Source organism: Thunnus maccoyii, chromosome 2 (assembly GCF_910596095.1).
Source record: "Thunnus maccoyii chromosome 2, fThuMac1.1, whole genome shotgun sequence".
Lineage (NCBI taxonomy): Eukaryota > Metazoa > Chordata > Actinopteri > Scombriformes > Scombridae > Thunnus > Thunnus maccoyii.
In genome coordinates this window covers 17,275,673-17,756,067 of record NC_056534.1, presented here as the reverse complement: position 1 = coordinate 17,756,067, position 480,395 = coordinate 17,275,673, and the positions used below count along the sequence as shown (strand labels likewise).

The 480,395-nt window shown below is 38.3% G+C and overlaps 6 protein-coding genes and 3 long non-coding RNA genes across 33 annotated transcripts; 2 read left to right on the top strand and 7 right to left on the bottom strand.

Moving 5' to 3' along the window:
• Nucleotides 1–9,383: 9,383 nt before the first annotated feature.
• On the bottom strand, nt 9,384–16,903 carry LOC121913293. The gene is made up of 3 exons (XR_006100289.1): nt 15,446–16,903; nt 14,900–14,961; nt 9,384–9,855 (listed from the first exon to the last, which is right to left on the bottom strand). It is a non-coding gene; the product is annotated as an uncharacterized LOC121913293 (long non-coding RNA).
• A 768-nt stretch (nt 16,904–17,671) lies between these two features.
• LOC121913241 lies at nt 17,672–280,007 on the bottom strand. 17 transcript variants are annotated; one of them, XR_006100252.1, is made up of 9 exons: nt 279,289–280,007; nt 182,022–182,243; nt 159,015–159,083; nt 139,468–139,580; nt 83,185–83,293; nt 37,222–37,287; nt 28,302–28,429; nt 19,837–20,129; nt 17,672–19,062 (listed from the first exon to the last, which is right to left on the bottom strand). It is a non-coding gene; the product is annotated as an uncharacterized LOC121913241 (long non-coding RNA). The 17 variants fall into 17 exon arrangements; XR_006100246.1 differs by having other exon boundaries at nt 17,672–20,129; nt 279,289–280,005; XR_006100247.1 differs by lacking the exon at nt 37,222–37,287 and having other exon boundaries at nt 17,672–20,129; nt 279,289–280,005.
• Nucleotides 280,008–317,096: 37,089 nt separating this feature from the next.
• On the top strand, nt 317,097–323,640 carry LOC121884753. Of its 2 annotated transcripts, none has more exons than XR_006092407.1 (7): nt 317,097–317,282; nt 318,979–319,060; nt 319,293–319,363; nt 319,651–319,749; nt 319,871–319,987; nt 321,999–322,107; nt 322,540–323,640. It is a non-coding gene; the product is annotated as an uncharacterized LOC121884753 (long non-coding RNA). The 2 variants fall into 2 exon arrangements; XR_006092406.1 differs by having other exon boundaries at nt 318,976–319,060.
• A 96-nt stretch (nt 323,641–323,736) lies between these two features.
• On the bottom strand, nt 323,737–344,658 carry suclg1 (succinate-CoA ligase GDP/ADP-forming subunit alph). The gene is made up of 9 exons (XM_042393724.1): nt 344,551–344,658; nt 341,962–342,062; nt 338,215–338,331; nt 337,745–337,957; nt 336,906–336,963; nt 335,950–336,033; nt 333,579–333,730; nt 328,714–328,902; nt 323,737–324,160 (listed from the first exon to the last, which is right to left on the bottom strand). Exons 1-9 carry the CDS (start codon nt 344,582–344,584, stop codon nt 324,134–324,136), a joined length of 975 nt encoding a protein of 324 aa, XP_042249658.1. The 5' UTR covers nt 344,585–344,658; the 3' UTR covers nt 323,737–324,133.
• Nucleotides 344,659–347,934: 3,276 nt separating this feature from the next.
• Nucleotides 347,935–352,185, top strand: cisd2 (CDGSH iron sulfur domain 2). The gene is made up of 3 exons (XM_042433683.1): nt 347,935–348,139; nt 350,721–350,935; nt 351,156–352,185. Exons 1-3 carry the CDS (start codon nt 348,037–348,039, stop codon nt 351,243–351,245), a joined length of 408 nt encoding a protein of 135 aa, XP_042289617.1. The 5' UTR covers nt 347,935–348,036; the 3' UTR covers nt 351,246–352,185.
• Nucleotides 352,186–353,362: 1,177 nt separating this feature from the next.
• Nucleotides 353,363–364,296, bottom strand: si:dkey-162b23.4 (sodium/hydrogen exchanger 9B2). 6 transcript variants are annotated; one of them, XM_042433658.1, is made up of 13 exons: nt 364,128–364,296; nt 362,593–362,764; nt 361,653–361,854; nt 361,114–361,284; nt 359,412–359,554; nt 358,953–359,080; nt 357,704–357,879; nt 357,169–357,275; nt 356,378–356,527; nt 356,017–356,125; nt 354,975–355,111; nt 354,416–354,638; nt 353,363–354,103 (listed from the first exon to the last, which is right to left on the bottom strand). In XM_042433658.1, exons 2-13 carry the CDS (start codon nt 362,725–362,727, stop codon nt 354,042–354,044), a joined length of 1,743 nt encoding a protein of 580 aa, XP_042289592.1. In that variant the 5' UTR covers nt 362,728–362,764; nt 364,128–364,296; the 3' UTR covers nt 353,363–354,041. The 6 variants fall into 6 exon arrangements, with proteins under 6 accessions (XP_042289592.1, XP_042289574.1, XP_042289564.1 ...); XM_042433640.1 differs by having other exon boundaries at nt 362,593–362,865; nt 364,128–364,295; XM_042433630.1 differs by lacking the exon at nt 364,128–364,296 and adding an exon at nt 362,985–364,068 and having other exon boundaries at nt 362,593–362,865.
• A 121-nt stretch (nt 364,297–364,417) lies between these two features.
• Nucleotides 364,418–373,850, bottom strand: bdh2 (3-hydroxybutyrate dehydrogenase, type 2). Of its 3 annotated transcripts, none has more exons than XM_042397463.1 (10): nt 373,676–373,850; nt 369,810–369,903; nt 368,646–368,724; nt 367,713–367,809; nt 366,651–366,759; nt 366,231–366,291; nt 365,943–366,056; nt 365,500–365,558; nt 365,233–365,325; nt 364,418–364,757 (listed from the first exon to the last, which is right to left on the bottom strand). In XM_042397463.1, the coding sequence occupies exons 2-10, from the start codon at nt 369,879–369,881 to the stop codon at nt 364,704–364,706; spliced, it is 738 nt and encodes a 245-aa protein (XP_042253397.1). In that variant the 5' UTR covers nt 369,882–369,903; nt 373,676–373,850; the 3' UTR covers nt 364,418–364,703. The 3 variants fall into 3 exon arrangements, with proteins under 3 accessions (XP_042253397.1, XP_042253388.1, XP_042253378.1); XM_042397454.1 differs by having other exon boundaries at nt 373,706–373,849; XM_042397444.1 differs by lacking the exon at nt 373,676–373,850 and adding an exon at nt 372,257–372,462.
• A 33,926-nt stretch (nt 373,851–407,776) lies between these two features.
• On the bottom strand, nt 407,777–438,293 carry tacr3a (tachykinin receptor 3a). Its single transcript, XM_042388768.1, has 5 exons — nt 437,923–438,293; nt 434,023–434,211; nt 428,451–428,601; nt 410,428–410,624; nt 407,777–408,746 (listed from the first exon to the last, which is right to left on the bottom strand). The coding sequence occupies exons 1-5, from the start codon at nt 438,288–438,290 to the stop codon at nt 408,413–408,415; spliced, it is 1,239 nt and encodes a 412-aa protein (XP_042244702.1). The 5' UTR covers nt 438,291–438,293; the 3' UTR covers nt 407,777–408,412.
• Nucleotides 438,294–452,134: 13,841 nt separating this feature from the next.
• cnga1a (cyclic nucleotide gated channel subunit alpha 1a) lies at nt 452,135–456,075 on the bottom strand. The gene is made up of 8 exons (XM_042394819.1): nt 455,981–456,075; nt 455,809–455,871; nt 455,641–455,694; nt 455,389–455,559; nt 455,194–455,298; nt 454,710–454,816; nt 453,168–453,778; nt 452,135–453,061 (listed from the first exon to the last, which is right to left on the bottom strand). The coding sequence occupies exons 1-8, from the start codon at nt 456,073–456,075 to the stop codon at nt 452,135–452,137; spliced, it is 2,133 nt and encodes a 710-aa protein (XP_042250753.1).
• Between the last annotated feature and the right edge of the window lie 24,320 nt (nt 456,076–480,395).

The following is a 480,395-nucleotide window of genomic DNA, read 5'->3' as shown; positions in this document are numbered from 1 at the left end:
GTGTATGCCTGGTCTGAAGTATGCGTGAGATTGGCACATTCACACTGTTCATGTTCCTCTTTAAGAGAAACTAGTTCATGTGTGGGGATAAGAGGGTTATAGGCGTACAAGAGGTTTGTGTGTGTATATGTCGTTTATACATCTGGCTCCAGGAGTAGTTTCTGCACCCATATATTCAGTAGGAACAGGATGAAACCTTTGCCCCCACACACACACATACACACACAGCCATCGTCCATGTGCTGAACTTATGACTGAACTTATGCAGTGTTAACCAAACACAATCACCATCACAACTTACGCATTCAGTCCAAAAATTTTTAGCCACATAAAACTTGTCTGTGTACCTTCCATAAAAAGCATTACGGCATTAGAGTGCTAAGTGTGAGTGTTTGGGAAAGGTCACTCGGAAAGTGGGACATGATTGGCGAGCGGTTATTTGCAGTCAGTCATCGTTGTGACGTGAAAATCCATAGGGAAGAAGAGTTGCCTCTCTCCCAGGCTGGAATTGACCACCAATCGATGGTCTAGGAAATTGGTCGGTGGTGTAGAGCTATGGGGTGTGGAGCGAGGGGGGGATTGAAACTGTTTGGTAAAGCATTAGCTAAAGATTATTTATGATCATACATATTTTGCTGCTGACACATCGGCAGTTAGGTCTTGGATTACAGGTCTTTCATTATTCGCCAAATGTTTCTGTTTTCTTATTCCAAATGGCAGACTTGGAATTGTATTCCTCGGCAAATGGCTACTCTGTGATTACATGCTGGAGTCCAAATGAGGATCATTTACTCATCTACATTGTCCTCTTGTTTGGGCTCAGGTCTGTGAGCCCAAATGTTATGCGCTCTTTCCTGTTTTGTCATTTTATCTCTCTTTCCTCCGTCTTACCCCCTTCTCCCTCATTTTTGCTGGCTCCACTGCTCTCATTTCCTCCTTTCATTCGCTCTCTCTTTCTCTTTCTCATTTTCTCTCTTTTCCCCAGTACCACAGAGACTTGGAGATGAGCTTATCACTTTCTGCATCACAGGACCAAGCTGTCATGCTGGCTCTGAATAAGCCTCTGTGCGTGCGTGTGTGTGTGTGTGTGCGTGCCTGTGTGGAGAATAAGAAGTGAGGAACAGCTTGTGAGTGTAGGTAGGCTCCAGAACAATAAATTATTTTACTTAAAACTTGCCACCATCTGGAGATGTTACTGACATGATATCCTTGATGGGATACTGGACCATGTCTTGAACATTTGTTGCTTTGTTGCTAAGCCTGTCACAATAATTGTATTATCAACTTTTCGTATGATAACGTGATTATTGACATAATAATGTCCACATATCGACTTATCAAACAACATACGGACATGACCTTGATCATTTTTGCTGGCCTCAGTGTTGCCCTTTGTGTTTACATGCGTTTGTTTACATAAGAATGTCACCAGCATTTTAGCCAATTGATGCCAGAATAAACAGCATAATTTACTGTGTGTGGTTTATCTGTTTGAGTTAAATAATCTGTCTGCTTCTTTCTGCAGTTTGTTTCCTGCTGAAGCTTTCAGTAACTTGATAAATCCAGTTTTCACTCCTGCTGTTAAAATTTTAAAAAAAAAAGGGGGAAGGCGGTATGTGAGGCTTGCGCTCGGTCTCCACATCATGGGCAGATCAACCACACTCCCACATTCCACATAAGCAGCAAATAGACTATTCATGTCACATTGGCTGAGTAAGTGGTTGCCGCCATTCCTCACTGCGCACGTTCCGAGTGGGGAATATGCAAGCGAGTGATGGTAACTGTAAATAACTCCATCCCGACTTGTAGTGGCGGGTTAACATTTTTACAGAAGTGTAGCGCCCACCTTCTGAACCCGCCCCCGTGTCACCCTGCTGAGTAAGCGGCTCAACCTTGAGCCGTTACTCTCTCCTGAACCCACTGAAAACCACCTTCATTAGTGCCCAGCCACTTCTGTGTTTACATATGACGTTATGTATTAAAAGTTCATTGCTCTTTGAAATGGTGTACTTGCTTTATTATGTTATTATATGATCATTGTTTAAAGAGTACGGTCTTGACCTGCTCTATGTGAAAAGTGCCTTGAGATGACTTCTGTTGTGATATGGCGCTATATAAATAAAGATTGATTGATTGATTGATTGATTGATTGTATCAGTGGAATAAAATGGTCTGTTTGTTGTTGTTTTGAGCCCTTTGTGACCCTGAAGCAGGTTGGGTAATAGATGGATGAATTAAAGCTGAAACAATTCATTGATTCATCGATTAGTCAATTGTCAGAAAATTAATTGGCAACTATTTTTATAAATGCCAACATTTCATTTTTAGGTGTATTTGATGCTTTTGTTTGTCATAAATGAAAATAAACTGAATATTTTTGGGTTTTGGAGTTGGAATCAAGCAGATTAATCAATAACAGAAATAATCGTTAGCTGCAGATGTAGGATGAATGTAGCCTCATCAATCACTGGTAGATGTTTTATTTAACAAGTGCATAACACCTCAGTATATTTCAAATTCAGTATTAGTGTTAGTAATATAAACATATCCACCAAAAATGTTCCTAGAAAAAGTCAATTTAACAGAAGTAGAATCTTTGTTTTTGAGGAGGCATTCAGGGATATAAGCGATAAGAAACCATTTAGAGCCAAAAACAAGACAAAGCAACCTGAGAAAGGAACAATACAGTGCCATGCCATCTCATCACAAAAGCAGGATGTTTATTTTCAAACATTCAGGTCTGAGCGTCTTACAAAAACAGAAGAAACATTGTTGTAAACAAAGAGGCAAACAAATATAAGAATCCCATAGAGGTCAATGTAAGGGAAGCACCGATCCAACTTTTCTCTCCTGATACTAAAGTTCTAATAGCACAACTCAGATTACCTGCCCATACCGATCCAATACCAGCACTCTCCTTTTCTTTATACCTAACTGTGTTTTTATGTAAAGTAACATCAGGCCAGGGGCTATGGTGGCACTAAAACTGAGTCTGCAGCCAAAATACTGATTATATGTGACTGATAGCATGTCAGTTTATGATGATGGATAAACTGTATTTAAAATCAATCAGTCATGTCATGGCCAATACCAATTCTACTTAATAAGCTAATAATGATCCAGTGTATCAGATCGGTACATCCTTAGTCAGAAACTCAGTTATCCCTACTTTTGTGCTTCAATTACGCCTTTGCAGTTTTGCTTAGACTTGTTTGGCAACACTATAAATTAGACATGTTTTCTCCTTATCTCAGTCATATTTTGAGTGAGCTTAATTAGATCTGTGTCTCCAAACATGGTAGAAAACAGGTACATGTGTAGACCTTTTCTTACATATTCTGATTTGAGGTTGGCGTCTCTGCTTAACTGAGACAAAGGCAACACAGCTGTGTTGATTTGGAGAGACACACTCTAATTTGAGGAAAGGACAGCTGAAGATTAATTCCTCCTGTGGCTTGACACGAAAGGTTCAACCCTCCTGTGTGTGAGTTTCATGGATGTGAAGAAGTCCTTTGTGTCACAGAGGCCGCCGTTTAAGATGGCATCATCAGCTGTCAGGGTGTTTGTGATGTAATGAAGCCCTGTGGAAAAAGTTACCATCTGTCTAGTAACATATCATTTTTAAGATGCTCTCCTCTATGATATCCTGATATTTGGAGGGATATACCTGCAGCAATCAGGGTCTATTATGTGAACTCCAAAATGTTAAAGTGTTTCTGGATCCCATGCTTCATGGACAGGTCAGGTGTCTCCAATTTCATCTGCATCTGGTACAGAGCTGGCAGCAGCAAGCTCACATGTAGAGATGAACCCTTCCCATTGGAGGATGTTCAGGGCCATGACAACCAGCTTCATCACATTAGCATATTCTGTAAAAAAAAATCTTATTTCAGCCTGATTGACCCTTGATTATAATGGAATCAACTAGAGAGTATAACAACTATGAGTTGTAGACATGGGCAGGGAACATGTGCTTTATTACTCCTTTTAGGTTTCTGAGAGCTGTAACAGGTGTCAAAGGTGTCACTTGATTTAAAGAGATACGCTTTGCATTCATGCTCTGGTTTCAAAAGCCATGGTAGATCTAGTTTTGTTCCACAATGCGTGGCATTTAGGTAAAGCAGAGTAAGCGAGCCGCCTCTTTGTTTCACAGCCAGCTTCTGCAGCAGTGGCGTCAGCTGTTGAAACAAGATTCAGAAGATGACATGTGCACTTATGATGCAGTGGGAGTTGGTACTCAAGGCCAGTGTCGCCAACTAAAATAGCGTAGACATCTTGATACTCCACCTCTGAGTGACTTTCATCTCCTGAAGCATCATCAATCTCCTGAAGCATCATCCGTGATGAAGTGTCTCTCCACCCGTTCATCATTTGAAAGAAAGTTTTCAGGAGATTTAAGTTGCTATCTGTTGTCCTGATCTACATCAAATGTGTGGGAGCCTTTCATGCATCTGCAAGCCAGTTCTTGCAAAGAGGTCTGGTCTATTCAAAGTCAAGTGACACCCACAAGTGAAACTATGCTGCCTGGCTGTCCAACAGACTGTTGTGTTAGCTACATAACTGACACAACTCAGCTTCTAATAATTGTTCTCGTCATGCTCTCTGCAGCTCTCTAAATTTTTAAGCACAGTGTTTTCCTTGTCATTACTGTCCACTGAGGTTACAATGTTTCTATCATGTCTTCTATCATATCTTGAATCATAGTGCCTCAGCCAGAGAAAATTGGTTGGTTGCCTTTTCAAATGAAATTGAGAAACTTGTGTTACCGACGGCACACAAAGGAAAATGCATTTGGGGTCTTCATAGACTTTTTTTATGTTAATATGTGAGTAGAATTTTCATTTTCTGCAGTGAACTCTGTAGAAAGAAAAAATGAGAAGTTACAATGGATCAGTGATCAAATAGACTCAGCATCACCATATTGACAGGCCTTGTAAAATTACTGTAGGCAGTTAAAACAGCTATTTATTATGTAATGTGGAAATCACTGCTGTAATCAAAATTTTATTTTTAAAATTATATGAATAATATTCCTTGCAACTTTTCAGTTATGTAAAATAAAAGCCTGCAAAGATGTATGTATGTACGTATAAATGATGACATTAAAATTCATGGCCAAAGCCAGAGCTGAATATCAAAAAACTGAGATAAAAACTAAACATGAAATATGAAATACTGAGCACCAGTATTTTATTTAACTGACTTTTTTTTTTTTTGCTCCACTGCATGAATTAAATTTGATTTATGATTTCAGTGATACAAAACTAGAAAAACATTATTGGAGATTCAGTCCATTCTGGCAGGCACATGCTTTATACTGTATAAATAAGCACAGGATTGTCCATTCCCATTACCTTTTAAAAAACTGATCAGAGTCTCTCTTTGTGTTCAATGTGTACTTGAATGATCAAGCTTTACTAGAACTGCATACTGTTTAATATTTACATTGCGAGAGAGAGCAAGGGTAAACAAACATGTCATGTGAGATATATTAATGCAGTTCAGAAGAAGCTGTGGACATAAACTAAACCTAAAAGGACCGCCTGCTCTCTGTCAACTCAATACCACTGCAGCACTCTGAAACCAGCACTGTGTTTTGGATCAGTTCAGGTTCTAGGTAACCTGAACTGAAGGAAACCTCAATGATACATAAAATCATGAGTCTCCTGATGAATTTAAAGAGCATCTTATTAACTGCTGAAAATATTGTATTTGCTGACATGGCAACACCACTGTTGGGTGTGGTTACAGGTGCAACAGAGCATCCTTCTGACCACATTTAACCACATTCATCTGTATTGGGTATGTACAGTATTTTCATAGTCCTACAAAGTACACCTTGAGCTTCAGCTCGTAGGACAGGCAAAATAATGTTAAGCCCAGTGAATGGATGTTTCATACTGTAATGCTCCTTGGGAAGATATTTTGGTTTTTTCAACACAGTTGCTCATTTTTGGTGATGATTTAAATGGTAGAGTTTAATGACAGTCCAAACCTCAGAGGTGATCCAGTTGTCACTGTCTATACAGAAAATTACTCAGGACTTTTACTCCAGGAATTCTGGATACCTAAAATACCTCTTCCCACCTTGCTACTTTATCCCCACAGAGGAAATAAAAATAGAAATAGCCTTTTCTCTTAATCTTCCATCTACTAAATGTTCTATATTTTCGAATATGTCAGTGGCCAAACATGCATTGCGTCCCTTATAGAAGGGGTGGGTGAAAAAATTGATTCACATAAGAATCATGATTTTGAATCAATTCACAAATGCCAAAAACCTGATTTCTAAATATTAGTTAATAGCTTTATGTTGACGGAACAAAACAGCCGGAACTCAGCTGCAAGGGCAGCTCAGCACCCTAACAGTTTACAGCGAGTTACCTCGTAATTCATCTACTGCAGACGAGCGTGAAGTATATTGTGAAAACTGTACACACCATCACCTGCAGACTAACATTAGCAGAGCGAAGCAGCGATCTCCAGCAGTAACAAACTAGACCTTTTGACCAATGCAGACTGCAGCACTTTAACAACTTAAACCAACCCTGGAGCGAAGAAAAAAACTTGGTGACCAGTCTATTTCACCTTAAAAACTCTGTGCCCGTTCAACATCTTGGACAATTATATTATTTTAAAGTGTTCCTAATATTTTGACATAATATTAGGAACATTTTTCAATATAATGTACTCTAGTAAACCACCACCATCCACTGCGACCTCAATAATAACCATAAAGTAGAAATATCACCTTTCTGACAATGTCAACAAAAACAGAAAATGTATAAGCTTCGTAAAAGTAGAAATTATGGCAGAGCTGTTGTATTGGATTGCATTTGATTGCACAGGTATTCCTAATAAAGTGCTTGGTGAGTGAATTTGTTTAAAGAGTAACTTAAACCCAGGCTGAAAAGCAGTGTTTCATTGCCATCTCTGGTTGAAAGTTTAAAGCATGTTCCACCTCTATGTGCTTTGTTGCTCCTGTATGTCACTACAGCGAGGTGAGAGATTGAACCACTGGAGTCTAGCAAAACAAAGATTGTTAGGGAGTGTTAAGATACTCTTTAAACATGTCTGATTAGTTGCCCTGTGCTCTCTCTTGAATACATATATAGTCATGTCACAGCGTCCCCATGTCGAATAATTTATGCTGTCTGTTAATTTATATTTTATACTTTATATGAAATCACCCTTCATATCTTTTCTTGATCACATGATCAAGTTCAAGTAAATGTGTTTAGATTATTTGGATGACATAAATCTCTTGAGGCAGTATTATAGTGGGTTTTTTGGGGGGGGGGGATTTTGTCATTAAAGGCCACAGCAGCCACCCACTGCAGGACACTGTATGTACTGTAGCACTCTCAGTGGCACTGATATTATAATTAGCTTATCTGTTGCACTACTGGTCAGCTGGGCAAATCTTCAATAATACAAGAGACACTAGCAGAGAATGAATAATTAAATAAGGTACATGAGGGGAAAGAGGTAGCACAGTATCATGGCTAGGTGTTATGAGCAGTGTTTGCTGAAGACATGTATCTTCCCCAGGATGATGGAGTAATATACTTTGTATGGACACAGTGTTTAAAGGGCCTTCTCCTTTGTTCAGGCGACCGTTGACCTTCTGATGTCGCTGTTACCACTAATGATGAAATAAACAGATGGTGTCATAGCCTACTTATTATGGCCACAGTGCCCTGTGACTCAGGGGACTGTTGAGTCATAGGTTTGACTCAGCCTGCTTTTAAGACTAAAACACAAAGTATTTAAAAAATATATAGTTATATTTAAATGAAGAAATAAATAATCTTATGACCAAAATGACCTTGCAATGCAACTAGTCTAGTTATTTGTTATTTTGCCTCTTCTAAATGCAGACTGCAAATCTGTAGCAAAACAAAACAAATTTAGTCAAACACTCATGTTAAAGGACCAATTCACCAATTTTCAACCTTATCTCTAGCTATCTGAATTAGGGATATAGTGTGAGAAAAAACAACAGTTGTTGTTAATGTTCTCTGTGTCTCTGGGAAGCAGCTGCAAAATCTGTTATTATTCTGGCATCACCACCGTCATTTGATGTGTACAGTGACGTAGTTGGAGGCACGTAAGACCTACGGGCTATTTCAGCTTGGATTTCTAGTCTCCGCCTCTGGGTAGCCAAGGGGCGTTCTCTAGATGCCACTCAAAAACAAACCCTTGTTTTCTTCGCTTGTATTGCAAACTAGCTACATTTCCAACTGCGAAAATGGCATCCCAAAACATGAGAGCAGAGGATGTTATGGACGAGGATACATTTTACAGTGTTTTGTCTGACTTGGATATTCAGTCGTATTTATTTGAGCCAGGGTGTACGGGCAAAGAAATGCAACGGAGAGAGGCAGAGGCTGCATTAGCCATGCAAGAGGATATGGCCGGTGGAGACCATCCAGAACCTGAGCTGCCGAGAGCAAACAGCAACTGGTGGTGCCTTTGCTCAAATTGCCCTCTGATGCCAACAGAAACTGAACAATTCCGCTGCAATGAACTTCAGCATGGGCAGTTTTTGTTGGATGCTCACGCCAACACCAACTCTGCCAACCACCTATGCATGAAAGTTTTACTCCTCACTTGGACGGAGGTGCGCTGGAGACCTTCTTCAGGATACTGAAGATAAGCTGGAAAAGACAACCAAAACCAGCAGGGCCGAGAGGGCAGATGACCGTTGAGTGAGTATTTTTGTCAGTCATCACTATGTTTTGACAAAGTAATAGCTGTAGGCCAGGGTGGTAATACACAGCAATGTTCGACAAGCGGTTTTCTCAACACACTGTGTTGTTGTTACACTAACTATGGACACTTTTACCTTTAAACTTGTTGAGACTGATCTAGACTTTTTGTTGTCAAAGTATGATGTTCAATATGCTAAACATTTATTTGGAAATCGAATAACATGTAACGTGTTAGTTTGAATGAAATTGTTTTATATATATATATATATATATATATATATATATATAAAATTGAATTGTTTATTTTCACAATAATGACTATAAAAATTGGCTGCAGATACACCTATGTCAGATGCATGCAAAATCATACCTGGGGGGGAGAAGGTTATATATGGTTATGAATAAATAAAACCATTTGTTGCAGAATGGGAAAGCTGTTGCCTTTGAGGTGGGTTTTCTAACAGAGAAGGAATAGGTGCTTTCAAAACCTATTTCACCCTGGAAACAAGACAATTGAAGAGAACCTGTTCTGCCCTTTTTTTTTTTTTTTTTTTTAAATCTAAGCATATAGTAAAAATTGAATAAAGACAAAAAAAAATGAAATATCAATGCATAATACAAAATATTTATTATATTTTTGAAAAACAAAGTTTGTCAGTAAATGTCAGGGTTTTATCCATTGCCAAGATGTGTTATTTCAAAGGTAACTAGATCTATCTGCAGCCTGGCAGGACTGCCTGAAAAGACATTTTGAAGAACACTCATTTCAAACTCAGTGACTATTCCAGGTTTTGCATGGCTAAGAAAAACTATCAATATAATTGAATGTGCAGTATTTTTTATCTGTCTTCAGGTACTTTGCTACACTTCTCATTACATCACTTTGAAAATCAGGACTGGTACTTTGCAGCTGTTTCCTCTTTGGATGGTTTTGGGACTGCTGCAGTGTTTTGAGGAAGAGCAGGCTGAGGGAGCTGGAGTGATGACATCTGCACTTTGTAGGCAATGGTAGGGTCCTGTCTTCGTGCAAGGACAAGTTCAACAAGATATGCTCTGAAGTTGTGAGTGTGAAGTTCGTAAACCGTCTTCACAACACTTTGCTTGGTCCTCCAGCACTAAAAAACATTACTTTGCACCTCACCTGAAATTACCATAAAGATATTTAGGGAAACATAACAGATGAAGACTTGGATGAACTTGTGCTCACTGTCATATTTTCAGCACAATCCTTTGAAATGGTTAGTCTGAAGTGTTCAGTTTATTTAAAAAGTTAACAGGAGAACAATTTGGGACATAGGTGACAATGTAACTTGTCCACATTCACACTGTCATAGTAGTGATTATTATATTTAACAAAAACAACAACAAAATATGTATGTGTTTTCTACCATTGGTGCTGGTGGCAGGCTTCCTCTACACAGTATTTTTATTGTGCTCCAAAACAGCAAGTTGCCCTCTTTCCCTCATGACCATGTAGGAAAAGTGTTGCCTCTTGGGCATGTACTTCAACATTACAGAGTGGAAAACTTCTAACAGACCTGTGTTTCATAAATGACAATTCTACCAGTGTTGCTTTCAACAAGACAAGGTCAAAACCTAGTATATGTCTGGACTGACTGTGTATGGTCAATGTGTGAAACTGTGGCCAGTTTTTTACAAGGATAGACACATTTCTCCATTCTCTATTTCTCTGTTTAGCGTCTGCAGGGTAGGCTAACCACTGTTGCTAACTTTAGAGATAACCCCCTTCACTTTTCCAGCAGTTGGGGAAACAAAAGACGTGACTTTTCTTGGTCTTGAGAAGCTGCAGCATTTATTAACTGACACACTGTAGCCTATACTGTACATTTCCTGCCACTCGCTCTCTCACTCAACCATTCGCTCACTCACCAGCAACGCCAATACACTGAGGAATGTATTGCTTCAATTGACTACATATACTATCAACACTGACTGGATATCCACATAAAATATGGCGAAATTTTCCTTATGAGATTATGTACAACGCTATTACTGAATGTTTTACTTATTCTCCTTTTTTTGTAATTGTAAAAACTGAATGAGAAAAATGAGATGTGCAGGCCACTGATTTGTTCTTACCCACAAAAATCTTTTGTGAATTATGAATTGGATGCAGGTTCAGGTAATGCAACAATAATCCTATGTCAGGGCAGCACTCTTCAGTAATAATACAAACAATAACATGTCTGAGGAATTACATTTCTCAGCTGCCCTGTTAGCATATGGAGTTGGACAAAGTTGCTGAGGAAAAAGTTGACTGCATTTTTTACAGTTATCAGTGAACACAGCATAGTATGCTCTGGATGTTCTGCAGAGCACAACACATATGTGTATACCAGCCCGTCCTCACAAGAAAAACGACAGTTTACGTCGAAAATTCAGCTGGCAAAAACTATGGCCATCTAGCAGCCATATTGTAAGTATGACCTGGGGAAGTGATGCGGTTCGGATGATGTCAATATAAGGTGACAAATATTCATATTTGGGGGATGCAGGTTGGATGGATGGCTAGATAGATAGATGGCAAAAAGTGGACTTAGCTGCAGGAGACTGAACCGTAAGTTGGGACCGCTTCTTAAAAACTGTAACTTTGATTGTTGTGGTGTTTATTGTTGCCATGATGACAAAGGTTGCATAACTTTAGGGAAGTAACTTTAACCCTCACCATGTTTCAAGTGATCATTTTAACCCAAACTATGATCTTTCCCTCACCCTAACCAACCACAGTGTTGTGACACCATAAAACATGATTATTTTTTTATGATTACTGCTGATAGAGGCGGCATATTAGAAAACGCTCCTAAGAGTCATTCTCGAGTGCAGGTACAATTGACCTATGTGGTTGTTTCATTATAAGGATGTGTTGGTGTTTACACATACATATGCTACAGCTTTGCTAATTTCCTAGAGAATCAATATTTTTCATGCCACTTAAATAAAATATACTATATATGTAAGGATGTGGTTTTTTTTTTATTTAGGTTTTTACCTTTTAATATTTCTTTCATTGGTTTTTCAAAAGGAGCAGACATGTTTAAACAAACTTTCACCCACATTTTATGTAAAAGGTATCAAAAAGTTATTGTATCCTGCTGCAAGAAGCTGTTTACCAGCAGATAAGGTCTTCTTTTGACTTAAATAAAATCTATAAACAATAAGTACTTTCAGTACAGTATTTTTAAAATCATTTTTCTTTTTGTTTATATTTATATAAACCCTACCATTATTATATTTATTAAATATAATAATTTTCCTTGTTGATATAAGTTGATACATCTGAAGTTAAAAAAAAAAAAAAAAAAAAAAAAAAAAATATATATATATATATATATATATATATATATATATATGTATATATGCACACATACATAGGGCTCACATGAAACGTTTCTCTCCCTATCTCATCTTTATTACTGCACGGCAGGAGTTAAGTTATAAATACTACTACTACTCTTACAGCTGTCTAATGATAATAGTGTATGGGCTAATACAGATTCATACTGTGGATCCAAATTACATTTATAGTCAAATTACACTTGTCAAATTAAATTACATTTTGCCTTCAACATATTAGAGAATATTGACACAAAACACACACACACACACACACAGGAAGTACAACGTGAGTACAGTAGCTAGGCTCAGAGCCGATGACTCAGATGCAGCAGTAGGGCAGTATGTGATGGCTCTATTGAGGGAATTTTAATCTCCGTGCAGCTCTACAAAGTAGAGTCATAATTAAATCAGGGCTCTCACATAAAAACCCTGTAACTAATTAATCAATAAATTATCAGTTGCTGCTCCATAAATCATGATGTACAGATAAATTTTTATGTGCCATAGTTGAGAAAAGCTCAAAGTTGCCAATACAAGAGTAAGGCTTGCTGACAGAATGAGCTTTATGATTTTTAAATTGGGCAAATAGTATGAAATGAGAAAGAAGTTTCTCTCCAAATGTATTTATAATGTAAGTGATGGGGGACACAATCCACAGTCCTCGTTTTGTATTTACAATGTATTTAAAAGTTTATCTAAAGATAATATGAGGGTTAGTCAAATAAGGTGGATATCTTCCACAATTACAGTCTTTTTAGTAAAAAAAATCCTTTGTATCTTAACTGACAGTGTTTTCCTGTTGAGCTGCAGTGGAAGGAAAGTAACAAAAAGAGGGAATCTGGCACTAAAAAGATGGCTGAAGCTTCATATTAGCTTCAAATAAACCTTTAAATACATTTTTGCATGGATGGAGAGTTGTAGATTTTGTCCCCCATCACTTAAATTGAGTAACATTGAGAACATTATGAAGAGATCTCTTAATGGCCAGTATGAACAGAAAGAATACAGAAAAGCATGTGTCAATGTCCATTTAAGAGCTTGACTATTGTGTTTTAGGACAGACTTAAAAAATTGTGAACCAATCCTTTAACTGGAAAGGGTGTTATGTTCTGGTATCAAAAGTGTCCAGATTGCTTTATTTACAGAACATTCTGTGACTTGATAGTGGAATATTAATAGTAAAAATGAGTAATGGGTGGGTGGATAAACAAATCCAGAAAAAAAAAAAAAAAAAAGATTTTGATGCAACAATGACATAAGCCTTTCGGTTAGGGTGCTTACGGTAGCTGCTTGTACCTGACACATTAACAGCAACACCATATTTCTTCATCAGAGAGGCATTCTTCAAAATGTTAAAAAATGTCGCTCCTTCAAACCACATCTGCCGTTGGAAACAGCACAACCATTAGCATGCACTTGTAGTATGCTCTGAGGCGATTTACGTAATCTAGGAGTGAATGAACGAGCCTGACATTAAATGATAAATGGATGTTAATGAGTAATCATTGAAGCACAGCAGATATGAAGTCTACATGCACTCAAATGTGACAACCAATATAATATGCTTACTTCCTGTAATTCACCCCCTGCCCCATGCATCCATAAACAATTAATAATCATCAATTTGAAATGGGCTGATAAACTAGCAGCACCCATAGATAAAGCTTTTTATAGCAGATTGCAAAGTGATGACCATGTGTTAATTATGGAACATATTAAGAAAAAAAAGAAAAGAAATGAAAAATCACTTAACTGTATATGGCAGGAGGAAAACCGCTTGAAATGGATCTCAAGTAATTACCCCCCCCCCCCCCCCCCCCCCCCCCCCCCCATCTATGAATCTCTACACACCATTGCAGAATTGCAGAAGACTGATGTTAATGTTTGGTGGCAACAGAAATATCTGATAAAAGGCTGCAGTGGGAAGCGTGTCACCTTTTTCATTACTGCTTTTCTCACTCTGTGTTACCTTTGTTGTGTTTTGTTTATAGATGAAAACTCTTAGATCTTCTTAAAACTGACAGGCGTGCCGGACAAATTATTCTGTTCTGGCTTTGATCCCCTGTCTGGCCTTCCGAGCTCAGGGGGCCTTCAAAGAGACGCATAACTGAAAGAGGACATACTAGCTTACAGGAGGCAGTCTACATGTCCTTGTCAACTTATCAACCAAGACCAGGACCTGGGTCACACTGGCAAGAAACCAAGTATAATGTATACACTACATATCTTAAGTTATGATCAATTTTTGATTTGGGTTATGATGTTTGAAATATTTTAAAGGAGTAGGGACATTTTGGGAAATAAGCCTTTTTTTTTTGCTGAGAATTACATGAGGAAATTTGAAAATGAATACAACTGTCATGCCTACGTGTTAAGTATGGAGCTGGAGCCAGGAGGCGATTAATCTTACATTTAGACTGGAAGCAAGGTGAAACAGCTAGCCTGGCTCTGCCCAAAGTTCAAAAATATGCCCACCCACACTATATGCTGGATCAGTGTCTGCACCAGTAGTGTAGCCAGAAGTCAAGAAAAACATTACAGGCATCAATGCAAACAAACTGAAAAAAGAAAAAATAAGTAAACCTGCTAGAGAGAATGGCAACATAGCCTGGCACAACCTGACAAACATGCATGCGCGGACACAACTGCAGCAGCGTTAACGTGAAACTATACATACTGGCAACAAAACACAAGCAGTGAAAATATCAGTAAGTCTACTTAAAACAACAACAGTCCAACACAACGGCACAATAACCACACACGGGCACACAGCAGCAACAGCAACATCCTCTCCTCACAAGCTCACAGACACAGCAGCATAAACTCACCCATAAATGCACCCATATCAGCACTGAAATGATTTCGCTGCAGTCCAATGATTTAATCAGTTCTGTTTTGGGGAAAGTATAGAGAAAGTTGAGTCTGTGCGTCACCAGTGATGACTCAATGCCAAGTTTTATCCAGATGACAGTTGAGAAGAGATTGATAACACTGTTTGTTATGTAGGTTGACCAGGACCTGCAGGAAATATGTCACTGGAGCTTATTCTTATGTCCAGTACTTCAAGTGATGAAGTCCACCACCGGTATAGAATGGCAACTGACAGATTGTTTAAGGGCTGAATTAGCAGCTACGTTTGTATGCTTATTGGCTGGCCAGGAAAATAGCGTGGGTGATCTTACTTGAGGTTAACTAAAAACAGCTAGCCAGAGAATAATAATAATAAATAATAATAACTATTGAATAAAAATGTATCAAGTAGATTTTACTTGTTGCCTATAATTCATCCCTGTATCTTCATTTTTATTTCAGGTGGTTATTTAAACCTGTACATGTGAATGTGTGAGATATTTCTATAGTCAGCATGATGGTACCTGTGGGAGTTTACTTTCAGTGACAGTCATCAGTTCTTGCAGTAGATCTGTTGTCTTGTTCTCTTGCCTTTTCTTGGAAAACCCTGCAGTCCTCGAGGTGTCGGTGGTCAGATGAAGGCGGGCTTGTTCCAGTATTGAATTTCTGTGATGACTCCAACTTCATACGGGGCTTGTTCACCTTCATTGAGGGAAATGTATATCAACATAAATCCTTCATCCTTCCAAAACACTCTAAGCTTCGCTGGATAGATGATGTCTGATTGGATTTGTTTTAAGGTGAGTTGTCTTCTCAGACATATATACATTTTCCATCATTTTGTCCTGGTCAAAATAAGTATTTTTCCTCTGGTAGACGATGTCTTTCTCCATCCATGCTTGTTTCAGAACAGTCTGTCACATGTCTCACGGCAAGAAACGGACCACACTAGATCATAAAGTAGCATCCTCTCTTGTAGATTTTTTCTTTAGTGACCAGCAGGATACAACAATTTAGTTGTTAAACTGGGATACCCAGAAGTTTGGACAAGATGTCACTGAGAAATCCAACCATGTAATTTCCACCACTTCTCTCCTTCACCTTCATCTGCACATTGTTTTGTCAAGTTTTATTCTCCACATAGTCTGTCTTCTCTGTCAAGAACTAAGTAAATAATCTGACAAGGCTCGGTTGATTGGTTGTTTGTTCTCTTGCTTCCAAGCCTTGTTTGTGTTCTTCAGTTTCCCGGATATATCGTTTTGTGTCTCCAACCTCGTTTTGTAAAGCAGAAACCTGTTTATTAATTTTGCAGAGGTGTTCTTTTATCTCCACAGAGTCTTTGAAAGTCTGTTTTGAAACCTCTTATCTGTTTGAAGGTTTCGTCTCGCATCTTCTTAATTAATAACTAGAGAATGGCATCTTCTTTTTCCAATGGGCCGCCGGCAGTTTTGTGTGGTTGACTACTTCTGACAGTACGGTCAGTGGCCTTAAATGTTAAACGCTTGGATTATGACTTAAAGGTACTTTATATCTCATCAATTAATCACTTTGGAAGGGACATTATCTGAGAGCAGCTTCAGAGAGACATCAACTCACATCTGTGTGTACCTGATGCTAATGTGAAAGTCAAGGTGCTTTCTGTGCCACAAAGTAAGATCTCACCCAGGGATAATCATGTTTAATAAGTATGTGAGAGAAAGGTTGTTCAAGAGGTGTTCCTTTACAGACTCTTTGCTGCTACAAGTGGAGACAAACCTGAATCCCATTAGGGCTGTTGAGACAGAATTTCCCCTGCGGTGATTTTGGATGGCTCAACAGTGCTGTGTGTGGTCATATACAGTATTAGAGCCATTTTTGTGTGTGAGTATGTGAAAATCAAGGTATGTTAGTCTGATTATGTGTTGGCCAAATGGAGCTGCAGTACCTGAACACTTTAAATCATGTTGTGGAAGGAAACTATGAATGGAGTCTAGCTGGATGCGCCTTTAGATTGTATGATTGTTGGAAAACTACCTTTCCTCGCAGGTTAAATGGCAGCCTACTTGGCCATGCAGTGACCCAGGAGAGTTTATACATAACTGAGACAAGGCACTCATACAGGTGTATTTTTAACTACTGAGCATCTGCACCGACCCCACGAGCCCAGCTCTGTTATGAGGGCTTAGTGCCAGGTTAGCTTGTTAGCCTGGATGCTAGCTGCGGGAGGCTTGTGCAAGGCTCCGTGGAGCCTCACGAGCGAGAACTCAGTGCTGCGTATGGCGGACAGGATCCTCAGGAGTTGGACCGGACCAGGGGAGCTGCTGAACATTTAAAACATACGCATTGAAGTGTAAAACAAGAGGGGCCTATCCTCATGAAAAAAGAAAAAACGTGAATATAGCACGGTTGCTTGCCATCCACCGCGGTTGACTTGTCTCTAGTGCGGTATTGCAATATTGCAGTTATTGCGTTATCCCTAATTCCCATATCAAAGTCCTTAGCAACGTTCTGAGCCAATGTACAGAATGCCTTTATTCCTGTCAGCCCATGTCTAATCCTCTTCTAATTCAACACCAGTAATCCTGTATCTGAGCTGAGATGTGATCTTTAAAGGGAGGGTTGAAAAGAGGTTTTCTGCCAAGGCTGACAGGAAGAAAGTACTTATTTGATAACCTGGTTGTAAATGCAATTTCTTGAAAAGGTGGGAAAGCATATTTGTAACAGTATACAATAAAGAAAAAGGGGAAATGGGGGCATCAATTCACTGTAGCTTTAATGATTTCTCCACAACAAGCTTTGTTTGCTGTAATTTAATCAGGCCACTAGGGATGGACCAAAGACAGGAAAAAAAAATCAGAAACTGGTCAAGCATCAGGTTGAGAAAACATTTTGATAGAAGGCTGTATATTTCTTTGATAGGGATTCCTGAATGCAGAGACAGTATTTGGAGAAGCTCATATCTGTGTGGATTCATCTCATTCATCTAGGTAGAAGAACATCAGGTAGAAATCAAAAGTATCTACTAAACTTCAATTGCACAGCCTTGTGGTTAGTTTCATGTCAGTCACAAATTAAACATTTCACACAAATAGTTGTTTTTTAAGATTATGTTGAGTTCTCTGTGTATTTCAAAAACATAGTGAAAATCAATTTTGCTTCATCTTTTTTCATGATTGTTAACTGGTGATTTTTCACCCTACAATTCATGTAAAAGTAAGCCTGAAATTATGGTACTAACAAACATTGTCAATATTGTTTGCTAGAAGTTGATTGTTTTTCTTCTGCTACAGGCAGCAATTGGTTTACAATTCAGTACAATATGAAAATCAACTTGCCAGAGATATAAAGCTATAAGTAATCTTAAAATGTATCTGCGGTCCACTTGCCAAATAGAATACTGACAATAACAATTACCTTTGATGATAATGTTTTTGAATGTTCAGTGCCACTGTTATTTTTTTCCATAGTACCCTTGCATGGCTTTTACACTATATTTAAGTCAACTCACCTTAAGCAAATTCATGCTTATATTTGCTCTTTCTGGGTTGTCGGAATGCATCCGGAAAAGTTTTCAATCACTGAAGAATCATGTTTAATAAGTATGTTAGGAGAATGGTTGAGGAAATGTAGGTAAATCAAAAAGTAAATTTTGCATTTTATCACAAGATAACTTCTTGAATGCATTCAAATCACAGATTGATGGTAACAGGACAAACATATCTGACAGTGGAATTTTCCTTAAAGCGTTCTCATTGATTATTCACATTGATTATTTTGAAACAAATGCTGGGTGATGCTTATTAAGAACATTATAGAAGCTGTGATGAATATAGCTGTTGGCTGAGGGAGAGACTCAGTGCAAACCCTGATACATTTTCACGCTCCTTTTATTCCTTAAGAATGGACTGTTTAATTATTTATGGGATAACGTCACCATGAAGATGCAGCGCTCTTCGTTTATTTTGCCTCTGGGCACATTGCCCTTGTCATGCAGGGTCACTATCATTTGGCTATTTCTTGCTGGGCTCCATGTCTTCTCATCTTTTCTCTGAATATTTTCTTTCCCTCAAGGGGGGGATACAGTGGGTTTGGAGAAGAGGGGAGCGGCAACATCAGTGCTGTTATGCTGTAATCAGAATGACTGGTCACCAGAATAACACCTCTGCAAAGGAATGGAATTCACAATTATTGAGGAGCATTTAACTTCATTTTCTCCATTCCTGAACTATATGAACAGTTTCAGCATGTTTGAGACTCTAAATAAAGACTTTCTTTTTCAATTTTCTACCTTACAAGCAGCCAATACTTTCCATTCATGTCAGTGTGGTATTAAAAGCAAAATTAAACAACCGACTGTAAATGTTATTGGTACCAACTCACTATTTTGGAAAATGGTTGACAATAATATAAAAAATATATAATTTAATAAGGTTAATAAGGGAACAAACTGTAACATAACTAGCGAGACATTTCTAGGACACTGGTCAAACTCTGGGCTAGAGCTGCAATGATTAGTTGATCAGCAGAAAATTAATCGCCAACTATCTTGATAAACAATTAAATCATTTTGAGTCATTCTTTAAGAATAATGCCAAAATCCTCTGGTTTCAGATTCTTAATTGTGAATATTTTCTGATTTCCTTTCTTCTATTTGTGATTGACTTTTTTCACCCTTTTCTGATATATTAGGGAAGTAGCAACTAATCCCTTCTGGGATAAATAAAGTCGTCTGAATCTGATCAATCGACAGATTAAACCATAATGAAAATAATCTTTAGGTGCAGCCCTACTCTTGGCCAGTTTGGACTGCTTATGTTTTCTCCCTCTGTTTCCAATACTGGTGGATAGTTGATATTGAAGATGACATCAAGCAAGTTGAAGAAAGGCTCAGTGAACTACTTTTCAGTGACACACCAAAGCCATTTCAACTACAAACCTTTAAACATGTACAAGTCAAAAATCCAGCAGGCAACAGTCAGACTAATCAAAAAGGGAGCAGGCAAGGCAGCAAGTCCAAAAAGGCAGTCAAAGGGTCATAAAAGGCAGGCTAACAGCATGGCAGAAAAAAATGGTTGGACCTCTAATGGCTGTGGCACCAAAGACGATCAGGCAGAAAATAAATGGGATAATACAACTGGGCAGATTGGGGAAGTAGAAACCGGTGTGCAGGACGGTGGAGGAAGATCAGGTGATGGGGATGGCGAGAAAAGGGTTAGTGCAGGGCAGGATCTGAAATGACAGGCAAGTTAGTACACGGCAGGAGAGACAGCAGACAATGATGAAGAAATTGACTAAGACTCAGCTGACATTGTGACAGGGAGTGATGAGAAAAAATGAAGCACAAACAGATAGACATAGCCAGGCTTAAGGTTATTACCGCACAAATAGCTTTTAAAGTATATTACAAATTAGCAATTAATATTTAACTTTTCATCTCTTTTTTTCGGTAAATCATACTATTTCCTTACATCATGGTAGCAAATGTATACATAAGTGTATGAAAGAATCTTAACACAATTACTATGGGGCATACAATTAAAGCACAACAGACTGATGAAGTATAACTCATCTGTCTAGTGTTGCAGTGGTGTTAGCAGGTCAAATCCAACACTGAACTAAAAATCAGTTCCTATGCAGGAGTCACCTTCCACAGCACCACTGTTTACTTTGCAGAAATACAATTCCACCTTTAAACATAAAAAAGCACATGTATGATCCTGTAGAGATGAAAATAATAGGAGCAATCTAACAGAAATGCTGGTATATTGGTGCAAATACTCACATTCCTCCAATAAAAATAATATTCAGATACAGCGTATAACACAGTCCCTTCAAGGAGGAGGAGTATTAGTCACCACATTCTCCCAGACAGTCTGGGGATTTGAACCATTCAAGCTCTGTAAGTGCTGTTCTGAAGTTTAGAATTTAAATATTTCATCTTTCAAAATGTCAGTCCAAGTTCTGTACCAACACATGTTTATACTTTCAAATTCATGCAAGGAAATCATAACTATAATTAAATTACCTGCTTCTATTGACTGCATACTGAATTTCTCTTAATCCTCCCTCATCCATTCGCCTTTCTAGTGCTTTCTAGATTACCACCATCCCCATGTTGTCTGAACATCACTTTAAACATCAGACATTTTGTGTAGTTAATATACATATGTCTTAAAACCTTACTGCAATGTTAACTAAACTCAAGACTACAGTAATTGGTATAAAGCTACCTATCTGTCATGCATTCTATCACTATGGCTATCATTATTGTACATCATTTTATTGCATCTGTCTACTGTTTGCAATCATGCATTATTATTGTACTGATCTGCAATGTCAGTGTAATTAGGCCCCAAATTAGCTCAAGAAGAAGAAAATGTACTTTTTTGGAGGAGAGGAAACAGAAGCCTTCAACTGATCAGCAGTAGAGAAGGACGTGATATTCGTTTTAACACTTGGCTTTTTTGAAAAATGTTGAAAATTAAAGTAAATAATAAATAAATAATACATTTAATTTGTACCACACTTTTATTCTGGTAAAACTCACAGTGCTACAGTATTAATAACATAGAACACACAACATCAAGAAAATAGTAATAAGAGTAAAGATGAAACACCCTTCCTGAATAGAAGGGTTTTTAGGCCTTTTTTTAAAAGAGACTAGGGTCTGTGTTGCCCTCAGATGTCAAGAAGGCTGTTCAACGAGTGTGGTGCAGCAGAGCAGAAGGCTCGATCCCCCATGGTGTGGAGCATAGTGCTGTGGCCCCGGGGAGCAAGCTGCTGGCAGATCTGAGGGTGCGGGTGGAGGTTTGTGGTATGATCAGTACCTGTAGGTAGAGAGGCACATTGATGGATTTGTATATATGAGTACGAGGACTTTGTAGTCAATCCTGAAGGAGACAGGGAGCCAGTGCAATGAAAACAGAATTGCTGTTATATGTTTGTGTTTTCACACTCTCATCAGGATCCTGGCAGCGCTGTTCTGAATGTACTAGGAGCTTCTGGATGCTCCTGCCAGGGATCCCTGTGAAGAGCACATTGCAGTAGTCTAGTCTTGAGGAGATAAAGGTATGGACAAGTTTCTCTGCATCTGACAGGGTTAGAGAGGGGTGGAGTTTAGAAATATTTTTGAGCTGGTAGAAAGAGATTTTGCATAGATGTCTTACATGGTCATCAAAAGTCAGCTGAGGGTTAAACCTAACAGCCAGATCAGTAACTGAGGAGGAAAGGGTGATGTCTGGGCCATCAAAGGTGAGATGAGGTATCGAGGATGACTGAATCTAGTGTGGAGTGCCAATAAGGAGAGCTTCAGTTTTGCTGCTGTTCAACTGGAGGAAATTTATGCTCATCCAGGCCTTTATCTCCTTAAGACAGGTGCTGAGGCGTGACATGGCTGCAGAAGGGCTTGGGGTAGTTTTGATGTACAGCTTGGTATCATCAGCACAGAAATGAAAAGACATCCCATATCTGCTGTTGACATGTCGAAGGGGGAGCATGTAGAACAGGATGGGACAAAGAACAGATCCTTGTGGAACACCACAGGTGACAGGTTGCAATCTAGACCTGCATCCTCCCAGTGAGACATACTCAGTCCTACAGAAAAGTAGGACTGAAACCAGTACCGAGTCTGACAGTCCAGTGGTGGTGTGGAGGCACTCTAAGAGGACAGTGTGATCCACAGTGTCAAATGCAGCACTCAGGTCAGGGAGAATTAGGAGAGAAGGGGACCCTGCATCAGCTGCCATCAGCAGGTCATTCACAACCCTGAGCAGACCTGTTTCAGTGCTGTGTGCTGAACAAAAACCTGACTTGATTTTTCAAATAGGTTGTGTTTAAGGTGGTCCTGAAGCTCAGAAGAAACCACCTTCTCCAACACCTTGGACATGAATGGGAGGTTGGAGATAGGTCTGTAGCTGGCAAGAACTTCTGGGTCCAGGTGGGCTTCTTGAGGAGGGGGCAAATGACTGCGACCTTAAGGGCAGATGGATCACTACTGGTTTGAAGGGAGAGGTTGACAGTTTGGGTGATCAGGGGACAGAGCTGTGGGAATGACGTCCAGGGCACAAGTACAGGGTTTCATCTTTCTGAGGTTTTCTTCAATGTGGCTCTGCCTGACGCCAGTAAAACGGAGTAGAGACGGCGAGCTGCCAGACAGAGGGTCGATGACAAGGAGGAGGCAGACAGGAAGAACTGGACATCAGAGAGCGGATGTTGTTGACCTTGTCTCTGAAAAAGTCAATGAAGCTGTTACATGGCTCTTCTGTAGCCTCAACTGGGGAAGATGATTGTGGCTTCAAGAGATGATTTATGGTGGAAAAAAGATGCTTAGAGTTGCCAGGATTGTTATTAATTAGGTTGGAGTAGAACTGTGACCGAGCATCTTTAAGGGACTTAAATAAAAGCTTAAAATTAAATAAATAAAAGCTGTAAATTTTCTTCATGTTTGATAATTCCCATAACCTCCTCAGAGGGAACATTAAGACCAAGCCCAGGACAACGGTAATACATATTTCAATTTTCAGACAGCTACTACTTACCCTTACTTAATGAATGTGTATGTGTATAAAAATTGTGTTGATGCAGTATAAAATGGTTGTTTTCTGCCAAGAATCATCCCTTGAGGAGAAGGGCATTTAATAAATATTGTTACCATAAAACAACACTACCAGGGCCTAGGAGTATATATTGAAAGAGCAGTGAAAAAATACTGTTTTCCTGTATTACCGTTGCCCGTTTTCCTTTATTTGCACCATTTTTCAATTCTTTATTTGATTTGTCTGGTTGCTTTTAGAAAGGACTGAAATTAATGTCTTTGCAGTGTGCCCCTTATGGTTGCGTTATACAGTATACAGTAGTTGTGGAGGAGGACAGAATATTTATAACAGAACCACAGAGAAAAGTTATGCAAGAGGGTCAAAACCCATTTATTCCAAAAATAGAAGACAGCCAAAATGGTTTTTAATCTGTCACTGTAGTAGAATCATGCAGTACTAGTGTATTTTAATGGTCTCCACATTGTGTAAACAGGTCATTTGGCTTCATAATGAATACTCAAAACATTTACTGTGTACTGCACAGCTTTGCCGTTGTATTCTGCTCCATAACAAGTCAGATTTATTTTCTCTTCTGAACTCTCGTGAGTAATCTGGTAATCTCACTCAAGTAGGACTCAAGTGAATGATGATATTACAGGTAATAAAAAGTGTTGCCACCTTCAGCATCTCCCAAAACAATGACATTGCAAGAATTTGTGCCCCTTTTTTTTTATTCCATTTGTGCCATTTCTGTGCAAGTAATCGTACCTTAATATCTGGGTGATTTTACCTGAATTGAAGCATTTCTTTTAGCATAGGGTTCATCTGAATCGCTAAGGGCTTCATGTTAAGAATATGTATTGGCCCATTTAATGCACATTTAGACTAATATTAAAGTTTTGATGGAATAGTTTGAAATGCTGGAAAAAGGCTTTTTTCTATTTTCTACTTCTTACTGTTTTTATTTACGGTTCCGCCATGAAATTGCTGGAGTGTAAAAAGTATCTGTAAGCCAGTCTCACATTAAAAAAAGTGAAGCAAATTCATTCTGCATCTTGGTCACATCAGAAATTTTACCTGCCAATCTCTAATTCTCTGGGTTTTGGAGAACTGATTGTAGCATAATCAACTGTGTGTCATGACTGCACATTGACTAACATTAACAAGGGTTGTTGGATGACGTTGGCATGGCAATTTTTTGTGACTTGGAGGTGTGCAGCCTGTTGCCTGCAGCTCTTCATCTAACAGCTCTCTGTGGCTGCTTCTTCTTGTTCTGTCACTCCCTTGCAGAAATTAAAAATGATCTGCTGATGAATAAAGGGAGAAAAGGACCGTTTTCTTACTTTGTATATGCAAGAAAGATTGCTGTCCGCGCTTCCTGCGGTGACAAGCACATTGCATCTTCTGTGGCAGCTTCATAAAAACCACCATATGCTTTGCCAGTTAAACGCTTTTAATGTGAAGCAGCAGTAGTAGGACGTTTGCTTTGCATGACCATAAATACTAAAAATATTAAGGATCCTACTAAAGTGGGTTTTATTTATTTTTCACATATTTTCATGTCTACAGAAATTTCTCAGACCAAATGTTGTTGTGTATTGTTATATATGTCATCTTTTTCTACATTGTGGGACAATATTCTCACACTAATGTTGACCATAAGGCTGTGGTGAAGGTTATGTTTTAAATGTCTTTCAGATTGTCCATATTACAGCACCACTGCATTCATTCACCAGTCGCTCACTCATATGTGATGTAAGATGATGTGATTTAAGGTTATTGTCTGCTTAAATTAAACTGTGCAACTGTAATTTCCTCAGCCACCAGAGAGCTTCTGGGCTCCTTCACCTGGAAAGGTGTAATTATACTTGGCTATGTCTCTGGAGAAGAAAGTGAGGACAGGCGCTTGGCTCTATTCATTTTAATGAATGGGACGATGCAACTCCTCTCTTACATCAGGGCCTCCTGCACCCAAGGCCACTGATCCCTACAGTAATTTCTTTACCTCAGCTTTTTGAATATGAATAACGGTATTAATTTTAATAGCACATACTACCAAATTCTAAATTATATTAACCTTTCCAAAATGACCTCTGCATTTACAATTTGCAAACCATTTCCTGTTAGGGTCCACAATCCTTGAACAACCCCTTTCATGAATTCTTCCCCTCATCTTTTTTCTTAAAAAACTATGGAGGGAAAAAATAGTTCACTGTTACCATTTCACTTCATGCACCATTTTTGAGATTATTGCAAGTGAGACAAGAATCCCCCAAAGGAAATCATCCTGTCACCCCTAGAACAGTGGCACAAAGCGACAGACCTACCATTTTCTCTCCTCTAAATGAAAATGTCAACATATATAGATATCACGGTGGCTGACTTCACTACGCCACATTAATTCTCCTTGAAAGGCAATGTCCAATCTGCATAATGTATACTGCCTCCATCTTACTGACATCATTTTGCTAAATAGATAAATAAAGATTTAATTATTAATCAGGTTTCATGTATGCAGCAGCATGTTAATAACGCTGGAGGGATAATGCATTTTGCTAGTTGCTTATTTTCTGCACTATAATGGAACTTATTCAAAGTTAGCATGCCTCAACTCTGCATCTTGTGAAACTGAAAATGACTTGTGGGGGGAAGTCTGTTTGTGTAATGTAAACAATCAAGTAAATTTCAGTTCATGACAACGATCTTTCTACCATAATTTCAGCTGTCTTGAAGGAGAAGTGCATATTAAATTTGAAAAATGAATGACAATTTTTAAATTTACTTTAATTGATTTATGGTGGATGTGTTTATGTTGGATCCATGGAAAAAAAACCCATGTACTATATTTGGATTTGAATTCTATTCAGTATCTTTTGTGCCAAAAGCGAGGGAGCAGGATATTGTGCACCCACTGATCCTTAGCCTTTTCTTCTAGCACCGAGCCTTTTTGTTTAAATGAAAACCTGTTCTCCAGACCTTGACCAATACAAAACATGTAGCTGTGTCTAAGCCACAGTTACATAAATGTTGCTTCTTTTATTCATTCAGGAATAACCAACTCAGTTGCAGAGTTGTCCGTTTCAAGGCCTTTATGCATAAATCAAATTCAAATCCTTGCTCAACTGTCTGCTAAGAGTTACGCAATCCTCTGCAACATTTTCATGACAGACAAATCATATATGAGGCCTCCGACACTCTTGTTCAGCCCTTTTCTTTCTCTAGAATCAAAACTGAACAAATATATTTATCTTCTCATTTAACAGTGTATAAACACATTTTCTTGTTGTCAAAGAGGATTGCCTCTGTGTCTGTGGATACAGTTTATTTCATGTATAAATGCTGACTCTGCTATGTTTAACATAACATTTAGACAAAGTATTTGGTTCCACACCATAGTACAGTGTATGCTGCTAGATACATCAAGATACAGAGCATCCAGAACGACATAAAATTCAAATGTAGAAACAGAATTCACCGTATTTATTGACAATTGTTGTTATATCTATTATAGATGGATTTCAAACTTAAGTCTGGCCCGTTTTTTCTTCTGCATTTCCAATTTTTATTGAACTGTTAAAACTTTTGCCTGTCCACCCTTTTGTTATCATTTGGTACAAGCAATAGTAATTTCAGAATAATTTGCTGCTTTTCTGTTTTGTATAATTATAATTTGACCATCTTTTGGTTTGGGATTTTTGGTTGGACAAAACAAGCAATTTAAACAAGGCACCTGGGAAATGGGTCTCTTTTTTCAATTAATCAATTACTTGTTTAGCCTGTGAAAGATCTGAAAATAATCAACAGATAAATCAATCATAAATATAATTGTTAGGCAAACATGTAACAATTGCATAGTGCAGCTTCGAATTAATTAGGAAATAGAGGGATGTAAAGGATCATTAAAATACGACTAATATAACCTGGATGTTATTGTCAAAGTTTTGGCCAATATAGGCCTGCTGTTTGTTAGGATACTATTGTACTGAGCCCTGATACTCAGAAACAGTAAACAGAAGCACTCTGTTGAAAACAACTTTACAACAAAGTCCCATGAGACTAAGGAAGTATCATACAACTTCTTATTAAATCAACCCAACTATAAAAAGCAGTTATTTAGAGATCGAAGCTCAGCATTAAAAGTTATGACCTCAATAATCCATCACAACTGTCTTTTTCATCAAAGTGGTTCCTCTGTGTACTCTAGATTGACCTAGACTCCTTTTTAATTTGTAATGTATTCTATTTAGTACTATATGGATGAAGACATAATTACAAAGCATATGCTTTTGGAAATCTTGCAAAAAATATATATTCTTAGCAGAGCTGTACCCATGCATAGATGGATGTAGCACTTTGTGACCTTTCCACCTTTATGCCACCCACGGCTCTGATGTTTAATTCAACAAGCTGCTCTCTCATTCACACGGGATGTATGGTTTGTGCGCTCTCGGTCTCATGAAAACTCCTTTTGCTTGTCCACAGCAACATGTACTTTCAGACAGAGATGTTCAGGGGTCACAACATCCAAGTCCATGTAAAGTCTGAAGGTGAGTCTGAGTCAAGTCTGAAGTCTTTGAATTAGAGTCCAGGTCAAGTCTCAAGTCTCTAATGTTTCCATCTTAATATGTATTCCAAGAGCTTTTTCTCCTTTTGAATTTTATCTGCAAATTATACCCTCTAAGCACAATGGCCCAATTCAAAATAAAGAAAAAAATTCTCAGATAACACACGTTTTATGAAAACCTGTGTTTTTCACTTAAGCAGATGCTGGTATCAGTGCAAACATTGCCTCACTGAATGGCAAAGGCATAGGGGTAAGAACACACACATGTAAACACAGCCCACAGATCTATGCCATTTATCTGACCTGTTATTTGATTGCTCAAACTGTACAGCTGCACATTTCTGTCCTGAGTCAAAAAAGACTCAATGGTGCTGTGTCCTTCTGAGCTGCCACAGTCCACTCTAACTTTTCCCTTGTTGAAATGTGTGTACCTGCAGATAAACATGGAGACTTAGTATAAAGACACAAATATTAGAGAATCCTGGCTGGAGGCAGGGAGAGCAAAACTGTTAGATACATCTGTTAGCTTTTTGCAACTGTGTCATATGGAACAATTAAATTGGTAACATCATCGTTTGATTATCACACAAGATAACAGGTTGTAAGTTTTGCGAATAATGTCACCATGAGGAAGTTTGTGTTGTCAGAGTGCCGTTCAGTTAAACATGTTACCCTGAAGAAATAGCATTACATTATGTCAACAAAGTTAATGAGTCTAACACTAACCAACACACCTGACATTACAACAGCAATAACATTAATGCTAATGCAAGGCTAACATTAGCCATCTTATGGACTAATGTTATCTGCAATACTGACCTATCTGGGTGCCTTTTCAAGTGCCTTATAAAGTTGGACGTGGTCGACCCGGTGTCTTTTATCTTTTTCCCACATTCCTCACACAATGCAAGGTTTAGACCAAGGATTTTGAACTCTCTATATCCAAAGGCTACAGCGTATGGTATGGATCCTGCTGTGGGTGCCATGATGCGTCCAACACAGCTTGTTTTGTGTGTTGTTTCAATGTCACACACTTATGGTTGGCAGTCGAGCGCTATGATGCGTTAAAGAATCAGGAAGGATGGTAAAAACAGCTTTGCTCCTACATAATAGTTCAGCTCCTCATTTCACTATGAAAGACTCTTAAGTCGAAGTCAAAAATCAAGTCGGAAGAATATTTATGTGTGACTCAGGTAGGAGTCGCGGACTCGAGTGCCCATCTCTGCTTTTAAGGTAGAATTTGAACGTCCCATAAATCAATAGATTTATGTTTGTAAATCATCAGGCACTTGTGATAACTGTTCAGCGTAACTGTTGATGTGATGCTCCAAATGATTTATTGTGTCATTGCTTAGGCATATACTTCTCATTATTATCAGCAGTTATTTTTCAAAGCAAATGTACTGGTAGTCAGAAGTCATTATGGACAAATACAAAAATGATGTGCACAGCAGCAATCAGAAGGATCATATGAGAAATATTTCCAATCAAAGTGGGGAACATCAAATGTCTTTTCTTGTCACAGACATAATTGTAAAATAATTACACTTATACTCAGCAAGACACTGTATATGGATTTGTTTGATAACACTATTGTCTTGACAAATGTCGGATAATAAACAATCATAAAGATAGCTTTAGCATTAGCATTTAAAACTACATGATACTGCTAACAGTCTTCACTTAGGCTGCTACAAACATGGGGGTTCATCATGAACCTGAGGCAGAGAGGCACAGTCCTCCGACAGCAGAGCCACCTGTTCAACTGCCCCACCCTCATCTCCACTTGAGCCTGACACTGATGCAGATGGCAGAGACCCAGTGGCGGGTAGATTACCAGTTTAGCAGACCCACAATTTATCTATTACTTTTTACCTATTTCAACCATTCAGACCAGGCGCCATAATAAAGTGACTGAGGGGGCTGTTAAAAATTGCGAGGGGGCAATTTTTTTCATAAAATAAAATTCATTGATTTAATCACACGGCTAAATAACAACGACATAAGGGCTTGTGTTCATATAGTGTTTTTATCTGGCAGAAAAGTGATGACACAGCGCTAGGGAGCACCTGGATGAAGTGCTTCAAGTTCACCCCAGTGCCCAGTTATACTGTCCATATAACGTTACAGTTTAGAAAAACGGTATATGGACAGGACACAAGCCCTAAGGCTACTATTTCAGAATCAACGAATACATTTATTAATCAGACTACTCACATAATAAGGACTGCCTGTCTGTTTATATCCTGTTTATCAAAAGCTGAGTAAATCCATATACATAGATAGAGGCTACTTCATGGTATGGTATTTAACACCTTGGTATGTTTTTCTATAGTCGTGTCCTTAAACTCTGTGTTGCATGGCTTGTGTGTTAAGTGTTTATTACCATTTTACTAACCCATAAATGCATCTTTTAACATTTTATCAAGATCAACATAATGATTATTGTATTTGACCTATATCTACCGTATATTGCTGCTCCACATGTCTACATGTATCAAAAGATGGTTGTGGTCAGCATTGCTGGTTGTGTTTTTGTTGCTTTGTGTTGCTTGCATGGCTATATTTGCTGCAATGGTGTTTGTTGGTGCTGTATTATTGCAGTGATGTTTTGCTGTTTCTTTTAACACTGCATCGCTGGTGTTCTGAATCACAGAACTGTATTGGTGGAGGTGGGGCAGTATGTGCTTGTGTATGCCATTGAGCTACACTGTAGACTAAAGAGTTGATATTGTTGCTGCTGACCCAGGAAAGTAATGTTGCAATCGTGGTGTAAATCCTGTTTGATAGAAGATATCTACAGGTGTTGACATTGTCCTTCAGGTTGTAGCCTGTCAGTGTAAATCCTGTCTAAGCTACAGGTGTTTCCAACAGGTAGTAGGCTATGCTGAAAACCTATAATTCAAAACCTGGATTGCGTGTGTGTGGAGCGTTGGGGGGGGGGGGGGTTCCTCCAAGATTTTGTACCCAGGGATCTCTGCATTCTTAATCCGAGCCTGGGCTGCTAAGCCAGCTAATGTTTCAGTCACTATCTGACAGGATAAACTGCTTCTCACCCCCAATTCAGACTTATCAAGGAGAATAAGCTTAAAATAAAATATTGAGGCAATGTGCTTACCTCTGTGTTAACTGGGAGATTTCGAGCACTGCTGCCTAGCTAGCAGACCAGCTAGCAGAGTAAGTTCATATTACCAGACAACTTCAAAGTTCCATTTTTATGTTTTGCCAAATTTATTAAATTAACTTTTTATTGGCTCTAGCTGATCAAATCCACTAGCAACATCTGTCATTTCAGCTGATTGTCACCTGTTAAAAATAAGAAGGCTGATAGCTACCTTAAATGGTTGAAGTGGTAAAAACAAGCATTATGTGTATAACGTATACTGACCCTAGTGAAAAACAGAATGTAATAAATTATTTGCACACAACATAAATAATTGTTATGTCAATGTTTGCATTTTTAACTGATGAGAGAGGCCACACACAGGTATTAGTGTCAGTGGAAATAAACACTGATTAAAAATTAATAAATAATAATAATAATAAATGTACATCTCCCTTAAATGAAAAAAGAGGTCCATGGAGCTCTTACAATGCATAAATATCCAGTTCTTTTACGTAGTTTCACCTGACTCATGCTCTCTCTTTGCTTGTCTTTTGATGACCTCTAAAAGCATGATACTTGATCATAGAGACCCGCAAACGTCCTTGGTTTCTCAGTTGAGGAACCCGACTTTTTTAATTTTTAAAAGAAAGTGCAGTGGGAGAGAGATGGACAAAGGACTAAACTGCTACTTTAAGCTCAGCTACAAAACTGTTCCGCTGTTCTTTAAACATCAGTATCACTAAAAGAAATTCCCATCATAATTCCACCATTATCGAGATAATCTTGATAATAATCTGATTTTAGTGAATACTTAATGACTTTTAAATGTTAAGGAACTACAAACAAAAAGGAGACATACCAGCATCTAGATAAGAGTTTAGTAGGACAGATAAACAAGTGAAATGACCCCAAACCAATGACCATCCACTGGACTGAACTACCAAGTAAGAACAGACTTTCTGTTTGGGTAAAGACCTTTTACTAACTATGATGTTCATGTTTCAGCCCTTTCTTTATATCTTTCAAAAAGCTTTTACACTATATCTCCTCACTTTGAGTGCTTGCTGAACATAATTCACAGCCTTTTGTAGAGCTTTCCGTTCAATGCAATGACTGGAAGTTGAATTCCCAGTGTATTACCGATGTTACCTGCATACATTTGCAAAAACCAATCATGCACAAACCCTCAGATAGACTGCTGAATTGTCTAGAGCCAACTTAAATCACACCATATCATCTTAATATAAAGGTAGTTCTCTCTGCCTCTTGCAGTCAGATTGCAGCACATTTACTTGGTCCAACATCCACACACCTCCACTTTCCTTTTACTACAGTACAGACAAGCACTTAAGTAATCACATGCATATGCCTCTATCTACATTCCTGCACACACATACAAACATTCCTCATGTGCATAGCCACGTACTAGATAGACTAAAATGCTATTAATGTTCAATATAGTGGCATTGTGATGAAAAGCAGGGCTTCAGATGAAAACTATAATAACCATACATGCTTCGTTGTACAAAAGACAGGCATTTTTATCTCCTGAAGGCACTGAAAATGAAAGTCCTTGGAACGTCTTCACAAAATACCGAGAAATGTTACCTTGCTACCAAGTTATTGAGAAAAAAGGGCTATTTGTTATTACCAGGGACACTGGGGAAAAATGTACTTTGCTAATGAAATCAGATCTTGCTCTTCAGCAACAGTTGAAGTTCAGAAGTGAAAAGTGCATATTGACCTAACCTTGGGATGTTACTCCCAACAATGTGTTTATGCTGATGTGGAGGAGCTAATTAGTGCTCAACTCCTGTGTTAAAATATCCTGTTAGCATAAACACCTGCCTCTGCTACCTGCTAAGTTAATCTAACTGGTGGATGTTACCTGGGCTTATAAAGTGAAATAATTCTTTGTGGACCGACAATGCCTGGCAGCCTTCCCTGATGTCACTTCACTGCTATGCAAATGGTATCCATTTTCCTCTGCCTGCATTTGTCTATTGAGAGCATAGTGCTCCCCTCTGCTCACTGTTTGTGGTTAGAAATTTAAATTTTAATGCAACGCTGTGAGGTATATTAACAATTATGCAAATATATAAGAATACCTGATAGGATCTTTCCAGCTGTTTTTGAGTGCGGGGGCAGAAGTAAAATGTGTTCAGGCTATTTCAGCATGTTGGGAATTGAGGGAAATAAAAGCACTTATGGATATAATATACTGTAACATAAACCATACTGCACAGGGAATACCAGATGGTTCATTTATATTGGGGTCATCTACTTAATGGGAGTATATTCTTGTACAGTTGAAAGGTCATTTATAAAGAGAAACAGTAAACAGCAAAAAGCCAGAAACATGATGGTGGGATCAAAGTATATTTGCTCTAATTGCTGTATACAATGTGAGGTATTCCAACCATTATTTTACTGTGATTACCGTCATAGTACAAATAGACATGTTTGAAACTAATGTTGTAGTCTATGTGAGTTCAAAATCTTGTGTTTGTATGAGTGTCTGGGGCTCACCCTTTGGGGCATTAAGTGTATACATTCTTGAGAAAAATCCATAGATTTAACAAGGAAACAGCAAGTGTATTGGTTATAGAACTGGAACTACAACAAATTTTCACAATCGATTCATCTGATGAATTTTTTTTTTCCAAATTATTGTTTAAAATGTCCTAAAACAGTAAAGATGCACTATCACAGTTTCACAGAGACCAAGGTTGTATCGTCAAATTGCTTTTTATGGGATCAACAGTCCAAAACCCAAATATATTCAGTTTACAATGTTATATATTGTTTGATAAATCACTTATTATAAAAAATTCTGTCGACTGATTGTTTAACAATACATGTACACTTTTTGCACTGAACATTTACAGTCTCAAATAAATGAAGATACAAAGGGGTTGGTGGTTCTTGCTTTATATTTTTGTGTTAGGCTTATTTATTTGCAATTTCACTGTTTTTTTGAAAATCAATGTAAACTATAACTGTAAAATAGTAAATGCCTTTAAATTTTATTTCTATGCAGTAAGTATCAAATCAGAAATCTATACATTTACTTTTATCATTCACTGCTTCACTGAGGTATATACTTGTTCCCCAGGAAGTAAAGATTCCCTGTTTTTTACAACATTTTATAATATATCATCTTATTTGAGCATGATGACTGTATGATCTTACGGTGCAGTATAGACATTCATCCACATTCCAGCCTCTATAAACCCACATGAGGACATGCTGATTCAATGTACTGTCTTTGATGTCATGTTCGATCAACTGTGAACCTGAGAATACAAGAGAAAAGCATTGCTCCAATGCACTTATACTGTATTACCCCAGCAAGGTTTTCACTATACTACAGCCTTCCCACCTTATCAAGGTAATCAATTTGCAGCCGCTTGCTCAGAAGATCAATAACTGGTTTAGATGCAAAGTGCCACCTCCCAGTTATGCTGCCTGTATATTTATTTTGACAGTTAATAAAATTGGCAGCCCAGCCAATTTGTGAAAAAAAGTACTGTGGCTCATCCTGAAATGACATGTCTTTAGCTGTGTGCTTTTTCAAGTCATTTCAAGGTCTCCTATTTTACTTTTTTAGAGGTAAACCTACTTTTACTTCCAAAAAAACCTATTTTTACATGGTATTTGTATAATGATAAGGCTGAACAGAGGGAAAAGTAGCTTATTTAATTTTATTTATTTATAAATAATAATAAATATAGAACCTAAAGTTTTCCTTCATGTTTTTTATGCATCAGTATAGTAACAGTGACAGTATACATTAACACATTTCGTAGCATTTAATTGTTCACAATATACAAATATAAACTGGTTAATTACGCTGGTTGGGCAATCGTTACATGTGAGGTAAGTGTCTCTCATTTGCAGTCTATTATTGCAATGAATGAACCAGAAATAATCCTCTATTCTGTTGTAATGAAATTTGTACATTCATTATCATATACTTATTAGTAGACTTAAAGTAATTGTAATTCAAAGTTGTATTTTGCTTCAAAAAGCTGTGCTTATGCATTTCCAAGCCTTCAGAAAAACTTTATTAAGACACATTCTCAAAAAGCTGTGGACAGATTCATTTTCAGGCTAAATCTAAGACATTGTAACTGAAATACCTTAACTGTATATGTAGAAGCTAATAAATCTAGACAGAAATGTAGCATAACTGTGTGTAGCCCATATGGATTAAAAAGACTGAACAGATGCTGTATAGCACTGGGAAAAAAACATTGATTATCAAACCTCCACAGAGGGTGAAGTTTTCAAAGTAAGATATCCAAAGGAAATTGTCTGAATTTCTAATTCTTGGTGCTCATTCTCTTTTAATATCCAGTACTGTGCTGTTGCACTGTAAACCCAGGAAGATGCAGATGTAATATATTCGCACTTTGCTCCTGTTTGCTTGTCATGAATAACTTAATACAATTTGAGGTGTAGCAGATCTGATCACCAAAACAAACATCCAGATGGTCCAGCTGTGTGGCTTTTTGACTTTTGGTGTTAAGTTGGCTTTTTTAAGATCTAAAACTCCAAAGTACTCTTCAATCAGCACAGACTAAAGTTTATTTACAAAATGGTTGCTTCCCTTTTACTTCTGTGAGCAACTGTCCAATGATCTTGATGAAATTACTTTCTTCAAGTTGTGAACGATTCAAATTGCTTTATAGAGTGATAAAACAGCATCCTTTTCTTTAACTTAATTTTTGACATCGGATTACAGCTTTCAAATAAATGCTTTTTACTGATAATTAATACTAACTAGTGCAGTGTCTGTTCAAAATGTGCCTGCTTGGAACGGGCCGATTGCTTGGCCTCCTGCCACTACATAGAAAAATTAATACAGTTGATGTGAGATGTGGATGAGTGTATATACACCAACAACATGAAAGCAACATTCTATTATACACAGATGTTATAAATAAAAGTACTCTAATCTTAAATAAATGTTTTTTTCTTATTTCAAGTAGCCTAAAATAAGGGCTGTGATAAAGATAAAATAATATGCATCCTTAATGAAGTGGATCGATCATATTGGGCTCTTAAATCGTTCCTATTTACTGTGCCTTCAGGTAGGATTTGAGTGGATATGTTTGCTCCAAAGATTTGTGCTTTGTCTGTAGTGGCGCTTCACAATCATCATGGTCACGGAACATATGAGACAAACTGGTTTTGAACTGCCAGTGGAAGTATTTGCTCTGTTTTACGTGTGTAACTACAGTCATTCTGTATTGGGCTCTGAGTGCTTCCAAAACGCGGGTGACCTACGCTAAACCATGTATCTGAACGCCTCCTGTGTAGTCACTCGCTGCTGATCTGCTAAACGTGCTGCTACGCTACGCTTTCTGTCTTGACACAGGGTAAGAGTGTCCATTCTTGATTAAAAGCTCTGTTTTTACTGTCTACTTTTCTGTTTTTAGAGCACTTTTCTCTGACTCGTGTCACGCCTCGTCTCTGCTCTCTCCCTGACATGCAGGAGTCAGTCGGCAGAGCCCTGAAGTTCCACCCTGCCCTGCAGAGCGGATCGCTGGTTTATTCAAAGTTTATTCATATTAAATGTATTGCATGTCCAAATTGCACCAAATTCAACACTGCACTCCCTTGGGTCCCCAGTCATATACCCGCCAAGTATGGAGTCAACCGGATGAACGGTTCAAGAGATGCGCAAAGGACATAGAGACATACAGAGATTCATTCCTTTAGACAGATATTTTAGTATTTGTCATTTGTCAATAAAGATCTGATAATAAATTGCCAATTCATCAGCACATTGACCAAGATGAGCAGTTGTAGCAGCAGGAGAAAGAGAATCTGTGTTCTAAGTAGCAGTATGCTTTTATATTAAACTGAACTTAAAATAAATTGTGGCCTTTTTTCCTTCCCATCCTTTATATTACTGTGCCATTTTTCTAACAAGACCAAGGAAAGCCTTCAAAAATTATAAATCCATCATGTTTTACTTCTCTCCAAACCTGTCGACTTTCACCAGCGAGTCTAAAATTGGAGCAGATTTCTGGGCAACTGCATTCAGGTCTAATCTGAAAAGGACTGGCATATGTAACGGCCCTTGGAGGACTCTTTTTCAGTGTTCACCATCTCAATAGGTGCTGAAGCATCTTGGTTTCCACAATTTGCATGTTAGATTGCAGTGACCAGCACCTGGGAGAATGAGAGAAAGATGAGGGGTTAGGGAGAGATAGTTGGAGAGAGACAGTCAAAAACAGAGTGACGGATGGATAATGGGTCAAATGGGAAGCAAAAAGAGACCGGGGGGGGGGGGGGCTGGGATGGAAAAGAAATGAATGTGACTTTATTATTTGGTTTTGGTTTGTGAGATTACAAATTTCCTTTTTGCCTTCTGAAATGATTTAAACTAAATAGTTTAGGATATACAATGTATGCTGAAAAGGTTGTGGCATCAGGGTAACCCAAGAAAAACAGATTTCATAGTTGAATTACTCTATTAAACACAAGACACTTCCAATTAAATATGCTGTGTATTTAAGCATTATGTGACATCTACAAAGTACAGCACTGCACATGCCCTGTGTGAGCTGAATTTTTATGAATTATTTTCAAACTTGGAGACTATCTTAGTAACACATTTCCTTGGGGAGGCAAGTTGGGCTAAGCCCAAAGCGAACATTGCTTTGGGACTCCCAATGCCTCCCAAGATTCAACACTAATGTCCCTTGGTGCACCTCTTTCTCATCTATCATACTATCTAGTGACCCATATAACAGTATATGTGAAAAGCTCCAAGGCTACTTCATGGAAAAAAAAACACCTATTGGGAATTTCTGTAGAGATGGATGCAAAGGTGTAGAGGCTTTACCTTCATTTAAAAATCAAATAACTCCTTCACTATTGATAAAATGGCCCACAGTGTGATGGTATACACCATGAATTTTGTGTTAATACGAGCTGGATCATTCATTTTATTACATACGTATTTCTCAGCTCTCTAGGTATAGAATGGCCTAGCTCTATTGATCCAGATATTAAATCCTGATCAGAATTCTGTTGCTAAGCAATAAAAGGAACAGACTTTCCTAAACAGATAAATAATAGTAACCTAATTACTGTCTGGATGTAAATTTGTTGCCTGGCAATTACATATTTGGCACAAACAATGATAAACTTTTAAACTGGATGAAATGGATAAATTCTGCCATGCTGTTGCAAACTTTAAAGCTTAAATCTGTAACGTTTTCTCCCTCTTCAGTAGCGAGAGCTCCAAAGCAAAGATGGCGGAATTGTTGCAGAAACCTGCTGTTTGTTTGAATCAATCACTTCAAAACTTGGATAATGCCCCAGCTGGCAAAGCGTGATACTGCTGGACTTATTCTTAATTTTGAAGCATAAAAATAAAAACATGGCGTGAATGTATTGTTTCCAGTACACTGGCTCTGCTTTATTGGACAGATATGATGAGTGCAAACCTGTCAAACTCGTCTCTGATAGTGTCATTCAGCTCATTATTTTAGTTTTCCAGCCTTTACTGTACTCTACCCTACCTGCCCATAAAGATGGACATATTAACAATTTAGTTATTCAAAACCCTGGTGGAGATTTGGAAAATATCTCCCTCGGTCTTTAGCAGATTCTCCTTTCCATCAATTTTAGATTATAATTTACTTTAAACAATCTTGTTTTGTTTCCATCATCGCTTCTACTTGCGGATGTCTGCCTACTTGTAGATTAACCTGTTTAATCCCAAATTTGTCCTTGCAATTTGAGTACACGCATTTTACTCCTTAGACCTCCCTAACACACAAACTTTATGCCTTTTTTGATTTTATGTTAGTTAAGTTAGTGAAATATTGGGTTTTATACTCACAATAGTTATCGGTGGGAAACAGTACAGTCAGAATTCTTCAATTAGACCTATTTACAATAACAGTAACAGACAGACAGTACAGACAGATGACAAATTAAAGGAAAAACCGGTACAGGTCTGAATGCTTGACCCTTAAAGTGAGGGCATCTGGTGGCTCTGTTATGCTATTGGGGGCATTTTGCTGGCATGGTTTGGGTCAACTTGTCCCCTTAGAGGGAAGCGTCACTGCAAATCAATACAAAGTTGTTCTGAGTCATCACCTTTATCCTATGATGAAACATTTCTCAACCGAATTGAACACCTATGGGAGACTATGGGTTGAAATCTGGTGACTGCGAAGGATATAGCATATGATTCAAATCATTTTCATACTCATCAAACCATTCAGTGACCCCTCGTGCCCTGTGAATTGGCTCCCATCAGGATAGAAATGTTTCATCATAAGATAAGGGTGATCACTCAGAACAACTTTGTATTGATTTGCAGTGACCCTTCCCTCTAAGGGGACAAGTGGACCCAAACCATGCCAGCAAAATGCCCCCAAAAGCATAATAGAGCCACCAGATCCCCTCACTGTAGGGGTCAAGCATTCAGGCCTGTACCAGTTTTTCCTTTAAATTGTCACCCATCTGTATGCAACATATAAGAATGAGATATGGTTAGAATTTACTTAATAAACAGAACAAATTTAATTTGAACATAATGAACATAACTTTTACTACTGTTCGCGTAACACAATGTTTGAACTTACAGTAATACAAACACTGCCATTGGCAAACTCATCTGAAATAGGCTCATTCATTTATGACAAACAGAATCCAGGACATGAAAACCATACACCATGTAGAATTCAGCACTTTAAAATAACATTAAGTAAAATAAAATATATATTATCATCTCTGACCATTTAATAACAGACATTCATTTTGTATTATCAGTAATGTAATTTTAACAGTATAAAATTCCTAAAAAAAATAAAATGAAAAAAATTCAATTTTGATAACCTTTCACTTTACACAGATGTTTGCCTGATGTTTAAAATTATTCAGAATCTCTCGCCCCCTCCTCTTAGAGGATGCCTAGCCTATCCTGGCAGTGCTGGTAGTACTAGAGCATCTACTAGGGGTGACTGAGTACCACAGTTCAGAAAGACAAGTAGTGGGGAAGTGGAGTTCCACAGCCACAAACATTACGAGACTCAGGAAGCTTTGCAGTGTTTAAAACCAGCCTCAAGCTTTGGCTGAAGTCAGCACAAAAGTGTCACCACCAATGATTGCCTTGTATTTATTGTATTTGTTATACTGATTATATTTATTATCTCACACTGATGGCTTCTAATGTATTGTGTTGTTTTATGTAGTGTTATTGTTGCTCTGTGGTTGTTTTTTTATGTAAATTAGCTAATAGCTAACTCTGGTGCAATTACTTTTAATTGTGCACTGTCCCTATAAAAAAAATAAACAATAAAAACAAAAAAACAAAAACAAAAATTGAACCATGTTTTTCTTTTCATACATCTGGTGGATAAGTCATAGCTTATAAAATTTCAGAACATCCCATAGCAGACACTCATTTTCTCTGAGAATGGCTTCCCCAGATACATTCTATTGTATTGTCAATAGGTTAACATTTAACAATGTTTGCCTTTTAAAATAAAAAGTGCCTAGTCACTGACAAAGTGTGGTCCCTCAGAGTAAGAGGGTACATCAACAGGAACAAATTGACTGGATCAGGTTTAGTTCGCTTTATGCACTCTGCTGCAGTTGGGCCAAAGGTCACGAAATCTGGACACTTGGATGCAGCTGTTTGTTTTGATCTTTTAAAAACCATGTCCCTATTTTGCATACTTTGAAGAGATGTTTTCTGGTTTTTGTGGCGTCATGGGGTTTCTGTTTTCTGTCTGCATGTTTTGATCACTCCCTGAGTTGGAAAACATTTATATACATATCGAACTGGTGGACTTTGGATTAACTAAAGTAAAGTACTGCCTTTCTTCTCTACTGGGATTTACAGATTTTGGATTATTCAACATAAAGTGTTCCTACCTGCTCTATTGGGATTCCAGCAGCTGTCTCTTCCTCCTGCCGGCTCAGGTGTGCCACAAAGCCCATTTTGCTCCACTCTCTATCAGCATGGAAATCACCCAGAGCTGCGCTGTCACTGATGGACTCTGGTGCCTGTTTTTCTTATACTGGAGCCGCCCTCATGTTTGCTGTAATGATCTCCACTGTGACTGTGACGGTTACCAACACTGCCATTCTGCCTAAACAACACAGCTGCTTTAATTATGATGTCCTACACCACCACATAGCTACGGCGTTTACACACCTTCCTAATTACACCTGACAAGGGTTTTTTAACCCGCTGCCAAGAGTTTGGGATGTTAAGAAACAGACCTTGTTACATCCATAGAGGCTTGCGACGTGGTTTCAATGTGGAATACAGAAGCGAAACAAACTTGGGCATCATTGCTGGGAACATCACAAGACTACCCTATACCAGGCGAGATGCAAAGGTGCTTGCTCATGGGGGAACTGTTTGGTCTATTTGGCGCTATATGAATAAAATTGAATTGAATTGAATGCAAAATATGGAGTGGATCACAGTGTACTGCAGAGTTTGCAGAGACTTCCATCATCAGCTCTGTCTCCTGCCACCATGGAACTATTTAATACATAATCTCTCACCATTAAATCCCTCCTCATACAAAGGGTTGGGTAAAGTTCACATTTGCACCGATACAGTAACCTGGAATTTGGTACTGGAACTCAATGGTACCTTTTATCAATACTTTACTCTTTTTGGAATGACAAAAATGTCATTTCAGTTGTACAAAATAAGTCCAAATTTCTCAATATCAACATTGTTATTTATTTAGAACATTTTGTTGTGTAGGGTAAAATAAACAATAATAAATAATAAATTAATGTTGTGCAAGGTAAAATAAGTTGTTTTGGCTACCTGTTCAAGATGTGCTGTTTGCTGAAAATGCACTATGAGCCTGTCGTCTGCACCTCTTCATTAAACATGTCACTGTGTCTGTTTCTGCTTGTACTGTTCCTGTCTGCAGTATTTCTAACTGATCCGCTGAGCAAATAGCTCCTGATGAGAGTGTGAAAACACAAACATATAACACCAATTCTGTTTTCATTGCACTGGCTTCCTGTCTTCTTCAGGACTGACTACAAAGTTCTGTTACTCACATACAAATCTATGAACAGACATGCACCTCCCTACCTACAGGAACTGATCATACCACAAACCTCCACCCGCACCCTCAGATCTGCCAGCAGCTTGCTCCTCTGGGCCCCTAGTACTAAGCGCCGCACCATGGGGGATCGAGCCTTCTGCTCTGCTGCACCACGTTTGTTGAACAGCCTTCCTAACCATCCGAGGGCAGCACAGACCCTAGTCTCTTTCAAAAAAGGCCTAAAACCTTTCTATTCAGGAAGGCTTTTTCTTCTTAACTCTTATTACTATTTTCTTTACATTGTGTGGTCTTGTAGCACTTTGAATTTCACTATGGATGAAAAGTGTGGCACAAATTTTTGTATTATATATATATATATATAATGTATTATTAGTATTCAGTCAATCCATATCTTGACAGAATCTTACTCGAGGTAGTATCCTTTGTGTGCTCCTTCAATTGACCCCTGTGACCGATTCTTTTTAATTACCTTTTCAGAACATCAGAACAAATGCAAGAGGTAGAATTGCTCTTAAAATGACCGTTTACAGGGTAAAAATTAAGGAACAAAGACCTCTTTACTACTAAGACTGCTGATTATTCTAGGAAGCAAAGGCAATTCTGGCTGTGTAAAGACGTTAAAGAGACATTACCCATCTCGGTCCTGGCACAGCATGGGAGCAGAATAAACACAAAAGTGCTCTTTATTTGTTTTAACCTCCTCTGTGCTTGTCTTAAATAGGTCAAAGTCATCAATATTTCATTAATATCCTGTTGAACACAGAACATCGGAAAGTTAAAGGATAACTGCAAATCAAAAACTGATTTGAACAGTTTAAATTAGTAATGGCATTTTTAACATACATTAATTTTAATTTACCGCAACTGGCAATTTATGCACATTCTAATTAATGAATTCTTTTTCATCTTTGTTCATTTGTAGGTGGTTAGAACATCACATTTTGTTTCATGGCAAGGTAGAAAAGCTTTTGTCTAAGTCAACTGGTCAGCTACAAGCTTTGACCCCCTTCACATTAGTAATTACACATAATTATCCACATTCATCACAGTTTTTTCAGCTGTACACAGGCGCATGTCATGGCTTTACTTCCTTTGTTATGACTTTTCTTTACCACTATGATTTACATATGATTGGTTTATACAGTAATATTCCAGAGAGAGCAGGATGGTGTTTACCCTTAAAGCATGCAGCAAATCTCTCTTTTATGGTAACTTGCATTATAATATGGCAAATTGTTTTGGATTATCTTCTGCTTCGTATGCTTCTGTTTCATTCATATCTGATAGAATTCTGGCCTCTGTGAATTTATATTTTCTATCAACAGATTTATGTAGAAAATATGGAGTGTTTTTTGGTTCTGAAATCCCATTATGGAGTCGATGTAGCAAACAGACCTTCAGGACATCTGAGAGCAGCAGAGGGCACACAGATAGGGGTCGGAGGTTTGGGGGTTTCCTCATAACCGCTCCACAGGCCTGGTGTCGAAGGAAAGTATTTTTCAATCTGAAGTGTCTTTCCCAACACCATACAGCCTGGTAGTGGTGCAGCTTGGTTCAAAAAATAAAAAGAGATTAAACTAAGATTGTGTAACACAGATGTAAGGGGGACCCACTGATTTTTCACATATAAGTCTGTTTACAGGTCTTAGGTAGTACTACATATATGAAAAAAAAAGTTGTATGTCGATAGGAAGCAAATAATGTCATTTAAAACAGCGTTGGTTGGAGAGGAAATGAAAAAAAATCTGTGTGTAGGCAGTTACAGAAAGGTGAGTTTACCAGACCTCTGTAGCCTGCTCCTCAACCCTGCTTGAGGCTACATTAGCTGCTACCAGTATAACAAGCCCAAATCTGACTGATCTGTCACTGATCACAGAGTTTAATTGTGGGTAATGGAGGCACCAGGTTTTGACAAGGAAGACGGATGCATGGAATAAAAATAAAGACGATATCTCTGTTCTGCTGCGTCAATTTTGATCCTTTTTTTAAGTGCCATGACTCCGACAATGTTAAAGGACTACAATGCTGAATCAGTAGAGTACTCTTTTAAGTATCATATCCCCTTCTTTATTGTATGTAAGGAAATGACTACAGATGTGTATCAGATTTGAGAACCAAGATTTGGAATCATCCCCATTTTTTCTTGCATCAGTTTAAATAAAACAAGACCTAATGGCTAGACTGTGTATAAAATGCTAGAGGGATTTTAATAATAATAATGATAATAATAATAAATTATATATTATATAATACACTATACATATTTATAATATAATAAAGTGACATATTACAGTAACAGTACTACAGCACTACAGTGAAATTTACAGCTTTTGGCTTGGCTCAAAATCTTCACCATCACTGATCGCTGTCGGTTGGTGCGAAATGCATTCTGGGATACTTGGATGTCCCAAGCTTCAGCAGCCTTCGGCCGACCATGTATAATCATCAATCATCAATCAGTCACTCAGTCAGGGACAGACGTGCTTATAGGGCTGGCCCCACTGTTGCCGGTCATTAAAAAAAACAACAACAAACCCCCCCCCCAAAAACAAATAAACAAAATAAAAACAAATGTAACTTCCTCAGTTAAATTGTTTGAAGTTACATTGTAACAGGATATCAGGTGCGCAATAGGCTTGCACATGTTCATATGTGTGTTGCGTAGACTGTATTTGGTGTGTTGTAATCAGGGCCATAGTGGAGGATAAACACATGTAATTGCTGTTTACCCACCTCTCAAATTCAAAAGTAGCATTTTCGCAAACTTTCCATCACTTTACAGCTGTTAGCTCAGACTGGCTTCCTACCGCAGTTTCTGTTGTAGCTTCTTGGAACGCTTAATTTGTTATCCGTTTGAACACTGTATCCCTGTATGAGACAACAAACCACCACTAGCTCCTGCTACACGGGTGTTAAAAACAAACCAACCCTCCCTGCTGAAGCTAGCAGGCAGACTGGAGCCACTCTCATGGGACAGATGAATGAATCAGAGTTCAGAGGATCATATATGACATTAACTGACATGTGCTGCATCAAATAATTATCTGTTAGACAAAATACAACAAAGTAAGTAGCTGGAAAAGCTCTTCAGTAAACTAAAGTTTGTTGAATTGACATTAATGTCGTTTTAACCATCCAGTTTATCTGGTGCTGCTGCTTTACATTACAGTGTTAATGTAGCTTGATAGTTTGCATAGCTTGACTGCTTATGCATTCCCACTGTGTGTCGTTTATCCACAATTACTGTAATTAACACCATACAAGTTTAAGTTCTGCTTCATGCTCACTCAGACTTTTAAAAAGAAGTCTTTTTACATTTCCAGAGAGGGAGTGAAGGAATTAGCAGAGAGGAGAAAGAAGTGAGCAAGAATCACAGATGTAATGTTAATGGTGTTGAAAGAAATGCAAGGAGAAAGTAAAGAACGGATTCAAGATTTAAAGAAAAAGTTTAAGGAGGAAAGAAAAACAAATAGAGGCAGCCTGGAGAGACATGAACAAATTCAAAAAGCAGGAGGCAGAAAAAACTGGGGTCTGACTTCCACCTGTGTCTAGATGAATTGCCGTTCTGGTAAATAGTTTTAAAAGCACGATCTGTTATCCAAATGTAAACTAAAGGACATTCTAACAAACAAAACTCAAAGTACAAGATTAATACCTGCTATAAAAGGCTTTACAGATCTTTTAACACAGGTACTAACACTACACAACAACTCTATTAACCTGCTCTTTTCTTAAGCTGTTAGAAGGGTGTTGACCTCAGTAACTGCTGTAAACAGCACTAAAATTGACAGAAAGTTATTATGAAACACAAAATGCTGATTCATCATTCATCTGACTGATTCATCTATCAGTCAAACTGTTGTCTTGATTTGGCTTTAAGTTTGAGCAAATTAATTCCCCATAAGTCCGTTTGGTATTTTGTTATATTACATATATATGACCATATAGACGGTGTGAGAATTGAGATTTGTTTTTAAGATAGAGATGGATTGGTCCATCTATCAACCATAAGGCCTACATTTATTTATGTGGTGCAAATAAATATTGTTATTAAATATTGTTATGTTTTTTTACCCAATTCATGTGCACTTGTTTCATTTCAGCTCAGTGTAAAGAAATACAGCGATTCGGACAACTGTTTCCTCATGTGTTAATACTGCGTATCTAAATGCTGCCACCATTTTTAAATTCCTCATGGATCTAATTTGCATGATCTACCTGGTTCCTGCGATGTAGTGGAAACGCAAACAGGGCTGCACTACAGGGATAGCAAACCATAGAGCTCACGGTGGAGACAGTGAACCAGGTTAAGTGAAAGATAATGTTTTACTCCAGTTGATGACAACTATACTTGTTACTGTAAGTGCAATAAAAACTTCACAAGTAAAAAATCAATATAAGTTCTCTATCAAACCACCTGTTCTATAAGCAGAAACATGTAGAAAAGTGTTATTTTTAACTGCTTTGCCCACAATCTCCAATCCACTGCCGGTATGTTTTACACAACCACAGTGAGCTGGTTAGGCTAATAATGAATTATAAACAAGCTAAAACAAAACCTGTCTGTATGTATCCTAATACACATATTAAAACTAGTGAAATTCTTGTAAACTTAGCTACTGGCTGAGACGGCAGCCCCTCCTCTCTACCAGCGGTACTCGGAGGCAGTGAATCACCTCAGCAGCAGAGAGAGGACAGAGGACAGGATGATGGACTGATACTGAATGATGTCTGTGTTCTTCTTTCTTTCTAAACTTCATGCAGTATTTTGATGTCAGGAATATTATTTATTTTATTGACATTTTAGATTTGTTTCCAGTTAGCTATAATTGAGTTTATATAGTGACTTTGCTGTTGTAAACATTACCGTTGCTGCTCTAGAAACAATATTTAGTTATATTTAAAATATAAATCAATTCTAATCCTGCTCTGAATTAGGATTATTTCAGGACATAGCACTAACTTCATCAGTGAACATAACTGTTTCGCTTTTCTTCTTGATAATGTCTGAGTGCATTTCATTCATTGGCATGTATTACAACTACAGCTATCTAGGCTTGCAGAGCCGTTCTGGTGTCAAAAGCTCCTGATAAATTAACATGAACATGACTCGGTGAACATAAATAAACCTGTCTGGAACAATTCTGAGGTACTTTTAAGTTATTCCACTGCCTGTGTGCACAAATACGGGCCCCGTGTACACACAACAGTACTGCTGCTGATAAAAAAAAGTGTAAACACTGAGATGACATGGGAAGTATTTTTGTGCCCTAGAATGGCTTTTCATAATTGAATTAAATTAAGGTGATGTTAAAAAAAAAAGCTACAAGCTCTTAACAATGTGTCATGCCTTGAGATATGTAACTTCAGACTTTAGAGTATGACTTTGCCATGAGTCACTGCTCAACAGCAAAGCAACTTTATTTTCTTCTAATCTCCGCATCTCCTCCCTGAGGACATTACTCATGCTCTTTTTCATCAACATTTCCTGGGAAATGAACACTACCAGTTCCTAGAGTCCTATTTACCAAACTCCCTTGGGTGCTCCTACACTCCCTTGGGAGCTGGGAGTGGTGCACATAGGGCCTGTTGAATCAAATGTGAATTCAAACATGAAGCATATTCATGCATGAAACAGACAAAGTGACATTTACCAGAACTAATTCTGCCATGCAAAAAGCTAGAAAAAAAAAACCCAACACAAATCACACTTCTGAAAAGACAGATGATCCCTTTAAACAGACAAATATTGACAAACATAGGTTAGCATACATTATAAAACACTGTATTTTACTTAATTGATGTATACCTATTCTAATATATTTGATGGTTGGTAAGCACCGATCCACATCGTTACTTTTGTTATTAGAGCTAAAATGCTTTGTCCATTAATCAGTCAGTCGATTTATAGAAAATTAATCACCTAATATGATAATTGATTTATCATTTTTCAACATTCCCTCGTTCCAGATTCTCAGTTGGGTATTTTATAGAACAGGACGTAGGAAGTAAAATCTCTGGGTTTTGGACTGTTGGTCTGACAAAACAAGCAATTTGAAAACTGCTTTAACTTTGACACACAAACATGTGATGCTCTCCAATGTCCAGCTAGTTTGAGAGAAGCGGTGGGACTGACCTCTGATTCAGGAAAACTATATATTTTTGTTTATTGAACTGCACGGTAAAACTATACAAACAGCACAGAAGGAGTGATAATGTTTGGCTGTAGAGTGCAAGGACACTGATAGAGTTTATAGCTATATAATTTACAACTTTGCCGGCTGCTCTCCTTCTCTGCTGCCGAAACTTTGATCCATGCTTTCATAACACCCAGAATTGACTACTGCAACAGCATTCTTTATGGCACATCATCCAAAGTCCTAAAGAAACTCCAGTACATCCGGAACTCTGGATGCTCGCCTGCTCACCCACTCCTGCTCCCGTGACCACATCACCCCTGTCCTCCAGAACTTCCACTGGCTCTCTGCCCCACAACGGATCCAATTCAAAGTCCTTCTCCTCACTCACAAAGCCGTACATAACCAGGCCCCCTCCTACCTTTCCGACCTGCTCCTCCAACACACTCCCTCCCGCAGCGTTCTCTCCTCTGATGCCAACCTCCTGTCTCCACCACTCAGGACCAAGCACCGGACCTGGGGCGACAGAGCCTTCTCCATAGCTGCCTCCCTCTGGGACTCTCTCCCCAAACACATCCGAGACTGCACCAATCTGACCATATTCAAATCACTAATCAAAACTCACCTTTTCAGAACTGCTTTTAATATGTGATTAAAGATACATGTCATATGTTTTTAAGTATGTTGTTTTCTATGCTATATGTTTTCAGTGTTTAGTCTACAATATGCTTATATGCATATGCTTTTGGTGTGTTGTTTTTTTTTTTAACTTGCGTAAAGCGTCTTTGAGTACCTTGAAACGTGCTCTATAAATAAAATGTATTATTATTGTTGTTATTATTATTATTATTGTTATTATTATTATTATTATTATTATTATTATTATTATTATTATTATTATTATTATTATCATCTTACCATTTCCTGTGCTTGCCTGCTTCTCACCACATTACGTGAGTTGATTTTGTCCGACTGAATACACCTTTAGAGCAGATGACCAAGGCTGTACAAATTCATGTGTAGCTGTGATCGGTGCATTGATAGATCAGCCAATTGGGTCGACCTATTTTCAATAGCTTCCAGCTCTTTTGATCAGAAAGCCCCATCAGCTAAAAGTCGTTAACTAGTGACTGGAGTGGAAGTGAACTGTGGTGTGTGGGTGTCCAGGATGTCGGAGAAAGAGAGAGAAAGAGAGAGAGAAGGTGCTACTGCATTATTTCTCAGACATTTTCTACCAGGACCCTTGCTGAGTAGTACTGTGCATTATTCTTCTTTTAGTCACTGAAACAGAACAGAAAGTGATTTAATGGTAGAGAACTGAGCTGAAAGTGCAGAACAAGTCTAATGAAAAAGTTATGATATAAAGGATTAAATGTTGAGAAAATAAGAACTGTAGGGAAATTGGTCATAAGATGGAACGCTTGTTGGATGTGTATAATAATCTCATATGGTACTCTATGTTAATGTGTCATTACAGATTATTTTTGATTGATAAATGTTTTGATTTTCACATATCTGTAGGTTTTCTTGAACGCTTTCATATTGAACTCATATTTATTTGTGTGTGTGGGTTTGGGCTTTCCCATTGTCCTTGTGATGACTTCTAATAAACAAAATGAAGAGAAGACAGATGGTTGTCAGTTAATTTAGTTTATATCCTACATATACCTGTCAGATTGCTAGGTAGTTCACTCTATACATAAAAGCTGGAACACCTTGCTCAGCAGCGTTTGTTTACATATAACTTAATTGATTTGTTTTAAAAGTTTTGGCTGAGTGGTTTAGCGTACATAAATTTTACAGCCTTCTTGGATAAAAATGTCTGTCTCAGGTGAATTCATCTATGGCTTTGCAAACTGAAATTGTGGGCTTGCTTTGCCATGCTAAAATTGTAAAGCCTCAGTGAATAAAGGCACATTTTCAGAGGGTTATTTGAGTCTTTTGAACTTTTTCATTCTATTAAATTGGAGGTGCTCACAAAACACTGGAGAGCATTTTTGCAGTATTAATAATATTAAATTTTGATATGTATTCAGTACTGTTCCTCATTATTGACATATATCACCTCCTGAAAGTAGCCAAAGTTCCTAAAGTTCCCGGTCATGCCCTTCCTTCCTTATTTGCACACGCTCAGGGGTGAGTGGATGAGAACCTGAGCTGGAGAGCAGCCAAGGCGTGGCAGACATATTAGACAGTTGTAAGCACAAAGTAAGGTCATGCTCAAACTTAAGTGGCCAAGGCTGTGAACCTGCACCCTGCTCACTGGAGAGGTTAATAGGGATTAACAAAGAAGGGCTCTCTCAGGAGACAACATTGTGTTGCCTGTGTTTAAAGGTGAGTGTAGGCTTGACATACAACAGGGTTTAAAATGTACAATTGAAAACTGTAGGTCCAGAAGCCATAATTGGTATACATTTCTTCTTATCTTCTTGAGAAGTAAAGACAGAAAAGTATGTGTTTTCTGATACCCGCATGTGTCTATGCTCATATACAGTCATAAGCTATGGTGTAAACAACTGTGTATCCTTCTTGGTTTGAGTGCGGAGAGATTGATAACAGTGAGATATTGTGGGCATGGACCTGTGGCAGTTTGGGCTGGGTCAGCAATCTCCCCCCAAGGCTTATGTAATGAACAGACAGAGCAGTTATCGCTGCGATAAAAGCCACTACATCAATACAGGAACATCATTAAGAATGCACCATTTCTGAGAGCTGAGAGGCCAAAGCCTGAGTCGTAAAGTTCAGTCTTACACACTTGATGTTATTCAAAAAAAAAAATGCTTGCTTACTCTTTCTGGAGTTAGGTAAACAAATGTGAGAAAATAATTGTAATTATTTACAGAATAGTTAATCTGCAGCCAGACAGATTCTGGATCAAAAAATATATTACTTGCATATAACAGCTGCCTTATTCCAGTATATTAATATATGGGAAGATTAAATTAAGAAAATGAATAATAATCCTGTAATTACTTTTGTTAACACTATGTCTGTACATAGTTTGTGTGCAACAACAATGTTTCACTAAAATGTACGAGTACCCACCTACTAAAAGTACCAGGTGATGATGTAGCACTTCATCAAATTTATTTCCTCTTGGCAAGTTACGTGTAGTCATAGCAGCAGATATTATAACCTCACATTAATACTCAATGAGGCACACGATAAATTAAGCAAAATAAACCGGGGAATATGAGCACATCAGTCAGCAACGTTTATATCAGGTGGGTGAATGCAATTAGCAGTTCTGGCACTGTGCTTTTGCACGGTGAAAAATGAATGAATGAGTATTTGAACAATGTTAATTCTCCTTTAGTGAATGATCTGCTACAGCAATGAAGTAATAACTCATCAAAAAAAAGGATTACATTAATATACAGTATGACATACACTGGAATGAGTGCATGAAAAAATAAAGTGCTACTGAAACACTGGCATATAAAAACATATTTCTTAGAGGCCAGAAACCATGTGCACCATGCTATACTCCCATCATATGTTATACTGTATATCATGTGTTCCCATCTAATCTCACTTCCCGTTAGTCTCTTTGCTTTTCTGTTCTACTTTTTCTTCCCTCCTCATTCCACCATTTCATCATTATTTCTATTGCCAACGATTTGTTTCCCTTTTGTTCCTGCAACTCTTTCACCCCTTTTTCTTCTTACTCTTATGTCCCTTCTTTTTATTTCCTTTTTCTCTCTCTCTCTCATTCTCCCTCCTCATGCCTCCCATCATTTACTTTTTGCCTACCTCTCACCTATCACTCCCTCCCTCCCTCCTCACTTCATCATTCCATCTTTGTACTGGTGCAGCTGCAGAAATGAGACTTGGCTGTGACTAATCTGCTGGCAAAGCCTCCGAGGGCCCCTTGTGGTGATGCCTCTTCACAGAGGACACATGTGATTGATTGAACCTAGGGAAAACTTTGTCAGGCTGGCCATCATGACTGGATCTCTTGCCTGATAATAAATTCCCTCCTCCCTCAAGTACTATGGGGAGACACAAGTGTCATGTGGCGCATTTTCATGACACATGGTGCCCTGGACTATTACCGATGATCCACATTGCCACATTTTTACTTTCTCTTATACATACAGTCTCACTCTCTCTCCACTCCCATGGTTACATGTCCCTGACTCGAAACTAGCCAACACATTTTCTATGTGCAGTATATCTGAACAGGATTGGATGCGAAAGAAAAATTGGGCAATGTGTGTATGTTATTGAATATGGACATTAGTCTGTCCAAATATGGAAACACATTTTCTAAGTGTCTAAGTGATCAACCAATCATTCCAATAACCCGCTTCTTAGTGCTAAGCCTAGTGTGCATATCAGATGATGGCTGTGGAGAGAGAACGGAGGGAATTACTTTTATCGGTAAAGTGTCATGACAAATTGATTTTCTCACTTAAATCCCAGACAATGGACAAGACATAGCAGGTTGACTGTTTCTCTCCCTAAATGGCCCATTTTCTCTTTCCTTCACAGATGAACGCCACAGAGTCATTAAGAATGGCGAGGTAGACCTTTGCACCAAAACCAGAGGGGCTACAGCGCCAATTCTCTCTCTCTCTGTCTCTTCACCTCCCCCCTCTCTATGCCACACATGTTCATTTATCAAGTTTTCTACTGATGGCTCTGGAGCACAAGTCCATGTATTCTATCACAGGCTCAGTCACCCATTGAAAAGACTCTAAGGTACGTTTGTCATTGTGCTGCTAGATTTTTAGTGAAGTTAGCGCATGAGCTTGAACACACAGACACACAGACACACAGACACACACACACACACACACACACACACACACGCACACACACACACCTAAGAGTCATGGTAAAACACTATGGAGAGAATTATAATGAAGTTGAATAATGATAAATTACCTGTATTGTAATGTCTTATCATGAACTGATAATATAACATTGACAAAAATAAACAAAGATACAGTGTATTCATAGATTACCTAAATCTATCAAGTTTCTGCAGGTTGATTTTAAAGCTTTAACGAAATTAAGTGGAAACCTAACCTGACAGTTGAAAAAACACAGTCAACAATCTTCAACAGTATTGCTCTGTACACTATAAGAAACATTATCAGCAGTAATATGAATAATATATGATCTGTAACTGTAAAACAAATAAGTTTGTGGGTAGTAGCTCAAGAAAAAAACTGGAACATACAGAAGTTTTTTTTTCCCAATTTCATTTAAAATTGAAAATTTCATTGCAATTCTCAAGTTTTTCTCAGTAGCATTAAATACATGGGACTAAATAGGCAACGCTCAAAGTCAAAGTTTTGAGGAAAAAAAACAAACCTTAGGTCAGCTAATCTGCTTTATCAGGACTATGTGGGTGTGGTTTGTTCAGATTTAATCAACAGTGCCCTCACAGTGTGGCAAATAACTCTACAACTGTCATCACATTTTGATTTAAACTTGCATTTGTGCACAGGAAAACCCTCATGCACTTCAGACCATCAAGAAAAGTGCAGATAACAGTAGATAACCGATAACAGTAGAGACAGAAATCAGTTGAAATAACCACAACATGTTATAAACTTGGCTAAAAACTGCATATTTGTGTCAGGAGCTGAGAGAATTCAATCAAAATACATTGTCCGCAGGGTCATCGCAGGATACGTTACTTATCTATTTTCATTTTCCACATTATCTCTCAGGATTGGAAAATCCTGGCTGCTGTACCTTGACTGCTACTTCTGTCTGTATGGTGTGTCCTTGTTGTCCCTTTTGTCCTTCCACCTGGTAAAAGTGATTAAAAGACAATCATGTGCTCTAGTTTTCTCCTGGGCTACCACCCAAGGACTGAGATCTATAGTATACTCACTCGTCCTTCTCTGAGAGCACCAGTCCTAATAATACGGGATTGTAGATCACAACAACTTGTTTCAAACAAAATCACCAGTTTTGTCTTTGAAGCAAAGTAAAAAAGAGATTTTCAGTGATCTTTGTTTTCCACATAGACTTTGAAATGTGTGCTTTTTGCTATGTAATACTCAGATGTAGAAACATTCCAAATAATTCGATGTGTTACATATGTGTGTGTGGTTGTTGCTGTTGTATAATTCATGCTACTGTAACTGTGGCATCTAAAACCATATATGGCTACACATTGTTGACTGGTCTCAAAGTATTTTGTGGGAAGTCATCTGAAAAACCTCATACTCTGCTTTTGTAAACCCAGGGGTGCTGGTGAGAAAAAAAATTTTGGCTGAACTTTTTTTGCTGGTGTCACCGCACAACGATGAGCACCTATGGCACGAAGTCACCTAAGGGGGTTCGGGGTCAAGCTCAGCCCCAATAAAAGAACCGGACATGTCAGAGCTTACCAATACTGCAGTCTTCCCTACAGAGAGATAAGTTCAGAGAAATAAGTGCACAATAAATAAAATTGTCATACTTTTGATTATTTTGGAGAAAATAGATGTATAAAACGATGCATATGCAACCATGGCAAGCTGGACATACAAAGCAAAAAGTGGAAACGTGGTGGCAGAGTACAATCTTTTTTTGCGTTAGTGGTAAAAATAAACGACTATTACAGAACAAATAATTCACTTTTGATGGAAATGTGTTTGTAGACGGAGCTCTTGCGCCCACGTAAACCCTCCATTCATACTTTATGTGAACAGTAAGAGACATTCGACAATCTCAGTGTGTGTATTTGATTGCCAAAGAAAAAGAAAAAAAAAAGGTCCTAACATAACCAAAGTAACTTGTAACATTAGTAGGCATGTTTTTGTGTATTTTTAAGTCAGTAGTTTTATAACTCTGCTGTTACCTTTTTACCTTTTGTCTGTTCACTAAACTTGACGGCGCATGGTGTATTTAAGGCGATACACTGCTGTACACAGTAGTTCTCTACTTGGAGGATTGGAGGAGCTTTGTGAAAATCCCTTGCAAAGTTGTTAAGATTCATAGCTAAAATGAAATGTTAACACTAATGGCGGTGCTTTTTTCATTTTATTACATCGACACTGCTGGATAAAGAGAAGATGCAATTTTGAAGAAATCGTCTCTAGTGCAGTGAACCATGGAGAAGTCTGATAGCTCACAGGTATAGAGGCTTGACTGACTGACCTGAATATGTCTCCTGATAACCATGGCGTGATATTGATAACACAAATGTTACCATGACTGAATACTGTCTTGGATGTTACACAGCTGACATGTTTCCACTCTCACAGTTAAGGCTACCCGCCATCACTATATTCCTATTTAACACAGTAGTGGTAATTACAGCTATGGTTGTGAGACTCATTTACCACCTTCTCTCAGATTACCTAAAATCATACAGAACTATGGTGAAGTCATTAGTGCTTTTTATTTACTGCCAAATTATGTCTCATTTGTATGACAAACACATGGGATGCTGAGTTCCACACATTTAACCACAATAATGCAACAACAACAACTGAAACAAGCCATGACTTCTAAATTACACATCAATAACTGGCATCCGCACTGGTGGCAAGCAAAAGTAAAATCTTGTTCACACATCCTTGACCCAGCAAAGGCCTATACATTCATCTGCAAAAGACATTTGTCAAGGCATATTTGGAGAAACATGAAGCACAGACACTATCAGAAGCAGGGGAAAGGACATTTGATTGGGCTGTCATCTCAGTTTCACTCCCCTGTAGGACTGCTTTTCTCCTACCAGACATGTGTATAGAGGAGTAAATGCAATGCTGCTAAAACTCCATTATATGAAAAAAACATTCATGCCTTCAGCATCGGATGTCATGTGTCTAAAATTGCTCATTAATGTAAGTGTCTGCCAAGATTACATATCTAGCACCCAAATGGTTGGCTATCTAGTGACTCAGCATGCAGCGTTTCTTAGAATCATCTCAAATGATGTTTGACCATCTTAGAGGGGTGCACTGGTTCACAAGTGATGTGCTGCCAGGAAACAGAATTGCTGCATGTTATTGCTTCACATGCTGTGCCAGCGAGGAGTTCAGCTTTCAAATATGAACATCAGCTGACTCAAAAGTGTTTTTTTTCTGAGAGGAAATGTTTGTGTAAATAAAATATAAATTCATCCCATTTTGTAGGATGTCGCAGTAGCCATGACAGGTAAGCATTTACTTTGGATTGGGGTGCAGGTCAATGTGTTGTAAACGTATTGTGACATGAGGAACCTGATAGAAATGCACAATGACGTGATGTGCAATTCTGATGTCCAAAGCCTTTTATGAAGTAAAAATAAGGAAAATGTTTATAAAAAAACACATTTATTGAAACTTTTAGTCTCTTTTTATCAAATGGTATGAAAATGTATTGAGGGTAATACAAAGTTTAAGAATTATTAGACATTATTGTCTCAAAACGTCATGGCGGATTCACTGTCCAGACCTAATGTTGATATGCAAAAAAGCTCCAAAAAGTATTAAAAATCAATTAAAACCTAAAATCTCTGCCACAGGCATTATTGTGTGAGTGTTGCCAACAATATATTTAAATATTACAAAAAATATGAAATTCAGTTGATTGTTATGCTTTGGAGCATTCTGTCCCAAAACCAGCAGTCCGCCAGTGTCATCTGGGATAACAAGCAATCTGGAGCAATTTTAAGGGGGCATTTTATTTTGACACGTCAGGAAGATCCTGAAGGATCCCCCAAACAATAGTGAAAGGTTAGTAAGTCTCTCTTAAAATGTGTTTAATTTACCCTTTTCGTTCACTTGTATACTATGTATTAAAATCCTGTGTCATTTGGGATAAAAATATATAATGTTGATTTTATGCAAATGTTTCTATTTATTATGAATTTACATACTTGGAAGTTGAAGGTCATGGTTGCAGATTTCTATAGGTAGCCCAAACAACTGCCTGATTAAGGTTCAAACTGAGATTTGTCATACCGGATTATTTTCTGTTACCCCATAATGTCAAACATGTCATCTGCTGGATGGCACGTTTCACATTTTCTTTTTATACAGTTTTCAGCTTTAATTTGTATAATTTCCACTCTTATTGTGATATTAACACATTATTATGAACATTGTTCAGTTTAATACTAATATTATATATTAATACTAATATTATAACATATTATAAGCACTTTTTTAGTGTTTGAAGAGGTGTCTTTACATATTGTGACAGCTCTGTGTGTAACTATTACTTTGTTTACTTAGTTTTTATAATAAAAAGCATTACTTTGTTTGTTACATTTTCTAGATTTTTTTCAGTGTTGTATAAGAGGATGATGCTCTTTTGCTATGCACTGCTCATTTCAATGTGTAAATGAAATATAGTCAAATTATAAAATTTTAAACATTTGTTTTCAAATTATTATTCTGTTAAATTAGATATTACTCAACTTAAGTGTATTGATCATTTGGTAATAAAAATCATATTTTTATTTAATAAAAAAGAAGAGTTTGTGTGTGTCCCTTAAATGATTGCCCAGCCTGTCATATTGGGGAATCTGCCCCTTTAAGAAAAGGCCATCTACTCTTGTGACATCAGACAAAAGTATTTTTCTCTCTTCAGTGGTGGGAAATTGAACGGCTGAGGTGAGTGAGTAGCTGACTTTCCTATTGACACATTTTCTTTGTGTAAGCTTGCTTATTTACTCTGTCCAAGCTTAACATGCCGACCTTGTCAGCATAAAATATTAGATTAGAATACTAAATAATAATATTATTTAAATTTAATTATACCACATTCTCTTCAACAACCAGACTAGTTAGTTAGCTAGTTTTTTGTAAGCTAACATGCTAACTGAAGCTCAAAATGTCCACCCTCATTCTGCTTATCCTTCATTTGTAATTTGTAGATGGATGTTATTTTATCATCCCTTTGATAATGGACTCAACCACACACATACACACACACACTAGGTCATATTAGTCTATATTATTGCTTATTCCTTCTTGAGTGACTTGTATATTAAGTGTAGCATCATTACATATTAATAAACATTAAATAATTCTTTTCTTCTTCCTTGTCTCTCTAATGCATGTTATGAAGAATACTTCATCGTACACGGTGCATTATTAATTAGTTATTTCATGTTTAAACTTGTGTCAAGAGAATGCACCATTTTCATAATGTTTTTCATGTGCCTAGATGCTTAATATTTGTATAAGTCATCAATAACAGTTAATATGTATATATACAGTTTTCACATTTTGAGGACTTTTTCTCTAGATGCCACTGTCAAAAAGCAGCCAGGTTCAGGGCAGAAGAGTCCTGACCCATGGGCTAGGGAGGAGTTTTTAGTGAAAAAAGAGAGGTATAAAAGCCAAACCAAAATTCAAAATATAATTACTTTATCATGCTATGAGGCCTTCTATTGTCTGAATATACTCTATTTGTATAGTTTATACCTGTTACGTTACTCAGTGTAGCAGCAACAAGTGCTGTTCATTAAAATGAAAAGTGCTAAGGAAAAGTAATAAAATAAAAAAGAAATTAAGCCACAGCTCACTTTTACTACAGTCTTAATTTCATCTCACTTATATAATCTTTCTTTTTGTCTAGTTACCACAGACGTAAAGAGGCAGGGACGGTCCAGAAGCCAATAAGATATCTTGATACATTTGCTGCAGAAAAAAAGAGGAGACAAATAATGGAGCCAAAACCAGCAGGATCATAGGGAAAGATTGAAGCAATTAAATGCAGTGCTTAACTCTACCCCTTACTCTACTAATGACAGTGTGGCGGAGCCTGAGCAGCTTCATCAACATCAGCCACATAATCCACAGCCACCCTCACCTCACCCTCATGCCAACCAAGATGAAGAACCCTCACCCTCACCTCACCCTCAGCAGCACTCACCTCCAATTGGATCATTAACTCCATAGAGAGGTAACATGAACATAATCTCTAAACTCAAAAGAGAGAAGTCAGTCTTGAAACAAAAATTGCTCACAATGAAAATGCAATTAGCTCAGCAAAAAAGAAAGTGTGGAAAAAATGCACACAAGTCTAGAAAGGTCTTATCAGATGAAGAAGACTGTGAATGAGAGGTACAAGCCAAGGGGGGAAAAGAAACTGGCAGCATCAAAGAAAATAGAAGTCAAGAAATTTCTTTGTAGAGATAACAACAGCCAAATTCTCCCTGGAAAGAGACACCATGACCGAAGGAAAAAAAAATAAGCAGCAGTGCAGAGTGCTCTTAAGGAATCTGAAGGAACTCCACAGCATGTACAACAAAGAGGTGGGGAAGGAGTTAAAAATGTCATACAGACAGTTTGTGCGCCTGCGACCCTTCTTTGTGACAGAGCCAAAGACAAGATCACAACACCTGCGCTTGTCTTGATCATGAAAATGTAAGGCTGCTGGCAGAAAAGCTGTTCCATAATGGAGTCCTGGAAACATCAAGCATATCTTCACTTCACTCACATAAAGCATGTGATGAGAAGAAAAAGGAGTGTTGCATTTGTGCAGATTGCTGCTACTCTGAGACAGAGGTGACGTTACCCGAAGACAAAATGTCAACGGAAACTACATGGCAGCAATGGAGAAGAGAAGAAAAGTAAACAAAGACGACAAGGCTTACACCAGCTTTGATAAAAAGGTGGAAACAGGGTCTTGGGGAGAGCTAGTTTCATCCTTCAATCAAACGCTAGATATGCTGGCAAAGCACCACTGCGATTAGCTTCATCAGCTGGAAAATGCAGACAGCTCAAAGAAAATCTCAATGACACTGAGGTAGTCCATATCGACTTTTCTGAAAACTATGGATGCAAGCTAAGCACAGAGATCCAGGCCTACCATTTTGGTGGAAGCTGAAAACAGACAACCAAACATACCTGTGCAGTATACACGAAGCAGGGGTGCAAGTCTAATGCTACCATCTCAAACAGCTTCTGTCATGATGAAAGAGCTGTCTGGGCAGACCTTGAACCAATCTTGAAGAAAGTGAAGGAGGAGAACCCAACCATAAAACACTAGCTTCTTGAGTGATGGCCCAGTGACACAGTACTGGAAAAACCTGAAAAATCACAAGCGAATGGGGCCCCTGATGGAGTTTGAGGAGCCATGAAATGCACTGCTGTTGCCCTGGTGAATATGGGTAGAGACATCCAGACCCCAGAGGAACTTAACAGGGCTCTGAACTTTACAGCTCAGCCATAGATTACTTCTGGATTCCGGAAGAGGATGAATCTGTACCAAGTCAGCTTCCAGTTGTGAGGGGCAGATACACCATGTTGCTGCACAAACCCCTGGAAAGATCACTCACAGAGAGCTGTCCTGCTTCTGCAGGCGAGGAGGAGAGAACTGTCAGTGCCATGACCCCTAATGATCAACTTCAATTAGTCAGAAATTGAAAAAAATGTGGAGGCCATCCCCACAACACAGCAAGCACTCACTTTAATTGGGAAATTTGTAGTGGTGACATATGAAGCCCTACCCTTTGTTGGCCAAGTTCTCCAGGTGGTGGAAGATGAAATTGAGGTGAGCTGCATGAGACAAATCGGTGGGAAGAACTCATTTGTGTGGCCAAAGACACCTGATGTCATCTTTTACTACAGATCTGATATCCAAGCAATCATCTCTGAGCCAGAGCCTTGCACTAATAGCTCTCAACTGTGCAGCCAAGACTGGAGAAAGTTTAATGAGATGAGGTGATAATCTGCAATTGAACTCACAAAACATTGCTTGTTGTTTTATTCAAACTTTACTCTTATCTATATTAGCTGGCAATGTCATATACAAACTAGGTTGTTACAGTATCATAATGTTTATGAATGTACTAAGTTTGGTATATGTAGCTGACAATATGGATTATGTAGTAACGATCTTGTAGATTCTAAACTGATACTGATAATTATAGATATGTTTATAATGTTGAGCTTGCTTAAGCATGGATGTTCTAATATTTCCAGCTGGCACCTGAAGGCAGAAAAATATTAATTTAATAGATGGACTATTTGAAGCGGAACAGCACATCTAATACAGGACTAAAAAACAGCAGGGGATGTTCTGGACTATTGAAGGCAAACAAACACACTAGCCCACTGGGAAAAGTCCTGCTCCTGACCAATCCACCTCTGCTTAAGCTGCATGATTTCCCTGATGAAGTGCAATGCACTCACTATACATATAACGTGACAAGCAGTTGAAACAACTCCTTTAAGACACAAATTAAATTACCTAACTCATTGTGGCTGAGTGGCTGCCTCTGTAGCTTAGAATGCAAATAAAGTCATGTCATGTGATCTGACTGATAGCAGCTAAAGAAATTTATCCAAATTATAATGTTACACAATCATTGAATGATCTTCTTAATACAGGCCATGAGCAGGCATTTGCCACAGAAACCTTTTGAGGTTCCTAAAAACTCAGAAAAACATTTGAAACTACCTTGATAAAGTTCTGTTGGTGGAGCCACAACTCATAAGCTGTAACTAGAAGTTTGTCATTGATATTACTCATTGCAATGCTGTGTAAACATATTTCAAATTCATTGATTTAAAGATGCGATGAGTAGCATTTTAGGAATTCAGGTAAAAACAATTAAAGTCACATATTTGAGAAAAAAAAGACTTGCATTCTGTCTCGCACGGCCATTTTGGGACTGTCTTTTTGAATTGAAAAAAATCTTTGCACACCTGAATATGTGACAAGTGTGTTTGAGGAAGGTGCAACTTGAAAACCATGAGTTGAACTCCTGCACACTGTCTTGCTCACTTCTGGAATATGTATTAGCTCACAATGTTTTGGTCTGTCCAACTTTCATCAGGTGTATGGGCGACATCACAACACTTCCATATATATATATATATATATATATATATAAATATATATATATATATATATATATATATAAATATATATATATATATATATATATAAATATATATATATATATATATATATACACATAAGAGCTGTCCCCATCAAGGTTAGTCAGAAAAAAGCATTGAAAAGACTAGAAAAATATGACACAAAATGACACAAGGGTAATAATATCAATAAATCTTACAATACACTGTCTTTTTAAAATAACAGACACTCTTCAACACAAAGAGAATATAAGTGAACAAACATGAGGTTCTTAAGGGTTGCTGTGCTCGCAGGACATTATGATGATGTTGGCATCAGCATCATTAAAAGGATATTCTATATTGTTCTTATCACCAAATTTCATGTGCAGAGCCAAACCAACAATGAACTCATCCTACTTGCAATTATTGTGTGTGTATCCAAAGCCTGATATATTGTGAGATTTGTTGACAATAAGAAAAAGGCCCTATCCTTTAAGAACCTCATTTACAATCCAAGTGCTCCCCTCTTTTCTCTTTTCTCTCATGAGATGTTTTCAGGTTTTCTGTTCTGCCAGCAGTAGGTGGTTTTCCTGTCGCTAGTGGCAACCCCTACAGTGCTATAGCAGTTGCAGTTCAACTGACATTGTTACATCCCACCTTTAGTCAGATGTGTGACCAACCAAATACTGACATCTGTCTTGTATCTTCTCCTTAAAATCCTTTTGTTGGAGCATTATCTGTAGATACGCAGTTGATTGTTGATTTAGATTTTAGCTTTCTGGGGCTAATGTGTTGCTAATATAACATTTTATCTATCTGTTTAATGTTAGGCTCTGTCATGGAGGACAGTGTAACAATTTTGACAGTAACACGTATTCATGGTATGTCATCTGTAACCACTATAATTGAAATTGTGTTTCATCCAATACTGTTTCCACAGTTTCACAATTGCTTTCAGTAAAACTTCAAAGACCAACTCTTATCTTATAAACCTTTATTAGAGGTGAAGAAGAGAGGGCAGAGGAATCTCTCCCCTGAATTAAGTAGCATCGGTAATATATGAGCACGGCTATCTGTTATCTCTCCACCTGTTGCATCTGCCACACACTATATTGGTCCAATGTTGGGAAACTTCACAAAAATAAAGACTTACTCTTGTGCAGACATTTTATTATTCATTCCTGGCAAGTGTTGTTCACTTCTTGTATTATTGTCCTTAATCACATTCAGGATAGGCTTTGTTGGGTTAGTTCTTTGACAATGCCAGTACCATCCAGCTTCATCATTTCAGAGAATAATACAATGTCTAGTAACATTACCTGGTTGGTCAATTATATTTTTAGGCCATACTAACAAAAAGGTGAAGAAACTTAACAAGCAACTGTATTGTAGTTTAAATATGAAGAATATTGCTTTAGCTTTTAAGCATCTATTTTATTTGTGGACACAGCGTGAAATCAACTCTCTGGCTCATTAACCAAAATGGCCGCTAAATAAATAATTAACCTAACTGTCTACAATGACACCACTGAAATCTTGTGACGTTGATTGTTATTCTACCATAGTCCACACAGCCACAAAGAAGCAGCATCACAGCAAGCCAAAGGTTGTAATACACTTCACGACATGGTGTTCATGGGAATTGGAGGATTAGGACTGAGAGAGCTGCAGCTCAAAACTGCTTCAGACAGATGCAGTGATGCATCTGTGTGCTGCAAGCTTAATTTGTGTACTTTGGACAAAAGGTTTTAGTTTCTTTAACAGTCCTGCTGAATCCAACTTGTATAATCTTACTTAGTTACTAAATCCCTCAGAGGAAGACGTTTACAGGTTTCAAGCTGGGTTTCTGTACAGTATTGTGCTTGTGTCTGTCTCACCAAGACACTCAAGTTTGAAAGCAACACAAAACAAAACAGATGACCTTTTAATGGTAACCTTTTCACAGCGGGTTTGCAATTCTTAATCACTGTCAGCCTTATATTTTAAAGATCCCCTCATATCTGCCTTTTTCTCTGTCTTACTGTGAGAGTGGTGATTCCCCTCTATAGGCTTGTCATGGCTTTGCAGCCTGTCAGCATGCTCTCACTGACGTACTCTAGGGGTTCCTTTGGAGATGACCATCCTGTAAAGCAAGGATTGCCATGTAAAGCTGCCTCAGTTTATCACCCGGACCATGTTTCTCTGTGTTCTCCTCTCCCCTGTCCTCCCAGGTGACCGAGGTATGACATGTGTCAGTGGTGCGTGTTAGTGTAGGGAGATGGAATAGGGAAAGGGCAGGGTTAGCCTCCCTTGCATCAGAAGTCAATGATTCACTGGGGTGAGAAGGACATTCTGCAACAGTGAACAGTTCCTTTAGAGCACTCTTTTTCCCAGTCCACATTTTCACCCCTTAATGCTTTCTCTTCTTTCTATCAAACAGAACAATTAAGTGGTTATAATATGAACCTGATCAGAATGCTGGAAGATTTGATTTGACTTAACGAATAAAATATGTAAAAGATCACACACAAGTATAATTAAATTAAAAGTACAGTGTTAAAGTATAGCAAAAAATACCCTTTATTTATAAAGAACCCAACACAAAGCATAGACAAACATATTGTAGATACACTATACCAATACAATGATATACATGTAAAATATGTACAAAGAGCCGAGTTTCTGCTTAAAGCTTATAGTGGCTCAATAAGCGTACCTATCCAGCAAGCTTGAACCTTTGACCAAACTGAGCTAATTTAATCTCCACTGTCTACCCTGGCTGAGTACAGAAAGGTAACACCCCATCAAGACATAAACCTACATCCTACAGTGTCTGTGTACCTGCCTTTAGCACAATACAAAAGTGCATCCCTGTCAAGTGCATAATACAATTCTTAAAGTAATGTGACTCATTGCCTTGACAGGAGCCTTGCCTTGTAATTCATTATAGTGTTGAAAATCAGTTTCATCTCCAAAGCCACCTGGCTGTTTAGTTTGTTGACTATTTTAAAATTGAACAATATTACTCACACAAAAATGTGACATGTTAGTTAATTACTTTCCATAAATAAATATAGTAATTCTACATTTAGTACAAAACAGAAAACCATTATTGTAGCTATGACTATAAAGCACCTGGCGAATGCATGCCTCTGCCAAGGTTGCACAGTTCTCTGAATTTGTAATTGTAATAATAGAACATTTTTTTAAATCAAAATTTGGAGCTGATCAAAATTGAGAGTCTACAGAATTTGTCCACTTAATGTGGTTACAGTTGCACAATAGTTTTAAAGGTTTGTGTTTTTCTAGGTCATACCTGGAACAACATGGCAACCAATTATAAGAACATTTAACTGCATGTTAAAAACAAACAAAAAATACATTTTAAAATCATCCAAGTTAGACTAATTTTGTCAGACAAACAAGGTTTCCGAAAAATTAAAAAATTCAGACAGTTACTTTAGGCCACAGTGTGCTTGGAAGATTTATGTTTAAACAAGAAATTCAGGGGATAGATTGATGCTGCTTTGATGTCTCACAGTTCATGGATTACCAGCAAAACTATGAAGGGTTTCATAAATAGACACTTTTTCCAGAGGTCTGGTAACCTCACAACTTCTTTCTAACTCCATACCCCTCATTTCAGACTTCAGCCCCAACCAAGTCACATCACTTGAAGCAATTTATCGGATTTCTCGTAGCTCCCTCTTGAACCACAAAAGGCTTTATACAACTTTTTTCACATACAGTATGAAGGAGCACTTCCTTAGAAATGTAAACAGATTTTGCTATGTATAATCAGTGGAGTTCCCCTTTAGGATTAGGTGACTGAAACTATTCTATTAGCAACCCCTGACTCCACCCATAGGGCTTGAGCACATTGGACTAGAGCCAATATGTATGTGCTTACTTATCACAGATGACACAACGACTACATCTTTTCAGCTTCTAAGCAGCTCAGTTTCCTGTCCAATGAGAGCCCCATCACACTATGAAGTCTGTGTATTGTGTCTGTGGGTTCTTGTGCTTTTTGAAGTTTGTGCAAGCTGCATGCTTCGGGTGATGTGGAAGAACAGATAAAATATACATGTAGAGGTTTGTGAACCGCTGATCCAGGAAATTTAGTCTTTGTATTTTGTTTTTTAAGTTTTTTGTATTTTATATTATGATACATGGCCATTTATATTCTGTATCTACACACCTTCCAATATATTTTTGTACATCCTTGGCATTGCAGAATCCAACAAAACAACTGCCAACACTTGGGTGATTTCACAAGTGCGTTTTGTCAGCGGTCTAATAATACATACTGAGCACTAGAGGTGTGAATCTTCACGGGCCTCACGATCCGCTTACAAGTCACCTGTCAACGATTCAAATTCACAATGATTCTCGATGCATCTCAGTGTATTGCATCCTCAATTTTCACTGCACATGGCTACTTTTTCCATCTATTAATACAAGCAGTCAGATAAATCTGAACTCCCTTTTTACTTTTACTCAACTAACTTTACTCATTGACTCCATTACCTGGACTTTGGTTTCACCGTGAAGTGAAGGGAGAAGACGTTAGCTCAGGATGAAAACAACTAACGTGCTTCCTCAAATTCGTTGTATTACCAAAGTATTTCATTTTTGTGAGGCAGATTTTACACACAGCATGCATCTTGTCCAGTTTGTGCTTCCCAGTAAGTTAATAAAATCTGTAATGTGCCCAGATGTCCACTTTCAAAATACTGGGTGTGTTTTTTTTATCACTTGCTGCTGATCTCTGCCTCCCTCGGCCATATCTCCCAATGTATAAAAGTAACATTAGACTTATGTTTGCCCACAATTCAATGCAAGAGAGCGATGTTGCTTCCGGAAGGTAACTGTAACTTTACAACTTTATTGTCCAGCTGAGGCTGGTAAATCAACAATTAATATTAGAAGGCTGTAATTTTAATTACAATAAAATCTGTTAATTAGAAATTAATGGTAGGGTTGGGGTTGATGTTTTTTTTCATGTGGGCCTACTTATATTTCCAAACTCCCGATTATGTTCTGTCACTACATCGATGCAGAATCATCCAAGTCCGCACTGTGATGTATCTTAGAATCGAGAAATTTCCACACCTGTACTAAGCAAAGCAGCAGCTGAAACCAGCGCTCCATAGCTGGAAGTCTGCTGCAGCACAAACGTTTCAACCTTCTCCAAGTATGACAGCATGAATGTAAGACATCACACTCAACTGACAGTCAGATAAGTGTATCCCTGTAACTTAAAACTTTCAATCATCAGCTGTAGACAAAAATCCAGCAAAAGAGCAAATAGCTATGATCACAAGACCACATGAGCAACACTGGAACAAAAAGAGCCAAAACATGTGATAACATGTTGTTCTTCCCAGTCAGTCTAAGACTGTAATTTTAGATAGGCAACAGCATCAACTGTCATACTGAATTATTAGTGAGAACATTTCTTTAGGTCTATGAGGTTGGTTGGCAATCCTTTTCCCAGCATCTTATATGCAGAAAATGTTCATATTTAAGCAAAAAAGGAAACATGACAACCCTCCATAAAGAGACAGTCTAGTTTGTCGGCACACCATGAAGCCACTGCTTTTCAGTAGCAGCTCATCTTTTAGTGGTAAAACATTCACTCACTATAATGTAACATAGTTCTCTACCTTGTCTCTCTCTACCTGTTCTCTACCTGTCTTGACACATTACTTTGATTTAGATTAAGGTTATATTCTAAATGAAAAAGTAACATAATACAGATTTATGCAATTATTTCACAATTGCCAGGAAAAGTGTGAAAAACAAAGTAAAAAAGGCACTTGAAATTTGTTATTTATTTTTGTTATTTAATTTAATAATTTTGTTATTTATTTATATGTTGCGTCATTTTGTTAATTTTAGAGTTCCTTTTAGCTGTGCATGTGTGGGTGTGTGTGAAAATGTTGAGCATGTATGTATTTTTCTCTGATAATGTAGCTGCTGTCTCCCTCGAGGGGTTAAAGTGTCATAATCACCCCCCTGCTCGTTCGGCTCTGGCCTTGAGGATGTTAAAAATGAGTGCTCTTGGCAATGGAGGTGACATGAAACTTCTTTAAAAATGATGGGGAAACTTTGATAAGTCCTCAACAGGGACATGAACTGTCAGGAAGACAGATACCTCAAGTGAAGCAGGGACCTTTCATTAATGTAACACAATCCCTCGACCATCTGTTTAAGCTGACATCAAGAGGTTCCTTTTGAAACACTGGTGAGCCTCATGTGTGAAACACCTTACGGCACCTTGCTTATCACTGACACTCCTAGGACTCTGCAGGTGATTAACCATGTATCTTTTTTTTAAATCTTTTTTTAATAACAGAATACATTTACAGTAGATATATGTTTTCTTAATTATATCTATTTTTTGTGGAACTTTTTAAAGATAGTAAATATAAAATAACTGATCAATTGCCAAATTAAAAAACATTTCTGTATGTTTAATTCTACGTTGCTGTATGTTTTAGTGTCAAGAAACATCAAACATCTGTCACGGTGCAGGTCTGTGCACTCTAGAGAGTTAACAGCCACAGAAGACTAAATGTGCTGGCCCCTGGCTGCCGTGTCAGAGGTGGGATGGTTAGACTGTGAGGCCATTGGAAGAGTGTGCGTCCAGAGGTGTGAGGGAACTGGAAGGCTGAAGCGCGGGGGCAAGCTTCCTGAAGGAGGGGGTAATGTCAGGATGCAGGCCTGTGCACTCTGAAGGGTAATGACCACGGAAGACTAGACATGCTGGCCCTTGGCTAGCAGGTTGACCCTTTGGCTGAGTGGTTAGCGCAGTCGTCTGCAGTCTGGGTGACCGAGGATTGAGACCCGGTGTGGGAACCTTCCTTTGCTACACATCATACTTTGCTGTTACATAATAAACATTAATATCATGTTTAAGTAAAATCAGTAAGCTAATAAATGTGAGGCAATTACTTTGAAGTTGCTTACATGCTAGATAATCTTCATCTTGTGCTGTTTTGTTACTTTTTTGTCTTTTTTTTTTTGTTTTGTATCATTTCAGAAGCAGATCATCATCATTGTTTGCTGACTGTGCTGTTTATTTCTGTTTCTTAATGCCGAAGGCGATCACTAATTGAAAAAACAGTATCATGCAGCTTAACTGGACATTGTTTTAAATAAATGCATCTGCCTAGTATTCATGTTGGGCTTGTGCCTTTGCCTCCTCACTACTACAATAATGTATGTGCTCAACTATCAGTGTGGTGCGTTTTGAAATGTTTCCCACGTACTTTAATGTTTTTCTGACCTAGAAAAGCAGTATTGTATGATGATGCACTTTTTTACTGAGTAGTGAAATATCTTTGACAATCTCAGAAGGAAGACTAAATATATATATATATATATATATGTGTGTGTATATATATATATATATATATATATATATATATATATATATATATATATATATATATATGTGTGTGTGTGTGTGTATATATATATATATATATATATATATATATATATATATATATATATATATATATATATATATATATGTATATGTATGTATGTATACAGTATATATGGATGTTTAGGCAGTTTATCACAAATTCAATTGCGATATCCTGCTAAATCCTGTCACATGTCAGGACATGTAGTCTTGCATTCCTGAGTCACATATAGGTATGAGAAAAACTAATGGTCACAACAGCATATTATAAAACTTTTCTTGCTGTCCTTCCACTATCCTTTCTTTTATTTGTAACTTTGAAGCCTTGTGTGACCATGGTTTTAAAAAGAACTATATAAATAGTTTTTTTTTTTTATATATATATACAAAACGTGCAAAGAATGTTAAAGGTTCAAAACTGCATGTGTTTCTCAAAGTCCTTCCACTTATAAGCAGATGAACAAGAGAGTCCAGCGTACCATCCTGCCATATGCACAGGACTATAAAATCAAACTACAGGTGGATGACAGCTCAGAGCTGCATTGGTATTCCAGCTACAATTGTCTGCACTATCTCTAGTTCTCCAATTTATAAGCCTCCTCCGCTACAATTCTTTTGTGTCCAACTACAAATAAAAATCTCTGACCAGCACACTACTCGATCAAGACGGTGTTGTACCTTGTACCTCCCAGTATCAGTATTCGTGGCACAGGGCAAAGACACATTTTCAAAACACAGCAACTGCAGCTCATGGACAAAAGCTCCTCCATAGTGGGTTTTAGAGCTCAGTGGAGTAGGCCAAAAGGAGAGCAAATTTTTCATAATCAGAGACAGCTGCACTGATGTCAGAGCTTAAGTAGTCATTGAGCACAAGCACAACTATCTTAGGAGGTGTCTGACTGAGTGACAAGGATCTAGAGGAAAGAAGGATGGAGTGAGGAACAGAAAGCACTAACGCGTGTGACAGGCCAAAAGAGACAAACGAGAAGCAAAATGCAGAGCCTATAATGAGGGAGGGTAGACTCTAATTAAATTTGAGAGGAAATCTCAATGTGAAACTTTTTTCTAAAGGCATGTCTGATAAAAGGGGCCTCTCCTTGAACATGTTGCCTCTTTATTGTTCTTTGAGTGGCGGTCAATTAAATTGGTGGTCATGCATGACTAAAGGAGACAGTCAGTAAAGCAGACAGACATGCACACATGACCATGAGCGATGCAGTGCCTCCTGTGATAGATGTTGAAGTGGCCACCCGATCGGTAGCCTGATTAAGCACTTAGTTGAATGTTTACTAGAAAAAGAAGAATTACCTAGTCATCCAATCCTTTCCTTATATCTCTATTATCTTAACGTATAGTCTTAATGTCTCAATTTATCATACTTCTTTTTTTTCACTGTTCCCATGGCTGTTCTTTATCCAAGCATGAGTACTGTAAATGGACTCCACAGCCTCTAGTCATGGTTGGATTTGTCTGAAGCCCACACTGTACATGAGCATATTAGCCTTGCCTGCCAGACGAATCTGGTGAGTCGGTGAGACTGTGAATCATGTCTGGCCTGTCTGTCCTCTTCCGTCTGTTATCTCAGAATTTAAAAGCATGAGTGCAGGTTTTTTGTTTTTTTTTTAAAGCTGGAAAACCATATCTTTTCATCTGAGGAGATGATGTTTCTGCTGTTTTCCCTAATGGAGTTGGAGAGTTCACTTGGTATTGGGAAGAAAAACAAAATGGCACTGAAGTATAAGGCGGTAATCACTGTTGTGTTTTCATTGGTCATGGAGGATGCACAATGTACAAACTGTCACTGTTGCCTCAGATATCATCTATGGATGTCTCTGTTTATTTTTCCGCCAGCAGCCCAGAATCATAATTGATAAATAACTGGTGGAAGCTGTGCTCAATTTATATCCATTTTATTAAGAACATCATCAAATCATCATCAGTAAATACTTCTAATGTGTTATGATATGAAACATTGTTGGTCAACTATGGACACATGAAACATTATTCTGAATGTTTTGGAAATGAAAAATAATATAGTGTACTATTATCTTTCATAATGCAAAGTCTGTCTGCATGAGATGAGGTTTTTTACAGTGTGATCAACTCACAAGACTCATCTGGCATGTGAGGTTATGAACATATGTGATATGTGTACATACTTCACACATGAGCAAACACATATCTCAGCACCTAAACAGTTTGTGTAACGGTTTACTAGTACTCACACCTGCAAAATGCAGTTAGCCTTAAAATCAGTCAAACTAAATGAGCAGCAAGCAGTCGAGTTTATGCTTGGGATGTTACATAATGCTCTTGCTATTTTTCAACCAAAAAAACACACACACACCGATCATGATATGACACAATATTATGTACTTTACTGTATGGCAACATACATCGGCACAGGCTGTTAGTAAATGGTAAATGGACTATACTCGTTTCTAGTCTTCCGACCACTCAAAGCGCTTTTACACTACGAATCACATTCACTCATTCACACACATTCATACGCTGAATGGGTACAGGGGCTACCATGCAAGGTCCCAACCTGCCCATCAGAGGAAATCTACTCATTCACACACATTCTCACACTGATGGCACAGCCATCAGGAGCAATTAGGGGTTAAGTGTCTTGCCCAAGGACACATCGACATGCGGACTGGAGGAGCCGGGAATCGAACCGTCTAACTTCCGATTAGTGGACAACCTGCTCTACCTCCTGAACCACAGCTGCCCCTGACTTGGAACCACATACCCGCACAGGCACGTCACTGTGCATGTGTGGGTATGTGGTTCCGTTTACAGGACATAACACAACCTCTTGACTTTGCCTTCGCCTTACAAGGAACTACTCTCGTGAGATTGAAAACGTGATCCCTGTTATTAGTCTTTGGAGCCGTTTATAAATGTGCCTATACTCTTTGGGGTGAAGGAACATGTCACCCAGTGCAACAGTGTGGCTGTGCATGCGCGGGTATGTGGTTTCCTTTACAGAACATAATAAAACCTCTTGACTTTGTCCTACATTGTTAATTTCTCAAAGAATTTCAGTACAACATCAAGAGGTTGTGATATGTAGCACAACAAGCTAACGAGGCTCTGTACACGAAACTGTGTTCCTGAGTCTGCCGTACAGCTACTCTCCAGAAACTGAAAACATGATCCATTATTAGTCTTTGAAACCATTTCTCAACATATTAGACAAAGCCTGTGACCTCTCATTTCACATTACTTCTGAAGCTGCTATAGGTATGAATGAATGTTTGCTGCAGTTTTGTTCTGAGGGAGATTCAAACTTTTAGCAGAACACAGAAACTGGAATTTGGAGCAAAGGATATGAATGGGGTCAGACAGCATTTTCTTTGCCTGTCTGATTTCAGTCTACTCTTACAGTAAATGGACTGAAGAGATGGATATTCTGTTATTTTCACAGTGGTCTGTCCCAGACAAGTAATTTCAGATTTCAGTTGTTCAGACAAATTACCATACTATGGTGTCATTGTGTATCTGGGCTGGACGATATAAACTTCAGCTAGACACCTAGGTCAGTGTTAAGAATACACTTGCAGGTATCTTTCATTGTTTCTCGGAGGCTTTTGGGAAACACTGGAAACCTTATCCACTCATTAGCCGTCCTTGGAGCAACAAGCTCCTTATCTTTTCCCAACAAGTATGAAAAAATGGTTGCTTTGTTTGGAATGGTGATTGCAAAAAAAGTGTATCTTGCAAATGTGGAAAGTGGACTCTGTACCCACATATGATTGTGGTTGAGAGAAATGGCAAACACATTATGTCTGCACAGACTGAGATTTTATAATGAAGATGGAGGAGGTGTGTTCGATAAGATCTGGGACCCTGTGCTGATTTTCTTTTTCAGGGTGAGGACTAATGTGTTGTGTCCATTGTAAGGTACCTTGCTGTGTATAACCCCCCCCCCCCCCCCCCCTACATTTTTACAATTTTGTACTTTTTAAAGAAAAACTGCTTTGTATTTAATTTAATTATGACTGTGATTATTGTTATTATGAAGGATATGCTGTGTCCATTTGTGGGATTTTTTTTTGTTTTGTTTTTTGTTTGTTCGTATTCCTGCTATGCTCTCAAAAAATAATAAATACATATTTAAAAAAAAAAAAAAAAAAGAATATACCTGCAGGTAGGTGAAGACCTTCAACATGGACTCTAAATGAGTGTATTATGAACATGGGCCCCAAGGGCAGACCCAGATGATAGCAATGTACTGTACGTCATCTTGCCAGTGATCTATTACTCTTCTAGAGACAAACACAGTCACGTCTGTCTTTTCCACTTATAAAATCTCAGCCTGTATCCATCAAACTGCTAAAAGTGAAATTTTGAACTGAACTGAAAGATAAAAGTAAAAATCCTTCACTTTTAGTTGTAAACTTCTACAATATCTTTGGTAGTAAAGCTGACGCAAAATGTAATTCATATAATGCAGAGGGTAGTTGTAGTCTACTATTTGTATTTGACTGGAACATTTGATAGGACGTTACACTTTTTCTTTCTTTTCATTTCTTTATGTGCAACAACAACGAGTGTAATGCTGTGTTGATGTTGTTCGCAATCACCTCCCATGCATATTCATTGTTCCCACTTGTTAAAGTGGCACTAAATTCTCCTCTTAATACAACTTCTTTGATATACGTCATCTACCAGCAGTATACTTTCTTTCCTGCTCCAACTTTGTTTTCTTTTTGTTTCCCTTTCAAAAAATTGCCAATCATTTCATCCCTATTCATGAATGATTTCACGAGATAAAATGAACTTTTGCAAAGATTATAATCGCAGGCTTTTGCAGATAAATGTGTAATTTTCTTTACTTTCAGCAAAGAACATTTTTACTCTTGTGATGGCTCTTTAGACTATTCTTATGTGTAATTCTTAAAAGTTTGATGATTACAGGATCAGGTGATTAAAATAATAGCCTATCACAGACCAGATATTTCAGATATTAAGACAGGGATCAAATCTTTTGTGATCAACTCACAAGACTGGCTTATGAGGGTGTGAGTGCTCCGCGAACAAACCAACATATGACCACTCAAGCTAATCCTAAGACTTTACTCGAAGCTACTTAGTCATACTGAAAAATGCAGTCAAATAAGAATAACAAGCAATTAGTCTTATTCGAGTATGTTAACTCCTCATGCAACACTGCTTCAACTTCTTGCGTATGCATGTCGGATGATTTGTGATGTGATATGTAACCATATCCGCTGTAGTTCCTACTGCTGTGAAACAGCTGCTTTTTTGCTGATCCAATCAAACACAATTAGTATCTCCAACATAAACACTGCTTTTACTCATCTCCCAGTCTCTCTCTTTCTCATGCGCACACATTCACACAATTGCATGATTCCCCCCTCCCTTTATTAACATCACATGCCTATTGGGAGCTGGCAAAGTTAAGTGAGCTCTCCATCTGTTAAATTAGAGAGTGTCAAAACTTTTAGCTGCTGAGTGATCCAGAGACATAATCCCATGTCTCCTTGGGTAATGAATTGTACTCATGCTAATTAGCACGCACATGGCCAGCAGTAGCAGTGAGAATGTCCTAATCAAATAGACTTATGGTTTTGTCATGTCTATGGTTTCTCTCTTCCCTCTGAGGCTGGCTGGATGGGCCTTGGCTCAAACCTCTGCTGCTCACCCTTCCCTTGCGAACCCCACTGAAGGACACTTTTTTATTGGATAGTATAGAGCAACATTAAACATTAACAGAAAGAGGGGGATGTCATGTGACACAAGTCCCTAGTTGGGCTCAAAACAGGGACGTTGCAGTTACATGGTACATATTTTATACTGCTGGGACATTCAGGTTTTGAATGATAGGCTCTTTTTCTGGACTGACAATCTCCAAATATAAAAATACGCCTAATCAATAAACAATGAAAAGACAACAATACGGATAGACAAACAAATGTTCAAAAAGTGCATTTCTTGAACCAATATTTGCACCTTTTATGTATGGGTACTATCAGTCTGCGCGATGGAGTCGATAGAGTGATAGAACAGGAGAATGAGAGTGACACAGAGAAGGAGAAAGTCTTCAAGGGTGAATGGAGCAGAGGGTGTCTGTGTTGCTAAACACTGGCTATAATAGAGGCCAAGGATTAGATGGCAAACTTTATACCCCTACACCCACACACACACTGCATTCCATCAGGGCTTTATCTGGCCTTTTATTTGCCTTTATCGAGCATGGCGGAGGCAACCCGCTCAGCGTTAACAATGTCGGGCTAAAGTCATTTCACACAACACTACTTGGTCATGTAAGCTGACAACTTTTATATTCCCTTATGTCCTTGGCTTGCTCTGTCGTATGGGCTTATCAGGAGTGGGGAGTGGTGCAACCAGTTGGTTTTCAGCACCAAGATGTGCCACAGAGTAGGGTAAATTGTGCTAATTTCAAGCCTGGAGGAACCATTACTAGGAGGTGAGCATAACTCGTAGTGGCAGACAAAACTGCCTAGAAAGCGGGAGTGCACATTGCTCATGGATCTACTACATGCTGCACTGGGTTTAACTGTTCAATACAGGGCGTTGGTGTGCATCAAAGCTTTTCACATGCAATTTATTCTTTGGCTGACAAAGGTTGTGTGCATGTGTGTGTGTGTGTGTGTCTGTGTATGTGGTGTTGGTGGTGGTTTTGGGTAGGGGGTGCAAGGGGTTCATCTGCACAGTCTTTTAATTAACCTCATGCCCTGTTACTATCCACACTGCCAGGACTTGGCTGACCTTACACCGATTTATGCTGCAATAAAAGTGACAAGGTTATGGAAATACAGGCTGATGCAGGACGTGACGGAGGGGTTGCCGGACCAACCTTTAACAGGCTGACAGAGGCCATTATCCTTGATGTCAGATGAAGAGGTGTAAGATGGAAATGTCCCTTGCATTTCATGCTGTACTGCTTAGAGCAACCAGGGAGATGAACCAGTGGTGGACAGACAAACACATTCTGTTGACTTAAGGATGACTAAAGCCCACTTCACAAAAAAATAAGCCTTAGTCATCTCCTGAGAGGAGTGGAAAAGGAAATTAAAAAACAAACAAAGAAAAAAACAACTACTAATTGGGAGTGAAAACACTGATGCTCAAATGAGTTTCATGTTAGATGCATTCTGATTCTTGCAACTAAACTACTGAGTTCACCATAAATTTGAATCTTATTCTATATGTGGAGCCGTCCTCCCTGTAGTCCAACTTTAATGCGTTACTCAGAGTTCAGCTTTTATATAGAGTGTTCAATATTTTATTTGTGCTGCATTTTAAAACATGACATGCATGTCAATATTGTCTCTGTCTATGGCTGCCATATTAAGCCACCATTAAGAGTATTGAATTTTTTAATATGTCCTTGTTTTACTTCATTCTTTAATACTTACTTTGAATTGACGGGCCCTATATAGTATATAAATCACTTAATATCTGACCTGCCATAACTGTCTTATAACAACCATGTTTATCAGTTAAATGATAAAAACCAAGGGAGAGTGCAATAATCCAGTTCAGTTTTGGATTTCTTATGGCTGAGCAGATTCAGCAGAGTGATGACATTTGATTGAATATTGTGGGTTTTTTTTCCTCTGCATTGCTAAATCAATTAAAAAGTCTGATATGGGTCCATTCAGCAGCACATAATTATCTTGTCATTCCAGTTAATTAGCATCCTATAAGGATTCACAGCCCGCAAGGTAACTGCCCATCAAACAGCAGGGCAGATGACTACATTATAAGATGACTTGAGGGATGTGTACTTGGGTCAAAAGGTAGGTCTCTTTCCCACCGGAGCTGTGCACAGTAAACTTGGGGGTCAGGCTGTACTCAAGCTCTGAAGCATACAGATTAATACTATATCCAGTGTCAGGGACACACCAAATTCTGTGTGGCTTTTAGTTTAAAAAAAGGGACAAATCTACAGTGTAGGACATATACTACGGGTGCAACGGATCACAAAATTCACGGTTAGGATCATATCACAGTTTTGAACCACCAATTGGGTCATTTTTCGGATCAGCAAAAAAAAAAAAAAGAGACAAAAATAACTTTGCTTTCCATTTATTCTGTAAAACACTTAAAGCGAGGAACTTTTGCCCATGGTCTTAAATGAAAACAACATTCAAGATGTCCAATGTTTAAATAAAAGCTAAATATAAACTAAAATATATAAATTATTCAATACTCCATTAAATTAAATTGCAATATGAGGCATGATACCTTCTTTCTTTAAACATGGTAGTGAAAGAAACAACAGCCTGTGTCCACAACTTACAAACATGAACACACATCTTGTTCTGCAGCTTAACTTGTTGAACGAGCCACCAAACAAACATTCACCAGGGAAAAGTGCACCACTAACATCAGTTAGCAGCTAGACAACTAATTAGCTGCTCAGCTGCAGCACATTAAACTGCGTGTAAACATACCTGCGTGTAAACATGCATGCACACAGATCAACTACGTTCTGTTACACCACTAATATTAACCCCTAATGAACGGTAAAAGAACCATGCAATAGCTGCATCTAATTCTGTACCAGATCTACCGTTTTCTTGCAAATGAAAATAGAGTTTGAACTGCAAAAACTGAAAAAAGAGAGAAGCAGGGAATAACAATTTAATGTTTATTTACTATTATTTTCATTATCAATTAATCTGTTGATTATTTTCTCGATTAATCAATTAGTTGTTTGGTCTACAGAATGTCAAAAAATGGTGAAAAATGTTGATCTCCATTTCCCAAAGCCCATGATGCAACCTAAAATGTTTTCTTTTGTCCTGACAAATAGTCCACAAAGATATTCAATTTACTATCATAGAAGACTAATAAAACCAGAAAATATTCACATTGAAGGAGCTGGAAACAGAGAATTTAGTTTTTGACAAGTTGCGGGTCATGAAACCAATATAATAAACTGATAGAAGCTAAAACTCTCCGTAGAAATGCAGAGTCAGATGATGATTGTTTATTTAAAAATTGAATAAGAGAACATTCATAACTTCTCTTCTGTCTGTTCCCCTGTCGTTGTTCATTCCAGCTTTTTAAAGCTCCTCCTTCCTATCAACATGTATAATGCAGTGAGAAATTAACTAAACTGATAAACTAAACTAACTACAGCAAACACACAAATAAATAACACAAACACTGAGATCAACTGCCAGATTCCAATGTGCTTTTCAGGGTTAATAATCAATTTACAATCTGGTGATTTCAGTGACTCATAGTCCTCCAGCCAAACAGTTAGACGATACAATGCCAAATGCAAAGACAACAGAACAGAAGCATCACTTGAATCACACACACAAGCAGCACGAGAGAAATGCAATGTGTGTGTGGATATCGTCACATATTATCTGGCATAACATGAGGCATGTCCGTCGTATCCACAGGTCTTTGTTATAAAATCTTACTGGCTCGCATCTAAACTCTCTGCAGATATTTTTTTTTCTTCCTGCAGAGTTAGTTTGTTTTTTATGTTTTTGTCCTGCTATGTGAATAGCTTCTGGCAATGTTCATTGATCTGCAGCACGTTGTGTCTGGATGTTGTTTTGGAGATTGGGCAGGATGAAGCAGCTTATGTAAGCAACAGTTGAAGTCATCAGGGGAAGGAGAGATTTTGCCGCACATCTATAGAGGAGAAGTGATGAGATATTACCAATATCAACACACTCACGCTGTGCTTAAGCACATCCATGGATTCCAGAGCCCGACGGCTGATAGAGACGCTGCAGCAGAATGGTAAATATCGCTGCTCTGCACGAACATCTGTTCATTACACTGAAACTGCTACATTACCAGCTGTGGAAATTAACTGGGAACTTGTGCCATAATGCCACTCAGGCTGGGGGAAAATAGAGACAGTATATATTTGATGTTCCAATTATTATCCTGGCAATTTAAATGTACATATATAATGTAAGTCTGCAGATACAGAGTTTGAACTTTTCTGTATTATATGTATATAGATAAGAAATCGATGTAAGAGCAAATGGGAAAAACAAAGGATTAGTTCATCTTTATGAACAATAACTGTGTGAAAAATAATGAGTTGTAAGATGCTAAAATGATCCATAGACCTGAGAGGAACTGTGGGTTTTTCACCACGAGTGACCTCTTTCACAGTATTCGTAGTCATTTTATCCATTGTCAATATGAAAATATTGATTATTACAGATAATAACAGATAAAACAATTTGGTGTTTAACAGACAAAACCAGAGATATATCCACATATCCCAATAAAAATAAAACTATTCAACCCAAGAGTACAGTTTAGATTGTCCATGACCTGATAACTTTCACTGTTTGATTCCACGTGTGCAGCCAAAATTGACCAGCAGAAGAACAACATCCAATGTAGCATTAAAACTGTATGAAAGAGAGCGTTAAGCAAACAAAGACAAATGGAATGAATAACATGACGTCACAATTTCAGTTTTAGGGAATGGATTCAGTAATTTGAGGGAATCTCAACAGTAAAACTTGTCTGCTAGCCTGCGACTAACAGTCTCGATTCCCAGGTAGCCACAACAACTGCTGTCACAATACTCAAGTTAAAGCCATTAGACTGATTGGAGCAACTGGATGGAATGATTTGAGTGCATAATTTAATAATTCAAGAGCTTAAATTAATTTAAGGAAGCAAATTAAGCAATTACTCATTAGAGGAAACAAATTACCAACTTGAGCGCAAACTGACAAAAAATTTTGCCCTTGACATTTGGAGGTCTTTGTATACAAAAGGGAAAGGGAAATAAATAATTCCTGATGACTGATATTTCTCTGTATCTGCAAACAAAATCTAAAAAAAAATCTAAAAGAGAAAGAAAGAGACTTGATGTAACATATATATATCATAGTAAATAGTGCTGAAATGATTAGTTAACTGAGAAAATTATTCTGCAACTATTTTTGAAATCGCTTAATGCTTTGACATCATGTTTTCAGCATGAATTCTTTGGTTGCAGCTTCTTCTTTATATCTTTGTAAACTGAATATCTTTGGGTTTTGGACTGTTGGTCAGACAAAACAAGCAATTTGAAGACCTCATTTTGGACATCTTGGGGAAATGGCAAGCACATTTTTTTTCAGTGTTTTCTGACATTAAATAGACCAAACAATAACTCAGTTCATTGAGAAAATAATAGGCAGATGAATTCATAATGAAAAAGAAGCCTGGCCATGAAAAAAGTAACACAATTCTTAATGAGGACTGACGTCTACAGTATAAAGTGCTCAGGATCAGATGGATTTCAGAAGGATGTAATAAAAAGATATCCATATCTGCAGTTGTATCACTACCTGGGTGATAAAGCTGCACTTAAAACAAGAGAGGGCTTCGTTTTTATGACCATGTTACATCACTAACAGTCAAAGGTCACTCCGCAACAGCTGTTTCGTGGAACATCCCATCAGCTTCAAGGTAATTAATTTTAGTAAAGTAGCACAGCTTTAAACAGGAAAAGCTTGGAGGACACTAGTGACATTTTGGTGTTTGAAGTGACTTTGTTTTCAGTCCATTTAACAATATCTCTTCAAGATATATTTAAGGAGGTGATTGACCTTATTTCTAAGTGTTATCATACACTTTGTCTTTCAGTATAAACAGTATAAAGTATAACACACAGAACACTTCCTCCAGTCAGCCATAAAGTGTGCATTAAATTTGAGCTTTAGTGACAGTTAGTGCCTCCTCTCTGACACTCTGTCTATGTCAAACATTCAGTCTGCGTTAGTCTAAACTAAATAAACAACCTTCGGTCTATTTAGTCGGTGGTACAATAAGTGATAGAACTGTTAAATTGGGTAAGAATGTTATATGTTGAATAGAGGAAGAACAAACCAATAGTTTTCCATTTTCAGATGACCACATTAAAAACATTCTTTGAAGAAATATGCTGTGACAAAAACCCGTAGCATATTTGTCTCAAGAACACAGAATTGGTGAATTCCAATTAAATAATGCCCTGGGATATTTGAATATCAGAGTGCCACAATTCTCTGAAAGATACCTGCTCAAAGCAGTAATGGTAATGAAATAAAAAATGAAAATGACTAACAATGAAGTGAGCCTTAAAAATGAATCCAGAATGATTTGGGCAAATACAATTCATAGAGTATAACAGCATGGAAGAATTTAATAAACTCCTCTGCTGCCCTCAGGGATTTAAGTAGACAAATATTCTAATTTTAAACACATGCTACCAAAACTTTATTATGACAGCAAATGGGATTTTTTTAGGGCAGAAACATTAGTCTAGAGCTGCAAAGATTAGATGATTAACCAATTAGTCAATTGAAAGAAAATGCCAACAATTGCCAACAATTTATATAATCAATGAATCATTTTGTCTCCTCTGCTGAATGTCTTCTCTGGTTCCTGCCTCTAAAATGTGAATATTTTAGTCCTTTATGATAGTAAACTGAATATCTTTGGGTTATGGTCTGTTGGTCGAGACAAAACAAGACATTTTAGGTTGCATCTTGAGCTTTGGGAAACAGTGATCGACATTTTTGTTAGTTGCAGCCTGACATTAAACAACTTTAAGTAAAAAAAAACAAATAACCCCAAAACTTTGTATCATGCTTTTTTAATATTTCATGTTTTAGATGGTGTTTTATATTTTGATGGTTCCACAGAAGTGAACCACTTTTAGTTGCAATGGGTGATTAAGTAAAAGCTGTATGTGTACTGGTTTTTCAATTTTACTTACAACACACACACGCACACACACACGACTCATTAATTAATTACCTGTAGACATGCTGTAATACATCAAACTGTAAACACTACAACACAGCATTGTAAGTAGCACGCACACAACATGTCATTTGGCAGTTCACAGCAAAACAGGATTTACAGTAGCCAGTGGCATGATTGGTTTTCTCACACCTTCAAACCACAGTTAATAAGTAACACTCCTCTCACTCTATTAATTCAGCCTTTCACCTGCACCAGAAACTGAACATTTTAATAAAGGATCCTATGTTTTTGCGGGTTCTTTTACACTCAGATCAAATGTTGGTATAGCAGGCTTATTCTGTGTCCAGAAACCAACTTAGATGACCCACCTAAGTCAGATCTTTGAACAGAAATACAATTTTAGGAACTAACTTTGGAACTAAATTAATTTTGGGTACTATCATTGTAGTCTTGAACCTTGATTCAGTAGCTTTCGGACAGATCAAAACACACCTGAGGCACATGACTGCTGCTGATGACTTTAAACATCACATATGCAAGGCTGCAACTTTGTCAATTTAAAGTTTTTGTTCTGAAGTGGTTTATATAACAAATGTTATGTTCTTGTGCATAACAGACGATAATTAAATGATTTATTTGTAGTGGACTATTATAGTGTTGTTGTTAGGGCCGTATGTGGGCCTGCATGAAACATTATTTTACAAAATGAACTGTTTCATAAAACTAATTTTGGTCAAGAGCCTCCAAGCCTACTCTTCATTATCAGGGAAATAAACACAGGTCTTTTTTATGGAAATAATCCAAACACACTTGTTAAACTGGTTTAAGTTTGGCTTCTGTATTGCTCTTGTAGTTTAAAAGTGCATATTAAAAAAAAATAAATAATAAGAATTATGTGAGTGCCACAGCATGTATAGTAGGTGTAAGTGTAGTATAGACAACAACAACATATATTTAAGTGATGCCCTTACCTGTGTCTTGTGTCCACAACTTGTGCAAACGTCAGTATCACAGGTCATCAGGTTTGGCGCAAAAGGTTCAACACGCATCAGTTTTGGAAAACAGGTCAAACACAGGTCCCTATAGTGAAAGAAACAATAAGAATTCAGGTTAGGGGGATGATGCGTGGTGCCAATCTCATATGACCAAAATGTCACATAAAGAGGAAAACAAACATTTGGATTTATCATATGAGTACTCGACAGTGCGTTCAATTGTTAGACAAATCCAAATGCAAATGTGTTTGATTTTGACAACAGGAGAACTTACTGCCTTGATTATACCATCTTTTTAACTTTTTTCCCCCTCAAACACAGTAAAACTTTCTATTGTCCCAGTAGCTCCACAAATTTGCATTCAAAAAGATGTATTCACACAGTGGGACATACACACTTATAAACAATGACAAACTCTTTCATGAATAATACATTTGGTGGGACTGATTTGAGAATGCTAAAGTTGTAAGAGGACCAGCCCTCCAGTTTTTTGACTCACTGAAGAAGCCAAAAATGCTTTAAGCCATAATTCTTAACTTCAAGAAAGATATCACCAGGAAAAACAAGACATTACAGTCAATATTTTAAAAAGCTGTTTGCATTTAGCGTCACTGTTTCTTTCTCTATGCCACAGGAAACAAATGCAAGTGGTGCAGTTATGTTTGTTTTCAGCCATTCCCTGGCTTAATTGCTCCATTAGTTAATTAGTTATTTATCTTTCACCACTTGAAGCCCACATGTGATCATGCTATAAGGGCTGCTGCTATACAGATCTGTTGTTTTTGTAGGGGGAAAGCCACAGAGAGAGAGAGAGAGAGAGAGAGAGAGAGAGAGAGAGAGAGAGAGAGAGAGAGAGAGAGAGAGAACAACACCATACATTGAAATTAGCATTAATGAAGTGTGTTATACGACTATGTATGGTGACAAAGAGGCCAGGTCTAAAAAGACACTCAATATCAAGTGACAGAGGGAGGTGAAAGGGAGGCGTGTATTAACACAAAAGGAACTTCCTTGACACTTTTTAATTGCCACCTTAACCTCTGGTGTCGGAGCCATTTAGTCACCACAAAGGCATCACATGCAAAAGGGAGGAGGAGGAAAAAAAATCCAAGCTGTGCACTGCATCAACCTCACTTATCCTCCTTAGCCTCTGACACTGTGTTCCCCTATAGCGCTTTGCCAATAAACCACTAAAACTCCCCCAAGGCTCCGGTACACATGACAAGCCCACGCTGCTGTTATGACCCCTCTTGCTCGGTGCTGGTAACTGTGGCTCTTAATTGCCATCTTCTGTCATCTGGGTGAACTGTAGACCTGTAACCACAGGCATCATTGGTTGTGGAAAGTACATTACATAACATAAACTCACTCATAATGCACAATTAAGGGCTCTTTGTTCTGTGGATTACATTTATGGAAGAGGTGCAGACTAAGAATGATGCGGCAGCTGTCAGAAAGTTAAAATAAATAACTTTGACCTTTCAAGTAATCATTCACACTACATTAAAACAAACATTTTCCATTTTTTCCACATAAACCTAACTATAGGGTAAGGACTCTCTGTCTGTATGTATGTGTGTCCTTCGCTTATCTTGAGAATCGTTCATCTACTTCACATTTGACAGTGTCAAATTTGGTGCTATTTTGACATGTGACACGCTCAGTATTAATACATTATGGATAAACAAGTGAACAGTGCTCTGTGCAGCAGCAGGGGGCGGGGCTTCATGGCTCTGCAGACTTAGTCGAGCATGTCTTTACCTGTGTCCGCAGCGAACTTAACAGGCCACAGCTCATTGACTGCAGTTCACTTTTGCTACTGGATGCTGTATATACTAATGTTACAACCAAACTCTTCTTCACTTCCCTGGAGTTGATGAGCACGAGCAGATAGCCTACAGGAACAGCACTTCTCCGCCATTGCAACTCAAATTGGTTAAGTTTGCCATACTAACTTATAACACTAATAATAAATAATTGAATCCATGCTTTACTTTATAACTGCATCATCCCCAATGAAAAAAAGAGCATTTCACCGGTGTTTATGACTGTGAGTAGCTGTGATTTAGGTGTGTTTTTCAGGGGTAGATTTAGTGATTTGGGAGTCCCAGGCAACGCCGTCTTGCTTTACTTTTCACCCTTTCTCTAACTGGGAATGTTGGTATTGGTAGTGGTAGAAGAAGTATTCAAAACTTTTTTTTCTGAAGTAAAACTATTAAGTATTAATAGCAAAGTTATTAATATCGCACAGTAAAAGTAAAAGTCCTGCATTTACTTAATGTCTGTTTAAGGTGGAGCTTTTAATTCTAATATAAAATAACATAATATTGTGAGTAAAATCTGAATCTGCAATGTAACCAGTAACATTTATCTGTCAGGTAAATGTAGTAGTACAATGTTTTCCACTGAAGTAGAAGTACACAGTAAGTAAGTAGCACACAGTTTGAGTTGCATATTTTTGAAGTGCTTTGGGGGGCTTTTGTAAATTATTTTGAGGTACAATCAGTTAGAATAGTAACATAATTCAATATTTTTTCTTATGTAAACATCATAATAGATCTATAGCTGTTTGGGGCCCTTTTAGTTGGGGGCCCCACGCAGTTGCGTACCTTGCCTTATGGTAAACTCCACCTCTGGTGTTTTTTCCTGTGAGAAAGAGTGTATTTCCCCAGTGTATGACTTGGGGGGTGTTCAGGGTCATGCCCCACTCTTTTCCCAGATCGACTTCCCCAATCCTAACCATGAGCTGCATTATTGTCACGCCCACATCTCGAACAGCAGTCTGAATTAAATTTTTTTGCTGAAAGCATAAGAGGCCATTCATGAGTGCAACCCGTATGTGCAGCAGTTCAAGTCAACCATTGAGTATGTGGCCCAGAATGACAGTGCCAGTGAGCTCAAAATTGTCCTTACAGCTCGCACGCAGCACCAAGACCTTCATTGTGGCACCTTGAACCTTCCATCAAAAGATAGTGACGTGGCTGTCATTGCTCCAGGAGCAACGACAACAGAGCAGTTTGGAAAGCTGGCTGTCACTCTTCACCTCAGGGGAGGACAACTTCAGACAATCAACGTCATGCATCCAGCATATGACTCATTATCATATGTACTTCTGTTGTCTTGCAGTTCCCAGGGGTATGACACTGAGCTGGAAGGACCAACATCCTTCTACCACTACCATCTTCAAGTGTGCAACCCTGCTAATCACTTCAATCTACTGCTCTGTGGTGGGAAACTGACTGCAGTACGTATGTGATGTGATGGTAAAAATTGAGTCACACCACCTTAACTGGATCTACCACAACCAGAGTTCCATCAAGGCTGAAAAGTACGAGGTCATTGTTGATGCCCTGAACAGTGACGCTGAGGTGATACCTGGATGCCTGACCATCCTGCCGTTGTCAATTTATGAATCACCACAGTGGTATGCCAAGGAGTTCCAGGATGTGATGGCACTGGTCTGAATCAAGGGAAAACCCGACTTTTTCTTGACCTTCACCAGCAACCCCAAGTGGCCGGAAATCACAGGATTGCTTTTGAAGGTCAGCCAGCCAATCAGAGACCAGACATCATCGCTCGAGTGTTCCACATGAAGGTGGAAGTACTCCTCACAGGCCTCCTCAAGCATGACATCTTGGGGCACGTGGATGCCTACATGATGGTGAAGGAAACGCAAAAGTGCCATCTTCCACATATGCACATGCTCCTGACCATGGTGCCTCACGACAAACCCAGGATCTCAGCCAATATTGATTGCGTGGTCTCTGCCAGATTCCTAACAAAAGACAGAAATCTGGAACTACATTGTATCTCCACATCACACGTGATTCACGGTCCGTATGGGGAATAGAACAATGCCAGTCACTGCATGGTAGACCAGAAGTGTACAAAGGACTATCCTAAAGTCCTCCTAGACAAGACAAGCTTCTCTTACAACTTCTATCCTCTCTACAGGACACAGGCAGAAGCAGCATCTGGTGCTCCCATTATTACGGCCATCAGAGGCAGCGTCAACGTATCAGTCAACAATGCACTGGTTGCGCCTTACAATCCATATATTCTAATCTGGTATGATGCTCACATCAACCTTGAGATTGTGTGTGCTGTCAACCATGTGAAGTACCTGTACAAAATACCTTGAAAAGGGACCAGGTCAGTGTCTGGTCAGACTGGACGAGCTAAATGAGGAGACTTCAGAGGCGTTGTGTATTGATGAGGTGACACAATAAGAACTAGGGCGGTACATGCATCTGTACTGCATCTGAGGGATACTGGCCCATCTACAGTTTCCCCATTAAATGCAAGCAGCCATCAGTGGAGATGCTGGCAATTCATCTGAAGGATGAGCAGGTGATCACCTTCTACCACTGATACTGATCATTTTGAACTGACAATATGCTTATGTTCTTATTATAAATGCTTAAGCCTATATTTTCACATTTGGTGATTATTTGTTCATTTAAAAGTTGGCCTTAAATTTTATTAAACTCTGGCAATAATAAAGTCTTCCATTTAACTTGCTGCTACCTGTACACACCCTGTTACATGGAGCCTTTTAACATCAAGTAAATCATTATGTATATAGCTAGGTTTCATATAGTTATTGTATATAATTGAGTTTTTAATTGCTGTGTTTGCTGTATTTGTGTTCAGGTGATCATGTTCCAATGACAAAGGCGATGACCAGAACTTGCTGGACTCAGGCACCCCTGCCACCACACTCTGGCCTTTTTTGATGCCATGTCTCTACATCCAGACATGCAGAATGTTGTGTATTCAGATGTGTGTTTCAATACTTCACCTACATGCGGAAGAGACTTCAGTTGCGGAAGACTGAGTTCTCAGGATGACCGGATGGCTGACACGGTTGGACGACTCCCCATGATTGCCTTCAACCCTCATACTGCCGAGCTATACTATCTCCACATCCTACTGTACCACATGCTTGGGCTAACATCAGTGTCTGAAATTAACTTTTTGACCTTTCACCTGCCAAGGGGACTGGTAGATGAAAAAAATCCACTGGCCGAGCATATTTTTTACAAGCCAAAACAATAAATTGCCATTTGTGTCATATATATTTGTTTCAGTCCATTTCCAAGAGATTTTGTTTTTGGTATTTGGTATTTGTTTTTGGCCACAGGGTGCAGAGAAGCCATTTGGTGGCATCATGATGGTATTCAGCGGTGACTGGAGGCAGATCCTTACCATCATTCCACATGGTAGCTGCAAAGAGATAGTAGGAAGTGGCTAGAAGAGCTCATACTTGTGGAGGAATGTCGAGATTCGTCGTCTGAAAACATGAGGATCACTCAGGCTGCTGGAGAGCAACAAGATGAAGCAGATTTTGCCAAATTCCTGCTGGACCTTGCTGAGGGAAAGATTGCTGTGACTCCAGAGAAGGGTGAATTTGCTGTTGAGCTCAACAAAGACTCAAGGACATTGTCAGTTGGGTATATGACGATATCCAGACCATCATTGCCAACCCCAAGTGGCTATGTGAGTGCGTCATACTGTGCCTGACCAACGAGGTTGGTCAAGGTGAACGAGTACATGACAAAGATGTTTCCAGGAGAGGAGTATGTTTGCAGCAGTGTGGACACAGCAGAATTTATACGTACCCTCTGTCTGTCCGGTGTACCTCCCCATTGTATCACTCTTAAAGGTGGGAATGACGATCATGCTACTTCAAAACTTTGACCAGAACAATGGACACTGCAATGGGTCAAGGTCAATCAGATCCTTGCCCATCTCTTGGATGCAAAATTTGTGGTTGGTGTCAACACTGGATGCACACTCCTCATTCCACGCATCACCCTGAGCCCATCTGACAACATCTTCCCATTAACTCTATGGCATCAGCAGTTTCCAGTGAGACTCTGCTTTGCCATGACCATGAATAAGTCTCATGGGCAGTCGCTACACCATGTTGGGGTCTTGTGCACAAGAGACTTCTTCAGCCATGGTTAGTTCTATGTGGTGGCCAGCAGGGTTGGCAGATCAAGAAGGCTTTGCATTCTTGCTAAAGATGAAGAGACAAAGAGGAAGCGCCACTTTCTCAGCAATGTTGTTTATGAAGAGGTGCTGATAAGATAAAAGTATGCAAATTTAGAGTAAATATAAACAGGACTGAATCATTGACAGACAAAACCTGGACTCACCTGATCCTCCTGAAGTTCGGTTGCTGCTGGTTATGATTTACAGTCCGCATAAACGGGACTAAATCATTGACAGAAGAAACCCGGACTAAACTGATCCTCCTGGGGTTCTATTGCTGCTGGTTATGATTTACAGTCCGCATAAACAGGATTAAATCATTGACAGAAGAAACCTGGACGCGACTAATCCTCCTGAAGTTCTAATATGCCTATATTTTGACATTCTGTGCTTATTTTTTATTGCAAAGCTGTCCCTACATTTTGTTAAACTGTGGCATTAAAATGTCTTAGAAAGTCTTAAATTTAACTTGCTGCTACCTGTAGACACCCTGTTACATGGAGCCCTTTAACATTATGTGTAAATAGTTATGTATATAGTTTTCATATAGTTATTGTATATAAAATTAAGTTTTTAATTGCTGCATTTGTGTTCTAAAAAAACAAACAAAAAAAAACAATAAACACCGACTCTTATGGGGTAATAGTAACACATTCATCCACTGGGTGGAAGATTCCAGGTGCAAGTCCTGGCAAGAGTGTGTTGGTTGTTTGCCAGATAACAAATGTAGTGTAATCAGTTAGTTTGATAACAGTAATTGGCCAACTTAGTGACATGATGTTTGATTTGTCTTCTCCTTTATGTAGTTTGTGTTGGTTGTTGGTGATTCACATTTCAGATGTTTTGCTGATGGGGTTGTGAACATGCCAGAGGGTTGGCTGTGCTTTGATTTTATGGCCACACCTGGAGGAGATCAAACAGTGTTGTGTTTGTGTCTCCCATGTTGGTGATACTCCATGTACTCCGGATGCAGTGCGCCTGTCTGCTCCAGGGAATAACATCACCTCAAGTTGCACTGTTGAGGTATGTAAAATCTGGGGCTTATTCACACACATTGCATGGGGCTTTGACTCCATTGAGGCCATAAAATGTTCGTGTGGGCTTTTGCACCCAAATGATGCATAGACTCTAGCATTGCTAAAGGACACAACTATGTCATGGCAGGTGTATTGCTCAGGACCCAAGGAAGCGCAGTGTGACCACACCCCAAGTAATAATTTCACCCCTAATTATCTACTTCTTTTTAGCAAACTTGTTGGTTCTCTCATAATTTAAGTTCTGTCCGGAGACACACTTTGCATCTAACGTAAAAGTTTTTATACATGAAGGATGTAGAAAAGGATTTTGCTAACATGATATATTACTTGTTAACCTCAGTTACACTATCCAGGAATAGGTAAAGATATTCAAGTGGGCTGTGCAATGCTGTGCTCCAGGTGATTCTGTCTGATTCTTACTGGTCCACCTTTTATACCACAGAACTGTTTTATGCATAGTGAACTACAAGTATATACCACTACTGTACTCTAGATACTAGCCCTTTGTTTCCTGTAAGAGCATCGCCTAATCGACACGCAGAGAGAGACATAAATCATTGTCTATTACAGAATCAGCCACTGTAAGTTGCTTGCGGCTAAAATGCCATCCGGAACGACGACTTTTATTACAAGAGAGGAGAAAAATATTTTATTACCCACCTACTCTTGAAATATTAATCTTGTGCGAATGGAGCTTTGCATTTAGCTGTTGCCCCAAGTATATGGAAGTCTATTGAGAAAGAAATGTAAATACATTTTAGTAGAACATCTGCAGAGGTGATTTGTCCTGTTTTTAATGGAATCTCATCAAGGTGGCTCCTCTGCAGTCTGTGTTGTCATTTGGGTTTTGAAATTTTGCTCTCATTTTAATCAGTTATGTGGATTGAATCAATAAGAGGAAAAAAAAAACAAATTTTTAAAAAGACAATTACCTCTTCAATCTCAAAGCAATCAAGAAACCTGCTCATCATTTCAACATATTAAATTTTTCTGTATGACCAGAAAATAAATAACCCAGAAAAGCAATCATATAGAAATGCTTCAGGGAAATATTCCCAGTGACAGACTTGTCATTTTGTTTCCTCTCGAGGAAAATCAAAGACTGTTTTTTGACCATGCCAAATGAAAAGACTAATCAAACTGAAAAACTGCAGCGATAACATGAAAAAAAGTTTTCAAAATCGAAATATCTTTTTATATGAACAGTAATATGCTGTTTAAATCTAAAGTATCCCAGTGCAGGACTTCAGTGTACTCCATATTCATCTGTGTTTGTGGTTAGTCCTGGACAGTTCAGCAGACCATGATATTTCCTTAAACTAAATGTCATGAAGGCATTCAAGCATGAAATGTCAGACTAATTCGGGGCACAAGCACAAAATGTGAGCTCGCAAAGGACTTGCTCAAACCATACAGAGCAATTCGTCAAAGCGAAAAGGTGGCCCAAGAAGAGTGACGTAAAAAACAAATGGTCTGCAGACACAGCTGAAATTGATTTTGCAACAAAAATTGGGCTTAAAATCTATCTCAATTTCAGTGAAACATTGTTTCTCACCAATTCTTAGAGCAAAACCCATAACCTATGCCATTTTATTATAGGTGGGTGAAATAACACTGAGGACATTCAGTTCTTGAAAAGTATTATTGACTTATTTGTCTGAGAATAAATTTACAGTGACACCAATGCTGCATGTTAATGGTAACTTGGTACAGATTCCAAGACACATCATGCAACAGGTTTCTGTTTTAATTAATTTATGTAAATGTAATTCCAATAGTATTACTGCCAAGCTTTTTCCAAGGTTAGTGGCGGTCTCAACAATAGTCCACAAACAATAAAGCAAAAACTACTCACTCATACCGTGTATGTTCATTCTTGACCCTGGAAATAGTTGTTTCAAGGGCAGCAGTGAACAGGTAGAGGATGGTGAGCTGTCACCTAATGGACACCTGTCTAGGAATGGCAGGAATGTACATTGCGGTGTAATTTTTTACTATTTTTTAACTTATGTATTAATTTTTTCAGTGGTGTAGTGAGTCTGATAGCAGACATGCCGGCTCACCAAGATTTAGAGGCAGATAACCAGAATTTGTTGACAAAAAGAGCTCTATTAAAAAGGCTCTGAAGAATGTTTACAGGTTGGCAAAGAAATTCTGGCCTATGAGAACAGGATTTTGTGTCACTGGTACACTATTATTATGTTAATGTGTCCAAAATTTTGGTCCTGATCTGAAATGGAAAAACCTATCCAAAACCCATGTGCATAAATGATTTTTTTCTAAAAAAAGAAACCGAATCAGAAAGCGACCTGTGGACAGTCAGACCCCATTCAAATATACCCCGAGGATAATTAAACATGATTCAAAATGCAGTCGACCTGAACAGACCAAAATAGAGAGAACACTGACACAGCAGCATGATACTCCATCAATTAGCAAGCAGCTGCCGTCAAAAAGACCAGCAATACATGTAATTTGTCCCTGTGCTCCACAGTTCACACTCTGCCCCCAAAAAACATATTTTTTTACTTGTGAGTAATTATGACACACATTACAATGTGATCAGAGCTGACGGTGACTCTCATAGCAGCTCAGGTATTATACATAATAATTCAGAGCTTTCCATAAGCACTAGCTGCCGACCAAAACAGCAGACTACTCATTTAAGTCCAGCCAACTACTTTATTATATTAATGTTTGATTCCAATAAAATAGTTTTGATTTACAAGCTGCAATTTGCTATGTGTGAACATTTACAACCACTTGCCTCCGCTTCAAAACAATGCAAGCATGATGATAGAGAAACGTGCCTATCTGTGTGTATCAGTCCCGCCCCCACATGCTCTATATGAATGTGTGTGTGCGCACTCAGCTGAAAGGTTGTGTCCTGCAGAGTAGAGAGCATAGAGTCATCTTAAGTGTTTGACAAATATTAGCAAAATAATTGATGACAAAATACATTAGGAATTGCACTGATTGCACAGACAGACTAGTTTGGAAAACACCAGAAAATACTGGTGGCAGCAAGTTGACGACTGTGAGTATTAAAAAGCCCACTGAAAGTGCTGCATTTTCCATATACGCCACATAGACGTTAATAGGCTTAATGAATGAATTATCTTTATTTACATTTCACTTTTTACAACAGAGCCATCTCTAAGACGCATTGCAAACACACTAAAACAGACAACGTTGTCAAAGTAACAGGCCTACGTCATATGAGGAAAATGTAGGCTATGCCTCAGCCTCAGACTCAGGATGATACTGAAGATGAAGATGACCAGGGGTTGAACTGATTCAGTAGATTCAAATGATTTCAGTCAAGTGATTCACATGTTTTGTTGAATTATTTTTGGTATAGGTTTATTTTAAAAATAATTTAATTTAAAACCAATAAATAGGCTAGATATATAGGGATTAAAAACATGTCACCCCTTAAAATAACCTTGTTTATTTTTGTTGAATAAGAGTGCATTTATGTTTGTAGTAAAACAGTACATTTATCATCATTGTGGCATGTCTTGATAAACCTTACAGTGAAAGTGTCAATAAATAAATAAAAAATAGCAATTAGGTCTAATGATTCTTAATTATAAAAGTTCTGATCTGTCAGGAATAAGCATGGTTTTAAATGTTAATAGCTATTTACAGACTGTGTAGGCTCAAACGCACAAGAAGCCTGATTCTCCTTTACAATAATTCACTACATTTACAGTCGTGTGTGCAAACTCTTTAAAAATATGCAATAATTAAGATCAGTGTATATAATAGAATAGTGGCATTAGAATGTGCCAGATGCCACCAAATTTGGGCTTTTATGGCCATAATCTTTCTCTGGGGGGATATGCCCCCGAACTCCCCTAGATGGCTACTTATTCCCACTGGCTGGCTACTCCATATCATTGTGGAAAGCCCCCTGTTAACACAAAGACCTGACACCTGCAGCAATAAAACATGGTGCTACCCAGCCCAACTTAGGTTCTGTATTGGATCTGTGTTATTAGAAACCAGGTGGAACCATTTTTCAATCCAGTGTGATTTAATCCACTGTTATTAAGTTTCTAAGAAGATGTAACTTAAATTGACTTAGATAGCTAATTTCGGCCCCTCATCAGACATTACACACATTAAATTGGAAACAGGGAAAGATTAGGTCAACTCTAATCATGATTTATTACAGGTGCTAGACTAAAATTAATCCTTACTAAAAAGAGACGATCGGGGTCAAATGTAAAGTGACGAAAGCCTTTCATTTACTTCTTCTCGAGGCATTTTCACATCTCCGCATCTTGGGCTCACTCTATGTTGTTACTGCACTGCTGTGGTGAACTTTTGCCACACACAGTAATGAAGAGCCTTAACAATCATGTGTAATTAGTCACTGAATATTCATCAGCCTAAACCACAGCATGCCTCAGGATTTGTAGAATAGTATCAAATATTAATACCTATGTAATGAGTGTAGCAGTTTATAGAAGAGACAGATGAGAACAGATGTTATTATCACATTTGATAAATTAGACAAACACTGGTGTGTCATTTATGTGCACTGTAAGTCATGACACCTGACGCAAAAAGTCAGTTTTGTGTATCACTTACAAAGTTTAGTTGAAAATCTGAAAACTGTCCAAACAAGTTGTACAACAAACAAACCATACCGAGTATAATTTTGAAAATACTGGAATACGGTGTTGTAGGTAGATGCATCATGTATTTTGTCGGAAACCAATAAGTGGTGCTTTAGAGACAAACAAATGACAAAACAGATCACTGGAAGGAGGCCAAGCCATCTTCCAGCGTACCCGGCAATCTGATTCCAGCCACAAATCCATTAAGTTTTTGATCTTTTATTTTAGTAGAGGACATCCATTACAATAATGTCCAAAACACAGAAAATGTCTATTATATAAAGCTAAAATGTCTGAAAATAATGCAAATCAAAAATATTTTGATACAGGGAAATGGATATAAACATAACACCCCATCCATGCTGTCCATTTAAGGATTACACCCTGTCATCATTTCAGTGAATGCTGATATTTCTCAGTGACGGCGTTAATGTCCAACAGCAACAGCCTGGTTGCTCTGATGGTCATTGATCACTGATATTTATGAGGAAAAATTGCTGAATCAGACACGGGGGCTTATTTTACTGCTACAATTGACGGCAAAATATCAATACTCCCAGAGAGACGGAGGCGGACTGAAATGAGCGAAATGATCAAGAGAAGATGTAGCTTGTTTTCATTAGGGAGTGGCTGATAACATCAGATGATTAATCACCATCTTCCCTGCTGCTGTAATTCTCTACATGAGCCAGAAGAGATCTGTAGCAACCAACCACAATAAAGTATTCTCTGTGGTGTAAATCAGACTCACTCAGTAGACATCTAGGAAAAAGAACTGTGAAAACGTTTAATGTTTGGGCTGTGACTGATCCACAGCCTCACTTTTGTCGATGATATTATGAAATGTCTATGTAATTTAAAAACTGGACCATTTAGACAAGCATTGAACATTTCATTTTTTGTTGTTTAGAAAAGGGAAAGGGGGGGAAATGTATCTTTGAAGTTTGCCTTAATCCTTGAAACAAAATGGTTCAGAAAACAACCATCATACATAATGCATGCTGCATTTCTCTCACACATGATTCAAGGTTTTTTTTCTATCTTTAGTTCTGCTGGAGGCACATGAAAAAGACCTTGCACAAAGTAAAAGCTCGGTTTTCCTGTGTTTGTAGTGGACTAGGGCACGCTGCTCTCACAATGGCCGACACACCAGGCTGGTTTGATTTCCCTAGGGATATGAAGGCTATCATATCATCCTGCACTTCCTTTCAACTCTTTCCCAGTTCAATTTATAGGGTACAAACAGGGTTCAGATCCTCAACAAGAATTCCCTGCTTTGTGAGATTAAAAAAACGATGGCTCTAAAACTACAATAAACATGTTGAAGAGAATGTCTCAGTAAAACATGTCTCCCAGATTTACACTCTGAAGTTCATGATCCACATGACAGGGAGAATCACTTTTCTGGTACTTTCCACAGTGGTATAAGAGAGGTGGAGAATTAATTAGATATAGAAGAATGTGTGATTAAATGTTATGTCAGACTTTTCAATTAGACTTTAAAGACTGTTCCACTTCCAAGCACCAATAATGTTACCTATCAACCTTGTCTTTAGAGACTCAGGACTATATTGCTACACCCCGTCTAATTCATGCCTTCTCTTCAGTTAAGCCTTCAAGTCCCTGCTATTCCTCAAACAATTTGTTTTAAATGATTTTCTAGTGTCAATTTGTCAAATTTGTTGAAATGTGTTGTTTTCTTTTTGTTTGTCTTTAAAAAAATAATTAAAAAGGCATTTAAATGTGCTATGCAGGTAGCAGATAATGTGTTTTTCTGTTTGGCCTCATTCTGTTTTACTGATACTATGAATAGCTGCAGGCACAAGGATGAGGACGTTTGGTTATGTAGCATACTGTCATAGTAACATGATGGTGCATTCACTGAAGAGTGGTACTTTCTTTGATACTGGAGGGTTACAATGACAGTTAAGTTTGATTTGTAGTCGCATGTTAAGGGATTGCGGCGTACCCTCGGAGCCTACGCACATAGCCACTGAAGCTACACCGTTGCTGATGTGCGCTACACATCAGAGTTTCAGTATCTCTGGAGATACCACAAGGAGACGAGACAAGTTTCTGATGCCGGTGGAGATTGTTGATATTGAAGACAATGTCAAGGACTTTTTAAGTTCCTTTTCAGCAACAAGATCTCCCTACAAACCCTCACACCGATACACTGCGATCACTGCTGCCTATCACAGTGAATGAATGAACGCAAACGCAAGTACTGCAAGGAAGAATTCTCCTGGATGTAACTCCAGTCACACAAGTACATAGGTATATGCATAGTCCATGTCAATCTATAATAAATATATATAGTAGAATATACTGTAATTAACTCATGATATGGCCTGATCACTTACATACACTAAGTGTTGTGGAGGTGCATATAATGAGTGAACACTGGACTAGAAATCAAATCAAAACCTATGCCATAGGTATTTATGGTGGGACTCATTGATTCCTTGCGCCAAGCATAAATCCATCTTAACTCTGAAAATGAAGATGTACCTGAAGCAACATGTAATAAGGATTATATTTTGTGCAAAGTCATCTATCAGATCATTTAGAAGAAAAGTTGGAGCCTGAGTATGACAGTGTTAGCTCAGAGAACATGAGCTTCATAGCAGTGGACTACTGAAAGCAGTGCACACAACCATTTTGCAATGACCATAGTTTCAGTTATTATCGTGATGACAAATTTATATTTGGTTAGAGCCAGCCTATATGTAACACTGTACAATATGTACTTTATATAAACATAAAATATAAGATATCAACACATTTTGAAAAGTTTTCCTTTGTATCTATAAATGATAAATAAATGGCAAACTATTAAAAACTAATAAAGGGGGAGGGTTAGTAGTGGTAATAATATGATTTGAAAAGTTATAAGCAATATTATTTTAATCTGTAGATCAACTTTACTGAAGTAACAGATGTCTGAAGATTCAAGGTCAGAATATTTGACAAAATAAGCCTGACATTTTACTCCTGTGGCTGGAAGATCAAGATTAATTTCAGAGAGCAGAGAACTCTCCTAGTTTTCTTACCTCTTTCAATAAATAAAAATGTTTAGAAAATGTGTTTAATAATTTAAGTTGTATACAAGATCATTAAAGCAAAGTGAAAAGGTGCAGGGTCAAGAAACACAAACCACTGATTTCTAAAAACCTAAGCAACTTCTATGTCTTCAAGTTCAAGAATATGCCCTATTTTTTGGTGGGAAAATGTCAACCCAAACGAAAAAATGCCACAAAACTAATGTCTCCATATTTGCTGACCTTATTGAAGACAAGAAACTCCTTACTTTATACCAAGTAATTCATATTTGTGTCGGACAGAGAGTATCTACAGCCAGGAAGCTGCTTATTAAAACTACCCTGTAAATCTAGCATGGACAAGTCCTGGCCTTATTACATCGTGGTTTTAATAAAGCTGTCAATTCCTCAGATTACACCAGTGACCTCTTTTTATGTAAGCCTTTTTAATGTTCTCCTGGGACCAGTTGGGTTTATAGAGTTGGTGCCAAATCGTCACACTTAATCAAACACCTATCGCCTTTCCCTCAATTGTGAATTTGTGATGTTTATAAACACAGTATATCATTCAACCTTGTTTGACTGCACAAGAGATTACTCCATAAAGTATGACATCTGTCTGTAGGGACACATATCTGAAGGTTTGTTCTTGCTTTGGGGTTTAAGGTATCATATCTACCCATTTGTAGTAAACAGTCGATTCCAAGATATAAACAAATCTCAATGAAATATACCATCTAAATCTCTTGTACATCAAAAGAAAATACATTAATAGCTTATTATACAATGTGCTTGTCACACAATTCATGATTGATCTCATAACAATCATAATGTGCAGTCAAATGACTAACTGCAAATCATTTTTAACAAGACACACTTATGACTGAAGTGCAACTTAAATCTTGGGTTTGTCACTTTCTTTAGAAAGATACTGGGTGATGCTTAATTAGTAGCAATCATAAAAAGAGCTTCTGCGAGAGAATCCAGCACTATTCAGTGTGATTACAAATCAAATCCAGCACTTTAAAACCAGGGACTAAACTACAGTCTATTTTTTTTTATCTGTGTCATCAAAACAAGCTGTGTTCAAGAAGGTCTGCATGCTGCCAGTTAGTCACACATGCACAAATCAGCCTTGTTCTTATTACGAACTACAGAGAGCAAATAAATATGTCCACAGAACTGGTGATGTGAAACAAACTGAATACTGGGAATGCAACACTGAAACACACACTACAGCACGAGGAGGCAACTTATTTTCCCCCCTCAGCAAAAGACATGTTCATCAGGAACCAAGCTCAGTCAACCAGGCTAAAGGTTTGCAACTGCCGCGACTAATCTACTGTATGTGACAAATGATGTTCACAACTTATTAAGTTTGCCTGCTGCTAAAAGAGCAAGAGCTCACTCTGTGCTACAACCTGACTGCTTGTTTCACAATGTATGCTCATCACTGCAATTGCTAATCTATGCTTATAGTATAGTTACTAATAGTTAGTAGGTAAATGTTTTCATTACAGCTAGACTGAGGTTTAGTTTTACACACTTGAAATCTATTAAGTTTGCAGGGCAGAGGATGACTTAAATGTGTTGTACAGTTTTTTCAATTCTTTTTCATTCTTTAAAATTACCTGATGTAGCTTTAAATTTGTTTTAAGACAATGTTTTCACCTATTGTCTTTATTCCTGCTCCTCTTTCACATACTGCACAACAGACATGCACCGTGTCTAAACGTGTTTAGATTAAGTCATATTTCTATTTTTAAGTTATTAGTAAGGCTTTTCTTAGAGGAGAGAAGCAGATAAGGGAAAGTGACAGGCTGGTGAAATACAACAGATGTCCCAGGCTGGCATCAGTGTAAAAATGTTATAGTCACTCAGTTGCACATGAGCATGTGTGCCTTATGTGCAAATTAGATATTTTTTGTTAAATTTCTGCCTGGCTCTAATTAGCAAGTGTCTACCATGAAAATGTGTTTTCGTGTCAGCAGTCCTGTCAATCAAATGAACAGGCAAAACCGAAGAGTCAGAAATTGTTAGGAGCCTCTGTAAATCTGTTTTTCTTACTGTTTACCTCAATATTATATATAGTAAATGTGTAATATATAGTAAATGTCAAGTTATCTGGATGAAATGGACAAAAGAAAGAGTAGACATATTTGAATAACATTTTATGGATATGCATCCAAACCAGTCCTTTCTAGAGCAGACAAAATTTCAGTGTAAAAGCAAGATGTAGGATTCCATTAAAAAAGGTGCATACAAAAAGGGCGCAGTGTGAAGAGTTTGAGCTGCCAGCACGTATCCCACCCACTGAGGGCATAACCTGTCAAATGGGTGATAATAGAGCAAATGTAGAGTGAGGTTTAAAATCTAGTAAAACATGCAAGGGCTTCATTATTTCCCTGGACTCATTATGTTGTTTACAGAATTTAAAAAGAAAACATTTACTGACTATTAAGATACCAATGGATGGTCATAAAGATATTAGGGAAGAAAGATCCAAGATCACCTCATTAACAGTGAATTCAGGATTAATTGGGGGCCACATAAATAAAATGACTATCTTCGATCACACTGATCCAGGTGGGTCCATAAATCCAAACTGTTGTGAGGATGAATCTCATTTGAACACCACAGAGTTTTATCATGAAATGTAGACAGTGTAAAGTTTCCAGAGATACAAAATATAATGCTGAAGAGGAAATTATGTTCTAAAAATACTGGAACTTTGCAAGATATCCATTAAGTTTGGCTAACCCAAACAGCTGAAACTTCATTATTAACTTCAGATTCAACCGACAGCAAACAGTGCAGCAGATGTTTTCCTCCCGATACAAGTCCTGCCCAACTTCCAGGCTAACTTTTGCTCGACCAGCGTTTCTTCCACAGTGTATTCTGTGGGGGCCACTGGGGGGCTGCTTTCATAAATCTTTCTGAAAAGCTAAAACATGGTGCAGTACTATTCTGCTAAAGCTAAATGGATATTCAACACAGTACTGTATGAGAAAATGGGAACACCTCATGATTTTAATAAAGATTTAACAATTTTTTTTAACATTTGACAACTGCAGCTCTGATGTGTCTGACACAGATGCCCTGTCAAAAATCCCATGGGAGCTGAAGCTGTTAATACAGTCATAAGACGGCACTGTGCTCCAAAATACATGACATTTTGGGAGACACAGAGTAATTGGTGAATTGAAAAATGATCCCTGTCTCTGGTTGGGAAACTAATCTGGCCTTATTAATCATGTGATTAATGAGTCCAACACAGTGACTATCAGGCAAAAGAAAAGAAGATGCTTCAGACTTTTCTCTCATGCTCAGTCAATTAGTAACTAAATTGCCTTTGATTTATCTTGAGCCACAGCAAAGGAGGAAATTAGCTAGCCTTGCCTTTTGTAAAGAAGAAGACTGAGCACAAAATTCTAGTTGTCTGAATTTAAAACAAAGTAACGCGGCTTTAACAAAGTCGCAGCTTACAAGTGCAGAGTGAAGGCTCACAAACTTTTCTTTTTTATTACAGAAAATGAAAACACAGGAGAGAATAATATTTTTAAAAAAGGGACACAGACCAACAATGTCATTACAGAGTAATTCAACAGAGGGATGAGTTCTTGATCTTGTGTCCACTTGACATGCTAAGGAGGCCTTGTAAACTGTTCATGAATGGACCGCTCTAACTAGTGTGAATGTATCCAAAGGTGCATGAAGTATGCATTAGAACTCAGCCATGTGTAATCGACTGCTGTGTAATTAACTACGGTTGCTTACACATTTCCTAGAAGTAGAGATTGTTTCAAAGAGATTGGTTTCGGAGCAGGCTCCAGATGCCCCAGATGTTAGATACCTAACCTTACAGATGATGGACTCACATGACTGCCTGAAACCAAACAACAGCCCTGTGTGAAAAAAACACAGTCCCTTTATTCATTTGAATGAAGGCCACTCCATGCCAATGTTGAGGGCTCCTGCAGAAAACACAAGGTCAGGAACACAATGGTAGGTCATCTGGCAAGGTGTTGTGTTGGCCAATCAAATACATGCAAACACATATTCCTGGTAGATGACTTTGTAATGTGAACGCTGTATTTCCACTGTTTTCTGGGTGATTGTTGCTGGGAAAGATAACATGACTGTCCCCATGATAACTTTACAGAGAAATACTGTCTCGCTGTGTAGTGCTTTGACATCTGATAAGCATTCAAACGCTGACCCAAGACTGGACTTCCTGGGTCATATTTCATTGTCTTACCAGTAGCCCACAACAATGCAGCCCCTAGCATTTTTTTTAATGCAAGGCTGGTTTTGGTCTGAACACCCACTAAGCCCATAGCCCATGTCTGGCAACCAGGTGCTTGAAAGCAAGCACCCCTCCCAAGCCTGTCTCCAGGAATGGGCCCTTGTTTTGCTGATCTGGGGTTAAAGGTCACTCTTTCTAAAGTATGCTGACTAAGATGAGACCAATTTGTCTTAGGATGCTGTACCAGGGCCTATTGCTGTGACAATACATCGCTCAAGGTGAGAGAGGCACACAGATTCCTTCACCAATTATCAGAGGGATGGATTTATAGCATTTGTGCAATACATGAGGGTCAGTTTTATGTAAAACTGTCTCCTCCTCTAAAGAAAAAGTGCTAATAAGCACAGGAATAAGGTTGAGCACACCCTTAAGTACAGCATAAACACATCCAACACTAATAAGCACTTTGTACACTTAGTCCTTAGTACACTGTAGGTTTACAGGTTTAGAGTAAGATTATAATCGCTCAGAGCATATTGTTTTTCTGTCTTGTTTTGCTGTCATTAGGATTGTGGGTTTTTGTTTTGTTGATGCATGAAATGTATATGATGAATAGTGTTCATAATTTGGAAATCTAAATAAAATCTTTTTAAAAATAAATAATTTTACAAGTATAAACGCATGCCAAAACAACAAAGTATTATAAATTATATGTTGATAAAACCTGACAAGACAACCGAGGCAAGCAGGCTGAGTAACACACACACCTCTGTGTGCTGTTTTTGTGTCGCTGTAAGGGATTCATCTCTAAAAATTCAGGTCCATGGACTAAAATGAGAGAAATCCCACACACACAAACAGACTCACTGCTACTCTGGCTTATTTATTAATTATTCATTCAAAATTGTATTCATGTAGAAAATGGCTTGGAGACCAAAATGTAAGTAATCATTGCAGGGAGTCTTTGTGTGTGGATATTTTTACTTTTTTTTGCTTATGGCGGCCAAATAAATCAGCACAGTTGGCAGTGTGGCCTATTAATATTGCCAAAACCCATTGTGGAGCGGCTTAGAGATGCAAACTGAACAACACTTCATAAATGTCACTATAGCCAAGTGTGTTACTAAAGACCATTTGAGGAGCCTTTTGCTCCACAAAACTACTGACAATGTGCCCCATTTGCCCAACGTCTGGACTCTGCATATCAACAATATGACCAATCCACTTAGCCTGTCTTGTACCATAGAGCCCCACAAATGCTTTTAAGTCTCTTTTGACTCGTGTGACAGAAAAATGTTCAACTAATAATAATGAGCTGATGGCATACTTGACTTTGGAATAACTTTATTGCAAGAAATTGACGTGCCATTGTATTTGACAAGGCTCTACACTTGAGGATGTGTCCAAAATGGATTCAACGTACAAGATAAAACCCCAAATCAAAATACTTTCCAATGCTTACAGTGTGGGTTAATGCAACTGTATACTTAACCTGCAAAAAGGGGTTGACATTGGTGTCATGAAGCTGAGCTTAGTTAGCAGTTGAGTTAGCAGCTAAATTTGGCTAACCCAGGCTTTTTGGTATTAAGATGTTCCTCCTGTGTGTTTCCTTGTGATCGGCTAATAGTCAAAAACCTTGGTTCTTTAATATTCATAAGCTCATACTTAAACCCAGTGGTGAGAGTGACACTTGATGTCTAGTGTTGTGAGTTCCGTTATCTACAAACCAGCTAATCATATCCAATATTGACTGATGAAGCGTGGCATATTCAATATCAAGAAACTGTTTATTCCCATGAGAAAGTTAGGTCTATGCAGTAGGAAAAAAGCAATATCAAGCCAGGTTAAAATATACCAAAAAAAATCACACAAATAGGCCAGAACAAAGACCTAATTTATTTCTCTAGGGGAGGTCTGGTTATTTTAAAGGTGCACAGATCAGTGATTTAAATCCCATCCACAACACACATGTATAATGTGTATGATTTCCATATGGAGTCCCGTCAGAAGAGACAACTTCTATTTAGCTGTATCTCAAGTTTTTGTATATTTGTATTTATATATTTGTATTTCATTAGTTCAGATAAAGCAAATGTGACAGTGTTGAAAACAGACACATACAGACTTATCAGGGAAACCATACAATGAGAGATACATACAATATCTATGATATTGAATAAATATAGTATAAGCAATACACTAGGGCTAAAATGGACATTTTCAGCTGCCTTGGTTTGAGGGGGTAATTACTGTATACACTGAAACCAAATACAAAGACAAAGAAAATAAAGCTTGACAAATAATTAATAAGACTTATCTTTTGTAATTAAAGGTAACAAAAGGTGTGTTTTTTCATTCATAAATCTTGATTTACATCTCATGCAGTGTATAAAAACGATGCTTTATTCACAGTCACGTCATGTTCCTGTGAACTCCAGTGATGGAAAGATGAACAGTGCAAAGGCTGGCTATGTTAAATGAGTCACTGCTGTGCATCCTGTCAGGAATGAAAAATGACAGGCAACAGTAAATGTCATTCATTATTGATTACCACTGGACCAGCAACTGAGGATTCTCACAGTTTGTTAGAAACGCTGTATTCCAATGGTTGGGCTGCAAACATTGATTTAATATTTGTTTTAATTGTCCTGGAAAGCAATGATAAACAATGATGACTCAGTTTTCCCTCACTTGATTGATTAGTAGTCGTATTTGTTTGAACTGACCCTGTATGTAACATGTTACCGCAGCTGTGCAGCAAAGGTAACCATTGTGATCAACCCTGGTTAATTAAACTTCAGCTTCATGGTCCTAGAAAATATGAGCTAAGATCAAAGTTAGATGGTTGATCCAAAAGTTTTATGATACAATTTTGTGATACAAGCCCCTGGTTCACTTCAAAGGGTCAGATTCAAATTAGCCTACTCATCAGTAAAGTCTGTGGAAAAACATCCATCCAGAGTCATCTATCATTCTCCAGAACCCTGACATGGACAACGTTACTGTACTCAAAGTAAAGTTAAAGGTACTGTAATAAAATAGAGTGACAGGTTTACTTGGCCACGAGAATCTAGCTGGCCAAAGTTATTTTCTTTTTAAGTTTTGTGCAGAAATTATATCATTCAGGATTTCTGATTTATTCAGGGTAGCTAGCCATCATACTCATTTGTTTACTTCAGCTCATGGGTACTCCCAACAAATCATACACAATGATCTCAAAGACTTTATTAAACATTAATCAAACTCTTTTGTTCCAACCTTTGGTTACTTAAGCAAACACTTTATCTCTAGGTTTTGCAGCAGAGAATGTGTTCTTTTTAACTCTATTATCAATTGAAATAGTCTGTTCAGCTTCAGGCATAACAGCACAAATGTCAGTAATATTTATTCTTTCATTCAAACTCACTCTGGACTTAATGTGTTGAAAATGTAGACTATAAATGATATATCCCAATAATAATTCACAAACGCACCGTCTGTTGATTTAACTACTTGATGATAATATTACTCTCTACTAGTCTTCTTCTTCTTATGGTGTTTAAATTGTATACTTTTACCTCACTGAATATTACTTAATGCTTGTCCAGGATCCACAATATTAGACTTAAAGAAAGCAGATAATGCACAGAAAGCCTGACTAAGGTGAACCCTGAAAACTTCCACAGCCATCTTACGTGGACAAGAAACATGTTGCAATTACTTTTGAACATTGCTGAGTCCTTCTCATTACAGATGAGAGCTCTGAAAGCATGCGGGCCAAACATCCTTGAATGAACCATCTTAGATTGAATTTTATTTTAATTTTTTTTTTAAAAAGATGTCTGCTATATTTACGTTTCTGTTCTCACTGCCAAATCTTATCTTAAATCGGCTGGCCTGGATCTCTCCAGACTGCGTTTTATTGGCTAATTGCTTAAAAATCCTTCAGCTTTAATCTTTAAGTGATTGTTCCCATTACAGGACTGTCCAGGTAACAAAAAGATGACACCATTATTATGATGATGCTGAAAAAGGCCCCTGGCTATTTAAACTGATGTCACCACCACTCGGTTCATGTCTATTACATTTAGCCTTAAACATTTACTATAATTTCAGGTCATGATGTTCTGTATTATCTCTTTTTTCCATGTAATTCAGTAGTGCGATGTGATCGGAAAAATTATAGCAACAGTTGCAGGTAATCAAAAGATGAGGGAGAGGAAGAGGATATCATCAAGGACGATAATATTTTTGCCATCTCAACTCACCACCCAATTTAACCTCCCCTTGTACTGTGTTGTGAAAATGTAAGTGCAAAACTCAACATTATTATTTTCTCTGTTTCATGGAGCTTTATGCAGTAATTCACCTGAGATCAAAATATTAAACGTTACCTTGAGAATCTAAGTTTCTGTGACAAATTGGACGTGCTGCAGGTCATCAAATTACAGTGTGTCAGTTATTCTTAACCATAGAGGTGTAACCTGCATGTCAGTAAATCTAGTTACAAGTTATAAAGTGTTCTTGTTATGACAGCTTCAGTGTGAATTATTCTTCCAAAGCTCTGTGTGTTAAAATGCTCCTCAGAATCTTTGACTGTGTGAAAAATGAAACCTTCATGTAGCCATCATTCTCCCTATGTGGTCAGCCATACTGCTGTCATTCTCTTTTTTCTGAACACGCAGCAAGTATTTCAGAGGTTCAGCCATTTGTTTTGCTTAGGTGTCCATGCTGATGTAGCTAAAGGTTATAAACCCCCCCCCCCCCCTTTTTTTTTTGGAGAGTGCCAAGATCGATGATGCAGTGCTGAGTTATAGTCAAAATGATGGGCTGAGTACTTTGTCAAATAATCCCTGTAATCCATGGCAGCTCGTTTCAGGGGTTAAACCCACCCATTTCTGTGTCTGTGGTCGCTACAATCTTTGCTATCACACGATATCTGGTCTTAGCCCCCCTATCATGGCAAAGATGCTCAAGAGATAGGAAGGTGGACGGGAGGGGGGGATTTTGATCCCTGCTGTTTGCATCTGAGGAAGGGACCAGCTCAGATAGAGTCTGAAAAATATAGCAAATAAAGCAAAAAACAAACAGAAAGAAAAATAAATACTTAAAAGATGAGGGTGGTATTAGTCCATCTTTTTCTTATTACCAGCAAATCTCATGACAAGACCAAAAATCAACAATATGTTAGTGCGTAACCTTCCTACCCTGTCTCTGGCATTCATCCCAAAGCCAATTTGTTCCTACTGAAGACGAAAATCTTTAAAAAAAAACAAAAAACAGTCACAAATACAGAATATAGTAGCTTTAAAAAAGTGAAAAAAGGGGGCTTGTCCCACAAACATAACACCCATCCCTCAAAATAAAGCCCATATAATGTTTGTAGAGTAAGTTTATAGTTACAATCCATATCTGCTATCCAAATGTTAAACACGAGTGTAGACTCACTACCAAAATTCAAAGCACAGCACTGGAACGTCTGGTCAATGCCAATGGAAAATCACTCTCAATGAACTTACAAGTTGTAATACATGGGCTAACACCAGACCACAATTAAATCAAAAGATATTAATGCTTTACTTTATCTCTTTTAAATGTTTGTTTGCATTGGTAACGTTTATAAAGCCAGCAGTTGAATTGGCTTGAAATTTTAATTATGATCAGTTGACAAACACACAATGCTGATTTAATTGAAGACAAACACTCTAATTACTGTATGTATGTGAATTAAGCTCAGCCATAGTTGTAGCTTGATGATGAAAAACTGCAATTCCTTTGCTCTTGTTGGAGTAAAAAGTGGAACATTCTTGGATGACCCGGTCATGTTTTAAACATATATGGCTGTATTGCAGTCATATTTCCATGGATCTCCTGCCATAAGCCAGCAAAAAAGATACGGGAGTAAATATAAAAGTTGCTGTCTTCAGTTCACCAGCAATATATCTTGTACTAATGTCTGACATTAGAAGAATGTCTCTAAACTTAGAGAATACTTTAAAAATGAAAAAAGAAATCCTTAATCTTCATAAAGATTCTATACAAAGAAGAGGAAGATCCAGCAGCTTAACATTTATGCTAAACTGCACAGAAATGTAAAAGATATTAATTCTTACCTTTGGGCTTCAGTGACATTTGTAGTACTATATAAGATGTCATAGAAAATGCAACAGTGTTTTCTTTCTAAGTATCAATCACTTCATGCTCACTTGTATGTTTGAACAGTGTGGCACAAGGATCTAAGAGTCAAATAACTATTTTTTACATGGCTTCTTTGAATTTGACTTTGGGCACATCTTTGGGGGGGTTCTATAACTCAAAACACAATTCTGTTGTTTGACAAAGGTTCATTAGGCAATTAGGATGTTTTGGGGAATTAATCTGCATCACTCTCAGCGAGCAAATAGTCTCTCTGTGTGGGGGCGTATTGGTGCCAGAATACTTGGAAAGATGATTTAATATTTCCATTTGACTGCCAGCCTGCAACAATGTCACTTTAATTGATTGAATCTATTCTGAACTGCTAACTCAATTGAAAACAATGTGTGCAGTGCAGCTGAACAGATCTTGAAACCAGATAGAAGGCTTGTGGCATCCCCTTGTCTCCTGTGGGAGCATGTTCTGTCACAGTATTTAGTTTTTCAAATGGTGTCATCTGATGATGTTTCCCCTTCCTGTCTGCCTCACACTGGCTCAAAGGCTGATATGACCTTTGTGGGTGTTGTCAGGCCTTTACAGCTCATTTCTACATTATATGGTCCAAAAGAAGAAAAAAAAAAAACCCTCTGGTATAAAGTTCTCCAGTTATACCGTGTGTAAACGCCAATGAAGCACAACCATGTGTCATCAAGTGTCACAATTTTTTCTACCCAAACAGCAACACAATTCACCATTGATTACCATGAAGTGGTATGAGAAAAGTGACTTGTAACCTTTGCGTTCTTATATCTCAAGAATTAACTATGACTATGAATGGATATCAGCAACACAAATCATTTTGTTCATTTTAACATTAGTGCTGCTTCTGCTGCTGATGATTACTAAAGCCAACATGCAAAGTGTTGTGTAACTCCGTTGGCTGAATAAAAAGGCTTTAGGAAAAGAATCCTTGACCAAAAAGTTGCATGAAAAAAGTACTAGAAACATTGTTCTCAGTGTGAGATCTTACTTTTTTGTTATCAAAGGGCCTTCTCAGTACTTGTCACTGGTGCAGTGCAGATCAATACCAAAAACGTCTTTTCTATTATCAAGGATGCCTCATGTCCCCTGGGGATACAATGATGAATATGAGTGCACTATAGGCTATAGTAAACCAATCCCTTTTGGGAACCCTGTTAAAAATACCATGCAATTATGTAGTATGCAACTAGTTGCATTAATGTATTAGGCATTTATCTTTATTGCTTTCTTTACATTGCCTGGTTTCAGACCATATCTCAGATTGTTTCAGTGATTTATTCCCGTGTTGTGCTGATTGATGGCTAATTGATGGTTTCATGAGTTGGGAAAAGAACCAAAACAATCAGAGCTTTGTAGCTAAGATTGAGAATGGGGAAATCACCTTCCTCTGCCAGAGCCTGAAAAATGGTGACACGTGGGGATGAGATTGACACAGCTACACAGGTCTTCAGCTTTTACAAAAATAAGAACTTTTAAATTGTCTTTAATCAAAGTGAAAAACTTAAAAATGAGCAATAGTGCAGCTTCCATGCTGTAAAAAGATGTTGCGAGGCCAACAGTGGGGATGCACTGATCTGATACACTGGATTGTTATCGGCACCGATATTCACCTTATTAAGCAGATCAGGTATTGTCACGGCCTTGTCTGAATTGTTCCAAAACAGACCCAAACTTTTGACATAAAAAACAAAACTAAGATTTATTCAATGTAAAGATGGATAAATGCTGGATCACATGACCATGGTAACCCTAGTAAGCACTAGACATAATGTAAACGTTTCATCAGCTGCCCACTAGATCTTTTTTTTTTAAAGACAGGAACCAACATAATTTACACTGTTTACGGGTGAGTAGAATCTTTTCTGCCACTTTGATGTGAATGCAGAGCTTTTCTTAATAGCGGTGTTTACATTTATTCCAGTAATAAATCAAATGAGTTCAACTAGAAAAAAAATTGCCTCATGTAAACACTTAGATCATGATAAACGGGGTCATTCAGGATGAAGTTTCATGATGTTCAAGCAGTTTAATTCACTCACTGAAAGTATGTCTCAAATTAATGTTTGACTATTAAGGCATTTACACACTGGGGATGTGATGAATAAACAGCATGAAAATGCAAAATACTCACCTGCGAATATTTCACATCAAAACTTTTCATACCGGCAGCAATACCGATTTGCAACAGAAACACAAATTTGCGAGAGAATTTGCGACAGTTCATTCTTCGGAAAAAATGATGGATCAACATCATCCAGTGATGTGAGCGAGGGGAATCTGCCTGTAGTGAAACCAGCAAGCTCACAGACAGACTGCGAGTCTTGATCAATTAATGTAGATACAGTAAATAAGTTCAAAACTCATATACAGTGGGACATATGTGTGATTTAAACAGCTGTCTGTGCAGATTTCGCATCTTTAAATGCGACAGAAATAGACTCGGAGCATAAAAGACGTGGGGGGTCTAGGTGTCCTTTGTGTTTTGTCATACAATACAGGGTGATGAGAAACACAAACAATGAATAGTTCCACCGTTTTCATTAGGAGTTGTGATGTGATGTCCGTTCAGCGCAACATCATTGGTTGATTCCTTTATTTGTGGTGCGCAAGCTCAGAAATATTGACCTCATCCGGAAAAAAAATAACATTGCTTTTTCGCTGCATAATATTTGCATTTGGTGTGAAAGTACTCATGACAAAAACAACAGTTCCAGTTCGAAAAAAAATATTGACATGCAATTTAATTGCACAAAAAAAAAAAAAACACCCCGAGTGTGTAAAAGGCATTTAGGCTGAACACCAAAGCGAGGCATGCTGATAAACCTGTGTTGCAGTCTCTGTGTGTTTATATTTTGGGCCAAACTGAATTGACTGAATGGAAGATAAACCTACACGTTCCTCGGTCTCCAGCATGTCCCATGCATCTCAATTAAGAGCAGTATCTGTAAGTAGAGGTGATTAGGCTTTGCTTGTCATATCACCAGAAAAGAGGGCGGATTAAGGCAATTAGAAGCCATCATTCGAGGCATTGTACTTTTGTACTCACAGGCTTATAGAGGAAGAGCTCCGAGCATTGATTCATCCAGGATCAGCCTGAAATCATTACTCTGATGACAGAAATGCATTCATTATGGTAGATTATATTTTGGGCAGGAAGCCAAGGCCTTTTTTTTTCTTTTTTAGTAGCCCTTAACTACAGTTGCCAAATCTATTGTCAGCATACAAAACTGGTCTATATGGACCTGTACACCCCACTAACATATGGGACCTAGGTATATTTCCTTTGTGCTGCATTTTATTCTAGGGCCCATGAGCTCCAGTGATGGGTAGATCAGGATAGGTGGACGTGGTTAGGTGTTGGCAGGAGCAACAGTGTTGAATGCTAATTGTTTTGAAGGGCACAGGATTCATTGGTTGTTATGGTAACGAGACTGTGCACACAAGTGCAGCAGAGACATGATGAATAAAAGGAAAAGGAATATGAGAATGGAGGGACAGACAGACGGAGCGACGAACAGACAATGAGAATGAGAAGAATCAGAAGAGATATGTCTGTAAAACCTACAGTGCTGTGAGCTCAATTTAATTCTCTCTGCACAGGATACACTATCCTTGTGTCTGGAGTGGTAGTGGGAGAGCTGTGTTTGGTTTGTAATTTATAAAAGAGATTGAAAAAATATCAAAAACTTATTGAACAGGGAAGAGTTTTAACAAAAGACTACAACAATGAGGCTTTGATTGTATTATTTTTGTCACAACAGCCTTGATGGCAGTTTGATAGCAGCTGGAGCTTAGAGGAAGAGCAAAGAAACTTACATTTTCAAGCGATTACTCAGGCTTAAAGTGATGAATATGCCTTTCATAAGTTTGATAATACTTTTAATACCATCAGATATAGCTAACAAACAATAAAAAGCAAAGTTGAGCACCTTTTGCACTCAATAGCCCAAAACTCATTATTTCAGTCAAGGCTAAAATTCAATGTTACCTTAGTAGATAAAGAAATCCTGAATATCTAAGCCTAAAATTCTGTGAGAAACTTGATATGCTCAAGAGTAAAGCACATAAAATAAATACAATATAAAGAGGAGCTTTATACTGTAAAGTTAGGCTTTAATGGTCTCCAGGGTTTTGCCTGGATTTTTTTAAGACAGAGGTGGCAAAGACTGAAGAACGAGTGTGATGCGGCATACACAGTGTGCGCACACACCTTTAGAGTGTTGTGTGCTAAAGTGAGAGTGAACATGACAGTGAAAAGTGAACATGGAAGTGAAGTAAATGTGTCCATAGGGATTTAAATTTTATACCAAGATGGAACAAAAAGATGAAAAATAAAGGTTGTGATAAACAACGTTTATTTTGTAGGCCTGGGACAATGTGCTTATCTCCTGACTCAATACTATCACTTCGGTGCTGATTCGATTCAGAATTGATTCTCAATTAAAACTGATTCTCGAATGAATAAATAGAAAAGGGAGCTCTATTTTCAGTCTCTTGCTCCAGTATACTGTGTGCCAAACCATTCATTGGTGTCCTTAGTCCACTGGAATACAATATGAAACATAACTGGCAGATAAGATAAATGGTCCACAGCCTTTTCATTTTAGTTAACTGCATTAATTAATGAATTAATTAATTTGAAAGCATCTTACAGTCTCCTGCCTGTATGAGAATAACAAAATGAGGGAGAGGCAGAGTGCTCTGCTGTGTTGTTATTAATGTCATGTCTCCAGCAGTGGAGAGAAGCCTCTCTGCTGCATCGTTAGCTCCAGGGAAAGCCACCCTTGTCCAAGACACTGAGCGGGTGCAGGGTTTTTGAGGTGAAACAGACTAATTTTCCAGGATTTTCAACAGAGGCGGTGGCCAGTAATACAAAGGTGGCCCACCTTTGAGTTAGATAGGCAGGGAAAAGACTGGTCGCTAAAGAATAAAAAGGTCAAAGCCAAAGGTCAAAGACACTTGAAAGTTGTGATTCTTATAACAATGCCTGGTATCTTGCAGCATGTTGCCATCTCTACAGCACTAATTACACATAATATAATGAGCACTATGAGCTGAGTATGAACGCTACCAATTTCCTAGAGATAGCACTGTTTAGATATTACATAGAGGTTAACTTGTGACTCTTAATTGCCTGTATACGTGAGCGTGAGTGTTAATGGCTGTCGGTCGATATATGTTAGCTCTGTGATAGACTGGCGACCTGTTGAGAGTGTACCCAACCTGTCACCAATGTGAGCTAGAATGTGCTCCAACCCCCCTCAACTCTGCATATGATAAGTTAGTATAGATAATGTATGGATGGATAAATTGAATACAGTACAAAAAAATCTGCATTACATAACTTTCTTCCATATGAAGTGCTGGTCTTTAGTGAGAGAACCTGCACTGATCACATTTGTCAAAACATAGTCAAAAACACAAATGCACATGACCACTGTTCAACAATTCACTTTTTATTCCAGCCTCTTTAAGAAAAAACTAATCATCTACAACAAGCAATTTCAAAACCTCCTACGTTAACTGAAATCATCTAACTCAACCAATGTGTAATATCAGAGGAAGTAGCTTAAATACTTACATTATGTGAGAAAGATTTTTTTTTACTGCACTGTAACACACAACACTATCTTTTGTCCATATCATCTGCTTCACTAGATTCTAGTTTTTCAGCGAATACCTTTTTGAAACATTGATTCCTACTAGTTTTAGTTCAGACACAACCACAACAGCAGCTTTAGTACACAAGAACATACCTCTCTGCTGTAGCTTCTCACTGGGCTTTTGTGCGGTCCACTAGGGTAATTGTTTTTGGTTTTAATAGATAATGGAAGACCAGGTTGATCTATGTATCTGGTGTAGACACAGGCAGAGGACAGAAGCTGTTGCTGAAGCTCTGCTAGCAGCACATAACATTGAGCTGCTTCTGATCCTTTTTCTTGGCTACATCCATGCTAGTGATGTGCGGGTCAGGGCTTTTTAATTGCTGCACCCACCTGACCCATTATGACAGCCAATCTGCACCACCCAACTTGCAAACTAGCTAGCCCCCCACTTAAGGGGGCTAGCTAGTTTGCAAGTTGGGTTAGTAGATGGACGTTAGCTTTATTGAGGATCTCACCCACCAGCGGACTGAGATAATATTTGTGAAGTTCCAGACAATGGCTGCAGCCTTGTCTTCGCATAATGTCTTAAACCTTTGCTCTCAATACTCTCAATACTGGGAGCCTCATGTGCTGCTCAGGTCAGCCACAGGCACCTCTAGCCTGTGGCCAGAGGTGCTGCTCCATGTGTACCACTAAGTAACAACTGAGCCTTTTTTGAGGGCTACCTCAACCATCTCCCCCAACCATAGCTGTGTACGTCCAAGCAACAGTGTAGTTCAGTGTTTCTTAGGCCTTTATGCTGCTACGGTTGTGCACAGGCTCCTCTGGTTAGACCTTTTGTGAGCTGAAGGAGCATCACCTTGTTTCTCCCTCCACTAAACTTCAGTTTAGTAAGTTTCAGTTTATGTCACATTGGAGGAAACAGCTCTCTTTCCCTCTCTGCTTCAACACTTGCTGCTTGCTCCATACACTGTGTTGGTGACCGTGCCTAGTTTCTCTCAGCGTGAGAGTGATGTGGGGAGAGCAATGTTGCTTAAATCTCTCTGTCTCATTGGATACCTGCTCTCAGAGTGTTATCTCTGCAAGGCTGGAGCTTGGCAGCCTGGTCTCTCCTTGGCTGGACAGGACAGCGAGGAGAAGATACGTGCTGCAATAACATCAACCCGTAGAACTCTCTGCACCTCTGTCTCTAACCCCACTGAGGTGTCGGAAGAGGAAACAGCTTCTCTCTTGATTCCTTGGGAGGAGGCACATGCAGGTTTTGCTTACCTGTACTTCATTGTCCCTAGATAATAGGGTCATGCAGCTGATCCTGGATTTATTGATTCTGAATTGTCATATTGTGAAACCGCTTAAGGACATTTTGACAGTTCAACAGCTGATGAAATATATATACATCCCAGACACTTCATGACATGCATAGATTTGACATGCATACCTCTACGTTTCCACCTTACCCCATTACCTCATCACAGGATCACAGGACATTTCTATTTTTTTGCCTTCAGGGAAAAAATATGTTCCAGTACAGCCTGCTTCCCTCCAGCTACCGTCTGCCACTGCTAGTGTGTGGAGACGGTGCTGAATCCACTCAGAGTGAGAGATGTTGATGGGTTGATTCTTGCCCCTCTTCACGACAGGGGGTGGCAGCCCACACCTCTCTGGCTTTTCAACACACACATCTGAAGAGTTTTTCAAAAATTCTTGCTGCACCTGAATGAGCGAGTGAAGACAGTCCATGGGGTCACTAGGGAGATGACCATGTTTCTGCCTGAGTTCATGTCAGCAACCTCCCAATGGTGCAGCTGGGGCTGCTATACATTAGTCGATTTGCACTGAAAAACCTTTTCTATAAAACAGAAATGTGATAAGACCCAGCAGAATCAGTAGAGAGGTGGACAACACTACTGTCCTTGAAACCTAAAAATTAATTAAACTGAGGAGTTCTAAAGGAAATGAGATGACCTCACTTCTATAACTTATGAGTATAAATAATCAAAATTAACCATAAAATACTTAACTGCCTTGTGTCTAATTTTTTGATGATCATTGCAGTTGACCATGTTGAAGGTCATTTCTGCCTCCAAGGCTGTCGAGTTTGACCTCAGAAGCAACTTTTCAGTCCAGAGAATCTTGTATTCTATGTTGGGAACACAACCTCATTGCACATGTTATGAGCACACTGATAATGACGGCACATATCACACACATGATGCTACTCCAGCAGATTCCATTAACTTAAAAGCTGCAAAAGGTCCAAGTGTAATTAAAGCACTCATTCTGTTCCATATATATCCTTTAGTCCTGCCCCTCTGTAGTGACATGTTACTGGGAAATGTGTTCAACTTTAGAATAAGAGATGTGTGGCCATCTGATGAGCTATCCTGATTATCAAAGCAACTCACACCAACTAACAACACCACTGAAGCCGCCTGAGAACAGTATGAGGCAAGCCTACATTGTCAAACAATAACAATAAGAAAAATATGAAAAGAAGAATATGCATTTACTGTACATTGTGACATTGTGTCAAAATAGGTGAAAGGAGGACATCACTGTATTATGCTTTCTGTACGGCCAGTTAAATGGAAAATAACTGACAAAACCCAAGTCAGCACTGGCTATCTCTAAAATTTCTGATATACTATATTTAGGGAGACATCCCACAGTCTCTCCAATCCTTTCTCTCGCTCTCCTCTCACCTTGAAAGTAGCAGACACAATAGAAAACACTATAGACAACACTTTCAGCATAGAAATCAAAAGACTCTATAGTGCTGTTAGCAATGCACCTGCAGCAATTTGATTTTGTGTCCCTGCCTTGAATTTCACCGCATGTGTCCTCTGGTAAATGCACATTTTAACAGTGGAAGTCAGTCCGTCTCAAACACTCTAGGACCAGCAACTTCCTGGAGTCTCTGTTGGTTACCAGGCAACTGCTCAAAGTCAACAATGAATGAGCATATAACCCCCCATTAAATAACGAATTGTCATTTTCACACACCGGTTTTAGCACGGATTAAACAAAGGAGATGAAACGTGTTAAAAAGTGAGCTTTAGAGGTGCTGGTAGGCAGATTTTGTTACTTTTGGACAGAGCCAGGCTAGCTATTTCAGTCTTTGTGCTAAGCTACAGTAAGCTAAGGTAATCAACTGTAGGAAGTAATGGACTTATGGAAAAGTATCGATCTTCTCATCCAACCAGTCTCTGCCAGAAAGTGAATAAGCTTGTTCCCAAAATGTCTAACTACTCCTTTAAGAATTGGGATACTCAACAGAAACTGGTCATATTCCCTCAGGACGAATTATGCTGTTGTGTCAAATTTAAGCTGTGCTTCTTAAACAGTTCTTAGTGGTTTCACACATAAGTTAAACAATTTTGTTATTATCTCCTTATTGCAAGATTTGGCTTAAGATGCTGTCTGTTGTCCAGTTTTGCAGTGAAATTCTGGTGATATTCACTTTGCCTCTGGAAACCTAAAAATAGTACTATTACTTCCAGGTGCTCTTACAACACCAGATGGGTTATGTGGGTTACATCCAGATTTCAGTCTGGGCACAAACAACACAAGTAATTGGGCCCTGGTTGTTTACAAGCTATAACCATAATATGACCGTCACAATTCTGATATGCTGATGCTTGGGCAGCATAATCCAAGCAGTTTGTATCCAAACAGTTTACTTATGTTTGATGAAAAAGCCTGTAAATACTCCCACTAGCTCCTATTTGTAGCTCACTGTTTATGAAACTGTGAATGGCTGTGCGCATCCCTCTTCAATCTTCCAGGAGGTTCTGCTCACACACACAGTGACAGTGTGCACTGTCCCTGAAGACTACTGCGACAGGGCACATTCATCCTTTCAAAATCAAACAGCTGTTAGTGGTCTAAATGTAAGAGGTAATGAAGAGCATGTAAGCTATTTAGACAAGAGTAACCATTACAAAACATGTGGATAATGCCTGCACAAGCTGTTCACAGACATTTAAGTACATGGACTTTTACTATTTAGTTAAATACACACGGGTCTTCTTGTGTTCATACTGTTTTAAAATGGGAAAAGTATCCAAGGTCCTGAAAAACCTGAATTTATTGCAATTTTTGAAGTGACACTATCAGCAGATACAGATAACTACAAGAGCCTTTGATTTTTGACTATTCTAAACTGATGCAGCGATAATAAACATACCAAATCAACCAATCTAACAGTAATGTGTACCTCTGTTTGATTCTTTGTTTTATAGTACCAGCTATATATGCAGCTCTTTGTTAATCAGTATGTCTGAAGGATAACAAATGCGCTCTAAAGAATAACCCAATGTGTGGCTAACGCCCTCAAAACTACAGGGATATATTCTGATTGCATGAGACATCTGAAATAACTGTAGGCAGTGAAGAGTGTGTTTGCTGCAGTTATTCTAAAAAAAAAATAGTTTGTGTCATGTTTGACCTTTTCAACAAAATGACCCACTATTTATTAAAGGAGCAGAACTAATGCATGTGCACTGAGCAGAGTAATGTACAGGGTGTATAGTTATTTTAGTGCCAGTCCTAAATAAGCCAATGGGCAACATAGTCAGCATTCTTTAATTATTCAGCATTTCAGAGAAATAGAATGGCATCAGCAACAAACACACTCTCAAATCAACTTCTTAATTCTGTCGTTCTCTCCATACACACGACCCAGACATAACTGCTTATGACTTAAATTATTTAGACAAGCCAAAGTTAGCATAGTTGCAAGTGTTGTTGTGGAGCTAAATGGATTTTCTTTTTCAATATTTGCTTTAAGATTTGCGCTGATTATAAGAAATTAAAATGCAATTTCAAGCGGGGCTCTGTCAGTGCACCAACGTGGGCAAACAAAGAAGTAATTGTTTTGCAAGAAGTAATATGTCTTTTTCATGAGTTTAAGTGGTCATGCGACGTTCATGAAGTGTTGGTCTTTTTGTTTTAATCAGCACGCATCTAGACACGTTATTTCACAGCGAGAAGGAGGTTTAAGAGAGAAATAAAAGAGAAAGATGGAGGCAGAGGTCCAAGATCAAGCCTCAAACGAAGGAGGGTTAGGGTTAAGTCAAGGTTAAGAAAGGTTTTACCTTCTCTCTTCATTTTCATCTGGAAATAACAGCCATTAATCATCACTCTGTGAATCCTCAAATAAATTGCACTCTCTGATTTTCTAGTCCATCTTCCTTTTTTTATCCCTGACATCTGTCCTTATTTATTGCTCTCCATTCCGAAATTCTCTTTTGTATAATAACCATTATCTTCTCCTGTCTGCTCCTTTTACAGAATAGTGTCCTTTGGCAATGCACTTGTCACATGTCTAATTCCGTAAATTCTTTCGCTCCAGGTGAGCATTTTTTATCTCAGACACTCCAGTTCATGGATTAAATAATAAGCCTACCAGCTTTACTGCACCACACAGTCTAATTTTTAAGTCATATATCACCTCTTTCATTTCACACTTTTCCTCCTCCATCTCATCATTGATTGTTCATTAGAAATCAAAGACTTGATAACAATAGATACAAATAATCAAATACTGTCATGCACAATTGATTCCATTATTTCCAGAATACATTCAAAATGAAAGCTCTTTGATTCAGTAATATTATATACTGGTTTGGACAGGTTTATTGCTAAAATATGTAAGTTAGGGAAGGAGAAATACAATGCAAGACAGTAGAATATATTTAATGGTGATGGATAAGTTAACATGCTGTAAGGCTTTTCTGTGATTTACACAATATGCTTTAGTGTTTCTGACAGAAAATTACCCTTGAAAGGCCTTACCTACAGCAGACCTCCCTTCTGTTTTGATATATGAAACATACACAGCTCAGAAACAAGTTAAATAAGTTGGTCCATCAACAAAAAGCAGGAAAAAAATCTTCAAAGGTAAAGACAGGCGACAATGTGTGATAGAGTGCTGAGAGGAGACTGACTGCATTATCAAAGCACAGAAATGTTTATTTTTTTACAATGTGACTGGTAAAACACTGATCAGATTACTTACTGAAATGCACAACAACCATAAATAGTTGAATTGCCATTCTAGTGTGTTTAACAGTCTTACAACCTTTATACATCCTAATGATCTAGTAAATAGCTTTTAATGAGCACTGCCCAACATCTTTTAAATCCATTGCACCATTAAAAACCAAGTGCACCCTGTTGTAAATAAACCTCGAAATAAATGACTGATAGCATGGTGGAAGGTATAAAGGCTGAGGGAAGACGGGGAAAAAATTAAATTAAATCCAACCACTTATTTCTTTAAGGAGCTCCTTGTTTTGTACCTATAAAATTAGGGATGCTAGTGATGCTTATTTCTTGGAATTGTATTATGTAATAATAAGGTTAACTAGCATTAAAAATAAATAAACTGACTAGTGAATAAACAAATTAATAAATGTAGCCAAAATAAAAAAAAAAAAATAATAATACTGATGCAATACAGTTGAAATAGAGTGAAGTACTTTTGAGTAATTTTAGAGTTATATTTTCTAAGCGAGAGTAGTGTATAACTTGTATTACTAACTGTTAGCATCTGTTAGCATTATTATTATTTATATCCTGTGGACAGTTTATTACATTATTATATTATATTGCTGTATGAAATTAATTGTCACTTCAGTTGCTATCGCCATCTGATTCTGCAGCTTTTGATGCTGTCAGTGAATTTGAATTTGATGCAGTGAAGGCTGACAAAGTGACACAGTAATTTGCTTCTAATGGATTTGGATTTGCATACCAGCAACTAGTGAGTTAGCCGTCACGTAAGCACAGAAGTTTGAATAAGTTGTGATGGTTAGAGCAGCTGAATAGGTAAACCTGCATCGGTGGGACTTTGTGCTTGGAAGAAAGGATTGTGGGAGTCCTGTTTGGTGGTAGAAATCAATCATTTGGCACCATCCAGTCAGTCATTACCTTCTACTGCATTTAAAATGGTGCTAAAAGTGCCATGAATTTGCACTTTACAGGTAGGTCAGTGGAAGTGTTACCCAGGGAAAGGAATAATGAGGGTTTTGAGGTAAAAGCTTTAGCAAAGCAACGGTCACCAGTATTAGTTGATATTTGGTGAAGTAAAAAACTTCATCAAGTATCGAGAGAGAGAGAGGGGGTCTTTTTTTTGAAAAGTTAAGCATCTTAACAATTCAAGAAAAACTGAGGTTAAATCTTTGTAGGACATAACATACACTTTCTATAATCAAGAGGACAATATGAGTAACGTTGACCAGTCGTCCTCACCATCAAGACATCAAGCCACTAAAACTCCACTGAGGCAGTTGTGGTCAAGATCCAGCACATGCATCAAAAAAGGGGTCAGGAGTAGGGAATCCTCTTTTTTCCTTAGATTTTTTTTTCTTGGTTTAGTTTCAGCTCAGGCCAATACCCAAAGTTTAGGTATCTAAATATTTTTTGGAGGAGAAAATGTTTAATAGGTTCATCCCTAAGAAATCTTAGGGATGTATTGTGAGGGGTTTAGAGATCCATTCTAAATGTGGGTGTACGTAAATAGTACACCAATACACAAGTGGTCTCAAATGAAAATTTTTGGTTCAGCTTTCCTGTTTTATGCTCATTTGCAGCTCCAGTCAAAAGATAGCTTTTAAAACCATGATCTTTTAACAATCATCAATCCCATCACAGGTAAGGCTTATTTATTATGAAAATAAGAACCGTAAAACCTTTGAAATAAAGTCTAATTACATTGATTAAATGACCTTCCAGTCAGCCTATAGCTACTCTTGACTCCAGGGTGAATAAAATAATAATATAAGTTAGTTCCACACACATTGAAATCAGTTCAGGTAAAATCCAGGTCACAACGTACGTATATAAAAAATGCTAGAATCGCATGAAATGCAGCTTACGCTATTGACTGAATATCTTCTCTGGTTTAAGATTAACTCTGCAGAATGGTTAAAAAAAACAACAGAAAGTGATTAACTTTTATGTTCCACCCCTAACAAACAACCAAACTGATGCTGAAACTAAGAATAGGACTAGGGCTGGGTATTGTTTATAAATAATACAATACCGGTACCCTTGAAGCGGTACCAATACCATTAGAGTACTTCTTTCGATACCTTTTTTTTCCTACTTCATTCAATACCCATCATGTGAATGGAAGCATTCAGTCCTCCCCATCCAAATGATCTTTACACAAATACATTTTGAAAGTGTTCAAATTATTGAAATGTATGTTAGTTTTTAAATAAGTGTACAAAACTGTACAATGAAGTATTATCACCACAGACTGTATGGGTTGTAGCTGCTGCGGTAGCGGACCAATCATATGTCGCATTAAATCTAAGATCGCTTGCGGTGATTGGCTGCATGCAAATACAACCATACAAATAGTCATTTTTTTCTAGATCTGGGTACAAAAAGGATCAAATGCAGGTACTGACTGGAGAAGTTTTGATACTACTTGTTACTGGGTTACACCTTAAAGGTATCGAGTACCGATATCCAGCCCTATATGGGGGCCTCTCTAAGGAGTGATATCCTTTGGTTTGAAACCAATCAGGAGTGCACGAAGATGTGCTGTATATCATACCATGTACATTCATCTTTGCAGGCAAAATCACTGTGTATATAAGGAATTTGAGCCACACCGTTTCTGAATTCACAGAAGAGTAAAGAGCACTTGCAAATGGTTCAGAATATTTCCAGTGGACAACAAACAAAAAACAGGTGGCAGGAAAAATTATATGATGACCTAAATGACAGCCATAAACACTAAACCCTCAACACTCAACTCAACAAGATACTGAACTGTTGCAGAGGCTTTTCAGATTAAAGTGGGAGTGCTTATCATTCATGATAAGAGGAAGAAGTAATAATTAACAGTATTAAGACACATCTCAGGAATGCAATGCAACATTTTGGCTGCTGAGTAATTGGGAACAGTGTTTTAGCAACCTTGAAGATACAACAAAAACAGAACAAGTGATGTTTTATATTTTCACTGTGTTTAGTCAAGAGGAACATGACTAAATTGACTTACAGATTGGCTACAGCTAATGCCTGTAATCTACAACACATCTGCACACAGCACTTGAAGCCTTTTCTTTCCATCACACTCAATATAGGAAATATTTTGCAGCTTACCTCCCACAGTATGCAGCAAGGGAGGCTAACATTTGATTAGTGAAAACACGAACTCCTGGTAGCTGTTGGACAGCTGACATGTTTGCTTGATGAAGAGAACAGGTAAATCCAAATACTGATGCAGGCAGGGTAAAAGTGGTGTCCTGAGAGCATTAATTCACAAGTATAAGATCAGATATGAATACCTGGGGCCGTATTCACAAACATTCTGAGAATACTGTGAGAGCTCCTAATTCAGCCTAAAAATTTTTAGCAAGGAGTCCTAGCTGAGGAATGATTTAGGAAATCACTCAGAGCAACTCTGAGCAAGAAAGGGACAGAGAATTTTGCCTTAGTGAGGAAGTGTGGTTGACCCTGTTGCTAGGCATGACTCATTCTTTTAAAAGGTGTGATTGGTTGATCAAAAAAAAAAGAAAAGAAATAAAAATGCACTTTTAGTGATAATGGGCATAGAATGGACAGTGAAATTGACAGGCCTAATCACAGAATTTAGTCTCTATTAAGACATGGTGCAATTATAAATACTATTTTATGTAATGAACATCTAAATTGTGAGCCAAACTTTAAAAGTAGCCTATGAAATGTTTTAAAACACAGGCCTACTTGTGCAGTAGCCTTTTCACATTCTGATAGTTGTTATATTTATTTGCTTACGTTTATTTACCATGCTGGTCATTTTAGTACTTAATCTATTTGATATTAACAGGGGAAAAATTGGCTCAGCTCTCATCAATTGCTGTGATTGCTGGCCAGTCTATAGAAGTAGCATCACTGGTTAGCATGTATATATCTTTTTTTTTCCCCAGCTGATTGACCGCAAACATTATCCCAGCATGATCTAATCTGTAGTGTTTCATTAACTTACTGTAATTCACTGTTTGGAGAATATTTCTCCTACCTCTTTGTCTTTCCCGCATTTTCTCTTCTGCTTAATAAAATCTTTAAGTACTACTCCTAACAGTTTTTCACCTTTGGAGATCTCTTAAAGGCTAAGATGTTTTGTGAATAACTTTTATCTTTATCTAGTCTTAACTGAAAGGAGAAATTCTTAGAAAATGCCATAATTCTAAAAATTTCCTTAGAATTTAGTCACTAGGAGCAACTCTTTGTACTAGGAAGCTTTATGAAAACAGCCCCCAAAGTCATGTTTTTTGACTTTTGATCTTAAAAAATGGTCAAAGGAGAAGCACAGCATCCTCATATCTCAAAACAAAACAATCAATGACATGTTCAATTGACATAAGGCCTGCTTATCAGTTGAGGCAGTGTCTTGTGAGGGAATGGATGCCCTCAAGTACGCTGGAAAATGGGAAGAAAAGGTTCATCTAAAGGATGCTGCTGTTATCACTCACAATACCAGAGCAGTGCTATGCCAGGGAGATTAGTTTTACATCTTTAACCTGTGCTAAACAATATTTTTACATTAACAATGACTCAAATGAGTAATGTGATAGGAGTCATGTAGTGATAGTAGTGATGAACATAGAGAATTATCACCCAACACTGCAGTTCCCCACAGCTCTATGGACTGTTTTAGCATCTCTCAGCTCACTGTTTTGGTTTTTCAGCCTGCAACTTTACTCTCACAGCTCTTATCAGTGTTGTTTCCAACCTGCTCAACGGCAGTCTTATAGCAGTCACCAAAATCCTCAAGCTGCTTATTCTTTTCATCCATTACATATTAATGTTTGTTGCATTTAGATGTATACATATTGATTCATGCTGGATGGTGCAAATAGCAGCAATTAAGGTTCTGACATTCTGAATGTTTCAGAAATCAGTAGGTTAATCTTTTAATACTGTGTGAGATGTCGTTCTAATGCGAGTATATTTACAGTATAATGCAGAGACCAGAAATCTGTGAGATCTGTTTTGTCTCTAATCTTGTGCATTTTCAAAACTTGTGAAGCATTTTGAATTTACTTTAGTGCTTTCACATACTGCAGAGACTATAAAGAGTCATCCCCACAGAGTATTTGAATAGATTTGTCATCACCATAGCATTTGATGTACTGCAGGTGCATGGGGCATTTTCAAAACATGTGCTGACTTTCGTCTAAAGTGGGAAATTACACTGAGTTACATCAACATGGAGTATTTCCTCATCTAATATCTACAATAGTTGATACTCATATCTACAAGAATTCTGTTTTTTAGAGTTGGTGTCTCACAGTATGAAGAAGGTGATCCATAGGAAGACATTAGGTATTTAAATTTAACTCTAAAATGTCTTTATTGGGATAAAATAAAAGTGTGACTGACTTAACTATCCAGTTTGTAAACATTCCTCTAAATGGCTTGAATATTGAGAACAAGTGCTGCCCTTCTTGCTTTTGGGGGAAAAAATTGCATCTATTTAGGGCTGCAACTAACGATTATTTTCATTATTGATTAATCTGTGGATTGTTCTCTAAATTAATCATTAATAAAATGTCAGAAAATAGTGGAAAATGCCATTGTAAATTCCCAGAGTCAAAGGTGACATCTTCAAATGTCTTGTTTTGTCTGTCCAAAATCAAAAGATATTCAGTTTACTATAGTGTATGACAAATAAAAGCATTAAATCATCACATTTGAGAAAATAAAACCAGACAGTTCGTAAAGTTTTTGCTTAAACTTGTAACCCACAAAAAAGTTGTGTAATGGGTAAAAAATATAATTATATACATTTATGGGTACAGAGATGGGTAAAAATGAACTAAATGCAGTCAGGTAGCAGGTGAGAACAAAAAAATAGAAGTCAGAAATCAAGATGATTTTCAGTATTTTTAACATCTAAATCAGCTAATATTATCAAGTCTAATCAGCTGCCATGTTCTTTTTATTGTGAAGTGGAGCATGTCAGAAAATGAAGATTCAGAGTATGTTACACACTGTTATAAGGTACACAAGTGAGCAGTCATTATAACAAGTATGCAATCATTTTTAAGTGTGTGTGTGTGAGAGAGAAAGAGCAGCGATATCTGTGACTGTGTATCTGTGTGCACAGTGGCATGTGTGAATATCAGTGAATGTGCAGTGCTGCCCTTCTTGCAGAGACACAGATTATGATAGCACAAGTAAAAATAAAGCACTCTAAAGTTAGTGACTGTGCAGCCTATGTGTTTAATCACGGGTCACAGGTCTTATGTTTACATGTGCAGATTTGACTTGAAGTTAATTGCGGGTAATGGGTCGGTTTCGGTACTGAGCTTTGTGAGTGTGGGTTTGCAAAATTGGACCCGTGCAGGATTCTGCCATAAAGATAAATAAGGTAAATAAATATTTTTGCAATGAAAATGTAGCTGCCTGCTTGTATTAGGTGGCTGTGGCTCAGGAGGTAGAGCAGGTCATCCACTAATCAGAAGATGGGCGGTTTGCTTCCTGGCTCCTCCAGTCCACATGTTGAAGTGTCCTTGGGCAAGATACTGAATCCCAAATTGCTCCCGATGCTGTACCATCGGTGTGTGAATGTGTGTATGAATGATTAGTTCCTACTGATGTGCAGGTTGGCACCTTGCATGGCAGCCCCTGCTTTCAGCATATGAATGTGGAGATGGGAATGTGTGAATAGGTGAATGTGGCTTTTAGTGTAAAAGCACATTGAGTGGTCAGAGGACTAGAAAGGTGCTATGTAAGTGCAGTCCATTTACCATTTAACATTGTGGTTCGGCAAGGACGACAAGGTTACAAATACTGAAAAGCTTGTGTGTATTCCGATGTATTCTGATAGAAACTATATTATTGTGCCCTGATCCCATACGAATAGATGCATAAGACTGGGTTCAGGGAGCTGCTGTGGATGACAGCAGAGGAGTTTGCTCTGCTATATCATCACCTTGTGTCTGCCTCACTGCATGCCTTGTGCTCTCATTGGCTGTAACTCGTTGCCGCCATCATTGCTAGTTGCAATACTTTTCACACTACAGGATTTGGACTCCCTGACAGGTTCATTTTGCCTCTGATCTTAGGCTTTTTGTCTGCAATCTCTTAAAACTCAGTGTCAGTGAGTGGAAAATCAGGGTTAAAATTGTGTAATGTGAACTCGGCATAAGTTTGTCCATTGAGCAGCTCTATGACAGCAACCTCCCACTGAACTTACTCCTCTGCGTGATTATGTTGGTATGCCGTGGGTGAGTGTCAATGTCTATGATAGACAACATGCATAGGGTCCTTCTCTGTACCACCTTCACCAGAGAGTCCAGCTCCATACCAACCATAGAAGCGGCTCGCCTGACCAGCTTGTCCAGCCGCATAGCATATCTCTTCTTCATGCTGCCTCCCCAGCACACCACAGCATAGAAGAGAACACTGGCAACCACAGACCGGTAAAACATCTGCATGAGTTTCCTACAGGACAGTGCATATCACAACTAAACCTGCAGTAGAGAAGCAGGAAGAGTAAAAATAATTCAAAGAGTAGAAAAACACAGCAACACAGACAGAGCTACTGGCTACTGCCTACTCGCATCAGTGCCGAAGTATATGACAAAGATTATACAATTATCAAAATAGTTGCCAATTAACTTTCTGCCGATCAACTCAAATCAATTATTAAAGTAATCATTGCAGCTCTACTTGTATCAACTTATTTTAGAGACCTAAAAAGCAAAAGACAGCAAACATTTTGCATGGGCACACAAACTGTGTAGCAATGATACATGAAAATCAGAATTAGTAAGTAACTATAGGATAATGATTTTTATTTTAAAAAAGTGTATTACAACAACAACAGGCATAGGTGACTGTGAGATGATAAAAGTACAAAATTGTATTTTTCGTGGGGATTAGGTACACTCAATGAGGGCTGTAGTCTGCTGGTTGACTGGTCGATTAGTTGGTCGATATGCTCTCGTCTGACTAAATTCTCATTGTAATTCTCATTGAAATCGATAGTGTTTGGGAGTCTCTGTGCAGCGCTGTTCCGGTACGTGAGTCAACCTCTGTCGTTGCCTGGGAAAATATTGGTAGCGTGGCTCCGTTAAGGAGTATGTTTGCGTAGCGAGTGGGAAAGAGCGAGGGGCAGAGAAGTGACGGTGGATGCGAGCGGGGCAGAGGAAAAGGTTAGAAGTAAGTGCTTTTCAAATGCTGGAAAAGTAAAGGGAGTTAGCTCCAAAGTTAGCAACAATGGGTTAGCCTAACCTGAAGACACAAAACAGAGAAATACAGAACAGAGAAATGTGTGGCTGCCGAGTTTACTGTGCACCCTATCCCATTACCCCCCCACTGAATATATTAAAAGTTTTAATATATTCAGCGGATCTTAATCTTAATAGTCTTTTCTTGATAACAGCCTGCATTTCATTCCATACCATGAAGTATGTTGGTACCATATGTAAATGTGGTTGGAGTGACTATGGATGGAGTGTCTCTGAAGAGCATGCCTTGACCTTAGAAAATGATGGCAAACTGGATTGAATTAGGAGTATTAGCCACTGAGAGTAACATGGGTCTCTGAAGATGGAGATTATGTGATTAAAGACCTTCAGGAGACAGACGGACAGGACAAGAGAAATTTATTCTCCAGCTGCAGGTTCACTTGCAATGACGAGGCGAGCGGTTCTACTTCCCTTGTGGCCTTCACTGTTGACAGTCATCCAATTGTTGATCACAAGGGGAGACATGTAGACAATATACACTCTTCCAACAGAATTCTCAGGTGTATATATAATATGTTTATATATGTGTGTATACACTATACTCCCCAAATACTGGCAGCTGATTAAATGCCCCACCAGAGAGGAAAACACCTGGGATCAGTTTAGGAAATTGAAAAAATTTTTGGGGGGGGCAACTTTTGCCCCCACTGTCTAAAAAATTGGGGCATTTACTAAATTTTGGGGGCAAAAATAGTAATTAGTGCATAAAGTTGCTGTTTTTAACGTGAAATGAGCACATCAAAATAAATACAGTAATCATCACCTTGTGTAACCAAAACCTCCTCAGTAAACACTGTCTCATTTGTAATAATTGTCTACATGTTCTAACTACAATAATAAGCACATGAAAAGCAAATTAATGCATCAATTTCCTTTCAACAACTAAGGTTTTATTTAGGAAGAACCTTCAGTATAAACCACTAGATGACAGTATAACATAATGATCTTGAGATCATGACGATATTTAATTGGTTTGATCTAATTAAATTGACCAAAAGTTCTGGTTGGGGGGATAATGTCATATTCAGACCTCCTACAAGTCAAAGCCAGTCTACCGTTGTTATTGTGGGTCTGATGTGTTGCATGGCACAGTTTTACAATATTACAGACTAGTGGCTGCAAGTACTGTCAAAAGAGCCAAAACGAGTGTAATATTCCTATTTCATCTCCAAATTTATCCCTGAGGTTTTGACCAGGATGACATGATGAAAATAACATAATAGGCACTGCCTCATTGGTTAGTAAAAAATCTGTTTTAGATTTGGGAATAAAAGCTCATTTCACTTGATGCACTGAGCCCATTAATGTTAGTTGCTGCCCTTTTTACACAGCCTGTTCAAGGCGGGAATCCTGCGCCTTTATTCTGCCTCGCTGTCATTGTCGTTGTCAGCCAGACACAAGACACTAGTGTTAGCGTTAATATTACTTATCATAAGCAAATCGATTATGTTTGCTTGCTTGGTGCTGATGAGCCAAACACTTTTTTGACCTGTTCGCTTCCTTTGATAAAGTCGTGATTACTTTTTCGCGGTTCCAGGCTATTTTTGGGTGGGTGAGCCCTGCGTGCCTTGCAGTAGAGGAGAGTCGTCTTATTCATTTATTCTACACCAAGCCAGTCTATTTTCCATTTTTCAATAGTTGAAGCCGCAACTTTCTTTGCCATCTTATTCGTCTTTATTTTGCTTGCTGGTGGTGGTGTTGGTGATGGCCTGGGACTTAGGTTGCTTTCATCGGGTGGAGCAGTTACAGTTTTTGCAAGGAGGTAGCGGTCCATCCTGGCAGTGAACTTCACTGCAGGTGCAGCAGGAGTGCAACACCTCTGTCAGGTATCGTAGTGCGTAGTGTGAACGACAGCGCTGTTTGTGTTTGTGTGTTGAAATTGAAATTAAATGAATTGGATGAAAATAAAATGATGGCATCATGTAGAATTAGGATATTGACCTAAACTGGTAAAGATAAAATTATTTTTTTTGAATTTTTGGGGGCAATTCACAGTTTTTAGGGGCATTCGAAGATTTCTTGGGGCATTTTTGCCTTTACCCCCCGCTAATTTCCGACGCTGCCTGGGATCACCATTATACGACTATCAACAGCGCATATCACGCCGTCCCCCATGCATATAAACTGAGTAATTCTGACCACACCATGGTTCATCTCATTCCTGCATACAGGCAGAAATTAAAACTTTCCAAACTTGTTGTGAGGTCATCTAAAAAGTGGACCAGTGAAGTTATGGAGGATCTTCGCACGTGTTTGGACTGTACTGACTGGGATGTTTTCAGGACTGCCACAAACAGCTTGGATGAGTACACAGAGGCTGTGACATCATACATCAGCTCTTGTGAGAACAGCTGTATTCCATCACACACCAGGGTTATTTACAACAACAACAAACCCTGGTTTACAGCAGAATTCAGACAGCTAAGGTTGGAAAAGGAGGAAGTGTTTAGGAGTGGGGACAAAGACTGGTTTAAAGAGTCTAAATACAGGTTTAGCAAGGCGGTGAAAGATGCCAAACGCCTGTATTCAAAGAGACTCTGACAACAGTTCTCAGATAATGACTCGGCCTCTGTCTGGAAGGTCCTGAGGCAGATAACCAAGCCGTCTGCCCCCCATTCCACTGACGACTCATGCCTGGCCAGCAGCTTGATGAGACCATATGTTTACAGATATCGGCAGATAGAAACAGATGAAAGAGCAGGGAGAGTTAACAGATAATTAGAATAGTTATAATTAAAATTAGTTCTCTTTCAAATCAAACATCCCAAGATATGAGTGGAAAGTAATGTTCTTGCAAATGCATTTATAACCTTATTTTTTTGACTAAAACGTTGCTTAACCATGTCATGTGATATGCTGCTTCAGGACATTTTAACAACAAATATTACTGAGCCAAGGATGATTTAATATCCAGGAATTCACATTATAGACACTGTCACTGACTATGCCCTTAACAAATTGGCCCCTTAAACGGTCCGGCTATATGCTAGGTTTTGACCTAGTCTTTTTATTATCTTATATCTTACATTTTCTTCTACTGTAACAGGGATGCAAAATATTGGATTTTTTGCCAATATCCGATATACCGATATTTTCAACTCATTGTGGCTGATTGCCAATGCCGATACCGATATATGCACGTATTTTTTTCCAGCTGGCTAAGGAGACTATTATGCATGCAAGCATAGATTGTACTAAGTATGATCAAGAAAGACAATACATGAAGGAAGAACCTAGGAAGACTGGAGTTCAGGAGCTCAGCATTAAAACTTTAATGAACCTGCCAAGTGGGTGGAGTTTTCTTTGAGTTTATTAGACATTAGACAGGATTAATGTATAGGATTTAATCTCCGGTCCACACTCCGGAGCAGAGGGTGGCGGTGATGCATCTAATATGCTGGTTGCCAACTGCCATTATAAACCAAAAAGAAGAATTTTTTTTTCCAAACAGAGTGGTACATCCTGTCAGCTGACGTGTTTCCTATCTGTGCAGCCGAACATAGCAGTTCCTCCACAGACTGTTTCACCCTGATGGTCCCGATGCTTCCTCCGCAGGCTCCACTTCACTCAGCTGCCCGTCAGACACGAAGCTTCTTCCCACTTTAATCTGAATAACAAACTGTTGCTCGGTGCTCTGGTTGGATCCACATGGAGAGCCAGGGCTAATGTTAGCTGAGAGGCTAGCGGAGCGTTAGCCGCAGACCGGATGGAAGGTTTAAGTGGGAAGAAGCAGCTGATCTGACAGGCAGCTGAGAGAAGTGAGGCCTGTGGAGGAAGCATTGGGACTGGCAGGGTGTGCCAGTAATAATGCGCATCCCTAATTGTAACTTTTTTTTAAATATTATTTAGAGCCTCTTGATTTTGGGTATATTTTTGACTGTTTATTTTTGACCGCTACGCACCGAACAACACCAAGTCAAATTCCTCATATGTAATCTGATTACTTACTTGGCAATAAAGCTGATTCTGATTCAGGTGACTGTGTGGTACTAGCATTACCAATGGCAGATGAAACAGAGACAATCCAAGGGATCGTTGTCTTCAGGCTGCTGCAGCCAGCCTCCAAGGCTGTTTCTTTGGAACAGATCACCAGGGATTCGGGGAGTCGATTCAGCTTCACACAGATGTTCAAAATCGAATCCTGTGTTTCTGTGGTTATTGACAGGACCAATTCAAATGTCCCTTTTAATATGTTTGCAATGTGGTACCTGACAAAAGACTTTGCATTCAAGGCTCAGCAGGCTCCCACCTACGCTCTTCCCATGATTATTTCAATTATGATGTGGCAGAATTCACTTTTCTTCATTAATAAAGACATGAATACACTTTATGTGGCCAAACTGTAATTATAACAAATATAATTTGTAATCTGAAACATTAACTGAAAAAATGTTGCATGACATACTCACTCTATAAACTTTGAAGACTTTGTCTTACCTCATGCAGAAAATAACCAGGCATATAAGGTAACATTCAACTTTGATATGACCAAACCTGGATTTATACGCATAATCTAATTACTATGGGTGATATATTTCTCAAATGATCCATGCAGGGTAAATGAATTAAGGACATAAAGATGATGATCTCCTCATCTGAAGTCATTGCTTTCCTCACAGATTTAAAAAAAATTTAAAAACTGTTTAATTTTAGTGGAGACGCAATGAGGTGATGGATTAAGGAGCCTTTGTTTTATGTCATAACAGTTAATGATTTTTTTAAAGAGATTTTTACATCAATCAGACTAGCACAGACAATGCTCACAATGCTTAGATGAGCATTAAAATGTTTTTTGGTTGGTTTTCTGCATGGCTGACGTGTGCAAGGGCAAGGACGTGGAGACAAACAAGACAAATGCTGGGCATGTGATCCTAGGACAGTTTCCCTCCATAGTGATTTCATTTTCATGGCACCCTACCACTCCCACTTCCTGCAGAATAGGTCATCTGAGACCGTATTGAGGGCTGAGGAGTATCAGAATCTCTTTGATTGTATTTACCGTGATAAATCTTTCCATCTCTTGCTGGCGGTCACCATTTCTGATTGCTGTGTACCTGAAAAACTGCAAGCAAGAAAGTGTGTTGTGTTACCATGACATCCAGCAACTTAGGCTGGTTTTTAATGTAATTATAAAAATGTACAATAACAAATTGAAATTAAAAAATATTTAAGCACCCTTGGCCCTTCCTTAAAAGTATCCTGCTGAGTTTTTGACGATTTGTAGCGCTATGGTGCAATTTCGTTAGTAACAATTTAGGTTTTTTTTGAGGAAGGAAATTCATTCATTTGTTTATTAGGCCTCAAGGATACACAAAATGCCATTTGGTGGAAAACACTGAATGTAACCATAAGTTTGTTTGTTTGTTTACAAGAAAACTCCACATGGCGTCTTTATGGAACCCCAGGGTGTTACAGCGCTCACTGTGGGAAACATTGCCCTAGTGAACTAAAAGTGGCCCGGCAGCCATGAAAGTGTCACTCTGATCTTGAAATGAGATTGATCGCTTTTTAATGCAAGGGGGAAGTTCATAAGTAAACAACTGTTAAGGGAAGCAACAAGGACATAATGATGCCAGTCAGTCATAATGATGCCAGATATAATGATGTCAGTCAGGTAATGCATTTATACCTGACTGACTTGTAGATCCTTTACCAGCTTCTGCTACAAACACTGGATGACATACCGCAGCAATATTACAAACCAACAGTACATGTAATGTACTGTATGTATAGAGGCAGGTATTCTCCTCAGCACCAACCCTTCTATCACTTAAACCCTTTTAACCTCTATTTATATCCAGGGAAGTATTGCTAAGAGCACACACATTCACAACTAGTACAACCACCACCTGATCTGATGGCCACTGAGCAGCTCCATTGAGCAGTTGGGGGTTGAGGGTCTTGGTAGTAAGGGAGGGGTGCTGCTCTTTTAAGTTGCCCACCCAGATTTATTCTGCATGTCTGGAGAACCTTCCTTTCACAAGCCTGTCTTTAGGCCAACATTTATTTATGTATTTATTGTCTGCGCATTAAGGAGAGTTGGTGTGGTTGAGAGTAAGGGTAAAGCAGAGCATGCAGTGAGCACAGGCGCATTTAGTGTTCCTGCTGCAGTAGTAGGACTATATAATGTTGATCAAGTCCCTCTATATTAACTAACAACAGGTGTGCAGTTGGCAGAGTACTAGGGTCATGTGAGGCAAATGCTGGATATCAAAGGGTAGGTCACTCCACAACTGGGACCATGATCAGTGGCACTGTGTCAAAGTCTGATCCCGCTGGCAAGGATTGTAAGAAAACTGTTAATCACGGCTTTTTGAGAAGCTATGCTGTTTTGGACCCTCGACCGCCTGTCACCACTGTGACTGATGCTGTGATTCTTCTTAAGCACTGTAAGTACCTAGAGAGTCATCTTAAAGGCTGTGACTAGATGGTTCAACTGTTACTTTTATTATTGTCTCTTCTGTGAATCATCAAGAGTGCTTGAGAGTAAATCCTCTGAATCAAGTAGTTTGTTTAAACCTCTTCTTTAAAATAACAAAACACTGACTAAACCTTTTGAGTTAATATGGCAAACTTGTTATCATCCAGAAGATAACATTAGCATTTATTTGAAGTCGCGTTTGTGTCCATCTGATGAACGTAAGTCCAATATTCTCTCTCCTTTTAGCTATGTTTTGGTCTTCACCAGGAAAATATCTGATTCTTAAGCTGCCAAATGCTTTTTCACTGATAACTGCTGCAGCTGAAAACGATGATGAATGTGTAGAGAGTGAACCAAGGCAGAGTCGGGCCATAATTCTCTGTGGGTTCTTCACTACAAGTGACCCCTTTCATATATGAGCAGTCATGTGATCTATTGTTAATCTAAAAATATTGATTATAGCCACTTTAAGCCATTTAGAGATCCTTACTGGTAAGTCAGATGTTCCCACTGTCTTCCATACATCTGTGCCATTCAGACATCCGTTTTAAGCTGTAAATTGTGGCAACAAATGAATAAAGACTTTGAGTTTAAAGGGTGGGTGGTGGAAAAAGAGATGTCACCACACCAATAAACGGTGTGAAAGAGGGAGCACCAGCACAAAAGCGGAAGAATGGTAAAGAGGAAAGTGTCCGGAAACCCTTTTAAGAGGAGGAAGGAAGAGATTTTTCTTTAATCCCTGTGAGGCAAAGCGACTTAATGGAAACTTCTTCTTATCAGGCATGATGCAGAGACCTTACCATTGCCTGTGCTTCACTTTGATGTGTCTGAGAGAGAGACCACTAAAGACTGCTTCACCACATGCGTGCACACAGACAGCCTCACAACCCTTTAGTTGGCTACACTGTACAATAGATCTTTGCTGCAAAGATATGGTGTTCTAAACGTGTTGGGTTTATTGTTGTTCCCACTTCCCCCTCAACTTACATAATTCCAAAAAGCATTTCATTTTTAAATCAGATTCCCATGTGCTGCCCTTAGATATTGCTATTGTACACAAATATGCCTGTTTTTTTTTTTCTTCTTGCCTAAGTTATGAAAATGTGCATGTAAAAGCTTTTAAAGGGAATTATCACAAAAAGAGAAACAGGTGCACTCTGATCATGCATGCTTACCCTTTATTTAGTGCGCATAAGGCAGGGAGGTTGGCTTTCGTTTCAGCAAAAGTGCCATACTTTCCAACTGAGGCTGAATTGTGTCGGGTGCATTTGTCTGATTCACACAGTTAAAACAACTACCTGCTGTCATTTTGCAAGAACACACAATTTAAAACATATAATATTAACCACAAACAAATCAAATGAGAAACCATCCTTCATGCAGATATTCAGAGACAAGCTTTGCAGGTTTGAGACATGATTACGGTGCTGATAATGCTATGTGTGGAGTGGTTTGATGCAATATTAACACAATCGTAATAACACAATGCCTTTTGTACACCGTGCCAGAACAGAAGTGGCGTATCCCCTGCAGCGATAACAGCAGCATTCTGTAATCACCATAGTGACAGTACTGCTTTAAAACACTGTGATGATCATGAAGTATTGGCTGCCCACATCAAAACACTGCGAGTAAACAAAGGCAGAGACTGAATGTCCTCTGTCACAATTACTTGCTGATTCTCCTCAGTCACATGGGAAGCCTTGATCATGACCTGCTTATTATGTGGCTCGCCCATTTAAAAAACACATGCTGTGGATAACGTTTATGTTTGTCAAGATTGCAGGGGAGGTAGCAGAGGAAGGTGGCGGTAATACAAATCAGTAATCTAAAAATACCTACACACACTGAATTCTGATACTTTTATTGTATTTGGTTTTGGGTTCTTTTGGATTTTTTTTGTTTGTTTTCCCCCAGTTTGGAACACTCAATTCTTATGCATCATAGTTCTTGTCACAGCTAACTCTTCTGTTGGCCTGGAGAGTGCTGATACAATCTCACAGTATATATCCTCATATCGTCCACCCCTAGAGGGAAAATAATTACATCTCGGCAGCCCTGAAGAAGCTCTGAAAAGAGCAAATAAGAAAAATAATAATGAACACATGCTCTCTCTTTCTAATACATATGCACACTCACAAACAAGTCATAGCAAGCATTGTATCAGTGGCCATACATTATGAACTCATCAGCCCTGACAGATAGCACATGTCAAAAAGGCAATTGCCCTCAAAAACGGCAGAAAAAAAAAAAGACAGCATGAGGGAAATAAGCAAGCAAACAGACAACTAGTCAAGCAGGCGAATAGGGTGGAGAGGAAATAAGACAAAGAATGAGGGGGAGGGACAGAGACATGAGGGATTATCTGTCATTCAGCCCCTTTTTTTCATATCACATGTTCAATACTAAACATACACCAGACTAAGGGATCACATTGGTGTTGTGCTGTGTACATGGTATATATTTGAAAAGCAATTGTGAACACAATCATTTTAAAGACTGAAATAAAAAAATAAAAGTATCTTTGTACATATCATTCAAAGTCAGTCAAACTGCAAACCTTGTATTCAGTAAAATGCACTGCTGCCATCATCTCAATCAGGCAACCTGGCATTTTAATCAGAGGTGTACTTGTAGGTGGCTAAAGCCAGACTCTGTTGATTATAAGATTATTAAAATCCTGACAGATACTGAAATCTCACTGTCTCATACACAAAGAAAAATGTAACAAATGATCTGTTCTTGAATTATGAACCTCACTCAGACTACAAGATTAGAAAACAAAGGAACATTGCAGACTCCAGGATATTAACAAGATTATCTTTTCAGTGGAGCTACACGTCACCTAGCTTCCTCTCACATAAACTCATCTCCCTCAAATTCTGATTGGATTTGACTTCTACTAAAATTTATACATTTAGGAAGTGAAGCATTTAGGCATTCAGGATGCCACAGAACACCTTGTCTTGTGTGCTTATTACACACACCCTTCTGTTCCTGCTGTAGTCCATGTGGTCTCCACTTATATATATTAGTCTTATTCCAGAAATAAGTAGCTAACTGGTATCACCATATTGAACAGGATGCTTTTCTCATCTTGGGGCTTCTGTATTTAAGTAACTCTTTAAATTCTAATGTTGTCCAGTCCACAGAACCTTAAACTCTAAAGCCCTTTAATATTTTTGTATGAAGTATGAAAGGTTGACTGGACTGTCCAGTTGATTATTTCTGTCATTTTCCATTTCCTTCAGCTGTTCAGTAAGTAACGTTTGGGTGTTGTTCAAAGGGGAGGGGTGGGGGTGCCTTTATTTGATTGTAATAGCAAAGATACAGACAGGAAATGCAGGGAGAGAGAATTGGATATGACATGCAACAAAGTTCCGTACCTGGAATTGAAACTTGCTTTCTTTAATGGTTGCTGCAGCTTTAGCTCTGAGAGGCTTTAAATGGAAACCTGGTAACCACAGACTCACTCAGTACCTGGTAATTTTCCATAATGTAGAGAGATTGAGCTCTTTAGAGCAGCACTACACTGGATACTTATTTGGCTTATTGCAGTATTTTCATGGCATCATGTATTGCAGTAGAGTTGTTGTGTGTAATCATTTAAGCAAATCTACCAGATCAGTAAAAATACTCTATTCTGCCATGTTAAGATGACAAATGGGAGGGATGTAGGGATGCGTCTCTGACAGAAAAGGACTGTCATTGCATCATTATTTTTTTCATAATATTCTGTTAGTTATTTGATCTAGATTGTATGAACTAGTAGGGAAGTCTGTTGAAATGGCAAAATAATTGTTATATTTTAAGTAATAGTCTGGGAAAAGATATTTTTGTCGCTGTCTTATGTCAGTGGGAACCTTCTCATGGTATCTCATTATCAAACACTGCATCCTACTTTATAGAGCGCTTTTGATATTGCAAGGGCATGCTATTGACTGCCTGGGGTTACCACCTGACTTGATGAATAAACAAGCAGATTTAGTCGTGCTCTGCACAGGGGAGGATCCACATACATCATGCATGATGCAAGAGGCATGGTGGGAGGAGGCAGGGCATGAGTAGGAAGGAGACGGGCATGGCCTCTGGGCACCACAGGCCCCTCTGCTGGGATCCATTTACAATCGCAGCATAAAGTAAAAAGTTGTGGTTGTGTGTGAGAGTATGAGACTGATTCTATGTGTGAGAGAAATGAGAAACAGCAATTTAAAGAAGCTGCACTGGTTATTTAAGTATACACTGACATTTTCTGAATTTGTCACAGTTGTTACAGATTTCATGAAAGCTGATGAGAAATTAGACTCACTTTGGCAAACACTCACATATTAGCTAACAAACAGGTGGTAATGAGTGTTGTAAGATTCTTGAATGTGGGTATCCTAATTAGAGATTAAAGGAAAATAAAGGAAATAACATTTGATTAGCTTGTTTTTGTATAAACTTCTAGCACTCATACATAGAGAAATCCAGCAGAGAAAAAAGACAAAAACAAATGTTAAAGCTATTTCCAAAAACAAAAGTAACCTTTATAGGTTTTTCAGTAAATAGTCTTCCTCTATACTTGTAAAGCAAACTAAGAAAACATACTTGTGAAAATGAAAATACAAATTATTATTGACAGATGAAAAAATACCAGAATCACCAGATCGGTTGTTATTCAAAAAATTAAATTGTCATAAAAATGAAGACTTTATCAAGAGTTAACCCTACTCCACAAGCTTTTGTTCTGCTTTTGCACCATTCTTTTTAAACAAAATGAATGGTGTAGAACAGAGGCAAAACTAAAATCAAAGGGTTCCCAAGGAAAATTGTTATCATAGCATTGTTTAAGGTGAATTTGATGAACAAAGCAATATTACTTACTGTGTAGGGTTGGGTGATCGTTTCATATCATCCAACCTTGGTTACTCAATTGCCAGGGAGTGGTGGGTAGCAGGGGGGTGGGGGGAGTTGCGTCACAGCTCATGTCAATGTGTCTGTGTGAGACAATATCACAGCATCATGTTTGGTTTAACATTATGATCTTATCTTTAATATCACAATCCAAATCATAACCATAACGTTAACTACTCTTATGAAGTGCAGAGCAAAGTTTGGGTGAGCAGGCATATGGAGGACGGAGATGCTGGGTGTCAAATCCGTGGAAAAGAGACATCAAACTGGTTTGTAATTAAGGATTTGAAATTCACTTGTCACTCTTGCTAATTAACGGATCTCAGCGGGTGGACAGGCCGCTCCACCACAAACATCTCTAAATGGACAGTAGGGCACAGATTCTAGGGATTATTTTTATAGTGTTTTAGCTCTGAAAGTAAGTTAGTTAAAATTGCCTTAATGTCAGCATAGGAAAAACCAGTTGTCGATCATCCCTTCAATCGTTGATATATAATCGGATCGCCAATCAATACAAGCCTTCTACTGTGTGTTTTAGGTTTTGTTTTTTTTTTCTTTTTTTTAGCAACGGCCTGATGATGGTGATGGATTTCTAGCTGCTGTCACGGCCGCTGTCCATGGTGCTGATTCCATAGTTGCTCTGGGTGTTTGCAACATTTGATTTGTGCTAGCGGCCTAGAATTGAACTGATAGTCAACAGTTTGCTTTGATTGATTTGTTTAAGATCCTAGTAGTCGAGTCTCCATTAAGCTTTTTTTAGTTTTAAAGTCAGAAGTTATACATTATGGGGTGTGTTACAACTGCATTACAGTTTACTTAACAATCTCTGCTTTTTAATGGAAGAAAACTACATAAAAATGCATTTTGTTATATACAGTACAGTAAGCAACAAACTGGTGATGCACAGTAAGAGACAGATAAGCTTAACTACTACAGTGACAGAATACTTGATATTAATGCTCCAATATGTGATCCTCCACTCATTGCAGTTTTTCCAGTTTAACGAACGTTTATTGTAACTTTGACATCTCTTTGCAAAATCCACCTCTGCTACTTATGATGAGCTTAGTTGACCTGCCTGAAAGAAATATGGAGTGCAGGCCCGATGTGCTACACTGGAACTTCCTTGTACAAGGTAGGATAATAAAGAGGAGGTTGGGGAGTTTGCCTAGGAGCAGTTATGCACTGGGTGAAACATTCATAACAGTGTTGAAATTAGTGAAATATTGTAGCTCTTTCAAAGGCAGACTTATAATTGACTGAAGTGTATCTTCAATTTGTTGCACCACAATCTGAATGTTTTCCAACATCGTGTTGTGCCACATGAATGAATGATTAGCAAAGTCTTTTTTTTCTCAGTATTCCTCCATTTTTCCTGCAAGACATGTTTTACTTTGAGGACTGGGCTGATAAAAATGACCCACCCCATCTCTTATAATCTGACTAGGTATAGAGTAGCTATGCAGTTATTTGTTAAATGCTGTTGTAACATTGTAGTAAATACCATACATGTAATTTGTCCATGTATAAAGCTGATAATACACTATGTGGCCTAAACATTGTGCTTCTTTGTGGCAGTGATAAAGAAAAAAATCACAGTTAAATGGTACTTGAAACACACTAGCCAAATTAAATGGATCATGGCAAGCAGACTGAAGATACATTTCACTTCAGTGGTCGACTATTCGGCAGGCCAACAGGATTTTGTCTGACCCTTCTCATGTGTTGAACTCTGAGGATTTGCTAATGAATTCTTGAGGGAGGTACAGGGTCCCTTTGTGTAGGCACAATCGTTATAAACATTCATTTGTCCCTTTATCAGTGAAACTTATTAATGGACAACTTGTGGAGGACAGACACAAGGGCAGAGAGGAACTCAGATAACTGTTGCTCTCCACCGATTTTGTGCTTGTTTGTAAGCATTTAATTTATTTACAGTTCAATTGTGTATGCTTGAGATGTTTTTGCCTTAGAGCTGCAGTTTTTTTAATAGAGTGAACAGTTTTTGTACTAATTCGCTGGTAATTTTTTATCTTCAGCCAGTGTCTGCACATTTGTTCTTATTTATTTAGTTTTTCTTACTGTGATTATGTTGCAGCAATTTCTTTTATCCAAGACAAACTTCTCCTGAGGGAGACAATAAAAGTGACCTTGACCTTGACCTTATCACTCAGCTTCACTGCTGTGGTCATGCATGTATTATGCATGTAGTAGATACTGACTGAATCAGTCTAAGGAAAAATTATTTGATGGTTACAAGTTTAAAGCCTTTTAAATTCTTGAAATGTTACTCATGAATATTCATCATACTGAGATCATACAGTTACACTGAATGCCCTTCAGAATGGCATAATAAATAATTTCTTCTTTTCTGACTCGTTACAGACGAGAGCAATAGAAATCAATTAAGTATAACAGACAGTGATGAGACTAGTATTGATGAACAGGAGCAAGACAAGGACACTGAACAATGAGCAATTGAAATCGCAGATGACGAACAGGGGGGAGAGAGAGAGAGACCTGAGGAAGGAGAAATTATGATGTTAGGCGTGATATAAAAAAAACTCACTGATCAAAAAGCGAGTAGATATTAAGATTAGCAAAAGCACCAGTAACAAGTAGTTGGCTAAACAAGTGAAAACTTCATTATAATCAAGAGTTCTTTTACTGACAAAACAATCTCACCTTAAAATCAATTTAGGAGCTTTCAATCATATCACACAAACTTCATCAGCAGATGGAGTTGTCAAAATTGTCAATGAAATGTAGATGCTCAAATTAAAATTTTTACAGCACTTTATGGACTGGCTTAACAGTTAAATTTCAAAGCTTTCAATCCTATCCCACAATCTGCATCAGCAGATGGAGTTTGCCCAGTTGTCGTCTGCTGATATTCCATCTGTGCTCCAGTATGATTAACAGATGCAGAACATCTACTAAATTAACCTTGTGGTTAGATTGCTTCATTTGTCCACTACCTTTTCCAAGAATGAACTCTGAAACTCGGTCTTGGAAAAAGTCCATAACAGAGTTTCTGCCAGTGTATTGAAAGGCCAGTGACCTGCCAGGCCTGAGTTGACCCCTCGCCAGGCCTAAGTATCGGGGAATTTTTTAAAAAAATGTATTAGAAGATGTTTACTAGACTATAACATATTTACAAGTAGCACAGCCCCTTTAACAAATAGCTCAGTGCGTAGCTAGTGTGTGGTCAAGAGATAAAGAGAGGGAGAGAGCGTGTGTGTGTGACGGTGAGGCTACAGTGACCAGAGCACAGAGTATGAAGTTAGTGTGTGTACAGTCGAGGCTATTTGTCCGCTACAAATAGCCACAACTTCTCAAGACCCAAGCTGAAGTGAAGGGTGTTAGTCCCGAAGCTAGCGACAACTTTGGCCCAGTCTCACTTAAGGTGGACTCCTTTAACCTTTTAACATCCACCGGGTCACCGGCGACCCGCTTAAGCCAGTTGTAAGTGGTAGCATCACACAGTAATGAGTCAAAGCAAATGGCACAATTTGGCCAATTGGAGATGATTGGAGAGGTTCGGGGACACCAGTGACACCACAAAATAAAACTTCCTAGCTCCCATAAGGTTAGGCCTAGAGGTCTGGAATTTTATACAGGTTGACAAGATGTACAAGGTATGTGGTGTTCTGCATAGTTCTGGCATAAAGTGTGTCCTAATTATTCTTATTCAAATATGACTTATAGACGAGGACCAAAAACACTTTTTTGAGCCTTGTTTGAACTGATGTAGTACTGTTTGTGTTTTAGCCACATGCTAAACAAGCACATTTCCAGAAACTAGAAGATGTCACTTGTCAAATGAAGCCTAATACATCATGGCCTTGCAGTTCTTCTGTTATAAGCTTTTCTATTTGGGTATACCAAATAGGCGAAAACTCTATAAAAAGGGTGGATGTTAAGGGGTTAAGGACCAGCTATTCTCCTCCGAGCTTTGCTCAGCAAAATTTTTTTCTTTTTTTTGAAGGGAAATTTAAACACCTACATTCCCATGACTACTGGGCAAGCTTTGTCTGCTGATGAAGGTCATCTTATATGAGTGAAAGCTCCAGATGTTACGAAAAAATCATAGGGGGTTATAAGGGTTACTCTAGGTCTAGCATGGGCCTTGAGGTCATTCTACAATTCTTAAGCAGAAGGAGACATTCTCTCCTCTAACTGTTTGGATGTTCGGGGAAAGCAGGAGCCACTCTGATAAAGAGTGAACCGGGGTTGTCCCGGTAACCAAGGTCAGGGAGATGGCCCGAGACTCCCTAGACAACACAGATAGGTGAATGCGTAGATTCATTGGCATAATCAGACATTCAAACCAGAATGTGCTGATAAATATTCTCAGCATAAGACATCAAGGCTCCTGTACACTCTTCACTGTTGAGTTGACCACTGACCGGCGTTTGTGCACAACACCAGAACAGCTACTAAACAGATCTTGAGGTGACAGTTTTGTTGCATTCCATTTCCAAGGTCAAGTATAAACTTTGGAACTCAAGAGTACTTTGATTTCAGTTTTATCGACTAGAAACACCATGTCTACATATTTTGTGAAAGGTCGGCTATAGCTCAGGTGGTTTGATCCCAGCTCCTCCTGTCTTACATGTCAAAGTGTCCCTAAGACTGAACACTGAACCCCCAAAGTGTTCCCGATGTGTATGCTAAATAAACTCTTTGGATAAAAACATCTACCAAATGATTGTAATGAAATGTTATTTTACAAATTGCAGCTTTTCTCTTTTGGGGAACAAAGAGGACTGATGCTTGTGTCAAACTCATTTTAAACAGTGAAAGAAAGAACTAGTTTTGTCATTTTAAGCATGACAAAACTACACTCACATACAATAGATAGCGTTGCATGGCAACACTACTTGGAAGTTACTACACCAGTGCCTCTCATGGAGAAGATAGCATCTACAAAGACACATGAAATAACTGAACGAACTGAATTAGTATTGTATTAGTAAGGCTATGAAGAAACAGACGGGCAAAAACAAAAGTTGACCCTTTTCAATCAGTGTGACCTCTTTCTGCAAAGTATCAACCTCCATCTCATACCACTTACTATATGCCATCATCCCAGAATTATATGACAGAATGCTGCACACAACAAATTACAAATGTCATTATCTCCGAAATGAAGCAAATCACTCAACACAATAGCCACTGAGGCAAGAGATGGACACTCACAACGACTGCTGGTTTGTGTAATATATCTGTCAGAGTGAACAGTTAAGGAGCAGCTTCTGGCACTGGCTGTCTTGAAATCATTTGATGCACAATCCAACTGAGAGTTTTTGCAGTGGCATCATCAAGGCAATGAAAATGCCAACTTTAAATGTGCTTCAGAGATCTATGACAGAATAGAGGGCATAGTGGGACAATACGGAATGTGTATAACATCCTTTATAAATCATCAAAATGTTAAAAAAAATATATATATTTTGTAACATTTTGATCTTACATTTATATATAGATAAAGATATAGATAGATAGGGCACATTTTGGCAGACTCTATCCCCATTAGGGTTACATGCCGAAAAGGCTAGACATCTTTGATCTGGACTTTGATTTCAATTTCACTAAACATTTTAGGAACATAAAGTTAGCCATCTGTCAACATGGAGCATTGCCAAGATTAGATCATTCCCTTCATTCCAGGATGCACAAACTCTTATTCATGCCTTTGTCTCCAGCCTATTAGATTACTCTAACTCAATATTCACCGGACTGCCCCAGAAATCAGTTGACTGTCTTCATCATGTACAAAACATAGTAGTTGTAGTGCAACATGGGTACATTTTCTCTTGATGGGATGACTGCTGAGTTTTTTCATTGGACATGTCCAGTTAATTCACGATTCATCTGGTTTGAAAGAATCTGATCATATTGTGTAGTCATGTGCTGCCTATGAGTACTGTGCTTATGTGGATGCTTTCAGTAAGTATTATTGTAGCCATTTACATGGGATACATGGAGTGACATTTCCAATTACAGCTAAACTGCTTCAAATATTAACTGTGCAAGTGGTAATTAAATGGGAGGTAGCTTAGGTGTCTGCCAAAATCCATGAAGCAGTTTCACACAAGGGTCATTTGATGAAAATGTCTTGGTTGTGGCTTTGGCAGCATGAGAACCTAATAATGATTGCCTAATATTTGCAAGAGGTAATGTTTGACAAGGTATTGTAACCGTTTCATGTTTCCAAAAAGAATTAATGAATACTAAAAAAGAATACAAGACCACTCTTACCACCTTTATAGACCACTTAGAGTCAGCGCTCAGTCAAGCTTGTAAGGCTGTAAGGCTTGACTGAGACTGAGCACTCATCTTTTTTTATAAAAGTCATATTAAAATATTGAATAGGGAATTACTCCAGGGACACAAGTATATTAAAATATATCTACTAAACATCTCCTAAGTCATGTATTTGTTAGCTGAATGATTTCCTCTGAACACTAAAGGAAGACGAAGGTGACTGTAGTAAAGCACAGACCATCATAGTCTAATCTGAGACATGTAAAAAAAGTAGCAACAAGATAACGAATCTATACACAACTCTGAGTAGTTGTTTTAAGTGTCATTTAATCGACTGCATGTTGTCCCAGTATTTAGAGTGACAGTCCTATAATGGATAAGGTAAAAAGTCAAAACCACGGTCACTTGTGCTGTCAGACTATCCTTGAGAAAGACTTTGAACCCCCATAGTTATTTCTGCTAAAGAACACCAGCTACAGTAAATATCTTGCTTGTAAATGAATTCTTCCATGAGCATCTCTGCTTAGTTCTTTACAAACACAGAATTTTAACATTCAGATGGGTTGTTTTGTGGTGGATAATATAGTGCATCAGAGACAGAAGAACTGTCTAGAAGAACCGTTTCAATGAAATGTTGCAGAAATTTGTTTTTACAAATCAATAACAACCAATTTAACATTTCCCTTGGTCTGCCTTTTACTGCTTCGGCCATCCATTTTCTGTAAAGTACAAGATGTGCCTTCGCTGATACACTGTAGTAACTCAAGTGAATTTCCAATTTGGCAAAACTGGCTCTTGTGGGGCAATAACATTGGTTGAAGGAAAGAAAGAAAGAAAAAGAAAGAAAGAAAGAAAGGTCTCACTGTCTGAGAGTCTGGGGACTTCACGTCTGGAGCAGGAGACAAATAAATAAATCCCTGCTTTGACAGCTCAGACAGACCCAGTTAGAAGTGACAGCACATCAGCATCAGCAAGCAAATAGAGGATAATGCATCAGTCATTAATTGGACAATGGAGTCAAGGGAACACTGAGTCTGACAAAAGGTGAGGACAAGGTGTCTTCTTATGATTTGCTTAATCAGGTCCATAGACATCCACTTGCTCAAATTGATCAAAGAATCCTTCCTCTCAAACTTGAGATATGCATGTTTTGAAATATAAATTATGTAACCTTTTATTCACCAAAAAGTGCAATTGGACCAGCATACTTTCAAAGGGACTTTAAAAACTACCTGACCTCAATTAACTTTGGCATGGGCAAAAATCTGTCCATGAAAAGCTGTCCTCTCTTATAGGTAGGGCCGAGCAATTTGAGGACAATTTTTCTAACCAACATTGTTGCTTGCATTCTATAATACTGATTTTTCTTCTACAGATTAAACTCAAAAGCTGTACATAATAGTAAACATTTGTTTGTCCCAAGCGCTATCACAAACTTACTTCTGGTTTAAAGTGATGCAGCTTCTTGTTGAAATCCTTACGAGGCTATTTTTTTAACATTCAGTTGGATAATAGTCAACTTCTAACAAGATTTAGTTTTCTATTGACAGATTGACCAATTTAGCTCACATATGTTAGGATATTACCTTAAGATATTATTATATTATTACTCAAATATTCAAATGTAATCATAACATTCAAAAGTGGTGATTACAGCTACATAGTTGGCCGGTTATGGTAATAATGACAAGATGAGTTGCTTCACAGTCCTGAACCCTGTAGGTCTCAAATCAGAACTTTTAAAGCAGTGATGTGATTCTTTCAAGTTGCACTGGGAGATTTCAACAACTCAGTTCACTATCTGCATGTAATTTGCACTTGACTTACACTGACTGCCAAGGAACCTGCAGACGGTTCAGAATTTGACTTGAGACAATCACCTAGATCATTTATGTACACGAAGATTTGCCACTCTGTTGGTATTTTATGGAGGCAAAAATACACAGCTCAATTTTTTTTTTTTTTTTCAAAAATCAAAAATGATACACAGTGGTGTTTCTTCATCTTTAGACTGGTGTCAGAGTGGTTTCTTTTTTGTTCTTTCACCAATTCACAAAACTGACATTAATTAACTAAAGCTGAGTAAATCTGCTGGCAACAGTTGTCTTTATAGGTGGTCAAATCAATAGTTGCTGGCTTAAAGTTTCACTTGCAACAGCCTTTAAGACAGTGGTAATTATGGAAGTTATCATTAAAATGGTGGGGTTTTCTATATGAAAGTGCCCTTTCAAATCACAATTTCAATAAAAAATATGAATAATCCTTCAGCCATTTTCATATTCTCGAAAATACTGCAAAGATAACTGTTTATTAAAGTCATTATCACTAGTAGTAGTAGGAGTTGTTGCTGTTGGTGTATAAGACCAAAGAAAGTTGTATGCTAATGTTAAATATGGAGTCCAGTAAAAGAATAATTTCAGTGTATTAACCTTCCACTTTCTTTTGTGTAGAGCATTTGCCCTGTGGCCAGAAATTGATTTTTCTTTTGTGTGTGTGAGTGTGTGTGTTTGACAGACACCATTAATCACACTTGGAAAATAATTTGCTTGGGATTCCATAGGATACATTTGTAATTTTCATGAGCTTAGGCATACTTAGTATGCCCCGAATCTCTATCCATTTCTCCAGCCATCCATGCATTCAATTAGGTGGAATCCTCAGCAAAGCCAGGTAGGCTTTTCAATCAGTACATGCCTCTCCTAAAGGCAGCAGGAAACCTTGTAATCTACACATAATTGGTGACAACTCACCCGTGTTCTTATGCACAATGAAGACAGTGTGATGTATTCAGTATGCCACGGAAATTTGCACCTTATATACTCTATATATTACAGGCAAATATAATACGTGTGGGTGAAAGACATTTGGTGGGGAAAAACTATTACTTGGCTTATTCATAAAAACTGTTCAAATCACCTACAACAAGCCAATAGCCAACACACCCTTAATTAGAATATGACCAATAGCTGAGTAACTGAATTCCTGTAAATGTTGCCCAAGTAATATTAACTAACTCAAACACTCTGATGCATGACATAATTTTATTTACTGGTGTATCTAATGTAGCTAATGTTCTTAATTCTGGCTCTATGATGCTGTTTCTGCTTTTCTGTTCAGCATTCATTTAGCATGTGCTAGAGTCGCTGTTGAAATTCTCTATTTTAAGGAAAATACCGGGACTTCCTACAAACACACTTGAGTCATCAAACTGGAGAAGATGGATTCAAATTATGGAATTTCATGTTTTTCTATCACTAACACATTATACTGAACAGAAAATGAAGCAGGTTGTGTTCGCTATCCTGTTTAATTATGATGTTTTACAGTGAGTACCTTCAAGTAGAACAAGCTTAAATTTGATGACACTTATCAACTCACCTGCTCAATTCATGCCTTAAGAACTTACCTATTTATATGGAAATTATTTTTTTTGTCCCTGCTACAGTCTAGCTTCTACCTACACAGTCACTTAAGGCACAACAGTCTATCACAAAAAGCCTGCCACTCTCTCCATGAAGCTCTCCACCTTATTGCGGCATTGAATACGAGGCTCTTTAGACTCAGACTTTCAAATGATTTTTCACCTATTCTTTATTATGAAAAATATGTAAAATAGCATAGCAGAAACATGCCACTGTAGTCTTATTTATCATTAATTTATTGTGTTTGTGTCTGAGTGAGTTGTTACTAAAGTCAGTTCAAAATTAGACCAAGAAAACAAAGAATCAAAGGTTCTGCAGTATGTGTATCCCAGTGTAAATGTCTTAATTTCTACTATATCAACATGAATAAGTGTTGAACCATGTAATTAAGCAGTCTGATGGTGATGTTGGCCTTGTGTGTATATTGTATTAGTATGACTGTGTGTGTATGCACGCACTTTTGTGAAGAAAAGTAATATACATTTTGATATGCTGCTGAAGCTCAGTTTTTGTCAAAATACTTTTTTATAATAACTACATGTCAGTAGGATGTTGTTGGTTATTAGGGGTGGGACAAATTATCAATATTGCAACAAATTGCAATACTTCCACTTGGGACGCACTGGCACAAATGTATAAAGAAACGTCACCGTCGTCACTCATCAGCCCTGAATATCTTGTACAGCTCTGAATAAAGCACAGTTAGTTATCAGCGGGGTGCGTGTTGTCTTTACTGCTACAGAAAAGGAATAAATCTTTGGGTTATTAGCACGACATCACCTCTCTGCCGTCTCTTATGAGACTTGCTAACACTACCAGCAGCTCTGTGAGAGGCACAAACTGAGGCGATAGTTAGTCAGTGTGCTGATGTTTATACAAACCGAAGCTACATTTAGCAGTGTGCCCATTTTTATACTTGGTGGCATTTATGCACTGTTAATAAACACCGTACATTATCTGACTATTTCTTGCTCTTTTAAATATGTTTTTCTTTTTTCTTCAGTTACAAATATTGTGATATAGCTTAATTATTTCTTTGTGATATATCATGTATCGCATAATCGCCTTTGTTGTGATATATCGTTATCATGGGAAGAATACTGTGATAGCATCGTATCATGAGTTCATCTGTGATTCCCACCCTATTGGTTATATGATGGACTTTGTCACCAGTAACTTCCAGTAACAGTGTAACAGTGCATGTTTTATCTATAGTGCCCAGTCCACATGGCAAATGAATGTCTGAATGATAAGCTTTAATGTCAAGACCTATATGTGGTGCCCAAAACAACAAATAATGCCTGTAATGTTAAACGCCTGCAGGTTTAGAAGAAATGTTTACTAAATTGATAGCAACATTACTTAAACTATTCAACATTACACTCCTACTGTCTGCTTAAACACATATAACCATAACTGATCTAATAATATAATATATTGGATTGTCAATAAATAAATTATCGATCATTTATATGAAACCTTGCAGATAACATTCAGATTCTTGAGCCAAAGAGAATGAAGGTACAGGTGCATAATTGCCCAGTCCCAGCCCCAGTAATTATAGCATTTAAAACTGTATCCCTTATTTGTGTTTTACGGAGATCATGTCAAAACCGAACTCTTGAGGTAATGTTAAATTTCACAGCAAAGTTATTCTAAGGGCAAATTTTCCGAAAAGAAAGAAGGAGCAGACCAGAAAAACACCTTTTGTCACTTTGATTACATTTCTAAGTTTCACACATTGCTTGAAAGTGTGTGAGGCTGTTTTTACTTGTGTAGCCAACTCGAGCTTTAATACCATTGCAGTACAGACCTGCGTCACAGAATGAAGAAAAGATTAGGCTAATATTTACTATTTATCAACAAAAACATTGTCCTATACATGAATACATTAATTCATTTTCTGTTCTGTTTTACTGGTGTAACTGTAACTAACCTATGAGAATGAATTATAACTTTGAGATATTTATGAATGACACTGTGTAATGTAGCCTAATGGGAACAATTGAGACGGTCACCTCTCTTTGCAAGACCATCAAAGTCTGGTGTCATGTCTAATGTTGAAATACGCAGCACAGACGACAGATGTTTATACATCAGCCATGATCTGTAATGTGACTTGTTTTAGTTCATCACAGAAAAAGTTTGTTCGCACACATAAGGAGCCAAAAAAAAAGCATCCTCTGTGCATGCCTGCGCAGGTTTGGAAACTGTGTTTCCTTCAGTGAGCTGTAGAAGTTGTCTAGTGTGGAAGTAGTGAACTTTTGTTTGACAGCAGGGTCGCACTGGATGTCAAACTGTTCTTGCTGCACATCCCGGGGTGCTTTCTCGCTATCGAATGAAAGGGGAGAAGACACCAGCACCAGTTCTCCTACAATCTTTGCAAAGTCGGAGATCTACACCACAGCCTAGAAGACTACACATTTACATCTATGTAGTGTTCTTTTTCTATGTCTTTGTTGGTGCATTGCTGTGTTTCTTGGCACATTACAGCAACCAGTAGATCATTGGAATGGTGTGAATCCGTTTGTAGGAATGTGCTCCATGGCACTACTAGAGGACAGAAACTCCACTGGGTACCTTTGATGACAGTCACTACAGGCAAGAGGGTCAGAAAGTTTGGACGGTAAAGGTGAAGATAAAAGAAATAGAAAAAGGAAAAGGGCAAAGGGCAAAGAGCAAAAGCCAAGCACTCCAAGCTGTCTGGCAGTGGAGGACCACCAAGTTGATATCCACTTGTAAAACCAGTGTTTGAAATTAGTCTATATCTGCATGCGTTGTTTAAAAATGACAAGTTTCCATAAAAAGAATAATTATTTTTTGCAACAGCAGTGCACTCGAAATTAATTTCCACATTGCACAGTTATAGAGTTCCGACATGGCCGCACTCAATAGCTCTGTAGGGAAGACATGTCATGTTTTATCACAGCAGCATAGAAAGATGAGTTGGCAAAATTCAAATTAAATCTGTATTCTGCAAACCTGGAGAAACCTTCACTGCTTTCAAATTATGCACACTGTATTTTTATGTAAACAAACATTGGGTTTTGATAATATGCTTACCTCCAAAAGTGTCATAATTTGTCATGGTGAGGAGCTTTTCACAAGCTTGATGAAGAGCTCCATTAATTGTTGAGGTCTGCAGGAGGGAAGGAGAGGGGAGTAGAGCAGAGAGAACAACCAAAGAGGAAGAAAAATAATTGTTGGAAACAGTTTCCATTTCATCAGGTCTCTGAGCCGGAGGAGACAGGGCCATAGTGATGAGAGGTGGGAGGAAGAAGGGGGGAGGGGGGTCAGTTGAGGAATTAATTGCAGGGGAAAAATTATTACTGGCCTGTGAGCTGAGGGAGAAGGGATGAAAGAGATGAGGTGGTAGCAAGGCTCAGGATGGAGCGGGGAGGTCAGGCATGATCATTGTAAGAGAGAAAGGTAGAGTCTTCTCTCTAACGAAGAGGTATGAGCAAACATTTTTGGTATTACTGTCAAGATGAAAATGTTAAGAAATGAACACAAGAGCAAACTATTTGCATTGAGAACAAATTTGACTTTTACTAAGGTAGGTCCTCTTACACACAAATAGTGCTTACTTTAGCACTTTAACACTTGATGGACTGAATCAATGCTAATGATTTAACTACAGTAGCTTTTTCAAGAAGGAAAAACATAGCTCTACTAGCCTCGATGGGTTGAAAGTCTCTTAAATCTCTGATGACATATTTCTAGGTAGTGACATCTGATCTACAGACATTTGCATTTATACCTGGTATTAATAAATGTTCAAGTTATCTTGATTCTGCCGGCATTATAATTGTATCTCAAAATTCAAATTAGTTAGGCAGGGCTGGCAGACTTGTCAGACCCAAGTAAGGGGAAGAAATGCCACGGACAGTCATTATTAATTTTTTTAAATCACTTGTAGTGAGAAAAGACTTGCTAGTTAATGCTTCATGTAGCTTTTGGCAGGCTTGCTTAAAGGTGCAGTGAGCAGAATTTAGGGGCATCTAGCAGAATGGCATTGGCAGAAATGGAATCTAATATTCATAAGTATGTTTTAATTAGTGTATAATCACCTGAAAATAAGAATAGTGTTTTCGTTACCTTAGAATGAGCCCTTTGTATCTACATAGTGAGCGGGTCTGCTTCTACTGAGCCTGCCATGTTGTATTGCCATGTTTCTACAGTAGCCCCGAACGAACAAACCAAACACTGGCTCTGGAGAAGGCCTTTTGGGTTTTTGCGGGTTTCGAGGCCACATAGGTTCTCCTACAAGCTTGGAAGGAGAAGGAGGGGGGGGGGGGGTTTCAGCTGGTTGCAATCTGCAACCTCACCACTAGATGGCACTGCATCCTACACACTGGACCTTTAAGCTAGCAGGAAGAAGCAGAGTTCAATATGCTGGGCAAATGTTTTTCTTAGGAATACGGTCATGCTGTATTGATTGCATTTACACAAGGCTGAAATCAGATCACAATGCGAGCCAGATCACCTCCAGATGTGGTCCGATCACAATGCGTACTGTGCGGATTTACACCTTGCATTAACATTTCCTTTTCTAGGTAAGGTATTAAGATACAGATCACGTTAATGCCAGTTGTAAATAGAGCAACAGTGCCACACTACACCACTGCTGAACACACTGGAAAAAGCATCTGAGACCACTATTCAGCAGGTCAAGCCAGATTGTTTGTTTTTGACTGGGTGGAGTTACTCTTTAATGTTCATCCTAATAGAAATAATGGAAAAAAACAACAGATGATATACAGTACAAACATAATCAACTATGTGCTTGTCTGCAATTTCACTCAATTAAATATGAAAATGTGAGCAGTAGCACTTCTTAGTCCATGACTCAATGCTGGACTAGTCTGAAGGAGAAATTCAATTACACATAGCCATCATCATCTTGGCCTTCATTTAACTGTCATCATGCAGTTTCACAGGGGAAGCTCAAACATTTCACCTCTGCTGATTGATGGCAGCTAGTTGGGTGACTGGAATTGCTGTTCTCACCTCAGTTATAAAACAAGCCACCTCAGCAGATAGTAATTGCTCTGTGCTCTAAGGTTCATCAAAGCATTAAGTTATTGGCTTGATTAAAGTTATTAGTCACATAGAGGGGAAACTGAGCTGAGAGGATCTCTTTCCATTTTTAGAATGTGCACAAAGACAGAGAGGGGACGTCACTGATGCTCGACGCCAAATAAACTGTGAGCTCACGTATGCTGTATGTGAAAACATCAGGGCCACTAGCAGAAATTCTGCTGTAGCCCTCTTTATGCAGTAAGGTCCTTCCAGGTGAAATGCTGTCAATACACAATTGCTAATGCTTTCCAAAGCTTTCAAAACAAAGGTAAAACAGAGTTGTGTACTAATCTGTATGAATGTGTTTCTGTTACAACATGCATCATCATATTTACTGTAACTATAAAGTGTGATAGTTTGGTAACACTCTATGGAAAAAAAGCACATGGACTGGTATAAATGAATGCATGAATTCTTGCATCTAATAATAATTAATTGTACACTGTACTGTACAGGAATTAACAGTATCTCATGAATGCTTAAAGGCAAAAACTACATTATTCATTGCTATGCATTTCCATTATTGTAATTAGTATTTGGGTGAACTTACTCTCAAAGTATTAGTCCATAGGCCAGGCCAGAATTTATACATATACATATGTTTGTGTATTCCTTTGCGGTAGACTATAATTCAGGTTGTCCCACAGGAAAACGGTTAGTGGAGGTGGTAAGGGCTGCCCCATTGCTAAAAATGTAAACACGATCTGTTTTATTTGACTTTAATCTCATGAATTAACCAGTGAAGTAAATTGACACAGCACACATGACTTTCCATTATGTGCCTAGAGTATGCTGCCTTCATTTCCCTACACTCAAAAAATCCTGACCTTTTTTTTCCCCCATTGGAAGATAATGGGCTTAACGGACTTATCCAGGACCTTCTGATGTTCCATATCAATGATGTCTTCCAGTTATTAATCTTTCATTAACTTAATTTACGTTGTTGTTTTAGTAACATATAAGTAAACAATTATTTTTTTGTCCCTATATATGTCCATATAATTTTGCAGCGCAAATTGATCATTAATATCAACAAGCTACTAATGATTTTCACTTGCACACTGTGCGAGCACAATAACACCCTACGTTATTGTGGATTTTCTTTAGTCATCCTCCCTCTCTTCATTCTTCAAAGGACATCTACGTGAAAGGTACAAGAGTAGTGTAGCTCCGTTAAGGAATAAGGCAGTGCGTGTGTGTGTGTGTGTGTGTGTGTGTGTGTGTGTGTGTAAATGTGCGTGTGTAGTTGCGTGAGCGCAGAGGGCGAGCGGCAGAAACATGATGTGAACGCGAGTGGAGCAGGAAAAGTTTAGCAGTAAGTTGTCAATCTGGCAGTAAATGTACAATACAGGCTGTGTGTCAGTTACTTAATGCAGCAGCTCCTCAAGACAAAGAAAATACTCACCTATCAAAGGGGATTAGCCCCGAAGTTAGCAACAACGTGTTAGCTTAACTTGATCAGGCTCACTTAAGGTGGACTGACTTTTAAGGTGGACCAGCAATTCTCATTTTAGTGTCAATCTCAGCTGCTCTTTAACAGAGAACGGAGAAATGGCTGAGTCTCTTTCTTGAGTTTTTCATGTGCAACCCACATATGACCCCCCCCCCCCCCCCCCCCCCCCCCCCCCCCCCCCCCCGCCACTCCAAAGCAGTCACCCTAGGGGAAACACTGCACGCTGTTCAAATACAAAAATGAAAAAAAATTAAATTCAATATATAATATATAGCCCTACATGAGGCCCAAATTTTACCATCATTTCTTTCTTTATTCTATATTATATTACACCTTTAGTTTAATAACATAACAGCGAATGGTGAGTTTTTGTTATTTTTCTTGTATACCTAACATAATATTAGTGCTCGGACGATGTTTTGTATAGTAGCCTTATGGCTTTAATAGCTCTTTATTTCTGCAACTCAGCCTGTACATCCTTTTCAAAAGGATGAGACAGCATTGCATTTACATAGTTATCACCCAATTTTGCTAGTACACAAACACACACACACACATCAGACCATGGTCACTTTTGGGGACATTACATAGACTTGCATTAATTTCCTGGAGACGTACCCTAACCCTAACTATCACCACTACTTGCCTTACCCTAACCCTAACCTTAACCACTGACTCAAAAATCAACTTTTCCCAATTGGGGACACGGCTTTTGTCCCCAATTGTACAAGCTGTCCCCAGTTGACTGGTCCTAGGTCTGAAATTTGTCCCCAAAAGTAGCCAAAAACAAAAACAGACCACACACACACACACACACACACACACACACACACACACACACACACACACACACACACAAAATATCATCCACCCCCTAAAAAATTAAAATGCACATTAAGTCTAATTATTGGGACAAAGACCTTCCTGGTCTGAATGCCAGAATAAATGCATATAAATTATGACTGTCCTGATTTAATCAGCATGTCTGGTCACTCTGTTGTTGGAAAGTGAAAATATCTGATGTGACTGCTTGATACCATGACAGACTACTCCTCAGGCCATGGAGTTAGTTACAAGGACTTTAGTTAAAAAAAGAGAAAAAAGAAAAACAATATCTTGAAGATGATGGTGTAATCGCTTGGATAATGGGTTGATGGACACACCTACAACTTTTTACAATAACCCTTTCCTAAAGCATTTGTATGGATTTGGTTTCCTTGGCTACAAAGGTTCAATGTGCTTTGTCTCAAGCAACGCAAGGACACGTTTTATTGTTATTGATGAGAATATTAATCAAGCGTCAAAAGGTTAATAAAGAGCAATAAATAAATTGATTTATCATTTTGAGTTGGCTATTTGATGGAGAACTCTGTGTACAGGACTCTGACATTGTCCCTTTCATTTCAAAACAAGTGCAGCAGCTAAATTGATGGGTGATTAAGGTGGGAGAAGATTGATGGTTTCATATCAGTATAGCTGACCGTGAAATTTATGGGCATGAGAAACCTTTTTTCTGGACACATCACTTTGGCTTTTTGCATAATCGACCTTTTAAAGAGCTATTCATGGTTGAGATTTACCTTTAACTCTCCAGCTCTTTAACACTTTGTCACAAACCTTTTTAAAAGCATTTTAAAATGAATAACTCAACAAAATGTGTTTATTTTACATATTGACACCCATAGATAGCATGCCGGGATGATCAAGCAGACATGCAGGGCTCATTATCAGACCACCAGGGGCTCTAACATATTGTGAGTGCCAAGTCCATGATGAATACATGTTTGAAACAAGTTACTAATTTCAATTGAAATGTGCAATTAGACTGTACCCACAAGCCAAAAAGTTAAAATTCACATTGTGCTTGTATGTTGCAGAGATGTTAATTTTAACACAGAACTCAGAGACAAATTTATGTTTTTGAGTGATACAAATAAAAAAGACTTGACTTGAATTTCTGCACCTGGAAAATGGGAAATATATTTATGACGAGGAAAATCCCATTTAAACAGTTCATATGATGCTTGGATGATCCCCCCTTTATTTATATAGCACCTTTCCTAACAAGGTCACAAGGTGTTGCACAGGTGAAAGCAATAACATAAAAAACAAGCAAGCAAGCATAATCAAAATGGGATTTAAATGCGGACACAGAGCTAGCTAACCTCCAATCCTCAGGCAGGCTATTGTACTGGGCCTTGTATTCTAGCGGAGGAAATTTTTAAAATCTAAAAAACATGGATCTATTACGTTCTCTGTTGTCCTCAGTAAACTAGACTTTAGTTCTTTTCATTAACGCAAAATGGAGACAACTAGCAAGCCGTGCTGAACGAATAATCATGACATCAAAGTAGGACATCACATTCGTCAGAACAGACGGAACAATAGTGGATAAAACTAAGGCACCTCTGTACAATGAGGATGTTCACTGGGCTGCCTTTTCACTGGTACGTTCATGGAGCATGTTTGGGTGCCTTAATGTGGACCAATTATGAGTCAGTTCATATTCAGTCAAACTTGATATTTTTAAAAGTCAGAGTTCTAACCAACACACACAATAATCACAACAATAATTCTAATCCAAAAACAACAACTCGTCTGTTTTGATTTACTTTGATCCCTATGAGCTTTCCCCTGTCTCCATTTTCTCTAGACCCTCCGTGTTTTCACTGTAAACTTTAGCAAAAATGACTGTCAACACAGTACTGCTGAATAGTTCATTTCCCACCTATCAATCCTCTCCTGTGGTGCCACAGAACAATATTGTCCTGTTTACATTCCCAACAACATCACTGAGCAAAATGTACCAACCTGACAGTGGTGCCCTTTGAAAATAGACATATCCTGTTACAGATGCATGACGGATGGGTAACTAACATATTAATATATTCATTAAATCTCTATTAGTGTTCTGAAAGTCACAATATATCATGTGTGTTACTGCTTACCTACTTCCTACAGGTAATTAGTCAACCTCCATAGAAAGAAGCATTTTTAATAAATATCACACTTCTAATTATTCAGTTCTTAAAAAGGATCTTTTAATTTCATCCTCACGTCTATGCTTGTCAACACCTCTCCCAGATGAGCACACCTTTGTTAATTACCAGAGAAAATTCTACACCACTCTGGAGGGATGATGGATCACGATATGCATCCTTCCAGGCAATTATTCCTTTGTAGCACATGTAATTAAGTAGGGAAATATAATGTAGCGAATTAATTATGATTAATGGAGCTAATTTGAATGGACAGATTAAGTGCAGTGTTTTAATGCTCTCATATTTTACCTTTTTTATGAAAGCCATCTCAGTCTGAACGTCCTCGCTGCCTCTCACCACACATCAGTCTCCGGAGACCTGAAGGTGACAGGAGAGTGATGGTGTAGTTGACAACCCTGCAAGGAGCTTAATTTAATACCAACGTTTTCTGAGTATTTTATAAGCACAGTCATACATTGTCAGAGTTTGGACAAACAGTGATGTGTTGTTATATGATAGTACCAGTGTGTTTATGTGGAAACCCATGCAAGAATGCAGAGCGCCCTCCACACTACAAATTTAATGGCAGTCAAACATGTAGAACAGCCTATGTGCAAAAGATATATTAGATATATCATATTTTGTAATACAGACATTTTTAAAGACTTCCGCTACGATTATCATCATTATCCCTATTTATATTTATGCTATTATGGAAGCAAGATATAGGAAATACATCCTAATTCTGACCCGATACAGTACTTGTGCTGCTTTTACCACTTCTTGGTTGGTTAAAATAATAAATAATAAAAAACAACTGCAATAGCCATCATGTCACAACACAGCTGTTGATGCTGCACAATGAAATGGCTAGGAAAAAAAAATACTTTAGTCAGTGATGGCAACGTCAACAATAATGATAACGAACTGATTAAGTGAACCAATAACAGAAAGCAGACAACCTAAACACCAGCCAACCCCAAATGTCTAATATTCTCTAGTTCCAGTAACTAAATTATAAGTATTTACTGCTTTTCTTTGTTTTATGATAACAAACAAAATATCTACTAAATAAAACTATTTGATATCTCCACCAGTGCTACATCAGTTCAAATGTAATTTATATACTACACCTACATAGCAACAACAAAAAAAACAAACAAACAAAAAAAAAAACATCAATTTTGAAGGGTAAGATTTAAAAATAATTAAAATTAAGTTAACTTAAATAAAAGTCAAATGGCAGATGAGAAGTAATAGCAGATTCCAGGTAAAAGCAAGGATCTTAAAGTGAGCTGTTAGCAGGAACCGAAAAGCCACCAAACAGCAGACACCAAAACTACAGAAGGCAGCTTCATGTAGGTCTGAAACTAAAGCGCTAACTACATACTCCCCTTTTAGTCATTAAATAGGTTTTTATTAATGCTGTGGGAACTTACTAGAGCCTGACTGATACTGGAGTTTTGAGGCAAATACTGATACTGATATTTGAGAGTCAACAAAATCTGAAGATATATTGACCAATGCTTATGTTTTTGTTTTTTTAACATAAACACATAATATGAACAAACTTATATAATTATCCCTTAAATTTGATTATTAAACAATTGTCACCAAGATATGTGCCGAGTGGGCATTTTTGCAGTTTTGCAGCTTACAAACTTGTGCTCTCGCTCCTTTTTTCAGTTTCCAAGGCAACAACTATCCCAATAAACATTAAACAAACAAAACTCATACATGTCTTTGGCATTTCTGTGCAGTAATTTCTTGTTACTTATCAGCTAAAATATATGCCAATACAGATATATCTGTGATAAGCTCACAATAGCCCATAATGTAGGAGAGGCTCTAAATCTTACAATTTATCCTAAAACCAACTGGAAGCCAGTCAAGGACTTTAGATTAGGAGTGATGTGAGCTCTTGTCCTGGTTCCATTTCAGACTCTGGCAGCAGGATTCTGTATGATATTTATGGGCCTTTTTGGGAGGATTTGAAAGCAAACTATTGCAAGTACTCGACCCTATTTTCAGTAAAAGTCTTCTAATTATTGATTTGGCACCTATAAATTGGAACGCTAAATAATGAAGCTACTTCTAATTGTGTCATTCGCTATTTAGTTACCAGAAGAGGATCTATCACACATATAGGCACAAAAACACCTTCTTTTAGATGAGTCTGCAACTGCCCGACCACTTATACAGTATTGTCCTTGTATTGACAAGCTCTACTAGCCAAAGACATGCATCAGTGGTTGTCATTAATATTAAAAAATTGACATGTAAACAAACATGTCCATCAATTATGTCCTTACAGTGCAGTGATTGAGATCGAGTGGTTAGGCATATCAACTGAATGGCTAACAAGGCCTGTCAGACTAATAATGTAACTTTTTGCCAAGAGGGAAATTACATCGGCAGTCAGATTAAAAGAGTAAGTTGCCAAGAAACAGCTTATTAAAAAAAATGATTAACATATGTCATTCCTATGATCTTTCCTGATCATGTACAGATAAGCGTGGACGAGTAGACAGAGATCAGTGATGGCATTAAGTGAGATGCCTTTATCTATAATCTGTGCCCTACTTATTTTAAAGAAAAGGCTTTGATTTCTACATTTTGGGGGAGTTTAGAAATACATGTAGTCCCTTATAAGCTCCTATGTCTAACTGCCTATAGATTAATATGTGATTAACTGTAAAACTTTAAGAAAATGACGTGAACCATCAGACTGGCGAATTTCATTTGTATGCAGCTGTTTGTGTGATGCCTGGTAGCATAGAGACAGAGTCAAACACTGTCTGGAAGACAATGGCTCTCTCAGCCTCTACTGTCACTCACAGTCTTTCCCTTAAAGCAAAGAAAGTCATATGGCCAATCTCAAAAATGACTACTCTATACCAGCTACTTCTGCCCTGTGTGGGATTTCTGTTTAAGTGTGTGTGTGTGATTTTGTCTGTGTATACATGCCGCAACCATGTGTTTGTGTCCATGTGCGGGATGGTGTGTGTGTGTGTGTGTCTATGCTGCAACCTGTCTGACACTCCTCTTGTTAGTTTGCAAATGCCCTGTCCTACAAATGACAGGCAGACACATGGGAGTGTGAATTAGAATTCACCTCTAATCACTCTCTAATTCACCTCCTGTCACTCCGGAGGCTCGCTCACAGCCCCGTTTCTGCCACATAAGCGCTTTGTAGGTGAATGCTGATGTGAAGATTTAGAGCACAAGAAACCCCTCCACATATACACACACACAGACGGTTGTAACTATAGACTGCAAGTTCACATTCACTTGAGGAGAGTAAACAAATGCACTTTAACTGAATCACCACAATGATCCAAACATACAGACCTGTAAGTTACCATTTATTCAGTTTAATCATATATTCGTCTGTGTTGCTGTTCTGTACAACAGCATACGCCTATCATCTGTTTTCTTAATTTCTTTCTCCGTGAACATTTCTTTCAAACACAAGCTTTGTTCGCCTCTAAATCCTACATTCATTTGTGCAGTGACATTTTTCAAGCCAGGGAAGTGGTTTTGCATTTGAAAGCAATTTCAGCCTTGATTTCAGCACGGTGTATTCTATTTTTAGTGCACTCTGGTGCTTAAGAACTGAGGCAAAGCTAGTATGTATTGTCTACATGCAGTGCATGGTATGCTAAAGCATCAGCCTGCTCTGCGGTAATTTAAATTAACACTGGGCACAGAGGTGAAATTGCTCTCAGTCTTATCAACATTAATTTGTTCCAAGACCTTTTTCCCCAAAAGGTTTGTGTGTGTTTTTTTAAACCTGAGAGAATTCATTATTGAAATGAAACAATGAAATACAATAAATATAGTATCTGAATCATTATGCAAAACTTTAACAGGTAACCCACAACAGTGTGTTTGTTTACTTCACTGACATACATTGCACTGATTAGTACATTATTAATAGCAGTAATAGTAATAATGTTGACAGACAATTATCAGACAACTGTGGTGAACTGTGACTTCTCCAAAGTTACAATTATGAAAATAAATGTAGATTAACAGCTGCATTTACATTTAAAGTGTACAGAACTAATGACAATGCTTTCTGTAACACAAAAACAGCTTAAAGGGTCAGTTCATCCATATTACAAACCTGATACACACAGTATAGTCAGATTTTTGAGATATGTCTGCAAAACATCTATCAACCACTTTCATGCAGACTATTTTTTTCTGTAGAAAATGGTAACAATTTTACAACAACTCTGTGAGTCACCAGGACATTGTTGGAACAAAACATTGTGTTTTGTGAAATGTTTTTGTGTTTCCTGAAATTATGTGTTTTATTGTTGTATTATGTGAAATACTGTGTTTTGCACCTCAGCCGTACTTTAATGTAGAATTTGACAACAAATGTAAGTCTCACACTATCACTCTAAAACTACACAGTAGATGCAAATACGTCCCCTGAAATATTTAAAATTGTTGAACAGACCTAAATGATTCACTACAGCTATTATGCATGGTCTTAATTTTATTGTATTTTGAGCTCATAAATTTAACTATGTAACAAGATAACAAGGTGCTCATAACAGCTTGAGGTTGTCAGACCATGACAGCAAAACAGTATGGATGGAGTAAAGAATTTGATGAGGAAAGATGCTTGTGAGATTTGCAAACTATTAACAGGGGAGTTGCGGCAGTGTTGTATGTGTGTAAATATGTGTGTATTTGTTGGAGAGAGAGAGAGAGAGAGAGAGAGAGAGAGAGAGAGAGAGAGAGAGAGAAAGATTGATTGTACACTAACTGATTGATTGTTGATATTTGCATATTATTGTATATTTATTGCTAATCACTGTCAATGTCAATAATTTTCTGTACTGCTTTGGCAACATAGGTTTCTGATCTGTCATGCCAATTAAGCTTATTTGAATTTGAGAGACATTTACAGAAACACAGATGGGAGTAGGCAGGTTACCGCAGTAACTTTAAATTATTAGTCACCAAGGACCAAGGCTGAACTCAATCATTTGTCACCTTGAGATGCTAAACAGTGAGGTATACACAAAGCCGGGATGTGCTCTAGTAGGCATCATCACTGAGATTACAGTACATTATTGGCTTAGAGGCAAGCCACTGTAATTACAATGCAAAATGACAAGTTACATTTCATCTACTATGGGCGTGAAAGAGGCGCACAGATTGAATGGAGATACATCCTCCAAGGGCAGAGCAAAGGTTTTATTGCATAGCTTATTCAAATGAGTCATCATCGGCTTTAACAGCACCAACTTTAGATTTTCCTTCACCTCTTGTGTCCCGCTTACATCACTGAGCGTGTGGGATTATTTCGTATCATCTTTTGAATAGATTATGCTTAATTTGCATTTATCTGTTCAAATGAACTTTAATTCTGGACATTTTTGTAAGCAGGCACTAGTTTGGTTGGCTACAACAATCATATAAAGTGTTTCTTCTTCTGAAGGGGGACTTAAATACATTCAACCTTATATGAAGCAGCACTCAAGACCTTTTCAGAGTGACTGCCTTGCTGCGCTGTTAACAGTCAGGTTTTGTACCTGCTGGAGTCAACCAAGCATTACACTAGAAGCTCAAGCCAAAACCCTGTTCACTCATTAATATAACTGAAGCAATCTGTATATTCTTAACACTTGCTTCGGCCTGCTGTGTCACAGTGTCAATTGGCAATTGTGTGTATTGTTAGTTATGATCAGGTGACTGGATAGAGCAGGGTAATTGGGCAGTGTCAATTAGGGACTCAGGGACTGCTTTGAAGATTGCAGTCTAAAATTGCCTCTCCCTCTATAGTGCAAAATATCCTGTTGCCAGTGTGAATATCGGAGTGTTAAATGGTAAAAGAATAGCTCCAGATAGGCACTGTGAGAATGATACTTTCAGTTTGACTGAGTCCCATTTAAATGCCTGTAAAATATCTGCCAGTACCTGACAAATGCCACCTTCTTGCACTTCATTTTACAAGTTTTCAGGGAAAGCAGTTCCACCTTAAATATATGAATTACCCTCAGGACACCCGAGCGTACATGGTAAATATACATTTTTTGCTGCATGCATGTAAATTTTCCCTGAATAGTGGGTGACGTCTCATATTAACATCTTCCCGCCTGCTGCCATCAAAATCAAAAACACAACATGTAAAAAGTGCACTACGGGTCAAAGGGAATATTTTAAGCAATGCAGAAGGAATTTTTAGAGGGGAAATAGTCACTGTGAATGCTGCTGCTGCTGCTAGCTGACAGGAATGTTTCCAAAAATTCATCTGCTGTAAAATATTGTGTGGGAGTCCATACAGATGACATATATTACATTATAGTCGAGTCAGGGAACAAGGGAAGGTCACACGCTATAGAGCTGTGAATAGTGACAACAAAATAGCATAAGAAAATGTGTAAATACAAAGTAAGATGTAAGACTTATCTGAATAACCACCCATTTGACATATTAACAAAACAGTAGTGCACTTCTCATTTAAATGCTCACATAGCAGCATAGCAGATAATACAATCGCTGACAGATTTATTATCTCTGAAACTGATAAAACTGAGTTACTGATAACACCAGCACTTGTGTCCACAAGGCTTCCTGTTGTGCTTGAAAATTGCTGGCAGGAGGTTGCAAGGATGAAGCACTTCAGTGAAGTGAGGAAAAAGCACTGCATGTGGGTTTTGTCCCGATGAAAACATCTCACCTATGCATCTGAAGTGAAACGTCAAAAAGCACTTTACCAAAACCCTAAATATTCTTGCCACAGACAAAAAAAAAAGAAAAATGCTTTGAAATTGATACCTGGTGCCTGATGTCTTTATAAGTGAGTCACATGTCTCTGAGTGCTCTCCCTCCAAGGCACTGGTGCTAGATGAAAAAGGCCATAAGGTCTTCCACAACCTTAGACAGTAAATAGATTCAGTCAAGCAGTGAGACTGTCAAAGCAGCATTGTAGAAGCACTTGATGAGAAAGAATTATATCAGGCAATATATCGTTATCAAATTTCTTTAAAACCACCAGTATCTGCCTAAATAATCCATTGATCAGGCTTGTGTTTGTTCATGGCTCATTGTGTGTGATTACTGCTGATTTTCATGAAAACCAGGGGGAATAGTAGACCTCTTTACTATATTACAACATTTGCAAAATGAGACTGGGGAGACCTACACAGTTCCTTTGTTCATGAGTCATGTACACTAACTGAAATATCACTAGTCAGACTTTGATAAAAATGACACATACCAGCCAATTTTAGCATTTAAAATTACAGTACACAGGGTTTCCCACAGGGTTTTCGGTTTTCCAATGATATGGAGTAGCCAGCCAGTGGGAATAAATAGCCAGCTAGGGGAGTTTGAGAGGGCATGTCCCCCCCCCCGGGAGAAAATTTTGGGTGTAAAAGCCCAAATTTGGTGGCTTCTGGCACATTCTAAAGCCACTAATCTATCATATACAATGATCTTAATCATTGCATATTTGAATGAGTTTGCCTACCCGACTGTAAATGTAGTGAATTATTGTAAAGGAGAATCAGGCTTCTTGTGCGTTTGAGCCTACACAGTCTGTAAATAGCTATTAACATTTAAAACCATGCTTATTCCTGACAGATCAGAACTTTTATAATTAAGAATCATTAGACCTAATTGCTATTTTTCATTTATTTATTGACACTTTCACTGTAAGGTTTATCAAGACATGCCACAATAATGATAAATGTACTGTTTTACTACAAACATAAATGCACTCTCATTCAACGAAAATAAACAAAGTTATTTTAAGGAGGAACATGTTTTTAATCCCATGTCTCATCTAGCCTATGTATTGGTTTTAAATTAAATTATTTATAAAATAAACCTATACCAAAAATAACTCAACAAAACATGTGAATCACTTGACTGAAATCATGTGAATCTACTGAATCAACTCAACTCCTGGTCATCTTCATCTTCAGTATCATCCTGAGTCTGAGGCTGAGGCATAGCCTACATTTTCCTCATATGACGTAGGCCTGTTACTTTGATAACGTTGTCTGTTTTCACAATCTTGCTGCCATCGGTATTTTGCGGTGTTTTCCAGTGTTTTCCAAACTAGTCTGTCTAATGAGGATGTCATGTCTGTGCAATCAGTGCAATTCTTAATGTTTTTTGTTATCAATTATTTTGCTAATATTTGTCAAATACTGAAGACGACTCTCCGCTCTCCACTTGGCATGACACAACCTCTCAGCTGACTGAACGCGCACACACATTCATATAGAGCATGTAAGGGCGGGACTGATACACACAGATAGGCATGTTTCTCTATCATCATTCTTGTATTGTTTTGAAGCAGAGGCTAGTGGTCGTAAATGTACACACATAGCAAATCACAACTTGTTAATCCAAACTACTTTATTAGAATCAAACATTAATGTAATAAAGTATTCGGCTGGACTTAAATGAGTAATCTGCTGTTTGGAAACTTATGGAAAGCTCTGAGTACACTGACAGATATTGACAACACAACTCAAAGTGACATATTTATTGCTGATTGGCCACTAGAGGTATCATTTATGTCCGATGCCATGTTCACTGTTGCCTTGTGGATTCCTAGAAGCAGTTAAATGAACATTCCTTCAAATAGCATTTACACTGATTATTTTGCTGCTTAACTATATTGATTGCATTACTTTAATTGGATGTTTGAAGCCATGGTTTGTTAATCACCCATTTTTTTCTCTTCTGCCATCTTTTGTTCTTATATCACACACACACACACACACCCCGTATGAAGTACATATGTGTAAACAATGTGCATTTACAAAACCTTTAGTTCTTTATTGACTGATTGATTTTTTTAGTATATTGTTTATATTTTGAATCAAGAGAACACAAGATAAAATAGTTCAAGAAAAAAAAATCTGTTATCTCCAAAGAAATATTGATTACCTGCTCCTAAAACAAAATACAAAGCTTGTTTTTTGCCTATGATTTGACATGACTGTGCACAAAAATGAATGAAATGTAGCAGGGTAAATGATAGTGTTAGGCACACTTGACTGTCTTTATATCAGGAGAAAGGAGGAGTAAATTATTCCCTCAGAAGGTGAGTATGCCATAACAGAGCGAAGGAGAAAGTTAATTGGCTGTCTCCTGGCCAACTGGGATCTCAATTCACTTTAACATGCAAAAGAACCACTAATTATAGGACACAATGCACTGCTATCTCCTGGCTCACTGCATACTTTGCAGGTCAGACAATCAGATGCTCCCTGTAAAATCAAAGCAAAACAAAACATGGAGGAGAGGCTGTAATTAGCCTTCACTCTCCAATGACATGAAGGCCTGGATGTTTGAAAACATGTCGCGAGATACCATGAAACATAAAGATAGCAACCATATCTCCTAAAAGACACTTTCTTATACAACTACTCTACATAAGCCAATACATTTTTTAGGGGAACATAATGCCACCAGGATTACATTTTCCATCTGTGTTAGCAGCATGGCTCTGAGGATAGCACTGCTGGGCTGTTGGTCAGTCAGACCGCCACTATTGTTCAGATTGAACTATCTCAACAACTACAGAGTGCATTGCCGTGGACTTTTGTAGCAACATTCATGGTCCCAAGAGGACAAAGCCTACTGACTTCGGTGATTTTTTTCCCTTTTCCCACTGGTGCCACCATGAGGTTCACATATGTTGTTTATGGTGAAATATCTCAATAACTATCAGATGGATTGCCATTAAATTACTTAATACTTCGGTTCATGACTAAATATCTACAAAACTAATGACATCCCCATCAGTTTCAGCTGTACCTTGTGTTTAGTGATATTGTCAGCATGTTAGCATACTGACTTTTTAGCTGAAAGCACCACTGTGCCTAAGCACAGCCTTACTGAGCCACTAGCATGCCTCTAAACTCTCAGTTTGTTGTCAGCGTAACGATAAAACACCTATATTTAGACACAATTGCAAACTGTTCACACTGCCTTGCAAAGGATGCAGTTCTTTCGTTATGTTTGCACAACTTGCACATGCATTGAATCATAGTTTGAATCTTATTTTAGTATTTTTGCATTTGTGCAAGAATATACTTGTCAGGAAAATGAACACAGGTTAAGTGCACTTTTCTGTTACATATTCATGCCACAGTTAATGGGACTGTTGAGATTTATGCAAGCATACATTTGATTTCAGAGCTGTGGAGTAAAGTGACTTTTTAGTGTGAAACTGAGTTTCCAGAAGTGAACAGAGGAGAAATATTAGGATTACATGCCTTTTGAAAGTTGGAACGTTTAACTTTGAAAGTTAAAAAAAACAGTCAAGGTCAGGATGGGTGAACAGTTTTGTTTACAATACCTGTTTCCAGAATAAATTTAGTATTTATGAAACAGTAAGCACCAAAGTTAAGTGATGTCCTGCCATGGCTCATCCTACTGCAGTGCAGACAGAGAGAGAAAGAGTCTTTGCAGTGTTACAGCTGGTTGTATAATGTCATATTATTAAAGGGCCATTACACTAGAATACTTGGAATTAATGTAGCTGAATAGTGTATATCTGTATCATCAACTCCACCCATATATGACCTTCTGTCATGTCACCAAAGTTCCACACATACTGTACAATACAGTGTTTCCCATTAATTGTTTAGACTTATTTATTCTTATTTGTCCCACCACAGTTTCATAATGAACCGAAAATATTTTTACACTTCTCATAATAACATAAAAGATCTCTAATATTGTGTTTTGTTCTGGCTGCTCGCGATTTTGTTGTCAGGTTTGTTGGAAGGTGAGTTTTTTTTATGTGAAATGATTCAGCCACCAAAACCGGAGTCCCGCTGCCGCTGCACGCAGATCAAATACAGGGAGCTTTAACTACTAGCAGCCACTACTACCTATAGGCTTGCTAAGCTAACCATCACAGCTCAAAGATAACAGAAAGCTGCAATTTCAGTATGGAGAGGAATTATTGAAATATAGAGCATCAAGTTTATCTCACTGCTGGCATTACAAGTGTATTTCATTCAATCTTGGCAAAATAGATCAATATTGTCTGTTTTCAAGCGTCGGTTTGCAATGCAGGACAATAACATGACAATATAAACATTAAAAGTCTTGTCCTTATATTATCTAAGAGCAAAACTAGCTGTATTGGAAACAAACGGCTCATTTCTGTTTCCGTGCTCCGGTGCTGAGTGCAGCGAAGTCTGAACTCATTCTGAACCAAACGGCAGTGCAGCCTCCTCTGCTGTTGCCCGGTGTGGTTGGTTCTTCAGCCACTCACACCGACCACTGCCCGGGTATCTGGAGTGACTCACAGGCTTCATCCCCTCTGAACTGACAGCATGTTCAGTGACACCCTGGAAGTCTCAGTAAATGTAATTAAATAGTCCTTTTTTAGAATTTGAGCTCAACTGAAAACGTTAAACCTGCATTGACTAATGTTTTGTCCTCCTGTGAAACAAGCAGAAACAAGTAATGAACACAATACATTGTCAGAAAAATATTTTTAGTTAGTTATAATTAATGTGATGTCTTCGAATGTCACATTTTGTCTAAATCCAAATATATTCAGTTTACTATTATGTATGACACAAAAAAAGGTTAAAATCCTCATATTTGAGAAGCTGCAACAAAAACATTTTTGGCATTTTTCCTTGAAAAATTATAATTTGTTTATCAAAATAAATTGATTTTCTGTCAATCGACTAATCGATTAATCATTGCAGCTCTAATTTTTTGGCCTCCTGTTTTCAGCAGAAATAAGTCAGAAAACAGTTATAATAGTTGATTATATTTGCTATGTCATCACCATTCATATCTATACAACCAATGTGTTGTTTACGAGAGCACAAAATTGTTTACAAGAGCACAAAGTTCTTCATAGATCAAGTTAATTTTGCTCTCAAAGTGCACCAGATTGATGAATTTAGCTTTAAAAAGTACAAAATTTTCTTCCAGGGGAGCATGATCCCGGACCCCCCTACAAGGTCTGAAGTCCACCCACCACAGTCTTACAAAATCCTCTGGGAAACACTGCAGTAGGTCATGTGATGACAGCTGAGCACACTTGGTCTGCTGAGAAAGACTATAAAATATGGTTGAAAGTCCAGGAAGAGGCTAATAAGTGGACTGTGAGTTAAGTTTTTCTGTCAAACTACTGTTTCCAAGGTCATATAAGTGTATTGTTTCAATTATACAAATAATACAACCTTCATTTATTAATAATTCAATGTATTGAATAGTTTTTATTATAAAGTTATAAGTCATAACTGTCTAACAACATTCAGAAATAAAACTTTCACTGCTGACTTTTTGTAAGTAATGGATGATGTGTCCATTTTATAATTAGCTGTAGAAGAATTACTGCTATTTCATCTTCACCAGAGGTTGGAAGCGGAAACTTCACAGAGAAGGGTCTGGGTTTCGCTCTTGACCTCTGTTAATCACAGCCTTCCAAATGATTAGAACTGAAACAAAGTCTGTTTGAAGTCACTGAAGCGTGGCTCGTTACCGGTTCTGTACTTTGACAATTATGAGGTAATGTTTTCTTTTAATCTTGATGAATCTATTAACAAAATCAGTGTGTCACAAAAATGTTGTTTATGAGCCCATAAAGACTGTTGTGCACTATTTATAGATATTTTCAATATGTGGCTGGACCTTTCTGATGTTCAATCCACTCTTGAGCTCCTGATAGTTGTCCTTTATGTCTCTTTCAGTTTTCCCTTTGGAAAATCAGTACCGCTTAATTTTATGTGAAGCTATTTACAGTAAGATGCATTACGTAACCAACTTTATCTGGTAATGATAGAGAATGAGAATCACATTTGATGCATAATTATGTATAATTTATAAACTGATATGATATTCACTTTGATACCCCCAGTCATTCTGCAACGCAATGCTAACTACTAAGAATGTGCGCACACACATGCACACATGCACACACACACACACACACACAGTTTCATATGCTTTACTGAAAACTGGAACAAGGCTTTAGTGTGTTAGTAATTCTAAGTTTTTTTTTTTACAAACTGTATAACAAAGTACTGATACAGCAGAGAAACTTGTAGAATAATTTTAACTGTCTGATGCAAATCATATGATTTAGATGTAAATCTACTTAACAAAAAAGCGACTAGGCCTACATAGAGGCAACAGGTGATGAAGAAGTTAGGTTTCTTTTTTCTTATTTTAAATATGAAAATCCTCAATACACGTATTTAACATTCCTTTACAAAAGTATAAATTTTCAAGATCTTTCAAGGACATTAGATTATGTACCAATCATTATAAAAAGCAATTTAGGTTCAAACTTGGAATTCATAAGGTAGGTAAAGATGCAACTATGCTACAACTATCACTTTGAGACTTTTCAGACTGACACAGTGATGCACCCATATTCCTGCAATATTCCTGAATGGGTCACTGTTTTATGCAGTTTCATTAGACTTCAAAAGACCTGGTTTAAATGGGGTTCAGAAATAATTTGTCCCAAATCCATAATACATACCAATTCTATACATACTAGTTGTCATAGTACACTGTTTTAGCAGAAAGAAAACAAAACAAAAACATCCACATACTTTACCATTTTACACTAACAGGAAATGATAAAACACATGCAACGTCGAATTTCAGTCAAAAATGTGTCTTTGCAATTTCACTGCCTATTAAACTTCACAAAAAGACATCAAAATGTTTTTCATAAGATTTAATGGTTATTGTATTTTCTTCCAAGATCTTTTTGGAGCTGTCTCACCACCACCCACAATTTCCTAGAAACACTTTTTCCAGCTGTGACTAGCTCCTTCATTTCCTTTGTGGATTGCATTGGGAGAAAATGCATCAACATCACACTCAAAAATTGCCCATATTTGAGACCACATTTGGTTTGAGTGTACTTCATTTTGTCTGCTTTCCAGTGTGAACACACTGTATATTGTATGGATTTGGGAAAAGCCAGCAGAATAGGGTTAAACATGGGTTTAACACATGTTCAGTAGACCTACGTCATACATGTGTCTCTCCTTTTTACCTGTATAACCACACACTGTGTGTAGATTGAAACATTTTACAATGACGATACAACTCAGTCAAGGGTGGAGACCACCACAACTCAGCTCAGCTTCCAGAGAAGACCATAATCTTCCAGGTCAGCATGGTTATCCCCAGCTGGGAGGTGCAGCACAAGTGCAGATCATAACCACAAAGCATAGCAAGCCTGTCCACCCTCAGCCTACGGAAAAGTCTTACATGTAGGTTGTGCACCTTTCTAGTGCAAGTGCTTTGTCTCATTTATTTTGATGGTTGGACTTTTAATTTCTCAGTTCAGCCCAGTAATTGCATTTTGACTATGTTGGGCTGCTCTGACCTCTGACCGCCTACATCGCTTGCTCTGTAGCAAGTGTAGCATGAGTTGGCACCTCGGTTTGGGCCCATGATGGAAGCTCAGTCTGAGTAAAATTACAGTCTTCAGCCACCTGAGTCTGCTTCAAATGTCAGCAATTCACTGGCTCATGGAAAGGGTGGGGGAGTGCAGAGTTAAATGTCAAGTAATGCTTTTTAAACTAATTGCCTTCAGTGTCTTCGGAGAAGCCATTGTGGGCTGGGGCTGATTAGAAAAGGGAGCTTCATGAATCTGACCACCTGATGAGCAGATGGGTATTGTTGCACTCTCATGGAAAAATAGTGGTCTAACAAGACTGTTGCTGTGAAGGGCTAACCAGGGCGCTCATTTTGTGATATGGCACATTTACTTAAATAGCTGCCTGGTTTTGTTGCATGTGATTTTAGTAATATTCAGTAATTTCAACAGGGCTTAAATCATCTGTCATGTCGTATAATGTCAGCCTGACTTAACTAGAAATGCACACTTGGTTATACAAAAACAAGCATGTTTTTTTATTGAAAATGTCCATAAAAGGGAGTGAACTGTGCAGACTAAAAGAGGAGTAAATAGTGCATTTGTTGGGGATTATTTTCTGCAGCAGATTAATGGCTACTTTTTTATTAGTTACGGCAGCAGGACAGCATTGAACATCATGTGTTAATAGCTTTGGGACAACAATATGCTCAAAGGCAGCCATTCTCAACCAGTGGCCCTTGGAGCGCCATCTAGTGGGCAAACCACTTCCAAATAATTTCAATGACCAATAACGTTTAATTATCACCACACCTATCACGATGCATCATCAGGTAAAGACAATTTTTGCCACTGTTAGCTAGCTAATGTACCCAAAGATGCAGTGACACAAAATGGGTCGGCTATTGAAACGAGAAAGTGATGTGGGAGACAACCCTGCGCCAGTAAAAGCTCCATGCGTGAGGTGAGGAAATATGACCCTGAATACATTAAATTTGGATTCATAATGGCAGGCAGTGATGCTGAGCCGAAAGCAGTGTGTTGAATGTGTTGAAATCCTATCAAATGAGGCGCTAAAACAATCGAAGCTCCAGAGACACTTGAGGACTTTTCACACCTGAAAGTGTGAACCAAGGTTCATTTTTTGTTACATTGTATACATTTGATCCGTTAGTTTTGGTTTCACATCGCAATTATGTGAGTGCACTAAAGAACTTAACATTACATACCTACGTCCTGTCGTCATCACCCATATGGGCTGCGTCTCCCTATACTTGACATTGATTGGTTTGTAGATGGGCGTGCGTCTGTTGTCATTTTGGTGGGCAGCCTTCTATCCATTTGAATTAATGGAGAAAAATGAATGAACACATTAATTCCATTGCCACTATTTTACATTATTATACTATATATACTACAGTTTCTTTATCTTCATGTGGCATTGCTCTCCTTTCCTTTCATGTCCTCTCACTCTCAGCTTGAGGATGTTGATGTTGAGGAGTTTTTTCCAATTGACTTCATTTTATAACATCACAACAATATTTCAATTAAAAACTTCCTCCTCCTCTCCCCATGTGCTACTGCGACTCATTTTTCCTTTTTCAGGTTCTGACGATAGCCTTCCTGTAATTGGTCCCAAAGACCAAACCATCCAAAAAATGTTTTCACACTAGAAATAAACCAAACCACGGTTCAGTTTGATCCGGACCAACATCACCTCTTTTCATCAGATCGAGGTTCAGCTGTTTGGTCCAGACCGTGGTCCAGGAAAGGTCTCACACCTGTAATTTTCGTTCAGATCAAACTGAAAAATCCAAAAGTCTGGACCAAAAAAGGTCGGTGTGAAAGGGCCCTTAAAAACAAAGCACCTGGGATGTGTTGCGAAGAATATTTCCTAAGGAAAAGGGACAGCTTCAGGCGCAGTAGAAAATTATCACAACATTAACAACTCAGTCAAAAGCCACTTTGGAAGCTAGCTATATGGTTGCTGCTCATGTAGCTTGTAGCAAGAAACCCTTTATGATCGCAGAGGAAATTATTTTGCCTAGCGTTGTGGATATGTGCTGGGAGTTACTGGGGAAGGCAGCTGCAACCAAAATTCACTCAGTACCATTCTCCAACAACACCATGAGCGCAAGAATTGTTGACATGAGTGATGACATTGAATGCCAACTTGTGGAAAGAATAAAGGCAAGCCCATACTTTGCCATACAGCTGGACGAGTCGACTGACCTTAGCAATGCTGCTTAAGATACAGCAGGGACAGTAATCTTCATGAGGACCTACTGTTTTGCAAAGAGCTTCCCACGAGAACAATGGCAGATAATGTAATGTGCTGCCTTGATGATTACTTCACCCAAAAAGGTCTTGATTGGAAATACTGTACAGGTGTTTGCACAGATGGCACTGCATCAGTGACAAGAATACACTGTGGCGTTGTCAAACGGATCCAAGAGAGGGCGCCAGATGCCAAGTAGACACACTGTTTCTTACATAGGGAAAGTCTAGCTACGAAGCAGATGTCACAACAACTGCATGAAGTCAGGAATGTGGCTGTGAAAACTGTTAACTATATTAAGAAAAATGCAATCCACTCAAGGTGTTTTGCTGCTCCATTTCTGGAAGAGCAATACTCCCCTCTCACTGAGCGTTACACTGATGCTAACTTTTGTGTGAACTGGCCTACTTATCAGATATATTTGACCAGTTAAATTAGCTCAGCGTATCAATGCAAGGCAGAAACAGCATAGTGGTTTTGGTTTCAGACAAAGTTGAGGGCTTCAACAAAAAACTTATTCTTTGGAACAGAAGAGTCAAAGAGGGACGATGTGACATGTTTTCACTCCCAAGTGAAACTTTGGAAGCCTCTCCTCATGTCAACATATGCAGTGCTATAACTCAGCATTTGACTCAGTTGTCATGAAAGTTTGCAGACTACTTCCCAGAGGACCCACGACATGTAAACCTTTAGATTGGCCCTTTCTCTGTGGATCCTGCTTCAGAAGACATGGGTCTGTCCACTGTATTGGAAAATGAACTGATGAAACTATCCGCAGACAGCAGCCTGAAGCTTCAGCTCACACAAGTTGACCTTGCTTCATTCTGGATACTGGCTGCCAGTCAATATCCCTCTCTGTCAAAATGGGCAATCAAATTTCTGTTGCCTTTCACCACCACCTATTTATATGAGTCAGGGTTTTCCATTGTGGCTGTCACAAAATCAAAAGGCAAAGAACAAACTGAAAGCAACTCTGAAAGCTACTCTGTGTCAGCCTCTCACCCATCCCACCACGACTTGATCTCATTATTTCCCAGAAGCAAGCCAAAGTGTGTCACTGAAGGTAAGTAGAGTATTTATTTTTTTTCATTAGAGCTGACAGTGGCATAACGCATATTTACAGCCCAGCTTATTGTTTCTCCTTTTTTTGTGATGCTTTTTTTCCCTCATTTATTTGGGATGGTGGTCTGCAGAATTTTCAGATCAGAAGTGGGCTTTAAGTTACAAAAAGGTTGAGAACCCCTGCTCTATGGCACAGAGGAACAGGCTATATCAGGCTTTGGCTACACAGACAATACATGTTGGTGGGATCAATTCATTCTTTGTTTTGGTCTTTTAAAGGGATTTGTTGACATCAACCACCTTATCCTGTAATGTAAAAACAGCTGAAAAGAGAATATTTTGAAAGCGTAATATGTTAAGTGTGCCCTGCACTACTGAGAGACTTTTGTTACCATGTCCAGTTACCTTTTGCATAAAAAGAAACTTTTATTGAAGCAATAACATATTCAGCACATTTTGGAAAAATAGCAATTTTTGAGACTGTCGCTGTAACTAAGTCCTTATTCCTAAATCCATAAACTCAAAATTACAAGTAGTTTAATATGAGTAGCATTCATTTCATTGTCAAGAACTATTTATAAAACATTTTACAGACCTCTGGGTTAAGTCTCTTATGCAGTTATTTGGTTATTAATCTATGACTTATTCTCACTGGTGTCTAATTATTTGTCCTACTTTGTGCAATAACAGGGTGTCACAGGACACAAATATGTGAACAAATAACAGAAGGCAGAACAAAGTTGGCAGAGTCCAGGATAGGACAGGACAAAACAGGACAGCATAGAAAGCAGGGCAGAGTGGGGAACAGGGACAGGACAAATACAGCACAGCAGGAATCGAGTTCAGGGGGAAGCATTATAGCAACATTTTGGATGTTTGAGACATTTCTGTATATGTTTTAATTAACATTTTTTCACACTGAAAACAGGTAACTATCGAGCTTCACAGCAGGCACTTTGACATGTCACAGTAGTCACTAATAGCATGAACAATGGCTCTGTGATAGTCAAGCATCCCAGTCAACCATGACAATACTACATCCTGAAACTGAAACAGTTTAATGGAAATCAACCATCTTTAATTTCATTATTTACAACTGTGTTTTTCCTACTGTGACACATCTGCTGTGAAAACCAAATTCTGCTCCCTTTGACAGTTTAAATGTCGATTCTTTCCATCCGTTGTAAGGAAAGTTTTGATTACTTATTTATTTTCTTGCAGGGAAGATTTATTTTTAGATGACAACATAACAGAGAAGAGGGGAGAATTCTAGCGCAGAATAAGATACTTTTAATGTTTTTATTAAAAGCTCACGCAGTTACTTACATTTTAATTTTTTTGTAAAGCAAATTACAACAGGAATGCAGAACACAGATTACAAAGTAGAGAACAAAGGCCATTTAACTTTAATCATGTTGTCGACATGTGTCTACAGTGTTTCAGCGTAGTAAAAGCACAGACTACTAACTACTACTACTAAGACTACATCCACACCGACACGTTTTCATTTTAAAATGGCATTTTAAAACAAAAACAACCTCCATTCAGAGTTTTAGCACCATTTCAGAAATAATCTCCATCCATATTAACATACCTGAAAACGCATATAACATGACCATTCATGCACACTGGGCATGCACGTACTGGTGTAATCAGGAAGCACATTGTCTATTCTGTGGTTGGTTGCTTAGTTGCAGAAAATACTACGGAGGAAGAACAGCAATGGCAAAAAGTAAGACCACAGATTTCTTTGCTTGGACTGACGACAAGGGGGAACTGTTAGTGAAAGTAAGACAAGTATCAGCACATAAGTAATATCCATGTTGAATTAACTGCTGACAGTCAAGGCTGATGTTGTTTGTTTTCTTCTGGGAAGGGATCACATGATATGGGCGTGACCAATCAGGAAAAGACATGTCGTAACTGATAAGACCCAATCAGGAGGCGAGCGTCGGTGTCTGCGTCATCGTTTTAAAAAATCTGTTTTGGCCCATCCACAGTAAAACACAATCCTGGAGTTAACTAAAACAAGGTCAGCAGCGTTTTCAAAATGTCTCTGTTGTAGTGGTTTGAAAACGCTGGAGTAGTGCAGATGCTAGGTGTAAATGTAGCAAAAGTTCTGTGTTTTAAAACAGATGTAGCCTAAGTGACAAAATTATTAGACCCCCTCCTAGTTTATGCAAATGCTCTGCTTGTCCAGTGCCTGTAATGTGTCTGTGACTCACTGATGTATATGAGGTGAAGACCAGAGAGGCAAAGCATTACTGCACTCTCAGTAGCATTATTATATAGATGTCCCTCACATGTGGCTAAAACATTTTCTTTTTTTAATTTCTGTCCTGTCTTTTCACAATCACTTCTTTTTTAAACTTTATCTAACCCTGCCTAGAGTTGCCTTGATCACAGGACTGTACCCATCTTTGCATCTTTACTTTGCAGCCCGAGTTTTGTTCATAATAGTTAAGATTTGTTTTGTATTTGCTCAGCATCATACTATCAGTCACTTCCTGTGAAGCAAAGGCATCTCTCAATTTAGCTGGAAAGGGTCATTTTCATTTGTAATTTCCCCCTAAATGTTTTTTATTATATCGTCAAATGATTTGTGGTGCTGCAGTTTTCACTCAGCTTAAATAACCACAGGCATCCAACTGGAACTTCACCATCCTCAGGCCAGCTGATGATAAGCAACCTCACCCACACATCCACAGCACCTCGGAGCAATGCTCACTCTTTAAATTTGAGTAAAGCAAGCAATTTAAAGAGTAGCAGTAGATTATTATTTTTGCTGACCATCAGTGGTTTAACCTGTCACCTTGTTGCAGTGATGTCCAGGGCGTATCAATGCACCATGACATCTCTGTTGTGTGTAGTAATAGATGCAAGAGAGAACACTTCATGCACTTGTCAATACTTGTCTGCAACTAACGATTAATTTTATAATCTGCCAGTTATTTTCAAAATTAATCTTATTGGTCAATAAAACATCAGAAAATTGTGAAAGACGTCCATTACAACCTCCTCAAGCCCAAGGTGACGTCCTCAAATGTCTTATTTTGTCCAACCAACAGTCCAAAACCCCAAAATATGAAATGTAGAGTAATGTAAGACCAAGAAAGCCAAAAATCTCAAATTTGAGAGCCTTGAACCAGCAAATGTTTGGGGTTTTTTGCTTGAAAAATTACTATTACAATTATCAAACTACTTGACTCATTCAATAATGAATAATAATGCATTATATTTTATTTGTTATATTTTGTGAGTAAAATCTGAATCTGCAATGTAACCAGTAACATTTATCTGTCAGGTTAATGTAGTGATACAATGTTTTCCTCTGAAGTACAAGTATAACAGGCGCATATTTTTTAAGTGCTTTGGGGGCTTTTTGTAACTTATTTTAATGTATAATGTCTTAGAATAGTAACATAATTCAATATTTTTAGTATCTAAACATCATAATAAATCTCTGTTTAGGGCCCTTTCAGTTGGGGGCTCCAGGCAGTTGTCTACCTTGCTTCATGGTAAAGTCCGCCCCTGTTCATCAACACACACACAATAAATTAGTGGCTTCAGGGCATGAAGGCCCCAGTACAAAGACTGAGACAAATGAGACAAAGAACTTTTCCCAAATTCTGTGTTCTATTTATTTTTTCTCAGTTCTGTTTTTTACAATTTACAGATAACTTTTCAGTTTTGCCTTAAACCTATTTCTTTGAATAGAGCAAAAGACATATAATTATTTATTTCCTCAACTTTTTAATGGTGTTTTTATTACTGACAACTAACAACAATAGATGACATTAAAGTAAATAAATAACATTTTGATTTTGGGATTAACTTCAGGACAGTTAAAACTGTTTTTGGGACGGTTCTAGGACGGTGGTGAAAAAAATTTGTCTGGAGCCCTGCAAAGTGTATTAGTGTACATAAAAGTAAACAGACAAAACTATACAAACAGAGAAGAGAGTTCAGGAGAGGACAGACATGAAGTTAAGAACTTATGTGAACCACAGTAACACATTTTAAAAGCAGCCATACATGACTCTTCTGACATTTTCAAAATAAAGCAAATCAATTAATTTTAATTCTGAGAATATCTACTTCATATTTGCAAATGACCAACTTCCACTTGCGCATAGGTGATGCCATTTCATGGAGCAAGTTTCAGAGGAATGAAAATGACTCACTAATTAGACAGTGATAAAAGTGCAGAACTGCAGTCTGTTTTGGTTTCTCACATAGATCTGAAATGAATATCAATTTAGTGCCTGGCATGCAAATCTGAACCACATTGAAATACAAGAGATTGCTTTTTCATCTGGCCATCTTCATCTCAATAGAGGAAATGATTTATTTTTGTGCAAATAAATTCATTCACTGAGAGCTTAATTAACCAGTGATTCATGATTTGGGTTAAGCCCAACTCTCCCAAGCTTTCAGAAGAATCTCATTTTCTAGGACAACATTGATTCTTTTTTTTTCTTCATCAAATACCTCTTTCTTTTTACTCAACTGATTAGTTGAGAGCACATCTGACTCATGATTTCCTGTCTTGTCTGGATACAGAAATCATAAATACGGAGATGGAATTAAAAGTTCACTCAACGGTGCACCCCAGTAGCCTGGTTAACCACAACTTCCGGGGTTCGATTCCAGCTGCGGAACTTTGTTGCGTGTCACCACCCCATCTCTCATTTCCTGTTCTCTCCAATGTTGCTATTATGAAGGCAAAAATGCCCCTTCCACGTTTCAGCCAGGACTGCAACTAAACATTATTTTCATTATCGATTAATCTGTCCACTATTTTCTCGGTTAATCAATTAGTCTTCATCAGGCAGAATTCATAATGTGAATTAATATGAGTTTTGCCTGGAGTGCAGTCTAAAACATGCTATAACACAACAAAATAAACACAAAATATAAAACAGGAATTTTGTTTTATGTTTGAGAATTGGGAGAAAATGCCATACTATTGTCATGAATCTATGGGTTTCAATATGTGCAAGAGCATAGTTAAAGAGGTAATGAGTGGATGAATTTTTGCTGTCACAAAATGAAACAGGGGACTTAAACATTGTGTGTGATTTTTGGCTTTTTAACAACTGTTCTTAAACTGGACAGGAAGCAGCATGATGTGTTGATATTTCTTAATATACTGTTGTGTTTCAGTGACATTTTGCAGGTACAGTACAGTACATCACCTTTCTATAGAGCTTGTGTTGGCTTATTTGACCTTTCATATACTGTCCATGCTGTGGATAAAAAAAGGTTGTTCAAATACTTTCCAAACCTTCCTGTCATAACAGATCCACACAGACATTCTTCTCTTCATAGACATTATACAAAACACCATAGGAAACCAATCTAAATGCAGCAAATGATACAGGATATTCAGCTGTTCAGCATATTTATCTTAACTGATTAGATTTGCAATTGTAAGGTAGGCCATAATTAGGCTAATTTTGCATTGTAGCTTTTAAAGAGGAGGAAAAAGAGGAAAAAATCTGATTGGGAAAACCCTAACGAAGCACTGTTATGTACTGAACCGACAAATTCAAGTATCTTTTATCCCCGATTTTTACAGGTGCCTCCAGCTACAGATTGGTACTCATTGACCCACCTGGCTGCCGAGGATGCCAGATACCTCTTCTAGCTTTGTGCTTCTGGGAGGAGTAGTGATTGAGGTACACTCACAGCTTCACCATCTGGAAGGGCTCTTCAGGCAGGCAAACACCATCTCCCAGAAGACAGACCTCTCACTGCTGCTTGCTGCAGACCTTGAACCACTTCCACATGTCTTTGTGGGGGATAATATTCCTCTGGTCTGAAGGCAGAAGCTCACCTGCATAACAACATGATTTGGAATGAAGACACTGAGCTCTCCCAGGGTCATTCCCAGAGTGAGCAGTAACAACCAAGCACAGTGGGCGATGGATGTGTGAGACCTCCAGCTACTTCCATTCATTAGCTGGAGAGGTGCCAAGGCAGGACCAAGCCCTCTGAAGTCGTTAATCCTTCCACTGTTTACCTCTTCACCAACTACCATCCAATCTGCACCTCTCAACAATACACAAGCTGCCCACCAAAACAATGACTCAAACTACCAAAACTGTGTCCTCAAAAAGCCTTTTTTTCCTTCTGTGAGACACAAATCCACTCGTGTCACCAACAGTTTAATATTGCAGAAGAAATATCAGGCCTGTCGGGCCATTTTGATATTTCTGACATATTCAATTCTATTGCAGTTCCACTTTGACCTCACCAGTCTGACTTTTTAAAAAGAACTGTGGGAAACGTTGACACCAGCAATACCAGCAAGGTCAGCTGAACCACTGATTCAAATAACATCAATTCTGACAGTCTAACAAAGCTGATATAATTATATGTCTGATCAAAAAATGAGGACTGATGTTGCATCTTAAGAACAACTAGAATAAACCTTTTGCAACTGGGACAAAAAATAAACATTGCATACACTGCTGTATGTAGAAGAGTTACTGTTTTAAATGCACTAGCAATAGAGAGGATGTTTTTATGATTACAGGTGTGTCAAATATTAATTCAATCAAGTGATTTTATAGTATCTAACTAGTTGAACTGCTGCTACAGTGTATGTTGGTTGTTTCAATTTATTTTATTTCAATTTTATTCACATAGCACCAAATAATAACAAAAGTTATCTCAGGGCACTTTTCCCATAGAGCAGGTCTAGACTGTACTCTTTAATTTACAGAGACCCAACAATTCCCCCATGAGCAAGCACTTGGCGACAGTGGCAAGGAAAAACTCCCCTTTAACGGGGGAGTAATGTTTTAGGGGGAAATTAAATTAAAGTGCCAGTTCACTTGCATTCACAAATATATGTTGCAGTTAGCGGTTATCTCTTCTTGTCAGGAGAAGAGGGTAATTATTGAATATTTAAGTCACACCCAATTTGTTGCACGCAAATTTCTATTTGCATAAACTGTGATGTGGCAGTGCTTAACACAAACTTTCCATTTGGCTACGTTGAGCTGTTGCTTGTAACAATACTATCCAGATTACAGACACCTCTTAACTCTTTTTTGGGTAACTTCAGAACAGATATTTGGATGCATGCAAACGAACAACTTTCCTTTATGAAATTTGAACAGATAAAGAAATGAGAAAAAACAAACAGGAGAAAAAAATATATAGCATGAAGAGAATCCAGAGCAATAAAGTACCACTGCTAGCTTGATAAGTTTGCTGAAGAGACTGACAGCAAGTCACAAGGGGACCTCATTTGCTGGAGCACGAGCGCCAGTAATATTTATCTATGCCCTGGGCTGTGTTGAACATTTGCATCAAATATTATGTTGACCAGATATTTGTGTTTTCAAATGTTGGGCCTCTTTTGCATCAAGTCTCTGAGTATTCCAGTCACTACAGTATATTATGCATACAATGCTTGGCTATCTTTAATGTTGTTTCAGTGTTGACCCTTTCCTGTTATTCTGTAGTGTGATTAACGATGAATCAAAGCCCAAAAAAGCTGGTAAATGTAATGTCCCAAATGACACAAAATCTCTTGCTGAAATAGCTGAAAACAAACATGTCCAAACCTTGTAGGAAATGGAAACAATACTATAGCACTGGCATCAATGGGCTGACTAAATCTGAAAATTAATTCTTTAATATTGTTAGTAGTAGTAGCATTTTAGCAATACCTCAGCTGAAAATACATTGTGTGTATTGTATTGGTCCTTTGTATAATTTATAAATCACTTACAACTAAATGAGCTAGTACTCTACATTCTGAACTCATATACACTCTTAATCACTCTCCTCAGGCGAGTGTGGTAGCATAATTTCCTGGTCTGGATAAGACTCGTGGACAGACAATGCTGTCCAAGCAAAGGCAATCTGCATATTGTAAAGCGTGGAGAAAAGGGCAATGGGATTACCATTAAGCTTCCAAAGAGAAATTCTTCATAGCAAATACAGCAATGCAGATCAATCACAACTGTTTACAATATGAATACCTGTTACATGAAAAACGAGGTATAAATAGGGTTGTAATTCATCTGATTGATTATTAAGAAGAGGCAATAATTGCACAAATTCATTTGGCATGCTGGTGTACAACATTTCTTAGATTGCAAAGCATGTCTGCACAGTGATGGAGTCTTTTTATACATTTAATATGCCACTGCAAATAACAGCATCAAACATCTAACATCACCTTCTGCAGACAGAGTGTGGAGGAGAATCTGGATCAAATAAGAATCCACTTAATGAGAGTTCATTATCCAATAAACCTATTATCAAAGTGTTCATACATAATACAATACATGTACCAATAATGTCAATTCATTACTCTGTTTAGACTATTAAAAATAACTGTAATTAAAAGAATGATTGTAATAGTTTAAGTTTATGTTTTTCATTTTGCTTTTAATTTACATTTATTTGTAGCATACATCATTACTTTTGTATAGTGAAGTGGTACATGTATCTACATCTGTTACAGTGTGCCAGAGAAAAAAAGTTTTTACCTCACAGTTACTTAGTAGAACTCAAACAATATTGGACTTTTGAGGCTTATACCAATATCGATATATGAAAGTTATCAGAAATCTGATAATGATGTATCAGCTGATTTTCACACAACATGAATCTTTTTGATAAAAAGATCTTTTTGATCTTAAATTTGATTTTCAAAGAAACATGACCAAAATATGTACTGAGTGGAATATTTTACTATTATTACTATTTTTTTATTTATAGAATAAACTTGGCAGTGCTTTCTGTTGAGAAAACTGTGTAATGGAGACACTGTTTTTAAACTACCTCAAACACATCTTTGGCATTGATGTATTGCTATTTCTTGTTACTTATTGGCCAATATGCCTATACTGTTCTGTGTTAAACTAATAATGAGCATTATACTGACTCAAACAATTTATCAGTCAGGTATTGATACACATGTTGAAATGTGCCAATAAACTATTGCGTGTGTTCGCAGGACTGATGCTCGCTTATTATAGAATTCATACACTTAGGTTACATGATAACGAGGTCTGAGCCATCTCTATTTGCTGACTGAAAGCCATGAGATACAGTTGAAAGCTCCCAAACCAAATAAGTGAATGAACCCTCATGCTCAAATTTATCTGTCATTTTAAGAATATATAAATAGAATGGAAATCATTTCAGGGGCTTTCCTGACAACTGCCTACCTGCAAGAGTGTTCCCCAAAAGCGTTTTTAAAAGCGGCTGCTGCCACTATGGTCCAAGGCTGTCATGATAGGCAGGTGAGCATCATGGCATTGGTGCAACCCATCCAAAAGTCCACAACACGTTGATCTGTGTAAACTACACGTCCTTGCTAATCTTATGATATGTGCAGAAAAGAAGTTGTTAAATGTGAGAGTATTCTTAAAGTCCTGTAGTGTACACAAGGCATAAGTAGCTGTTTACTGTAGCAAGACAATAGATATTACTGAAATTACTTAAGATTTCTACATATTTGGACCATTTTCCACTCATCTAAAGTCTGGTGGAAATGTTTTCCCAGGCCTAGTTTTTCTTCTGGTTGTCTTTATAAGTAGCCAGCGCCATGTTGTTCAACTCCGGGTATTCAAACACCAGCATTATCAGCTCCTCCATGATTGTTCTTCTTTGTGACCATGATGCCCGCCCCCTTCTATCTGATTGGCCAAAGCCAGGCGGTTACCACCAGAAGTTCAGCGGCAGAGCAAAATCTGTGCGTATCCACGTAGGTTTCCCCCTCTGCTGCCTTCCCCTTATTGAAATTAATGGTGGCGGCGAGTTACCACAAGGCGATGTGAAAGCCCCTTTACACCTAAGGGACATTTTTCAACCGTATACTAAATTTATGGAAGACAGCTCACACCAGTTGAGTCACTGACTTAATATATTCAAATCACTTTCATTCAACTCCTGTCAAACGCAATTGAAGATTTGTGGCGGCACTAATGTGGAGCTATATTGGCCATTTGGAATAGTCTCTGAACCACTGAACCAGAGGAAGGAAAGTAGGAAAACTAAATAATATAAGTAATATATTATATTGCTTTAATTAAATAATAAATAATAAGCTAAATATAAGCATAATAGTGTTAGGGATGCAACGATTAACCAATTTCACTATTAACACGCTTTAAAACATCAGTTATGTAACCGTAAAGGTTCATCTACACCAAGTGTTTCCGTTCTCATTCCCAAAAAGGGACATATTATGGTACGTTATTTTTCTGTGAACAACGGTTGTACTCTGAGGAAAATTAAACAAAAATAGACAGTTGTGTTAAAAAAAAAGTCCATACCTGCAACCAGCAGACTGCAGACAGAAGTTCCATCGCAGAACCAAAACAAACCTGGTGCACCATCTTAAAATATGCTGCAAGTTCAACAAGTTCACGAGAGCGACGTCCGCGTATCCACCAAAAGAAATGCCTTAAATTGTCAGTGTGGGATTATTTTGGATACGTAAAGAATGAACCAGGGGTTGTTCAAGAAGACGGATCTCCAGTTTGTAAATCTTGAAGAAAAGTCACTGCTAAAGGACCCAACACCTCAAACTTAACGCAACATCTTCGAGATCACCGCCTAGCTCTACTGTTCAAGTGAAGGTATAACGCTAAATAATAACTAACCTAAAAAACATGACTTTATTGGCAAGTTACTTAATGAAACATTGAGTTGATAGGAAATTAAATATATATAACATTTCACTTACAATCACAGAAGTAGCGGTGAGTTAAGAGTTGGGCTTTCAGTGCAGCGTAAACCAATGGCAGCAAAGCAGGAAAAGGAGAATTGCACTGTTTATATTTATCTATTTGTGTGTTGTTTGTAAATGCATGTAATTCCCTCAAAGGCTTCAATACAACCATTTATATCCTGTTGCTTCCTCCCATCTATGTTGAGTAAATGCTGGCATGGTAGGTAAATATGCTAGGTGCAAAAGACTACTTAACATTAGGATCTTGTAGACTTCCAACACCATGGGATCTAATTAATTTGCATTTCAGTGGTTAATAACACCGGCATAAGAGATTGTTTCTTTCATTTTTACTAAAACTTCAAAAAAACAACAAAAAAACAATAATAGACTGAATTTTATCAAGCTGCATGTAAAATTAGATCAATTATTTAAAAACGATGATTAAAAATACATTTGAAAAAATAGGCATGGATGACAGTTGATAATAAAAAGATTTCAGTTTATTACCTACATTAGTAATATTTTCCCCTAGGGGATCAATAAAGTTCATCTTACTCTCATATTAATAATAAGAATAAGAATAAGAATTAAAAATACTATATTTTAAATATTAGAAGTCAAAGTCATTACTGCAATGTCCAATCGAAGTTCATCTTGGCATGGATTATTTATTTTCATTTTTCTTATTCACTTTTAGCCTACCTCTGGTACTGCTGCACTTTATCCCACTGTTACAGAATCCTTGGCAAAGTGTGTGTCTGATGCTCCCTCTTCAAAACAAAACATGCTCATGTGATTTTATCCATCCATTGTATTTTGAAATAAATGCATAATAATCATAAAACTGTGAACATGAGATTTACACCCAAACTATAGTCATACCATCAAAATCTATCATCGTTGCATCCCTAAACAGTGTTGAGAAAAGAAATTTACTGTTGGAAAATGTATTATTGTATTATTGCTATCACTTGTTTGCTTTCATTCTTTTCACAATTTTACCACTTATCAAAAGGTGCCAAAGAGGCTAAAGTGCCTGTATCTACTTCTAAAGCAAAATTAAAAATTAAGCTAGATTAGTGCCTTCATTAAAGCCTGGATCCAAATCGACTCATCTGCATTGCTGTAAAAAGTTTATACACCTGTCATGTTTGGGAACAAAAGCAAAATCCTCATGAATTATTATTTATTTGGAGTTAGATAAACAGTACAGTATCAAAGTGTTTACATTTGTAGTTTTGAGTATTTTCCCCAATATTACAGTGTACATATTTTCCTTTTAAGAGTAGTTATGAGTCTCCTGTGACATCGGATTAGGTGTTCACCCAAACACCCAATGCCATGTCTGCCCTAAGGGTGAACAAGCACCCACAGAGATTTATGAGTGTTCGTTTATGCTTAAGGTGGATATGGCTTTGGGTCAAGAGTTGCTTCAGATTGTTATAAAACTAAACTTTAAAGTCAATATCAATGTTCAAGTCAATATTTTATGATATCTCAAGAGCTCTGCATAATAAAATAGCACAGGATTACAAAAACAACAAAAAAATGGCATATTCATCTCTGAATCAAGACACAGGGACACTGCAGTGGGCAACAGGCATGTACAGCTGGGTTGATTGTTGGGTAGTAGATTAATTGAGTCCCTGGCGTAATTACTCAGACGGGACAGCGGGCAGACACAGATCCTCAGCATCTCTGATTATGTGGTGTTTGTGCGGTGAAAGGGGTCATTAGTCACTCTCACCACGGCAGCTGGACGCCTTCCCAAAAATACTGTGTGTGTATGTGTGTGCATTAGTGTGTGAAAGAGGTAGAAATGAGAGACAAGAAGAGAGAAACAGGAACATTGAGAAGTACGTGAAAAACAATGTAAAAGAGTAGCTTAATGATACAACATCCCAAATCTAGGTCTGCTTTAAATCTATAGCTAAAGAGTGTTGCATTTTCCAATTTAAAGACATGCAAGACAATAAAAAAATACAGGTATATGGTGTTATATTTCTATCTATATTTATATTTTAGTATACAAAGCCTTAATCTTTTCTCCCTCTGCATTCTTTCTCACCTCACTCTCAAATATCATTTGAATGTTAATATCAAGCCATGTTTTCCATCGTTGTCATCTTTTATTTTATTGCTACAGACCCAAAGCCCTGCCTCTGCTCCCTGTTGGCACACTGCCCTACACAAACTTGGCATGGTCCTATCCAATTTTGGTGCTTTGCTAAGATAGATATGTTTGCTTTTCTTGCTGCTGACAGACCCCCCCCCCCACACACCTCACCTCAAAATAAATATATAAAACAGCTGAACTTTCTTTTAAGTTGGTTGAAGTTACAGAGTTGGTTCGACCAGTAAGATCATCTGGTCCAAGCTCTCCTCACACACAGATTTTGTTTCTCTGTGGACTTTTCTACAGTCAGGTTTCTCCAGAATCTTCCGCATGGCTCTCTAAACCATAAAAATATGTCTTTCTATTTCTAAGGTAACTGCTACGGCAACCAAAATTAAACTGGCAGTTTATATCACTGATTGACAATTGTATAATCATGAAAATATTACAGAATACAAAAATGCCAATTTTTCCTCGATTAAAGGTTTTACATTTCACATCAAAGCTATGGGTTAGGGTTTCATCCAATTTTAAGTAATATCCTTTTATATGCTGTCAGCCAATGAATAATTGATTGATCATTAAAAAAAAAACGATAAGGTGCTAAATGAATATGCCCATAATGAGAGCTTTTTAACAATTGACACAGGCTATTTTTCTAGCACAACCCGAGTAAATAAGGAATAGGAATCATAAATAAAAAGATAAGCTATTTGAATAAAAAATCAAATAATGCAAGAGCATCACTTAAAATTGCTGTGGATACCCCTGCTCTGTCTGTTTGTATTCAAGCGTAAAAAAAAAGGTTGTTTTAGGTCTTTGAACAAACAACTAATGTTAAAATTTTTGCCCAATATGGTATTCTATATAGTAATATAGTATCAAATTATTATTATTTTCTATTGTACAAGAGACTGTTCTCAAAGCTTAAAGTTTGACTTTATTCATTATATTTTAAGGTTATAAATTAAAGATATGCCTTAATTCATCTAATGTGACTGTTTATCTCTGAGAAAAAATTGAACATTTTAATTTTCCTGCACAATTACCTTGACATAAATCCCTGAAAAGTAAATTAATTTACCCCTGACTTGTGTATTCCTTGACATTTGTAATGACTCTTATCAGCAACTGAAAATATCTTGAATTTATTTCATACACAATTTGTACTGCATGAGATCTCCACACTTTCATGACTTTTCCATCACAGTCGCATGTTATACAGTAATCACAGCCCCGTCTGCAGTTGGGCTCAGCTATGTCTTGATCTTGAGGCTGACAAATGACAGCTGGAATGGACAAAGGTCTGCTGAAATATATCTGAGCCTGACAAGATGCACCTGGAGCTGCTGAGCTACAACAAGGTTTAGCTGAGCCTGACAAGCTAAGATGTTTGAATGAGGTGTCTGATTTTTTTTATTTAAGTAACATGTGGCCTTTGTTCTGGTGCCGCCCTAAGGTCAAACTATACATTTTTTTGGTTAAAAAAATACGAATAGCAGTGTTGTGTCTCCATAACGCAGTTTTTTTTTGATAAGCGTAATGAGCCTCATGGGATCACTAGAGTGGCTGCAGACTTAGGGTGAATTCACAAGAAGGATTACACGGCTTTTGCGGCCACTGAACCTGCACAAATGACACAAAAAGAAACTGTGTAATTCACAAAGCACCTGCAAAGGATGAAATGCACCCCAGACTGCACTGCCAAGTAAATAGTGTCTCAGTGCTCCTTTGCTATTTGCACGTATGTAAATTAGATGCATACATGTGGCACAAAATTGGCCCCTTTCTATGCAAATGAGCCTCACTGCAACAACAGTCCAATTCACAAAGATCACTGCTAATAGCCATACGCAGATAGAGTGACATTATTAGCATCTTCAGAGAGTTGGTGGTAACTGCGGCACACTCACCCACTCACCTCTCTCTCCCTCTCTCTCTCTTACTCACTCACTCCCCTCTCTCTCCTTCAAATCTTCAAGCTTCAAGCTACGTAAAAATAAAAATGTCCTGACAGCGCTGATGGAGCTCAGGATTCATCCATAAGGGCTGCTTTATTACAAATGATTCCTCTGTATAAACCTGGAATGTGTATCTAACAGCTGACCTGTGTAGCAGAACACAGAGCATAAATTATCATCAGATCCTGACCGATTGGTGTTAATGAAGTTACTACTGCTGTGCCATGTGCGTAAATGCGCGCAGCCTCTTTCTCAGTTTGGAAACGCACTTGTCGTTTCAGCTGCTGTGTGATGCTGCAGCCAGCTGTGACGCACAGCCAGCTGTGGGCAACAAACAGAACATTCAGTGACACCTGACCAATATTATTGTAAGATTCAGACATTAATCTAACACGTTTCAGACCTGCCTGAGTTACGTTAATGGCTGTATTTTGATGGACATTTCAGTAGATTATGTTATAGATGTGAAATACTAGGGAAGCAAAATCCATGAAGTTGGGTTTGTGATTGTGGAGAGCTCTGTGTGTGCACACTTCTGCTAATTAACACGCAATTTGAGGCTTTTGTGCTCTCTGCAGTTTTCATTATGAATCAATCTGTGTGCTGAAATGTGGAGAAAAGCCTGAAACACTGGAAACCACTGCGCTTACTCAATCAGACGCAAAACAAGGGCAAATGGCACTTGGCTGCAAAACTTTATGGGTATGTTTGCACCATCATATCATTAGCACAAAACCTTCTGTGAATCAGACCTTGAGACGGGGCAGATAGCGGTTGCAGATGATGCACAATTCATGGCGCTATCAGCAGCTGCAATCCATTCTTTGTGAATTCACCCCTTAATCTAGTTAAATAAGATGCAGTAGTACAGTACTAAATTGAGTCTAGAAAAAAAATCTTTCTTCACAGTCTGTAATAGCATATTTAATTTTAATTCCAACCATTACCTGGGAAGTGTCATTAGTTATTTTGCTTATTACTTAACACAGCACCACAGGTAGACACACAAACCCAACTGTGCAAAGAATTAATTTGCAATTGTAGGGCTGAGGCAGCATAAAAACTGTATGACAAAGGCATTACATTAGATAATTTGCTAATTATCTAATTATCTACATGACTCGAGTGTTGAATCAACAAAGATGTTTTGGATTTTGGTTTGTTTTGCTGTTGGCTGACAACTGGTGGGATTCAGGAAAGAGTTGAAACAAGAAATGCTGCTACATTGTCTTTGATAGTAAATAATAACTCCTTGACGTGCATATTGTGTAAGTCGAAGACATCATCACCCAATGCAATGTGATCTATGATCAAATGAGAGGTTGGATAGGACTCCCACTAAAACCACTTGTGTGTTTTCTGTCCCTGTTCCTGTATCGTATGCAGTTAAAAAAAAAAAAAAAAAAAAAAAAAAAAAAGACAACAGGAAAATGCATTATCTCTCTTGTTTTTTCTTCATAAAAATGCCACTGTGCAATGGTGTTTCAATGATCCAGGTAGGTCACATCTTGCTGGATTGGAGAAGAAGAAATGACTATTCTCTTGTCATGTTAATATTTAATGGAGTAAACAGAAAGCAAACAGTAATGTAAACATATTCTGTCTGCTGTGGTAAATGGTAGGGTATTGATTTAGTTTGTACATGGCTACAGAGTGTGTAGTTAGTTGGAGGGTGAAGTGTTAACTGAGGAGACGGAGTAGAAATATAAATATACAGTAGAACGATAATAAAATTAGAATGAAGACACCTCTCGCATTTACTTTGAGTCTGTCCGGGCAGTTTCGGTATCCGTGTGTGAGTCCACACTGAATCCCCCGAGTCAACCAGACGTCCCACCTCCAAACCATAAACTCAGCACATTTTTTTAATCAGTCAACTGGCTAGCCAGTCAGCACTGAGCCATAGCTCTGTCCACTACCTGTCATCTCAGCCAGGCTACTTATGCCTTAAAACCCAGGGGGGATAATGACTGCCCCTTCATCACTGACACGGTCCAGTATGAGGAGGGAATTTGAACTGATGGAGAGAAACCACACTCTTACAGAGCACACATATAAAGCAATGTCCTCAGCTCACATCAGCAAATTAGTTCATTTGTTCTGCTCCAGACCTTTATGAAACATTTCATGTGAAAAATAAAAGGAGACTCACACTCAAACAAGAGAGAACATGTAATTATCTGAGCTTGTGTTTGTTGTTTAGTAATGAGCTTTTTCACTATGTATATTGGACGGCTGTATTAGACTTTGTTCTGTATGTATTGTATGTAAATTTTGTTGAATGAACCCCCTCAATTCCTTAAGTGTTGAGTGGTAGTTGTTTAGTTCACTGCAACAAGCTGGAATGCAAACCTGTGTGAAACATCAGTCTTCATTTCAATGAATGTTTTTTGTTTAAACAGGCACCCTGTGTAAACTGTGGGCTTTTCAGTGTGTTTGTAATTAGAATAATTTTACAATGTGTGGTGGAAATTTGTCTGCAAGCACTCAGGGAAATAAACAAACATACACAAAGTATTGACAATTTAAAGTAACATAATCAAAACATAGTATTCATTACTTTTGGAGAGAGCGTGTACCTGAGTTACAGAAGTCAGAACAAAAATGCTGCTCTCTCTCTACCCAAAAGTCTGAATCCAGTACTACTGATGCTTGCAACGACACACATGCATCTTACACACACATCTCCTCATCATCTCGCAACTTTTCAACCTATAGGAGAAGAGTAACTACGACCAGCAACAGTGCAGACAAGCTTGTCTCAGGTCAGTCTAATCATTCTGTTTACTTCATGGTCATGCAACATCATGCTTGCAGCATGTAACAAAGCCCTTCTGTTGTCAGAGACCTGCTTACCGGTCTCATGAAACTCTAGCTGCATGCACACTCAGAATCAAGAGACAGCACACATGTATGATGCAGCACAAAACACAGTCTCTTCATGCAGTGCAACAAAGGCACACAGCATAACAGTAAAGAAATATTTACAGAATATAGCATAAATGATAAATGATAATGCTTAATGTTAATTCATTTTCACGACTGTCCACACAGACCTGAAAATGAGCTCTGAACACTGTTTTTGTGGCATTTGCAAGTTCAAAAGAGGGTTTTATATTCAGATGAAAGAACATCTGACACTTGACATATACGGACACACTTGGAGTTAAAATACGATACTGGAAGCCAAGCAAAATCAAACTTTGACACAACAGAGGATAGAGATCCTGGATGAAATGGAGGGAGGACAGTTTGGCAGTGTTGGTCAGTGATGTGGGAAACAATATCAAAAATCTAACATCGTGCATAGTATACAGTATATGTATGCTGTAACCATATGCTGTGGTCAGTCCTCATCATTATTAACTGTGACAAAATTAAAAACTGAACCACAGTATGTCAGGCAGAATGGCTAGGGAGGAAGAGACAGCCAGGAGGGGTGTAGCCAGTCACCTCAGGACATAGCACCTAATTAGCATGATCTGTGTAACTCTGTGTTTGACCAGACAGGGAGGAGACACAGGAACTCAACCAAAAAGGTGCATAATGTGAAAACTCAAGGAAGAACTTCGCACAGGGGTGCTCAAGTGGTGCTGGGAAGTTTGAGTGTTATGTAGCCTCAGTAGGACCTATTGTGCTCATTTCCAACTGTGTATTTTTACCCTGGGGCTCCACTAGAGTAGCTTTGCATGATTCACAGTTAAAAAAACTCCTTATTTATCTTACACTGGCCCTTTATGCAGCCCTTCAGTTCAGCCTCTGTCTCTTAACAGGCAGTCTTAGGTCCTGTCTCTTTAAGGCCCCCCTCCTGATGAGCCCACTCTGTTCTGATTGGCCAGCTTCCTGGAAGCCTGCTGAGGGGAAGCCTTATCAGTCGTGTTAAGTTACCACCGATGCAAACCCAACATTTCCTGCTTTACTGCTATGAATTAAAAGCTCTTAAATGACTAAATAACGGGAGACTTTTATTGTGAAGAATTTACAGGAAATGAAATGTGTTCCTCACCGAATTATCAGAGCTTCATTAGTAGCACTAAAAACCAGGCAACACAACAATATATGGAGATATTTAGAGCTCTTTACTCTCAGTGGATCAGTTAGAAATAATGCTGGGAGGAATAGTACAAGAAACAGCCACAGTGATGATGATGTTTGATGAAGAGCTGCAGATGACCAGCACACCTACAACTTATTTTACTTTTTCCTGCTATGTAATGGAAAAATAATCACAGCGTGCCAGCTTGACTCCAGTCATGGCTCGGTGTGACTACCCCCAGAACAATGGAAAAAACGACATAATGTTAGCGGAGCAGAGTAGCAAACTTGCACACTGTGCGTGGAGCCAATGACCATATATAAAGAAATCTGTCACAAGCTGACGTCAGTTGGGCTGAAAGTAGAAAAAACCGCGTTCAAATTGAGCGTTCAGAGCAGCCTGAAGCCGGTGCTTTTTGCTAACAGGGATTACTTCTACATATGTTTACCTCATTATTTGACACTTTGGCCACATTTAATGCGAACACTGCAGCATTATATATTTGACTGAAAATAAGGAAAAGCATAATAGGTCCCCTTTAAGTGTTTTACTTGTATGTATGTTTTAACATGGCAATAGCTGAGATAAGTATCATAATCAATATGCAAAACAACTATTAATAGGCACTAAAAGTTGTCTATCAACCAAACCGCAGCAGTAAGAAATAGAATTTCTTGTTGACACACCAACAGAGTTTAATGCCTAGGGTTGATGAATTGCTGTATCATATTGGCAACAGCTGCTTTTACTCAATGCAATTTGACCATGCTAAACTGATAAACAACTCACCAAAGTTCATCCATCTGTCTATCAATTTTCCGCCAGTTATGCATGTCCAGGTCGCCGTGGCAGCAAGCTAAGCAAGATAGTCCAAACGCCCTTCTCCCTAGCCACTTCCTCCAGCTCTTTCTGGGGGATCCTGACGCATTCTCAGGCCAGACGGGACATGTAATCCCTTCAGCATGTTCTGTTCCTCCCAGTTGGGTGTGCCCAGAACACCTCCAAACAGAGGCATCTAGGAAGTGTCCTAATCAGATGCCAAAACCACCTCAGCGGACTACTTTCAAACATGAAAGAGCAGTGGTTCTACTCTGAGCTCCTTCCAGTTGTCTGAACTTTTCACCCAATTTCTAAAGGTGAGCAGAGCCTGAGGAAACTCAGCCACCTGTATCTACAATCATTCTTTTAGTAATCACCTTAAGCTCATGACCATAGGTGAGGGTTGGAACATAGATTGACTGATAAATCGAGAGCTTCATCTTTAGGCTTTGCTTCCTCGTCCTCTCACTTTTTAGTCTGTCATACGAGTTTTACACTTATTTGCAATACACACTAACAGAACATATGTTAACTGTCTATGCAGATGACACTATCATCTATAGAAACAGCTGTCAAGAGCATACGCAGCATATGAGGGCTTTTATGGAAACCTTAAGGCAGCCGATGCTCATGGCCAACCCAAAGAAGTGTGAAATTAGACAGATTGAAGTACCATATATGGGTACAGCTTGGGCTGTGGGCACATTACTTTGAAATATAGATAAAACACCAGTTTGGGTGGTTGTCCATGGATGAAATGGTTTCTAAGAATAACAGGCAAATAAAGCCCTGTTATACCTGGCAGATCACAAACTGACCAACTGTTCTAAAAATGTATCTCAGTTTTTTTTTTTCCTGCCATACATTATATTACTAATGTTTGAGATATTGAAGCAGCTTTTTTCTTGAATGCTTGGGGCTTGTCTTGTCTCAGTGTGGGAGATCCTCTGCTTTTCCTGTACAATGACAGCAAGCTCTCACAGTATGAAGCTTAGCACAACACAATGATAAAAATATCTCTTGCCATCAGGTGGAAAGCTGTCATGTTCTGCTACTTTCACTTGGGAACCCTGTGCTATGATTTAGCCCAACTGAAGGGGCTTCACTGCAAGAAAGATGCAGTCTCAGATTAGTGGTTGGCATGACTTTATAGTATTTATCTATAGGAGTAGAAACAGAAATGGTGGTTGCTAACTTTTTGAAATTTACATGTACTGTCACATCAGTGAATACAACTTACTCATATTCTCAAGCAGCCAAAACAAACTTAACTCCATGGCCATGTATATGTTAATTGAAGGTACAAAAAGAGGTATGAGCAAAGTTTATCCAGATTTATCCACCAGCAACCTGGACAGTGGGGGAGTGTGGGAAGAGAGCACTGTTGGAGCTATGGAAGTTCTCAAATCTGAATACCATATTTGGAAATGCAAAAACAACATGTTTGAAGAATTTCTTACTTTCATTCTTTTATTATAGTTTGATGCAAAGATAGCATGCCTGTAATCATGAAGACAACATACTCGACTGAAAATAACTTGACTGGCTTTTCTCACTTAATTCAAAGGGGAGGTGGGGAGGTTTTTTGAGCTCCATGTCTACCTGTCACATACAAGGAGATGTGAGGGAGAGTCACACAGAGACAAAGACAGAGTTCTTTATTTGTAATCTCTTTGTTGTTCCACAAATAGTCGTCGTTACTGTTTGTCCTTGTAGCTCTGATCTGCTGATACACACTGCGAGGGAAAGTTGACTTGATTGGAAGTGGATAAAGAGTACCTGCCCTCAAGGACAGTAAAAATAAAACTGTATGCAATTTAATGTGTATGCTGCCCACTTCACAAATGTTCTGTGTGAGTCAAAATGTAGAAGGTAAGTCATAATAAAGATGTTTATAAATTAGGTCTTTCAGTGTAGAGTTGAGGGTGAAATTAGAGTGTGACTTGCCCAGTACAGAGTAGCTCAGAGTGACAATGAAGACATTTTAAAAGACTCAATGACATTTTTTCAGTTTGTTATTTATTTTGGCAACTTAAGATCTGGTACCTTTACAGTTGTATGCATAAGTTTGGGCACCCCTTGACAAATATCATATGTTGGTGATTTTTTAATCGAAAAGATGTAAACACAGCCTCTCTGTGATACGGAAAAAAAGCAAACAATGCATAGATAATTTTTATGTCACAAATTGAACAAAAATAAATTAATAAATAAAAATATCATTGTGGCATTCACCACCATGCTTAATAGTTGGCAAGGTGTTCTTTTCATAAAATGCTGCTCCTTTTTTTCTCAAAACTGCTGACTGTGGCCACAGAGTTTTATTTTAACCTCATCAGTCCACAGCACTTGTTTCCAAAACGCATCAGGCTTCTGTAGATGTTCCATTGCAAACTTCTGACGTTGGATTTTATGATGAGAATGCAGGTAAGGTTGGGTTCTTCTAATGAATCTTCCATTAAGGTCTTTTTTGTGCATCGCTGCACAGTGGGACGGTGCATCACCACTCCTGAGTCTGCTACATCTTCCTGCAGGTTTTTTGCAGTCAAATGGGGATTTTGATTTGCTTTTCTGACCAGCATAGGAGCAGTTCTCTCCAGGAGTTTTCTTGATCTTCCAGATCTCATCTTGACCTCCACAGTTGCCCTAAACTGCCATCTCTTAATTACATTTCGCACTGTGGAAACTGCAGGCTGACAACGCTTCCCCTCCACTGTGGGCATCAGTAACTTTCATTTTCAGAATCTTACACAGCTGCTTAGAGGAATCTATGGTTGCTGTGTGTCTGCACAAGGTTGGAAGAGTCAGAGTATTTGTAAAGCTTTGAAACTGGCACCAGCTGACATTTCCTAATGACAATTGTTGACATGCCTCAGGCCTAACAAGCTGATCAATGGCTGAGACCCTGTAGAAAGAATCTGAGGCTTTGGAACTCCTATGGTGCCCAAACTTTTGCATATGCCACAATGATGTTCTTATTTTTTTTTTTAATTTTTGTTCAATTTATGACATAAAAAGTAACTATGCATTCATGTTATTTTATATAAATATATATATATATATATATATATATATATATATATTTGACAAGGAGTACCCAAACTTTTGCATACAACTGTATATGTCCTTGATATACTAATTTTAATTTTGGAATCATGCATTGATGATAATCAAATGCATAAAATCATCATGTAGGTCAAGGGAATGCTTATTGAGAATTACGGAAAATATAGTCCCTGCAGCACGTGGAACATCAAGGCCTCTCACTAACAACTGGAAAATACATAAAAATCTGTTTTTATCAAATCTACTGAATTTTAAAATAAATTTGTGGGATTCTGTGACTTTTCTGCTGAAAATCCTATTGTTGTGATAAAGTCAACTTCAGCCTCACTTTACTGTCAAGTAAATTGATCCTCTGTCAGGGAAAATTCCACAGCAGTATCTCCACTGTCACTGTCTACACTGTCAGTATCCTATCGAGGCACTGTGCTGTGCTTGACATCCCTTTGTGTGGGAGTGCTTGAACTATGTCTGGGAAGACTGAAACAGAGAAGATATTGGAAAGAGTTTTATTGTAGGTCAGCCTTGAAGATGATGCCATGTGTGAAGATCAGTGATGCGAAAACACATGAAGAGGTAGATAGAAAGCTGCTGAGGTCCCCAAGGAGGGAAGATACAGGGCCTCATATTGCCATATGTCAGACCTGCAGAGTGCACACTGCAGCAGCAGTGTGGGGTATGAGTGTGTGTGACAGTGGTGGCAGCATTACATTTGCATGCACAGAAAAAATACTTGATTGGGAGAAATCAGGCTAAGGAAGGAAAACAGAGAATGCACTACAAAAACCCTGTTTACATGCAGATGGTCAGTAATGAGATTTCTCTCTTACCACATGTTACAAATATTTTTGAACGAAACTGGTGAATTTTACATTTAGTGTATATAAGATATAAAATACTGTTAGGAGAGTTATTTCCCCTTTTTGCTAGAGAATTTTGATTGTGCAGAGATGTTTTTTAGTTATAAAAATATACATACATATTTAGTCTGACCGTAACAATAATTTTCCTGTTTTTTGGTGCACATGTGCTCTTGTAAAAACCCATTTACAATCCAGGCTTGAGCACAAAAAGGCAGCTGTGTTTCTCATTTTCATGGCACTTTATAAATCCGTACTACTAGAGGTAAATAACTGGGTTATATAAGTGCATGTAAATGCATTGTCACATTAGTGATAACATTCTTAAACAGTCAAAACAATCCTAACTCCATGGTCATTTATATGGTCACCACACATGGAGCATGTGTTCATACTGAAAAAAGTATAAATCTTCAAACGTGATACACACTTTTCGCTGCAAAGCAACAATATGGTAAATAAAACCAAATCATATGTTCCAAAAAACCTTGACACTTGTATGTGTCAAGTGCCAAGTGCTATGTTATCAATGCAAATAATGACAACCTCTGAGCCTCTGGGCATCTGTGTTTCACAGGTTGCCTGTGGTCGAGGGAAATATCCAAGATTGTTCATGATAATTCCTCAAATGGAGTGGGAGGGCTTTTGACATTGACAGAAAGAGTGGTTTATAAGCCCTAAATGATCCCTCTTGTCAGCAATAATTACCTGGCTCACCCACTCTCTCACACTTGGATCATGTCGGCTTTTATTCCTCAGTAGGAGGTGCAAGTGGCGAGAAGTAAGGAGATCAAGGTGCTGGTTGCCACAGAAGCGACAAAAATAGGCCTTGTGGTGCATGCTATGACCATCAATTTTGGACATGATGTTTTACTGTATGTGTTTGCGTTCTTCTAGTGTAAGAGAGAAAAAAAAAAATACTCAGCTCTCTTATTTTATTGTCCTATTCTATTGTTTGCCACAACTCTTACTATTATATTTATTGCTGCTGGGCCTCCCCATTTTGTTTTGACAGGTAAGGCTGTTATGCTGCTGGTGTTTTAGATCAGTAATTCATTTTTGCAAGGATGAGGTGTTTGCTCAACTGCCAGTGAAGTCCTGCATTTCCAATGCTTTGAATGATATAAATGGTGTATTGGATTTGGGCTGTTTATGTGATGCTAATAATCTGCCTTTTTTTTCCTTTTGTGTACTATTTTGTGAATATGTGAATAAATGAAAGCATTTGTAGAATGCACCTAACTCTTCAAATTGATTAAAAATGCGCATCCTGTCTTACATATGTATGGATTGGATACAATTACCACCAGCAGGCGCTACCTCTGGACACCAAGCAAGTCAAAATCTTTTGATATGATCTCACCTAGGTTTCAGGCGTGACAGTATTCTGAAATAATATTTCTAGATGAATGATAATAAAAAATAATCATTACTTGCAGCCCTATTCATGTGTTGACTATAGCTTGTTCTTAGCTGACTGGTTTCAGAACAGTACCTCTGTAGCCTCTTTGTTTCCTCGCAGAAACAGTTGTGGGTTAGGAAATTCCCTCTTACAGTATACACCACTACTGGACTACTGGTCTGTATGTATGAGTTGCCTTTCTGTAATCTTGAACCAGTTTGGTAATTTTCTAATCTCTCGCAATAATATCATGTTGTTTAGCAATCTCTGAGATTTTCAGCTGACACACACACAGCTGTGATCACAAGATGCTGAGTCATAACTTTTTCTTTAAATGGTTTTAGAGTATATATACCTCCTGCATCCATAAAAGTAACTCACTGAAGTGCAAAACCCAAAGGGCATTTCATACCAGTGATGGATTTAGTCACATTCAGTCTGGCTTATATAGTAAGCAACACAACTAGCAAGTAGCTCTAGCTCTATAGGCAGAAATATGTGTCATTAGAAACTGAATTTGAATCAGTTATATTTGAATTTGAATTGCTCGATTTGAATAATTGCATTACAAAAAAACTGAATTTGAATCACGATTTGAATTTGTATTGTTTAACTTTATAAGTTATGTAACTTTATAATAATAATTATAAAAACTGCATTGAAAAACTGAATCTGAATAGCATAATTTGAAATTCAATTTATTAATTTGGAACTGAATTCGAATAAACTTGAAACTGAATGTAATATTATGAAGTTGAATTAATTTGCTCTGAAACTGTATTTGATCCTCATTGAAAATTCAGCTCTCTATATATGTCCACATCCAGTTCTCACAATTCAAATTCAGGTCTCGTAATTCAAATTAAGTTCTTGTTATTCAAATTAAATTCTTGAATTCAATTTCAGTTTACTGACACACATGTCTGGTCTTCACTCATCAGAAGTCTTTCAGAGACTCCAGATTGGGCCCTCACTATGTGACACTGTTTACTTACCACAGCAACTGAACCTGAACAAAGCTTCTCCTCATAACAACATTCACAAAAATTCTACTAGATGTGTGCTGGAACTCTGCTATGTGCTGGGAGCTGCTGTGTGGGAGGTTGGGAACTCAGGGGGATCTTGATAACAAACTGCCTTCATCTAGAAATGATTTCACCTCTATATCAAATTCTAAATATCGAGTATATGATAATGAACACATTTCCTGTTCTTAGCCTAAGCCATAGTCAGTTACATGACCTGATTTCTTTCCCAAGGTCGAGAACCTGGTGCGGAGCAAACTTTAAATACTACTGTATGGTGTGTGGTGTGTTGTGTATGCTGTTACAGGAAACTGGTCTCAATGTAAGCATGAGAACATAACTGTTACTGATACTGGTATATATGGGCAGAGGTATCAGGAAATCTGTTACTGCTGAGATTTGTAATTAAGGAAATATTTTTTCACTCTTCATCATCTAATTTTATTGATCATGTATAGTGCTTCAAATGAATTTACAACAATTCTGAAGTCATTTATCATGCAAAAATGCTAAATATATTTTGGTTTTAGATATTTTACATACTAAATTATTAACTGAATCAAAATCATAACAGACAGATTAATCAATAGAGAGCACAGCCCACTAAAGGCTCACCTTTTTGTTTTTAGCTGACAGGTGTTAAACGCAGCATGGTCCTCTGTAGCCCATCTGCTTCGTCTCTTAATGAGTTGTTCTACAAGGTATTATTGCACACCTGTGGCCTTTCTGTAACATTAAACAAGTCTGGCTATTGTTTAATCTCTCTCTCTACAGACCATAATGCACTAAAATCCAAGTAGGGTAGCTGTCTGTCAAATACTGGGACCATCATATGCAATAACAACAAACATAATGCATACAAAGTCACTGAGATCATTCATTTTATTCATACTAAACATTAGTGTTACAATAACTGAACCTCTTCACCCTGTTTGTGTGATCTATTGAACTGCAGCCACTGGGTGTATGTTTTTGTAAATACCCCAATAAGGTTATCTTTTCATTCGCGCAGCCTACAGGGAGATTTAAGTATTCTTATTATTGAGGCAGAGTTCCTTCTACCCTTCCAGTCTTCCATCCAGTGTAGCAGTTACAGATCTCATTTTGTTACAGTTGAGTGAGTGAACTCACTGATGTTTTAAATATAGATTTGCAGTATTTCATGTTAAAACAAAGCCCCAGTCACCATATCCACCTATTAATAATTACAGTGGAAAATATGATTCATCCACACCTGTAAAGACACAAATCCAAAATGAAGTTAATTTTGGAATTAATTATATCAATATCTCCATATCAAGTGAAAAGTTAAACACCCATGTCTTCAATAAGTTTGAACAGAAACCTTTTTTTTTAAATTCAGTGTCCGTGACCATGTGCTCTCTGTAGATTCATGTTCTTTAGCTGATTTTCTGCTGCAATAGCACATCTGCTTCAATAATGTTGCATTGTCTATCTATGAATAAATTACAGTTGAAAACTACAAGTTATCTACTCATTTAAAACCATATAAATGACATTTTTTTAATAAGTTCATATCGGAGTTAGCAATAATGAAACCAATTATGGGATTGAATACCTGTACATTGGTTAATTATGAATGTATGTTCATATGCTATTGGGCTTCTTCAGGCATCCCTGATGATGGTCCTCCACCTAAGCATTGCCTCCTAATAAATGTATTATCTTTCCATATGTATAGAATCAGTATGTGGGTAGATCTGTGCAATATGACCAAAATTTCATATTCCAATATAGGTCATTTTATATCCAGATAATGATACATATCACGATATAGCACATTTTCTGTAAATTCAATGAAATTGCATAATTTGCAAAGTATGGTTTTCTGGTCTGTCTGTCCATCTTTTGTGCGGATTTCATTCAGAAATTACTCTTATTGGCTTTTACTCACAAAGCTTTTATTGCACTTACAGCAAGTGTCGTGAACTCTAGCACTTCACCTGGTTCACTGTCTCTCCACTGTTGCGCTGTGTGTGTAGCACACATGGAGGGCTCAGCCCCACATAAGTCTTTACTGCGTTTTGCTGTCATTTATGGTCACACTACTCTCCCCTGCTCTCTGCGGTTAAGCTCGGGCGGGGCTGAGCCCTCCGAGCCCTCCCACACAGCGGTGCAAAGGAGAGACAGGAATCCAAGTGAAGTACTCAAGTGGACTACAACTACACTGGTTACATTACTGTAAGTGCAATATAAGCTCCGTTTAGGGGAGCGGGGTTAAATCACAGTATTATGATGGTAAAGGCTCATTGGTCGAGGACTATCAGCCATCAGCAACATCGGCCCAATCCTAGTCCAAATGACGAAAAATATTGCCGTAAAGAGTGTAATTTGCTACACAACAAAAGAAACAATAGAGCATAATATGACACGACAGACATTCTTCTATCGTCACACAGTATATATCATCATATCGCACAGGCCTATGTGTGGGTGTGTTGTTTTTATACTAGCAGTTTTGTTCCTATACTTTCCACCTGTTAGTAAGCCTGCCTCTAAGGTGTTCAAAATCTGCCAATGTTATTTATAGTTGAGGTATTCTAGCTGTACATGTGTTGCTGCACATTCTGTTGATTGAACTGACAGGGTTTCATTCACAGTTCTAAATAAAATGCCATGGCTGCCCTGCAGTTATACACTCACACGGGCTGGGGTCATAACAGGTGCTGTAAGACACAGGGATCCGCAAGTACTTTCCTGTCCAATCTAGAAGTACATGGGAGTACTTAGTAGGTTTCAACATATCTTCCACTTTCATGTAAAGAAGTTTTTCAATACCAGTGGGGGAATCTGCTGAATGTATCAGTGTTTGAGGTAACTGCTGGAGTCTTAACATTGTTTGCTATGGGTTTTATGGTGTGAACAGTTTACCTTTATATTAGGAATGCACAATAATATCAGCACGTCATCGGTATGGCCGATTAAGGTTATAAAATGAAATATCAGTATCGCCCCAAAGTGAAAATTTCTGCCCAAGTGACAGAGCAATTCATGGCCTTCTCCTCCACCGCCTGGCCGTACTTCCCTCCGCAGACTGTTTCACCTTGATGGCCCTGGTGCTTCCTCTGCAGGCTCCACTTCACTCAGCTGCCTGACAGACCTACTGCATCTTCCCACTTTCACCTGAATATCAAACTGGGGCTCGGTGCTTCAGTTAGATCCACATGGAGAGCTGGGGCTAGCTGGGAGGCTAGCAGAGACTAGCTGGCTGTGCTTCCCTTCGGCCATGCTGCTGTTAACGCTCTGCACCAAATAAAGCAGGAAAATATCGGCATATTGGATATCGGCAAAAAATCCCATATCGTGCATCCCTACTTTATATTGAAAATGATAATTCCTGCAAGCAAACAAAAAATTGTTTTTTAGTGCAAACTGCTGGAGTAGCCTTGGGGACTATAACTGCAGAGGTATGTGGCACAATTTGGCAATACAGCATCATTTGTTTAAAATGGATTTTAAGTGTCACAATGAGCATCAGCTCATCTCACTGCATGTTAAAGGGAAATTCCGGTTTATTTTAACCTGATGTATCTCCTATAAATGTGGCCATTGTGGCTCTATGTGTCATGCTAACTTTGTTCTCTCCAGCTCCATTATAGAGATTTGGGGAAACGCACAAAAAGACATATATCACACAGAATGACATATTAGGGCAAGCTGTCAGCCTCCTACATCTTTCCAAATATCAAGTCTAATTTGATACATATGCTTACTTAGATGATACTGACTAAATGATACATCTGCCAAAGATGCTCAGTATACATAGTAAAAATAATTATATACATCCTGATACTTAGGATCATCTCAGGACATCTCTAGTGCATGCTTCGTCCATTGTTTGATACTGAGAAGTCAAGCAAAATACAATTATCTGTAGAATATGAAGGAAGACAGTTGTTGCTAACAATTATTTTCATTATCATTTCATCAGCAGATTATTTTCTCGACTCATTGTTTGGTCTACAATTAGTTAGAAAATAGTCCATGACAGTTTCCTAAAGCCTAAAGTGACGTGCCTAAATTGCTTCTATTGTACAAACAACTGCTCAAAACAGAAAGAGATTTAGTTAAGTATCACATAAGACAAAGAAAAGCAGCAAATCGTGACAATCAAGGAGCTGTAAAGAGGAAATGTTTGACATTATTGGTTGAAAAATGACTTAAACAATCACTCGATTTTTAAAGTAGCTGCTGATTAACTTTCTGTTGATCAGCTTATCTATTAATCATCTAATTATTTCAACTCTGGCCATGTTTGAAATGTTTCGGAATGCATTCCAGCTCCCGCACAAGAATCTCCAGCAGCGGTGTAAAAAGAAAAACTACAGTCACTGACGAGTTGCTGTCCTCATGATAAGAAAAACAAGGAGTGGAAATCACATTCGCCCTAACTGTGCATGTATGTGACAGAATGAAGCACATTCAGTCTGAATAAGATGGCAATAAGGCAACAGTGTAAGCACTGGCACTCTGTTACTAACCACAAAAAGGGAACTGTGGGAACCAAAAGTATAGCAGTAATGAACTTAATGAACTACCTCCACTCTTTAGATAAGTGCTAAGTAATAGACAAGTAAGAGCAAAGGTGTCACATATCAGTGAATCCAAAGGCAGGCCTGTGAGTGATGGTGCGATTTATCATGGCATCATTTAAAACAGCCATGTGTCCTCTCACTCAGCTGATCAATACCTGACCGACTCTGGTATCGTTCACGTTTTTGTACACCACACTGCACATGCAAAAATACATAGCCACAAAGAGCATTAGCATACAGATTGTATGTATACATTACACACAGTAATTAAGCATTTGTTTTGTACAAATATGGCTATGAAAGCATTTCATCAAAGCCACAAGAGCACCACAACAGCCTTTTATGTGTACCATGGAGAAGGCAAGGCTTCTGTGCCTTACTAATGGACACTGACACTGATAGACAGAGATGAAATTTACTGTCATGAAGATCATATATGAAACCTTCCAGTCATGTCATGATTTTGATTAACAACCAGGCTGCCCTGCACGGTGCTAAATGATGTTTAAAAGACACTTCATACCTTCACTTGAAATTCATATATTTCCATAAATATGTTAACTAAATATTCTTGTTGTTTGTGTACAGTAATCTCACAAAGCCAGTCCGCTAATTTCAATTATTCATTGTATTGTGGCAAAGTTCAGGCTGAAAGTACATAGGACCAGGAGTGGTGAACTGCGTGCATGCAGTATACCAGAAGTGCCAGAAGCATAAAGCAAGAGACACCTTGGGAGAAAGTGAAAAGTGAACTTTGACCTCAAGGTAATTATGGTGTAGTAAGTAATAAAACTGGAAATCCACTATGTATTTCATGCCAAATACTGTTACTTCTTAGTCTCACAATCCACATTCATGAGTTATGAAGTAAAGCTGGAACAATTAGTTGATAATTGATTAATCCATTGACAAAAAAACAGTCTGCAACTATTTAGATAATTGATTAATAGATGAAGGTTTTTTAAAGCAAAAGTACCAAACATTCCTTATTTCTAGCTTCCAAATGATTTGATTTTTTTGTCTTATGTAATAGTCAACTGAATATCTTTAGTTATTTAAGTGTTGGCCATCTAAAAAAAAAGCAATTACATGATGCCACAATGGGCTTTAGAGATTTAGAGACCAAATGGTATGGGGTTGTGGGGAGGTTGTGCAGTTAAAATGTATCAGTTAAAACAGTAACTACTGTAAAGTAGAAGCAAGTCAAGTAATTGACTGACCTTCCTCCTACAAACCTTTGCATATCAATGGAAGTTACTGAGGGCAATAAATTATCCAACATGCATAAATCCTACAGAGCCCTACAGCTCTGCTGATGTCTTCTACTTAGAGACAAGATTTATTTCTGCTATGTAACCTTGCTAAATACAGTTGTAGTTTCTCTCAGATACTTTGAATTTTAAGATATTTTTTGTGTCTGATTTATCCTTCAACTATGTTTAAGAACATTTTTCAGACCTCAGAACAAACACATTTGCAGAAAATGTGCTTCCACAAAAATAGGAAAAGTGGTCTCAATGGGTTTATTTAGTTTGTGGATTATCATTTTACCATGTCTGCCAATGACTGGGCAGTTACACAAGCTATTATATTTTATTTAACTGATTTTCTGAAATGTAAGAAATTTATTTGTTACAAAAGGTTTAAGTGTGTTGGTGATCAGTGATTTTAATCTCATGTCTACAGGAATAATTTTGGGATAAACGTTATGAACATCTAGGTTAGATTTCATTTAATTTGATGCATTAGATGTACAGGGGCTACACGAGAGGCGAGTGCTGATGGTGATGTGTTTGAGAATTTACACATTAATATATCCATGTGTCTGTCAGGATTATGTCAATCCTCTAAGGCTCTTCCAATCTTCTACTGTGTTATTCCTTTCAACAGCAAACCAGACATGAATATCCAAGAGTAAAGGGTCAATATTAATGAGGATGAAGGAAACTTTATTCTGGTTTGGGGATGCCACAAACAAAACTTCTTTACCTGAATAATTTACAGTCTTGGCCTTCTGACCTCTATCCCTCCACCACCTACAGAAGAACAGGCAGTGTGTAAAGATAACTCTAGAGTAAATGTGCATGGTCTGTGCATTTACATGGAGTCAACGGCTGCAAATACATGGAGCCATTTAGTCCAAAAATAAATAAATAAATTCATTTAAAACAAATAAAAATAAAAAATAATAATAATTATACCTTTATTTATATAGCGCTTTTCAAAATATTATGATAAAATGCAACGAAAGATAATATAACAGTTAAACCGTAAAATCAATAAAAAAGCAAGTCTAAAATGGTGAGTTTTTAAAAGTGGCTTAGAAGAGGACAATAGCTGTGTCCCAATTCAGGGTCCGCATCCTTTGAAGGCTGCATTTGAAGACCGAATGCGTCACAGCTGTGCCTGTTTGTAAATCTGCTTGGACGTTTACAGACATGTGAGGAGCCACTGACCATGTGAGACCAGCCGGTCATCTCAGCAGCTAGCAGCCCAATTCCTGAGATGATCAGCCAGTCAACATCGGCCATCATCCTGGTAGGGCTGTAGTCTCCTGGTTGACGGGTCGATTAGTTGGTCGATATGCTCTCGTCCGACTAAATTCTCATTGGTCGAATAATCTCCGTGATACTTTCATAAGGAGAGAAGTGCTACATCAACAGCTTTCCAGGATTAATCCATTATTTCCTGCGGCAGGAGGGACAGACTAACAAATCACCTGTGAAAACGGGGGTGTATTCAAAACACCCCCCTTGTTTTCACAACTTTGAACTCGCCCAACCTAATAGAGACTGCTGGGTCTAACTGTACTCAACTGTACTCAACTGTACCCACCAGGCCAAAAGATATTTTTTTAATGCCAAAAATAATGCTAAATATCGGTAGCGTAACTCCGTTAAGGAATAGGGCAGTGCTTAATATGTTTGCGTAGCGAGTGGGAAAGAGCAGCAGGAAAGTGACGGTGAATGCGAGCAGAGCAGAGGAAAAGGTTAGCGGTAAGTTTTCAGTCTGGCAGTAAATGTACAGTACGGACTAAAGTGTAACAGTTAATAAATGCTAAAAAGTCAGCTCATTAGCCCAAAGTTAGCAACAATAGGTTAGCCTAAAGGCAAAACGGAGAAATGTGAGTTCACTGTGCACTCTGTCCCGTTAAATCCCCCCCCCCCCCCCCCCCACACACTAATCGATTGGTTGACTACAGCCCCACATCCTGGGGAGAACATGAACTGATGAACTGATCTATGCATCTCTTTGGTGATTTACCATTTACTGTAATGTCTCCATAGCATATAATTCCTTTTGGAAGATAAATGTTGGTCTCACAGAAGAAATCTAACTGTAGCTGCCACATTAGTTTGTCTGAATGTAAAGTGAAGCTTCATGTTTTTATTGGCCAGAACAACAGATATCACCACATTTCAATAATATAAATGTGTTAAAATGAACAGATCAGTCTATATTATATTTCATTTTATTTTATTAAGCTACATAACCGTTTGGATTTTTATTATTTCCACATTAAAGACCAAATTTACGGCATCTCTCTGTCAATGAGGTTAATTTTTTTTTTTTTTTTTTGGTGGGAAAAAAAGTGTTAGTGTAGCTTCAAGTTGATATTTTGTCAAAGTACAGTCAGGCAGTTGTGTAGCAGCTGAGCTGGTGCTGTCAGAAAGTACACCACTGCAGAGACAGGCAGAGGAGAGCAGAGAAAGAAAGGACCAGCTCTTCTCTCTACTCAAGATTAGTTGAAAGATAAAAATATTGAATTAATTAAAATAAAGTAATTGTTTATTAATACATTGTTTATTTCATTTACAGCAATCATTACAGCTATATACAGCATAAATAAAGTACATAGAAGTGGAATAACAGGGTGCCTGCAGGCCCTTAAAAGCCTAAGATTCAATTTTATAAACATTAGGCCTTAGAAAATGTGTTTATGTATATTTTGGTTCAGCTGAGCAGGGAGTCCCTGGTGGTGCTGCAGGACCTGGATGGGCTGCCACAATAATAAAATTAAAATTTCTGGCTCCATTTCTACTAGCTGTGTCCTGATTGTCAACTGCAGCTGTCAATGTTACTAGGCGACAGGAGCGGCGCTTTGTGACTTTAGGACTAACAGCACTCAGTTCCGGCCTTCATGGTCTATGAAGGACAAGCCTTTGTAGGCCGTGTCCTTGGAAGGATGCAGCCCCTGAATTGGGACACAGCTAATGTGTTAGCTTCCCTGATCTCCTTCAGGAAAGGGCCAGTCACCTTTAGTTTTAAGGTTTGACTGAGGAATGAAGACCAGGAATGACCTACTGGAGGATCTCAGGTCGCATTCAGGCTCGTAGGACGTATAGATATATTAGTAATAGTAGATATATTCTGAAGCTAATCCTCTATGAGCCATAAAAGTGATTATTAAAAATGTTAAAATCCACTCTAAGACAGAATGGGAGCCATTGAAGTGATTTTAAAATCAGTATGATGTGTTCTCTCCTGTTGGACATGGTTGTGAGTCTGGCTGCAGCATTTCGAATCAACTGAATTTTATTGAGGTTTTGTTGTGTGAGGCATGAGAAGAGTGCATGCAATAATCTAACCAGGATGAAATAAATGTATGAATTACTGTTTCTAAGTTCTTAGCAGAAAAAAAAATGATTTTTTCATTTTTCTTAGTTGGAAAAAAAACAAAACATAATTGGACAACAGACTTAATATGTTGGTCAAAGTTGAGGTGATTATCAAAGATAATACTCAGGTTTCTGCAAGAGTTAGTAATGTTAGATGAGAGGGGACCAATATGGGAGGAAATATAATTCTATTATGAGGCTGGACCTATGATAATAATCTCGGATTTTTCTGAGTTTAACTTCAGAAAATTTGACGCCATCCAGTTATTGATATCTGCAATGCACGTGTGGAGGTTGTTTAATCGATTGGTGTCATTTGTGTCAAAGGTATAATTAAATAATAAATAATAATAATAAAATAATAAAAAATAATAATAAAATAAATTTATTATAATAATAAATATAAATAATAAATAATAATAAAATTAAATTATAATAATAAAAAGATATAATTGTGTATCATTGACATAGAAATGGTTACTGATATTGTGTTTTTTAATAATGTGACCAAGTGGTAGCATGTAAATAAAAAATAGTAAGGGCCCAAGAATGGATCCCTGTGGAACCCTGTGGATAATTCCCGATTTCCACACAGAATGACCTTCCTTAAAGATAAGAACAGAACCAAAAACTAAATCTAGAAACAAACCTGAAATGCCCAATTTTTAAGACATTCAATTAAAATACTATGATCAACAGTGTCAAAAGCCGCAGACAGATCCAACAGAAGTAATACAGTGTGTTGACCACAGTCATCTGCTTAAAGATCATTTAAAACCCTTTGTGCAGCTTCTGTGCTATAACCTGCTCTAAAACCCAGCTGAAATTTCTCAGAGACCATCTGCTCTGCTACGATTTTTTTCTAAGACCTTTGCAAGGGATGGCAGTTTTGACATTGGCTGGAAATAATTAAGATGATCTGGGTCTAGTGTGGGTTTTTTAAGGAGAGGTTGTACTACTGCTGTTTTAAAACAATCAGGAAGAAGGTCAGATGAGAGTGAGGAGTTGAATAAATCCACCAGAAATGGAAAGGTTATGACAAGGGTTTCTATAAGGAAGTGAATGATATAAAGAGAGCAGGTGGAGTTCTTCATTTTGGCAATGGTCTCAATTATGTTTTCCAATTGTTAGTTTATCAAAGGAAGTTAAGGTACAGTTGGTGCCAGGTGGAGAGGGTTCTGTGACGGTCTGGACAACAAATGAAATATTGTTTCTGATGTTTTTGGTTTTGTTGAGAGGAAGATCGAAACCGTTCACATTTGTCAATTGATGGATCAGTAACAGCAGGGGGTGGATTTGATGTACGACTTGCAACATTGAAGAGGAGAATAAGAGCTCTAGAGTTAAAATTCCTGATGTAAGCACTTCATCAGAATGAAAAAAGGCTCCAAAAGAATTTCTTTCTATGTGAAAGTGGTGGTTTAAATCATTCTCAATCATTTCAACTGAAGTAAAGCGTTTGTTATAGAAATGCTTCTTAGTTTCTTTCAAGTTTTGTTCCATCAAGACACTTTAGGTGCATGCTCACCCACCATATGACATTCCAAATCAAGACAGAAACCGCAGGTGGCTTGCTTTCTCCTCTTTAATTACTGCTAGAGCAGTGCTATAGTAAAGCAATTAAGGTATCAACAGTGTCAAGTGCTAAAAGCAGCTCCATCTTTGTCAAATATGTGCTCATGTTTAAGTGCTGGATGTGGTCTTGTACAACAGAATCTTTCTTTCTGATTACTGGTTGTAGAGCATAGGGAATGTTCAGGCTTGGGAAATGGGCATATGCTAGAAATTGCATTCATATGCATCATCAGCACTCACCACAACATGTCCTTCAACCCTTTAACCCATGGCTCTGCTAGCTGGTGGGCTGGGATGGCTGTTGTCTTTGCTATTAAGAGCGGTTGACAGAACTAGGCTGAACCTACAGTAAGAGGGTGAGTGTTGACAATCATACTGGAGCAAGACAGGCAGAGATGCACTGAATCAGATGAAGTTACCCATGATTTTGGATGTCACTGTGGAGTCAATGAAGGACAGTGGACAAATAAGACTGTCACGAAGGAGTTGGCCTTTCTATGCAAGTCCTGCAGCTGACGTCAGAGAGGCTATCAGCTGCCATACTGGCAGGCAGAAAGCGTGCTATTCTCAGTCCTGCTAGCATATAAATGATTCAATACTGGCTATTTCACATGAGGTAGTCTGTGTTACAGTAGAGTACAATAGAGAAATACAAAACCATAATAAAGAGCCTTTAAAATGTAAATTTTACAAGCCCACACACAACGCAAGCCATCTGCAATGAATGTTTTGGAACAACTGGCAAGACTGAGTTACCCTTTTCAGTCCTGTGAGTCAGTTAGTTCCGTTAAATCCTCCTGTCTCTCATTTTAGATGGTTTCCCAACAGGAAAGTGCAGAAGCTGACAGATATTTCCAGAGGAATTGGTACTTCTGTTATCACAGCAGACCAGCCGCCTTCGGCCAACCAATGACATAACTTCATTCATCGCTTCAGCCAGGTGTTGCCACATGTCGCCACTTCCTGTATCCATCGTTTCAAATTAAAAGCCCTCCAGCATTTTATACACAGTCCAGCCATACTAGGTTTTGAACTAAATTTTGGAAAGGCGCAGCTCTCAAATCAAGTTTAAGGGGGTTGGGGGGGGGGTGGGGTGGGGGATCACTTCATGTACGTGCCAAATGCTGTAATTGCTAGATACAGACTCTATTGACTGTACATGTAAATATGTTTTAATTTAAACTCATTGCAAAATCAGTATTAATTGCAAGATATCACCGGGTCCAGACAATCTTGAATATTACTTATTAAAAGGTAGCTGCAAACTTGATTGCAGAATGTATCAAATTTTAATTTACATTTCATGTCTAATTTCATCCCAAGAATTCAAATCATTCATAAATTCACAAATAAAACAAAATTCTGAGAAATGTTCGATCTGGCTTTATTACAGACACAGTGCAATTACAGCTGCCTCATTTGTTATTAATGATGACATTAGTTCCATTGATCAGAAACAACATTGTGCAGCTGTATTTGTTTGTAAGTTTGTAAGTTGTCCAAGACTTTTGATTCAGTTAATCATGAGTTTCAATTATTGTTAGAGAGATTAAAGCTAATTGTTTTCAGTAACGGTGCTTTAGGATGGTTCAACAATTATCAAATGCAAAATGTTTCTGTTAATAACTGGAAATTCAGTCCTAAAGATCACAAAAGGATGCTATACTAGCACATATTCCATTTTCCAGTTTTATAAACATAGAAAAGAAACATCTAGCCAGCAAATATTAATTTGTATGCAGATGATATAGTTATCTATAGTTTCCTATTATCTAATACAAGCTATTACTGACCTCCAGACGGCTTTTCACAAACTAATCGACATTTCTTCAATTATAATAAACCCTAAATGCTCAAACAGAATTTTTAAATATCTCCAGACACCACGCCCATTCGGTATGAAATATAATGTTACACTTCAAACCATACATGGAGATTAAGTAAAGTCTCCTCATACAAATATTTTAGAATATGGCTTGATGAGAAATTAACCTTCTATACTCACCTTGATAATCTTCTAAACAATCAGAGAGATTAATTTGTCATTTAATCAAGTGCCTCAGAATGATGTTGTTGATGTTATTTATGTTCAAGATATAGAATCAGTTAAGGTTTATTTCACATAACAATCCTTGTTTAAATGTGATTATGCTAACAATGTGTTTGAGCATCTTCCTAACTTAAGGGTATGGTCTTATGAAACCTGCAGCAGAGTTGCAGAGTTGCTGTTACATCAGTTGCATTATGTAAACAGGCATAAAAAGAATGGCTCATTCTGTGAGATGAACACAATACAGAAAAGAGGTGGACATGTCAGTAGCCAGTTGTTACCAAATTTAAGATAAACCTGCATGGGGATGTATAGTATGCTACTGTTTTTAAGCATGAACACCTGAGTAAGGAGAATTTGCGTCACATACATGTGCTCTCCTCATTTTACCACCACATCTCTCTAGCTGTTTATAGCTAAGGTGAAACAGGTGGTCAGTCAATGAAAACCTGCCCCCTTTAATAAATGATTCATTAAAAAAAAAAACAATGAATAAGACAATGTTGTGCACATGGCGCATTGTGTTCACCTTCTGTATAGAGTTGGCGCTAGAACATCAATCGCAAACCCCATATGAATGAGTGCATACATGCAAATATTAAAGGGTGGGTACATTATAGTTTTTGAGGTTTTTATATCATTCTGTAGCTTACCATTACTATGTATTCAATCCGAAAATTCAAATTTTGGTCGAAGTATGTATCTTTTAGCATCAAAATGCTATTTTCCCAAGCGCTTCTAAAAGCTTTTTCCCATGATGATGTTGCTGCATATAAGCCAGTAGCCACAGAGACGGAATGATCATTCACTGTTGCTGCTGCTGTGTTAACAGACACACAGACACACACAGATGGAGCACTCACCGTTGCTTCAACTGCAGCAACAGTTCATGCTGTACACCTGGCTATGTACCCAGGGTCATAGCATCTGTAACCTTGTCTATGTATTTTACACAGTCTGTCAACCACTTCAGTCCAGACTGAAAAATCTCAACAAATAGCTGGATTGCCATGTAATTTTGGACAGACACTCATGGTCCTCAGAGGATGAATCCTAATGACTTTGGTAATCCCTTAACAGTTTTCCACCATGAGGTTGACATTTGTGGCTTTGAGTGAAATATCTCAACAACTGTTAGATGGATTGCTGTGTAATTTTGTACAGACATTCATCATCCCCTCAGGATGAACTGTAATAACTTTGTTGATCCCTCAAGTTTTCATTAAATGCCACCATAAAGTCAAATTTTCAGTTTATCCTTTATTAGAGTTTATGACGAAATAACAGCAAAACTAATTGCATACTTCGTGTTTTGTGCTAATTACCAGTGTTAACATGCTAACAGGCTACACTAACATGGTGACCATGGTATGCCTGTTAAACATCAGTATGGTAGTATTGTCACTGTGAGCATTTTAGCATACTTACATTAGCATTTAGCTCAAAGAGCCACTGTGCCTAAGCACAGCAATTTAAAGCAACCACTCTCTTTCGTCTTGAGACTCAATGTCTATGATCTATATAGAGGACATGTACTGTAGATTTAACAAAGGAGTTTAAAATACAGATACAATATTAACCAGTTAAATGGTGTACTTCTCTTCAAACATACTATTGTGGTACCAAAATCAATTAGAAAATGACACATTGATATAGATATTAGCTTTTGAGCTTTAAAAGGACTGTTTCAGTTACATGTCCATTTAAAGTTTAACAATATTACAACAATAATACGATATTAAATATAAAACATACAATACATGCAAAAAACATTATAACAATAATGATATATAATGGTTGTGTTGGAAAGAGTGGTTAAGGTGAAGGGAAAGGGTCATGCTGAGAAAATGAAAAACAATGTACAATGAGAGAGATCAAAAAGTCTCATTGGTATGTGCAATATTAACCAGTAGCAAGGAAAACAAAAGAAGGATGAGGAGAGAAAGACTTGTACTGATAAGGAGAGGATGGTAAGGCAAGAGAGGCAAGACACAGACTGAAGTCATAGAGAGAGACAGACAGAGAGAGAAAAAAGAAATGGGGAGAGAGTTACAGCTCCACCCAGTGGTTAATGAGTTTATTCTTTTTGGCATAATAGGAAGAGAGGTGTGTGTCGCTCTCAGTATGACATTAGCAGGGCTGTACAATGACAGAGATGATGAACAATGGAGTTATGGACACACACACACACACACACACAAACATAAACACAAAGCATTACCACAAATATGTCGAGTTTGTCTTATTGACCATGTTAGCCAATGGAATCCATGGTAGTTCTGGGTAGACGTCATGAAGTGATGCTGATGTTGCTGCACTTAAACATTACCTGTTTATTGTTGTGTACTCTGTTTTCATACAGACTGTATCATAAAATGTACTGCTTGCTTGATTTTTTATATGCATTAAGTGTTCTGAAAAAAAAAAAAAAAAATCAAGATTGGAGAAGGAAGCCTGAAAATAAATAATTAAATCAGACTTTCTTGCTGTGAAAAAAATGTGCTCCAGCAAACTTAATTGCCCGTTGTTTTCCATTAAGAAAAAACTTTTTTTTTAAACTTGCCAAGATTAAAAAAAATAAATAGGGGGTATATTCAATAAATAAATAAAGAAAAACACTCTTGCCTCATTAACCACTGGATTCATCTTTTTGGTGATTTCCAAAGCTTTCAGCTAACACTGCTCAGACTCTCCTGCCAAGCTCTTGGAAGTGGTTCCTTTTGGACCATGGAAAGCATTCCTAATATCTTTATTGGACTCACAATCTTCTAATATGAAATTATTGTTTATGACACAATTTTAACTTATAGTTACTGGATGACTGCCTGACTGATGAGACATGATCAGAAAAAAAAATTTGCTTAATAACTCCTCCTTGAGCATGGCTTATCTTGGCTTACTTTGAGACACTTTTTAAAAGCCTATAACTGTTTCTCTCAAACTGTCACTACTGGTAATGATTCTGGCAAGTGTCACCTTCTACGTCTCCAAACCATAGATAGAAAACTAGTTTCCAGCCATAGCTGGATTTTAAAATAAGCATGGCTCATAGCTGGCAGCAACACACAGTTGCCCAGTCCACTTCTGTGAAAAATAATCAGAAGATATTTTCTGCTTGTTATAAAGAAACTTATTTCCTCGTTGACAGCAAAACACACAGAACTGGCAGGCAGATAACTTCTGTAGGTAAAACTATGTTCACTGGACAGTTTGTGCTGACTAACTCTATATATACACACACACTGTATATCAGCATGGTGTCTTACCATGGCAGCAATTATGTTAAGACACTATAGATGTACACTAAAAAATAAATCCAGCCAAGCTACACTTGCATTTTACTCCCCTAGAAATCTCTCAAGTCAGGATTAAATAACAATTGGTTTTAAAGGTAGCTGTTAAGAGTCTTTCTTCTAAATTTGGTCAGTTTGAATTCTTGTAAAATACTCTCTAAATCCTTACAAGCTCTCATGGTGAAAAAAATAGTCATATTTTACAGAAACCATTTAGAGAAACTTCTCAAATGTCTGTGAAGCCCTAAATGCGCAAAAATTCACCAGATCTGCCTCTATTCTCATAAAAACCCTTCATAATTTAACATTACTATGCTCAAAGCATGCTAGCCAGAGTGTTCTTACCCTTAAATTAGAGTAGGAGAGGCAGGGAAATATTCACAGAAGTCTCTTCATATTCTATTCTGGTAAAATAGAACGTCTTTTGATGTAATAGTAGAAAGTCATACTGAGACAAAAATGATATAACTGTGATATTTAAGAGAAAAGAAGGCTTACATTTGTCAGTGGGGCAGCTGAGACGACAAGCTGTTTTTAACATATACTGACCTCAGTCTATAAGAAAAACCTGCAGTGCAACAAACAGTAAGAGCTTTTAACTGTCACAAATATATTGTTGAGCTTAAACTGACACAACAAGCAGTGCACTTAATGCACTGGTAAGTCAGACAGGTTTAATTTTAGCGCTTATCATGCATGTCACAACGTAACAAATCAGTCACATCAAGTGTTCATATCCTGATCCATATTGATGTTACTCAGAATAATTTGTTGTACAAATACTGTAGCCAGGTGTTTTTATTACTTTTTAGAAATCAAATTATTATCATATTAGGAGAGAAAGACACTTCTCCAAGCTAATAAAGCAATGTAAACAAAGTCTCTAAAGGGCCCTTGTGTGTAAAAGAGTCATCACAAAAGCAGCTGTGCAGTTTGCCGTTAGGATCCATGCTAATAAGGAGAGGGGAAACAGGGGGAGCTAGTAGAAAAATTCGGATAGAGTCTAATTGCCTTCTGTTATCTCAACACAATGAGATGATATAGCATGTAGCAGTACCATCTTTTAATTCTTAGAGCAATTAATTATTCCAGTTGTGTAATGGACAGTAAAAATTACCATGTAATTTTGCTCATGTACAGTGCTCCTTTTAAAAAGCAGAGGACTTGTTATTAATAAGTATACATCATAAATTATTAAAGCCCTTTAATATTTCATAGCTTTCTGATCACCCATATACAAACATTATTTTTATGACCAATGTTGGTATATTCCAATACAAAATTCCCTGTATCATGATATACTCATGTTGAATTGATAATACTGATTGGAGAGGTATGAATAAATGGAAAAATTTATTTTCAAATAGTCTATTTACAAATTTATGTTTGGGTGCCCAAACAGAAGATATGATTTTTCAGTCCCTCTATTACAAATGATATCAAAAAAATACCAACTTTATGAGGATGTTTGTCTCACAAAATCTTAATAAAGTTTGAAGAGAGATTCAAGGTTTATGATTTATTTGAAACACATTTTTCACTGTAAGAGGAAGTGCAATTATTCTTTCCATTTCAAAACACCTAAAATGGTTTAAACCAACCGACTTCCCTGAAAAATATGTTGGTATTTCATTTTATGTGTCTTAATGAAATTAGGACTAATTTTAAGTGGTGAAGAGCAGAATGACTGTTAATGACACATTAAAATGAGAAAACAAAACCAACATTTTAAAATTCTGTACAGTTATTTCCATTCAAATATGACTAATTGGCAATTTGCTAATGCGCAGTGTGTTATGCCAAAGATGCAGATTTTTGATGAAATGATCAATTGGCTGATGAGTATATAATTTGTTTTACAGTCCGTGCTGACATTTTAATGATTTAGAGATGTTGAAATGAAAATGGTTGCCAACCAGACTTTGCTAAATTTGATGTGTTTAGCACTTTTGATTGGTACTGCTCTGTAGCATCTTTAGCATATAGGTTTGTTGGGACCATTTTGGTTTGTGATGTTCATTTACCTAAAACTGAAGTATTACAACACAGCATTCCTTCTCCTTATTGTCCAACACCAGTTGCAAAGCTGCTGCAGCTGCAGTTGCCATGTTTAGCTTGTTCACAATTTAAAAAAATCAGCAAAGTTGGCTGCAAGATGCTGCAAGGTGTGTGTGCGATAGCTTGCTGTTAAAAATAAGACAGAGCACAAAAGTGTTTCTGATATAAACAGAATTGATACTGCAAAAATGTATCGATATGTATTGTAAAACTGATATAAGAGTCAGCAGCTACATAGATACACAATCCAATCTGAACTAAATTCTTGTGTATTTTTTTCAAAAACTGACAGTTTGCAAAAAATTATTTTTTTAGGTGCCTCAGAGCCCCCCTCACCTCTAGTGTGTGTGTCTGTCTGGCTCTGCAGCCAACCTCTCTTCTGCTACATTCCCCTATCACATGCCTACTCTGACCTGTTCACATACTGAAAGAAATTCCACACCAAAGAAAACGGACTCCACTAGAGTATAAATTTCAACAGTGCAACTGCAGAGAGAAAAAAATTCATCATTGCCCTAAAATCACTACTCATGTACAAAGTTGGCATGTCACAGAATAATTGAGCATTGAAAAATAGCTGGAAAGTTGTGTGCCTCAGCCAATAAAATGAACAATGCAGACACTTAACACAGATACACCAGGAATTGTGGCAAAATGGAGAAGTTTTGAATTCCTCTATTCCATATTAAAGGAAAGATGACACTGATTAAAGTTAGCTGTTTTTGAGCAAGAAGATGTGAGTGGATGCATGGTACTGCATAAAAGAAATAATATCACAGAGGGATGACAAGCAGCTGTGAGATTAAAGATCGCAAACACCAAGGAGTTCTAACAAACAGTGCTGGCAATGCAACTATTGAAAGTACCGCTTCTGGCTTCAAACTAAAGTGAGACGGATGCAGATGATTAAAATGGATGCATGAAAGGAAAATCATGCATACATGGTTTCTTTACCTTTGCTGACATTTCCACTTGTCATTTGGTGGATGTGAAAAGGTTCTTACTAGGGATGGAATATGACATACTGTGCATGCACATGTTGGTGCAGATTATTAATCTTAATTTTCTTTAACAAGCAAAGGTGCTGAGAAAACACATGACATGTTTACTGACCCACCAAACTCCTGTTTGAAATTCTGGGTATGTATTCCATCAAAACATAAAAGCAAATGCATAAATGCCACAATATTTTCAAACATAGTAGACCACTGCCAACCCAACCAACCATAGTTACGTCTTGCCTGGCTAATCCAAGGTTATTTAGCAGTTGATGCCATTATGGGTGCAGTTAACTATTCTTAGTAAGTTATGTCATCATGGAACTGTCATCATGGAACATAATTACACCATTTTAACTGAAATTATAGGGCTTGTCTAAAATTGCTTTCCATTCCCTTTGTGTTCCACTGTGGATTTAGAATATTTTACTTATGAGTCAGAAAGTCCTAGGATCCATTAGGCTGGAGGGATAACAGAACCTATCACATCAAAACTTCCTTGGTACATTTCAACAATACAGACAAATGACTTGTAATCTACAGTACCCGGTTCTAGTGGTGAGAATATTTGTTGTAACCTAATTATTTTATTGACACCGAAAAACATGAACTAGAGCTGCAACAATTAGACGGTTAATCGATTAGTCAGTCGCCAGAGAATTCTTCAGCAACAATTTGGATAACAAATTCATCATTTAAGTCATTTTTTTCCAACAAAAATGCCAAACGTTCTGTAATTCAAGCTTTTCAAATGTGAAAATATGCTGTAAATTGAATATCTTTTGAGTTCGGGAAAGCTGGTCAGACAAAACAAGACATTTGATGACATCAGTTGATGGAAAATGTGACCTATTTTAAAATTTTCTCCCATTTTATAAACAAAACAACTCCTGGACTATTAGTTGGCCAAAACAAGACATTTGATGATGTCACTGTGATTTTGGACACAGTTTTTCATGTTAGACCAAATGATTCATCAGGAGATTAATCAATAATGAACATTAATTACACATATTCAGTATATATAAACACAAAGACAAAAAAAAATAGCTGGCAGGGAGTTCAAATAACAGCATAAAATTAAGAAGTCTCACTGCTTTTGTCTGAAGAATGCTGAAAAGTTTGTTGTCCTCTGCAATCATGAAAAGGAACATGGATAGAGAATATGAATGAGATGACATGATACACTTCAAGCAATTTAATACAGTAACTCATCCAAAAAATACATACTCACAATAGTCAGATGGGGAACAAACAAGACCAGGTGTCTGCTGTCACTTCTTTCTGCCAAGTTCTGACAAAATAATTCATAGTAATGACAAAAGCTGCATAAAACCACACAAATTGTGCCTGTGGCATGCCTCTTGTTTTAGATAAATTGTTCCTTAGAAAACTGAGAACAGGTGCCTCAGACAACATGATTCACCAAGAATTTGATGTTTGTCTATAGGTTGTAATCATCAGAGGAGGGAGAAACATGTTGCTTTCTCTGTAGGAAAGAATAATCAAATTTAAATGAGATAACTGGAAGTGCAAATTAATGTAACAGTAATGTGAATATGAAGTACAATATCTGCAGCATGCTAAAAAAAATATCTTGACAAAGTCTGGATATGAGATTTATGCCTACACTTCATTGGTCTAGCAGCAGTGTGAATTGGGTCAGCAGGTTTAAATTCTTAATTCAAAGCATGGCAGCTAGTAGCCTAGTATAATGAGGACACAGGCAGTGAGGCCATGCCAAGAGACCAGTCAGTGCAGTGAATTTCTTCATCTTTCTCACACAAAAATTAGAAAGGGATTGTGTTAACCGATCAGCTGGTCTTTCAGTACTTTTAGGAAGACTTCACTAATATTACTGGACATGGAAAGAACGATGCCAACCCCTAATATGCAACTGTATACAATACAGAATTACAATGAGGTACAATAAATCTAAATATGTCTATTCAGTCTGTACAATTTCTTGTCAAATAGAACTAGTGCTGAACCTTTCTTTAAATTTTATACATTAGAGCCTTCAGAGTTTTTTGCTGTTTTTGTAGCTCTTTGTTTTACTTTTCCAGCCCCGAAACTCCACTCTCATCAACCTTGTTTCCAGCCACAACAGGAAGGTGCTAACAGTGAAAATGCTCTAAAAACCCAGAACCCAGACGGACAAAGCAAGCAACTAACTGGTGAACATGGTAGAGCATCTATCACTTACAGAGCCAATTATTTCCCTTTGGAGGTGATGAAGACCAAGACAGAAAAGAGGAAGGCTTACATTGGTCAAAAACATGACATCGAAAGAACGCTAATGTTGTTCATGTCTGTTGGATGCGTAAATAATCGATTGTTTGCCAACACGTTCATCATAACAACGTCGTAAGGTTTATATGTCAATGCTGTGTTTACCAATAGTTCTGCTGCACCAAAGTGGTACCCCAAAAATAATCAATGAATCCAGCTTTAAATCAACAGCTGGTTAATGAGAACTGTAAATAACTAAAACGGTTAATAACTAAAATACTTAACTTGTAATGTGGCTCACCTTGTTGTCATTATAGTAATTAGTGCAACACTTGATCAGTCATGATTTAAATTTGGAGTAATCAAGCTGTTAAGAGAGATGAATGACAAATAGGTAACATACAAGATGATCTTATATGAATTTATAAAAAATGTACAACAAATTATATGGACGTCATTGTAGGGTCAGATGTAATAGTTCCCAACGTATATTGTGGTGGATTCATACTTCACAACTATCATAAGACAAAAGAATAATTGTAGTTTTTGTTTACTATTTATCTAGCTTTGCATGAAGACACATTCACGCAGAATGAATGCTTGAGGTGAAGGCCTGCTTAGCATGTTCAGGAGAGTTTCTGTCCCACTTCTAAAGATAGTGTTGCCTTTTGTGTAAACTGAATAAAGATAAACCGTTTGCTGTGGGAAAATGCTTATTTAGTACACACGGCTTCCTACATCAGGTGGATTGGATCTTGAAGCCGACTTGTCGGAAATTAAGTTCAAGACCAGAAAGAGAGGCCGCAGAGGAGGGGTCCAGGTCAGGAACAGTCAGTGGGGGTGCAAACCTGTGTTACCTTCTGTTCTTATGGAGAATGGCCGCTCCTTTGTTAATAAGGCAGATGAGTTGACAGCTTATTTGAAGTATGATCACCTGTACCAACAGAGCAGCCTACTGTGTTTTACAGAGACTTGGCTGTCTGACAGGGTACCAGAGCCTCATGTGAAAATGGAAGGATTTTCACAACACAGGATGAATAGAGACCCAGCGAGAACTGGCAAAAAACAGGGTGGAGGTGTTTGCCTCTCTGTGAATGATCGGTGGTGTCATCGTGGTCACGTAACAGGGAAGGAGAGAGTTTGTAACCCGAACACAGTAAGTACAGTAAGTTGCCGACCTTACTAATTCTCTCATGTGATTGTCCAAGTGGTCTACATTCCTCCATTGGGTAATGGGAAGCTATCCACAGAGACAATAGAGAGTCACTCATGACCTGGAACACTTCTCTCCAGACCAGTCAGTTATTATTAATTATTATTAATCACTGCGCCCTTTCTGCTACCCTACCCTCTTTTAAACTAATGGGGTCATGTCCTACGAGGGGTGATAAAACTATTGATTTGTTTTATACAAACATGAAGGAGAGTTTTGTTGCTAAGTTGCTTCCCCCTCTTGGACAATCAGACCATAATTTGATATCTTTGACATGCCGATATCCTCCTGTGGTTTGCAAGCAGCTGATTACATCCAAGGTTGTGTGTGGTTGGGGCATGCTTGTGTTAAGATGTGTTAAGAGGGTGTTGTGAAGTGTTAAGAGGGTGCTTTGATTGCACTGATTGGACTGTGTTCTTAGATGATGGCAATGATCTGGACAGCATCTCTGACAAAGTCACCTGTTACATTAATTACTGTGTCAAGTCTGATATTCCCTGTAAACAAATAAAAACTTTCCATAATAATAAACCTTGGGTGATGAGGGAGGTTCAAGTTGCTATTAATAGGAAGAAACTGCATTCTTTAGTTGTGACAAAGATAAGATTAAAATTGCTCAAAAGAAGCCGAAAGCAATAATCAAACAGGGTAGGCATAAATAAAGCATAAGGAAAGGATTGAAGGACAGATGTCCAATAGTAACACAAGGGGCCTTTGGAATGGCATGAAATCTATTACTGGCTATGGGACCAGTATTCCCAGTTTCCTTGGTTCTGGGATTAATGTAAATGAGGCAAACCAGTTCTTTGCGAGGTTTAATAGATTTGATTTTTTTGCTTCTCATGAGAGAATCCTCTCATCTCTTGCACAGAGTAGTTCTGAGGATTGTAGCCCAGCTATTGTTATTAATGTTGATGAGGTTTGACAGCAGTTAAGGCACCTTAAGGCTAACTAGGCAGCAGGCCCTGATGGTGTCCATCCACACACCCTGAAAGTCTGTGCTGACCAGTTGTGCTTGGTCAGCATAATTGAAAAAAATGAATGTCCTTCATTCAACTTTTTCTTTGTCTCTGTCTTCATCAAAAATTCCATTAATGTGGAAAACATTTTGTCTTGCTCTAATTCCCAAAAAAGACAATGTGAGTAGTCTTACTAATCTTAGACCTACAGTCCTGACATCGCACACAATGTTTTGAAAGGGTTGTCCTGGGTCACCTACAGGAAGGCTGTGGAAGTAGATGATGCACTACTTTTTATGCTTCATAGCATTTACAGCTACCTTGATACAACTGCCAGCACTGTTAGGATTATGTTTCTTGATTTTTCTAATGCTTTTAATACAATTCAACCACGTTTTAGCTAACAAATAAATTAATTTTAAACTGCACAACACAACTATCACTTGGATCTTAGATTATCTCTTGTCTCGACCTCGGTTTGTCAGGCTGGATAACAAACTGTCTGACAGTATTTTAATTAAAACATGAGCCCAACAGGGCATGGTTTTACCCGCCTTTTTATTCACACTATATACCGCTGACTATAGACAGAGTCAGATATCTTGTCAAATCCAAAAGTTTTTGGATGAAACTGCCCTAGCGGATCACCTTAACCAAGGCAACGACATGACCTACAAAAGAGAGGTTGAATTATTTGTCAGCTGATGTAATGCAAATTTTTTAAAATTGAATGGTGGGAAGACCAAAGAGTTAATTATTGATTTCAGAAGGAAGAAGAAGGAGGTCTTCCCAGTGATAATTAAGGGTCAGCAGATAGAGTCTTACAAATATCATGGTGTCTACCTGGACAGTAAATTAAACTATAAAAAGAACACTGATGTTGCATTCAAGAAGGCTCAGTCAGGACTATTCTTCTTGAGGAAGCTTAGATCCTTTGATATCAGCAAGAAGCTTCATAATGTTTTCCTTTTTTTAAATCAGGAAATCTTAGTGTGCTATTGTCCTCATTTATGCTATGCTCTGCTGGGGGGGGGCTGTATCACTGCAGATGATAAAAATAGGATCAATAAGATGATCAGAATGGCTGATCAGAAAGGCTACCTCAGACTCACTTGAGGTCACTGTAGAAAAGACAACAAGGGCCAAACTAAAAATGGTTCCGTATTTTCATCAATTAGACAGTGTTTTTAATGGGCTCAGAAGCTCATTCAGTGAGCAAGTAGTGATGCCTCAGTGTTCTACTGAAGGACTCAGAAGGTCTTTTGTTCCAGCTGCAGTCAGATTTTTAATGAACACTTTTAGATGTGGTCTAGATCCATAGCACCTTTCAGCTATTTATCATGTCACAAATGGCTTTTTATGGTGTTATTTTTTTGTTGTGTACTGTGAATGCAATGTCTATATTGTTTGTTGTCTGTATGAGTTGATTTGGTGGCAAATGAGTTTCCATATAGGGGATTAATAAAGCTGTCTAATCTAATCTAATCTAGGTTCATACATCAAGATCAAACAGGTGAGCCATTCTATCAATATCAAGCCAGTGTCTGCTTCACAGAACCAAAAGAGGTACCCCTTCTAAGTTACACAGAAAAACACTGGGATGAGAGAGATACACCAGACATTTCCAACCCCCCAGTCCACTTTTCATGCAATTCATTCAAATGTGTTCGTTTCACAGAGCTCTGTGATTTGAATAATATTCCAGCTAATTTAAATTGTTCACCAAGTTAGAAATAGATGACCATGTGAGGCGGGTACAAAAGTTTCATACATATGCATGGGTGAGCTTTTCCTATTTATACCACTCAGCTCCCTCCTCTCTCTTTCTCTTTGACATACACAGTATATTACAATGAGTGAAGGATTGCTGCCTGAAAAGTATAACCAGGGAATCATGGACTGCCTGTGATTACAGACTGGAAACCAGCTAAAGATACAAGATACCTAAGCAGTAACCTAAGCAGATGTGGCATGTTTGACATTTCTATAATAGTGTGCATGTTTAGAGGACAGGAACTGCAAATACAATCTGCCTCTCCCCAAACTGCAAAAGAGAGAGAAAAGGTTACTTGGCTGAGAGGAATGTCATTGGGACAGGTGAAAGGATGCAGAGTAAAATATTCCACAAATGTAACAAACTGATGAGCAACCTCCACTGTGCTATGACACACCTTTGATTGACTACTGTGTGTTTCTTCAGCAAAGGAAATGAGGTGTTACTTTGGTGTTCAGTATGAATTCCCAAGACTGGTGTTGAGATCAGGATGAACTGCAATGGTGCTTTCACACCTAAGAAGAACTCTGGTGTGTTTTCCCATTTGGTTCAGTTAGTTTAGTCTGATGTGAAGGCTGTAAAACAAACTCTGGTGTGGACTCTACAGCCAGACCGAGTTCACCTGGGGAAAAATGGATTTAGCGATAGTAGATTTTAGCATGAATTTATCATTTTAACTAATACTAAATACATCTGGTGATCATAAAAACTGACAAGAAAGCAGTCTTTTAAGATCACCTGGTAAACATGATGAAACTTGAGTACTGCAATTTTTCAAGTGAAAAGTAGTTCAACCAGAGGTGTCTTGAGTTGAAACAATCAGTAGATAAATTCAGTAGTCTATTGACAAAAAGTTAATCATCAACAATTTTTGATAATTGATTGAAGATTTGCTGCTTTTTCTATTTATTTCATTGTAAAATTAAACATCTTTGGGTTTTGGACTGTTAAGGTTTTGGTCCAAAACCCACAGTTGCAGCTCCATTTGCATCCAACTCTATATTCTGTTGCATCATTGACACCCCTTTTTTGTCCAATTTCTCCATCTTGTGTGGTTGCAGTCTTGACTAATGCACATAGTCAGTTAATTCTTTGTGACATTAAGAAGATAAATAAACACATATGGTTCAGTTAAGTGCTGCATGACTTGCTATCAGTCACATGAATTTGATTTCCCCATGTGGGTTCATGCAGTACTGATATTGTTGCCAAAACTGTCCAATGAATGAGATACCTTTCAGTCATTATGTCTTCTTGGTTTGTTTGTATTAAGTAAGTGTTGAACATAAAACAGAGCAGAACAAAAAGGCAGCAATTAAAAAATGTGTCTTTATTTTCAAAGAGGAACCAACTTTAGGCTGGAAATCACTCTAAAAATGGATCAGAGCAGCAAGTGAGAGATTTAGCCAACCAAGCAAATTTCCAAAATCGTATGCTTTTATCTAGAACAGCTAGTATTACCTGCACGAGTTTGACCGCTGGATCATTTGTGTTTTTTCGCCCAAACAGCCAAAATACATTCCTGTAGATTAGCTGTTCTAGCTAGCAATGGAAAGCGCCAACAGTGTGTGAGGGGGGGGTTGTCTGTGTGTTTGTGTTCAGTTCAACCTCTGACTGAACTCAGAACTCACCAGGAACTCTGGTTCTCTCTGTTATATCCCTCCAGTCTCTCTCCTTTATCCCCTCTCCTCTCTGTACGTTCATGAAGTACTTTCATAAAGCCCTGTGATATGCATTGACTTTGTATGTAATCGTGCCACATGAAAACTTCACTTTGCATTCTGTCTGAACACACCATTAGGCATACGGTCATATCATTCTTGCTTAGCAAAACCATCCACTACTGTTTGTTTTTACTGTAGCAGCAGGAAAGAATGGTCTATGAGCACTAATTTGTGATTGGATAGCACAGAAAAGCAGTTGTCAATAACTGTCAACCAATCAATCCCTATCATCTGTGGCATCACTGGTCCCATGACATAGCAACAGCCCAATCCTGAAAAAGCGCTCTTTCATGTTAGCAGCTGAATGATTTGTACAGGCCCTGAAGAGCGCTCAATATAACTCTTTTTCCTGCAGTTTTTCCATCATTAACTCAGTAGCATTTTGCTGCTAATTGGATAGCTCACTTCATTCTGGTTATTATGTGTTGTAGGGGGACTTTGAAAGAGGTAACAGCACAGAGCCAAAGGGGAGGAAAGTGGCGAAAACCTACTGGAGCCATTTGGGTGATTATTATTAATGGCCAACATCTGTTAAATGGGACAAATCAGGCTGTTGGAAATTTAAGTTTACTACCAGGAAGTTTCAATAAAACGGCCAACACTCAGTGGTAATGTACCACAATACTCAGTTTTATTGAGTTGTGAATCATCACCTCACATGATGGACAACTAGCAAATATGCTAGATGAATGCTTAACATATCCATGTGACTTCCACTTATTACACTGTGTGTAATATGGCTGTAGTCAACCAAAGAAAATCTTGGTCAACTGAAATTGTACATAATCTTCAACTAATTGATTAGTCGCGGGTGGGTTGGGGTTTGGGGGGGGGGGGGGGTGTAATGGGACAGAGTGCACAGTGAACTCACATTTCTCTGTTTTTCCATTAGGCTAACCTATTGTTGCTAACTTTGGGCTAATGAGCTAACCCCATTCACTTTTCCAGCACTTGGGGAAACAACAGACCTGACTTTTTAGCATTTATTAACTGTTACACTTTAGTCTGTACTGTACATTTACTGCCAGACTGAAAACTTACCGCTAACCTTTTCCTCTGCTCCGCTCGCATTCACCGTCACTTTCCTGCTGCTCTTTCCCACTCACTACGCAAACATACTAAGCACTGCCCTCTTCCTCAACAGAGTTACGCTACCGATATTTAGCGTTATTTTTGGCATTAAAAAAATATCTTTTGGCCTGGTGGGGATTCGTTGATATTATTAGACGAGAAACGCTGATTCAGTGGACATTCAGTACGTTCAGTTAACGTTCAGTTAACACTCAGTAAACGCTGAGTACAGTTAGACCCAGCAGTCTTCATTAGGTTGGGCGAGTTCAAAGTTGTGAAAACAACGGGGGTGTTTTTCACAGGTGATTTGTTAGTCTGTCCCTCCCGCCGCAGGAAATAATGGATTAATCCTGGAAAGTTATTGATGTACCATTTCTCTCCTTATGAAAATAACACGGAGATTATTCGACCATTGAGAATTGGACCAGGAGACTACAGCCCTAGTGTGTAAATTATTGTAACCAATGTTGTGATTAACAACACCTGTCCTGGCCATTGACAGTCAAGTTTTTACCTGTCTCCCATCATTTACATCTTGCAGTGACATTTTTATTGATCCACATCTTATGATAGGTCAGGACAAAAATGTATCCCCCTCATAGAGATTTATGCTGCTTCACCTATGGACCATATAAAATATCTAAAATAAAAATAGGCTATTCAAAAAAAATCTAAGCACTTTAACATGAGAGCAGTCATTAGTGCAAACGACCATTATATAATCAGAAATTGTTTTTGTGGTAATATTTGTCATACATTGGCAATATGCACTTGAAATATAAGTGTGAAATCATTTTTTCCATTTTTAATGCCATAAATAAAAAATTTTGATTTCTTTCAGACATGCGCCTAGTTGCTAAGAAAATACTATAAAAATGGTATTATATATCAAAATTTAAAAGATCTGATGTGCTTCCATGTAAAGATATAGTGCTCCAAAGCACAATTTTTTTTAAATACAATTTTCAGCAAGCCATAACTTGGCAAATATGCAACTGGGGTCCAACAATTTTAAAAGTTAAAGACATCTAATAGTGTAGAACGAGCCCTGAAATTTCAAGCATCTAGCATGAATAGTTCAAAAGTAATGACCTAATGCCTTTACACACCAGGGGCATTTTTTTCGTGCAATTAATTTGCATGTCAATATAATTTTTTGAACTGCTGTTTTTGTCATGAGTGCATTCACACAGAATGCAAATATTACGTAGTGAAAAAGCGACGCAATTTTTTTTCGGAATGGGGTTGAATTTTCAGGGTTTTCACACAGCGAATAAAGGCACCAACCAACCATGAAGCATAATCTGCACAGACAGCTGTTTATTGCAAAGGCCCACATGGGGTGTTGAATATCCCGCTGTAAGCGTTTTGAACTTACTTACTGTATCTACTTTGATTGATCAAGGCTTCCAGTCTGTCTGTGAGCTCACCTGTTTCACTGCAGGCACACAGGTAGGCTCACTTGTTATGGTGGGTGGGGAAATAAAGCCAATTAATCAATATATTGATTCATGTATCATGCATCATCATATGCATCATCATCTTTCTTCCCATGGAGACGACATGAAAACTGTTTTGGTTCTGTCAGTCACCCTGGTGGAGGCAGTTTGTCTGGCCACTGTTGTCTCAGCTCCTCAAGAGCTGCTGCTGACAGAAGGCTGCTTCTGTGGACAGAGATGCTGAACACAGGTCGGGACAAACAATAATTTCGGGACAGCTTAGATTGTGTTTCAGGACGGTTCCGGGAGGATGGTGAAAAAAGTTATTTAAGAGCCCTGGGACCAGGGTTTATGTTAGCCAGCACATACCGGCTTTTTGCCGGTATCACGTGTAGTTGTCCGGCAGATGAAAATATCAACGGCCAAAATGTCGAGTGGGAAATATGCCAATTGCCGAGTGTTTGGTAAGATGTGACTAAACGTGACATGAGATTCAAAAGCTGCACACTCCAGCAACAGTCCTGTGCTTTGGCTCGACAGCAATTAACACAACTCCAAAAAGTCTTACCGTTTTCTCTCAGGTAACGTTACATCCCTCATTCACACAGTGAAACAAATGAATCAGCCCGGAGCTCCACGGTTAAATCATCTGTTATTGATCAGCAGGAGGTTTGACTTTTCCCCAGCCCTGGTGAGAGGCGGGCGCGGGGAGACCGTGCCAGTTGGAGGTGGTGGCTGTGCTGCAGCTGCAGGCTGCCCGCATGGCCGCATTCAATTAACAACAGCAAGGCTATTTGTTTTATTTTATTGTTGTAGCCTATATACTCAGTTACCAAAGTTTGTGAAGAGTTTGTTCTGCTGACTAAAATACATTTGCTGGATCATAGCGTTTGTGTTTCATTGTTGTTTAAATGTAGGCTATTATATGACTATTAACACAGTAGTTGTTCTATAAGGCCGGAACTCTAGAATATTAATGGCCGTCAAAAAAAAAGTCTAGCATAAACTCTGCCTGGGACCCACTCAAATGCCCATCTGTGGGTCCTGGGGACTCACTACATTCAATCAACATCAACATCACTGCTGGTTAAACATAGGAAGTAAAAGCATGCTTTTGTTCTCCTGTGAAGAACTGTACAAGTGACTCATAAGACAAAAAAAGCAACAGACTTAACATTTTTAGGGGCTGCAGGTATGGTGCTGAAACAAATTGTTAGTTAATTAATTAGTCAATAGACAGAAAATTGACCAACAGCTTTTTTGATAAGGATTTATTATTTGAGTAATTTATCAAGCAAAAATTCCAATCATTTGTTGGTTCCATCTTCTTGAATGTGATGATTTGCAGCTTTTCTCTGTTTTTTTAAAATTGTTAATTGAATATCTTTGGTTGAACTGTTGGTCAGACAAAACAAGCAGTTTGTAACCATGTTTCCTAATAGTTACACTTATACAGTAGTAGTACCAATTTGTAACAGCAGTGTTTTGAGAGAAACATAATGCCAACCAAATTACTTTTTCTTTTTTTTTTTTAATCAACATAATTAGGTAGGGCTTTTCAATAAGAAAGATTCATTCATTTTTTTGTTTGTTTTTACACAATGTGTAAAATGTCTACATCATGAAAATCAAGTTATTACAACTTGCAGAAAAAGGTTATTTTGAGTCAAAAAATAACCTGGGTGATCGCTGGTTATATTAGCTGTCAAGATTCACAGCAGTCCTTTAAACTGCAGTGGGTGCACACACTGTGGTCAAATTGTTGTGTACAGGATAATAATGGTGGCATCTGTGAGAGTGACAGACTGAAAAACACACTGATCTGTAGTCTTGGCCTGTGTTTGTTGATGAGGTATTATCTCTAGTCACAAGAAGTGAAGCCACACGAGTCAACTGAACAGTATGAGGATATCTACGCTGTCCCTGTCATGTAGACACGTAACACTTGCTAGGCAGCTATCTAGGTATTAGGCTAATGTCAAGAAAGCACAAACAGCATGAGCAGATAAATTAGTGTGCATACTTTTCTGCTTTGGACATAGTTGAAGCATCTGATACTGACAGTCCATAGATGTATGGGACCATTTTCTGAAAATGTAAAACAATGTCATCCTTGTAACTTTTAGTATTTTTGCACAATTGCTGTGTACATGAAGAAAAAAATATAATGTTTCAATCAGGTTTTGGTTTTGCTGCTTTTTGCAGGAAAAAAACTATTAAAATCGGAAACTAAAAAAATTGAGATTTTATTTTTTGGCCGCATCATCCAACACTATAAAGCATAAACATTTTTGATGAAATTACCTGCAAAGCCACAAAATGTTCATACTTAGTGTATCTGCAAAATACTGACAAACATTTAATTTATTTTCATACAATATGGACTTTCAACAAATAAAGCATTTTTATGGTTTTCCTTAGGCAACTAAAATGTGGCACTTACCACTTCATGACTGAAAAAAAAGTAGTGCCAGTCAACATAATTCTGACAACTAATTAGTAGTATATATTCTCAATTTCAAGGAGAGAGTTGCAATTTGACAGCATCATCTTGTGATAGGTACTCAGCACTCTTTTCTGAGTGACTAAATTATTAACTGAATAGTCAAAAAAATATTGATAAATTACATCAGTAATCAGTAATGAAAATAATCATTAGTTGCAGCTCTCATTTACAGTCAAAGACTCTGACAGACTCTGTCGGCTGAGCCTGGGTTCAACCTCACAAACCACTAAGCCGGCAGGATTTGGACCAATCAACAGACACAGAATCAAGAGTCTAGACATCGAGAATCCAACAGCACATGCATGAGTGAGAGCATCACACGAACAGAAGAAAAAATGTGGCCTGAATTAGAGACCTTCAATTCCCACAGCACCCAACAGTGATCATTAGCTCAACAGAGCGACTGACAGCTCATCCCCAACCGGTGGCAGTTCTCTGATACATCATTTCTGCTGCTGCTTGTTTGTTTGCTTACTCAAGCAGAGGCCTGACATTCTGATAAAAAGCTGACAAAGAGCCCTCAGGGGAGGATGAAAAATAAAAATGGCGTCAGATATTTAGACCTTATCTTCAGTGTCTCCAGTGTAAGGGACAGTAAAGTGTAGGAGGGGAGGAGGGGACTGGTCATGGCGGAATATATATGAGACAGGAGGACAGACGCAGAGTGGAGAGAGAGGAGAGGGTGTGAAGTAGGGGTGGGCGATATGATCCTAAAATAATATCACAATATTTCAGGGTATTTCTGGGATAATGATATTCTTGATGATATGACAAAATGCTCCTCACAGGATTTTTGGCTCTCCTCGTACTCAACCGGGTGATTCTGCTTGACATGGTGAAATAAGTTTGTTGTATTGTTTGTTGTTACAGTCTTCTTGCACATCTTACATTTTCCAGTGGTTTGTTGTACATCTGATCTTTTGTAACAACTTCCACACTACTAAAGTCGCTCCCCTTTTTGGAACTAACTCCTCCAACGTAGAGCCAGTAGCATTTTTGCTTTCAGCCATGCTTGTTGTTTCTGTGCGTACACAATACGTCTCACAATACAGTGTTTCCTCTTGGTTTACTGCTTTGGGATGGCGGCAGCGGCGACGGCAGCCTTGGGGTAGGGTGGGGGGGCAAAACTCAGGAGAGACTCAGCAGCCCCACACTTTTGCGTCGTCAGGTTAGGCTAATCCATTGTTGCTAACTTTGGAGCTAACCCCCTTCACTTTTCCAGCAGTTGGGGAAACAACAGACATGCAGCACTTATTAACTGACACACTGTAGCCTGTACTGTACATTACTGTCAGATTGACAACTTAATGCTAACCTTTTCCTCTGCTCTGCTCGCATTAACTGTCGCTACACACACACACTATGCACTGCCCTATTCCTTAAAAGGAGCTGCTACCAAGAGTTCCCCAGGCAACAACACATGGTAACTCACGTTTCGGAACAGCACTGCACAGAGGCTCCCAAACACTACTGATTTCCGATTGAATGGATATTTGGCATTATTTTTGGCATTAAAAAAATATTTTTTTGGCCAAGTGGGGGATCTCATTGACCTGGCAGCCCGCCAGGCCTGTACAATTACAGGGGAAACACTGCAATATGAGTTTTTTTTTATCATGTTAAAAATGTACAATGCAATATGGCACACCCCTAGTGTGAAGCATTTTCATCGTCTTTACGATGAGATTAATGGTTACGGAAAGGAATTTTGGCACATGAGCCACTGGGACATGGTGAAAAGGCAGCATGATATCTGATAAATCCGGCAGGCTCCTGACAGTGTTAAGGAGCATGGGGGGTGAGCTTGTTTTGCTGTCTGTTGTGTCAAGATGTTCGTAAGTGGATAGTGCAAGTAGATCTGCATTTCCAAGAGTTCTGCTGCCTAAGCAAAGAATTACAGTCCAAACAAAATTTCCCTCCTGATTTTACTATGAAGCTACACTAAAAGGGCAGTGTGTGGCTAATATTCTGTTGTCATTTCTGAATAATCTCTTTTTATCTAATAAAAATAGAAGCTGACATGTGAGTTAGCTGCTGCTGAAGGACAACGCTGGTTTTATTCTATATTTTCCTTAAAGTCGACAAATAAAAAAGAAAAAAACACTACCAACAATGCATTAGTCCATCTCTCAATACTGTGTGACTTCGCTACCTTATCTGTGACACTCAGCCCCAAACCCACTAGTTCCTACTAAAGATGTAAACCTTTAAAGATAAGCATATGTAGTTTCAGTTTTTAAAAAGGCAAAGTAATTCCATGAAACAGGTGGGCACTGTGGTTTTAGCAAACTTTACTCAATAGGGAGTAAATAGTGTATTTGTTGTGGGGATTTCAGCCACAGATTAATACACATTTGGTGCAAAGTAAGTATTTACAGCACCAGCATGGTGTATGAGGGATTCAGTCAAAATAGTCTATGGAGCCGGTGTAGTAATAGTAATGAAGGAATATGTCACCCAGTGCAGCGGTGTGGTTAGCGACATGGCTCTAGGGATGACGGTCAGTTGGTTGGTCAGTTGGTCCACCAATCTGGTCCATAGTGAAATATCACAAAAACTACTGAATAGCCATAAATTGCCATAAAATGCTGTACATACATTCATGGTCCCCAGAGGATGAATCCCAATGGCTTTGTTGAACTCCTGACTTTCCCTCTAGGCACGTCAAATATTTCACTTATCCTGTGAAATATCTCAACAGCTAAAGGCACAAAATTTGGTACAGCCATTTATGGTTCCCAGACAATGTATCCTACCAACTTTGTTGATCCTCTTGACTTATCGTCTGGTGCATCAGGTCAAAATTTCAATTTGTCCAGTTCTCTGGTTTATGACCAAGCACCTTCTAAATTAATTGTATTCCCATCAGTCTCAGCTGTACTTGGTGTTTTTTGCCAATTAGTAAATGTTTGCTTGTTAAACTAAATTGATGGGCATTGTAAACATTATACCTGCTTAACTTAGCTTGTTAGCATTGTCCTTGTGTGCATGTTAGCATATCGACATTAGCATTTAGTTCAAAGCACAGCTGTGCCTAAGTACAGTGCTACAGAGCTGCTAGAATGGCTGTAGCCTCTTCTTGTTTAATAGTTTTTTGGACAACAAGGATAAGGACAAATGTTGGCTTTGGTCTTTCATTGGGATTTGTTGAGAGAAGAAAGATATAAAATCCTTTAGATTTATTATGAAATCTTTTTCTTGCATATATGGATAAACATAATACTGCAAAATCACAGTAAATGTTACACAGTAACTGCACTGCATTCACATGTCAAGACTGAGAATAACTGAATAGGTTCATCCTTTACACTAAAGGAAACAATATAGGGGTCATGTACAAAGGCAGCCAGTGGTATTTTTCTCCTGTTTGTCAAACAGAGCACTATTCTTTTCAGTTTTTTTCTCTGTAAAGTAAACAATGCCTCTCCCAAACTCTCTAAAACAGATGACAGACATTTACAGTCCTTTACCAGTGTGCTACCCTGGCAAGTGAACCAGTGGACAGATCCAATCTCATTAGGTTGGGACTGACAAACAACTCCTGTCAAAATGTTAGTGCCTCCTGTGACAGAGATAGAAGCTGGATATGTCACACAGGCATACAGGTTAAACTATAGTCTGATATGGCCTCACCGTCTAACGGAGGGCTTAGGACATTAATCTCTTTTATGACAGTCCCCAACCCCTGCCTCCACTATAGCACTGGTCCAGGTTTATTGTGAGGAACATGGCAGATAGCAATAACAATGGAAATTCAATCTGCCAAAATATGTTTGTAATTTTTCATGTCATATTATCTTTTGTCATATCATATCTCAAATTGTCGCAAAACAACACTTATAACATTGGCAGCTCGAAAAGATGGGAACAATACAATAATAATTTAGAGAATACCTCAACATGAAGTTGCAATCAAATCTGTCAGTACACTTTGCAGCTATTCATCTTATAATAAATGATGAACACCTAAAAGTGTTGTGTCTACTGTGTTGTGTTTACAGTGTAGCAGTATTGTCTCAACCAAATAACCATAATCTAAGGCACACGGAAATGACTAAAATTACAAAACCTATACCTAGGAATTATATTTATATTTGAAGATTCCACACAATTTACTTTCGATGCAAATGTTCAGTGTTAATGCAAGAAGTATTTTGTCCTTTTGGTGGGGAGGTAGAAAGTAAGGGTGTGAAGGCAGGTATGATGGAACCATTGAAAATTTGACCAAATAATGATGTAAGAGGAAAAGTTCAAGGATCATTAAAGTTATTAGGAGGAACGTGAATGTCTGTATAAAATTTTGTGCCAATTCATCAAGTAGATGTTAAGATATTTCTTTCCCCAAATTCATCAGGCACCATGGATACCTCTGCCAAATTTCATGGCCAATACAGACAAGAACACTGATATTTTATGATCCTGCATACAATATGCAATTTTTTAGCAATATACAATTTTTAGCATGGCTAAAAAAATATCATATTATTGAATGTAATCCAAGATTTTGCAGGATCATACAATATCAGTGTTCTTGTCTTTCTATAGAGTTGAAACACCACACACAACCTCCAGATTCTCCAAAGTTAATTCAACACCAAAACGTGGACCAAAGCACTGAAATGGTATTGTATACTGCAGAGCCATTTCTTTATTGAACTTCATTGTAGTATACAAGTGTTCCTGTAATTTTGATCACCTTCTTCACAACCTGTACATTAAAAGGAGGAAATTCAACTACACCAGAATCAGAATGAATCAGAATTAGAATGATCTTTATCATTTTTTTTCCAGGCACAGTGAAATTTCACATGGCTTCTCTCAATGTAGTTAAAATAAAACAAATAAATAACAGCAGTATCAGAAAACAGCAGTCATAGCAGCATAACGTTATGCTTGTGCAAGTACAACTTAAAAAAAAAAAAAAGCAAGGCACTAGTTTAATTAAATTTACACATTAACAAATTTATAGAGGTTGAATGTTATAAATATTAATAGGTGTTAAATCTTTGTGTTTATAAATTGTGTCTGGTAGCAGTCTCTGAGGGTGGAGGTCGGTGTGTGTGTGTGTGTGTGTGTGTGTGTGTGTGTGTGTGTGTGTGTGTGTGTGTGTGTGTGTGTGTCTCACAGTCCTTGATGTGTGGGTGTGTGTGTGTGTGCATGCGCTCACAGTTCCTGTAATCTGTTCCGTGGTTGGGCAGGGAGTGGTGTGATGGAGGCTGGCTCTGGCTGTTCCTCAGTCTGCTGGTGCAGGATCTTATTGTCCTGAACCATTTGCTGGATGGCAGCGGTTCAAACAGGGAGTGGCCGGTTTGTGTGGTTTCCCTGGTAACGCTGCTTTCCTTCTTCCTCAGTTGACTGACATAGATAGTATTCAGGTTTGGGAGCTCCATCCCAACAATGCGCTGGGCCACCTTCACCACACGATGTAGGTCCTTTTTTTCAGCGGCTGTGCAGCTGGCATACTACACGGTGGCACAGTTAGGCTGAATTCACACCAAATCAGGCATTGCGGCAAATATGCCAGTCTTCACATTCATTGGAATGGGGGTAGTGTGTTTAGGCTGTGGGGGTGGGGACTGCAGGGGCACTCCAGCAGCCTGCGATGAGAAAGTTGATCAGAATTCAACTTTTGGAGAAATGCAACCCGACATCATGCTGCGGTGCACCCAACAGCAAACAGTCCAATGGGGTGGTGTTTAGGATGAGGGTGAAGGAGGCGTGGTTACCAACTCTGACTTGCTGTGGTCGGTCTGTGAGGAAGTTCCTGACCTATGAGCACAGTGAAGTTTGTTGTTGTTTTATTGTATTGTGCTGTACTCAGTTTACCTTCTTTTTACCTCACTGTTTTAATCTCTTATTTTCACAAAAGCCCTTCTAGGGACAGGTGTTGCAAATTACCATCCGCTATAAACACTATGATACTTACATCAGATAGCTGTTCTCAGTTTGTCTATGTGCTCTGTATCTGTCCCCATCAAATAAACCATAAATAAATAAATAGAACCATGACCGAGGTTGTCCAGCTTGCTGACCAGTTTGTGGGGGATAATAGTGATAAATGCGGCGCTAAGGTCCATGAATAGCATCCTCACGTAACTGTGTGGTTCATCTAAGTGTATCAGAGTGGTGTGGAGAGCTGTTGTGATGGTTTCCTCTATGGAGTGGTTGCCCTGTAGGAAAACTGATCAGAAACCAGATCAGGTGGGATGATGGTTCTGATGTGTGAAAGCAAAAGTTTCTCAAAGCACTTCACGGCTATGGGTATAGGGTTACACTTCACAGATGATTTTTGGGCACTGAAATGATTGTGGAGGATTTAAGGCATGTTGAAACAGCAGCTTGTCGTAATGAAAGGTTGAATATTTTAGTAAAAAGATTGGCACATGCTTCCAGTACCTGGCCGGGCACTCCATCTAGGCCTGCCGCCTTGCTTGCATTAACTTTCTTCAGGGTGGTCCTCACCTCTTGGTGTTGTAAAACCAGTGTCAACTCTCTAGCAGGTGGGCTGATGAGTGGACCAGACCCTCTTCTCTGAGTTGAAGCAGGCAAAGAACTGGTTCAGGACATCAGGCAGTTTGGCGTCATCACTGAGTAGCAGATTGATGATTTTGTAGTTAGTCAGTGCCTTGATGCAGTTCCACATGCCGCGGGGGTTGTTGTTGTCAAACGAAGCTTCAATGTGCTATTTGTGTTTGCACTTTGCATTCCTGATGCCTCTCGAGTTTCCCCTGTCCTTCACTGTAGGCTTGTTAGTCACCTGACCTAAAAGCTGCATCCCACTCCTTGAGTTATGTCTTCACAGTACAAAAACCATCACGGTACAGACATTACAGTTCAGTGTATGCAGTTGTACGAAGAATACGCTCTGTGGCCCAAACAATCACTGTCAAAATAGTTTAATAATCCACTTACTCCGACGTGCGGAACAATAATTCTAGAGTGCGAGTTCCACCTGGAACATTTTGGCAGCGCACCACTTAGCTGTAGCATGGCTGCAACTGGATATACTTGTGCTTATGAGTGTATGCTAGCCAGCTAAGCCAAGGTAGCCTGGTTACCTTGGTTACCCTGTAGTGTTGCTGCTGTCAGATTGACAAACGAGAGACCCATAACACTGACCAGGTGCAACACTATTATTAAAATATGCTCCGTTATCTCTGTAGTGAAATGATACCCTGTCTCCCCGTCCCCTTCCCCTCTCTGTGATGGTCAGCTTTTTACTCCGCCTTTGAGTGAAACTGTTCAGAATAAATATAAACACATTTGATGTCTGACATGGTCAGACAGCACGTAGAAATAAAACACAACAGATAGGGAACAAACTTCAAACACACAAAGAAGAAACTAAATCCAGCTCAAATAAGGCAGTTGCAATTTTCAGTTACATGGACTTTTAACATGGCTTAAATTTTTTCCATATTATAAATATTATTATATATGACATCATTAGATTATTAATACTGAAGGATCAGTGTGTAAGCAGCATGTTAAAGTTGTAGCTGCTGGAGGTGGAGCTAGTTTAAACCACTTTATATACAGTTAGACCATAAATCAGCATAAAACAGCTGTCAGCAGGTGTCCTGACTGACAAGAAACAGAAAGCTTGTTTTCCTTTTCCACTGCAGCAAAACTAAACTGTTTCAGTAATAGTTATGACCAATGAGGCATTGTTGATTGTTTACATTTCTCAAAATAAAGAAACAAAATGTTTTTACCTTTCTTTTTTTTTCTGCTGTACCAAAACTGTACCAAACCGTGATTTTTGTGTACCGTTACACCCCTACTGTGCACAATATAGCCCTTGTGGTACTAAATAGGCCATAGGGATATTTCACTTGGTGAGCTGCTTGGCACGTTGTATAAGTACAGGATGGATTCATGCCATACTCTCTCAGTTAAAAGTAATATGTATTTGACTATGTGCCATGCTTTAGTACCTCTAGACTATTTTTGTGCTTGCACCTCTGCTCCTGTTTTTGGAGCCCGATTTTCTCCTGGCAGGTGTCATTAAAAAAGATTTGTCTCAAAAATGTGGAACTACTTCCTTTTAAAGCCTGTATGTAAGCGGTTAAAGTAGACGAGGCATTTCAGAGAAAGGCGAGGGAGAGGAGGGTAGCCGTACTCAGTAAGATGTAGTTTATAAAAAGGAGTGAGAATGGCAGTTGCAAGAGTGGGAGAGCAATCTAGCAGGGACCTCGATTAAAGAAGATTTGTGATGACTCCTTGGTAAGTGTTTAGCAAAGGTGCTCGCCAATAGCTCCAGAAGATAACACTGCCAAATTCTTATTCATAGGGATGTGTAAGGATTTATATGACAGATGTATTTCACTTCAGATTAGCTGGATTGGTGGAAGAGAAAGTTAGCATGCCTCTATATCAAAGCTAAAGTGCCTTTTGCCAGTGGGACATTGTTTTGTCAGTCATGCCATAGTGAAGGAACTAAAAACAAGTAGGTACTTTGCAAGTGTTTTATTTGGCTAGCTTGCCTTTTTTATGGGTATGTAAGAGCATAAATAAAGGTTAAAATCCAGGGACCATTTCCCAAAACATTTAGGAAAAAGGAATAAGGAAGGGGAGGACATTGGAGTCGACATGGAGTTCTGGTGATGCCTAAAAGCTCCACTTACTAAAATTCAAAGAAGAAAATAAACCTTAGGAAACAATGATGTTGATAATAAAAGTTTAGTTGGGGGATGGTAATTCTCAGCAACGGTAACCAAAGTTGTCTCTCTAATAGGGATGTGAATGATTAACCGTTAACCACAGAGAATATTTTTGACCGGTTAAGCACGTTGGTCTACAGGTTAATTTGCAAACTAGGGTTGGGTACTGAACTCGTAACTTTATGTTATTCACATTACATCAGTTGGTGCCAAATTTTAGTACCTTGTGGGATTGAGAGTGAGTGCAGCCCCAAAACACACATTTACCAACCAAAGTGTCTCACATGGAGGCTCCGACACAGACAGGAGCATCAACCCGCAGATACAAAGAGACATGACAGATCCATTTTACTAACCTGCACAGTGGCTAGCAGCTAGTTAGCATGGCTAGCATTGTTAGCATAGCCATGCTGTGTGTATCTCCATAGATTATATAAAGGTGTAGCTGCGGTGTTCCCAGTTTAACAACACCTTGCTGGGCATGTGACAGGTGTTTACGGTGTTTGTATGCTCTGAAAGACTTCACAGCGCAGATATAAAGTCAGACAGCTGACCAACTGTTAGACTGTAGGATTAGCATGCTAGGCTATCTGTAATAACAACATAAGTGTTACTTTGTAATTAGGCCAACACTCAGTTGGTGTGCCGCATGATCGAGTACAATATGCTGCCAATCAGTGTGGTAGAGCGCAACGGATTGAAAGAGCTAGTTCAGTACCTCAAGCCTGAGTATGTTATGCCATCAAGAGCTACTGTGACTAAACGCATTGAAAACACTTTGTGGTGAAGAAGGATGAGCTAAAAGTCAAGCTAACCAGGGCAGATAAGCTAGCTCTGACCACCGAGTGCTAGACAGCTCTCACAAACGAAAGTAGTATATGATGGGCATTGTCATCATTTCCTGACATTTTACACCAAACAACTAATCTAGCAATTTAAACATAATCAAAAGATAAATCAATACTGTAATCATTGATTGCAGCCCTATGTCTACATAATGTAACTGATCAATAAATTGGATCATTAGGAAAGCGGCCTACACAAGGATGTTACTATTTGACAGTCACATCAAATATGAATTCAATTAAGAGAGTGTTTAATATCACTATGGCAACATAAGACAGCTTTTCAGGCAAGAACCAATAGACAGTATAGACTAAATGTTTGATCTGAAATTGCAGCAACTTGTATGCCCACTGATCTCATAAACAATGCTCGCTCTTGTTTCCTGAGACAAACAGAAGCTCTTTGAACATGAACCTGCAGGAGGTGTGTGTGTCTTTGTGTGTGTCTGCTCCAAATATCAAGAAGTGCCCTCAGGTTAATATGGAGATGAGATCAAAGCTGACCGAGAGCCATTCGCATACGGAGGCCACAGAGAATGGCCCTCCTTCAGCACCTGTCCCGAGGCTGGAGCTCAACTGACATTTAAAAAGAAGGACCTGGATTGCTGTTTCCTCTCTCTTTTCATAGCTGTGCAGGAACTCCACTTGACAGACAACTCTGAGATTCTCTTTCACCTTGTTTCACGTCGGAGCACTTTGCATTTTTTTTGCTTCTGTGTCACATTGTCACAGGGTTCTACAGACTTGGATATCACTGTCTGCTTATTATAGGTGTGAGAGAGTATTGGGGCTGTAACTAACAATTATTTTTATTATCAATTCAATTGATGATTATTTTCTCGATTAGTCATTTAGTCAAAGAAATGTTAAAAACAATCTCTCAGGGCCCATGGTAATATCTCCAATTTGCTCCAAAACCTTAAAATATTCAATGTATTGCTATATGTGACAAAGAAAAACAGCAAATTGTTTCATTTGAAGCTGGAACCACAGAAGGTTTGTCATTTTTTGTTTAAAAAATGACTGAAATGATTAATCGTTTATCAAAATAGATTAATCATCTAATCGGCTCGAGTGATTAGTTACTGAAACATGTACAGACAGCATATTTATGACTCACTGTAATACAGTGTATATACAAATGTTTGCTCCAGGTGAAGCTGAATGACATTTCAGACTTTTGAAAAAACACCCACCAGCTTCATTTGAGTCAAGAGGGGAATGTGGTAATGGAGGAGGAGAGTCTTGATGACCCCAACCTCTCCTGCCCCTGTTCAGAGCTGAGAACATCGCGGCATACAGAGGAGGGCTGAGGAGAAGGAGCCAAGTGGGAGTAGAGAAGTGGAGAGAAAAGGAGCAGGAGGTGGGGAGGGTGTCGGTGGGGCTGGTGTGAGGATGAAAATTGATTTATTGCGGCGCTGATGAGGAGCGGCATGCCAGGAGACAGTGGGTGCTCTTCAAGCCCTTGCTGCGGCAACATAAAACGAAACAGGGGCCCTCCCTCCCGTTATAATTGCTGCAGAGATCTCAGCAAAGGCTTGAGGTCTCTGCGTAGAAATTTATGCAACCCTGACTGTTGGTACCCTGCCTGTTATTTTCAATCTCCATGTCTACATGCCGCAAGTAGAGATGGGATATGCTTTTTGCTCTGCTCTATTGGCAGCTTTAACTAACAGTGTAAACATTAACCCCACCCACACACAAACACACACAGATCAAAGACACACTGTAAACACAGACATACATTCATATAGGATACACATCAGTTGGTTTATCTTACCACCCTTGAGCAAAAGCGCTCTAAATATCTCAAAGAAAAATAAATATCCTTAATGTGGTCAACAACCTGGAATCAGCGAAAAAAGAAGATTGATTTGGTAACTCCGGCAGTGAGTTGTTGCTACTGATCAAATGTAAAACTTCTAAGCCGAGTGGACATCAATCATCAGCTATTTGAATTGTAATCGTTCACCAAGCAATGACTCATTTTACTTTAGAGTTTAACTAACAAGTGTATTTGTGGGAATAAGACTTTAAACCCAGCTCTGGCAGCTATTGTTTAAGTGCAGACAGATCTTTTGAAAAGGTAAGACGAAGGCATAACATGACGTTATGACCTTTTAACTGAACCATTTAGCACTCCCACTATGTGGCATTTAATCAGGAACAAAGGAAATAGTTCAGAATTTTAAAGCTATGTTGAAGTATTCATCTGTGGCTCATTTTTATTTCAGACAGTGCTCAACTGAAGCTTAAATGCACATGTACGCAGGTCATGCTTGGTAAAAAACAAAAACAAAAAACAAATATGCATGCTTCACAAATAACACAAAACGTTCCAGCAGTTCTTGGATATTCACGAGTGTCTCTACTGCACATGCTTAAGTACCATATAAACAATCCACAGTTTTACACTGGACATTTTTATGGGGCCTGAAGCTTTGACAACAGAGGAATTTACTTGAACACCCCAAAGAGCTTTGGAGCATGCTGCAGTGGTTTAAGCCAGACACAGCATGAGGGCGGGGGATGCAGTGAGGGGAGTAAGCCAATACTGCTGACAAAGGTGGTGGTGAGCTTGTTTTGTGTGTATGTGTGCGTGTTTGTGTGTGCGATCTGCCTACACATGTAAGTGGAACTGACTAATACAGGCTGTGAATTCAGCGGTGTGAGAAGCTGTTTTTCTTCCTCACGATTCAAACGGCGCTTCCTGTAATCAATGGTAATCTTCCATCAAAATATCTCAAACAAATTGGGGGGACTTCCAATATGTAGAGGAGGCAGGACATGTCTCTTTTAGACTGAAGTAAATTAATACTTTTGTTGGCTTTACAGATAAAATGCAATCAATGCACTAAACAGACTCCTGGAGAGCAAACCGCAAACAGGCACCGCAACCTGACCCTGCCACACCTCCGAAGGAGGAGGATGGGGGCACCAGCAGTGCTTTGGATGTTACACTATAACATCTCATGATGAAGTCGCTTAAACTTGACATTTTTCAGAAGATTAACTCATCATCCTCCACACTACGCATGAAGATATCTTCTGTTAAAGAGGAGCTGAAGAGTTTGATTGACTCAATCCAATAGAAGATTGACTTCTAGGGGGAAACTCTACAAGAGCTGGAACGGGCATCCAGTGACCACAGCACCCATGTAACCGAGCTGGAATCCACAGCGGCAACGCTGACTACCAAACTCAAGCGGCTGGATGACAAGACAAGGACCTGGAAGCCAGATCTAGGAGGAACAACATCCCCATAACGGGCACCCCAGAAGGCACGGAGGGCCCTTGTGCCGTTGACTTTATGGCCCAGTTTTTACAATAACTTTTCAGCCTGGAGGACAAGCCCATACTCGATAATGCACACTGCTCCTTATGGACAAAACCGAAACCAATACTTTCAGGTCTGAAACCAGATTCTGCAACTAGCCAAAGAGGCTGGTCCTCTCACACACAAAGGCAAGAGGATCTCCATTTTCCCTGATTATATGATGTCTCCATTTTTCCAAGAAGCGAGCGGCATTCAGGCAAGTTAAACACCAGCTACGCTCCTTTCCTGAACTCAAATGGGGACTTACTACTAGTACTAGAAGTCAATGTTAGCACATTAAACGTGACATTGTGATTCTGCCAGACTCAGAAAACTTCATCAGACATGACAAAAGCATTTTGTTTTCACATGCAGGTAGGCCAAGGTGAGAAGATCAAGATTCACTAATGCTAGCGAACACATTTATAAAAAATAAAAAAAATACAGATTTGAATAGCAATTTCAGCATGTGATTAGTATTAACTTTTTTGCTACATTAAATTTGACTCCTGAAATTCGTTCTAACAGTCCTACCCCAGTCCTCCTCGTAAACATCTATGCCCCTAATTGGGATAATGACAGATTCTATAAACAGCTTTTTTCCTGCTGATGTCGACATGTCTGATGTCTTCAAATTTCCTTTTTTTTAAGAGGAGATTTTAATTGTTGGCTTGACCCCAAATTGAATTATTCCTCTAAGGAGACCACCTCACTTTCGAAATCAGCTAGAACAGTTGAGAACTTGATGTCTGAATTTGCTATCTCTGACCCCTGGTGATGCTTTAATCTTAACAGCAGGGAATATTCTTTTTTCTCTCCTGTTCACCACACTTTTACACACATCGACAATTTTCTTCTTGAAAACAGAATTCTCCGAGTAAGACCATGCTCATATGATGCAATATTGATATCTGGCCCCTCTGGCCCAATTATGAAACTTCATTTTAAAGATTTGAATAACCCACACCCTTGTGGCATCTGAACACCCACTTGCTATCAAATTAAGATTTTGTAACATTTCTTAATAATCAAACGGATTTCATTTCGGACACAAACAAACTCCAGATATCTCTGCACACTTAAAGCCTATATTAGAGGACAAATTATTTCCAATGTGGGCCATGAGAGGAGACAGCATAAAGACGAACTAACTAGACAGATTTTGCATCTTGATTACTTTAATGCCACCTCACACTCTTCAGATGTAGACAAGGAATGTCTCATTTTACAATTGGAATTTGATATACTCACTTATCAAGCTGCTGATCTAGGCATACCGATTATGAACAGGTTGACAAAGCTAGTAAGCTCCTGGCACATCAGCTAAGACAAACATCATCTTCCCGTTAGAGCTGTGACAGTGTGGATTTTTTTCTTACCGCAGTGAAAAAGCCACATATCCCTGCTGTTTGCCCCCGCCCCCCCCCCAACAAAAAAATATATATATTAGTCTTTTTTTAGTATGTCTGTGTGTGATAATGTTGCTGCTTGTGCTCATGTTGAAAATGTGTTTTGATTAAAACACCATACATTTTCCATATAAGAGTGACTTCCCTTCCCTCCTCCTCCACCCTCCCGACCCTCCAAACTGCAGCAGTGAATTCAGCTCAGCTCGATTCACTCAGCGGGTCATGGAGACTGTGTAAAACACAAACACACACGGCTGGAGCCCCTGCAGTCTCTCCCATGGTGCAGTTGGAGGCAAAGCGCTGCGCCCATCCACACTGCCCATGAGCACTATGCCTGGCAAAATGCTGTAAGGAAACGTATCTCGCCCAACATAGCGATATTGAGAACTATGACTGACCCCCACTGTGATCACCGGCACCGTTTACATACGGTGCTGGTTCGCACACTTCAAACCTCCAGTGAAGAGAGGTGTGTCTGGCACAATTCACTCCTCTGTGATGAGGAATATGCTAGACACACACATACACCAGAGAGAGAAGGGTGTACCTCCTCTCCCCTCTCTTACTCCACAAAGGAAAAAGAGTGAGGATGACGAAGCCTTCCGCCACACTCATGGGTGCTATGCCAGGCTGTGAGAAGGCACATATCGCCCAGCATAACAACTATGAGAACAGTGACTGACCCCCACTGTGCTTGCTGCCTCCATCCTCATATGGGCCGGCTCACACAGTTCAAACCTCAGAGAGATGTGTGTCTAGCAATATTCCTTCACCTGTGGTGAGGAATATGCTAAACACACACAAATAATGAAGGGGGGTGTGTCTCCGTGTCATTCTTCCTTGTTCAACTCTACTCGGGAAGTGAGTAAGAACGAACGCGGAGACACAATGTCAGCCACTGTGAATATCACACAGGCACAACGGTGGTGCGTTCACGGACCTCACCGCCTCCTGTAACTTTCACCAGCAGAAAAAAAAGACTTTGACTGTGATGCACGCCAATGTGCATCACAGTCGAAGTCGGCTTTTATTTCAGGCATGTAGATGTCATCAGGCCTGGACTCTAATCAGACATTGCACAGAGGAGTTAAATATCACTTCCTGTGTCCGCTATGTGGCACTAGAGAACACCCACTAATCATACGTCATGTCGATGTGTATCATGGCTAATTTCCTGTTGTCAGTAGGAGGTGCCATGACTATGACTCAATATTGACATTCAGATGCGTCAGGCCTGGACTCCAATCAAGCATGTGAAATGTGGGGCAGATTGGACAAAGTAAAGTCAAATTACAACATGGCAAAACATGCAAATTGACCGGCACGCCACGTCAAGGGAGTTCCATGAAAACTCAAAATTTTAATAATTTTGCATCACAAAAGTCTGAAGATGACACCAACCATCATTCACTGTTCATTAAAGTACAATGCCTGCAAATGGCAAAAACTGTACAAAAACAGTTATTCAAAATGCATGACTTCCTGTTGAGCTCACAGTATGGCTCCAAGGCTTTTTTTATGTCTGGAGATTTTACATCTGCCTACCAAATTTTGTACATCTAGGTGAAACTTTTTTCAAGGGCTCCTCCATTGGAATTTTTAGGGGGTGCTATCAAGTCCCATTTCCACAACCTAAGCCCAAGACCCATATCAGACAACAAAATTCACCCCTTCTGACACGTGTGCCAAGTTTCTTGAGTTTTCAAGCATCACTAGACCCTCAGAAACAGCTTCCTGTTTCATGGCGAATAATGCATTGCCATGGCAACAGCATTTGATGAAAACGCAAAAGCTATTTTATTATTTATCTACTATTTAGCATCATCAAGGTCTTACAAGTTAGCTGACCAAATTCTAGGTGGATCTGGTTAACCTGCTGTGAGTAGTTTGTAAAAGTATAAGACCTACAACTTCCTGTTGCCAGTGGGTGGCGATATGATTATGATTTAATATTGACCTGTACATGTCTTCAGACTTGGACTCTTAAGATCTGATGATGTGGAGTCGAGTTACAAAAGTTTGTTTTTCATGTCGAAACATCCAAATTCTCCATGTCACCAACAGCATTTAATGAAATCTCAAAAGCTTCACAATATAGCATCAAGATTTTAAGACTTTTCTGTCCAAATTCGAGGTGGATTTGGTCAACCTGCTGGGCAGAGGTCATGAAAGTACAGCAACTGTAACTTCCTGTTGCCAGTAGGTGACGTTATGACTATGACTCAGTATAGACATGTGTCAGGCCGGGACTCTTATCAAGCATGAGAAATTTGGGGCAGGATGGACGATGTACATTCAAGTTACAACAACTTCCTGTCTCATGGCAAAACAGTGAAATTTGCTGCGTCACCACAGCAACAGCGTTGAATGAAAAGTCACAATTTTGGTCTTTGGTCTTTTTGGTTAATTCTCTAGGAGGAGTTTGTTAAAGTATAATGCCTGCAAATGGTAAAAAATTTAGCAAAAATTGCACAGTAAATTCAAAATGGCTGACTTCCTGTTGGGCTTAGATTATGGCTCCAAGAGGCTTTTTTTAAAGACTGGACATGATACATCTGCCTACCAAATTTCATTCATCTTTGTCAAATTTGAAGTCAAAGGGGGCTTTGACTTTGGAAACTGTTACTTTGGAAATTGTTGGAAACTTGCCACACCCACACCCAAGGCCCATAGCGGATATAAATTTTCACCATGTCTGACGTGTGGCAACTTTCATAATTTTTTGAGCAGCCCAAGCACCTCATGACGATAGAGTCTTCACACAACTCGGTGCTCGGGCCCTAAAAAAAAAAAATTGCAGTGATGACAGCAATGAGCTCTTCCCCGCAATATGCATCACATGACCGTGTTGGTATTACGGTAATGCGGTTATCATCACAACCCTAATTCCTGTCAAATTCTCCAGATTAGAACACTATCTGGTATTGCTACAGAGCCCAAAAGAACTAGTGAGTTTAAAAAATTCTACACTTCCTTGTATGCATCTGAACATCATGCTGACTCTTTGGATTTTGACAACTTTTTCAATACCCATGACATACCCATGATTAGCTCCCGATTCGTCTACTGGGTTGGAGAAACCCCTAACTATTACAGAACTTTCTACAGATGCTAAGTCTATGCAAAGTGGTAAATGCCCTGGTCCTAATGACTATTCGTTAGAGTTTTATATAACATTTTTGCATAAATTGGCCCCTTTTCTAATAGACATGTATAATGAATCATTTGAATCTCTGAGTCTACCTCCAACGCTTAAGTCATTTATTTCTTTGATTTAATAAAAAGATAAAGATCCACTTAGTTGTTCCTCTTTTCGTCCAATCAGCCTACTTAATGTGGACTTAAAACTACTGTCCAAGATGCTTGCCTTACGGTTGGAGGCAGTATTGCCAACAATCATATCTCTTGATCAAACAGTATTCATTAAGAACAGACATTCTGTTTTAATCTCAGACAACTCTTCAATATAATTTATAGCATTCCTTCCCCCACTACATCAGAAGCCCTCATTTCCCTAGATCAGGGTCCGACATAACCAATGGCCCGATGGCCCGGGTCCAGTAAAAGTTTATGCAGGGCAAGTTGATTGGCCAGTCACTCGTGGACATAGAGGGCATTTCTCTTCGTTTGATAACATTAAAAGTAAAGTTAGGCTTTGTTGTCCGCGTCCCGACATTTTAAAAAAGACAAGAGAAAGAAAGAGAGAGAGCAGCGGTGTTCAAGCGAGGAGAGGGAGCGGCGATAGAGACAACAAAACCGTGAATGAGAAAAATAAATCATTAAATAAATAAACAATCATCATTATTTTTTGATTGTTTCACAGCGGTTACGTTCCAAAGCACAAATAAATAACCAAACACTCAACAGATGACTTACTGTGGAGACAGACACTCTTAGTTTCCGTTTCATTTTCCTGCTCCATATTTCTCCTTTTCTGTCATTCATTACAATTCAATTCCATGTCTGTAGTGGATAGGTGGCTCAAGTAAGGAGACAGAAGGAGCATGGAGTGAACACGTGCATACAAACAAATGCCATTAGGTACTTTCTCTCACTGTTCTATCTTAACAAGTACATTTCTGCAGATCTCTCTGCATTGTCTCAGTTCTTAACACAAGAGTTTATTATCAAAGTCATCCATACTGTTATCATAAATTCTCTTCTCTTCTCCCTATCTATTTCATAATCTCTGGCTTTACACAAAATATGGAGAAACCTACATTTATACACCATTCTTTTACTGATCCAATACGTACCTAATTTTATATTTTGCATATTTGTGTAATATATCAACATTACATATCCATAACTAAAGACAAACAACCAAATCTAAAGGGAACCTCACTGTTGTATGTATTATGTATACAATGAATAAATAAACAAAATTATTAATGCAATTATTGAAAAGGAATTATTTTCAGTTTTTGGCTGCCGGGCCAGTGAAAATATACAATGTAAAACTCTGATCTACTGGCCAAGTGGGCCAGTGGGGAAAAAAATGTTAGGTTGCACACTGTAGATGCAGAGAAGGCCTTGGATTGTGTGGGGTGGGGGTCAACCTATACTTTGCCTCAGGGACGACCTTCTGCTGTATTACCAGGAATGATGTAGAGCAGAGGGTGTCCTTATTTGTGGATGATCTTCTGCTGTATGTCTCCAATTTTCCAGCATCCACTACTCTCATCCTTACAACCCTGGAGTCTTTTGGTCATATTTCTGGCTATGAGCTAAATTTGGATAAGAGTGAACTATTCCCCATAAATAAGGCAACATGCAACTATGCAAAATGCAATTTACCATTCAACATATCTGAACGTAGTTTCATTTATTTAAGGAATGTAATTTAATAGGTAAATTCAAAGATTTGTATAAAGTTAATTCTTGCTAATTTATCTAGGGGTCACTCTTAAATCTATCTTTGGCTAATTAATTCAGTGAAGATTATCACTCTTCCAGAATTTCCTGTACTTGTTTCAGTGCCTCCCCATTTTTCTCCCTCAGACTTTTTTTTTTAATTAGACATTTTCATTTCTGAATTAATCTGCGATTAAAAAAAAATCCAAGATTGTGCAGGCAAATCTTACAAAGGCCTAAACCACTAGGTGGACTGTCCTTCCCCAATTTCAGGTATTATTATTGGTCTGCCAATTTCAGAACCAAACAATATTGGTTACAACAAGATACACTGAGTGGCTTATAATAGAATCCATGTCTTCCAAGCCAGTATCACTTGCAGCTCTGGCCAATTCCCCTATTTCACACCCTTCCTCTCTATATACTAAAAATGTAATAGTTAAACCTCTTTGAAAATCTGGAACCAATTCAGAAACTGTTTTGGCTTTCAAACATTTTCATCCTCTGCTCCATTAACAACAAACCATGCCTTTCCTCTGTCCTTGACCGATGGTGCATTTAGAATATGGTTCATTCTTGGTATCCAAACATTCCAGGACCTCTTCCTTGATAATACCTTTGCCTTCTTCCAGCAGTTATTAGAGAAGTATAGTCTCCCCAAACATCACTTCTTTAGATATCTACAAGTTTGCAGTTTTATCGCTAATAAGTCCTCTCAGTTCCCTTACCAGCCCGAGACTACACCTAGACTCTGTAAAAACCCTATGTAAGACTGATCTTGGGAAGAGCTCTGCAAAAAAGCTCTTAACAGAGTGCATACATCTTCTATCTGTGCCAAACATGGGCTTATACAATGCAAAAATATTCATTGCTCTCATTTTACAAAGGTCCGACTTTCTAAAATTTACAGAGATGTAGACCCAATCTGTGACAGATGTCATCTATCTCCAGCTACACATGCACATATGTTTTGGTCCTGTCTAGGGATCCACCCATCCGACTTTTTCAGTCCTGATACTGATACCAGTACCTCGACTATGGGTATCAGCTGATACTGAGAACTGATCTGATACCAGTATTTCATTAATAATCTGTATGCCTCACTGTGTGGAAGAGACTGGGATCATTCTTTTTAACAATCAGACTTGACATTGCTTTCCTAACATTGCTTTCCTAACTTTGTAAAATAAAATGTAGGCTAACAAATAGGTATGTTTATTTGTTTAAAATTATATAATATAATCATGAATTCAAGACTGAGTGATTTAAGTCATTCATTTGCAGGAGGAATGGAGTGTGTTCAAGACAGCAAATACACAGCTGATTTGGGTTGCTAAAATTTAGCTTCAATGATTCAACAACATTGGTCTTGGACTGGAATCCAGATATATGACATTATCTAGATTGATATTATATGCACAGTGCACACGCACACACATAATGTTACTGTTTTGAAAAGAGGACAGCTATAAGGCTACACTCACTGAACAGAGTGTGTGTGTGTGTGTGTGTAAGTGTTGTTTAAAATAAACAATAAATATAAAAAATATGGGATTTTCTGGATTGAGTCAAGTGAACCTACCAAGAGGTGGTGTTCACAGACCGCAGCAGGTTCTCCGTCAGAAACCCAGAGACCTGAACAAATCCAATTTTCTAAGGCAACTGACAGTATCGCCGACACCTTATATTTTTTACTGAAGGGTTCAGAGGTGCTGGAGTGATGGGGACGCAACCAAGACAGGAAAGTAATCCCGGAGGGGCAAGAGCCCTAAGTGAACCTAAGGAGCAAAGCTAATGCTAACTGCCAGCCATTGCTAAATAATCACACGGAAACTCAACTTTTATTAGTTGCTTGCTCTGACATAACCACCGTGATTATAAAGTAGATAGTTGGGGGATTTTTTTTAAGTTCTGTGTTGCATTGGATTTAATTAGTAGAGGTGTTTTGCCATTACATTTTAGGCCACACAAAACTGGTTTTCTCTTACCAAGACTGGCTACAATAACCAGTCTCATTGAGGCTACACAGGCTCCTCAGGACAGCTGCTATTTACTAAAGATAGCGTCCAAAACAATTTCACACAGCGTTTTAAGTTATCATACACTTTGTACTGTCTATTAAGCCTTGTGCTTCACAATCCTGAAATAACAGCAGCAATCTGGCTCTGGTGGGAGAAAAGCATCCAATGCCTCGTCGGTGTGTCTACCTTTTTAAATAATAGATTGACCGAGATTGGCCCCATTGTCACCGATACCCAATCCAGCTATTTGAGTCAATATCTGACCCAATATCTGATATCAGTATCAGATTGGTGCATCCTTAGTCCTGTCCATCTCTACAAACTTTCTGGTCTGGCCTTTTTGAGACAGTGTCAGGAACAGTTGGAAAGCTGATCAAACCACATGCTATGATTGCACTGTTTAGGGTTGCCCCACCCCTATTATCACACTCTGCCTTAAGGCCCAAACGCACTGAAAACGATAATTGACACGCCTCATTTGAAACATATCAGTTAATGCTCCAATGGCGCACTGCAGGCATCAGATTTGAAATGCCAACTCAACAGAACAACACAGATTTGTCCTGTTGTTCTCTGTATTAACTACTGCATTAGTTGGATGTAATGAATGAATGAAAAGGAGAAATGCAGAGGAGGAAAATGAAACTAAAAGCGTTTCCACAGTAAATCTGTCGAGTGTCTGATGGTTATTTATTTGTGCTGTAGAACGTAACCGCCATGAAATAATCAGAATATAATGTTTTGTTTCTCTCATTCACTGGCCTTGTTGTACCGCTCGCTCTCCTTGCTCGACCACTGCCGCGCTGTCTCTCGCTGGCTGGTGCTTGGCTCGCTTGCCCTCTCTCTCTTTTTCGGCCACAGAAAAAAACTTATTTGATGCTCCAAAATCGAAACAAGGTCAGAGTAGGGTTGTCAAGGCAGTTTGACGCACCTCATAATGCTTTTGATGCGTGTTTGGCCATTTAAAACAACAGGTGTACTTCAAAACATGCGCATCAGATGCTTTCAGTGCATTTCGGCCTTTAGAAGCAGATTTGATTGCATTTGCCACCTTGCTGGCCAGACACTTAATCCTGCTGAAATGGAAATCCCCTTTACCCCATTCTCACAACCTTTAGATTTTTCAAGTTTTTAACTTTATCAAACTTGAGAAGATAAGATATACGGTCAGGGGGTCGCCGGATAAAGTCAATAAGATGTGGGCCCCATTCTTTTGACTTGTTGAGCAGTTCAGTTTCCTTGCAGTTCCTGGGTGAATCACATAAGGCCTCCCTTCCATTTTCTGGATTCATTATGACACTTGGAACTGTGATAAAGAGTGTAAATTTATATGATTATACCTTGCTTTATTTATATGGTGTATAATGTGACTGAAATGCCTTTTATATATTTTTATATAGATACAGATGGGTGACAAATTAAAGGAAAAACTTGTACAGGCCTGAATACTTGACTCTTACAGTGAGGGTATCTGGTGGCTCTGTTATGCTTTAGGGGGCATTTTGCTGGCATGGTTTGGGTCCACTTGTCCCCTTAAAGGGAAGGGTCACTGCAAATCAATATAAAGTTGCTCTGAGTGATCGCCTTTATCCTATGATGAAATGTCTCTATCCTGATGGGAGTGGTCTCTTCTAGGATGACAATGCCCCCTTCCATAGGGCACGAGGGGTCACTGAATGGTTTGATGAGTATGAAAATGATGTGAATCATATGCTATGGCCTTCACAGTCACCAGATCTCAACCCAATTGAACACCTATGGGAGATTTTGGACCGACATGTTAGACAGTGCTCTCCACCACCATCATCAAAACACCAAATGAGGGAATATCTTTTGGAAGAATGGTGTTCCTCAGCCTTTGCATTGATTCTACAAGTCTCTGAACTCTTCTAAAGGGATGAACACCATTCTTGAATGACAATTATAAATGGCACACAGTGATGAGAGGCAAAGGAAGAAAACTGACTGATGCAGCTGCACACAAAGTGCATTAGTACATGCTCATTTAAAAGAGGTCAGCAGAGCATCAGCTGCAGGTCAGCAGCCAGGCTAGATGGCTCATTGGGAATATCACAAGTACAACAAAGAAACACTTTCTTAAAACGTTCCTCAAAGTGATCTGGAGCTGAAACGATTAGTTGATTAATTAGTCAATTGACAGAAAATAAATTAAAAGCTATTTTTGATATCTGACATCTGAGAAGCTGATTATTATATAAACAATTATTTGTTTATCAAAATAGTTGCCACTTAATATTTGTCAATCAACTAATTGTTGCAGTTCTAGACTATTTCTAGCGATATGGAGCAGTGTTTTTATGAGCAAGTCCCACTTTCTTTGTATCTCGTGCACACAGATGTGTGCACACGTGAGCGACATGATATACACTCCTGCCAATCATTTACCGCTAGTCCACTGATTGTCAGTTGGTAGTGGTAAACCACCAAGAAATGTAGCAATGTGCCAACAAAGGCGGTGAAGAAGACGACTACTAGCTAGCAAACATGAATGTGAATGAAATTTTCAAAAATTCAAAAACTCTTTGCTCATGTGTTATGAGGATGAGATGTTTGTTAGCCCTCAGCAACAGACACAATGCTTTTTGGTGAAAAACGCTGACTGTAAACATTATAGATTAACTACTTTTCAGTAATTTTTCAACTTCAAATATGATAATTAGATTTGTTTTATATAAAAGTAGACTGAGTATCTTTGGGTTTTGGACTGTTGCTCAAACAAAACAAGCAACTCAAATGTCACCTCCTGCTCTGGAAAATTGTGATGGCCATTTTTCACAGACATTTTATCGATGAAACAACTGATTAATCAAGACAATAAGTGCCAGTTCATGTAGCTCATTTTACCATTAAGGAGAAATACGAGGCATGATGTCAGAGGGGTTTTCTAAAAGCAGAGCATGTGTCTGTGGAACAAAACAAGTGGGGAAGAAATCAGACTACAGCAGGGGTGACTAACATAACATGCATTATGATAACTCGCACCAACTCCGGCTCTAAATAATTCACGCACCTTTTCCTGCTCACCAGTCAACTTCTGAAACTCAATTCCCATCACTATGAAGGGGGAAAAAAGAAATCAAGGAGATGGGTGGAGAGAAGGTGAATTAAATGAAAGGAATTGAGGCTGCACAGCTTTCTGCAGCAGAGTGATTCAAGAGCTGCCTGTGAATACAGAGATCAGTGTCCAAAATTAACTTTTTGACTCACCTGCCAAGAGGACTGGTAGATGAAAAAAATCCACCAGCCAAGCATATTTTTTACCAGCCAAAATAACAAATTGCTTTTTTGTGTTACATACACATTCATTTCAGTATAATTCATTGGGATAAGGTATTAATATCTATTTAAATAACAGCAGCTAGCAGCAGACCGGTGGCAAGTGACAGTTTAGCAGAAAGCTGCGATGTCAAGTAGCTGATGTCCTGTACAGTAAACACTGCCGCGAAACTAGTGGTACCCGAGATGGTCAGTGGCTAGCGCTCCTTTGCCTCAAACCGTCTCAAGCACTCCTACAATTTCACTGTTTAGATACATGTAAAAAACATCTAAGGCCTATGGTGCGCATGTCTACACTGTATAGGGACAAACAGGAGTAATTTCCTCCGAGCCATCATGCCAGACATTTTATTACATGACTATTTTGGTACAAACATTTACCCGCCAGTGTGGCAGATAGCCTTCTGAGATTTACTCGCCAAACGGAAAATCTACCCACATTTGGCGGGTGTTAATGTCGGACCCTGGCAGAGTCTCAGAGGAACAGCAAACCCAGGAGGCCTGCAGCAGCACACAGTGACAGGCATGTAAAATGAGATGAAGAGCTACCTCAATGAGATTTTATCAAAAGCAAACACAAGCTTGAAGGAAGGGGTGGGGGAGTTTAGGGCCAGGGAAAAGGGGGGGGGGGGGGGTTCGCATGTTTCATCAGGGCTGGTTTATAACCTCCTCTTAACCTCTGTTGACAAAAGCCACAAAACAGATGAGACAAATGAAAATTTTAACATTGCTCCAAGTCTAACAGCCAGCCATCTAACACAATAACTGAGGTAGGCAAAGTCATTTTGGTTGCGGGCAAAGCAGGAGTGTCTGAGGCTCGGGCTGGTAATTAACCTCAAAGCTGCGGCGAAAAGAGGACAAAAATCCTGCCAGGCTTTAATCTGCTTGTCTGTGGTCGGTAAATAAGAAGCCCTGGGTAGACTGCTTTATTGAAACACTCTCACAGGTTGGCCTGCCAGGTAGCCGGGCATTAATATTGGCTCCGGCGAGAACCTGTCAGGATTTATTAGTCAGTATCACTGGTACTCAGCCAGCAGGTGTCAGCTCTGGCAGAGAAGGAGAGAGCGGGATAGATTCATAGATAGAGAGAGAGAGAGAGATGGAGAGAGAGAGCAGACAGTCAGACAGATAGATAGTCAAAAGGACTGGAAAATAGAATACTCGCTTTTCTCTCTCCCTCTTTTTGGTGGTCAACAACAAGCCTGTAATATTGTGTCTGTGCGTATAAGTATATACACTATAATTAATACATATTACATTTTAATAAGTCAACTCTACATTGGAATATTGCTCCTCTTCTTAGTTAGACACTCTATAATGATTAAGGGGAAGGAAAAGCAATTAAGTAGACCTGAGATCCTTATGTCAAGAGACATTGATTTTATGATTACTTGAAAGATGGTGAGATGCTCTCTATCTAAGCTATCAGACAGTGTATGAAAACTAAAAGTGAGTGCTACCCTGTGCAAACACAAATACATATTCATGCAAGCATATGTACACACATGTGCACAAACCCACTAAGTTCAATATTCATTCTGGGTCTAACATCCTCTCCTCTTTGATCTGTGTTAGCCTTCAAAAGTTAACTTAATTGTTTATCGTTTTGCTCCTCTTTGGACTACCTTAACATTACCAAGCACTGCAGAAGGGGGGCATTTTCCTCTGTTGCTAAGCAACAGGCACAGCCTAACTACCCTGCCAAGGAATACACAGCCAAGCAGTTAATGAGGATACAAAAGATTCAACTTCAAATGTCTGACGTTGCAATAGACAAAAATCAGAGCTTGTGATTTGAGCTGTACTGATGGTGCTTGTAATTTTAAATGAGATAACGCCGGACATACACAATTCATACATAGCATATACTGTAAGCTTCATGTCTAGATACGTGTGTCTTTTAGATTAATGTCTCCATCTAGTGACAAGTCCCTGAGGCAAAGTATAGACACACTCTTCGTCTGGAAGAGATAACAGCCAGAAGCATCAGGTTTGAGATGAAACTGAATGTACTGTAATTGTGATGAACCACAGTGACATACAGCATAGTAGTCACATACTAGAATATAAAAAAACAGAGATACAAGAGGTTTAAAGGAATGGCTCTAAGATGACATTGGAAATCAGTGAATGAAAAAAAACTTTGGATTTTAAACAAGCCAGCAACAGCAGGGACAGAAGGACACGGTGGTGCTAAAGATACTGATTTATGATTAAGGATATCCTTGTTGTTTGGCACGTTTGTCTGTGTGTAATCAGCCTCATAGGAAAATAAGTGCTTGATTGTTTATTGTAGTAAGAACATTATTCCTGAGGCAATATGCATAGTTACAGCATGAATTGCACATTGAAATCAGCAGAGGTCCCCTGGTCTCTAATGAAATTTAAATAGCTACGTGTCCCAGAGCTAATCCCTCTTTCTTTTTTGTTCTTAGCAGGTGTACAACACTTTTACATTCATCCACGGAAAAACAGTTGCATACAGCTGGGAAGTTTGTTTAACTTTGCATACACTGGAGAGTTGACCCTTCTCATAATAGCTTCTGACAACACTTAGGTTCATTGCTCAAGGCGAGGTAGCGTGATTAAACGCTGATGTATATGAGAACGTGTTGATAAAATGTCCTTGCCAACAAATTGTATTTAACTACTGCTGGAATGTAATTAATTCTAATTAAAAAAGGAACTTTTCTCACATGTGCCTGAAAATGAGCAGAAAGCCTTAAAATCAGCTGTGAGGAACCAGATCTTCACACTGAGTGAACAAAAGGTAAATCTTATTCTAGACACGACTGCAAAAATGTTTTTTAGCCTAGTTGGAACAGAACCTGAGGTATCACTTGTTGTGGCAATCAGTGATGAAATACAGTTCATTCCTTTCATATTTTCCAATGACTTGACTCAACAAGTTTGTACAGGATGTTTTGAGAATTCTTCAAAGCTGTTTTTTAATTATCTGTATCTCAACGAGGGTGGGTTGGGAATGTCTAAGGGCCCCGAGGCATCTTGCTTCCACCAAACTGCAGGACTCTGCTGGATTGCAAAGCCTATAAACTGAACATATACCCATGTGATGTCTGTGGAGAGCTGCAGTGGAGTGCTGCAGGTGAGTTGTTTCTATGTTATAAACAAATGATATTATAAGCCTGATCCTGCTTTAAAATAGGATCAGGTTTTGTCTGGTATGATGTTACTTCTCTGATGTCCAGCAGCGTCATACAGATCAATGTCAAGTCAGGTGGCCTTTACATTTCAGGATACTGTATGCCTTTGTTTCCCTCACTGTGTCACAGCTCTCCTCATTCATAGCTGCCACCTAATGGTTTGTTTGGTCACTCAAGAGGTCCTAAGAGTGTATGCGATGACGTCAATGCATACGGTCTGCAATACAACAACAGAATATGAAACACTGGGCCAATTGTTACTGATGTTCAAGAACTTAAGTATCAAAATGGGCCTCTTTCTCAGAATATATATTTTCTTGTAATTTGAAAGGTTATAATGAAAGGTAAAAATAGATGACTTTATGTAGGCTTCAGACTATCTCATGCCACCTGTTTTCATATGCTTAAAAAGCACAACTAGCCTTGTCTTGTTCCAGTACTGAATCGCTCACATTTCCAGTCTTTGAAATAAATCTGACATTGTGCTAAGTAACGGCCGTTTTTCTGTTTGTAGAATCAATCAAGCCAATCAGAGCTTTGTAGGCAGGATTCAGACTGAGAACACCATCATCCTGTACCAGAGCCAGAAAAATGGCGCTGGAAAATATCCCACATTAACAGCTTGACTGTGGATGCTACACAGGTTCTTGTAAGTCGTCTTACAGAAATAACAACTCTAAAAACAGTATATTTCTTTAGTCAACATGACAAAACTCAACTACTGCTTGCAACTGGGCTTATGTGCTTCAAATAACGTTGATTGGACAGATACGTCGGTCGCCACTGATTGGTTAGGACAAAACAGCCCCTCCGCCCAGTCAGAAATCAGCTTACATGATCAAACAAGGCATGTTATAGCATGAAAATGATGTCAAAATGAAATAGCAATTTTATAATTGTAAAAATGGTACAAAAGAATGATTTGACATGCCTTCCTCATCCTCATTATGTGTCCACGGTCTCTATCAAGGCCATAACTCTTTTCTCAGTTCTAAGTAAGAAGGCCAGAAGCCTGTAACATTGAAGAGAAGAGTCCTTCTTATTTGTCTATGTAGAAAACAAAGACAAATAAGGACAAGGTCACCAAATCATTCATCTTATAAAAGGTTATATTCCTTTGATTTCATGACAAATTTAAACATCAAACTCTAACCCAGCACAATTTTCATAGATCGATATAGCCTAAGCAAGCATGTGACTCACAACAAAATCAGTTACATCAATACAGCACCATCAGCTAGTGGAAGATACGGGAAAGGCACATTCAGTGTCATATTGACCTCACGGTAATGCAGCATGACTGCAATCGTTAACCAGCTCTGCAGAAAAGGAATTCAATGAGAGCTATAATTTCCAAAACAGGCAGAAACATGACAGTCATGTGAGTGTGTGCAAGACCAAGTAGTGTTTTAAATAAATCTGCCTCCAGTTTGCACCTGTGGGGATAATTAAAGGAATGATTGGACTTTGATCAAGTGATGTTAGGTCACGTATCAGCTACAATGAACTATGAGAGATGGTGAAAGGCCTAATTGCTGTGTTGAAGCAGTAAGAAAACTGAAATTTTGAAGTTCAAAGCATCTCGTGGGAGGAAAGGAGAAAAGGTTGTTTGTTACATAAAGTATCATTTTATACATACATATTATTTAGCATTCTGAGAATTATTCCCTCTTGGTTTCAGAATGCATTAATTCAAAACTACTTTGTATATATTCATCAGATTTAGATCATAATAAGAACACTTAACTATAAAGTTCAGCTTTTCTGTAAATGTGCCAGGAAACATTTTTAAACCCATTACTAATATTATGTCTACTATTTACTGCTGTTATCACTACCTCTAAACAACTCTAAATAACTGAATCAGAAAGCTGAATGTAATTTACTGGAATGGCTTAAATATGAAATGGCACAGAGGTTTAGGCATTCTCTTTTCCTGGCTGTATTCCCAGTGCTTTAATTTTGACAAGTGAAGGGGATGACAAGAACGTTCAACATCAGTGATATTTGATTACTCTGACCATTCCCTCCAGTAGCACACAAGGCAACTGCTAGGGGGATTGAAACGGCCACATCAACGGAAACGCAGATGTTTGGTGGTAAAGCCACCAAGACGGGTGAGAAATCTTGATTCTTGTAGGTAAGTGACGAAGCAATTGGCAGTTTTGAAAGGTGTAATTTACATGGCGAGTGATGTAAAGTGGTGTAATGAATTACTGCTCATAGGACATACTTTTAAAAACATTAAAACCACAACACAAAGCCCAATAGTGATAATACTATGTTTCAATTTGTTGTTGTCAAATAAACCTCAATTCACATACAGTTTTTCTTCACTGTATTGCTGCCAACTGTGGTCTAACATTGCAAATGCAGTTGTGCAGTGATCACTACTTCAAACACATTCACTTAACTTTTAGTACTTTGTTTCTCTTCACACTGTTCCCATTACACACACACACAAACACACACACAAACAGAGCACAGCTAACATGCTGAAAGCATGAATTGTCAAATATTTAACAGAGTACAAAGAGTGCTAATTCTTCTGCACTCAGAAGAAATCATTTTTATCACAAAAGAAAGAGAAATCTGTTTCTGTTGTGTGGCTACGTGAAAATATGAAGAGGTACAAAACCTTCCATTATCCGTATAAAGTGTGTAAAAGGACAGACAAGGTTGGTCAGCCTTTGTATGAGATAAGAGAAAGAGTGTGCAAGGTGGAAAGGTGGAAAGTAAATGGATAGGCAGCAGTTGTCCAACTTAGTGTCAATTCAGGTTCCATCATACTCTTCAGTAGTGCAGCAGTTCAGTAAGGGCTCTAATCCTATCAAGGAATATGAATAGTCTTAATGGTCTTTACAGACACGAATGTCATGTCTCGGTCACACTCACTGGTGTCATAGACGCAGTCATGCCAAGGTTGGATTTGTCAAACTCAGCATTTTTTAAATTCATAGTGTCTGGCCAGGGAGAATGTTACAGTCGATGTGGATGAAAATATAGGGCCTGATATAAATAAATGTTAACATATGAGCTGCAGGTGTGAGTTTTTTGTTACATTATTTTCTGTTTAGACACCATTATGTAATTTTGCTGATAACACAGCACAATTCTGAGCATTCATTTGCTGTTGTGCAAGCTGGAACACTGTCAGTGTTTTTATCAACAGCAATAACACAACAATGCATCCAAACAATGGAGAAAAGACTGTACACAAAGTTGTGCAGATTCAACTTTTTCTACCTATTGATTGTGACTTAACTTTGATATTTTTTGGCAGCTACCAAATAGAAAAGAAAACAACATGCACTCCAGTTTTACAAGCTGCTCTCTGGCAAAAGAACGGTCTGATATGATAAAAAATAATGGACTTCTGTTTAAACAGAAAGGAGAGGAGCGTGCCTCATAACAACCTACATTAACTCAGTCACCTCTGATAGCCAAGGTAAAATGTTTTACCAGATTTTTTTTAATATTCTTCAATAGATTGGCTTAGTGTGTGATTCAGGTAGTGTAAAATCCCTGAAGAGTGTGCATGCACGTCCTGAATTTCCACTGACAGAAAACTTCAATTTTGTAAAAATATAAAGATTTGTTTGAACACCCCATGGGCATTTTGAATATTTTTTTCCTGAATTTATGTCTTATACTGCTATTAATCTGCTTCTGTGGTTTGTGAGGGAAACATGAGATATATTTTAACTTTTAGGTTGAGCCACGACTTACTAAAAACACTGCGCTCTCTGGTGGTAGTGAAGGAGGGAGGTGTGTCTTATTTCCATTCCCATTCAGTGAGCAACTACACTGCAGCACAAAGCAGAGGCAAAGAAGTACTGTGAGGCTGAGGAGGAGCGCAGACAGAAATATTTGAGCAAAACATCACCTGTGTATACATCTGTGTGTGTGTGTGTGTGTGTGTGTGTGTGTGTGCTTATGAGACAGTAAAAAATACGCTTTTGTCATTTATGACTAATACATTCCTGGCCAACAATGTAGTCAGAGGTACTGCAGATGATGTTCATATATATATATATAGTGGACATTGCAAAAGTGAAAGATGGCAACCGACATTAACCCCTGCCTGCCAGATGTACCTATAAATGTTTAAGAGCTTTACTTCCTTTCATGTCATCTATCCTATAAAGTCCTTCAGGAGCATGACATTTCATGACAAGAGGCAGTCATTTATTTTACGTGTGCCCTCTCCTTGAAGGGGGATTATGACAACTGCAGTGAGAAATTTAACTATGACAATGTCTGTCAGTTTAAAAAGCAAAATAGACCAAGCATTTCCATAGCAACTGTGGCAAAAGCCAGCCACAGCACAGCAAAATCTCTGGGCTGTCAAAAGATTATTAAAGTATTTAAGGCTTTTCTTAGTCTCCTTTCATACAGGAAACCCATGTATAACATGCTCTGCTGAACACGTATTCAAACAGAGTTGAACCCGTTCATAATCCCTGGTTGTCAACATTCACAGACTCGAGTCTGCATCTGTAGTTCCGTGAAAGGCACCGCTAAACCACAGAATTACAGTGAATGACAGAATTACATTTTTGAAATAAATAGGTAAAGTTTCTGTTTCAGATTATAATAGTTTTGTAGGTTAAATAAAATTTCCATCCCTAATAGAAATGCATGTTCACCGAAGTCGAGCAATAACCAGTATTTAAACCCATATTTAACCATGGTCAGGGGCAGGGTCGCAAAGCCATATCTGACAAAGCATGTCTGTCATAAAACAATAGTCAGGTGTCCATATAAGCATTGAAACTGTTTTTACTTGCTGTAATAATTTCTCCTATTCATACTGGCAGTTAAAAGATCCCTTTCTAGTGCGCTTTTAATGTAAGTGATGAGGTACAAAACCCACAGTCCTCATTTTGTGCAAAAATGTAAGTTTATCTTAATCTAATGTGAGGCTTCAGCTGTCCAAATTAGTCAAATCAAGTGGATATCTTCCAAAGTTACAGCCTTTTTAGTACAAATTCGCCTCTTTATGTTACTATCCTCCCACTCCAGCTCAACAGGGAAAAACTGTCTGGGAGAACAGAGGGAATTTTGTACTAAAAAGATGGTAACTTTGCAAGATATCTGCTTGATTTGACTAATTTGGACTACCGAGGTATAATATCAGCTTCAGATAATCTTTTGAATACATTTTTGCACAAAACTGTTTTTTGTCTACCATCACTTATATTGAAAGTGCATTATTAAGGGATCTTGCAATGGTCAATATGAACAAGGGGAATTATTACAGCAAGAAAAACCTGTTTCAGTGTTCATATGAGCACTGAGTACTGTTTTAAGACAGACTTTAAAAGGCCCTTCACACTTCTACACAGGTGTTTTCGGTTATTCTGGCTGATCAGACCTCCAAAGAGCAATAACAGCAATAAGACTGTAACTCTCAGAAGAGAAGTTCCTTGTACGGCAGACACCACTGCGAATGCGCAGCAATGAGGAACTACCCTCCTGAGAGTTACAGTCTTGTCGCTATTATTACTCATTGGAGCCGTTTCTAAACAAGCTAAAGTAATAACACTCTTTGGAGGCGTAGGAATATGTCACCCAGTGCAGTGGTGTGACTCATTGATGTGTTTTTAATAGTTTTTAGACAACAATGGAGCTCTACAGCACAGAGTAATACGATATAACTGACTTTGATATACACACAATACCTGTAAGCAGGATGAGTTTATTGTTGGTTTGGCTCTGCACATGAGATTTGTTGACAATATCAAAAATAAAAGAAACCTGCCAGCCTTATCCTTTAAAGACTGGTGAAGGTATGCTGATAATTACGTTACTAGTGCAAGGAGTACAAACAAGAATGAAAAAGGTGTAATTATCCACCTAACTAACAGACGAGTCAAGGAGATGTCAATTAAGCAGCGCCCACACAGGTCTAATCAGCCAAAATAATTAAAATCACCTGTGTAGGTTTACCATGGGTGTACAGGAACTTAAATGTTGTCTAAACACAAGCTGGTATTCAAGAACGTTGCCTGAACAAGCACAGTTTAAAATTGGCAAAATTATTAATTAGATTAGTAAAGATCTGACCAAAGAATAATTAAACAAACATTAAGAATCTGACCAGACATGAGATGTCAACTTATGGTACAGTACTTGACAGTTTTTGATACTTGATGCTATGGACACATTTCAGTTGGTAATAAAAAAAGTATTCAGATTTGATATCCAGCCCTACTGCAGGTAGCATCAAGGCGTGTTGTTGGAGATCCTAATTTCACCTCAGCACATATATTCCAAATTTGTTACAGGTCATGTAAACAGCATATTCTGTTTGGATATTCTGAATTAGGCCTTATTCCGAAAGTAGCAGATGTGGGATGTGCCGATATTATTCTGGTTTTAGGAGCATTCTTTGGACATGTATAAAGTGCATTCAGAATATCTGTCTCAATTGGCGTTTTTACCGCAGTTTCCAACACATGGCCTCTTGCCTGTTTACACCTGCACAGGCAAAATGACATTCTGGAAGGCAGACAGAGGAGAGGAACGAGAGGAGAGTAGAGAGCTGTTCAGGGCGGGCTGGAAAAACAGAGCGCTTCTTCTCCACGACGGGGACGGAGGGGATTGGTGATTATCCCGACATGCAGCAATAAACTGACGGTGACGACTCGGTGTGATACACCAAAAACACTCAGCAGTGTTTTGAACATCATGGGACAACCTAGTTACTGTAACTATAAATTTATATCAGTCATATCAATATCACTTATAAATATCAGACAGCAGTGCACTAATGTTTTTCTCTTTGCTGGTTTACTTCACTGCCTGCAGAGACCTTGTGATTCGGACAAGGGGGACACCCTGAAAACCCTCTGCGTGTAAAGAGGAATATTCATTTTCATTAGTCATGTAAACAGCGTAGTAGGAATATTGTGTTTTTCAAAATAAGGGCAAAAAACAGAGTATTTTGTGCATGTAAATGTCATCAATGACAGCTTGCACAGCAGTGACTCTTTCCATTCTCTCTGCAGTCTTGAGTCCCTCTCTATTTAATGCTTAAAAAAGGCAGCCATGCCACAAAACAACAAAACTTTAAAATGTTATACTCTATTAGCTTAATGAACAATCTCTGCTGGCACTGTTTAATATAAACAAATGGTTTAATGTCCCCGGTCCAGATGGTGCCTACAAATATCAGTTGCTACATTGCAGCCAAATTTCATTAATATTGTAGGGTGTCTCAGCATTTAGTAATGAATAATTGCCACAAATCCTACATTCTTTATCTCATATCAATTCAATCAGGATGGTGAAAGAGTGAAGGAGAATTTATGAGAGATCACTTGGTCAACAACATATCAATCACTCAGCCTTGGGTAACATAGCAAAGTGCTATATTCTCTCTTTTGTTTGATGACCCCAATTTACCTCTGTCACCTCTTGTCCCTGCTGACTCAAACAAGGCTAAAAAGAAAGCCATGTTTTCAGGTTTTCATTTTGTCCATCAGCACTATTCTATTGCTCAGGGGGGAAGGGGAGTGGGGTCCCGTTTACGGCTACCTCTTCCATCTTGATGTTCTATCCAGCACAGCAGGTTTGGCAGCACTTCAGTGAGCACATTAGCACATGGCTGTGAAGAAACCACGTTATCTCCTCTTTGCTGACAGACACAGAGAGAGAAGTGGAATACGTGTTGGCCCATTTTTACTGGACACCTATCATCAAGAAGCTTTTTGTTAGATTATAAAAAATGTACAATACATTGCACCATCTCCGGGTTGTAAAATTTTAACAGCACTCATCCCTCCTACAAAGACCACTGCAATGATAGAGGCTGGTCTGGAAATAGCTATGCTGTAGTTATACTTGCCCTTTTGACAAGGCTGATGTGCAGCAGCAAATATCAAATTTCTTCAATTTCTTCAATTTTTTTTTACAGCAATGTTGAGTTTTCTTCACTTTTAGTAAGAGACAGATAGTACAAGAGCCAAATGCAATGCAAGATTTGTAACATTTTGTATAACTGCATTACACATTCTAGTCATTCATACTCAGATAATAAGCATTATGAGCCTCTGTATTAGCAGACAGGACATTGAATAATTCAGATTAAAAAAGACAAGGCTCACTTAATAAAACATAATTGAAAACCACTGCAGTCGTCATTAACATTAGTTATCAGACAGTGCAACAGTCGGGGGGCACCTGACTGTTGGGATCCCTGAACACCCTTCATCCATTGATATGTGGTATCTTTCCAGTTGGGGATATGCCCAAAGAGCATCATCCCAGATATTATGCAAACACACTAACTGCACATACTGTTCATTCTCGTTAGATGTTTTTCTCCAGGGTCTCCTAGCAGGCCCTCTCTGGCCCTTGAGAGGAGTTTAGGAGTTTTTAAGAGAATTTGCAAGGCTTGATTTTGACTTGTGTTCTCTAATACTCCTCCCAGTTGTTTTTATCCTGAATGGATGGAATCCATGGGATCTGCCGCCCTCGACAGCATAGTTTCAGTAGACCTTTGAACTTTGTCAACACCAGTGCTGATTAATGTAACATTGGTAAAACGTCGGAGTCAAAATACAAAGCCTGTAAATGTATTTTTCCCTACTGTAACTAGAATTTACTAGTAGAATATTTGTGATGGACATGTCTCAGCTATGTGACGGTCACAGTCTGCTGAATGATAAATGGACTGTACTTGTATAGCGCCTTTCTAGTCTTCCGACCACTCAAAGCGCTTTTTACACTACAAATCATTCACCCATTCACACACATTCATATGCTGAATGGGCTACCATGCAAGGTCCCAACCTGCCCATCAGAGGAAGCTAACCATTCACACACATTCATACACTGAAGGCACAGCCATCAGGAGCAATTTGGGGTTAAGTGTCTTGCCCAAGGACACATCGGCATGTGGACTGGAGGAGCCGGGAATTGAACCGCCGATCTTCCGATTAGTGGACGACCCGCTCTACCTCCTCAGCCACAGCCGCCTGAACAGCGACACAGTACAATTCATCATCAAACTTTCATTTCTCAGTATACATTTTGGAGGTGAACAGTGTCACAGATAGTCCAGGACTAAATACAATCCATATAATGTAGAATGCCATTGCACTTGTTTTCATCGTGTACAGGTTCTTACATGACTTACATGTTCCTCCAGCTGATCAATAAGTGACCCCACCTTAAAAAGATCAAACTGATTCTCCCAACTTTCACATTTTTCCCAGTATACACATATTTAATATCATACTCAATAACAGCAGAATTTCACAGTGTCTGATCCAAGCATGAAATAAAATTTGAATCAATTTGTGTAAACTGATTTACATAAATTGACAATGACAAATCAATTTGTCATTTTTAATTTTGAATCAATTCGTCACTGTCAATTTCTACAATATAGGCTATAATGTCCTCTCTTTGACTCCTCATCGTAATGTGATATTTAAGGTTCTTGTTATATTGAAATACAAAATTATATTGTTATAAAAAAAATAATGATTTCTTGTTAATGTACTATATGTTCATATGTCATTAAGGGCTTGGAAATTCTAAATACCAGGTGTTTTCATTTCAATTCAAGGTGCTACAACTTGATTACAGAATAACTTATTGATGCCCTTCATGAAGAAAAATTCAAACAAATGAACTTCCATTATGTTTAAAACAACAGAGGTACAGCAGCTGACAGGTTGAGGGTACGTCTGAGTTTGTTACCAACACCCTCAATGTAACTTACATGTATTACTAACATTTGCCATGTATAACATTAAACTGTCATGTATATTTACATTTCACAGTCCAATTAATGTTATAACATACTGTGTAATACATAATGTAATAATGTTATTTGCTCTCACTTTTTTCTGTAACTATATTCTTTACTTCTGTACTTGGAAAAAAATAAATCAAACAAAAGCAAAAGGAATAGAAAAATCTGCTGAAAATCACAGGTACATGAAACTAAACCAAGCATCAAAATAAAAAAATGAAAAAAAAAAATCAGCAGTACACAAAGTGAGCTAAAAGAGGATTTAACAGATGTTGATTTTGCCTTCCAAAATCCCCCGCCATATTTTGCAAACAAAGACTATATGCTTTGCTTGGTTAACCTTAGTATCAAATGTTGATAATCGATGAAATGGATCCAGGCTTAGAAATGGTTGTTCACAGCAGCTCTGTGATACAGTGATACGGTTGTGTTTTACTTGAGTGTGTTTCCCCTCTGTTCTCTTATTGCCTCCTGTCTCTGCTCAGATTGTGTAAACATTTCCCAAATCTCACCAAGTGCAGCTTTTTTCAGAAGGCAGTGTACCGTGCTGCAGACTGTATTGGTCTTTAAATAAAAATGTGGAGGGTATGTCACTAAAATGATTGAACTGATGGGTGGTTTAGAGGAAGACTGGGCAGGAGGTGTGGGAGGGGGGTGTCTGAGGCTGGTGGTTGATGTGGTGTGCATTCATAAATACACCTAATGGCTTGTTTTATGAACAGCAGTGATTCATTCTTCTTTTTTCTGTTCTTTTCTTGAGACTGATTGGTTTTGAAAGATTGAGACGATAATGCTGTGAGATACAAATGAGGAGACTGTGAAAAATCTCATTTGAAAAAGCAAGGGGAAGCGTAGCCTTGTAAACAAAATTCTATTTCACATTGTCAAAAGGTAATTTGTCTCCATTGTGCCTGGCAGAGCCTTCATAAATAAAACAGTGCACATTGCAGGTGAGAACTCCTCCTTTCTTTTGTTTTTTCTCCACTTTTTGTTTTGTTTGCTCTACTGCTTGCATGCAAATCAGACATATAGAGTAAAATGCAAGATAAATAAGAACTAAATTAATATTAAGTAAGCCAGTGGCAACACTACATAGTGACATTATGCTTTGCAATATTTTCGCATACAGTAATAATTTCAGAGGTAAGACATACGTACATTCAAAAAATGTTATTGTTGGTTTGGCTTGGCGGGGGTGAGTTAGCAACCCATGGTTGCTAACTTCAAAGCTAACCCCCTTCACTTTTTACAGCAGTTGGGGAAACAGACCTGACTTTTCTTTGTCTTGACAAGCTGCAGCATTTATTAACTGACACACTGTAGTCTGTACTGTACATTTACTGTCAGATTGAAAACTAACTAACAACAATGTTAAAAGTAAAGATAGGCTTTGATGTCTGCTTCTCGGCTCATTTTCAAAAAGACGAGCGAAAGAGAGAGAGAGAGCACCAGCGAGAGAGAGTGAGAGAGAGAGAGCAGCAGTGGTCGAGCAAGCTAGAGAGTGAATGAAGAGAGGGAGCGCAGGTAGCGGGAAAGCTGGTGAATCAGATCAATAAAGCATTATTTTCTGTTTATTTCACAGCAGTTACGTTACCGAGGACAAATAAATACGCCCACACCCCCACACACCTCTTCTCGACCCTGCAGCTGAACGCCGCACCGCCTGATTTTGTCTGAATACGGCCTTACTGCTAACCTTTTCTTCTGCTCCGCTCGCATTCACCGCCATTTTTCTGACACTCGCTCTCTCATGTAACCACTCACACTCGTTTACGCTTTGCCCTATTCCTTACACTACCTGGAGTTTCCCAGGCAACGAGACAGACATTGTCTCACGTTTCGAAACAGCGCTACTCAGAGGCTCCCAAACGCTATTGATTTCCGAATAAATGGATATTTGGCGTCATTTTGGGCATTTAAAAAATATTTTTTGGCCTGGTGGGGGTTCATGTTGGCCTGGCGGCCCGCCAGGCTTGTACTATTATAGGGGAAACACTGCATTGTCTATCGTACGATCACTTAAAACATGTTTGATACAAGCAAGAAAATTAAAGCTGTATTTAATATTTTTTTCCACCACTAACAAAACAAAAAGAGGACAAATAACTCACAGCAACAAGTATTTAGCTCATCAAGTTGTTGTTGGCAACCTGTGTCTCTTTAAACACATCCAGCAGACAAAGGGTAACATGGGCATCCTCTTCATTGTCACTATTCACTGGTTGTTGTTTTTTTTTGTTTGTTTTTTAGCTCTAGTTTGGCCTGCCAACTCCTGAGATAAATATCTGGCTCTCTATGGCTTGCCTGAATGTCTCTAGCTGACTGGTTTGAAAATGAGAACCATGCGTAAAACTTTGTAAAATAAGTACAGGCTCTGAAATTCAGGTTATATGAGTCAAAGTAATCTTTGCTTTGAAGGTTGTGTTTATGCCCATCCACTGCCCTCACCTCACCGACTTTTGATTCCAGAGCTGTGATGTATTTCAAGGTCAAACAAAACCATTTCCATTCAATGATTTTTTCTCTCACTTTCAGCACATAGCACATGCATTTTCAGACATTATGGTTATTTCTTGATATTTTAGAATCGAGTCTGACGGATGAAGGCCATGCAATTTAAAGGAGTGTCTAAAACTGTCTCTATATCTGTATCATGTACAGTATAATGGATATTATATATATATATATATATATATATACATACATACATACATACATACATACATATACACACACACACACACTTTGGACACGATCTTTTCTGCATCCCCAATATGAACAAACTGTGAACATTTACATAGAGTTATAATTATAATGCACACAAAGCATGTCGCTAAAATAGACAGAAAACAAACATATTTTCAACCCAGAGTCACTCTGCTTGCATCGCTCACTGATACAAATTGTCAGTATGGGCATTTGATTGAAACTCCTGGTTGATGCACAAAACAGTATTGCTGTATGTTATTAGTGCAGAAAAATATGTCAAAATACTATTTTATTATCAGTTTCTTATATAGAAAACCTGTCCTTTTCATCTATCTCTTATAGCTCCTGTTACTTTTAAAGATCATATTGAACCTAATGATCCAAACTGAGATAATTCAAAGAGTACCATATTGGCCCAAATATAAGACCTCCATCTCCACCAGACGATCGCCTCCAAATATAAGTTTTATTCTGAAAAGTAAAAGAATATTGAAAAGTGGGGGTCATCTTACATTTGAGGACAATTACGTGTTCACAAGATCAGAGAAACTTTTTGAATGACACTGTACCAGTATAACACGGGCACCCAAGGAGAGTGTTGCATTATAGGTTGTGGCCTTTATGTTGCTAGGCTAGCAAGTTTTTCAATGTCCGTTTATAGTAGGGCTGTCACTTTTTATTTGAAATTCGAATATTTGTTTGAGCATGGGAAAAACGTAGTATTCAAACTGTAATGACTTGTTTGAATTCAAAATATACAGTCTATAAGCGCAACAGACTGTTTGATGTAGTTTGCCTTGTGATCCAGCAGAGGAAACTCTAAAAATTCACTGTCAGCTTGACCTTTTGACCTATCAGTAAAGTAAGCTAGTAATGTTATGTTGTTTACTATGTTGACAAGGTAAAATGGAGGACACTAGCGAACAAAGCCGTCCAGAACAGACAATCATGCAAAAGCAGTGTGTGTACATATAATATATAAAGACTTCACTGAACGGTAAGATGGCCTGTCTGACCACTGACGGATGGTCATTGCTGGTCATATGACAGTCACAGGAAATTGTATCTCTGACACATTACGGTATATGGGTTTACTTGTTTGAATTCATTCGAACTTGACTTTTTGAAAAAATGACAGCCCTAACAACTCTATGACACCACACAAGAAAACAAAGACCGTACTTGAGAATAAGACACTAGTCTACAGACAGATGGACATCGCTGGCCACACATGCTTATGTGACAGTTCACAGCTCACTGAATTTCAGACTCTTGGGAACTTGACAATTATGTTCTGTGTACTAAGGAGCTGAGAGGAAGCCACACAGCTGTCCATATTGCAGAAAGCATTGGCAGCACGCTGGATGAATTTGACATCTCCTGTGAAGCGGTTGTAGCTGTTGACACATAGGCAGTTTAGGGCTTATTAATGTACCCTGTTTGGCCCACACACTAAACCTGGCAGTGCAAAAGGGGCTTGAGGTGAAAGCCGTTGATACGGTCCTTTCAACATTAAAAAGCAAACTGCTGCTCATTTTGGAAGGTCCCCATCAGACAGCTGCCTGCTGGAATAAAAGCAGGAGCTCACTGGATTAAAAAAAAAAAAGAAATACTAATAAATGACTGCATCACCAGATGGAATACCATCTATGACATGATATGTCATGCATCTGAGCAACAAGCAGCAGTGGCAGCTGTCATTTTTGGAAAGAAGACGCCTTTTTGACTACCCCACAGCATCGGCTGTCCTACCTCTGCAGCATGTCATGATATCTTAGCTGAGCACTCCTGATGTAAATCAGCCATCAAAGAAGTGAGAGGTATTTCACTTTTCTTTTTTATTAAATATTAAGTCCAAGCCTATTGGAAGACAACTAAAATACTGATATTTCACATTAACAAGATTGTATTAGCAATTTTTAAAAAGCCAAATAGCGTGTGACATAAGGCTAAATTCATCTTATTATTTTCACAGGCAGGATGATGGAAAATTTGAAAATGCAAATGCAACAAGGATGCCATTCAAAAAATGCAAGCTTACATGAAGGAGACTCATCTTTTTGCAGACAGTAATCCACTGCTTTAGTGGAGAGATACAGAGTGCAATAGATACCCACAACTCTCAAAGCTGGCTCATAAATACCTGTGTGTACCAGGAACCTGCACACTCTGAACTGGTGTTCTCGTCAGCAGGTAATATTGTAAATAAAAAGAGAGCCGCACTTAATCCCGATCAAGTTGATAGACTTGTGTTTCTGGCTAATAAAATGCAAAAGCAATTAAGTCGGGCCGTTCGGCTTGCCTGTCGGTTCTGTTTTACCTTGTTTGCTACATTTTTAGTTCAAAGCTGTTGGAATTCTCTCCTGTTGTCTGTGATTTGACGTGATGTGTTAATACAGCTGTTGAAAAAAGTTCAACATTTGATTGCTGGAAGAATGTGATGTTAGGATTTTGTAATATAAAGTTAAATAAATAACGGAGATGTAATTGTCGTCAATCACTATTTAAGTTAAACACCATGCATCACACATTACATGGTACTGAATGGGGGGATAAGGGGTGTTGCGCATTCGAATTCATTCAAACGAATTGTGTGTCATTTCAAATTCATTCGAACTTGTTTTTTGGAAAAAGTGATAGCGTTGTACACACTCATGAATAGGAATGATCTCACATGTTCTCAAGGTCAAGGAGGTTAGGGTTATACAGGGGTAATAAAAAGAAGTGTATTCAAACTGATAATGTCTAAAAACTGGAAGAGAAATAGAAATCTAATAGAAGAGAAATCTTAATAGCAGGTTTTAACATTTTGCCAAACAAGAATTGTTTTCTTCCACCCACACAAAACGCTGAGTACAAATAAACTGTTTGGTGATGTCACTCACTAGGGCTGGGTTTAAAGGTTCAGTGTGTAGAATTTAGTGGCATCTAGTGGAACGGACTTGGCAGAAATGGAATATAATATTCATAAGCATGTTTTAATTAGTGTATAATCCTATGAAAATAAGAATCATTGTGTTTGTCTTACCTTAGAATGGGCCCTTTATATTTATATTCCAATCCACAGAGGCCGCCATGTTGCACTGTCATGTTTGTACAGTATCCCAGAATGGAATAACATAACACTGGCCTTTCGTGTTTTTCACTGTAGGTTCTTCTATATGCTTGGAATCGGAGAGGGAGGGGAGGGGTATTAATTTGGTTGCAATCTGTAACCGCACCGCTAGATGCCACCAAATCCTACACACTGGTCCTTTAAAAAAAAATCAATTTTCCAATGCAAAACTATCTTTATTTAAATCTTATGATATCCAATATCATAAAATCCAAGATCGTCTGCCTTTAGGCTTGGCGGTGCCTTCAGTGGAGCAGCTCCCACCATGTTCAATGAGATCTTGCACAACAAAATCTTGTGCATGGCTGGATCTCATTGAACATGAAAGCATCTGCTCCACTGAAGGCACCGCCAAACGTTTTGTGAGACAATCACAGTAAAGTGTATGTTTTCCTGAGGTATTAGTGATGTTTACATTACAGTAGATATGTTTGTAGCCACATTATTAACACTGGCTGCCTGATGATTCGATTTAAAATCTAAAGTTGTTGTTTATACACTGCACTAAAGAAAGCACTGGTCACTCAATACTCACTGACTGTAGAGTTGCATTATATTGTGTTGACTGCTGTAGTGTGTTCATGTTAAATAAAAATACCCCTGATTTCTGAACAACAGAAACTCACTACTGGGAAGTTAAATTTAGGCTCATCTAGTAGCACAAAAATGAGCCATCTCAAGTAAACAAATATCCTTTGGGAAAGAATGTAAGCTTTTATTTTGCAGTAGCAGCCAATTAAAAGAAGGTTACCACCAACCTATTAGACACTAAGACATCTCAGCATGTGATGAACAAAGCCTGTGGTTATTTGGAACAAGTAGCATATAATTGGATTTGAGCCAGAAAACATACTTGTAAGGGTGAGGATGTCACATGATAAGGACTATGCTTTCAGAGAAAATCTGCTTTTCATCAGATCACTTATATTAAGTTATGATATTAAAAAGCAATTTAATAAATTATGTCTTACTTTATTGTATGCTAATTGAATTGTATAAGTGTATTAAGTCACTAACTTTTTTTTTTTTTTTTACCAAAACAATAAATAAGCCTTAATCTCAATATTTTGGTGTTAAATCTCACCACCCAGCTGCTGCAAGCTTTTAAGGATAAATGACAAATAATAGTGCAAGAATAGCTATGTAGTTCTGTTTCTTTAAATAATCATAAGAAAATTACAATTACAGGGAACTGGACTAACTGTAAAGCAACAGCAATAGTTGAATACTGCTCTCACTTTTACCAGGATGGCAAATGGCAAGAAGCTTTATGATCAAACACTATGAGGCCATTCATACCGTGTATCAAGCAATGCATTTGATGCAGCACGAACACATTTGGACACACATGTCCACATCTCCACAGACACATTATATATAAACACATAAACACAGCTATGCAATAGTAATTGGATTCACAGTTATTCTGCTGGCTAACAACAGAAATCGGGTGCACACTTGCTCTCAAACCAGCTAACAGCTAATTAACAGCAGTAGGTGATAAACAACAAAATTGTCCCACCAAGGGCAATCCCTATTAACCACAACATCAAGGGATATTCCCAATGCCTGCAAATCCAGCGCAGCCAGTCTCAAATCGAGCACTTATCTCCATAAAATACAACAAACACAATATCAGTGCAAAATGTCAAAACACGTTCTTACCTTCTGAAGAATTTGTTTCTTCTGTACCAGAAGTCCTTCATAGGTGAACTCCATTTTGCGTAGTCTCTTTCAGTGCACTTCAGGGACAGTTGATAAAAGTGTTGTAATCCTTCGTTTCAACATTTGGAAACGCTGACTGACATGTTTTTGTTTTATGAGTTCATGTTATCAGGTTGCTTGTAGTTCGTTTAATAAATTCTGATGTTAAATTTTAACTCCTGCTACCTCTAGCGTTAGCGTTAGCTCCTCGTTACTAGGTCTGAGCGGGAGTCGCTGTTGTTGCGTCGTTGGGCTCCGGTGCTGCGTCTGCGGCTACCAGCTGAAACCATCAAGGTGTCATTAGCGACGGCTTGGGCATGGCGGGCTAGCTTGGCTTGGCCTTTGACTGGTGGTTTTTCGATTTAATTATCTGAAAGAGCTGGCTGGGCATTGTCAACAGCTACCGGCCCGGTCGACTTGGTTGTGCGAGCGTTAACGGTTAGTTATCGTTGTATGGGGAGTGGATAGTGCCAAGATTACCTGCCGAGACTGATGTGTGCCTCGCCAGTGTGACTTCCTGTCATTTTGCACGTTACATGCCTCTAGTGGCGTGAAATAACAACATAAAAGTGATATAACAAATATATGTACGTATCCAAAGTTTACACACATGAAACACACTGTATTGGAGTCACTTAGTGTTAACAATTAACTTGATAGTTACTGCATTAAAATCGGTGGGTAGTTCCAGGTCTGAAAAGTGCAGCCAATGCAGAAGTGCCTTTAACTTGCATTCTCATTGCATGGAAGTAGGGGGCGACTCCACTGGCTCCAAAAAGAAGTTTGTTTGTATAGAAATCTATGGGAAAATGACCATAATTCTCACTTGCTTTATTACCTCAGTAAACACTTTCCTCATGAGTTTATGGTCTCAATTGCTAGTTTAAAGTCTTCAATAAAACATGATGTTCATTTTGTAAAGTATGGCCTCATTTAGAGTAAAATAGATGATAAAGTAGGGTATGCTTTAGGGCGTGGCTACCTTGTGATTCACAAATTGCTACCACAGCAGTGAGTGAGGTGCTGCAGTTGGACTCTAGGCAGCTCCTCCCCAGCTCCATGCTCTCATCCAAATATGATCACTTCTCATCACTTCTGGCTCCAAAAAACCAAGGCAGCAACAGTCAAAATGCAGGACAAAAAACAGGAAGCTTCAAAATAGAAGTCCACAAACCAATGAGTGATGTCACAGAGGCTACGTCCATTATTTTTATACATGCATTAAAACTATTTTCAGGTTGTGGCTAAGTCAAATGTAACATATTAAACATATACAGAATAGCCTAAATCTTATCTCATCCCATCAAAAAAAAAATCTAAAAATGCTGGCCATGTCGATGTCTGATGGCAACTAGGTAACATACATGGAAACAACACAGCTTTAACCCAGTGTTCCTAGTTCAATGTATAGTAGGCATATTTATTTATTTTATTTTATTATTTATGGCAGAGCTGTTGTATTGGATTGCACTGGATTGCACAGGTGTCCCTAATAAAGTGCACAGTGGTTAGACATATTTTTGTAGATGCGTTGGATGGTGCCAGTATGTGGTGTGGCATTTTTCAAATGATCAATAATAATTGATATTTAGTTAATGCCAAGTATGCATAGCTATTATTGACTTTTGTCACATTGGTAAAACATCCATTTATTTTTTAAAACGTAAAACTCAGTTTTACTTAAATACTGCGTATCATCATAACAAAAGCAGGTAAACTCCACTGTACATTTCTACAGTGAACCCTCCGTTGTAGCAGCAGCACAGTCCATAAAAGAAAAAAAAACTTTGTTATTTTGTTACCTTTGTGATTGAGGATTGAGTCTATGATTGAATTGATAACAACACTATAGCAAGATAAGGAAAAGCTATCTGGGCATACAGTACGTTATTGTTGGTTCTTGCTCTAATCAGTTGGGAAGCAGTTAACCAGCTGTATCCGGCCTAATGTTTCTTACAAAAATAATGCAACTGTCTATGTTCGTCCATCATGAAGACTAATGTTTCTTTTGCTAGCCTCCTTATCCACTGCAGCAGTGAAATGCTTTTAACAGCTACTGTTTGGAGGATCTCACCACCTTCAGAAGGGCTGTCAAGTGAAGATGATACATATATTCATTCGTTCATGAGTTTAATTCAGTCCAGTTTCTCAACTCTGCATAATTTATGTTAATGAAATAATGAGGTTATTATTTATAAAATCTTTGTCAACATTTTGGTTGCACTTGATTGGAGTTTTTTCACTGTAACAACATGAAAATGTCAAAGATCTCAAAGGTAATTAACCTCAAAATATTAAATTTGCCAAGACACACATACTGTATTTTCACACATCATTACACAGACCAAGCTTAGTGTCAAGTCTCCATTACCAATCAAATTTGGGAAATAATTGTTTATATATGTTTAAACATGGGAGACACGTTGGCTCTGTGGTCAGCTCACTGGAGCCTTTCTGTATTCAGTTTGAATGTTCTCAATGTCTGCCTGAGTGTTCTTCAAGTGCTCCAGTTTCTTCCAACAAAATACATTATTTATTATTTTTGTTTTAATTATGTAATTGTATTCTACATTTCTCTCCAAAGCACTGTGGTCAACACTTATTGTCTTCAAATGTACTCCATAAATAAATAGATTTGACTTAACTCGACACGGCAAAGTAGCTTCATTTCCCACTGGCATGAAGCACATAGTGTCTATGATGGACCACGACCATTAAATACTCTTCACGGAGATCTCTAGGCATATAAGAAAACACTTATTTCTCTACGGGAATGCAAAAAAAAAAAAAAAAAAAAAAAGCTGTAGGAAAAGTAATTGACAATCCACCTCCAGAAATAAATAATAATAAAAATGAAAATAAAGAAATTATACTAAATTATACTACAGCCACGCAATACTCATTTACAGAAAGAGAGCTGAGGAAAATGGGCAAATGCTGCTTCTCTCACTATAACATTAATCAAGAACAACTGAGTCTTCCGCACAGCTTCATTTTAATGCTATGGAGTAAATCAGTAAGAGACATTAGCCCTCTTGGCATTCAATCATAAAAAAACTGCAATCATTGAGAGTATGCTGATGCAATTAAATCTGCTAAAACATGCAAAAACATTCCATTTAAAAACAAAGCACGTGAATAATATGCTGCTCTATCTCACCAATATACAAGTGCCATATTTCCCTCTGCTCCTATAGGTATTATATTTTTGATACTGTAGAAGTAGTTGGACAGCAGTTGTATCCGGTAAAAGCACAAAAAGCAGGATTTTCCCATCAGTCATCTCTCATCCCTGATGGGATTTGCTTGTCTCAAAGCAGCAAGGCACAGGCATAGTTGTTTTGAGACAAGCAATAAAAAACTGCATAATAAGGAAATGAAACACAAACCGCTACAATATGATGCTTTTTTTTTTTTGTTCTTTTTGTGAAAGCTCATCAATGTCAGAAGCCAGATATTGAAAAATATGAATGTTAATGTTGCAGCATTCCCCACTGCTCTCATTGATGTTAATATTCTCGGCTCCAAATGTCATCTTCAAAATGTCATTAGAACACTGACACTGGGTCTTATCTGATGTTTCTGTTTTTGATGGGGTTTTTGGGTCCAAAGTAAAACACGCTGAACAAAACAACAAAGTGCTTCATACTTGAAGCAAGTTTGAATCTACTGTACTTGTATTAGGAATAATTGAGATGTCATTTTTCACACACTGTAAAGCTGCTGTGGGCTCATGTTTATGATATAAATGTTTGCAGGCTTTTAACAAGCTGTGGGAGTTGATTATATTCATGGATGGCAGATTATTAAAAGAAAAGTTTTATTTGCTTTGCCGTATTGTTTGAAACTTCACAGATGTCGCACTTCTTTTACAAGTGTGTACAAGTGCTTCAGTCCTGCAGGCTCTGATTTTTTGTTGTAGCAGTCAGACAATATTGCAAAGCTTTTATGGAGTAGATTGCAGTTCAGTATGATTCTTATGTCAGACTGGTTGACACAAAACCTCCCACTGCAGCACAAACAGCACTCCAGCCAAGAGCACAGGAGTCATTAGAAATGCTCTGTATTATTCATGCACACACATGCGGCATCTGCCCAAATCCACATTTTCTGGTGAGAGTGTGGAAAAACTGTCTGGCCACTAGATGCTTGGCATGGAGCCTAATTTAAGATAGCATTGAGACTTAATTTAACATTCACACTGGGACTCACAGCATCATCCAGGAACACTTACTGTAGGATTAAATCATCATTCGGGGCTCTGTATGCACATTCACTTAACAGGATTTACATTGATAATACACTAGCAGAGACCATAGATGACAAAATATGTTTCTGTCCAACTCAAGCCAGCCTTAAGTAAACGTGGCCCAAGATTATAAACTTTGCCCTGAGAGTTCCCATTATGTCGGGTTAATTCACATATACCTCCTAGCTAAAAAAAAGTGTGCCTACAGTTTTGACCCACCAAACACATTTTGTTGCATAATACAAGATGTACTGTATTGTTATTGTGAAACACCGAATTAGTCTGAAAGCTGCTTGACTTAATTAAATGTGAAGACCTGAGTTTTTACTGTATGAACTACAGCAACTTTACTTTATTCACATCCTTGTTTTTATTTACAGAAAGCTCTGATTGCACTGGAATGCCATTTTAAAGCTACAGTGAACATGCTTTTGACATTAAATGGCAAGAAATGTATCAGATAGGCTGAGAGATGCGCAGAAAAATGCCAACAATAACAGGAGAAAATGCAGGGATTCTTTAAAAATGGATTACTTGTGTTTTTGTTTTTGTTGTTGTTGTTTTTTGTTTGTTTGTTTTTTTACGGATACTAGTTACCTCAGCCTCAGGCAAGACACTGTTTTGAGGTAACTCATCAAGATGAGTGACAATGTTTGGGGATGTCACACCATTTTAGGGGATAGCAGGGAAAGACTAGTATCTTACGATAAAAAAAATGCACATTGTAGCGATAAATGTTTCATCTTTATTGTTAAAGAAGGCACTGAGCTGTTCAGAACTTCCAAAAGTCAAACTTTAGATTATATATTTTAGATTTTATTTTTCAAGTTATAAAAGCAATTTCAAGAGGCAAACAAGAAAAGGATGTTTAAAGTAGAAAAAAAAGAGAAGAAATCATCAGAATGGAGCCAATATAGACAGGAAAAACAGTCTCAGAAAAGTAAGTTCTAACTTCTGTGTGCAGATAGTCCCAAAAAATCCCCACAAGGCTGCTTTTGTGAATTTTCCTGTGAACCCTACCAGCACCTTTGGGCTTTTATCAGTGTCTTCACTGCAGTCTTTCTGTGTTTTGTTTTCATTCAGGCAGGTTGGAGGTACATTTTCTCTGCCATAGCAGTTACACACAACAAACAACCAGTAACTTGTTAAGCACCATGCATGCTGTGAGTATATTGGATAATCAGAGTTTTCGACACTCCTTATTTGTGTACAGACTACATCACCAGATGTGACAAAGCAAAAAAAATCCACATGACAAAATTAATAGGCTTCAGAATAGTTAAATGAACAGAGAATAGTGAAATGAATTCATGATCTCATTATTTTGCAGTGTAATAACTAATGCAAGAACACGTGAAGACATGGGATAGTGGGATTTGCTGGAGTACATGCCCACAGGCCAATCAAACCAGTGGGCTGGTGGGACAAAAGGCTTTTCATGATACACCACAGGGGCGTGGATGTGGAAAGCTGCAATACTGGGAGGAATACATAAATATCTTGGAAAAACTAATGGCCACCAGATTCAACAGGTGTCTTTATGATGTACCTGAAAGACGGTGTGGACAGTGTATGTTGAATGAATTTAATGATGCATATACTGTATATATGCAGCTTGACATTACACTAAACAAAACCTGAATGCTTATGCCAGAGATTTTAAAGCAGGATTTGTCACACAAATGAAAATCACATTTGTTAAGTCAATTTCCATTGTAATTTGACGCATTTTGTTTTTATTCATACACAGACTTTTCCACCTACACTAAGTGCAAAAACATTTTTGTAATATGTCAACATTTTTTTTCACATTTCAAGCATTTCTACTCCTTTCTATGCTCAAATGTGTGTTGTTTCTTTTTTTTTAACCTTTATTTATTCAGGGCAATTTCACTGAGCGTAAGCCTCTCTTATGCACAAACACCCTGATCGCATTCACAGCCATACAGTACAACCACATTCTGATCTGTCTACCACTGAGCAGCTTCACTGGAGCAGTTGGGGTTAAGGGTCTTGCTCAAGGGCACCTCAGTGCTGGTAATGAGGGAGAGGCAAGTGCTGCTTTTTCACTTCACCCAGATTTATCCTGCTGGTCTGGGGATTGAACTGACGACCTTCCGAACACAAGCTTGCGTCTCTAACCTTGAGGCCACCACTCCCGAAATCTTCAGAAACCTGCATCTTTATGAGTGAATGTTATGTGGTTTGGTGTCTGTGTTTCAAATCCCAGTAGGTTAACTTTGTTTATGAAATGATACCCTCAGACTACATGTCCCACTTAATGCCTTATTTTATTATTTTTTATTCTTTAGAGGAGCAGTCTTGGATTTGACTTGCTCGTAGTTTTTTTCTTCACCATGTCACAGTTCCACCCCTTTAGCCAATCAAGGCTGTTGCAAATATTGTGATTAAAAAAGACAGCAAAAAAAAAAAAAAGGAAAACAAAAGAACCCCTGATTTGCAAGCTGATTTTCAAGAGCAATCAGGAAGCACTTGCTAGTTTTGCAGCCTTGACGTGTGGTTCTAATCTCTGAGAAGGCAGCGGGCACAATGTAAGCCCCCTTTTGTGCTTTTTGCATCCACTAGCATTTGTAGGCGCACACCTGTGTAGTGTCAATCACACAAACATCCGGCATTAGATTTGATCTTGCCAGACATCAATCACAGGATTGCAACTGGAAGCAGCAACAGTATTCTCTCCAGGATTAAGCTGCTTTTAAATTGGCTGCAGTGAACAAGATGAGCCATGGAGCAGAGAAGAAAAGTAAGCCAGAGGATGGAGGAGAACAGAGGGAGGAGGAGAACGTGGTGGATAATTAGCTTTGTTAGGGAGAGAGAGAAAAAAAATTGACTCAGTGTTTAACTTTGAGAATTATGGCCCTGGTTGTGTGAAATGAGGAAAACTTGAGAAAATTATTCACTGAGTGGTAATTAAATTCACTATGAAACTTTAAATCAGCTAAATAAATTGCTTTTCTCAATTAGCTTCCCTTGATTCCTTCTTAGAGCAGCTTTCAGGATTTTATTATTTGTTTGCTTTACCTTAATATTGCAAAACAGGATGTTTAAGGCCACTTTTACAAACTGTTTTCTCAAGCCATTGATTCTTTTTTTTTTTTTTTGGTAAGAAATGATTACCCTTCTCTAATAAGTGAATATATTTAAAAAATAAACTAGCTCAAATGTAAGAGTATGTAATGGCTTTTTAATTCATGCTCACACTTGTGTGTTATTATGCTTAATCTACATAGACAACATTTACGTGATGAGCTTACACATGTAGTAATTATAATAATCAGAAACAGACAAACATTTGAACAAGAAAAGAAGGTTAGACCAGCTACAGTAGCTGCAGATGAATATTTCAGATGTAAACAGCATTGGAAAAGTTGTGATTAAGCTTCAGTGACAATCATTTTTTATAAATTTATCTGTAATGTTTGAATTTAAGAGAGCAATCAGTCAATCATTATTGTTATTTATCTACTCTAACAGACATATCTTAAGTTTTAATTAAGTATATGTGTGCAGTTTCACATTAATGTGGGGCAATACATTGATTACTCCAATTGTAAATAACTGTGCAACCTGTAAGTGGATTAGCTACATTTCTTTCTGATTTACTAGGTGCAGATGTTCTTTGTTCAACAAATTATTGGGGGATAAAACCGCTTTGTCTTATGTTTTCTCTTGTGTTTGTTTATATCCTGCACAGTGATACTTGGACAAAAAACAAACAAAAAAAATCAAACAATATGATGATGTATGATACTGATAAGTTGCTGACTAATTTTGAAAGGATCAGATTATTAGAATCTTAGTTACTTAAAGATATCCTGGGGAGTTTTCAGGTAAACAAACATGTTTACATTCACTGTTTCTCACAAAAATATATGAATGTGTTGAATACATCCTTCCTCAAAACATATTTGCAAAGAATTAAAAAAAAAAAAAATTAAGTCAAAAGTGTTTGTAGTTGTTCCAAACAACCACACTAGTGTTGCACTCATTTGTCATTTCTCACCACCACACAGCTGGCCAATCACACCCCCCCCCCCCCCCCCCCCAAAAAAGTGACATCTGAAAGGTGTGGGGAAGAGGGGGTTTCCAAAGCTATTACACTATCTGACAAGCACTTTTAACAGGGTTACTGCCACCAACTGTAGATCAGTGAAATGGTGTGAAACCATTGGTAGGACTGTGTATTGTGTCACCGGGTTGCCAGCACATGTGCGTCCTCATGCACATGGGTGATGTGAAATAAACCACTTGTGAAAAAATTCTTCCATAGCGCTAGTTGTGGTCTAAAGCTCCACAGAGGACCTTTAACATCCCCTGATTGTTGAAATCTTGTTTTTGCTGACCACTAGTGGTTTAATTCCTTGCTGTAATGATGTAAAAGAGGACTCCAGAGTGTGTCAGCTAATGAAGTGATCACTGACTAGATACATATTTAGATACTGTATACACCCACTGTCTTCTATATTAATAACTACAAATGTTCTACTTTCACTGCTAGTGTTGTCATCACAGCAGGTGCTTTTCATTGATCTTACTTTTGTTTTCCTTGAAAAATGACTGTGGGAATTTTAAAGACATGGTGATACTAGTCTTTTAAAGCAGTGTACTGAGCCATAAAGAAAGAACTGTCATAATGTCTCAAAGGGCGCAAAAAGCTTTGAGATATATGGTATATTATATATAAGATTCTAGTGCAACCGAGATTTTGTTTGATTGAAACATCATTAAAAATTATTAAAGGGAGAAAGATCACCCCCAAGTTAATGTGTGTATCAGGTTCACCGCAGATTGTCTTTGAGGTGTAGCAGCATGTGCCTCGTGTTTTCATTCCTCTCTTTTCATAATTATTTTAAAGGGCACCGACAACTTCAAAGGCCCTGTTGTCGGAAGCCGTTGCCTTTCCCTACTGTTGTGTCTCCAGTCTCCTGCCCAAACACTTCTTCAACACAAATGGAATCAAATTAATTGCTAAGGAGACTGGCAGCTGGCAGGAAGTGGCTCAGGCAAGAAACAGCTCACATTAATATGGAACAGATCATTTACACCAGAGGATTTACCAGCATGGAGAGAAGTTATAAGGTAACTCAGTAGCTGTAGAATTTACTTGTATATACACATATTTGTATGAAGCTTAGTGAAAGTTCAATCAGGAAGACTGTGTTCATTCTCTGTTTAATTTACATTTTCTTTCTCCTTCCCTCTTTCAACTCATCAGATGTCTGAGGGTTCAGATTCTGCCACGACGTCTGTTAACAAATCATCTCATTTAACTTTAAAACTGTTCTTTTCTCTGCTGCTGTCAGTTGTCATCTCAGTGTCAGATTGATGTGACCCTCCTCCACTCCGTTCCCCTCCAGTTTCATCAGAACCAGCTGTCCATGGGTGCTTCAGCTGAGCTCATCAGTTGAAGCACCCATCCATCCAGATCTTCATCAATAGTTCTTAACTCCTCCACCAGCGTCTAGACTCCATTGGGGGCGATATTTCTGTATGGCTCATGGTATGATGACCATCATAAAATGGGGTCTATAATCGCCAAAGAGTTCTCACATATCTCTTCAACCTTTCCTGTTGTACACAATATGTCAAATAAATTAATTTTATAACTCTTTATGCCTCTCTTTCAATGATGTCTCTCGTGATTAAAATGCATTTATGAGTGCCTCACCAGCTGCTGCTTTTCTGTCACTTGTCACCTAGTTCAAACCAGTTAGCTTTAATTGTAAGTGTCCCCACTCTTCTTCACACTTCTGTTAATTTGCTCATGAGAAGTGTCGGGTTCAAGCCAATATCTCTGTTTCCATGTGACTTGTATGTTTGTGATGCAAATACAGAAAGGTCTGAGATAATATTGAGCTGATAATATCATGATAATGCATGGACATCTCATTAAACCAGCTGTAACTGATTTTTCGGGCCACTTGCTGCAGTCAAAACAAGCTGTAAACACAACACTGACATACTGTATGTTACTTGTTCGCTGTTGCCTGTTTACACATCCAGCAGACACAAAACAACATTCCTTTTAGCTCTGTTTTTGGTCTCCACCAACTCCTGGGGGACATACCTGGCTGTTTAGCTGCTAAATGCTACACTGTCTTCACCAGCTAGTTGCTAACTGTGTCCACCTGTTTGTGGGTGCTAAGCAGGTCATGTACAGACATCTTTTTAAAACTTTTTCGTTAAAAACACAAGCTTCTATGGAAACCAGAGGTGAGAGCAAACCAAAATAGTAAAGTTGTGGGCTGTAAAACAGAAACAATGAGTTGAAGGACGTTATAAAGAACTGGTGATAATTACCTGCGGGTTCATCATTATGAGCAACCCCTTTCACAAACAAGTAGTATTTGAGGAGCATCCATTATTCATATAAAATGTTGATTACAGTAATTTTAACAAAATGTAACTTCATTTAAAAGGTGTGCCTGTTTTCATACATGTTGCAAAATAAAATTTGACTTAGGATGCTCTTAGCATCTTACTGTGAATATTGTGAACTGAACGAGGTGGAAAACAAAATCAAATGTATTCTTTATATCATGACTTGCGACAAACATTGTTCACGCTCCAGATTTAGATTTGATTAGAAACTGAGGATGGAGCTTTAATTCAACACCTTCTTGATAATGTGCTTGTGTTTTCTGAATATATTTATAAAGGTTACAGTAAGAGGAGAAGAATAAAATAAATCAAAATCTCACATTTTTCTTTATATGGAACACAGACTTGATTTATCCATGAAGTGAATCTGATATACAATGTTTTAATTGACACATTTATGTTATTTGTTTGTTTGTTTTTTTGAGTTATGTGTGTTTGAATTTGAATATTGTGTTTACACTTGAGGTTGTGTGTATATATTTATGTATGAGGTTGGTTTATTGTGCTGTTACAGTAGATGTTGGTGGATATATATTGTAATGTTTTTGGGGTTTTTTTTTTGCTGATAAATATGTCTGAATAATTACATGAGGGACATGAATATAAAACTATTCAGTCATCCATACTTAACAAACTATATCAAACACTTTACCCTGGCCAGCATAAATCACACAATATGTCTCTGATTTGTTTGTTATGGTAAAAATGTCTGTTGGTTTGTATTTTGTGCTTGCTTGAATAAAAAGTTATTCCATTAACTATCTGTAAGCTGCTACTGTTGGGCTCTCCATACCTCTGCTCCTGATGTTTGTGGAGGGGAGTGCCAGTACAAAGCCTTGCTGTTTAAAGAAGCTAATATAATTGTTCATCAGCCCTTAATATCTAGTCAAGCTGAATATGGCACAGTTATCCACAGGCCTATGTGCTGTGTTTACTGTTATCTCTTGGTCATGTCCGACAGCGGAAGCTTAACAACCAGTACATTACAGCTATGAGTCAGGCTAAATTATCTTAGAAATAGAGGACTCCCACCACAGTTCAGAGCTGTAGATCTGGAAAAGCACCAGTGCAAAAGCCACTGAAAACTCATAAATAACTAATGGAAATCACCAGTTATTAAAATTATACATAGGCTATAATTCACATTTGAAAATGAGAAAGGGTCATGCCTTCACCGATCTATAGCATATAATCATTTTTTTCACTGATGACATGTCTTTAGGTGGCACACTGAGCCTTTTATTATTTTGAAGTAAATATTTCTACAGACACATGTGCTTAAAGGACAGGTTCACAATTTTTCAAGCTTAAAATAATATCAGTTTCCCAGATGAACACTGAAATGGGTTTTTCTTCTTGTAATCATTCCTCCTATTCATAATGACCATTAGAAGTTCAACTCCAAGTCCTTGTTTTGAGCAAAAACTTATTTAATAGATTTTCTGAAAATAATATGAGGTTTTTGGCAGTCTGAATTAGTCAAATAAAGTAGATATCTCCCACAGTTAGTCTTTTTAGTTGAAATTTTGTGTCTCTTTGGACAGTTTTTTCCAGTTCAGCTGTAGTAGAAGGATTGTAACAAAAAGAGGGAATTTGGAACTAAAAAGACTGTAACTTTGAAAGATATTGAGTTGATTTGACTAATTTTGATGGCTAAAGCCTCATATTAGCTTGAAAAAAAATTTCAATATATTTTTGCACAGGCTGTGGATTTGTCTCCCATCACTTACATTGTTAGTACATTATGAAGGGATCTCTTAACGGTCAGTATGAAAAGGAGGAATGAATACAGCAAGAAAAATATGTCAGTGTTCAGTGTTCATTGGGCAGCTGGCTATTGTTTTCCAACTGACCTGAAAAATTATGAACCTATCCTTTATCTATTGACAAAATTACTAGTATTGTTTTGTTTTAACTGAGAAAGATAATAGATTTAAATGATAATAATCTTTTGGGTGTGGTTACTTTATAAGAGTGGCACACAGATTGTCAAATGGGTTATTTACTTCATAAAATATCATATTACTTAAAACTCATTTACATGAAAGCATTTTTAATCTTTCTAATGTACATCAACACAGACTCTCCAGATTTCCTTTTCTTTATACTGCATAGTTTGCACTTGCCCACATACTTTCACTAAGACATACACACATACACACACACTCACAGTAAAGAACTTCTCTCTCTGTATGTGCCTGGAGTCTAGAAATTTAATGAGTGGGGAAAGTCTCACACACAGAGCACAGTGCCGCACTGTTTGGCAACCACAACAAAATGATCGTCAAGCATGAGAGAATAAAAATAAATTGCTGGAGAAGACGGAGAAATAACATTACAGTGTAGAGCGAGATATTGCCTGCCGTGCACCTTCATATACTGTGCAGTATGTGTGATACAGCCAGGTAGGCTACTTCTTGGCACAGTATCATGTGATGCCTGGACAAATGTTAAATAATGTGTAGGGAACAACTGATCATTACATCCTATCACACAGAGTGTTTGAACGGAAAACAACAGGAATTTCAAGTATTTACCCGACCTCTGAGTCTGTCATTCTCTTTTTAGCTCAGAAAAACAAGACTCATGCTGTAGGTCAGGGCTAAATTTGACCAAAGTCAAAGACAAGGGTACAGTTTAATGCCAAAATCTGACTGTTTCTATTGTGAAAGTGCCATGCTCATAATCCTATAGATCCACAAATTATTTATTATCTAAAACTGTACTTATTTTGGCCTCATTATAGTCATTTCAGTTTATCACACTATTGTATTTGGCATGGTAGTGCTATAAATTTGGGATTAATTATTATTTTCTACCCCTTTACAAACTGTTAACACATTTCCACCACTCTTTACTCATTTTCTGTCTCAACATGTCATGCTGATAATCCTTATATCAGCTGTCCACCCACTACCGCCACAGATAAAGCCCTTCTTTCATTTTTAAAACTGCTGTTTATCTCTTATTCTGTGGTCATACGGCAAATAGAGAAGAACTAAGATGGATGTGCTCATCAGCATGGATAACTGATATGCCTGAATTAAAAAAAAAGAAGTAAATATTTATAATTAACGTCTAATTAACCTAACAGCCAAATGGCTTGCTGACACCCAGCAACTTATTTGATGTGATTAGTCAGTGGTAGTGTTTTTAAGTATGTCAACACTAATTATTTGTTATAGTGAAACAGCTGTCAGAGAAACCCTGCAGTGAAACACCATCAGATTAATGTAGATCTGTATTGTCATTGTTCTTCGGACAATGAAAATCTGATTATCAGCTATTCAGCAGCAAATAGAAATAAACGCAAATGCAAAAAAAACAAAATATATACAGACAATAGCAAATGATAAAAATGAGACAGTACAGTAGTAGAACAGCATATAGGGTGGTATGTGCAATACTGCAATATGTGTCTTTGGTAAGTCTGTAAAGTGTGTAGTGCATAATGACTGTGTGTGTGTGTGTGTGTGTGTGTGTGTGTGTATGCGGTGGGGTTGGTGGTGTCGGGGCAGTTATTGCTCACAGTGTTCAGTCTTCTTCAGTCTTTAGCAGTAGGGGGGTAAACAGAAGTTACAGCACTTGGAAGGAGGAAGTTTTAGTCTGTTTGTACTGCTTTTGATTGTCCTGTATCTTCTTCCAGAGGGGAGGAGGGCAAACAGGCAGTGTCCAGGGTGGGTTTGGTATACTGCTGGGTTTCTTTTTTAGTCAGCCAGTGTATGAATGTTCTTCAGAAGTGGTAGTATAGTCCCAATGACATGCTGAGCTGCCTTCACCACCCGTTGCAGATCCCTCCAGTCTTCCACAGTACAGCTGCCGTACCACACTGTGCAGGAGTAGCTCAGGAAACTCTTGATGGTGGCACGGTAAAAATTTGCCAGCAGCTGCTGTGGGAGGTGGGACTGTTTTAACTTCCTAAGGAAGTATAGTCTCTGCTGGGCGTTCGTCACCTGGTGAGAGATGTTTACAGACTACGTGAAGTCTGCTGTGATATAAACACCCTGGAATTTGAAGTTCTCCACCCTCTCTACCTTCTCCCCTCCTATACAGAGGATAGAGTGCTCAATTCACTTTGATCTTCTAAAGTCTGTCATTATCTCCTTAGTTTTTGTGGTGTTGAGGTCCAGGTTGCTATGGGAACACCACTCAGCCAAGTGAACATCCTCCCTGTAGGCTGTTATATTGCTGCTTGGTATCAGTCCTACTGTGGTGGTGTCGTCTGCAAATTTGACGATGGTGTTGGAGGGGTGAGGTGAATGGGGGAACAGTCCTGTGTAAAGAGGGAGTAGAGGAGGGGGCTGAGGACACACCCCTGCAGCACTCCTGTGTTCAGGATCAGAGTTGAGGAGGTATGACCTCCGATCTTGACATTTTGGGGTCTGTTGCTTAGAAAGTCCAGTATCCATGAGCACAGCCTAAAGCCCAGGTCACTCTGATTTTGGACCAATTTGTGGGGGATTATTGTATTAAATGCTGAACTAAAATCAACAAACAGCATCCTTACATATGTGTTCCACTGTACTAGATGTGTAAGGGCTGTATGAAGAGCTCTAATGACTGTATCGTCTATTGATCTATTGGTCCGATATGCAAACTGATGTTGATCAAGATCAGCAGGGATGGCAGCCTTGATGTGGGAGAGCATCAGTTTCTCGAAACACTTGGTGATGATGGGGGTTAGAGCAACTGGGTCATAGTCATTCCGACAATTTACTGCTGCTTTTTTGGGCACCGGGTAAGAAGGCAGCAGTGAATTATCCCTTCTGTTTGTGTTCTTTAAAGGGGACCTAACATGCTTTTTTGTGATTTTCTATTATTTTATACAGTTATGATGTCAGAAATCTATGTCTAACCATGGTCAAAGTTCCAAAACTTAAGGTGAATGTATATAAAAATGCTCCCTGCAAGTCAAAAGCCAGGGCTTCAACCTGCTCTGATAGCTTTGTTTGCAAAGTTATCTCTACTTCCTCCTCATGATGACATCAGATTGTTCACATATGCCTACAAACTGCCAGCCGTTCTGTAGCCTTTTTCTATGAGGTTGTTCCACTGGTTGTTCAAGTTGTCCACTCACATATTTCTGATTGGATTCAGGTTTAAACATATATGGATGTATTTGAGAAGTTTCCATTTTGAGTAAAGAATGAGAAAAAGAAGTGAAATCCTACTACTACTGTTTGTCTATTTAGCTTCTCTAGCTGGAAGTCTGCCCAGGTGCAGCTTCCAGAAGTTAACCAGTCAGAACAGAGAGGGCTCAACAGGAGCTAAAATGGCCTGTTTGAGACAGAGGCTGAAGTGAGGAGCTGCATAGAGGGCCAGTGTAAGATAAGTAAGGAGTTTTTTGAACTGTAAACTATGCAAAGATATTCCAGTAAAGCCCAACAAGTCCTCAAAATTAAATGACCAAATAAATCGTTTGACCATGTGCCCTCCAGAAGGACACATAGGAGCTTTTTTCTAATATGGTGCCTCTAAGGCAGCAATTGGCAGGACATTTGTCTGTGCCTTTCAAAACTGTTACAAATCACCGTTAAAAAATAATGCTGTTTTATGATGTGACAATACTATGGTTAAGGTCTGGTTATGTTTAGGCATAAAAAACACTTGGTTAGGTTTAGGGAAAGATCATGGTTTGGGTTCAAATGATCACTTTGTTAAGGTTTGAGAAACATGGTGTGGGTTAAAGTTACTACTTCCTTAAAGTTAGGCGACCTTCATAATGGCAACAATAAACACCATGGAGTTAAGGTTAGGGGACGATCATTACAGTTTTTGTGTCCTGACTCGTGGCTGGAAATGTGACACGCTTGGAAACGGGCAATGAACAGTGGTCTCCTGTTGCAAAGTCCACTTTCTGCAAGATTAGGTTAAGCCATCTACCCAACCCACCACCTCCGAAGGAGGAAATGTGTCAACTTATATAGACGTCATCTGACCTGCGCCACTTCTCCAGGCCATAATTACTACGGCCGTTAGATGGCATCTGTCACTCAAACGTAACTATAGGTTGTTTTTGGGTGACTGACATCACGACCTATTGTGTTGTTTTTCTTGGGAGGACAGGCTCGTAGAGCCCCAGAATAGGCTTTAAATATAGACCTGGAAATATGCATGACATGTACCCTTTTTAAAGATTTATGTCTACAGTAGGAACTAATAGGCTGCCAGGCAGGGACAGGACAGACAGGGTAGGGAAGTCAGAAGGTACTGAGAGATTGATTGATGCATTGTTATCTTTGTCTTTTCATAGGATTTGTTGACAATAATTAAAATATAAATTAAAACCAGCAAAATAGTACCCCAGTAAAATGTTAGATTGATTTAGGTGAGGAGAATAGAAAGCTACAATAGTAACAGATAAAAACAATTTTGACCATCTAAATTAAAGGTGTATTCAAGTACAATTTTGAAGAGTGGAAAGTTGGAAACCTTGGCGAGTACACACAACAGATAGTTTTTTTTGTTTCAAAATATTTACCTTTTTTTGACCACGTTCAACTTCAGACCTGTGTCCCCTGATGATGTCACCTGATGGGCCAAATAAAATGGCAAAACGGAAGAGAGGATGGACAAGGACCAAGTAACCAACATTAAAGTCACCAAGGTTGAATCTTATCCAAATCATAAATAAATCACCAGTTTAGTTTGCAGCAAGTCAAATTAAATGAGTATAGCCCTTAATCACATCCTCAATGGTCCTCATAATGTCAATATGTTGAATTAATACAGGACAACGAACCACCAACGGAAGATCATTATAAAAAGCAAAAAACAACAACAACAAAACAAAAAAAAACCCAAACTCATTAGGAAACAAACATGGAAACAACTGCAGACAGAGTCTGACAAAGAGGGAACCATCTTCTAGGACAGTCAGGCGTGGAGTGGAAGCTAAGAGGGGGTAAATTAGATTAAATGCTGATAAAAATTTGGAATATATTAAACACACAAAAAGTAAATGGAGGAACACTGGAGTAAATGTTTTCCATTTATTTTCTGTAGTGTTTGGGCATCAGTGTCAACTCACAAATGTCATTTTCATCATTAAAGTCATCGTAACACTCACATTGTCACTTTGGAAGTTTATGCAGTGAACACTGACATTTAGTTCATTTCAGTAATAAGCAAAAAAGCACAAACAGGCACACAGTACATTTAATTTAGGAGGTTTTTATAGGATTATGTCAGCACTCCTGGTTGAAATATCAAATCTATGTCACTATTTTTTGTTTTGCTGTAGAATTTCAAGATTTGCTACATCAAAATGACTTAACTTCAGTTATCAGCGGTCCACTCATTGTTGGCTGCACATCCCCACAACAACAACGTTGACAAGAACAATAAAGTCCTGGACTTATTTCCATTGTTGTCCCAGGTGTTTACACAGTCCACCAACCTTTATCAAATCTGAGACAGGCATTCAATGTGTGACATTAAGATATATTAGAAAACAAGAACTAAAGAATGAGAAAACTGAATCATATAAACAAACAATCAATCCAATCTTTTCAGAAAGCAGACAGGGTAAAAAAAAACAACACTTTGTCCATGATTTGTAACCAAAACAATGAAAAATAATGAAAAATGTCATGTTCATGCAGACCATGAATCGAGAGGAATACTGTTCTTCAGTTTAAAGGTAGAAAGCTACAAAGATCTTGTATAACTGACAAGACTACAAGCACATCTTCCAAACATACTGTTTCCTTCGGCTATTACTTAATTATAGCTGCAGTACCCTATAAATCAGTCTTCTTCAGTTCTCCATCTCTCTCTCAAAGCTGAAGAATACCTTAAGGCCCTGAAACAGAGGAGTGGTCTTTCACCCTTCAACTTCAATCAAAGGATGTTGAGCCAATGGAGCGCGAGAAGAACTTTTGAAGTGTTTTTCTCAGAGTATAGCAGCACAGGATTGACCACAGAACACCTGTCATGGTGAATCATCAGGCATGTAGATCACATATTCTAGCCAGTGAAGTTTACCTTTCCCCTGAGGATGCCACAGTCTGATGCAGTTAGTGTATCGCAAGATGACATCCTCCAGTCATATCCCGAGGAATAGTTGCAGGCACTGAATATGAAAGCCCCCCTGGTGTATAATGTCAGAACAATAATGTAAGTGCGGTGAGAACGCTGACTGATGGCATTAAATATGGGAAGTCCAAAAACTTCCTATAACTCAATGTTTCATTTTATTTTTTATTTTGCACATGCACTGGTGTCCAGCATGTTACATTATTTAAAAGCCATTCTCTCTAGTGTCCCTGAGAAGACTGTGGTGTTGTAGCAGAACCTACGGCACAAAGCGCTGAGCACATCATTTCTGTGCTTAGACCTTTACATGGGCTCCTTTTAAGCCTTTGAGATTGTACTTCTGGTTTATAAACCACTGAATGACCTGGCTCCACAATACATTTCTCACTTGCTCACTGTTTATCAGCCGCAGACCTCTCTGATCATCTGGTAGTGGAATTTTCGTTGATCCAAGAATAGAATCAAAATCTGGTGAAGCTGCTTTTAGTCACTTTGCCCCGAAACCGTGGAACAGCCTGCCAGATGACCTGAGGTGTGCCCCTAATTTTATCACTTTAAAGAGTGGGCTCAGAACATTACTCTTCTGCCAGGCTTTTTATTAGTTTTTATCCAAAGCCCTGTGTGTGTGTGTGTGTGTGTGTGTGTGTGTGTGTGTGTTTGGGTTGGATGGAGGGGGGTGGTTTAATCTTGTGTCATGCATTTTGGTCTCAGTATGTTACATTGGCTGTGTTGTTTTTCATGTGAAGCATGCTGAATCTGCCTTTCTATGAATGCACAGAGGGTGGACAAAATAACAGGAACACCTGACAACAGAATCCGAATCAAATAAAAATACAGTAGCCATGTAATGGATGCTACATTTGTGAATCTCAAGGGTTTGGTGTGCTTGAAACAAACTCTGTTGTCCAGTAGGGATGTCACAAATTCAAACTGCTGTTCAACTGTAGGAAAAAATTAAAGATTCAATTTTTGCAGTGATCTTTTTGAATTCCATCCTCAATGAACGAGGAGGGACCCAAAAATTCCTGGAACTGTAAAAACTGTCATTATAAATCTTGCAGTAATACCTTTCAAAGTACACTCCTTGAGATGCGATACACTTGTCCCAGTGCTTCTCCCATTCCTGGAAACATTTCCTGTAGTCATCTTTTGTCACCGTGTCCAGAACCTCCTGCTTTTCTGGATTTCTTCCATGGTGGTGAATCTTTCAGTCCCAACGTTAGTTTCACCAAGGTGTAAGCATACGCTACCGAGTGGAAAACTACACTACTACTACCTCTGTGCTATCGATGGCTTCTGGGAATCTTTATTCAAGCACTTCAGGTCGTGCCTTGCACTCAGGAACTGCATGTCCTTTATATGGTTGTTCTTTCCATTAACACAACATGGAGAAAACTAGTGAGCCGTGGTGAATGGGTTATCATGACACCAATCAATCTGAGAACTAATGTGTAGAAGAAAGTTGAAATTGACACCACAGACAGAATGATCTTGGTTAAAGGTTGTTTGCTGCCTTTCTAGCCACGCCATGCTAAATCTGACTGTCTGTCAGTTAGTCTACCACCTCTTTGGTCCAGGCTGAAATATCTCAAGAACTACTGGATGAAATTTTGTTCACATTTTGTACACATATTCTAATGATTTTAGTGGTCCCTTGTCATTATCAGATCAAAATGTCTGTATATTTAATAATATGACCAGATACCTGCAAAACTAATAACATTCCTACCAGCCCCAGCTGCACTGTTTAGTGGTAATTAGCAAATGTTAGCATGGTAACAGTTAAACTAAGACGGAACACATTATACCTGCTAAACTTCAACATGGTAGCATTGTTGTTGTAAGCATGTTTAAGTGCTGATGTTAACATTAAGCTCAAAGTACCACTGCATTTAAGTACAACCTCACAGAGCAGCTAGCATGGCTGCAGCCTCTTATGTGTAGAATTAGTTTGAAAAAGTGACAGCTCAATCCGAACATGTAATCACCACGTCTAAATGCTAAAGTGTTTTTAAATGCTTGGAATGGCTGCACTCAAAGATGGGACAAAAAGCCTGCTGTTATTGAGAGGGAGTGATGAATCATACAAATGGAGATAATGGCACACAGTTTCACCTCAAGGGCGTTTATTGTGTTGCACTCGTTTGTGCACACGAAAAGTGAGAGAAGTAGTTGTGTGAAGAATAAACAGCTTGAGAGTTAAAGTTAAAATGCAACATACTTTCTCACCCTCGCACACTTGGACGGCCCCTGCACGAAGTGAGCATGCTTGTCGATTTCTGAAAGTCTTGTTTGTTTGAAGCACGCCCTTATTTTGTCGTTGTTTTTGTTGACACAGTGTTGATTCAACTCTATTGCCTCTATTTTTAGGTCATTATTTTCAGTGCTGTTGCCTTGGATTGCATTATATAATGAGGTGTTCCTTTTATTTTGTCCATCCCAGTATGGGGACAGACTGTGCCGCAGGTTTCAAACTACACAGGAATTATAAAGCTGTTATTCTCTACTTTTGGAAACACAGTCAGCCACTGGGGCTTTGTCCTTGTCAGCACACACTAATGCACCTCACAGACACACTCATGCACACACACACACACAAACACACACACACACACACAAACACACACACACACACACACACACACACACACACACACACACACACACACAGTTGTGTTTCCATCACTTCAGAGGACATTACATTGACTTACATTCACTTCCTGGAGGCTTACCCTAATCCTAACCACTACTTGCCTAACCTTAAACCAATTATTCACACTGAAATGTAACGATTTATGTGACAGTGTACACAGGTTTATGTCCCTATAACCTGAGTAATACGTAGTACACACACACACACGCACACACACACACGCACACACACACACACACACACACTCACACACACACACACACACACACACACATACACACACGGCTATATACTGTAAACAGCAACACCTACACTAAACTTTCTCATATCACAATACAACTAATTTAAATGTTTTGACAGCTTCACTTGTAAACAGTAGAAGCTGTGCATGTAAAGCAGGTAAACTGAAGTGTGAGGTTCACAGGCAACCATCTCATTGAGAATATGTTTTCATATTTATCTTATGATTTACAAGGGAAAAAAAGTGATATGCCATTTATTGAAAAATGAGCAGGTAATGTACTGTTGAGAAAAGCTAGTGCAAATTCAGAGATCAGGCAGAATTGAAAATAAACAAACAACACATGCAATACTAAAGTGTTCAGTACTGTTTTTACCTTTTTAGCTGATACTTGAGAGCTGATGGATGATAATGATGTCAGGGCCAAAATGAAGACTAAAAATTTTTTTGGAAACATCTGCTGGGTCATGATTGATTCCTAGGACCAGCACAACCATAATGAGATCCCTTCCATCTCCCATCTGATTGATTTAAACAACACTGTCAAAAGCTTCCTTCCTGGCCAGTGCTAATTTAAAACAGATGGCATCACCCTTTTTTGGCAGAGACCTTGGAACAAGAGGAGCCATTAAACAAGTGAAAGTATGTATGCATTATAATGGTCTACTTGTTTTTTCTCCTCACAAGGACCCATTGATAACTTGTCAAATGACAGCAGAGGATATACAGTAGATGTCTAGAGGTCATTTTATCTAAGAGGTCTTATCAGGTGAAGCACTGATCTTTCCTGGAAACTTACCGCAAAATACGGCTACACTTGTATTTATTCTTTCAAATGGCATCAGACGAAATTGTAAAAAGTGATTACATCATCTTCAGTTTTGGACTAATTGCCAGGTGTATCAAAATCATACGTGAACTCCAGTACATGAATGATAGACTAGCTACAAATGACAGAGCTAAAAGATTCAAATACAAAAGCACTTTCACAGAACTGGGATCAATTTCATGAAGTTTTCAGTCACAACAAACCTAAAAGAATAACTGAAGAGTCAGGACAAGTTTGAAAACATTCACTTCTTTGGCGTAATTATCACTAATTAAGTCATGAGGGAAAAAAAAAAACTTTGAACATTATCTCTTTTTTAACATAAAAGTCTGTGCAAGCACTATGCCATTAGGAAATGCACAGATAAAGGCACTTGAGCAGTCAGCAAGACGCCTCACAAAGTCTGCCAGTATCTCCCTCTGGGTGCAAGCTATCTTGTAGTGCTGCAGCCAAAGTAGTGTGATTGAGCAGGGCAGCTCAATGAATGCAGATATATTTACTCAGAGTGTTGCTCAGGGAAACATCAATCCAATAGGCATCTCCTAAGTCGGGGGATCATTGATCCACAAAACGTGCTAAATGATTCAGGAGTAAGCATTTCTCCAGCATCACTTATGTACCCACCAAAGGGCAAACCTTGTAAAGAAGAAGAAACTAAGTTTATGTACACTTGAAAAAAAGAGGACACACTCTACCAGCTTCAAAACAGAAAGGGAATTCTATGAAAAAATCTATAATGTCCTTAAATAACCCTCCTGAAGTCATATGATCACACATGAATAATGTGCAATGTTTTTCTACTTTAAGTAGTTGCATGAGATAATCTAGAGTGACCTCAAGTCAAAATCTGTATTATTAGCATAAATATATCCCCATGAAATGTTGCTGTCAGAAGAAGGGGGATGTAGAGGCTGCTGTTTCCAGCAGTTAAGGTGGCAGGTATTCTGTGTCTGAGTGATTGAAATTGTGCCAGCAGGAAACATGTGCTTTCTGTGCTGCCTGACTTACTAGAACACTCATTGTTGGACATTTTTCATATTGTGCTGTAAGTATACATTTACAAAAACATTATTCTGTAAGATTAAAGTATTTGTGTGAAGGGAGCATTTGTTAAGGTGCTCTAATAAGTGCAGAGTCAATAATATTAATGCAATACTGCTTGTGATAGATTTTGATTATGTTGATTACTTTCTAAACAAAATATAATGCACTGCTTTTTATTGATTGATCTTGTATTTGATGATCTACCTGGGTGATCTACCAAAGAAAACATTATGCGTGATCATCCAGTTTTCTGCAGAGTTCTGATTGTTGCTGTAAGGAATGCTGCTGCCCCCCACAGCCGATACCACACTGCTCATTTTAAATGGAAAACTATCATCATATCAAAACACACTTTCTGTGTCCAACCATCACCACTCATCAATGCTAAATGCTAAATTCACAGAACCTTTAAGAAAAAAACACCTAAACAGTACAGCTTAGTCAGACGACACTAAGCTGAAAGTAAGGGGAGAAGTGATATGACAGTTTTGTTGGTGTATCTATACACTCAGGTATACCTGTAGGGTAGTTTGCTTTTGCTCACAATGAAGAAAAACAAGTCAAGAAAACAATCTCACCACAAGGTCCATCCAGAAGCTGTTTTGGAGATTTCAATCATATCACCTGAACTTCATCTGCAGATGGGCAACTCTATGATAACTTGTGTCAAATGTCACAGAATTGTAGATGTCTAAATTTATGTTTTTTGAAGCACTTTTAACTTTTCTCATTCATGTTGGTTTAAAAGCTGAGGTTCAATTTTATTTTGAGCTTGGAAGCAATAGTAGTTTCTAATAGTTAGCGTAGTGGTTGAAGTGCAGACCATGAGAAAACAGCCTCACCACAAGGTCCATTCAGTACTGTTGCTTTTCTGGAGCTTGCAATCATATCAAATGAGCTTCATCAATTGATGAAGTTTGCTCAGCAAGAACAACATTGAGTCAAATCAATAGTACTTGTATAATAACTCAAGAAAAGGTCTCCATGATTCAAAATTTATGATACCATGGATGTCAGTTTCTCATATTTTTCTCTAACGTATGGAGTATTTTGTATACTGTTAAAAATCACATTAGCAACAACTGTAACAACTGTAAAAGACACTGGTTAATCTCTACTGCATTTAATGCCTCTGAAGGTTCCTGCTGTCTCCTCTTCAAAAAGTCTACCGAACTCAGAGAGATAATCAGAGCCATTCTGTACTACAACACTGATAATACTGTATATTCCAGTGTATTGTACCTTTCACTGACATGACTTCATAATGCCACAGTTTCTGCAGTTGTACGTGTAAGAATAGTCTTATTGTGCCAGAAATGAAAAGGACAAGATCACATTGCATTTCTGTCCTCAGCTCTGCTTTAAGTTTCCTCTTAGAACCAAACATAACAGTGCGCTAATGGAAACAGTAACAATAGTTCCCTTTTAATGGTTAATTAGCAGGGTGATAAAGTCGTTATGAAGAGACACTTCAGTACATCACTCAGCAGTTCTCCTACATCACCTCTCATTTCCCTGTTTAGAACAGGTAATCTGCATCTGTAAAACTAAAAAATTAAGTAGTATTTTTAGAGGATGGTATTCATGACAACATTCAATAATTTATGAATAACCTTAATGGGTAAATCGTAATCATGCCAAGTTCTCATCCTTTAATTCGAACTACGACAAGATGTCTTCAGAAACACTGAGCGCATCCCTTTCAGTTTCAGCGAGCCGGATATCTCTCTCAGCTAAGTTGTTATGCAAGTGTTCAGCTCAGACACTTGCTCATTCACAATTCATGCTCATTGCTTGTATACCCACACACCAAAGCCTCCCCACTACCTCCCATTTTTTCTTCCCCTGCTCCCCCAAACTGTAATTTTGAGTCCCACAACACAAAATATGTCTTCATCATTCCATTTCGCACTCTGCTAACGGTTTGTGCCTCCTGGTATGTGTGAAGCTTCATGTCACTTCCAGGGCAGGCTGTCATTTATTCAGCAGAAGACATTTTGTATGCTCTTTGCAGCATTCTTCTTCTGGTCTTGTTATCCGCTCCTCTGTGGGAGTATGAGGAATCCAGTAATGCCGCCAGCTGTTCTAATGCATGTCAACACATTATTGTAGGTTGATTGGGACAAATGCGTAAGATAGAGTCCAGTGTTGCACAACCAATCGTGTATCATGGTAATAGTTATCTAATCAGAGTACTGCTCTCTAGTCACTGTCTGATTGCCTTCAAATTGCTTGGGTCTGCAACAGAGTGTTGTGCAGATCACAGTATGTACAATTTGAATGCCATTATTTAGATGTGGGCGCCCAGGGTAGCAGAAGTGATATCCTTATTAATGTCCCTCTCCGATGTCAGCATTTTAGTCTGTTCCCACATATTGGCAGTCAACAAACTGTAAAGTGGAACAGAATCTCTGCACTGTGAGAAGCAAATTAAAACGCAGTGTGAGAGGTAGCCAGCCATCCTAATTAGCCTGTTTTGTTTAACACGCCTGAAAACGATGCTCGCATTTTCCTTTTGTGGTGTAGATGTAACATTTCAGGAGGGGGAATATCCAGAAAATTTCAGCACCCGGCGAGACACACTGGGTCAAAACTGTTTGTTACACAGGGGAAAAGTTTGTTGTCTCCTAGGAAATGATGAGAAAACACACAGTAAAGAGGGTTCAAAGACCAAGAGATGTACCTCGAAGAATAGGAGTTGTCTTTTGATTTCAGTGTTATGGAAGAGGTGCACAGATAGGGACTTGGGAGCTAAACATTTTCTCCTGCGTCATTATGATATTATAATGCCAGGTGATGGGCAGAGCAGAAGCTGAAAGAATGTTACTTTTGCATCATTATACAAAAAAGACAGTCACAATAGTAATTTATAGGAGCCAATTTCTGCCAAGAAAAGAAAAAAAAAACATGAAAAGTTGGGCATTTTAAATTGACCTAAGTCAAAATTATGAGATAGTAAAAATTGTGGTGTTGCTATGCCTGTCAACCTTCTGTTGATGATAACATGGAAATAAAGGAGCAGCATTGTTCTTAATTAACACTAGTATTATAATGCAATAAGGAAAATTGTAAGTTTAGACTGTTTCATTCTTACTTAATCCCTGTTTGGATGTTGAGTTTATTGTAGAAAAATATGGACAAACATGGACAAGCAACCAGGTTAGATACTTTTTTATTTTCACTTTTACAAGAGAAAAGGCTTTGAGGATGAGGACTATGAGCGACAATGAAGTTAACCCTATCTCAGCAAGTTTAGCTGGAGTTGATGGAGTGTACACCTCCCAAATCAAATAAACAGCAGGCCAGAGTTGTTAACGTTATAGACACTGTAATAGTATCATCCAAGACTGGTTCCTATGTGCTGATCCACTGAATGGGGCTTTTTCTAACATAACCTATAACCCCCCAAAATATTGTAATGTTTAGCTAATGATGTACTCCTTGGCCTTGGAAACACAACCATATTTGGTGATAAGCTAGTTATCCAGGTGTGCTAACATTCTAAACACTCTTAAATATATTCCTTACATTTTTACTATTGTGTTTTTGGTTTTGAGAAGATGATAAAAAAAGAAACCACCCTCCAAGCTCTTTAGGTATAGCTCTTACTGTGGCCCTGTGCACACTGTGCTGGTTACAGTAACTGGATAATCGCTGTTCAATGGAGGGGTTTAGCGAATGGTCAGTTATCACTTACCAAGTTAAAATTATGATATCTCATAATTTTGATATACCATGAGCATATTTATTTTAATTATGCATAACTATTCGTCTGTTTTTTTTTCTTTTTGTGACACAAATGGACTTCCATACATTTAAAATAATAACACAAAAGTGGAAAGATTCAACTGTCCAGATATCCTTTATCTAACCCGCAAGCACCCGGATGCTTCCCACTATTCTGTTCAATCCTTACATTTTCATTTAATTTGTCCAGAGATGTCCCAAGGCAGCTATGGCCCTATTGACTGATCCCCAGGCTGCGACCTTTAAGTCAGACCTGCAGCACTAATTAATCTTAGCAGAGTGATACATTCAGAGATTGAACCAACACGTAGCATAGGCAGCCCCCTCGTTAGACTCCTTGCAGACGAATACATTTCACACCAGGAGAAAGCACTGAAGCCTTCTGTACACATTCCAACAGCAAACATATGAATCCAATACTCCCTGAGCTAAGAGCTTTAGGGAGAGGTTGAACTGATAATAAAGATTTAAATAAATGTCGAGTAGAACCTATGCTCTATCTTGGGATATAATATCTCTTGGAACAGTTGGCAGAGAAATTCATGAGACAAATATTTGCACCAAAAGATAAAAGTAAAGAGCCAGGGATTTGAGTCCCACACCTCACTGAGCACTGCTGGTTTGGTATTCATTTCCCAGCTGGATAAAAGCAGAATTTAGTGGACACATAGATTATTCATCTGTGACCCCAGCACAACCACTTACAGCCCTATATCTCAACAACAGACCAGAATGTAAAACTGACTAGAACTAGCCAGCTGATTGATGGTGAGCGTGAGATATTTACGAGGCAAATGCACCGTCCTAAAACATGACAGCACATCTACTTTAAACCAGCAGAACGTATATTTTCTCTCTAACTGCTATTGATAAACACAGGCTGGCTTGGAAGGCAAAAGCAGCACTACCTCTCCTTTCAGACATGAAGAAGTCGCGACATGTTATTGGAATGAATTATTTTTGACAGCACAACTGGATTTTTTGCCTCCCTTTTTTTATTTATAGAGAAGGATTGGCAGGAAAATAACATTCACCCAATTCCGTTTTTGATGTGATCTGGGGATTCTTAAGTGAGTGTGAGTGATGGACTTAAAAATGGATGAATAACTGATGGCTGGAAAACAGCTGAAAATGAAATGAAAAGCTCTGAGCCTGTCTCGCTCCCCCCCTCCTGCGCTCGCTTGTTGTCCTCTCTGCTTCGAAGGCAGCAAAGCATTTTCAATGAGTTACCATAGAGATGATTATTGCAGTTGCTGTTGTGAGAAATTTGGCTCAAAACCTCAGGGAGAGTACCAGCATGGCAGATATGCAGAGCAATGGGGGAAAAAGATAAATAAACAGATGTGCTTGAGAGAGAATAATATGGAGGTTTTCTAGGGTCGCAAACATCAAGCAGATAGTCTACCCTCTGCAAGAACTTAAAATTATATTAATATTAATTTTTGGGGGGTTGGAGAATGTTCACTGTCCTTCCCTCAAGTATTCATGTGTATTTATTTTACAAGATGCTACATGAAAGAAAAGTAAACAGGCGAGGGTCATGACAGGCCTTAGAGGGCTTGTCACTATTTTCGTCCAGGTGCCCTTGAGTAAGACACTTAACCTCGGCTGCTCAACTGGAGCCGCTCACTGGTCAACAGTTGAAGACTGTGGCTGTACTGAGCTGCTCCCAGGCGTGAATGTGTGCAACTGTACCATGAATGTTAAGCAGGGCATAGCTGGAAAAGAGCAAGCACGCTCAGCCGACTTTCCCAAGATAAATAAGAGTGAAAAGAAAAAAAAAATCCAAAGCTGTATATTCTAAAGGTATGTCATTTTCAGCAGCTGTGAGTCAAAGTTGGGCTTTATAAAACCAGTTAGAATATAGCAGCAAAGCTGACTTATGTGAGATAAAGACAAAAGTGAAATCAGACTATCTGGACTAAAGCTGTTCTGAAATTAGATCCATGCAAAGAAAAAGCAACATCACCTTTGTCTGGTGTTTGATTCCAGTGTAGAGGCTTAGATGCTGGCCTTATAATGTAGAGAAGTGTCTGACATAAAGGAATTCAAAGAGGTTTAGGTGGTGTGTATGCTTCAAATAAAAATCACTTTACTTGTCTATGGCTGCAGCAAGTAGATTTATACAGCAAGAATCGGGTGTCACATTAACAGGTGTGTTCGAGGTTTGCTGTGTTGTAATTTGACTGAACACAAATTAATTTAGGAATATTTACCATGTAAGCACAATATGAGCTGAAACAGGACTTAAAAGAATAGTTCAGCATTTTGGAAATGTTTGGGAAATATTCACTTAGTTTCAGAGTAAGATGAGAAAATCGACACCGACCTCGGTTTTGTGTGTTACAGAGCTAGAGCAAAGTGGCGACTGGCCCAGCTTAGCATAAAGACAGGGAACAGAGCAAAACAGCTAGCTGGGCTCTCTCTAAAATTGAAAAATATGCCTACCAACAACTCACTACTCACAACTCACAACTAAAGCTCACTAATGAACAGTGTTGGGCAAGTTACTTGAAAATTATAATCAATTACTGATAACACATTACACATGTCAGATGACTCCTGAATGTAGGAATAGGCTACCCGTGGCTAACGTTAGCAAGCCAGCAAAGAACACACATGTTGAGGAGGGAGACCTCAGGAAACGCTTATCTTGGTTGGCAATACTATGGAATGACTCTAGTCAAAGAGTCAGGGAAAGGATTTTATTCATGACAAAATATGGCAATTAAGTGAATTCTTCAAATACTGTATTTCCTCTAATAGTGACCGCAGCCTTTATTTACCTCAACTGAAGAGGGTATCAGACCTTTATTGGCAGCAGACTTATATTAGAGAGAGGCCTTCATTTCTAATTCCCTCTGTTTGATAAGTATATTTGCTCATATTTTAGTATGAAGCCTCCTTGATTTCTGATCTGCTTCCGTTTGCTCTGTTAAATGTTTGTTACTGCATTACTGGTAATCCACTTACTCCAACGTGTGGAACAATAATTCTAGTGCTTGAGTTCCACCTGGAATGTTTTGGCAGTGCACCACTTAGCTGTAGCATGTGGGTAGCACGCTCATGGATGTATGCTCAGTGGCTTATCCAAGTTACCCTGGTTACCTATGCTCATGTAGTGTCACTACCGTTATTATTATTAAAATATGCGCCTTTATCTCTGTATTTAAAGGATATTATGGCTCCTCCTCCTCACCTATCTGTGACAGTTGGCTAGAGGGCTATGCATGTACTCATAGAGCTGAAGTTACATCCAGGTAACTGCTATTTATGCTTAACTAGCATTCACATTATATAACAGGCACCAGGAGTTTACCCTCCCTTGTTTTTTCTCCAGCCTGATTTTGGGGCTGGCCTTTATTTGTTTGTGTCGCCCACGGCCATTATCGGAGACCCGGCTTTTAATTGAAATATGGTAGTAGGTATAAAGGTTAATGAGTACTTACAGTTGTGTCATTTATGCACACAATGAGGCAGGACAGCAGGAATAAGCTTAAGCATCTGACCACTGTGTGTATCAGTCACTGGTTGGCTCTGACTTAATTACCAATTAAGGGTGGCTGCAGCTCAGGCTTTCCTACACAACATGTGAACAAGACAACTTTGGATTTACCGCGAGTCACAGATCTCCTTGTCCGGAGCAGTCTGTCATCTGAACACAGAGACCACACTGATATCAACCTTCCATTAATTCCAGTAAGACAGCGAGCACACCGACCCCCAAGTGTAAAAGTAAATGAGTGTTACTGGGACTAACTGTATTAACTGTAATATAATTAGTAGATTTCAAATTGTAATCCCTTACACTACTCGTCACCGGTGTTAGTCAAGTTACTTGAAAATTCGAATTAATTACTGATTACACATTACTCAGTGTAAAAGTAATTACATTGCTTTTTTACTCAGTACTTAGCAGCAAAAGTAACGTGTTACAACATTACTTGAGAGTGAGAGTAACAAAAACAGAGAACAGTTGGGGTCAGGCAGCTACATAATGAACCAAAACTCTATAAATTTCCATAAAATCAAGAGGAGCTGCAGAGTCGTATGGTAATTCTCTGTAGGCTCATTACTACGAGTGACGCCTCTCACATTACACATTGTCTTTTGATACATTGCTATTATGAAAAATATTCATTTTATATATTCATTCAGTCATTTTAGCTTCTTTAAGGAACACCATTTCCAATAAGCCCTAGACCATTACCAGTTAAATGTCACTAGTGTGACAGAAGAGGTCAGTTCATTGGTGAGTGGCTGCAGTAATACATCGAAAAAGTTGAAAAAATGACATTAGAAGAGTGTTGGTGGTCATGAATATACAAGAAACCAAAAGACATAGCATTGCACTGGTAAATTTTCATGGGAACTGTTGGTTTTGTGTGCTGACAAATTCATTTTTGTTCATCTTTGTTAAAATCACAGGTGTCTTAATTTCTAATAGCTAATAGAGTTCTGTAGTAGATGTGAATTGATATCATAGTTACTGCATTTAACTCCCCCTTAAACCACTAACAGTCATTTTCACATTGTTGTTTGTGCTCTCTACTTCCAATCTTTATGCTAAACTAGGCTAATTGCCAATCTCTGTACATGACGCACAGACATGAGATTGGTATTGATCTTCTCATGTAAAGAAAGCATTAAATGTTAAAGACCAGGTAATAAGGCAGGACCCACCTCAAACCCCTTATCATGTCAGTTGATAATATGCTTTAGTAGACCATATCATCCCAAACACAGTTAGAATAAATCAAATTACCCCAAATCATATTACCACACAATGAGCCTGGGGCTTTTGAGGGTCTAAAGATCATGCCAGTTGTTCACTTTGTAGGTGATCCAGGTATAGCTTGGATAGCTATATGTAGGGAAAACATACAGTGAGAGACTGGAATGTTTTAATCATTTTTATTTTTGGAGCCACCACCTGCCATACTTAATTTTTCCTCCATGCTATCCTGAGACATACACAACACTCACAAGCAAACTGAATTCTACCAGAGTCCAAACTGCTGTGTCAGTTACTGCTCACTTATATTTTACCAGGAGGTGTTATAAGACTCCCTTTAGGGTTTAAGGCCAATGAAAGTGCTCCCATTCTCTTCCTTTTGCAGGCATCAAACCAGTGACCTTTAAATCACAGGAGATTTTCTCTCAGCCTTTTTCCAAAGTGTTGTTATACAGGAGCTGTTTCCTCTTTGGATTTTTGTCTACCTATCAACTTGCCCATAGAGACTCCCTACTGAACCTATACTGACTCTAAATTTGATAAAGGCACAACACAGAGAAAAGCCTAAATTGTGTTAAGTCTAACATTACTAGATCTGTTGTGTTCACTTGGGGTATGATGGATATGCAGCAGTGAGGAGGTTCTCCACAGCAGTCTGCTATAAAGGACTGAATGAGCTGCGGGAGGAGATCACTGCCACCTGATGAGACACTAGGCTGTTAGGAAGCCATTATGCGGCAAAATGCGACGTTCTTCAATCTTCCTCTTATCAAAAGCACAAACCTACCTCTGTGCTGCGAAGAACTCCATGGCTGCGATCAATATATCAATCAGGAGCTGTTGCCAACTCGAGGTGGCTCTTACCAGTAATGATCCTCTTCATCCCTGCCATCCTTTTGGTGAAATAGAAGTTACAATATCTTTATCATCAGTGCAGACAGTGTTTAAGTCAGCCCATGGGGGCTTGGAGAGCAGGTGAAAGGGTCGGCCTCAGCTTTAAATGTCCACCAAACAGCAACAAGAAGTCGATCAATAAAGCCATGAAAAGCTTTTCTACACAAGTTCCACAGGTCCTTTTGAGGGGCGAGCTATTTCGTTTATCTCTTTAAAGTTGAAGGATTAATGCACTTTACAATGTGCCTCATGTTCTACAGCATCTCTTGTCCTCAGGCAACGCCTGGAGCTGCTAATCATGACACGTAAAGAGATACATCCATCCTCTTGGCTGATGAGAAACAAACCCGTAAACTGAAATTTAGATAAACATTAAAGGATCAAATGAACTTATATTCATTATGCATCCCTCTGCAACACATTTCAGCTTCAGTGAAATGCACAACAGGAATGAGTAGTTCTATGAAAGCATGCTCATGGTTTTGTGTTTTTGGCTAACTGGAAGAAAAAGGAATAAATGTTGGCATTAATAAAGATGATGGGACAGGGTAATGTTGGGGGCAGATTGTTCATGAAATGATACCGAGGCACACGCGATAGGAATTGTAATAGTCCTGTCAAGGTCTAATTCTGCTTTTTAGATTTCATATTCTTGTCAGTCCTGTTCCTATTTTTGTTCCTATAACACCATTTGTGGCTGACAACTGAACTAAAGGGAGCCTGTGTTCATATCACAAAATATACCCCAGCACATCAAAACCTATCTCTCATCGGGATTAGGCCACACTGCTGTCATTCCCACAGGGGGAATCCTGATGAGGAGTCACAGCACCAACTGGTGGGACATGATAACCCAGCATGTGTGCTCACCATTGCAGTCATTATATGACCACCAATGGAGACACATGTAAACTCATTCTTTCTTTTCCTCAAATACACACCTTTTCTCTGCTGAGAGGAAAAATACAATGTCACTTTCTGGTAAAACATGCTTTTAAAGGGTTTATAAGCTATAACTATAAAAGCTTAACTCATTAACTAATACTGTAGATAATTTATATGCCATTTATAAGGCAACCATATAAGGAGTAAAATTAAACCTAAAAATAAGCTGATGAAACTGAAATGGAATAACTGTTGGGTTGTTAAAAAAATACTGACAATTCACTATAGATAAGTTTGTCCCCCCTCCCTCCTCTTACAAAATGTGTTGCTTGTTGCTAAATGTAGCATGTTGATTGGCCAGTGAGCGTGACATGATGGGAAGCATAACAAGATTCTACAAGAGTTAGTTAAGGGTGAACGGTGCTCACAGCTCATCTCATGGACAGTGCTAGCTTGCTTATTCTGTGTCCACAACCCATCTTAACTGCCTTCACTGATGTAAACATCTGTATGTTCTGTGCTCACCTGCCCAAGTTAAGTAAAGTTCATAAGCTGAAGATTCCTTGTTGTGTGAAGAGATTTCCACCCACGCACATCCAGACGAAGTAGCCTAGCTCACTTCAAAAGGTCCCTAATTGATAAAGGGTCACAGATTTCACACTTTCTAATAAGCCAACAGCAGAAGTCGTCTGCAATTATAAATGTTAATAAGTTATTGTTTGCTGTATTTTTCCTGTCCAAAGATGGATTATTAGTGACATTAATTGATAGAACGGATGGCAGGAGCAGCAGAAGAAAATGAAGCCAAAAAAAGTTTTGATAAACCTTAGTTTACCTCCAAGTATTATTTATGGCTTATAACAGATCTGTAAAGCATATTAACTAATTTATTAACACATTAATTTTGTTATTATTTTTATTAATAATCTTTATTAACTGTGCATTCCAATTTTAAACATAGAGGCCTGTTTATTCGTCATAGAGAGAGCTACTCAGCCTGTTGTATAATGTTTCGTGCGGCTCTGAAGGAGCTTTATCAAGTCTGAGAAAATAACCCCTAATGATGTCATCAGGGTTATCTTGAGTAACAATTGAGACTTGACAGAAACCTGTGTTATAAACAAACTGGAGGCACAGCGTTTGAAAAGTAACAAGAAGGTTTAATGAAAGATGTTATTAAATTGCACAATGGGTATTGTATGATTCAGTGTTTTTGGAACTCTTAGGGACTAAAAGAAAAGATACCTCGGCCTCTGCTGCATAAATTTTGATAATGCTTTTTAAAAATCTGTCTCTCACAAGGCTTCCAATTTCATGAAAATGCAACACTAAATTGCTGGAGTACTCCTTTATCGGTGCTATGTCAGAAAGTGATGGTGAAAAAAACATAAAACTCAAGCAAAAGATTATTTGAAAACTAAACACAAGGCTGCTCTGTTCATGCTTGTCATTGAATAGATGTCAATAATATGAACAAATTCATCAAAGCATCAATTATGTAAAAGCAGCAGCTCCTTCCCGGCATGAAACATAGTCTTGTGTCTTTCTATCATCATAAGCCAGACAAATAAAACCTTTCCTCTGTCTGAAGACGAAACCAATCCACAGCTGACTTGGAAAAAAAGAATGGGGCTCTGTTCCAAGATCCCTACACATCCCCTCCTCTGTCCTCATTCTTGCCCTCAATTCCCAAAGCAATCTCCAGTCAGTGGTTCTATTAAAACAATACGGCCTCATGCAAATTGCTACTGTCAAGCCCCTTGGTTTTATTTCTTGTCCTTACAGCTGCTCTCCGACGCTTTAATGGAGACTGTGCCAACCAGACTTTGCAGCATCAGGTAGGATCAATGGTATCAATAAAACAATCTGACAATGATTGCCGGCACTTTCCAGCTAAAAAAGAGCAATATGTGACATTGAATGGATGAGCACTTCATTGAGGGCTGCTGCCAACAAACCAGGGCAACAAATCTAATCTGCACCTGTGCAGCTTCCAGATCACACATCTTTTTGGTACAGAAACATAATTATCTTAATTGGCAGGTGGCAGCCTGTGCTACTGTTGCTATTTCAATAGCATTGCTAATGGCACACCATACACAGCATGTTAGCTTCTACTCATCCCTGAACACTGTTGAAATTAAGGAGAAAAAAAAAGCTCTTTCCTCTTAACACAAGATTTATCTTGTCCGTTTCATTAGCAACCGTTTAATTGAATGACTGATTTACATGCTGGGCACTTCGGCGCTGTTCAACTTCTCCTTACATACATTAGTCATAAGGTGTTGCAGCGTGTGCAAGGGCACTTGCAGAGTACCCTGTTGAGTTCATTAGGACTGCCGTCTGCTCTGAGGAATATTCTTGTGTCTTCAACTCAGACGATTGACTCGGCTGAAGTCTGGTAATGAGGCCTTTGCTGTAGGTCTGTGGTTGGGGGTCTCAGTCCACCATTCATGGATTTATAAATAGAGTTAACTCTTTGGTCAGACAGAATTACTTTTCAGCTCAAGGTCTCCAGCTCGTTTGGCCAAAAGGATGACATCAAAATGGAGTACACCTGTCTTCAGTGGTGCTTTGTTGGTAAAATCGAAGGTTGAAAGTGGTAATGTGGACTGTGTTCCAAACAGCTACTTTCACTGATAATTCAAAGTGCACTTGTCAAGATGTTAAAAAGTTAAAAGTAGTCCTGAAATGAACTGTGTGCACTCAACTCCAGGCCAATTTAAAATGATCGGCATTTCACCAAACACACACACACACACACATCTCCATTTTAAGGCAGACACTAAACTACTCGGAGGTACAGTACGTCCTCACTAAATGACATCTTTTTAAAGCAGTGGGCTTGATCATATTTCCTTTTGTCATGCATGTGATGGAAAAATAAAACATTCTTTTTTCTATTTTCTGCCATACATGTATGCAGTAGTCTATTTGTTGTCAGACTGTTTTCACTAGGGCCTTACATACGCTTGTATATAACAAACAAATAGTTGAATAATCCTATTGACCCTGTTGCTGTTTTCATGCCATATCAGAAATATTTTAATACCTGTTTCTGACTTGTAAATAACATTCATCAACATCAACAAGTCCTAATTACAACTGGGAAATTCATTTTTCTAGTCAATAATATAGTGTTTCAAAAGGCAAACAAATATGGATACTTCAATACAGTCCGTTGTTCAAGGTAATTGAACCTATATTTAATATTAAAAATAGTGCTTCAGTACAGTCTACTGGCAATTCATGATGTTTTCAATAGTCACAAGACCAACTTTGCAATCATACAACCATCTCAAGTTATCCGATGACTTGAACACTAGCATGATGAAAACATGGGAATCTTTGCTGTCTCCACCATACATCACATATGATGTGAAAGCGGCATATGTCCCAATTTCATCATATGTACTAATGCTAATACAATATACAGTATATTAAATACCAATTTTCATAATATACTGTTTTTGCAGTTATTATAAATGAACTCAATGTACTTTTCCATTTTGAACTTACAGTAAGAGATTTATGATGATGCAAACGGAGTAAACCTGTGGCCTTTGAATGCCACTGTCCATTTAACATCATAAAGACAAAGAAATATGTTTATGAATATGTTTATGTTCCTGGAGCTGTTCCGCCATGATCTGCAATTTGTTTTTATGTTTTGCAGCTGTGAGTACCCTCTCGATTTCCTCTGTGTATTGCATTGTGAGACAACTGAGACAACAGTCTGCATAAACAACAAACTCCAATGTCTATCAGGTGGATTTAGTATGCACACTGACTTCATTCTGTTAATATTCCAATGCGAACACACTACATTTCATATCAAGGTTAGAATTAGAACATAGTACTGTTCATCCAACACAATGGATGTTTTCAAATTTGTAAACATATAAGTGCATTTTTTAAATATTTTGATAATAATAATAAATGTTGTCATTGATTATTGATTTACCAGAGAGTACCACCTGCTGTGGGAATGGTCAACACTGATTTGAAAACCCATGTGATAAATATGTATCTAATAATTCACAATTTCTCTAAAGATAACCACAAAACACCTGGTATTCTGTCCCAGAGTTAGAAGAAAACACTTATTTGTTTATGGTTGGTTTTATGTTGCTGTCTTAATCTGCCTCAGTTCCACATATTTGCGAATCACCCAAACCAATGAAAAACTTCTTTTTGGAGTCATTTGGGATGTTCAGCACAAGTTTGGTGACACTATAAGTAAGTTTCATTTTGAACCTGCAATTAATTGCTCTGAAGTTGCATAATGCTAAAAAAAAGCAGCTAAACACCACCAGAAGGCAAACGTTGGCCTCCTTTACATCTTGTGTACAAGTCCAATCAAAGCAGAATACAGCTTGGCAACTTCAGTAGGAGAAGAACTTCTGAGCCTCTAAACAAATAAGCTTTCTGTTCCACTGTCAGTCATTATGTTAATTCGCTAATGCAGATTAAAAAGTAATTGTTAACAATGTGTACCCAGAATAATCTGCCTTGGCTGACTGCTGTGGAGCAGATAAGAACAGGCTGTAGAGATGTCCAGTGTAGGGCATTATATGCTTCATTACACACTTTTGTTCCTAGTGCGTTAATTTAAAAAAATTCTGTGGGAGCAAAACCAACCGTAACCTTATCTTCCCCTTTCATTTCCCCCCAGTAGCTCTAATTTCATTTGTGTACAGTAATGAGGTGTTAATTTAACCTATAGCTTTTTCATTGGGCTTGGTAGATTTGTCTTAATTAGAGGCTGAGTTGAAACTGTGCTGCATGTTTACAGCGCGAGATGCCTGTTGTAATTTTCCATTTTAGTTTCCAATACTGACTTTGTTTTTCTCAAAAAATGTGACACTTAAAGAGGGTTAAGAACAGTACTGTATACCGGACAGGTGTAACACATATAACAGTGAGGCTTGATAAAGTGCACTAAATGAACTTCAGTAATAAAAAAATAAACAGTGTCCAATTACAGAAGCCAATAAAAAGTAGTAAATCTTCGCATTTGAGAAGCTGGAATTAGTGAAGTTGGGCATTTTTGTTTGAAAATTGACCAAGTCACATCAACGAAGTGGCAGAGCCAAATTCACTCATGTGAAATATTGTGAAACATATTCTTCTAGAAGTTAGTCAATGATGTTCTGACTACTTGCGGGGCTAGTTGGTTGACTAATGTAGCTTGCAAGCTAACCGTTAACATAACTCTAGCAAGCTGGAAACATGCTAGCACTAGTTAGTCACCATAGCTCTTCTGGCATCTCTCTGGGCCCTGCCATTTTGTTCTTGGGATTTTAAATTACATGTTATTGAAGGGGAATAAAACCTCTCAGAGATAGCAAGCTTGTAAAATGGTAGCAAAATAACCATAAGTCTGTACGCTGCCTCTTCCTCCTGGAACAACATACAGAAGGACCTGATATTGTCAGAGCTGATTACTACTAGAGAGTTTAAGTCAATTCTAAAGGATTAAATTCTAAATTTTTTGCGGAGATAGTTTTCGAAAATTGTACTGGTTTATGCATCTTAACTGGATTTTGTCCATAATCTTGTATTGCATATTAAATTGTGTTCACTTGTTTGTAGTGTGTGACAGAGGGTATTCATCTGTTTAAGCTGTTTGTATTTATTGTTGTAACTACTGTATGTTTATGCTGCTCTCTTGGCCAGTGGGGTACTCCATCAACGCCACTAACGAAATCTGCACTTAATTGAAAAAGCCTGAATTAACGTTGACTTTCACTTAGGGCTCAAGCCGTTCCATTAACACAATTTAGCCGTGTCTTGTCCACATCAACTCAAACCAGGTTTGAACAATCTTGCACTGTGTGCGGAGTACATAAGCAGCCCAGAACAGGTGATTGTTGAAAAGTAGATACTATGTTGCAAAAAGAAATGATAACTAGAGCAGTGTTTTTCTCAGCAGTGGAACAAACCCGCTGATGGAACTCTATGAAAAATATAAAGGAGTCATCAGCAAAAAGGGCAATACTGCTGTAATTAACAAGGTGAGGGAGGAAGTTATACTAGCCTACCTATTGTTTTATAGGTGAATGTTCTGAATGAACATTCAGATCAGGCTAGATAATATAAGATGTATGTTTAAAGTTATGGTGTAGGCTAACTTAGGAGAATTGACATGCATTTTACTGTTAATTAGCCTAATTCAAAGAGGTGTTTGAAGCCTTTTCTGACCTGGTAACCCTTTGCCTATATTCATTCTTCGTTACATCTCAACAGGGGCCATCTCAATAGCCAAAAAAGAATGTGGTGACAAGTGAAAATTAAGTATAAAAACATTTTCCAGAGTGGTAAGTAGCCTATAATGAATTATGAAATGTATTTGTTAAAATAGTTGTCGATCTGTATATGTACCATTTTAGCCACCACAAAAAAAAGGACAGATGCCACTGCTATTGGTGGGGGACCTCAAACCTCAGGACCTCACACCCGCAGAGGAGCTAGCATTGAGTTACAACTGGGGGCGCCCACTAATAGAGAGAATGGAGGGGGAGGGGGGGGGGACCTCATCAAACATCATTCCCCAAGGTGTTCGGGAGCAATATGTAGAAGGTATTGTCTACTATGTTTCCCACAGGTGTCAGTCTTGGTAGGCCCATATCTTTCAGTGTGTGGAGACACTATATGCCTGCTAGATTCCCCAACTCAAGATGCCCAAGGCTTTCCTGACCCATATGTGAGTAGTCCTTATTTTGTAAAAATACTGTGCATCTTATGCAATTATTTCTTCTTTTGCTCTAACAACTACTTACTGACTATATAATCACCTACTCTTTGACACATTTTCTCTTTCACAGGATGTCCATTTGTTTTACAAGTGTCATCTGCTTATTGGCACTGAAAGTCAGAAACTGGACATTGAGTGCTGAAAGTTAAAAAAGTTGTAGTTGGAGATAAAGAAACTAGAGAAGGATGTGAGTATAAATTTAAACATAGCAGAAGGTCATTATTTGGACTTTATTTAGTTTTTGTCTTCACAGCTTGAACAAAATGAGTGAATAAATAACTTCCAAACAACTTTGGCATACTTTTTTTCTTAAATTATAAATGCGAAGCTTTTAAATAAGGGTTCACTCCATAACAAAATTAACCATGAATGAAATGGAGATTAATTGAAATAAGTATTTTTGTGAAGGTCCCTCACAGTTCATCCATCTATGGGTTCCTGATGGTCATAGTAATTATCTTCCCATTGCTCCTCCAGCAAGATTCTGGGCAGTCTCTCACAGCATAGGGTGGCAATGTTTTGCAAGACTGCACAGGCTATGGTGATATCACAGGCCCTGTTTGGAGTAACCCTGAGGCTTTTTAGGCAGTGAAACCTAGATTTCAGTTGGCCAAAAACCATCTCATATTGTGCTCTGGTTTTTGTGTGGGCAAGGACCTCTCTGCTTCTGTTGTTGGTCCTGGGTAGGGTGTCAGCAAGTACGGCATACAGGGATAGAATCTGTCCCCAAGCAGAACTCCATTAAACTCCCCTACAGAATAAGTGTTGGTTAAATATACATGGGATTCTTAAGGATCAAGTGGATTAAGTAAGGCTTGGGTAGTAACAACATTCTTTTGCCTTGTGCAAACCTCTGTGACAGTGACGACGTTTACATGCACAAAATAATTCGTTTTTTGCCCTTATTCCAAAAAGACAATATCCCTACCAAGCTGTTTACATGGCTAATGAAAATGAATATTCCACTAATATTCCCGTTTACATGCAGAGGGTTTTCAGGGTTTTCCTCTGCTCCAGTGGGAACAGGAATCACGCATCTCCGCAGGCAGTGAAATAAACCAGCGAGGTGAAAAACATTAGTGAGTTGCTGCCTAATATTTACAAGTGATATTGATATGACTGATATTATAAATTTATAGTTACAGTACCTAGGTTGTCCCATGATGTTTACCACACTGCAGAGTGTTTTTGGTGCTGTTTACATGATCCATATCGAATTCGGAATATTGTCATATTTGGAATAATAGTGGAATTAGTGTGCATGTGAACGTACCCACTGATAATGCTCCAAAAATTCCTGAATCATGCACAGAGCCAGGCCATTTTGCTTCAATATTGGATATGAGACAACTTCCATTGCAGATCATCTGACAGCAAAGAGGGTGACCTTCAATGATGTGGCACACTTTGCTTGGCAGAGTATTAATTTAAAATTGCTCAGCATGACTAAGACGGGTTGATGCAGTGGTGTCTTTCAAAATGTAAAATCCAGTTCAGAATTATCTGAACATTTGTCTCGCATCCCAGAATAATATTTTGAGCTTTGGCTCTGACATTGTGTAAGATTTCATATCTGGTTTTGCATAGGCCCTCTGCAGTTACATGTTAATGCTATGACATACTGCATTTGGTTAGGAAAGGAAATACCTGTTGTTGTTTTTTTTAATTCATTGATCTGTGCTGATGAGGTAAAGTGAAACACTATCTCTGTACAGTACAGTTACTTCTTTGTGTAAGGATGACATTGTAATGGACATTTCTGTGAAATGCTTGGGTAACAGGATTTAGATTTCAAGTGTTAACAGCAAATCTAATTTGATGTATTATCACAGATGTGCACATTTCATCCAAATCCAATTATTACTATTCTGCCTGACAGTGTATGGACAGCTGCTCCCAGGACATACATGTACATTTAGGCTATGGAAAGATTTCTGATTGACATAGTCTGTCTCCACATGTCCAGATGGGGTCTGGATACACACATGGGTGCAGTCTATTGTGCCTATAATAAATGGGGAAGCCTGAAGCAGGGGATTAAGTTAATACAGAGGCTTGTAAACCTGTAGGCTACTTTACATTTATTTTAACTGTCACATACGTGCAACTGAATAAAATGCCTCCTTCATTCTTTGAAATGAAAATATTCAGGTACTGCTTTACAGCAAGGTATAACCTTCTTGTTTCCTGTCATACAGTTGCCTTCGCAAGACCTTCAGCATCACCAACACTGTACAAGTATATCCCACATGCAAAGAAATGCAGGTCTATGCAGACAGACTGAACAGTGGTCAAGGCTTGGCTACAGTGAGTGTGCCTTGTCATGTTTGATTCCAACAGACTTTATTATTATTATGTATTCTCTTTTATGTATCAGTGGGTTTCATCTTCCATCTTGTGATACACATTGCAAAATACTTGTTTTTGCTTAAATCTCAAATCAGCACCACAGAGGTACGCATTCTATGTATCATTTGTATCACTTTGTTTATTAACATTATCCAAATGTTTTTATTTTCCCTCTTATGTACATTTACATGTTTTTATGTTAATTTTATGTCTTTCCTGAAGTAAAGAAATTAGTACATGTAATTTCTTTTGTTGTAAAGCAATTTGAGCTACATTTTTTTGCATGAAAGGTGCTATACAAATGAAGTTATTCATTATTATTATTATTATCATCATTATTATTATATAGGTTACTTCACTGGGCCTACTGAACTTGTACCTCTCCCACAGATGCTCATCAGGGAAGCCCAGTGGATTACGTCTGTCTCTGAAGACCCTTGGGACTGGTGGTGTAAAAGCTCTGTATAGAATCTGAACACCTTCATCCACAGGGTTGATGTGGATTGGACGAGCCATAGTTGGTTGTTAACTGGTCTTTAGATGCACTGCTTATATAGCCTAGGCCTATGACAACCTATTGAAGACAGTGAAAGTGGTTAGACATGATTTTCTTAACTTGTTTATTTTTTTAATATGTTCTTTGGAATTAAATATGTAAATTCATGCTTGGTCACATTGTGACAAAAAGGTCTGAACTCATGTTTCCGAACATGGACATGATGCAAAAGTGATGCAAGCGTGAAAAGACACCTTATGGAACTGTCTTTTAGGATTATGTTTCAGCCTGTTGGAAATTCTTTGAAACACAGCTAAATGAAGTTTGACAGATACGCCACGGAGCAGGCTAATTCAGCAGTATAAGTTACCTTAGTTACTAAGCAGGGAAATCTGTAAGCCACAGTAATAGAACCAACTCACTTAAATTAGCGAGACATGTGAAAATAAACCAGGATTTTCCTTTATCTGTCTTAATGGAATGGGGCTCAGGTCTCTCTTGAAAAAGATTTTAATCTCAATGAGACTTTTTACCTGGTTAAATTAAGGTGGAAAAAAAGAAAAAGATCATATATATCATACCTGTGTGCAAATTTGGAGCAGTTTATACTCTGAAATAGGTGGGTTAAATCAAAGTGGATGGAGCAACAGAGGCTAATAAGCTACATTAGCACAACTAAATAAAATGCTATAATTGTACTATTATAGAATTTACTATATGCTATAATAATGTCAATTAACATAACTGAGAAAATAGTTTGAAAATGTTCAGAAGTGGGTCATCTTAATGAAAGCTATCTTCATCTTATCTCCTTATCTGGATATTGATTCTATACTGTGCATAGACACACACATGGTGATGAATAGCTTGTAAACCTAATGACCACTCAACATGTGATACCTTTTGTCTCCCTGTCTATTTCTCTTACATGTGTGAAATTTTATGCTCCTTATGTTGCTTCAAAAAAAAAAAAAGGTAGAAACCTGAAGACGGATAAATAGCTCATTCTATAATGAGACCACATCTGTTTTCTCAGACATGCCATGAGAAAGTATAGACACACACACAGGAACAGGAACACATCAGGAAAATGATATGAGAAATTTTTCTTATTCAGGTGGACAGCCAGTGAAATGAGTGATGGAATACGTCTTACAGCAGGAGTATAACAGAATGAAACCACCAAGGTTACCATGGCATCCTTCCCTCAGCTGTCAACATTGTATGGAGGAAGAAAACACATCTATAAAGCTCTTACATAGTGTACAATGAGTTCTTTAGGATACCATTAAGACACTATTATTTATTCCGTCTTTATGTGCAAGGTACAAGTTCATGGCAGAAATTACAATATAAACACTATGTGCGCATTTTAGTTGAAATAATCAGGATTTACAGATACTGTAGGGCATATCCACCTCCAGAATCAGGCTGTTCATCTCAATTTCAGGGCAGGGGGGTAAAAGGTTGAGTGCCTTCTCGCACAATTTACAACATCTTCCTCTTCTCAAACTCCTATAGAGATGGACATCAGAGAGGAAAAAGAAAAGAAACAATGTGAAATGAAGAGATAGACAGAAGTGAATGATTTATTCATGCAAAATTCACACAGCTCTGTTTTGATCCTGTGTATCAGATCTGCTGGGGGGGGGGGGGGGGGGGGGGGGGGGGGGGGCAGAGGCGGCTAGAGCTTTGGAGAGCCTGTTGTTTTTCCTGGAGAGTGCAAATCATGTAGCGGGTACGTGTCAGTGAGTTCCAGTCGTCAACATTAAAACAGCTCACTTTCTGTGATGGATAGCGACGACACAGCTGCAAAAATCTGATTTATGTGAGGTTATAGTTGCTGTGTTTATCAGCAGAGTCCAACCATGAGACTATAAATGAGAAAGCATTATGTTAGCCATTAAAAAGGATGTAGCTATTTACATATTCAATTTGGAAAATATCACACAAACCGAAGGATGATAGAATATGTCGTTCCCTGAGAATTTCCCATTTCACAGGGGGGAAAGTAACTTAATGCAAATGTCATTTATCAGGTCTACAGAACACACAAGTACTCATGCACATGTTGGCCCAGTCCACTGAGGCTTGCAGATACCTGAAGGTCTACTGCCACCTTGAGGAGGAAATAGGATCATGTTTATGCAATCTCAAATGCTTGGGAGGCAACCTCCGCCTCACTAAACTCGACTTTTTTGGGAAGGACGAAGGGAATGAGGACACATTTGGGTGGGTGGGTAGATTGGGGAGTTGTGGCTGATTATTAACAGCTCTTTTAACATAATTTTTGCTTTAGAGATGAGGTGGAGTAGGATTCAGTGGGGTCTAGTGATTAGCTTTAAAAGGCATAACAGGACAAAAAGAGAAGAGTAATGGGATGAAAATAGTGACAAGAGAACAGGAGGAGGTGGTTGGCTGCAGACGGAAGCAGACAGTAACTCAAGGGCACAAGACATGAATGATAGCAGCAAGGTAAGAGCAGAGTTGTTTGTGACAGAGGGGGGAAAAAAACAAGACTTTTTGTGTGAGAGAGTCAGATGACTGACAGGGCGAGTCAAGAGGAAGACTGGGAGAGTAAAATGAGGAAAGTGAAGGTTGTCACTCAAAAAGGATGAGAGAAAATACATCTGGATTGAACGGAGGAGAGTGGAAGGAAAACATGACGTAAAAGAAAAGCAAGACATTTACAAGCTAGAAATGACGACAGCTTTGACACACCTAGGGCCAGATGTATGAGGAGTGCAGGTTTCGAATATATGGCATATGCAACACCCTCGACTTCTAGAGTTTTGAGTTTATAAAAAACCAAAAAAAAAAACCCCCACCAAACTTGAGAGTAAATGAGTCTGCCTGCACACATCTGTATACACATGCATGCAAGCTTCACTGTGAATACTGAATGAGCGGGGCAGGATGGTACTATCTGATGTGATTATGAGTTCCAGATATTTTGTAAACAAGTTAAAGGTCATAATTATTCTACCGTGCATATAAATTAAGTCCTTCTCAGATAAACATAGGTTCTCTGATATCTTGTCCATGCACCAGACGCCCTGAAAATTCCATCAGATATCACAGCAAGCACTGCATATTTAATTTTGTTTCAACGTACTGTATGCCATTTTGAATTGCTAACTGTAAGATATAAATGTGAAAAAGAATAAATGATGATATTTAGTAAAGCTAAAATAGAAACTATAAGTGGGCAAAAAGGAGTAAAAGAAATGTTTAATTCCTACACTGTCAGAGTTTCTTAGAAATGCACAGTTTCGGTCATGGATCTTCATCAGGTATAAAAAACAAAACAAAAAACAAAACACCCCCTTTTTTTTTTTTTAGAGCCACAGGCTGCAACAACCAATCAAAAAGGAAGCCAAATCACAAACACTTGAGACATCTATATCATTAGTAATTGATTAAAAAAAAAACATTGTTTAAATGGGACAAACAATATATTTCAAGATCCATAGAATACAAATAAAAAATGGGAATAAAATGGAAATAACCTTAAAGGATCAGTCGATAGGATTTAGTGGCATCAAGCAGTGAGGTTGCAAGTTACAACAAACTGAATATCCCTCACCCTCCAAGCATGTAGGAGAACCTACGGAGGCTGCAAAACTCGTGAACAATGCAAAAAGCCCTCTCTAGAGCCAGTGTTTGGGGCTACTGTAGAAACATGGCGGTACAACATAGAAGAGGAGCCACTCTCTATGTAGATATAAAGGGCTCTCTAAGGTAGCGAAAACACAACAATTCTTATTTTCAGGTGATTATACACTAATTAAAACATACTTATAAATATTATATTCCATTTCTGCCAAGTCCACTCTACTAGATGCCACTAAATTTTACACACTGCACCTTTAAACCTCTTACAGTTGTGAAGATATTTCCAGATTAGATAGTATGAGATGTGCACTTGTTTTTTTGTCCAATCTTCTTCCTAATTTCTCCTATTTGAACTTCTCTTGTTGATAAAAATGACATATTTTGCCTGTTGCCCAAGGTCCATGATCTTGTTGTACGTTGCATTTCTGATAAACTCATTGTTAACAGTTTGTGGGAATTCAACTATTTCTTTTGCATGATGGGCAAAGAAAAAGCAAATCACCAATTTAACTTCCAAGATCTGAAAATATTATTTGGCCTGCTATATTTCACTTTCACCAAATTCTCAAATTTCTAGACATGAAGATGTTATGATTAACAGGGACAGTTGCAGCATTTCTAGCAAGCTTCACTCTTTTCACGCTACATCTGAGTTTCGCAGTGTGTATCTGTAATTATCATGATGATGAAGAATGTGAGGATGTGATTTTATGACTTTGCGGACAAAAGCAATTTTCAACTTTGTACAATTTGGTGATATACAACTTAGAAGTAAGAGCATTATTACTGCCCGCCATCAGACATTTAATTTTATTGATAATCCCTCAAAATTCTACATAAATCTTGTTGATGATGAATGAACTAACACAAAAACCCAGATCCACTGTGGCTGTATGCATAATTCATTAATCCCTGCAAAAGTGGATACATGTGTCAACATATTTAATCAGATGCATGTTTTCACCACTCGTGTGGAGTCTCGTTCAGGTCAGCGGCAGAGCGCACCACCTGAACATCAGAGACTGCGGTCGTCTGCCCACACCCGAAGCATCATGTCTACTCGCTTCTCTTACGTGTTATTACTTCGATTACAGCGGTCAATGAGATTAACAGAGATGTATGAACACAACGTGCAGCAAAATGAGCAGCCACATCGTGCGTTTTTCATCATTACACACAATGATTATGAATTAAACTTTGGGAGGGAAAAAAAATGCGTGTAAATCTATATTGGTGTGCAGTAGTGCCAGCAGTGGTAATGAAAGTATAAGATGATGAATGGGTGTAATACATGCTTTCACTTTATATACATCTTGTTAACAGTGCTTCCCTACAGATAAATTGAAATAAAGAGGCAGTGGTGCCAACAGCTACTCCTAGGGAAAAAAAAAAAAAAAAAAAAAAAATCCGGTTCCAAGTAAACCTTCTCATATTTGTAACTGCTCGATGATGAAAGATGGTGCGACAAGTGACCAGCATCACAAGACTTTTTGTTCAGGAGCCAGAAAGGTGTTCTTGTAGTGCTACACTTGATTATAGCACCTCTTCATTAGCTATGCTGGGTGCCAGTTCTAATTAGCTTGTTTATTCATCTATATAATGAAAATGCAATCTTAATTTTTGTTAAGTTTATTTGTTTAGTATTTCAAAATATAAAAGTAAACTAATTTTCTACCTTTTTTTGTCAATAATCAACAGCTAAAATTAAAAATATGGCTCAAAGTCTTTTCGATTTTTCTATTTCTGATTTAATATGGAAATATTTTGTGTTATATTTGAATTTGGCAGCAACTTTCCAGGCAAAAACTTGAGATTACTGAGAGAGGACAAGGTCAGGAAAAGAGATGCAGACAGAAGACATAAAGCAGTGAAAGGTGAAAAAAACAACAAGGGGAATATGTGAATCTAATATATTTTGGATTATGTTTTACAGAAAGAGAAGTGTTTTTTAGAAAATGTTACTTTGTGCCTGACTGACTGATAAAAGCCTTTTTCAGACATTTTATACATGCCATTGCTGGCTTCATGCATCTGTTCATGTAACGGCTCTTTACCTCACACGCAGGCGTTTGGTACATAAATGTTCATTACAGTTTTATTCAGATATGACAAAACAGTTAAATAAAGAGGAAGTGTTATGTACATGTTACTGGGTCCAACCTCTGAGGATTGCTGTCATGGCTTATTCAGACATGAGACCGACATGTTGAACTACCATCACATTTACATAACACGGTGCATGTCTGAAAGGGATTATAGAGACATTCAGCTCATTTGATAACGCTTTTTAATGATAACTCATTTCTAGGGAAACCTCAGAAAGATCTGTAATCTAGAAAACATGGTCCTGTCCTCTTGCACGCTCCAATGAAACGGTACAATTATCACAATGTCATAATTACTTTCTTTTCGCCTTTGAACATGATGATATCTGCTCGGGAGAAAGGACTCACCTTGAATATAGTGCTGCCCAGCTGGGCAGGGGACATGCTGACTACAACTCCAGCAGATTGCAGGGCTGCAATCTTCTCTTTGGCTCCTCCTTTTCCGCCAGCAATGATGGCGCCGGCGTGGCCCATCCTACGGCCGGGAGGAGCAGTCAGCCCAGCGATGAAGGACACCACGGGCTTTGCATTAGCACCCTGGACGCAACAGTGAGGAGGAAAGAGAAAGAGAAAGGAAAAATGTGAGCATAAAAGGAGGTGAAAAGATACACAGAAGAAGAATAAGCTCGAGGGAAAGTGTGAGGATAAGAAGCACGGAGGAAGGAAGCAAAACAAGGGAGAGGGGAGGGGGGGGGTGTACGAAAATAGCGAGAATTAGTTTTCTGCACCTGCATTTTATTCATTCATTAGAAATCAAACACCCCATGTCCTCCCATTACAGAGCACCCATGATAACAGGCTTGTCTAACCAGCCATCTCTGTCTCAGCCTGCATTATTAAAACAAAGGGTCAATCAAGCCATTTAATTGCATGGGTTGGTGTATGACCAGATAGGGGCTCAGGCTCCTGCCATTTCATATCATCTCATTTCTGAGATGGTAATTAGTCATGCAGGCACTGATTAGCTCAGCGCCTGTCTATGCTGCTTGCTCATTGATGGATGTTACGTTCAACAGTTAAGATCATTTCCAAGGTGAAGAGAGCTAATATTTCATCTTCAGCAATAACATCATAACCAGCAAGAGGGACTGAGTGTGTGTGTGTGCACGTACAGCGGCTAATATTTCATACTTAAGAATAACAACATAATTGTAGAGGACGGCCTTCTGCACGCACACACACACACACGTACGTTTACTTAGGTCACTTTTGGGGGACATTACATAGACTTACATTCATTTCCTGGACTTACCCTAACCCTTACCCTAACATCAGCTTGTTCCCAAATGGGGACATGGCTTTTGTCCCAAATTGGACAAGCCATCCCCAGTTAACTGGTCTTTTGTTTGAAATGTGTCCCTGAAAGTAGGCTAAGTCAGACCCCCCCCCCCCACACACACACAGTCCTGAGCTTTCAACAGCAGCTGTGGTTGATCTGGCAGACTGCTTTCGTAGAGTGAATGTGGCATGTTCAACAGCCAAAGCGATACAGTCAAGGTCCTTCGAAGACGCCCACTTCTGCTGCCATTTCTGCTCCAAATTCAAACCTGACACAGGCAGGAGCAAGATGATAGCAGCTAATATAAACTGCAAATGACTTTAGGTAATTAAGACTAGCAAGACGTATATCCGCCAGAGAGATGTTGAAGACCTTGGCTAGAGATGCACCGCTAATTAGACATTAACACTTGCATGGATAACAGGGAAAGGAAGAGAGAGGAAATATCACTTTAAAGTCCTCTAAATGTTACTAGCATCTGTTCTATGCGCTGAAAAATGCAAGTCTGAAACAAATTAGCACCAAACGCCACTTAGTGTTCTGAAGTCAAATCACGTTATGAATAAACAAACCGCCCTCGTGTGAATCAAGTCTTAAATCTACCTCAAACGAAAGGGGTTTAATTACTCTATTAATCCCTGCCTCCCTGGATACTAAGTGCTAACAATGCATACAAGAAGGGGAGTCGTGCGACCGTTCCCTTTACCCGTCTTTTGTCTTCCACTGTTAGCGGTTCAGATATATTACCTTAATTATGAGACCAATAGGGTGTTTCCCCCACCTCAGTGTGTCAACATGACTGGAGGAGGGCTTTGTTCTATAAACACAGAACAGCTTGCTCCAAGGTGAGGAATTGTATTCACAAGCTTAAAAAGCCAAACCAAGACAATAAACATGACAGGTAGGTATGAATAAAACTGGCATGTGTGCGTACACGTGGAGCCCACCATCACTATTCAAACCTCAGTCCTCCTTCAGACTACAGCCTACGCGGGTTTGCAGTGTTGTTTCCACAGAATTACAGGAGGTTTAGCTAAGCTCAATGGAGACGGGCGGCTGGGTGAAAAGTCAAGAGGCTCAAAAAAAAAAAAAAAAAACCTCCACGGTAGCTTAGGTGCCAATTTCTCTGACCTACTTGATATGCATGAAGCAAATTGTAATATGCTTATTCTGTGTAAAACTTATTTATGACTTCAGAAATCCTGTGAAACTGCAGCAATGATAGACAGACCTTTGATTCAGGTGACTTTTAAGATCATATAATGTCTGCAAGCATCGCAAACACTGATGAAGACTGAACCTTGAAATATGTCCTGCATCATAAAGTCTGACAGCAGAACCTAGTGGGATGTATGAGGTTGTTTTCTTGAATTTTACTGAATTAAGGCGTCGGTAGATAAACAGTCTGCAGTAACTCAACTGGAACATTGATGGATGCTTGAATCAATACTTCTTCCTCTTTTTGCTAAAATGTGTCCTTCTCAAATAGGAGTTCAATATATTTAATGTTGCATGACACAAATCAATCACGACTCTGGACTTAATTTTACTGAGCATTTGATACATAATGTGTTCCCATGTGGCAGGGTCTGTCAAGCTAATGTGAAATGCAATGTCTTAAAAAGGCCCTGAAAACATATTATCTCAGTCAAAGTCACAGATCAAGTACAAACAGATGTGGTCCAACATTGAGTTCAGTTTTCTGCCAAAGTTAGAGTAGTTTTGGTTGTTTCATTTGAGAGATTTCTGTCTTTGCTGTTTTGTCGGAGCTCGTCTCACTGCTTTGAAGTGGTCAGTACTCAGTGATAACTGGACTGAATTGCCATTTTGTCTCACTTCGTTCAGTCAGCCTCGAACATTATGTTCATGGAAGCAGGTTTTTTTTTTGGCCTGGGCATTCAGTAGCAAGTGACATATCTGTCATTGTCAGTTAACACGGAAGATGCGGTAGTGGTTGCTAAGAGCGATTAATGTAACGTCTTTCACGTTGATCAAAATAACATGTCAATTTAAGAGTTATTTCTGTATGTGTCAACAGAACTTTTCCAGCTGTGTCAATCTCATCCACACCTTTTGTCCTTTTTCTGTTGTTATGCTTCATGAATGTAATTAAGAAGCTAAATAGCTATGTAGGAAGATGATGTCGCCATTCTTAATCACACCTACTAAGGTCTGAATGGTCAACTGTTTCTCTGACAAGTGGAAATAACCATCAATGAGCACGACGCCAGACTTATTTGTGGAACAAACTGGAGATGTAGGCAGTGATTCAGTCTGGAACCAGGCTGTCGTGTACTTTCTGAGCACCAAGATCCAGATTTAGCAGCATTTGAATCAAAATGAGATGACAGTTGTTGGGTTGTTTGCTTATGTTCCCAGACCACTGTCAATAAAATATTTTCAAATCACACCCACACACACACTCCAGATGAAGCACACCATCTGAGTTTTGAGTGTGAAACTTTTAATCAGTAATAACCCCCCCCCCCTCCCCACCAAAAAAAAGAAAGTAACAATGACTGCTGCATATTTAGTCATAAATATTTAAGGTTAAAGAAAAAACTTGAAATGAAATCAAGTTTTCAGTGGCTTCAAAGACCCAGTCACATAAAGGATGGTAATAATACTGACCACGAAAACGACTTCAATTTGTAATCATAACAGCCCAGAACCCTCATTCATTCTCTAAATGCAGATTTTGATCACGCATGAGTACGCAACATGTTGACTGATTTATCTTGCCAACTAAAAGCTAAAAATTAATTTCACAGGTCACATATTCAAAGGTTTCTCCTTACAATACATCAATGTGCAAACTGGTTAATCTTCTTGATCGTCAGAGAGCAGAAATAATCTATAATCAAGATTAGATATTCAGTATTTTGTAATATTTATTTATTTTGACAGACTTTACTGAGCTCACCTAGCGCTCCTTTCCAGCAACACTGTGTTTCACATTAATACAAAATTCACAGATGGTAGCTGCCCTAGGTTAGTGTATTGGTGACTTGAATTCAAATGTATTCAAATCAAGAAAAGTTAAGTTTGAAAGTAAAAACAATGTCTGCAGGCTTCCGTTTGAGCTTTCTGCTACTCTTAACGATTAAAAACGAGGTCTGAGTACACCATTTCATGTATGTCATGTTCTACACAATTGACTTTCAACGGAAGATCTGCTCTGCTGGGCTTTTTCATGCGTGTGTTTCATTTGAACTGTCCCCACGCTGTCAACACTTTGGGTGATTGGGTGGGTGGGGGAGGTGTTTGTACTTTATTTGTTGGGTGAGAGAAGTTATTCTCCTGAGACGCCAGCGGGAGATTTGCATGCATTAGAGCAGCCGAGGGCAAATCAAATCCATTTCTCAGCTCGAGAGCAACGTAGGCGCGCGCACACACACACATACACACACAGAAACAAACACATACACGCTGAAAAATTAACAGAATAGGAGTCATCCACAAGGAGCAAAATGCCAAGTACAGGGCTGCCGAAGTTCAAAATGTCAATTACAAGTTCCTCAGGCACTTGGCTGAATGAGCCCATCGTCGCCTTACTGCTCTTTATCACATGTGAGCATCACAAAAGGCTCGTCAACAATGCGGATTTGTAGAATACGCCCTGTGACTCATACCTTCGTCCCATCTGTCTCTCTTTCTCATGCAAATCACACGGACATTGAAAACTAAAAGAGAAAGCTCAAGGCTGTCATCAGAAAAGAAAACACACTTCCATAGTTCCACCTTGTTCTTGATGCATGATGGTTCCCAATGTTCACCATTGCTGATAGATTTGAAAGGGTATGACTAAGAGCTAATTCAGAGAAGGATACATTTTTTATATGTACACATATCTGCAGAGGTTGAAGCACTGTAGAATATGATATTACAAGGACAGTGAAGTAAATAATGGGTGTCCAGTGTGTTATTTCCTTACAGAGTTGTGCTGTTTCAGGTACTCCGCTGCGTTCTCCTCAGCATTGCCTCCGATCTCTCCGATAAGGATGATGCCCTCTGTCTTAGGATCGTGCAGGAACACCTCCAGACAGTCTATGAAGTTTGTACCGTTGAATGGATCCCCACCAATACCTTGCAGGAGACAAAGCAGACACTTGTTATATACTCAAGACCCTCACAGGATAATTCCAGTGAATATTAAGAGGATCACACAGCTGTTCAGACTGAGAGAGACTTTATGCCTGATATGATCATCCTAACAGCACTGAGACTCTTCACAGTTGGTCATTAAGTTTGCCTGATATTTCTAGATGGATTTACTTTCAGCATAACGTGTGTATTCCATATTTCAACTTTTATTCCCTTTTACTGAAGAATTCAAGCTTCTCTTTCATTGAACAACATCCTGACAACCATTTTATTAACAACATACTTACAGTGGCTTCACAAATATTCAGACTTCTTTACTTTTTGCACACTTTGCTACTGAGAGATGTATTTTTCTTATTTTTTAATACATTTTTTAAAATTCTAAAAATTTCTTTTTTGCTTTTGAGATTAGGGGTTATTGAGTGTACAATTAATTGCCAAAAACTGTAATCAATTCTAAACCAGTGATGACTGCCTTTAACCATTTGGGGCAGTGAAAAAAAAAAGCTGAAAACACAACACTGACATGATCACCTTTGTATGGAACAGCATTAGCATTTGGAATCGTGTTGATGTCCGCCAGGTGAAGCTTTACAAAGTCACTGTATATTCTCAACATTTTGTGAGAGATAATGTTTAAGTTAATATCACTTTGCCTGATGGTATAATTGTTCCAAATCATGTTTACCTCTGCATGGCAGTTTAAGGTTTCCTTTCATATCAAAGAGACGCCAATGGACATGACTTAAGAAGCTCATCCAAATTACTAGAGTCCAATAATAATTTTCTAAATTTATTTCCACCGAAAATTACTACATGCTCTATAAAAGCATGAGCAAACGTCCACAAGACAAATCTTCACAGACAAAACGTCACCTAAATTTATATTCATACCATTAAAAAACCTGGCAACACCAAGAAGAAAAATTACATGAATAATAATCAAAGAGAACCACATTACCAGCAACACAGATGACAGTGATATTAAATATTGTATTAACTATAATTTGCTGTAGCCCTTAGGTCATGCTGAGACTTAAGAAGTCGCTAGCAGAACTACCAATAAACCCCCTTAATGAACTTTACAATATTTAATATTATTGCGGCACTGGTTTTATGAAGTCTGGCTGGAGGACACTTCATAATTAAAATGTCTAAATAATAATGAAGCCAAGTTGTTTTTCAGTTAATTCGGGTGTCCAACCGGCTCTCTAGTATAGATTTTCCGGCGGCAGATAAGTTGGCCAAAAAGATTTGTTTATATAAAACAGTTGATCTTATATCTGTAGTGTTGCCAAGAGGTAATAGAGCCGAACATGTTAGTATCATCACAGTGTGTCTTGATCTTCAGATGACATTAAAACTATATATAGCTGCATTCAGAGAACAGAGTGGTCGACTGATTATTTCACTTAGAATGACAATAAGAACTAAACCAGGTCAATGAATGAAGAAGTTAGTTAGTGAAATTAATTTCTGAACACAGAAAAAACATTGTTCCATATTATGTGGAGTTCAGTTTCGAAGAAATCAGTAAATTACTGGAAAAAAGGCTGTGAGGAATCATGTGGAAAAATGTGGGGTAATAGTAGGACAAGCAGGTACTGATGAGTTCAGACGTTTTAAAACATAAGCTCTATGCCTCAGTTCGTGTTAACATTGTGGCCTTGACTGCAGCAACACTGACAACGACGACAAGAGACTCAAGTTCGATCTCATCAAGAGGAGCATGGACTGAAAAAGAAGAGGAAGCAAAAAGGCATTTATAGAAAGAGTGCTCCATGAATGGTTTGTCTTCTTAAAGAGAACTGAAGAAGAGCTGCTTGGATTCACAGAATATTTTAACTCTAATGTGGTCATTTGGTTTTCATTCCCTCCGTTTCAATTATGTGATATAAAAAAAAAAATCACAGGTTTTACTCCTAAGGTTTGTGCGGGTAAAAAAAAATAAATATTGCCTGGTAGTGGATCGGAGATGAAACCCATTTTGCTCACGATTTGCAGGACAAAGAAATTCGAAATAGGCTTTTAAAGTTTCTACTTGCATCTGAGCCTCAGATTTAAGAGGGAGTCAGGTAAGATGTTCATGCAGGGTTTTATATCTAGTGTCTCAGTGTAGAATAAACAGCAGCCTTTTCTGAGAGCTGTGACACTGCGTGCTAAATTTAAATTCAATATGCCACAGGTCACTGGTAGCTTACCAATGCAGAGTGACTGGCCCAGGCCGACTTGTGTAGTTTGGTGCACAGCTTCATATGTCAAGGTACCGGATCTAGACACAATGCCTGAAAGAGAAATTCAGAAAACACGTTGTTATTTTTGTCAAAACACAACTGAATTAAAAAAAAAAAATTATACGCACACTCTTTTTAATTAGCTTTTCGTCAGAGATCTTCTTCAAGGTCTCTGACCAAAACCTTGCTGATTAAAAAGATTCTTGCACAGATTTGAGTGTATGATGCGTTTTTTTATTCAGTTTGATTTTTTTTTTTTTTTTTAACTCCAGCACCTCAGCAGACTCTGAGTAAGCAGTGTGTTTTACTCTCTATTGTCAAAACACAACTAAAACGCTGCCTCAATCAAGGGTTGTAAAATATAAAATGCGGCCGTCCTTTTCTGTCCCACTATAACTCAATCATTTCAACATGACAGCAACAAAAGAGATCACTAACACAACACAACACTGTAACAGCTGTTCTTTCTATGCTCTGGGAGTGATGGCAGTCGATTTAGTATAAAACAGTCTTCCTGTAAAGGCTCACTGGCCAGCAGCAGCACACGCAGCTTATCAAGCTGTCAACAGCAGAAGCTTCATCTAAGATTTAAGTACAGTGCTGTAAAAAAAGTTTAATTTGGGATGAAAGGCATTAGTATGAATACATCTTCTTCTGTTCTACTTCGTTCTTCAGTCATTGAGAGGCAGGAAGAGTTGTTGGAGAACCTTGAGTCAGCAGGTGAATTTCTGTTTATGGACACATTTAATGTATTCTCTCATTAAAAAAATAGCCCATATAATTTAAAGATAAAGATAAAGGTTTGGATTTCATTTCAGGAGAACATTTAACTTTTAACAAATCCGGATAAAGTGTTTCCATTCAAGTTTTAAGTCTGTATTATAAATTGTAATTAATTCTAAAAACAATAAGGAAAATCTTACCAATCCTTCCTTTCTTGTGAATGTGGCCTGGCATGATCCCAATCTTGCACTCGCCAGGCTGCATATAAAAGTTTTAAAAGTTTTCAATGACAAACATTCATCATAAGATACATGCATACATACTCCTGCTTGATATATCACTGGAAATGTTCTTGACACTCGTTTCATAACTTTAAACTCAGCGTCCGATCAAGTTTAGTTTAAGAAAAACTACACAAGATTTACGTAATATCTTACTTGTTTCTATGCTATGAGCTCATTGTAAATAAACCACAAAAGAATCATTGAGTATGCGCCGCACGAATTCTCATGAGAACTAAAAAGTTTTCTTTGTCAGAATTCATTAAAAAAAGAAAAGTCTCTGCACACCTGATTATGCAACAGTTGCGTCGGAGGAAAATACCTTGAAAACAATGAGAAAAACTCATTCAGGTGTCCTGATGAAGGTCGTACAGACTGAAACTAATAAATATTCCAGCAGTAAGGGAGACAGAGTGTGGGAGTTTTTCTTATTGTTTTCTTTGTCAGAATTCTAAATTCATTATATATTAAAATCCAAAAAAGATGATTTGTTCGAGCAAAATAACCAAAACTATTATTTATTGTCAAAAAACACAAACAATCAGTATAACAGTATAAATAAATCAAGCTGCTTTAAAACTTGAGTATGACTGCGCAGCATTTAATAAATTTAAGTTTAAAAAGCAACAGAAAATTAATGTATTAAATCTGAATTACACCTGCTCCCTTGAGAGGGAGTTTGTGCTTTCAGCCACAACCGAATAAACTAAAACGTACAGTATGTGTGTCAGTGTGTGTGTGTGTGTGTGTGTACTTACATTGATGACTCCTGGGCAGTTGGGGCCTATGAGGCGGGTGGTGCCCTGGCGCAGGAGCTTATGTTTAACTTTCACCATGTCCTGCTGGGGGATACCCTCAGTGATGCAGACCACCAGGGGCATCTCGGCGTCAATGGCCTCGATGATAGCTGCCGCCGCAAATGGAGGGGGCACATAAATCACAGTGGCATCTGCTCCTGTGCCCTGCCTTGCCTGAGGTGAGGGGAAAAAAAGGCATTGGTGGTGATATCAAAAATGGAAAGTCTAAAAGTTATGAAATAGTGCCACCTAATGTTTATTTTAAAAAAAAAACATTTTTTTTTTCAAGTGTCAGTCTTTCACAGGATGTTGCCAGCAAATCTGTCAGATCCATGAAACACATTTCAGCTTTTGATATATTTTACTTGTGATTTCAAGTTTCACAAGAGCAGCTTCAAATGTCAACAGATGTTATAAGGAGTCACACCTACCTCCTTCACTGAATTGAAGACAGGTAGGCCGAGGTGAGTCTTACCACCCTTGCCGGGGGAAACACCTCCGACTAACTGGGAGCCATAGTCGAGAGCCTGCTGACTGTGAAACGTTCCCTAGATGGAGAGAGAGGAGTCAGCGTGTGTGTGTGAGTGTGTAATGAAGTGGGGTACAGCCACTTCTGTGGCGTCAACCTTGAGATATCATTCCAGACAGAGAGGAAGGAGGAAATATGCTGCCATCCAGGATTAATCACCTGTGCTGAGTAAAGGGATGGATACAGAAAGTGAGGCTGAGCTCTTCTGGGGATGTACTGTAGGTACTGGTAAATATATTCAATGAGAAGGAATCGAAATGTTCTTGACAGATAAATAATGATGTAAGCTTAGTTTAATCTCCTCACAGAACAGTTGAAAAACAAATCAAAAAGAGGCTTTGGATATTCTCCAACACAGACTGTAAAATATCTCCCGAGACAGAGAAATCTTTCAAATGCTGTCACTCTCATGTAGGCTAAAGGTACTCACTCCTCTGTCTGTGCTCGCAGGGCTGGATTAACCCGTTAGAAGGACCTGGGCAGAAACAAGTTTTGTAGGGCTGTAGTCTGCTGGTCGACTGGTCGATTAGTTGGTTGATATGCTCTTGTCCGACTAAATTCTCATTGGTCGAATAATCTCGCCCAACCTAATGGAGACCACTGGGTCTAACTGTACTCAACGTTTATTGAACGTGCTGAACGTTTACTGAATCTGTGTTTCTCCATAATGACGCAACGAGAACCCCCACCAGGCGAAAAAAAAAGAAAAAATTATATATAATTCAGTTATTCTGTGATAATTAAGCCCAAATTACGACAAAGTAATTTTGATACAGACAACTTTGGGCCTTCGCGGCACCTCCGGATCTGGTGCAGTTGCCCGACTGATAATCTAGTCTTGCATACTTGTGTAAAGTTGCAGATAAAATGTGGTACTGTTTCACTCTGTTATATTACACTACATTGCGGTTTGTACTTCAAACCTCCTAAACCTCACCACTCCACCGGTGGTGCGTGCAACTATTTTTTCCCCCATAAAAAAGGGTTTTTTGGGGGGGATGCTGTACACACTGTAAAACCCCCTGAGGCAAATCTGTGATTGTGATATTGGGGTATATAAATTGACTTGACTAAAAAACGATTAACTTTGTTCAAACATACATAATTTAAATTCAGTGGAGATCCCAACTTTTCTAAAGAAACCAGATATGTCAGGCTGCATTTGAGGAAACGTCGATAAAATCATGCACAAAACATACTGAACATCTCAAACTGATGAAACAGTCTTGGGTTTAAATAGTTCACTCAGTTTAAACTTCATGACGTTTTAATGAAGATTTGGAACGAGCTGATACAGATCGTATATGTTAAACTACCAGAAAATATACTGTAAAACTAGAATAAGATGATCTTTTTCCCCAACTTAACAGGAAGAACTGGAAAACTGGACGTTAAAAGGTTAATATCTAACCATAAGATACTGGTGTAGGTATACTAAACCAGCTGTTAGTACTTTTGTTTCATAGCGCTCTAAATTTGTTACACACATCTCTATCAGGCTCAGTTTAAAATGAAAATAAACAATATAATGCATCAGTACCACTAAAGGGATTAGGATATGTTTTGGGAGGTAAAATAATTTGAATGAATCTCATTGTACTTTCCCAGAGCAAATTAACGCATCAATGCGGTCTATATTGATTTCATAAGAACAAATCCTATCAGTCAGTAGTGTGTTAATTATTACTGAAGATGCTGAAACAATGTAGATAAAGTAGCCAAGGGTCATAACTAAAGGCATTAATAAATGACCTAATGTAAAAATTATACCTAGTCTATTAAGAGGAATTAGAAGCTATGCATTTTCCACTGTTGTAATACACTCTTTCACCCTGCTAACTTTGCTGTTTTTGCCCGTCATTATTATCGCAAATGTTGGGACAATAAATTTGAAAAATGGTTTGCTTATCAAGCCAAGAGACACGACAATGTGCACTCAATAGCACTTGCTTCATTTCTCATCCTTTTCTAATTACCCGGAGTGTTCACTGGAACTATATTTAACAACCTTTTATTATGTTGAAGAGAAAATGGGAGATGAAAAATGGAATGTGCGCAAGGACAGAGGGGGGATATAAATCTGTAAAGTCCACGTTTTCTGGCTTGTTGAACACACTTGCCAAGATTTTTATTCCCCTTGACTGCACATGGTGCAAAGTGAATCACCTGAGCTTTTTCATGCTCTTGAAAAATGACACTCTGCCACACAAAGTTATTATTATTGACTGAAACAATGACTAAGGGCAGACATGGGCAAAAAAACTGAAGTCAAAGTAAAAATGAAAGTTTGTTTTCTCCGAAGCTGGCTGTAATAATAAAAAAGAACGACCCTGATTCACAGGTCTTTAAGGGAAAGAAACAACTTGAGCAACAGTTACACTAATACAACAGTGCAGTATTTACTGATCCAAGGACACGTTTCAGCATTTACACAAAAACAGTAACACATACTGCTGATATACTACAAATCTTCATAAAATTACTTTAATCAAAACATTTTTACGCTTTGCCTGAAATTCATTTACTTAAACTTAATATTTACTTACCTTGTATTATACTTTATGTTGTAATTCTGTATTTGCATATTGTAATACTGCTATTTAAATATACATTGTGTTATGTTAATATTGTACTGCTGCTTCTTGTCTGCTCTGTGCACACAGCTCCATCCTGGAAGAGGAATCACTCAATTACAGCTCTTCCTGACATTTCTTTCATATAATTTTTTTCTCCTGTAAAAATGTGTGTGAACCTGTTTCGTGTGTGAATTAAGTGTCTAAGGATACAGGATGCTGTAGGTCATATAGATTATTGAGTCATCTAAGACAAACTTATAATGTTAGGCTGTATAAATGAGATTAAATTGACTTGAATTGAGTTTATGAAATCAAACCTGCAACAACTTATTTTTTTGGCCACTTGGAGGCAGCAAAAACAAGCTGTAAGTAAAAAACTGACCTTTAAATATCACCTTTAAAGTTGGTATGTCGAACTTATGAGCAAACCGTTACACATCCAAATGATATTGAGGAACATGCATTCATTCAGATTTGTGTATGTATCCACCCAATGAATTTAAGTCAATTTTTACTCTTCTTTTAGCTTTGTTTTGGTCTCCATTAACACCTGAGAAAAACATCTGGCTCTTTAGCTGCTAAATGCAGCAATATGTTCACCAGCTAGTCGCTAACTTTGTCTGTCTGCTGTTTGGTGCTGTGCAGGCAGCACACAGTATGCCAAAAACAATGATATGAGAGCAGGTCAAGTTAAAGTTGCAGGCTGGAAAACCAAAACAATGAGCTGTAAGACGCTACAAAGTTGCGTAGAGCTGAAGGGAACTGCAGAGTTGGGTGATAATTCTCTTGGGATTCATCACTATGAGCGACCATTATAATAATGTGTTAAGTTAGGAAAATATTTATTTTAGCTGCTTTAATGTAAAAACTTATGTATGAAAATAGTAAACTTTTATAATGTCTCATCTGTATTTGGCTTTGTAATATGGGAGACACTTTGACACACAAAAATGAGGAATTAACTGTGTGTGTGTATAGAAAGGAAAAACTGAGATTACACAACAAGATTACAGTAACTTAATCCTATGTGAAGCAATACTATAAAGAATTGGTAACGAGTTTTGAGTACAAACCTGTTTCCCTGTAAAACCTTGGCAGATGACCTTCGTGTTCTTGTTGATGTAGAGGTTCTTTCTTGATCCCGTATAACAGTGCCTGACTCCACTTTGCTGCACTGAAGCGAGAAAAGAGAAAGCAGGCAACACAGGGAGACTTTAGGTGACATTTCTTCACATATAAATAGACAATATTCACCATGGAAACCATACAAATATGAAATCTTTCTAGCCACTTGTTCTTTGAAAAGGAGGACAATAAGTGTCTGCACATCTGATACAAAAACACATTCAGTACAACAAAAAGCAATGATTTGGAGGTGTAGCAATCTCTACAAAATCAAAGATTCTCTAAAACTTTTCCAGCAATAGAAAAGTTCAGTTTTCTATTTCATAGTAAAAGACAAAGATCACAGCTGTCTATTCACTTTCTTCCAAGAAATTATTCTTTGGATTTTAAAACCAATAGTGTTTTGGCAACAAACTATTTGCTTCTGCAACAATGTTTTATATTTTCACCTTTCTTTAGACTTGGCAGATGACTTTTACTGTCCCTGTGAACACAAACAAGTTTTCTAGGATTTACTACGAATATTTTTAATTTGGAATGGTTGCTTAATGCTATGGAGCTGTTATGGTGTAACTACAGAGGGAAATAAGACACATGACAACACATTATGTCTAATTACACTGTTTTGAAGTGTTGTACTATAATCTCCACAGACAATGCCAGTGCTATCAATTTAGATAACTGCAAGCTTAAACTGCTTGCAGGTATTTAACACCATATCTTGGAAGTGGATAGTGCTGCAGTAGAATGTAATGCTGCACTTTAACATTCTTCAGAGCTGCATTAATCTGTCTTTTATACATTGACGTTGCATTAATGATTACATGTAATGTGAACGGAAACAGTCATTGGGACAAACTCAGAAAATTATCACACAAGCTCTGCAGTTTTTTAGCTCAATGTTTTGCTTTTCCTGCCAGCACATTCACTGTATGGTTCAGTTCAGTATCACAACTCTCAGCAAATCTTTTCGCAGCAGCTGTTTTTAAATCCCAGACACATTAAGCGGCGAGACACATTCAGGTCAAAGTGCAACTGAGGAGTCTTTGTCAAGTTTTACATCTCCTGCAAGACAACAACTGGGAGTTGTGTGACGTACCTGACTTTACAGGTTTAACTACATTAGCAACATGCAGCACGATGCACAACATCAACCTGAGAAACTATAGATAGTAACTGGTTAGAGAGATGTTTAAAAAGAGATTTTAATATTGTTTCACAGGTCTTAAGTCATACGTTTCTCTTTGCATCACTTTTCCACACAATTTTAAACTACCACCTAAGTTTTTATTTAAACTAGCAGACAGTATGAATTAAATTTATAGTGTAAAACTCATCGTATATAGCTGTAACTACCCTTTGAATGACTTGAACATAAAAAGAAAAATTGTTATTTTGCACTCAAAAAACTTGATGATTGATCAATCGACTATCAAAATGGCAATTTGATCAATTATTTAAGTAATTCATAAAGCAAAGACTCCAAACATCTGCTGGTTCCATGACATCTTGGCATATAGGAACTTGTGGGGGCTTTTTTTCCCCAACAGTTTCTTATGTTTTAAAAACTAAATGATAAACCAAGTTACTGAAAGCTGCAGCTTCAGGGTTGCTATACAAGTAATCATTCATCTTCCCTTCAAAAACATGATAGCAAACCTTGACCTCTATGAGCAAAACCAGAATACATTCCCACTGACTTCCACTCTTCAGTATACTGGTCTTCACAAACTCTCTCCCTCTTTAAAGGCTAAAAAAAAGGGGAGTACTGGACGAAAATTGATAATTAAAAGATAATATAATTTAAGGAAGAAAGACAATTTGACGACTATCTCTTCCGTATAGTATAGAAGATAAATGACTTTCTATCAGGAGGACTTTATTGAAAGATTTGAGAGTGTAACATATGTTTTTACATTCAGGCAATCAGGACAGAAGCAGGGCCTAACATAACCCAAGAGTGTCAGTCCTCAGTTGACTGAACTTTGGTCCTCTTCAGTGCCTCAGTCACACAACTTATCAATGAAACTGTACAAAGTTCAGTTGTTCACTCGGTGTCCTAACAAAGTGACAATTAATACAGTAACCTTGTCCTTTAATATAAACAACTGACATCAACTGTACTCTTGTCAAAGCACAGTCTGAAGCTGACTTTTCTGCAGACAGGCTGCTGACAAGAGTCACTGTACAGCTGAATTAGCTGCTTTCAATCACAGCCGGGTGGAAACTAAAGATGAGCAACTCGCACAAAATAAGTTAAACACGGTAAACGGACACGACACATTAAGTCAAGGGGTCGTGCAAGGTCAAAAATAAATACTTGCTCTGGTGTCGTGTGTGCAAAAGCTGGCAGGAGGTTAAAGTCAGACTGTGGCTGGACGTTAGCACAAAGCTAGCTAGTTAGCAGCCCTGAGGAGCTCTGCCGGCAAAGCTCAGCTAATGTACAGCACAGAGCTAATGGGTATATTTATTTGTACAGAAAGTAAACTATCAAACAGTTTAACCGATCAGCACCAAGGTTTATTAGTAATACTTACAAAGCAGCCTGGCAAACAACCTGCTGTGAGACATCTTCGGTCATTCACCAATGACAACCGGAGGCTGAGGACCTGGCACACGGATTTTTAGCTGGCTACAAATATCGCCTTTAAATCAGACTGCAAACATTATCCTCGTTTTCAATAAACTAACAATTGCTGTATTTATTGTTCATTATCTACTATTGATTTTTTATGAGCTGTGAACGCAGAATATGAGACATACACCGGCTTTAAATTTATTTCAGGCAAAAATAGGCTTCTTCATTTAACAATGAATTCTGGGTAGTGTAGTTCTCCACAATGTAGGCAAGCGAAACCTTTGTCAGCACTAGAGGGCGCATCAAACACATTATTTCAGTAAATGTAATCCCGATTCCTCATAGATAGAGATAAATGCATGATTATAAAAGACTCAAGAGACACTTTTCTGGAGAGTTTACCGAGAAAGTGTTTATGGATAAAATAACCAGACATGAATGCCTTTTGTTGACTTTTCCAGCAAATGACATATGACAAATCAAGGTACTTCATCACACTGATGCAAAAATCTACTTGGTGATTTGCAACATTGCCCACAATAACCTCATGTAACCACAAGTGACAAAGTAAAAACTAACGTGACATGGCAAAATCTCTGAAGCTTGACAAATATATATAATATGAATATATTGTCATACAGCCCAACTCTGATGGGACTGAGACACGTGGGACTTCCAATTGATATGTAATTCACACTGTGATCTGAGGGCCATGACTGAGATGAATGAGAAATATGATTTATTTCCACATACAAGCAGCTATATGTAGCCTGCTGCATTTGCAGATCTGTGAATGTTTACCATTAAAAAAATAAAAATTGATAATTGTGTCAAAAAGGCCAAACAAGATGCTCCACAATTATGCTGTCTTTGGGTACTCCTCAGGATTGCAAAAATTATGGAACATTACCAGATGAAAATGCCAGTGAAACAAAACTTTAATGTGAATAAAAATGTTTTAGAGATTTTAGAGAAGTAACTTTAAATGTTGGAAATTTTGTCAACAATCAGTGGTAAAAGGACCAAAGATTACAGCATATCCTATTATATGAATATGACTGTGTTACATTTTGTTCATAAATTCCATGAAGACATAAAATATACGTGTGCATATTTAATTTCTTTTAAACTACAATGTCACAAACTGATTTTGTCACAGTATCCAGTATTTTGTCAATTGTTTATTATCTTATTTCAAAAGTCAGAAGCTGAAGTTTACGAGGAAAACCTCCTCCTTCATGCTGAATTCAAGTTGTCCAATCAGGAACCACCACCTCTTCTAAAACTGATTGGTTACATTCTCCACCGTCACAGGTTGTTGTTACGCCATATGGAAAAGAAGTCGAAATTTAGACCATATTCATAGGCAACTGCAGCAGGCATTGGATAAAGAATTGACATGGGCAAAGCAATAGGGTTTTAAAATTCAATTTGCCAAGTCAAAGTATGTGGTCTTTGGTTTTAAGCAAAGCATCACAGCAGGACTTCAAGCTATATAAAACTCCCATTGAAAGAGTTGAAACATTCAAATTTCTGGGCGAGTGGATTGAGGAGTGAATGACATAGAGGATACATGTAGAGAAGAAAGATGCAAAGTGTGAGAAAGTCATTAATGTCATATGATGTGTGGTAGGATCTGACTGGGGAGTGGATAAAGAAACATTAATGATGATATACAGGACAATCATAAGATCTGAAGCTAATTATTGTTGTATGGCATATGGGACAGCAGCTCTGTTCTAAAGACGCTGTATGTGGTTCAGGCTAAAGCACTTAGTATATGTGGCGGGGCTTTTAGAATAACACCTATAAATGCTCTTTTAATTGAAATGAGGGAAACCACATCAGAGCTGAGAAGGAGCTGAACTACTGGTCTGAGCTACAGAGCTATAGGTTCTTAATAACTGCTAAGTGTTTGTTGGGGGAGCATTGAGAACTTCAGGGAAAGGGTGGAAAAGTAAGGAGGGGGAGTCGAGTAAATTCCATGGGTGAGACAGTATGGGAATGTGGGAGTGAGAGATTTGTTGATGGGACCAGCAGTGTGCTGGTCACATATTCCACCATGGCCTTTACCAGAACCTGATGTAGACTTTTCCATATTAGACTGAATCAGGAAGAAGGATGCAGGACTTTAGTTGGTGACCATCTTAAAGAAAAACTGGCAGATTACATACAGATTTACACTGATGTCTCCAAAAATCTGAACAATGGAAAAGCTGCAATAGGAATGAGCATTCCTCAGTTACAGAGACATCATGGAAAGCAGATATAAAATCATGTGTTAGTCTTCACTACGGAGCTTGTGGCAATCTTGTGGTCACTTGGGTGGGTGGAGGAAGGAAAAATAATTATATTCTCGGATTCAACTGCAGCACTGATGGCACTGAAGGGTGGGAAAAGTGGGGCCAATAATCTAAAAGTAGAAATTTTGACTTTGTTAAGTCGAGTATCTAAGGTGGGGAACACTTTTTTTTGGGATGCTAGCTCACACGGGAGTACAGGGGAATGAAGAGGCTGATAAGACAACAAAAAGAGCCGTCAGCAGTAGATCTGGAAGTACTGTGTGGGAAGGTTGAGTGTAAGAGTTTAATACAACAAGGAATAGCAATAAGGTTTTTTTTCAGTACAGCCAACATTGAAACACACATCAAATCCAAGAATGGGCAGGAGGCACAATGTGGTAATAACTAGGCTGAGACTGGGCCAGTGTGCGATGAATCATGGGTCGACACTGGTTGGTAAGCATCCAGATGGAAAATGCATCTGTGGAGAGTCAGAAACTGTGAATCATGTTTTGATGTAATGCACCAACTATCACACAGAGAAAAGCTTCATGCAAGCAGAGCTGTTAGAAATTCTAGTTACAGATCATTCGATGTAATCAATACAACATTGTGAAACAACAAAAGCTGTTATTAGTTTTCTTCATCGCACTGGACTCTAATTAAGGATTAAAGACATTCAAGAGTTCTACGAATGACCCGTGGAGGGCAGAAATACGTCTCTGCTGCGTCTAGTGTATCGCAAATTTCATCAGAAGAAGAAGAAGGTAGTTGTTACGTGTATTCACGAAAACAGCTGCGGTTCATTTCGCCCCCCTCCAAACTTTCACAGGAGTTCATATTCCGGTGGCCATAGTTTTTTTTCTAGTATGGCGAAGTCACGATCCGCCCTACCCTCCCTCTGATTGGCTTAGCCTGATATTCTGAACCTAACTCTAACCAATACCATTCCTCATACGTAAACCTAACCAATCCAACCGATGAAAGCAACAAGTACTAGCCAATCAGAGGTAGAGTAGGGCGGGTTATGACTTCACCGTCCTAGGAAAAAAAAAATGGCGTACCGGTGACAGGCTGCGCTCAGAAATGAGCGCAATGACATAAACGAAGCACAGGAACTATTCAAGTCAAACACAAAACCTGCCCTTTTGAGCTAATTCAAGATGGTTTTAGAAACTATTTCTAAGATAATAAAAGTCCAACTTCCAGCTTACCTCAAGAGGCTTCCGCTTCCGGAGACGATTGGTGGATTTGCACGATTAACAGGTAAAGGAACAGCGGCTGTGTTGCACTTCTGACTGTCCTGTGAGATGACTTTTTGAACTCATCGGGGGGACAGTTTTTCCAGCATACGGCTCTTTACCGCCAGTTAGCAAAAAAACGACAACTCAGTCATATGTGTACAGTGAATGTTTGTGTCTGTGTTGTGTCCACAAGTGCTGCTCGGCTCACACTAACTCTTCTGTCGTCGTTTAGTTAGTTGTGTAGTCTTGTGCCGCACTGTCAACTAATTAATGACCTTAAGGTGTTACATGCTAAAAAGCAATTATCTCCGCAGAGAGAGAGAGAAGAGAGAGAGAGAGAAAATATGCTGACACAGTTTTGACCTTAACCATTAAGTGTGTGCGCCTCCAGAAGTTACAGCCTGTCCTCTGCTCTGTAAACGAATATCCTGCTAATCAGAACAATTTTGAAATATGATACAGTTTGCCTCTAGCATAGCATGTAACCAGTTCAGTCTGTCATCTCATGTAAATGATGCACAGAAATGATATTTAGGCGTAGACTTAGAGGGTAAACACAGTCTCAACTCACAGACTGCTTCAAGATCATTGTGTCTCAGGCTCTTCTGCTCTGTGACACCTTGTTAGTTTCCCAATATTCTCATGATCGCCTTAGCAAATTAGAGAATTTCCCATATCAGTCAAAGTGTGACATTTGTATTCAAGTGCAAAGATTATTTTGAATACAATTGCTGGGGATGTGCCCATTTAATTCAGCATTGAGCGGATTGGGAACTGGCCATAACACGACCAAAATCGCATACATACTGTGTCTCGATCAGTCTTGTGATAAAATGTAGTGTTTCCACTGTCATTTACATTCATTCAGTCATGATGTGCCATTTTGCTTTTAGTGCAACAGAAGTCAATGGCCTCATGTTACGCTGCATTAAAATAATTCCACACAGGGAGATACACAGAATTTGCATCAGAAAAACATCGAGCACTGGCACTGGATTAGCAGATAATCTTCTATATTGTTGTATCTATCAAGAGAAAAAAAGTTGGTGCTTTCATATCAGTTTCAGAAATCTTCTGTAACTCTGTTTGCATGTTATTTGATCCAGACCCAAGGCTGAGGAACTGTACTTTTGATTAACATCTACTTGAACCACACCATGAACTGTTCATGTCTTATCACACTCTGTCGCCTCGGTTGAACTGTGAACACAGAGGCTGGTTAATTAACTTATTTGCAAGTCTTCAAACAAACAAACAGTCAAGCGCACACTGAAAAAACATACAAAAATGTTTTTACACAGCTTCTATTTGAGTTCAGGTGCACAGTGTAAGTAAAGGACGGTTACAGTAGCCGTTCATAAAACTGAAGTGAAAGTCCATCTTGACACAGATCAACCACTTCAACTTGACCTTTTTGCCAGCCCAGACGTTTGGAAGGTGTCGAATTTAGCCTAAAAATAGCCCAAAAAAACTCAAAAAGCTGAGCTAGGCCTGCATTGCTAAAATATGCTGGACCCAGCTGACTAATGCCTCTCTGAGAAGAAAACATAGATCAGACACTTTGCATGCAAGATTTAGGGTTTGTGAAAGACTCTTAAGGTTTTTACTGTAAGTTAGATGTTGCCAGATGTTGCCTGAAGTTAAAACCTATTTCTGATGTTGTTTTCTGTCATAAGTGAGCAATTGAAACAGCCAGTGTAGATTAGAAGATGAAAGATTTATTAAGTTTTCCTATTGTCTAAATGCGATGGCTTGTCACCTCTTTTAAAACTCAGTATAATTCCTTTAAGAGATTAAGGATTAGTAATGTCCCTTTAGGGATCAAAATCCTTTTATTGAAAGCTTTGTAATTACTGTAAGAGTATCATCAAAAGTTCCAGGATCTGGGGGTATAACTCATAGTAAAATTACATAACTGTGCTTAATCCTCTCTTGTCTGTCTCTTCACCATGTATGGAGGACTGAGGATGGGTATTCCCAAAGCACTTCTCTGGGCTCGGTGTGGCATTTCCCCTGGTAGCTGTTGGTGTGAGATGACACTCAGCAGTGATCAAGCATAATAATAGAGTACAAATGCAGATCAGAGGTGAAGTAGCGTCCAGTGGATCATTTTATGATGGCCACATACAATAACATTCAACATTTCACAGCTTCATCGAATATATTTTCAAGAGAAAATATGTATTACGCCAAACAGATACAACCGCAGTACAGCCTGGAGCTATTTTCTGTCGTGCCAAACTGAGTTGATGGCAACCAAGTATGAATGCACTGCATGTTTTGGAAGTGATGCTGCTTTAAAAAAGAACATACAGTGTGCTTGAGCAAATAGATTTTTGTGTATTTATTTGATTGTCTTTTAAAAATCTGAAAGAACCAGCTGTTGTGTGGCTTGACTGAAGTCTGTCAGAGTGGTGCAGACCAGATACTTGTAAGCTTGTGAACTGAAGTATAGCAGCAGGCCAGTCAACAGAAATGCATTTTCCAATGCATGGAAAACACTTGTTTCAGGAGTTTACATTCTCTTTGCACCATGTATGCTCGTGCTCATTATAATTCTGCTATTTGTGATAATGCGTGATGTGTTTTTAACGTGTCTCTAGTGTCCGAGTGGCTGCGGTTGCTGCCTCTCCTGGGTATCTTGGCTTTGCTGGGCTATCTGACCATTCGCCCATTCCTGCCTAAAAAGAAGAAGCAGAGAGACAGCCTGATCAACCTGAAGATCCAGAAAGAGAACCCCAAAGTGGTCAATGAGATAGACATCGAGGACCTGAACAGCGCAAACGTGTGCTACTGTCGCTGTTGGCGCTCCAAAACTGTAAGTAGATTGCTTTGTATTAAAGTCATTTGAGTGAAATGCATTATCCAGGTCTGGGACAGTTTAACCAGCAGAGCTATTTTTTTTAGATTAGATAAATTATACTTTATTATTGAAGTTGATCATTTTAAAACTCCCATGTATGTATTGTACTTCAGGATAAGAGGAACCGTTTCTGTATCTTACTGATCAGCTAATATTAAGTTGTTTCCTGTTTTAGTTTCCTGTTTGTGACAAGTCACACTTAAAGCACAATGAGCTGACTGGAGACAACGTGGGACCGCTCATACTCAAAAAGAAGATACTATAATCGACCACTGATGGGAGTTTTCCTCTCACCTCCCCAGTCTTTTGAGTTTTCATTTCTTAACCATTTTGTCTATTTTTTTTTTTTAAAGTGTTGGTGAAATATGGGTCAGAAATGTGGAGACTTTATTTGAAGTGGTCCTAATTTGGTGACACACACGTAAAAATACAAATTTCTGCAAAAAGGGTTCTTGCAATGAGGAATGTTTTGCTTCTTATTTTGTTGTGCCCGTTGTTAACTGTTCAGTTGTCGTTGTTTGCAGTAGTTTACCGGCTAACAGAAGAGTCCTTTTATATTACTGTAAGTACAATTTTAGTCATGTCTCAGTCTTTTTAGAAACATTCACAAATTATTGGGACCACTTTGAGGAGAAAACTTGAAACATAATTGCAGTGACTTTATAATAGCTTTCAATGATCTAAACTCATCAGGGGCATTTTTTCCCCCAGTTAAATAGTTGAAGGTTATTAGTAGTAGTTGAATGAAATACTTAATACTTGTCCAACATGTAATCAGCAGTTTGTTTAAACATTTTGTACTGTATGCCTTCACTCTGTGGTATTATTTCTCCTTTCTCCTTTCTCTGTGTGCCAAACGTTAACATACTTTTCAGGATGTGAAATATTTCCTTATAAGTTATTGTGTGTATGAGAGGCTACTTATTATTCTTCACATGTATTTTGTTCACAGCCTTCAAATGATAGAATTTGAGTTTTACAATATTTTGTATTAAACTTCGTTGCCCTCAAGCATTTCAAACCACTGCACAGTTGAGTAATAACCTCACTGCCTTATTAAGGTTTCAGAGAGTAACTTCTGCATTGTACAACTTTTGCTCTGTATTTTACTTTCTAGCTTCTGTGTTGTCAGAATGGCTGTAAATAGTTGACTTAATTCATTAGCAATATTTTATACATAAATGGTTTATGCGGTCAGATCTGTATTTTCATGTCTGTGAATGACTGAGTGTTTATGAACTTTTGGAAGATGATGGTTTGAATATATTAATGCTGCTTTTTAGATGTAAAAAGGAATGAGGATGTTTTACTTGACAGTTTGGGCAAACAAGTGAAGCTTCATTCCCTTCTTTCATCATTGCAACTGGGGAATTCTTCATGTTATCTTGAGTTGAAATATTTAAAACGGTAACTGAGATGACACATCATTTTCAAATGTGTGTTTTACTCATTTTCCAAGTAAAACCCTCTAGTTTTTGAGCCCACAGCCACGCTTGCAGCTCTGTATGGCTCAGGCTGTTCTAAGGCACAGCAGCGCTATGTGGTAAATACTAGCATGTTAATATGCTAACATTTGATAACCAAATATTAGCATGGGAGAGACTAATGTCAGTTTTATTTAGTAAATTGACCTAATGGTGAGGCTAAAGGAAAAGGAGCACCAAAGTTATTATAGTTCATCCTGAGGGGAAACATGGATGTCAATACTTCATTTGGTGCCAATTCATCATGTAGATGTTGAGATATTTGACAGAAAAAGTGAACACTTTGACCTGCTGGTGACTCTAGAAGGAAAGTCAGTGAATCACCAAAGTCACTATGATTCATCCTTTAGGGACCATGAATATCTGTATAGAATTTCATGACAATCCACACAATAGTTGTTGGGATATTAAAGTCTGGACCAAAGTGGTGGACCGACCGACATCTCCATCCCTAGAGCCACACTACTAGCGTGGCTAAAAATCAAACTGTTTAGAAACCAAAACTTTAAGGGATAGTGACTTCAATTAAAGACATTACAAAACAATATATGTTACATATTAACAATATTAGCATATAACTACACCAAAAGAGAGACAATTCTTGGTACATTTTATCATGTAAAGAACTTTTATTATAAATAGTTTCTATTCATACACAGAACCTTTTAAATGAGGCAGTTTAAATACATTTAAACAAATCAGTAACATCTTTACACTGCATACTTCTGTAATAAAAAAAATTGAAAAACATGATGAAAAATTTACTCTTTCATAAACTAATAAAGGTTGGGTGTACATGTTTGAATATGGACATGATCATTGCTGAGCAATGAAAACTGAGACAATAGTGAATGTCTTGTAGGATTTTTAGCAGCTTTGAGTATAAACCAATGGAAAGTACTTTGAATTATTTATTCTCCGCAGTCTTTGTATACGCCAACCATTCTCATCAGCAAGACACACTGCTAATACATATTTTAATAAAACATCTCATACACAAATACATAGCTGTAAAAATATCGTACTGACTGTGGAACGCCTAAAGACTTAAACGTATGTCAACCGGGTAGTCTAAAAATGATAAAACATTACTACTGTCAGTACATTCATTATTGTAACTCTCCAAAAGTAACTGCTTATAGCACAAAATACAGTATTACCACCTGTTCACGTCCAAATACAGTCAATTTTTACAGATTGGTAGTCATAAGAAGAAATGGGCAAATAATATGACCGGTAGGAACAATATCCACCTTTAGAAAAATGTAAACCATATTTATGCCTCACACTTTCATTTGGGAACAGAAACAAAACTCTTACACACTGTTCAAACAGCAGGATGATGCAGACACTCAGATGTAGGTCATTTGTTTGTAGCCTGAGGCCTGGAAACCACCAGAGGCTATAAATATAGAATGATTCATGTGTTCCTGCAGGATTGCAAACGGCAGGAGCTGACCGGTAGACAGACAAAGAGGGCCACTCAGTGGCTGAAGGAAAGTTCAAATATCCAAGGTATGAAAGCATATGGGAAGTCTCTTTAAATGTCCTCGCTCGCTGGATAAAGACAGGTGGTGTCAGAGTGTACTTTCATAGGTGACGGGAGTCTCATTGTCATCTTCGCCTCCTGCTGCAGTGCCTAGGGGAGATAGAGAGGGGATGAGAGAGAAAGTAACAAGAAGAGTTTCAGTACGGTGGTTAATTCAACGTTCTAACACTGTAACAGCAACAACAATACCACTGTTGTGTGGATGTTAAAGACATAAAGGCCTTTGATGACAGGGTAAACAGCCAAACTAAAGCTATGCAAATCTTTGTGTGTGTGTATGGAAGCAGCTATCACAGTGGCGGAGTAGAGAAGAGTGTGTTCACTACTTCGACACAACTACGAGGCGAGGCTTTACAGGTGTGCTGAGCTGAGTTGAAATGTTGAATGTAGGACTTTACCTACCTAAGAAAAAAGCTGATAAATTGGGTTTGACTCGCTCACCACAGGCTGAGTTCTTCGGTTTCTGTAGCAGACGAGGTCCAGAGAGCCCTATGATAAGAGCTCCTACAGGGGCTGTGAGAAGGATGGCGAGCACAGCCACAGTCAGCACATCCATTCCGTACTTCTGCAGCTGCGTGTCGTCCTTTGTCCTGGCCATGTCCAGAGCTGTGGAGCCTATAGCTGCCTGATGAGCAAAAGGACAGTTTACTCTATACTCGCTCACACAATGATATTTACCAACACTTGTTGTGAAAAATATATAAAATATACCTGATGCATGTCGGATAGACCGAAACGTTGTGATCTAATAAATATTTCAGCAGTAAGTGAGACAGAGTGCAGGTTCTTCTCATTGTTTTCAATTTACCAACACTTGAAATGGGGAAAATGTCTGAATGCATGTATTTTTAATTCAGATGTTCTCAAAGGAAAACACTCAGACCCTAAACTGAGCACAAAGTAAAACTACCTGAGAAAGGAGTATACTGCTAACAAATGTTTCAGCTTTGACATACTGTACCTGCACTGTGGCTTTGGGCATCCACGCTAGGGCTATGAATAGTTTCTCCTTCATGGTAAAGCCAGCACCCAACACACAAACAAAGGTGAACAGCATTCGAACCATCAGGGCAATGAGCAGAGAGGCTATACCCAGACCTAGACACACATAGACAAGAATAATAGAGATTATTATAGGGTATAAGGTTGGAAAAAACAGGTTCCTCATAATAAAATACATGTTTTCAACAAAGACTTGGGGCTCCATTTTCATAAAGTGGACAGAAGCACGATTTCAAGTACAGAGTCATGGCGTGAACACAAGTGGGAGTGTTTAAGTAATTTTTACAACTTATTTGACCAGAAGTGCACGTACATCCCTGGCACAGCATAGCACCACCTTGAAAAAGGACTGGAGCAAGATTAAGTCATTTTTTTAATAGGAGAAACAGCACACAGTCTAGGTGAAATGAGGTTTTAATAATGACCAAACACATCTGCTTCTCTCATCTCTTTTAGCAGCATTTTAAATTGTACGGAGGAGAATTCAGGTAGATTTCTTGTTTCATTCTGTGTCCTTAAGGCAGAGTCTCCTTAGGCGCAAATATAAAGCATTCAAAATACACCTATCAGCACTCCAGATCTGCTTTCTAAACAAAATGATGCTCTGAATTCATGTCACAGTGAATTCATTGTGTGTTTTGTCAATAACAATATTTTACAAATAGTTATTCGACAAGAAAAAGATGTGTAGCTGTAATTGTGTTAGGCCCCAATTAACAGCTACTTTTAGAGACCATGGAGACTATTATGCAAGTACAGCATATGAGTGCTAACACAGACTTGGATATTAATATTTACTCGACTCAGACAGAGACAGAACTCACCTAGGACCTCTCTTTTGGCTATGCAAATATATTTACATCCACACAGTCACATTTGAATCTCACAGTGATAACAGCCATCTCTCTGTGTGTTATTCTGAAGTGTTTGTGTGTGTATGTGTGTGTGTGTGTGTGTGTGTGTGTGTGTGTGTGTGTGTGTGTGTGTGTGTGTGGTCTCACCAACTGTGTGTCCCTCCAACTGTGACACGCGAATCTCTGCTCCAATTAGTCCGAAGAGTAGTGGCTGAAACACGTCCCACGCCCACCCCACCACTTCCTCCACACGTTCCTTAAGACACACAGAAATGTTGAGTAAGGTTGTCTTTGACCTGCAGCAGTGTCGACAAATTATCACTGACGTACTTAGGAAGAACATACTGTACAAACTAGTAGTTTGATAGTATGCTTTAATAAATCATTATGTAATATACATTTCTGCCCAGTTAACATTGTCAAACGTCAGCTTCAAAGATGGATGACTGCAAATTGAAAGCTGAAAAATACACTGTTTGTATTACAGATATTGCATGCATGTTATTACCTTATCTTTACCCCAACCGACCCCAGCCAGGAATGCCAACACCAGGGTGCAGAGGCCTCCAGAGCCAGGGAACCCAGCCACACCACTGCCAAACACAGCAAAGACGGACAGGCCCAGCACCAAGAAGGATCGCTTCATCACTAAGTGTTTCTAAGAGAAAAAGACAGTCAGTGATTAAATACTGAATATTACAATATAAAGTTCAAAATTCTTTATTGTTCATGTACACAAAGCATACATTACAATGTACAGTGGAATGCACTTAAGGCCCTCCTAGATTAGCTTATTACTGGAAAAATTAAAGAATAAAAGATAAAAATAGTAATAAAGATAAAAAGATGAAAAAGAGATAAAGATAAATATATATATATATATATATATATAAAATATACATGTATACAATACAAATATATAAATAAACATATTATTTATAGAAATCTATTAATATACTTGTGACAATGTGTCAGCAGATATGTGGTACTTGATGACATTTTATACATAGTGATGGTTGATCTCTGAATCTACACTTCATTCATAGCAGAGGATTCCTTAACAAAACAAAAATGTCTCCTTCATTATACGTGTATATATTTTCTCACTTAGATGAATCCAAATTGCTCTCTTCAAAAGTCCTCAGAGCTTTAGGTCAGAAGTGGAACACTTCACTGTCTTTTTTCAGACACCTCTCTTGGCTCTCCTCAAGTTGTTTCATACACAGGCTGTGCTGTCAAGCGGTGTAAGGATGAATAAGCAATGATGAAACCGTGATAATGCGGCAAGAGCATGACTACCTGGTCAACACTAGGAAAGTATTGGATGAGGAAGCCGAGAAGAATCCCAACAACCAAACCACCGGCCACCTCCAGCACACCTCTCAGGAGGTTGTACCAAGTGGAACCTAGAAGTATCATCAGAGAAAATATACAAATAATGTAACGGAACTGAAAAAGATGTGTAGGCGATAATAACTTATGACAATGACATGATAGAAATGTCTCCAGCAGTATAAAGGCTTTTACATTGTGGCACAAATGGACTGTAGATTGGCACAAAAAAACGAAATGTTTCGAACATGCACACAGCACACTTACACCCTCTGCTGAGGCTCTTACAAACTACAGATGAAAGTCAGTTTTTCTATGTGCTTCTCAGTGTTGACCAACACTGCAGTATCCTGCACTGGATGTCACTCCCCTGAAGATAAGCTGGTGTTGTGTTTCAGTAGAAGAAAACTGCACTCAGCAGTTATTTTCCCTCCCCTCTCTCCACACACACACACACACACACACACACACACACACACAAACACATACATCCACAGGTTACCTGTGGCGAAGGCCATGCCCAAGCATGTGGTGAACCCAGTGATGGCAAGAATGTCGTCGAAGCTGCCTGCTGCCATCAGCAGGGTGGGGATGCCCTGCTCCAGGCCATAACCGTCCTTCTGCAGCAGCAGCATGGAGGGAACCACCACTGCTGGAGACACAGCGCCAAGCACAAAGCTACAATGTGGGGGAGATGGATTGCTTATTGATTTACTAACTCCTGGAGAGATACAAATAAAGAGATGCCTTTGAAAAGCATCAGCCTTTGAATAAACAACAGGGGGGATTTCAGCAATATGACAAATACTTTACACTGTAGCTGAGGTGAAATACTGGGTTTAAGTTTGATACACTTATGATTATGATTCTCTAACAATGGCTTGATCATTGCTGCTTATAGACCTTTACTGAACTGCAGTCATTGAGTCAATTTTTAAATTCTGAAATTTTCAGCAATTAAAATTCTGCTATGAATCTCAAAACAGAATGAATAGAAAATTCCTGTAGTATTGTATTATGATAAAAATTGACTTTTGAGTTGGGCAATGGGGGAAAATATTTGTTCAAGCCTCCATCCACCCTTCACTGATAAGCAACGTATTCAGAGGGGGTAACAGGCCATCAGTGAATAAAGCCCTGTATTGCACGTTGCATTGCAACTGCTGATGGCACATGAATGCTCAAGAGGCAAAAATACAAAAAGGTACTTATTTTGGAATTTACATTTAGCTTATCGTAGTTAGTTGATTCATTTGTCCTGTCGCTCAATCCTCACTCATCTATAAACTTTGGGTGAGTGGATAAGAAGTTGTAATGTGATCTAGTGATGCTTGGGGAGCAGAGTGCTTACTGTTCTCTGCTGTGTAGGTGCAGTGTGTTGTACATTATTAGCCTTCACATAAACTTGCTATCAAAGTGCATGTCTCATTTCTAATGCTTGACATTCTCACTCTGCTACTATCTGCTTCAGAAGAGTAAACCGCTCCTGTATGACAGAGCGCTGAACACTCTGCTCCCACAGCAGATAACAGAGATATGGACCAAATACAAAACAAGAGAAGGGAAATTAAAAATACATTATTTGACACTGAAAAGGTAAATATATAGTATTTGTTTCCTACGGACCCCACAAAAGGTCACGGTCAACATATTGTGAAGGAATGCAAATGTACTTCCAGGGGCTCTGTAGTTTCCAATGCTGTTAAATAGAAAATGTAGAGACAGAGAGGAAGAGTAAGTGTTGTATTTACCCGAGAATGAAGCCCCACACCCAGGGCAAGCCCATGAGGAAGTGAGAGACCAGAGCTGTGGTGCAGGCCTCTATTATGCAGGGCCCCATTGCCACACGGACACACACGGATTTTAGTTTCCTGAGAGCCTGACGACACAGACACATACATCATTTCATCAGACATCAGAGTTTCTAACAATTATGAATAGGCTTTAGTGCAGACACAGAGAATATTAAGTGTAGAGGAGTAAAATAACTTAATGAATAGATTAAAACTGTGGAAAATTCACATAAAAAAGATAACATTGCTAAGGAATTTTAAGACATTACTTTGTGTTTTGGTAAGCTCTGATTAGCACTTGTCATTACTTTGGATATTTTGTAGATTAATTGATGATTTGAGTTAATGCTAGTGTATATCTCTCTAAACCTTTCTGAGCTCAGACACTAAACTTCAACAATGGAAAAAGTGGCACACCGAGGGGTCCAATCCCAGACCTGCTCTGGCCAGAATGACAGCCAAAGCAATGTTCCTCAGAGAGGCAGACCATCTGAAGTCGATGTACACCCCGTCTGTTACAACTGGGATGTTTCTCAGCAGGAAACCCATCAGAAGCATACCTGCAACAGAGCAGAGGGTGTGAGAGAGGAAAGGTGATCCTTTTTACCTTTCAATCCTGTTTATTCTTTAAGTGTGACTCTCACGCAGCTAAAGAACAAAGTTCATCTGTTGCTTTTTGAACTTAGTTTGTTTAAACTGGACACCTGAGATACCGAGGCTCAGTGTGGGACTGTGAACACTGTCTTATGATGATAATAATTCAAGTATCAACAATATCCAAACCTACTCTATAACTTCATGATTCATCTCACAGTTGCTCTGTTGAAAGCATGCAACATGGCTAAGAATATTACATTATAACACATAATTGATAATAATGACAGGATTCAAAATTTAAGAGATTTATGAATGTACAGGAAATGTCAAACAGTGGTGAAGAATAACAAGGGAAAGATAATAAGCAAATCTTTTTAAACTGTGGAGTGGTGACAGAGGACTTAACTATTATCCTTCAGACTGACCACAATCTTCAAAATTTTATAACACAGCAATCCTCTTGGTAGTCGGTGCCAAAAGATGTGTCAAAATACAGAACTAGACACTGAACTGGTAAACAAGGCTACACAGGAAAATGAAGTTTGGAGAGAAACAAACTCTTAAGATCTATCTAGGTTGAACTTCAAACCATCTTTTGATGGTGTTTGCAAATGAGGAGTGGCTCCAGATTCTGAGATTTTTATCTTGTTAAGGGTGCGGTCGGAGGATTATGATTTCCAAATTCAAACACTAGGAATTAATTTGCACCATTCTCAGTTGCTCAAATAAGAAGACCTTTACACTATCTTCTGATCAATGAGGTGCTTTATCCCAAGCCAGAATTTATGATACAAATGATACTTTAGATTGCACTCCATCACTGGGACTTAATGAACCAGAGCCTGACAAAGACTAGTATGTTGTGTGTTTAATGTAGATAAATGTTAATATGAAACAGTCCTTTACCCCCAACATTACGGGTTACTTAACAAGAACACTGAAATGCATTTTCAAGCTAACTGGACAGTAATTATGTAGACTAACATACAACAAATTCAAGCATAATGCAAAAGAGCAAAATTGACAAAATATTAGTAAGTACAGATAGAATCCAGTGAACCAGCAGCGAATGTGCACTTGACTAAGAAAAGACTAACATGATTTGACAATCAGGAAGATTTGCCACTACACCCTTTTGACCCTGAGGTTGAATGAGTAGATAAGTTTGTTATATGATACCAAATGAACAAGTTAATTGCTTATAGATGTGTAATATTTATGACACTAAGCTGCTGGGCAGGCACATCATCTGAACATCGTCCTGACGCTGGCTGAAATATCTGACTTGATATTGACTCACTACAACTGTGAGAACAATAGTGGGAAATAATGATTGCACAGTTGAGCCTTTATGTAATCTGTATAATTGCTCTGACAAGAAATATGGAACATTTCCCTTGTCAAACAAGCAAGAACACTTTAGTCGCTGAGGTATAGCATCTTTATTACTAAATACTACCTTGGAGGAAGCATCTGTGTAACTAAATATGAAATGAAGGAGCACACAAATTCTCAGCCTTACCAAGGAGGGGTGGGAATGGTGGAAGTTTGGGCAAACGGATGAGAGCCACCAATTTGCCACCGAGGAGTGCGCAGAGGAAGAGCACTGTGATGCCAAACAGGTTTCCCCCTGGAAGACATTCGTCCTCTGTGATAGACCAAACCACTCCAAAGAGCACACCTGCCAAAAGGACTGGAGAGGACACAAGAGAATGACATTAGATTTATGGTATGTAACTGACAACAATTATGCGATCATGGAGTATTTCAAATATTTTTGTTGTGTTATAACTGCCATTTCTTCAAAAGAAATTTGAGAAAACAGTGCTTTTTTACTGACAATCTCTGTGAATGTGTTTTTTAATGTGCACATAAATATAAAGTATTAATGTGTGTTTATTATCTTCAAAATTGCAGCATTTATCAGATTGTTCAAAGTATACAATTAACTGGTGTCAACTGCAGGTTTTTACCAACTTCAGGAGAAATAATGGGTTGACATCCATCAAATGTCCTGAGTAGGAACCCACTGAGCCACCAGGAGACCCCTCCTGTGCTTACCTTTGGTAACAAGAGAGGCCAGAAGGCCTCTTGGAGGACATGGGCAAAATCTGCGAAGCAAAGGGCAGCAGACAACTGGCGGGTCTGTGTTGGTGCCGGCATCCACCACAGGGTTGCGTGGAATAAAATAGGTGGTTTCCTCTGTGACATTTGGACTGGAGCAGCGCCGTACCACCACCTGGATCTGGTTCACATTCAGGTGCTGGGGAAGATATGCAAAAGAACCCGTTAAAAAAATATCTGGATCTTGCAGAAGTAGCTGGATAGTCAAACTAAAGGAGGCATCTTGCGTAAAACACTATATCTAAGATGTCACACTGACACAAATATGAATGAAGTGCTTATGAAAAGATTAGAAAACTAGTAGACGTTCCTGTAGCGTATGAAATGCCAAGCCCTTAAGTGGCGTGCCCTATCAGTGTATTGACACAGAGGTACGTCACACCAGCAGATTACAGGCTATAGTTTCTTGTCAAATAATGGACAGAAGGCAGGAACTTGCCAAGAGACTGATAACTACAGTTCCCTGAAACCTCTCTCTGTCACTGCTCAGGTGTGTGCACTGACTCACCGTTCCGGCTTTACCTCTGGGTGCATTTCAATTTAATTTCACATTTCAATTACAGGAACAAATTATCTCACGCAAACAATTAATTTTAAATTAATTAAGACACTGAATTATTAGAACATGGTAGATTGATACAAGACAGAGATAGAGCCACAACATGGCAGTAGCCACATAATTTATATGCAGCTTAAAAGTTCTTATCTAGTGAATATTAAAAAAAAAAAAACAGCACATCTTTCTAACAAGAAAGAACATAACATAAGAACACTTATGAACAAACTTTTCAGTTTAGTCAGGGCAATAAAAACTGAATAAAACTATGTTACACCAGAGTGAATAGTGTATGAGATTATTATGAGTAAAATACTTTACCTCCACATGATTTGCTGCTGGCAAAGCAATTCTATCCAGCAACGGGCTGGGTGCTGGACTGGGTGCTGGACTAGGTGCTGGGCTGGGTGCAGGACTCGGCTCCGGCGTAGCAGGTTTGGGCTGGGTGTCCTCCATGGGAATTGACTACAGTAGTTCTGGTCCACTCACTTCTCTATCACAACACATCAAGCCAAGGGGTGGAGTTGGCCATTGAAGGGCAGTTCTTTCAACTCTGCGTCTGTGTGTCCGGTTCTTATGACAGGCTCCTATTTACTTGTTTTATCAGTAGAAAAATTATTGTTTACTTAATCATAGAGAACACTAGTATTGGCACAGTTGTGGAAATGACATGGCATGAAATAAGTTTAATCTCTCACACAGGCGTAACATACAGTGTTTTACGGTACCCAAAAGGGAGGGGTTTCAGCTTCACAAATGCTGGTCTGTCTAAGTGAGGGTCTGTGTGGCTCCTATGTACCCAGTGGTACATGGACATTACATGTCAACTTCAACCCAATCAAATGTAACAGTTATAATTGAGTAAGACTCTAATTTGCTTTAATTAACACAGTTAACGTTGCTAAAGCTTCGTTATAACGTTGGCATGTCATTTAAGCTAAACTTGCCACCGTTACTACAATGTTTTGACAGTAGTTCATGGTGACAGACGTTGGTTAATCCAATTGTGAACAGACCACACTAATCAATGCTTACAGCTCGACCATATGGCGCATCAAGCTAGCGTTAAGTTAGCTGAAGTAGGTTAACGTAACTAGATGCTATAGCAACTGGGCATCCCGCCATTGCAAACAACAAACATGTTCCGCTGTACGTCCAGTTAGCAAATGTTTGAGGTTGGATAGTATTTGCATTTGAATGGGTCGATACACACGTGGAGCGGCACAGACCTCTCAAACCATAGTTAAAGAGGCAAATCCACGCCTCGTGATACAGCGTTTCGCTGGATCCATTATCGGACAAGAACATGCCATCTCACTGGCAACTAGCTCACTGACGCTTGTAACGACGTACTCCATCATACTACTTTAAAAACAGCCTGCCCTTTACATTTTATTAGCGTTGCCATGTAAACTAGTGGCTAAATTAGCGAGAGACAACGTCCGGATATCCGGCGAGGGTCTTGTGCCTTCAAGTTGAACTGCCGCTGATGAAGTCACTGTAACGTAAACGTATTAGCGTTACACCAGTGGCTAACGTTAAACGTCGACGTTCACCGCGACCGTCAAATTGACCCGGTGACCGACAACGTCTGAAAAAACAGCAACGCTCAGTTCGACTCTTTACTATGACACATTTAGGTATAATTTCGAGAATCTTGTCCGATATCGGATTCCTCGTCTCCCCAGTAGCTGGTGGTTCCCGTGTAACTTTACTTCCTACCAACAGCTGTCAGTGAACTCTAACGTTAAGTAACTCCCACTTCTAAAGCGTAGCAGTTAGCTACAGAGACAAGCCTTTCCTGGCGGGATTCCTCAAGTACATAACGTTATTAAAGAAAGAAAAAAAACGCTCACCTCATATCGTAAACATTGTCAAAAGCTTGTGAACTGTCAGTGGCAGCGTTTCAGGCAATCCTGAGGGAGATAGAGCAGCTGGGAAATGGGAATGAGGCGGATTAGTGATGGACAAGCAGGTGTATATACAGAGCAGCATGAGTGTTTGGTTGGGAGGGGGGACAGGCTGAATGAAGAAGTCACCCAGGAGTATTGGTAAAGACCATTGACTGTATTTATATACAGTCAAAACAGTGAAGACATTAACATATTTCATTATTAATCATACTGAAATTAACACAATTGCTCTGTTAGGTATTTAACAAGGAATATGTTTATTAAAAAGGTAGCAACATCAATATAGCTGTGACAGTCAATTTATTTGTCAGTGTTTTGGCACTACATAGACACATTAGCAGCATAGATTTAAGTTGGAAAATCTCACAAAATCTTTGAAAATAATATGCAAAATCAAAAAAGTTAGCATGCCAGCAAATTGTGCACACTTTTCTTTGATTTAGGCACTTGCATCCAAAAAAAAAAAAAAAAAAGAGGATGCAACTGCACAACTGAGATGATGAGTTTGCCACATATTCCTCAGAGTCTCCAGCCTCCATCGATGATTTGCTCAGTCCCAGTCACATACGCTGACTGTAGAGGAGCCAAGACGCATGTCAGACAACTGGGAAATGTTTTCACCGATGACAAATTAACAGCAACTTTGTATTTATATGTTTGTAATAATTCATTTTTAACCAGACACTGAAAAACATGTTAATTTATTTTATTTTTCAAAATCGTACTATTTTATCATTACTTGGTAAAATATACTGTCTGTATATTTTATATCCCACCATGATTTAGATTTAGTTTCAAAGCCTTCGCCACACTACCAAGAACACAGTTCTGGTGAGTAAATGCTGAATCCTTTATTTATTTTTTGTTGACTTAAAGGTTATTAATTCAATGAAATCCTATGAGTATCCTACAAATATCCACTATGTGTTAGTTTTTAACTAAAGAATCTAAATTTCCAGAGCAAGTACAGAGACAATGGCACGCCCAGCTCTGCTGTGAATATATCATATACGTACAAAATATTGTTCTTTTATCTCTAATCACTCACCTCATCTGAGGCCAGGTACACACACAGGTATGCCACCTCTTCAGCTGTGCACATTCTGCCAGTTTTCTGTCTCGCCATGAAATCCTTATAAGCCTGAGGAGTCACAGAGAAAGAGGAGTTACACATGCAGCATTCCTTATCTTCGACAACCAACTATCAGGATTTCCTCTGGCTGAAATCAAGATAAATGTGACTGTTACATGACTCAGGCAGGGATTATTGTCAAATGAATAAGTAAATTATAGAGTAAATCAGAGCCTACAGTACCTGTTCTGGGTCAGGTTGGGCCTGGATCCTACCCCTCAGTGATGGAGTATCAACAGTCCCTGAGGAAATATAAAAGAACAAGCCTGGCTTTCACCTCACAGTCTCAATATAACACCATACTGAAGACAGAAATGCAGATAGGCTGTGACTGATTTGATGATTTTTCATTTATAATAAAAATCCTCCCTGTTGGAGTTTTCAGCCTAAATCACTAATTTGTGCAGCAGTTATTTAGACAGGTTGTGGAGGCACAACCTTAGGGCTTGTGCTGTATATCTTTGGAATACACAATGTCAACAAATACAAAAAGCCCTTAAATTTTTCCAAAAACATCACTTTCATTTTGTCTCATTATCTAAGTGGTAGTATACTTGAGCAACAGTTGAGGAAGATTAAAAAGGACACAGCGACATGGTTTATTTTGCAGGGTGTTCGTGACTCACCGGGACAAACACAATTACAGCGAATGCCTTGCTCAATGAAATCAGCAGCTATAGATTTGGTGAGCCCAATCACCGCAGCCTTGGAGGTACTATAGACACACCGGTTCACAACACCTGTGGCAAGGAAACACATATGTCACTCACACACAGGCACAGGCAAAGCAATTATCTGAGATAAGAGGATTACAATGAACATGGTCATACTTCAGCGACTTAATGTCCCTTTAATTGAGCAGAAGATTTGCTATAGAAACATGTGCAGTGAGATATGTGAAAGATCTTTTTTACCTTTTATGCTTGATGCAACAGATGCCATGTTTATGATGTTTCCTGACTTTTTCGCCAACATCTAGAATGACAAAATCAATTAGGAATGTGGCGTCTAAATTGATTGAAATTGGTATAATGAAGATTAAAATTATGTAACAATCTTAATTTTTATGTAACAAAGAACTGACAAATGTGCTATGATCCAAGTTAAAATTCCCCTTTGAGACAGTTTGGTTAGTTTGCAGCTAAAGCTGGATTAGTGATTGGGCAGTCGCCGCCCATCATGTCACAGGCTCAGAGTAATACTGCTAATCCCAGAGGACAAAGGATGAGAACGAAATAAAAGCATATGTCACTCGATTTACAACGGCACCTATTTTGTTCTCTTAGTAACAGGATAAAGTATGTTGAGCATTTGGCAAAGTGGGCAAAGGTCACCTTAGGCAGGAAAGCTTTGCACATGAGGTACATGCTTCGCACATTCACATTCATTGTGAAGTCCCAGTCAGCCTCTTCACAGTCCAAGATGGAGCCATGGTGCACAAACCTGTATACAGTACATGACACATTGACTGGAGCAGTAGTGTCACACCATTACATATGAAATTATAACACAGAATCATCTGAACACGTGGCTATAACTAAAAATGTCATATACCTCATCTGTCAAAAAGAATGAAAACATAGAGGAGCTTAAGAGACAAGTTATAAATTATTGAGCTAAAAATAAATGCTGGTCGAAATGCTTCGTTCGCCCCCTTCAACATTTTACTGAGCCTCAAAGGTGACAATTTAGAGACCTTTCTTAAGGAGATTGACAAAAGGTCAAGTAGAGGTTAAACCTTAACATATAGGGATTTTGGAAATGAAGTTAAGCATGAGATGGATAAACAAGCTTAATGTGGAGACCGCATGTTGGCGGCACAAATAGAACTGCAATTTTTTTGCTATGCATTGATTTTACGTTCAAAGATAAGGCTGGTGATATTCTATATTTTTGTTTTTGTCAATAAATCCCATGAAAAGACCAGAACCAACGATATGTTGTCAGACTTCTCCTGCCTGTCTGCGGCAAGCTCATTAGTTCCTACTGTAAATCTTTAAAAACTGATACCAAATATGAAATTTCATTCTTAAATATGGATAAGTAATTTTCTTAAACAGCTGGCTACTGTAGTTTCTAGCAAATGTCACTCAAACAGGGGTAAATAGTGCATTTGTTGAAATCTAGTTTAATGGTAATGCAGGAACATGCGGTGCAATAGTGGGTCTTATTGATTGACAACAATGGAGGTCTGTGAGTCACACAGGGATATATCCAGCTTTGGATTCACAGACAAGACTTGCTAACAGGATCTGTTCATGGTTGGTTTTGTTCTTTTCATAGGTTTTTTAATGCTAAGATTGAATATCCTAATTATCATTTAAGCAGAGCGGATGAGTATTACTCCTTGTGGAAATCCAGGACAACATTAACATAATAGGAAAAGGTGAAAGTACCCTGCAACATTGAACAGCACATCTACATGGTCATGTTCCTTTGCCAGAGATTCCACTTGGTCCTTCTTAGTCACATCCACCACCTTAGTCTTGATACCTGTTGATGAAGCAAAAAAGAAAAAGTCCCGATTATTTTGATGTCAGTTGCACTGTTTTTAAAATAATTTAAAAAAAACACATTATCTTGATTATTTAGCAGTTAAATGCAGGAAGTATTAGTTTAAGATGTAGCAGTCACAAAATCATACTCACTGCTTCACATTCACAAATGCTACCCAGAACAACGTCTATTATAGGAAGGCAATTAGAGGTGAAGTGCTTTGCTTGTGCGCTACCTGAAATGAGGTGTTGAGAGTGCTGAAAGAGTTCAAGAGACTGAAAAAGGCTATTTTCTGCAATATGTGTGCTACTTAAATATATAGCTGCCTGGTTAGGTGTATGTAAGTCCATGTTCATCTACAAAATCAGTTATCCTGTAGATATTTTAAAGCGTTCATGATGAAAGGTCTCCTACAAAGCCATAAAATCAGCTTAAAAGATTATTAAAAAAAAGGGACATACATTGAAGATACTGTAAAAAATGAGCAACAAAGAAAAGTAGAAAATGTTGTAGCATATAGTATGTTTTAACGTTATATGATATTTAGGTTAAGATATGATGAGGCTGAACACTTGTAGGCAATCTGCTAAACTGAAACTTGCAAAAATAAACTTGAATAAAAGATTTGTTGAAAAAACAGACAAGTACAGTGTTAAGATAAACTACAGAGATGTATCAAATCTATCTTGCAGCCAAGTTACAGAGGTCAGCTCGTGATGATAAAGTTGTGCAGGAATTTGAGTGAAGGGGGAAAACCTCTAACAGGGATCCCGACTGCATCACACTGGTTAACCAGCAGATGTCAGACTCAGACCTCCAGAGATGGTATCTACCTTGAATGCCGTCCAGCTCCTTCAGCTTCTCTCCATTGATGTCTGTTGCGGTGACTTGAGCTCCCTCCTTTGCAAATGCCTACAGTTCAAATACTTGAGTCAGTTCCAAGTGGTTCCACAATGCCTGCACATAATGCTTTAAAAGTCCAGGGAAATATGGTTATGATACTGTGATTCAATCAAATCATTTTAAATTCTACAAAACATTAGGCTGTTTTGTTTAAATAAGCAAAGAAAAAAGAGAGAGTCTGAACCGCTGTTTGAATGAAAAATGCTCAATTCCTCTGACTTCAGGCAATAATTCAGGTCACAGTGCTAACATCAAGATCTCATTACCAAGTATCTATATACACAGAATGTCAATTTCTAACCTTAATCCCTCAAAACCATCAATTTAAATCCATTCTACCTCCTGTCAGGCGATTGCTGATGGAGAAGTTGCATCATTAACCACAGAGGAGATCATGTAACACAACCACCTTTTAAAGCCTAAATGGAAAATGTTCAATAGACCTTGCACTCTATTATGCAATCTTAATACTATGTGATTAGAACTGAATGGTCTGAGATGGCGTAAATGGATCCGTCTGTATTTGAATTCCTCCACACTACAGAAAAACACAAATCCCTGTAATACAACACGCCATTTCACCCACTTAAGGACATCACTTGAAAGAAATGGAACTGACAATGACCCAATCTTGACACATATATGTGTGAGATTTTCTAGTGTTTTCCTATCTCTTTGGCAAGAATATTACCAGAGGACTGTGCACCTCTTGAAGCTGTGGTTACATCTTCTCAAGAATCACAAGACCTGATGTATTTACAGTACATACACAACATAAAGTCTATAATCTCCATGCAAGATAGAAAGCAGTGTCATTATAAAACAGTGTATTGATCATATTTTCATCATGACAGCTTGGTAAAACTAGGACTTCTGCTGGCAACAAATGTGCACTGTAATTTGGATTTTGGATCACCATTACTGTTGCAGTTCAGCATCATTAAAATCTGCCGCTTACATACACAGAAACTGGTTGAAATATGTAAGGAGACTCAAAATATACATATGCATACGATAAGCTATTAAATAAGCAATTTCCCTCCATGATTCGGTATAAAATACATCAGTGAAAAGTTCTTAATAAAGCTCATTACTATTGCAGCAGCACGTCCAATCCCCTGTGCGGCAGCTGACAACACAATCACTTTCCCATCCAGGCGGCCCATGGTGCACCGTTAACTGCAGCTGCTGAAAAAAAAAAAAAAAAATACACAGATGAAAATAGAGTTTGAAACAATCACAGATTAATTTTCATGATGAAGGCTCTCTTTCTTAAGAATAAACATGTCCTGCTGAGTTTTCATTAGATACACAAATGTGTTTACGAAGGATTATTTTGCATGCAAGTCTGCAGTTAATGATAAATGTTTCCATTTATTGATTCAAATACAGGAAATTTCATCCCATTTGCTGTTGTAATGTCTATTGGAAAACAGGATATCAGTGGTAAACCATATATCCAGTTAATGGAAGATTTCCCAGTACACTTAACATTATCTTCATTTGACACACAGGAAGTGATGGAGTTTACACTTCCAGTGGTAATAACAGTTGTTTGGAGAAACTAGAGGAACACAGTTTCACAGATGTATTACACTGTATGTGTATGGGCAGCCAAAGCCACCATGGCTGAAGATACAAAGAAACAGCACATACACACTCAAACTTTACCAACAGAAAGAGATTGCTAAGTAATATCTGAGACGTGCAGCGCAATATAACCATAAGACAAAGCTCTTAAAAAATTAGCTGCTTTAAGTTAATCTTTTGTTGCGTGGCCCAATTGTGAATGCTCTGTTCAGCCATGAGGTAATGATTGACAGGCTATTTCTCAACACTAATCTTTCAGCAGAGATGCCTCAAAATTTGCAATATGGTTCTACAGTGGGGAATTGTATTTGATGTCTCACAGCTTCAAAGAAAAATCAGAAGCGAAACCTTCAACACAGATTACGCGGTGTAATATCAGATCTTATCAATCTGAATTCATTAGGCAACTGTCCATAACAGTTTAAAGTCACAAAGTCATTTTTTAATCACAATATCACTCATAATGACATGCAGACTAAATATGTTTTCTTTTATCTTCAAGGTCATGTTTATCACTGTAATATGCAAATATTCTTTAATATTCAACAATGTTAATAAACCTTCGAGGATAAAATTCGAAAAATTTCACAGCAAAGACCTGCAACCATCCTCTCTTGAAATGGAGTGCACTCTTATTCTAGTCCGAAAAGGGTAGTTGGAAATTACTGTTTGAAACTTAATTTCCTTTATGACCATATAGCTCTATTACCATTGCAGGCAAACCCAAAATGCAGTTTTTTTAATGTCCGCAGCCTAGGAAAATCTACTGCATAGGCACAATATTTCAACCATATTTTAAAATAAAATCACCACAGCAATTTCATTTTCATTTAAGTTTGAGACACCAAGCCAGCAGCTGACCGTAGGGTGCCATTGGGCTCTTGTGTTGCAGACCATTGCAGCAGTTTCATCTTTGTGTCTGGCTCAGATGGCTCTAGTCAGCCCTCATCAGCTGCTGTTTCAGTAGGTTGAATCAGCATTGCAGGAAGTTAGTGAGAAACAAGTGGCTATTTAACCAAGTCAGTAATTTCACCCATTTAGTGCAATTATCCCCCCGCTTTTAATTTTCTCCTTCAACAAGCACAAGATTAAGAGTAAGTCACAGTCACAGACCTACAAATGCCATTCAAATTTTATTATTTTTCTAATTAGACATATTCTGTATTTTGTATTTCAACCATGGAAATACTTAAATCTCACATACATATGTCTCTCTGTGTTGCTCTTTGGGGTACAAATATAGACTACATTTTACTCATTATCGCCTCTCATGCAGGTGCAGACACATGCATATGTTGGAGGTCGGCTGGTCACTGACAATACAGTTTACAATGTGCTCAAGTGATCAATTAGCCTAACAGGAGATGTGAGGCAACATAGGTGTTTTTCTATGTTATGGTTAGGTTGTTGTGGTTGGTTCGGTGTGTCAAAGCACTTAAACTTTTAAATCATGTGTGAGCCAATTAATACACATATGTGCATATGCATTAAGCCAAATAATGCCTCATACTAGAGATGCATGCCACTTAGTGTAGTATCTGTATGATGAGTCAAGCTTTCAGTCAGGACCAAGGCTTTAATGGTGCAGATACGAATGACAGCTCTCCTTTACAGTTGCACTTTGTCAAAAGAAATGGGACTATTTCTTCAGCACATACATCTGCTACTGAACAAGTCCGTGCATATCCTAACTATTCTGATGATACTTCTATCGATTAGCATACTTTTGAGCCAATTTCTTTGATTTTGATCGTTACGAAATAAAAAGTTCACGTGTTTCCATGGTACTACTGTTTTTGTACAGTCTATGGTTACTATAGCACGTGAAAAGGCAGGTTGCTTTCTTCATTGAAAACAACCTGTAACGGTTTTCACATGGAAATTTCAAAAATGCTATTCATACGCAGGAAAGTGAAGTACCAGCTTTGGAGAACAACTTTTGGACACTCACCCTCTGTTGGGTTCCGACCTATGGGTCCGACACAGTGAAAGACGAAGCTCAGAGGAGTCCGTCACGTGACCCTCTGCTCATCACTGCTATTGGTTGCCGAACAGGAAATGTCCGCAACAGAGGTTTGTTGAGGATCTTGCTTTAAGCAAGCTTCTCTTTATACTGCCATGTAGGCCATTTTTATACAGTCTATGATGTAGGCGAAGCGGCAACCTCCGGGGCTCAAAAATGAAGCCAATGTGAAAGTGCCAAAACCCTGCATTCTATCTAATGGCCATCAGGAGGCAAGTCCGATTGTAACGAAGTCTATGAGAAAATAACCCAACTTCTCACTTGATTTATTACCTCAGTAAACAGTTTCCTAATGAGTTTTTGGTCTCAATCGCTAGTTTCAAATCTTTGTCAATACAGCATGATGTTCATTTTGTAAATTATGGCCTCATTTAAAATAGTTAGTAAAATAGACTACAAAGCAGCGATAGCCAAAGAGCAAAACCTCCTATCTGAAAAGTGCACTTTTTTGAGAAAACTAAAAAAAACTTTTCTTGCAGAATGCTATTTGTTAAGGATACCCAATTCATAATACACTGTTTTTGGACTATATTATTATATTATGTGTCAACAATACCGACTAGATAGTAATGCCTCGCAAAGTGCAGATAGGAGCTTTTGCACTTGGTGCAAGTTGGAAGAGGTTCTACAAAACGATGCTCTAAATTAAGTTAATAATTAAAATTAAATTAAAAATAAAATTAAGTTTGTTTTCAGATTAAAAAAAGATGTCGTAAATGTAATAGTTACTACATTGTAGTATACTAGGGTCAGAATTCCTTAAATTCAGTTTATTTGCTTCCTTGTCCACTGGAAATGAATATTCAGTGATTGTGTAACCCACTCGTGCTGTAGCCTCTCTACACACCCAGGGACTCTGCATTCGTGTTTTTGTTTTGTTGTGTGACTTTTCTGTCACAACGAAGGGCGGGATTATCTTGCAGACAGACTGAATATGAGCAGCCTTTCTTGTTCTCATCATCCAAAGTGAAATCCGCCAATCAGAAAATTCTGCAGATAGGAGGTTTTGCGCTTTGGCCATCGGTATGCTCTAGGGCGTGGCTACGACATGACTGACTAGTCGCTACCATGGTGACAACGTTGGTTACGTAATGTAACCATTGCGTATAGGCGTAGCTGCTGCAATTTCAGTGTGTTCTCAGTTCACTAAAGTTAATTGTAACATTGTGGTCGCCTAAAAACAGTCTTGTTCAGCATTTAATTGTAATAAAACACCCACCAATGAGTCGGATGATCAGTTTTTCCGGTGAGTACATTTTGTTTTAACGGTTTTAGGCCTGTTTTTCGCTAGCGAAAAATAGCATTAGCATTAGCATTATCACTGTTAATCATAGATTGTAAATGCACCGTGTTAACCAAGCTAGCAGCTAGCCCTACGGTCAGCTCATGGGTCGGCTCCATCCTCTCGTCCAAATATGGTAACTTCTGGCTCCAAAAGTCAAACATGGCGACGGCCAAATCCAAGATGGCGATGGTCAAATCGCTACACTCTAGGCGTTGTCGCTGCCCGATTTGCATCACGTATGCGTATCACGGCTCGATCTACACCGCGCATGCGCGTAAACTTTGACAGCTACGTACGGCAACTCCATTCGGACAAACAACATTAGAGTTGAGTTTAACAGTTTCTGTCACTGCTCGGTACCTGACGTTACAACAGTACTACTACATCCACAAAAATGAAAACTTTCGAGTATTATCAACTTTTGAGAGATTACATCTCTAACGATGTATTTCACCCCAGTCTTTCCAGGATGGAGCGAAGTGAAATACACCGTGCCGCTTCCAACTTTATAATTAAAGGTAACTTAAGCTCATTCGGCCAGTATGCACAGTAGGTTAAGTTAACATTTTCCCGGGCAAATTAGTGTATGGTGACCAGACGTTGTCCCGGTTTCGAGTTGGGTGTCCCGAGTCCCGACATATATCTGTAAAACCCTAAAATGTCCCGGTTTTCAACATTCAGTACCAAATTGTCCTGGCTTTCACCACAATTAATATAATAATTATATTACTATACTTGTTTTCAGCGCTTACATAGACGTGTATCATGATCTGTCCGACCCATTAACGTTATCTCACCTAAGTTAACCCAATATGAAAACATAAACAATGCATCACGCGTCTGAATTCAACACTGATTTGTCTGTAGGCGTGTCAGTCATTTAATTTGTCGTTGTCAAGGCTGTTGCTACGACGCTTGCAGCTCTTTATGAATGAAACTGTCTGTATGCTAACGGTTAGCCGTCATGCTGAAGAAAGAGTCAGTCTTTTCTAAAATATGTCACTCTACGTTAGTAGTATGGTTATTGGTTGCTAAGCTCTTTTTTGTGTGTAGATGGCCGAGTGCTTCGGATCACACCTGACAAGTACAACTCTTTGTCTGTATTTCCAAGATAACAACAAACAAAAAAGCTATTAATACCTCTCAAATAATCAGGAAATTACTTTGTAATAAAAATAAATAATTTGCAAAATATATGTTTACATATATATGTTTAATTATGTTTACACTCGCGTATGCACCACGAAGATCGGGCAGTGACAAACTCAACTCTAATGTTGTTTGTCCAAGTGGTGTTGCCGTAATTAGCTGTCCAAGATAGTGGACCTGCTTGCACGTGCGTGATGCAAATCGGGCAGCGACAGGCTTCAACACGGCAGTTCGCAAACCAATGGGTGACGTCACGGTGACTACGTCCATATATATATATATATATATATATATATATATATATATTTTTTTTTTTATTATTTTTATTTTTTTTATTTTTTTTTTTTTACAGTCTATGGATTTAAGAAAGTGGAGCAGATAGCAAGTGAGTTTACACTTCTACTGACTGTTTTTATGTCTTTTTTTCTGCAAGATAAGGTATATTTAATTAACCTTGTATAAGCATTGTAGCTACTTACTTTTAAGTACTCCTTTTAGAGCTGTTTAATGTGTGCATATGGACACTATTGCAGTGAATATCAGTTATGAATAAATAGTTATAAAGTTATAAATAAGATGCAATAGCCATATGCATTGTCTGGCTTTCAAAAAAATTGAAACACCTATTAAATAATAAGTTAAAAACATGACAGGTGATTTCAGGCTTTTCACTCTTGGTAGGTGTGAACTGTCTTGATAATAAAATCCACCATCTTTGGAGAGACAATTGAAATTGACCTTTGAGATCTGCACAAAGTTCTGCATGGGGCCAATTTCTTACTTACTATCAGCAAGGGTAATGGCTGATGTGTCAAATTATCCTGCATTTGTCATTTGAAAAGATCAACTTTTTCATGCAAGTGAAGTTAAACACACATCAGCCAACTGTAAGAAAAAAGGAAACTCCAGTGCACATTAAACAAGTAAACTTTCCTTTAGCCCACTGTCCAATGTATGCAATGAACACCAAGACCATATGCATATGAATGCACTTTGGCCTTGGTATGTTGAGGTATTTCACAAGTGCAGTACACAGTTTAAACCAAAATAGGACGTACTTGTATAAACCACTGTTGCACACATACATTGAAATCAGTTTGATTTCCATTAAAACTGTTAGTCAGTAGCATGATGGTTGAATATGCATTTTTCTAATTTTCATTGTCTGTACAAGCAATATTAAATATATCAAATTTTCATTGCTTTTGGTGATTTGATGTGTCTGCTTCCATTTTAAACCTCAGTACCAATTATTCTCTAATTCTGTCCTTCATGATCATTTTCAATTTTAAAGATACTATACTGTCATTATTAGCCGATCCATTACATTGATAGTGTTTACTGTTGAGTTTCAATGATAAACAATATAAGATTATTTTATCTCTAACGTAGAAACAATCATTACAGAGTGTATTTAATTTCTTGGTATACTGGTAAGTCACAACTTGTGAAAATGCATTCAGGTTAAGGTGCAAATATAAATCAAATATATGCTATATATTTTCAATATTCATTATTATTGTGACCCTGAGTAGTCATGCACATTTTCCACATAAAATACAATTTCAAATAAACTAAACAATATCTTATATGCAATGAAAATCATTCATTACATAAATAAAATCACTTAACTGTACAGGTGTATTGGAAATCAATGTGGGCATTTATACATCCAGACCATGACTGCAATGGGAAGAAATGCGGATACTTTGACATATACCTGTCAAACACTGAACACTATCGTGACTGCATAGGCCTGTCGGATGATAAAATACATATGAACCATTTTCCATTTGCCACAGGCTTGACCAGCCCACCAGCTGTTCTTTAAATGAGACCAAGGGGGAGTGAGGACACTATCATTATCACAGATAAGTGGACTGGGAGCCAGTCTGTTGCACACCTGAGGGATACACTTCAATCAGTGGACAATAACATGCAAAGATGGAGTAAAAGTGCTGGGCTAATTATGGTTGTCTGCAGGTCGCTTGTTGAGTATTTTTTACCCCAAACTGTGGGACCTAAAACCTGTTTACATAAAACACCTTCATGTATTTGATCTGAGTATTTTGTCTTTATAATGGATGTATGATTTTCTGCTCAGTATAGACTCAAAATTCTGCACGCAAACAGCAGTAAACAAGGTGCTGAAGAAACAGGGCATCAGGAGATAAAAAGCAAGTACAACGCTTGCTCTGTAGAAAATATGTCTCTATACATTTGTTCAAATGAATTTAAAATAGTTTCAACAAATAAATAAAACCACATTTTTACATAGAGAAATTGTGTCTTATTTTTCCTCAGTTCCTTCCTTCAGTTCTTTTCGTTAGCCTCAAGGTGGGACAGCCTCCAGTTCTCTATTCAAATTATTTGCATGATCCTTTTTATTTTCCATCACACCAAGCAGATGCACATCTTTTGGAGTCCAAAGCTCAGCTCTCTGCTGGAGCAATGTAACAAGGTCTCCAAGGTCTGTTGAAAAATCTCCTGCATTTCTTCAAAACATATTATACTGACTGACCTCAAAATACAGATGCCATAGTTATTTGACACTTCCTCTGCTGCCTTACAATGCCGGTTATAAAATGAAAACTACTGATTTATAACATAAAGCCTGTATTACAAACTGGGGGCATGGAGTTTGAAACACATTTACATTTACCAGACTGGGAGGGTCTGATGAAAAGATGCTATTGGTTGCATTATGGGAAATGTAAGATCTAGTTTTTGGAAACTTGACCCATAATAGGGACTAAAAGTCAGGATATCTCGGCCACTGTTGCATTGATTTTCATTTTTCTGTCTCTTATGGAAGTGCAAATCTAAATCTCTGCAGTAGCCCTTCAGAAATCCATGCATTAGTACAGAATCTCCATTAGAAGTGACTTGTAGCAAACCTTTAATGGCTTATTGATTGCATTGGAAAGGGGGGAAAAATGAAAGCGCTTTTCTCCTTAAGGCCACATATCCATTTATTCCAAAATAATTTGTCAAGACTAATTCAAAACAATGTTTCAAGACCTTGTACAAGATTTACTCTTTGTTTAAAACCAAATGAGCCAATACATGTAAAGCCATTACAGGACATAAACAGTGTTTAAACTATCTCAGGAAGGATCTTGAGTTTATGCAATTGGACAATGGATCAAAGTTAATTTGGTGTGATGTGAATTCACAAGGGAAAATGACATACATAAGATTTTTTACAGTATGTTTACATATTTTTAAACATGGTACCTGAAATGTATTTAAGGCATCTGCATGAACACCAGTTACAGCTACTATTACTTTCTTTAGCTGTAGGCTATTTAACGTGTCTACAAGGTCCATACTGCTGTTGTTATTTTCCTTTCTTTTCCTTTGGTTGCCATGTCAAAGACCAAACACTTCCCCCTTGTGGGGAATTTTAACAGTTTCATGAGGTGCTTCATACTTAATGCCTCTTACACTAGTTCTCAAGTATATAAATAAATACAAATGTAAATGTTCAACTATTAATTAATATAATATGTATCCTGAAGAAACTTACCTTAGACTGTGGTTGCATGGACTGCTTAGAATTACCGCAATACATCTAGAACCCAAAGCTGACAAGGGAAAGATGTAGATTTACACATTTTCATCACATTGATTTTTTTTGTGAAAAGGGGTTTGGCAACAGAAACACAACTATGACTCAGTTGGGTGGAATAGGAAGAATACATACTGGTCATGGTGCTAGTATCAAACCATTCAAAATGGCCAATCCCCACTATGTCATTAGTGACAGTTTACAAATGGAGGAGTCCAGACTGGCTTCTACCACGTATAAACTGATGCCACAGGGTCTAAAAGGTGCAGACACACTAGAGGTGAATATATTATACAAAATATACCATTGTAAATATGCTCAGAGGCAAATTACCCCCCTTTTCTAAATTTAAGCCATGTTTTTGGAGACACCGAAGCTGTATTATATTGGAAGACTAAATATAAGAATAAAAGCACATGGAGTTACCATTGTTGTAGTGTGTAAAAATGTTGTTAGTGTGTTTCACATTATTTTATTGTTGTCTGTAAATGGTTTCAGTTACCAAGCACAGTGCATGACAGAGCACATACTGCCCAGTTTTCTGTCACAACATAGAGGAAAAATGGATATTTAATTAGCAGGGATATAATACATATAAAACCTTTATAGAATATGTCTGTCAATATTTGAGACATATTGTCTACAAGCAAATTAATACTACATGAATAAACTGGAACAAAACTGATTTTATAAGCAAACCTCCAGTGATTCATTTGTTATAGGAAATATTTGTGGAGAAAAGACTATTTCAGTCATTAATGTGTATTACGTTGCAAAATACACTCCACGTAAAAAACGGTACTTCACTTATCTCTTACCCTCCCTCTCGCTCTGTCATGCTGTGAAACGTTCTTGTAATTAATTTTCCTCCGAGAGGCTGTTCACACATCTCGATCGGATCAACTCCCTCATTGTCTGTCTGTGAGGACTGAAATTCCTGAAAGAAAAACTTATTAAGACTAAAAGACGATACCACTAATTACAAATCTCAGTACTCTTGAGACAGCCTGTCCAGGGCTTTCCATCTTTTATATAAACAAAAGGAGATGGAAAATGAATGAATTAAAAATAGACTTGGGCTGTATACCTCCCTGTTGTTACAAATCAGGAAACAGGTCTTTTCTATGACTTCTGACAGTAAGCGGTTGTTGTTTTTGAATGCTCCCAATCGATTTGTCCTAGAGAATAATAATAGGAAGAGCAATTCAGAGCAATCACTTATCATTTTTTTGTACATTCCTGGACAGGATATATACTGCTTGAACATGCAGTGCATTACGTTAGATTTGATCTTCTTTCAGCTGTTTCATCCTTGGTTCAGAGAACCACAGTATTTTGACCAGCTCAAGTCAAGCCCCTTTGAGGATCTCTGGTACTGACGTAAAGTACTTTAATAGCTTCCAGCATAATTTGGGGTTTTTATACGATACACTGACAATTTTCTTGCAATGAAATGCATTTACAATTACAATTTGAAGAGATATAGTAATTACAAAGTTCCCCTGAGGATAACTTGGCTTCTTCCTTTAAACAATTAGGTTTTGGATGTTTGAGAGAATTTGAAAGCATTTTTCTCTTCTTGAAAAAGAATTGCCAATTTAAACGGCATAAATAATTCCAATGGGAAAACAAAGACAAATTAAGTATTCCAGAAATAACATTATTTTAGATTACTGCACATTTTTATTTGTCAGAGGAATACTGTATGAAACAAACAGAAACGACTTTCATAGACAGGACTGAGGTCTGGGCTCAAAGCCAGATGAGGATGTGTGATGTTTGGTTAAATTTGTTGCATTTGTATTGACTTTAACCACACTTGTAGAATGGCTTCTTTTATCTGATATAAAAAGTCACTGGAGCTCCTGAAATTGAGTCTCTCAGTTATTTCACACATATATGCACATTCATAATTTAGGATCATTGACTGCTCCTGTAGGATTTTCAATAACATCAACAGATTGGCCAGTTACACAAGTCTGGATGTGTAGTAATTAGCTTGAACCTGCATTAATTGAAGGTTTTGGCCACTTGGCGGCAGCACAACAATCTAGAAACAACTTCTGACATAGTATACCATATTAAATTTACATGGTGAACATGTTAGCAAACAGTTGCATCCAGCAGACATTAGCATTCATTTTAAATCATGTTTCTGGCCATCTGATTATTTTCTCTCTTCTGGGCTCCACCAATTCCTCAGAATTCCTCCTGCTAGCTGCAGCTTAAAACAATGCTAATGAGAGCAGAGAGAGAACAAAACAAAACACTAACATTGTCATGATGAAAGATGATGAAAGGTGCTTTAAAGCTTTGCAAACCTGAGGGGGAAATACAGTGTTGGATGATAATTCTCTGTGGGTTTGTCAGTATGAGTAACCCATCTCACATTACACATACTCACCTGACCCATTGTTAATCAAAAAAATATTGATTAGAGCAGCTTTAAGGCTACTACCAGCACAATGTTGACCCTTGAGTATCATGGCACTTGAGTTTTAGGTCACTTTTTTAAAGATAACTTAATGCCAAAAATATACATACTGTGTTAAAAGGTGGGCAATATTTTGGTTTTAATACATTTCTGTTTGCAGAGACCATTACTAATAAAGATGCTGTTTCTTGTTTAATGCATGCAATTATTAGCATTTTAACTATAAATTATATTATGTGTATTCAAATTATAATTTTGAGCTTTTCTTATTTTTATTTGAGTCTGTTTCACTTATACAGACATGAGCCATTCCGTTTCAGATGACCTCAACTGTTAAAAGGTTTTTTTTAGAGAGAACAGGTTATGTAAGAGGCAACATGGTCGATGGCTCAGTGTCTTGTCGAGGGACTCAGAGTACCCAGCAGCAGCCGTGGACAGAGAACTGATGTTGATTGCCATAGATTCGCCGGAAAATCCCATCAAGAGTTTCCAATCTGCCAGAGTTGGATTCTATCAGTGCAGGAATATGACAACACTGAGTAAAGACTGATTGTTTGCATTCTTCCTCTCACAGTAAAATTGCCAACAAAATGTCACATAGCTACTGTTTACACTAGGCTTATTTCGAGCAGTGTCTGGCCGTTCGGAACGTGAGAATCATGATTTCAATTCGAGCTTCGAAGATATTGTGGCCCAAAACAGAAATATATCACCAGCTTTGATAAATAATCCCTTCTGTTGTACTTAGGCCTTAATTTCTTTGATATTTTCATCACAATGCCATCTGACAAGCTATCTTCAAACCAATACTCATATCTCCTGCAGAACAGTGAAAACAAAGAGGGGTGGATTATGATATAGCAGGAGGCCAGAGGTTAGTGAAGCAGGCCTGTTACTGAGCACAAATGAATCTCATGATGGGATAGTTGGGAAAAATAAATGAATGACACTTTTTTACAATCCAACTACAACGCTTTTGAGAAAGGAACTCAAAGGAACAGTTTGACATTTTTGGAAATCTGCTTTTTCGGTTTCTTATAGAGAGTTAGATGAGAAGATCCACATCACTCTTATGTTAGGGTGTTAAATATCGAGCCAGAACTGGCACACGATTAATGTAGCTTAGCATAAAGACTAGAGATGGGGAAAAAGGAAGTATGCCTTTGTCCAAAGGTAAAAAATCAGCCTACCACTACCTCTAAAGCTCACTTATTAACACATTATAAATTGCTTGTTCATTCTGTACAACAATAAAAATGCAAAAACAATCATTTGTGGTTTTACAAAGAGTTTAATATTTTTTCACAAACAACAGCCAAGCCATTCCTTTTCATGAATTGACACCACCTCATTTACTTTGAACACTGAACAGGACACTGCTTAGCTTCAGTGAAAGCAACAAGTTTAATACACATTAATGACAATATAATGTTTGATAAACAACACTGATATACAGTTACTACCTTACAATATTGTTCTTTTTAAGCTGTAAGTTATAGTTGCACTTCCTCTGTGAGCTGGCCTGGTTGTCTGGTCTTGATCTCTATCCATAACATTTCCTGGAGGGCTTTGGGGAAGAGGCCAAAATAGTTGAGGCAGCTCCAGATGGCCATGGCAGGGATAAGGTTTGACACTTGCTAAGTTTTGTGTCCGTTAACAATAATATTTGTGTTTGAATCACTCAAGCTTGACAAATTTAGATCAGAGGTTAAAGCAAAAAGCAGTTTTGCCCCATTCTTGAAGGATGTTTGCACCTTCACAAAAATACAAGAAATAGAAAACTTCCAAAACAGCAGGTATCTTTTCCCCCTCAGTTTATCCTCCACACAGAGCTGGAAAACCAACATTCACATTACTTCTCTGTGAGGACCTCAGTATTCAAAAATCAATGTACTCTATTCAGACATCTATTCTTCAGGCAGAAAAGGATCCTGTTTGTTATTTGTCACATTTTTTCAGGAAATGTATCCAAAAAAAAAAAAAAAATCAAGAATCTTCACCATATGAAGTTTTTATGTGGACCTTTATGTTTCAGAACCATGTAAACTAAGATAAAGAGTGATACACTTATAATGATAAACTAACAAGCTTTAAAGTTACTTGATTTGTGGCACACATTTCACCATGACACCAGAACAACAACTAATGGCATCGTAAACATAGTGTGAGGTTAAGCTGAGTTTGGACCCAAAATCAGGACTCAGACACACAGCTTGCAACAGTTCAAATGCAGTTATATTGGGAAGTTGTAGAGATGGGGGTTTTGAGAGCTGAGCGAGAACAACTGTGGAGCAGGTCAGGCAGAGAGAGCTGAGCTGGTGGCTGGAAGGCAGCTGGAGGGCAGGCTGGCTAGACTCTGGGTGAGAAACGCAGACAAAGACCTCAGATGGGTAATGAACCTGAGGCACATGAAAACACATAGTCAAGCAAAGTTCAGGTGAACATGAGAGATATACTGACTAAGAACTTAAACTTGTCCGCAACATTAGTAGCACGCTGGTGAACTGAACAATCTGGGGAAGACTAGAGTGTAGAGCTGAGGTACATATGCTGCAGGAGCTTAATGAGTAGAAAGGTCGCAGGTGTGCCGGTTGATTGGCAGCAGGGGGGAAACAGAGCACCACACCCAGAGAGAGAGAGAGAGAACAAACAGGAAACCAACAAGAAACACAGGGGAAGGGTAAACAGCAGAAACACTAGGAATGAGGGAGAGGCGCAGCTGGACCATGACACATTTTTCCAAAAGGGAGAGAATATATAAAGACATATTCCAGAAAACAAATGTGCAGCTTATAATGCTCTGAGTGCCTTCCAAATTATGGCCTTGGAATATTTTTCAGGCTCTTTAAAATGGATGTTGAGGGAATGTGAGTGATGAAGAGAATATTAAAATTCCATGCAGATACGTCTATGAGACTGTAAGAGCCACATTTTTGCATTTTTCAACGACACTCTTGTGTATTATTTTGGACCAGAAGAAACCAGAAGAGTGACTCTTTGTAGCAGGACTCTCAACAGGTCAAGTTTAGCACCTCAGCATCTTCATGTAATGAGACACTTTGCTGGAAGCTGTATTACTTGAGCAAAAAGGGATGAGGCTGTTATATCACAGCAGCGTTATCTGGAAACAATTCACACCTTGCAGACAATCAGAATCAATGGCGTCTTTTTTGTCCCTTTTTTTGACCTTATCCAATTTAAAGGTCTATGGATAGATTATGTATAGAAAGCCAAAGTGAAACTGAAACTTTTAGGTTCTGATCCAGAAGAACAGTTAAGAAAACAGCATTCAAAATCACACTGACATTTGTAATAATGCAAATGGTAAAAAATCCAGCATTGCAACATAACCTTACTCAACAGTATTTCTTCTAATATCATAGTTTGTTAAATATTTCTGTTTTAAGCCGATCGCAGGTTAAATGTCACCAGCTTAGCAGTAAAGGTGAGACCATGGGCAAGCTGAGTGGCCGTGGTGAGTTCAGACATGCTTTAACAACAGCAGGACAGAGAGGATCGAAGGTAGACATTTTTAGACAGCGGGGGGTTACAGCTAAACAGTTGGAAAAATAACATTAGAAGAGAGCATTGGTGGATTGTGCTCAATTTGTGGTTCAGGGCTATTTTTGTCATTTGTCATTTTGTTAAGGGGTGAGCACTAAGCTAGTTTCACTGAAAAATAACAGTAAAGTTTAGTTTTTTAAGGTGGAGAGTGGACAAAGAAACTAAAAGAAAATGAAAAAAACAACATTGTTGGACATTCACAGGTGAGGTAAATGATTTATCCTCCATGTATTTATTTATTTGGTACAACCCCCCTTCACCAGTTCACCCCATGCAACACCTGAACTGAATGTCTTTGTGGTTTGAAGTCTTAAGCATAGCTGCTTATATACACCAATGATTTTCTGTGAAACAACTTACCATCAGGGCTCTTATACACATTTTAGAACAAAGAAAATCGGTTTTGATATGACATTTCAAAACCGCTTATGTCTCAGTTTGACATGAGGTCAGTGTCACGGCACCTTGAGGTAAGGGTTTTATTTCATGTTGCTTATTGTCATTCAATTGACTTGCGTCGTTATCTCTTTTCTATTAAGCTGAGGGACAAATGACTGACAGGATGAAAACCCTGAGAGTCCTTTGATCTTTCTGTATCTGATGGAGGAAGACAGGCTGCTTAATACACTGAAAATTCTCTGTAAGTGAATATGATTGTTATCCAAAAAACAGATCCATTGTGGATGTCTCTAAAGCTACAGGAAACCTTATGTAAAATCAGGCAAAGAAATGGACTTATAAAACAATAACAGCAACAAAAAGGAACATATTTTAGCATTGATTCTATCTGCAAAATAAATCAGGCTGACCATATACAGTAAATGCTGTTGACATCATGGTGGCGGACTCATGCTGTCTGAGGGGCAGGGGTGAAAAAATAAAGCAGAGAACAACGATGAATGTTTGGTGTAAAGGCCACATCCTCAATTAAGATTTACATTTTATAGAGTGATTCTGAATATAAGGAAACATTACCTCTGTATTAAAAAGGATTTAGGCTACTTTTTAAACACTTATTTTGAGAACATCTCTGTAATAAAATACAGGGAGTGGGTTTTAAATGTTTTTTTCCCATCACATCTGCAGTAAAAGCATAGAACTATTAACATTTTGAGAATAAGCTGTTTTGAGCAGTCGTTTCAGGGAAGTGAGAAGCTAGATTAGTTGCCGAGTCCGCCGGTGCATATGGCTGTGGTTACTACCATGCTGCATTATGCTGCTTGCAGGTTACACAATTTCACAACGTACGTGTTTTCACCAGAGGAGCTTAACACCTCAACATTGTAAAGAGGAGCCATACAATTATTCACAGCAAGGGTCTGTATTCAAAACTAAACTGCTAACTACATTCACAAATTATCCAGATTTACCACACTGGGTTTAAAGAAGTCAGATGACACAAACTTGAACTGGCTTTATGATACAGGGAATGCAACATTAATGCATGTTAGAAAGAGCCACCAGCTCTATGTAGTGTGAACTCAATGAATGGCATATCTACATCTGTATTTTATGGTGTGTGTGTGTGTGTGTGTGTGTGTGTGTGTGTGTGTGTGTGTGTGTGTTTGAAGCTGAGAGAGAATTAAAGCTACAGTGGCAACAGGATTTTTAGCGTCCAATCAAAACTATAGCTACAATCCTTCAAATATTTGTAGCTGTCTTTTACTTCAACAGCAAAAATATTACTCAACTCACATTTGATTAATTTCCACTTCCAAAAATGAAACCGCATCCTGCAATAAATGATGTTATTCATCATCTAGCATTGAGGTTTTGCATTGAGTCCTTGCTGAAATGTGCACTGCTTCTGAATATCCTTCTTTGAGGTTATAAAAGAATTGCAATTTCTTTATTAAATATTCCAGTCCTGCCTTTCCTCAGTGGAACAAAATTTCTTCTACTGCCAACACTTGTATTACTGAGGCTGTAAGCAAGTCTGCATTGCTTCAAGTCTAACTAATGAATTAACTTGACAATAACACTTTAAATGCAGCACCCAGGGATGAGCAGTAGTCCATATTTGGAAACCTTCCTGCATAGTGATGCACAGCTGACAGGCTGCCCATTCCCTTCGGTTCGAGGAACATAAGATGAAAAACTGAGACTGAATGGCATGCCAGAGAGTTGACACTTCAATGAGTGGCTTGCAAGGCCACCAACACAGCTAGCACCAGTTTCATGAAAAATACATGACATACTATTCAACAACATTTTCATATTGCTATTCATGGAACATTTTTGCCATAGATTATTATGCCAAAAACAGTTCACCTTGGCAGGAAGGCTCTATTCAAAGCAGTTTTCCGTTCTACTCAGAAAACCTTTTGAAATTGGGAAAGGCAGGTAACCCCCACTCTGCAATGGGAATAAATTAGGACCAAACTGATTCATAACAGAGCACAGATTCAGAGATTCAGCTATATTGATATGAAACCAACCACAGAAACGCCTCAAATTCAGAAAAAAACCCAGTATGGCTGTCAAAAAACTTTCTGATGAATGATCTTTTTAAGTAAGTTAAGTTATGTAAGTTCTTTTCTCTCTCTGTCTATCTGCGTAGTCCTGTCGCTCAGTGTATGTTAGTGTTTGTGGCCCACCCCTCTCCTGCTAGCTCATACCTGTCCCACACTAAAAGAAGTGTTGAACCACTACAATGTTTAAATTGCTGCCTGAAATCAAAGCAGTGTTCAAATGTGCAATTGTGTCTTAAGATATACTGGCTGCGGGAACCTTAAACCTCGCTGTTCATTCAAGAAAATGTGTCCTGACAGTGAAGTTACTGTACAGAGAGGAGCCGTCAACACATTGCAAGAGAAACAAGCATTAACAGCCAATGCCTCTAACTAGCCCTCAACTCCTCACAGTTCCTGAAAGCATCTGCTGTTTTATTTATCTTCCCCTTTCAGAGTTACTGAAAATACCATATTCAGAAGGATGATATTGACTCAGGAACTGAGGTAAACAACATAGAGTCAGGAGCATTTTACTGAAAAATTCATCCTCCTTGGGGACTGGCCAATGTTATCCAATGTACCACTGCTCATGTTTACGACTGTTTGTGTAGAAGAAGACATAATTTTCTATCTTTTATTAAAATAAAAGTTAATGATTGATTTATTTTGAATCAAATCATATGATATATCATATCATTATACAAATATATTGTTTTTGTAGGACTGTAGGCTGTGTATCTAGATACATATCAAATCGTCAAAGTGGGAGAGATACACATCCGTAATATTTGTAGTACTTTTAGCTGCAGTCATTGATTTATTGGCCACTAGAGGGCGGAAAACATTAAAACAAGTTGGTAGATGCACATTCACAGCACCAGCCTATTATGTAATATCCAATGTGTTAACAAACAGTTATGTATTAATACATCCAGCAGACACTGCACAAGGTTAGCATTCATTTGGAGACTGTTTCTGATTAATTCAAGACAAAAAACACAAACAAACATCATTATGGGTTTATTTTTTATTGTTAGTATTATTATTGTTGTTGTGATTTTCTTTTGGGGTTGAGATGTATGACAGTTGTGTTGTTGACTGTTTCATGTATGTAGTGTGTTAGTGTTGTGTTTTTATGTGTGGACCACAGGAAGAATAGGGATGCAAATAAATGAATAAAAATTGAAAGGGGTGTAATACGTAAGGAGCAAGAAATTTCTGTGTTACTATCACTTTGGATTGTCAAATATTGACTAAATTAGGAGAGGTTTTAAATCTCGATGGAGCTTTGCACTGATATGGACCAGTGCTTGGTGATTGGCAATAGAACAAAACCCTGAAGAACTGCAAACATACAGTATGTATACAAAGTCAAAACCCTCCTTTTAAATGCATTTGTGGATGAACATAAAACAGTGGAAGAAAATGGATAGATGAGATCAATTTGTAACTAGAGTGCATGCTGTAATGAGTCACTCATCCAGCTTACCTGGTAGTTCAGTGATAAATATAGATGTGGCTTCTGTTTCCACGTCAGTAATGACAATTATTCCTGCACAACCTCTGAACTGCAGCTGTGGTGGTTGAACACTGAAGTGGCTGAATACTTCAAACAAGCCATGCCAGCAACATCTTAGCAACTTGTGAATTACATCAAGCCAATTATCACACTATAGCATTTCCTTTTTCCTCATTTCCTCAGCAGATGATGCAGTTAACAATTGACTGTAACCCCCTTAACCCCTCAACTCCCAAGGGTCATATGCAAGGATCCTGTTTGTGGACCTCAGCGCAGAGTTCAATATCATCATACTAGAAATCCTAAACATATCCAGCTCACTTTGCCTGCAACCAGCTGTCACAGGAAAGCAGCAGATGAAGCTGTGGGAAAATCACATCCAGCGCCCAGACAATCAGCACTGGTGCCTCCCAGGGATGTAGGCTCTACTTGCTACTTTTCTCCATTTACACCAATGACTGCACCTCAGGGGATCCATCTGTTAAGCTCCTGAAGTTTAAAGAAGACACACCAGTCACTGGCCTCATCCACACATCCGCGGCTACCAAACAGGACAGGAGCACAGTACAACAGAAAATCAGGACTGGCTGGTTAGTCTGTCAACTGATTCTTCAAACCACAGCAAAGAGAGCCTGAAACGTGCAAAAGATGTCGCAGGAGAAGAACTGCTTGCAGTCAGACCTCCTGTAGAGAGACACTGAGGTTAAGTGATGATGATGATTGGACAGCAAAGAGTGAATTTTCTCTTATTTTACTCGGCACACATTTCTTTCCTCTAGGTTTCTGCAATTTCATCACGTGATTCAGTGATTGTGATTTTGTAGAGCAAGCAGTAAAGCAAAAACAATAACTCGAGAGTTTTTCAAAATCCTTGAAGAGATTATTACACTGAAAGTATTGCAGATGCTTATTATTTGTAATTTACTTGGTGTCACAGTGAGATGTCTATTTTATTATCATTTTGGCAGCTACAGCTTCCTTTTTCAAAACAAACAGTTTGAAAGGAAAATTATTAATTTGTAATTAAGCTACATAGTGCAGAATTTTGACAACTGCAGCCTTCAAACAGGGTGATTCCACTGCAGTGTTGTTGTGATCCTATTTTTTGTGCAGAATACAACTACACAGAAGTAAGTTAAACAGAATGAGTGGTGAGGGCCTAAAACAATGATGAGTATGCTGGAAGACAGTGTTTCATCCCTCTATCAAATAATGTAGAGGGAGACTGATAGAAAGCTCATATCTTATAACGTGCACTGGCAACTCAATGAGATTTTCCAATTTCTTTCTTTTTGTGGTATGAAGTACAAGTTGTCTGAATTCAAAAAAAAAAAATTACAGTGTACAGAGTCATTATTTTCTCCTACCACCATATCAGTGCTGACTTGTCAGAAATATGCTAAAATTCAATTATGGCAGACGTTTTGAAAAAATGATGTTTTTGTGGTTCACAAGCCATTTTAGGGTCATGCACATATTTTTCCATTAGTAAAACATAACCTGCTACCATTTTTGTCATTACCAACATGTTTACATTCATTATCACCAATCTTCCCTCCACAGTGCTCTGTCAATCACACATTGCAAGTCACACATTTGTGGGAAGCGCTGTTGACCTTGTGATTAAATATTTATAGTATGGTAATAGCACTGTAAGTATGGATTTACTGTGCTTCACAAATCATGTGATGGTTTCCATTTTAAAGGAAGATTTGATTTTTGTGGCTGCAGTGAGGCCTGAGAACAAGATACACTTTTTCAAGGATGATAATTCAAGAGATGATGAATCATTTTAAAATAATACTACGAGGGACAAAGCACAAGAACACCAAATAACATCTGTTAATGTAGAGTGCATCCTATCCCAAAAGAGCTTCACATGCCTACAACCCCAGTACATACAGTATTTATGCAGTATGTATGAAAGAGACAATCGGAGTCCACTGTAAGGTTTATGGACTTGATGTCTTTCACAACATAACTAGGTCAGTGTTATTCACAAAAGGCTTTGAGGTAAAAGTGTCCTAATGAATATGTCCCCTAAATAATTAATAATTCCAATAGTAATTCCACTTGTGCATATTGGTAGTGAGGTGTCCTCCCCCTATAGTGAGACTTTGCCAAATAAGAAGAAGGGAGCCTTCAGGGACCAACTCAAGATTGTGCAGAGGGAACTGTGAGTGAGGCTGACGGAGAGAAAGGATGCTCCAGCAGAATGACATGAAGAATTTAAGATCCAATCTTACCGTAATGTACAATTATTGTGTATTGTTGTGTATGGTGTGTGTTGTCTCATATGCCAGTGCCAAAGATTAATTTCCATTTTATGTAAATTTAATGGACAACAAAGTTATCTGAATCTTAAAGAGATTAACATGCTCTTCAACAGGTCCTCCATGGGTTCCTCAGCTGGCCTCCTCGTGCGCCTCCCCAGTGATTATGAGCGACTCAGTTTGTCCCTCCCCCCTCGCCCCTACCATCATCCTGGACTACATCATAGCCTCACTAACATCCTCCCCCCTTCCTTTTTTCCAACACTGCAAACAAAACAGAAGCCTCTCCAGTCATACTTTGGTGCCTGGAACCTTCCAATACTGTGTCAGACATCCCTTGTTTGAGTGCCAAAGAAAGTGTCTCCATCTTCAATGAATTTTGTCCTGTCATTGCACATTTTGACGACCTGGAGAGGTTAGTCTTTGACCGTCTCACACCTCAAATGAGCACATTTCTGCACCCTCTGCAATTCACCTATCTTTCCCAAAGCCATTATCTACCTGCTACAACAAATGTACTCTCATCTGGACAAAGCAGACAGCACTGTAAGGATCATGTTCTTTGATTTCCCCAGCGGCTTTAACACAATCAAGCCCCTGCTGCTGAGAGAGAAGCTCCAGAGGATGTAGGTTGGTGCCTCCACATCCTTTAACTACCAAACAGACAGATCCACGTTTGTGTAGTTGCAGGGCTGTTTGTCTGAACAGGTGGTGAGTAGCACAGGAGCACCGCGAGGGACCATCCTCTCACCTCTCCTCTTTACCCTGTTCACATCTAACTTTCAGAACAACTCTGAGTCCTTGCATCTGCAAAAATGATCATATGACTCTGGAGTTGTGGGGTGTATCAGCAGTGGATAGAAGGGAGAATACAGACACCTTGTAGACTAATTTGTAGAGTGGTGTGAGAGGAACCACCTGCTCCTGAATATAACCAAGACCAAGGAGATGGTGGTGGATTGCAGCTTGAAGAGGGATATAAATACCTTTGAGTCCACCTCAACAACAGACTGGACTGAAAGTGCATCAAAGCTGTCTACAGCAAGGGACAAAGCACACAGTTTCTTGAGGAAGCTTTAATGTATGCAGCAAGATGTTGGAAATATTTTACCAGTGTGTTGTGGCAAGCCCAACATTCTTTGCTGCAGGCTGCTTGGGAAGCAGACACAAAAACACTGATCAGAAAGGCCGGCTCTCTTTCACTACCTGCTGATCAAACAGGAGAGCACCTTCAGTAAAGGAGTCATTCAGCTACACTGTGACAAAAATGCTACAGGAAGTCATTTATGCCAGCTTCCATCCCCTCATTTATCTTTTCTGTGTTGGGACACTGCACACCTCTCACTTCCTATTATAACACGGACAGACTACTCACGTACACATTTATTCACCACATGTCATATTACTGATTAATCTGCTGTTAATATTCCAATCTCAAGATGTCCATCTGTATATTATTTATGTATTCATAGACAGTATTATGGAAGAGGAATGGTTACAACCACCAGTAACTCTTTTCAGTACATATGGCTTGTGAATACAGTTTTATGATGGACTTTAAAAGAATGAAATTAATTTGTCTGTTCAACCCTCCACTAAAATAGAACTGCAGTCAAACTGAAGTTCAATTTTCAGCCCTCAAATGTCCACTACACCATCTCTTAATGCTTGTTTATAAAACTGACTTGCAACAGCAAATACATTTTTAAAGACTTAACTGGATTATGTTGATTATATGAACATAATGAGGGAATGTTTTTTTTTTTTTTTTTATAAATGCAAAATGTTCACTGAATGATAAACATCGTTATGGCAACTCAAGGCATTTGGTTAAGGTTAGTGAAAGATCATGGTTGTGGTTAAGTATTGAAAAAGTCATGCTATAAAACGGGACAACATGTGTTAAATTTTTCAATTTTTAACCAAAACCACAATCTTTTCACAAGTGCTTTGGTTGCCTAAAACACACACACATCATGCAAACCGACATTTCTCTGTATCAACATCCTGCACTTGGTATTCTCACTATTGACTTCGACCACCTCCCTATGATTTCTATGCAGTACAAGAATATAACACTTTGTGGACTGGAAAAAACATTGCCATTAATCATAATCACTGCAGCAATATGTTTCATTCAGAGCTTAATAGTCAAAACCATTCGTAGTGTATAATATAATAACTTTTAGGAGACAAGGTTGACAACACTCTCACATTCTCATACACACAATCTGTGCAGCATTAAGACAAAAGACCACAGCCTCAGCTCATTGATACGCAGCTTGTGGATCAGTCTTCTTACTCTTCCCCTTTCAAAACCCTTTTGGGATTCACAGACAAGATGGAAGAGTTAGCCTTAAATTAACCACCAACCTAGTTTCTTCTTCAATTCTTTTTAAACACTTCTTGTGCCTCACACAGCTCACCACCTCGTCCGACAACTCACCATCCATTCTGGCCTGCTTGTCTTCCCCTGGCTTACCCATGGGGCCTGCCGTGTCATCAACCTCCTTCCTTCCTGACCTTCACTGGCTATGCCAAGCACAATCTGCACCACCAGCCCTGCTAATAATGAAGATGGCAGAGAGAGAGAGAAAACAGCTCTCTTTTGCCCGGGCAGGCGAGACTGATGAGGTCAGCAAGGTCACCCAAAGTTCCTCTTTGCCTGGCAACAACGCAGACACAAGCTGACATGGCTAGAGCAAAAAAACTGAGTAAGCTCCATCCTCCCTCCCCTAAGTTGAAATTTATGAACGAGTTTAGAGTAAATGAGAAGAACAGGTGGAGAAGCTGCTCTTGTTCTTTTATTTAAATCACGCTGCACCTCATCTGTCTACAGACCATCAAAATATTGTGCTGTTTTTTTTTTTTTGATGACTTTGCAGAACTTTGATCATTTGGATTGATTTTTACTCTCTTAAATTCTCATATTGATAACCGCAAGGACAGTATAAACTGTCAGTCATTCTGGATAACTGAATAACTCACTGACCCACTATGGCATTAAATATTATCAAAGATCTTAATATCTCTATGATTGAGGTGATGGCTATCATATCATTCATACTGCATATCATTCCTGCATTTTCTTTGAGATGACTATAATCACAAAACACAGAGGACATCAAGTATATATTCAGGCTTTTTTTTTTTTTTTTTTAATTTTATGTTGGAAAAATTTCCCAAAGGAAGCAAAGCACACAACTACAGGTCCAATATCACATTTATAAGACAACATCTACAATTTGAAAATGGGAGGTGTCACACAATTATGGATAATACACCAAAGTTGATAGGGTGATAAACCCTCCTGTGTCAGCAGCCCTTGAACTCCTTTCCAATGAGGCATGTAATGACTGTAGCTGTTTCTTTCCTGACAAAATTCAAGAGATTAGTCAAGCAATCAGCTCCATATCAGTAAAAAGCTGCGTCGCTCACACCTCCCCATAAAACTACACTTAACACAACATGCAGGATCCCATTAACCATTAATCTTCAGCTGCATCTAAAATCCTCTACCTGCTCCATGTTTTTAATTCCATGGCATCAGCTATACTGCATGTAGTTAATAGCTTGTTTCCCAAAAAGGCCATGAAACCCCCTGTTATTAAACATCTTCAAACAGCAATTTAGAAGCTTAGCAATGACAGCCTCATTTCAAATCAACAAGTTCCCAGTAAAATCACTGAAAAAGCTTTTTAAAAACAGCCCAACAACTTCTCAACTTCAAACAGTCCACTGTGTTTTCCCCTCTAAACCATCAATCAATTCAACAATCACAGACTGACTGCAGCACAATTTCCTCCAGTTTAGCAAAGATTTAAAAAAAAATTTGATATGAGAATTCTAAATGTGCAAAAACATTTTGCAACTCTATCGGCCAATTTCTCCAAAATAAACTCGGCGCCCTCCCATTTTGTGTACGAGACTGCTGCTACCCTGCAATAATCTGTAATGTCAGTTCTTGGAGCCAGTGTCCTCCTTAGACACACACACACACACACACACACACACACACACACACACACACACACACACACACACACACACATACATACACACTTTTCAAGGGACCAACAGTGTCCTAGAGGAGAAGTCCTTCAGTTGCACTTGTGTACAGTTATATCTCAGTGGCGTGTGCTGTGTTAGATAAGCACTTCCCCACTGGGGTTTCTTATGAATTAACACTGTGGGATCTCGACAGGAGCAATTTAAACTGGCAGCCCTGAGGCTTGAAGTAATCGATGACATACTATTATATAAATACTTTGAGTTTACAGCCAAATTTGATTGATGATTTTTTTTTAATAGTAAAAATGTAAATATATATATAACTGCATAATATTTTATTTTTGCTTGTGTTGCATAGTGATGCATGGAAGTTGATTGGTTTTCTGGTTCATTAACTAAAAAACTGTCATCGGGCTGTTAAAGTAATGTGTTTCTGCTATTCAGATAATGGGCGACTTTTATGTAAATGTTCCTTACAGCTTTATTCAGATGTGGCATTTATGGAAAAGGCCTCCTGCTGCGTGATGTTGGCACCTGGTGAGCGCGAGGAAAACAGTGGTGAGATAAAAAGTTTAATGATGTGAAGGAAGAAGGTTGTGTTGAATTTTAAAACTTTTTTTTTTTTGCCTTTGAACCCTTATCAATTAGCAAGGGACACTCATCTCTGCTTCTATTTTGAATCCTCTCTTTCTACACTAGTGGATCTAGTATTTGAATGTTTGAAATGGATTGATTTTAATGCAGGGATCATGTATTCAGATGGATCAGGTCCAGGGGTTATGTGTTGCATTTTCAACTTTGCCAAATCATCATATGTACACCATGCAGAGAGGTTGCTATACAATGTCTGCACTGCAGCATTTATGGGTGAACTCCTTGTTTAGATTGTAAATGTCATTTAATTAAACTTGCTCCAACTTGATTAATTTGCACCAGGAGATTTTATACATTAATATGTAAGTCTGAATGCCATGTATGATAAAGTTAATAAAGTTTTCACTGCCTTGTTTACGTACATTTATTAACCTTTACATGAAGATCTCTCTCAGTCTCCCAAACACCCAACACTGTGTTCATGTAGTTTAATAATAGTACATAATCAGGCATAAAAATGGATAAATTGTAGATGCAAATGCAAAATATCACATCTGGCACAGACAAGTTATGCTGTGGATGAGTCAGTGAGAACTTGCACTTTAAAACTAATTTAAAACAGTGATGTGGCTGCGAGGTGAGCTGGAGAAATAGCGCTCAACTGCTCTACGTGTCATATTTTCTCTGAGCTGGTTCTACCTAGTTACAAATGTTTAAAAAAAGCTTTCTCATCATTGTCACTTTTCAGCAAGGGAAGAATATAATGGATATCATCAGCAATCTGTCTGTGATGACTATGAAGTATAAAGGAACAATGTTTCATGTTAATTATAGTTATAATTAGTAGGGCTGTATGAAGAATTGTTTGTTGTCAAAATTTAAATTTGAACGAGTGCAATTTTCAAAACGCAAGAGCTGTGATTTTAATTGCACATTTTATAATTAACAACATCTTATCAAGTTGCAATTGTAAGTTTAATCCAGCCACTGTTGATTTTGTGAGCTAAAATGAAATGTATTGGTGGCAAATTTATGCAAGTGTAATGATGGATTCTGTGAGTTGACTGGTTGAATTATTTCTAAATAATTGATTGAAATTGACACCATTTTAGATATTTTGTGTTTGTGTTCAGGTACATGCCCACTTTTACTTACACTGGCAAGATGATTTTCAATGGTGTGTCTCACGACCAAATAGCATCTATGATGGGCCAAGCTTATTAATAAATATAACGTCACTTGAATATCATGATTATATTCAATTATTGGTTGATGTCTCATATACCACCACTGTCATGAACTAATACTGTAAGTTTGGGCTAAATGATCAATATTACTATGGAAAATCAGGTAAGTTTATGTAGAATTTAACTTCCCTTGTAGAAACAATGATAATTGTCTCTATTTGCGTAATTAATCAGTCTTCTTTAATGTGTAGAGCATAAATACAAACCTTTATTCAAATTCATAAAAAACAAAAAATAAATTTAAATTAAATATAATTTAAAGTAATTTAATTGTTATTGCAATATTGGTCAGAAAGTCACAATTAGATATTTTCCTAAAATTGTTCAGCCTTAGCAAATAGTGAAAAGCCCCCCCCCCACACAACTCTGCAGCTATACAAAGATTAGTTCCTTTTATATTATTGTTTTTTTTTTTAACCATGTTAAGTCATTGCTCTCAACCCCTTTTCTGCAAGCTTTACTAACAAGACCCTAATAAATTATTTTCTCATTAGGTGGAGGCTAATCCAGAGCTAAAAGAACGAGAAAATGAAACAGAGTGTTTGTAAAATGGATAAACAGACCCTCAAGAGTATATTTGCTACTGAGATTTGATCTTTTAAAAATCAATATTTTCAGTGTGTGACAAGTGAGCATCACACTTGGAAGACAGACAACATTAAAATTCATCTAAATGTGAAAATACAGTGAGAAGCAGAGTAGTGGTTTTGTGTAGCTGTCACAAATCTAATCACTGAAACTGAAACAAAAATTAACCAGTTTTCCCAAACAGGTGCACTGAGCGTTTAATGGACACAAATTTCATGTTATAGTGGTTGATTGCTTTGAAATTAAGATTAACATTTTCTGAGAAATATTTACCACCTGCTGTACTTTACTGCTGATGGATGCTAGCAGTGTGTGCAGCTTTCATGGACTGCTGACATATAAAGCTACATGAATATGAATTTCCTTTTGGGCTTTGTAGTCGTTTTCAAAAAGAACACTGATGTAAAAATATGCCAATGCATGTCAGAATATACAACTGAAACCTTTGACGTATGGTGTCTTGGGGGTATGGATCGTTAAAGGAAGAGATGGCGTGTTCAACTGTCCGTGTGGATTTCTTTCATACATATATGTTTTCTTTGCGTAGTCCAATTATTCAGGTCAGGTTCACTAGACACTCAAAATCAGTATGAATGTCAGAAATTGGCAGAATCCACTTGTCTGCTCTCACGGTTATGCATACCATTGTGTTTTCACTGTCACGTCCAGTCTGTGAGGGCTGGGCTGTGAAGGGATCAAATACACTGAGGTGGGATTTAAAACAGATTTTCCGTGAATATAAATTCAAGTTCCTGAGCGTATAACCCATCTTAATGTCTTTTTCCAAAACGTTCTTAAAGATTTCCTCCAGTCATGTTTTAAGAGCAGATAAAAATCTTCTGCTGGGAATAATGAATTATGTCTGTGGTTTTTCCACAAAAGTAAACTAAAAATTACATCTTCTCCTTCTTCCTCATTGAAAAATCCAGAATGAAAATATTCTTCATTTCAAAAGCTTAACTGCTGAGTACAAGATGTCTCCTACTTCACTGTAAAGTCCTTTCTTAGTGTTTGTACACACTTGTGTAAGTCGAATACGGGACCACAATTGGCTCCAAATCAGATGTGATGTCACAAATCCTGCTCATAAATACATGCTGTTAACTCAGATTTAAGGTGAGCATGGAGAAACTTTCCTCCATCATCAGATGAATGTCAAAAAAGAATTCTTGTGTCAAACGCTGCACATACGTCATTCTGCATAGTGAAGCTCAAACATCCAACTGAAGGAATGAGATGAGAAGCAAAACACATTTTTGACTGGATCAAGATTTAGGACTTGTGTGAAAATCTGATCATGTTTTAGGTCATATTTATGCAGCAATAGAAAAAATTCTAAAGAGTTCACAAACTTTCAAGCACCACTGTATGTATTTTAGCTCTTTTCACATCACAATGCTATCCATCCATTCCATACATCCATTTTGCTAAGAGGTATCAGTAATCTTTGTGCAGAATCCTTGGCACTCACTGTGGAAATTTGAATTCAGTCTGTCTGTTTAGCCCTGCAGTAGACTGGTTACATTTCTAGTGTAAGAACTCTATTTTAAAGCATTAGGTGACTCTTGTGTGATGCATTTCTCTCATTATTCATGAATTTATTTTGATAAATTTTGATTAGACATGTTTTTGTCAACCCCATGCTCACACATATACAGGATAAAGAGAGAGATTAGATTATACACTGAATGTTGTTCAAGAATATACAGGTCTGTATATGTTTTAACCAGCCATTCCTGTAAAGACAGATAATTAACATTGGCCAATGGATGATGAATACTGTAGCTCATCCTGCACTGGCAGAGATGGTGGAAAGTCCCCGGAGTATTAGGCAGAGGATTAAAAGTGTTTAAACAAGATAACCACAAATCCTCTCCGAGTCTTTTATTTTCAGAGTTATATTTGTTGGTTGATGATATCAGTGCTAACAATTGGAATATGACCTGTTATTCAACAATTTCAATACACAAAAATATACCAAATGTATCTAATTAAAAGAGGGAGCTTGTTTTGAAGAGTAAAATCTAGGGAGTGTGACTATGCTGTAAATAGATTCAACAATGTACAATATACAACATCTATTCAGTCTAGTTGTTACGACTAAATAGTTGTGTTTTTGATCAGGAAATATGCAAAAAATCACCATATATGTAATACATTTTTTGGCTTGTGTACTTATTGTAGCTCTGTAACAGACTCAAACTTTTACCACTCCTTGTACTTCATATAACACTTAAACCAGACTAAATTCATTTTTTATGCTCCTACACTCATATCAAGTGCTCACTGAGCTCCTCAAGAGGATGCAGTTGAGGTTCTTTTTAGGGCTATATCTCACCAACAGATCCTCAAGTACTTTTTTTTTTTTTACAAACAACGTTTTGCAAACGGGCACCAGTTTAACACCAGCTTTTCATCACTCACACTTTTTGTCACACTGGCACAGACACATGCATGTATACACACTTAAAACTCCCTATTAATAGACCCTTTAAACTGCAATCATTTTAATATTGTCATACCACTAATAATGTTAATGATGAGTCCTTTCAGTTTAGTTGCACCAGTAAGCCACATTACTTTGCCCCTGCAACTGGAAGACCAAAATGGAACGGATTATGTTATAAATTACACGTGTGTTTGACAAGTCAAAATGTCTGCTGCCAGAGAGCTCTATTGTGTCCAGACACTCATACAACACACACTCCTTAAATTGGCTCATCCGCTCAGTTTGGTTTTACTCGGAAAGTCCCAACATTGTAAACATCTCAAGTCACACAGATTTATCAAGTTAATGGCCAGAGTTACATGACAATGCAAGACCTACCTGCTCATACCATCGCTCATTACAACCTCAGGCTTTCTAGTCTGCAACTCAGAGCCTATCTAACTCTGTGTTTTGTAATTTATCCACAAGGATGAGTTTGGGGGTTATGTTGACTCACTGACATGTTATTTATGACCTGCTTACTTGGTTTGCGATGCTGCTCTGCATCACCTCGGTGCAGCGCTGTAAGCTTCACTTGACTAGCTTGGTCTTTGTGGGTAGTTCCTTAAAGTCTCAAAAGCTCAATAGACATTTTTCACAGTGGACATTTTGAATTGTCATAGTAGGAAAAGCACAGGTGTTGATAATAATGCTAATGATGGCTCCTTTGTATTCTAGATGAATCAAGAATATGAGATAAACATTTTTTTGTAGATTAATATTCAGGTATTACTTCTTTTTATCACTTCATAGTCTCAATTATGAGACAGACACGTTTGTATCACTGCCCTAAAATCAACCAACAATAACAGAGGGAAGTTTATGCTTTGCTAGCTAAAGCTAGATATTTTGCTTTTGCCCTTTAAATATAAAAATAAATCAAATGTCTTTTTGAGTCAAATATTATTCATATTTACAGTACACATTAAAAGTTTGGTTAGTATTGGCTTTGTGGCTTGCTAGCTTGCTAATGTTTGCTAGCTAGCTAAGATTTACCTTTCTTTTGTTTTTTTTGTTTTAGAAGAGCTCTCTGTGATGACATCACAAACGTTGATTGACTGAGGCAGTTGTCGTCCCAGGGCTTTCATACAAAATGTTGGTCTCAGGACAACAATCACTTGACAAAATTAGGGCATGCGAGGTGCACACAGTTTGTTGGAGTATGAACTGAATGCAGCATCACTGTAGGCTTTACAGTCCTGGACAGAGGAACAGTTATCTGTCAGGAACATAAACTGTGAGGAGGTCACTGATGTAGTCCGGAGCGAGGTCGTGAAGTGATTTGAAAACAATAAGAAGCACCTTAAAATCAGATTTTAGTATGGGGGTGATATGTATATGCATCGGCGTCTCCTAGAAATGATGTTTATATACAACTAAATTGTTTCTAGGGGACAGGGTTGGTATATATACTCAATTTAATGAACTGGAGGCTACTTTGAATTATGCCATTATGTATGATATCATTTTACTCTATGTTGATGTGCAGAAGATCCTGGCCATAAATTCTTAAACATGATAATAAGGTTGAAGAAAAGAAAGAGACATTTTATGGTGGTTATTTCTGAGCAGATTGGTACTTAGAGGTAAGCAGAGAGCCAGGAGTGGCGGGACTGTTATGTGGATTCACAGAAACAGAATTCACAATGACATAACCACCTCTGTCAGTGGCAAAAGTCACATGATATACTGTATGTCATATGTCAGCCTAGATACATTATTAATATAAATCAGAAGGGACAATGTCAGATTCAGTTCAATTATCAAATATTTACCTTGATACACCAGTGCTCGCTCATACAGGCATTCAATTAACTTCTCACTTTTCTTCAGTGACAAGAAGTAATTTTAGGTGAAGCTAAGTGACAAGATGTCAGCCTTTAACACATCTAATGTACAGGAGAACTACAAAGTCTACCTTATTGAACATGTATTTTACATGATATGCAAATTGAAAAGATTGCAGGATTTAATAAAAAATATGGCTATCACACTGAATTACTTTGGTCTATGATGTATATTCAGTGTGTGGAAGATATACCAAGAGCAGATCTTGACAGATCTTTCTCATTCTAGTAGAAGGTAGTCCACAGAAGTTTTCAGACAGAACCAAAATTGATGATATCAAAGATGTCTCAGCACATTTTGCCTCCTCAGATTCAGAGACTTGAAGAGGGCACATAATGGTGATGAATCCCTCTCAAAGTGGAAAATGTTTTGTATTATAGGACAGCTATGTGAAGATATGGGGAAGAGTGTGGAAAAAAATCATAATGTTCTTTCAGCAGTGGCAGATAACAAGATTTATGCACCATGTAAATTGTTACAAATGGCTATGAGGAGAATTGAAGAAATAGGACTGCAGCATCCACTGTTAGTGAATGTGTGACATATGGATCTGCAGAAGCTGAAATAAAAAGGGTTTGATTACTCTTTGCTGCCATTAGGGGAATTTTTTTTCTTGCAGTCACTGACACAAATCCATTCAGTATAAAAGTGGTTTAATGCTTAAATGCATGGGTGTTTTTTCAAATATTCCTACTTACCTCAGGTCGTTAGTGGCCTGTATACATATATAATGCGGATTGTGATACATATTAAAATAATATTGATTGTAAACTTTTCAGAGCATATATAACTGAAAATAATAAACACATTTTTACCATTTATTTATTTTGTCAGTCATTAAAGATGACAAAATAAAGATTTTAATATTTTAATTTAATATTTTTCATCCTAGCCTTTTCTGTTGTAACATACATTAAAAGCTCTGGTTCTACTTGGAGGAGGTCGGGCTGACACCCACATAAGTCAACTTTTGCTAGTATGTCTGTCACAGCTCAGACTGCTTCTCTTGGCAGTTACTAGAATAGCATCTTGGCCCTCGTCATGAGCTAATGTCATCTGAGATAGCATTGTCGCTCTCCTGCTCTAGTTCTGCTTCTGAATTACTTGTTTCATACTTTGCACAAAACATAATCCTCATCATCAGTTCCTTCAGTTTTACAGAGTTACTGTCATCAAAACCTTTCTCTGCAGTGTACCTGACACCTTGATGCTTTGCCATCATGTTAATGTCACAGTAAGCAAATAGTAAACAAACTTCTATGTCCTTGTTCCTGAATTTATTCATAGTAACAACAGTGCCACCATTAAGCCAACAGGAAAACACACATATATATTGTAAATAGCAACCTTCTAGCCATTAATAAAAAATGTGACACTAATACATCGTACCCTATAAACCTAGAAATCTTTTAAAATTTTGACCTTTTGAAACTAGAACATTTTTAAAAACAAATAGTTTGAGAAATAGCGGGGAGCTGAAGACCTAACTGTATATAATGACTGAATTAGATGGCATTTAATAAGGTCTCGGATCTCTAAAGACCTGAGCATGTAAGGGTCAATCTGAGAAGGGTTGAAACAGTAAATGATTTGAACCACCAGACATAAAGTGTGCATTTTGGTATCAACAATGCTAAAGGAAATTGACAGCTTCATGCTATTTTCTTTCTCTGCCGCTGTGGTGGGTAAGAGGCTGTTCTAAAAATGACTGACCTGCCAAGTGGTCTGACACAGACCAGCTGTGTAACAATTGCCTTATTTAGTGGTGTAGATCCATGCTTGGTTGGAGAGTACTCCTTCTTCTTTATAACCGTGGCTATTTCGCAGGACATGGTGTGTGGATTTACCAAGCTTCAACACACTGATTCAACCATTAAAAAAACTACATATTCCTTCACTGGCAACAATTAAATGATATATGTAATTATAAATGACTCAACTTCATACTGTTGATATATTATATTTGAATATAGTATTAATGTTTATGTAATTTGTATTCTTTACACACAGATATATAGTATTTCAGAACATGTAATATACAAATAACATGCCTGACGAATGCAGCGTCACAGACCAGCACACTGCACTCTAAAGCCATGTGTAGCTGAGACAAGCTGCTGCATACCTACTGCCTGATTAAGAGGAGCTCACTGTAGAGTAAGGCCATTCTTTAATACATCGATAATGAATAATTGAACAACATTTGGTTATATGTGCCTGTGAAATTAATACTCTGGCTCTATATCCTGAAGTCTGCTATTAGTTTAACAAGTAGAAGTTGAAGACGTGAGGTCTGGATATCCACTCTTTTTTATAAGACTTTACAAAAGAGATTTAATGTTATAATTAAATATATTTATAAGGAAGATCAGTTTTTATAAGGAAGTTACTGTATCCTCAACAAGTAAAAATACACCATCAGATACTTATGTGTTATATCACAATCAGTCATTGATATTAAATGCATTCCGGTGTGTGAAGTGTTCTAATTTATTTTTTTGATCTTTTGTTGTATCCACTCTGTTTCTTTGCCTTCCTAATCTCATTTCAAATTCAACCAGCAGATCCCTACATTTCCCAGGATGCCTATAAACAATCTCCTGTAATTAACAAGAGTGAAGAAAAACATGAGCCACCAAACAGGGGTAATGTTATGCATAACAGATTTGCTCATAGAAACAACATCTCATTGGCTGCCAGCTGTGTTTTTCATCATTAACTCAATTTAAGGTACTGCAGGTGAGCATTTTCTGGAAACAAGCTTGATTGATGAGTGTGAGACCATTGCAACAGTTTGCTGCCTAACAAAAATACTCATAGGTAAGTAAAAATAAAGAAGTAAGTAAAGTAAAGTAAGGTAATCTCAAAGGTTGTGGTTTGATGATTGCTGCCTGTTTATATTCACATCTTTCAGCTGAAGCATTCATTAATAGCTGTGACGAAAAGGAGCATCTTAACACCTGTTGCTAAACACACAAAGCTTCTGCTGTTGGCATTATACTTTTCTTTCTTTATTTTTTAAATTAAATGTAACTTTTTTATCTTGCATTTTTATGTTGTGGTTGGGTTCAAGGGTCCTGGCTGTAACAGTCACATACCTTTATTACAGTAAGCTAACGCTTCTCTTTGTTGTACTACATTTTATACCTAATTTTCCACTGTCATGCCATGTGTAACTTTAAGATTACGGATTATTGTTTGGATGAACTTGGGTAATGAGTGTTAGAACACTTGCCAGGTAATTTAGGTCATATCCTGAAAGATACTGCAGTTGTGCTTCTCTCCTCAATTTGTTGAACAGTGAAAGTGGTTTCAATGCAATAAGAAACTGAACTGAAAGAGAGCAATTTCAAAATTGGCTGTATTTGTGACTTATCTTGTGTTGGATTCTAGTCCAATTTCCATGTGCTAGCACTGACATTATTTTCTAAGTGATTATTGTTGCTCTCAAAATGCGTTAAAATGTATAGATTAGACAAAAGACTAAAGACTAAAATCCTGGCTGCAATCCTGTGCCTCAGTGTTAAATTTGATATCCTCACTCAATATAAACTTGATTTTTTGTTTTGTAAGTAAGGTGAAGCTGCTTCCTGTTATTTACAATTTTTTTCCCTTTGGTCATGCTCACATGGCCTTTAGCCCGCCGTCCACCGATTTAATCAAATGTACTCCCTTGTGTGATTGTGCAATAACGATGTGTTGAAATTCTATCTATAGTCTTGACACATTTTTGAAAGATGACTTCTAACAGGCCTGTTCATCTTGCGCCTCTGCTGCTATAAATTTATAGGCTAGGGAGGAGAAGAAAGTTTGTTTAGTGTACCTGCAAAACTTCATAATATGGCTCCCCTGACATCCTAATAATATAAATGACTCACTTTGATATCACAGGCAACAACACTTAAGCATCTGGCATCTGTTCACACTCACTGTTACAGTATCAATGGTTTATTAACCAACATTGTATAACAAGACAAAGACAACAACACACATTGACACTTTGAAAAGGTCAACTTAATGTTATAATCCGCAACATTTGTGTTGATCTCAATTGTGGTGATTCTTTGGTGGCAAGAGGTCATTGCACTGCATTTTTCCAGCAATTACTGGTCTGACAGCAGCTCCCAAACCACAAAGTAAATAAGCATGGGCTTTTTTGACTTAACAGTGTATAAAGATTATACATTTCATACATGTTTTGGTCTGTTTTTAATCTCTGAAAGGCAGTAGCAGATTTAAATTCTAGTTTTGAGTCATTCGTAATTCATTTGTATTTGTAATCCATAAAGTAATATTTTCCTTAAATTTTCTTTGTCTGTACAACAGTGTGGGCTCTAACTGCTCATACTAGTCACTCAGTGCTTCTTTTATTTATTCCAGCCAGTACTGTAGGATATCCACCTGTATAGCTCTCTGATTGTGACAGCAAATGTATAATGTAAGAGATCCTTACAACCTCACAATAACATTTGTAATTATAAGGAAACAATCCCATAGTTATAAAATTAAAATGCTTAGATGTAATAATGATATGTGGAAGTCATAATTACACATTTGAATGCAATGCTTCTTTAGGTTGAAAAGTTGCGGATTATTACAAAAGCCTGCATTGTTTCTGACAACTAACACGAAATAAAACACTATTGCTCAGTTGCGGCTGTAGGTTTTTTTTTTTCCTCAAGAAAATTTGACTGCATTTGCAACAAGTCACAGATACATTTCATCAGAAGCATATCATGTCATTTGTAAACACTCTTAAGAATGTAAAGAAGACCCTTGCAATGAGGCTACATTAAGCAAATACATCAGAACTAACCAATGCAGAGCAATTAAAACATTTTGGAGGTCTTACTGTAAGAAATATGATATATAATTGTAAAATCACTTAATATCTACTTTAACAAAGAGTTTCTACAATTCCTTATCTCCCCAAATAATTGTTATTACCAGCAGTAATCATTTCATAATCATTTGTTTAAAAGATAAAACCGGTTATTTTCAACCTGATTCCTGCTTTTTAAATAAGAGCAGTACTAAAAGGGACAAAAATATGAAGTGAAGTAATGAAAATGTCAGAATCGATTCTGCAAGATGGTAAGAACAAAGAAATGAGGCTCAGGTTGAAATTAACTCCTTTACAAATACAACAAAGAATATAGTCACCACTTGACAGAGAGAGGCACACATTGTACTGTACATTCATACAAAACATGTACATTAATACAGAGAGCACGAAAAATAGCTTAATTACCGTGTACAGATATTAAACAAACTACATGTGGCGATAAAATGATTTGACAACATCTTAAAAATACAGTACATTAAACACACAACATGTTTTTCTTCACATTCTTGAGTAAATACTTTCATGAAGTCTTCTAACATTCAGAACTGTTGGTAAAAGATAATTAAGCACTACCACAATGTATTTGAATGATTGTAATTTCTAATCAATATAGAAGATTTAAGCTTTCATTTTGCTTTTGAACCATTTGACATTTGTTCATAAACAAGTAATAATGCTGTGGAACCCATTGAGCTTTCACTGCATCTAACAAGACACTCAATACATTATTTTAAAAGATATTTTGTAGTATCTTAAAAGGTCTGTTTGGTGACCCCCCCACCCCACTTAAATATTAACATAACTATAGTTACACTTAATTCCCAGCAGTGAGACATAACAACACTCATGGTAAAGGTTTTCCTCGCCCTCATTAGTGGTCTTAGTGTGTTTCCTGAGTCACAGGGGACGCACTGTTCTTATATGGTTTATATAAGTGCACCTGACACAGTATGGTTCCACTTATCATATTGTAAACTTAACATGGCTAGAGGCTAGAGTTGCTTGATGTGGTCTCAACACTTATTGTGCACACTAGCAGAGCGTTAAATTAGGTTGCAACACACAATAACAGCATGCTGGAAGTAATGGAGACACCAACAGTGGCAATGGGCCCAATCAGTTCTGCCTTCTGATTATACAGCTTACAAAGGCATTTCATATAACATAAAGAACAGTACAACAAGGATTGTCTGTACTTCAGTTTGCTGAGTCCTTAATTTTTTCTCTAGCTTCGTGAAAGGTTTGAAAATGAAAGACATTGACTCACTAGCCTCTAGTTGGTTAGTTCACATTGAATTTGACGATTCTCCAGCAGCCTGTTTGACCTGCTACATATGTATACTCATTTAGCCAATAGCTCATTACCATTTACCAGAACACATGTTCCTGGCAACAGTTACATAACTGAAAGCCAAGCTCAAATTCAATACTTTTTAGCAACAAACTTGGAGCTTTATGTAGAGACAAACAGAGTTCAATCAACAGCTATTCCATTGGAAAACTCTAAGCGACACTCTACAGCTGCTCACTCATGGCTGCAGGGGGAAACAGACAGCAGAGTCCTCTGTACCACATAAAGTTCACAGTTATAGATTGAAATGAAAACTATGACATACTTACATACTTACAATCGCCATGACATATTTTCAGAATATCTCTATTGTGAGATGGTAATACCTTTTTAGAATATATTCTAATAGAGTATCTCCAAGCAGAACTGATTAATTTCATTATCAATCATTTGAACTGTGGGAGCGAGACCTTACCAAAACAGCAGTGCACTGATTGTGTTTAAATGCTAATCTCAATCAGAGCTGAATGTTTGGCTGAAGAGGAAAGAACAGTTACTTCATTTACTAATGCAGAGGAACCTTGATTGGATTAGGGGAAAACTTGACTGTATCGCTCCGAGGGAGAGTGCCTGGAATATAGACCTATAATACATGATGAGCGTTGTTCACCTCATATGTGGTTAAGGCTGCTCCCGAATATTTTATATAATCAGTATTACCCACTAAGGTGATATATAGAATAATCTCCATATTCGTGCAGTCATTTTCTGCATGTTCAGCCTTGATACAATGCTTCTACGTTTAAATTTAGCAAACACCCATGCACTGTTTGTATGTACAGTGTATTATGCATGTGTTTAAAATTCCTTACATGCATATGTATGTTTGTGTTCTTCTGTATGCACGTCTGTGAAAAAGCCCTTCAAGAGAACTCCTCAGGTTGAGCATTTGGGCTGCCTCCATTTTGCATTTTCAGACTGCCACCGTTGCATCCAGTGATCTCTGTGTGGCGAGACGTGACGTAGCTTTTCTGTCTGGCAGACAGGGAGGGCTTACTTCCAGAGCCACTGCTGGCACTCCCATCGCCCTCGGCTGGGTCGTAAACCACAACCATGGTGGTATCCATTCGTGACAGTGTGTACATACTGCTCTGGCGTGTTGGGTGCAGCCGCGTGGAGCGGAGTTCCAACTCATCATAGCTGGACACCTTGATAAATGGGCACCAACGAAATGCACGCTTGAAGCCAGCCCGGAACCTGATGCCACATCACAAGGGAGAGAAGAGAAGAGATGGTAAACACAGGGTAGGTGGTTGTTTGGGAAGTGAATAGAGAATAAAATGTGCAAGATAAATATAAGTACATCTGTGGGTATTTTATTAGTAGTCCTTAAATGTGATGTATCATGGACATTTCCAGGTCTATATTCTGGGGTTCTACTGGAATATCTTTGCATGATTCACAGTTCAAAAAACTCCTTTTTTTATCTTATACTGGCCCTTTATGTAGCCCCACTGAAACAGGCTGTTTTAGCTAGTGTCCCTTTAAGGGGGCACTCTGTTCTTATTGGTTAGTTCCCAGAAGCTTCCCCTTGGCCGACTTCTGGTGGCTACGTAAACAAACGTAGGATTTCACTTCTTTTTCACGTTCTTTACTCAAAATGGAAACTTCTTAAATACATCTGTAAATGTTCGAGCTTGAATCTGATCCAAAATATGTGAGTGGACAATGCAAACAGCCCATGGAACAACCTAAGCAACAACCTTAGCAACCGTTTGTGGGTGTGCACATGAACAATCTGACATCATCACGAGGAGAAACTAGAGGTACCACTGCAAATAGTGCTTTGTTTGAGCAGGCTGAAGCCCTTGCTTTTAACTTTCAGGGAGCATTTATACATATGTACACCTCAAGTTTCAGACTGCTGAACATGTTTAACATTGACATCTAACATTATAACAGTATAAAAATAGCAGAAAATCACAAAAAGCATAAAATGGCCCCTTTAAATAATTATGTATGTTGTGATAAATGATTACTGAGTGATTCCTGCTTGTTTCCAAGAAGCAGCACATATTGTGTACAGTGTTGTACCAATGGTTGGTTCTTCAGCTACTGGCAGAGCTCATATTCAGGTATCCCTGAAGCTTTTAAAAAGGCAGCAAGTGATGAATGTCTAAATGTTTGTGCAGTGATGAAAAAGAGGTCAACTGGTGTGGAAGTGCAGTATTTACAGTGAGAGTACTCAACAGTAAACAGACAGCACTTGTCATACTGCCTGTGGATCATTTTCTGAATGGATGGAGATCATATTCATTGGTACATCAAACAGCTTAAGGTACTTGAGAGAGGCGTTATCGTTTTTGAGAATGAAATCCATTTATCTGAGTGGACTGGGTGATGTCAAAGATTCACTACTAAGGATGTCCGCTTTCTCAATGAATTGATTAAAAAAAACCCATTAACTGTCATATCTACAAGTTGTGAAGATAAGCATCTAATCATTTGAGAGACTACATTTTTATTAGACCAAAACACCCTGAACTACACATATAAAGTATTAATTTACTATAAGAAATTAGAGGGAAACTTGGAGTGAATTAAACACAAGAATGTGACAAAACATGCAACACATCCTGATAAACTGATGGCTAGATATGATAAGTGATTTTTTTTTCTCTACCATTAGGATATAATGATGTAAGCTACAGTTATTCTTCCAGAGTCCGTAATTAATGAAGCCATGCCTAATGTTCATCCTCTATCAAAACAATAAAACAATGTAATGGTATATAATTTCATTCACTGATGCACGATAACAGTAAGATCAAGTACACTTCCGACATTTTTTCGTCTCATTTAGTAATAATGTTAAAGGAGCAACTTTCAGTTGTGACGTTTAATTTTACTTAGATTATCAACCACATCTTTTACCCACCTGCTGTTGAGACAGCAGTAGATGATGGGGTTGTACATGGTGGAGCTCATGGCCAGCCACAGCACTGACAGGTAAACTTGCTGGATGTATTTCCACTTGCTCAGAAGCTTATTGAGGCCCGTCACAATGAAGTAGACGTGATAGGGCAGCCAGCAGAGGGCAAAGGTCACCACTACGATGATCATCATCTTCACAACCTGCAAGAGACAGAGTGAGTGATGGAAAACATTCACAGGCTGTCACTGTAGGATTGTGTAAGCCAGAGGAAATTATATAGGCAAGAAAAACCCACTTTCAGTCTCTGTGATTAATATTTGATAGGGAAATGTGGTACATCTAATTTCAGTCCATTTCTGAATTACAGCATTTTGGTAGCACCTGACACTGCAGACGACAGATGGATACATTGCTGTAAGACTGCAAGCAGGACAGTATGTTCCAGTTTCGCTGATCTGATCTTAGTCCACATCTGGTCTAAATGCATTGGAAAACTTTTTCACATGGACACGTCCAGACTTGGACTGGCAATCTGGCAATTCTAGAAAATTCCAGATGGGCCAGCCCACCAGCAATGTGAAGAAAAAAATTGTGGGAAAAAAAATTCAACCTGCAGGCAGAGGCCCACTTCATGTTGGAACATCCATCTTTTTGGGGGTAACAAGGTCCTAATTGTCAATAGGCTACCTATGCTGTAAGGCAGGTACAGGAAATGCTACCGTTGTCCTCCCCCCACCCATTCAAGTGGATGTGTCAATCCATGTAATGGCAGAGGTCAAGAGGGAAATAATCAAATCAAGACAGAAAGAGTGGAGTTTGAATTGAAAACAATGCTGGCCTGTACAAATGGATAAAGGTCCCAAAAAGTGAAAAGGTGGATCGGAAAAGGTAAGAGAAAAGAAAAAAAAATCTTGTGGCTGATGCTGCAAAATGTTTTAAGTTGACAGAAAATATCGATGCCACTGCCATGCAAAATCCTGTTAACGTTAGCAATGCCGAGCTGCAGTGATAACATTGAAAGTCCACTGCTGCAAGAAGAGGAGGCCGCTGCAAAGGAAGAGTGAAAGGTGCATGACAACCTCCAACAGGTGTTACTGCTAACGTAAGCTCATGTAGTGACAGTGTTAACAGCGGAGCTCCGAACCCGACCCTCTCCTTTACACACATGACATGCGAGCACAGTTTTTCAATTTTAAAATTCATCAAGAATAGATTATAGAGCACTACATCTTGAAGCATTCATGCTTATGGCTACAGAAAAAGACATACTTTTGGCTTTGGACACTGATGGAATAATCGATAAGACGGCAGAGAACAGCGCACTGATGAGATGTCTTCTCACCACCTATAGAAGGACATGCTATTCTATTTGTTGCTTAAGGCTGCTGTGCTATGCTGTTTTTTTAAATGATGTCAGCTGATTAGTCACTCTAGGTCCGTTCCAATAGGATGCAGCCATGACAAAAAAATTGAAAACAATGTTGGATGATTGACTATAAATAGCTCTCACATATCCAAATCATCATAGGTTTCACATCATGGAGAAGTTTTGGCTATTTTGTTTCATGATGACAGCTTTGCATTTTGTCATAGACTACATTCATGACATTTGATTATGTCATTTTTGTTTTATTTGTGAAGTTATGGATTGTACCATAAGTGCTTTGAGAGCTGAGTAAAATGAAAAAAATCTTAAATGTGCCTCTTGGGGTGCTGACTTTTCCTGTAGGCTATTTCTTGGCTATTTATATATTTATTACATTATTTTATGAAACCCTGTAAGTACACCTGTTGTTAGGGTGTCAACTTGATTGACCAATTGCTTGGCCTATATGTTATAAATAGCCTGATACTGCTTTACGCAACTCATAAGTGCATATGTTGGGGAAAAATGGAGCCAGTCCAGACGAAAACTGCCAGGGCCAAATTTTGTTCCCAGTCATGACCCTGGACACATCTGCCAGGAAACATTCAAGTATCATACCACCGAGGAGAAATAAAGAGGGATGATCTAGTTAACTGTATCTGTTTAGGTAAAATTCAGGGAAAACCTGGATTTTCTGACCAAAGAACAGGGCTCACAGAAAAGATCTATCTATCTATCTATCTATCTATCTATCTATCTATCTATCTATCTATCTATCTATCTATCTATCTATCTATCTATTTTTTTTATCTACTTTCTTTCTTGCTTTCTTGCTTTTTCTCTTTCAACTGAATGAGGTGCTGTGGACTGTCTCTGGGTGGTAACTGGAAACACACTACTGTGTGGCTCTTCAGAGGTAGGCTGGAGAGGCATGCTCCCAGAGACAAAACAGACATCATTGAGTCCCTCCTGAAATCTAAACAGAAATCCTGGCATCCCTTTTCTGAGTGAATGTTTCAAAGACGTTTATGGCATAAAACACACCATGTAAACTGACTAAACGGCTGCTAAAGAGGGCAGACGAAGTCAGTCAGTATTTTTGTTTGATGACAATGTGGACGTTAAATGAAGAATGAAGGCTCTGATTCTCTAAAGAAGACATGGATCGGCCTTGAAAATAATGTGAGCAGACTAAATGAAAGACTGAAATGAAAATTTCATGTGCATAGCTCAGGTATTACGAGGGGAAATCTTCCCCACAACTAATTGCAGAAGACTTGCTAAAGTGCATAATATTTAGGACACATCCTGTAATTCATGTAATTTTAATTTAGCAATAACCAGCTTGGTCATAAAGTTTTCAACTTAACTCAACTTTAAAAGCGCAAATACAATTGGAAATGGTTGTGGATTCATTGCACATAACATATGCTTCTTATAGTAAAATATATCCCCATAAAAAGAACAAAATAACAATGTGGTATTCTACTATCTGACTTCCCTACCCTGACTTAACACACAAGTCTTTAAAAACTTAAATAAAAAGGCTAAGTAATTTAATAAAACAGTAAACTATAATGCACATGTTTATGATTATGGAGCATGTCACCCATCATGGTGTGGCTTACTGATGTGTTTTAAAGCATTTTATGGCAACAATGAAGGTCAATAGCACAAAGTAAGAAGTTAGGCTTTGTTCACAATAAGAGAATATAGCATTTTAGTCCAGAGTATTGCCAAACTTATCCTAACATACGTGTTATCTAAGAATTACTGGTGATAATCTGCTGTATGTGCAACAAACAAAACTCAGTGTTGGAAGTCTTGTAAAATGTGTTTTATTGCTCTTTTTTAATGGCTAAACTATCCCATCATTATGAAACAGATCTAGTTTCTTAATAATGTCAGATAAACACATATATCAAATAAACTCGAGGAGGAAAAACAAACTTGCTCAGTGCTCCTCAGTCTTGTTTAAATGGTCCATATATGGACCGCCAGAGAACTCAACGCAATTCATATAACTTACCATATGTATACACACTGGATATTTTATATGAGGCTGGCCTCTGAAACATTTGAAGTATGTGCCTGCTTTAACACAGCCTCTTCTGGCAACACATTGTTGTGGCTTGTAGATTTGGAGCTATACATACTGTACAAGAAGATGTGAAATTACAGGCAAACAGCTGTGAAAAAAAGAACACATGAACATGAACATGTCATTCCTCACTCCAGACGTTGGTGTCTTGATCAATAAGAGGACAATCAGAAACAACAAATGTTATGCCTGCTCTATCAGCCAATCACTGACATTTTAAAAAGTCTAAAATGTAACAAGTACCTTTTCTTCAAGAAACATTCAGTGGTAATGAAGACATTGTGCATGAGGCAACTAGAGTATTAGAGTATTTTTGAAAATGCCAAAAGCATAACTAATACATGCATCATTCCCTATAGTTTCTTCAAAATCCAGTCAGTGGGGGCCAAGAGTTTGTGTGTGATAAAGACAGTCTGTTTAGTGCCATAAATAATATTGAGAGTATATCCTGTGAGGTACTGGGGGTTTAGGCGAGCTTAGGTGGTGGTTAATATAAACATTACTAGACGCTCTTCAGGGCTTTGAACACATCCAAGAAAACGCTGAGATGTAGAGAAGTTCTGCCCCCAGTTATTCATCATCGGGGATAGCAAGAATGTCAAAGCGCATATTTTAAGCATGTCTCTTTCTTAGATTATGTAATATTGTTGATGGTATGTTGAACTGTTTTGAACTGAACTGAGCATGTGTGGAGATTTAGAAACCATTATTGGTACATTTCTTTCTGTAAAAAATACAAGCAAGCATTTGTTTGAACATGAGTTAATCTACAGACTTCTTCAGTTTGCTATTTAAAATGTCAGCTGTTGTCTGGTTAAACTGTTTAAGTATGAGAATTGTAGAAAACCTGACCAGTGCACACAAATGTAGTATTTATAAATAACATGTTGGTTAGTTCATGATAATCAGCTCTGTTTACAATTCTTATAGCTCTCTTCTGTAGCATAAGAATTGGATTATTGTATTTATTGTATGTGTATTGTATGTGTTTCCCCAAACCTCCACTAAGTAGGTAATGTATGGAAATATAAAAGAAATGTACAAAATATTTAATGAATTTAGATTGAGAATGTCTTTTATTTGTGCAATTTTGCAATGGCCTTCGACATTTTTGTCTTGACATGATTTATATGTTTCAATATCCAAATTTAGTTTTATTTAAATTTAATGACAACTTGTTAATATCAAACCATTCCTTTGTGTTTGTAATTGTCATATAAGGTGGTAAAAGTAGACAGAAATTCATCATAAGCTTTGTTTGGATCATTATTTGAATAAACCTCATTCCAGCTTTGCTTCCCTAAGTCCTCCTTAAGAGCCCCTATAGCTTCTGGTGTTCTGTGTCAAATCAATTTAGAAGTATAGGAATTTCTATGAGTTTTAATCTCAAAAAAAGTTCTGTAAGGTTGCAAAAACTGGAAGGTCGTCACTTATGTCATTAAGAAGCAGTCCACTACTCTACTCCCAGTTTCATTGATAAAAATGTTATCTATTAATGTAGCACTGTCACTTATTATTCTAGTTGGTTTTAAGATAGTAGGAAAAAGACTTATACTGCACATTGTATCAATAAAGGCTCTCTTTTTGTGTTCATTTGGGTTCAACAAATCTACGTTAAAATGCCCCCATATGAGACCATCTTTTTGTCATTCATCTCATCATACATATCAACCATCTTATCATTGAATGTGTCAAGACAGGATCCTGGTGTTCTACATACACAGCTTATAATTATATTCTTAGATTTCTCCACATTTATTTCTACAGTAACATGTTCTATGATATCTTCTATTGTTGTTGACATTCTTTATACTATTTTTCATTTGAAGTCATTGTTCACAAACAGGGCAACTCCTCCTCCCTTTTTGTTCTTTCTATTGATAGTAAATACCTTGTAGCCCTCACGTTCAACATCAGCTTCTTTCTCTTTACTGAGCCAAGTCTCTGATACAGCAATTACATTAAACATGGTGAATTGTCTCAAATAGTTCTTAATTTTTTTTAGAAAATAGCTATAAAGACTTATACTGTTGAAGTGTATTATTGATAAGGTACTGTCCATAATTATATTGCTTTTGAATTGTTCATCAGTATAATACTCACAGTTGCAGTTGACGTTATTGTGGAAGTGATTCTCAGGATCAATGTCATTCTCAATTTCATACACTTTGTGTTCTCTAAAGTCAAATTTTTCAAGTGCAGCTTTTCGTAGTTCTCATGTCCAGGTAAATTGTTACCTACACTGTCTGATGATCCCATTTCTCCAAACTCATCATCATCCATGTCTTTGAATGGAAAAGGAATAATCCTTGTCTGGTCTTATTGTAGCAGTCATAGTCTATTCAAGTATTTCCACACACAAATACTCTTGTCTTGGCCATTTAAATTATTCCACACACAGTTCATGTTCAGTGTCTGCTGTATATGTACATCAGCATCACTGTCTATTGATGACTCCTGTTCCACGAGAGAGAACAAATTGTATGTCATCATCTGTACGGATCTAGGTCTTTTAGTTCTCTTACCAAAACCTCTTTTGCGGTGTCAGGAGATCCATTCAGCTGAATCATCACTTTGAAATTTCTTGTCCAAGTGGCTTGTATTTTGCTTTGCTTCTGCAGAATATGTGCCTGCCTGCCTGGCAACGTCAGCACTCTTTTTGGTGAGGTGTTCATTCAGATACACTCCTGTCCCCGTCAGCTTCCTAGCCTGTCTTAATGGCTCAATCTTGCTCTTTTGAATTACAAAATGAACTATAATAGCTAGTTTTACTCTGCTGTCCTTTCGGGGAAATGTTCCAGTGTTTGTAACTCATTTGTGGGGGCATCCTCACCTTTGTCTGTGACTGACACTGCCCTGGCATATGTTTGGTGCTTAGTCTCCAGTCCGGTTAAAATCAAGTTTTCCATTCATGTGTATTGTTCTATATCATTGATTCTTTTCTGCAAGTCTTCAATCTTCTTTTCCTTTTCCTTGATAAACATTTAAGGTGTTGCATCGCATCCATTGGTTCCATAAGTTTGGTTTGTTATTTGGTGACTTTACTTATCTTCTCCGACACAAAGCTCAAGGATTTCCTGATTTCCTTCATTTCTTCTTCCATCACGGAGCTGTTTTGTTGTTTCGTCCTTGGTGGAATTTTTCTTTTTGTACTCTGTACTCTGGTCTTGTTCTTTATGCACTATGTTCTTACACAGTGAACTGCCTCAGTGTGTCTTGTACCAATAAAATTCACTGTGAGGTCAAGGAGATTAGTTTAGTAAAAAGAGCGGAAGCAAATCTGAGTATTTCTTGGAGAAAATTCATTCATTACAACAAATTGTGTGAAAACGCAGTGCTGTTTTCTGTCTGAATCCTTGTTAATGCATGAGCAGTGTGAAAATATGGCTGTTAAGATCATACTGAGCATATAGATGGAAAGTGGAGAAACAGATTTTTATTACAGGAGCTTTTAACAAGTTTTTAAGACTTTATATTGTTGTGAAAACTTGTCATTATTGGTATCCATTTCTAAGATCAATTTAAGCATACATTAATTTAAAATGACTACAGCCTCTGTTTAGAGAATCAAGCCACTTTTATAACCACCTTTCAAGCCTAGAGGAGCACACCGTTTTATACTCAAAAGACGTAGTTGGGGTCTTTAAGGAAGACAGTAAATTACTGCTGTAACATTATGACACATCAGTACAGCTATCATTAAAAAGTATGTAAATTATCTTTTTTTTTTTTAAACATTTCACTTGGCAGTCTTTTAATATTTCTACCTATGCTTTAACAGAGTGGCTAGTCTGTTTTGTGCTGTGATCAAAATTGAAGCCCGAGAAGGTAAATAATTCCCTCTACGTTTGAAAGTGTTTATGTTCCTGATGGGGATGTTGTTCTCTAGAGGTCAAGGGAGAGAAGAAAGGTCCTACTATTGAGGGAACCATAGGATTGCACATCACGTATCTACAACATGCATCAATGGTCTGCCTGTGAAAAGTAATGCAACTGTGAGCAAAAGAAAAAGACCTCTTAGAGGTTTTCATTTCATTATAGCACACTGCTAGGTTTTAAGGTTACTGTAATGTTACAAAATATTTTTTTCTCAGGGCTGAGGTCACGTTCTAGGCTGCTGGAGGACAGAATTGCATTGATTGCAAAGTTGACAACTGCAAGATACAAGACTTTTGATTTTTCTGTTAGAATGTGGTACAGTTTGTCCGTCGGAAATTCTGCAAACATTGCAAACATCTGCAAGCGTTCATTTAAAATTTTCATTTAAAAGATATAACCACACATATAAAGTCTCTGATGGTGGTCCTGTTTAGGTTGAATATGAAAATCCAACACAAATGCGCTCAGACAGAGCAGATAGAATAAGAGAGGAGTGAAGAACAAGTATAGGACATTTGCATACAGTACAGCAGACCTCAAAGAGAGCATGTCTTATCTCTTTTTGCCACTTTGATATTTCATGTTTGCTAAACTACAAAGACCAGCGGGACAAAAATGCACAAAGAGAAAAAAGGTCAGATAATAAGAATAATATTGGTAATAACAGTACCGTGCCCGAGCGTTCTGTAAAGCAGGATTACTGGTGCTATTGTGCTGAGATACAGACTGTAACAGGACGTCAAAGAACCATGAATACTTTTTTGATGTTTATTCTGAGGTATGTGGAGACTGGTGTTCTCATAATGGCAGATGATCCCATATAGGAACAGTAATATATAGTCAATTCTGGAGAGAAATAATAAAAAAAGTCATGCTATATGCAGTTAACTTGTCACAACCCTGTCTCCTAGAAATTACATTCATATACTACTAAATTACAACAGCAAATATGTTTTGCCAGAAACGTAATGCTGGCTGAATTATGTTTTTTTTTCAACATAATGAAAAATTTTGTTAATTTATGTATTTGGCAAGTAGCAAAAATGTTGATACTGAATGTATGACTGAAACATTCAGAGACAATTTTGCTTTTTTTTCTGCCCAAAATATCTGATATTGCAGTACAATATCCGCTAGTAGAAACTACAGCATCATTAAACTTTTATATTTATCTTCAGGCAAAGCAGCCCTTGGTTAAGGTTAGGGAAAGATTGTGGTCTTGGTTTAATACCGATAAAAGTGACTTGAAGGGTTAGGATTTGGGTTTATTAACATTTAAACAAAACAATGATCTTTCACTGTCACGGAAGATCTCTGAAGCTTTGGATTTCTTCACATGTTGAAGACATGTTTAGCTTTTCCAAAACCAAAAACACAGGAGCAAAATTGTAAGACTGGATTAAACAGTGTGTCTACCTTCTCTATCGTAAGCTGGAAACATTTGCATGCCCGGCTAACTTAGTGCCTAAACAGTAGTAACCTTACATTGCACCCAAGGCTAGGGATCATTTAGTGAGGTTATGGGTAATGTTATAGCACAAGCTCCATTCAGCACTAGTAGATCCATTATCAGAGTTTAGGACGATGTTAGAGGCTCTGTCCTGCTCTCTATTGGATTTGTGGAAGTTTACACTCCAGCAACCACAGCTAAATTAGCTTTCATGGCACCATGTTTTCCAAACTCAGCAGTCAGTCCTCATCCTCAAAGTCTTTTCTCTTCTTAAAGTGACATTTTTTGGCAATACAAACAATGAAGCATAAATCTAACATCTGTGCTGCTAGTTCAAGTATGCTTATCTATAGTAATCATCCAAACAGGGTTATGTTAAAATGACATAACAGCGTGATTATACATTCTTCCTTAAAACACATTCCTTATTCAGATGGTTCACAACGAAGCTTGTTCAGTCACTTTAGACTATTTCCAACCAATAGATTGCACATTTAAAACACTACATTGATATTTAAACTTCAATCTCTGATTTTCTTTTTTCCCAATCTAACTCACTTCATCGCCAAAGCAGATAAGGCTCCTTGGCAGCTTTAATGCTACGTGACCTGGAGCAGTTAGCTGGTCTGTTTATGTATTAAGGAAGTAGCAGACACTTTCCTATTGTAAACAAAGTGTTTTATTTTTTGCCCTTGCAGTGAAACATTTGCATTCATGCTAGTGGTTCACAGCAAACTCCACACTAATGATAAATGCAAAGAAGAGCTTCTCCACAGCTAACAGCTGCTCCTTGCAGTGAATCTGTAGAATGCTAAATGTGAATGAGTAAGTGTGTGAGAGTCTGAGTGAATTACTCTCCAGTTCCATCATTTTTAACAAGATGACTTTTATGAACTTGTCAGTTTTCTCATAATGAAACAAGAGGGCAGCGGGCAAGGTGCTGGCTAGGGTAGAATATCTCTCTGAAAAATTATTGAATAATTGCATCTATGTCTTATTATTGGACATGGCAAACATTCACAGGTTTTCCTTTCTTGTTAGAAGATACAAGCAAATATTCCTCTACCAGAAGAGACTATTGGAAGCAATTGGCTGAGCCCAGCAGTTACTATCTAAGTCCTTTCATCAGGGCTGAGAGTGGGATCTCAAGTGTTTGTCCCACCTCTTAAATACAGATGGTCAATCTAAACCAAACTGCCCCGTAGAAACATGTCTGTGTAATCTAAATGCTATTTCATGTCAATTCTACAACATGGAAAAGGAGGGCAAGAAGGAGAAGGGCATTTTCTCACTAAATGTCAAGGTGCAAACTGGATTGCAACAATTTACTTGTTCCCTCATTGGTAGGAAATTTGCTATAGGCAGAAAATGCTGATGAGGTATGATGATGCAGATGATGTATCACTATCCGTGAGCAATGATCAGTGAAAATCAGTCTCAGCTGATAATGTGAATGTAACAGTTCATAACAAGTCGGTTCAACCCTTTCTGAGAGAAATTATGTGTATATTCTACTACAATAAGGTTTCAAGGAAAACCTAAGTCCTGCTTGGTTATGTTCAGTGATGTTGTTTTGGAAGTGCTACATTTTTCAAGGTCACGCCATTATAAAGTGAAGCTAATATTGCTTCAAAGTAACATAATTACAAAGCCAAATGAGAAGAATGAAATAATGAAAATTTAAAACACCTGCAGTGGTAAAAACTTTTACTAACTCACTGTGCTGTTATCACAGTATTTCACATCTAAATTCAAATGAGCAGTGGGAAACAAATGTCAGTATGAGGAAAACATATTAGTTTGATGCTGATTTGCTTTTGAAAAAAAAATGTAATGAAACTAAAATGTTAATGAGCTTTTTAATGCATAAAATTGATATTCTGAGTCAGATTGTAACCAACCAGTCTCGAAGCTTACCCTGCCACCAGATTTATGTTCCTTCATTAATCCTGTAAATGACTATATCCATTAGTTAGCTTGAAGCCAGAGTGAGTCCCACCAACAATTTAGAACATGATACGATAAGGACGAACCTCAGCAACTTACATTTCTGAATGCCACTGAGTGATTAAACAGGAGAGAAACTGGGTCAGTAAAAAAAGATAAAAGAAATACAAAAAGAAGAACAAGAGTGAGTCTGCGTCATAAAACAATTTCAAAATACTCAATGCAACCCTATTTCAAATGACCTTTATATACTACTAATGTGTGACAGAAAATATGTTTTGAAATGATTGTAAATCTGCTCATCTTATTTATCAATACAATAAGGATTTTTACATTTAATTTCTTTTCAAAGTCAAGATACACCTGTTCAACTACTCTTGGCAATGGGCACAGAGTTAATCATTTGCAAACAAAATTCAAAACACAGTCCGTATCCATTTATTCAAACATTTATAGCCTCAGGTACGTCACTGGAGTCCATCTTTGTAGAAAATGCAGTTATGCTGTCAAATGTTCCACTGTGTAGAAGGAAACATTTTTAATTGAAGTATTTGTAAAGTTGCAAAATGTCACTGCAAAATACACATTTTGTTTGTGTTACCTACAATATCTGCTTGTAGCAACTAAAGCATGATCAGCTCTGACTTGGATCATGAGAAAGAACATGTTTACTTCTTCAGTATTTAACCAAAACACCAAATCAATCACTAAACCATTCCCTAAACTTAACCAAAGTGCTTTTGTTGCCTAAACCTATAACCACACACAGGAAGCATGATGTTTAACCTGGTCTCGGGTGTAAAAGTCAAAGTGCTTGCCCAACCACCACCAAGACTGTAACTTCCTTGACTGGAAAAATTTTTGCTGGTGAACACAGTTTGGGTAGAAATGATATTTCCTTGAAAAGGAAAGAAATCTGGGAAAAAAATCAGTAGTACATAGATTTTATTTTCAGGAGATAGGATTGCCCATTGAACAAAGGTGCTCTTTGGAGTCAGTGGGTACAAGCAATTGAAGTTAGTAGAGTTACTAAAAAGGCTTTATTCAAGCATGATGTGTGCCTAAATGTTTCAGAAGGAGCTTTTGTCAAGATGTGAGAAAAAGACAGAGATTCAATTTTTGTCTTATACAATCACTGGTGAGAAGAAAGAGTACAAGAGGTTACGTGACTGTAGCCACAGTAGTTCAGACGTGCACTCTCAAGAGAAGGCAGCCAACTCCTATTGTATTATAGTGTGGCTTTTTGACTGACCCTTAAAACTGCTTCTACTGTGAATTTCATTATGGGACTAGCTAAGGCACTTGCCTGTGAACACCTACGCTTGTCTCTCTCAGGACAGACGGGCCTATTGGCACCTGGCAGGTCGGGATTAGAATAGTCCCATTATCGCTGGAGGTTAGATGGAGCCAGCGTGACCCTCAGATACACTGCGGCTTAACACAGTTGTACTTCATTTCAGGAAAAAAATGATCTTGTAGAGGTAATCCATCCCAATCCTTACTTCCACATACACAGAGACACACTTGCACACAGTACTTTATCTTCAGACAGAAAGGCAAATGGATGATTGAATGCAGATTGTCTTGAAGAGAATGTCAGAATGTTGAAATGTCAGTCTGAAGTGCAGCCTTAATGACCTGTCATGAGACAGGTCATTAATGCTGCTACTTCAGACTGACATTTTGAATGCGCAGCCACAGGCATGAGCTTAAAATGGAGCACCTGTGGTGTGGTGATTGCGGCAGAATGGATTAACTCAAAACAATGGACTGGCGAATCTTTCTTTCAATGAAGATGATGAGAAATGATAGAAAGATGGAGCATTTTATTGCTTAATATCACCTCACAGACCTGTGATGGCTGCACAGGAAATCTGTTCATAAAGTAAAACACTAGAAAATACTTGAAAGATCTATTGAGAAATGATAACGCTCTTCATGGGTTATTTTTGTACAAAATTGCCACTTTAGGCTTCATTACTTCAGTTCATCCATTCATTACATATAAGGGACCTTTGAGAATTTATGTAATCATACTGTCAACAGGAAATGAATTACTGCGTCAGTCTCTTTAGTAGCTTACAGTTGTTTCAAGGGTACAGATGCAACTGTCACTTCTCAACACAACATCATAGAAAACCATAGAAAAGGATACTGCAGGGCCAGAATTTGGTCAAAAGGAGGGGAAGTCTGGGACAAACAAGTAGCAACTGCCACAGCCAACTGATATAGGATGAGATACTTTTACGTCAAGCAAACAAGCAATCAAAAAATAGTTCTATCTAGTTCTATAAGCGTTAATGTCGTCTCAAAGGGTCAGTTCACTCAAATAATACTGATGCCCAACCCAGAATTGGAATTCTTTCCGATACATTGACCTCTGTCGTCTGCTTCCAAAGAAAATAAAAAGACAAGACATGAATACATGATGAAGAAAATAATCAAGCAAATGAATAAAAGATATTTAAATGGTGAGATAAACTGGTTACTGGGTTGGTGATATTGATGGAAGTATGTGATTTAAGGCTATAAAAGAACGGCGGGACGCTAGGGCAATCAACTTCTCTAAGGGAATTAATTTATTTTAAAAATCAACTCTTAATCACAGAAAGCTGTGGGTCCTGACTACTTTATTGAAGCGTCATGCAGAGATGAATCCATTAGCTGGTTCAGAAGTTGGTGTGAAGCCTACACGCAGGGTGCAAGCCTGTTTGTCTGCAGGGCTCTTCCGTGGGGTGCCTCCGATGAAGCTACGCTCCCACGCAACTCCGTCTAATGCAGTTTGTTGCTGAGTGAACGAGGGCCCGACAACGGGGCCTACCAGTTGGTCTGGTGGCCTTCACTCAAGGGCCGGCGGAAGGAGGTTCAGGCCGATGTGTCACTGGCACTGTTCCCAGAGGCACTCAGAGAAGGACTGGCAGTCAGATGTGGTCTGGTAGTATGATCTCTATGATTTCTGGTGCTTCGTGAAGTCAAATAGATCTTTCTGGCCACACTAACTTTGACTAATTCCGTTGGGTAGAAAAAAGGAAATACTATAAAAACCACAAGGCTTGATTTTACAAAAATATTTTTTAAAAAAACAACAGAGGACACAAGTCTTCAGTTGATACTGAGGCACTCTGAGGCTTGTTTAGAAAAAAGGTGAAATTGTACTTTAGGTGAGGAACAAAACAAATTAAAGATGTCTAGAAAATAAAGATAAAATAAAACACTGTTTCCTGAGCTTAGGTTTGAAGGCCAGCCTCAAGGGGAAGTCAACTTCAGGTGCTTTTATCAGTTCGCAAAGTTTTGGGTGTGGATAAGCCGCTTACTGCCAAAACCTCTAATGAATATCAATTCCTATGTGTGTATTGCAGCTACACTTTGGAGCCCAAAATGGCGGCTCATGTCTCCTCTGTCTCTAGTGATTCTAATTAAAATTTTATGCACAGAAAGTCACATACTTCAATACAATATAGTCAAATAATCATGATTTTAAACATAAAATTGTATAAACATAAAATGTAGCTCTGCTGCATTTATCCAGCACCAGCAGTATGATAGAAACGTCATCAACACACCAGCTTGCTCGATGTGAATTCACTGCTGTATTCACACATAGGCTCAATAGGGCATTACTGACTTTGTACTTGGGAGCTGGCAAGGTAAAGTCCGATTAATGTCCCGTCTTGCTATTCAGACATTTGCATTCAAACAGCTCCTCTGGGTAATGTCCGGATAACTTCAGGGTTGCAGTACATGTGTGAAAGGAGCTTTGGTGAATTTCTTTATCCTGATGAGAAAAATTGCATTCTTAACTCAAGTCTCTGCCCATGTGAATGTGGAGTTCTCCTGACTTGTGTGTTCTTCAGTTTACACGACCCAAGGGTCATTTAAGTGTCTTTGTGTCCTGTTGTTAATTTCGTTATCTCTACAGGCATCATACTCTCGGGGTGTGAGAGATCCGGCGCTTGCTCTGGCCAGTGTTAATTCTATTGAGAGGTGGATTTTACTTGACATGTCAGATCTTAAATGAGCATAAAAATACCTCTGAGTTGCTGGTTAAGGGTGACATATAGCTTCATACATATACATACTGTACACTCAATGTATGAAACCACTGAGTAATCAAAACCCATAGTGGACTGTCAGACAACACTAATAGAGTTTAAAGAAATAAAGATAAATGAACAAGACTAAGATAATCACCAAAGATATTACAATTCATCCTGAGGGAGACATGTATATCTGTGCCAAATTTCATGGTAATCTGTCCAGTAGCTGTTGAGACATTTCATGCAAAATCACAAATGTGGACCTCATTGTAGTGCTAGAGGAAAGACCAGGGAATTACCAAAGGCAGTCATTGTCATCCTCTCTGAACCATTAATGTCTGTACTAAATTTCATGGACATCTGTGTTATGGTTTTCAAGATATTTCAGTCTGGACCAAAGTGGTGGACTGACAGACAGACAGATAGACATTGTCATCCCTAGGTGCAGTAAAAACATTTTGCAGTATGCTTTTGATTTGGTTACCCCACAGTGTTATTTCCCCATGGGTGCTCACAATTGCCCGAGCACCCACAGAATGCAGTGTTGAAATTTCTGTCTTTGTCTTTTAATGCTCTCACCCTTTCCTAAGATTGAGTATTGGCTTCACCACAGTGGTCATTATTTTTGAGTCTTCCAGCTAGAAATGGGTCTATAGTGAGTTTTTCCTGAGTAACTGTGCAGATCAATAAATGAAAAGGAATATTTGTGTGTTTTGTTGTTGTTTGTGTTTGCGCACAAGAGTATTCAGGTTTTATCCATCTGTTTTCATTGTTATATTCCAGACAGACAACATTTTGTGGTTGATTTTGTGCCTAATTTAGAGGCAGTTTACATTTGTGTTTGTGTGTTTGAAGATAAAGCATGTTCATCTTTCAACCTCTATCCTGTTCTCATTGCTGGTCTCATGGTACAGTGTCTTTTTCTTGGGGATGAATGTCATGCAGGTTGAAAGTTTGGTGCTTGCAGGCTCTGGTCAGAATAGGTTACAGAAAGGAGAGAACAGCTCGGGGCAACACTGTCAAGCATCACAAAACTAGCTGGCTCAAAAGCTAATGTTTCTACTGTATTCCAGACTCCTGGCAAAAACACTAAATAAATAAAAATATTCCGCTCAGTGAGCTGAAACACTAGGACAACAAAAAAAGAAAGAAAAATCAGCTTAGTGACCTGCTCAGAAATTTAAATGACTGTGACAGAAACACTGTTGTTCAAACATAATACTGTATTATTCACTGAGTAATAAATTATTTCTTTGGTGTCCTTTTCCTGAAATGATTTGTGATATTGCAAATAAATCAATATCACTGCACCACAAATGCACTACATGTCTTCTTTGGTGTAGATTTTACTTAGTTGATGGTAGTGTGGTTGCCCTTTCTTAATTTTGTGATGAGGTGGTAGTTTTGACTGACTTTTGACTGTTTTGTATGCTGTATAAAATAAAGAATAGTACCGTAAAACATGGAATCTAACATCTACAATATTGTATTTTAGTGACCGTGTCTGTGCCAGTGTTGCTTCTACAGGTGTCATGATTTATTTGCCATTATCCTCCACCTTTTGATACCTTGTAGATGTGTTTTTTCCTCATATCTGTCATTCTTTGTGGTAGCAGTAAACACTCTCATTGTAAAAACATGTCTTGAATGAGCTTCTGACTCCTGACACAACCCAGTCTCACATTAAAATGTGTAATAGCTATATTGATCCACAGCGTAAAATGTATTAGTTTCACAATAACAGCTGGCAGGGTAAAGTCCGTTTAATGTCCGGTCCGACTGATTCAGACATTTGCATTGACACATACAGCTCCTCCAAATGATGTCTGGAAAATTTCAGGGTTGCCATGCATGTATGAAAGGGGCTTAATACGTTTTGCGCTGTGGACTAATGTAGCTATTACAAATTTTGATGTGAGATTGGGGGTTGCTTGAGGCATAAAGGCCTTGGCTTGGACACCAAAAGAGTGGCCAAACTCATAATGCCTCGAGACACTGTTGGTTTTCAGAGCTTGTACCTGTCTGGATGCATAGACAAACAGTTGATTGAGGACAAGTGACAACCACAAAGGTTGTGTTGTGTGGAATCAAAGCTTTCTTCCCTGAAATGTTGTGCAGAGCAGTGCAGTGTTCTAGCTTCTTCACACACATACAGAAGGAAAAAGTGATTAATCTTGTTCACTACAGTGTGCTGTAGCTAATGTTCTCAATTTTAAGTGTTGCATTTATCAGTGATGTTAATCTATTGCTTCCCGAAATAGAAAATCAAAACTGAAAGCAAGTCTACAATACTTAATAAATTGTTGAGCTTAGTCTGTGTTATTTTTCTTTTCAGTTTCCCCAGTGGGAATTTGATTGTAATATTCCTATTTTTCATTTAGTTCTAATGACTTAAGAGCTTAGAGTCCTTGCTGATGTTGTGTTTCTGTGTAGTCGTACTTCTGCTACTGTGTGTCCATTACTTATCATCAAAGTATCCCATTGTGAAAGCATAAATGTGAGTTCCGGTGCTTGAATGCACAAGGGCGAGCATAGGGAGATGTTTTGTTTCATCTAAAAATATAAAATATAAACATGTTCAGAATTAAAAGCTTAAAACTGTACAAAATGATTCGTTAGGGAGTTGCTGTAATTTTAATTCTGCAAAGCATTACTTTGTTATATTACCGTTTCATCTCTGCCAAGGATGTTATGTTTTCACCAGTTTGTTAATCAGCATGATACACTTAACAACACATTATCATGAAATACAGAGAACAGAAAACAGGCCAAAGAGCAATTTATTAGATTTGATGGTGGTCTGGGATTTCCCCCTTAGACAATAAATGTTTTAATCACCAATTAGAGGATTATATCCAAACCCTAAAGGTATATGTACAGTAACAGCAATCTGGATAATTGTGCCAGACTGGCAGGTGGTTTTTGAATGCCTTCTATTTGTAACAAAATGCCTCAAAATGGAACAATGGACAAATCCCCTCCTTTTTTAAGACAAATAAGTTACAAAATGACATACTGCCTCAAACTTTTTCATTTTCCGTTTCAGATTATAAAAAAGACATGTAATAAAAATTACCTGGGGCCACAGGCTGCTCAGTGACAGAAAATTGCAAATTATTCCTGGTACTCTGGCTTCAAGCGTTCAAAGATCACCATGTGCACAGTAACAGAAATAATTGGACTGCCCCAGGACATATCTGAATTATTGAATGAACAGTGCACTCTTTTCCCTTTGAGCATGCTTACCTTCCTTTTAGCCCGGAGCTGTCCGTGATAGTTATCAGATGAGTCTCCCGGGATCTCCCCTCCCCACAGAGTCACCCCCACGATGGTGTAGTTGATACCCATCACCACTAAAGGCAGCACATAGACCAAAACCGTCACTATGATGTGATACCTAGAGAGAAAGAGGAGAAGAGGCTGAAAAGTTTATACATTTATAAAACATTTATGCAAGCGTAGAATTTTACGCGCAGTAAATCTATTATCAACATATGTTGACTCTTGGGTATTACAGGGACCTGTGGCACCAGCTGAATGTAAATTTGATCAGAATTTCAAGTGTAAAGCCAACACTAACTGCTACAATGTAACTAGTACTGCAGCCATCAGGTAATATGGAAGAGAAAGTCACTACTAATTGTGTTGCAAAAATAGACAAAAAAGTAATCATGTTTGAACTGGCTAACATATGATACACTGCATGTTTGTACAGACGGAGAAGCATGCATCTGCATAAGACAGTTCCTGTGTGAAGAATGGAATTAGCGAGTAGCTAAACGGGCAAAACAAGCTAGCGGTGTCGCCAAAGCAGGAAAAAAAAAATTGGCCAACCATAAAACAAGTGAGAGTGAGCCCAGCTGAAGATAAGTTGGAGAATAACACAGGAAACAGGCATGTGAGGCTGTGGATAAGTCAGACGAACGTAAATGAGCAAATTAACAGAAAGCTATGTGAAAGGCAGAAAAGATGAGCGAGCCAGCACAAGCAGCAGCAGCAGCAGCTCCACCAGGCAAGTTTGATTGTAATAATGCAAGTGAATGGCCAAAGTGGATAAACAAGCTTGGATAATGGGACAAGAATATCAAGTAAATACACTGATGTACACTCTAGGGGACGAAGCTGAGGACATACTGAATGTCTTATCTTATGAAGATATGAAACAGGCTTTTGAGAAACATTGTGTGAGCAAAAGGAACATTAATTTTGAGCATGCACGGTTCAACAGATGCAATCAAGAGCGCAATGGATTGTTGTTGGCCTAAGAGATGCAAAACTGTCTGAGTCACTGCAATTATACCCTGAACTCACATTAGTCAAAAATATAGCCAGAGTGCATCACAGTGTGGAAATAAAGAAGCAGCAGCCAATAATACGTTGCAACTTAAATGAGAGGCAGTCAGAGAACAGATGCAATAAGTGCAAGGCAACAGATGCAGAGAGGCACAAAAGGACAGAAATACAGCTCACAAGTCAAGCCAGAAAATAAAAACAGAGCCACAGGTTGTGGAAGATGTGGAAATGCAACAAAGCACCAGAGGAAGGATTGCCCTGCCAAAGATGCAGAATCTTGCAAACTGCTGCAAGCTGGTGGCATCTATGATATCACAGAAGATTCTGCAGACCATGGAGCAGAGGATGTTGCCTTTTTTGGAGAGGTGGTTATTGAGGTTGACAGTGTTGAACACGATTGGATAGAAACTCTTTAATTGAATGGAGAAAATTCAAATTAGATACTGGAGCTGCAGTTATAGCTATTCCGAGCCACCACTACTCCACAGACAAGCTCAGGACACTGCAGCCACCCAGGATACCCCTGTATGGTATGGGCAGGCAGCTCCTGGGTGTAAGAGGATACTTCAAAGGAAAACTGTAGTTTGGCAAGGAGACAACTGAACAGGACATTTATGTGGTAGTAAAACTGATGAAACCGCTGTTGGGACTTCCAGCCATTGAGGCCTTGACAAGTGCACACAGTTCAGGTGGGAGAAGACATAATTTTGGCAAATTTCCCTGACTGAAGACAGTGCTTTCCCTGACCACCTTCATAACCCCATTTGGTCACTACTGTTTTAACAGGCTGCTGTTTGGGTTCTCCTCAGCCCCAGAACATTTCCAGTGATGGATGACACAAATGCTGGAGGGCTGCAAAAGAATGGTATGCCATGGCAATTAGATTTTGGTGTATGCAGGCAAAGATCAGGCTGAACATGATACCAGACTGCAACAGGTACTCAGGAGACTGAGAGATGAAGGGCTAACTCTGAGCAAGGACAAATGTGAGTTTGCCAGGACCAAAATTCTGTTTATCAGACACTGCATCACCACTAAGGGAGTAAACCCTCATCCAAGAAAGGTCAAAGCCATTCTGGAAATGCCTGAGCTCTGATGTTGCTGACATCAGAGGAGTGATGAGCATGGCCAATTACCTGGGCAAGTTCCTCCCTCATCTGTCTGAGAAGACAGAATGGTGTTGGGGAGCACCACAACAAGAGGCTTTTCAGAAGCTGAAGTCAGAACTCAGCTCACCCAGAGTCCTCGCTGTATACTCACCCAATGCAGAAATGCATGTGTCAGCTGACACATCGTCTTTCAGTCTTGGAACCGTTCTGATGCAGAAATGGCCAGGGAGTAGTGACTGGAAGTCAAGTGTGTTCATCTCCAGAGGTTTGTCTGTATTTCTGTTGGTTTGCTGAGAAGCACTATGCTCAGATTGAGAAGAAGGCTATTAAGTACTAAGGCGCTGGACGAGCTTCCTCCTTGAATCCTGAGATTCCAACTGAGACTATTGAAATTCTGCTATGACATTGTACATGTGCCTGAAAAGCTGCTCATCACTGCAGACAAGCTGTCATGAGCACCAGTCCAAATCTTTGTGGACTCAATCACACAGTCTCTTCCAACTACAGAAGCTAGACTGCTAGATTACATGCAGACCTGGAGTCCCTGTGCTACACAAATGAGAGTCTGGGAAGACATTGTATCATGTCTGGCCCTATTCCAAATCTCTCCAAAAACTCTGAATGATTTAATCGACTCTTCAATCTTCACCACTGGCTAAAAATACTCTGTTCTGCTGCAGGATATGACTTCATCTCCAACTTTGATTACTTTTTGGCTAACTCGAGACTGTACAGAGATGATGGTATGCACCCAAATAGAAAGGGAACAAAGCAGTTGACTGCTAATTTCATCCAGTTTATAGCCTTTAATTCATTCTGATATGCACCACGGCAAGACCCGATCTGGACCTATGTGTCTCCCATCACTACATCCAGTTCTAACAGTGTGGGTCCTGCCACTGTGTGCTCTAACTCTCAAACCCAGTCTTTGGAAAACTCTAGCCACAGCAGGCCTGACTCTGCCACAGCTGACAACTCCAACTATTCTGCAAGCACGTTAAAGTTTGTACTTCTCAATGTCAGATCCCTTACTAATAAAACCTTCATTATTAATGATCTCATAACATCACATAGGCTTGATGAGATTTTCCTTACTGAGACTTGGCTCGATGAAACATGTAGCAAGGAACTGATTGAAGCTTCTCCATCTCATTTCTCATTTTCACATTTCACCAGGTCAAACAAAAAGGGTGGTGGTGTTGCTGCCATTTTTTCAGATATTTTATCATGTAAAGGCGTCTTCTTTTGTTCTTACTCTACTTTTGAGTATTTAGTTCTGGTAATGAAATCTGCATATCCCTGTTTAGTACTCACAGTTTACCGCCCTCCAAGGATTAAAAAAGGCTTTTTATCTGAATTTGGTGAGCTTTTATCTAAACTAACTATTGAATTTGACTCAATCCTTATCTCTGGCGATTTCAACATTCATATTGATAACATGACAGACCATTTCGCAAAAGATTGTATATCAACAATTACACATGTATCTGTCATATAACAATTTCTTTGATGTTTACCGGTCTGGTTTTAGAGATAACCACAGTGCAGAAACTGCCCTGGTCAGAGTTGTGAATGACCTTAAAATTAGCTCTGACAACCACAAAGTTAGTGTTCTAGTACTTCTCGACCTCAGTGCAGCCTTTGATACAGTTGACCATGTTATTCTTCTTAAGCGTCTTGAACACTGTTTAGGCCTTAGAGGCACTGTTCTTAACTGGCTTTCTTCTTACCTTACTTACCTTATTCCATATGGGGTCCCTCATGGGTCAATTCTTGGTCCTATACTGTTTAATTTGTATATGCTCCCACTTGGGTCCATCATTCAATAATACAACATATCATATCAGTCCTATGGTGACGACACACAGTTATGCATATCTGTTTCTGCAAACCACCTTAACCTAGTGATTGATCTCATCCAGTGCATTGCTGAAGTTAAATATTTGATGGCGTATGAAATGTGCTATATAAATAAATTTGACTTGACTTTGACTCGCAGCAGCTTGCAGAGAGGCAGAAAGAAGACCCCATATACACTACACTAATGCACTACTGTTGAACTGATTGGCCTGACAAAGCCCACCTGCCACCTGATAAAGGACTTTACTGGAAGGAGAGACAGAACCTGACCCTGGCTGGGGATCTTTTCCTGAAAGGACAAAACTGTCATCCCCAGCTTGTTAAGAGAAAAAATGCTTGACATCCTCCATCAGGGCCACAAAGAGATAGTCAAGTGCCAAGCCTGGGCCCGTCAGTTGGTCTGATGGCCAGGGCTTTTGGTTAACATTAGCTAGAAAGTTGGAAACTGTCCCATATGCACAAAACACAGAACAACACAGAGGGAACCCCTGTTGACAACTCCTGTACCTGAGAGACCATGGCAACGTGTGATGACAGACATATTTATCTGGCACAAGAACACCTACCTTGAAGTGGTTGACTTCTTCTCCCAATACATTGACGTCGCCCATCCCCATGTTGCGTCAGCCAACAGTCATACCACCTCTGAAGGACATCTTTGGTCGGTATGGGGTCCCAGAGCTGCTGATGTCAGACAGCAGCCCACAGTATGCCTGTACTCTCTTCAAAGACTTTGCCAGAGAGTATGGATTGATCAATGGAGAGGCTGAGCAAGCTGTGGCCACCATGAAAGGCTTGCGGAAAGAGCGAGGAGATCATGCTAAAGCTCAACTCAGTTATTGCCACTCCAATGGGAAACTGTCATTCTCTAGCACAGCTTTTCATGGGGAGACAGCTAAGGACCACTCTGGCTCAAGTGCCCAAATCATTGTCTCCACACTGGCCCAACATCAAGCAGTTCCGGAGTATGGAGACACAAGGAAAGAGAAAACAAGAGTGATTCTACATCAAACGTCACAGGGCACACTACCTGTCTGACTTTCACCCAGGCCAGAGTGTATGGATCACCACGGAGAACACTCACGGGACTGTCATACAACAGACAGCAGCCCCGAGGTCTTACATCGTCAGAACAGAGGATGGACTGTTGAGGAGAAACTGTTCACATTTGCGTGCAACTCATCATCCAACATCTGATGCAAACCCCCAAGATAACCCTGACTCAGGTAGTGCTGACAAAACTGCAGGTGGCCCAGACACCACATATGTTACAAGCTCAGGCAGACACTCATGTCCATGTTTTTGTTGTGGTTAAATGCTAAAGGAAAAAAGTGAAAGGTTTCTTACTTAAAAGGGGAAGATATTGTATAAAGAGTTAACCACAGTTAAATTCTGAGGCAATCAGTATAAGTGTTCAACAGATATACTAAAGTTGTGTGGCTTGTTCCTGAAAAAGTAAAGTGTTAACAGCAACCTCACTCTCTGCTTCGTTATTAAAGATAATAGCATCAAAGCAGATTAAAAATTTTGGATGCAAGTTGCAAAAAATTTCTCACATGAAGGGGTCGTCAGTCTTGCGGGGCCAGGCCACGTAGCAGATGGTCCTGCCAGGCACAGTTCGAATTGTGGAGAAGTAGCAGAGAGGGAAGGCCAGAACCACAGCCAGACTCCAGATACACACGATGACCCCGATAGTGGCCTTCGCTGACAGCCGAGGCTTCAGTGGGTGGATGATGGCCATGTACCTACAGGTCAGTAGGTAAAAAAAAACATTGTGTTCAAAGGCTATTGCTATTTACCTATGCAACATTTCCTTTTTTCCTCACCACTTTTCTAATTGTCCTCATGCTTCTGATAATGAGGTTGGCATATTCATGTACAGTGTGTCCACAAGTCCCAGTCGTTTCAGCTAGCTATGTAGCTGCAGCTAACTTTCGTCATGAAACTACACCAGTGCAGGTAATGTTTATCCTCCTTATACTGTGTAGTGCTTATAGGTGGCACTGTAAAAAAAACCCAACAGATTGTGTCAGTAGTGTACTGTGGATGTGTATGTGATAAAGTTTTAAATTCTCTGACCCCAAAATTAACTGGCTGATTCAGATGCTTCAACTTAAAATTAAAAGATTTTCTTCATTAATATTCTGCTTTATTTTCTGCAAGAAGCCCTGTATAAAAGTGCAATTACACTGTGCTGTAAAGTGATTGATTATTAATTATAAAAAACTGAGATGACATTGTTTGAACGACACAGTAAAGCACTCAAAATTGGAAGGAGATTATCAGCTGCACATGTACTCAGCTCAGGATGCTACATGATTTTCAATTTCTGATAACAAAGGCTTAGAACCGCTAATTTAATCTTCATAAGAAGGTAAAGAATGGGCCTTGTCCTGTCACCTCAGTGACTGGAAATCTCTGAGGTACAAGAACAAAGATGCCCCATCTATTCACCAGTAATTGCTTTGCATTTACTCCGTGTGTCTCACCGGCCCTTGTGGATGGCAGAGTGTGAATAGCTTGTTAGATACTGAATCAAGTATGCCGGAGTAGTCTGAGTTATTTGGGATCCAACAAGCTCACACAAAGATGACTGATCGCATAGAGTTGTAACCACTGAACAATAACCACATAACACATGAATAAGCTGAATAGAATTACACACACACACTCCTTTTTTGTAACCAACAACACACATCAAAGCACATTCATAGAGGTGTCAGCATCAACTGGGCATGATCGCATAAACATTACACCAGCAAAATATTAACTCATCTCTGTTTTTTCCAACCTGAGAGTCTGTCATGCCAGTAAGTTGCGCACAAAGCTTTCGGACAACGTACTGTTTTGAAACTGCGTCACTGTGTAGTGACAATACCAGCTAAAACTCACTTTATCACCGCCTGGTGTTTAACTAGAAGAGATTATATTCAATGAGACTTCCAACGAAAGGAGCCAAACATTATGTGCACCAGCTAAATGTCAAGTGTTGGCTCAAATGTCCTCTGAGGAGGGGATTATGCCTAATGTTCACTTCACAGCATCACATAAAATACTTAAAGGGTCAGATCACCCAAATTGCACTTGAAGTAATAGTATCTACTGTTGCCATGCAGACAGTTTCAGTTTTATTTGTTTGGGATTTTTTAATATATCAGCCATCACCCGAAGTTGAGTGGAAATCAGTTTCAGTTTGCAGTTTGCATTAGTTAAAGCTAATTACTTTTAGGAAATTTAACACCATCTCTATCCAGAAACAGTGTCTCTGTTACTCTGGATAATACACACATCTGTAGTCAGTAGTTCCAATGAAACGTGTTCATAGTGAGGTCTGTACATTGTCCAGATCAACAGAGACATTGTCTTTGGAAAGACATGTTGCTAATTTTAAGAAAAAGTAAATGTCCAAGACTGTTGGCACCATAAAAAAATATTATGGTGGAGGTAGAAATACCAGAGATGGATATCTCAAAAACTGTGCAAATTAAATCCAAACTATCTGCATGAGTTTAGAACTGACCTTTTCAAGAAAGCAGCAGTTATTATTCTCAATGATGCCTGCCTTTTGTCACCTTCCACAGATCTCCTTGCACATTACATTAAACATTAAGAGAGCCTTCCTAACCATTACTTTTGCCTGTTTGTGCCCATATATATACATATACATACCAAAACATGTGCATTATACAAGCAATTCTATACATATCTCTAAGACCTAATGTCAAGATGACCACAACCAACACATCCATAGCTTCAACACAATGAACAAGAGAATAAAAGTGGGAGAGATGGAAAAAGTCACCATCCGTGTTATCATAAAAAGGTTTAATGCTTCGCCAGTTGTCTTCCACACAGAAACCTGCATTTATTTTGCTGCAGTGCCCACAGAAACACACTTGGCAGCACAGCAAGGCAGCAGGAAAGACAAATTCACAGATGATCACGAACTGTGGCCTCATGCCATTTCAAGACATCAGAGCGGAGACAGCACCATACTGGGGTTACGAAAAGCATGACCGGAGGTTACATCTACATCATGTAGGTCATGCCGATGTTCTCTTTCTCAGTACACAGTTGACGGAATCAAACGGACACTGCAGACCAAAAATACAAATGCATGGAAGTTGCTGTAGAAGAGCCAAAATGAGCACGGCCTGAGGAAATGCATTGTTCCCTTTGTGTGTCAAGGAGAAGCACAGGAGGAGGAAAACACCTCGCACAATATCACAACACACTGTGACACATGAACACTAGCTGGAGACACACACTGTGTGCCTGCATGCAGCATCTAGGCACTTTTTGTTTTCATTATGTTCGGCCTGTAGCTGCTTCCTTCATCAGTCTCATCCCCTCATTGAAACATTATGACGGATGACGCTCCACTGATCAGTATCAAAGCCTGTCTGATAGCAGTGACTGATTCGCCACATTACTTGAGACCACAGGGGCAAGAGAAGAGAATGAAAAACAAAGAAAGAAAATGTGTGAGAGAACTGAGGCTAAATAATGTGAGTGCATGTGACAGAGAGCAAGAGAGTCAGGGAGCGTAAAAGCGTGGAGGAAAGGGTGATCTTCTCTAGGGTGTTGGCACACATGGAGTCATTTACTGCAGTGCAGATTCTTTGCAAAACAACCGCTTTAGTCTGTGATTCAGAGTAAAAATAAATGTGTGGAATATGCCCATGGTGTGTGTGTGTGTGTGATGGCAGTCACCCTGCTGGGAAGCCGCCTTTTCAGTATAATAATGCACATCACAAACATACCCTACCACCAAGAATTTAAATCAGCAGGGAGCATGCGCTGATGAAATAATGTGTTGAAAAAGCCTCCATCAGATGCCATCAATGTAACTGAAAGTTCTTACAGTATGAGTGTGAGAGGGAATCAGTTTATACATCAGATTGGCAAGATTTTCTCCAAAGGCTGTACAGTTTGTCTTCACCCAACACTGATTTGAGCTTTTTTTTTTTTTTTTTTTAAGCACAAGATTAAATTTTCCGCTGCTCCTGGTGGAAGGCGGAATAGCCAAGTGGAATAATCAGAAACAAGATGTTCAAAAATCATGCGTGAAGCTGTTGAGATGAAAGTGTGTGGAATGCAAGGGTAATTTTTACATCATGTATAGCTTAAAATATTCATGTTTTATGGCTTCTTTGATGATTGTAAAGGTGTTTGAGGGTATGGAGGTATTATTTTTTCCCTTTCTTTCTTCAATGTACAAAATGATACTGATAATTAATATTTCCATATGGAGACAAGAGTTACCTACATACACAGATGACAAGAAACAGAATCTAAATGATACGTTTTTTATATTATTGAATAAAAAAACCCCCATCACCCACACATTTAACTGATCACCTATAAAGAGAGAGAGGAGGGTGAGGACCGTAGGGAGGATTTGGCATCGTCAGTCGATCGTTACATATTGTTTTTGCAACATTTCATTGGCCCACCTGTCCACAGCGATTGCAGTCATGGAGTAGATGCTTGCAAAGACGGATGTGACCGGGAAGAAGTTGTGGAATTTGCAGTAAGCTTCCCCAAAGTACCACTCTCCGTGTGCGGCGTAGATAAAGTTTATCAAAGTGTTGAACGCGGCCATTGACGCGTCCGAAAACGCCAAATTTAAGAGAAAGTAGTTCGTCACAGTCCTCATACGTTTGTGCGCAAGAATGATCCATATCACGATGAGGTTTCCAAACACCGCCACCGCCAGCACCGCGCTGTAGGCGACAGACCAGAGAGCGACGCGCCACGGCGGCTGCACAAACTGGTTGGTGTAGTTCGCCGTTATGTTGGATCCGTTATATGGAGCTGCCATTCTCGTTTCCTTTTCTCCGAATATAGTTGATGCTTTGGTTGTTTCACTGAGTCTGATCTACCTACCGAAGTGCAAACCTAGAGTGGTGGGAGAGGAAGGCACCATAGCGCGCGACTTCAACGCATCACCACCTCAAAAAATACACATCTGCTACCCTTTAGTATTGTCTCCAACTCTGTTTAATATAAAGTGCTACTAATAAAAACGCAGCGAAACTATACATGTAACAGTAAGTATCCTCCGGTGCCTGTTGAATGTGGGTGTGAGCGCACAGCCTCTCCTCCGGCAGCAGCAGCAACAGGCAGGACGCCGTGCGCACTTAGTGACGCACAAGTGGCACGAATGGTGAAAAAGATTGATTGATACTTGTGGCTGCTGTTTTAAACTTCATGAATAACAAATGAGCAGCGCTGTCCCTGTACGGTAGCGACACAATCAGTCAGCGCACACATTACTGTGTGCCTTTATCTGTTTTGAACCCTAAAGATGATCGCGTGTCAGCAGCATTTCAGAGGAGCCACAAACAGGATATTGAAACATTGCATGCAGTGTGTGTACAGTGACACATCATCTTTAACCCTTAGCTGTGATATCAGATGACTTCATTTTTTTGAAGCTCATGTGCTACAGTGCAGCACCATCTACTTGTGATGAGTTTTCCAGTAAAGTCAAAAGTCAAGGTGTGTCAGCCACCGTCTTAATTCCTTTCTTATTGTAGTCTTAAATCATCCTCACTGTACAGCAGAGAGAACAGAAATGTTTAACGTTGTATCACTGTGCTGGCAGAACTGCTGTGACTCTCCCCTTTTCTGTCAGACCAACATTCACAACTAACAGGCTGAAGTCCCCTCCAGATATCCATCCATTCACATCCGATAAAACTCCGTCATCTGCCTACATAGCCTTTAGTGGTATGGTAACCTCTACACGGACATATTTACATGTCTTATATGGCTGATCAAATCCAACCAATCCAGTAAAACCTTCCGACAGACGACAGTGTTTCTCAATGTATACAGTGGCATGTGTAGAGTCTTTGTTCTTGAAAACAACACTAGTTTTAATATGATTTGGTGATCAATTAACAGAATATGTAATGTCACATTTAAATATGACAGGGCATTCAAAGGACTCGCACTATGCTGCACTAGATAACACTGCAGTATGTAATTTCAGTCTATTGTAGATTTCATCTGTGGCGTCATGCAGATTCAGAGAACAATACAGTGAGGCCACTATGTTTTTAAAGCAGAAGAAAAAGAAATATTCCATTTCCCCTCTTGCTGTTAAGTTATTCATAGAGTTTGAACAGAAATACAAACATGCAAACATTAACGGTACCCTGTGGAGTTTTTGACCTCTAGATACGCTAAGGGTCAATATTTTAAAAAGTTGGTCCCTGTTTTGTTTGTATTATTTGTTTTGTTTGTACTGTGCATGTTCACGGGGACGCACATTGCACCGTTGGTTTCCACGGATCGACAGTTGGTGGTGGTGCCAACAAATATACAAATGCGGCAACAATGACAGGGATGACAAACACTGCCAGCAAGTAAACATGAATGTGAACAATAAAGAATATGTAATATTTTAGAAATTGGCTTTTCAAATGTTTCATGAAACTGCTGCATTTCCATATATATATGATACGCTTATATACACACATTGCATTTCAGTGATAAACTTTTGTTTGTTTACAAGAAAGTTCCACAGGTCACCTTTAATTCTATCGATTATTTATAGTCATATACACCACATTTTTTTTAATCTTAAACATTATGGTATTATTCACACTTCTACATGATACTCTTAAGTGCATCTTAAACGTATATTGGGGCAATCAAGAGATTTGTGGTGCAGCAACCCAATGTAAACTCCCCCAAATTAAGAAGGAACTGAATCATTTACAAGATGTTTTTAAAACGATTAATATTGTAGCGATTCAAGTGAGAAGTTTTATGTGTTAGGCCCAGTCTACAGTATTTAAATCAAATGAGTTTTTCTTCTGTTTTGCAATCCTGCTGATTGAAATTCATACCAGATGCTCACATTTTTGTATTTTGGTCCCTCAGGATATGTAAATACTGCCAAAAGTAACGTGATGGAGTCTTTAATAATAAAAGTGTGTGTGCAGTATGAAAATTGAGCATACATATTCAGTGATACAGTTCATATGAATTCATGGTTATTCATGTGAATACTGATATTATGTCAGCAGCCAGATTTTGATTAGGCTCCAGTTTGAAATGTACTGGAGGTTTTTCTTCTTTGAACTGTAAAAGGGGAAAAAAAACCCTCAATCACAGAAGAAAACCAGCATCAGTATGGTGCAGTGTACTTTAAGGTATCCACTTACAGAAGGCATGGACCTCATCTTTCCCTTTGATCACTGTTAAAAAACTCAGGAGCGCTCTCCAGTTGTCTACTGTATGATCTTAGCGACCTTCGTTAATGAGCAGGGGAACTGGTGCTATTACCTTATAATTGAAGGGATACATATAACCACATGTGATGAACTCAGGGATGAACCAGTGAGAAGGAAGATTGGCTTAAATGAGAAATCTTCTTTGTAGAAATACTGTATGTAACTGGCCTGAATGTGCTTCAGGAATACATTTAGGAAAGAAAGAATGACCACACTTCATGGTCTTTCAGGTTCTGTGTGACAACAATAATTTTTGTGAGGTCCCACAGTCTGTAGTTTCTAAACCTTTTACTTCCCTTCAGTGGATCTGCAGGACCACACAGTAGATTAATGATAGAAGCTGTGACACGCTGTCTGTGCCACACTGATTGTATTTTAATATTTAAAGGTGTTGTGATGAAAATATGAGGTTCAGTTCTCTGAGGAGTATTGTGGGTAATATGTACTTGGAAGTTTGATAAACACTGTGCAAATTCAAGGGATGAAAAATATTTTTGTGATTGCTTGTGATTGACAGATCAGCCACTGTTTACAACTTGACACTGACAAGTCGAGGCCCAGTGAATTTTGAAAAGCTGTCAGAAGGGTTTATATTTAAAATGCTGCTCTTTTTCCATTTTCCTTTAGGATAACAACGCTCTGGAACTGATATTAGATGTTCACCGATATGATAAAAACTTTAGCATTATTAGGTTTTGTTGGCAGACAGTAGAGTAAGACTGGAAAGAGAAACAAGGATAATGTGTAACAAAGGTCCCCAGCTGAGACAAAACAGGTATGTTGCTGATGCATCTTATCCACTAGTTTAAAAGATCATCTCAGAAATTCAAATTTAGAAAGGGAGGCAAGATCATAACGATGAATGTCCAACTGATATCCCATTTAGATGTCGCCTTTTGCACTCAAATATAATGTTGTGTTTTTAAATGTATTGTTAATTGTTTTTTATTATTATTAAAAGGAATAAAAAATGGTCTTTTGAAATATCAGAAATTCTCCTTTTGTGCAGTGGCCAGAGGGGAGTGTTGGTTTTTTGTTTGATTGACAGCAGCTTGCAGACAGTTTGTTGTCAGCAGTGGTACTGAAGGACCACACCAGCATTTAAACAGACCAAAATATCATTTGCATTTACACGCTGTTTAATGTTCTGCAGCTGAGCAGCTAATTGGCTATCTTGCCTACTAATGTTAGTGGTTCACTTTTCCCCGGTGAATGTTAGTTTGGTGGTTTGTTCAACAAGCTGAGGTGCAGGACAAAATGTTACCTCACGTTTGTAAGTTAGAAAAGAAGGAGACTTTAGAAGGAAAACTAATGTAGGTTGTTGTTCAGAGTTTGTGGCTCGTGTTGTGTAACAGGCTGTTGTGTGGTTGTTAGTTAGTGTGACCGTCTGCTCTGCCTACTGTATGATTGATGGCATTAATGTTTTATGCAAAGATTTGATTGGCTATATGGAAACAAGATCTCCATCTTTGTAGACAGAGAGCTAACATTTTTCTGAATTAATCAAAAAATAGGGGGCGGCATCATAAAAAAACATAAAAATATAATTTTCTGCTGTTTGATTTCTCAAAGGAGAACACAGGTCAAGTGATTTACAGAGCAGATATTTATGCAGTAGCAGACAAAAAACAAGTAATTTAAGTTCAGAGGAACTTTAAAGTTTGAAGGTAAAAATCAAAGCTTCTTTTGTCAAATACATGACACAAAAACTCTTGGGGCCCCATTAGGCACATTGGGTATATTATTAAAGCAGCATATGGTTTACAGCAATGGATCTCAAAGATCTCAACACAGTGATCAAGACAAAAGCTAAGATCCAAGGCAGAAAAATGCCTCATTTGCATGTGATGCATATTTTCACAGAGTCCAGTCTTGACCCCGGTCTGTTCTCTTGTCTGATCATTCTGAGACCGGCTGCTTAATGAGGTGCTGTGGGCTTTATTATGTGCGTGCTGCATGACAGAGACTTGATTGTCATTAGGTAATTACATTTTTTGACATGAAATGTCATTCTTGCCCGTGTCTTATTGGAACATTTCTTGAGGAAATATCAGGGCAGCAGTTACATAGCTTGAGCTGCAGCATTGTCGTCAGCTCTTTTCACAGCTGCCTCTGTGGTGTGTCAGAACTCGTGTTAGGGCTTGGGGCTATTCACTTTGATCAATTCAAAATGTAACCAGGGAGAGCCATTTATTTGCTAATGAAAGAACATTGCTTCTTAATTATTTTCATTAGTCCTTACCTCAGACATTAACAGTTGAAACGTTATGTTCCTAATAAGGATTTCTTGTTAAAGCTTTACTTTGTTTCTCAGCATACTTTGGTTTGTGTGAGCGTGAATATTGACCTCCAACAGACTGTCACACACTAATCAATTGAAGTTTATTTAAGGGCATGTTTGTGCTACTAAAGCATTTTGACTCAAATTCAGAGTCAGACAGTTTCGTCAGTGCAACCTCCACTAAAATGGGCAGTTTACATGTAGTTGGACAGACCTTTTGTTGTTGTAAAGGTACACCTTCTGCGTGTGAAAGCCGGATAACACTGGAGACTAAGTGACACATTGAGCCTTTAGGGAACTAACTGTGTTGCAATTTTCTGTGAGCACTGACATGAAGCATTCTTGCTTATGACAAAGATGCTAACGATAATTATTAGCTATGTTTACATAAATGTGGTTCTCTTCCCTTCTATGGTTTCTTACCGCCCTTTGTTATCATGATTGTACAGCACTTGGGTCAACTGTTGTTTTTAAATGTGCCTTATAAATAAATTTGATTTGATTTTATTCTATTAATGCAACGTTTCTTAAGAACCCTGCTGGACACACATACTGTACTTTAACACTGTGACACCAATCAGCGAGTGTCATTTCACCACACTACTTGTGTTCCCAACATGCAACATTAGTGTTTTATGACCTGTGAGACCTGAGGGAGAGGGCCTGTCAGTGCATTGGCAGTTTTTGTCGATACAGCTCCATTAAATGAGTGGTAGGAGTGAAGCTTTCATGTACTCAGCGTTTCTCTGGGTTTTAAGGACCAGGAGTACAACATGTTCCTTCCTAATCCTAATGAAATAATTGCAAATAAAAGTCCTGAATTAAAACACCCTTTTCAGAGAGTTATTACAGTACACTTATTACACGGCTTTGTTGAATACTTTATTCTGTTTGGTCAATTACTCCATTGTACGGTCTGTTATTTCTGAATAGCAGACCGCTGCTATGAATAACTGACCGTTTCTATTGATCATAGACTCTGGAGGACAATGTCCAATTATATCAATCCACAGAAAGAAGTCCGGGAAAATTACCAACTGCAAGCACAGATGTGAGGCCAGCCTAAGGAGCTACTGGACTCCTACTATTATAGAAAGGGAAAAGTGGAGCAAGACAATGGCTGCAGATCTGGTGAGTGCCTCGCCTAGTTGCCTATCAATACATACTAACTTAAGTGATAAGTAGTAGTGATAACAGTAATATTGTTACCAGTTGTAACATTAGTAACATTTGTGTTTCCAGGTGTGTCAACTGCAAAGCCCCAGCAAGAAGTAAACATAGAGATGAATGAGGACAGAAACTTAAACATTAATATTCCCAAAGAAGTCCCATTCACCTTGTCTCACTTAACCATCAACGGAAATGTTCAGTTTAACATGAATTATAATGCTAAATCTTAAGAGGGCTACAGAGTTTTCATAGATATTTATGTTGCTATGCATGCAGATCCAACCGTAGATTCTAACGGACTAATTTTTTAGGGGAAGCTGTAAAATAATTTTTAAATCAATAAAATCATTTTTAAATCAATATTTTGTGTCAGATTATTAATTTCTTTAGTAAATAGCTGTGTCATAAGCGGGTTAATGTACAGCGAGCAGGTCATTATTGTGAAATGAACCCTGAAAGTGTGATGGAGGACTTGAAGGCCTCTCTCCCCCCTGCAAGGAATGCAGGGGGGAGAGAGGCCTTCTCATCAAAGTTTGCCTTCACCCACCCCCACCACCACTCTGGCTTCTTACCTCCCAAAGAGGAACAAGAATGCAGTCCTCCTGAGCAGACTGCACATAACGGCTGAGATCAGTGATCGTAAAGACAGGAAGCCAGCCATAATCCTGGACTACAACCACAACAAAGGAGGCTTGGACAACCTGGACAAGATGATAGGAACTTACAGCTGCAGGAGGATGACTGCCTGCTGGCCCCTTGTCATCTTCCATAACATCATTGATGTGTCCTCATACAATGCCTTTATGATATGGATCAAGATCCACCCTACTTGGATGCCTGATAAGCGGAACAAGCGGAGGGTGTTCCTGGACCAGCTGGGAAAGGCACTTGTAACCCCACACATTCAAAGAAGGGAGCGCCTCCCCATCACAGCAGCCTCTGCAATGCTTTGAAAGCTGTTCAGGGGGCTTAAACTTGTCCTGATCCACATGAGGCTGCAGCTGGAGCAGACAAGAGGAGGAGATGCCAATTCTGCCCCCCACAGAAGGACTGTAAAACAAATACTATGTATTTCACATATGAGAAATACATTTGCAAAGTCCATGCACACACACTTGCATACTGTCCTACATGTGCTAATTAGAGTTGATTGATTTATGTTCTTCACGTTTTTGTTTTGTATCTATTATTTTATTCTTATTTATTGTTTATACACCTTGTGGGTAAGAGCAATGGTTCAAAAATGGGAGAAGCCTAGTATTTTGTAGATGAATTCCTCACTGTACAATATATAAGTATATATCACTATTTTACCAAAAACTTCAAGACTATTAATGTTTCCCTACAACAAAATGCATTTGAAACTACTTTCTGCACATTTCTACTACTTTCTTAGGCTATACAAGTGCTACTCTTGCTAAGGAATCTATTGGAATCTATTGTTTGCACCAATGCAGTACCCTTGCCAATAATAATAATAATAATAATAAACCTCTACTTTAGCAAAGAAAACAATCATGAAAGGTGTGTTGTAATAAAAACAAGTGGTGTCCACTGACTAAATGCATTCCTTCTGCAATGTGAAGAGGGAAAACCCAGACATTCACAAAGTTTGTGATGAATACCAAGTTGTTCATGCAAAATACATTTTGGGTTTAAAATTCAATTAATCTGCTTTAATTTAGGAGTTTAGTGAAGGCGGGTCATTTTTGACCCTTAGCTCAAGGGGAGTGTACAGAATGTTAAGACTACACAAGGGTTAAAGAGGTGCCAATCCCTTAAGCATACAGTGCCTGCTAGACAGCATACTTAAATAGAATGTGAATATCTCAATCTCTTTTACTTCTTAACCCTTTGATGTTTGCACCTTTACTATTGTTATTCAACCATTGTCCTTCATGATGTGATTTTTGGAGAGGTCTAGAATATCTTCTACCTTCTGCTTCTTAAAAAAATTATGGTCTGGGTTTTTTTTTCTTCAGTATTACTGGTTAGTCAAACATGGAATGTGTGTCTCTGTCTCTCAATGATGGAAATAAGTCCAGGATGTTGTATCTCAATATATATTACAATGTTTAGAAAAAAACAAACAAAAAATGAGTAACTAGCTGTCAAACTGATGTTGATGGATAATCAACTGGGCCCAGGAAGCAGTTTTACACACAGAACGTGTGTTACATCCCAGCACAGATAATAACAAGGTCATTAACTGATGCAAACAGCTTCCCAGTTTATCTCCGGCTGGAGCCAGCCATTGCAACACGGACTAATAGGAGATTAGCCCCTGCAAGGCCACATCTTATCCTTACGGCTGGTCCGTCTGGTCCCCATTAAGTGTGACAGAGGCTACATGCCTGTTAAAGCCATACAAAACATCTTGACCGTACAATGATTCAGCATTTCAGTACACATTCTCAGTGTATTTCTACCACAGATGTAATGAAAATGTTGTGGAAATTTTGAAATGCAGTGGAGTAGAAGAATAAAGTAAAATAGAAATATTCAAGTCAAAGTACATCGAATTTGTAATTAATTGCAGCTTATTCAGTGAAATTTCAGGAGCAGGACCACACCTCAACTATGCAACTTCCAGCATTCCTATAAATACCACCTAACCCTCTCCTCTTCTTCTGGTGGTCCTTGCTAGTGAAGACAGTACTTCAGTGGAGGCCTGTTGGTCAAGTGGTAAAAGGATAAGTCTGGTCATATTCTGCAATTTTCTTATTGTCAGCAAATTCCATGAAAAGACCAAAACCAACAATGAATTGATCCCACTAACAAGTACTGTCAGTGTAAACAAAGCCTGATATGTAGCTATTTTCCTCCACTGGTGATATGTTGTCAGGCAGCTGAAGGAATTTATTACTTTCACTAATTAATTAATTCACTAGTGATCAGATAATCTAATAATTTGCATCATAATCAGCAATGTGATGAGTTTCTTTGAAAGTGGACATCACTTCTAGCACATTTGATAAATTCAAGATGAATTGAGATGAGCAGCAAGTAAAATGAGTAAACAGCTTTATTGCTTAGCTACATGTCTTTAACTGCAGCTAATGTAAAACACATCCTTTTTGCTCCACTTTTGATGATTGTTGTGGTGCTAATAGTGTTCAATACAGTGAAACTCCTCAGGCGCTGAATCCCACAGAGACATATCTCTGCTGGGAAATCAGCCTTATAGGCAGCAATTTCCTCATGATAAATGACACACGCTCCATCACTCCACAGAGCTCGGTCTGCCAGAACATTTTCATTGGCTATCACAATTGAGTTCATGACAACGCAGAGTCTGTGACATTAATATTTATGCAACATAGGGTGTGCTGCACAGTTCCAGATAAAAGCAGGGAATTTAAAGGAGACCTAGTTGTGGGAAAATAGTATAACCGTTGCAAAAATATCACTAGTGTCAACAGTTTAAAATCATTTTATCTTAGGATGAATGTGCATAATAACATACTGTACATATTTATGAAACCAACTGAAAATGGCAACACTAACAACTGCTGATGAGGGCTAACAGATGGAGTTAAAAGCTCCAGAAACAGCTAGTTAGTGGACCTTGGGTTAAGATTATAATCATGGCTGGATTAAGCAGCTAGATGAAAAAGCTATGGGCCATTTTTACCCTGTGTGTGTAGTAATTTGGTAAAGCACATTTGTAATTCAGTATTATGTAATATTATGACACAGAAAACTGCATGCATTTTAATGCATTGTGAAGATGTGAAGTGGGTGTGTTCAAGCTAAATAGTGTTATATTGCTCTTTACATTTCAGTTGATATTCTGCTGTGGTGTCGAAAATTGTAGTTAATCACATTAATTAACTATTTTGGTAGTAAATTAAAACAAAATGCCAAACATTTGCTGGTTCCAGCTTATCATCTTATCATCTTATATATTTTGGGCATTTTTCAATGTTATCTGACATCTAATCGACAAAACAATTAATCGATTAATGGAAAACATTAACAACATATCAATCATTAATGAGAGTAATCTATAGTTTCAGCCTTACCACAAACCAACTGTTCACATGAAGTGAATACAGGGCCTTTGGGGCCCTTGAGATTTTGGGGCCTCCAAAGGTAAATTTGCTATGACAAGTATGATAAACATATAACCAACAAGTCCTCCAAATTAAACAACAATATAAGTCATTGGTCCATGGTCTTTGCCTTCCAGTTCCAAAACAAATTACAAATCAGTCTCCTAAAATGGTTCAGGTTTGGTTATGTTTATAGAAACATCATGGTTTGTCCTAAAATAAGACTTTTGGATAACCAAATTAAATGAAGTGTATGAAAAGGGGTAAAACACCTACAAACTGAAACTAAGGATAAAACAATTGAAAAAAAAATGACACCCACACATCAGAAATACTATCTTACATGCATGAAATGAACAAAATGAAACAGCAAAATGAATGTCAATGTCAAATGAATTCAGCTTTATTATGAATGCATCTGCTCTTATTGCTTATTCACTTTCCCCTCTCCTTTGTTTGTTTGTTTGTTTTTCCCTTTCTTATTTTTTTCTTTTCTTTGCATTTTTTCTTCTTTCTTACTCTTGGCCTGCTTTTTCTATTTATGTTGTTGTTTTCTGTTGACTTCTATTGTCATTTCTGCCATTTAAGAAACTGCTGTGAGCAAATTAAAAGAAACAAAATATAAGTTGCAAGAAAGTACTTTGTGAAGGTTAAGGAAACATCATGCTTTGGGTTAAAATGACTACTACCTTTAAGCCAGTAGACCTTCGTTGTCACAGTTACAATAACAAAAAAAAAATGACACAAACAGCGATCTCCTGTGTTAAAGTTCGACATTTTGTTCATTCAACTTTTCACCTCAGCCTCCTCCTAACGTGGACTTTGGCCGCTCCTTCATAACATCCCCTGATTTCCTGCTTTGCTGCTAGAGGGCTTCTGGCATTGGAGTATTTATATTTTGTTTTGGGGATTGTTCTTATCCGATCCTGTCGTATTTCTTGGAAGGACAGCCTTATAACAGATTTGGACTTAGAGTAAAACATCCCCATGCATGTTTCTGTTCTATGTCAGAGAATGACAGTACTTTGGATGGGATAGGATAGTTTTTATTGTCCCCAGGGGGCAGCTTGGTTTGCAAACAGTAGTCAACACAACAAATACGCATCATAAAAATAAATAAAAAGACATAAATACATATAGTAAACATACAGTAGATGCCATCATAATAAAGTTGCAATCTCTAAAAGCAGTAAGAGTCCATCAGTCCTTTATTAAAGTGTGTGTGCAATGGCAACTAGGCCTGCAGCTTTTTTAATGATCCAACAGTTGAGGGAAAAAATGATCTCAGGCCTTATATAACACAATATTCCTTAATTGCTGAATTGTTACCATCTGCAGTACAGTATAACAAACTACCTGCTGTCATTGTATTTTCATTAATTAACACAAAGACATGGTTCATTTCCAAGAATGTACCTACTACTACTGACAGTAATGAAGTCAGAAAAAATTACTGAGAGAGTGACACACATAGCTCCTACAAAGCCATCAAATCACCAACATATCTTTCTTACTCATTCAACTGTGCCAGTTATCACAAATTGCTTTCTTCTCTTCTTGGCTTGTCTTTATCAATGACTTTATCAGTGCATTAGAGCTTGAATGTGACTGTGTGGTGCCACTTAGTCATCAGTGCTGAGAAACCAACACAAAGGATGATGAATAGTCACATGATCACCAGCTTTCACAGATATTTAGAAGAGAGAGTGAGTGTGTGGCAATTGTTTTGCTCCCTCAGATGTCTGGCTTTGAGCGTAAAGTGTTTTGTTCTCTTCACAGGTTAAGTGTGGCAGCGATGTACATCCTGTTCACATGAAGAATGAAGAAGATTTGTGAGCTTTTGAAGTGGAAATTATTTTTCTGGTTTAAGTCTTTCTGAGGGGAGTTAAGTCCAACATGTTCACTGATGTAGAGCAGTATGCCATATGCATGCATGCACACACGTCCACATTCATGCACTTGAATGTGAACTCTAACATGTCCAGTAATTGTTTTCAGTGTCTTTCTGCTGAATGACAGCCTCTGCCTTCAAGTGGAAATGCTTTTCAATTTAAGAATCCAGATGTTTTATTTTCATGGTTCAGACCACTGGAGCTCAAAACCAGACAACCATGTGATCTTCAAATAGGTGTCTGAAACTGGAAATGAGCTCATTGACTGTACATCACCTTCAACCTTTCTAGAGCAAAGGTTATGCATATTTTAAGACTGAAGAGCAAATTTGCTGTCTTTCAACATAAAAGATAATCTCAACATTACAAAGGGAAAAGATAAGTTGAAATAGAAATCTTTGCTGACATTTGGTCAGTATTCTGTCGAACAATGCTCACTGTAGCTTCCATCACACACATGACTAAAACACATATGAGGTGGTTTTATGGGGCGTGATGATAAACTTTTTGTGGAAAGGAATAATAGGTCATGTGTGTAGTTGATGTGTTTCCCTGTTCATAAAAAATGCATCTGCAGTCTTCAATTTGTACAGCAATTTTCGAAACAAAATGAGATTTACCAGCAACATGAGTTCTTAATCTGTGGCTAGTTGTCAATGGCCAAATTAAATTAAATTAATCCATGGATTCATCCTGAGCAGGTTACTTTTACTGAGGTCTACCAAGAAAAGCTCTTATACGATCCCAGCAGATCTCTCAAGTCACAAGGTGGCAATCTTCTCCATGTGCGTAGAGCATTTTCAAAGTCTCGTGAGACAGCGTTTAGCATTTATGCACCTAAAAAAATGGAATAGTTTACCTGCTGATCTCAGACTGTATGCTTCAAAAAGCAAATTAAAGACCTTTTTATTCAGTCAAGCATTTTCTTAAATTAACTCACAGTATATGTATGTATGTTTGTGTTTATATACGTGCATGAATGTATATTTGTGTATATAAGCACAAATTTGCTTTTTTGTTGTTTTATTATGAAAAGCGCTTTGAATTAAATTGAATTATGCAACTATAACTTTCCATAACAAAGAAATATGAACTGTCAAAACGTAATTAACCTGTCAACTGTTCATTAAAAATTCTTGATCTATCTCAATTTCACACTTACTCCTCAGAGATGAAGTAAGTAATGTAACATCACCACCCAAGTTTGAATACAAGTGTTACAGCAAAAATTGGCGGGCCAGCCAGGTTTTAATTGTCTAAAAAATAAATTAATAAATAGATATAATTTAACTGTTTTATCATGCCTATAATTAAACGTTTGTCCCTGCTTTGGTTTTATTTTCTTGTGTCTACTGTAATGAGAATCATTTTAATGCTTTGATTCTGTCTTATTTTTTAATATGCAACTTGTAAAGTGCTTTGAACTGCCACTGTGTATGAAATCTGCTCTAGCAATGAATTACCTTGTTTGCCATAAACCCTTCCATCTGCTTTAATTACCTTTATTATTAATTATTGATTGATATAACCTTTGTGCAGAGAATGCTCCAGCCCCAGAGCTTCACAAATTGCATGCCATGCCATGTCATGTGTTTACCTGCAAATCCTTGCTATTTACTATCCTCGTGTGGACAACAGTGTACACTGCAGGCTGGAGTGTTTTGCAGTATAGGAATGTATGAATCTGTGTGTATACAGTCATGAAATCACAGTAAATTATAATGAAAGTTACAATAAATAGGACAACTGAAGCCAGTATTTTATTTGAATATCAATATTTCCATTGGCTTTGTCCATTGAATTACTGTCTTTAATTTGATAATATACAATGGAAATACCTATTTAAGTTCCGGTAGGTATTTCAGCCAGTTTCTAGTGTTTCTTATTTTTTGTCTTTTGCAGTTTTAATCATCTGTGAGTCATTTAAGAAGCAAGTCCCGTAAGAAAAGATTTCTTTGTGTTAAAGACTCTATTGTGGCTACATAGAAAAGTGCTCTGTGTATTATAGAAGCTATATGGATTTATTTTTCCTCTTTAGTTTCTCCGTCTTTTTCCTCTTCTTCCTTTGTCTCTTCACCTTTTCCCTCCTCATCCTTTGCCTCCTCATCTTTTCCCTCTTCTTCCTTTTTCTCCCCATCACCTTCATCCTCTCCTGCTTTTTCTTCTTCCTTTTTCACCTCTGCTTCCTCCTCATCTTCATCCTCTACCTCCTCTCCTGTCAGGCGCTCCAGATCAGCGATGCGATGTTTGAGAGCCTTGTCAGTGGTTTTGTAATTTCCCAGAATCCTCCTCAGCTTCATCTGCATGAGCTCCATCATGCTGTACAATCTGTTGACCTTCTCCTCCAGCTCCTTGGCCTCAGGCATAATGTTGGCTGGGTCCAAGTCTATCAGACCATCTTTCATCAGGATCTGTCGTCCCTTCTCCTCAAGCATGGCTTTAGCATCTGGGTACTCTGTCAGTGACTCCATCAGGTCATCCTTGGACAGACAGAAAAGGTCTGAGTATCCAATGCTGCGGATGTTGGCTGTCCGCCTGTTGCCTGCTTTGCTGCCTTTAATATTAAGGATACTGATCTCACCAAAATAGCTGCCACTTCCCAGAACAACAAACTGTGTGACACCGTCGTCAGCAACTACTGCAAGTTTTCCGTCTTTGATGATATACATCTCACGGCCAATATCACCCTTTTTGCAGATGTAGTCTCCAGGACTGAACACCTGCGGCCGGAGCTTTAGCACCAACTCGATCAGCAGGCCGGCCTCGCAGTCTGCAAAAATGCGAACTTTCTTCAGTGTCTCCATGTGAACTTGGATGGCGATCTCGGCTTTTAGCTTGTCTGGAAGATACCTCAGCACCTCCCGTTCATCCTGTGCCTTGCCGTTATTCCACAGATAGTCAAACCACTTGATGACACGCAACTCAAGATCCTTGCTGACCTTTCGAACCTAGACAGGAAAACAAATCAAGAACATTTAAAATATATTCATATACCAGATGATTGTGCTCTTTCTTGTTCCAAATATGTCAGTGGAAAAAGGAATTTCTGTTCACCTGCATGTACTGCTTGATGTTGTCAATTCGAGCCTGAAACTGGGCTTGGGCAGCATTCATGTTGGAGATCATGGTAGCAATGTTTCCTACAATAGTGGCAAAGATGAGGACCCCAACTAGGAAGTCCACCACATGGAAGAGAAATTCTGAGTCCAGGGCTGGTGGCGGTGTTTCTCCAATGGTTGTCAGGGTCAGTGTGGACCAGTAGAGGCTGAACGCATACTTCCTCATGGGTTCCCCAAACGCAGGCTCCTCAGGGTCATCCAGAGCTGGGTAAACCCAGTCATCAGCGCCAAAGCCAATGGCCTTGGAGAAGGAGAAATAGAAGCAGGCATTCCAGTGGATGATGATGAGGATGTACATGATCAAGTTTCCAATACGGAAGATGTTGGGGTAGTTGGTTTTAGTCTCAGTCCTCGTGAAGAACTCCATCATGCGACCGATTCTCAGCAGCTTGTTGATGCGAATCTCTGGGTAGTCAAGACCCAGTATGAAATAGAAGACGTCAGTGGGCAACATGGAGATGAAATCCAGACGAAACTGGAAGCTGGCGATGTAGCGATCCAATAGCAGCTTTTTATCTTTCACTATCAGGCCTTGTTCAAGGTAACCTGCATTTACAGAGAAATAAGTAGGCAGCTTGCGTTGTTCATGAATAATACACAAACATTTTGGACAAAGTTTGAAATAATTCATTCAAAAGTATTTACTATAATCGCTACAATTATCCCTGTCACTCCTTGATTACACATGGATGATCGCCATCCATATTCAAAATTTTAATCAATTTCTAAAACTGTCAGCTGCAACAGTGATGATTAGGCGTGTCATAGAAGAAACTCATGCCATTTACAGTCTTGTTCTATATATGCTCATAATTTTGATCAATTTAATTTTTCTGTTGACTTGAGACCCAAAAATTCCTAATTATATCAATCATAATTCAAATTTGTAAAACAATGAAACATTACAAGTTCAAAATGGGTGAATACTTTTCATCAGCACAGTAAAACATTGAGTTTAAAACACTTAAAGGACAGATTTACATGTTTTCAAGTCCATTGTAATACAGTAAAACAAAATCTACAGTCTTCATTCAGAGCACTGATTTATTCTAAAGTTCAGCTGAAGTTAATATGAGGCTTCAGCAGTCTCTGAGTCTTTTTTTAGTACAAAATTCTCTTTTTATGTCTCTCTTTTTGTGCTGAGCTGAAGTGGAGGGATAGCAAAACAAGAAAGAGTTTTGTACTAAAACATACTCGATTTATCTAACTCCGAAGCCTGCTAAATCCTCATATTAGCTTCAGCTGAATTTCAGAATGCATCATACACAGAGTGAAAACTGTGGATTTTGTCGCCCATCACTTAGAGTAGAATCGCTTTAGGAAGGGATCTTTTCACAATCAGTGTGGACAGAAGGTACAAATTGCAATGTGGGTTTGTGAGTATTGTTTTAAGACAGACTTGAAAAAATATTAATTCATCCTTTGAAAGATTTTCAAAGGCTTTCTTATGATTGGGAATTTTATGCCAGTTTTTCACCTGTTCTGGTCCTGACGAGCATATCAGCAAGGTAGATTATGTCTGAAGTGTAGTCCAAGATAACCCAGTAAATGAGGTAGTTGTGCTGCAGCTCCTCAAAGCAAGCCCTAATGCAGGAGAAGAAGCAGTGAGCGTGTTTTGTAAATTAATAATGTTCAGCACTTGTACAAGCATTTCCTTTTCTGCACCTCTGTGTCCTCTACTGCTGCAGCTGATGCTGTGCCAAGCTCACAAAGTATAACATTCATCATTGCATTAAATTCAAATTGAATTAAAGAACTTGTTCACCAGCTTGTGAAACTATTGCTAGGCAAGAACAGGGTTATTACTCTGCATAAAGTGAGCTTGTTGCTAAGATGGTAATCATATTTAACAGTTTCATATGGACTGAGATATGAATAGTACTTAATGTGCTGAATGGAATCATGTAAACGTTTGACCTGCAGGAAAATCAAGAAAAGAATCACTGATTTATAGAAGTCACCTGGCAATGATCATGGTCCAGTTGTACATGACTGGTAATGTGATGACGAACAGCCAGTTGTAATACAAATTCCCAGCAGGATTAATGACAAACAGTTCTTTGGGCCTATGAGAACAGAGGCAGAGTGGATAAATTAAATAATTCATTGAAAAGTTGTTCTGTTTATTGTCCTGAGGAAGTTGCTGAGGCACTTACTTTTCCTTCTCCTTGTCCTTGTCCTTGTCCTTGTCCTTTTCCTTTTCCTTTTCCTTTTCCTTTTCCTTTTCCTTTTCCTTCTCCTTTTCCTTCTCTTTTTCTTTCTCTTTTTCATTCTCCTTCTCCTTTTCTGTCTCTTTTTCCTTTGTTTCCTTTTCTTCCTTCTTCTTCCTGCAATGCAAATCAACACTTTAGAGAGCACTGAGCATCAAATATTCTGCTGCATTTATTAAGGATTATAATGAGTATTACTCTTTCTTCTCCTTCTTCTCTTTCTTCTCCTTTTTCCTTTTCTTCTTTTTCTCCCTGGAAAAAGGATTAATTAACAGGTTTAATAGGCCTTGTCAAACGACTGCTAAGATACTTCAAAGTGAAACAGTGTTTTACAAAGGCTTTACCTATCTCTGTAATTGTACTTACTCGTCATTGTTATTACTGTTATTCATGTTGAGCAGACGATGAGGATTTGATTGAGGCAGACCTCTAGAACAAACAGCATGTTACATAAAGTTAATTGACTTTCTTGTTATTTCTCATTAATGTATAGTAAGACAACTGTTAGCATTTAACATGTCTTTGAAGTTTTGCTTACAGGTCATCCTCGCTGTGCTCTTCACTGTCTGTGAAAAGTTGTGGTGCAGTGAGAGGTGGCACAGTGAGGTGGGGAAGGGTGGTCGAAGTGGTCATGGCAGCAGATCTGCAGTGTAGCCTGCAAAAAATGAATCAAAGGTGGCCATTTTGTGTTAGGCCTACTAGAGGTTACTGAATTGGTCTGTCACATCTGTGTGATAAGATAAGTATGGCAGAACCTTAAATTACAGCACTGTTTAGATGCCTTACTACTACAAATGCATGCAAATGCAAATACTGCAACAAAAGTCTCCTTATTTAAAAGAGCACAAAGAAAAACAATCATTTTCAACACAAAGCATCAAATCATTAGTTCATTTCTGCAGCCATTTAGTACTGATAAACAAAAAAGGAATTAAAAATAGCTAAATATTTTAGGAAGTCTGTTTATTACTCCATATCTGTCCTGTCATTAACATCAGGTCATAGATTTTCATCTGCATCACACCTACTGCATTATCCTCCTCCATCACACACATTAAATACTCCAAAAAAGTTTGTGTGACAAATCTACTTGTGTGGAAAGTAAAGAGAACTGAGTGAAAAGAACCAGAAATCATTAAAAGTTAAATGAATGCATATGAAGTTTTGGCAGAAGTGCATCAGTTCAGTGGAGAAAAACTGTATTATGTGACGCTCAGTCTGCTCACAAAACAGGTTATGTTACAAATAAAGTTTCCAAAGTGTAGTGATGAAGCATAATCCATCCATTTTCATGTGACTTGACTTACCTTTTCCACTAGTTAATGTAATGTTGAGCCCATTTTCTTTTGATCCTTGTGTAGTTTTCGGAAGACTGCGAGCTGGTGTATCAATGGTCGTATCAATCATCGGATGCTAATTAAAAATAATATCAAAATGTAGCTAGACAGCTGACACCTATAAGCATTGAGTCTAACTAACTGTGTCATAGAGTCTTGGTGACCCTGATAAGGATTTGTGGATTAGAGGTGGCTGAGAAGAGGAGAGGCAAAGTCACTCATCCTTCTTATTAGTCAACCCCAGGGGGAGATGAGATATGCTTAGAGCAGTTTGGACATCTATGAGTTAACCTGTCAGTGTGGATCCAGAACACTGAAATCCATTTTGTGTTGACACTTCCTTTTTTATCTGTAACAGGCTATAATTTTCCTGACCATCTGCGGAACAGTCAAGGATTTAGACACACACACACACACACACACACACACACACACACACACACACACACACACACATACACTCTCACACGTACACTGCCATCTCCTGCTCAGTCAGCACTCTCAGCCATATCCAGCTCTGATCCTATTAGATCGTGCCGGGTAGTACAGATTTCAGATCAGGTAGATCTGGTCCCTTTTAAATGAATAAGAATCATGAGAGTGAAATTAAATCTGAGCCTCTGTCAGTGTTGAGTGGTGTGTCCTAATAGCAAGTGATCCTCCTCCCTGAGGGTACTACAGTATATAGACATCCTGTGGTGCAGTGGCACTCCCTGTTGGCTAATGTGGAGTTAGCAGTTTTATGACAACAAATTTCACAGCTTGTATTACAACTGAGGAGTGTCTGTAGGAGTGCATTTTATTTCATATTCAATCATTTTAGAATAAGTACAGATCATGATGACATTATGAGGTTTTGTTATTAGAAAAGAAAAAAACATGGACTTGTCACCAGCTACTGTAAGTTTTAGATACCATGTTTTTATGGCTGTTTTGCCTTTATTTGATCATATAGAGAGACAAAAGACACTGGAAGAGTGAAGGTGATGCCACACAAGGTTACTAGCCTGAATCAAACTGGCAATGACGATTACATGACACACATCTCATGATGTATCAATCACTATTGAATTTCAAGTACATAATGAAAAAAGTCTTTTAATCAAAGCAGAAAAAACAAACTCAGAGAAATCAAATTGTCCAATTCTGGACTGAAAACACATTTATTTGTTTCACACACATGCACACACAAAGACAAACTTTTTACTTGTTTCACTTTGTACCTTTTTCACAAAGAGCACTACAGATTTGATTTTATATATATATATATATATATTTTTATATACTTTTTCTTCAGTCTGTATTCATCATGCCACAGATTTTTCGTCCTTTTCATCCTGTGACTACAGTACCCATTGCTGTTTCCAGCTGCTGTTTTAACTGCTAACAGAGGAGCACTCAGACTGGTACAGTAATAAGAGGAGGATAACTACAGTGGCGCAGCAGGATCTGCTGCCACTCCAGTTGTGTCAGCCACAGCTGCCAGTGGGGCAGCATCAGCAGCACCAGCATCGGCAGCAGCAGGGACATCTGCTACAGCCACATCAACAGACACCTCAGGGGCTGCTGGGGCATTGTCAACAGAAACCACATCAACAGGCACGTCGACAGCAGCAGCGTCAACAGCAGCAGCGTCAACAGCAGCAGCAGCATCAACTGGTGCAACATCTACAGGGACGTCAACCACAGCTGGCTCAACAGCAGCTGCAGGATCTGCTCCAGGCTCCGCAGCCGGTTCTGCTGGTGCTGCTTCAACCACAGCTGGCTCAGCCTCAGCTGCCTCCACCTCCTCAGCCTCCTCTATCTCATCAGAGTTTAGGGGGGCAGCAGGAGCTTTAGGGGCAGGGTTGCCATCCTGTGCTCAGGAAATAGAGAAGATATGACTTAGAGTTTACACACTATAGTCCATTTTGGTTATCTACTGAAAGGAGAACTCCACTGATTTTACAAATGAAATTCTGTTTACTAGTCATGGAAAGTGCTACTCAGCCTGTGGAAACAGTTGCATAATGTCCTCTGTCCTCCTCTGTCTTCAGGGAGGGTGTGATGAAAAAAGGCTATATTGGAAAGTGAGATCCGATGTTTTACCCATTCTCAGGACTAAAGGCCCGGATATCTCTAAACTTCTGCTTCAATTAAGAAAAATAAAATCTGTCTCTATTGGGTCTCTCAACTTTTGGAAGTACAATCATTACTGTAATTGCTGGTGTAGCCCTTTAAGACCATTACAGAAAATATGTGAATGCTATGTTTTTGTTCCCCCTAAAAACACATCAGGAAAGGGTAGCACTTCAGTGGAGGAAAAAGTTAAAGAATCACCTTATGTCTTGAAAAAAAAAAAAAAAAATTAAAACTGGTTTGCTGGTTTCACAATATCCACAGGAACCCTCATCCCATGTTTCTCTCTCTTTTAGTTTGGCATCTTCAGCAGGAGGAATGGTGCTATTTGTGAGCACACAGTAGTAACATAAAATTATTCTGTTCAGTATGATGTGAAGATGGTTGCTCACCTCTATCTCCTCCTCTGATGTATCTCCAACAGGCATGGGAGCTGGAGGAGGGACTTCAGCTGGCTGGACTGGTGCAGCATCGGCCTGTATGAGCGAAATCATTTAAATTAAGCACAATTTAGAGTTGAGGCAAATTTGATGTTGCCTTCAGTGCTGATGTGCACTTACTACCGCTGCCACAGCTGGCCCAGCCTGAACAAAGGAATAGTTCACGAATAACAAACACTCAAATTTCAGTAATCATGACTTTGAGTTTAGTTTATGTTAAAATATTTTTATAGTTCTATACAGTAGCTAAAGTTATATGAGAGTCTAACGAGAAATAAACTCACAGGAGCATCAGCAGCAGGAAGGAAAGGGTTTCCAACTAGTCCCTGAAATAGTGTAAAATAATGATGATGATTAATTATTAATGCCAAACAATCTGAATGTACCAGATGTTTATTTATATTTCTTTATTTGGGTGAAAATGAAATGCCCAGCCATTAACCTGCTGCTGGTACAGCCTGTACATCTCCATCCACCTCAGGGCCTCATTAGCATGTGCTGCAACCTGCTGAAGAAATACCAGACATCTCCAGACATGTACTGCAATTAAGCCAATTATCTCCTCTCTGTCAGACATCTATCACACTGTACATTTGATGACATGACAGAAACATGGTATGACATGCCATGGCAGACAGGAACAAAACTTCACAGAAAAGCCCCAAAAAAAGCCTTCTTACCTCATTGCTTTCACTCCCCGGAGCCTGTAAAACAAGGAAGAGAAGTGAGCAGGCAACAATGACTTTATGCCATTATGAACAACAATGTTTATGGATCAGTCAGCAGACTCACTGACGCATTATGTTCAGGGAAGACTTACAGGAGCAGCCAAGGCAGTGACCAGCAGGCACATCATGAACACCACTGTCTTCATCATGACTGTTTCTAGAGACACACAAAGCACACTGTAACAAATATACTGCAGTTTTCTTAATTTTCTTCGGTAAACTGACACTTTAAATTAAGGAAATATTAAAAGTATCAGCAGGATAAGGTTTCCAACACTTTTGGAAATCTCAATTATTTCCATATTAAAATCCATCTCACCTTCTTCCTGGCACTGAGTTAGGCTGAAGATGTGTCTCCTCAGAGATGGAAAGTAGTCTACTTCATCCCTTAACATGGAAGCCATTTATATACTGGAAGATCCTGTGTCAGCCAATCACATCTCGTAAAACACGCAGAAATATGTGTTTGAAGAAATCTACTTACACTTCAAAGCTGACAAAAAATGTATGTATGGTTAAGGCCCCTTCTTAATTACATGTTGTGCAAGTGTGCTTAGCACACATGCCCCTCTCTTTATTGCCCTAAAACCAAATAGACAGTATGAAGCTGACATAAGCATGGAGGTAATCACTTGGGAGCAAAACTTTGTTTGACTTGAAAACAGACATCAGTCAAACATCATTTAAGACAAAAGAATTGTGTACTTGTTGGTTAAGGCTGTACAAAACTGGGATAAATACTATTGGATACTAAAAATTACAGTAAAATACTGCAAATACTAATGATATTGACAAGGAGGTCCTCATATCACACTATTTCTTTGACTGTTGTAAACCACACATATCAATGGAAGATGCACTCTGAGAAATGAAACTTGAATGTTCTTTGCGTTACATATTTGTTTTATGGTAAAACTACCAAATAATTGCAGTTTTGACCAACAAAACAGGAAGGTTTCATTGCATTAACATAATAGTGTGAGGTTTCTGGAATACATAATTGTGCTGATTTGAAGCTACATAATCAACTTTAAAACGTATTGCAGATGTTGGACTGAATAAAGAGTGTCTCAATGCACTTTTTGTACTTCTCTGCACATGTGCAGTATGTGCAGGTTTAGCAGCCATTTTCTCTTGTGATTGCAACTGGGCCATGAGAGAGATGGTTGGCTGAAAGTTTTTATTGCAATCTACAGTCAGCAATCCATCGATTTTGGTAAGTATGTGAATTATTAATAATTTATTATTATATAATAATCTAATAATATTATATACTAATTTATTGGTGCATTAACAACAACAGGCGATGCATTTTGACTTTTGACTGATGAAGTCGTAGTGTGTGGTAGTGGTGTATTGGGATGTTACTAATATTTTGCCCACTTTATTTATGTTGGTGGGGTGGACAAAATATCAGGAACACTTTTCAAAATAATGCACTCCAGTACACCACCAATACCCAATACTAAAGTAGAATAATCACCTTTCTGACAATGTCAACTAAAACTGAAAATATATAAGCTTTGTTAAAGTAGAATATGTGGTAGAACTGCTGTATTGGATTTCATTAGATTGAACAGGTGTTCCTAATAAAGTGCTCAGTGAGTGTATTAGGTAACATTAGCTTTGCCCCAGTTCATTCTTTGTGTATCAAGTCACGCTACAGATGAGCCACAGAGCTAAGCATCCATTTCTTTGGAAACTACACTCAGTGACTCTGCAACTCAGCAACTTCATAACACGGTCCCATGTGATCAGTCCCTTATATTTAGGCTGAATAAATTTGTCAGAACTATCTGTAATGTGAACATGGTAAGGTTATAGTCTATGTAGTTGTGTGTAGATTGTGAAGGTTTGTTCATCTGCACAGAATCCCAAGACTGAAAATCATCAGGAATGTGTCCTAAAAGGGTTTTGCTGTGACATCAATGAAAAGCCTGACACCCTCATGAAGGAGTACTTGAACCATAGCCTAACCAAACATTTTTGATGAGAATCATGACAACATTAATATGTACTGGATGGGACATTTTACAACGTGAAAATTAACTTGTTTGTGTTTTCTGGTTGACAATCTACGTAATTACGTACGTATCAAAGTAGCTCAATCATTGTGTAACTTCCATGCTCACACTTGCAAGGAGGTGTGATCTACTGCACGATAAGTCTTGAATAACTGTAGGTGTGCTGAAATGTCAGCTTGTGGAATTAAGTCTGTGCTGCCGTCATAGTGCTCCTACCTCTTTGCAAATGTTTATTCTTGTTCGCTGCCTACAGCTCAAACATGTCTTTGGAATCTCTGCACTCCTATGTCTTACTGGTGTATCAGTATTTCAGGCAGGGTCTAGTAAGACCTGTTACTACTTGTGTCCATGGTATGGTATGTGTTGTGCTCAGTTGATTTGGCCAATGCTAGTGGTGCAAGTCCAAATCCTCCATGTTCTAGTCAGAGTTGAAACAATAAGTTGATTCATTAGATTAGTAATAAGTAATAGGCAACTATTTTGATAATATTGTTTATAAGTCATTTGCAAGAGATATACCAAATGTTACTTGTTTACAGCTTCTAAAATTTGCTCCTTTTCTGTTTTTATATCATTGTAAATTCAACATCTTTAGGTTTTGGACTGTTGTCTAATTTATAGACATTTGAGAAATCAATTGGAGTAATTCATATTGAAAATGACAGCTGCACTCCTAGTTCTGATGAACAGATTCTAATCCATGCTTAGTTTTTCCTCCATTTTGAGGATATTAATCATCCTGGTGCAAGGAGAGAAATGGGTGGAATGGTTTTGGGAATCTATGTCATTCGACACGATAAAGCAGAGTCGACAGACCCTCCTGAGGATGTTGGCGTCATAATTTAGTAGGTGAAGGTGGTGAATGATCATAGAGATGTGGCAAATTGGTGTGGAGTCCTGCTTGGCCTGATCTACAACCTAAAGTTGAGCTACCCTAAGGATCTGAAATACACATTAGAATTTCTTCAAAATGTTGTTCTCCATCTTGTTGATGGAGTTGGATGGTAACAGACTTTCCACAAAGGCTTTCCACAGACTATATGAATAATCTCACCTGCTATCAATGAGACTGTGAACCCTGGGTTAGCTTCAGTGAACAATTCGAACTGAGTATTTTTGGACTCTTCATTGGACCAAAAAAGCAATTTCAACAGTTGTGATATTTGTTTACAGTTTCTCAGTTTTGAGCATTTGCTGATGTTATGTCACAGAAAACTAAACATCTTAGGATTTCGGATTACTTTCTAGATGATAGAAGATGTCTAAAGACAGAGATTTTATCATATTTGTCATCCCTCAATCAAAACTGCCAAATATTTGCAGTTTGTAATTTGTTAACACTTGCTGCTGCCTGTTTTCATATCACTGCAAACTGAGCATTTTTGCATTTTTGACTGCTGGCTAGACAAAAAATATCTGAAGACAGAACATTAATCAATTCTGACCATTTAAATCATCTGAGCCCTATAACTGCTAAAAAATTTGCAGTTTCTAACTCTAAAAAGTATTTGCTGATATTTCTGTTATGTCACTGCAAACTGAATAGTTTTGCATTTTGGACTTCTGGCTAGATAAAAGATCACTAGACACAAAATATTGATCTTTTTTATGATTATTATCATCCAATCCAAAACTGCCAAACATTTGCGGTAATTTCTTACTCATTGCAATTGCATGTTTTCATATCACCGTAAACTGAGTGCATGTGTATTTTGGACTGCTGGCTTGACAGAAAAAATAACTTTCTAGTTAATCAGTTGTGAGCATTGGTGGATGTTTGAATGCACAAAAATTGCAGTTTGATCAAATTGGGCTCTAGCAATTCTTGACTTATTAAAGAATAAATAATTCAAGCAATGCATTTGCATTTCTTTGTATATTTTTATCAATTTTAAGTAATGCGTGACATCAAGGGCCAAATGGTACAAAATGGTAAATCTTTCTGGTTTTGCTTCTTTGGTTTCATGATGTCTTATGGCTAATATATATATGTAATTTTTGTGAAGCACATTCTTTAACCTTTTCTGACCTGACACTGTCAAATAAAGTCAGGTGAAATACAATTACTTAAGTTGTATTTATTTCACTCACTCACTTTGATGGAGTATGTAGTGTTCAGTCATGTTTAAAGTTACTACAAGGAACTTTCATTTTGTGTTTATTTTAGCACCCCATGTGGACAAAAGTGGTAGTGTTTTCCCAGAATGAAGACTGCAGTTCCCATGAGCACCACTGCCTTGTGTCTTAAAGTCTTGGTTAGCACGTACATTTGTTTTGGAAGCAAGTGAAAGAAAGACGCTACTTGTTTTTAAAGCTATTTTTCTTTTTTAAACATAGCTGGTTGCAGGATGCATAGCAATAGGTAATGTAATAGATAATGTATCTATTTGTGGCTATGTAAGATCAATAATTGTAATATGATGATAGCCAAACAAAGTAAACTTTGTTTTAGTACCATTCATACACCGACTTTACATGTAAGGCTGCATTCACACCAAATCTGGCAATGTGGCACCTTCCCGCAGGATTGTGTGAAAGTGTGGACATGTTTATTTGTGCTTAAGAACGTAACTGCTGTGAAACAATGAGAAAATATTGTTTTATTTCTCAAATTCACTCCTTTGTTCTCACTACACTGCTGCTCGCTCTCTTCATTCACTCTCTAGCTCACTCGACCACTGTTGCTCTCTCTCTCTCTCTCTTGCTCCTGCTCTCAGCGCGTTTGTGCTCTCTCTCTCTCTGTCATTTTATCTTGTCTTTTTTAAAATGTCGGGAAGCCGACAACAAGTCTAACTTTTCTTTTAATGTTATCAAATGAAGAAAAATGTCCTCCCCTCATCCTAGTAACATCTTTGTACTCCCTCATGCTACAATGCTACATGTAATCTAAACATAGTCTCTTCCAGTCCGCATGCCGTAAATCGTTTCATCTGCTTTTGCGGGGAATCGGTTGTGGTTGCAGGCATTTAGAATGACTATATAGAAATAGCCAATCTTCTCGCTGATGGTCTTGTTTGCTTATGTAGGTTATATAGAGACTGTTTAATAACCATTGCCATAACACACCATAACAATAAAATCAGCAAAACCCTACAACATTAATACAACTCAGCTGTGTTAGGTAAATTTAACATAATTGTTAAGTAAATCCAACATAACTGCATTTAGTAAATCAAACTTAAATGTCCTAAGTAAATTCAACATTAGTGTGTTGAGTTAATTTCACATAACTGAATGATGCAGCATTTAATTAATACAGTTTGGTGAGATTTGCTTGACAGTATTTAGTAATGATCAATTCTCTATTCTTTTTCTCATTTATTCAACTCAGTTATGTGGGACCGGTTGGCATAACTAAATTAAGTAAATATAACATTTTATTTCTTAGAGTGTGATCAACATTTGAGTATTTTGTCTTGTTTACCACCATTTAATCTATTTAAACCTTTTATTTTTTTGACATTGACTTTAATTATTTTTTTGGGTTCCCATAGACTCTTCATAACATGTGTAATAATAATAATAATAACAATTGCAAAATACATTTCTTTTGTTTGCCAAAAAGTAATTCCCAGACAAAGAAATGAACAGTTTATTATCCTTCACAGTGACACTACTTGCATACAGGTGACAAATTAAAGGGGACCTATTATGCTTTTCTTTATTTTCAGTCATATACATGTATAATATTACAGTGTTGGATGTATTAAATGTGGCCATAGTGTCAAATAATGAGGTAAACATATATAGAAGTAATCCCTGTGAGAAAAAAGCACCAGCTTCAGACTGCTCTGAATGCTCGAGCAGTTCACTGCTCCGCTCTGCTAACATTATGCATTTTTCTATTGTTTTGGGGGTAGTCACGCACAGAATGGCAAAGTAAAATAAATTGTTTACCTGTTGGAGGTGTACTGGTAATCTGCAGCTCTTCATCAAACATCATCATCCTCCCTGCATTATTTCTAAGTGATCCGCTGAACAAAGAGCTCTATATGTCTCCATATGTTGTTGTGTCAACTGTTTTTTAGCGCCGCTAATGAAGCTCCGCTTCCTTGGTGAGGAACACATATCATTTCCTGTAAGTTTCCCAATAAAAGTCTCCCATTATGCAGTCATTTAAAAGCTTTTAATATGAATCAGTAAAGCAGAAAATGTTGGGTTTTCATTGGCGGTAACTTAACACAACTCTGATACAGCTGCCCCTCGACAAGCTTCTGGAAAGCTGGCCAATCAGGACAGAGTGGGCTCATCGGTAGGGAGGCCTTAAAGAGACAGGAGCTAAGACTGCCTGTTAGAGACAGAGGCTGGACTGAGGGGCTGCATAAAGGGCCAGTATAAGATAAATAAGGAGTTTTTTGAACTGTGAATCATGCAAAGCTACTCTAGTGGAGTCCCAGAATGAAAATATAGAGTTGGAAATGAGCATAATAGGTCCCCTTTAAAGGGAAAAACCAACATAAAGTGTGTAAAGGTGTTGGGCCACCATGTGTCACCACAACAGCGTCAATGCGCCTTGGCATTGATTCTACAAGTCTCTGGAACTCTAGTGGAGGGATGAACACGATTTTTCACCGTCTAACATGTCAGTCCAAAATTTCCCATAGGTGTTCAATTGGGTTGAGATCTGGTTACTGTGAAGGCCATAGCATATGATTCACATCATTTTCATCCTTATCAAACTATTCAGTGACCCCTCGTGTCCTGTGAATTGGTGCATTGTCATCCTGGAAGAGACCACTCCTATCGCGATAGAGATGTTTCATTATAGGATAAAGGTGACCACTCAAAACAACTTTGTATTGATTTGCAGTGATCCTTTCCTCTAAGGGGACAAGTGGACCCAAACCATGCCAGCAAAATGCCCCCCACCTCATAATAGAGCCACCAGATCCCCTCACTGTAGAGGCATTCAGGCCTGTACTGTTCTTTTAGTGTACGCCACACATGCACTTGCCCACTTGCCGAGAATATGGCGAAGGGTGACTCATCTGACCATATCACTTTTTCCCACATCTTTGCAGACTAGGGCCAATGTTTTTTGCACCACTGAACTCTCAAATGTGCATTCATCTTTTTAATGAGGGGTTTATGCACTGCCACCCTACTATAATATCCCTCTCTATGTAAACATGTCTTGAGTTCAAAACCATGTTTATATGCAATTTCCCTTAAGGTTAGAAAGAAGTCATGAAGTATACAGAAGTTTTCAGAACATAATTTGCATCAAAATAAAGATAGAAAATTTCCTGTAAGTGTGTGTGTGTGTGTGGTTGAAACACACACGTTACCAATGGGAAGGGCTTCTTTTGTGGTGTCTGAGTTTTTCACTAATCTTTGTTTGTTTTAGCAGGTGTGGCGAACATCACAGTGATTTTGAACATTGTAGGTTTGTTATGTTTATATTGTGGTTCCAAATCAGATAATTAAGGACTTAGCTCTGTGTATTCTGCAAAGCTGTATTCTAGATATTCTTGCCTTAAACCCGCTGAGCTAATGAGTTCCAGTGTACATAAGACAATCTCTGCATTAGTCCTTTCCCAACTTTCTCCGTACTTATCTTGGCACACAGTGAGATTTTGTTTGCTTCATTGAAAAAAAGGGCAATGTGAAGAGTAAAGAGGTTAAAAAGTGAATATTTTCTTTACCAACAGGAATGCCTAACTTGTGCCAAGTTAAATAAACAGTGCTTTATTTCAACAAGTTTGTTTCAAGTCAGTTGTTGCCAGTGTTCTCTTCTATGCTGCAGTGTGCTAGGGAGGCAGCATTCAGAAGAGGGACGCTTTGCAGCTGGACAGGCTGGTGAGGAGCTGGATTCCCTTATGTCAGTGGCAAAGAGAAGACCCCAAATAAACTGTTGTCCATTATAGACAATGCCTGCCACCCTCTGCACAGCATATTCACTAGGCAGAGGAGTATGTTCAGTGGCAGACTGCTGTCTCAGTTCAGCTCAACAGACAGACTAAGGAAGTCTTTGGTCCCCCAGGCCATACAGCTATTCAGCTCCTCTGAGCGATGGCGGGGTGAAATTGACCATTAGGTGTGACACTGCCTCTCCATTGCTACCCATGTCATGATTCTGTCATGGTCTATGTCCAGCTGCACATTCTCCACCAGTCCTCCAGATACCCTCCAATGTTTCTTTTTGTTTGTTTGGATTGGACTGTGTGGGAGGGGGCTTATTTTGAGTTGGACTTTTGAAACTTTGGTTGCCTTTATTACTTGGTCTATTATCTATGTCTTCATGATGTTTTTTCCTCTGCCTCCCAGTTTGTCTCTGTGTGTGTGGTGATGGTGTGTATGTCTCTGTTCTCCTTTTCCCTCTGCACTTTCCCTTCACACCTGCCCTGCATTATCCTCGTTAACCCTTCCCTGCTCCCAGTGTCTTCCCCAGCCAATCAACTCCCAGCCTGCCCTTGTGTCTAGTCACCTGTTCTCCATTCCTTCATTAGTGCAGTTGGTATTTAAGCCCTAGTTTTCAGCTCAGTCTTGGTTGGATCCTTTGTTCTGTGTTATTCAGTCTTGTTCAGTTTTTTGCTGCTTGTCCTGTGTTCTGTTTTGATACAGTCTCAGAATAAAGACGTTTCTTCAGATTTGCTCTGTCTCCTGTCCTGCATTGTTTGGGTCCGTTCCTTCTACTTTTCATGACACACCTGCATCCTGTCAGAAGGCTGTTGGACTGTCGGTTACTGGCTATGTGAGCCTTACACACAGTTTGTATTTGTTTATATATTTATCTCCAATTTGTATTTTATATTATTTACAGTAATTATTATTCTTGCACTGTTAATCACCTTGCATTTGCACTATCCCCATTGGTACATACTCTAACATAATGATAGCTCTCTGTAGTAGTTCTGGTGGCTAGACTATCACTTCACTGTGGTGTCTTTATTTTTATTCTTTTATTTTATTTTTTATTCTTGTGTGTATAGGTGTTTTGTATGTGTCATATAAGCCACTAGATGCCTAAATTTCCCTCAGGATCAATAATCCATCCATTCATGCATCCATCCATCCATGAAACAATCTTGACAGCTCAGCCAATACTTAACGCACACAAAACACACCAAAACAGCAGCAACTGGGCAAAAGATTTTGCGAGGCATGAGCGATTGTAACACTTTAACTAACCATGACGTAAGGTAAACAAGAACAGGCATAATAATCATTTTACCCATGGGCGTCTTCTCTATACTCACTGTAAACAAGTCATAAAAAACACACAGGTCATTTAGGCTACGAGATGAACACCATACAAAGGTAACACCTGGAAATATAAAACTGGCCACCCAGAATATATATTATTCTTGTCAGTATCAAAATATCAAAGTAGCCTTTGTCTCTCTCAGGCCTGTCACCAGGATGAAGTGACTGAGGGGACTGATAAAAATTGTGAGGGGCAATTGTTTTCTTAAAATAAAATTCATGAATTTAACCATGTAATAGCTTCAGAAAGGCTAAATAACAACAGCATAAGGCTGCTGTTTCAAAATCAAAGAATACATTTATTAATCAGAGCAATCACATGAGAACCTAGCACTAGCTGAATGCTAAATATTTTTTGAAATTATGAATGATTCTATGTCAAAATCAGCAGGGGGAGGCGAGTAAAAACAGCTGTTTGCGGCTTGCAGCTCTCTCTCTCTCAAACAAACAAAACTACAAACAGTCACGTGTGCTGTTATTATTTATGTATAAATGAAAAAAAATACATTTGTCTCAAAATTTATTTGGTCTGCTGCTTAGAGCTTTAATAAATGCACTACTATTTGCAAATACATTTTCTGTTTCCCCAACCAAGGTCTTCTTTCTTCTACTTCTAATCATCCAGACCTCCAGATGTTTCCTCTATTTATCATCCCATTTTCCAAGTTTGTTACAAACCCCGTTTTTTTTATATGTTTTTGTATTTGTGCCTGACTGTACAGAAGTACTGGATAGTACAAATGCCAAAGATTGTAGTTGTGACAAGTCAAATTAAGGCTATTGAACTTACTATCATCATTTCCTCTCATGTGGTTGACAGAAGTTATGTATTTATGTGATCTAAAGTTCCAGGAAAGAGAACTTGTGAAGAAGAGACAGTCATAGCGTGAGAGGATGGCGCCTATGTATTTTCAGTGTCTTTGAAGAGATAAGTGTTAACTCATGTTGTGACAGGCCTCTGTCCCCAGGGGAGTGAGGATCAGGAAGATCAGAATTAAATCACTGTCTTTACCCTTCAAGGTGTTTTCATACAGTTACATTTCACTGTGGGAAATTTTACTGAAACACTGTGGCCAATGATTTTCACTACTGTGTAGTAATTATGATGTACTGTAGCTATATCTACAGTATGTGAGATACATACTGTACCTGTACTCTATATGCTGGATCCAGTGACTGTTTTAGTCTCTGTTTGTGGACTTGATTTTGTTGAAATATTTGAATTTAGATAAAACAGTTGAAGTATCTGTGTGTTTTATTTTGTGTGGGTGTGTCTGACTTACTGTATGCTTCTTCCCTTTCCAACAGTAACAAAAGTTTCTCTGTATTTTTGCCCTAGGAAACTTACCCTCTTCCACTTCCCCTTCCATGTTTAAACGCTAATTATAAACACATATATTTAAACTATCATGCTAATGATACTCAGCAATATTTGCAGCTTGCAGAAAAACTTTCTATAGTCAAATTAATGAGGTCAGAAGCCATTTTATATGCATAAAATCAAGCCTTGGTGCACTTTCAGCAAATGTCTAGCATTTGTCAGCATTTGAGTGGATTTAATGTTGTGGATTTTTGCTTTCCTCCTTTGAAATCTGGTGAAGATTAGGTTATGTTGTTTTTGCTGACCTTGAAAGGGTTATTCACTCTTTGATCTAATCTTGGCTATTCTGGTGCTACTCCCTATATTCAGGGATCAAAAAACACTGATTGTTCAAAATTGACCAAAACTGAAAGCTCTCATATGGTGTTCTTGTGTCTTTTTGTGTGTTTATGCATTAAATCATTCTTCTACAATCAGGTACAATCATGTAATAATTACATTTAATAATTGTATAAATTAAATAAACAATTGCCAAACAATACCAACTTTAATGTGTGCAGTTAATTTTTTTCATGATCATTTTCATAATCCATCTTTGCCTGTTGTTTATCTAATGATTTTGATTGATAACACTGTCAATAATGCAATGCTGTTGGCATGGCAATGGCACCCAGAACCCAAACCCCACATTTTAAAGCGTACCATATTCACTTTAAAGGATGGATTATCTCTAGCAAGTTTCTGCAAATTGAGTTTTGTAAAGTTAACTCAATGGAGAGATTCACAGTTTGCTCCAGAAAGAAACAGTAACAGTATAATGATACCTATCAAATTCTAAAATAAACACAGAAAAAAACAATAATTGCATGAAAACATTAGTTTATTTATTAAGGAAAATGACATACAGAAAAGTTGAAATGATTAAACAAAGATATGCAGCACATTTCTTATTTACTGTGGAAATGCAGCATTTCCAAAGAGCTGTATTTCCACAATAATATTGCAAGAGATGATAGCTGACAGAAGATGGCCGCTGAAGAGTTTACAGGTCTACAACAATTTATTGTTAATCTATGAAGACTATGAAGATAATTCTTCAGATAAGCAAAGTAATGCAAATGATCTCGTAATTAAGTTTTCTATTCCAGGAGATTCTCTTAACAAAAATTGGTTATTTTATGCTCATTTCAGACTTTTATTTTAACTTTAGTGAGCATATCCATACGTTGCACTGCAGATGCCTGAATGTTAGGGTTTGGATGCCTCTAATCCACTTCACACCTTCACTGGCATCTGCAAAGATAAAGACGTTTTTAAAACCCAAATATTGTTAATTTCATACACTGTTCCAACCTTTAGCATTTGCTCTAAAAACATTGTTTTATTCGTACCTTTACTCACCTTCACTGTTTCTGCATATTTTTTTTAATTCCTAGTACAAACCTTAGATTAAGGCTTAAGATAAGGTAATACAGTATATAGATTGATAAATACCTTATTTGTCTGTGTGGGTTGGTCCTGCTGGAGAGGTTGCAGGGGGTCCTGAGATGGGAGAGGATTTGCATCAAATGAGGGAATCTGAAAAATTAAAGAAAAACAACAAAAGTTCATGACAGAAAAGTGCAGAAGCACCCAAAACCGATCAAAGAAGTGTCTTGAAAGCACAGAGATGATATACAGTACCAGTTAAGAGTTTGGACACACCTTCCCATTCACATGAATGAGAACATGTGTCCAAACTTTTGACTGGTAGTGTATGTGTTTGTCTTCTCTTACATTTGGGGTTTGCTGGGGTATATTTTGAGGAGGATAGTCAAATGGGAGCCCCTGTGAAAAAACAAAGAGTATTGTATAAAATATGTTTTCACAAAAAAACAAAACATAATGGAGATTTAGAATAAATAACATCTCACATTTGGCAAGTGAGGGACGTTTGCCATAGGAGGGATGTTTGTCATTATCTGGAACAAAAGTAAATACACTTAATTTAGCACTGTGCTATGTAAAATTATGATTACATTATGCGTTATATAATATCTTATATATTACATGCAAAATGCTTCCTTACCCTTTGCTGAGAGAAGTCATAGGGGTAGTACTGCAAATGTAAAAACACAATAGCACAAAATACTCAATAAATAATGTTCCAGCAAGTACACACAGTAATTGAAATGTTTTCAGTTCCAACAGTGCCTGTAATTTAAGAAAGGAAAAAAAGCAACATTTACCACTTCCACGCTCTGTCTGCCTGGTGGCTGAGGAATGGAATATTTGATGAAACCATGAGAGGAAAATGGCTTCAGAAAGAGAGGAGAAGGAAAAAGAAAATCAATGAATCAGTGATGTTTTCCCACTGTTTTGAAAAGAGATGATGCTCCAGTAAGATGTGTGTGCTTACCTGTGAAGGGTTTGCTCCACCTGCACCACCAGCAAAACTGTGTGGGTAAATCTTAGGAAAAAAACAGAAATATACATTAATGTATTGTAAAAATGATTCACAACAACAGTTATAGCAACAGTACATAAATGTTGAAATGACATCACATTATACAGGAAATATTGTAAAGATTAAAAAAGAGTCTGACATACCAGTTCCACACTGTAAGCGCCGGCCTGTGGTAGAGTTGGTAAAGACTGACCAGCTGGGTAGGTATTTCTCACCTGAGATGATGCAACATGTTACTTCCATGAACAAATATTTTTGTTCTTAAAATCTGAATCACAATGAGCCAGTGTATTGCACATTCATTTCTTAACATGTACTAAATACTAAATAAATTAATAATCTGCTCACTAAATGCATACCCTGCTTACCTGTTGTCTGGAACCTGCATAATGAGGCAGGAAACGAAAGAAGGACTGAAAATGAAGACGAACAGAAGACAAACATATTTAGATCAAATGGAGCATGACATTGCCCAAATTGAGGAAATAAAGTTCCATAGTAAAAGAGTAACGTTTGTCTATGTTTTAAAACTTACTGGTGCAGCTGAGGCCGTACTAGCCAGGCAGAGGCACAGGATGACCAGTTTCATTTTTGCAGAGTGTACAAGTCCTACAAAAAGTTCATCATTACATTAACAGTAATTAAAAATGCAAAGAAAGTCCCACTAGATGTTGTGATCCAGTTAGAAAAGCAGGAATGAATTGTTGAAGTTCTTCTTAACTCACCTTCTGCGATAAAAACACCACTGGAGATTGAGAAGATTGTGAAGGTGATGTCAATGATGATTGTATCTTCCACAGAGTTACTTTGGCTTTTATAGGGTACCAGCTCATCTGGTGGCCAACCAGAGCTGATGGGAGTGATGCTACTCAATGAGCAGGTGCAGCATAGATGTCTAGTTTTCAGCTTTGCTAAATAACCAGTGGTCAAATCCACTTTCGGTGTAATAGCAGTCTATGGTTGATTACACTGTCTAGTGCAGAGCACACCTTCAATCTGCTTGCTCTTCATTCTGCCATCATGACACTTTTATTGCTTCTATATAATTGCAGTACTGTGGCATAAATGTCTGAAACAGCAAATATTATACCTATCACACAAGGAAATTTAATCCATCCATCCATCCATCCACCCATCCATCTATCTATCCATCCATCACCTCAAGTGCGTTCTGGGTCTGCCCTGGGGTCTCTTACCAGTTGGACGTGCCCAGAACACCTCCAGAGGGAGGCGTCCAGGATGCATCCTAAACAGGTGCCCAGACCATCTCAGCTGGCTCCTTTCGATGTGAGGGAGCAGCGGCTCTACTCCAAGCTCCCTCACCCTATCCCTAAGACAATCTCCAGAGGAAACTCATTTTGGCCCCTTGTATCCAAAATCTCATTCTTTCAGTCACTACCCAAAGCTTGTGATCACAGGTGAGGGGTGGAACATAGACCAACTGGTAAATCGAGAGCTTTGCCTTCTGTCTCAGCTCTTTTTTCAGCAAAACAGTCTGGTACCACGCCTGCAATACTGCTGATGGTGCACCAATCTGCCTGTCAGCCTCACACTCCATTTTACCCTCACTCGTGAATAAGACCCCAAGATACTTGAACTCCTTCACTTAGGGTAGAAACTCACTCCCAACCCAGAGGGAGCAGTTCACCTTTTTCCGGAAGAGCACCATGGCTTCAGATTTGGAGGTGCTGACTCTCATCCCGGCCACTTCATATTTGGCTGTAAACCATCCCAGTGCCTGGAGGTCATGGTGTGTTGAAGCCAACAGAATAAGGATATGCAGTGAGCCCAGTATTTGTATTTGTATCTATATTTGTTGAGGCAGCAAAATTATTTGTATTTGTATTTGAATAAAAGTGGAAAGAGGCTTAAAAATCTTGTTCTTGTTTTTATTACGCTTTTAATTTTAGAAAAATTAAAGTGTTACAATAAGTGTTCATGAATAAACTACCTCACGAAGGAGGTCCCCACACCGGGTCTCAAACTGGAGTCTCCCAGATCATAGACGACTGCCTGACTACTGAGCTAAAACTTTACTCATCGCCTCATTGCAGACAGACCTCTACCTATTTATATACCCATAACACAGAGACAGCACACTGTGTAACATGTAGGGAGGAACTTCAAAGGCGATTCTTGCTTTGCACTTTTCATTGATTGCCTATTTTTTACAACCTAACTTTGTGGAAAGGAGAAGGGGAACAATAGGTCATGGAAAGTCCCTTGGGAGCACTTCGCGTGGCTCAGATTTATTTCTGGCGAACACTAGGAAATGTGCATCATGTAGCAGGTGGATGTTACTCCCCTTGTTGAGACCTGCTGATAGACATGACAGCATAGCAGAGGAGAGAGAGTGCGATAGTGATGTAATGGACCTGCATGCTGGTATTTTACATGGATTTTTTTTCCTTCCCAAAAACAAATAATTTTTAAAATATTAGTATGAAATGAATATTCGTAAAAAACTCACTATTTTGCTTTGTCAAATAACGTATATGTATTCGGGCACACCCCTAGTACAGAGCCACATCATCTGCAAAAGGCAGAGAAGCAATACTGAGGTTCCCAAACTGGACGCTCTCCTCCTCCTAGCTGTACCTCGAGATTCTGTCCATAGAAATCACAAACAGAATCGGTGACAAGGGACAACCCTGATGGAGCACAACACCCACTGAGAACTAGTCTGACTTATTGCCGAGAATGTGGACACAGCTCTCACTGCAGTTATATGGGGACCAAATGACTCGCAGCAATGGCCCCAGTGCCCAAAACTCCCACAGCACCGCCCACAGGGTGCCTTGAGGGACACAGTTGTAAGCCTTCGACAAGTCCACAAAGCACATTTACACTGGATGTGCGAACTCCCATGACCCCTCAAGTATCCTTGCAAGAGTAAAGAGCAGGTCCACTGGTCCACTGGTCCACTGTTCCAGGGCCAGGATGGAATCTGTACTGTCTTCCTGAATCTGAGGTTCGACAGTTGGCTGGAGCCTCCTTTCCAGCACCCTGACATAAATTTTTCCTGGAGGATGAGTAGTATGATCCCCCGATAGCTGGAGCACACTCTCCAGTCCCCTTTTTTGAAAATGGGAATAATCACCCAGTCTGCCAGTCACAGACACTGTCTCCGATCTCTATGCGACACTGAAGAGGCGTGTCAGCCATGACGCCCAACAATGTTCAGAGCCTTCAGCATCTCGGAGCAAATCTCATCCACATCAGGCGCCTTGCCACTGAGGAGCTTTTTGACTACTACAGAAACCTCTACCAGGGATATGAGTGAGGCTTCCCCGAGTCATCCAACTCTGCCTCCTCCACAGAGGGCATGTTGGTCGGGTTTAGGAGATTCTTAAAGTGTTCCTTCCACCGTCCGACAATGTCCTCAGTCAAGGTCAGTAGTTCTCCACCCCTGCTGAAAAGAGCCTGGGCGAAGCCCTGCTTCCCCTTCCTGAGCTGCGTGATGGTTTGCCAGAACTTCTTTGAGGCCAACAGAAAGTCCCTCTCTGTGGCCTTCCCGAATTCTTCCCACACCCGGGTTTTTGCTTCAGGAACCACCTGAGCGGCCGCCCTTTTGGCCCTTCCATACCCATCTGCTGCTTCAGGAGACCCCTGGGCCAGCCAGACCTGAAAGGCCTCCTTCAGCTTGACAACCTCCTTCACCACTGGTGTCCACCAGCAGATTCTCGGGTTGCCACCCCGACAGGCACCGATGACCTTCCAGCCACAACTCTGAGCAGCCGCCTCTACAACTGAGGTCCTGAACATGGCCTACTCGGATTTCATGTCCCCAATCTCCCCCGGCAATGCATGAGAAATTCCTGCGGAGGTGGGAGTTGAAGACCACATGGACAGAGTCTCTGCTCCTCTCTTTACCCAAGTGCCCAAGACATGATTTTAATTGATAATTTAATATTATATAAAACATTGTTAATTATTTTGTTACTCATACATTCATTTTTCAAAATCATTTAAGCAGCAGAGAAGAACAAATTTGCCAAGACTATTCAGGCAACTGAGGACAAAAGTACTGAATGTGAACAGAGAATATATTGCTGGGGTCAAAGACTGTAAAAAAAATATGGACAGAGTCACCGTGACATCACCCATTGGTTTGTGGACTACTGTTTTGAAACCTCACATCTGGCAATTTGACTGTCGCCATCTTTGATTTTTTGAGCCAAAAGTCACCATATTTGGATGAGAGGGTGGTATCTGAACAAGACTATTTTAGGTGACCAGAATGTTACAATTAAATTTCATGAGGAAAACACACTGTGAAATAGCGGCAGCTACACCTATACTTGGTGAATCTGGGGTTGAGCCATGGTTATGTTACATAATCAACATTGTTGCCATGGTAGCGACATGTCAATCACAAGGTAGCCATGCTCTAGAGCATACCCTTCTTTATTGTCTATTTTACTCTAAATGGGACCATAATTTACAAAATGAACATTTTGCGTATTAACGCAGACTTCAAACTGCCAATTGAGACCATAAACTCATTATGAAAGTGTTTACTGGGGTAATAAATCAAGTGAGAAATAGGGTAATTTTCTCATAGACTTCTATACACTTGGACTTCTTTTTGCTACCAGTGGAGTTGCCCACTGCTGGCAATTAGAAAGAATGCAGGTTTAAGGCATTTCTGCATTGGCTTCACTTTTCAGACTCAAATTACAGCTCTCATATGGTGTTCTTGTGTCTTTTTATTGTTTATGCATTAAAATCACTCTTCTACAATCAGGTACAATCATGTAATAATTATATTTAATAATTGTATAAAAACACTTGGGTGCTACACAACACCAACTTTGATGTGTGGAGTCAAATTTTTATGATGATTTTAATGTTTACCTATTGTTTATCTTCTGGTTTTTATTGACAACATTGTCAATAATGCAATGCTGTTGGCATGGCAATGGCACCCAGAACCCAAACCCCACATTTTAAAGTGTACCATATTCACTTTAAAGGATGGATTATCTCTAGCAAGTTTCTGCAAGTTGAGTTTTGGACTGCAAAGTTAAGTTAATCGAGAGATTCACAGTTTGCTTCAGAAAGAGGCAGTAACAGTATATGAGGGTGAGAACCTAAAACAAAACTGAAGTTATTTTAAATGGACTGCTGTTAGTAGAAGCTACATACAAATGATACTTAACAAATTACAAAATAAACACAGAAACAAAACAAAAATTGCTTGAAAATATTGACTTTATTTACTAAAGAAAATAGCATATACAGAAAAGTTCAAATGATTAAACAAAGATATGCAGCACATTTCTTACTGTGGAAATGCAGCATTTCCAAAGAGCTGCATTTCCACAATAATATTAAAAGAGATGATAGCTGACAGAAGATGGCCGCTGAAGAGTTTACAGGTCTACAACAAGTTATTGTTTATCTATCAATTAAGTTTTCTATTCCAGGAGATTCTCTTAACAAAAATTGGTTATTTTATGTTAATTCCAGACTTTTCTTTCAACTTTAGTGAGCATTTCCATACATTGCACTGCAGATGCCTGAATGTTAGGGTTTGGATGCCTCTAATCCACTTCACACCTTCACTGGCATCTGCAAAGATAAAGAAGTTTAGTTTTTAAAACCCAAATATTGTTAATTTCATACACTTCCTAAACTTAGCATTTGCTCTATTAACATTGCTCTAGCATTTTTTATTCATACCTTCACCCACCTTTACCGTTTCTGCATTTTTTTTAAATTCCCAGTACAAACCTTAGATTAATGCTTAAGATAACGTTATACAGTATATAGATTGATAGATACCTTATTTGTCTGTGTGGGTTGGTCCTGCTGGAGAGGTTGCAGGGGGTCCTGGGATGGGAGAGGATTTGCATCAAATGAGGGAATCTGAAAAATTAAAGAAAAACAACAAAAATTCATAAGAGAAAAGTGATGAAACACCCAGAACCAATCAAAAAAGTGTCTTAAAAGCAGAGTGAGATGATATACGGTACCAGTCAAAAGTTTGGACACACCTTCCCATTCACATGAATAAGAACATGTGTCCAAACTTTTGACTGGTAGTGTATGTGTTTGTCTTCTCTTACATTTGGGGTTAGCTGGGGTATATTTTGAGGAGGATAGTCAAATGGGAGCCCCTGTGAAAAAAACAAAGAGTATTGTATAAAATATGTTTTCACAAAAAAACAAAACATAATGGAGATTTAGAATAAATAACATCTCACATTTGGCAAGTGAGGGACGTTTGTCATAGGAGGGATGTTTGTCATTATCTGGAACAAAAGTAAATACACTTAATTTAGTACTGTGCGATGTTAAATTATATTTATATTATGCATTGTATAATATCTTATATATTAGATGTAAAATGCTTACCCTTTGCTGGGAGAAGTCATAGGGGTAGTACTGCACAATAGCACAATAGCACAAAATACTCAATAAATAATGTTCCAGCAAGTTGTTTATTTTACCAAACATGCTCTTACACACAGTAATTGAAATGTTTTCAGTTCCAACAGTGCCTGTAATTTCAGAAGGGAAAAAAAGCAACATTTACCACTTCCACGCTCTGTCTGCCTGGTGGCTGAGGAATGGAATATTTGATGAAACCATGAGAGGAAAATGGCTTCAGAAAGAGAGGAGAAGGAAAAAGAAAATCAATGAATCAGTGATGTTTTCCCACTGTTTTGAAAAGAGATGATGCTCCAGTAAGATGTGTGTGCTTACCTGTGAAGGGTTTGCTCCACCTGCACCACCAGCAAAACTGTGTGGGTAAATCTTAGGAAAAAAACAGAAATATACATTAATGTATTGTAAAAATGATTCACAACAACAGTTATAGCAACAGTACATAAATGTTGAAATGACATCACATTATACAGGAAATATTGTAAAGATTAAAAAAGAGTCTGACATACCAGTTCCACACTGTAAGCGCCGGCCTGTGGTAGAGTTGGTAAAGACTGACCAGCTGGGTAGGTATTTCTCACCTGAGATGATGCAAAATGTTACTTCCATGAACAAATATTTTTTTGTTGTACTTAAAATCAGAATCACAATGACCCAGTGTATTGCACATTCATTTTTTAGCATGTAGTATAAATAAATAAATAAATAGCTGCTTACTAAATGCATGGTTACCTGTGAGGGTGCCTGTTGTCTGGAACCTGCATGATAAGACAGGTAATGATAGGGCTGAAAATGAAGACAAACAGAAGACAGACATATTTAATATTTATCAAATGGAGCACAAATTGAGTTAAGGAAATAAAGTTCCACAGTAAAAGAGTAACGTTTGTCTATGTTTTAAAACTTACTGGTGCAGCTGAGGCCGTACTAGCCAGGCAGA

What these genes read in the sequence shown, in the direction of transcription:
- suclg1 (XM_042393724.1), bottom strand. Translation starts at nt 344,584, where the DNA reads ATGTCTCACAGCAGGTTGTTTGCCAGGCTGCTTT. An exon ending in TCTTCAATTCAGTGAAGGAG is followed by an intron (nt 337,958 to 338,214) that starts GTAGGTGTGACT and finishes CCCTCACCTCAG; the next exon opens with GCAAGGCAGGGCACAGGAGC. An exon ending in TCACAAGAAAGGAAGGATTG is followed by an intron (nt 336,034 to 336,905) that starts GTAAGATTTTCC and finishes TTTCTCTTTCAG; the next exon opens with GCATTGTGTCTAGATCCGGT.
- cisd2 (XM_042433683.1), top strand. Translation starts at nt 348,037, where the DNA reads ATGGTTTTAGAAACTATTTCTAAGATAATAAAAGTCCAACTTCCAGCT. An exon ending in TGGATTTGCACGATTAACAG is followed by an intron (nt 348,140 to 350,720) that starts GTAAAGGAACAG and finishes ACGTGTCTCTAG; the next exon opens with TGTCCGAGTGGCTGCGGTTG. An exon ending in GCTGTTGGCGCTCCAAAACT is followed by an intron (nt 350,936 to 351,155) that starts GTAAGTAGATTG and finishes TTCCTGTTTTAG; the next exon opens with TTTCCTGTTTGTGACAAGTC.
- si:dkey-162b23.4 (XM_042433658.1), bottom strand. Translation starts at nt 362,727, where the DNA reads ATGGAGGACACCCAGCCCAAACCTGCTACGCCGGAGCCGAGTCCTGCA. An exon ending in TCGGTTGGGGTAAAGATAAG is followed by an intron (nt 356,126 to 356,377) that starts GTAATAACATGC and finishes GTGTGTCTTAAG; the next exon opens with GAACGTGTGGAGGAAGTGGT. An exon ending in TGCCCAAAGCCACAGTGCAG is followed by an intron (nt 354,639 to 354,974) that starts GTACAGTATGTC and finishes TTTGCTCATCAG; the next exon opens with GCAGCTATAGGCTCCACAGC.
- bdh2 (XM_042397463.1), bottom strand. Translation starts at nt 369,881, where the DNA reads ATGGGCCGCCTGGATGGGAAAGTGATTGTGTTGTCAGCTGCCGCACAG. An exon ending in TTGGACGTGCTGCTGCAATA is followed by an intron (nt 368,725 to 369,809) that starts GTAATGAGCTTT and finishes TTTGAACTGTAG; the next exon opens with GCATTTGCAAAGGAGGGAGC. An exon ending in TGTTGCATCAAGCATAAAAG is followed by an intron (nt 366,057 to 366,230) that starts GTAAAAAAGATC and finishes TCCTTGCCACAG; the next exon opens with GTGTTGTGAACCGGTGTGTC.
- tacr3a (XM_042388768.1), bottom strand. Translation starts at nt 438,290, where the DNA reads ATGGCAGCTCCATATAACGGATCCAACATAACGGCGAACTACACCAAC. An exon ending in AAGACTGACGACCCCTTCAT is followed by an intron (nt 428,602 to 434,022) that starts GTGAGAAATTTT and finishes CTTTCTCTCTAG; the next exon opens with GTATCACATCATAGTGACGG. An exon ending in TACTGCTGTCTCAACAGCAG is followed by an intron (nt 408,747 to 410,427) that starts GTGGGTAAAAGA and finishes ATGTGGCATCAG; the next exon opens with GTTCCGGGCTGGCTTCAAGC.
- cnga1a (XM_042394819.1), bottom strand. Translation starts at nt 456,075, where the DNA reads ATGACCACTTCGACCACCCTTCCCCACCTCACTGTGCCACCTCTCACT. An exon ending in AACAGTAATAACAATGACGA is followed by an intron (nt 455,695 to 455,808) that starts GTAAGTACAATT and finishes TCCTTTTTCCAG; the next exon opens with GGAGAAAAAGAAGAAAAGGA. An exon ending in ACATCAAGCAGTACATGCAG is followed by an intron (nt 453,062 to 453,167) that starts GTGAACAGAAAT and finishes TTTCCTGTCTAG; the next exon opens with GTTCGAAAGGTCAGCAAGGA.